The 452,765-nt window shown below is 39.4% G+C and overlaps 13 protein-coding genes and 1 pseudogene across 34 annotated transcripts; 6 read left to right on the top strand and 8 right to left on the bottom strand.

The window, feature by feature from the left end:
* Nucleotides 1-437: 437 nt before the first annotated feature.
* TMEM156 (transmembrane protein 156) lies at nucleotides 438-31,485 on the bottom strand. Of its 2 annotated transcripts, none has more exons than XM_048941787.1 (7): nucleotides 31,344-31,485; nucleotides 27,064-27,345; nucleotides 25,258-25,509; nucleotides 23,374-23,481; nucleotides 20,497-20,601; nucleotides 13,919-14,017; nucleotides 438-4,858 (listed from the first exon to the last, which is right to left on the bottom strand). In XM_048941787.1, the coding sequence occupies exons 1-7, from the start codon at nucleotides 31,441-31,443 to the stop codon at nucleotides 4,845-4,847; spliced, it is 960 nt and encodes a 319-aa protein (XP_048797744.1). In that variant the 5' UTR covers nucleotides 31,444-31,485; the 3' UTR covers nucleotides 438-4,844. The 2 variants fall into 2 exon arrangements, with proteins under 2 accessions (XP_048797744.1, XP_048797743.1); XM_048941786.1 differs by lacking the exon at nucleotides 438-4,858 and adding an exon at nucleotides 4,865-11,267.
* Nucleotides 31,486-34,035: 2,550 nt separating this feature from the next.
* On the top strand, nucleotides 34,036-82,508 carry KLHL5 (kelch like family member 5). 4 transcript variants are annotated; one of them, XM_048941572.1, is made up of 12 exons: nucleotides 34,036-34,263; nucleotides 36,154-36,246; nucleotides 56,531-56,713; nucleotides 63,424-63,560; nucleotides 63,998-64,194; nucleotides 70,579-70,791; nucleotides 74,523-74,709; nucleotides 75,663-75,887; nucleotides 76,144-76,306; nucleotides 79,074-79,286; nucleotides 80,612-80,783; nucleotides 81,134-82,508. In XM_048941572.1, the coding sequence occupies exons 3-12, from the start codon at nucleotides 56,571-56,573 to the stop codon at nucleotides 81,188-81,190; spliced, it is 1,707 nt and encodes a 568-aa protein (XP_048797529.1). In that variant the 5' UTR covers nucleotides 34,036-34,263; nucleotides 36,154-36,246; nucleotides 56,531-56,570; the 3' UTR covers nucleotides 81,191-82,508. The 4 variants fall into 4 exon arrangements, with proteins under 4 accessions (XP_048797529.1, XP_048797528.1, XP_048797527.1 ...); XM_048941571.1 differs by having other exon boundaries at nucleotides 56,528-56,713; XM_048941570.1 differs by lacking the exons at nucleotides 34,036-34,263; nucleotides 36,154-36,246 and adding an exon at nucleotides 49,072-49,597.
* Nucleotides 82,509-82,967: 459 nt separating this feature from the next.
* WDR19 (WD repeat domain 19) lies at nucleotides 82,968-121,106 on the top strand. Of its 6 annotated transcripts, none has more exons than XM_048941299.1 (37): nucleotides 82,968-83,054; nucleotides 84,156-84,247; nucleotides 84,492-84,557; nucleotides 86,169-86,294; nucleotides 86,928-87,043; nucleotides 87,479-87,594; nucleotides 88,811-88,891; nucleotides 91,282-91,394; nucleotides 92,583-92,756; nucleotides 93,704-93,774; nucleotides 94,556-94,728; nucleotides 94,819-94,933; nucleotides 95,195-95,301; nucleotides 95,637-95,759; nucleotides 97,393-97,542; nucleotides 98,085-98,232; nucleotides 98,828-99,032; nucleotides 99,582-99,741; nucleotides 100,309-100,419; nucleotides 100,690-100,799; nucleotides 101,867-101,924; nucleotides 102,847-102,993; nucleotides 103,094-103,176; nucleotides 104,289-104,372; nucleotides 105,436-105,582; nucleotides 106,390-106,514; nucleotides 107,501-107,613; nucleotides 108,385-108,453; nucleotides 108,635-108,712; nucleotides 112,886-112,982; nucleotides 114,883-115,007; nucleotides 115,642-115,723; nucleotides 116,447-116,597; nucleotides 116,703-116,826; nucleotides 118,032-118,108; nucleotides 118,533-118,653; nucleotides 120,524-121,106. In XM_048941299.1, exons 1-36 carry the CDS (start codon nucleotides 83,049-83,051, stop codon nucleotides 118,645-118,647), a joined length of 4,038 nt encoding a protein of 1,345 aa, XP_048797256.1. In that variant the 5' UTR covers nucleotides 82,968-83,048; the 3' UTR covers nucleotides 118,648-118,653; nucleotides 120,524-121,106. The 6 variants fall into 6 exon arrangements, with proteins under 6 accessions (XP_048797256.1, XP_048797254.1, XP_048797253.1 ...); XM_048941297.1 differs by having other exon boundaries at nucleotides 120,428-121,106; XM_048941296.1 differs by lacking the exon at nucleotides 120,524-121,106 and adding an exon at nucleotides 120,212-120,323.
* Nucleotides 118,818-155,602, bottom strand: RFC1 (replication factor C subunit 1). 4 transcript variants are annotated; one of them, XM_048941305.1, is made up of 25 exons: nucleotides 155,469-155,602; nucleotides 149,794-149,922; nucleotides 149,330-149,405; nucleotides 147,297-147,416; nucleotides 136,817-137,049; nucleotides 136,014-136,088; nucleotides 134,681-134,758; nucleotides 133,147-133,231; nucleotides 132,771-133,057; nucleotides 131,264-131,371; nucleotides 130,551-130,730; nucleotides 130,147-130,251; nucleotides 128,605-129,004; nucleotides 127,699-127,808; nucleotides 125,807-125,921; nucleotides 125,233-125,321; nucleotides 124,226-124,363; nucleotides 123,713-123,808; nucleotides 123,508-123,606; nucleotides 122,891-123,045; nucleotides 122,658-122,775; nucleotides 121,747-121,892; nucleotides 121,113-121,326; nucleotides 120,165-120,356; nucleotides 118,818-119,684 (listed from the first exon to the last, which is right to left on the bottom strand). In XM_048941305.1, the coding sequence occupies exons 1-25, from the start codon at nucleotides 155,469-155,471 to the stop codon at nucleotides 119,589-119,591; spliced, it is 3,447 nt and encodes a 1,148-aa protein (XP_048797262.1). In that variant the 5' UTR covers nucleotides 155,472-155,602; the 3' UTR covers nucleotides 118,818-119,588. The 4 variants fall into 4 exon arrangements, with proteins under 4 accessions (XP_048797262.1, XP_048797260.1, XP_048797261.1 ...); XM_048941303.1 differs by lacking the exon at nucleotides 155,469-155,602 and adding an exon at nucleotides 150,695-150,790; XM_048941304.1 differs by lacking the exon at nucleotides 155,469-155,602 and adding an exon at nucleotides 150,695-150,790 and having other exon boundaries at nucleotides 128,608-129,004.
* Nucleotides 155,603-160,388: 4,786 nt separating this feature from the next.
* Nucleotides 160,389-176,342, top strand: KLB (klotho beta). Of its 2 annotated transcripts, XM_048942448.1 has the most exons (6): nucleotides 160,389-160,732; nucleotides 161,207-161,350; nucleotides 168,695-169,199; nucleotides 170,820-171,088; nucleotides 171,902-173,045; nucleotides 174,066-176,342. In XM_048942448.1, exons 1-6 carry the CDS (start codon nucleotides 160,613-160,615, stop codon nucleotides 174,422-174,424), a joined length of 2,541 nt encoding a protein of 846 aa, XP_048798405.1. In that variant the 5' UTR covers nucleotides 160,389-160,612; the 3' UTR covers nucleotides 174,425-176,342. The 2 variants fall into 2 exon arrangements, with proteins under 2 accessions (XP_048798405.1, XP_048798404.1); XM_048942447.1 differs by having other exon boundaries at nucleotides 160,389-161,350.
* Nucleotides 176,343-177,762: 1,420 nt separating this feature from the next.
* On the bottom strand, nucleotides 177,763-271,277 carry RPL9 (ribosomal protein L9). Of its 2 annotated transcripts, none has more exons than XM_048942455.1 (7): nucleotides 271,266-271,277; nucleotides 182,410-182,459; nucleotides 182,213-182,328; nucleotides 181,279-181,374; nucleotides 180,833-180,965; nucleotides 178,174-178,254; nucleotides 177,763-177,878 (listed from the first exon to the last, which is right to left on the bottom strand). In XM_048942455.1, exons 2-7 carry the CDS (start codon nucleotides 182,453-182,455, stop codon nucleotides 177,772-177,774), a joined length of 579 nt encoding a protein of 192 aa, XP_048798412.1. In that variant the 5' UTR covers nucleotides 182,456-182,459; nucleotides 271,266-271,277; the 3' UTR covers nucleotides 177,763-177,771. The 2 variants fall into 2 exon arrangements, with proteins under 2 accessions (XP_048798412.1, XP_048798411.1); XM_048942454.1 differs by lacking the exon at nucleotides 271,266-271,277 and adding an exon at nucleotides 182,874-182,957 and having other exon boundaries at nucleotides 182,410-182,456.
* On the top strand, nucleotides 182,982-198,483 carry LIAS (lipoic acid synthetase). The gene is made up of 11 exons (XM_048942451.1): nucleotides 182,982-183,147; nucleotides 184,112-184,284; nucleotides 184,963-185,056; nucleotides 185,991-186,071; nucleotides 186,320-186,476; nucleotides 187,599-187,656; nucleotides 188,862-188,990; nucleotides 189,858-190,003; nucleotides 191,115-191,185; nucleotides 191,885-191,996; nucleotides 192,955-198,483. Exons 1-11 carry the CDS (start codon nucleotides 183,064-183,066, stop codon nucleotides 193,005-193,007), a joined length of 1,158 nt encoding a protein of 385 aa, XP_048798408.1. The 5' UTR covers nucleotides 182,982-183,063; the 3' UTR covers nucleotides 193,008-198,483.
* On the bottom strand, nucleotides 198,422-211,838 carry UGDH (UDP-glucose 6-dehydrogenase). The gene is made up of 12 exons (XM_048942449.1): nucleotides 211,687-211,838; nucleotides 211,054-211,222; nucleotides 209,034-209,135; nucleotides 207,519-207,719; nucleotides 207,224-207,421; nucleotides 206,568-206,715; nucleotides 205,624-205,718; nucleotides 202,683-202,813; nucleotides 201,852-201,985; nucleotides 200,634-200,725; nucleotides 200,426-200,536; nucleotides 198,422-198,625 (listed from the first exon to the last, which is right to left on the bottom strand). Exons 2-12 carry the CDS (start codon nucleotides 211,213-211,215, stop codon nucleotides 198,515-198,517), a joined length of 1,485 nt encoding a protein of 494 aa, XP_048798406.1. The 5' UTR covers nucleotides 211,216-211,222; nucleotides 211,687-211,838; the 3' UTR covers nucleotides 198,422-198,514.
* Nucleotides 211,740-212,476, bottom strand: LOC125692559 (translation initiation factor IF-2-like). Its single transcript, XM_048943241.1, has 2 exons — nucleotides 212,388-212,476; nucleotides 211,740-212,148 (listed from the first exon to the last, which is right to left on the bottom strand). Exons 1-2 carry the CDS (start codon nucleotides 212,474-212,476, stop codon nucleotides 211,740-211,742), a joined length of 498 nt encoding a protein of 165 aa, XP_048799198.1.
* On the bottom strand, nucleotides 218,230-257,441 carry SMIM14 (small integral membrane protein 14). The gene is made up of 5 exons (XM_048942456.1): nucleotides 257,268-257,441; nucleotides 241,621-241,731; nucleotides 228,041-228,089; nucleotides 220,747-220,895; nucleotides 218,230-220,212 (listed from the first exon to the last, which is right to left on the bottom strand). The coding sequence occupies exons 2-5, from the start codon at nucleotides 241,693-241,695 to the stop codon at nucleotides 220,180-220,182; spliced, it is 306 nt and encodes a 101-aa protein (XP_048798413.1). The 5' UTR covers nucleotides 241,696-241,731; nucleotides 257,268-257,441; the 3' UTR covers nucleotides 218,230-220,179.
* On the bottom strand, nucleotides 249,224-249,332 carry LOC125692782 (5S ribosomal RNA; annotated as a pseudogene).
* UBE2K (ubiquitin conjugating enzyme E2 K) lies at nucleotides 271,243-307,515 on the top strand. 2 transcript variants are annotated; one of them, XM_048942452.1, is made up of 7 exons: nucleotides 271,243-271,354; nucleotides 285,359-285,452; nucleotides 290,313-290,371; nucleotides 292,864-292,946; nucleotides 301,275-301,374; nucleotides 304,805-304,933; nucleotides 305,331-307,515. In XM_048942452.1, the coding sequence occupies exons 1-7, from the start codon at nucleotides 271,292-271,294 to the stop codon at nucleotides 305,403-305,405; spliced, it is 603 nt and encodes a 200-aa protein (XP_048798409.1). In that variant the 5' UTR covers nucleotides 271,243-271,291; the 3' UTR covers nucleotides 305,406-307,515. The 2 variants fall into 2 exon arrangements, with proteins under 2 accessions (XP_048798409.1, XP_048798410.1); XM_048942453.1 differs by lacking the exon at nucleotides 271,243-271,354 and adding an exon at nucleotides 273,934-278,381.
* Nucleotides 307,516-318,221: 10,706 nt separating this feature from the next.
* Nucleotides 318,222-390,410, bottom strand: PDS5A (PDS5 cohesin associated factor A). Of its 3 annotated transcripts, none has more exons than XM_048942444.1 (33): nucleotides 390,221-390,407; nucleotides 389,249-389,419; nucleotides 359,906-360,109; nucleotides 359,531-359,617; nucleotides 358,674-358,771; nucleotides 358,048-358,174; nucleotides 355,010-355,090; nucleotides 353,385-353,525; nucleotides 352,186-352,301; nucleotides 351,216-351,310; nucleotides 350,281-350,426; nucleotides 347,034-347,185; nucleotides 343,390-343,503; nucleotides 342,850-342,931; nucleotides 342,243-342,291; nucleotides 341,985-342,124; nucleotides 340,405-340,520; nucleotides 339,540-339,645; nucleotides 337,957-338,117; nucleotides 336,227-336,350; nucleotides 334,881-335,039; nucleotides 334,562-334,630; nucleotides 333,769-333,905; nucleotides 333,007-333,130; nucleotides 332,545-332,749; nucleotides 331,839-331,953; nucleotides 330,117-330,249; nucleotides 329,383-329,502; nucleotides 328,138-328,200; nucleotides 324,059-324,204; nucleotides 323,621-323,726; nucleotides 321,173-321,525; nucleotides 318,222-319,435 (listed from the first exon to the last, which is right to left on the bottom strand). In XM_048942444.1, exons 1-33 carry the CDS (start codon nucleotides 390,245-390,247, stop codon nucleotides 319,432-319,434), a joined length of 4,071 nt encoding a protein of 1,356 aa, XP_048798401.1. In that variant the 5' UTR covers nucleotides 390,248-390,407; the 3' UTR covers nucleotides 318,222-319,431. The 3 variants fall into 3 exon arrangements, with proteins under 3 accessions (XP_048798401.1, XP_048798402.1, XP_048798403.1); XM_048942445.1 differs by lacking the exon at nucleotides 390,221-390,407 and adding an exon at nucleotides 390,073-390,166; XM_048942446.1 differs by lacking the exon at nucleotides 318,222-319,435 and adding an exon at nucleotides 319,442-320,152 and having other exon boundaries at nucleotides 390,221-390,410.
* A 120-nt stretch (nucleotides 390,411-390,530) lies between these two features.
* N4BP2 (NEDD4 binding protein 2) lies at nucleotides 390,531-448,881 on the top strand. Of its 5 annotated transcripts, none has more exons than XM_048941427.1 (19): nucleotides 390,531-390,591; nucleotides 413,727-413,841; nucleotides 414,126-414,313; nucleotides 420,007-420,332; nucleotides 422,002-423,220; nucleotides 424,085-424,209; nucleotides 425,376-425,464; nucleotides 426,306-426,382; nucleotides 427,652-427,807; nucleotides 428,887-431,189; nucleotides 432,178-432,263; nucleotides 432,991-433,033; nucleotides 435,908-436,152; nucleotides 437,488-437,606; nucleotides 438,963-439,098; nucleotides 439,250-439,435; nucleotides 441,775-441,943; nucleotides 443,688-443,811; nucleotides 444,624-448,881. In XM_048941427.1, the coding sequence occupies exons 4-19, from the start codon at nucleotides 420,128-420,130 to the stop codon at nucleotides 444,667-444,669; spliced, it is 5,328 nt and encodes a 1,775-aa protein (XP_048797384.1). In that variant the 5' UTR covers nucleotides 390,531-390,591; nucleotides 413,727-413,841; nucleotides 414,126-414,313; nucleotides 420,007-420,127; the 3' UTR covers nucleotides 444,670-448,881. The 5 variants fall into 5 exon arrangements, with proteins under 5 accessions (XP_048797384.1, XP_048797385.1, XP_048797386.1 ...); XM_048941428.1 differs by lacking the exon at nucleotides 390,531-390,591 and adding an exon at nucleotides 407,735-407,935 and having other exon boundaries at nucleotides 422,005-423,220; XM_048941429.1 differs by lacking the exon at nucleotides 390,531-390,591 and adding an exon at nucleotides 407,735-407,935 and having other exon boundaries at nucleotides 435,971-436,152.
* The last annotated feature ends 3,884 nt before the right edge of the window (nucleotides 448,882-452,765 follow it).

The following is a 452,765-nucleotide window of genomic DNA, read 5'->3' as shown; positions in this document are numbered from 1 at the left end:
TTAGAGATACTCCATGTGATCTCAGATTTATCCCAAGAGAACTGTAATGCTGAATCTTTAAATCAATTTTAGGCAAATACTATTTTATTAGAAAGCACTACATATATGTAACCAGAATATTTTATTTACATTGGCTTGTATATTTCCATCAGTCAAATCATTTGAGATACAGAACTGGGACAGCGTACCAAAAAGTGTTATAAAGAATAACGTGATGAGAAGTGTACTGAGTGAAGTATTTCTGATTTTGTGATGTACCTTTGGATTGACTGAGGGGATTTTATTGAGAGCCTGACAAAGACAGACGTTGCCATAAACTTTCATGGGAAATTCTTCCTTCTTTCACCTTTTTCCTAGTCGGAACAGTGAGTGTGCTCTGGCATTTGTTGAACTACTGGGTGTAGTCTGTTCATGTCTTGTACATGTCATGTACATCTCTTCCCCGTGATTTGTTCCTATGCTCCAGCATCCATTGCTTCAGACAGCCACCAAAGAACTGTCTCTTCTACTTCTTTCATGTTGCTTAGATCACCCTTAATATCATTCTCTAAAATATGCCTTTATATACAAAATTACACTTACTACAACTTGACATCTTTTTAATGTCTCCAGTGTCACCCACTGGTCAGAATTCACAGTGATCTGAATGAGTCTGAAACCCCACAGTATTTTGAGTGACAAATACAGATTTTCATCCCTCCCCCCTTTTTTTTCAGAATCAGAGAAGTGGTTTTTAGCACACAAGCAGCCACCCTGCTCATAGGATTATCTTCGAGACATTCTGCTTCTATCTCAAATGACAGCCCTGTCCTTTCTGTTAGTCTCAAAAGAATGTAAAGAGTGGAAAACTACTTTCCTGAGTTCTTTTAAAAACCATCTGAGAGCAAGGCTTAAAGTGACACCCTCAGCCAGTCTGACCTACTTTGAGATTCATAGTCTGACTGGAAAGCCCTCTGGACTTGACGCATTTTTTTCTGTTTCAGGTCAACCTTTGTTGCTGAGAATATGAAAATATGAACAGCTGCTTTATTGTGCAGCCTGTACGTTTTCTATGCTCAGATACCAACCTCAGCACTCACAATGCTGTGCTTATAGAATTGTATTGCTGATGGTGTGCTGTTTTGCATTAAAAAAAAAAAAGAAAGACAATAAAATCTCAAAAATTGACCTGTATTAAACAGATGGAAGAGGAAAGATATTTTTCAAAGGCAAAAAAGGGCATACTGTCTGAAAACAGAGATAATTTTCAAGGTTGTACTAGAGAAAAGAGTCTTTCAAAGAATTCTTCAGCATTGTTCAAAATAAACAGGAGATGACATCTGATTAGTTCCAGCAGAACTGGAATAACAGCACTTCTGAAGTAAAGGAAAAATCTGTGTGGAGATGAAGGAAGTAAGGCAAAGACAAGAACATTAAAGGCAGTGAAGCTGAAAGGAAAGAAGACAGTTAATTTGATTGTGCTAGATCTGCAGTGCTCATTCTCCCTTTATCACCTGTACCCCAAAAGTCTCTGAGCACAGATCTGCTAAGAACTTATTAGCCTACCCACTTTGATCTCCTTTTCACAGCTTCTCTTTACCATCTTTGGGATAGATGCTCTAATAGACTCAAGAAAGAGCACCAGCTATTCATTTTGCCTTTCAAATGAGTGAAAGAATATTTCTTCTTTAATAGTACAATAATGGGCAAAAGAGTCTAAAAAGTCTGTAGCAAGGCCTCACTGTAATTCTTAGTGAACTGAATTTGCTGCTGCTGCAAAGAGGAAGGGGTGAAGGCATTACTCAAACAAATGTAAGCTATTCCTCTTCTGTGCTAAAGGGGTGAAGCTGAAAGGCATTCAACAAAAGGTGCCAGATCTGGAGTCAGACAGTGTCACTTAAATGAAAGCCAGAATGCTGGGTAAATCAAACAACTTTTACACACCTTTAAATGACTCTCAAGCCATTCACTAGACTTGTAAAACTGTTATTCTTACTGCCCTGGCTTATCTCACTGTATCAGCTGCCTTTACTATTCTTATTCTTAAGGTGACAGAGCATCTTTCCTTCAGTCCCCTCATCAGTTCTCCCTCTCACCCCATGACTATTTCACACAATCCTGTATGCCATCAGCTCTGCCTTTCTGTCATTTTTGTTCATTCTGCTCCACCTCACCTCCACACCTACTTCCCCCACCAGCTTCTGAGGTTCTTCCTCCTAGCCCTCACCTTGTACCTGAGAGGCTGCACCAAGACATCCTTCTTCTCTTCACATATTCAGTTTCCAAAAAACTCAGGATGAAGACAGGGGGTTAAGATGACTGAGCAAATCAGTTGCTTTTTAGCCCCCTCCTTCTTCCTTCAGTGGAATTAAACAGGTTCAGGAAACAGTCAAAGGAGTGATTCCTTCAGTGGGACACCTTAACCCTGCCCCTACCCAGCAGCCTGCCCTATGCCTGTGCCAGCTCCATCACCAGCAGGAAGCAGGTTGCCCTGAATAAATGAGACGCTTCCTCAAGGTCCAGGAATGAGTCTGGCTACAGAGCTGCTCCTGGTTGTTTTCATGCCATACATAGATGGCCTCCATGGCAAAAACATTCATTCTCACAACACTCTCAAAACCTAGAAAAGCTTTTTATTTTCAAATGCAGAAGTGAAAAAGAGTAATGAGCAGGAAGATCCTCATGAAAAGGCAACTTTTAACAGCATGACCTTCCTATCCAGGAGAGGAAATCAAGGGAGCTTGTATACACGCACCCTTGAATCATGCTTCTTTGTGGGTAACATGGAAGAACTGTCTCCACTCCAGCAGACAGACTGACTGGGAAGCAGCTCTCCAACAGGGACCAAGAAGCCTTGGAAGAGAGCAAGTTGGGTTGGCCAACGGTCTCCTCAGCTGTATTAGAGAGAGCACTGCCAGCAGCTCAAGTGAGCTGATAATCCACCTTGGCACTCATGAGCCCGCTCCCACATGATTGCTTCTGGTTTGGAAGTGAAGCATCAGTAAACTGGGGTGAGCTCAAGAGAGAGCCAATGTGCCTGGGGCATGTGTCCTGTGAGAGACTGAGAGAAGAGCCTCTGCTTTCCTACAGTTTGGATCCTACCTGCAAAACAAGGTAAGCTCTACTCAAGAGAGAGATTAAAAGCTTTTTCTTGTTCTTGGTGTCTCGCAGTGGTAACTCAGGAGATGCAAACTTTCAAAGTAGTAAAACACTTAGAAAGCCGTTGGATAACTGTGGGTAATAAAGTCACAATTCCTCCCTCCAAGGAGAAAAAAAGGAGGAGGCTATAGGCAACAACAACAACAACAAGAGAGAGAAGAAATAAATTACAGGAGAAAGGAAATTAAATTGAGGTCACAAGGAGCAGGGCTATCTCTATCACCAAAATCCCAGGATTACTGAAGGGGAAGAGTGATAGATAGTGCCATCATCTGAAGCATTCAAAAACTGACTCAAATGGCCTTAGCAATTCTACAGTGACTTTTGATAGGTATTTCCCTTCCATCTGGAAGTAGCGGTTCCACAGAAAGGGGGGAAAAAAAGAGGTTTATTTTATAGATCACATTAAAAAATCAATTTCTGAAAAGCTTTAAGTTATTACCATAGATAAGCAATGAAACTGAAAAGCCCCTACATCAAGAAAGTCAGTATTTTTCTTTGACTTTTTTTTACAAGATGGTAACAAACAACAGAAACAAATGCTACAGTTTTGCACAACTAAACTTAAAAAAACCCATATGGGCTCAAATTATTCTGAAGCTAATGTTCACAACTATTCCTATTAAATCTGAACTGCATCATGCAGTGCAGTGGCTGGAGAAGCAATTTCAGAAAGCTTCAGGAGGGAAAAGCTATATAAATGTAAGGGATGGAGGTTATGAAGTATTAACGTGACGCTAAATTGCTGCATATCATATTTGCAGCGGGCAGTTTACAATCTGTTCATCCTGATGGATTTAGCACAAGGGAGTCTGAAGCCCTAGCTCTGCAATTTCTGTCTCTGCCTACTAATTTATGGTTAGATTATACGCACAAATAACGTGTTAGAGCCGAATGACTTTGGGACCCTGCTCAGCCCAAAGAGCTCCATTATGCTCAGAGGAGCAGTAATAAATGGAAAGTAAGGAAAAGTTCCAGGAGATAATGAGTTTGAATGCTAATGACCTAAGCTAATCCAAAAAATAGAAATGCAATTTTTCAAAAAGTACAAAACCCATTTGGCATCTTAATGGCTTATAAAATAAAACAGTAATAATGATTTAGTGGATTTAAGCCAAACGTACAAATTTTCCACGCTTTTTTTCTTTATCCCCTGAGATGTTGCAGAATTTATGAAAGTCTTCCTAGTTTGCTGCAGAAATTAAAACGTACTGCAGAACTCTCTTCTTCTATATTCTGTTGGCCATCTTCCTCAACAGCCAGAAATGATTTTTCTTATGCATCTCAGTCACCTAGAGATTTAAAAAAGCTGAAAACTATACTCATTTCATGAAAACATAGGTTGATTTCTATCTTTTATCAGTATTTCATTCTATGGAGAATATAAATTTCCTCCCAGTTAGAAAAACAAATTATTGCGTGGATTATTTCAGGACCTTATGATTAAGCATAAACCTTGAACAAACAGAAAATAGATGGGAATCCATAATTTACTGCTGAAGTTGATTCTAAAGCAAAGTGTGTTCGTCCATTATTCATATTTTCTTAATACCAAGTAGTTCTGTTAGATAAAATGAAGTTTCTCAACTAAACTGCACAGCTGGCATTCTCCTAAAAAGATGGATAACAGAATTCCCAAACTGGAAATAGAGATGCTGTCTTCTGTGGTGTATTGTTTCTTTCTTTCATGCAATAGAAATTGTATTTCATATGGTACCACCTGAAATGAAAAAAAACATTAATATCAGAAATAAGAGGAGGTTAAAAAGCAGTATTTTCTTAAATGTCAATGCAGTGCCCTTCACAATGCTACATTTCTTTCACATTTACAGTAATTACTTTTCCTCTGTTACAAAAGGAAAAGAAAAGCAAAGAAAGGCAAAAAAGCAAAAAAAATAAAAAATAAAAAATAAAAAATCTAACTAAGCAGTTATTTACACAGAGGATATACACCAGATTGGAGGTAAAGAGCTACAAAAGACACCTATCAATAGAATGATGGTTCAGGTACCTGGTCCTTGGGTAGAGGAACTCCAGAAAGAACCACAGGCCCTCATTTTCAGGGAACGTTGGCAGCATGGGGCTGTCTAAAAGCATCCAGTAGGCAGAGAGAAGCTGCATGGGAGAGCACTGGCCACATACACCCAGCTCAGTGAGCCAGTAAGATGTAAAGTACTTCAAACTGGGCTTCTGCTGTCTCCATACAGTTCACTGTGGAACTCTCTTTTAAAGGTAGGTGATGATCGTCTCCTTGAGAGTGGAACTTGTTCAGTTATTTCATCTCCTCTCCTGGCAGCAAGATGAGGAGTGTTCTGTGTAATAACTGCCTAAATACCACAGACTCTCAGTGTCAACTCCTGGATGTCTCTTTGTGAACTGATCCACCTGCTGCAGAGTGTTCAGAAGTTAATTAAGTAATTCTTACTTAGTGCTGCTCAGCCAGAAGTTAAATTATCCTTATGAAAACTTGCAGACCTGTGCCCAATTTCATTTCACGTAGTATACTTGTATATGTATGGTAATCATCAGTGAGTCTTTTGAAAGCTGGACTGCAGCTCCTGAAGATGCATGTGATGCAGAGACAAGATGTGAAAATGCCCAGATCCAAATCAAGCTCAGTTTTAGTTTTCAGGAAACTAAAAAGTGCTTGGGAAAAAATGTGCTGCATTTCTTTAGTACTTACTCTCCACTGAGTGAAAAAGCAAATGCAGCTTGTCACCCATTCTGGTAGTTCATGTAGCTGAGGGCTGAATAACATCTGTCTCTCTTTTCCTTTACGCTGTGAGAACTAGGATAAGAAGTGTTTCTTTGGCTGTGAAATCATACTGGAGGCAGCAGCTGCTGAAGCAATCTAGCAAATGTGTAGGCAGGATACAATGCATCAAAAATTGATGCCATCTAATGGAACAGAGGTTTCAAACAGACTGTACAGTGCCTGTTACAGTCCCGTTCTGCAAGCATGCAGGACTGCTTCCCTTCAGAAACTTTCAAATGTCTGTCTTGGAAACAGTGTGCACTTTAAGCTGAGACCAATAGTCATGCCAAGTACCCTGGAATGCGCTCAGCAGTCTGATTCTGTGAGCTTTTTCTTTCTAAAAGGAGTTTTAATTTAAATGAGTAATAAAGATTTGAATCTATTAAAAGAGCAGAAACAGTAGGAGAATTATCTTTTGTGATACTTAAAAAAAATAATTTAATTTCAGATCAAGTAACTTTATGTAGTCCTCAAAGGAATTTAGAACTGCATATGGGCATAAATCTTTTTTCATTGCTATCTATGGGAATTCATGAAAGCATAATACATAAATAAAATTTCATGTTCCAAGAATGGCCAACTGGAAAATCCAGATGTGGCTGAACTCAGCATCATCACATCCAATTTTATTATGGCTCTCATCAGCAGACACTTAGCACTTCTGAGCACTCAAATGATGCTTTTCAAAAAATCTAGAAGGATCTCATCAATTTGAAATCACACCTATTGTTCTTTACAAATACAGTTTTCAAAAAGAGCCTAACTAATCTCACTCTTGCTTCCAAGCACACTTGCTCTGTGCTTCCTCTACTAGAATGTTTTAAACAGTTTCACTGTTTCCACTGCATAATTAGTGTCTTCTGTTGTTTGTGTGGGTGTCTTGCTTGAAAACATACAACAAGGGGCTCTTTAAGATATGAGAACATTTATGTGAAGTCACAATCACATAAGGAAAATCAAGGAATCATAGAATGGTTTGGACTGGAAGGGATAGTTAAAAACTATCCACTTCCAAATCTCTGCCGTGGGCAGGGCTGCCACCCACTAGATCAGGCTGCCCAGGGCCCTGAAAAGCAAAACTATTTTTAGTTATCCTATCTGTGCTACTAAATTCTGCAATAAAGATATTTGAATACCTTTTTGGGAAAGCAGAAGGGACTGGGCCCAAACGCAGGTAATGTCCTAAATAGACCAGCACATTAGATGTTAGTGTGGTATTAGACTGGACTCTGTACAGCTGAATTTCTACATTGCTAGGAAAGGAGATATCCTTAGGAAATGACAGCAGTGATGCCAATCTGAATGTAGCTGGGTAGGCATCAAATTGTCTCATGCAAGCTTACTTGCTGATCTCTTGCGCTGCATGGGAGGTGACATGTCCACATGCTTTCGGACTGCTGAGATGAAAAGTATACATCAACTTATTTTATTTTCTGTAAATGTGCTTTTCATCTTTTTAGCCATATATGTTCCTCCCCTGTGCATCCTCCCTGTCAGTTACCTGTCATCTACCTTATGTTCCAATTTTATAATTCATTTCACCTGAAGATAAGATTGTGCCTTAAATTATACATTCACTGGTAGAACAACTTCTCTTGCTTAACTACACAGCTATCTGTCACTCAGAAAGAAATACAGAGATGTGAAGCACTTTACGTATTCAAGGATCTGAAAGCTTTCTATAAAGGGAGATGAAAGTGCTGATGGCAAAAGGAAGCACACTAAAATTGTTGGCAATTGCTGATGCGGAACTTTCATTAGCTATTATGCAGCCTTTGACACATCAACCACTTTTACTAAGAGAATTAATGGGAGGCAGGACAGTAAGATTATTTCATCTTGTCCTTTGGGGCACTGACTGTCAAAGAGACGGATGCAGTAAATAAAGTGCTTAGGGTAACAATGACCAAATTGTGTGAACTTGATCTAAAGACAGCCCAGAGCATGACACTGGACACTCAAAAAATAATAATAAATGTCCACGACAGTTGACTGAAAGACAGTTTTCTCTTTCTCCCTTCTTCCCTCCATTTTCTTCCTGTTTTTCCTGTTCTTTCTTTCTTTCCTTTTCCTCCTTTCTTCCTCTCTACTTTCCTCTCTTCCTTCTCTCCCTCCCTCACTCCTTTCTTCTTTCCTTCTCCCCACTCCTTCCTTCCCTCTTTCTCTCCCTCCCTCCTTCCTTTTCTCTTCCCCTTCCCTCATAAAATGACAGCGCTTCAAACAAGAACTGTCAGTTCAGCATCTCCCTCTAATTTCCCGTAATAAGGCAGAACACTGTTCTGTCCTTAGTCAGCTGTGAAATCCTTTAATGCTCCTTCTGAGACAGAGAATACAACACTGCTTCCCTTTAAAAAGGCAGAGGACAAAAATTATGAGTGGGCTCACAATACTTTTCAAACCATACACATGAGGTTGTTGCTCTGCTCTCATCAGTGCAAGGTGGAAGTGTGACTGTGGCACTGGAGAGGCCAGCAAGCCCTGAAGCAGTCTGCTCTGGGGAGGACAGACCACTACCAAGGGATGGACACAGACATAGCTGGAGAAAAATCCCTCCTTGGGACATGCTTGCTTCAGCCTCAAAGGACAAATGTAGCTAAAGCCTTCCCTGCATAACAGTGATTCCAGGCCAACCATCAACAAAACCACCTTGCTGAATGTTCTAATACCTTTAGATAGGCTGGTCACCATATATAGGGCTGTTTTAATGAGCACAGTGAATTGACTCTTATTTGTTCACTTTTAATTCTTACTGCAATAATTCTTTTCCCTACATTGTTTTAGGGAATTGTCATTGAATCAGGTGCATTCAGAAATGTTAGTTTCCTTATGGTTTGTCATGCTGAATTTTTTAAGTAAAGGAAGTCTAGCTTTAATATATCAATTTAGTCTTGTCTTCTTCTGATCTGCTCTCCTGGATTGCACCTTCTTGTTTCTATCTTTTCATTTATCACAGAAAAGAATATTCATTGCTGACATCTCAGATTTTAAAAAAAAAAAAAGCAACAGACCCAGATAAACATCTCATAGCATTTTAGAGCTGCTAAAATAATAGTTGATGCCAGTAGGGTTCATTAAGAGTACAAGTTGATGCAAGTAGTGCTTCATAAGTTAAAAGCACAACACAATCTCTTCGTTTTAGCTGAGAGCAAACATTTCTTGTCACAGTGCAATTAGTAATGAAGACTCACCAGAAGAGACTGAAAAAGAAGTTGGGTCTCCAGGGCTTTATTCTAGCATCCTGTCTCTGAAAAGCCTCCTAATGCAAACGTTTGCCCTGAATAAAATGCTCGTGCTTTCTAACCAAATAAACAACAGCCTTGAACTCTGCAGTAATTCTTATGTCACCATTTGACAGCAGTTAGGAAATACATCTACAACTGTCACATATAAACAGAGAACTGTCTTACAGCACCTGAGAAACTTCACTCATTCATTTTTTTCAGGACAGTTGCTATTGGTGGTTTAATGAAAGACGGCAGAAATAGAGAAGGATTCTTAACTTCAGCACTAAATGTAATAATAATAGTTTTCTTGAAAACATACAGAGATATTCAAGTTACCTAGACTGAAAAGATTCTCCTTGGTCGAAGGTATATGGATGCAGAAGTTGTTGAGAGTTCTATCAGCTGAATATTTTCTTGTGTGCCTGTTGGTATGTGTATGCTTAGAGATATGCATAGTCCCAATTACTTCCTGTCCATTGGTAACCACCACACTGCCAGACTTCATTTTGTTAAGCATTCAGAAAGAAATCACCCATATTTTACTTACTTTGATTTAGTACACTGTCATGAGGAATAGAGCATGTTGGGGACAAAGTTTAACATAGCTAACAGAGAGATCTTCTCCTGTCCCCACAACATTTTAAATCATGTCCTTCCCAGGAAGATTTAAAAGCAGTAAAATAGATGGATTAAAAAATGAATCTTATCAAACCTTCATTTCAGAGCTCTCAAGGGTACTAAGACATAGGATGCTATGAAAAGTCCTCTCATATTTCACACCTTAAAAATGATGGACACAGAATGCAATGTTGTTTGTTAAAAATGAGATTTATTTCTTTCTGAAATCTTAACAAACAAAATGAAGACTACTTATTTCCTGCTCCTTACAGCTTCTGTTGCGCTTACTGTGTAGCTAATGTCATTACAGAAAAAACAGATAAACACTGTGCTGTGGTTGATGTTTGCTACAAGCAGATTCAGCTACGTGGAATCCAGAAAAAGCATCACTCAAAGAAAAGTGGTTTGCTTGAAAAACATCTCAGCAGCTGAGTTATTTTCAAATGTGTTCCTCTACGAAGTGTGCAACCTCAGAGAAGGTGCCTTGGCCAAACTGAGAGCTCACCCAACAGCCTGGGCTGCCAAGATTTAGAAGTGTAAAACACAAGTGATTTAAAAGCTTATGTGCATGCAGGGGAATTGGCACACGTTAGCTTTAGGAACACAACTCATGGCTCTTGAGTTACCAACTGGTCTCAGAGATCCAGGGCATTTTTACAATAGGACTGAAGTCAGATCTGGAGAAGGACAGCTGTGAGCACTACCACCAGTGGAGCTAAGGCAGATTTTTATCTCAGGTTAGAACCCTTCCTCACTACAGGCTTGACTCCAAGTTCCTGTGTTTGTGATTCGCAATCCATGTGTTTTGGGGAAGCAACTGAGAATGTGATAGAAAGCTGATGTTCTTTGATCAAGAGGCTTCTGATATTCCACCCTACCCTTCTTGTCAAACAAACAAACCAATCAGATTTTATCAAGTTGATCACATCTGTGAAAAGCTTTGTCAGTTCTTTGAATTTAATAATCATATTGTTTTTCAATCTCAGTACTTAGGTGTTCGTGTGCAGTACTTTAATGCAGCCAGCTCTTTCTTGTTGAGCAAACTAGTCTTTGCCACCAAAGACCAAAGTGCTACAGACTTAATGAAGATGACCCTAGCACTCATGAGAGAAGTAGATCACAGCCTCCTTTCACATCCAAAGAAACCAGATGCACTTCCAGCCAGCAAAATTTCCTGCAAGCTGTAACTTCAATGTTGCTAGCTACTGAGCCACCCACAAACATAAGTAGTAATGAGCTGCATTTTTGGTTGAAGGAGGAAGTGTTTCTTTGCAGGAATTGAAGCAAGACTAAAACAGATAGTGCTTTTCTTAAGCTTTGAGACTATTCCTGTGAGAAATGTTATTCAAAATCCACTTGCAATGGAAGACGAGATGCAGATCTAATTCTTGTTTCTTCAGGCACAAGCAAGTCCTTCTCCAGCCACACTCTTAAATAATCTTTCCATCCAATATCACGTAACATTAAATAATCATGTTCTGAGTATTTATCCCACATACTGCATTCACTTCACCTGGATGCCAGCAGTCCTTCTGAGGGAAGACTGTGTTATGACCATGAAAACAAGACTGTTTTGATACAGCACAGCACTGAAACAAGCTTATTTGGTGTTTCTCAAGACACCTAATCTTTTTCTTTCAGTGACAGGCTCAGAGATTAATCAAAGACATTACTTCAATCAAAACTGTCCTGAATCTCATATACTATCTCAGAGTTCTGATTAGAACATCTACAAAGCTGTTCCATTCCTGCTTTCTATTCTACAATACAGAATATATAAGATAATAAAAGCAAAAGGGGTACCAGCAGATCAATCTGAAAGATTACTTCACCTCCAGGAACACAGACATTAAATTTTCATGGGAAGGGACCACAACATTTTGTTTCTAGAATATGAAGTTTTGTGAACCCAATAGAAAGTCTAATGCTGAAGTGGTTGGATCTCCTGCAGAAAGGAAGAAGGAGCCCTACATACAAGCTGATGAGAGCCTAAGAAAACTCATGACATCCAAGTGGCAAACAGATGAACTTGAGTGATCTGAGAAATCTCTCACCTGTTACAAAAGCATAAAATCATTTGAGTTGGAAAGGACTCTTATATGTCATCTAGTCCAACTCCCCTGCAATGAACAGCTCAAAAAAGTTGCTCAGAGCCCCATCCAGCCTGACCTTGAATGTTTCCAAGGATGGGACATCCACCACCTCTCTGACTTTTCAAGTCATGTTATCTTTCTCTGTTTCTTGGCAGCCTCATTTTAGAACAGTAACAATGTCAACTTTCTATCCTTGTAAGTTCTCATAAGAACTATGAATGGGAACAACTTAAAAATTGCCTGCAGTTTTGTGATAATATGCTGCCCCATAACACAGCTAATCTCTTTCAGAAGGAAAACAAAGAATCTTGCTCAGTTATTATTTGCCAGCATTGCTGTTCCAAATTGCTTTTTAAAATCTGCTATTAGTGCACAGCTTTGCTGCTTATGATTCCATATGAAGCACAAAAAAAACAAAGCATACGTCAATTTTTTTAATAGATGAAAAAGATAGTATGATTCGTTTCTGAAAATACATCATGCAATTTAAATATGCGTAAAGAAGAACTTCTTACACTTTTAACCTAAAAAAGTCACCATGAAAAGTAATATAAATCTATGTAAATAGCCATAACCCTATTTATAGAATTGATGTTAGTCTGTAGATGGTGTGGGAGGCAGAATGGCAAGGCTGGGCTCTTTTCAGTGGTGAGTGGAGACAGGACAAGGGGAGATGGCCGGAAACTGCAGCATAGGAAGTTCCGCACAAATGTGCGCAAGAACTTCTTTACAGTGAGGTGACGGAGCACTGGAACAGGCTGCCCAGTCTCTCAGGCTGCTGTTTCCTTCTCTGGAGATGTTCAAGACCTGCCTGGATGCCTACCTGTGCGACCTACTGTAGGGAACCTGCTTTGGCAGGGGGGTTGGACTCGATGATATCTGGAGGTCCCTTCCAACCCCTACAATTCTGTGATTCTGTGATTCCGTGATTCTGTGTTTGTATTATTTATTTGAGTAATCTGTTTCTAGGCATTACAAGTATTGTCAGGAAGACATATATTTTTACTGCACTTTTTTTCCAGACTTTTTCCAATAATCTTGACTTCCTGAAACACTTACGAGAATACAACAGCCAGAGAAAGTTAGAAATAGTATACTAGTTTTGGTTCCAAGCTGAAACCAACTTCTTGTCACTTATTCCAACTGCTGTAATGACAGAACAAGTAATTTATTTTGTTTTGTGAATTTTATCATTTCAAACACATGCTTATTTCCAGAAATTATTTGAAAACTGCTCCTCTCCTCTGCCCTTGTCAGAAACAAATATCAGCAAATTGCTGACGTCTAGGATTCAGTGTTCTATACCAGAAAAATAGTGTCAGAATTAGTGCTGCTGCTTTCAGAGGCACACAGCACTTAAAAGGCTAACAGATTAGTTTATAGATAACTCTTGGTACCAGAAGGAAACTTGATTTTGTTTTCTTGCCATCTAGCTCCTGCAAAACACATTTTCCTGTTAGTCATCTCATATATTTGGCTAGATGAAGTAAGAACCTTTTTTGAGCAGATAGCGCCACATATGGAGTACTGTTTAAGGATTTAAGGATAGGGATCTGGAGAGAGTCCAGAGGAGGTCCACAAAAATAATGAGGAGCCTTGGAGCATCTCCCTTACAAGGAAAGTCTGAGAGACCTGGGGCTGTTCAGCCTGGAGAAAACGAGAGTGAGAGGGGTTCTTATCAATGCTTATAAATATCTAAAGGGCAGGATTCAAAGTTAATGAGGCCAGGATCATTTCAGTGGTGCCCAGCGACAGAACAAGGGGTAACGGGCACAATCTGTAACACAGAAAGTTCCATACAAACATCAGAAATAACTTATTTACTGTGAGGATGACAGAGCACTTGGATGAGACTGTCCAGAGAGGTTATGGAGTCTTGTTCTCTAGAGACATTCAAAGTCCACCTGAATGTTTTCCTGTGCAACCTACTGCAGGGAGCCTGCTTTAGCAGGGGGTTGAACTACATGATTTCCAGAGGTCCCTTCCAGCCTCTATGATTCTGTGATTCTGTGAGTCTGTGTTTGCTTAATACTAATTCTAAAAATACAAGGCAAACAGAAAAATTTGAGCATTGTAAGATACTTACGTACCTTCAATACTTGATGTACTCAGATGACAGTGTTCTTGTTCAGGAATTATGGGCAGTATCTTACGTGCAGTAAGTGGAATCGGTTGCTCGTTGGCCTTCACTGTTAAAAGTTAAAATATTTGTAACTCACATTGTTAAACAGCAAATACATCAGCAGAGTGTTTGAATACGCAAGTCTGAAAATCATTGAGAACTATCTGATTACAAGACAGAGGCGCATAACCAATTTTTCAATAGGATTTCAGTGTCCACAGATGCAAATGTATGTCTGGAAGTCCTGCAAGTATTAAATATGTTCTGGTATTTCACTTCTGCATGCTATTTAGACTACAGCAGGCTGATCTGAAGTCTTTATGGAAAGCAGCTGGGAGATAGGCAACTAAATTGCTCGTGAAAAGTTTATTAGTAGTGAAAATACATGCAAATTTGGGTTTAACTAAAAGTCTCCCTGTATGGGAACTGTTGAGTCACAGCCTGAACTACTGATTGATCACCTGAGGAAAGGACTGGGTCAGCCCTGGAAGCACAGGTGAAGGTGATTCAGCTGTGTGAGCAGAAGTCACAGGTGGTGCCTGGCTTCATCTCTCCTAGACCCCATTTAAGGGCTGACTGCCACTAGGGATGGATTTCTTTCTGGAGATCTCCTCTCTGTGGAGTCTTTCCTGGTAACCTAGATCTTTGGATACAGGTGAGCGTTCCTTCTCTGTTTGTTTCTTTTCCCATTTTCACCATGATACTCTTTCTAGCTGTAATACCAACTGTAATGCTCCCCAAATACAAAAGCCTGTCATTGGCTGGTTGAGAAGAAACAAGTTTAGAATGTAAACTTTCCAATTCATTTTAATATGAGGACAGCCCAGATTGTCACTCAGGAACATTTGATGTGGTTTCAGATAACTTGTCATATGAACAAGGAGAGTATCTAGGTGTCATATGGTGGTTAAAAGAGATGGCATCATACACCTCAGAAACAGGGAGTGATGCAGTGATGCCTTTAGCACGCTGCCAACAAGGATACTGATACAGTATCTTACTGGAGTACAGGTAAAGAAAGAGTGAAATAGTGTTGCCAGGCTAATGGAGTCAGAGTTATTGATGCAATAATGCATTTTTCAAAGAGCTACAGAAGAAGTAGAACCCAAAATATTTTAACTTCAGGTTCACCCTGTCTCTGACAATTCATGACTTCAGTAAACTTACAAGTGGGTTTCTGTTGTGTTTATAACAAGAGAATGTACTGTAATATAAGTTTAGCTTCATTTCTTCTTCACTTACTGTATCTACTGACCAATTAAAAACTGAAGTTTGGATCTTTGTAATTATGAAACTGTATATGAAAAATAAAGCTAAAATAAATAAACCTAGGGCAAATTTTTAAAAACTGATCTTATTTCACCCTCAGGCTGAACCCTGGAAGAGAATGCGGGCTTATATTTCTTTCAGAGCCTAAGTGCAGCACTGTTATGCATGCAAATAAAACAGAGAAATAAAAGACAAATCATTTAAAAGCACCCTACTGAAAGCATACAGGAGCTATAAAAGCTTGTTAAGATTACCTGTCCCTTCTTGATTTTATTCTCCTTTCTGAAACAGCAAAAGACCCCAAATGGTAATTAACTTTCACTTTTTTTTTTTTCCTCTGGAGATGCTGCATCTTTGAAATTAGCAAGTCTGTGTTTAGTATTAAGCATCATGATGAGCTTTGCTTCTTCCAGCATTATTCATCTAAGTTACAATGGCAAAGACAACAGCTATGTCAGGAACAAACTGGGAAGGATCAGAATCAAATATGTGATGCCTCAATTGGCCAAGATTAAACAAATCTCTCCTGTCTTGGCTTTGCATCTACTTAATACAGTAGAAGTTGTATCCTGCCTGTCCTCATGCTAAAAAGAAAATGTATTGCAGAATACAAGGACTGAATCTGAATTCAGTGGGATTGCAGCCCTGGCACTACTGAGCCAGGCATTGCTTCTACTTCCAACCTGTCAACTAGCCTGACGTTGCAGCAGTGCCTCGGAGAGATGGCAGAATATGGCACGTTTCCTTTAATCTTGTAGGCTGGAAACCATTATTTTAATATGATAGCATGGAAAGCAGTGTAGGAATTCAAATGACTGCTGGGAAATTTACTTAATTGTTTCCTACATGCAAATTATGGTTGCAAAGCATGCTTATATCAGATGGTATGGATGTCACAAAATGTAAACAGTCCAGAAGACAACAGCAGCCCTGAAACTCTGAGGTTTTTTTATTCTCCAAATCCTGGTTGTCACTGTGATCCTGCATCATTCTTCTTTAAGGATGAGTTATAAAACTACCATTCAATTGCTTAGTGGCTTTTTCAGCATTCTATAGCATGTGTTTTAAACAAGCCACCCCACTTCTTATGTTCCTGGAGACTCCAAAATTTCTGTACCTGAGATCTGCAACTATTTCCCTTTTCTTGCAGCATTTAATCTGTTTTTCTGCTTTTCCTTTTCTCTTAGCCTGAACAAAGAGCCACGCACTCAGACTTGCTGATGCATTATCTTTTATTTTTATTTTTTTACTTTTGATTGGCATACTTTGGGCTTTTTAAAAATTACTTTTCCATTTGAAATGTAGATATAAATGTTGATGTACTGGTCTCTTGCTTCACTGGATAGTTTTAAGTGTTACATTTTATGCTAAGACTGCAGCAACTGAGCTCTGTATCACCTTGCTGGTGGCCTTTGTTCAAATTGACCACTGTTCCCCTAGGAGAAACACAAAAACACCTCCTCAGCAACAAAAGCCATGTGAACTGCTGGCCATGTGCCCCAGCCTGACCCCCAGGTATGGCTGGGGTGGCTTCTGCTCTTGCTGTTGTGTTGTGAATGGCTGCTAGCCTTCAGGAGGTATTTCCATTGCTGCTGGGAATTGAGGCCAAAACATGGATGCTGGTCTTTGCTAACAGTAACTCAGTAAACCATGGAGTAGCCAAGTGCTGTGTGCATTTACTGACTCTGGGCTACATTCATTTTCACTAGAGAAAACTTATAGCTCTAAGATTTCAGATAAGTAGCACAGATGTGAACATACAAATGCATGTTGTAACCCACAGGCTAATGAAATATCAATTAAAAATGCTACTACTTCAATAAGTACAGTCTTTGGAATACTCAGTACTGTCACTGAGATAAGTTCAAAATCTGTTTTGGCGAATGAACTGTGCACATGAATTAACTTGGCATGGCTAAAAGCCAGGAGTTTCATAATATAATCAGAAGAAAACATACATTGGAATTAACTTTGCATTACTGTAGCAGACTCGGAGAGTGAGTCAGGGAATCCTGTATTTGTATACCAGAATGTAATGAGCCAAAGTATGACTTTGTGAGCCAATGGAGCGTTGCTGAAAATGAGAGAAGACAATTTCAGCAATGTGGCAGGCGTTATGTCTGAACTAAGATAGCTCACAAAGACTGTAGAGTGCTAATATGATGATATTAGCAATATGGTTCCCTTTCTGTGCACTACTCTTCTAGAACAGAAGTGGGAAGAGGATTTTTTCCATCAGATCTTATGCTGCATTCAAAATAGGACAAAATTGAATGTGATTTTTTTAATGCTGGAAAAATGAGATCTGGAATTTATAGAGGTGAACTTCTATGTACTCACACTGTAGCTTATAACCCACATACTTATATTAATGAAACTTCCAATACAGATCTGCTAGGCAGATTCACTCCTAGGTATTAAACCTCTTATTTATGCAATCTGTATTTCTTATGCAACTATTTTTTTTCTTTCTGTTTCTTTTCCTTTTTTTCCTCTTTTTTTTTTTTTTTAACAGTGTAGTATATAGTTCATACACACAGGTAATTATGTGCCATGCCCCCAGGCTCAAATTCCTTTTAGGATACAGCTATACGAGAACAGCAATATTTAATGAGTTGCTAATAGTGGAAAAGGTATTTAAGTGGTTTGGCAAAAGTGGGTTAAGGAAAAGGTATACGAGCAGCACAACTACAGCTACCTTCCATTTTGTTGCAATCGAGGTGATTTAAGCATTGAACCACACGTGACAATTTAGCAGTTACTGATGTCTTTTAGAACACCTTGGGGAATACTACCTAGTTCTCATAATTGCTGTTATTAATTTAGTAAGCTGTTCCAAAACCTCTTCTACTGCCTCTCCAATTTGGAAAAAAAAGGAAGTCTTGAAATAAAAGCCTCTGATGTGGGAATCTCCCTAAGATTCTCTGTCATGAACACAAAGCAAGAAATTGATTTTTTTTTTTTATCTATACTTTGAACTACTACTGTCAAATCCTATCCAGTATGAAAATGTTCCATGTCTGGAAATATAGGTCAGCCATTTAAAGAACTTCTTGCACTGAACAAAAAGCATCCTTTGCTGTTGCAGCTGAATAAAGGGAAACTGCATTATCAGTTTAAACCATGCAAGGAAATGTTTTATGAAAACATAATGACAGATCCAAAGTCTAGATAACATGTACCACTCTGTACTTTTTTTAGCTTAACAGAACAGTCATGGTACAATCTACATTCATGACCAGAAGAACACACTAAAGCTTCCCTAACATCACTGTATGTGCCAGTTCCTTTAAAATACCATGATTTTCTTAAGTCAGAAAGTTATCATTTCAGTGCCACCATAGAGAATATACTGTAGATCTTCCCTCCTTGCCACTGGGCTGGATGGTAATGATTCATGTGCACAGTGGCAATAACAGTTTTAGATATGAGCTGTGAATTATTTATTTGTAGTAACACATTAATACTAAGCCACTAATTTACTTTGCCTCCTTAAGAAATCATTCTCAAAGTATGAGTTTCCTTCTTTGTCTTTCCTTATCCTTTTCTGAACTCTGAATGCTTTGAGAAGTATCTAACATCTTTTCATCCATGAGATACCTTCCCACCCCCTTGTAATACAGAGTTATTTTCATTACGGTGTTTCCAGGATGTTTGTATTGTCTTCAGTGCATCTCAGTGTTATGCTTCTAGACTTGAAGCTACATACTAATGATAAATTAAGTACTATCGAGGGCTGTCAAATAAGTAACCTATCACAATTTATAACCAACTATCACAGTCGCAAATCCTGGAGGTAAAATGAAGTAAACACTTTCCATATGGTTCTGATTCTACTTTAAGTTGTATAAATTGGAAAATTGTCTGGATTCAGTAGAATCATAGTGTGTGAAATCAATGAATATCTGATTAGAGTAAAGCCAATTGTTGCAGTCTATACAACTAAGCATCATTCTGAGTTAAATGTATAGATTGAAGCAGGAGGAATGTGGAAGTAAGAACAACAAACCAATATGGGATTCCTGTTCTCTTCAGTACAATAAAACTACATTTGAAATTTTCCATAAAATTTCATAATCAAAAATGCCTTTGGATATTCAGCACTAAAGATGACATTGTGCTAATAAAACAGGTATGGTGAAGCTACTAAAGACAAAAGATGTCAGGGAGATAATCCCTTTCCTGGAGGATGAAAATAATGAGCTCATAAATATATCTTAGAGGTAGCTTGTGCTCTAAAACTAAGGAGTATAAATTGTACTCCCAGGAGAGTTCAGACAGACAGGGAGCTATTCACTCTTTTCTAGGTAAAATTGAAATGCCATGAGTTACTGAGTTGTAGAGGGAAATTGCTGCTTCTCTAATTCTTCAAGAATTGACAAGACAAACAGCGAGGTATCCAAGCCTAGACAAATTTAAAACCATTTATTTCATTTGCTGGCTCTGTAGCTGTTCTTGTCTTGAATTCGTTCAAAGCTATTATTCTTTATGTTTATGTTTATCTTTGAAAAGACAGAGCTCCCTTTGTGGAACCAGAATCGATTGAAGTTATTGCAGCATATCACTTTTCCTGCAATATCAGTAACACTCAGAGCCATATTTGCTAATTTACCCTCACACAGATTTAATAATAAATTCTAATTTCTGCAACTAAAACCTTGAGGTTAGCCATGCCCCTTAATTTATCTGTGCTAAACACACTATGCTCTCAGAAGACCATGTTTTAATACTGATCTGAAACTATTAAATTTTACTTTGTTGGAATTTTTCTCTAGCACTGAGCTGCTAAGTGCCAGCAGAGGCATTCTCTGGGCCTTCACTGCTGTCTTTGTCCATCCCATCCTTTAGTAGTTGATTTTGTTGAGTCATAAATACATACAGCATACATATGATTGCCTACATTTGTGTACAATTTCCATACACTAACAAAGAACTTGGCTGCAAGACTTTAAATATGGCACACAACATGACTAAAAACTAAACTGAAGTATTAAAAACAACAGCAACAACAAAGGAGAACAGTCGTTAATGTAAAACATTTGGAAGACTGACAGAAGCATTCTGACATATTATATGTCATTGTAGAGACTCACTGTGAGAATTATTTATTTCTGATATAAATGTTTCCATAACATAAGCCAGATCAATTTTTTGAAGGATCAGGGTAACTCTGAAACAAAACAGAGGCATCCCTTGGCAGGAAAGACTCAAAAGCATTTCTTGAACTCTCCATGCTTCAAGATGTGTTAGCTTTTTATTTCATTTTATATTACCTACCAGGAAATAGATGAACTTTAGTAGCAGAAATGGTTCTTATATCAAGTCTGGAACCACTTTTCCTTTGATCAGTAGAAAATGTTGCTGTTCCTCTGTGCTTACAATCTGTTTTAAACAAAATAAGATATCCTTAGCTATAAAATTATATACATCAGTCATTAGAGGGGAAGTGGGTAAACCTCTTATATTTAAACTGTTTAACATCTCCCATGAAAAAGAACAGGAAAGTTTTGTGATAAGGTCTTGAGAAAAAACTTAGCCTGATGTTTTTTTATTTTTCCAAATTAAATTTTATGTCTTCATGCTTGCCCTTTTCAAATTATTCTTTCCCTCCTCTGGAGCATGTATCTTGAGAACGTTTTGGAAGGTTATCAAAAAGGTCACTCTGCACGTTCCTCTGGAGGTTAAGAATCTCGCCGCTAACAGTGGAATAGCTAGAGTTGAGTGTACTAGAATCCTAGGAAGCCTACAGCTTATTTGTTAGTTTGTGGTGTTCACCTTTGGGAGCACAGTATAGGAACGAGCTCTGTATCTCTGAGAGAAAGATAGAGATGATAAGACAAAAGCCCAGGTTCTCAGCATCCAACAACAGACGTGCCCCAGTATTTTTATTTAGGGAATGCTAAAAAAGAAAAATCATCTTTAAGAAATTAATAAAATTAGCACTATTTAGGTCATGGTATTTTGTGAACACACAAGTGAGATATAATATGCTGAAATCCTAAGTCTACATTCTAATGGTTAATGTTAAAGGAAGCTCTGGAATTGGCTTTAAGGCAAGTCTGGAAGAGTAATAGTGGAGAACTAATTTCTAATTTAGCTCTTTTGTCATGGATCAGTTGCAAGCTCCTTCAAACGTATTTGGCTATTTTATTTTATGCACTTTTGGAAATAACTTCATTAATGTTTCGAAGAGTCGAAGAGTCTCAGAGTCTGCCAAACAGAATATCTTGGAACGTCTCAAGAGGAAATGAATAATTCCCACATTTCTTACCAGATTTCAGTAGTACTCAGAAATTAAGAGAAAAAGTACTGACTGAACTATGATGGTAAAAATTCACAGCAGCTGTTTTAGGCACATAGTAATACTCTGACAGATTCTTCAGGCACCACTGAAAAAAGCAGTATGTAGACTTTTGATTAAGGATGGCGTAATGTACACATATAAGGAATAAAACTTTCAAATATAATTTGTATGTTCTTGTCTTTTTGCCAGTAAGATACTGATGTTGTACATGATGTTATAAATTGTAAATTTAACTAGTAACAACACTATTCCTCTACAAACAGGAAATGCTCTCTAGAAACCGATCAGAAACCAGGAGCTCACAAAGGGCATCTCTTCTTTCCTGCTTGTGCCTAAAACAATTCTGAAAAACTTGCATTTATTAGAAAACCAATTTTAAGAGTAAAGGTAGTAAATCGTTAATTATCACTACTAGCAGCTCTGTATTAAAATGAGATGTTATGACTCAGAGCGTAGACAATCACACTCATGACATTTATTTGCATTTTGAAAGCTACCACAAAAGTCCTTCAAACCAGAGCATTTAATAGCCCACTTATAAAGATCTATTTTACAGTTCATAGAATTTGTACATATGTTAATTAGCATTCAGATTTTGGTTCCTGCAATAAATAAAAGGTCATGTATTTTAACCAAGTTCATATGATGAGGTGATTGTTTTGTCATTTTGAGGGGCTGTCATTTTAAGCAACTGTTTCACTTATTAATTAAAAATATATGCATAAAATATTTACATTATGTAGATACAAAAAAAATCACAAACATTCTGATCATGGAAACATCTTGTGTGTAGGCACTCTTCTGCCTTCTGTTCAGCTGTCATTAAAGCTAAACTCCTTTTGCTTTTTGATTACAAAGCTGCCTGTTGAGTATAGTTGAGATGATGATAAGCTACATGCATTCCCATTATTTTTTTTATTACCATTGTGACCAAGGTATCCCCATTCTGTAGCTCCCAATTACAAGGAGAATGGACATCTGTCTGTTAATAGGAACTAAGTTCTGGTTCTCAAGAAGCTTCCTACCCACTCAGGCCTGACACAAGTAGAAAGTCTCAGAAAAAACTGCTGTGAAAAGCATCTGAAAGCTATTCTATTAGGTAAGAGGTTAAGTAACTTTTCACAGTGATGAAAGTGTGTGCTCCCTGTACCATATAGCTCTGACTTCTAATAAGAAATAAAGACCAGCATCTGATGAGGTCAATTTTCTGCATAGATTTTGTGCAGAGTACTTTATCTTGGTTGTTCAAAAGTCTCATGCTTAGAGTACTCCTACACTTTTATTCTTGCTTATTCATGGCATGTTGCTAGAAGAAATACTGTGAATCCTAATTTCAGACTCTGTCCGAAGTGAATTGCATAGGAAGACCCTGTTTTGTTCAATGAAGGCAATGTGTAGAAATAATTGTTTCTGTTTCAAAATAAGTTATTCCATAGCAAAGTTAGTTTCTGAATTGCTTTGAGTACAAAGGGGAATTTAAATCTGTTTAAAATGGTCATTGGCATCTCTTAAGACTTAGATCAAAGATCAGATGTATTCATTTCATCTACTGAAATAAGTCTGAAACCAGAAGTTCGTTAGACAAAAGACCATAGGCTACCAATTATGTGTCAGGAAAAAAAAAAAACAACAAAAAAACAGCTAAAACAAACAGACTTCATTTAGTAGCAAAAATCTTGGATTTGCATCCACAATTCAAAGATGAAAGGCATCAGTCATCTGAGTATTCCAGAAGTTTCTACGACACTTTGATTAAAATACTGTTGTCTGAAACACATAATAATCAATAGCTTTGTTATTGTCAATTTTTCATAATGTAGATGTTTACTGCAGATGAACTTGTTACTTACAGTTTTGGCCATTTTCTTGGACTATTTTGTAGATGACAACTGAAACAGTCAAGACAATAACAACTGGAATCATACTGAGCCAAATGATCTTCGTCGTACACATTGGATCTGTCCATTAAATGTAGAAGAGATCAAATTAAGCTGGAAATCACAATTTTACATGCAGCTCTGCCAGTAAGAAAATGCTTCAAAGATCAATGTTTATATTTAATGTAAAACAAGGAAAATACATATCCTCTCTTTGTTTGCTTTTTAATGGGATACAGAAGAAAATGATTCACTGTTCAATGTTCACCTGTACTGACACTCCCAATTTCCAGGTCCATCTTCACATATCAAAGAAGGAAAAATATTATACATAGAAATTTTCTTATTAAAAAGTAAGAAAATACCTCCCATAGGAAGCCCATGGGGAATACATTCAACAAGCTATTAAAAGCTAGTTTGGGGAAGAATTGGTGAGTCTTGGTGTGAAAAGGAGGAAAGCTGCTCTTTCAGACTATGGCTACTGAGAAATTAACCCACATTCCTGTGGAATCAGTTCAGTACCTAGTGCAAGCCTGAACTGTGTACCACAGAGGAAGGGCATGGAGAACTTGCTTCCCCAGAAGACCTTTGAAACCTCTTTGGCAGCTGCATGCTAATGCAAACCCTGACATTGTCTAATAAAATATTAAAAACAAACAAACAACAATTTGACTCTGACTCATAAAGTCAAATTACTGGCCACAGCCAAAACGCTGTTTTCCCTCTCTTGATGTAGAATACCATAATTAGACCTATATTAACTTTGAATGCCTTCTTCTCTGAGAAGTCAAGCGGTAACTACCAATAAGGCTTTCAAGTAAGCACAGTTCATCCCTCCTAATTCATAACTAAAAAGTACTTTTTATAGAAGTCATTTAGGCCTTCTCCTTTCAGGCACGATACTGTACTCCATCTTGTAGTAACTTGTATTGGCTTGCATGCCAGTAGTGCCCAGTCAAAGCTCTGTGAACCTCTCCAGCTTTGTTTTGAAGTAAGCAAAATAGTTGTTAATTTTTATCAATAACTTGAAATTACTATTAGGAAATGGTGGTGAGATCACAGCTTTAAAATTAGTGGGCAAGTTGAAAACTATGCTCATATGCAGTCCTATAAAAAAAAAAAAAATGCCCTCTCTTTACTAGGATTTAAGCTGGAAATATTTTACACTGGTTTATCCAACTCAAAAACGCTTAACTTTTCCAGCAAAGACATAGCATAAAATGCATTTGCCTTACAAAACTAAATGAATGTAATAATTCAGCAATTCCCCAATGGAAAGTGTAGCATACATGGGCTGGACTGTGGTCAGGCAACCTCCTGCAGCACAAATAGAAACTTAAATAGCTGTCAGGCTGTCCTCTGGGAAAAGTAAGCCTAGCTCAGCGGAATATTTCTCTTTTAAATAATGCTGAAAGTAGGATGTTGCTGCACAACATTAGGAAAAGTCAAACTTGTCTAGTGGTTGTTCTGCCTTCAAAGTTAACTGAATTGTTTAATTTACCTTCTAGACATCAGAATTATGCCATAAAGGGGGAGGGAAAAAGAAAAAAAGTAATTCCAGCTTTTTTCAAACATGCATTTTGTAAGTCTGTCATCATTAAGTGGAGAAAAAAAAAATAACATTTACAGATGCTTATTTTTCTGTCTTGTTTCTAGGGAAAAGAAAAAACAACAAAAAACAACAAAACATAGCAAAACATGTCAGTTGACTACTTACAATGGTCTTTTACTAAGGGATGATCAAAAATGCATTGTTTTGTTGTGAAATAGTTTCAGATAGTTGCTGAAAGCAGATAACTACCTACTGCAAATTTTTTGCAAGATGCAAATTGTTTCCAAATCTCCTTTGTAACTTACATTCCACATAAGACTTCAGTTGAAGTGAAATGTTCATACAGCCGTTTTGGTCATTGATCATAGCCATTAGACAAGAGTGATTTAGGTATTCTTCAGCTGCACTTCTTCCTCTGACTATGGAGCTGTTGATGTGGATTTCCAGAATGTAGTGGGTGCTATGCTCTACTTCTTCATTTGCATGAAGCATGGTGAAATTAAAATATTTATAAAAAGAAATAGCATCTTCTGTGTTCACTTCAGATGAGTCTTTTGCTATAGGAAATACAAGGTTATAAAAAAAAAAAAAAAAAACCAAAAAACAAAAAAACCTGTTAAATAACAGTATACAGTGAGAGCCAACTCTCAGAGCAATAAAATATTTTCTGTCTTATTTAAGAAAATAAATAGTGCATTTTTACATTACTGACTATAATAAAATGGACAAAAGGATGTAAGGATCCTGAACAGTTATGAGGAGTACTGATTATCCTTAAAAAATACATTTCCTCAGCAAATTATTGCCTTTTTTTTTAAATTTTATAACTAGCTTCAAATCTTTTGTTGTTGTTATTGCTCTGTCACATGTTGTCAAAGCTAACAAAGCAAAAAAATGAGCTATGAAAGAAAAGAAACAATAAAAGCTGTACAATGATAGACATCTGCAGTGCACATCCAGCTCCTGTGCTATTAGTTGCAGAAAGCCTTTGTTTCATTTCAAACCACAAGCTGTGAGGCTTGTAGAACATTAACAACAAATACAGGTAAATGAGACATTGTCAGAAGTGTTAGAGTTGTATGTGTATAAATGAGAACAGAGTTTGTCCACATATTTGTTTGTTTTGGTATTGTCCACGCTTGGAAGGACAGCTCTATTTTTCAGTAAGGAAACGATGCAGTTTAAAGAAAACTGCATTTCTCACATTCAGGTCTTGGCCTCTTGCCCCTGTTGCTGGCAATGTTAGGAGAGCAGAATTCAGAAGCTTCTCCTCCTCCAAATGTTTTCAGATACACTGCAAGTGCATAAGGCACAGAAGGAACATACTGCTACTACTCTGAAAAACGGTGGATGTTGCTAAGTGTTTCATACTGCTGGGCCTGTCCTTATTCAGTGCTGCCTTCTATTAAACAAGAAATGCCACTAAATCTTTATGGACATTATAGATTATATGCACAAAAATGGTCATTTAGTTCTTTTAATTTCTGCATAGCTGCCATCTAAGTAGTTACCATCTTCGATTTATTTCTTCAGATACTTGATTGCAAATTTTCATCATATAATATCAGCCATCAGCAAGCAGAGATCCACAGTGATTCTTAAAATTAAACCTATCGAGGAAACTCATCAGAAACTATAGAACTCTACAAATAAATATTTTATAAAATCCAGCAAGAAAAAAAAGAGATCAAAATGCATTCATAAAACCCAGCTGGTAGGGGTCAAATTTGCAACAGCAATAGTTGGAATAGTTGGACAAGGCAATCTCGCAGCACTCCTTGCAGACCTTAAGATAATGAATGCTCCCCCATACACAAGATCCTCAAAGAAAAGAAATCAGCACTCACAGCCAAGAATTACTGCTGCTACAAATACGACAAAAAACCTATGTTTTGCAGCAATGCAAAGAATGGTATTAAGGAAAAAAAAAATCAAACCAACCAACCAACCAAAAAAAAAAAAAACCAACCAAACAACAGCAGTATCTGTAGAGTTTGCAAAGACAATGGAGAACCAGCGCCATATTATCATCTTCAACTACCAAATCAAGCCATGCATCTTATGCTATAATTAACTACTTCCAAATAAAGTACTTTGCTTTTCCTACTTACTTTTTTTATCTATTGATCTTGATTCTTGATGATCAACATTCACATCTCTGCTGGATTCAGACTCTGAGTACTTAGTATTTGACTGTTGTTCCCGACTAGAGGACAGGCAAATACATGGAATATTTTGGAAATTTGAATGATTTACAATGGTCTTCAGTAACACAATCTGATTTTTTCTTTTTTGTTGCAGCGATCTTTTGCAAGAATTATTAAAAGTACAAAGTGGAAAGGTGGTGCTATTTAATGAACAGGTATCCATGCACGATACGACTACAGTGTTAGCTGAAAAACAAAGAGTACTGTATTAGCAAAACCATCTCTTAGAGTACATGGGTAAGTAAGTGCATTTAAGTTTCATGTAAAATACCCTTTAACCATCATACAATGAAATGCACTTCTTGAGGGTTATGGCAGAATACTGCATGCACCATCAAGCAAGGAGAAGAAAGCAGAGAATATTTTCCCGACATACATTTTGGATTTTATTACTGAGTTACATGGAATATCTTTCAGTACTGACTGAATTGCATTTGTGGTGTTCTCTAGTGTCATTCCTGTTTCAAAGTTGTTCAAATTTCAGTGTGCTTGAAGAGAAAATGAAACCCACTTGTGTTTGAAACAGGAAACATAGCCCTGCAACCATGCAGTTGCAACCCACCAGAGTGATCACACTGTAAAATAGTTAGGAGAATGAAAACTTTCTCTCCAATGACACTTAAACCCACAGAAATACTGCTGAATCCTCCAGCCACCCTTCCTGCTTTTTTTCTATTCAATCATTAAACTTAATGCACAGTGTTTTTGCTAGTTGAATTTCAATACCAAATTACTGCAGCTGAAGCACATTAATGCAACAAATAACAAAAAAAAAACCCACATAGTTTTAATTATTAATGCATGTTATTTTAAACATCTTTTACATTAAAGCAAGGCTTTCCTATATGAACTGTGTATTTCTACTTGAGTTAACCTTGAACTATTTTTTCAGTATGAAAGAAATTGAAGATTAAAAATCTTCTGGGACTCCAACATGAAATATGTATTTATGAACACAAATAATCCCTCCCATGAGTTGATGTAGTGCTAACCCATAGTATATTAGCTAACCTTCCAATTCTGGTAGTATCTTTGCATGTCTGTGATGTGGAAATTCTGCATCTAACACTCATTATGAGTGATATGTTCATAAATCCTTACATATAGACAGGAAAACAGCCTTTGATTGCTCCAGTACTCATCTGCAATCTGACAGTTTCAACAGCCATCTGTGCTCATATCAGAGCTGACTGGCCTCAGAAACAGATCGGTGAAGGATTTCAGGCAGGAACAGAAATAAAATCCAAAATCCAGTGCCAAAGTCAGTTACCTTCACTTTACTAACATTACATAAGAATGTGATAAACTCATAAAACATAACACATTGAAATGTAAGATATTATATATGAGGGTAAGAAAAAATCTAAGATTTTAAGTTTCCACTAGGGAAGTCAAAATATTTTCCTCAAAATGCTTTTGATCTGACCATCCTGGAGTGGAGCAGGCTCTTGAGACCCAGTTCTTCCAGCTGGAAGAGGTGGTTTGGGCAGTCATCTTCCAGTCAGATGAGCCAACATCGGATGGAAAATGTTTACCTTCCTGGCAAGGCATGCATGCAGGTGGGGAACTGATCAAAGACTACTGCCACAGCTTTCAAGGTCAGCAAATGGCAGTTCCCCACCAGGCCCCTTTCACTGAGTTTGCACATAGACGTGGGAGTCTGCTGACTGTGGTCAGGGGGTCTGTGCACAGCACCATGTATTCCATTTTGCATCTTATGCTCCGCATGACCAAACAGGCTCAAGAGCTGCCTAATGCTAGCCAATTTACAGAGCGTAAAGAGTATGCTAAATGATTGGAAAAGTTTGAATGCTGTACTGTTAGGGAGGGTACTTACCATCCTCTGAGAAAAATCTGTAACCTGCATACTTAATATTAAGAATTTCTCTGGTTATTAAATCCTTTACTAAGCCTCTATTTAGTTTTCTGTTCTGTTTTCTACTGAAAATCCAATTCTATTAAAATGAAATTATTCATAGGGAAAATCTGAATTTGTAAAAAAAACTTATTCGCCTTAAGAAAATAATAAATATTTCATTTTGGATTAGCTTAACTGTTTTTTTTTCTTTTGATCTATGATACTCAGTTTCAAATCAATTCAGCAGTATACAAAATCGCATTTTTATCACTTCTTTGCAGAAATGGTAGCAAACACACAACATGTCAGAGATGGCAGAGGCCTACAGTACAACATGGGGAGTACACAATGATAGATTTATAGTGGACACAGTCCATCAAATAACCAGACCCAGAGGACGAGACCAGAATTGAGAGCATTGGGCTCCAAAAAAACAGCAACATTTTGTTCTAAACCGAGGTAATGTAAAGCTTCACAGACTTTCAGCCAAATAGATCTGTTGCTTTATGAATTTGAAGGAAACAAGTTTCAGTTTTGGTGATACTGAACTGTTTTCTTTCGATAAGTTTTTAATGGCTTGGGTTAGATTTTTCCCACAATGTCTCTTTAAGGCATAATCTTCAATTTTATTCCCACTCTGGAGTCAAAATAAATGCCACAACTTTCCCTAGGGTAAAAAAATTCAAAGTTTCACTTACATTATATTAAAAACCTGAAGTACCTGCAGTGTTAATGTGATCTTAGACAACCCTGTGAAACAAGGTCTCAACCACTCATTTAGGAGCCGATCATAGAAGGCACAGTGGCTGCCTTTTACATGTCAGTGAAGATTTCCAGTAACAAATTTTTGTGGGGAAGTAATGTCCACAGCCTCCTAGCCAGCAATTTGAAACACCTATAGGAAAGTAATTCTGTACATTTTAAGTCTGCTACACACTTTGGATTAAAAGCAGTTCCCAGAAGGTTTTCAGTGAACTAGAAACCAAATTCCTTGAAATTTTCATATGAAATTGTTCAGTGTATTTACTTTCTCATATAATTCAGACGTTGCAGTCTTTCATATTATTCTATAGTTTTTACGACATCCAAATTATGACTATGATTCTAATCTTCCAAATACAATTCTGTGCAGCGCGCTGCTCATATTCAATTTATACATAATGTGATTAAGACCATACATAAATTTCAGCATTGCAACAATCGTGTTATTGCAGTGTGAAGCAACTCCAAGAAGAATAATCTAGGACAATTACAGTGGAAAAATGCAATTACTCTTGGATGTTTGACAGTAACGTCAATGTTTTCTTCTGCTGATATTCATGGCATTGTTTATTTGCGTTGTCTGTGCTACTAAGTCCTTTGATCACTTCTGTGTGGAGGTAAAACATTCATTATTCCAACATCTTAAACTGAATGATTGTTTTCATAATGTTTGAAACTTACGACAGCTTAAAAAGTTCGTTGGTTTATTACCTATGAAAAACTATATATTATATTCCAGCCACCGTCACAGTGGCTGGTTTTGGTGAATCAATATAAAAATGTAAATGTAAGTAAACAAATCTTGGTATATTTGGTATTAATTTGTTTCCAGAAAATTACTTCATAAAGAAATTGCTTCATAAATAATGTAGTGATGTCTAGGAACACACCAGCTGTCAAGGGGATTCTTTTTATTATAAGATTTGTCTTATACAAAACCTTACTTAGGAACAGCTGTGACAAAGCTATTTTAATATTAATTTATTTATGAATTTTTAAGAAAGTGCTGAATGCATTAGTTACACTCACATATTTTGTATTCATCTGAAATACATTATTGACCTTCGGGATCACCAGTATTTGGGATTTCTGTTAACAGATTTGCTTCACTGTGCTATAATACGAATTCTGCTCTACTTTTTTATCGTGGTACCTCTGCATCCTCTGCGTATCTCCTTCATAGGTTAACCATATGAAGATTTATAGGCATTTGTGTTGAGAGATTTTTAAGAAAACTTATTTTTAAAGACATGGGTAGCTGCTTCTTAACATACACCTTTCAACTACTAACTTAATGAGGAAGCAAGTGAAAAGTACAGTTATATGCATATAGTGACCAGAAATTTTGCAATGTACATAAACGAACAGCAAACTCTTTTCAAATTACTACATATAATGAATTCTGTTTGTTAAAAATCTAAAGAAAACAATCTATATATACGACTTACACAGTTCATACAAGTATAGCATCGTAACTATCACTTTCAGGAAAGCACATGCCAACTTTTCAATTGCAATTAGACTTCAGAACAAGCAAGGGGTCCTTTAAAAGCTGATCACTCACCTTCATGGACTTTGAAAAACTCAGGTAAACATAAAATAAACATGGTGAGTACTCCTAGTGCTAACCTGAAGAGTTCTGATTTTCTTAAAATCAAGCACATGCCACTGAAGCACTCCCATCTAGCACAGTGGTGGCAACTTCCTTCCTGGTTTAGCTTTCAGCGTGGTGTGGGCTTTATGCAAAACAACATCTATGCATTTCCTTTTTCTAATATGACTTTTTCTTTTACTCCTTGTCACGTTAAGTTGTAGAGAGAGTAGTTCTGTCCTTATGTTGGCTTGTCTGAGAATGATTCAAGTGAAGATAAAATTAATGTATCAGGATGAAAATACAAGAAAACTAACGCATAGAAAACATTTCATTCATCTGGGGCAATTTTGTTTTAGGAACATCATCCCCTAATGGCCATTTTCACATACCTTCTGAACAATAATATAATCATCTTTGCGAAGAAATTTTGTTCTCCTTTGGCCAAGAAGATTGAAAAAAAAAAAAAAAGTCAGAGCTTCACTAAAAAATAAGTCAGATGAGTCAGATATGTAGAATTTATTGTTTCATTTATATACATGTGCACTGGGGCCAGGATGTGTGCATATGACATTTAACTTCATGTATTACTGTATCTTTAAGACTTCAATAGATTGGTGATTCAATCATTACAACTTCAAGTTACTGATATGGTAAATAAGCAACGTTTTAAGTCCAACGAACTGAGGATGAGATGTTCGTAGCATCATTGCTGCTCTATTCTCAAAGGACAGCAGATGTGTTGCAAATTTGTACTGTGTCTTCAGCATGTTATTAACCTTTACATCATGGGAAGTCTGGAAAGAGCCATTACTATTTCTATACTTAGTAGTCATAATTTTACAGTTAACTTTCCAGTTAGAAAAGTGAAATCTAGATGAGACTGCAAAGAATATTTCTGGAATATTCTGTATAAAATTATCCTGGACAATGCATATGTAAAAACAACGTTTCTCAAATATCGAGCATCTAGAGTATGAAAGAATTAATTAATGCAGTTCTTTTCTGACAGAATTTTTCCTACAACCCATTAAATAGTGAGTACTGCCAAACAGAAGCAATGCCATTGAAGTTAAAATAAGAAATGTCCCATGAACCTGAAATGCCCCAAATGTTATCTAGTTGCCTCAAAAGTTGATTAAGGCCAGGTGGAATTTAACCCACTATAGAAGGACTTTTGCTGGAGCTTTAATGAATACAAATTTGTTAACACAAAATTTTAAATGTAGCAACTTTATGTGATGAAATCAATGAAAAGAAAGCAAAATGAACTAATTTTATTTGGACACCAGGTTATAACCTAAGTAGCAATTATTATAATAATACATAATACATCTGAGTTGGAAGGGACCTTTACAAGCCATCCAGTCCAACTCCTATGCAATGGACAGGAACAGCTACAGCTGGATCATCACTCAGAGCCACATCCAGCAGCGAAAGTCACCAGTATGACTTTAAAATATAAACTATAACCACAGCACCATTTATATGCCATTTTAGCAAGTTAGCTCTACACCGTGAGAGACTGTGCTGCACTTAAATATCTCCCATATTATTTATACTTTCCTAGGTTTTGCTGGTGTTTACCCACCCCTTTCGCCCAGTCGGAATGAAAAAGTCTTTCAGAAACTGCAGGAGGACTTTGGCAAGTAATATGCATGTCTATGCCTTTCTAAGACACTCAGACTTTTTTCAGGCACATTTTAGCTCAGTCTCCAGTTCAGGAGAATGGCACAGGACCTGTCCCTGCACCCCACGGACATCCTAAGCCTACACATGATTACCCTGAGACAGCTATGTGTGTGTAAACGGGTGTCTGCCTGGACTGACCACTGACTGCAGTGAAAAGCGGGAGTTTTCCTGCTGGGGGACACTTCTGTCCACCTAGTTAATAATTTTTCAACAGCTTGAAGCAATTAGTGTCTTTGAAAACACTACTTCTCAGTGCAATTTAGTGAAAACAGAGTAAATCTTTCAGTCAGTCATGAAGACCAAAGGCAGACGGAGCACTCAGCCACGTAGGCTGCATGTTCTTACAAATTAGGCAATGAAAGCCCGACATACATCTGCTTCAAACACGTCCCACCATGCTTCACCGATGATCTCGCACACCCCTAAATCAGCTTTATCAGTCAGAGGCACATCTGACTTGTCACACAGTCTATTAATTTGGAAAATTATTCTCCCTTTGGGTGGCAGAAGTCAGCGGTAAGGTGCTATGAGGAGTGCGGCAGAGGTCAGAGTGTCTGTTAAAGAGTGAGTACAGGCTGCCACAGCACTACACGGTGCCATGAGAGGAGGTTAAATGTTGTGCCTTGTGTCACTGCTGATTTATTTCAACTAAATGGAGGACGGACAGAACGACACAAATAATTCGCTTCGCTGTGTCAAAATACAGAAAGGGTACCCAGCGCGCAGAACGAGGTCTGCACCCGTGTTAATTAAGGAAAACCGCACAGGCAGACCAGCGCCTCCCTTCGCCGCCCAGCCGACAGGGGGCGCGCGGCGCCGAGGGGAGCAGCCCGGAAGCGGGGCCGCTGGCTGGGGCGGTGCGCGGGCCACCCGCTCAGGCCGGGGGGCGGGGCCTGCTGTGCGAAGTAGGCGTGGCGATAGGCCCCGCCCCTGCCGCGGGTCCGCCCCGCCCCTCCCCTCGCGTGCGCGGCCGGCCCCGGGGCCGCAGCCGCCGGAGCGCGCCCGCGGGGAGGGGCCGGCGGCGGGGCCCATGGGGACCCGTTAGCGGCGGGAAGCGGCCTCCCGGTTCCCGCTGCCGTCCTCAGAGCAGAGCGGCAGCGGGAGGGCGGGGGTGCCGGGGCCTCCCTTGTGATTTTTTTTATTTTTTTATTTTTTTCTCCCTCCTTTCTTCTCTCTCCTGGCCCTTCCCGGACCGCGAGAGGTGAGAGGGCGGCGGGAGCTCGACGGCGAGGAGAGGGGGCTGGGGCTGCCGGCTGGGGGAGGAGAGAGCGCGGAGGAGGAGGGCTCCGGGGGCGGCTCCCGCGGCCGAGCGGGGAGGGAGTGCGGCGGTGCGCGGGTGGGCGGCGGTGCCACGGCGCGCTGTGCCCCGGGCGGGGTGCCCCGGCTGGCACCGTTAGGGGCGGAGCGGCTGTCAGCCCTCTGGTGCTCCAACTTCCCGCTGTCCGAAGGGAAGATATCTAAGTGTTGTTTTCAGTAAGAGCTGCCGCTCGGGTCTTGTTACGAGCGTGGATAGGGATAAAAAGCTTGAACTCGCGGTCAGGTCTGCAGCTTTTACAGAGACAAACGCTTTGTGTTGTGGGGATGCGTCACGTTGGAAAACGGACACGAGATGTGTTCAGTGATCTTTCCCGGAACCGTCCTTTCCGTTCTTGTGAAGGTGTTTTTGCAGCAGAACTCCGGGAGGTGCACGCAGATAAAGACTTTTTTAAAACAGAAAAAGAAAACAAAGCAAAAAAAAAAAAGGAAAAGGTACAACAAAGCTTGAACTTCAGAGATGCATTCCTGATAGCGGAGATCACATTTCCAACTTCACGCTTTTCCTGTTTTCTGTTTGCTGAACAATGTTAAGCAGCACAATGGAGGACAGACCCAAACTGACGGCAGTAACCCTCAGTTGAGGCAGTGCTTTCATCTGCCGCCCTTCAGCATCATCAGACTGTCTTTTGAGGACGTCTGTTGGAAGGGCAGGTCTGCTGCTGGACCCTGACAGCATGTAGATTTTAAAGTGTTGTGTTAGAAAGGCAGTGAATATGAATATAAAATAAGAAGAAAATCTACAGAGATTGAAAAAAATCTTGCCTTAAACTGTTATGGTTCAAGCTGATTGCAAACTGTTGCTAACTGGTGACGCACACTGGATGAAGCTGTGCCAATTCTTTGGCTCTAGATCCCCAGTATCAGTGGTTCTGATACTCCATGTTAGTATTGATGTAGTTCAGTTGTGATAAGGGAAATTACCTAAACGAACAAAACATCACCCAATAATGTGAGATTTTTCAGCTTTTAGGAAATTGCTGTGTTTCCTTTACAAAACATAAGGTGTAGGTTTGCCTCCTCTTTATCAGCTAGATTTCCCTTTTATTACAGCTAAATGGAGGAATGAATTAACTGCAAACCTCGCTATCCACTATTTGCTTTTTTTCTGTGGGAACAAAATTGTTGTTAAATTTTCATTCAAAATAACCAACAAAGCAACTGGAGATCAGAAATATTTGTATTAATCAGCTGCATGGCCTTAACAAATGCAACCATGTAGAAGTGATGAGGTTATGGGCTCCAGGTGACTTCATGTTACTGTTCTCACAGCTGGAAGGTCCTTGCACCTGGTAGGAAAGATCAAACTGTTGAAGGTGAGATATTAGATACCACATTATGCATGCAAGTGCCTTACAGGGCTGTTTTCTTTCTTCTTAAAGTGACTGTGGTCACTTTGATTCAAAAAGTGGATGCATGCTGTCTCAGCAGGCTGGATTCTTCCTGGAGCTACAGCTAGGCAAAATAGTAAAAATGTACTAAGGTTATTTAAAAAAAATGATTATAATTAATCTTGTAATGCGGTGTTTCTTGAGAGTTTATGTATTCAGATTTCATACTCATTCCTTCTCTTTCTTTGAACAGTTTATTGTATATGTAATTTACGTAAATTGTGGAAGGATCTGAGGTGACAGTTGCTCAGTGGCATACTTTAATCTCTTTCAGGTTATGAACTGAGGGACAAATGAAAGTTCTGACTGAATAGAATAGGCAGTCTGTTCTCAAGGTTTTTTCAGTGCCTTGTTTCTGATTTCTTCTCACTGTTTTCTGTCCATAGATTATTTTCTGCCTACCTCATCTTCTTGGAAGGAGGAAGACAAATGGAACTACATGATTCTGTAAACACCTAGAGATCATTCTGGTGTTGTAGGTAATTATTGTACTGACTCAATTCCAGTATTGAATGATGCTACAATGAATGTGAATTCATCCACAAAGGATATGGGCCTTCTTGATTACACCTTCATTAAGTTTTGTACTGCACATTTCTGATGAGTGCACACAAGCAAGATTTGACTTTGCTTTGCTTTTGTGGACTCAGATTCTAATGTTTGGAGTGTTTGCATGTGTTTTTATCACTTACCATGTCTGATGTTTATCAAAACATGCTTTATAGAAGACTGTCAGTAATACTATAATGCTCATTATAATCTTTTCAAAATACATGAGAAACTTCCATCCTCTAATCTTCTAATCGGTATAGAAAAAAGTGGAAAATGTCTTACTGAATCTGTAAGAGAAAATATTGCTTTAGAAAAACGCTTACGATAGAAGCCTTCAGACTGCTCAGTCAAATCTCATTATGTTGATAATACTAACTGGCTTTTACTTTCATTTTTTTAAGTAGAAAGTACTAAGACTTTTCTAAGCCACAGCCATTTTCAAACGGAGTAGCTTTGATACACACACACAAAGCAAAGAGGTAGAAGAATGTTGGGGGGAGAAAAAGGAGTATTTGCCGCAATTTGGCTTTATTTGAACTCTGCATAAAGTAAAACACTGCTGAAGAAATAGTGATGAGGGTAGGAAAGGCAGTGCTTAGGGTAGTAGAAAAATAAAAAAAAGTATCTGTTTTCTTCCCTGTGAGTTATGCCTGCACTGGGTACGTTGAGAAAACAATTTCTGTGAAGTAACTGTGTACTTGTCCAGAATTCATTCATGTCGTGATACAAATGCTGAAGAGAGGTGTTCTCTCTATTTATTTCTTTATCTGTCAAATCAGTAGCGATTTATGATGTACATACATCATCATATATACATCATATATACTGATTTTGACAGAATATGCTTTATTTTGTTCTGGGGAGCTGAGAACTTTGAGTGGCTTTGCAGGAGCAGAGAGTTTAGAGGATTGTTGTGATCCACACACTGGAATAACAGGAAGTGTGCTTCAAGTTGATTCAACCCAGAATGATTGCTGAGCACTAAATATCCTTTGTAGCTGTCTGCTGAGACAATTCTAGTCCAGAAGTACACAACTCAAGACACTTTCTGTCACCACCTTTAAAAAAAAATAACTGAGAATTCTGGGCAAGAGCTATTAAAAGGTCTTATTTTTCTTTGGATGTTTCCTATGCTTGGCCATAACGCTTCTAAGCTAAGACATCCTTTGTTTTGAAAGTTTTCAGCTCAAGTCTGTTGCCATCCTTTGTCCCTTCAAAGAGTACCGTGAGCAGTATTGGTCACTTTGTAGTTTTTGTGGGAGTTGGTTGTTTTGTTCTTTTTATATTGCTTTTTATTATTTTTACTCTAGATTGCTATTTTATAAGATATGTAAATTAATTATAATTTTCTTTTGTATCACAAATACTTCTCAACAGTCAGTGTGTTAGAAAAAGGTAACATTGTTAGTTGGTAAGTATTTAGGTTAAAAGAAATGTGTATCTGTAAACCTCTAGCACTTTACTATTTTTATTTCTCTGGGTCTTGAGGAACAAAAAGCTTGTTAGGTGTTTCAGCACCATATCCCAAGTTTAGCATTGCCTTAGTGGTAGTGATAGTGGCAAGTAATTGGCAGTCAAACTGCTTTTGATAGGTTTGACAACTGTCAGTACCCACAGTAGGAGAGTATTTGATGTTATATTGGTTTAGTATGGATTTTCCTGGTAGCTCACTGTGGGATAAATACTTCTGTTTTATTGCAAGGTAGAACACCTAATTATCAAGTGGAGCTGCTGAAGAGTAACTGTATCTTACAGTCAACTCTGGTATTTTTAAAGAGGACAAACTGTAAAGTTGAGAAAGGCATTAATTTCAATCTGTTCGTATTATGTTCATATATATGGTTATTTTACCAGCTCGTTACCTTTTCAGCTATAAGTGCAGTTGATGTTGAAATTCTGATGTATTCCTTGACAACACTGATTCAATTTGAAGAACAATTTTTGACTAGTAAACTGTGTTTTTTCCAAGAGTATTCCTCAGATTTTCAGAATTAATGGAAGACTTTATATAATGGTGCAAGATGTATTTGTAAAACAGAAAATTAAGGTTGAAGAATGGCTCCCTCTCTTCTAAAAACGCATCTGAAGACGTTGCAGTGCCTTAGCTGACACGCTGTCAGAATAGTCAGCTTACCTATGCTAACTCTCCATTAAATTCTTTAAGAAATCTTCGGTAAAATTCCTTCAAATATGCAATAGGTTGCAATTCAATAAATTGTCACTTAATAGAACATTCTATTTTTATTTTGTGAAATCTTGTGCAGTCTTGTATTATGCATTCAGTGATGGTAGGCTTTTTATCTTCAAAGACTGTATTTATATTTCTGGATGTCCTTTAAACTGTATTCTAAGTGCTTTCCTATTTACGGGGTGCATACCTTTTTAACTTTGAAATTGTCACAGAAACACAATGATACAGAATTGTAAGGGTTGGAAGTGACCTCTGAAGATCAGGTTTCCCCAACCCCCATCTTAAAGCAGGTTCTCTAGAGTAGGTTGCACAGGAAGGTTCAAATGGGTTTTGAATTTCTCCAGAGAAGCAGACCTCACTTTTCTCTTGGGCAGCCTGTTTCAGAGTTCTGTCATCACCTTACAGTTTCAGAAAAGTTGTAATTTGTCCAAGTGTTTTGCATGACTACAGCTTTTGAAGCCTTTGGAAAGTATCTTGAAAATGTAAGCTGTTTCTCATTCTTACACATCTTCAATTTTATGCAGGGAAACAAAGGAGAGGATAGCTTTTCATTCTTTTTGTATTAAATATTAGTAACTAGCAGAGTGCTGTGGATAATTTCTCATTTTAAGTCCCATTTCTAGTAGTCTTTCTTTAAATGTTTCCTATGGCTTGCAATTGAAGACTTCAGCTCTGTAGGCTTTCTGCCTTCATCAGTAAAGCAGTTCTCAGCTTGGCAAAGCATTACACGAACAGCATTGGAAAGGAGAACATAAAATGAAAAATTAATTAGCTTTCTGAAACACTGGGCATTAGGAGGCCAGAACCACGATTATGTGTTTCATCATTCTTTGTTCTATGATGACAGTGTTCTGGAAGGTGTTTGTTTTAAAAAACAATTTCTCCTTTTGAATATCAGTTCTAATTTGAGTTTAAACCTTTGAGAAGAAAAGTTCTGGAGCACACACTTTGCTAACTAATATCTGAGGTATGTATTTCTTCTGAAAGATCACATTAATAGCAATTACTAAAGAAAATTAAAAGAACTGTGACTAACCATGAAACAAAAATAGTTCAACTTTGCAACTGTGAGAAGTTTTGATTTTTAAACTTAAGTTGGAGTTAGATGGAGCAAAATGGACTTCCTGTTCGTGCTTCTGTATGTTTCACGGTGTTTTCAGAATAAATAGAAGAGCATTGTGTTTTAATTCACTTGTGGTTTGGTGACTATGCTCAGTGTTTATTGACAGCTGCATTTTTGGCTGCAGGAGCTATTTGCACATAACCTTTTCAATATTATCAAATATGCACGTCTTGCAGCCTATCAAACTGTTGGCTGTTTCGCTTTCTAAGGACTCTTTCCTTGGAATTCTTAAATCCAACTTACTGTATAGATATTACTCATAAAAGAGAGAACAAAAGAAAGAGAAAGGGAGGAATTCTTTTCTCCTGTTCTGTGGTCAGAATGCCTTCTGCATCTTCGTATCAGCTTCCTCTCAAAAACTGATTTCAAATCATGCTACACTGTCATGCAATCTTAATTAGAACAAAATAAAAATAATTATAAGGGAGAGAGACACGTAATCTCAAATCTTTCTTAGATTATTTTTTTTTAATTTCTCATGTTTGTTTTCTGATACTCCTTCTGATTCTTCTGCCACCTCACTGTTGGCTCCCATTTTTTGAAGCTGTAAAAGGTGAATACTGATAATATTTTGGTATGATATGGGCTGTGAAGGCAAGATGAAGATGATAAAGTAATCTGTCTAGTATAGATTTGAGTTGGTCTGGGGAGAAATGGTGTCATTCATCATTCTATAAATAAAAGCGCACACCATCCTTATGCTTACTGTGGGCTCATTTTCTGAGTCAACAGCACCTGCCAGCGTCACCTTAAAATGCTCCTCTAGAATAAATTAAATATTCACAGTACCTGCTAGGTAATGTGTGTGTATTCATGATGTACAGAAAGACAAGAATCGTGTCCGGAGAGGTTTACTATCCTTTGCTGTAAAGAATGCAGAGAGCAGCATGTCTGAATTACCAAATTTACGATGCGCTGATGTGTAGCACCTATGGAGTGAGGAGAAATGGCAGAAGCTGATGGGAAAGTAAAACTTTTCTTGGTGTCTTTGGTGATGGAACTTGCATGCAAGCAATCCATACTTGTTATGACTAGACAACGTTGTTTGTGTAAATAAGCTATTAGCTTGCTGGTTGCCATTCCAGATAAAGTATTCTGCATTGATTATTCATCATATGCAGTGTAAGATGCATTGTTGGTGGATGTTATAAAATATATTCTGATGGCCTAAAAGCTGCGTTTGAATTTTAAATGATCACTTTGTCTTTGCCAAAAATGAAACCAAAGTTTAGATCTTTTTACATTTAGTGAGAGAAACAGTATTTTGGATGTTAATGTAATCACAGGCTTGTGCATTCAGACTGTCTAATTAAAACATTACAAAAGTAGAGGATCTAATGATGTTATCATAACTTGGCAAGCTTTTCACCGGGAACTGCAGCATTTTAAGCATGGAAGTAAAGCACATAAAAGTAATTAACTAAAATTAATCTATACATTTATAATAAATGTGGGCAGATGAAGTGATAAGTAACAACTTTTCTTGGCAGATTTTTTCATTACCAAATAGAAATTAAAGTTGCACTTCTGCGTAAGAAACGGACTGGAGAACAATTACACTTAAAACAGATAAAGAGATAATTTCTTTCGGTTTTCAGGCATTATTGTCTGAAAATTCACAAGCTTGATAAATATGGGTGCTTTATAAACATTCTAAGCTAGGTAAGTACTTCTAGTACTTTCAGCTAATGGTGAAGATAGCTTAGCAGATGATTGCAAACCATCTGAAGCTAATGAGCACTATATGTAGTTGTACAATATGTTAGTTTCTTATTTTCCTTTAGTTAGATTTGATGGAGGAGAAGAAACAACAACATCTGATAAGCCAATAAAGAAAGGTTTTTGTTAATTGTACTTTTTCGATCTTACAGCTTAGCCAACTGAGTTCGAGTTTTCTCTTCTTTAAGCATGCTAGCTTGACTGGACTCCATACTGCTAGGAATGCCAACAGTTCTCGTACTCCCATTGTTTGTTTAGTATCCTGTGTTCCTCCTGGCACTTAATTTATGTTGCTGTTGCATAGTATTCTCTCTGTGCAGAACAGCAAATGTTTTAGGAGCCCTATGAAATCAGGGGTGAGGCAGCTAAGATGATGGGTCTGTGCGCCTCTGGGATAACTGAACAGTTAATTCAGTGAGTGCTTTAATGATTTAAAGGCTTAGTGCTACCATTGTTGCTTTCCTTGTCAAGGTCATTTTAATTTCATACAGTTGTGGAAAGGTAGGTTTGTGTTTGAACGCTGTGTTTGAGCAATCTGTCAGATACCATGATGATTTTTTGTTCCGCTTTGTTTATAAATCCACACTCAGGTGATATGTAGCCAATCAAGGTGAGGCAGTTGTGCATGCCCAGAAGCAACAGGTAAGAAGCTTGTGAGTCTGTAGTATGCCCAGACAAGCTGGATTTGTGCCTTTTGGTTTATCAGCCCCCAGATAGTTCTTGGGCCTGTCTGTTAATTTCAGTCAAACTCTGACAGAATGTATCTTTTTGTATGCTTGAATTTCTAGAAGGTATGGAAAATATATGGGTATGTATGGAAGTCCAATAAGAAATACTGCTTGACTTGCCAGCTGGTGAGCCTGTCTGCTTCTGGGCCTGAATACGGCCAAGGATTTTCTTGTACTACCTGTCTGCCACAAGGTGGGGAGGGAAGTGTGGCTGTGTGTAAGCAGACTGTGAGATGAAGCATCCAGAGGAGCTGGAGTTAATATTAGAAGAGCCTGTAAAATAAGTATAAGTGGAGAGCCTGAGATTATTTTTGCACAAAACTGCAGACAGAAAAATTGAAGTGCAAGAAATGAGTCTCGTCTAGTTCTACAGCTCTATTTATTTACTGGTGGTGGTTTACGTACTGACACTGATTCAAATAAAATTATATTTGAAATATACTACTCAGTGTTTTCTCTTTGCTTACTGTATCTATTTGTATTGTAAGTTTTACTTTCTGATTACAAAAAAATAAAGTAGGATTTTTTCAGATCGGAATAAAATAATTACTTCTATTGATGTTAAATTCCGCTGCTGTTCTTCACTTATATCTTGATGTGATTTTATCTTGGATACTGATTATAAACATATAATATGGAATATGTGGTGATTTGATACAAGATTTAATCTGAAATTAATTAGCATCCAATTACAGAATTAAAGATGTTTTCCCTTCTGTGCCTTAGATTCGTATTGTTTGTGGAACAACATTTCCAGGAAGTTTTGCAGAACTCGTGGCTTGGCTTTTTTTCTTCCTGTACATCCAGTTGCCTCAGTTGGCAGTCTGCACTCGTAAGGATAACCAAGTCAGGCAGTAGATATGTTTTCTATCTAGCCAATCTTGAGCTCACCAGGGAGGTTTATTTCTATCCAGCTGTTACTTTTAAGGTTCTTACGGTATAAAAGCCCTTAACCTATGGAAGTGCAGAAATTGAATTGGGGTGCTTATTTGATTATATAATACTAAATGCAAGCTGTTAATAGTGCAAGTCTCCCATTGCCACAGCGACTAGTCCTGTAAAGTCAGAGGGCCCCCTCTTATCTCCAGGGCCCTTATCCCGTGGGACTTTTTCCAGCAGATCCCTGAGAAGACTGTATCTGCTGTACAGAAGCTTGCTTGTATGCCTTGAGCACTGTGTGCAGTTTTGGGTGCCACAGTATAAGAAGGACATAAGGCTATGAGCATTCAGAGGAGAGCAGCAAAGATGGTAAAGGATCTAGAGGGCAGTGTGTATGAGAAATGACTGAGGTCCCTTGATTCAGCCCAGAGGATTGGAGGCTGAGGGAAGACCTCATGGTGGCCTATAGCTCCTCATGGGGGAAGCAAAGGGACAGCACTGATTTCTGTTACCTGCTGACAGTGACAGAATCCAAGGGAATGGCATGGAGTTGTGTCAGGGGAAGGTCAGGTTGGGTGTTGGGGAGAGGTTCTTCACCAGAGGGTAGTGGGCATGGAACAGGCTACCCAGGGCAGTGGTGACAATACTGAGGTCCTGGAGTTCAAGAAGCATTTGGATTAAAACTCTCAGACATAGTTTGAATTTTGAGTGGTCTTTTGTGGAGTTAGAAGTTGGACTCAGTGATCTCTGTGGTCCCTTCCAACGTGGGGTAGTCTATGTTTCTGTGATGTATCTACTGATCAGTGTTTGTGCCGTAACTCATCCATAGCAGTGACATGTCTAGGGGAGGTGATTTGTTTTTACTGTCTCTGAGTTAATTTTACTTTATTTTCATTAGAATCAGCCATATTAATATTCCTGGAGTGTATGAAATAAGAATCTTCTGCTTGTCTTAATGTATGCATGACTATTTGAGCCTTTTGGTACAGAAGACTGTTTTTGTCAGCTTGGGGATTGATGTCATAGTATTGTCTATTTCATATTGTAACTGAATTTTACCTGGAAAAACACACCATACATGGAGCACCAAGTTTTTGAGAGCAAATAAGCTTACTGCAGTTTTTTGTCAGAGATAGTTCTGTGTTAGCTTGTAAATGGTGCTGTTCCTGATGATGCCTGAGTATCACCTGGATAGGGAGAAACAGATGTGAAATGTTCCAGTGTTAAAGAATGTAAATGTCTTGGTCACAACTGTTCTGTGTCAGCCACTATGTTGTTCAAGCAAAAAAAAATCTAGGATCTGGTAGTGTGATCTTCCATACTGTGGAAATGATGGAAACCTGTGAATTTTTTTCTTTCCTTCTTATTTTGAGTAAAATAAACTCTAAAATAAGCTCTTGCTCTGTAAAGCAGGATGTAAAGGCTGGATGTTGTGTTGAGGGACATGGTTTAGTGGGAGCTATTGGGAATAGGTGAACGGTTGGAATGGATGATCTTTTAGGTCTTTTCCAACCTTGGTGATTCTATGATTCTAAGCAAGAGTAAAGCTGTTTGCTCTGAAGACAGAGCATTCTGAGCAAATGGCTTGCACCTCTCAAGAGAGATGTGCAGTGCTAAGTAGCAAGAAGTTGCAATGCAGTGCCGAGAATTTGGCAGCAGCTCATTTCTGCTTTGGCAGTGCACTCTGTAGTGGTTTGTGTTGGTTTTTTTCTTTTTTTTTTTTTTTCCTGGGTGAATTACACTGTTGACTTCTTACATAAACATGAATCAAAAGTGTTTGTACTTACAAAAAAAAGTGGGTATTGGAAGTGATCACTGTTTTATAAAATGACAGAGCATGAGCACAGCTATCCTTCTGAAGTCTTCATTAAGCAGTTTCTATAACTTTTGGACTAGAATACAGGAACTGGGAAGAAAAAATAGTCAACGTTTAATACTTCAGCATAATCATACAAGCAGGATTGCAGCATCAGGGCTTGTCTGTAGTAGATTTTTTTTGACAATTATTTTAATGTCCTGAAATAATTGAAAGCTTAAAATCTCTTTTCAAAGGGCGTTAAATTTTGAATGCCTTTTTATGCTCTAAGTGTGTATTTGATTAATTCATGAACATCTTATGGTCAGTGAACTGTTCTGGTGCTTCAGAATAAATATCTAGGCTCTCTATAAATATTGGCAGTAAGATACTACCTCGTTATATCTTAATGAGTCTAGTTGTGTCTCAGATACATCTTTTGATATGTAATGCTTTAGCAAAGAAGTGGGTTTTTTTTCAGGAGGGAGAAACAGCTCTTGCAGACAAAACAAAGGCTTCAATTATTTTGACATTGTCATTCTAAATTAGCACTTAAAAATATAATTAATATAGGGACTAGCTTAGCCTTTAAATCCCTAGCTCTTCAATTGGAAAATGGGTAATTTTAAATTCATTTGACAGAATAAGTACCTTGAAAATGTTATGTCTGAACTGCAGTGATGTTGGATGGCAATAGTTTTTTGAAGCCAAAATGTAGGGGTGGCAGTAAAAATGTTGCCATGAAAAGTGATGTTGAGATTCAAATTTTAAACATTCCTCAAAAATGTATCTGAGAAACATTTGCTTTCTTGAAAATTTAACTGACTTTCCAGTGGAATAAAAGGTCACAATGAATAAAAACATACAGAACTAATGTGTTAAATAATGATTTTTCTATTTAGCCCACTAATGTACTTAGATGTATCTCAATATTTGGAGTATATCTACCCTGAAATTATGCACAAAAAGTATTTTAAGAGTAACAGTATTACTTAAATTCTAACTTTTTGTTGGATTGTAATCTTCCTTTAACATCTGTATGAACAAACAGTTCATGTGTAATATCTGGAAATGTCTGTAAAAGTTTTTGATTGAAAAGTTAATTTTGTTGTCTTTTACTTCAAGTTTAACATACAATATGCATTCAAATGTTCATTTAATCACAAGGTATAATCTGGAAAACTCCTGTTAACTGTCTGCAAGGATTAATTTCTTACTCTGTGGAGCTGCTCATATGAGAGAAGTCGTATATTTAAATGTTCAGCTGCTCCACTCTTAAGAATATCAATTGTATCAGTCAAATCCAAGTTCTCAAAGCTGTCTTCCAGTAATTTTCCACAACCTCCGTAATGCCAACAGAATCCTGCAGAATCATGTTCACAAAGAGGGCCATGTACTTGTATTCAAAAAATTATGACTTGCCCTGAGATAGAATATGGTTATTCATCTGCAACTAAGGTCAGAAAAGACCTTTGTGTGTGAGCAGTTTGGGATTCTCTTTGAAGTCTTTTGCCTTAGTAAATTTAAAAAAAAAAAAAAGGAATCCTTACAAAGTGTGTTTATACTGTGTTTAATTAAGATGCTGCCACCCAGTTTACATGTTAGCAGGTTTCTAAGAAATGTGTTAGTGTATTAGAAAGACTTACAATAGAATGTAGTCATGGGTGTGGGCATTTGGATTTGTCAGCGCCCACCTGAAGAAGAGATATCAAAGATGAGCTTTGAGTGGACCAAGTAAGAGGCTGTCCTTCCAGTTCATCACCTGAGATCTCCACAAAGGTCAGTAATTCCCAACAGGGGGACCTTATAAAATCCATCGTGTTGCTTATAGGAAGGAAGCTTGTGGAGAACAAGAAGGGGACATCAATTATTTCATGCAGCCTTACCAGTTTAAACTGAATTAAGTGCTGCTTGCTTCATTTTGTCATTTTTTTATAACAGCTCGTATCTAATTTATATGAAAGAAATATGTATAAATGTATTTTATGGTGAGAGCATATAAAGAAGCAAGTTTGTATCATCTAGAAAAATGAAAGAAAATAGAAAACAGTTCATTCTTTTAAAACCACGGCAGTTTCTTTTCTAATCTCTGTTTGAGGCCATAGCTTCGCAGCTGGAAAAAAGCAATAATTGGACTGTGTTTCCCAGAAAGTCATAAGAAAGTGCTGAAAAAGTGACAGAGTTGGCAAATCTGCCATTGTCTTAGCTTACTTTTACTGGAACAGTTTGAATTTCAGATGAGTCTGTTAAACAAGAAAAAATTCAGGTCAGTCCTTATGTATAAGGCATTTACCATACCAGTAGAAGGAAAAGTATTTAAAACTTTTTATAGTTAAATGGATAATTAAAATACTACTACTATAGCAAACATTACCAAATGCACTGGTAGCTTCTCTTGTTTACCCACCTTTGAGAAACAGTAAACAGCAGCACAAAATGTAAAGACAGGATAAATTAAAAGATGCCATTTATTATTTCTTGAATTGTACTGTAGCTTGTGGTTGCACAAAGGATGATGTTTGAACAGTGCAGCTAACGCTTCTGAAATTTACATAGCTGTACAAGCTGGATAGGGACTAGACCTCATTTATTTTTAGTTTAACATCCATGTAATCTTTATGCTGATCCCCAGCAAAGATGGTAACAGCCTTGTATATTTATCTACTTGATTGTCTCATCTCTCAAGTTGCTCTCAACTATTTTCTGGATATGGTGCAACTGACATGGTACATCAGTTTTGGTAGACCAGGATGTTAGCAAGGTACAAGTTCTGAAATGCAGCATCTCTTGTAGAAAATAGCTGGAATATTGTTTCTATAGAAATGTGCTTTGATGGCTTTTGTGAGAAGCAGTTTCATAAATAACTAAGTTCTGAGCAATGGTAGGTGAGTTTTCCGGCTTAAAACTGGCCTCTTTAGCATTGCAGTTCCTAAGAATATTGCATAATATTCTGCTGACATTAAATCAGTGTTGGCTTTTGGGGTGATAAAATTATGTACTCTGCATACAGCCTGTTATAAAGAGCACTGCAAGTATCCCAGTTGTCAGGTCAGAGAAGCATACTTTGTAGTTCGCTTTGTCCATCTGAGAGATAGTTAACCTCCACTCTTCATGGCAAATGTAGGTAAGGAAAGAAACAATTCCTATAAATTGATTGAATTTGTATCCTTGAGAGCTGAACAGACCAGATGAACTGTGAAGACTGAAAATGTAAGTCTATTTATCAAGGACTGATAAAATCCAGCATCTCTTTGTTATTCTAAAGTTGTTGTATTTGCATGTGATTGGAATTAGTTTCAGCAGCTTAGATCTAACTAGCTCCATCTGTCACTGAGGAAACAGGCCATTTTCAGAGGAAATATAAATCGGTCATTGTATGTTTTGTCTTTGACTTCTTCCTCTTTCGAATAAAGACATTTTGGGATGGTTTAATGTATTGCGTACACTGCTCATCTACTGGGGGTTCTGTCTCAGAAGTACAAGAATTTCTCTCCTCTGTCACAGTACCTTTAAGCTGATGTAAAACAGCTGATTCCATATGATGAGAGAGAAGCAAAGGTCTCCTGTTGTCCGTTGTTCAGAGGGTGTCTCCGATGTCCTGGGCAGTGACTGGTTAGCCTTGTTAGCCTTTGTTGCTTTTGCTTTTCGTGATATGTAGTGAATGGAAACCATTAGCTCATTTCAGATGTAGAATGTTATAAATTTTTGTTTACTGCAGACCTAGATTTGAAACAAGGCACAGCAGGATGAAAGGCTCTATTACCCTGTACCAGTTCCTCAAGCCTTGCAGGCTCTTCCCGTACTGCTTTTTGTTGTTTTATTTTTTAGTTTGAGTTACCACATGTCCTGCAAAGGGAAAAGTATTATTTACAGTTCAGTTTTTCCTCAGTACGATCGGTTATGTTTGGATGGGTTTTAGTCCTTTCTGTAAATTTGTTCTTCAGCAGTGCAGCAAGAATTTCGTTTGCTTTGTGCAGTTTTTGTTTCCCCCTCTGTAGCAGCAAGAGTTAACGGAATGAGAAGAGATTCTGAGATGCGGTACAGGAATTACTTCTCTGTCATTTGTGGTTTAAGAAAAGGGGGTGGTATTCATCTCTCCAAAGGGCTTTAATGAATACTGTTTGGTGCTTCTGAAAGCTAATGGTCAGAGAGCAACAGACGCAGCCTTGGAGCTTTTAGAGCAGACTGACAGGCGTTTTTCCTGATGGAGGTGATTGTTTTACCTTCTCTCTTTACCTCGGGATTTTTCATCTCCCGTTGCCTTTTGTTTATATTCAAATGACGTGCCGTTAAAGAAGCGCTTTTGTGTGAACGCGGTCCTTTCCCCCCTCCTTCCCCTGTACAACCGCTGCTGCCACAGCCGGGCAGAGCATGTGTTCCTCTTGTCTTGGTTGGGTGCACAAATCTTCTTTTATGCGTGCTGCTTCTTACCCTGTTGCCTAGACGATCGCTGGCTTTCACTGAGGATGTCTGGTTCTCGTAAAGACTTTGACGTGAAGCAGATTTTAAAAATCAGATGGAGGTGGTTTGGTCATCAGGCGTCAGCCCCTAATTCTGCAGTCGAGAGCCACCAGGGAGACTTCTGGAGCAGAGGGCAAAATGTAACGACTGGTGGCACAAAGTTTTTAGATTCAAGTGACCTGGCTTTAACAGCAGTTGGTTACAGGAGGTCCAGCCAACAGGATTTCCAGAACTTGCCTCCTTGGCCAATGGCATCCACCTCAGAAATCCCCGCATTTGAATTCTCTGCAGAAGATTGTGGAGGTGCACGTTGGCTTGGCAGACAAGAGACAGATGATAGAGCAAGCGAAGAAGAAAATGAATCGGACAGCAGTTCGTGCAGGTTGTTACTTTACTATTGTGGGAAATGTGTTTTTGTTTTATGTATACAGATAGCGTGCATGTAAAAGCTAGCCTTTATCCTCGATTGAAATGCTTCAGAAACCTAGCAGTCACTGTGTATCAGCAACGGAAAATGTTTTATAACCAGGCTTTGGTGTATTTGCTATGACCTTTTTAAAAGGCAATGCTATTTACTCAGTGTGAGTAAATAAAGCTTGACCAAGTGCATGCATTTGTGCTTTCAGTGTTATACCCAACACATGCTGACATGAACAAGGTAGTGGCCACCATAAGATGATGTTACTGGATGCTTTTAAAATTATTTTGAAGTGATGCTAATTGTCTGAGTATGGTGAGAATCAGTCTCCTGCCAGTTTGGAGGGATCTGGGGACATTTAAGCTGCTTTTGACTCTTATCTGTTGTTTCCATGTATTTCTATGGATAAGGGAGATGGCACTTTAAAAAAAATAATAATAAAAATAGACTGTAAGACAAAAACATCCTTTTTGCTTGTGCATATACAACTTGAAGAAAAAATAGTCTATTGTATGTTAGTCAGGTTATGCTGTGAGTGAATACCAAATGGCTGCTTTCAAATGATTGCAGTTGTCTGTGGGAGTGTCTTAAACTGTACCCAGTTTAAAAGAGGGAAAAAAAAAAACATGTTCTGTATCTACAAAAATATTTCAGTGTTCTTTTCTCATGTATGTAGTTCATCTGAAGATGAAACTGTAAAAAAATTGTTCTTAAGTGAAAGGTGTTTTACAGTTGGTGGAAAACTAGACAAGTTAGTATCTTTCTTGTTAAACATTAGTTTATTTCTTTTATCTGTTAGTGGATTCTTCACTGAAAGTATTTTTTCTCTTTTGTGCTGTCTGTAGAACAATAATGGTTAGCTTTCCATTTCATGGGAAATTTAGAGTATTTACTTGCTGGATTTTTCGGATAATTTGCAATCATAAGGCTTTTTGAAAGTATGTTGGTTTAAAAGGGTACGCTGCTTCATAAAGCATATTAGGGGCAGATCATTGTAGTTAGAGCAGTTTTACTGTTTTGCATTCTCCAGGAGAAGAATTCATTTAGTGCAAGGGTAAAACAGTCTAGAATATAAATGCCAACTGTTTGTGGTTTATATAACCTTTAAAGACCGGTGGAAAGGAGGGGGAAGTAAAAATGCTTGGGAGTGTATTTGTTCTTGTCACTGACCTACAAAAGTACTGGTATAGTGAAAGGAAGTTCTGCATTCTGATTCTTTGTAACAGGCAGTCTTATCGTGCTGCAACAACCAGGTAGCTATAAATAACACACCTCTGAACAGTTCTTATTTTAAGTGATATTCAGGTATAATTTTTTTTAATAGCAACATCGCTAGGTAGTATATATAATATAGATGTAGCATCACTGTATCACATGTCTGTGATGTAAATTTTTAGTACAGCATTACCCCAAATAAGATATTCTCACCATAGCAAGGTAGTCAATATAGAAAAAAACATGCTGTTCAAATAGATTAATATCTAGCTTGAGATTATTGCAGATTTGTTTTTCATGATAGGAGAAGAATTTACACATGACAAAACTAATTTGTTACTTTGTAGAGCTGATGAGCTGCAGATACATGTTGAGGGAGTGGGAGAGATCAATATATTACTGTTTTATTTTTTCTTTGCAGATGGACTAGTAGACTTTAATGTATATAGGATTTGAACTTAGTAAATTTTAAGTATCTTTTAATTATTCATTTAGTCACAAATAGCATCTGGAGTTGCCTGTAGTTCCTTTGTTGTTTTGCAATTCTTGCTGGTGTTTTAATTACACATTTTAAATATTTAAGGTAATTTTTCAGTTCATTGTTGGCATACAATTTAATAAGGTAATGGTAATATTTTAAGGTAATGGTGATTAATGGTAATATAAGGACTTGCTTATATCATTGTCTATAGTTTTGTTTTTAAGAGTAGATTGTACTTAAACTGTACCTTGTATTTTACTAAGAATGTTTAACTTACATAAGTCCACCCAACAACTGGATTATCTTTCTAACATTAAGAACTTGAGAAAGTGGGTTGTCTTTTTGTTATCAGAAACACAACTTCTTATCTACTGACCTCATTTTTGTAGTTTTCAGAGGGCTTTTTCCCATGTGAAAATCCTGTTTTCTCTATTAGAAACAAATTGTGTGTATGAAAAAATCCTTTTTTAAAAACAAACAACTTTGTGAAGAAGCTTTGGGAGTTAGCTTGCTTCTTCAGTCCTCTCCAACTTCTTGCGCAAGCCCTAAAAGTATGAAGTGACAGAACTGAAGTCACTGGTTTGTGTATTTTTCTTCTTTGCCATGTCATATGGCACAGGTTGAAAAGCATTTTGATCGGGTCTCGGTCATTCTAAGAGCTTTGGATCATCATGGGATTTATTTCGAGAAGACAGTGTAGGATTCTTTTCTTACAAGTTACAGAGGTTGGTGGCATAAGGGATAAGCAAATCCCACGTTTGGTTCTGAATTTCTGACAAAGGCTGCCACAGCTGTTTGAGGCGGAAACATCATTCAGTTCAAGGGATCAGAGCTGGTTGGCTATATGCATTCTTTTACTTCACTGTTTTTCACGTCCCATATTTCGTCTGTTGTAGCTGTTGGTTAACCTTCCTGAGGTGTTGATCATTCTTTCGGATTTGTAACTTCTTGAAGTTTTCCAGTGGGTGTACAGATCCTTGTATTGCAAATTAAAGCCTATGAACAGTAGCTCTGTTTTTCCTTAGTTTTTGTGGGTGCCTTGAAAGCAGTCCTCAGGCCTTGGAGGCACCGCAGGTAACACTGATAATACCTCAAGTGCACCTACTATGCAATGTGTCATGTGGTTCATTTCACCATGGCATGCATTAAAGTGTTGGAATTGTGTTACTGTAGATATATAAGCATGGAAACAGGTTCAGATACAAACACATTCACATTTGAGCACTAAAAACAAGCACTATGTCAGAAATTGTCATTTGAGGTCTAACACTGAACAGTTCAGTAAGATGCCTGCGATCTCTAAGCAAGGTCTAGATGCAGAGGGTGATGCAGATACACCCAGACTAGTCTGCGTTTGGATTCTACGTAAACAGTGCTGGAGTTAGTACATTAGAAGTTCTGCCTCAAGCCTCTCCAACGCTAGAGTTCTCGGTTGCAGCTGAGATTCCTGTCTTAATAACTTTGAAGAAGAAAATATATATCGACATCTGAAATGATGGAAACTGGCGTAGTATTACTTTGGTAGGTTACGTTCTGGTCTCCATATGCAGTGTCACTTTAAAATCATTTTAAAGCAATCTAAAAGCAGTATCGAAGTTACAAAATTCAGTTTTATTTGAAGTTACAAAAGAAAAGTCTTAATATGTATCCTAATTTGTCTTAGAGATGCTCTCTGCGTTTTCTAATGACTTAAGGAATTGATTAATATTAATATTTTTTCCTATTATTCTCTTTGAAATCTCATTATATTTATTTTGTTTTAACTATCTGTTCACTTTGAGATATCCATATTGGCTCGTTGATTTTCTGTTTACTTAAATGTAATGGTTTAAAAGGTAATATTGCACATTCTTCAGAAAAAGATTTTAAAATTCCTTTTTTATTTCTTTCTCTTACCTCTGTTCCAAAATGACAAATATGGAGGATCTAACCTAAAAGACATATTTTGAAAAATAATTCAGAACACAGACCATGAAATAACATGCTTGAAAAAAAGATTTTTGCAAACTTTGTTACAGTCAAGTATCTTAATTATTTTTATAGGTTATAACAAAGGTGTGTGATTGCTATGAAATAGCTATTGTAACTCCTGCTTTGAAGTGAATTTTGATACTTAAAACTAATTAAAAGATAGATGCAAATCCTTGTACTAGAAGCAGATTGCTTCTCCCCCCCCCCCAAAAAAAAAAGCAACCAAAACAACACAACTCTTGTAGAAAGATTTACTAAATGTGGGAGGAAAGAAGGCTGGTATGTGTTCTAATTTTTGTTTTATTTTGCTTTTGCATTGAAAACTCTGTTGTGGCTTTGTTTAAGCTATGAGCATGAAATCTCAAACAATAGCAGAAGGGGAGATGCGAGTTTAGCTCTTTGGTTGTCACCATCTATGTTGTTACTTTTGAAACCAACAAAGTTAATTGCTTCACTGCTCTGTAATGAGCTGTTTTAATGGGCAAAGCACCTCATTCCAAATATCCTACTGCAATAAATAAAATCCTTTTAAAAAGAATGCAGAAGCTATGCTAGAAAAACATAGTTTTGATTATAAGATATATCCATACATAAATATTAAACAGAGAAGTCAAAGAAAGCTCGCATCTTTGGTACATTAATTTTGATGTCTGTCACTAGGATAATGAAATGTGTAGCTCTTAGGAAAGAGCTTGCCTTTAGAGTAACTTACATTTTTATGATAATTATAATTAAATAATTAATAAAATTATTAATTGGCCAGTGCTAGATAGGATCTTTTTGACATAAAGAAAAGAGACCAAAAAAGTGGAATTGAAGTTGAAGGCTGCCAAAAGAAAACCTTACAGACTAACATTCTAAGATACTCATAACAAAAATATTTCTACTGAATTTGGTAAAAATGCTATCTTAAAGGAATACATAGAAAGGGGTTTTTGGTGTGTGTAGCTATTTTATGTGCTGGCAGCCTCAGTCTTTCCTATAATTATCCTGTCAGTAAGTGTGAGGTATGCAGAAGTCCCTCTAGCCTTCAGGAAGGAAAGTTTGGGCTATACTTAGAAATAAATCTGAATGAATCATATTCAAAGGGAGCAGAACTACCTGTGATGCTTGGAGGTGCAGGATCACATGGCTGGATGCTTGCCCCGATTATGCAGATCACAAATCAGCATTCAGTATGGAGTTTCCTTGCTGGGAGGAAATGACATCCACCAAGAATCCTGAGTGATTTTGGTACTGCTCCTGGGATGAGGAAAGCAGGTTCTTCCCTTCCTCTGTTCTTGCCTTGCTTGTGCATTCTCCCATTCTGTCATTGCTGAGGCTGAACTGAATAGGGAAACAAATTTGTAAGAGTGTTTGAGGAAAGGGCTAGGAAGGATTTAAATTTTTCATAGTCAATCACTGTGTAATAGGCATAAATAGACCTTGAAGCTATAGCTTCCCTTTTGCGTAAGCACTTCAGCTACCTCTTTCATGTTCTCTTTATGGATCACTGAAGCTTAATGTTTCTTTCCCTTTCCTTTTTATTTCCCTGAGGAAAATGGTTTTTAAGGTACTGGCTACAAGAGAGGAATGGGTATGGTGTTGAATTTGTTCAAGTAGGGAGACTGAACTGAGTGTGACTGAACTTTGTCGTGTCCTAATTGCTTTGTTTTGGGTCTGTGGAAAACAGGCTCTGCTGCCAGTTTCTCTTCCATGCTGAATGAATGTGGTGACTGCTGGTGAGTGTTGCACAGAGTGCACGTGTGTGTTCTGAGGACTGGTGGTGGCTCTGGTCAGGGTTTCCTCCAGGCTAGTGTTGCCTGATGAAAATTTTTCCTTCTCCATCCTAGTTTGTTGCCTCTCTGGGTGTATCTGCACAACTCTTTGTGAGGTTGTAATGTAGATCAGATCCCCGATACCATGCAAAATTTAGTTTTCTTTTGGATAACTGTTAATGGTGTAAGCTGAGGAATCTGGTTTAAAATAAAGTTCAACAAAAAAAAAAAAAGCTGCTTTCTCTGTGTACATGCTCCTTCACCTGTGAGAATGCTACCCAGTTCTGACAACATAATGGTTTTTATGGTTACATGGTGAGTCAGATAAGGGAACTGATGTGGCACAAAGTAGTTTCTTCCAACCCGCATCTGTTTTTCAGATATGAGTTCCTTGATTCTGTTTCCCACGTGGCCACAAAGAACCCTTGTTCCAGTGTGTCAGAGGTCCAGCAGTGGAGCAGAACGAGTGACTCACAAGGGATGAGAAGAACTTGTTACAGCTTAAATAGATGCCTAGCCACTACTTGAGAGCACACTTAAGATATTTAAGTCCTTAGAGGGAAGTAGGTGGGCAGGTGTCTCATTTCTGATCCATTGCTAGATTTGGGTTTCAATTAAGTGTCAGAATACTTGGCCTACTTAGCCATGTGAGTACATGCCCAGGCGTGGGCACAGACACACTGGAAAAAGCTTTAGGAACATTTTTCTCCTGAAAATTTAGATGAGCAGGATGAGATCGTGTCAATCCATACGTTTCCAAATACTACAGTAGATCTAGAGTATTCGTTTAAGTTAACTGCATAGTGAAAAGTGAGAGAATTGTAATCAAGAAAAAGTGTGCTTCCCTCAGTATCTTTAATTATGATCCAGCTCCTTTATATCCTAGGTCTATGCATTTTTACCTTACTGTTTTCTTGACAACAGCTATGTGTATTTACAAGGACAGTTGTTCTCTCCATCCATTCTTGCTTTTCCCCCATATGGGCTTCTAATCTGTTAGATCTCATTTCAAATACTTGAAACTTCATGAAGTAAGATGATGGTGGTATAGTGGTGTGTTTCTTGATTTATATTTTTCCCTTTCATCCATAAAGCTTTTGTAGTTCCTTATATGCCAAGTTTTGTTGTAGCCATCTTCAGCTAAGTGTGTATTGGAATGGCAAAAAGTGTGATTCCTTATTGCATTCTTGCATCCCTTTTTCACTTCGTGGGGTCTTGTTGGATGCCTGTTTTCCACAATGTCTACAGTGCTATAGATATGATTATTGGACTGATGTCTGTGTATCCCTTAGTTGAAGAGTACAATGAATCATAGTTTCTGTTTATGCAAGAGCTTAAATAATGTTCGGAGGAAGAAAGAATGAAAATAAATTAAATTGGAAGGGAATATGCGATTTTCATTTTGTCATCTGTTTAGAGATTGTTATAATTTAATATTATGTGAACTAAGTTTTCTGTTACTGTCTTCAGCAGAACCTCCAACAGCAGTCATACCATATCATCTTGTCAAACTATGGAGCCCTGTACATCAGATGAATTTTTCCAGGCTCTCAATCATGCTGAACAAAGTTTTAAAAAGATGGAGAATTATCTTAGACACAAACAGCTATGTGATGTGGTGTTAGTTGCTGGTGATCGTAGGATTCCAGCTCACAGGTAAGCTTATAGTGAAGTAACTTTATATTAACTTACGAATGTGTCTTCAAAGTTTGTGTTGTTTAGAACATTCTAAACAATTTGGAATACTTTAAACATGCTTTAGCTTTGTAATGTGTATTTGGGAACTAAAACATAATTTCTGTCATATGTGATGCAGCATCAAAAATGACCACGATGTTTTCACATTCTGCTTTTTGTCTTGAAGCATATAGTTGGATGTTTGCATAGCAAAATAAGTCTCAAATGCACCTTCATGCTATTAAAATCAGTAGTGGCTTTTGTACAACAGAATGGAGTAAGCAAGTTTTGTTAGACTAATTTTTTTCCTTGTACTTCCAATTAAGTTATTGGATTGTTAGTAATAAGGACAGTCTGTCCACATAGTTTTTTGGGTACCATATTATTAAGAATCTTTTGATAGTAGACAGGTAAGTGTTAAAAGGCTAAATTAGGTCAAAAGTTACCATATCTGTTTTTCCATGACAGGAAAATACTTAAGATTATTAAACAAAAGTATTAATAACAGAAGCATATTACAGTATTTGATGCACAGTTTTAATAGTTTAAATAGGTACTTAGGTATAATTAAGCTGTGGCTTCATAAAGTTATTTCTACAACAGAAATAGTAGCCTAAAGCATTCTTATTTTCCATTGCTGGTTTCTCCCATCACAGTGAAGCCTCAGGTTAATAAAGCAGTAGTTAATAGAAGGATGATGAGATGTTGCTGGTTTGGGTTTGGTATTTTTTCTGGGGAACAGGCAGATAGTTACACCATAATTTGTTAATATTGCTTTCTGAGTGAGCCTTCATTTTGTGAAACTTCATTTTTCACAAGACAAAAGCGCACCTTACTGCAATTAATACAACAAACAGGTGGTGCTGGTCTTTACCCAATCCTTGATCCCAATTCCTTTGTAAACACTTCTGTGGATGATAACAGGTTTTTCAGAGGGATGAGAGCAGTGCAGTTGAAGAAGCTGATTTTATTTTCCTTATGGCTATAGAGATGCATACAATCAGTCTTTGTCATATTCAGATTCATCACAGAATTTCATCATTCCTATGGAAAGAGTAAATCAGATGGAAACAGGGAGTGCTTAGTGCTCTTGTGAGGCCCCATCTGGAGTACTGTGTGCAGGTCTGGAGCCCCCAGTACAAGAAAGACAGAGAGCTGTTGGAGAGGGTCCAGAGAAGAGGCACAAAGATGATCAGAGGACTGGAGCACCTCCCCTATGAAGACAGGCTGAGGGAGCTGGACTTGTTCAGCCTGGAGGAAAGAAGGCTGTGGGGTGACCTCGTTGCAGCCTTTCAGTACCTAAAGGGAGCCCACAAACAGGATGGGAATCAACTCTTTGAAAGGGTAGATAACTGCAGGACAAGGGGAAATGGTTTGAAGTTGAGGGATGGAAGATCTAGGTTGGATGTCAGGGGGATGCTCTTTACAGAGAGAGTGGTGAGGTGCTGGAACAGGCTGCCCAGAGAGGTTGTGGATGCCCCGTCCCAGGAGGTGTTCAAGGCCAGGTTGCATGGGCCCTGGGCAGCCTGGTCTGGTAATTAGATGGGGAGGTTGGTGGCCCTGCATGTGGCAGGGGGAAGGAGCTTCATGATCCCTGAGGTCCCTTCCAACCCGGGCCGTTCTCTGATTCTGTGGGTTTGCACCCACTGAAGTAATTTAGAAGTCAAAGAGCTTTTGACTGCTTGCTTTAAATTGCTGTAAATAGGAAAAATAGTGATTAATACCGACATAATCTTACTTCCTTATGTGGCATGGTAGCATGTTTGCAGCATACAGTTCTGGGGGTTGTGTTTATTTAATGGTTAAAAAGTGTGGAAATGGTGCAGAGAACAGCTGCTAATGTCTTGTATGGACTGGAATAATTCGTTGCAAGATGAACAGAAATAAAACATTTTTTATATTAAAATATAACATATTTTACCTGTTTTTCATTTATTTATAGAACTGACTTTGCTCTCCCAATTTCTGCTACTGCATCTATTTCTGTAGCAGTGAGTGCATGCTCCCACCTGTTATTTGCATTGTTCTCTTAGGAGGCAAAGCTTCTTGCTGTAGTTGGAATGTTTTGTTTTAAATATATGTAAAAGCTAAGGCCAAACAAGTGCACATTGTGCTTTTAGCAGGAGGTGGAAGCCTTATGCTTATCCTTAGTTCACTTTATAGCATTGGAGCAACCTACAAAGAAGCTTTGTCTTTTCAACAGTAAGTTATTTCTCTTACTGTTTTGTTTTTCCTGACAAATATAAGAATGACTTACGGTCCTCATCTCAGTATATTCAAAGCACCTCACTGAAAAATTGAACTTTCCTATTGCACAAAGGATAAACATGGAAATGTTAAAGTTGGCTCGAATTTTTACAAAACTTCAGTAAGATTGACTTGATGTAGTCGTGGTAGCCTGTGTTGTGAGGGGGGGAAAAAAAAAAGTGTAGGACTTTTTTACTGCCTGCATCAACCTGTCCAAATTCAGACTTACTTAGCATTGTCTACAGATAGGAGCGCTCAGTGTACGTTATCATTCTATTGATTATTTTATCTTATGAGTTAATTTGTAAGAAAATATTTATTAAATAGATGTTAGATTAAAGGTTTGACAGTAGAAGGCATGGTAGAAAATAGAAAGTTCCTTTGCACTTGGACAGTGCTTTTTAATTTGAACATTGGTAAGAATGTTTTTCCACTGTTATAATCCTTCCCTCATACACGGAGTTTGCAAATTATCTCTTTACAACTTGCTATTTTTAAAATCTTTTACATTTTTTCTTAATCGTCAGTTTCTACTTTTGTTTATATTTGAATGTTCTGAGTGTATGAAGTAGTTAGAGCAGAGAGCAGTGAATTTGGTATTTGACAATAGTAAAGAGCATGAGTAATAAATTACTGTAAAATTCTGAAGATTTTTCATTTGAATCTATTTAAAGAATTAAGGCTCTGAGTCTACGACAACTAAGAGTAGCATATGGTCTTCCTGAACGTGGTGTTCTCTATTCTTTTAACTGTTTATCTTCTCAGTCTGTGCTGAAATTATAGCTAAGAAATTCTTCAGTAAGTCAAAATTCTTTAATTCTTCCTAGTTAGAAGGGGGGACAGTTCTCAACAAGGGAAAAATAAATGCGTTATATTCCTGCTCCCTTAGCCTGCACCTTCATAAAGAAATTTTGCTGGGCTCTATTAAATGTGAGAAATGGAATCTAGTTTTTCATATTGGATGCTAATATGCATTCCTGTTCATTATGCTCAGCTAACTGTAGGCCTATAGAAAAAAGTTTGGTTTAGTTTGTTACAGCTTGGTGTTCAGGACATTCGCTTAAGAAATGGGATGCCTCAGTAAATTCCTGTCTGGAGAGGATTTAAAGCCTGCACCATGTTAGCAATCTGAAAATCTCTGTAGAGACTTATTTTTTCATGTTGAGGGATACTGATGGATGAAAGTATAAAAGGCACGGGACAGAAGACAAATGAAAGCTCGTGCACTTCCATAGTTAAGGAACTTGTCTGGAAGAGTACAGATTTTAGTTTGGAAACTTATTTTTACTTTCATGGTTATTTACCTGTGTACTTCTTTTCCTATAACTTAATACTTCCTTTGTTGCACACACTGTATCTTTTTACTTTGTAATTATTTCATTGTTGTACCTGCATGTTTACAAAACTTTAACACAGTGTGTGTCTGAAAAATCAAAGTACATACAAAAGTAGTTCTTTTGTGTTAGGTATTTGTTGCTACCAACTGGGATTGAATAGAAAAATTTTGCTAAATTTATTGCAACCATCACTTCAGTGTGAAAGTGGCAAAAGAATTTTGAAAACTTAGATTTCCCTGGATTAATTTTTTTTATTCATCTGTATTTTTTTCTCTACATGAGAGATTCGTAAGTCGGACTGAATGATCTCTGTGGTTCTTTTCCAACTTGAGATATTCTGTGATTCTGCATTTTTATGTGCAGTAAAGAAGACAATTTTCTAGGTATAATTCAGTAACCAAATTCTGCAGTTTTATCTGTGTAGAATTTGACAGTTGCTGGTAATTGGATGAGGAAAATAAAAGTAAAATATATTCTTCATAAACAGCAATACAATGCCAACTGCATTACAGTTGTTTCTTTCTGACATGTGGTACTGTTAGAGACTTCTGTAATGTCACTATATGCTAATTTCAGGTATTTGTAGGCATTCTGTAGGCTGGTTTTGAGAGAAATATTACATATAGGGGGAAAAAAAGCACTATAAACTCAGAATACAAAAAGCATAATTTAATTTTGTAAACTGAGGAAGGGCAGTATTTTGTAGCATGCATAGTTTCCAGTGTACTCTTGATGCCATTCAAATATTTTAAAATTCATAATTAATCAGTTATAGAGAATCATCTGTAAATGATGGTATAGACTAACAGGGAGATTGGGGGTTAAATGGCATTTTTAGCATCATTGCTTAGATTCTTTTTTGAAACAACATGCTTGTTGCTTAGTTATCAGAGCTTTTTAAGCAAAAATATCAAAATCTACATGGGGAAGTTCTTCTGTGGACTCTTCCAATACATGTGTGTAGGAATGCAGTTTGTTATCAGACCATCCAAAAAAAAAAATTGATAGAAAAATCAGTTACCAGCAGTGAGACGAAGAAATCAATTGAAAGTGGATGTCCAGTAACATGATTTTTGGATCATGTCACTGGATGTCCAGTAATTGATTTTTATTGACAAGTGACAGAAGGGTCAGGGGACAAGAACAGGCCAGTTAACTGGAAGGCTGTCTCGGTTTTTCTTACTCTATCTCCTTGTCACTTGATGTGTTTCTTTGAGAATAGTTGTATTTAGAGAATTGTATGGATGCTTGTTGTCTAAAATCAAAACAAAATTATTACCAGTATAATACATGCATTTGCATATTATCTGTATTAATCCACTCTCAGGCTGCACATGCTGTTTTGGCATATGCAAGTCACTCTCAGGAAAACAACACCGTGAAGCCTATCTACCTTCTCATGATTCTTAACAGAAGTTAGCAAAAATAGGAAATGAATTGCATCTTACAATTTTAATAATTTCTTTTGGAGGACTTCAAGACTGGAAATCGCAGGGACCTTGCTGATACCACAACTGGTAGGTGGTATTTGGCATTCAGCAGATGTTGCTAAGATATGTACAGTCCAGCTGTTTACTGAATAATGGTGCAGCAAACTGAAATACTTGCGCTGTTAGGAAAAACAGAAAGAGGAATGTGTCAATATTAGGTGTTAGGTTCTGTTTCCCATGGCAGAGTCCTTTCTTTTTCAAGCTGTATTCCACACAAATTCAGGTCAGTATAGAGATTGAATACTTTAAGCTGTTTGTTTTTTATCTTAAAAAAAAAAAAAAAAAAAAAAAAAAAAAAAAAAAAAAAAAAAAAATTAAAATCTTATTATTGTTCTATTATTGTTTTGAATGGGAACTGAAACTTTATTTTAAACATACAAGATTTTAAAATAGTGTTATTCCTTTTTCACAAGCATTCCTCCACAACTCTATTCAGTTAGCAATTAAAAAAAAACAAAAAACATTACTGGACTGTAATTCTGTCCGAATGGTCATCAGTCAAAAGATGTGCAGGAAAAAAGTAGTTGAGAACAGTAAACAATTTATTACTTTGCAGTTAATTAACCAAAAGATAGTTCTTTGCAGTTCATTTTGCATTTAATTAAGAGCAGATCTTTTGTAATTTATGACTTCACGTATGCACCTGCAGATCCTTTCTGTTGATACCTTTGAGATCCATTCCTAAGCACTGTTGCTTACCTTTTCAGTGAATTTTACTCTTTTAAGGTTTCTGATCTCCTTCATCTTAACAAGCCAATATAAAGACTCCATAGAATAAAGTAACGTTTTTGAAGTATGGGATTCATTGAACGTATGCAGATATGCCTGATTTAGTGTTTAGCAACCCTGTCCCACAAGCACAGATGATCTTTGAGGTTCCTTCCAACCCAAGCTATCATCTTCATTCTTATACGTTATGTGGAGTGGCGTTGAAAAAATGTGGAATATATATGGCAATAGTTCAAACAAATGTGTGATAAGCAGTACCATGTTTACCTACTTTGTATTTTTAAATACTCAGAATTGTTAAAAATAAAAAAGCTCCATACGTATCCACAAACAACATTACTATGTTAATTAGTTTCTTCTGTGCAGCATATTCTTCCCCTTCTGGGGTTCTGTTGTCTGCACCATCTCTGTGCTGATTGTGCATAGTTCTGTCAGCAGTAATAGCAGATGAATGTATGTGTGCACCAAGAGTAAAAGTTTTAAAGCACTTTGAAAAAGGACTAGCAAGTCGTTCTTTCACATTTAGAAAAAGTAACTGATGCAGTATAAATGGAGCTCAACTTTTTTATTTCAATCATGTTTATTTACATTCACCTTCCAATTTATGTGGCTTTGTGGGTTGTGTCCATGTTGACTATTAAAAGTCACTGAGCTTTGAAAGAGTAATTCGTTTGCTTCAACAGCAAATGTAGATTCAGTAACAGTGCTTCATTATTCATAGAGGGGAACTGGAGTGTGGAGCCGTTTATCAATTTAAAAATGTTTTTCTCACTGCACTGTTTCTCTAAAGGACAAAATAATGAATCATAAATTAACAAACATCAGATTGACTAAGCATTTTCTCTTCTCTCTGTCTCTCTCATTTTCTCCTGCACTGTGTGCACAGACTGGTTCTCTCCTCCGTTTCAGACTACTTTGCAGCAATGTTTACTAATGATGTAAGGGAAGCAAGACAGGAGGAAATCAAGATGGAAGGTGTGGAGCCAAATGCATTGTGGGCTCTGGTTCAATATGCATATACAGGTAATTAGAGTGAAAATGGGAATTTAGTCTAATGAATTGGCCTCCTGTGAGCATTGTATTCCATTACTAGATTTGAAATGCGCTTAGGAATTCACACTGTTTCTTACTTATATTTAAAAAATTTATCATTGCTGTTACCTGAGGCAACGTGATCAGATGTAGTTTTTCTGATAACACTACATTCTGATGGTTTACAAAACATCTTAATACTTCAAATGCATCTTGACTGATGAAAAAGGAATCTTAGTAGGTTTCCCTTTCCTTGCATCATTGTAGATATTAATTTTGAAAGGCTTGTTACCTACTGCCAAAGGGGATATTTTCCAAGTGTTATGTTCTGTCACGTAATCTGTAAATAATTCTCTTGTGTCTGAGTTTTGGGGAGTTTAACAAATCACAAAAGCGAAATTATATCGTCTGTTTTTTTATATTGATAGGTCGCCTTGAATTAAAAGAAGATAACATTGAGTGCCTGTTGTCTACAGCTTGCCTTCTTCAGCTATCTCAGGTTGTAGAAGCATGCTGCAAATTCCTCATGAAGCAGCTTCACCCATCCAATTGCCTTGGAATCCGATCTTTTGCTGATGCACAGGGTTGCACTGACTTGCACAAGGTGGCTCACAATTACACTATGGTACGTTATTATTTTAAGCATCATCCACTGATTTTAGTAAAGAAAATACAGAATGTTTGTCTGAGTAAATACTAATGTTTTTCCCCCAGAAAAGCCTTGATCATTTTCCAAACAAGAATGCACATATGTTACCATGATGAGAAATGACAAAATAGCTGCAAAATTACTGGCTTAGAATTGGAAGAAAGGAGGCAGGCATAATGTTTCCTTGTAATGATATTGGGATTGTGTGACATGCATTCAATAAAATCTTTCAATGTCTAGTTTTTATTTCTGTCAAGCTAAAAACAACAAACTTAACAGTTGGCAAGCTGCTGTTGTCTGGCCCAAATTAACAGATGAATTAATAGAAAAGTGTCATAATGAGCAGGTGTATTCAGGTTCTAAGTTACACCTGGGGTATGAATGTGGATATTCACAGAAAAAGATTCTGCACTATACTTCTTTGCAATGGAATAGCAGCATGGCATCAAACAATTTGATCTCAGGCTATACAATATGTGGCTACATAAAAATAAATTTGTCAGTGATATTTTCACAGCTGATTTAAAAAAAAAAACTGACCTGCTAAGAAAATGAAATTTCGTCTTTTTAATAGCCATCCTTCTGTTTTAATGTATGATGTTCTTTTTTTACTCACAAGCATATTTCAGTAATGTTAACAGCAGAAGGAAGCAGGATACTTATCTTTGAGTCAAGTCAGTTCATATGTTACTTGCAGATGTTTGTGAGGTATTTTCCTCTCTTCTTGATGAAATTTTACCTACGTAAGCTCGGGGACCTGAATGAGGGCACAAAGATACTGTATAAGAGATGTGGGAAATAAGTAACATAACAAGGTTGTATGACTTAGAATTACATTATCACTATGCTTAGATGCAGGAGGTGTAAATTTTTGTCTTGTTACTATTAGAAACTCATGGCTTTCTTCTTGCCTGCTGTTTGTGTTTGGTTTGGTTTATTGTTTTGGGTGTTTTGTTTTGTTTTGTTTTTTTGTATCATTTTTTTTCTTGACTTAAAGTAACTAGATTTAGTATGTGTAACAGCTTAAAATAGCTGTCTTTCTTCCAATTATACAATTTTTGCTCAATGAGTAGATCTATTTAAAATTACTTACATGTTGAAATTTACCAAAGTAGGTAATCAGTGTGCAGATTGTAGCTTATATATTTGTGTTTTTGACCTTCATTATGCTTAAGAAAAACTGAGAAGACTGCCATTAGATAGTCAGATGAAACAGTAAAGATAAATGTGCTTTGTGCTTTTAAGTATTAAAATTAATGCAGAGAGAGACAGTGATTTAAAAAAAAAAAAAAAAAAAAGCCGAAGAAGAACCTCTTTTGACCTGTTTGCTCTTTTTTCAGAGTAACCTTGTGTTATTTCCATGTCCCTTACAGCTTTTATCAGCTGGCTGACAAAGATCGGAATAGGGACAAGCGTTAGATCAGCGTAGGTGATTATAGTCTTACTGTTTTGATTGGCAGTTCATGACTTTTTGTGGGGGAAAAAGGCTATGGACTTTCTCGAAGCCATTATTTTAATAGCCTTTTGTTCAGATCACAGAAATATAGCTCTTTGCCTTTTGGACTTTATTTGGCAAAACTGGCTTTTTAGGCTTTGGTGTGGATGAAATTTAAATCAGGTGGATTTAAAAAAAAAAACAAAAAAAAAAAAAAAAATTTTTAAAACTAATGAGTTTTGCTAGATGGATTCTTCCCTAGGCCTTTTTTAATGTTGTTTAGTTCCAATGGAGATGTGAAATGGAATTTTCGTAATAATGAGTAATAGAGAAGCAGCTTCTATGGTTCGAAATGAATGTTGCTATGGAAACTGCATAGAAATACATAGTCCAATTGAATTGTCAATTAAAATAAATCTCCAAGTAATTTCATTTGTTTAAAAGCTGTTTGAAAGGAGGAAATACTCAGCAGTATTAAGTGCTGGCCACTTGATGCTCTTTCCATTAATTGTTGGATCACAACAGTTATATACACCAGTAGTACCTGTAAATTCTGTTCGGTGAAACGTGATGCAATCAATCAGGGATTATGCTGAGCAGTAGATACTTTGAGCATTTTCGTGTAGCTGTCTGTCTTTCAAAGTATGTGAAGTAGGAAGTAACAATTTTAAGAAATAGTTGTATTTTCATTTATATATGCTATTTTCTATGAGTTTTCCTTTGAACATAAAAGTAGATTGCCTTATTCTTTTTTCATCAACTAAAGCAACTTCTCAGTTTTAACAGTTTTTAAGAGATGCAGTTGTTTTGATTAGCATGTTAACAGATTCATTAAAATATAAGTTTATATGAAGATCAGAAATTCAAGCAAAATTAGCATTTGGTTAAATTGAAGGACCAACCAGTGAGTTATTCCAAAAGGCCTGCTTTTGTTAATTGACCTGCTCTGTCTAAATAACGCTCATTAGAGTCACTGGAAAATGCTAGCATGATTTTATGGCATGCCTTTAATTGCGCAGTACAGTGTGATTAAAAATATAAATGAATAAAGTGGATTTGAATGCCACAGCTCTTCATATTAAAGCTGTACACACCTTAAAGGTAGGGTATCAGTGTAGCTTTACTTTATTGCTTACTGTGATGGCAGTTAAGCGGTTGATTCAGAAGAGAAAAAAATTCAAGGTTATCGTCAAAACAGGTCAATTTTTTGACATTGCAAACTAAGTGAAGCTTGAAAAATCCTCAGGATGCATTAAGTGAAACATGAAATAAACCGAAGCGATCAGTTGTGGATGCAGCGCTCTTTGAAGAGCAGCTCTGTTCTTTTTTTGATTTTATTTTTTTTTTTTAATGTGTCAGGGATTTAAAAATACAGTTGACATGATCATGAGATGTATTTAGATCAAGGTATCTTTTCTACAAAGAGTTTCTTGTTTTGCTATAGTTTTGAGGCCATGTAATTACAAATCTAGGAATTTTACTAACCTAGACAGTAATGTCTCTATTCACTTAATTTATAATGACTTTTCACATAGAGTGCCTTCTGTGCACTTTTCCTGCCCTCTAGCATAATGCCTGCTGATCAATTGTCTTCACGTCTGAAGAAACAGCATTTTGTCTTGTTTGTCTGAAATAGTTGATAGTGTACCTAGAGCCTACACTAGCTTCTCTTTTACAAAGGAAGATGGTAAACCAAAGAGAAGTTAATTTCAGTTGAGAAAAAAGTTGCCAGTGTTATTTTCAAATCTCGAAGTATCTGTGGTGAGCAGAGCTGTTCTTAGGTAATTGGCAGTATCTTCTAGTAGTCTAATTTGTACTTCATTAATTAGAACTTAAAGAAAAAAAAAAGACATTTAAAACATTAAATCTGATAGTGCCTTAGTTAGTCCACCTGTAGGTGTCTTCGTAATTTTTGTTGTTCACCTTTCCACACATCAGAGCACGGTGAGTTACATTGAATTTCATCAGAAATCTTCCAGATATGAAAAGAAGAGAAATAGCCACACTTCTTCTTGTCCTCAAGAGGCCAGACCCCTCATTTTCATTAATGCCTAAAACAAGGATTTTGTATTTTTGCATATATAGTTGTAATTCACTAAAACAGCCATCAACTACATTCTCCTTCAGATCTTACGAATCAAGCAATTCTGCTTTTCAGCTGTGTCCAGGTTCAGAGTGTAAACAGTTCTCTGTGGCTAGAGCTTCCTGTTGGACATCTGTGTACAGTTCTTCTCAGCTTGGGGGTGTTTTGATGTACTCTGAGATATATATATATATATATATTTTTTTATCCTTCTGATGGAGAGCAGGGGGAGCCTAACCATTTAACTGGATTAAACTCGAAAATAAGTGTCATGACCTTTTTCATGTGCTCCTAGTATTTTTTGCTCTGAACCAAGACCCAGGCAGACCTCCAGTTAAGAATGTAAGTATTATTCATTCTGCAGCTGCTTAAGGGTGAATTTAAGGTTGTGATCTGAATGAACAACGCTGCTGTGTCCCTGTGTTACTTAGCACGTAAAACTCAGGCGGCTTGTCTGATAAAGTTTCCAACTGAAACTGCAGGGCATTTGTTCTCTGAAATATCCTGTTCTTCCACAGAGAGTTCCCATAACAAGAAGGAAAGCAAAGGCTAATGAAGAGGTTAAGAATGCTAGGAGATACACTGGCTCCTCCTTTTTGTCTTCAGAATCTCTGTCTGTAGAGGAAGAGGAACTGTCAGATTTTGATTATAAAAAACACAAAACCCATACATAGGCCAAAGATTGTGGCTGTGAATGCTTTGATATTCTGTCCAAAAGGAATCTCTACTCTAAAATTAGAATGGGAGCAAGAGGAAGTTGAATTTGTTCCCATCAGAACATGGTTGTCTGCAAGCAACAAGAAGGAAAATCATGCTTTTTACGCTTAACAGCTGTTGAAGTGATTAAATCCAGCTGGAAAAAAGCTTTCCAGAGAAGACTTGTTATTGTCTTAGACAAGATCAGCTTGTTGTTGCCTTCAGAGACAAACAAAACTTTCCATACAGGTGCTTTTCCCTTCTTCCTGTGATCCAGGTAGGCAGTGTGGAAAATTTAAGGTAGTAAGTGTTGACTTCTCTGTGTCAGTGCTCGGTGCCTGTCTGTTACCAAAACTAAAAGCACTGCTCCAGCTTGCATTGCATACACTCTGGGACAGAATCAACTGAAAACCAGCAGTGAAAGAAATGAACTCAGTAGAATCCGAATTTCTGTGGGCTGCATGTTTAATCTCTGGAAATAATTTTCAACTGTAACTTACTCCCAAGCTGAGTAAAATAAACAAACTGCATGTGTAGTGTTGCTGAGTATTTGTGTGGTCCTTTCGCTGTTTATAGTTCTTATGTTTGCTCATTTTCTTTAATTTTGTAGTAAGTACTTAAAGAGGAAAAGACAGTTCTGTCTGCCTTGTAATCCATTACAATTTTCACATGGAATTGCTACTTTTATGTAGCTGGTTGGATCACTCTAGTTGGAAGGCTTTTCAGATAGTGAGTGTAAAATTTTTCTTTCTAAATTCTGTCTAGGAATACACAGTTGCTTGCTATGTGCATGGATAACACTTCAAGGTCTCCTCCTAATATCAGCTGCAAAGATGCCAAACTGTACTGTATGTTTTTCATGACGTTTTCTGCTAAATTCATATCTCTTTTGCGGTGCTGGTCCTGCTTGTGTTTTCAAGTTTCTCCCTGTTGTTTTTCTAGCTCTGAAGATGTTTTTTGTGTGTGTATGTCTTAATTCAAAGTTTTTTTTCGTTAGTGTGCATTTCTTTCTAAGTCATTGAACAAGATACTAAAGAGAACTACTTTTGTTATGGGGGGAAGTTAGACTTCCACAACTGTGGATCCAGTGCATGTTATCCTCTGTGGGTTTTGGAGATATATGGAATATAAGAGCAAAATCAGTATGCAGTTATTTAGCTATCTAGCAATCAACGCTACATTTACTAAATTGGTGATAATACCATTTTATTGTTGTGAAGCTACTCTCAGTTTGGAGTGTGAGGTAGTCAGGTTTTGAGCTATTAATGTGTAAGAGCCTGTTTATAGACTGCTTCAACTTTTCTTTCCTTTGTTGCCTTGTAAAGGTGTGTGGGAAGCAAGTTCAATATAATCTTACCCTTTCTCTTACATTTACAAATAAAAAATAAGATTCAGGTTTCTCACTGTAAGTGCGTGGTGCTGATTATGTTTCTATATACATACTTTTCTGCTATTTTTGCCTAAGCTTACGAGAATCCATATGGAATATTCTGCCTGTCCCTGTGTTCTGAAGTAATGGGATATCAATGTGAGAAATGTTACATATTGTAATTTTTGTGCCCCAAAGTAAGGCTTTGTTGCTGGAAATGATAGAAAAAAGTTATAAAATTGAATCTTAATAAATGAAAGGGTGTACAGTATTTTGGATTCTTTGTATGTTTTGCTCCTGCCAGTCTGTTCGATCAGCTATATAAAATGTACGAAGTAATAAACTTCAGATGCCCCAATGAAAATCAACAGTGAAATTACTTCCTCTGAAAACAAAATGCCATACTTCAATCTGCCAGTAATGAAATATATTACAGATGTACCCAGTAGCTGCTTATAGTATGTTGTGCTCTTTGCTTGACAAAGTATCTTCATAGTCAACAGAAACAAATCGTACTTCTTTTTTTTTTAATGTACTGTATAAGAGGGGCCATAAAAGTCTAGGAAGTAATTATTAGTCAAAATAACTCAGGACATATTTTTTCCTTCCAGGTCAGTTCTCTAGTAGTGTTCACTGGCATAACTGAGAGATGGTGTGAAGGAGGGACAAGTGGGAAAGGATAGTAGAAATTCATTAAAAAAAAAAAACAAAACCTGCAACTGTCTTCAGATGATGCTGGCAGCTATATTAAAAATACTTCTTTTTTTTCTCTTTCAGGAAAATTTCATGGAAGTAATTAGAAACCAGGAATTTCTATTGCTGCCAGCCACTGAAATTGCAAAGCTTTTAGCAAGTGATGACATGAATATTCCTAATGAAGAAACTATATTGAATGCACTACTTACATGGGTTCGACATGATTTGGAACAGAGAAGGAAAGATCTCAGTAAACTCCTGGCTTACATTAGACTGCCTCTGCTTGCTCCACAAGTAAATTGTTCAATTCCTCCCTAGTTTATACCATAGTTATAGTGGGCACACCTACAGCATCTGTATAGAGATGGTGGCAAATCACAAAAGCATCACAAGATTCTTTAGTGTTTTGGATTCTTAGAGCTGCATATAAGGACTTAACATGCTGTATAGTTATGATACTTTGTTGTGAACTGCAGCATGTTCTGATCCTACCCTGAGATCTGAGTGGACACAACAGGGCATGGAGCTTCTATGATAAAAATTGTTTCCATTGCCCAAAAAGATGATTATTGAGGATATATTTGTCACTAGAACGTGTCCTTTTAACTATCTTCTTTATGGAATTTGAACAGCATATTTTGAATAACTGTATTTCCTTCACGTAGCTAGCAGTTGTCCTTGATATTAAGGAAATGGATTTGAGTAAATAATTTAGAATCATTTGTTTTCTTCTGTTAACTCTTGGTAATCCATCTTTGGGTACTTCTTGTTCTTCCTAGTCATTACTTTTTCTCCTCGCTGGACATTTACATGTATTGTAGAGGAAGACAAGTTTGTTTGTTTTTTTTTGAATAGTTTTTAATGATAGTTTTCCTACCCTAGGAAATTATTCCTTTTGTTAGTGTCATGTGTGGCACTGTAGTTTTTATCTGATAGCAGGCATGTAAACTATCTGAGTTCTTCTTGTGCTAGTCTTCCTTGCTGTCCCTTGATTTAGTAATATTTAATGCGCAAAGTCTAAGCATTTTCTCTTGGATTTTCAGTTTTAGTGGGAATTATCTCTATTAAATAAGGGATTTTTTTTTTTTTACAAAATGTGAATGCTAAGTAGAATTCATTAACACAATGGAAACTGAAATTAATTGATTCAGTGATACATACAAATCATGTTGTGTATTGCCTCTAATCCAGAATCTTATTGATGGCTGGTAAGATGCATAAGCAGGTTCTGTGGTATTAATATTTTCATACTGTTTATTACATATACAGTGGCAGTATTTTCTTGCTTGAGACCTTGACTTTGCAACATCCTGCTTCCAGAAGCATAATACAGTGTAAGAAACCAGTTTACCTTGAAGGAAATCTTTTTTTTTTGAGCTTTTAACTAATTGATGTTTAAGTATAAAGTCTGTAACCACTTTTGTAATTCTTTTATTTAATGCAATTGAAAAAAATTTATAAGTTGAAGGTACAGAATTTTCTCCAGAAGTATACACTGTAATCAAGTTATGTCCAGTGAATAAGTAATTAGGAAAATAGCAGAATGCCACACAAAAGCAATATCATATTTCACATATTGTGAAATTTATCTTTAATTTTTCATGTCTTTGCCAAATATATACACTTAAATTTTTAATATGATATTTTGTCGTTGCCCTTTTTTTTATTACTTTAGCAAGTTATAGTGCTTAAGCTGAGGGGGAGCAATTAGAGCGACAAGTAAATTGGGTTAAAGTGCCCCAAACGGCCCTAATGAATTTTCACAATCACATTTTGTTTCATGATGACATGAGGCAATCTGACAGAAAACATAAAATTGGAAACCTTTTCATTATGTTACAGTTGAAGAATTAAAGCTATTTGAAAGAAATAAAATTGGAAAATTGAACAACTTGCCAAAATCAGTAATGTTGCAAGCAGAGCTGTAACGAATACTAGACCGAATATACTTGAAAAAAACTTTGGGAAATACTTCAAAACTGTAGCACTGGAACAGAAAACAAATGTGATGAATTGTCAGTTTCATCAGTTGTATTTCTATGCATCTCTTTGTACATAACATTGAATTGTCTATTTCATTAATGCAAACAGTGTCCTAAATACTTGTAAGAAGATAAAGATGAAAATTTGTCGGCTTCTTAAGTTGTAAGGTGGCCACTATTCCATCTCTGGTAGATGAATAAATGAAAAAGATGATTAACCATTTCCTGAGTTACAATATGGGTTCATCTTCCTTTCTGGTCGAGTATCTGTGCTATATTTCTCTTCATCAGGTTTCCAGTGACTACAATTTCATGTTTGCATATCATTTGTAACTACGGAGTTATAAATGCTTTGTGGAGCTATGTAAATAGTAAAACTTGGAAATAACAGGAAGGAAAGTTTTCACTTAAGCCAATTCCAAGTACTTTAAGTGAAGAATGTTTTCAGAATATTCCTGTACAGTAAATGTAACTTAAAGAACATTTTAATTTTTTGAATACCAAAACAGTCTTCTGTGGGCTGCTCTGAAAGTGATGCCTCCTGTTTATTTCCATGGAAACTCCAGCTACAAAGAGAACAACAACACTATTTGAGCAAATTCTCAGCTACGCAACACTGGTTTTCAAAGTAGCCACCACTCTTAGCCATGTATTTTTTGCCAGAGATGAACAAGAGCCTGCATGCCACACTTCTAAAAATTTACATGGCTATCTGGAACATGATTTGTCTTTCATTTCACTGTTGCCACTGCTGAAATGCACCACCCAGTGCCTCACTGTGCTCACACCCACTGATAGGTCTCCATAAATATTGACAAGCGCCAATGAATGTTGCTGGGTGCAACTTATTCCACGTTATAAGAATTCAGTGACACACCTTTGCTCAATGTTGGACACCACTCTGTCAGTGCCTTTCCACTGCCATCTGTCACACAGCAACAAACTGTAATGGAATATTGGTGGGAAGCTTCAGTCTCTGCTGCTGTACCACCGCCATCCACCTCTGATGTTGTGGGTCAGCAAAATAAGAGGCATTACTTTCAGAGCATCCCTTACAGATTGCATTTATTTTTATCTGAGATTAAGTTATTTTCAGAGATTGAGACTGTACTATGAGAAAACTTCACTGTAGTTTGGGAGAGGGGATGAGAAACCAGTGAAAAAGGTAGGTTGGTTGTGTTTTGTTATTGGCTGTCAGCAGCTCAGCAGTAATATCATGGCTTGTGGACTTGGTATTTCTAATGTTTATATGGATTTTGTGCTGGGAAGCAAGAAGCATTTCTCTTTCTTACTGTGACAACTTCCAGTGTCACAGTAGGGTGTTTCTCTTGTTCCTTCTGTTACTCAGGCCATGTCTTATAGCTCAGAAGAAAGCCAGTTGTCTAGACTTGTAAAAATTGCAGTTGGGACGCTTAATCTACTAATACATTTTTAGCAATCTAACAAACATGGAATACAAAAGGGTCCAGAATCTTTAAACTTGATTTTTATTAGTAGCCTTTATTTAGGTCAGATGAAAGTGTAACACTTCTCAAATTTGCTAGCATCCTTAACAATAAAATATTTTTTAGCTGTTTGTAATAGTTGATATCCTACTGTGGGTCACTAACAGAGTCAAGAATAGAATACATATTAAAGCATTTAGCCTGTGCCTGAAGCAGCTTTCCAGGCCTGTACTGGGTGCATCTGGGAATTGGAGTGAGACTGAACTGACTCGCATACCTGAAGTCCGATCTGTTTCCTTGAACTTACTTGGGGTGGCACTGAAACATCAGAAGATTTTGTTTTCTTCTTAGGCTTAAGTCATTCATTAAGATCAGGTGGCCTTCCTGATTTTCATACTCAAGGATTCCACTTCAAAACTGATTTTTTTTTTTAATTGCTGTTTTATCTATCTACCCTTATCTTGTTTATATGAACTTTTTGAATATAAGTCTATTTTAAAGCAATGGAAGGTTTTGGATAAACTATTTTTCTAATTGTTTTTATACTTTGTGCAGCTTATAGCAATTCAGTTTGTTTAATTTTCAATCTTTTTTGCAGTTTCTGGCAGATATGGAAAATAATGCACTCTTTAGGGATGACATTGAGTGTCAAAAACTCATTATGGAAGCAATGAAGTACCATCTGTTACCAGAGAGACGACCTATGTTGCAAAGTCCTCGCACCAAACCCAGAAAATCTACAGTGGGAGTGTTGTTTGCAGTTGGAGGAATGGATGCAACAAAAGGTCTTGGCTTATATAATGATTAGTTGCTGAGGGTTGTTTTTTTTCGTTTTTTTTTTTTTTTTAAAGAAATGCTGGATGTACGTTTTTATAACATATTAATTATGTAACATATTCCGTTAAGTCAAACATTCTGCAGAATAGAAAGCAAACATCATAAAAGGACAGTGTACATTTGATTTAAGAAGCTAGGTAGCACTGAAGTTATCAAAAACATTCTGGAAGCTACAGTCATGATTGATTTGAAATTATTGGGGGAATATCTGATTTCTGAGTAGCAACATGTTGAACTGAGTGAAAGCTAACTCGCATTTACTTGAGTGGGAAGTAATCTGGAAAGACAGTGACAGAAAATGTACAAAGATGACATGCACAGGTATAAAAGCAAAAGTAAAATTGCTTTTTGACTAATTGTTAAATAGGCCTGCCATCTGCTTGGTTGTTTTTTTCTTATGTAAGCTTCAATATTGTCTAATGGTAGTTAGAAGGAATCTGGCAAGTTAGAAAAGTTACGGTAAATAATCTGTTTTCATTTATTCTGTATTTTGGAGTTAATGCTTCCAAATTTTAGTTGTTTTTCATAGTCTGTGTTGCACTCGAAAGGTTCATGTCACGTAACTTCAGATTTTTTTTCTAGTATTATGAAACAATTGATTTCAGTATATAATTGCATTTAACAAAGTTGATTAGTATTCCTAAAATTCATTTTACTAAAGGCTTCATTCTTTAAAGATGCTAAACATTCTGCTTCTTGTCTTGAAAAGCACTGAAAAATCCTTATCTATTATGCTGTGGTTGGTTCTTGAGGAATTCAAAAAATACTATTTGTGTACCCAGTTAAGAACGTGCTGTGGCATTTCATGCAGTCATGTAGGATCAACATAATGCTGAAATAATGGCTACTTTAATAGCTCAGATTAAGCTTGTTTTACTGACTTGCGGGTGTTGTCATTCAGGAGCTACGAGCATTGAGAAGTATGAACTTCGTACCAACATGTGGACTCCTGTTGCAAACATGAACGGACGTAGATTACAGTTTGGAGTCGCAGTCTTAGATGATAAATTGTACGTTGTTGGTGGCAGAGATGGACTGAAAACTTTGAATACCGTGGAGTGCTACAACCCTAGAACAAAAACTTGGAGTGTAATGCCACCTATGTCCACACATCGTCATGGTCTTGGTATGTAGCTTTCTGTAAAAGCTGAACGTTTTCATGTTTTGAAAGATTAGCTGATGAAAAATTATCCAGGAATTACATTTTGGAGATAGCGTGGGAGGATGTCTTTGTTTTAATGCCAACCTTTTATTGAACTACTTTTCTCCTTCAGATTATATGCAGCAATGGCTGCTTAAAGGAAAGCTGGATTTTGTTTTAAAATATTTTTTGATGCACACGCCAATAGGAAAATGCAACCTTTTTTTTATTTTTTTTTTAGGGGTAGCTGTATTGGAAGGCCCCATGTATGCTGTAGGAGGACATGATGGCTGGAGCTACCTGAATACAGTAGAAAGATGGGATCCACAAGCTCGTCAATGGAACTTTGTAGCTAGTATGTCAACTCCAAGGAGCACTGTTGGTGTAGCAATATTAAATGGAAAGTATGTGAAGGCAACTTCCAATTTATCTAATATGTAATTACAGGTTTTCCTAAATGACTTATTTCTCTTGACATACAAGATGTTGATAGCATTAAGAACCAGTGAGACTCCAGTGATTTCCTCCTATTGTGATAGCTTTGAAAAATCAACTTCCAAAATCACTGTGAAGTTAGGGGAAAGTACTCACATTGTATCTTATTAACTCAGTGAGAATAGTGAAATGGCAGAATTAAATCTCATCTGGAATGGTACCAGAAATTTCTAAAGCTGTTTTTCAGTGAAAATATACTTAAATCCTTTGTACAAGTCATACTCAGACAACTAGGTCATTTTGTGCTGTCACAGGGCATGGGTTGCAAGTGGCCTCAAGTTTTCCCGATCCTGTCGGTTACCACAAAGCTGAAGCAATTATATTTAAAACTCTCACAGCAAAAGAGATTTTATTATCCTTCTCCACTGAGAAAGCTCCAGTAACTTCCCTGAGCAACCAGCTTAACTGTTAACACAGCTTTGAGTTCTCCATTTGTCAATGCATAAGTATCATTTGCTGGTTTGTTATTTTTTTGTTTGTACTATCAGAAGTGACCATGGAAAATTGCTATTTTCCTTCCCATTTGCACAGCATGTTTTCCTTAAAGACGCATGTCCCCTAAGGATTCTCTCCTCAAGAGAGAGTAACACTAGCTCCTTCAGTCCTTATTAGTAGGCCATGTTTCCTAGACTTCCAGTGACATTTTTTTCCTTTGGACAAAGCTTAATTATTTGATAGAGTCCAAAGTACAAGTGCTACTTGAACAAAGTAATTACCAAAGTAAATTTGGAGTCATGTAATACTAGATGAATTAGGGTTGGAAGAGATGTTCTGGAGTCATTTGATCCAGCAACAACTCATAGCAGGACCAACCTTAAAGTTGTAGGATCTAGTTTCAATGTTAACTGAGCTAGTTCAGGTAATTCCTGAGTTTTAAATAGCTGCTAAGGATGGAGATTGAAAGCTTTTCTGGGCAACCTGTTCCGTTATTTTACCATCACTGTATCAAATGTCTTTCTTCTACAATCTAATTGGAATTCCCCATATTTCAACTTGCCTCTTGTTCTCCTTTCACTGTATACTTCTGAGAATGATGACCGTTTCCTATATAACCCTTTATTAGGGGTTGGAGACAGCAGTGAGATACCTCCTTAGCTACCTCTTCTTAAGACTGCCCAATTCTTAGACGTTATGTTCTAGCTCCGTCATCATATTAGTGATCATCAGCTGGACTTGATCCTGTACAAGCAGATCTTACACCAAAAGCCCGAAGATGGACATAGTATCCAGATGCAGTCTTATACGTACTGAACAAGGAGGAGACCTTAGCTGTGGTTACTTGAAGTCCAAGTCTGTTTTTGCCAAGCTGCATTTTCTTCAGTCATCTCCCACTCTATACTATTGCCTGGGAATATGCCATTCCACATACAGGACTTTGCCTTTCCTGAACTTCTTAAGACTGCAGCCACTTTTGCTGCCTGTCTCTCTGAATAACAGCCAGGCCCTTCAGCATACCAGCTACTCCCCTTAATTTGATGTTATTAGCAAACTTCCTAAGGCTGATTTTCCATTACATTTTTTTTTTAGATAATTAATGAAGACATTAAGCAGTATCAAGGCACTTTATCAGCCTGGGAGGAATGGCACTAGTAAGCAGCTGCCAGCCAGTTACTTCATGCTGCTGATCACAGCCCTTTGCACCCAGCAGTCTATCCTGTTTTCCACCAGCCCTGCAGTCAGCTTATCCAAATCATGTATTTGTCGTTATGGCTAGTGAATACCAAGTTAACTTAATTTACTATTATTATATCAGAATATTTCACTCTCTTGACCATAAACTTTTTCTTCCAGGCTATGTCCTGACACATCTCCCTTGAGCTTGCCTGAGTACTGTAAGCAAGCAAAAAGCTTTTCATGATTTCTTTTTTTTTTTTTTTTTTTTTTTTTCATGGAAAGCTTAATTAGTACAGCTGAAATGCACTTGCAAAGGGTCCTGTGAGATCTGGAACAAGTCCAGGAATGAGTGAAAATGTTCACCTGGATGCAGGAAGGAGGGAAGAACTTGAACAACCAGCAAGCAGGGTGCCTTGGGCTGCTTTTGGAACTGCAGACTCAATGCTTAAGTTAGGTCTGAAGCTTCCTGTGTATTCAGCAGAGAGTCCCAGGTGTGGTAAAAAGCTCCAAAAGTAGTCTCACATTTCACTATTATTTTAGAACATAGTTATTTTCCAAAGAATTAAAATCCTGTTAATAATAAATGCTAGAACTGAGGAAGCTAGGCCACCTAGTGGATGTAAGGGACTTAACATAGCACTGCTGTTCATAAACTAAACTTCAGGCTCAAAAATACATGATGCCTAAGAAGAGGCAAGGCAGAGTTCTTGTATGAGTAGATTACTGAACTCGTCCCTCTGATGCTGCTAGAGATGCACCGTTGTCAAATCACACATTTTGAAAATCTCAGCTATGTGCACAAGTTGGAATGTAAATATGCTATAGGTATAATCCATTTTCTGTCATTATTATTGTGTGTTAATCATCACAGTAGGAAAAGATTGGAGCAAAACTGTATGATCTGAGTTTTAGAAATAGAATATCCTATTGAAAGTTTAAAGTCTTCTAAACTTACCTTGTTAAGATATTTGGAAGTTCTTCATACATCACTGGAAACTTGAGTTAACTTGCATCTTGTTCAGGCAATATTTATTGACTTTTTTTTTTTCCCAAATTTTATAGACTTTATGCAGTTGGTGGTCGAGATGGAAGTTCTTGTCTTAAGTCAGTAGAATGTTTTGATCCTCATACAAACAAATGGACCCTCTGTGCTCAAATGTCAAAAAGAAGAGGTGGTGTAGGTGTAACTACGTGGAATGGGTTCTTATATGCCATCGGTGGTCACGATGCCCCAGCATCAAACTTAACATCCAGGTTGTCAGACTGCGTGGAAAGGTAATATCCCAGTGAAAGCATGTCCTCCCAGTGGTTCTAAAAATCATAGAATCATAGAATCACCAAGGTTAGAAAAGACCTAAAAGATCATCCAGTCCAACCGTTCACCTATTACCAATAGCTCCCACTAAACCATGTCCCTCAACACAACATCCAGTCTTTCCTTGCCAGTCTAAATGTCAGTCTAAAGAGTGACTTACCGTTATTTCATGGAAATAGCTTCTTAAAAAATTACTTTAATCACATTAAGCTTCTGAATAGTTATTTACCACTATATGCTGCAATAAAAGTCAGTTTTTCCAGAGAAGTACATTACTTTTTAAATTAATGATGAAGTAACTTAAATTCTATCTGCAGCTTAAGAATTGCCTTCTTTCACTACATTGTACTTCAACTTGCAGCATGAGCTTTGTCAGCATTTCCATATGATGATCGTCATGTTTGCATAAGATATACATTTCTGCAGTACTTGGAATAGACAACAAAAGATGAAATTAAGAGTTCATTACCTCTGTGTTCTTTATGCAAACAAATTATAAGACCACTTGCTTCTAGGTAGTATGATCTTAGGATGGTCTCGTGGCCAAATAAATATGTTCTTTGTGTAGTTCCTTAGATCTCTTCAGAGCCATGCGATTCCATCAGTTGTACTGTAAGCATCTGTACTTATTTTTGTCTCTTTCTGTCAAGTTAAAGTAAGTTTCTTAACATAATGATAGCATGGACCCTCCTACCTGATCATTAGTTTGTCTTGTAAAGAATGCTGATATTATTCTAGAATGGCACTTTTTAAATTAAACTGTTTTGATTATGCTTATGATACACAGTTATGATTAAGAAGTGCTGTAAATTGTCTTAAGAGTTTTGCACTTCCTCTAGAACTTTCTCCAACAGGATTCTTCAGAAAATGGTGATCTCTCTTGACAAGTAACTTTCTTTACAATTACATTCAGCTTGAACAGCCCATGCTGTGACAGTTAATAATTATCATGTACTTTCTCTACTTCAGAGTAGTACAGCAGCAGAACTGGTTCCAGAGTGGTACGCTTTTCAGTGCAATAAGAAATATGCTAAGAACAGCTATATGTGTATGTATATATTGCTGCATGGAAAGCAGCACAGAGTGTAACTAGTACTGTGTTATCGGATGACTAAAGAAAGATTTTAGAAGAAAGGATCAGGGAAAACGGTCCTTGGAAATTAACACCCAAGTCTGTGTTGCAATACCTGCTCCCTACTATATTGAGAGTGTCAGTTCCAGTACTTTCTTTTTATTCTTGAAATTTTGGCAACAGTTTTAGAGCATGACACAAATTATCTTTTAGGTATGATCCGAAAACAGATATGTGGACTGCTGTGGCTTCTATGAGCATTAGCAGAGATGCAGTGGGAGTATGCCTTCTTGGTGACAAGTTGTATGCTGTTGGGGGATATGATGGTCAAACGTACCTTAACACAGTGGAGTCTTACGATCCCCAGACAAATGAATGGACACAGGTATAGTTTCTGATTAGAACATGCTATACATTTATTTCAAGTGTGGCTCTTTTTGCAAAGAGAATACTCCTTTTCTATGAAAAACTCATGTTAGTCCCCCACTCTCTGCTCCTCCCCCCCATTTTTTTTTCAAGCTGATTTACCTTGAACAGACAGTTGTTAAAGTCTGAATTTTGGGCCAGTATTATATGTTTGTTTATTTTAAGTCAAGATAACAGAGTGTGTGGATGGTACCACCTCTCTGCTGCAGCTGTGCAACTGTTATTACAAACATCAAACATAGTCAATCTTAAGACAAAAGATTAAAACCTGACTACACTACTCTAATGAATGTGTGTTTTTGCTTACAGGTTGCACCGTTGTGCTTAGGAAGAGCTGGAGCATGTGTTGTGACTGTGAAACTATAGGTTGTTTTCTTTGAGAAAGTGAATTTCTCCACTACGACAGACTCGGCTGATATCTTTTTTCCTCAAGCCAGTTAAGAATATGAGGTGCAGGATATCTACAACAACAAAGTGTTTGGTCTCCGACCTACATACATATTATTCTTTTGGACCAATATTAAGCACTTTCTAAAGAATTATCTTTGTTACCTGCACATTGGAAGAATTACAAGCAAATCAGCTGCAACCAAGATGTTGCCAGCAAGGGATCTCCATTGAGGAAATGCTAAGAAATGAGTGAACTTATTGTGAACTCAGTGGGATAATCAAATGTTATTGATTTATGGCCTTGACTCCTCAAACATGCAGAGAAATGATGCCATTAATAAACACAGTTCCACCGATACAATTGAGGACACCTCTGGGTGAAGCGAGTTACAGAATTTAACCCCGTATATTTAATTTGCCTATAATAAACATGTTTTTCTGTGGGTATCTGAGGTATTACAGTGCAGGCTGACAAACCAATGCAAACCATTGCAAATGGCAGGTGTAATGCTTGCCTTAAAAATGAAGTTGTGTATTTGGTGAATATTTGCACTTTTACCATCATTCCTAGTTTAGAAATATTTTTATTTAACCAAAGCCTTATTTTAAATATTGTCTTATAATGCTAACAGAAATCTGCTATTTAATTATGTCTGCAGGAGGTTTCTGAAATCCAGTGTACTACTTGGATATTCGAAGGTTTTCCATAAGATGGAGAACATTGTACCTTTTCTCTAATTTGGTTTTTATATTTACATTGCTATTTTTAAGATAAACTCTATAAGCATGAGTAACTAGTGGGAAGAATTCTGAAGTGTGATTAGAAGTTAACCAATTTAGTAAGAGCACTTTGAATTTTTCAAAGCATTCCATTGCAAATAGACTAAGAGTCTACATTGATTCTCAATATGTTTTACATGAGGCTTTGCACTAATGTGAAAGGTATAATTTTATAAGATGAAATGAAGCAATCGTCTGTCTTTTTCTCCAGCGAGGTTACTTCAAAATGCAAAGAGCCAAGCTGCCGTATGAGCATGTTCAGCATCTTGTAGGAGAGTTGTGTATGCCTCACAGGATTTATTTTTTTCTTTCCAAATGCTTTATCATTTGCCTTTTTTGACTCCTACGCTCTGCCACACACTCGTTTGAACAGTCTGAATGTTCTCTGGAAGTCTCTTTGTATTTGCTTTTCTGTGCCTTGTTCCTTCTGTTTTCAAAGCGGCGGGCAGCGCGGCGTGCTGCTTCCTGCCGGAGCGTCGAGCTGTCAGCTCGCAGAATGTTTTCCACGAGTGTGAAGTGTCCGACACCCAAAGTCTTTGTACATTTGTAATTTTAAATTTCATGTGTTCATGCTCTCGACGAACTATTTATTGGTTTAAAGGCAATTACTAAGCGGTGAAACTTGGTGTTGAAACCTGCTTTGTTCGAAATTGAATACAGCTGAACTTAAATGCGCTTTCAGTGGGTTGGTGCCTTTTTTTTCTTAGATATGTCGATTTTGCGTACCCGAGTCTGCACCTTTAATTAAGAAAGGTTGTTTTTACAGCACACCTTCGTTGTACGCGCTTTACGAAACCGCCCTTTTCTCTCTGCCCGTACGCGGCTCCCCACTCCGCACGGCGGCGTACGCTACCGGCCACGCGGCGCTGCCGGAGGAATCTCCGCTTTCCCATTGGCTCGGGCGAGCGGCCCCGCCTTCCGCCTCTGATTGGCTGCGGTCTTCTCGTTTCCGCGGTGACACGGACGCCGGGGCGGGAGGGTTCGGGTTTCCTTCTCAGCTGGGGTCGAGGGTTGCGCATGCGCGCGGGGCGCTGCGCGGCGAGCGGTGGGCGCGATGAAGGTAAGTCCGCCCGGCCGCCGTACGCGGGGAGGCGTTCGCTGATGGGATCTCGGCCTCGAGGGCTGCGGCGTCAACCAGGGCGAGCGGGTGACGAAGTTCGTACTCCGCGCCGCCTCGGCCGCCTCGGTGCGGTTCTTGAGGCCTATGAGGGGTGCGCGGGGCGCTCTCAGCCGTGGCAGTCCCGGGCTGTGGAGCCGTTACCGCTGGCCGCCGCCTTGGTAACGGCCCTCAGGCTGCCCCGCTGTGCTCCTGTCCGCCCGCGGCGGGGAACGCTTCTTGCTCGCGATTAGGGGTCGGATGACCTGCGGGGAGCTGGAGCTGGCCGCTGGTTCATTAAAATGGCTTCAAAGCGGAACGCGGTTGTCAGGCGTCGTTTGTGCCCGTGTCACGCAACGCTCGGTTTATTGCGAGTTAGGGACCCCTGGGGAAAAAAAACACAAACCGAACAAACGTACCTGGGTGTTCAGTGATCCCCAGGCGTGGTGTTTGTCCGACGGTGTAGTAGGGGAGAAAAGGGTGAAGTTGTTGGCGTTGTCTTACAGCCAACTTACAGAACGGTCTGTGCAGATGGAGTAAAACATCGGGAAGCTGGTAAGTTCTGTGCTGAGAAATCAAAACCTTGTACAGCTGTTTTGCACCCCCGGTTTGACCCAACAATTTAGGGAGAGCAAAACAGCTACATGACTTTAAAAAACTAGATACTGGGCTCTGTTTTGCTGTCCCCTGTGACTGAAGGTGCTATTTGGTCCTATGCTTCTCCATAAAATTTAGAGGATTAAGTACTATGACCTTTGGATATGAAGAAAAGAGTCTGATGCAGTCGTTCAAGAGGAAGAGTGGTCCCACTGATAGGAGTCACAACAGTTCTCAGTGACAACACCCAGCATCAGCAACTTCAATTCCTCCAGCTTAAGCCAAAAGATTATTCTCTTGAATTTGGATACTTTGATACACTAGAATCATCTGGAAGCTGGTGGTGTTTTTTTTTTTCATGGGGGAAATTCCAATATTGTTTTAAGTTTATGATGGTAACATGTGTCATTTACCCTTTTTTTTTTTTTTTTTTTTTTCTTTTTTTTTTTTATCTGTGTGTGTCTCCAGCAAGTATTCAGTCTATTAGAAAAAGCTTGGTCTGGTTCCTCACTGCATTTTGCTTGGCAGAAAACTTTGGGACATTTCCTTGCTGTAACAGGGTAAGATTACAGATATTTACTGTATTTTCCACAGTAATCATTGAGAGTAGAGCCAAAAAAAACAGTTGTCAAGTAAATCTGAACCAAAGCAAAATGTCTTACAGTTGCATATACATGATACTTCTGAGCTGTGTTACTGCAATTATAAAATCTCAATGTTGGAAAAGTTTTTATTTGTAACTTGATGAAGAATAGACAATAATAGATGAAGAAAGGGAATAATTTTGTGTGTTAATCTTTTTAGAGGTGATCACACTGTGAAAATTTTTGATCGTCATGGTCAGAAGAGAAATGAAATAACTTTACCAGGGTAGGTGCTAAGATGAGTTTCAGTTGTTTTTTCTTTTTTATTTTCAAAGTGTTCATGCAGTCTGAGAACTTCTTAGGAACAAATGGTGGTTGTACCTAGAAAAGAAAACAAATTGATGAGTGTGTATGGAATATGAGGCACTAAAATCTGAGCTATGCTAAGTTGTCAAGGATAGCTGGAAATATACATCCTCATATCTGAACCGTTATTTATTATTGCTACTAATAATAAATAATAGAATCAATATGATTCATTAAAAATATTAGAAGATGCCTAGTATGATGGTAAGAATATAATGTGGTCATATACAGGATATCCATGTTATACTCTTTATGACTACAGTCTTGCCAGTGCCTATTTTCTAGTGATTTGCATAGTAGTCTCACAGAGGAATGATATCCTGTGTTTTGGTGTCCTTTTGCTTGTATCACTGGCATAATGTATATGTTGGCATTTTTGCTTCAGGTTGGGAGTGTGCTTCTGAAGTGAATCTCCCTATTTTTCCTGCTTAATATGCTTTCGTTCACTCTGAAGAGTGATGTTTAGAGTATAGAAACTGGATTTCTCTCAGAAGAAATTTAAAAAGTGACGCCCTTTGGAAGATGTACTCTCACTGCTAAAAGGCAGCCAGTCCATCAGAACAGAGTACAGGTGGCCAGGTGTACACACTGTGACTTCATGCCCTCACATCACTGTGTTCTGTAAGTCTACTTGTGTTGGGCACCATTACCACCTGATGTAGCAGTAGGTATCTAAGAATGTACTTCAGGATATCAAATACTTCCTGCTCTAATAGTTGATGTCACAAAGTTTCTCTTACCATTCCATTGATAGAATTTTCTTTCTTTAACTCTTATCAATTTTTTTCCTGTTTGTTTCTTTTTGTCCTTTTTATTCCCATTCTTGATGTTCTGATTGGCTCGTAAGTGTTCATACGTGTGTTTTGGGAATAGACAACGTTGTTTTTTCTGGACTAACCCCAGGAAGATTTTTAAAAAGGAGAACTTGAGTTGGAGGCTTATTGAGTTCATTTGTAGCAGTGTAAGTTTCAGCAGGACGCTTCTAAAGTTGCTTGTATTAGGAGTTTTAATTTGAGTAACAAGGTAATGCCTTTTGAACCAGAAGCTGTGAACTTACATAGTGGAAAGAGAGTCTGCAGTATATGGTACTTTATATGTGTGTGGTAAACAGTTCAGTTTCCAGTTCATCAGAAACTCTTGGATAAACCTGTTCTGATCATTCTGGGAACAATTTGCTAAAGGATTTTCCTGCTTCTGAAAGACTTTCTTATCCAGGGTCATTACACTTATTGAAGTAGAAGAAAAAATACCAACAATGAATGGAGTCTAAGAAGATAGGACCTTACAGGAGGTTTTCACTCTCTCTTGAAAATCCAAGTGGCGATATTTCAAGTGCTTCAGCTTGTGTCATTTTTATGAGCTTTGAGTGTGGGCACGGCTGCTACAAAAATACACTTTCCAGATAAGTCTGTCGTGGGCTTGCTTGGTAGGAAAGGGAAAGGACAGGTACTTCAACTGCAGAATTACAGCTTTTTCTGTATACTTTTAAACATAGTTTAATGTAATTAACAAAACTACGTTTTTTCTTCAGTAACTGTGTTGCTATGGACTGGGATAAGGATGGAGATACCTTAGCAATAATTGCAGACAGATGTAGTGCCATTTTTCTCTGGGATGCCAACACAAGCAAAACAAGCCAATTAGACAGTGGCATGAGGTAAGAGTTGTTTGTTTGTTTTTAAGAGGTGTTTTTGAAGACTTAGACCACTGTGGGCTGCTGCAGCAGCTTATTCCGTTACCTCATACAACTTTTTATTACTTCCATTATTTTGTGCACACTCAGGTAGTTCTGATACTTGTTTGTAGAGACTGTGTGCTTCCTTTAGAAGTTCTGCTTTGGTGTGTATGGTTTCATAAAACTTCAAAACATGTATGCAAGTATGACCTCATTGTGGCCTTCCAATATTTGAAGGGAGCATTTATGCGGGAGGGGGTATGACTGTTTACATGGGTTGATAGTGATAGGACAAGGGGATTTTAAACTGTGACAGGGAAGGTTTAGTTTGGATATTAGGAGGAAGTTTTTTTCACACAGAGGGTGGTGAGGCACTGGAACAGGTTGCCCAAGGAGGCTGTGGATGCCCCATCCCTGGAGGCATTCAAGGCCAGGCTGGATGTGGCTCTGGGCAGCCTGGTCTGGTGGCTGGTGACCCTGCACACAGCAGGGGGTTGAAACTGGATGATCATTGTGGTCCTTTTCAACCCAGGCCATTCTATGATCCTATGAAAATGTTTTTGTAAGGACACAAAAGGAATCTATTATGGAAAATAATAATTTTCTTTATTTTAGGGATTCATTGTCTTTCCTATTATGGTCTCGAGTAGGAGCTTTACTCGCCGTTGGAACGACTAAGGGGAACTTACTTATATATAACCGTCAGACATCTCGCAAGATTCCTATTCTTGGTATGCATTGTTTTGCACCTGGGCTTGCACTTTGAAATGGTGGAGTTTTGTTAATATGCCTACTTTCCTTTTTTTGTTCTGAGTGTGAATATGCAAATCAAAAATTACGTTTAACTTTCATCATCTATTTTGTTGTTGTTACTGGAGTATTTCTGTAGTTCAGTGTGTTAGCCGTGTAAGACACCTGTGGACAGAAAAATTAAGGGTAGAAATTTAATTTAAATAAAAAATGGAAGAACAGGGGCTGTGCAAGTTCCTGGAAGGTCAAAACACTTCCATCTAGGATTGAAAGGTTAAAAATTAAAATTTGACTATTGAATTTTAAGTTTCTTCGCATTCTGATAATCTGCATTTGAGTGGCCAAAAATACAGTGTATTTCTGAACCAGATTTTTTGTTTTGTTTTGTTCATTTGTGTTGTATGTTTCTTTTCCAGGTAAGCACACTAAGCGAATTACTTGTGGTTGTTGGAGCACTGAAAACCTCTTGGCTCTGGGTGGTGAAGATAAAATGATTACTATAAGCAATCAGGAAGGGGATACTATAAGACAGGTAGTGTTTATAATCTCTGATTTTGAGACATACATGGATACCCCTGGTTCTTAGGAGAGCTAGAGAGCTACAGTGTAAGAGGTGTTGATGCTTTGTTCCATATCTCTGCTTTCAGGGAGGCTTTGGGAAAACTGGTAACAGGAGGGGTGCAAATCTAAATATTTGAACCTGTGTGTTATGCAGCATAATTGATGGTAGTAGGATCTCGATAGCTCTGCTTCTCTTATCTGTTATCCTGGCCTGTATGTTTTACAGGAGAATCGTAGGAGTGCAATTTTAAGTTGACTTGCTCAGTAGCAGCACAGGACAGGTCTCTCACAACTGTTTATAAAGTCCTTAGAGTTTGTTTTGCTTTAGATTGGTTAAATAAGGATCTTGCCTCTGGTATTCAGTGATTTCTTCCAGGCTGGCCCTCTCACATCCTTGAGAGGCTAATTTCAGTGTTTCATGTAAGTATATTCAGATTCTCTTCTCAAGCATTCCATTTGCTTGCACAGATGAGTCTTTCCAAGCAATGACAGTTGCTGCACAACATGCAAATGAATATAATTCTCTTTCTACATTTAACAAATGCTGTTTCACTCATGGTTTTCAAAGGTCTTTCGTAGCTCAGTTCATACACTTCCATCTTTATGTCTGAAGGCCAATATGGATGAAGAAATAATAAATTAAGTTTTTAGGATGTGTCTGTACTTTAACCTAGCTAGCTTCAGTAGGAGAAGCAGTGTAGTTCAGACAGCAAAGACAAAACAAGGTTTCCTTATGAGTTTTTCTAACCTCATATTGACTACAAAAGCAACTACTTTGCTGTCACTGCATGGACCAGGTAGTTTTTATTATTGCTGTTATACATTGTAAATATAGCATATATCATTTATGGTGGTTATTCTCTCTGATACTGCACTGCAATAATCTTATTTCTATTGTATCAGTTAGTGCTGTTTGTAAAACATTGTTGTGCAGAGCTTCCTATTCGTTTGGATCTTTCCCTATCTAAATTTCTAACTTGCTAAGATATTTTTCAGCATCATTCATGGTAACACATCCTTATGATTCAAACTAATTTCATGTTTTTTTCAACTTTTTTCATTTTTGTTACTAAATGCTGTAGCAATTCTTAATGTTTAAAAATATGGAGCAGAAATAATGCAATTATTTATCATTGATATTTGCTGCATTGTGTACTGATTTTTCAATCTGAATTTCTTTCTTGCAGACCTCAGTGAGTTCAGATCCCAGTGATATGCAGTTCTCAGTTATGAAGACTGATGAAAGAATATCAACCAGGGAAAGCACAGTAAGAAGTCAATACAAAATCCTGCAAAAAGTGTTTATTTGATGTTTCAGGGTTTCTGCTAGTAACCAGTGTTGGCCAGAAAGTAATTTTACTTCTTCCTTGACTCAGTACTTTACTTTGAAGCTTTAATTCTCCCTATCTCCCCCCCACCCCAGGTACCTTTATTTTCAAGCTTTGCCCCTTTGCTCATTAAGGATGTGTCCATGAAAACATGGTGGCTAGCAGTAAGACAAATGACAGTAGTTTTGCAGTAATTTTGAACACAATAGACAGAGGTAAGTGTGGGTACTTAAAATCACAGAATCACAGAATCACAGAATCACCCGGGTTGGAAGGGACCCCAAGGATCATGTAGTTCCAACCCCCCTGCCTAGCAGGGCCACCAACATACATATTCAGATCAGGTTGCCCAGGACCCCGTCCAACCTGGCCTTAAACACGTCCAAGGACGGGGCATCCACAACCTCCCTGGGCAGCCCATTCCAGGGCCTAACCACTCTCCTAGTAAAGAACTTGATAAAATACCCAATATAACTGTGCAACGGTGCATGCAGTGGTACGTGGGAAACAGGGAAAGTCTCAACTATGGAGATGGTTTTCAGCAGTCAGTTTTGGAAACAGATCAGCACTCATTGGGTTTTTGTCTTGTGCAAATCTCAGTGTTGATGAGCCTAGAAAGCCATCTGTTAAACCTCTCCTATAAGCACGATGCTCTCTCTAAATGGCTACACTTTCACTGACTTCATAATCTTTCTTGAGGGAATCAAGTTCCATTGGATCCATCAGTGATGAAGTACAGAAAAATGGGGTAATGATGAGTGTAGCAGCACATATTAGTAAGTGATCAGTAACAAAGTACCAAAATGAGGCAGAAAATTCATGGATAGCAAAGTGATACTGTGTTTACAATTAGTCCAGATGTTATACTTAAATATGGACAGCATAATTAAAATTTCACAGTCAGATATAATCTATGCAGGATAGAATTTCTCCTGTATTATATTGACAAGGACTTGCAGGAGTGTTTTTCTTCTCTGCATGAAGTGCTTTCTCTTCCTAGGGAAATTTTAATTAACAAACATTTTGAAAATGCAGGAACTTTGTCACTTTGATTTTCCCTGCTACTCTGGGGGGTGTGCAATATCCTAGGCTTTTCTATTACTGTTTTTTATTACAGCTCTCAAGTTTGCTGTAGAATGTTGAGGAAGATCTCTAAGCCTGTAGTTCTTGGTGTTAGACTTGAGTAGTCCGTCAGCAGTTTAAACCAGATAGCATTTATTATCTGCTCTTGTAGGAAGTTTGGCTTGATAATGATCACTTCCATTCTTTTACTTACGACACTGGAAAAAAAAGCCCTTCAAGTTGAAGCAAAGTAAGCAGTGTGTTAACATGCATCACAATATAAAACAATTCTTGTACTTTTCTAAGAGAGTTTAAGAAATTGTATTTCTGAAACGTTTCATTGTTAATTTGCAGTGGAGTTATAAGCAAACTACCTCAAGTGACAGAAATAAGATTTTAAATTTGGGGTTAATTTAGGAATTACAGGGCAGACTTTAAGTTTGTACTTCTGAATTAATGGATTTTTAGGTAATTTTTTTTCTCAATTTGAAAATACCTCCTATTTCAAAGTACAGCTCTGTATTTTAACCTTCCAGCTCTTTACAAAAATAGTCTTCTTTTTAGACAAGGAACAAAATTTTAGACTGGAAGAAAATTAACTTGTAAACAGCCTGTCAAAATTCTTCATTAAAGAATAAGGTGAAACAATTTCTCCTTCCTTTCTTTTTTCTAAAATTAGTGTTTTACTTTTGTCTAACAGTCACATGCTCTGGTAGCAAAAATGGTATTAAATAGTAGTTCACTCAACCTCTCTTCAACTCTGAAGTCCAGCAATGATCCAGGTTTCATCAAATTAAATGATATACCTAGACTGATAACAAACTGAAAAAATGTGTGTAAAGAAAGCTGAGCAGACTTTCTTACTTGAAATAGCAACATTCTGATAGTCTTCCCTTCAGCTTTCCAGATAGAAGTTCTGTGGATCAAAAAACACATTGTAGTGCAAGTGAGAGTAGTCCAACAAGATGCATGTGATCTCCTGTCTTTCCTCAGAAGAAGTGGGGCTCTCCTATTGCTTTTGCAGGGACAAATGCTGAATTTGAGATGTGTGTTCTACTGGGCTTGCATTTAGAACTGTGAACCACTGGCTCACAAGGGAATAGCCTGAAAATCTCTTCCATTATTAATAAGGATTCAGGATTCAAATTCATAGCATTCTTAAGGATTATTTTAAGTTCCAAATCTCATCTTTTAGAGAGGGTGTTGAGCCTTATTTTAATGTGACTCTATTCCTCCTGAGTTAATTTTTTCTTTTCATTCATTGGCAGGTAAGTGTAGTGGTTGGCAAGAAGACTCTCTTTCTTTTTAATTTGAATGATCCTGATAACCCAATTGATCTGAAATTTCAGCAGCCTTATGGCAGTATTGTAACCTACAGATGGTAAGCAGAGCTTCCTTAATGCAGCATTCTCATATTAACAAGCTGAAAGATTTCCTCAGTCGTTCTGATAAATGCTGAAAATGAAAACATGTATCCACTGCGCACAACGAACTTTTCTTAAATGTATGAAGCTAGGTTTTCTAATTTTTAACAATTCAATGGCTGAGAAGGTAGGATTGCCAAAATGTAATTGCCCCTGGTATGTTCTGCTTTAGAATGGTAATACTGTTACTGTCCTGACAATAGATAAAATTGAGGGCTCAGTAGGTTTGGGTGAGTTGCTAGTGGAAGAGCTATGGTGGAGTTGCATCTTTCAGCTACTTTGTTTACAAAGTTAGGTAATGTTTTTGTAGCTCCCCTGCTGGGTGATATTCCTTTGCAGAAATTCTGAGCTAGAAGTTTCAGCTCTGCACCCAGAAGTAGCTGTGCTGTTTCTGTATTTTTGAATTGTGACACGGTGTCTGTTCAGTCAATGTGCTGTTAACATTTAATGCTTACGCTTAAATTCTGTAGCTGAATGTTCTTTATTTTGGGGCACCTGACAAGGTGTGCCCAGATTTTTTCCTTTGTAATATTGTATTTTTTCCCAACTAAGCAGATGAGACATTTGTTTGGATTAACCTTGGCATGCTTGTAACTATTTCTGTTTTAACCTGCTTATTTGTACTTGACACCGTGAATATGAAACTATCTATTCACAAACGCACACTCTGGCTTTACTGCTGTTTGTAGCAGTGTGCCTTAAGGGCTGAATGACTGCCATTATTATTTTTAGCATAGCTTTGATAAAAACGGACTCAGCAATAACCTTGAAATTGAAGTTTCCACCTCCTGGCACGTTTATACTAATGAAGATACCAAAGTTCTTTCTCCTAGCATCACTGCCATGTATGCTGCTTGCAGAAAGTAAAGGGGCACAAAAGAATGTAGAAGAGAGGATAAAAGAGGATTGAATGCTGAGCACCCTTGTGTGACAAATTTGTATTTGTTCTTTAGGAATCTTTGATTGCTTTTTCCTTAATCTGTATTATACCCTGTTGTTCTACATGATATGTATGGATTCCCATAACTTGATTATTTTTCCCATTAGAAAGAGGGGTTGACAGATTACCTCAGTAGCCTGAAAGAAAATGCATTTTGCATAATACATAAATAAATCTCTTTTGTTATTTTTTTTCCTTTTATCAGGTATGGTGATGGCTACATTATGATTGGTTTCTCACGAGGGTGTTTTGTAGTCATCTCTACACACATTCGTGAGATAGGTCAAGAAATCTTTCAAGCTCACAATCATAAAGATAATCTAAGCAGCATTGCTATATCACAGTCATTAAACAAAGCTGCATCAGGTGGTGACAATTGGTAAGTGACCGTTTTTATTCATAAAGAATAGACTTAATCTCATGTAATTCTAGCTGTTTGGCATTAGAGCTAGTCTTCAAGGCTTCCAAAGAAGTCTGTGAAGAGAAGATGAGAACAATTGCTCTCTGGAACTGCCTCTTTGCCTAAAGGTAGAAGAAGCTAATCTTGACCAATATCTCTGCACTTTCACTTAACTTTATTGTCATTAATTGTGTTTTTAGGGTTGTTTTGTTTTTTTCAAGTAGATAAAATTCAATACTGATTCTTTTTCTAATCTGTTATTCATCAACTGAAAAGTCCTAATTTCTTTACTATGGTTGATTGGACATAGATGCTTAGCAATGTAACTATTCATTTAAATCTGTACTGAATGTACTGATAACCTGATAACTTCTGCCACTTGGTCTTAACTGCAATCTAGAGAAAAGTATAAATGTGCAAGCAATTAAGGAGAAAGTAGTTACAGACTGAAGTTCTTCCAAAATGTATTGTGCATATGATAGAACATGCCCTACAGCTCCTCTTCCACTACTTCCTGTTCCTGTAATAACTAAATTCTTCAGTGGAGAAGAAGCTGAGGGACAGCAGTAGTCTGTTCTGTCCTCAGTTCTCTGTGTGACCTTACAGGCTGTTGATTTAAGGCACTTGCACATCGAGAGTTAGATACCTATGAGAAAAGCATGGTACAACTCCACATCAGTTGTACAATAAGTATGTTTTTTTAAGCCATTCTTTCACACATACTAGGTAACATGAAAGCACATGAAAGCTATCAGTCTCTTCACTCCTCGTGTGTGTACATTGCTCTTTAGGAAATTTTAGATATTCTGCATTCATGCTCTCGTTTTGTTCCATTAGGCTGTCTTAACTGGGTTGGGTTGAGTTTCTTACAATTTATGGTGACTGAGAATTATGTGAGTGAGAAAGACTGTTTATTTTTGTTTTAGCATTAAAATTCATGATCTGTCAGACCTGAGAAAGATGTATGCCATAATAAACTTGGATGATGAAAACAAAGGTATGTTAGTAATTTCCTTGAGGGTGGCAATTTTTATAAATCAGGTAAAAAATAGAATTTTGTGCTTGTTTACATGTATGTATTAAAAAAAGTGTTGTTGAAAAACTATGTAAAAATGGAATTTATTATGAAGTTTTTATTTCCCAACTAATATGCATTAGGTGATCCATAGCAAAAATGAGAACATACGGTTATTTTTTGAGAGCTTTATTTTATCTTTTTGAGGAATAGAGAAGTGCAGCTCGAAGAATATTTGATCAATCAGAGTTTGTTAGGTTTTAGGCTTGTGACTTTTTTGTGCAAGTTTGTGTTTTTTCATCTGCAATGTGGTATATTCAGATAATAGGATAATGCAGATTGTTTTCTACTTCTTTCCATGTTTTTTGGGTGGGTGAATTTCTTAATGCTCTTCTGCATCTCATTTACTTAGGGGGGATGATACTTAATCTGGTACACAAGTTTTCCTCCAGTGGCTTCCAGAACATTCTTATGAGACAGTGTTCTTAGGTGTGAGTTACCACTATTGTATTGTGTATCTGAAAGTATTTCAGTCAAGTCTTTACTCTTAGGAAGATGCTAAATTAGTGAATTTTGGGTTTTGTCCGAATGATTCTATTTTATCTTGGAAATATTTTAATTGGTTTGGTTTGAATACATTAGTACCTATATTCCTAGGTGTGAATTCCTCCTACTGTTACATTTCGAAGTGAAAACATTGCTTCTTTGTTTCATTTCAGTAGCCAAAGAAATGATCTTTTGCCAAAACTTGTAAATGTTTTAGGTGTCAATCAGCTGGCTTGGACAGATGATGGACAGCTGTTGGCAGTATCTACACGAAGAGCATCCCTGCATGTTTTCTTGACAAAGCTTCCAGTCCTTGGCGATACTTGCAGTACGCGGATTGCTTACCTCACTTCTCTTCTTGAAGTTACTGTAGCCAATCATGTGGAGAGAGTATGATAACCTTTTCCTTTTAAACTTCGTTTGGATAAAAGGAGAGTAAGAATGACTAATGGATGGAAACTGATACTGCTTTTCTTACAGGAGCTACCAGTTACTGTCTCTGTTGAAGTAGAGCCCAGTTTCATTGCTGTTGGTGTTTATCATTTGGCTGTAGGAATGAACAATCGGGCTTGGTTTTATTTGCTTGGAGAAAACAGTAAGCATTAATTTCATTCTCTTATTTTAAGCAGCCACATTGTTGCTTGTCTTTTTTAATGAATGTGGCATTATGCTTAGCAGTGCTGGACATTCTGCATTGTGCAATTAAAAAGAATGAATTACCAAATATCCCTATTAGGACAAAATAATGATTTTCCCAAACTGAAGAAGTTATTACAAGACATTGTAATTAAATGAAATCAAACTTCAAGTTCCGGATATTGGTAATGAAATGTTGAATGTTTCTCTCTCTCTGTAGACGTGAAAAAGCTTAAAGATGCAGAGTATCTGGGTACAGTAGCAAGCATGCATCTTAATTCTGATTACGCTGCTGCTCTCTTTGAGGGTAAAGTCCAGTTGCATATGGTAAGAGCTCAGTCAGTTTGGATTTCTGAATTAGTAGATTTAAGCTTGAACAAGTTCAAGAAATCTTTAAAATGAGATAAAGTGGAGTAATCTTCTGTTAATGGAGATAGAAATAAAGTTCTTTATTTTCTATGCTGGCTAATGAAAATATAAAACTGATTTTCTGGAAACTTTAGAAATATAAGCTAGTCTAGAACAAGTGAGAGAAGCTGTTTTCTTGTGAATTGTTTGTGTGATAGGAAACTCATTTCTGGACAGCTTGATACAGGCAAAACTCTGATATCAACAGTGTAGTTACAGTGCAGACTTTAAGTTCATTTTTTTCTTATGTTTAGATAGAAGGTGAAGGTGTGGATGCTCAGGAAGAAAGAGAAACTCGACTCTTCCCAGCAGATGATGATAAATACCGAATTTTGTGCCATGCTTTAACTGGTGACTTCCTCATATACGGCACAGACGTGAGTATTATCTCTGTTCTTAAGGATCCTTTAAAATTGAATATATTTCTGTTCAAATGATTTGAATTATTATCATTTTTTTAAGAAAAAATGATGTTACTGAGAAATTCACTTTGGATTATTTTCTATGCAAAATTGCATCCAACTTTCCCTTACAGTTGCACTTATATGAGATGTTTTGGCAGGAATGTTGTCTTACTAATGTTTGGTTCAAAACACTGCTTTTTAGTAGCAGAATTTAATTTTGTTGCAGTAGTGAGATAATTGGCAGTCAAAGTATCTTCCAGATATAAGAAAAAAAGTATAGGGCTTATTTTGAATATATTGATTCAAGTGGTAACATGATAGATGTGGACTCAAAGATAATGAGGTAAGCAAGTGTTATAGTGTAAATGTAGGTCTCAGCTTACTATTGAACCATTTGACAGATGATAGGGATTTTTGTTTTTTATTTTTGTAAGTGTTTCAACAGGAGAAAAAATTAGGAGGACACTGAAGAATAACGTGAAAATGGACTTTTCAGGAGATTTTCCTCTGTATGAGGCATATTTTTTTTTTGTTTTAGTATTTTCTGCTGCAGGGAATACAGGGCACATTTGACATTGTACTGTGCTCTTTCTGACACATGGTGATGTCCTGACCTTTCAGAGGAAAGACAGAGCTGCTTTCTCTGCTCTTATCACTTATTTACTAGTTTGAATGGTTTTGTAGCAGCTGAGGGCTTTCCTGTTTCCTCAGGTGCCTTTTTAGCTAGTTAAAACTAGTACTGATAAATTTTAAATGCTGAATTTGGAACTGATCAATTTGGTGTGTGCAAGTTTTACAGTTGACTTCAAAAGCCACCTTTTAGTTCTGGTGTTCTTGTTTGTGCAACACTAATTGAGAAACAGTGTTTATCACCAGTGAGTTGGGTTGTTTTTTCCCCTGTATTGGATAAACCTGTACCTACGGATTTCTGTTTCTTCTTGGGAGGCAAATTATTCAGCATTGGTTGAAGGCTAAATTTCTTTCAAGAAAGAAGCAGGCATTTCCCCTCGTTTCAGAATTGCACTGTACTGTCTCTATAAAGCTCAGTGAGTTTTCCTCCCTCTTTTCTAAAACTATTTCATGGTTATCTTCAGCTTGAAGACAAGTGAAGGAAAAAGTGGTTAACTGTGCTCTTAAATGAGGACATCCAAAGGTTATTTGGATTAGTTCAAATCTCTGGATTCTTAGTTTATTTCTGGGTATTTTTTGATCACAGCTAGTTAATGATAGAACTAGTGCTAGTTAGAGAAATAAGAAATAATAAACAGCTGTTCCACTCTCCTGTTACAGTAATATAGATATTCATATTTTTTCATTGGAAAAGGCAGGAAGTGAGTTAGTGAGGTAGTTTTTTTTTCTTTCAAATAAAAAGGCCCTCCATTTTTTTAATCCCACCCTCAAAAAGCCTCAAGTTTTCCTATCCTGCCTACTAATGTCCGGCAATGAGGAAAAAAGTCAAAAGAAACCTGGAAATGCTGTTTTGTTTACATGTTCTTCATACTCAGATCTCTAAGATAGGAAAAAAAATCACCACAATCAAATTCATTATCTACTTGCCATTTACTAGTGTCAATATTAGCCTTTTCTGTTTTTTTTTCCTCATTAGACTGGAGTCATTCATTATTTCTACATCGAAGACTGGCAATATGTGAATGAATATCGTCATCCTGTCAGCGTGAGAAAAATTTTTCCTGATCCTAATGGAACCAGACTGGCTTTCATAGATGAAAAAAGTGATGGCTTTGTCTATTGTCCAGTAAGTTAATGTGGGATAGCTGTGCCCTAATATTTACAAGTTAGGTCTCCAACTATCTTGTAAAATGTGTTTTATAGAGAATGATAAAACTTCTGTTACTCAACACATATGCTAGAAGAAATTGCCAAAAAGGCTTGAATGGTAATGTAAAGAATAGTAATGTGAAGAAATAAAATGTGTCATAGTAGATCAGGGTAATTTAATTATGGTAAATGCCTTTCAGAAATTGTATATTAGTGTATTCCAGTACTGATATTTTAGCTAATGTTAAAGTTCTACCTTTCAGTTTCACTGCCTGTACCATTGCTCTTCTTCCAAGGAAAGTAAATATGCTTGTGACATGTATTTTCTCCATTTACTTCCTTTCTGTATTAAACAATTATGCTATTCAGAGTCACTGCTCATAAGAAAACTTCTTGTAATAAGAATTTCATATTTCTGCTGTTCTTCTATTCCTCTATTCTTAATCATTACCTGAATGAAAATTTAGCTCTTTTCATTAGTCTTGCTTCCTTGTGACTTTACTTCTGCATTCTTCCCAGGTAAATGATAGAATACACGAGATTCCAAATTTCTCACCAACCATTAAAGGAATCCTGTGGGAAAACTGGCCAATGGATAAAGGTGTTTTTGTTGCTTATGATGATGATAAAGTGTACACTTATGTCTTTCATAAAGATGCCATTCAAGGTACTGCAAATGCTTTGAAAATATCGTCAATTACTTCAGTTATTAAAGTAAAACACGTTCTGTTTTTGATTTGTGCTAAATATTTCCACAACTGCGTATGAAAATGAACAGTGCAGAGGTTTTGAAGTGTTAACTGTCTAATAAAAAAAGTAACTGCTGTGTAGGTTTCTCTGCAAATTTCCAGCAAGAGACATTTTGATTTTAACCCTTCAAGCTTCTTGCTCCTGCCCTCTTTTGTCTGATAATTGCACTCTATGCTTCAATTGTATTTTGTATGTTGCAAGAGAAGCTCTTAGGATCAGATGATAAAACTTCTATTCACTTATAGTATTAACCAAAAATGTATCCATAGCTATTTCTGCATGAGTGGCAAGTGCCTAGAGATTTATCTACCAACATTTGGAAAATTATTTTTATCGTTTATAATTTTTAACTTTTTCTATTTCACTGGCAAATGTACTCTTTTACAGTAGATTGTGACTATCAGAATTAGAGACCTTGAGTTAATAGCCAGCAACTTGACCAGTTACCACATTTTTTCCCAAGTAGGACTTTCTTAAATGATGTCTTCTTTCTTCCCAATCTTTGAATCTAGGATCGAAGATTATATTGGCAGGTGGTACAGAAGTCCCCTTTTCCCAAAAACCTTTGCTGTTGTATAATGGAGAATTAACTTGTCAGACTCAGAGTGGGAAAACAAACAATATCTATCTCAGTACTCACAGTTTCCTTGGAGACTTGAAAGACTTTGGACCTAATGAGCTGGCACAAATGCTTACTCAAGCATTAATGTTGAAAAGGTACATCTGTGTTTTAATTCTATCCTGTAAATATTTTTTTCTGTGCTTATAGCTCTATACAGCATAGCTGGTTATCTGAGAATGTCATAATGAATATGGATAAATTAGATTGATCCATCAGGTCATATGATGGTGTCTGTGCAAACCAGAGTAAAAGAAATAGTGCTGCTTTCTGTTTTTCCACTGTCAAGTGGAAGTAATTTGTTCAAGACTGATTTGGGGTCCTATGACAGTGGCTCTTCCAAAACTGGCTGAAGGTTCTTCTTGCCTCACTCTTCTTCCACTGCACTGAAGCAAAGCAAAATCAGTATAATGGAAAAACTGCCAGAATAGGTGATTTCATCAAAAAGAATGGTAAAAATAGCAGAAGCAGAACTGTAAGTTATGCGTTTGCACCTCTCCTTTGTTCCTGATAATTGTCTATCTCTCCATGGCTTAGAAGTAGAGATTTTTTTGAGTTCTCTCTGTCGTAGTATCAGGGAAAAAAAGAGTAGAGAAGGAAATTTAGGTACAGGAAGTACTGGTTTTAAATTACTTTTCCCTTCATAGATTTTCTGAAGCGTGGGGGATATGTGTACTTCTGAATGACCAGTCTAGTTGGAATGAGCTGGGCAAAGCTTGCTTACATCACATGGAGGTGGATTTTGCAATACGTGTTTATCGGACGTGTGGGAATGCTGGGATGGTGATGTCACTAGAAGAAATAAAGGTAAAGCATAGTCCTTTTTAAATGGGGAGTGCTGTGGTTTAATTCTTCTTAAGAATTTCTAATTTCTTTTTTTTATTTTTTATTTTTATTTTTCTTTTTTAGATTATGGGTGAATCTTTTTCAAGAGAGTTTGTTGTAGAGCAGAAAGCATTCAAACCACAGAACTCTTGCTTGGTTTCCTCTTCACGTGGTTGCAGTACTTTACTGGAATGCAGAATTCTTTCCCATATTTTCTTGAAAGGAGTAGAATATACATATTCATGTGTCAGACAAGCTCTCTATCCTTTGCTATTTGTAAGAGAGTGTTTAAAGCCACTTATACGTATTTTTTAAGCTGATTGTATTTAGGCATCTGAAAGTGTACACACAATAGTACCTTAAGAATATACTTCTGCAAGGTGTTGATTTTAGACAGCATTTGTGGCTTTGAGGTACAGTAAGAAAGTGAGGGTTTGTAGAATCTGTTACGCCTGTTATGTGGGGACGTGTTGCTTTACTGTGTACCAGACTGTGTTACCTGTAACTTCTGCTTTTTAATATTGTTGCACCCATTGTGTCCTTTTGCAGGGAATAGAAGATCACAACCTTTTAGCAGGACACCTTGCCATGTTTACTAGTAATTTTAACCTGGCTCAGGATTTATACTTGGCATCCTCTCGTCCTATTTCTGCACTTGAGGTACTCAAAATGAGTAAATATTTTGTATGCAGTTTTCTTCACCTTAATGTTGGAATATTTTACCTTCTGGTAATTCTGCCCTCTGTGGTTTTGTTCTTGCTATTGTGTGACTTGCAGACACTCTCTTTTAAGATAAATGTAGCTCTCTCAAATAGTCTACATCCTACTAGAATACTAGCTGTATAATTGCATTTAGACTAATGTAAAGTGCATATTACAATTCAGAATTTGATGTCTCCATCAGAAAATGGTGCTCTTCTTTGTTAATAGATGCGAAAAGACTTGCAGCACTGGGACAGTGCACTTCAGCTGGCTAAGTGTTTGGCTCCAGACCAAATCCCATTCATATCAAGGGAATATGCACTGCAACTTGAATTCACGTAAGTTCTCCTGTAAAACTGTAGTGTAAGAACATGAAAACCAATGCTCGTGCTAACTAGAACATGCCATTGAGATACTGTAGCTGAGAAAGCTCAGCTGTAATGCTGAGTTACCAGTTTTTGCAGCTGGAAGACCAGAAGAAAAGTTTTGTAGAAATGCTTCATGCTCAAGGCATAGGTTAGCAAGTAGTAGTGATTTTTGATTGATTACAGTATATTTATATTCTTTTTGAATGGTGGGTCCACTATGTAATATCATCTCCTAAATAAGTACTTTGTTGCATGTGAGCATTTGGAAAATAGAGAAAATTCATAGTGTTTAAGACTATTTTCATTGGACAAAAGCCTTGCTTAAAACTTTTGCTTGTTTTTCCTTCAATACTCAAGCCTTCATATTCTTACATTTTAAATAGAAGTGTGTCAGATTTCAGGCCTGACAGTCCTCAAAAGAGAATTATTAACCATTTGCTGTGATATTAAGTCTGTATTGCGGCTCTGCAGATGAAACTCAGGCAGTTTAACATCTAACCTGAGGGGAAAAGCTCTGTATATAATTCCCATTTCTGTAATACCCCCAGAACTGTTGGAGGACAGTCACAGACAGGAGGGAACTGAGGCCATAAATATATATGATGAGACCATCTATAACTTCTGTTCTGATTGTACTTAAAAAAATAAAAAAATAAGCCACCAACTTTCACTGTTAAGCTGGGGGAAAAAAAAGTAGATTGGTTTATTTTCCAGCAGTATGTGTAGAAATAGAGGTGAAATTATTGAGTTGCATTGCATACATGGGTATTCTGTGCCTCTCTGTCATGGAATTCGATTGAGCTCAGTGTAAAGGAATTGAGAGACAGACTTGCCTTTTGATTAATAGCTTAACAAAGGGAAACGCCGTAACATACTGTGTAATTCCTTCTTTTGCATACCTCACATCCTAATTTGCAGTTTTTAATCTCTTAAGCAAAACAGCTGCATGCATAATCTGTCTGAGAGATCTGCTAGGTAGGAAGGTAACGATCTCTTCCAATTAAAACTTGTTCCACATAATTCCAATTTTCTTGCAGGGGCGATTATATGAATGCTCTGGCACATTATGAGAAGGGAATCACTGGGGACAGTAAGGTATTTCATTTCCAGTGCTGATAGCATGTGTAGTTATCAAATACTACACTTACAAGTGTTTTGTTTCAGATGATTTGAATTCAGCTTTATTGTTTCAGTGCTAAATCTACACAACTATTGCTTTGGTGATAGCAGTCCTTCATGTACTTTTTTTGTATTTTTAGTGCACAGAATGGTGCTTTCTCTACTCGTAGAACATTACTGCCATTGTGTTCGAATAGAATAACAAGACTTAGTTTGAGCAGTTTCATAGTAGACGTGCAAACACTGTGGGTAATGTTGCTAGGATTTGTTAAAGCAAAAATCTTCGTTATTCCTTTGGTTATTCTTTGCTGAAATTTTATGTACGTAAAGCCATGCTAGGATTGCATTACAAAGTAGACATCTTATTCAGTAGATATTCCCTTATTCTGGCATTATTTTCCCTAATATTTGCAAAATGCCTATTATGAAACAGCTGAAATAATAATATGGGAATTTAATAGAGAAAATAGCAGTGTTTTCTGAGTTCAAGCCATTTGCCCTTATGAAGGTTCAGTGGCCTTACCATGTTTGGGGAAAAAAAAAAAAATTAAAATGAAGAGAGATTACAAGCTTTTTTTTTTCTACTGTTGGCTTTGAAGGAAAGAATGAAGTAGTACAGAGCCATTTGTAATAATATATTCCCTGTATGCTTGGCTGGGACAGATTTTGCAAGTGAAATACAGAAACAAAAGACCAAAGGTTAAGGAAAAAAAAAATTAAGCAGAGTTGTTCTTTACTAGTAAAAAATAGCTGAAGCTGAGCAAGAATTTGTAGGCAAAAATTGAATTCACCAAGTCCATGTAATGTTTTGTTATTTGGAATCAGTGTTTTGTTACTGTGGATTTTGCCAGCTGCAATTTCTGATACGTAATGTCTCTGCTTTCCATTTGGTTGCTAGTATCAGGAACACGATGAAGCTTGCCTTGCTGGAGTGGCTCAGATGTGCATTCGAATGGGGGATATCCGCCAGGGCGTAAACCAGGCCATTAAGCATCCCAGTAGGTTACTAAAAAGGGACTGTGGAGCTATTCTGGAGAGCATGAAGGTAAATTAACAAAGCCTAAGGTTGAATATGTGAATGCATTAGGATACTTATTCATAATCATAGTTTACAAATGATATTACAATGATTTTCAATATTACAGCAATTTTCAGAAGCTGCACAGCTGTATGAGAAGGGACAATATTATGACAAGGCAGCATCAGTGTACATCCGGTGTAAAAACTGGTAAGTACAGATTGCAGGGAGGTGTTGTTTGTTGTAACAGAGGACTTGACATGGTGCCTTTGGAAAAGAACAAGGCTGCAAATGTCTCTGGTTTTGTGGTTCCTCTCCCCAGGCTTGAACAAGAACAGCATTCACCTCTTAGAAACTTATGTTGGTTTAAATACAGCCTTACTGGAAATGGGAGTCTTCCTTTCCCCCCCCCCCCCCCCCCCCCCCTTTTATTGTGTCACTGTTAGCTGCAGTTTCCAGTCCTTTTTGCATGTGTGAGTGTGCATGGTGTGCAGCCTGCATTTGGTGATTTAATTCATGCAATTTCTTTTAAGTTCATTGAATTTTGTTGGTCATCAGGTGCCTAAGACTTTGAATATTCAGACATTTGGAAATTGTCCTAACTTGCTTGTTCAAAAGGAGTCTATATCTGTTAGCTGTCAATACAACTAACGTAATTTCTGTACATCATTTTAAAGGGGAATGTGGAAGTTTACAGTGGAGAAGTACTATTTTATAGAGAGATTCTGAGTCTTGATTGTTATCTAATTTCATTTTATGCTATTTTAATAAGAGAAACTGAATAAAGCAGAGATCAGAAAGATCCCCTCTCTTTCATGCAAGTGCTCTAAAAATTAGGCTGGAATATTACGCTCATTTACGATGCAAAAATTTATCCTGCTGTGAAAGTGTATCAGCAGCATCATGGTGAACCAAGAGAACACTTGTTAATAAGAGTAGCTTATGTATAGTGACAGACTTGACATGGAAGCAGGGAGGGGCTTGTTTTGTTTCTTCAGGCAGAAGTTCGTTCAGGTCTCCTGAAGCCTTAGGGAGTGCCCTGCGTTCCAGGCACAGAAGGGACATTTAGGGCCTGCCTCTCTGCAGCCTCACACGTGCTCTGCTGTGTTGTGGATGTTGTCATTCAGAGGATCTGCCTGTAATTGCCTCTTTCCAACTATTAAGTACAGCTCTTTAAACATTTTGAAGTGCCTTCAAAGCTTACACATTGTGTTCAAATACTTTCTTTTTTAACCACCTTTTCAGTATTGATATAAACATGCCTGTTCTACTAGAGAAAAAGGAAACCAGAAATGTTTCTTCACTTTGTCTTGTCTTTCCAGGACAAAAGTTGGTGAACTTCTTCCTCATGTTTCATCTCCAAAGATTCACCTGCAATATGCAAAGGCCAAAGAAGCAGATGGCAGGTGTGTTTATCTGCATTTATAGAATATATAATTGTTATTTATGGCATGTGTTATTTCTATAAAATATACTAAAAGACAGACTTTAAATTTTGCATAAAACATGCTTGTGAAAAAGGATTCAGAAATACCCAAGCATGAGTATTTTAAACATAGTCTAAGGACCAACCACTACCATCAGAGACATGGTTTTAATTGATTTTTTCCCATCTAAACATTACTGTCTTTATAACAAAAATGATTGAAGGTCTTACAGTGCTGCAGCAATACAGCAGTCCAATTAATGGAATACTCAAGTTCAGTTTGTTTCTAACAATTCCTTTCATAAAGCTGTGATTTTTAAGGTCCTTCAAAATGGAAATAATCATGGAAGAATTTTTTTCAATCTGAAAGCAAATTACTGTTACATCTTAATAGCTGCTCTTGCAAGGCACTGGATAAAGTGAAATTATTGGCTAAAATGATAAATACCAAGACAGGCCTTTGTCATATCAGCCAATAATCATAAAATTTTAATCACAAAGTTTAGTTTTCTACTTGTCAGTGCCTGTAGGGAAATGGAGTTCAGAATAATGATGGCTTGTAAGATGAGACAACCAAGGCTAAATGCTTGGATGGATGAGACTAGACAATATTATTAGTGTTAACTGCGTAGTGCAAGGATGAGGAATTTCTTTAACTCATTCATGGAACAGAAAATAGACTCATTTTTGAAACTGTGCTACTAGTTTTCTGTTTGGATTTCTTGTTCTCTCACTCCCGAGTGACTTAATGTGGAGCTGATAAAACAGATGAACTACTTCTAAGATATACAAAAAGGGAGGCTTGACGGAGTAAGTTAAAAATACTTCTGTGGTTTTCTACTGTCTCAGCAAGAAATGTACTCCCAAGAGAAAATAATGTGGAGAGAAAAGTTAGTAAACACAAAACAAGCCTATTTATGCAAACTGAAAAGAAGGTGTCACAGAATAACGGCTCAGAAGTAAAATACTGTACGTTTCTTTCATACCATACTGAAAAGAGGTCTTTGAAAATCAGAAAAACTTGTGGAGCTGTAATTTTTCAGGTACAAGGAAGCTGTGGTAGCGTATGAGAATGCAAAGCAGTGGGACAGCGTAATCCGACTGTGTTTGGATCACCTTAATAATCCTGAAAGGGCCGTTAATATTGTGAGAGAAACCCAGTCTCTTGATGGGGCAAAGATGGTGGCCAGGTAACAATTATACGTTAAGAAGTTAATCTCTTTGAGAGCTGGTAACTGTTTCTTTCTTCTGCATTGTTGCCAGAGGGTAGAACTGTGCTCAGTACAGTAAGTGGAATTTTTTTAGAAAGAAATCCTATGAGCTTCTAGAAAATATAATATTTCCTTGAACACATTCTTAATACATCCCATAACTTACCTCAATCTAACACTGCCTTTTCACTCTACTTAAGGAGATTATCACTCTTAAATCGTGATTGTGTTGTCCAAGTTAGTGGTTTTCTAGATGCAGCTATAGAGAGCACCATAAAATTAATTGTTACACACAATTTTCATATTAACTTCTTTCAGGAAGAATATTCTTGTACTTTTCTTGTAGTTTTTATTGCACTTACAGCTTATGAGATGGGCAGTTAGAGTTTTAAAAGCTTGGAAGACGTCATACCTGTTGGAAGTTGGTGAGGCCTGCTGGTGTATCAGACTCAGTTGCTAGTACTTGGTTAATGACTACATATTTCAGTTTAGTGACTTGAGTTCTTTAAAGTTTGGGCAACTAAACAGGTACTGCTTTATTTCTTTCTAACTCTTCAATTGAAAATTACATTACCTGAAGTAGTGAGTTTAGAAAATAATAAAAGTTTGCCATGCTGTGTTATTTGCAGTAAGTTAATTTTAGTAACCGATTTAAAAGATAAAATATGTAGATACAAAATTAGAAATACATCATTCTTGCATGCCACAAAATACTGTATGTTTCTTAAAGTTTGGAGCATTCCTTGTGTTACCTAACTAAGGTATTAATTTGTTCATTCCAACTAGATTTTTCCTGCAGCTCGGTGACTATGGTTCTGCCATCCAGTTCCTGGTCATGTCTAAATGCAATAATGAAGCTTTCACGTTAGCTCAACAGCACAACAAGATGGAGATTTATGCTGATATCATCAGTGAGTATTCCAGTTTAATGCTTTGCACACAGTGTGTTTTACTGTACTTTTACTTGGTTTAGACCAAATTAAAGTGATAAGACAAGGGATGTGTGGTTTTGTTTCCCAGCCCTTTTCATTTCTTGTTTCCAATCACTATTGGCAGATTTGTCATCCTGTTTTTAATTCAGGTCTATAAGCTTTGTTTCACTTCCAGCTTAGGTGTTTTCAAAACCTTGGCTTTGTTAGAGCTCTAGCAGCCTTCTTTGTGGAAAGTTTCACATAAGGATCTAACAAACTGTCTCATCTTTTCAATAAAACATTGAAAGTTTCCCTTTAAAAAATGCATTTCTGCTAGGGTGGGGTAGTTACAAAAACTTCACAGCACTTAGCTTGGTGATACACTATTACAGCTGCTTGTCAAGGTGGGCAGTATTGTTCTATTATTATTCCTTGTGCTTTCTTCCTTCTCTTCTTTCACAGCAGCATGGCTCAAATTGTAATCTAAGTGGGTGGAAACAGGTTTTAAACCTAACTTTGGAGAAGAGGCTCTCTTTATGTGTACAGTAACACGGCATCTTGGTTAGAGGACTCAGCTGTATTGCCTGCTAAATGGTTAGATAGCTCCTGATAATCTTTTACTATGCAATACAGGTATACCCTCATATTCTTAAGCTGTGAAAACGATCCTAATGGTAATCTTAATATCATCTTTTCTATTTTATTGTTGCCAAGACATAATGAAAAGAATAAATAGCATGTCATAGGCCATTCTGTTATGTCTGTAGAAATCCCACTACCGTGTGAAACCTGTGGAAACAATAATGCCAATGCATTATTAGGCCCTGATGTCTGACATTTAGTCTTTTAAGTAGGAAAAAAGCACACAAGCCATAATTTGGTTCTACTTGGCTTTGGTTTTCTCTGTATAACGGGTATTTCTTTGTTAGGGCCCTTTTCTTACTTAATAGGAATGCTCTGTTATCATGGCCTTCTCTCTCTTGCAGCTTCCGATAGTACCAGCAATGAAGATTATCAGAGCATCGCTCTGTATTTTGAAGGAGAAAAGAAACATTTTCAGGCGGGAAAGTTTTTCTTGTTGTGTGGCCAGTATGGACGGGTCAGTACTTAAATGACAAAGCAGTGATGGTTGACTGTTCATAGAAACTGTTGAAAATACTGTACTTCCAAATCAAGTTCACCTGTACACTTTTAGCTGTCTTAACTGAGGCATGTACTGATACAAAAAGGTGTTAAAGAGCTAAGTATTGATTCCATGAGTTATACACTGTCCCACAGATAAACTTTTCATAGCAGTAGGCACGGATTAATGTCAGTCACATTACCCTCAGTGAATTTCTAAGAGGTGTAAACATACAGGTAAAATTTGCAGTATATTTGCTTCACCAATGAAGATTTGGTTGCCGTAAAAATAGTTTGTTAAATAGTGCTGCACACCCGAACATGAACAGATCTTTAAAAAGAAGGAAGTGTGTCAGTTGGCAGGCAGGTCTGTCAGCTGATGCTTGCTAAGTGTTTGACTCCTGCTTACTGAGCACGTGCTAAAAAAAGGTCCTGATTTTTGCAGATTACAGCCATCATAGGTGACTGTGCTTTCAGCTGGAGCTAAGGAGGCTTCTAATGCCACATCAACCACAGCTAGATGAAGAAATATGCCAGGATTTAGCAAAGACTTACATCTTATTTTCAGGATGAAAAGCAGCCATTACCTGTATGGCATATATGGCTATTCTGATGGCTATAGAATACAGTCCATCCGTTGTGCCTTTTTTTTTTTTTGTCAAAAGACCGAGAGAAACAACTTGGTAAAAATGAGAAAAATGTTAATTTCATGTATTTCAACTTCAACTCTTTTTCTACTTCTTTTCAGGCATTAAGGCACTTTATGAAAAGTCCAAGCACAGAAGATAACTTGGCTATTGAAATGGCGATTGAAACAGTAAGCAACTTTGATAAAACAAAATATTACTCATCTTTTTGAGAAGTTTACTTTCAGTAGTGTGGCATTTTCCCATCATCAGTTGATAAACAAATGTAGCTGCAGTTTTTTATGAAAAGTCTGCCTGTGTTGTATTTTTTCTTTTTTCCTCACAGTAATTTCTTCTGTCTTTATTTAATAGGTGGGACAGGCAAAGGATGAGGCCCTAAAAAATGAACTGATAGATTATCTGACAGGAGAGAATGATGGCATGCCTAAGGTATTGTATTTTGTCACTGCTGTTGTGTCCCGTTGCTGTACTACAAGAACATTCGAGTTTATTTTATCCTAAAATTTTGGTAGACACAGATTGCTTTTTAAGGATTGCTTTCACTAAGGAGCGAGGCTTATATGATCGTTCTGTGAGTCATTTCACCCAGTAACTTCAGTTTCAGAAAGATGAGAAAGAAGTGAAATACAGTCATCTTTCTCTAAATACAATGGAGACAGCAGAGGAGATCCAAACCAGTGCTGGCACTGACAAACAGACAGAAGTCAGCTGTTCGGATCAGTTAGCCTGCTGGAGGTTGTCTTTGCCAGATGGTCAGGCAGCATGTGTGTGTGTCTCAAGACAAGCAGCACTCCTGATGTCTTGCACAATGGAGAACTGGTCATACTGTCACAGTGGAAGAAAGTAAGGTGGTCATTAGGGAATGAAGAACAAAAACACGTCAGCTAATGAGGTACGTCGTGGACAGATTTTCAAAGTTATGCAGCCCCCCTTGATTTCATAATCATAGAATCTTCCATCTCCATGTCTTGGGTTGGAAGAAACCTCGAGGATCAGGAAGCTCCAATCCCCCCAGCCACAGGCAGGGCCACCAACCTCCATGTTTAATACCACACCAGGCTGCCCGGGGCGCCATCCAACCTGGCCTTGAGCACCTCCAGGGACGGAGCATCCATCCCATCCATTAAATAATTAATGACCATGTTCTCAAAAGGGAATTAGCCCAAAAACAATTTGGAAATGTGAACTGAGGGGAGAATTTGCCATTGAGATCACCTGAAAATGTAAATGCTTCCTGTGGATGCACAATGTTGGCACAGTGAGGTTATTTCACCTCTAATATCACAGGTGTGGTTTATGATTCTGTTGTGAGGTTAAAAATCTCCGTCTTCTCAGCAGAGTGCCCAAAGATTTAATATGTTAGCCTTCCAGAGACACTAGATAGACAGTTGATGGCTACACCAGCCTTGCTTTTGCAAAATTAGAAATTGGGAACAAACAATTACGTATGTAGGGTTTTTTAATTCACTTCTTAATATGTGTCTGTAATTTGAAGTTTGAACTACAAAGAAAATTATATGAGAAGTAAAAAGTAACAAAACAAAATAGAATCCAACTGCAAGAGACCAGAAGAGAATGAAGCCATTAGAGACATGGTACAACAAATCCCAAGGGAGCCTATAAACAGGAGGGGAATCAACTCTTTGAAAAGGTAGATAACTGCAGGACAAGGCGAAATGGTTTTAAATTGAGGGAGGGAAGATTTAGGTTGGATGTCAGGGGGAAGCTCTTTACAGAGGGAGTGGTGAGGTGCTGGAACAGGCTGCCCAGAGAGGTTGTGGATGCCCCATCCATGGAGGTGTTCAAGGCCAGGTTGGATGGGGCCCTGAGCAGCCTGGTCTGGTATTAAATGGGGAGGTTGGTGGCCCTGCATGTGGCGGGATTGGAGATTCATGATCCTTGAGGTCTCTTCCAACCCTGGCCGTTCTGTGATTCTGAGATCAGTGTAAGCAGAAGTAATTTTGTATTGATGCTGTAAAGTGGTTGGGCAGAACCTGTCCCATCCTGTCTTCTCCTTGTTGGCAGCAGCCTGCCCACTGGCTGTGCTTAGGGCTGGGTAAGGGACATGAGCTGGTGTGATCTGCGTGGTGAAACGGTTCTGAAGATTGTATTCAGCAATTGTGTGAATGCCATGATTACTGTCTTTAACATTCTTTTGAAATTCAGTGTAGAGCTTTCTTTTCCTCCTTTAAAAGCTCTTTCTTGTTCTTCTAAACGCTTTAATCCAATCTGCCATAGTCTCTGTCAGTGAGTAGCATCATTTTACTTTATCATTTTACTTTTATTTGTTTAAAAAACAGAGTAGAAATCAATTCTCCCTTATCCTTATTCTGCTGGTACAGAGCTGCTGCTTCTGAAATTACCAAGAGGGGGGCTTTAGAGAATAGTGGCTTTTCTGTGGTAGTGCTCTTGTAAAGCTGAGTGTAAGAGCAAATTTCAAGCAGGCAAGCAGCAGAAACTTGCTAATCCCTTCAGCACTCATCTTCAAACCCAGCAATCGCTCAGAGCAGCCTGGGTACTTCTTTCAGCCCATGTCACGTGGCTTTAATGAAGCACCATATTCCAAAACTATTGTATTAAGCATACATTTGCTACACTGTTGTCTCATAATAAGCTAGTTTGTAATGTGGTGTTATGTTGACTATTGCATCTGTTGACTTCAGCATGCTGGGATTCTTCATTTGTCGTGTTTTAGAACCTTCCAGAAAGCATGAAGTAGCAAAGTTCTGCTGTTCTGTCTGTGCATGTTTGCTGGGCACAACCATTGCAGAAAGCAAAACTAAGTTGAAATAAGAGCAATCTAAAATTAAGGTCGGCTGGAAAATTAATTATTGGAATTCTGAAGATTTTAGGAAATGTGTTGACAATGGAAAATTCTTTATTTATTGCCTTTTTAATGTCTAGCGTGAAAGGTTAGGGCGTAAAACATAAAGCATTTGTTAAATGCCTTCTACTTGTGTATTTTCTTCTCCATATGTCTGTCACGTCAGTTACTGAAATCTCTTCTTTGAGATGCAGTGAAGGACGTGGCAGCTCCCACAAGGCAGCTGCTCTGTCCCAGGCAGGAGAACAGGGGAGGAGCAGCCCAGCAGGGCAAGTGCAGACACCCACCGAGCCCACACCAGGAGGTGGGAACAGGGAAAAATCACCCACAGCCCACGCAGCATCATTTTCTTGTGCCCCCACTCAGGGACCTCAGGATAAATAGTATCAAAGATACATGCATTTGTTTCTTATCCAGATAACCTTTTCAATGCTGTTAAACTACAGCTCTTCTAGTTTTTGACTGTTTAAAATTCTGTAACATCATTACTTGAAATTAATTATTTTTGCTCACTTCACGTTTTGCCTCATGAGGAAAGTTAAGAGAAGAATTTGACTCGCCCTTATTCTTTCTGCATACTGGTCTTGCTTGCTTTTATTTCTGTGATTATTTCTTCTCTTTTGTCTTGCTTCCTGCGTCTTGGATAGGAAATTAATCTTTGCAGTCATTTCTTTATTGGGAAATGTGTTTATACCTTTCATATTTCTTTTCCCTTGAATTTCTTTCTTGATTCCTTTTTCTTTTTTTGCAATGTGTTTGGGACTTGTATACAAAAGCCATGCAGTGTTCTGGAGTACAGCCCAACTAATCACCTTTAAAGAACTTGTAAACAGTTTAAACATGACATACCCATTGTGTTTGGCTTTACTGATAATATCACAGAATTGTTCAACTTGGTTTTGTGTTTGTTGCTTTTCTTCCTCACTGAGCTGTCCTTAAAGCTGCTGATGTGTTTTGTTTCCAACTTGCCTCTCTCTGACTAGGGAGCATCCCATTATGTGCTATGTTTCAGATTAAGTTGGCCTTGATGAACAGAGCCAAGGATTGTAACATACAGACTGCACTTATTTTAATCTCACTTTTGAAATCACAGCTAGAGGTATAAAATAGTGCCCCTAAACCAGATTTTATTTTTCATGTAACAGTTCCTCTTCCTTGAAAGCGAGGCCCTTCTATCCAAGTGTGTATTTCAACTGCATTTTTAGAAATCAGAATCTTTTGGTCTCTTGTCAATTTTCTTAAAATACTTGCGGAAATCCAAGTCTTATGTTGACCTTTTTTTTGTGCTGGTGTATGGGAAGTCTGAGACCCTTTTGAAAAACAGAAGTCCTGGTTGTTTTCTTCATCTTGTTTTTTGAAGTTTTGGTTTAAAATCATTTCACCAGTTTCCTTCACATTGAACTAAGCTGTTGGATTGTCACTTCTTGGGCGAACCCTTGGCTGCATTTCCCATTCTTGAATTGCACAACATACCGACAGTACGTAGTGCAGCAAATTAGAAACGTTATACAGTTTATTAGCCAATTGTCCCCTTAGTTTTCAATTCTTTTGAATTTTGAGTGAGCTGGCCCTCACTCACACTGAGCTGTGTGCACCTGGAGCTGTAACAGTGACCGCAGCAAGGGTTTGGAGTGCTCTTCTGCCACCACAGGCTGCACCAGCCTGAGCTGCTGGTTCTCAGCTCAGGGGCCTCATAGCGAGCACGGTGGATGAGGGGAGGAAGGGAACACCATGCTTGCCATTTACCAGCATTAATTGCTTTTGTCTGACTTAATTAGGATGCTAAGTACCTATTCCGCTTGTACATGGCACTGAAGCAATACAGAGAAGCTGCCAGAACTGCTATAATAATCGCCAGGGAAGAGCAGCGTTCAGGTAAGTCGGGTTTTTCTGACAGGACAGCATACGTGATGCTGTGGCCTCACAGTGCTGCAGGTACCATTGTCAATATAGATTATGCTATAAAGCCTTACTCTTTCGGTAAATGCGAAGCTTTTAATTATATTCATTCATTTTTAAGTTTGAAATAGCTTTTGTGAAAAGATGGGGATTCAGAACTGTATATTAAATGCTTGGAAATAAATGAAGTGATGGGAAATTTCTGCATTCTTTATATTCAGGGGTGGAGACTGCTTGCAACTTTTCTGTATAACAGATCTTAGAGTTGCAGTTAAACTACACAGTTTCCAGCTTTGGATTCTGATCCTTCACTCTTTGCATGCTTCAACCTTCAGTAGATGTGTGAAGGAGATGGGCTGTGCCAAAGGGTACCTCGGTGCCTGAGCCTTGTGTTTGCCTGAAGTTACAAACAGAAAAAAGAGAAATAAGAAGGGACAGGGCTAGAAGTGAAATAAGTGTCTCCTCTGCTGGCTGCTTTTGCCATGGCAACAGCCCTACCAAAACACTGCTTTCTTTTCATTACAAATAAGTTAAGAAAAATATCCGTAAAGGAAAAGCAGCAGCCTCAGGAACTGGAGGACAGTAATGCCCATGGAAATTAACATTAATGGACAAACAGCAATGGGCTGAGGCTGGGGCCTTGACAAACGTGTTCTGCCAGGGCAGCACAGCAATAAATAAAGCATTAGTGCTGATAATGTAAGCAGGAAATGTACAGGCTCAAGGGTTTGATTATTCTTTAGCTTCTTTGAATCTGAAAATGTTGTACCTAAGCTGGAGTGTCCCATGTTGTAGTTCATATTCACTGCTTGCTCAGATGTGTTCAGAAACTGTGTCAAAATAAGCCCTGCATTTTTCTCAGTAATATCACCTGTTCTGCAGCAACTGTTTCTTCTGCAGAGGCAGTCAAGGGTTTTTCCCCTCATCCTTTAGGAGACTTCAGCAAGTTTGATTTTGAAGTTTTCACCAGTATGGTTGGTGAAACTTTTCCTTAACAATCCGTTTTACATTCTGTTGCAGTCTGCACTGTGCAGTGCATGCACTTTGGGTGTGCCATTTCCTACATGGTTTTCCCCTAACTTGTTTCTCAGGTAATACTCACATGATATTAAGGCTGATCATGCTGTGCCACGCAGTTCCAGCAGCTTGATTCAATGGCAGTAACAACACACAACAAACTGCTTTGTGCAGATGGAGAGAAGCAATGCTTGGTGAAATAACTAAATCTGAAGTTTTCCTTAAGTGCCTCCAACTGCAAAGAATATGACTTTGTTATGCTCTAATAATGGCAAACAAAGAATGCAGGAAGAATCACCTAGCTAAGAGCTGTCTGACTACACTGAACACATTTTGATGCTGAATTTAACTACGTTTAGAAGTTAATGAGCTCCTGTGGTTTCTACACATCCCTCATCAGTGATCTGGAAGCAGTGCAATGCCACAAATTAACGTTCTCATTTAAGTTCTCTCCCTGAAAGGTTTGGGGTTTGTTGGTTGCAGAGGCAAGGAGCTGCCAAAGCAAAGGATAAAGTGGTTTTCTTAAGTAAAATTACCTTTTCTCTACTTGTTGTGGAAACAGTGTCTCTTGGATACAGCATCTTCCATTTTTAAAGCTTTATTATACAGAGTTGTTATTCACATAAATGTTTTGTTACTGTCTAGATGACTTCTGCAAGTGTATTTTTTTCTTATTTAATTCCCTGGCTGATACTGGTTGGGATCCTGAGACAAACAACTGCTTATGACATTGCAAAGAAATTGTCACGCAGAAGTTTTGCTCTAAGAATCAATGCAGCTTCATGTTTGGCTTCCTTACATTTATTAGGTTACAAAAGAAAAAAAAAATAATTACAATTCAGTGTTGTTTGTTTTTAAGGAAATTACCGAAATGCACACGACGTTCTTTTCAGTATGTATTCAGAATTAAAGACCCAGAAGATTAAAATTCCTTCTGAGATGGCTACAAACCTTATGATTCTACACAGCTATATTTTAGTGAAGGTAAGGAATGGAGAAGCTGACTTTTTACACACGTTGCACAGTCTGTGGTTTACTGAAGTGTGCGGATGGGTGCTCCGTATTCATGAACTGCATTGCCAAGGAGGTTTTAGTATGGACTCCAAGTGCAAGCTAGTGGTGAGCTTCAGGAGAATCCATACCTGTTTGATGCTTCTGCCTCTTTGGTTAGGCTGTTCTCTTTAAAATACTGAATAATTTAGAACCTAAGTATGGCTTCCTATGCATATAGCACTCATACTTAAAAATATGTGCACTGCTTGTACTGTTACTAGTCAGAAGCAGATCACTGCTTTTCTTTAATTGAAATTAGGCAGGGCAGCCCAGGCTATTTCTGGTGGCCAACACCAGTGGCCAGTCAGGAGCAAACCGCTCAGCCTTTGGCCTTTTTGCACCCCCCCTGCCTGCCAGCCATCAGGCAGCAGCCTGCTGGTTGTGGTCTGGAGAGTAGAGAGACCTCTGGAGAACAGCTCCCATTATCTCTGGTTCTTCCTTTAGAACTTGATACGCGCGTGCTCAGTTTCACTAACAGGCTGGGGGCGTGCAGCTGCCCAGAGGACAAACACCAAGAGCAGGAACTGCTCTCTGAAGTCACCTCGGTGTGTTTGTTGTATTCCAGACTCACGTGAAACGTGGCGACCACATGAAGGGAGCACGTATGCTTATACGTGTAGCCAACAACATCAGCAAGTTCCCATCACGTGAGTACTGACAGCGTAAATGAGTGGGCTGTGCTCTGCAGGGCAGCTCAGGAGTCATTGTTAGAAGGTGCCTGGGGTGCTTCCTCAGTAGAGAACCTCCAGGAGAGATTCAACCAAGGTTAATGTGTCCTTGAGCACCACAACTGCAGTGCTAAGTAGCCTGAGCCATGCATAAAGTCTCAGGATGGATACAATCAGCTGATGTTCTGTGAGGTTTTATCACAAAGTTGAAGTAGCCTTCTTTTGAAAAGGCTGCTTTTTTGGCACGTGGAACATGAGAGGGAAATCTTGATGCTGCTGTCATGGATGGCTGCGGTACTGATAGCGCACCTCTCCTCACCTGTGCCCACACAGGCTGTTCCATGGGTCAGTCTGCCTTCTCTGCTAATTCTCAGCCAGTAGTAATCCCTGTTAGTGTTTTATCTTTTTACAGCCAGGGTTCTCTCTCAACACATTGCTACAATGCAGACTTCACACAGCATAGACCAGATTTAGGAGAAACGGTTACAATTGAAACACTTCCAGTGCCAGGCTGTGCTGCAGAGGCACCAGGAAGGAAGAGGTGAACCCCTGGTTCTTGGGTGTGGTTGCAAGAATTGCACAATTTGTGCAGCTGAGTGATACAGAAAAATTCTGTCATCCTTCATCGATGTCCTATTAGCACAAAGGTTTTATATGGTAATGTTAGTACATAATTATTGCTATTGGTTCGTTTTGTTGCAGACATTGTACCCATTTTGACTTCAACAGTAATTGAGTGTCACAGAGCAGGATTGAAGAACTCGGCCTTCACTTTTGCTGCTGTGCTGATGCGACCTGAGAATCGCAATAAAATAGATCTTAAATACAAAAAGAAAATCGAAGCAATGGTCAGGTGAGCAGTGTTCATCTGTACTTCCAAACATTTGCCAGGCACCAGAAGCACTGTTCAAGTTCAGAGAGCTTGAGTTTTTATTCATGTTTGTATGTTACTGCTTAGGCACCCAGACAAAACCGAGGCAGAGGAGCCAACAACAGCCTGTCCCTACTGTGCATTCCAGCTCGCAGAGTGTGAGCTCTTATGTCCCAGCTGTAAGAACAACTTGCCGTACTGCATTGCAACGGTGAGTGCCTCTTCTACACTGTGAGAAGGAACAGAAAGCTGCTTTATTTTTTTTCCATCTGCACTGTGCTACTAGATTCAGGCTAAGGCTTGGCAGTTCTGTCCAAGCTGTTGGCAAATCGGTGACACCCAGACCTCTGGGGCACTTCCCATGTTAAGCACTGGGCCAGTGCTGGTTTCAGTATTAGCGATTGCTGATGCAAATGAGAAGCCCTACTGGTTTTGTTTCTGGGTTCTTTACAGTCTGTTGAAAAGGGACAGTGTACATTTCCCAGTGAGAGCCATGCATCTCACCTCTGACATGTCAACACTGTGGTTAGCTCCTGTACATGAACATTTCATTTCTGCTAGGTCGAAGGGATTTGTCACACTAGAATTACAGAATAAGTACAGATTTACTAAAGCAGGAAGCAAATAAGAGAGTTAACATACTTGACTTTTAATATTAAAACTAAAGGATCAGTCTTACAAAAAATATTAGTAGTTTCTTAAACTGTTTTACTCCATTGGCTTAGTACATGTCTATTTCTGCTTCAGGTATGTAAGCTGTCTCTTGGTTATGGTTCCTTTACATCACCGTAACATCATCAGGGCTGTCATTTTTCTCATACCTTTTGATAGTGTCAAAACAAACCATTGCTGCACGATGTATTAGAGCACAAATTGTTAAACAGTTCAAGGCACTGTTGGGCTTCACGCTGTTGACCACGATACATAAGAATTTTCTGCACCAGAGCCAACAGGAAACCAAAATTAAAAAAAAAAAAAAAGAAAAAAAAAAAAAAAAGCTGTTTCAGCTCTCCTGCTCTGTTCACAGACAGCTGAGCCTCACGTGGCTCTGCTGGCATTTTTTGAACCTCATGCATCACCAGAAGTCTCAGTAACTTTACAGTCACCTCTTTCTACTCCTGTATCTACATGAGCAATATAGAATTGCTAAACTGAAATAATTTTTAAAGTGATAATTGCATTCTTAAATTGATAAAAAAAATAAATACATATTATAGTGAAAACCTTGTTTATCATTTAGAGCTCCTTTTCTAGTCACAGTATTTACACAGTAAGCAAAGTAACACTGTAACGATGGGGTTTTTTTTCATTCCTTAACATTTTTAGAACTCCAGTGCTGAGACTTCTTCCACAGTAACTGCCAGGTGTAGCAGGGGGAGCACCTGACCCTGAGTGACTGCTTTCTCTTGCGTGCAGGGTCGACACATGGTACGGGATGACTGGACTGTCTGCCCACACTGTGACTTTCCTGCCCTCTATTCAGAATTCAAGATGTAAGTTGGGATTTTTTTGTTCTACTGAAAGATTTCAGTGTTCATTCCATCTAACGTACTTTTAAGGCATCACTTTCAAGTGAACCAGCCCAACAGCAGCCACTGGAATAGGAATTTGCACCTAGCACTGGGTGCAGACTAACAAAGCACTCATTTAAATCCTTGTGGTCTAGCACCAGCTGCTATGGTCATGGTCTGCTGCCTTTTCCTCAGCCAGCAGCAGCATTCCTGGTGGGGCTAGCTCTCAAATGTTAAAAAAAAACAAAAAACAAAAACCACACAACTCACCTTTTCCCCAACTAGCCAGAACAGCTGCCACTCCAGCCTGTATCTCTTACACTGCATGTTACAGGACTCTCAGGCACAAATGCTTGATCATGTTACAACCATCCTTTGACCTGTTGCCCCTCTTCCTTTAAAACAGCATGTTACAGACTGAAAACGTGTGTCCCATGTGTTCTGAAACAATCAATGCTGTTCATCTTAAGAAAATAAATGACTGCACGCAGTACCTCAAACAGGATGACATGGACAGCTAAGTTCAGGTATGTATGAGAGCCTCTTTTTGTGGAGCTTTGGGGGTTTAGTTGCTGAGGTTGCAGAGTTTTGGGTTTTTTTAATTAGATAGCAGGGCTCATTTGACAGGGCAATAGCCACGTTTCCCAGCAAGGACAGTTCAGTGCTCAAGAGTTTAACTTACAAGGCTGCATCTCAATCCCTCAGGTTGTTGAGGCCTCAGGTTGTTGAGGTGCAGATTTAACATTTGCCCTTAAGTACACAGAGGGTATTGCTTGCTGCTTTTGGTTTTTTTTGGTTTTTTTGTTTGTTTTGCTTCCTTTGCCCTTGTTCTCATATTCAACATCAATTCTGAGCTCTTATCGCTTTAGTTTCTGTTAAACAGTTCTTAAGTTTTTAGGTATTTTTTCTGGCTTTGATTGCAGCTGTTAAATTTAAACACTACAAATTTTGGAACTAAATCCCTCTCAGCTTTGCTTTTCTATGGCTGTGGGATCAGTTAATTTAAAACAAAAAAAGCCTGATAGATGCAGGAAAGTCAGAACCTCTGCCAGAACATGCTGCACCTTCAGCAAAAACAGAAACCTCATGTGAAACACATTTATTGTAATTCTATACACTGCTTAATTGCTATAATGTACAAATGTGCAGATTAGGATTTACTATTTACAAGATTTCAGTACATAATAACAGAGGATTTATTATAAAAACAGCCCTGTGAAGACTTGCATAAACACCAGGTAACTGCACTCCACATTTGCATCATGTTCATGCTCCCTGGTGCCTGTTCTACAAGAGTAGTTATGGCTTGTAACATACAGCACTGCCCCGTGTGAGAACAGGAGCTACAGCACCTCTATAAGAGGAGCACTGTCAATGCACGGGTTCTGTATCACCAGATCAGTTAAATGTTCCTGACAGAAGTTAGATAAACAAAGTCACCTCCAGAGCAAGATTATTTTCTTTAATGTCTTGTTTTCTCTTTTCTTTTACCTTCTTTTTTTGTTGTTTCTTCATTTTTCTCTCTTTTTGGCAGCTTGGAAGGCTTCACCTTTTTTTGCTACAAAGAGAGTACAGGGAAAGTTTAAAATTCCTGGAGTAACCCAGCAAAAGGTGCAAATCAAATGCAGTGAATTAAAAAGGAAAAAAAGAAAAGGGAGCAGAGGGAAGAACCTCTCTCCCCTTCCCTTTCAAGCATCACATTTTGAAGTGCAGTGGAATACAGACACTGCAACATTGTGACAGTTCCCTGGCTTAGCAATAGATACAGGGAAGTTTGCTGCTGCTGTCTGTAAGGACATGCCCAACACTTTGGTTACATTCATTAATGCAGTACAAAGATGTCTCACGGTGCTCCAACATTCTAGCAGAAAAAAAAAACCAATGAAAATAAACTTTTTTTTTTAATACTACTAAAAGTAAAGAACTTAAGAGATGATGCATTTTGTTTGGTTTTTGATTCTGATGTGACAGGTCCCAGAAAGTTAACATAAAAAGAAAAGTTTAGTTTGGTAGCGTAGTGCTGAGGAAGAGAAATCACCTTGATCATTGCATCGCTTTCAACAGTATCTTGCTCCTCCTCCTCAGATTGGATCTCTTCCACATTCAGTTCTTCATTCAGTTCAGAGGTCCCCATGGATCCTGACTGCCGTCTAGACATCTTCACAGAATGAAGGGAATATGGAGTCAGATGCACCTCTTTGTTGTAGGCACGTGTAAAAGCTGCCTTGACCTGTTAGGAGGGAAGGAAACACTGAGCATCAGCTTAACAGTTTATTTGTATATTTACAATCTCATTTTCAGTTGACATAAGTACTGTACCTGCAAATCCACAAATGGAACAGTGAGTTGAATGGCTGATTGCCCCTCTAACTCATTTCTTTACTGGACTTCTTATAGAAAATCTTACCAGAGAAAACTATCCCTCACTTCTGAAATCATGCCTTACTCCAGTCATCGCTTTTCGGCACTACGTCATTTGTGAACAACTGTCATCAAGGATGGAGTGCAAGGAAGGGTGACATTTCATCCAAAATCTGACAGACACACTGAGAACTCCCTGAGAATGCATTAGTTTCACAAGAAAAGAGCAAATATCCCCCTGGTTTTATGGTTTTGTTCCCCTTTTTTTTCTTAAATGTCTTAATAAAAATATTTTTGAAGTAAAATAAGTGTTGTTACTTACGTATGTTACCTACATTATGTGTTTTACATGTGGCCAAGACAATGCCTCTTCACTGGATGGAACCCAAGGCACAGGGTTGGACACCCATGTTCAGCCTACCCCTAAAACAACTGAGGCCGCATCCCTTAACAGGATGCCTCGACAGCTGAACTGCTATGGATTTCCATGTTCAATTAAATTAGAGTTCACAAGAGTATGCATTTGCATCTTCACCAGCCTTCAGCAGCACATCCATACCATAACTATCATTGTAAGACTTCCTTACAAAGTTGTGAGAAGAAAAGTAAATCTAGTAAATCTTACCTTGGGATCCAACTTTGAAAAAGGGCTGGGTTTACCTCCCCACATGCTTATTTCCATTATGTTTTCAATGTCTTCTTTCATCAGGCAGTAAGAGTCCATGAATGCGATAGCATCCTGTACCCCATCTGCTCCAAAGGCGGTCAGTGGCTGGATGAGTGCATCGCGCAGATGAGACAAATATTCCATATTTACTGTCCTCTTGCATGCCTGGGTTCTTTGTCAAATGGAAAGAGAGAAATAAATCTGTCGAGCTCAACACAGCTCTTTTCTAAACACAGCCTCTAGTTGTCTCTCAGCAAGTGGATGCTCAGCTGCCTTAAGAGCTCACCACAAGCTGAGTTGTACCACATATCTTTTGTCACACTTGGATTAGGGAAAACCTGATGCAAGGTATTCAGCACTCAAAAACCCAAATGTTTGGGGAAACACAGCCCTAACTTAAGAAAGGAAGAAGTGTCTTCATTCTGACTGTTGTCCAGAATAGCGATATAAAAACATCACCAACTATCTGTGAGGACACTTCTAGAATACACATTTAAGATTGTACCAAGGACAGCATGGAGTTACTGGCAAGTAATGAGCTACAGAACAAGATGTCTCTGTTGACACACACCAAGAGTCAGTACTGCCTCACCTCAGGCTCATGTGCATTGCCAGTTCTTGGATGATACGTTCATGTTTGCCCGTAGATGAAAATTTCCCCAGCCAGCTGGGAAAGACAGGGAACTGGGACATGTAACCTCTCATCAGCTCCCCAGGAAGAACACTCGAATAAATAGCCTGAAAGGAATGACACACACATAAAACTCAGAACACAATGGATTCCATCTCACTGACACCCACCTGCACTGCTACACTCGTTTCACTGAAAACAGCTAAGTGAATAGAGAGAGCTCCACACAACACACAGTTCACCTTAAGGCAATCCCAGCTGCTTGTTTCTGTTCATCCCTTTTAGATTTCATCTCTTGTACCACCCTATTTGTTACCATGATGTAAAATATGAGAAGTGATGACTCTTTAAAAGTGTGTTTTCTTTCTAAATAGTTTCTCTGGTTTAGAGTGACACAGACAGCTCATTTCACACCAACAAGCACTATCACCTCCAGGAGATGGACACAGTACAGCAAACACTTCACAAGAACACAGCTGCTAAAAGATTTAATTATGGAGCTATACAACCTCAGAGGTCCCTTTCAACTTGTGGTACAATACATTCTCTGATGCCAGTCGTGGTCCTTTACACACAAAAAAACCCAACCCAGTAGCCTCGTGGCATACATGAGTACTGACATCAGTTCAGATGGTTCTACAGTTTATAGAGAAGGCTTAAGTTTTCTCAGTGTTTCAGAAGACTGCTTCATGATACAGCATGAGGTCATCCATGTCATTTATAGGAAGCTGCTCTACTCCCAGCAGCACAGAAGCATACTCCATAAAGCAGAGACTATAATAGGTCATCAAATTACACTGACATTTTGAGGTTTGAGTCTTACACACTGCACTCCACAGGTAAAGCACACAAAATGAGTGTGGAGTGCTCACCTGTGTCGGTAGAAGGTTCCAGTTCTGCTTGGTACGAATCTGTTTGTCCACCAGATCACCATCACATATACTATCAGCAGCTCTACTCAAGAGCATCAAGTGTTTCTTCAGATCTCCTCTGGAGGAAAAGAGAAATTGATTTTAATACAAAGCAAAATAAATACAGAAAGGTTTTAATTTAAATTTTACTCTTTGTGAAATTCTATGTGAATTTAGGGTATGGAATAACTCACCCAGCAGCAGCAGGTTTCACATGCACATAGTTCTCTTGGACAAAGAGAGGTGCTAGGGAATAGTCATGGAAGAAGAGATCTGATTTGTCTATAAGAGACATACGAGAAGCCTCCTCTCCAGCAGCAAAAACCTTCCGGACAACATCGAAAGGGCCCTAAATGATAAAGGTATTTCAAGAAGTGGGTTGCGAGGCAAACAATTAACACTCAGCACGGTGTCAAGAGAATTACTACAGTGACTGCACACAGCAGTGTCTGGACTCATCAGCACAAGCTCAGTGTCTGGTACTGTCCCTTTTGAATGTGCCTTTTCAATAGTGCCTTGCCAGTTTTGAGAACTGAGTTCTAGTATTAAAAGAATTTCCTCCTAAAGACAGCAATCAAAATGAGAAGAGATGAAGTATGTATCTTCCTCAGAAGACAGCACATCAAAATATGGAAGTCAGTGCTGGATTAACTGCTGGCCCATTACTTGTGGCAAGACTGACACGTACTGAAAACATTTGACAGCACCTTGCACATCTAGGCTGTCAGTGCTTCACTTCAGAAGATGCTTACAAACCCAGTAATGGTACCGAAATATCACACTACCAGTCAGCCCCACATTTCACACGTACCAGTTTGATATCCTTTTTGGCTCTGCCGGCGCCTGTTTTGGCCTCATCGTAAGTCAGTGATTTGTCTTTTGCACACCACATATTGAGATTATGCAAAACCTGGAAAATGCAAGTGACAACGTGGTAGCATAAAAACACTTCAGAAGAAAAGAAAAAAGCCTAATCTCTATACCTAAATTCATGCTCATGCTGAAATGGCACTGACCTGTCTGATGTCTTGATTTGCTGCCAGGATTATCTCGTTCATAGCAGGGGGTGGAATTTTCAAACCTTCTTTAAATGCAATAGACATCATGGCACCCTGTAACACAAACAGTTCTGAGAAACTGACAGAGATTTCCTATTAATTCCTTCCCTTACAGAGCACGTTATCAATGTGCTGGGTTGTTTTGTTTTTTATTTTAAATTAAGTATAATTTAAACTGTTTTCTTTGTGAACATACAAGTCAAGTCAGTCCTTGACACTGGTATGAAAAAAAAAAATCATTTTCAAAAAAATCCTTGGATGTATTTCAGATGGACATCTATATCTGAATGGCTTTGAGATACTTGAGTCTTTCCTCCCATAAAGCCAGACAGCCCCATTTGGGAAAGCAGAGTAACTCAGTGAAGTGACCTGCTGAGTTTCAAGCAGTGTTTTCCAATTCTCTATGAACTGTGCCACACAGAGATAAGATTGCTGCTGGTAATTCAGTATAAGCCATGCAGCCATCTTTACCTTAATCTGTTCCAGACGAGGTCTCTGAAAACGAAGATCAAAACAATAGTGGACCAGGGAACGAATTTTCGGATGGTTTCGATCGTTACACATACAGATGATGGGGATCTTTGTGTGTCTAATCAAACCAATCAGTTCCTGCAATTTAAACACATTGTAACAATTGCATCAAGTACCTCAGAAGATGAGAATGCTTAAATTGTCATATCAAGCAGCATTAGTCCTTGCCTTAAATCAAATCTTTTTAAGATTGAAGTCAATAAACCAGCTCCTTGCTTTAATTGTATTTCCATAGTGAAAATGTTGCCCCTTTTTCCTACTTTTTCTGCATGTTATTCTCTTGAGCTCCAAGAGTACTGACATCTAGCCAAAGATCAGTTTGACCCAGACTGTGCCCAGAGGGAGCACCCATCTTCAACCATTCCCTGCCACAAGCAACGAGGAAGCAGAAGTAAAAAGATCAAGTGTTCCCTGCTCAAATAACTCAGCCCTGCACATTGAGCTTAAGCTACCATAGCAATCTTTGGCTGTTCTAATGGAGGTGAAATTCAGTTCAATTTCAGATCATGCAAGGTAAATACATGTATCTGACCTAAAGGTCTCTATGCTCTTTGTCAAAGTACTGCACTGGCCACTGTCTACTGAAGAAGGCAACTGTCCTAAGCTGGATTACAAACCTTCCACTGCTGGCAGACATCAGCTGCAGAGAGCATGCGATAAATTCACCCTCCAAGAATAAACATCTATGGTGCACACAGCTGAGCTAAAAGGTTTGTGTGTTTATTTGTTCTGCAGAGATTGGTGGTTTTGTTTTGTTTGTTTTTCTAAACTAAATGTCTTTTTTCCAGTTCTATCACTGCGTAATTCTCACACAAAGATACATCACTAAAACAGGTCAGTGAACCATAATCTGGAGGGACTGCGACCCACGGCTGAAGACAACAGAGAGGCATGAAATATGGCATGCACTCTGCAATGGTATCAGCTAATAACTGTAGTAGTTTCACCTGAATCCCTCCTCTGTCTTCATTGCCTGCCATACCATCCACTTCATCCATGATCAATACATGTTTCCCACTAACTGATGAGGATGTGCCTGAAAATGAATATGGACAAGAAAATGAGATTGCAATACAATATTTTATTCCTAAGGGAATAAAACAGGATCTTGCTCAGTTTTATCCAGTGTTTCACACATTATGAAAGCCCAACCTAGACAGCTGAAGCAGCGATGAACCTTTTGTCTGAGCTTTGCCAATGTGCTGATATGGAGTTTATGTTTACAGAACAGAGCTGTCTGTAACTCACATCACCGTCCCAAAATTAACTGCTGGGCAACAGAAGAACAACTGCAGAGTCCTTCAGCAGTCTGTGCTGATTAACAGCTTATCCTCTTAATAACAGGATTTAATCCTATGTTGAGGATGAATTAGCACAGCTTACTAAATCAAGCTACTCTTATTTGAGCCTGATCACTTCCACATGATGAGCACATCCAATTCCTAACATGACTGTGCAGTAAGGAAGCTCTGTCCCTCCTGTAACTGCTTACAGCCAAGCCCACCTTCAAACAACACATACCTGAACAGAAATCTTTGATGGTGGTGTTGTTCAGCGATTCAGCAACTACTTCCTTTAGACTGTTCTTACTTCGAGTGTCACTGGCATTCAGCTCCACGTAGCTGTACCCCAGTTCCTAGTCCAAACATAAAACCATACAGAAAAGTGAGACCACACAGACTGGTGAAGAACAACAGCATACTCAATTTGAAACAGTATTTTCAGAATTCAAGAAGAAAGCTTTCCCTACATTACTTCCAAATCTTATCTGTGGCTTTGATTCCTCTCTCCCTTTATCCTCTATGTTCTCACACTCCAGAAATACTTATAATCAAGCATGGAATAGACATGCCAAAAAGAGAACTGTTCCACCTCTCACCCCAACCCAATCCCCTCAAAAAAAAAAAAAAAAAAAAGAAAAAAAGGGGCAAAGATTTTGCTGTGAAAGATAAAACTCAACTGTCCCAAGGGACAGAAAGAGAACTATGAGCCAAGGCTGGCTAAACTCTATAGTACTTCCAGATGAGTATCCAAATCTCACGCACAGAGTCAGGAAAAGCAACATGCCACATCCCACAGAAAGCTGATGGAAAGGAGAAGCTTTTAACTATTTAGCAGCTAGAAAATACATGACTCCCTCCGCAGCTGCACCGCTTCACAGCAGGGCTTGTCTGCCTGCAGTCCCTGAAGGAACATAAACCAGCTGCTCCTTTATCAGCAAACTCTCCCAGCACATGCATAGAGCTGCAGCAGGGTACTGCACACAGCTTTATTCCTGTAGCTTGGGTAACCCAGTTTTGTTAGCCTTGTCTGAGAAGCAGAGCTAAGCACACTGCAGAGAGACCTACAGCAGCCGTGTGTGAGCTAGGTGGAAAAGCTAGAAGCAGAAAGGCTGCACCAGTGCAGAAATCAGCACAAGTCAGCACACTCAGCTCCAGGTGCAGCAACAGCCAGGGAAAACAGCTCTGGGTTATCGACCCTTGGGTTGGCACAAAGCTCTGAGGCCTCTGGAAATGGGGAGAGGGATGAAAGAATGAAAAGGCTGACGTTATTTTTAACATTTGAATTGTAGAGAGAAGGTGAGCCTTATTTCCCAGTACAAAAGACCAGACAGCCGATAATTCTTCCTGACCCTTGCAAGCTAGCAGTATCTTCCTAAGAATTCTTGAGAGAGAGATCTGTAGTTAAGAACAAAATCATCTGTAACTCACCACAGTATCACTATTAATAACTTAGCTTTAAAGGCATTCCTACCATATGGAGTCCCCAGCTGACTGCCATGAAACAGTGGAGTACAGTGTTGCACTGAGTTTGCAAAGACTAATTTCTAAATTCAGATTTTGAAATGGACACCCAGCTCTGTCAGTTTCTCTCATCGTAAAGAGACAGTCAAGTCAGGGAAAGGTATCTCTGTTAGTTTATAAAATAAAAAAAAAAAAAACAAAAGTTTGCCAAAGGCAGTTTCAAAAAGCTTGCCAGAAATCCAGTGCCTCACCACCCTCTGAGAAAAAAGTTCTCCCTAATACCCAAACCAAATCTCTCATTTAGAGCTATTACCTCTAGTGCTATCACCGCACTCCCTGAAAGAGACCCTTCTCCAGCATCCCTGGAGATCCCCTCCGTTAAGCACTGCAAGGCCACACTGAGGACTCCATAGAGCCTTCCTCCAGGCTGAATATGCCCACGTCCCTCAGCCTCTCTTTGTGGAAGAGGTGCTCCAGTATCTGACCATCTTTATGGCCCTCCTCTGGGCCACCTCTAAGTCTGTTCTGACTAGGCAGAGCGAGGCTGGGAGCAGAACCTGATAGTTCAGGCAGTAATCACCTGCACACATCCATATAAAGGATCAGTATAAAATAAAGTCTTGGGAACCAATTTTCAAATTTGAAAACTAATGATTAACGAAGACTCACCTTACAAACTAAAGAGGCTGTGGTAGTTTTACCAACTCCAGGTGGACCAGAGAGCAATGCTGCTTTAAAACTAGAACCATCATCTTTGCCTCCAGATTTGTTGGTCTTTGCTATAAAAGAAGATTCCAGGTTTTACATACATATATAAACTGCACATTTTATGTAAACCTTTGAAGATATCAACTATTACAGGAGTTTCACATTTAAGGCTTGATACGAGTATCAAAAATAAAATATACACACATCTCAAGCATATGGGCAAAAGCAGTTTAAACTGTACCAGGTAAGATTCTAAACTGAAATATTAATGCAATAAAACTATTTCAGCCATTTTCTGACAGCAATATCATAGGGAACAACACCACAGAAGAAACCAACTACCTGTGACAGCTGCAGCAAAGCTTAACTACTACTTTCTCACAAAAGAATGCCTGTAGGGTTGTTCACTGCACATGACAGTGGCTACTTGTCAGAGAACCTTAACTACTCCTCTCGTTCCTCATGCATGAAGCCAGCCCTCTAGACATATTGCTAGCCCACATTTTCCCCACGTGTACAGCCAGGTTAGCACTGATGACTATTTCTCTCGGTGAAAAAGAATTGAAATAGCCTGGATGCTATTTATATAGATATTACTGCTAGATTTTTTTTCATCTGCTTTGGAAAACAACAGTCACATTTAAGAAAATACCACACAGTACCTTCAGACAGAAGTAGGGGGTAAGTGAGCAACTGCTTCAACAAAACACTCAGGCTCAACTGTTTCTAAAAACCTGCATCTGAATTTAGAGTCATTCTGTTCATACTGTGTAGAGTTGCTCTCCCATCACAGAGAGCCCCCACCAGCATATGGTACCAAGCAGTGCAACTGGCACGGAAGAACAGAGAGAAGTTGACCATGCTCACCACCTTGTCCATCTTCTGAGGTATTCCTGTGCCAGCTTCGGAGCCATCGGAGGAGTTTATTGGCACAGCTTTGCTCCCCCTGCTGTCCAATTATCGCCTTAAGAGATGCAGGCTTGTATTTATCTACCCAAAGTAATGCCTCTGTTTTATTTTCACTGCTCTCAGAAACCAAGGTCCCCTTATGTTTGGGGGCTTCTTTCTTCACCATAGTTTGATGTTCAAAGTCCTTCAGCTTTCGAATGGCAGTAGCTTCTTTCGTGACAGATCTGCAGGTACCTCCCTTTTCAGGTGTACGATTACTTTTCTTTCTGTCAGCTTCCCTTTTGAGAGGACTAAAATTCCTTTTGCCAGACTCTGTTTTCTGTGGTGTCTTTTTCTGTCTTGATTCTGCCTTCTTTGCCTTAGGAAAATTAAACAAAAATTGAAAAAATATATATTAATTAACGTGCTGTGCTTGAACATATGCAGAGGCATGCATAAGAAAGTCACAGAGCTTGTGTACTGATAAACACCCTGAAGTAAACCAAGGAACGTTCTCTGAAAATTAAGCCACTGTTAAACAATGCCACCAGGTTGTGTAGCAGAACCCACTACACAAAGTGTCCAGGTCAGCCCAGGAGTAGTCCAACTTGCAGCACTCTCCTTCCTCACTGAGTGTGATGTATTATGAAAAGAAATCACTTGAAACCAATGACTGTCAGGTTGCAGAGAACAGGCCTTCCATCAGACACATACAGAGGAGAAGTGCAGATCTTAAACAACAATTCCAAGTCTCAACTCTAAAAACAATTTAACACTAGGAACACTTCCAGGAAACACGTTTTCAAAAAAAGCGAAGCACTCCTCTCAAGTACACACTTACAAGAGAACTGCAGCAGCAGTCATTTAAGAAAGCAGAGAAGGTATTTAACCCAAAACAAACAAAAAGGGAGCAAAAGCAATAGGTACAACCTCAGAGCTGCTTCTTGGGATGACATCAACAGTATATTTACATGTGGCAATTTATGTCTAGACACATCAGAAATAACTGCAATATCTATGCCAAACATAGCTTTTTAAATTTTTTTTATTTATTTATTTTTTACAACATTTTATCAGCCACTACAGGCTAGATTTAATCGTACATAACTATATTTAGTATGGTTTAGGAGGTTCTTTGTTTGTTTGTTTTCAGTAAAGCCTGTTATCTAAACACATGGCTATTTATAGCTCTAATATGCACCAGTACAGTCTCTGGGTACCATATAAAAATCAAAGAACAAAGAATGCTAAAAACTAAAAGCCATCTAAGAGGATAGAACAATCCCTCAGACAGCTACCTAAAATACCTAAATGTGAAAAACAATGTCAGAGAATAAAAAGGTTATAGTAAACCTTATCATTCCTCGGTAGAATTTTTAAAACACAAATACAGTTCTTCAGTTTCAATTCTTTTAAGCTATGAGGCCAAGCTGACAATCACAGATAAGGCTACTGTTCAGTGAATAAAAGATCAAAGCACTCTGCAATTAAAAAAGAAAAAAAATGAATAACCAAACCAACCTCTGTTTCAGCTGCCAGCTCATACTTGGACTTCTTGCCCGGCATGGTTCGAACAAGATCAAATAGGCCATCCTCATCAATTATTTTTGTCCCTAAAGCCGATGCCTGGGGGCAAAAATAAGAATTAAGAGTATGGTAAATGAGAGCTACATAATTCACTTCAAGATCCTTTCAGCAAAGGCTACGTTTACAAACAAAACAAAAAGCAACAGAAGGCTGTTGTTCTTAATGTATGTGTGCATAAACAAAAATAAACTGAAATCTAAAAACTGGAACTAACTATGCTAAGTAACTTTTCCTTTTTAACACGTTTGTAATGCTCACTCTTTGCAGAGGATAAATGAAAAAGTCAAGTCAAGTAAATTATTTCTTTTTGCTTCCACTTCCTCAGGCACAGTGCTCACCTTCTCACACTTAGACTGCCCACAGTCTCGTCCCATAACCAGATAGTTTGTCTTCTTGCTGACATTGCCAGTCACTTTTCCTCCATAACGTTCAATCAGAGACTTGGCCTCATCTCTTTCAATGGACTCCAGAACTCCTGTAATTACGAATGTCAGGCCTTCCAAGCAGTTTTCAGCTCCCTGACAACCATAACATGGAAAATACCATTCAGTGATGCAGTTCTACAAATACTCCTTCAACCACGAGTTGTTGTGGTTTTTGTTTTTCAAATCTTTACCATGTCAAGTGCTCTATGAAATTTTAAAAATTAACCCAATCTACCTAGCTATAGATAACAGGTGCAGAAGTTCAGAAACTATTAGAAGGAACTGCTCTCAACAATACTTCACATGTTGCTAACCTGACCCTATCACATTCCTAACACTTTCTGCTTCAAGCTCAGCAATGTCAGTCAAAGGAGTGACAGCAACCTTCAAACACTAAGACCAGTAACTATTTTACATCAGCATGGCTTCATAAGCCAGATAAGGAATTTCTTTTCTCAGTATATTTTCTTGCATTCAATCACTGCTTGGCATTCCAATTTAGCTCCCCTTCCCCCCATGAAAAAAACCTCAAATAGTGCAGTTGATGCTTGTTAGAACACTTGTAACCAGAAGCCTATGATGCACACCACTTCTAGGTAGAGAAGTTCTACTGTAGCCAAGCTTACTTGAGGTATCTCTTTGGAACCCAGAGCTTTCGGACCCTCGCGATTGAGGAAGCTTCTGTAGGCTTGATAGTTGCTTCGTCTCTTTTCAGAGTCCTCAGGACTTATAGACTTGGGCAAAAGAAAAATACATACATGGTGCATATAAAAACACATTTATTAGATACATAAAATGCAATGAAAAACGCAAGGATCGCAGTGTAAATAATTCCTATGGAACAAAGATAAAGGAGAATTAAATGTCTGTTTTTATGTACTAAAAAGTAACACCAAAGCCCGTGGGATTTTTTTGTTGCTGTTTGGAAAAGGAGGTTGTGAGGCTTTTTTTTCTCTGAGGTGGGGAAAGTGAAGGGGGTGCTTATGGTGATTTTTTTCAGTCATACTCTGTTTTATTTAAAGAACTGTATCCAATATTTATTCTCAGTTTTCATATCTTTATCTGTACTCAGCATATATGTGTTCACTTTACTAATGAAGTCATTACTTTAAATTCACATCCAATTTGATTCCAGAATGATGATCAGTTACTGACATGCTATAGTATACTATACTAAGAAGTAGAAATGCTAGAAGTAGATTATAAGTCATGGAAGCTTTTTATTTTTTAAATTTAATTCGGGTAATAAAAAGGGAAACCATGAAATTACCAAGGTTGGAGGAGATCTCAAAATCAAGTCATCAGCCCATCAGCAGCGTGCCCACTAACCATGTCCCTCAGTGCCACATCCATGTGGCTCCTGAATGCCTCCAGGGATGGCGACTCCACCATTTCCCTGAGCAATCTGTGCCAATGCATCACCACTCTTATAGAGAAGAAACTTTTTCTAGTATCCATCCTGAACCTCCTCCATTGCAATTTGTGGCCATTACTTCTCACCCTATCAAAATGCCACAGGCTTTCTTCTCCCACTTGCAACTATTATTTACATGCAAAAAAAAAAAAAAAAAAAAAAGATATTTTTATTTTATGACTAAAAGGTACATTTTGCAGTAGCCAACAACTGTTGGAATATGTTCAATCACTTGTTACTGAATCAGACAGTTAAGAGAACACTGAACTCCATTCCTATGTAACATTTTAACAGTAAGAAATATATTTCAGAGACAGGAAATTTCAGAGGGAGGGGAGAAGAAAATAAGTGATGTGTCTTTAGAAGTATAGCGTTCACAAAATCACCTCTGTTTCATTTGCTGTCAAAAATCCTGCATTACACAGGCTTTCAGGAAGTTAAATGAGAAAAAAGCACTTCACTGATGTTTCAGTGTTTGTGCACATCTTGGTGAGCATTAAAAAATGCTCAATTCCTTCATCTGTATTTGTCCAGCTAATTTATCTCATACATTTCTAGAATTGCTAGGAACTGGAGTTCTACTAAGATTCTAAATTCTTAAAAAAATCACCCAAAATACACACAGAAAAGTACATGGATACAACAGTGACACACACACAAGAGAATTGCTTTCCTGTAAGCTCCACCAAGACAACTGTGTTCACATAAACAGCTCCTACCTCAGCCTTCTTAGGAGAAATTTTCTCCTTCTTGGGTGTTCTTTTCTCCTCTTTCCCCGTAGCATTTTTTTCTTTTGATATTAAATTTTGAGTGCCACTTTCCTTTTTAGTAGTCTCCTCCTTCTGTTTTAGAGCCACAAGCTTCGAGGTAGGTTTCAAAGGCAAGGTTTTCTCCGTCACTGCCCTTGCTATTTCACCATCAGATGACCGTGGATGTAAGTTAGGCTCTCTTGAATTTTCAGATTTAGTTTGTTCTTTTACTTCAGCTGCCGAGTTTGTTGCTTTTGCTTGAAAGAGGCAAAGGAGTGAGAGTACATAGGTAAGAACATACTGAAATTTGAAAACATTTCACCAATCCACCCTATTAGAAACCCACCTCTATGGGATTGTTTGTATCTTCCCATCACATTAGGGCTGCTCTTGATGCTCAACACCGTTTGCTCCTCCGAATCTCTCCGGGCCTAAGCAAACAAATGATGCCAATCAGAAACGTGTGTCCCAAAATGCCATTAAGTGTTTGTTTCTGTTTGTTTGTTTTATAACTGTTCAGTACATCAGACTGAATGACGTGCACAAAAAAGCTGCTCCCTACCACAAGCGAGAATACTATCAACAGCCAGCAGATGAGCAAATCCTACATTCAGCCATACACGTAATTGTTTTTTAATTCAAACAGCAGACAAACTTCCAGTTTGTATGTTTCAACTCTCATAGCAGTAGCACTAGCAGAAGTGTTTGCAATATCCAGAAAAGCTATCCTAACTTCCAAAACCCTGGATGTGTAACACAGGAACTGTTTTACTGTACCATAAGTGGTCCTGCGCCTCACACCACAAGCTATGGCAACTAGGAGAACTCCCATCACTGGGGTTAGAGATAAAACTGAAGATCCCTGCTTGCCCCTTCTCTCTGAAGATGGAGCATATTCTCTTCCTTCCTTTCTCTCCCATCACTTCTCACCATTCTGTGCCCTTAACTCACTTTTCTTGATCTGGTCCTCAGGAAACAGAGGAGCTAAAGCTGACCTAAGGTATCAGCCCTCAGCATGTCACTTCACTTCAGGTATTAGAGAGACGAGCAGACCATTTCTGTGAAATGAGCAGGGATGGATGTAAAACTTTAACCTAAAGGATATGATCCTTTCCATCACAATCACTGTTCAAATGAAGAGCATCACTCATAAGTGTGTACATTCCCTTGGAACTGAGACTGGTTCAAAAGCAAATCTCAGCATGTTGTAGATGACTGCAAACGAAACAAACTATCTCACAGGAAAAAAAAAAATCCACTGTGAGTTCCTAAATTCATAAAAATCAAATTTGGATCAAGATCGTGAACTGTGAATGGTTGGAGAATGGAAAAATTATAAGGAGGATCATTCAACTATTTAAACCCTTCTCATACTTTAGGTACATGCCTTCATCCATTGAGATCATACATGGAAATAATAGTTAAACCACTGGTCTCAGCTGTGGTATGGCAGTAACAAAGGCTTTTTGCCAGACAAAGTGAGTGACCCACTCACTATAAGATGAAACCTACAGACAGGTACACGTGTCATGACACAGATGATCTCCACTAGCAGAAGGAACAGAGGAGACAAAGCAGCTTAGATGTATCCACAGACAACTGAGACAGACTTCATTAGAACTATAACTTAGATTTACATTTCAAGACAAACAGCACAAAGATATATTCATGTTTGCTGCTAGCAATGACAATTTACTGAGTGAAGAAATCCCATGAAGAAAGTGTAAAAAAGTATGTTATTTTCATGCAAGAAGAATTTTTTTGCTATTTTTAAGGCATTTGTGTGGAAGCTTCTTAATTTTAGACACAGATGAGGTGTCTCAACAAGATAACCCCTAGCAATACAATTTCGAAAAACCAAAGTTTAAAAAGAATTCAACCTTTTTCTTCTGTGGTGTTTCATCCAACATTGCCAAAGTTCTAGCAAATTCTTCATCTTCATGCAGCTGTCTCTCCAGCTGGGAGGAGAGAAAAGAAGTTTTAGAGAAAGGAAGTTTCAGTTCTACTATCTTTTAAAACTCTCTACTGTTCGAGACAAAAATATCTAAAATAAGATGGCATATAATTGGGGTGGGTAGGAGGGAAGGGGCAGGAAGATGGGAATATCCTACCAGCTTACCAGGTACAAATAAATTTCTGAAGGTGGCACTGCAGAATGACTTGTTGCCCCAGAAATGACATAAATAGTGCAAAACTAGAGTTTGAGTTTGTTGCACCAGACGTGTTAACAGGCCCATACAATCTGTTTTTGAAGTTGTTTTCTGTCCCTTCAGATCTTTGTTTCACATAGCAAGGTGAATGCAACTCTATGGTTTCAATTGATCTTGGGGTAACCTCTTCTATCAAACATGGCCCTTTGGGGAAAACCTCTCTTCCTTAATTCAGTGAGCATCACTGTAAGTAAATACCGACCGCTCTTCCAACAACAAAATCATTTCATTACTATCCTAATGTCTAACATGCCACATTGTAAGACTCAAGCAGATGACCTTGTAACAATAATATACCACAGGCACTGTTTTTATGTGCCCATAATGATTAAAAGAATGTCTTCCTTGTTTCTCCTTGATAGGGGAAGGGCACAGATTACCAAACACAAACCAGACTGAGGCAGATACGCACCTGACAATGCACATTCCTCTGATTATACGTCAGATGATTACAGAGTTATAGTCACACAATTGCTGCTTTTGTTGGAATCAACTCAGTTTTCCTAACATATTATTTAACTTTCCAACACAATAAAGCCAGATTTATCACACCTCTGGGGATGTCAAGGATAAGGTCACGTTTTGCACCTAAGATATCTATTTCTAAGGATGCTCAATACTACCAACGGGAAACGAACAGATTTTCCCAGAGTAAAGCCAACACGTGTGACAAGTGTGCCTTTGCCTCAGGGAATAAAACACATACAATTGCAAGGAAGCAGAAAACAAGTTCTGTGTGAAAAACAAGACTTTAGACACCTGCATGGGTAGAAACTGTCTGCAGAGACAGAAAATAGGTGAAACGTTCTATTTAAGTAACTGAAATAATGGCTATAAATCACTGCCTGACTAAGTTTTCATAAATCTACAAGAGTTCAAGCAAAACAGAGGTGCGTGTGCACATGTAATTTATAGGATCCACAGAGAGTCTATCTTCATTTCTTAACATTTTAAGTTAAACAAACTGCCCCGGCATACAGCAACAGATTTACACAGCTCTTACCTCCGAATCTTCTTCAAGCTGCAGTTGCCTAGCAATGGCCTCATCATCTAGTGTGCTGTCTGCGCTTTGTGAAGGCTATATGTAGGGAAAAAAAAAAAAAACAGACCAACAGTTCAGTTTGCTCAACATTTTATAAAAACTTCATTTTGTGTACTTCTAGAAAAGGACTGGTAAGTAGACACACAGCATTTTGTCCCTAACCTATACACATTTAACCAGGACTGTTTTCAAGAGGTTTTGCTATCCAAAACAAAACCACGGTGTAACCTGCGTATCGCTTCTTCAAATGGTACTGAACATCTCTAAAGCTACCACAGCTGGTCAGCTTCACAGGGCCAACAACTACACTGTCAATTTTGAACTTCCTCCACACTACACTTGCTTTGTTATTCCATGAATGCATACACTATAAAGCTCTGGAAAACAACATTATTCCTCTTCCCCCTGTACAAGCTCACCACACCCCACCTTCACCCTTCTCTAAACTATAAGCTACCTCTTTGTTTACTCCTCTCATAAAACTGCTGTAATATTTTAAGAAAAGTTACGGGGGAAAAAGCAATAAAGAAAGCACTGCTTCCAACTTTATGCTCTCTTCTCAAATATAGAAGCACTACTCTACAACTGTATTTGCAGACTTGATATGCTTGTATGTACTGTCAAAATTGCCCTTACACTTGAGTGGTTATGAAAAAGTAACCTTAAGCAGTACAAAAGGAAGAATCGTTTGAAGGCCATTAAGTAAGCCATTTTGTTCTGCATTCAGACACAGAGAAACCTAAAGGAGCACCATCAGTACTTACTTCTTTCCTTTTACTCGCTACCAGTTTCTTTTCTGACCGCTGGACACTTCTTGTCCCAAAGTAATCAAGAGCTGAGGTGGGAGTCAGTTTCACTGGAGATAATGGTTTGGTTTTAGCCTGTGGCTTTACATCTCCTTTTTTCACTGCTGCTGTTCCTGGACAACTGATTGCTGATGTCCCATTCTCCTTCCGTTTCAGGGAAATTCTCTTGTTGACAAAGTCATCCTCTTCATCTAAATATGAAGAATATTATATTACTTCTGATACGTGGTTCTCATAATGTCCAGAGAATTACTTTGGTCAGGTTACATTAACATAGACCCTAAGACAATACTAGGCATGTTTGAAGTTGATTTGGCGCAAAAGAGGGAAAATAAATAGCCACATTCCATAACATAATATTTAGCATCTAAATAGCGTAGCTAAGTCTGACTAAATTGATTGCTAAAATAAAGCTTCAGGTCTTCAGCCTGCATAAACACATTCATCTTATTTACAAAGGTCTGCAGAGTGTCTTCCCCTCTTACATAAGATAGCACATGAACAGAAATACAGGTCACTGAAATCTGAACTGCCATTCAACTGCACAGCACAACTCTTGAAATAACATACATAAAATAAATCTAGCTTTGTGCTTCATTTGTTTGCAGTATTAATAGATCACCTAATATATGCTTGGAACACTAGAACACTGTACTTACAAGCACCTGCAGTAGATTCTCACATATGATTATAGGGTATGAATAATTACTTAGTTATTTGTCAAGTCCTGCTCACACCTTGTGAGTGCTTTAGCAAAATGTGCTGTTAAACTATCTCTGCTTAGTCACACATTCTAGGAGCTATCTTCTATCCTCTGTATTTCTGCAGTTAAACTCGCTGTCCTTCCAGTACACCCAGAAGCATCTCAAAGAAATGCAGCCATTTCAGAGAAAGCAGGAATCACACAGGAGTTCAACACACAAAACCAGATTTTTCAATTAATAAAAAAGAATGACACCTCCAAACACAGGAGGCGGAGGAAGCAGTACACACAGTAGCAATAAGTATTAGCCCACAGATCACTGAACAAAAACAGAACTCAATTTTAGCTCTTAGGATTCATAACATCACAGAGTGGCCTAGGTTGGAAGGGACCTCAAGGATCACAAATCTCCAACCCCCTTCCAGAGGCAGGGCCACCAACCTCCCCATGTACATTGTTTTCTAGCAATGGAAAACAGAAAGAAAGCTTGATGGTCTTCCATTCATTCTGGATCCAAACTCTTCACACAGTCAAATCAATAAAAAAGATCACCAAGGACTTCAAGGAGTTGTGTGTCACCTTGTGAAGCCCTGCTGATAGGTATACAAATGAAACCCTATCACTGAAGCATACAAAAAGCTATGGATACCACTGCCAAACCATCAGATCAATGTAACACCATAGAAGAAAAACATCACTTTTTGATTAGTGATAAAAACACTTTCTTGTGAAATCTTCTAAGAATTCAAAAGGCATAAGAAGCAAACTGCAAGTGAAGCCCCAAACTGAACAAGGCAATACAAAAGGAATAAGGCTCACTGACTGGCAAGAAACAGAGGCAGTCTTATTTGCATGCCCCTAACTGAAGTCTGGTTTTACTTCTCAAGATGTAGATGTTTTGATCACTCACACAGCACATCATGCACAAAAATGTTCCAAGCTGCTTTATAATTATATTTAAATTCACATTATTATTGCTACCATACATTAATTTTCCAGCCACTAAGTTTTCTTTATCACTTCTAAGTTTAAATTACATTGTATGCTTGCTATCTCTATTTTATACAAACACAAGTTACAGATCTTTGCTTCTGGTTCACTGTTTCTCAACAGATGGAGGCCACCCAACCATTTTAGGCATCAGCTGTGACTTCCTGCTCCTGGTCACTTACCAAGCAGCACATAACATAAATCAACAGGGATCCTGACTATTCCTGTGAAAGTTCAGAGAAAGAAAAATAGAGCAAAGTACTACAAGGGGAGAAATTGGTTCAGCAGTTAAATGAAGAATGCCTGAAGATAAAAAAATTATCTAGCAGAAAATGGAATTTCAGCCAATTCAATTCATGAGGCAATATATGAAAGACAAAACTGAAGCCCAGGTCCCTCTGAAAGCTTCACTATTCTCAGCCCAATTACGCATTTTGCTCAGACAGCTGTAGATCCTTTATTGCCATTTAGCTCACTTTAACTGTTATCTATCTGGGAGAGTCAGACAGACACCAAATGCTTTAGGCTCCTAATCCACAGCAGCGTGAGGTCTGGCTATGAGACTGCTCATCTCAACCCAGTTTCAGAATTTTGCTTCTTTTGATATTTCTAGTTTAAATGAGAAAATACATTTGCAGGAGCAAAATGCACTTATTAGTAAAAAAAACAAGTGCATGTGAGAGGAATTACATTTACTTGTTCAAGAAGACATTCAGCTGACCAACTATGAACGTATTTTGTTTGCTTTTTTTTTTTTTTTTTTAATCTAAAGACTGCTACCAAGCTGGAAAAGAATCTTTATTTACCACTGCTATCACATAATCTGCACACAAGATCGAATTTTTTTTTCCTTATTCACTTGTAACCACTTAAATAGCAATATAAAAAAACCAACAGGATATTGCTTTCCCTCAATTAGAGGGAAGTAGAGTAAACATAATTAACTTTTAATTAAAAAGGATGTGGATTTGAGTCATTTATGATGCCAGTACTAAGCACCACGGATGACCAGAGTTTTGCTTTAATTATGTCCTTCCTAGAAACAACAGAATTGGAAGCATTTGCACAGGGCAAGTGCTCAGCAAGAACAAGAGACAGCACTTCGGGACAGCCACATATAAATGTAGAGAAAGATGGACAAGAACCCTAAAACAGTCATTAGGAAACAAAGCCACTCAGACCGCACTCAGTGGCATCCAACAGATGCTTTATCAGACAGGTGCTCAGGCTGGTTTCATCTCAGGTTCACGAACTTCCCAAAACATCAGAAGTCTACCTCATCTCCAGACATCCCTCACTTATTTCCTGCATGTAAGAACTTGAACTTTTTCACTAACACCTTCACACTTCTTCCTTGTGCATGCCTAATGCCACAGAAGTCAACAGCATGGTTGATTAATCAGCTGTACACTTACAGTTCCCTTACAAACAAGAAGGTGACCTATTTTACAGCCTTAAAAGTACTAAGGGAGTCCCAGCACCGCTACCAGACTGCTCAGATCACTGCTTCTCGCCGTATGACCAGTTCTGTGCTACCACAATGGGAGGAAGACATTCCCACTCATGGGAGCTAGACAACAATCTCTGGGAAAACACAGGGGAAAGTTTTGAATTCAGCTGACAAAATAGGTCAATTGCAGCATTTTCATAGCCCTGTCTTACAGAAATTTCCAGGTGAACAGCCAAGATGGGACTGCAGAAGTCCCTGCCCCCAACTAACGCTAAGAAATGAGAATTCATCTTATCACCAAGCAGATGACTTTTACTCTGTAGAACATTTGTAGAACAGCACACTACTATCAGAATAATATTTCCTGTTTATATCCACACATTTTGTGTGTGCTATAAAAGGAATGCACACACTAAACAAATACATCTGAGGTTTAGGTTTTTTTCTAGCATTACCTCTGAAGACTTACAAATGCAAGCTGAGGACACGCGTTTTAGTTGAGTTTTCTGGAAATGAAGTAGATGTAACAAAGAGAGAAACTCGTGTGATTAACGGAACAGATGTGCATGACAGCCAGGAGATTGCTTTTAATTATTTTTGATACAAACACTACACATGAAGCAGGGTCCTTCTGCACCAGGTAATTTACAGGAACAAGCTGCCCTAGCAACAACCAATAACTGTTACATCCTGAATGGGTTTAAAAAACTACTCTGTGACACCTGAACACACCCGACTTCCATTTTATAGCAGCACAATGAGGTTAATCAACTACCTCCTGCAGCCCATTTGCAAGTGCTTGTTAGTGCTTGGTTTTAATACCAACTCCAAACACGAGCAGTGCATCTATACAAGGAGTAAGCAGTATGTAGTAGGAAAAACGTATGTTAAACATAAAAGCTTGCAGACTTTCACAGAAAGGCCTTCTAAACACAGCTAGAGGATAGCATCCTCCCCCAAAGTCACTATACCTTCACTGCTTGTGTAAGATGACAACACCCTGGATATTCTTCAGTTTTAGTGGTGCTACATCTGCACAAGGACTTCAGATGGCTCCTGCCCTAAAGAACTTGCAGTAGGAATTACTGCCAAGCTGAAATTCAGGGTGGATCAAGTAATGCTTGTATTTATTACTTCAAGCACACGTTTACCAGTACTTAACAGTTCCAACACAAGTTGGGACTCTGCATTTTGTATTCAACTTTTGCTTAAAGTAAGTCTTTAAGAAAGCTATGATAACCGTCTCTCCTAAAAATGTATCCTCTATCACCCTCATCTAAAATCACAGTAGTTCCAATCCATATTTCAAAAACTGGTCTGTGTAGTCATTTAGATTTCCAGTGTCATTTGTCAACAAGCTGATTGATTTCAGGCGTACTACAAACATGTACTTTAAACCATAATTGTTAGTGCTCTGCCTATATCCTCATGTCAAGGTTCCATTCTGTTATAAAAATTTAAAAGTCTACCAGAACCATTCAAGTACCATTCTTCTGAAATCAGTTTATTTTATTTTACATCTGTTGGGATTTTCCAGTTAGCAGCCATGATTTCAAGAAATTGTTACATTTTTCACTAAGGGTTGTGTATCTTTCACAAAAGGGTTCTGGGATGCCAGAACCTCAGTGGAATAACTGCCACACCTAATTGGAGTTACACACTTCAGTGCCAAACTACATAACCATTAAAACTCTTTCATCCAGTAAATTCCAAATGAAACCCTTAGTCAAATACGCACATTTCTGTTTTTACAAATGTCTCTAGTGAAACATTTTGGTGCCGTTAAAATAATACGGATCCTGATATATTTTTAAATCTAAAATAAATGATCATCACCATAAATAATCTGCAAACCACTAATTAGAGCAACTCCCTTTAAATTAAATAAGCACAGTGCCATAGAAACTGCTGCAGGTATCACCCTGGCATGCAATCAGAAGTTATCAGTCCATTAACACTTTCCAGTTCATTACAGAGAGCTTGATGCACTTGAACTGGTTAGTTTCACCACAAGAGCAGCTTTATTTTCCCAAAGCAGATATGAGTCCCCTCCACACAATGAAGCTTCTTGTTCTGGTTTATTGTCTGAAGTTACCTGCACAATAAGAACACTCAGTGCTGTCAAAGAAACAAGGTGGAGGAAGAACCTTGAAGAAAATTCAAGTGGGGACAACTCAAATATGTTGAAACCTCAAATATGCTCAGAAACCTTAAAACTGATATTTGTAAAATAAGGAGGAGCTGTAATACTACTTTCTAAACGCAAAACTAAGTTTTCACTACAAAGGTTCTCCAAAAACCTAACAGGGTTAATAAAATTTTATTTTAAAAAGCACATTTCGTGTGAAACCACACCTCGGGAGAGGTAAAAGGTCACTGGGGATGGGGAAGGAATGGGGAAGTACTACTCCAAACTGCAACTCATGGCTCCTTTACCAATAATGACATCTTAAGAGCTAGGCAGGCTTTTTTTTAAAAGGATCCATGTCTTTGAGGTCAGGGAAGTTCCCTTTCATTATTATAGGCTAAATAAATTATGCTCTGCTGTTTTCTTAACACAATTATTTGTTGAATATAGCTTTATTCCAAGTTGACTGGGTAAAGAAAAGACTGCACACCCCTTAGGAGATACTTTAAATACTAAAAGCAGTTTTGCTATTCTGTTGTATTTTTTAAAACACTAAGCCTCAAAAACCCACAGAAAAATTGCAACTTTAATGCCTAGGAGCGTAACTAACTCCAGAAAACTTTATTAGCACTCAACACAGCAATAACTATTACAAAAGACAGAACAAATGCACATCCTCTATAAAGGAACTGGAAAAGCCCCTAATAATTAAATGTCTGTATCAAAAGATCCAAGGATGATATTTTCAGTAAGTGCTATGCTTTTCCCAAGCCCACAAGAATCTTAAGAAGCATTACAGTCACAGAAAACCCATGAAGGAGAGTGTGAATTAGTGAACTTCACCTGGCCAATTTTATCACTCAAATTAAATCTACTGAATAGTTAAAATATGCTTACAGTAATGTGTAAGTATTGGAAAAAAATTAAATGGGAAGGGACTAAAGCAAACAGAACAGGAAGAACTTCAGAAGTTCTGCTTTTTATCTTCTGAAAAATTATATATAGTTGAGTGCAAAGTTTACTCCAACCATAGCTGCGTACTGCCTCTTTTACAACCCCAGGTTCTGGCTTACAATGAGTGCCCTTGTACACAATGCACTGCCCTGAAGTCAGATTCATGTACACTTACAAAAATGCTCTTCTTGCTATTTCTGAATTATTACAGGACCCTTTTGTTGTTCTACCAGTATTTGCAGATTCACGCAAGGAAAAACAAGGCACATAATCAAGTTTTAAGAAGTACACTGAGCACCCAGGCGCCTAAATAAATTAATTTCCACACGGCTTGCTCCTACACACTTTGTACACTGTCCTCTGCAACACCAGCCCCTGTTTCTCCATCGAATTTCTCCCAGAATCCATGCTATCCTTCCTCGGGTGTATTTTAAGTCAAACTTCCTTGAGGTTTGACTGACCTTTCATAAAATCTGATGAAGAGAAGCTGCTTCATGAAGACCTGTTTTACTACTTTCACTCATTTTCACTCCTGTAAGTACATACAATGCTAATATTGCCCTGAAAGTAAAAGTGAGATTATTTTTTTTTTTTACTTCCCTATGAGATGTTTCAATATGAAACATGTTTATTCACTGACTATCTGCTGCTACTTTGAACTAGTGGTTGGATTTGGGAGATTTTTGGTCACTAGCACCAGCATTTACCCATTTTTTCCATGTCTTCTCTTTCGATATCCTCTGTATGAAAAGAGTTGGTATTCAGACAACACACAGCCAAGCTGTGCTTTTTTTGCCCTATATTCTAATCCTTGAGGAATAGCATTCCAGTAACTTCCATCCTACTCACCTTCTACCAACTTCCATTTTCCTAACTTCACGAGTAATCCAGACTAGCACCTAGAATAAGGCTTTTAACAAATAAATAAATTGTATTTCACAATAATTCAGATTGTCAAAGCAATTGCTACACATGCATAAATACCGCTGCACAATATATAAGATAGATTATTGTTCACTAAAAGCAAATTAAGTCACAGTTCCTGCCAAACAGCCACTTATGATGAAACCAGGCAAGCTACATTGCATCATAACAACAGGTCATCTTCCACAAACAAAATCCAAGGTTCCACACTTCTTTAAAATAACACTGTTTGACCATTTAACAAGTACAACAAACATTTGGATTTTTCCCAATCCCCTCACCTGTTCTACCACAAGGCAGGCTTCCCCACCCCAAGACTCTTTGCTACCTCCCAGAATAGCTTCACTTCACCCTGGCTATCATTAATTCAAATAAGCATTAAGTTTGTTTCACTAATAAAGTATTTCTTACAGAACCAGAGAGCAATTACTCCTGCTTTATTTTTACCTTTCTAGAATGTGAATAAACTTCACAAGCTAATACTTCCACTCTTTCCCAAACCAGAAACTAATTCCTGCAACAGTATTTAAGAAAACCGGATCCCCCCCCCCCCACAGTGACACGGGGGATCCCCCCATCCTTTCAAAAGATATTTATCCCAAGCAAATAGATGGGTCACACACTTGACAGAAATCTCTCCCGAATTCCAATAAGCTGAAGAAACAGTTTATACAGATTCAGTAAAAACAAAATTCAAGAGTTAAGTCTCAAGATCATAAAGATGTCGTTTCAGACGTAGACTAAGTCAACCCTGTATGTACTTAACAGTCTTTAGATAAGAGCAACCTTGATCCATGGTTCTCAGGGATTTCACTAATAACCTTGACCAGCACTCCCATTATATCCCTATGAAGAAAAGCTTGATTACACCACCTAGAATTGCATCATGAACCTAATCAATGCTTTTTGTTCTCCAGGAATCCAATCATTTATCTATTTTGAGATCAATGCTATCCTTTATAATTTATTAGGAAAGCTGTCAAAGGAAATTAAGTTTTGAGTAAAAGATAGGAACAAGCAAGATGGAAAAAGTGTTTGGGATAGCTTAGCAAATTGAGTTCATCTCAACACGCAATACAGTACAGATAAATGCCAGGTCAAATATCTAGGACAAGTAAAATAAGCACAATCCATCTCAGAAACAGAGATTATGAAGACAGCCCGGAGGAGGAAAGAGGCAGAGCAAAGGAAAAAGCCAGCTGAGTCACACCTCTAATTGGATGCCAGAGCAAACAAAACTCAGAGGGTTAACAGAAGAACTGGAAATCTAACACTTATAAAACATGTGTTATCCAAGAAGGTTTGGTTTCAACACTGCACAGGCTTTAACCAATTTCTAGGAATCTATAGTGGGAAAGAACTGCAGCTAGTAAAGATCTCTAGAGCACAAAACAAATGCACAAGACCTCAGTTAAAGTTAAAACATTAAGTTAACATTAAAGCCTCAGCTAAACTCAGACTGGATGAAGCACGGAACAAGACATAGGCAGATATCCTGCACACTAAGAAACACCTCCATGACCAAAATCTGCCCCTACAGAGTTGTTGTAACTCTGGGGAAATGCTACAGTTGCTTTTACACAGGTGATCTGAGTATGGTAACCAGTACTTGGTATCAAAATACTAAAGTTTATTTGCATTACAACAAATCAATGTCAAGTTACAGTAGCTCCAGTGCAGAAAGATATACTGGTGTTAAAAGCAAATCTGAAAAGAACAAATGTAACAAGATAAGATTTAAAGTGAGTAGCTCTCAGCTCTGAGCAGTGCACCATTCTGAAGCAGAACACTTTTAGTCTTTACCTTACAAAGAGGAACAGAATCAGAACCTTAATAAGTATCACTATTTTAATAACTGGATTCTTTTTGCCTGCATATACAGTCATACCCTTAAGTGCCACTAAAAGATCTCTTACAGAAAATGCATTGGGAGAACAATTACTAATAAAAACATCACCAGAAGTTGCAAAAATCCTTGTAAATATATCAAATACTCTCAAAAACAAAACTCTTCACATGACAACACATGCATTCACATACATTCAGCCAAATGTTTTCAGATGCCAAATGAAGTCTATCCCCAAGATGTACTGAAGTATTAAACACCAGAACAGCTGTTAATTCACTTCCACAGACAAATTTCAGAGTTCACAAAACCTGAATATGCTCAATTCACAAGTAAGACGAGCCTTCATAAGCTGCTGTCTACCTGTCAACCAATACCAGCAACTTCTCCATAACATCTCCAATTTAATAAAGGAAACTGCATGATGTGAAGAAGTAACGAGCTGTAAACAAAACAGCCTCATGATAGAACAAAGAAAACCTGAAAGAACAATCACACAAAAAGCAACACTGAGAAGCAATACTGAGGAACAGCAACCATACAACCACCACAACAAATTAATACGCAATCATCTTACGAAGAAAGCCTGTCCTTTCCCATTGAAGGGTATTACTTATAGCTTGAGTTCATGTTTTAATTTTGGTTCAATTCCACAGTTTCCAAAGAGAAGACTAAACCTAAACAAAAACTCTGCTCAGGATATAGTGGTCAATCACTGAACATTTTTTTTCCAAAAGGCTACAGAAGACCTGCAAGTGATCAAGAATGGTTAATGATAATTCATGGTTAGTTATATCAACTCATTCCCACAAAAAGCAAGAACAGCTCCATAATTTAGAAAGCTGAAATCCAAGAGAGACAAGCATGGTATATACACTTTTTTTTTTTTTTTTTTTTACCATTGGTTTTTCCAAGTCTTGTTCTTCCTAAGAGACCAACAGACAAATAATGTTTAAAAAAAAAAAAAAAAAAAAAAAAAAAAAAAGGGGGAAAAAAAAAAAAAAAAAAAAAAGGTTTTTTTGCAGTCACCAATACATTCTTCAAAGTTTAAAGACATGGAAAAATCATACACAAAGCTAAATTAAAATCCAGATTTTCAAGCCTACTTACAGTAACCAACAGCCATTTTAAAAAAAGTGCTTAACTGTATGAAAAAGACATCTCATACCTACATACTTGCCTCCTCTACAGCTATGAAGCAAATAGAAACATTCCAGCTTGCGAAGTCACATGCCTAATTCTAATCACTACTCAGAATTACACTGCTTTCCACAATAGCAGAGACTAAAATTCAGAAGTGCTTATTGTTAGCTTAAGGAAAACATAATCTTTTGTTCTCTGTATGAGGTCTTATTACAAGTATTTAAGAGTATATCAGTCAAACAACCCTATGATGCAACCCACCCCACTACAACTGCACACAAAGCATCACGTTTCCATTACCTGTCTCTGAAACATAGACAACAGGGTGCTGCTTTAGAACTTGACCAAGTTTTGGAGTAGCTGCTTTCTTCTCTGATGCCTTCTTGGTTTTTTTCACAGACTGCACCTCCTCTTCTGAATCTGTATTTTGACCACAGCATAAATGTACATTTCTCCCATATACAATACAGACTTTAAGTAATAAATCTTCTAACATCAGTTAATGTGTTCACATACAATCAACCAGCTGTGTTAGAAAAAGGTGTTACATGGAAGGTCAGAGCACAGCCTCATTCCTCTAAAATTTTTGGTCGTTTGTTAAGAATAGGGAAATGTTGTTACACATCTAGGAATAGCTGCATCTGTCTAAAATCCCCCCTGAAAATGAGTACAGCTGTCAGATTACCACAACAAGTTTTAAAAATAAAAATTATAAAAACCACCCACACCTCATCACAATGGACCTTCAGCATAGATTCATTAGCCAGATAAAATTTATAAGGCATTGTACATAATACATTATACATAATAAGCCATTACGTTGGCTTATTCTACAATACCTATTTCCAAAAGCTATCAACAGGCTAGAGTAGATAAATGAGGTTGTATTCCTTCATTTCTCAGGAGAACACTGCTAGGCTGCCACTCAGCTCAACATCCTCTACGTCCCAAAAGCTGCCAGGAGGACAAACCTATCCCACGAAGACAATATATGCCAACATCCAAATAAGTATGCAGGACAGGCTGAAGCAGCAGACACAACTAGCATGTTTAACAGAAAGTTACACTTCAAAGCCTAGCTTTTTCCACATTAAATCCTAATATATAATTAAATTATAATAACAGAAAATGAATATAAAAATATATTGAAAAAAAAAAATCCATGCCTAATTGACTTTATTCTAAAAAAAAAAACAAAAAAAAAAAACAAAAAAAACCACTTCTCCATCTTTATGAACTCAGAGCAGTATTTCTCTTCTCCTATTGACAATGGGCAAAAATCAGCAATATCCGACAATAACAGCACTATAGTGAAATTGTGCAAATATTTAAAGGTAAAGTTGAATTATGTATTACCTCTGTACTCCAGCTCTAAACAGAAATATTTCTAGTGCTATTCCCTACAACAAGCTGTGTGTAAAACAGTTTATTTGAACACATCTGCACGCTATTATAAAATAGCATCATTCTGACAGATGCGAGTCACCCCTTCTCTTCTACAGAAGAATCCATCTTCTACTAAGTCACTAAAACTTCAAGATAAAGTCTTCAGTGGAACAATTGTAGAAACTCCTGCTGCCAGTTTGACGCTTTCACAGATGTTCAGAAACCAGCCAGAGATTAAATGACATCACAGATAGGAATAATGCAGAAGTTCAACAGCCCCATTTTAATTTCACTAACCTGACAGGCTAATGGTTTATTTGTGATTTCTTTGTTGCTCTTTATTTGTTTGTTTTTCATTTATGAGTGCTATAAAAGGTGTTTTCCTTATTATTACACACAATATTTTTAGCAAATCATTATCAGTGTTTTAAATAATGGAAGAAATAAGTTCCAGATGATACATTTAAAACCATGATACATTTATGCAATTGTAAAGTTATACTACACAGCCAGTCACCTGTATCCAGGGTAGGGTGCTACTTATCCTAACAGGGCAGGAAAAACTAAAAACTCCCCATAGTCTATATATGTATCTATATATCTATATATTTCTTCATAACCATGAAGTTCTGGAATTTTAATAGAATTAGCTATTCGGAGTAGTTTTTAATTTTACTTTTTAAACAGAAGCTTTGTTAGAAATGCACACGCAAGGCACAGGCTTTTCTCATCCATCATTTTTAACCATCAAACAATGATTACAGCAAAGCAATAAAAATCACCAGTGCATTCAAAGATACCTCCCTCCCCTAGCAGGGCTACCTATGAAGTGTTCTTAATTGCATTTAAACAAACCAAGCACAGCTTTCTGTCAGATGTAGCATTTACCTAATCAACCCTTATGCAAAAGATAGAAAGGAGTATTCTGAGACAACTGTGAACATCACCTGAATCATAGATTATTCTTTTCTTCTTGTATGCTTGCTTTTGTTTGGGAACATCTTCACTGGGTGAACTCTTCACCTAGAAGAAAAAATTTATTGGCTCAACCAGCAAACAGGTCCTCCCAGCCTTTAATCAGCTTCAATTTATGAGTTTAAAACCATTTCTGACAGATAATTTATTTATGAGTATTACTTTTAAGAACAATGTGTCTAACTTGTGGGTGGGAGTGGAAGAGGGGCCAGGGAGAGGAGATGAGGAACTAACTGCACTAGCAAAGTTCAGCATGCTCCAAGTAAACAGCAGGCAATTAAACTGATAGTAAATACTCCACTTTAATGCCAATTAAAGGAAATCAAACAGATTTTCAAGCTGTTTCAAGTTTTTAAAGTTATGACTTTAAAAAACAACGATACAATCACATAATCAAGAAATGAAGCACCTTACAAATAAGGAAAGCAAGACTCACCTTTGTTTCCTTTCCCCTCTTCTTCCCACTCGATTCTCCTTCCCCATTTTTTATCTTCTCACTCTTTTTCACAGCCTGGCACTCCTGTTGCTTTCCATGAGGCACAACTCCAAAGAATTTCCGGATATCCTATTTAAAGGACAAACACTTTCATAAGGTTTTAAATACAAGTAACTCCTACAAGTTTCACACTGCAAAAGAGCAGAGCACTTGAAAGAATGAATATTACTCTCAGCAGCTCCTGTTATTTGTTGATCTACAAGTTTTTCCTCAAAATTACAAAACAAAGACTAAATAGTTAAAAGCAGCGCTCAGACACCGCACAGCCTTTCTCTTGTTTCCCAGTCACAAAAAAAGGTATTTTTCCCCTTTTGAGAGTCATCTTACACACTCAGAATCTTTCATTAGCAATGAAATGCAGTGACTTCAAACAGATGTCTGCATGGTGTTGCTTTTTCCCACTTAATCATCACAAACTGAACCCAAAGTATTTTGATAGTTAACGTGACCAACTTGGGCATGATGTAGAGCGCAATGTGAAAAGACAAGAAGTGCCAGGAGCTACAAAGCAGCCTATTGGCAGGACATACCATACCCTCCACCTTCTAACAAATTTAAGGCAGGGACTCTGATCTCACTGAAAAAATTAGCTAGCAAAAAGCAAAGTAAGATTTCAACAAAGAGAAAAGTTAATTATATTAAGAATACAAGACTCCAAAAGGTGGATTTTGGAACCGTATTTTCTTATCCTACCATAGAAGAACCATAAAAAGCTCTACTCAAGACTAGAAACTGAAGCTACAATTAAAATAAGCGCCAGGCCCCCCCCAAAACCCTATTTGACAGCTGTTTATTAAACTAGCATTACAGCATCATTAAAAAAGAAGCACAAAATCTGTACCTCCTTGGTATCACCACTCCCAGGGGCAGCAGCCATTTCAGCTTTCATTCTGAAAGCCTCTGGTATGGCCAAAATATATGGCAGGTAAGGGCTGTGGCTCAGGGCCCTACCCTCCCCAGCTGCTAACTATTCCCTATTAGAGAGCAGCAGCTATCACACATCTAGGTAGTGTTATCCCTCTTGTAGTAAAGTAGTAAATGCTAAAGAAAACATAACATGAAATCTCCGTACAAACATGATCAATGATTATGTCTGCATCAGGTTCCTTTTTTCTCACCAGTTCCCTCATGATTTGGATTAGCAGAGTTTATTGGGCTGAAAACCAACAGAATAAAGAACTTGAAAGCATAAAATGGGCCACATACAGATTTATTTAGTATGCTTAGCTTAAAGCAATTTTCTAGAATCAGAAGTGTTATTTCCTGTAGAAACGCAGTCTGTTTACTTTTTACCTGCATATGTGACTGATCCAACAAATGAACACTGGTAGACTGAAAAGAATTCCTCTTCAGTAAGACTGTACACGTTTCTATCTATGGAATTTGCTCCTTGAGGCATCAATTCTCAACACCCAGCTGTTTTACACACACTCCTCATGCCATAGTCTAACACTCTGAAATTCTGACCCCAGTCAGAACATTTGAGCAAAGCACCTACTTAAAAAAACCCTAAGAAGTTATGTAGTAGGTTTGTGACCCCGATAACTCCATCAGCATTACTGACTTCTCACATGGCACACAAGAGAAAAACTGCTTACAGTCCTCACTAGATCTTTTACATAGTAACAGAATTTAAACACTACAACACTGCAAATCAAACTGACTTTAGATTAAGGTGAGATTCTCATAGTGATAGATGTTAGTTATAACTTTAAAATATCTGGTGAATAATTATTTTTAAATCACTAGTAACTCCATTCTAGTAACTTAACTAAAAACTCCTTGAGCTGATCTGCATTAATATTAGACTGTTTTGTTACAGACTGATGGAAATTGTATGGCAATACCATCATATCCTGGATTCTGAAATGAAGGCTTAGTAAAGGAGATGCATGAAACTCATCTGCCTGCCCCAGCTTCTTCCACTACTTTCATCACTGTTTCTGGACTGCTAAAGCCTAAATCATACCACATAAATTCTTATTTTCTGTCTCATTAGATCTCATAACTTTTTTGTTTTGCTCAAAGCAGCATCCTCTAACTATCAAGCAATCAATCACCACCACACTACTTTTTCCTTGAAAGTGCTGCTGTAATATAGCAACTACAGATTCTAAAACTGCTTCCCTGTGCTAACACAACACTGTTATCTTGGCTGCAAATTATCAGTCCTCAGAAACAGCAGCATATTTCCTTCTGTATTTCTAGTACTGTATGAGCGTATTAAACACTGTAAATGTAACCACACAGAAGCCACCATTTCAGGCCATTTCTGAATAAAGGATTTTATTTAAGTAATAAATTTTCATTTCCCATATTGACAATCTTCTTATGAGTGACTAAATTACAAGCCCTAAGCTACAAAGGAAATTCAGCAACTACGTACCATTTTCTTCAATCTTCAGTTATATATCCCCCAATTTCCTCCAGTCATCCTACTCTTCAGAAGGAATAGTAACCTTGTTAGCCATGGCTGGGCTATAACAGATGGTGAATTCAAAACTGCGTGGGATACCAGTACATCACAGTGCAACAATAAAGTCATCTTTCAGAGAAGTTTTTATCTGAGATTCATAACAGAAAGATCTTATGCTATTTATCAAGGGACGTCAGACAATTCATTGCATCTACTGCAGAAATGAAGCAGTATACGTATCGATCAAAACGACTCCAGGAGATGCACTACTTAAGCTTGGTTCCCAGATAGCACTGCCAGCCACCAATCTGGTTTTACCTATTTAACATCCTGTGACCAACTATATTGTTGGTATATAATGCCACTCATTCCCAAGTTCACCATTTGGCAGAACTGCACCTGCTCACTCAAATGAGAGAAGGCTGCTAGCAATGTAACATCTCCTCTGGGACCTGTGTCCTGTGTGCCTGTGGAGATACACTGACCAGCACGAGTGCCCAGGCAATCCTCTAAAGAACTAAAGAGCTGGGGCTATTTTAGTGCAGCTCCCCAGGGTGCTTCAGCAGCAGCAATCCTATGCATAACTTGGAGCAGTTTCACACAAATAAGAGGGAGGGTCAATGAAATTACTGCTTAGTGTGACAGTTTAGAGGCATCTGAAATCACAGCTACCAAATAAAGGATTCTGAGCCACATGTGAGCACCAAATTTTGCAGAGACCTAGCCACAGTCCCGATCAAGGCCCAATACTTCTGATCACTCCCACTAGATGAGGGAGGTAGGTAATGCCTAAGACCAGGAGAGCCTGAACAGCTGCGTTCATGTGGGCTGCCTCCTGCTCAGCTATCTTCCTAACTGCACAACCTCAGTACTGGCTCTGCAGTCTAGCTCGTGCCATTTGACTAGTGTTTCAAATCCTCAATCTTACAAGACAGCAACAAATCACATTAGGCTGCATGTTTTCTCTTGGAAGATTTGTATACACCCATTTTACTAAGCAGAAATAGAAAGCGAAACCCACTTGTTATTAGTACTGAAGGGTGGCAATCCAAAGAGCTTGCCAGGATAACTTTCAAGACTTCAGTAAATATTCAGTTAAAAAGAAAAGTTCAGAAATAAGCATTCCATATTGGTTTTCTGTGACATTTTTTCCTGCAATAACAGCTGCTCCAGTGTTTAAATGACACAGCAATCCCCACAGCATCAACCTCTTTAAGTAATGGTTTTAAAAGACCAGTGTCCAATAAAGCAGAATACTTTTCAAAATAACATCATACAAATACATTTGCATCTCTGAACTACATTCTGAAACAGAAAACTGAATTTCATCAACTCAGCTCAATGACTGCAATGGGTAGCAGCACAGCTTGAAGTACTCCAAAAGGTGTCCATAAGTGCCTTGCTTGTGCAGGATAGCTCATACTTATTTACAGTCTATTTTAGTGCACATTTTGCAAAAACATCAGCTCTGACATCTGGCATCTCCAGAAAAATTGCATTACCTGAAATCAATCGTGTAACATCACTTCAGTTAAACCTGGCTGGATAACTATACTGAAGTTAATGGTGGTAATTGAGGCATGGGTACCACACAGCATTTCTAGAGTAGAATCCCAGTTCTATGTACACAGCAGCTTATGCCACAGCATTGGCACAGGACTGTTTCTCTCAGCTGGAGGCAGCTCAGGTAGCCCTGCTCCCCACCACACATCTCCTCAGCTGTATCGGTACAGCTCTTCACACAGGAACTGGGTCAGGCAATTAATTTAGGTAAAAATTGTATCCCTTCCCCCACCAATCAACTAATTGTGTAACTGCACACATCAGCTCATAAGCTGCATTCTGCAGTTGATAAGCTGCAGAACCAATCTGACAGGGGACACTTCTGTTGGGCACTACACGATAAAAGTCTGTTTGTAAGAGCTCAGTATTACATCCCAGCATGCCCTAGCTGCTCCTGAATATCACAGAGCAGGGTACAGGGATAATGACACTGCTATTTTTTTTGCCTCTACCTTCACAACTGCAGTGCTGTACAGCCACTTCTCTTCAGCACTGGAAAGAAAAGCACACGGACTGAGGCAACTCATCCTTTCTCCACGCTGGCAGTCTTCCTCTCTTCTAGGAATTACCAACACTGAGAGATGCGGGACACTCAGAAGCAGAATACCAAAGGGAAGGGAGGGTCTTCTAGGAAGTTCAGCTTTCTGACAGGCAGTGGCAAGGGAGGCAGCAAATGCCTTGTTCTGCTGCAGAGCTTCAGCAGCCCGTGTGGGGCAGCTGGTGACTTAAATACCACAGGTCATTCGTGTCAGGGCTCTCAGTGCTGGCAGACAGAGACAGCGCTGCCCATTAGTGCTTAGCATTGGGTAGAAGATATTAAGATCTAGTTGAGCCAACCTGGCTTTGTATAACATTTTTTAGTTAAGACAGTACAGAACTTACAGAACTTACTCCACCTGAGCAGAAACCAATGTATGCGAGCAACAGACGATACAGGAGCCCATCTTATAATGGCTGTGTAAGCGGGAAGCGCTTTGGAGAGGACACACGGGGACACACGTGTGTTTATAGTTACAATCGCGTTAGGGCTGCATCCTCCATTACCGGTAATCACATTTACTTTCAGACTTTCAAGTACTTATTTTTCTGCAAACGCGATACAGCTCCCTGCGCTGAAACAGAAACGCTCTCACGTATCCGGCCTACCGCAAGAGGCGGCGAGCGGCCGGGCAGGCAGCGCTGGGGGGGATGGAAGCATGGAATGCTCTCAGCGGGCGAGCGCACGGCCCGCGCCGGTACCCCGCCTCGTCCGGGGGCGGCAGGAGGCGCGGACACCTCCCGCTCAGAACAGTAAGCCGAGGGACGGCCGGTTCCGTGCGCTCTTCCACACGCTGGACCCGGGCCCGCAGGCGGCGGCCTCGACACCGCAACAGCAGCACCGACGGCCTCCGCACCTGAGCGCGGGACCTACTCGGCAGAGAGCCGCGCCGCGCGCCAACGGCTCCAGTGGCACGGGGGCTGCAGCCGCACGCGCCGGGAAGGCGCGCAACCGCCACGCGGCCCCAACGGCGCGATCTGCGCGATGCCGCCCCCCCCTCGCGGTCAGAGCCGCCCGCGCGGCGCCTGGCCCTCAGCCTTTGCTCAGAGCCCCGGTCCTCGCGGCGCGGGGCGGCGCTACGCCGCTCTGCGCGCTCACCATGCTGCTGGCGGCGGCGGCGTTGGTGACCTCGCTAGCGGGACGCCTCCGACTCCATGGCTTCCGCCCACCCCGCTCCCCGCAACCTTCGCGCCAACTCCCGCCACCGGGCGCGCACCGCTGTCGTCACAGCGTGATGGGCGGGGCGGGGCCGGGCCGGCCGCGTGGGGCGGCTCCTCGCGGTTGGTCCTGCCGCCCTCAGCGCCCGGCCCGTTGGGAGCTGCTGGCTTTCGGCCGGTTGCTCGGCTGTCCGCCATCCGTCCGGGCCTCGGGGCGGATTTTCAGTTTTCTGTCGCTTGTGTCTCCGCTTGTTGAACGGTGGGGGTGAATGCACTCAGAGATACGAATTAAACGTCAGACCTCCTCTCAGTGTTCGGTGTTTCAATTCGCTGGAGCCGCTCAATCTCGCTGCTGCCAGCGGTGGAGAAAATGGGTGGACAGGCAGGACTTCCAACATGTAGAGTGCTGCCACTGCTTTAGAAAGCCTCTCTTCTCAGCTGTGGGGACCACGGCCACCTGGAGTCTGTGTTTGATATTTTCAACATTAGCACAGTTTGCAGGAACAGATTGCTGCTTCACACGTGAAAGAGCCGAGTGCAGCCTGCGGCACAGCCTGTGCTCCTCACTACTTTCTGCTTTTACTATGGGAGCTCAGCTGTAATGGCAGTGCAAACAAAACCAGCATCTCTTCGGAAAAGCATCTCTAGCAATATGTTTGTATTTATGTATTTCTTCCTCGTTATGTCATTTTTAATGCCATGCCTGTTCCTGGTGGGAGAATTAAAGGGGAGCTGAAAAGGCTGACATTTGTAAGAGCTGCACAAACTGTTTAAATAATGCTAAAAGAATTATTGCAGGTGGTTATCTCTGTTTGTATTTGATAACGCTACCTAGAATAACATCCAGCAGAGCAGTATCTGCTTGCAGGCTTGTGACACATTCATGTTTCTTGGAAGGCAGGAGTTTATTAACCCTTCACAAAAAGATTGGGGTAATTGTAAGGTACTGTTGCTCATTTCTGGTCACAGCAGGGGGACGATTCTCTCTTTCTGTACTGCTGTGATACCACTGCAAGTCCGAAAAATGTGCCCTGCTGCAAGAACAAACCTGAATGCCCTCTGATATTATTATGTGCTTTGCAACATAAAACCAAGGCAGAATCCTTACCGATCCTATAAGTGATCATAGGTTATGTTTTAAGGGCACATTATCTTACTGAAAGTACTGTGCTGGTTTTTTTTCTTTTTAAGTAACAAAAGTTCATTCAGTGTCATCACCCTCCATACAACTAAGATAAAAAATAGAAAACTTGAGTTGTTTTCTACCTTTTTTGAAAGAATGTTTGACTTTTTCTACTGATATTTTCCAAAATACATGAAAAAGTGTTGAGATGTGAACTCAAGCTCTTGGCTTCTTCCCTGTGGAACAAAACCAGTCTTACTGTTGTTGCAGTGATCAGTGAAGACCTTTTCATGTTTAATGAGAGGTTGTTTATAAAGAAAATACACCTCATATTGATAAGTGAAACACAGATTTGTCCACTTTCCTTTTGTTAATATTTTCAAGTTTCTTTTAACATTTTTGTAATATGTTGGTTCATTTTGGAATTGAAATAAAATTTCATTGAAACTATCTTAATGTTTTATTTACTGCTGTACAAAATTTGTTTTAAATTTTAGGAAATAATGAAAGTACAAAGCAGATAAACTTGCACCATAGCCCTGATACACTTCTGAAGTCCATAAAACAATGTTTCTCAGCTGTTTTAGGGCCCAATACATGTCAGTCACTTAAGAAATCTTTATTATGTATCATGGAATACAGATATTCTGAGCTTTATGTGTAACCAGAGAACCTCAGAAATTAGGAAGTGCCTTAATGAATACAAGTATCATAGTGCTGTGATTAGGAAAACACAGCAACAAAGTTTCCTTCTCTTTTTCATAGCACTAATAAACATTAAAATATTCACTTTCTAGATGGTTGACTATATTTCATGTGAATCCTGTAGAGAACATTCTCATTATTAGAGTCCATATTAAAAACAAAACACAGATTTATCTCTTTTTCAAAACAGGAATTTGTGTTTTGTTGCAGCCCAAAAATTCCAAAAGTTCTTTGTAAATCTATGATCTAGTTTCTATTGACATTAGGCTTTCTATAGCAGCCATTGCAATTATGTGTCTTTAGAAAAGACTTTTATCCCATTTCAAACAGTTTTTGCTGTATAAGGTGAAGATAAGTACACTGTGGAAGACAGTTACATAGGTTGTGCTTTTTTGGAGCCCTCAGTAGGCCTGAGCAGCTGATGCTAATGTAAATATCACATTTTTTTCTAAGTGAACTTTCAAAGTCTTTTCTCCATCTTCATTTGAGTATCTAGGCAGAGTGTCCTCACTCACATATGCTAACACTGCATGCATTCAAATTCACGTGTTCCAGATTTCTACAGATCAAGCCCCGTGTTTCCAAGCTGAACCCATGAACTGAGAATATGTGATCAGTGTTCAAGTGAAAAGTTGGTTTCATAACTGGAATTGCTTAATCAAGACAGAAGCAAGAATAGAAATTTGACAGATGAGAACTGAGCTTCCCAACTAATGCAGTGTCAATGGCAGATGCCCTGGAGACCACAGCCTCTTCCAGCCTCAATTCATTCCCAAACCAAGGTTATTAAATGCACGGTTGGAGGCAGGAAACCCCACTGTGGACATCCACAACAGCATTAGGGCTGGAGCCTGCTCTGACTTTGCCACCTGAGCTGGTGCAATAATTAAATACTGCCTCTTCTCTTCCCCTCCAGCTGCACCCTCTCTTCTCAGCAGTCCCTGATCACATCTCACTTGGCTGTGCAAATTGTTTTCTGATTTAGCAGTCACAGTATTTCCTTTCCCCAACTCTTTGCTCAGCTAATCACATCTCTCTTTCAAACTCAAGTCACTATATGATTCTCCCAGTTTGCTTTCTTTTTATCAGGTAACGTTACAGACTAACCAGTTAAAATGACAAAGCAGAAAGAAAATAAATTCAGTCATTTTCAGACCTTGATTAGGGCATGCTCCAAGTCACATAGATAATAATGAAAGAAATACAGTTAGTAACTTAATCTCAATTAAGCATCTGGGAGCACAAGCCTCTGCTGTGCCCTTTGCATCTCATGCAAATACACCGCACCATGTTTGAAATAAGGTGCAAGCAGTGCTAGCCCTGCTGTAGTTGCTGGGCAGAAGCCTGTCGTTTATACTTTGTCAATACAGTCGCCCCAGTGCTTTGAGCTTTCATGTGTGCTTTGAGCTCAAGCATATGTTGGTCATGATATCTAACTACTTTAGCGTTACAGCATTTTTAATGACTTGTATTTCAGTTTTGCTTCATAGTACAGTACACACAGTTGAAGCTTTTAAATGCTAAAACAGATGGATTCTGTTCATGCAATAACTAATCCAATTAATATTTCAAATGCTATTCCATATAGTAAAAAAGGAACGTGGCAGTGTATACTGTAGATCCACTTGGTACAGATCCTATTTACATCTCCCTTTCTCAAACTGCCTTTGTAGGATCTTTGCTGAGAAGCAGGGAACAGGTGCTGAGGGAGTGCTGGGTGTGCTCTGTTGGACAGATTGACCTTAGGTGAGCGGCTGCCCTGCCACTGGAGATCTGCAGTGAAGATGTTAGTGGGAACTTTCTCCATCACCTAAGGTGAAACTGTCTCTTGTAAAGGCGCTGCTGAGATATGCTTACAAGGGTGCACTGAGGTAGATGTAGTTTTTTGTTGTTTATCTCATAAACAAATACATAAAATGTCTTCCATCTTCCACTGTTTTAATTAAACTGAAGGTATGTCAGAATGGCATTAGGCTATGCTAGAAAAGACACCCGTGCTGCTTGCAAACATGCTCTCACAGGCAGCAGGAACAATAAAGCAGCCGTAGCCCAGCTGCCCATCTAGACTTTCATCTCCTGCATGTCAGCAGGGCTAATTCATCTGAGCACAGTGCTGTACCTACGTGGTAAGTTGTTCCATGCTCAGATTTCAGCGCACAACTGTCTTGCAGGTACAGATCCATTGCTATCCAGCAACTCTGACTGCGGTGTGAATACATTTTATGTGACTGTCTCTGAAGAAATCAAGACTGGCAGGTATCAGCCTTACGGTATTTATTAAATTTACCGAATCTTCACATGCATAGTTTAGCTGTAATTTGAAATATGTTAGAAGATGAAACTATACAATATTATCTAGCTGCTCTGCAAGATATTCCCTGTACTGATGGCCCAGCTGCAAGGTTATTAAATTAATAACAAAATAACATCTTTCAAGCCTAATTATCTTTGCTAATTATTTTTATTTAAAGAAATTAAGGGAAATTGCTTAAGGACTAGAACAAACCCGTGTTAATTTCGTACTGATGCTGTATGTAGGGCTGTACATAGGACTTCTATAAGCTACAACAGCAGTTGTGTGTATTTGGAATGAATTTAGCCTCGCCTTGTGTTTCGATGTAACTACTGGGATACGCATATGTATGTTGCAGTCTCTTTGTAGGCACGATTCTGTCCTGATTCTAGAAATAAACTGTGTACTAATGCTGTACGTTACATTTCTTGCAGGCAAAATTAAACTCTGGGAAAAGACCCCCCAAGCCCTTCCGGCACTCTTACAATTTAACATGTGAGTCATTAAAAATTTTAAATCACACTTTAATTGAGGACTTTGTAATTAGAATTCTGTTTCTTCCTCATTTCCTTGAAATACAGTTTCAGGAGAAACAGAGAACCGGACAGCTTCTTAGCACCCTGTCAACTGAATGTTCCCATGCGAGTGACCAAGCTTTTTGTTTCACTCGGGTAACCTATTTTCCTGCAGTAAGAACACAGCCGAGGTGTCTCAGTGACCACACAGAGGCCACCTCCCTAAAAATTACGCTGTTCTCTGACCCACCCCAGGTCTCACAGTTCAGGCTAATCATTGACAGGGCTTTTACAATCACAAGCTTTTAGTGAAGCTTTGATAAGACACTCCAGCATTTAGCGGCAAGTGAAGACAGCCTGCACAGCAGGGATTCCAGGGAATGAATGGATTTTTTTCAGTCTTGGTGAAGGGAATCTGACTTTTAATGCTGGCGTTATAAAGCAGCATAATGCGTGGCCGACAGCTGAAGAGATTTGTTGCTTTTTGGACATTAGTTTTCATAAGGACAGTTGCTGGGCTTGCCGGAGAGGGAAGATCTGTGTGGAAAAAGGACCCCAACTCCAGTCCTGTGAGTGAAAAACATATGTTTTTGTATGACACTTTCCCCACAGAGTTTCTCTGGGGCGTAGGGACGGGAGCATTCCAGGTGGAAGGCAGCTGGAGGAAGGACGAGAGAGGACCCTCCGTCTGGGACCGCTTCATCCACGCGGAGCTCAGAGACACTGACAGCGCAGATGTTTCCAGTGACAGCTACACCTTGCTGGACAAAGATGTGTCAGCTCTGGATTTTTTAGGAGTTACCTTTTACCAGTTTTCAATCTCATGGTCAAGGCTTTTTCCCACTGGAGTGGTAGCAGCTCCTAACAAAAAAGGACTCCAGTACTATAACACCCTTATTGACTCTCTGATCTACAGAAATATTGACCCCGTGGTTACCCTGTACCACTGGGACCTGCCCCTGACACTGCAAGAACAGTATGGGGGATGGAAAAATGAATCGGTCATTGATATCTTCAATGACTATGCCACCTTTTGCTTCCAGACCTTTGGGGATCGTGTTAAATATTGGATTACCATCCACAATCCTTATTTAGTTGCTTGGCATGGCTATGGCACGGGTATTCATGCTCCTGGAGAGAAAGGGAAAATAACCACTGTCTACGCTGTAGGACACAATTTGATCAAGGTACAGTATAATAAGGATTTACAAACTAATCTTGCACTGTCATGGGAAGTAATGGGAAAAATCAATCATGTAATCTATGTTAAAAAATAATAATGAAGGAATGTGAAAATACCAAGAAATAGCCCTCAGCTAAGGCAGTCTTTAAAGGAATATTTTTTTAATCTCCACATTTATTTCATTGTAGTCTCAGCAGCTGACTCAATAATTGTTTTCAAGTGCTTGTTTATTTCTCTATTTAAGTTTCTTACAGCATCTACCTATCAAAGATCATGGGTTTCCTTCTTTATTCTTTTCTTTTAGTCACAGTGAAATGACTGTTCTGTCATTCAGCCACACTAAAATGACTATTCTATTAGCTCATGCAGAGATTGTTGTTCTATTTGCATATGGGATCAATTCTACTACTAATAGAAGATATGTTTATACAAATATGATTAGTTCTGGCTTAGTAAGATCATATTGCGAAATGTTTATCACTGACCTAGCAAGGTCATCAGTTCTTGGTTTTGGAAGATAACAAATGCCCCCTTTACTATTTAAGAGTTTCAAAATTACATTATTTCCATAGCAATTTCTGCATTTTCATTTTTATGTGAGTGTTATTTTATGTACCAGCTTTCTTCTACAGAATTAGACATCCAATAGATTTGATCCTGTGTTCGGTAGCTTCAACAGCTTCAGTACTGGGTCCTTAAGTTCATAATATTCTTTCTTTGAGAAGGGCAAGAAGAGGAGTCTCAAGGTTATATTTTTAAGGAAAAATGTAGAGACATTCATGCTAATATCAAGAACTGAACAATTTACAGCATCTCTGATTTCATTCCACAGAGTAGCTTGTTCATATGCTTAAAAGTTTATATTCTTATTTTCTTGCGCTGTAATTTAAAACAATCTCTGACAACAGCAGTTTAAGATAATTAACAATATAAATACACCTTGTTTTTATTTGTAGTGCTCGAAGTACTTTAAAGAGCAAGTTGTTGTCCTGTCTGCTTGATAGAGAAGCTAGTATAATTCTCCATGCTCAAGCAATTCCTAGCTGTCATAGACCTTTCCTACTGCCTACCATACATTATAAATGTAGTTAACAAATACATCTGAATGTATTTGTTACACAGAAAGAATTATGCACGTTGGGAAATATTAATTAACAGTGTTTAAAATTTTCTGCAACTTCTATTTCTTGTATTTGCTTCCAGGCTTGAGCTGGAGAACATCTTTTTTCAGAAAAACTCACACTGCAGTCAATAGAAGTTTTACACAAAGAGTCATCAGGTGTCCAGATTCAATAACTGATTTCAGACATAGCACATGAATTGACTTACCTATAGAGATTTGTGAAGCATCTCAAAGAGAACTGATGCCCACTCACTCTTTTTGTTTTTCAAGTTCTATATAAGATATTTGATACAATACATGTAAAGAATGTAATGCAAGTGTGCAGTATGGCTTGCCTACATTTCTGAGTGGCACAATTGAAACTGGACTATCAGCTCAGCAGTGTCTGCATTTTTCCACAGTATATTTTCCATATAAATACCACATAGCACAAAGAGAGCAATACCTCCACTGAAGAATCAGCTGAGTGTGCCAGGAAGCCAAGCAGAGCCTGATACACGAATTACTAAGTGAAGTTTCTTAGTGAAGATTATTTAACTCAGACTTGTTCATTCTAGTTTTAAAATCTATGCTCCTGAGCATAAAACAAATCACTAGAAAGAAGCATTTAGTGATACTTTGTGCAACACACAATATGTTATTCTTGAGCAGAAGTTATTTTCATGTTGTATCTTTCTCACAGCACTGTGAACATTATGAAATGTATTAGCAGTTTTCTCCAGTGGCACTGTAAAAGTCCTGAAGATTTCAGGTCTTCTTTACAAAGAATTCTAAATTTGTAGTGAAGGATCTGGAGTGTAATGTTTTGTGGTTGGAGGTGGAATTGAAACTCTTGTGGAAACTGTTGACACAAGTCAACACATCTTATATATATATATATGTAGATATTTTTTAATAAAACATAGTTAAAGCCAGCATACCACGTAAGACATGAGTGGTATGCTTTTCAAGAGAGGTAGCCATAATCTGTAAGAAATTTATTTTAATTCTTAACTAACAACCTTAGTAGATTGAAGAAAACCAACAGCTTAAAACTCAAATATTTAGTTGGGGAAAAAAAAAATCCACACATTTTAGAACCAATAAGACAATGATCTGCTTCCATGAATGAAGGTCATTAGGTAAGTAATTACCTTATGAAGGATTTTCAACAAAAGAAGGATTTATCTGTCCTCTTCAAGCTCAGGAGACATATGCTGTTCCCAGCACAAGGTATTGCACATCCTGTGTCAGCTGTTGCATGTGCTTTCTTTCTGTGGTTTGCATCCTTCTAATGAAATGGCACAGATGCACCTTTTAAGAGCCAGCCCTCTTGTTATTAAAGACCCAGAAATAAAGTCAGCTACTGAATGCAGAAAGCAAAGGTTGCTAAGCAGTGCGCTTGGGAGTTCTGCATTCAGAAAACAATATATAGATATCGATGTTTCCATCTGAAATATGTGCCTGTATATATTTTACACAGTGTGTCATAACGCTGCTCATCATTAGAAAAGATCTGGTAGTATTCACATGGAAATGAATAGGAAATATGATGTTTGAAGCTTTTAAATTACAAATGGCTAAGATTCTCACTTAGGTGAATCTCTAGTCAATCAGATGGTAGTCACTAATAAGAGGAACAAGTGAAATTGGATACCACGTGGAGAAAGACAGTCTGCATCTCCTTTTTTCATTAACAGGGACTGTCCTTCACAAAAGCAACACTGGAACACAGTGAGGTGTAACTTGCCATGTGACACTTGAAAGACATATCAACAAAATACAAAAACAATGAATTAGCTTCTGAGGCACTACAGAGGTAGGGAAGAAGAGACTGCACACAGGAAGAAAAAATAGATGCACTTCTTTGATTTGATAGTAGTTACATTGGAAAAAAGCAGGAAAATACGAAGCAGTTGAATCACTGACACTGGAACTAAATAGATATGTATCAGATCAATTATCACCATTTTCTGTAGATCTAGTTTTGTTCTTCCTGTTTCTTAGGCTGAGGTTTGTAAACACTACAAACTACAGACCAGCTATGTTTTCATCTTCTGTATCAGTGCCCTCCAGGCAGTTCTGTCCTTGCTGTGACAGGCAGAAACTTTTTGTTTTTATTTAAATACTGTGTTTAAGACTGTTCACATTCCCTTCCATCTTGCTCCTTGATGAAAAGTGCAGGAGAGCACTAGCAGAACAAGGAAATCATGCCACATATGTTTTTCATTGACATGTTTTAATAACACATTCTTGGAAAAGAACACACAGGATGTCTACACAGAGATCCATCACATCACAGCTCAGGTTCCTCTCTGTGCCTGGCTGAGTTACTCCTAGCTCTCTGGTAGCAGTTCCTTGCCAGGATCTCTTCATGGACACACTATTACCTTTGGGCTCTTTGGATGAGCGTGTCCCTGAGAAGTCCCATAATTTATTCTCTTTAAAAACAAATTTCTGCTGAAGGAATCAGGAATCATTTTATGCCTAAGTCCACACAGACACGTTTTGCCCTTTCTCTCCTCAGGACCTTGAAAGATGAAGCTATACCAATGCTCATCTTTCTTACAACAGGAGAGAGATTGGTGTCCATCAAGTACGGCCCTAGAGAGACAGCAGAATTTTTATGCTTACAAATGCCACTGCCGGAAGATTTTTCAGTGTCAGTCATCAGTGATGACAGTACTTTACAAGGTTTGAATGAGGAATGATTCACATTTTTCTATACAATTTGTTGTTTCCAAGTTAGCTTACTTACAAGTTAGCTTACTTCTTGGAAACCATCAGGAAACATGCAATCCAAGTGCAGAACGGCTAACACTCATCAAATTCCATCATCAAACTTTCAAACCACCCCTTTGAAAACTTGGTCACTTACATGTCCACAGCCCTTTTTTCCTCCACAAGGACTCAGCTTCAGTGTCACTTTGCAAAAGAAAGGCGTTATCTCTACCCTGACCACAGGGCATCTTTACCACAAGACCAAAAGTGCCTTGAACCAAAATAAACTCTCCAAATAAGCCCCCCACACCAGCTCTGCTTCTAAAGTGATTTTTACACTGTCATCATCAGTCTATTCTAGCTCCTCATTCTTAAAAACCCAAACAATTAAACACAAAGGGAGAATCTCTTTATTAGGATTTTCTAAAATTCTCTTGCTGGCCAGCATGCAGAAGTAACTCTACATTGTTTTGTGTATTCGATATTGAGATATTCTATGAAAGCCACTTTACTGTAGCAAATCTTATGAATCTGAAAGTGTCGGTATTTCCATGATAAGCTTTTTTGTCCATACAGAAAATAATTTACAGCAGCAGAGTTTGAAGGAGCATGAGAATATTTCAAGAGAGAACAACACTGTTGTCTTTCTTTTATTAAATTGACTCATTCTATCTAGCCTTTTTGCAGGGTTAATACTAACTGGCTTAGCACTCTTGTGACTTTGAAGTCTATGGAATAATTGCTATACTAATGCCAGGACAATATGCTGAAATTAATGTCATACGTATCTAGAATAAATACCTAATATTGATCCTGCTTTCACTGTGTACTCAGCCTTGACATTTGTCCTTGATCTAACAAGGAAAGTGAAAGATTAGGGATTAAACTGTAACTGAAAACAAAAGATTAGTCAAGATTTACTCAAAATAGTAATCGTAATGTATGATACAGCTTTTAAATCAATGTTTATTTCATGTTTCATCTTACAAAACAAATGTTAATTATCAGCTGGTTCCATCAGTAAGTTTGCAGTTAGAATACATCCTACACCTGAGAATGCTAAGCTGCTTCACAGACAATTAACAGTTTGAAACAGAATTACTGGCGAGCAAAGAGCTATTAAATCTACAACAACTGCCACAACCTTCAATAGACCACCTTTTTTTTTTTTTTTAATTGGGACAGCCCTTGGAATTAGAAGACATCAGTGATGCATATGAATTTGTGATGTGAAAATCCTACCTTGACTCATGCTAGACGCATGTATTTCCATTAGAGTTCTGCTCTTGTAGAATGGCACTTGTTGCTGCTTTCACAGCTGCAGACAGTGTTTTAGTAGTAACTTTATTTTTCTCTAATCAACTTCCTGAAATTGCACATGCAGCTAATGAAGTCTCCCTGATAGTCTTTTACCTGTCGGTAGTGCATTTGTAATTGGTTGTTTTTTTGGCAAAGCCTTCTTACTCCACTTTATCTAGTAGTACGGGATTGCTAAGATATACCACATGCCCCCATCCTGCTACCTGGTTGTATGAATAACACAGCTGACTTGAGCAAAGTTTTTCTTGTCAAACCAACAGGAACATGTATCTTTCATTAAACAGGTGTTAGCAGGCTGTGTCTGGGAGATAATATTCATTCACCACGTAAGAAATCAGTAGGGGCAGGCAACTACAAGCTAACACCAGAGTAAGGCTGGCTCTAGCAGCCATGTGGGGCTGGAGGGACCTCTGGGAGGGGACAGTGAGGGTAACTGAGGGGATGGCACTGGCCACATAGATATTCTGATAAGACTAGTACGAAATCCCTTTTGTAATATTATAACTGCAGCTTTCAGTTTTCTTCATGAGTACAATTTTGCTGGCCTCCCTTTAACCTCCATCTCAAAGGTTAATGTTGCTTTATCAGTACTTTCAAAGACAGACCTTGAACGAATGTTACAAGCATGACCTTAGAAACCATAAACTGATACACAAAATTTCACAAGCTGTCATTCCACAGTACTCCTGAGTTTAAATAAATACCTACCTGACATCAGGCCTTCTATTCTTTTTTTTTCCTTTTTCCAAGCAGTGCATTTCTAGATAAACTAGCTGAAATTATTGTCAAATGTAAGCAATGCTGTTTGGCTTTGTAATGTCAATCTAACTCGTAGAAGTGTTTCACAATATTTCTCCCTGTTTTTCTGGGTGCAAACAGTCATTTGCTTTAAAGCTTAGTGTATAGAGCCGTACTTGAGGAGCAGTGTAAACCCTGAGTTATTGGACAACTCATCAGCAGAGGGAGGTGTCAACTCCTCTCCTCTCCCACATCCATCTCCAGAACATCCAGAGCCATCCTTCTCTGACACATGCAATCTCCTATTTTCCTGTACAGGACTCAGAACAATGCTAGAGGCTCCTAAATCTCCAATGCATTTGCTTTAATGCACAGACTATAAAAATTTTGACTTATGCGATCTCTTAACTAAATAATTAATGTGACATTCAAAGGTAATTCCAGTGTGTGACAATGTTAAGCTGTCTAAAACGCAACGATGATCTGAAAAATTGAATTACAATGCAATACAGGGTATGTTTTCATTGCCACTAATACACTTGGCAAAACTTGTGTCTGTCCTACAGATGGCATTGATTGGCATCACCTGAACGCTGATATGTGCCATAACCAATAAAACTGGGAAAATGCAGCTGTCAGATTTCCTTTCAAAACCAAAGTGGTGCTGTTGTCAGAATGAATACTTCAAAGGAATAAACTTTATTCTGTTCTGTTCTATGTACTGTCAGGAAAATTGTAATTATAGCAACTTCAAAGAAGAAATGAACTGTAAGCCTGGATCAAAATTCTCACACTGTGAAACAACATTTTGTTTCAAATTTTTCAGCTGCAGCTTAGAGCTTCCTCCACATTTTGTACATAGATACTTAAAGTGGAACACTTGTATAATTAGTTCAAATTCAAACAAATGAAAGTGCATCCTAAGAACAGAACAGAGGAACAGAGGGGATGTGGTCTGATCACAGCAAATTCAGGTAGCCCCCATAGCACAAAGTCAGTCAATAGCACAGAGCCAACATTGACATAGGAGACATAATTTGAGATATATAATTAATGTAAAATCTGTAATTACAGTTTAAAATTTTAACTCTATCAACAATCAGTACTTTACAAACAAAGAACCAGCTGGGACTCTGCAGATCACTGATATCCCACTGTCGACAGCTGTTTGGTCTATAATTAGCTATAAGAGCCATTTCACGTATCTGCTGGAACATCTAACCTTCAGACCTATATCAAAAGGCAGAAAGCCAAATGCATCATAGCAACAGCACACAGGAGATGCTGAGCATTACCACCATCTAAAGACCTTGCATCTCTTCAGGGTGACTGTTGTACCTTAATCATTCAGTGATATTGCCACAGAAGTCTGCAGAAGATCAAACCCAGCTACCTGTCTGGCTGGCTGCCTACACAGACACAGAGTTATTAAATAGCAGCAATTCAACCTTGTTTTTCTTTTATCAGGCTCATGCAAAAGTCTGGCATAACTACAAGAAACACTTTCAACCGTATCAGAAGGGACTGATGTCCATAGTCTTGGGATCCCACTGGATCGAACCCAACAGATCGGAAGACACTTTGGACATTTCTAAATGCCAGCAGTCTGTGGACAGAGTACTTGGATGGTTTGCTAAACCCATCCATGGGGACGGCGATTATCCAGAAGATCTGAAAAACGAATCTTTGTTGCCGCGCTTTACTGAGGATGAAAAAAAATACATAAAAGGAACAGCTGACTTCTTCGCATTTTCCTTCGGTCCTGATAACTTCAAACCTCCAAACACGCTACCGAAAATGGGACAAAACTTGTCGCTCAATTTGAGGGATGTTCTGAACTGGATTAAACTGGAATACGACAGTCCTCGGATCTTCATTGCAGAGAACGGCTGGTTCACTGACAGCCACGTGAAAACCGATGACACCACTGCCATCTACATGATGAAAAACTTCATAAATAAGGTGTTGCAAGGTTTGTGCACAACTGAGCTGCTGGATTCTTTTGGGGATTTTTTTTGTTAGGAAAATTTTAAAGATAATTTAGCTTTTTTAAGGATTTGATCTTCTTTTAAAAGACGTAATGGCAACTAAGTTAATTATTAATTATTTCTACTGTGTAAGTACAAGCCACAGATCAGGATCCACTGGTGGTAGTGCTGTACAAACAGAAAAAAATTAGTCCCTGTCTCAGAAAGCTAAAGTCCAACATCTGGGTACAAAACTGAGCCAGAAATGAATGTAAATAAATACACTGCATATCACTTTTCACTGATGGCAGCCAGAGTGTAAAGTCTTTGTGTGGGCACATACCTTGACAGCAGGAAAATAAGGCAGTGACAACAGGCTGCCATTGTCATGCCAAGCCCCTACTTCAATGCCAAATGCATGGAATTAATCAGCAGAAGGGCAATCATTCTTTGGGATTACACCATGCCAAGCAGAAGATAACGTGTTTTAAATACACAGGTGGAATATTGGTACTTTCACTCCAAAAAGCCAGAGGGCAGGATCTGATCTCTGAAGGCCAAAGATTTAATTTTATATAAAACATTAATGCTGTTAATATCTGAAGTCTCTGCAAAACCTGTGTTTTTCCATTTCGGTGCTAGGGGGTAGGAGACACATCTGGCTTGGGCGCCAGCCTCAGCTGAGGCCATGCCCTCCTGCACCACGCACTGTGTGCCATGCTGCCGTGGTGGGTGGCCTACGTCCTTCACAAAAACATTTCTAATCCTCAGCAAAGGGAAAAGATGTGAAATCAGAATGTCTGATAATCAACAGACAAGATCAAGCTCTTAATGAAGGTTGTCTAGATAAAGTTGTTCCAAACTGTCAACTTCACATAGCCCAGTATATATGACATAGCCTGATTTGTCCCAAATTTGAGATTACATTCCTGCATTTGGCTTGATATTTTAAATATTGCATGGCAACAGAGGGAAGCCTAGAGGCAGGACTGCATTTGAAGACGCACGGCAGGTAGATTACTAGCTAAGAAAATGCAACCCTCTTCTGCAGCAGATTTGTCTGCAATAACCATCCATGGGCCCGCACTTCTGAAATGCTTGGGTCAGTGCTCAACTAATAACTACAAGAACTGCAATCTGTATTTTTACATATATCAATTCTTCAACATGTTTCAAAATACAGAGCAACCTCATCATTAATGTTTGCTTTTTTTTCCTTTTTGTGAAGGAAATTGTGTCTAACTAACAATAACATTCCAAATATATTCTCATATTTTTGCTGACAGAAAAATCTAATATAAATTAGCTGCTTACAGCAAAACCAATTTGATCTGTTTAACCACAAAACAACATTGGTATAGGCCAGATTGGAATGTGTTTGGTGGCTATTGACATGGCACGTGTGCCAGAGAAGAGTGCTGAAAGCTTTGCACTGTATGCTTGTAACTTACAGTGCAGCAAATCGTGAAAATAAGTTGCATAAAATCACCATTGCTACGAACAGATCCCAGCTGCCGTTCTTGAAGGCAATTGAAACTTCTTTTGCAGCTGTTACTTTCCAATACATATGTTAGAGTACTAAATATGGTATAATATAATCATGAATGTTAATTTCTCTTACACAGCTATTAAATATGACAACATAGATGTGTTCGGTTACACAGCCTGGTCACTCCTTGATGGCTTTGAATGGCAGCATGCCTACAAAATCCGACGTGGATTATTTTATGTGGATTTCAAAAGTGAGAAAAAGGAACGGATTCCCAAGTCATCTGCACTTTATTATAAACAAATCATACAGGAAAATGGCTTCTTCCCAAGAGAGTCTACACCAAGTGTTCAAGCTCAGTTTTCCTGTGACTTCTCCTGGGGTATCACTGAGTCTGTTCTGAAGGTAAGAGTAAATAAAATGCAGAAATGGCCACTGGAGGCAGAACAATTATGAGCTTACTTCATGAGTAAAAGACTGGGTGCAGTACCTTTCATTCTGAATCTCAACGCACACTGCACACCATCTTTTTTCCCAACTGTCTCCTGCAGTACCTATTTCAGCTTTAAATTTGGTAGACAGGATGACCAATGTGTATGGCAGTGCTGAGATACTCTTTGTCATCACATACAGAAAGGTAGTCCAATGAAAAGAATGTTAAGCACCCCAAATACCAACAAATCTCTGTAATTTATCCTACTTAACAACAACTGTAGGGGAAAAAAGTAAAGCTTCTATATATTCTCTTAAGCATTCTGAGTAAATATACAGCATAGAAAAGACCACTTCTTTTAAATAATATTTTAAATTTCACTGTCTTATGCTACAAATTGCACTAAGAGTGTTAAAAATAACAGTAAAAATATATCCTTTTCTACATAGATACTTGCTAACTAATAGAAGAGAGCAGAGTTGGAGTTCATACTAAGCTCTACACATTGTGTCAGATATTTGCACAGGCAGAAAGACTACCAGTAAGAACAGGGACTGGACTGTTGTGCCATGGTTGCACAGAACTGACCTTGGCAGCAGTGCCAGAACAATCCGTGCCTGCCTGTTACATTCCCTGCTGTCTCTGCAGAACCATCAGAACCGTCCTTTCTGTGACCGCAGAGGGAACCCATGTGGGGCATTTAATCTGCGTGAAAACAGATGTAGCGTACGCTGGTGGAGGGGTCAGTATGACCTCATTTTAACATACTGCTTTCCATTCCCCAGGCAGAGTCTGTGGCATCCTCACCCCAGTTCTGTGATCCAAACCTCTACCTGTGGAACATCACAGGAGATGGGCTCCTGCACAAAGTGGAAGGAGTGAAGCTAAAAACCCGGCCGGCACAGTGTACGGATTTTGTCAGTATTAAAAAGCAACTTGACCTCCTGGAAAAAATGAAAGTCACCCACTACAGATTTGCACTTGACTGGTCACTGATTTTACCCAATGGAGATTTGTCAGTGGTCAACAGACAGGTGCTGAGGTATTACAGATGCGTGATTAGCGAAGTGCTAAAGCTCAACGTGCAGTCTATGGTCACCCTGTACTACCCAACGCACGCCTACCTGGGCCTGCCGGGCCCTTTGCTGCAGACAGGAGGGTGGCTCAACCAGTCTACAGCCTACGCTTTTCAAGACTACGCGGCTTTATGCTTTCAGGAACTTGGTGATTTGGTTAAACTTTGGATTACAATAAATGAGCCTAACCGACTCAGCGATGTCTACAACAGGAGCAGCAGCGATACATACCGGGCAGCACACAATTTGCTAATAGCACACGCCATGGCCTGGAGAACATATGATGAGCAGTACCGGTCCTTCCAGCATGGCAAAGTGTCCCTGTCCCTGCACTCAGATTGGGCAGAGCCTGCCAACCCCTACTTTGAGTCCCACGCCAAAGCTGCCAACAGGTTCCTTCAGTTTGAAATAGGCTGGTTTGCCGACCCCATATTTAAGACCGGAGACTATCCAGCTACAATGAGGGAATACATCCACTTTAAAAAAAGAAAAGGCCTCTCCCACTCTTTACTGCCGTCTTTCACAAGTGAGGAAAGGAAGCTCATTAAAGGTGCAGCTGACTTCTACGCGCTGAATCACTTCACCACACGATTTGTGATTCACGAGCCCCAGAACGGGAGCCAGTATGAGTTTGACCGTGACATCCAGTTCCTGCAGGACATCACCTGCCTGAGCTCCCCTTCCCGGCTGGCAGTGGTGCCCTGGGGAGTGCGCAAGGTTCTGAAGTGGATTAAAAGAACCTACGGTGACATAGACATCTACATCACAGCAAACGGAATAGATGACCAGTCCTTGGACAACGATGAGCTTCGGAACTACTACTTAGAAAAATACGTACAAGAGGTTTTAAAAGGTGAGCCTATGACAGATTCCTCAGAGCTGTTTTCATGGCACAGATCCAGGACCCAAGCTTTACCCAATGCTAGCTACTCTGAAGTCTGCAGGAGATAGTATTTCATGAGAAGTGCAGCAATGCTGTGTTGTTAAGCTGAGACACAGGCAGTTACGGAAAGGTCCCTGAAAGGCACTGGTACCTGAACCACACAGCCAAGGATGCGCAATACATCCCTACATTATTTCCTACTGACAGACTCCAGAGACTTCCCTGGCCAGGTCACAGGATATCCAAAAGCTCCTCTGGGGCACCTGTCCCCTAACACAGGCTGCACATCCTGACTCCCCAGAAGCTAAACATGTGAAAATGAGACAGGTCTTACTCACAGCTAGCCATAGTTTCAGACTGCTTCTGGACACTAACAATAAGCAGAGCATTTCTCCTCCAGTGCTTAGCTCTCTCCCAATTACTACAGAATTGATAAACATTTGCTGGTTTACTTTTCATGCCAATTTCACATTACAAACAAGGGGACAGTAAGTAATTCTGCTGCTACCCAAAGGAAAAGGTCATTTAAGGGGCAACCATCACAGTGCTCCAAATTCAATTTTCAGATAGCGTGATACCTCAGACTATTCATGGAAACATCTCCGTAGTTTAGAAAGCTTTTGCTGAGTCTGGCTCACATCCTCAGCTACATTTTGTACTTACATATGAGTGAGAGATGTCTACTCACCAAGGACTATTATTATTTCATTCAAGTATTTTTCGCCCAGCACTTGCATGCAGCAGGGTAACAATCATGTATGACAAAGGGCTGAGCAGCTGGGTCTGGAATAAGGCAGGAATTTCATCAGCACCACTCTCAGGACCCAGCTAACCATCTGCTCTCCAAAGTCCTGCAGGGACATATTTTATGATGTCATTATAGTCTTTAAATGAATAACCATTTGAAAACTTAACTCATTACCAGAAAGTCTGCAAGTTGCACAAAATGTTATTAACAATATTAACAACTCTCTATTTTTTTCCTCCCAGCATACTACATTGACAAAGTCAAGATTAGAGGCTACTACGCATTTAAATTGACCGAGGAAAAATCTAAGCCCAGATTTGGATTCTTCACTTCTGACTCAAAAGGCAAGCCTTCAATAAAATTTTACAATAACCTGATAAGCAATAATGGCTTTCCTGCCGACTACTCTGTCTGTGATCCATCCAACGACAAGCAGTGTAGCTTCTGTTTGTTTGTTTCTCAGAAGAAGCCATTAATATTCTTCGCCTGCTGTCTTTTCTCCACTCTGATCTTGCTTTTAACTATTATTGTTTTTCACAAAAGAAAAAGAAGAAAACGTTTCAAGGCAAAGAGAATCCGGCGCATCTGTGTGTCACTTTAATAAGGGGGCACAAGCCCACTTTCAACAGGATTCATGACTGTGCATTCTACAGAGGACCGTGTAAACAGGCAACTGCAGAAAAGCACTATGTGAGTCACTCCAGTTATACACACCGAACACCTCAGCTGAAAACAGAAGGTAACTGTATGCACAGGAAAACAAGCTATGATGCCTGCTTCTGCTGAAATCACTTTTCTCCACTTTCTGTACCAAGAAAACGTTATGCCTTTCCTGTGCCTTGGAATAACCACACAAACTGTGTGACTTGAAAAGAGATATTAGTCTGTGAGAACTGAAATGCACTTTTATACAAACTTCTTTGGACCAAAACTTTCTGTGATGTATATTCATGCTGTGAATAATGTTAAACATGAACATGCAATTGGTAGTTTATAAATAAAAGTGTTAGCAAACACCAAATGGGTAGGTGCCATCACTATCTGTAACTTTGCACTTTTGGAGCAACAATCTAAACATTCTGTCACTTCCAGCTGCCCCTGAACACTGAAAATAGCATCAAACACAAGGCAAGAGATGCAATTTATCTACTGTTATCCAAGGATGCAGAACCTCAATAGTAAGACCTGAGACATGTTTGTTTCCATCTTGCAGAAACAATGCTACCTAGAGAGAAGCTTCCTTACCAGTCCAAGGCAGTCATCACTTCCAGCTGCTAGAGTTGAAGTCCATACACCCACACACAGAACTACCAGGATGCAAAAGTATACTGAAACTGAACAATTAAGGCAGCTAAATATTGTGGATCCTTCTGCACAGCCAACTAGAAACTTTGCATATATCCTCAAACCAGTACACGTGCAACCAACTGAACCCGCATCACCCAACCTTAAATCTCAGTTCATAAATGCACAACTACTCCCCCAGTCTATTTCAAGTACTGGCCAACATCACAGGAAGTCAATTTATTCAAAAGGCAAGTAGCAGTAAAACCATGATTCTTTTGAACATGAAAACACTCTGCTAGAACAACAAATGGCAGGAGTATTAGAGATGCACATGTCCATTATCTGGACAAAAATCTTCCAGAGCCTGTGCAGACGCCTCCATGTGCAACCCACTTTGGGGAACTGCTTAAGTAGAGGGTTGGACTGGATGACCTCTAGAGGCCCCTTCCAACCCCTACAATTCCATGCTCACTGCCAACAGAGAATTCTGAAGACTGCCTTAGTGGGACAGCTTGAACACAAGAAATTGTTCAAATTTCATACCTATAAAATTCAGCTCAGTAGTACAGCACTCCTACACGAACTGACCGCAGAATCACTCAGTTGCTGTAGGTACTTTCCCTTTGCATGCAGAGATGTTTCCCTCGTTATTAAGCTTTAGCCACCTCATATAAGTGTTTTACGCAATTCTTTCCAAAATTGATGATAAAAGTTACAAGGTAGATTTTAGCATAGCACAGAAACAGCACAAAGTCACAAAAAGACATCTTAAAAGAGAAACCAAGAAAAAAAGTGTAATCCACAGATGACAAATCGCATACTGAAACTCCACTGTATCTGAATTCTGATGTAGGTATTTTGGTTTTCTTAATTCAATGCTGCTCAAGCCACATAGGTCATGTGTTCAGGCTTACTCTAATCCTGCATCCAGGTTAAAAAGTCTTGTAAGTTGGCTTTAAACAATTCTAGATTGTTTTCAACATATTTCAAATCTGGAATTTCCTGCCAGAATCTGTACGTGGTCATCTGCTTTTGTAATCACTGGTTTGAGGTTCTGAATAGTAAGAAAAAACACCAATTCCCTTCCTTTGAAAACAATGCTTTTGCTATTTTTTAATGTTACGATTTAAAACTACCAATCTGGGGTTTTATGTGGCATGAGGATTCCAATCCATCAGACTTGTGCTGATCTGAATGTTCAAGTGAGAAGTAACATTGCACAAGACTACAAACATGCAGAGCACTGAACTATTTACCATGACTATGTGACAGTGTGCTTCTCCAGATGATGAAGACTGAGTAGGTCCACATTATTATCATTTAGATCTTTAAAAAAAAACCAACATAACAGACCAAGACATGAAATATATTTTATTTTATTAAACCTCTGATCTTGTTCAGTTTCCGTATCAGATGTCCCAGTCCAGTACGTGCTGATATGCTGTCTCATTTTTTGTTTTGTTTTTTTTCAGGACCCAGACAACTGGAAATAAAACGTTAAAGAGCTTTTTAAAAAGTTTTACCTAGCAATGCAAACATGACATTCAAAAGCTTCGGACATAAAACAAGTTCATCTATCTGGTAGTTTTAATACAAAACAAGAATTAATAGCGCCAAAAAATCTGCCCACCTTGTTCAGACAAGATTACTTGAAAATGAGTAAATGCTCAAAACTGTATAATAAAGAGAGAAGTTGTTCTATTTCTTACAGAACTCTGCGCAATGCTGGCAATCACTTTTTCTGCAGCCTGTAAGCACCTGATATCTGCCTGCTGCTAGTAAGATTTAGTTTATGAAATTCACTTCATCAGCATCCTGTCTCAAGCTCTGGAAGGCACACATTTATCTTAAGTGCAACTCAGCCTGTCTCATCCTACACAAGTTATTTATTTGGACCACATAAGCAACCATACATACCTGAAATGCATCAGATTCCTCTAGCAGTTAGAATTCTTAAACACCAAATCCTTGTGCTCAATGTCAGTAACAAACTTACATTAACAATTATTTATCACTGTTTATCTGACTTTTGTTTACAAGCATTTACAGAACTACGCAGAAGACCCTAAAACATGTGAAATGCTATCCTTTTTTTTCTTTTCTTAGTATTACTTTATTTAGAGAGAAAAAAATAAAAGGAAAGCCAGTGTATAACCAGGAGGAGCCTTAGTCCAAAGAAGTTTCCTCTGTAATAACTGGAAATTGCTCTTTCATCCCAGGCCAGTTGGCTTTCAATTCTCAATTATCATCCAAACTAACATTCATGCTATAGAAATACCACATTCAGTTAAATGTTTAGACCAACAGCAACATAAAACAACGTTATTAAGAGATGTGAAGTTGCTGCCAAGAAATCTAAGTTTCAGGATATAAAGAAGCTTTATACGACTGCATCCCTGCAGTGAACATGGTAAACCACTGAGCCTCTGCTGAAATAGACTTTATCTAGCCCCCAGTTCAAGTCACAATCTCCAGACACTTGCTTCTCACACACGCTATCTCACATCCCCACTGTTCCCAGCTCCCATATTCTGTAGGTCATAGACTTCAAGATGCAAAGGTGCCATGCTTGTCCTCAGAAAGAACTGAACACACCTGATAGCCACAGCATGTTAACGTACAACATAATGCCAATCCACATAGGACACCAACCTATTAGTTTTACTCATCTGCCTGCTGTACTGTTCCTTTCTCGGAGACGTAGATACCGTCCAAGAATTTCCTGATATCTTTATTCTTGACTGTAGTGGCTTGCTGGATCAAAGCAGCTATGAACAAAGCAAAACCATTAGCATAAGAGATCCAAAAACAGTATCTCTAGTATTTTAACTAATAAAACCATCACTTGGAGGAGGGAATTATCAACTTGAAATCATGTCAGTTTTAAAGAAAGAAGTATGCATTTCACTCAGTGTTTCTTGGCAATGAGACATGAGGCAGAAACATCTGAGCTGTCCTTTACTTCAGCATTGGAGAAAAAGAACTGAAATTGTTTGCTAAACTGACATCTCCAGATAAACTCGAACATATCATCACATATTCCCTTGCAACTACTTCACAAACCTGAATTGGAGACCAATTCAATGTCATTCCCTTCAAGGATCAGCTCATCTTTCTGGGCTTGAGAAACGGCACAGGAAACGCCTACAGGAAAGAAAATGCACAAACTCCTTATCAGTGAAGACAATAAATACATACTAAAGACACAGCATTCAGGTCCCAATTTATGGATGAAGGCTCTTCTGGGCTCCATTAACAAAAAAGGGTGGCCAGCAGGGAGAGAGAGGTGATTGTCCCTCTCTATTTGGCTCTTGTGAGGCCCCATCTGCAGCACTGTGTCCAGGCCTGGAGCCCCCAGTACAGGAAGGATGTGGAGCTCTTGGAGTGGGTCCAGAGGAGGGCCACTAAGATGATCAGAGGGCTGGAGCACCTCTGCTATGAAGAAAGGTTGAGGGAACCAGACTTGTTTAGCCTGGAGAAGGCTCCAGGGAGACCTCATTGTGGCCTTCCAGTACTTGAAGGGAGCATATAAACAGAAGGGAGAACGGCTGTTTATGCGGGTGGATAGTGACAGGACAAGGGGGAATGGTTTTAAACTGAGACAGGGCAGGTTTAGGTTGGATATTAGGAGGAAGTTTTTCATGCACTGGAACAGGTTGCCCAAGGAGGTTGTGGGTGCCCCATCTCTGCAGGCATTCAAGGCCAGGCTGGATGTGGCTCTGGGCAGCCTGGTCTGGTGGTTGGTGACCCTGCACATAGCAGGGGGTTGAAATTGGATGATCATTGTGGTCCTTCTCAACCCAGGCCATTCTATAATTCTATGATTCTTACTCTAGACAACAAATGAGCTTCTATGACTTAAAATGGTCCTCGCACAACTCTTCCAAGATTGTCCTCTCCCAGCAGTTTCAGCACACAAAGATTACTTCCCTTCAATCCAGAGCATGACTTGCACATTACTGCACTACAGCATTAATCACCAACACAGCACGTAAGTTGGAGAATCTGCCAGCATGACTGTCAGCTAGGTGGTGCCAGTTTCTACATTCTTATGTTCGTGAACACAAAACCAGATACAGACAAAGTCACTGAAAAAAAAAAATCCTATCCTCTGCTATGTTAAGCACCATGTTTACACAAGAAACAATAAGAACCTTTCTAAGGGACAAGCACTACCACATTCAGGAATCTAACAGGAAACTTTCTTGCACAGAAAGTATCACAAGTGCAATTCTATAGTATGCTCTATAGTTAATAGGTGGTAAACTAACACTTCGCTAACACCTATCTTTGAAGTAAATGCTGATTTAAAAAAAAAATCAAGTACAGTAGTCAAGCCCACCTTTAACACCACACTGTAAACCAAAGTCAAAGCCCCTGTACCAACTCCACGCTGCATCTACCAGGGAGTTCTGAGCAGTCTGATGCTTTATCTAAACACATCTTGAAATACCATCTGTTACACACACACACACACACACACACACACACACACACACACACTGTAGTGGAAGAATAAAAAAATCTGGACATCTCAAAATAATTGCGTTTCTGAAGTGTTACATTTTTCTCTTCACAGTTTTTATAAAAATTTCAATGATTGGTTCAATTGTCCTGATGCCTGCTGACTTCCCATCTACTCAAGATCTCCAGTGCATTAGCAAGCACGGGGATCTGAGATGCCGTGACACAGCTACTTGAGGCAGGATCACAGTTATGTCTGGTGAGGTATCAGGTGCCCTGTACCCCAGCATGGTTCAGTTGTAGTTCTTTGACCAATCACTGGCTGCTGTTGAGAGGTTTGGGACATTTCGAGGTGCTAGCTCTACCACACTTGGATGATGAAGTGTGCCTGCACACTCCAAAAAAATTCCCATTTTCTGCTTGATACTTTGAGCAGCAGTTTGAAAATGAGGGATTACTCAAGAACAGAGACAGTCCCAAGGTCCCATCCACACACTGCTCCAGATACTACAGGATCATATAATACATAATCATTTGGGCTCAACTCTGCCAGGCACAAAACTGGCTGGACCGAGGTTCAGTCTGGATATTAGAAAATTTCTTCTCAGAAAGAGGCATTGTAACAGAATGCCCAGGAGGTGCTGGAGTCACTGTCCCTGGTGGTGTTTAAGGAAAGGCCAGATGTACTACTTAGGGATATGATCTAGTTGTCAATATTGATGGTATGTTGGACTAAATGATCTTAGAGATTTTTTCCAACCATAATGACTGTATGATTCCTGTCCTTCCAATGTTCACCTTATTAGGCTTCTTGCTAAACACAGGTACACAGAGCTGAGCATAAGATGAAAACTGAGACGTGCTCCTGGCTAATTACAAAATTAAAAATACAAATCTACATGCGTGTGAAATCAGATGACTTACAAAGTTTAAAACAGAAACACCAGTCTAAAACTGAGCACCAGAAAGGCACACCAACAAACTCTGTGAAAACCAAACAACAATGAAATTACACGCTAGGATCCTTTTAACTTCTACTGCAATAACGAGCTTCAAGTTTTCCCATTACTAAGGATAAACTGCAAAACTGTTATTAACCACAGCAGTAAATGTATTGCAAGGTCACATAAATTCAGACAGACTGAGAAATGCTGCTTCCAGTAATCTGCTATTTCTTGCTATCAGTGGCAGCACCAATAGGGAACAGCTTGGAACCCTATTAGAAAGAGCTGAGTACGATATCCCCAGATGTACTCACCTGGCCTCATGCGCACCCTGCGAATGTACTTCTCTCCCAAAAAGTTCCGGATTTCCACCAGTGAGCCGTTATCCTGGATAACTACATTGATTGGGAAGTGAGCGTACACCGACCTCATCTTATAACGGAAGCCCTAGGATAAAAGGCATCGTTAGGTACTGAAACCAGGAAATCACAAGTCATCCACAAGGGAAAACAGATGCACAAAGCTCACTGCCTACATTTAAGAACCAAATACACTGAAAATATGGTCCCTGCAAGGACAAGATACTAAGCCCAAGAAACATCCACTGCTTATTGTTCATGCCTTCCTCCCCCTGAATCTGTTTGATGTCCAAACAGAAGAAAGCAAGCTGTTCATATGCATAACAACTGACATGCTTTGAAAAGCTCGTTGAAGTCTGTCCACTCTTGCCACAAAGATGCCATCTGAAAACAAAACTTACCAGCGTAACGCCCTTTATCATGTTCTGGACATGGCTGCAAATTGTGCGAACTGTTGCCAGCTCCTTTCTGTTACCCCACCACTTGTCAACACGCAGCTACACAGAAATAAATAACACAACAAACCCGTAAGTTACAGTCCAGTACTAAAAATAAAGCGGCTTTGTGACAAAGAATGAGAAGCCATTAAAATCACAGATATACTTTATTTCTTCAAAAGACTGTTAAAGGCCCACCCAGCTCCAGCCCCATGTGGTGACCCTCATACACACAAGAAGTTTTATTCTTGTCCCATCAGTAACAAACCTGCAGAGAAGCTGGGACAGGCAGCAGGTCTAAAAAGGTTCTGAAACCTTAAGCTAAAGGATGCAGCATCCTAAATGCTAAACTAGTTGTTCTGAAGTCAGACTACTACATGTAAGCTATCCATTTTCTCAGTTACAGTGTTAGGATATAGTGCTTTTCTGATGCAGTAAACGCTTACTAAAAGTTACCAAAATCAGCCATTTTTGCCCTTTTTCTTTTGTTGAAGACCTGTTTACACCACATGAAAATATTATGTACATATTTAGAGAATCAGCCCTAACGTAACTTGACAATTCCAAAAAACTAAATGCACTGAATTACTTTTAGCCAGTTAAAATGCACCAGGCAAAAGAACAGCACACAGTAGGTACCCCCTTCCCAACACTGAGAACTGCAACCACACAGAAAAACAATCAACACCACTCCAAGACACAACAGAACTTCAAGGCTGCCGTGGAGCGGGCCTCAGCATTCCAGCAGACCAACTCGTCCCAGGAAACATAAAGGAACTCATTCACAAAGAAAGCAAAACCAGGAACATTTGCTTGGAACTCCCAGACTTCTCAAGCCTTTGAACAGGCCGCGCTGCCCCCACCCAGTGGGCACCGAGCGCAGCCCCGCAGCACTCACCTTCCTGCGCTTCTTTCCCAGTAGGGACAGCTCCACGTTGATGTGGTTGAAGTCTCTCCGCAGAGTTCCCCGGGGGCCCTTCACGATGACCGTGCGGCCCTTCAGGGACACGCTGACTGCAAAGCGAGCACAGACAAACGCACGTTACGGCTGCGAGGCCGGCAGCACGACGGGCCTTTCAGGAGAGCACTACGCACCTTGCTCAGGGATGTCCACGGTCTGGTTGCTGAGGATGGTCTTCATTCTGCAAACGACAACCACGACAAGCTGCAGACCGGGAGGGAAAGCCCCTTCTTCTTACACCGCCCTGCTTCTCCTAACCCCCACGTACCCCGCGGCCCGCAGCTACGGGATCTTCCAACCCTCTACCGCCACCGCTACGGCCACCCGTGCCCACACGCAGGCCCGACCCCGGGCCCCAGGGAGGTGGCGGCCTCCGCGCCCTTCCCAGCAGCGGGACCCGGCCGGGCCTAGAGCGGGGAGGGGCGGGAAGGGGCACGTCGGAGAAAGCACCATCCCAGCGGCTCCCCCGCTAGGGCCGCATCCCAGAGCACCGCGACGGTGCGACCTCAGCCCCGGTCAGCCGCTCGCAGCCCGGCGGGGCGGCGAGGAGCCGGTCCGCCGCGGATGGCATCGGATGCAGCCACCAGCCGCAACTAACCTGGCGGCGAGCGGCGCCGAAAGGGGCGGCGTGTGACGTCATCGCGCTCTTGTAGCCGGTCGCGAGCCGCCGACGTCATCGCGCCGAGGCCGCCGTCCGAGAGGCGAGAGAAGGCGAGCCCCGATGCGCGCGAGCCGGCGCGGGCGGTCGAGCGCCGAGAGCGTCGATCCAGGCGGCGGGGGGCGTCGCCATGTCGCTGCTGCCCGGGGGCTGCCGCGGCGCCGCCGCTACCGCTGCCCGGCGACTGCTGCTGCTATCGGGGCCTCACACGCGGGTGGGTGGGTGCCGTCCGTCAGCCGGGGCGTCGCGGCCAGTAGTGTGGTTGCGCGCCTCAGGGCTCCGCCGCGGGCGGGTTAGGAAACGCGCGGTGCGGTGCGGTGTGGTGTGCTGCGGTGGGGTTCGGGCTGCGTCGGGCGGAGTGTCGGCAGCGGGTCGGGACGAGCGGCTCTTCACCTCTGCTTAGAGCTGCCCAGGCCGCACCTGAGCGCTGGGTCCGGTTCTGCGTCCCCAGTACGAGAGACACGCAGGGCCGTGGAGATACAAAGGGCCTGGAGCTCCCAGAGCTGGGGCTGTGCAGTCTGAGGCGGCGTGGGAGAGAGGTCCATCAATGGGCAGAAGTAGCTGAAAGCAGGGCGCGGAGGGCAGAGCCGGGCTCTTCTTGGTGCCGGCAGGGCAAGAGGCAGCGGACCCAAAGCGGAGCACGGGAGGTTCCTTCCGAACGCCAGGAGCGGTTCTGTGGGTGACGCTCCGTCACGGGCTGCCCAGCTGCGGGCTGTCCTCCTTGCAGGTCTTCAGAAGCATCCCGGCGCGGGCACTGCTCTGGTGACCCTGCTGGAGCTGCGGCTGGGCCCGATCTCAGCCGTGCCGTGCTGCTCTGACTGAGGCCGTGTCCACGGTGAAATAGTACGTTTCTGTGGCTGACTTGACGATGTGCATCTAAACCTCAAAATCCTGTCGGTCTCAAAAGCAAAAAGTACTCCATGCAGTGATACTTGTATCAAAAACTGTTTTATTTAGTCCGACGCTGAGATATATGGGAACTGGTCATTCTTTTTGTCTGTTTTTCATTACATGAAGTGAAGAAGAGTATAAATGTTTAACATAAATGCCCTTGGGAAGAGACTTGCACAAAGTCTGTTGCACAGCGTATGGTAAACCACCAAAAGGACTGGCGGTTCTTCAGTACGAAACACTAATTCATTTATAATTTAGTACATAACACCGTTGCTTTTTTTTAGGTGTCAGAAAGCCATGTGTGTAACCAGTATGGAACATCAAGTTCTTTGCCTGAGGAGACAAAAAAAATTCTCCAAAATGGACCAGACTTAGAGGACTTTGTATCAGGAGATTTGGCAGATAAGAGTGCGTGGGCTGAGTACAAAGGCAATTTAAAGCGTCAGAAAGGAGAAAGGTAAATGTAATTTCAAACAGCTGTAGTCGCTTCCATGCAGTTTCTTGCATGTTCAGGTATTAACTGCAGAATGTGTACCGTGTCCTTTTATTAAATTCTGTTGTATTGGCTTGCCAGATTGATTTTGCATGGAAAAAACCCACAGTATTAACTCTGAATCTGTAACAAAACTAAGACATGATGATATTTTCTCAACTTGAATGCTTGTGCCGTACCAAGTTATAAATGCACATCAGAGGGTAGCATACTATACTTAAGGGCTGAAAAAAATATTACTGGTATCAAAAAACAAATTAATGCAGAATAAGTTAAAAAATACTTGAAACAAAGTATATTCCCACTTATACAGTTGATCTCCGTTCTTGCTAGTTGTGTACTTTATGCTGTCATTAATTGTTGTGTTCTCCACTGTTGTACTATGAAATCCCATCTTTACAGCCTTAAGCCTTCCAGTGACAACAAATTCCTATTTTTGAATACTGGGATGGTAATATGCATAGAAGAGAGAAGCCTGTTATGACTGTGAGTGATATTAATGCTGGCCACTGAGCTGCATCAATATTCAAGGAACCCTTCCTCACTGGGATGTGTAACAAATTGAAATGGATCTATATAATTAATGGAAACTTACCATGTAAATAATGTATTAATGTTTACATTTGTTTGATTTTTGTTCAGGCTACGACTTCCTCCATGGCTGAAAACAGAGATTCCCATGGGCAAAAATTACAATAAACTGAAAAATACCTTGAGGAGTTTAAATCTGCACACGGTAAATCTAGTATCAAACCAAGGTTTCCTGTAGAGATGATGATCATTTTTTGTTTGTATGTTTGTTTTTGTGGAGGACAGGTAGACATTATGTCTTGTATGGTCTTAGATGCTGAAATCAAACCCAATGCTGACTTTTCTTTTTAATGTTTTTTTTCTGCTGTGATTTTAAGTATTATGACTTAATACTTGCCTCATCAAAGAGATGAAAAGATGCCAATTGTAACTATTTTTAATGGAAATGCACACAGTTTCAGGGATATATACATATTTTGTAGGAAAAGGAATTGCAGAAATTTGCATTTGCTTAAATACACCCTCAATCACAGAAACATAGAATGGCCCAGAGGATCGTAGATCTCCAACCCCCTGTCGCAGGCAAGGCTGCCAGCCTCCATATCTAATACTAGCCCAGGCTGCCAGGGCCCCATCCAGCCTGGCCTTGAACACCACCAGGTAGGGGGCATCCACAACCTCTCTGGGCAGCCTGTTCCAGGCTCACCACTCTCTTGGTAAAGAACTTCCCCCTGAAAGGTGATAAAAAGTGGTAGGTATGCATGGAGAGCTTTTTTTTCTGTCTGGTTGGTTGGTTTTGGAGGTTTTTTTTGTTTGTTTGTGGGGTTTTGGGGGGCAAGATGTATCATGGATCTTGTGAATACAGTATCTTGTGAAATGTGAAATTTAAAATGCTAATGACAATCTGTGCTAACTAATAAGGCAGTTACTCGGCTGAGGAGTTGTTGGCTCTGGGTTTATATATTAGAGGGTAAAGAATGGAAGTGGATGCCAGGAAACAATTATTTTCTTCCTAGCCATTCTGCTGACTTCTTCCATAACGATATGTAACTCTGTTAATCTCATTTATCACAGATGGAATTAGGATTATTTGTAGGCTAGTACAGAAATATAGTACTTTCCTGTATGTTTAACTTCAGGTATGTGAGGAAGCACGTTGTCCCAACATTGGGGAATGCTGGGGAGGTGGTGAATATGCTACAGCTACAGCTACTATTATGGTAAGCCATTAACAATTTTTCATGTATTTTATAACTGTTTGAGGCACTTGTAGCACATTGTTGGATATGTGGCAACCTCTGCTGAAGTGGTGTGGGTTTGTTACATGAAATGTACAGGAAATCACTTCCTCACCTTTTTCTTTAGTATTGAGGCGTTCTGATAGGCTGAAACAGCATATGCAGCTGTTTCTTGGCTGAGCAATAGTGATGTGCAAAATGTAAATGTAGGAATGCCCTTCTTGTTTCAGCTGATGGGTGACACGTGCACTAGAGGCTGCAGATTTTGTTCAGTAAAGACAGCAAAAAATCCACCTCCACTGGATCCCGAGGAGCCTTATAACACAGCAAAAGCTATTGCTGAGTGGGGCTTGGACTACGTTGTATTGACATCGGTGGACAGAGATGGTTAGTATGCTGTCACTGATGTCTTCCAGTGTGGGCTCAATTGTGCAATTTGCACAACTGTGCAAATCAGTGCAAGTGTTGAGAATTCTTCTTTGAAATGAGTCAACTGTGCCAAACCTTTGGAAAGTGCCTACATGCTTCTAGTATCTCTCTATACCTGGTAAAATACAATAGAAGTTACACTCAGAGGATCATCTGTTCCATCCTAAATTATTCTGTGATCGAGTCCAACCATCCAGCTAACCCTGCTGCTAAGCCATGTCCCTAAGTGGCACATCCACACGTGTGGATGGTGGTGGACTCCACCCCTTCCCTGGGCAGCCCATTCCAATGCCTAACCACCCTTTCCACAAAGATATTTTCCTGAGGCTCAATTTCAGCCTCCCCTGGCGCAGCTTGATGCCAATGCCTCATGCCCGACACCTTCCTCTCTAGCCTCCTTTCAGATAGCTGTACATAGCAATGAGGTCTTAACATTAAAAATATACAATAATTAATAAAGTATTGTAAGAACCTTTTTCTTTTTTCAAAGTACACACACTATATTCTACTTGATCAGAAAAAAAATCACATTCATGCGCTATGCTATTGCAGAACTTGTTTTCAAAAGCTACACCTGAAATGAATTATACTTAATAGTATTGAAAGTTGCTTTTTGTTCTGTGGTTGTAGTAGCTCTTTTGTGGTGACGTCATGTGCATGAGAAAAACAATTGTAAGGACTCTTCAATATATTTTAGGTGAAAGTCCAATAGCTTCAAAGTGGTTTACAAGAAAAGAGCAATAATGCTTAGTTGGATGTTTCATTTTTTTTGTAGGACGGCTTCTCCTCCTTCTTCTTCAGTAGTTAAATAGTTAAAGTCATTTTGTTCTTAGGCTGACAGTGAACCCACAAAAACAAGTGAATATGATTATATTTAACCTGTGTGCAGAGTGAGGCTTGGTAGAATATCTGTTGCAAACCTTTGACATAAGCAGTAAAATAAGATGAGTTTTATCTTTGACTAAAAACTCCTTTATGAGTTCAGATTTAATTGTGACTCTGCTTTTTTTTTTTTTGTCTCTAATAAGTAAATGCATTTCTTGAGCAGAAAGGTTAACTGAATAATTGGAATACTTCTAGATATGCCTGATGGTGGAGCAGAACACTTTGCAAAGACGGTCTCCCATCTGAAAGAAAGGTACGTTAATAATGTATTACTGTTATTAGTAAAAAACTTTCTTGTATCTTAGTTTCAGCTGAGATGGAATTGTTTTCTTCAGAGGGTCTGATATGATGCTATATTTTGGTTCTAGGAGAAAAATTATTAACACACCGATGTTTATAGTTGCCTGCTATCTATCTATCTATGTATTTATTTATTTAGCCTGTAACGTCTTTCAGAGCCAAAGCCATTTGCAGCAAAGGGCCCCAAGGAGCTGGGAGGGAACAGAATTAGGACAGCTGACATAAACTGGCCACAGGGACATTCCGTGCTATTTGACATCACACAGAAGGAGTTTTGGAGGTGTGGGAGTTCATCTCACTCTCTTTTGCTACTTGGTGGGCTGGCTGGGCATTGGTCAGGGGGTGGTAAGCAATTGCTTGTGCATCACTTGCTATATTTGTCATAATTATTATCCTTATCTTTATCTTAGTAAATAGTTTTATCTCAACCCACAAGTTCCACTTTGTTTCTTTTTGATTCTTTCCCCCATCCCACTGGGAAGGGGGGAGTAACCAAACAACTGCGTGATGCTGAGCCACCTGCCAGCTTAAATCACAACACGTGCTATGGCATGTAGGTCAAAATTGCCTTTAGCTGGATTCTGTGAGAGGCCATACAAATAGAAAAGTGTGCCTTCAGCTTGTTTATGTGCCCTTTTTCCCCCCATTATTCATATTTCTAGTACAATAGTCCCAAAATATTTTGAATTGGAATGCACTTCCAATTTAGCACAGGCTTATTTAAAGTTAAGCACGGGATTATTTCTTTGACTATGTGTCAGGTCAGAAATACATCTTCTCTGTATTTCAGAGCTGTAATAGTAAAATAGTATTTAAAACTTCATGCAGTAACCTGTGACTGACAGAAAAATATTACATATAGACAGACTGCAAAGAAATGGGGGGTTTTGTATTATTTGACTTCCATTCTATTTCAGCTCACATCAGTAAAATCAGGAATTAAACACATTATGTTTTGTTTGAACAATGATATTACAAAAAAGCAATAGTGTCAGTACTTGCAGAAATCTGTTGTTTTAGCCATATATCCCAAATTATCTTCGCTCTGCTTATGAGCGCATCGTCGGTTTGCTTATGTTTGGGTTTTGTTATATTCAACGTTTACCAACAGTGATAAAAATCCCACAGATGTGTTCATTTCCAGTTTCTTTTTCTCAGGAACTCAAAAATAGTTGTGGAATGCCTTACCCCTGATTTCCGAGGGGACCTTAAGGCTGTGGAGAAGGTAGCACTGTCAGGGCTGGACGTGTATGCCCACAACGTGGAGACCGTTCCGGAATTACAGAGGTAAGTAAGAACAGCGTGTGTAAATGGAAGCAGAATGCAGTACAATAGGAGAAGGGATTTTGTGAAAGGAATTCTCTGTGACTGGGAGCCAGAGCCATTTATTTAAACCTGCTTTCAGCACGCAGCTCTCGGTCCCGATCCCACTCAGAGGCGGCACCACTGCTCCCTTTTCCTCCTGAGGTGACCACAGGCCTCTCGCTTTGCCCTAAAAAAGGACGAACAAAAGAACCGAAACATTCACTGTGAACAGAGCATAGCTGAATCCCATTGTGTCGGGTTCTCTTCTTGAGAACTAGGTTTTGTTTCGCAGCTCTGTAGTACTTTGAACTATCTGCGGCTTACACACAGCTTGCCCTGCGGCAGAAAAGGCGCAGGCTGGCCGGGCGCTGTTCCATCCCGCTGCTCCCGGCACTCTGTAGCCTGTTGGTTTTCCGCAGTTCTGCGGGTGCGTCGCGCTCGCGATCTGACAGTACTCTGCCACGAGAAAAAGGAACACCTCCCTGCTGGCAAGAACGTTCTGTACAGCTCCGCCCGCAGCCACGCGGCGTGCTGCCGCTTCGCGTCTCGCCGGCCTTCCCCCGCCCGCTCGCTTCCGCTCGGGCGGCCGGCCGCCTCAGGACTGGGGAGGCGGGCGGGGAGCTCCGAAATGGCGCGGGGCCGCGGTTCCCAGCCTGCCTCGCGCGGCGCCGCCCTGCCCGCCGCCCGCCCGCAGAGGGCGCCCGCGCCGCGCCGCGCCCGGGCCTCGGGGCCGGCAGGCGGCCCGGAACGGCGAGCCGTGGTTTGGGCTTCGCGGGATGTAAGAGAATGTAACTGTCGTGGCGTCTTTAACTCGCCGATGTTCTCCCCGTCGTGCTGAAAACCTCAAAGGAAAATCCGCGATCCCCGAGCCAACTTCGAGCAGTCCGTCCGTGTGCTGAAGCACGCCAAGGAGGTGCAGCCCCGTGTCATTTCCAAGACATCCCTCATGCTGGGGCTGGGTGAGACAGATGAACAGGTGTTTTCAACGATGAAGTGTGAGTTTTCTTGTTTTCTTTGCTATTCTTTTCTAAGAAGAGAAAAGTTCCCAGTGGATAGTGCACACAGGCATTTTTCACAAGATATTTGTACATCCTACAATGTTTCTCCCATATCCAGCTGAAGGATTGTCTACCTGTACTTTATCCCTTGCATAATAACCATATATTTAGAAGGCAGTGGTACAGCCTTGTTTTTCTGCAGCTGTGACGTATCAGTTCCTGCCCAGCATTTCGTACAGAGGTGTGAAGTTCAGCCTCAGGGCTGTTTGCATGTCATGGATGTCTTTGGAGCCATCCAGTTACTCTACTCTCATTCCTCTCCCTTTCTCTATGTAGGAGCTGAAGAACATGTAAATGTGCTGCTATTAAACCCATTTATCAGTCTAATCAGGTTTCAATGTAACAGTAAGTGCAAAGTGCAGTAAACAAAACATCATCTTTTTATTTGACTTGGGGGCAAGCAGTTCACATAGCCAGGAAATACATAGAGGTATTCATTCGAAATCTGATCCCTCACACCTGATCACCACAGCAAGCATCGCCCTGCAAGCTAGCTGACTGCTGGGTGCCTGGGTTACTTTCTGTAAGCAGACAACCTGAACTCATTTGTTGCATCTTGATTCTAGTAAATATCCATCTTGCAAGTTTTTGCAGGCATTAAAGCTAACCCTTCGGTGTGTAAAGCTGGCTAAAGGTGTTGGCAAATTTATTTCTCTTCAGAAAAGTACGGGTAACTTCAGCATGAAGGCTTTGAACCAGTGGAGAAGTGCTAAGTGCATGTGTCCATTTTCCCTCAGAGGAGGGCTTTGACCTAAAGATGCAGTGAAAAGCAGCAAAACAAAAAAGAGCATGTTGTCTCTGCAGTGAGACAAGTGACTGCAGTGCAGTGGTATTCTTTCCAGCTCTGAACTAGAGAGATCGTGCAGCAGCTTGGATCTCAGAACGAGGTGCATTGCTGCTGCTTGTGGAGGTTGCAGGCTCCGTTCAGGGAGAGCAGAACGTACCCCCTGCAGGGTGCTGCGGTTCAGCCTTGCACATGGGGTGTTAGCCACTTGCTGACAATCCCTCGTGGTGCTTTTGCCACTAACAAGGACATTTATTTTTGCAGTGTTGCGTGAAGCAGGTGTGGATTGTTTGACTCTAGGACAATACATGCAACCAACAAAACGTCACCTAAAGGTAATTTCATTTACAGACAAAATTATGGTCTGGACCTTGCAGTAAAGTTTTTTCTTTCTAAAATGAGGCTTGATTTGCATCCTTCCCTTAATTGTGGATGTTGGGAAATATTTCCTTCCTTGTCTAACTTTATTCCCATCTGTTACGGACTCCTTGCTAGAAATGGCCCCAGCTACAATCATTCCATCTTCTGCAGACTTTCCATTGTTACTATTAGCTGGGCAGACAGCTGGAATGCTGTCACAGAATGCTGGACAGCTGAGGAATGATTCTGCAAAACAAGAGTCTCCCTGCATGCCTCAAACAGAATGGCTCAAGTCAGCTCTTCTTCGCTGACTGGTAGGCTGGCCCTTAATGGTGCCACTTCAGCTGCAGAAATTAGCATTTATTTCTTCTGTAACCTGTCCAGACCTTCAGTCTCTGTACTGTTACTCTGTTTCACTGAAATAATTTGCTAACAAAGAGATGTTTGTTATGTTGTTTGTTTGTTTGTTTTTACTAACTTGGACAAAAAGGTTTGTGCAAAAGGACTGTTTGAAAACAGAGCTAAGAACATGATGAAGCAACAATTTTGCAACTATATCTGTTTTGGAATGTAACGTTTTGAATTGAGATTTAATTGTGCCATGTTGCCACATGCTGTCTATATTTTATTTCCTTTACATTAAGGGCTGATCAGAATGAATTCTTTTCACTCAGGTTGAGGAGTATGTAACACCTGAAAAATTCAAATACTGGGAAAAAGTAGGAAACGATCTTGGATTCCATTACACAGCTAGCGGGCCTCTAGTGCGTTCCTCCTATAAAGCAGGTACATTACTAAGCAGTGTTAAATTATTTAGGATGTGATGTTTTATGTAATCATGCTAAAACTGTGAGGTAACAGGCAACAAAGCTCACCTTTTCTCAAGAGCAAATTATCTAGTTACGCTTTTTTACTGTTTACATTTACTGTTTTTTGTAGTTCATCTATAGTATGTATCTGTGCAATTGTTGTGTGGCTTGTCACCTTAAATAAGCTGATTTGTTGGCAAACCAAGCTTGTGCTATACTTAATGCACAGGATTCATATATAGGGTACACAGCCTTCAGTTTTTCCATTACAATCTGCCGCTTGAACACTTGAGGCTTTAATGGAGCCAGTTGTTGTTTGTGATGCAGTTTTGATGCTGAAGGCAGAATTTATTTGCAGTGCCCTAGAAATAATTAGACGCACTTAAGGCAGTGCTTTTTCTGACAAAGCAGTGTGTTCAGTAGCAGCTGATCTTAGTGGCACTGCCGTGTAGGTGCCACATTCTGCTTTTTCCTAAGGAGAGAGCACAGAAGGATGGGTTGGGGCACCTTGCTTCTCAGGCTATTTGAAGCAGAATTTATAGTGGGTTTCATTACAAGTTGCTGCTACTTCATAAAATAGGAATTAATTTTTAATTAAATCAATTCACCTCGACCTGGTTGAGAACACAAAGCAGCAGAGCTTTTTCATAACACTGAACATGAAGAAAATTCAGATTTTGAGGGGATGGATGGTATTGCTTGTTGAGTTATGGATTTGTCTTTTTACACATCCTGGCTGTACTGAAAATGCAGCTGTGTAGAACTGACTATCACAGAATCACCCGGGTTGGAAGGGACCCCAAGGATCATGTAGTTCCAAGCTATAGAATATTGGTAAGCCCTAATACAGAATGCAATAGGAATGCACGTTGTTTTGCTTCATGTCCTGGAAACACCTACAAATGACTTCTGGTGCTTTTTTGCCTTTTGATTAGGTGAATTCTTCTTGAAGAACTTGGTGGAAAAAAGAAAGACGAAAGTCATCTGAAAATGAGAGTGAGCCTATTTAAAGCAGCCAGTTCTAAGGATCCTTTTTCAGCACATAATTATACCCAGTTCCAGAAATACAGAAGACCAGATGGCGGAGGCACGAAAACTTACTATCTTTCCAGAACATTTTACTCTTACCAAAACACTGTTATTGTACCTAACTCCTGGCAATGCTACAACTATGTAGTCCTTCCAGCATTAAGTAGTAAGTCAGAAGACAGAATTGATTTTGAAAGAGCAAAGTGATTGAGGTAAGCTGAAAAATAATCAGAGGTTTAAGTAAAGATTTGATGCTACCATCAATGTTGCTGCAATTAGATACTGCTTAAGATGCCAATAATAGGTATTTTGAAAGGCAGTGAGATCTTGCTGTGTCTTACCATTACTATGTAACACAAGCTTGCAGGAACTGTGGGAAAGAAAGGAATTACAAAAAAGCACACATGACAAAGGACCACATTAGGATTATTTTGAACCACACAAGAGAAGTACTGTTAATTCAAGACATTATGTCTTTTGCCTGCATCTTAAGAAAATTAACTGTGCCATTCTGAGAGCTAATGCTTTGCAGGTGTCTCAAAGGATGAGTCTCAATTAGGGGATGAGGTGAAGAAAACAAGATAGTTAACTTTGTATAGATATCAATTTAAAACACTAGGAAATTGATAGCAGCAAAGAGGGAGCCACCTTTAGCTTGGGTATGTATGTGACTGTAACAAACCCCTCTGCTTTCTCCAGATGCTGCTTCAGCATTGAGTGTCCAGATCTGTGCATATCCTGTACTGTAATTCTGCTCTGTTGTTGCCTGGGGATTAAAGTTCTGTACCCCACCTGAGGGTGTGGAGGTTGCATTCAGTCTGGGTGCCTGCCCCAGGGGATTTGATCTGAGTGTTTACTCTTCTGCATTCAGATTTAACTGCACTGTGGCTGAAATGTAAAGTCTGTTATGTACTGTACTAAGCTCAGGTAGAAATAAAAGTGTGGCATATGGTACAATAGCAACTGTTCATTTCTGTCTTTTCAGTCATGGTCGTCTCTCCTTAATCATTCTCAGCTGTGCATTCTGAACAGTAGATAAGAGTTCTTAAAACTGGCTGAAGCTTTTATTTTTACAAAGTTGTTGGGAAATATTCCAGGAATTTGTTGTCTAGTTGTAATAAACTCTTATTCCAGTAAAGCTGGAGCTGTCTGCAGTACTTAGATACACTTTTGTAGTCTACAGAAAGGAGAGAGGACCCTCCCACTACTCCATGCTCTGTTAGGATGACAGCTAATGAGCAGGTGGAATCTTGGTATTGTCATAGACAGCGAAAGTCAAACTCTGCCACCAAGGCCAGTGTTGCATAATTGATACTTCACAAAATAAAGCACTAAGTATAGCAATACTAAGGCATTATGAAGACAAATTAGCTTTAAACTAAAAAGGAATATATTTAATTAAATAGTATGACGGTAGTGTAAATTAGGGAGAGATTGTATGTTCTTTATGGCTCAGGCTTGATGCCTGTACCTTGAAAAGGTGAAAATTTTGAAGTTATCAATAAGTCTGCAAAGGAGTCTTGAACAAGAGCAGGCATGCTGTGGGCCACAGCCACCTCCCTTCAGCTGAAACACCACATAGCAGAGCAGCAGAAGGTTGGCACTACAGCAAGGAGTCTGAATACTGCTCTGCTTCAGCAGGCCAGGTGAGGTGCAGCACTAACCTGATGATACCCACACATGTAATGACTGCCAGCTTTTAGTAGAGGCCCCCCTATAAACAATGGGCTTTGATAGAGCGGGTTTAGGAAGCTATTGTAGCTTTTGCCAAGTTACTGCTTTCAGTATAATCAACACCAGAAAAATGAAGAAAAATTCTGAGCCATACAGCAATTTTAGAACTGCCAAGAGGACACTATGCAATGATCATCTATGACTTTTTTTTTTTCCTATTGAAACAAATGTTTCTGTGAAACAGTCTAACATTATTTCATATGGTAAGTTTTTTTTTTTACTGACTGCTGCTGGATAGATCAGAAGATGATCTCAGGCTTTACACAACTGTCTGACAGCAGGCCCCCAGTTACACAAGCTCTGTAAGCCATTTTCTAGTCACATGCTTTGTATGGCTTCTAGGAAAGCAGTCATATTTTGGCTGCATAGATGTATTTTTGTTTAATTTCTGAGGGTCTTTGAGGACCTCTGACAATTTGTACAACATAGATGACAAGCTTTAAAGTTCTTTTTCTAGTTGAAAAAACTACTTTTCCAACTATCTTTCATCCCTATTCCCATTTTTTCCCCTATCACTTTATGTTGAAGGCACCAAACACTCCGAGGTTATGGCTATAGATTCAGCACTGATCTCATGACTTCTCTAATCTTGTTTCAGAAGAGATTTCACATTGAATATTTGCAAAGCACTTAATTCTGTCTGCACTTCTTATAGTACTGTATGCCTGCTTTGTCAGTTTCCCTTGCACTCAAGAAAACAGTTCTGGGAATACGATCTCAAGTCAACGTGTTCTTTAAGAGAGTGACCTTTTTAAAGCATCATTATACCAACCAACACCACACAAAGCATAATTAAACATACACAGCCAACTGGAGATATGCTGCACCATCCAGTGACTTACAGAGGCATTAAGTTAAAAAAGAAAAAGCATTCATTTAAGAATAGACTTGTTTTCCATCTGATCAGTGAATAATAGGAGAATAGGGGTGTCCCCTTTTTTCACTACATGGAAAGTTATTAAAGATGACATTCAACTTGCACTAGCAATTCTCAGCTTGAATTGAGGGGGGAAAAAAAAAGCAGGCAATGAAGACCTATGCCTAAAGCAATTATAGATAACACATTATTTCCTGTACTGTCTGACACTTCATTTTGAATTTCAGATGTTGAGCATTATAGCATACTATAAATTCTATGTCACCCCCAACGAAGGCTCAAGGGATGAAGAGAGGTATAAACCTACTAGCCCTCGTGAGATCTAACTGCTCTTATGCTGCTCTTTGTACAAAAATGTGTTCGCCCTATTCAGTTGCGGTGCTCTTGGCCGTCCTCATTCCAGGAACAGTTTTGTCTGAATTAAGAGTTTCACATGCATACAAAGAGGTAAAAAGAGTACATCATGTCTGGCACTTGGATTTACTACTGTACATCTTGAGTGAGACAATTTATGCAGCCCATATGCTACTCATAGGCTTGTATTAAACTGTACTGCTTCAGCTGCTGTATTCACACTTCTGCGGTGAAAAATGGTGTTACAGTGGGATTGCATTTTATTAAGAAACATTAAAAAATTAGAGCACAGGAATCCATTACTCATATTACACAATTCTCATCAAGAATTACATTCTGTAAGATCCCATAGACACAAACCCGATAGCACTCAACCCCAGCTCTTTCATGCTTTTTTCGTGAGCGCAAGCCTTCAAGAAACAGGAATACAAGTCATCTCCAACACCATTTCCCTGGCAACCGTACTCTGAAGATGAGCGGTGATTTTGGCCTGTGGTAAGATTCTTCTGCATGTATGCAAGATGAGCCCTGAAACAGTGCTGTACTACCCTAATTATAGTTCAGGGCAAGAGTACTACTTGTGAGCACCCTCTCAATCCCAAAGGGGACATTGCCAGCTTGCTCTCTCTGGTTCTGCTGGGGTAGTCCAGAAAGATGTCTGCCTGTATACAGCAGACGATCCAGCATTCAGGAGTTTGAGCACTCACATTTGCCACACCTGTATCACAGGTGTATCACAGGGCAGCCTTTGCTCTAGGCCTTGTATGAAAGCAGCACTAATGACTTGGGAAGAGGAGACACCACTATGGAAGATAAGTTTAAGGCTCTATAATTCCCATTCATTTTGATAAGCTTCCAATATGTTCCTCACAGAAGAATCCCGTGTGTGACAGCAAAAAACAAAACAAAACAACTTCAGGCATACTTGCCCAAAGTGATTGTAGAAACCATTGAGGTGCAGCACGTGAAAGCATCCAGCTCAAAAGTACACATAGGACAGCCAAACAATTAACACTACCTTGTATTGCCTCTGCAAATTGTTACACATCCCTCAAAGCTTCAAAGATCCGTCCTCAGGCTTACATGGTACCTGTGCTTCCATAGTCAATAGTTACAGCAACAGTCCTCATTACCAAGACATTGATCTTGTGCTCTCAGTACAACTACTGACATAGAATACTTGAAGGCACAGCTGTTGTACGCATTCAGAAAGTAGTCTGTGACTGCTTACAGGATTCTATCATTGAACTAAGACTTCCATGCCTTCTAGTCCAAATCCTCTCTCTGGTCAGCCCTTTCTAACTTTCTCCACTTCACAACCCCATGCAACAAGCCAAACACAGAGTCTATAATCAAGGACTTTAATAGCACTGGCCAATTGAGAATAATAAAAACAAGTAGAAAGAAAGTAATAATAAAGGCAAAAGTATCATGATAATAGAGGAAGTATTAATTCCTGCTAATGAAATGAGGTAGCAAGCTGACTATGTATGGGGCTGAATTTTTTTTCTTTTTTAAATTTTCTGAACAGCAGAGAATAATTCTTGCAGGTTCATAAAGATACTGCTTTTATTCATAAAATATAAGCAGAAAGAACAGTAGAAAAAGCGTTAGCTTTGAAGCTAACGTTTGCTTTCTACTTGGACTGACACTGAATTAAGGTATGTCTGCTCAAATTCTGTGTTTGAACAAGCAGCAGGCAGAATGCTCTTCTGCTGAAGGAAAGTTGTATTGTGGTAATTTATGAAAATCATGCCCCAGGAATCTGATCAAATCAGTAATTTATGTGCTGCATATGGAATGTAGGCAAGAACCAAGAATCAGAAACAAGATCAGCCAGTGGATTGGTTTATAGCTACTACTCCACTGCCAACAAGTATGTGATAGACATCTGCAGAAGCCACCTGGCACCCAACAGATGCAGTTCAGACTGCATCAGCACACACTGATCACAGTGAGGATCAGGGCAACATAGTTGCAGTCAGCTCTGTTTTAGGTCTCAACCCAGAACTACCAAAATTCACATAGAACTCATCTTTTGACTCCATCACCAGTTAAAACAGGCATGTAAGGGGAAAGAATTACCCCAAATGACAATATAAAAGAGTGAGACCAACTGAGTTCCTGATCACTGTCTGTAACTGGACTAAAGTAAAATAGATGTTCCATTTCTTTTGTGCTCATATCACTTGAGCATTTACACTTAAAGTGCAGTGTAGGAACACTTCTGGAAGCAGAAGGTTGTAGCTTGAGCGTAACTTTTCCTCTTGAAGGTTGATTCATTATTAAAAACAGGTTTGTACCATCCTTAGTAATCAAAATTGCTAGAAAAATAGAGATTTGAAAATACGCTGAGTTCATGTGTACCAGGTACTGTTTTCTGGCGTAAAATCGGATTGTAGTTTATGAAAAATATCTTTCCTTAAAAAAAAAAAAAAAGCATAGGGTTACAGTTATTATCACTAAGAAGGTGACAGAATTCCTTCAGTACCTATTAAACATTATACTCTGGGCTTTTTGACAGGTGGGTCCTGCAGGCTGAACTTCGGAATTTCACAAGAAGAAGCAAAAGGGATTCTTTTGGCTGACACCTTCTTCCCAATTGTTTCAATCTGAAGGGAAAAAAAAGAAAAAGAAAAAAAGAAAAAGAAAAAAGCACATTTAGCAAGTGAGCACAGCAAACTAACAGTCACATAAGCAGAGTACAGGGAGTTTACTAATTAAATCCAGGTCACAACTACTTTTGAGGAACACTAGAAGCTAGGAAGCACATTGTGTATGCAGACAATTTGAGAGTGGAAGTGCAAAGAATTTAGAAAAATCAGCCTTTCACTTGTTCCCATGTACAGATTTAAATTTCTAGGATGCAACTCTTTAAGTATTCGTGTGCCCTAGCTTCCATACAACTAGCAGTATAAATAATGTCAACAAATGTTACTGGGTATTCAGAAAGCGTGTTTTCAAGCCTCCTTTATTTAGAGATGTCTATCCACTAAATAAGGATAAATAAAAGGTTCCACCCTCTTTGAGGGAGTGGGTTGTTTCTGAAATAATTCAACTCAATGCTAAAGACAGTCAGCTGTTTAAGAGAAAGTTAAGACATACAAAGAAACCAGGGCCCTACAACATTCAGAAAGGGAGATTTCTGATAAATTCTACATGAGATTAATGTAAATTGGTAGGATGAATTACTAAGAGTGGGGCTTACAGAGGACAAAACATCAACTAGCAAAAACTAGAAATAAATAGTTCAGATGCCCAGTAAGTAAGAACATCTTTCCTGTGATACTTGCTAAATGTCACTGGAAGGAACCTTGAAGCCCACCCAGATCCTGCTCCTTGCCATGTGCTGGATCAGGCTGCACAGGGCTGCATCCAACCCAGCCTTGAATGCCTCCAGGGATGGGGCATCCACAATTTTTACAGGCAGCCTGTTCTAGTGCTTCACCATCCTCAGAGTAAAAAATTTCTTCCTAATATCCAATCTAAGTCTCCCCTCTTTTAGTTTAAAACCATTCCCTTGTCCAACCTCTACCACACCCTTTAAGAAGTTCGTCTCCCTCCTGTTTATAAGCTCCCTTCAAGTTCTGGAAGGCTGCAATGAGGTGCTCTCAGAAACTTCTCTCCAGGTGGAAGGAGCTCAGCTCCCTCAGCCTTCCTGCAGGGGAGAGGTGACCCTCCTCTGGGCCTGCTTCAATAGTTCGGCCTTTCTTATACCAAGAAAGCAATGCAGGGCAGACACAAAGCACCAAAAGATAAAGTATTCTAAGTTAAAGAGTTTAACTATTTTAAATAAGTTTAGCAGAAACTTAATGAATATTCTCAAGATGGACATAGAAGTTACCTCAGCATGCTCTGAAAAAGAGTTGTTTAAGCAAGCATGTCATATTTGCCTATAACAACTTCACTGTTATCTCCACAGCAGTTGACAGCAAATTTTAATTAAATTACATGTAAACAAGCTTATGTTGTTCAAGCAGGTGTAAAAAGAAAAAAGATAAAAGAGGAAAATCTGTGGCCATTATGCATGTGAACAGTGTACTCAGGAATACGTTACATAAAGCAATTAAAACATACATCCAATCTGTCTTGCTGATTTACTTGTAGTCTTGTCCAAGGATTTGGTAACTGCAGTTTTAGTCAAGTTCTTTGTCTGCTAGAAGTGGTTCAAGACTTGCTTATACTACTGAGTATTGATGGCATAGTCTAACATAGCTTGATTCTTCTAAAAGAACAAGAGATTTAAAAGCAGCAGGTAGAGAAGCTACTGAATGTGGTAGTGGAAAAACTCATTCAGATTTAAAGCCTCACATGAAGACAACAGTTTCCCCCTCCTTGCTATTCAATCACTGCAGTGAGCAAAAGCAGAAGGATTAAATAAACCCCAGAAGCAGCAGCATCAAATTGGTTACCTGAAAGCCAATGACTTGTAGCTCATTATGAAGATCATCAAGAACTCTCCTACCATCAAATATAAATGCAGGCTTCAGCATCTTCTTGTGAATACGCTCATAATCCAACTCCTGTGAAAAGCAATTACAGCAGAGACAGGAAATAAGTCGCCTAACACTATCTTTCATTCTTCACTTAAAAGAAGGTTGATGAAGGTGACATTTTTACCTTAAACATGTCCCATTCAGTGCAGATTACAAGGGCATGAGCTCCATCACAGGCTTCATATGGATCTTGACTTATAGTGACCAACCGAGACACTGTAACAGAAGGAAAATAAAGTCTCATCCTGCAAGAATCTGGTGCATCCCAACAAGATTTTCCTTTGTCATCCTACTCAAAGACTCTTGGGTTGCTTATCTAAACATGTCTTCTGTCACTACATTTGTCACTTTGATTTTACTTGATGAAAGCAGCTTGTATCCAGCATTCGAACAGATAGAATCCAGGCACTTAAGTGTCTGAAGTTAAGCATTCAAATTTAAAGAATGCAGTCAAATCAAAAGCATCTCTAGAATTGGGAGTTACTACTGACTGACCAAATGCCAACTCTTATCAAGGTCATTGCTTGTACAATATCAGTACTTAACACTTAATTCTCAGTTCACACCACAGTAAATAAGTCTGTGTGGGCTGCATTTGCTTGCCTCAGAAGCCTAAAGGCAGCCCTCCCGTCACCCTCAAGGTCCAAGGAGATGTGAGGTAACATACACCTTCCTCATCACGGGCCATTTTCCTCACTTCTGGAAACAACTTGATCTAGGTCTTCTCCCCCAACCACACACCATCACTGGCCTGTCCCTCCCACTAAAGGGAAGTAAGAAAAGGGGTCCTAAAAACCCTTTGTTCCTCCAAGAGACTTGTAGTTAAAGACAACTACTTTAAAAACTTCCAGTTTGAATGAACAGATTAATTAGGAAGCACTGATAAATGAGAAAGTAATACAGGGCAGGATGCTCTACAGTGAATTCCAGAATTATTTCTTTACTTCTACTTTACATAAGCAGACAAGACAGGACTCGGGGTAAAAAGGAGCTCACAGAGCAACATTAATCTCCCTTGCAATTGAATGTTCTTGCTTGTCTTTCCCTAATTTATACAGAGAGAAAATTCTTTTCTATGTATTCAAGTGAGCATTTGAGAAAAATATACAATAGTACAGAATTAGCATTAGCCCATAAGAGCAAAGGGGAAAGAGATAATACTGTAATCTTTGAGCTAGGCCAATCTTCTACTTTGATAAGTGTAACTAACAGCACATCATTTCCATGATGAAAATGAATACATAATATTTAAATAGACCTTGTGTATTTTGAGAGCAGAGTTTCTTCTGGCTGTGGTGTGGGGAAGATAGTGAGCGTAGAAATTTAATGTAAGCATCCTTACCTTGGTTGTCTTCTGAGACACCTGGATGCGAGAGATCCAAGATGATTTGTTCCTTCGGTACTTTAGGGTCATAGATATGGAGCTTTGCTCCTTCATCCATTAAATACTTGCTAATGTAGATGCTAGATGACTCTCTGCAGAAGAGAATTAAACAGTTAAAGAACCAGCTGGTATGTTTTAATAATACAGATCCTCAATTGCCGTGAGGCTCAGTGTCGGAGCTTTATACTAGTTTTATATGAAATGTCTTAGCAATAATCTATGCCAGCAGCAAAATAAAAGTCTTGAGGAAGGTCAAGGAGAGTAATTTTAAGAAGTTTGCATCTCTTTTGCTGAATCATGTAAGAGAGAGGTACCAAGTCCCAGTACTGCTACTGACCATAGGTAACAAGGCATCACTCCTAAATACGTCATGCAAATTGTACTTGGAGAGAATTGTATCAACACTGTCTCTTATAAGAAAAGAGAATTAGCCATCCCTGGGGAAACAAAGATGGAATTTTGGCTTCTAATAGCAATTTGAGTTAGCTGCAAAAGTGTTAGCATTCTTTACTGGAAGGACTCAAGAAGCAGCTTTTACTTTTGCAAATTAGGGACTAAATAGAACAAGCTACCTGTTTAATTTCTGAATGATTCAGGTATGTTGTAGAGATCAAGAATCAACTGTCTCACCCATTTAAGAAGCACATAATACAGATCTTTGATTCAAACAAGATTAAGGATCCCATATCTGACCTGCTTTTTTTAACAGAACTGAACTTGTGGGGTTTAGCTGCACAGCTGTATCTAGTGCAGGGATTCCATGTTAATTAATTGCATTCACTTTCTTACCTTGTGTCCCCAGTATCTTTCTTGAATGCAAATCCTAAGATAGCAATCTTCTTATCAGTGACAGTATTGAACAAGCTGTCAATAATACGGGAAGCAAATCTCCGCCTCTGATAATCATTCATGTCTATCACCTGAAGTTATAAAAAACATTATGGCTCAGAAGAGAGCTACTAACTATAAACCAATTGTACTAATGACCAAGCCAAACTAGTCACAAAAGTTTAATAGATGCTTGAGAAATGAAGTATTTTTATTTAGTGTCAAATAATCCACAGGTAAGTTCAGTTAACTTAAAACTTGAGACACATACAATTTTAATCCATGACTGCAGATGCATTTACAGCCACACACACACACACAATCTAGTTGAAGGGCTAGATTTTTTGTTATTTTATATTTAATTTAAAAGAAAAAGATAAAAAAAAAACAAAAAAAAACAAAAAAAAACACAGCTGTCCAATTCTAGGCAGAAATGTGGAAAGCAGTTGCAGTGTTAGAGTGTCTGATGTTACCTGGACACCCTTTTGCTAGACCTACACTTCCCTACATGCCTCTGGCTACTGTAAGAACTCTGTATCTTATAATCCACTTTAAGAGATTTCAGTTCACAAAACTCACATTGCTGAAGCAGACTTTGAAGTGTCTTGCTTTTGATGTCATATGGAAATGTGTTCATCCAGCCTGATTGTTCTAGTGCTTTCCTCCCGGCCTGCTTCATACTTTGACCCCCAGCCTTTAACTCACATGGCACCAGATCACCAGTAGAAAAGGGGAAAAAGGCTCCTCACCTAGTCAATATTTACCACAAACTGAAAAGAACTATTTTTTCCCTATTGATTTTGAGATTTTCAACCCAAAGCAGGAATCAACAGCAACCTGCAAAACATACAGTGTAAACAATGCAGTTGAAGGATGGTGGCAAACTAGGTTTCTTCAAGTAAAAGAAGTGAAAGCAGTGAGATTCTGTAATTCAGCAAGGTGTTGTAAAGGGAAGGACATGACAGGCAGTGATGGGCAACATAGGGATAGCAGGCAACAGGGCAAGAGAGACATTTCTTTCTGTAGGTTCAAGTGCTAAAGACGACAGTATTAGAGAACCTTGTCCTGTCTAAAGGCCAGACAGAAGAAAGTTCGTATTCTGGGACTGCTCTGATCAGCACGTCCTTCAGACTTCGTCCAAGGTCTTCCACATACGTGCGCAGGGCTGAACTACTGACACTGTGATGCTCACATTGCCAAGGAAGGGACTCACAGAGTTGCTTATTCAGGTGCTTATGTGTATTACAGGATGACCAAAAAACATGGGCTGAGGTAGATAGATCTCTGCAAGTTGACATTGCTCTGAGGAAGCAAGAGGCACAGGTAAGAGCTCATATTACATGAGCACAGCACTCTCTACGTTATCCAAGCTGTGCAGCAGCCATTCTTGCTATCTGATTTGACCACAGCTTAAGTGACTTAGAAACACTGCAAATAAGTGCTCTCAGGAGAGCAGGAAAGCATTGTGGACAACTAGTTTAAAGTGGTTTAAGAATACAACCCCTTTGACTTGTGCTAAATAAAACCCGAAGGACAACAAATCCAGCGAAGGGTCTGGAGCACAAGTTTCATGAGGAATGGCTGAAGGAAATAGGATTGTTTATTCGGCAAAAAGGAGGCACAAGGGAGACCTTGTTTTCTACAGCGATCTGAAAGGAGGTTGTAGAGAGGTGAGGGTTGGCCTCCTCTCCCTGGTAAGAGTGATGGAACAAGAGGTAACAGCCTTGAGGTGCACCAGGGCAGGCTTGGGTTGGATATCAGGAAAATTTCTTCAAGAAAGTGGTGAGGCAGTGGAACAGGCTGCCCAGGAAAGTGGTGGAGTCACCGCCCATGGAGGTGTTCAAGAATCAAGCAGATGTGGCACTGAGGGACATGCTTAGTGGGCACAGTGGGGATGATGTGACAGCTAGATCACATGATTTTGAGGTCTTTTCCAGCCTTAATGATTCTGTGAAAACACTCATGGAGAAAATGGTAAGTGTTCCTATACACTTGAGCTGCTAACATATCAAGAAGGTTGTCTTCTCAGAAGCATACTTGGAACCAAGAAGTCTAAACTGAAGTCGTCCCTTGTCTCTTTCAAGACAGTGTTTTTTCCCCTCCATTATTCACCATGTTATTAAGATAACATGATTAATTCCTGCTCCAAGGATTGTCTATCATCTCCTCATATCTTACACAGATTAAAAGCAACACAAACAGATCTCAGGGTCTAGATTCCTTCTCTGCTATACCAGAGCACCACAGTTCTGCATTAAATCAGATCCCTCCTGGGCACCTGCACAAGGTTCATGCAGTATGTTAGACTCAGCTCCAATGACAGTACTGCAGTTCTCTCTACCAGGGACTGGACTGTCCTAATGAAAGCATTTATGGAACATACCAAACCAAACATCTTCAGAGGCAGACAGCATAAAATCCAAGTCTTTATTTTCTCAAGCAGAGAAATATATCTAATATTATTATATTAGATATAAATATATATAACACAAGGTTTCCTGAGACTGTTTTTAAGTAGAAAATTAAAAGTGACATCCAACCAGGCAACAGATAACTAGAAAGCAGTATGAGGGACTTTTTGGGGAAATAGACTCCTGCAAAGCCAACAGAGCCAGGTTATGCTTGTGCTTCACATTTTCTATTACTGCTTCTAGACAACTTCACAATTCATTTGCTCCAGACAAGTTAATTAACTCCAAACAAAGGCTAAGATTCCACAAGTATCAAGTTACTTTTTTTTTTAGGGTTCTCAGCCCAACCCCCCAGCATGGCAAGTGCTTTTTAAAAGTATCCCTGCCTTAACACCAAGGCACAGAAGAAGCATGTGGACAATGCTCTAAGGCTGAACATTGAAGAAATATCATTCTGTCAAAAAATAAATGCAGAAGTTTAAAACTTGTACCTGTTGCCAGTAACGGGCTACTTCAGGTAAGTTCAGTGCCTCACAAAGGTACACTAAATTCAGGACATCTTTCTGAAAACAGCTGCCTCCAAACCCTGAAAAAGAGGACTGTTACTTTAGAAGTAGCTTGTATTAGCAAGGTACTACTCCAATCTTTGTAATCAAGTAGCTTTTGGCAACCATTGACAGCATTATAGTTTTTCTCCATCATATCACTGCTGGTAAGTGGAAAACCTTACGAATCTCCCAGAATCAAACTCCTCAACCTGCTTTTTGTCAGTTACAAAATCCTGAGGTTTGCCTCAGATCCCATTTAAATCAAAACAAGATTTAAGCCAGGCTCAGAGAAACAAAGAGCCTCTAGACAGCAGAATTATTTACTTTCCAGTAGTACCACCTAGAGAGGTATGAATATTTCTCAGAAGAAGCATGTAAAGGGAAAGTTATGTTCTCCCCTTCCTCCAAACGGTTATCTATTCACAGGCAGGAACCAAAGATCACAAATAACTAACAGAGGTTTGAAACAATTAATAGAAGGATCCTTGACCCTTAGAACTCAGTCCCAGAAGTAACACAACATAGGCTGAATTATAATAACCCAGTGGAAATTCTGGTAATGCATTTACTATTTACTTTCACTCCTGCATGTACTTAGAAAAGATATTCAATATCATTATTCTCAAGCCATGCCTTCTAGCATGAAGGCTGTATGATTTAATCTCATTCCTTAAGCCTCTAAGTTTCTTGTAACAGTCACCACTACCACATCTTATTACAGAGGTTAGAAGTGACCATCAAGTGTTCTAGAGACATCCCCTTTCCTCAGGCCACTAGAAGCCATTCCCAAAGAAAACTGGGAAGACATTTTGCGAAGTGCCATCATCTGTGACACCTAGGAGAAAAGAAAAAAAAAAAAAGAAAGAAAAGAAGATTGTTTCACTCACCAACACTGGCTTTCAGAAACTTATTTCCAATTCTTTGGTCTGTTCCAATAGCTCTTGCTACTTCTTCAACATCTGCTCCTGTAGCTTCACACAGAGCACTGATCGAGTTAATGCTGCTGATTCTTTGGGCAAGGAAAGCATTAGCTGCCTGAGAATTTAAAAACAAAATAAAACATAGTAGAGAGTACATAGAGCTCAGTTCTTCCGGAAACCAGGATGCCCACAGATCAACGAGGAGCTAGATACTAGAGTAATTCCTCTTTCAATACAGTGTCTCAATGGCATATATAATAACTCAAAAATACTCAATAAGTAGCAGTAAGGAGTGTAAAAGTTCTCATTACCTGGCATTTATACCAGCATAACAACGTAGTACTAAAGTTGCAGAGTTGGAAACATTTTACAAAGGTAGCTGCTCTACTGGCTATTAGTAATAACTCCTATTATTAATAAGAATAAAAGGCAAGGAGCTGATATCATCTGTTAACTCAACTGAGATCTCTGGAAAAGATAAATATCCTTTGACATATACTGGGCCCTCCAATCCCAGATGTCTTTCCTATCTGCGCCACCCACTTTTTGTAAGAGTCTGCCTAAGAGCTTTGTCTCCCTTGCATCCTTCACTGATTGCAGTAACAGCAATGAGTAACACTAACCAGTTTAGAGAGTTCTGATGACCAGGTATTGGTCGTGAGGATTTTTTCTTTAGGCACCCAGTGCTCATAAACAGCGCAAAGAGCACGGACAGCTTTCTGTCCTTCTGGAGAATCATCACCACCAATGAGCACCCTATCTGGGTTTTTCAAGTCCTTGATTGCTGTTCCTTCTGCAAGGAACTCTGGGTTAGACAGCACCTGTAGGCACAGAAATAAAGTGTAAAACAAAGAACAACACACACACACAAAAATTTTGAAAACAGCAGCCTGCTTAGAAATCTGATATTATGCTTACCTGCAAATCCAAGTCAGGCTTAGTATTAGCATCAAATATTCGACGAATGCTCTCTGCAGCACGTACTGGAACTGTGCTTTTCTCAGTGACAATCTTATAGCCATTTGAGTTTTGTACAATTCGTCTAGCACAAGCTTCAATGTATTTCAGATCAGCTGCTCGCCCTTTTCCCATCCCGTAAGTCTTGGTGGGAGTGTTAACCTAGTTACAAAAACACAGCCAGGGAAGAAATGTTTTAGGTCTCTTCTCAATTTCACCTATTCAGTAGGTCTTATGTTATGACAGATGCTTTGCTTCCCCGAGCCCAGTTTGGTCCTACCTCACAATTACTCTAGTTGCCATATCAGATGAACAGCTATTAGCTTTCTTAGTCACCATTTTGTTCTCACTGGCCTCTATTCAAACAGAACTCAAACAAGAGCAATTCATAGCAGCTCTGCAGGCTTCTGCAAAACTTAAGCCTTATATTCTAGACACAGCAATAATTTCTTTATGCTTACAGACAGTCATCTTTTGTTTCCTGTCCCATGCTGTAAGTATAAATATTACATGTAGAATCTTGCAACTAGCAAGGCAATTATGCTTTCAATCTAAGTGTAAAGCTGCTGGAAATCATTACAGTGAAGTATACAGAAAGCATGCAGGAAAGCACTTCTAGATTAAGACAGAGGATCCTTTTCACTACAGACTCAAAGAAATAGCAACAATGTGTAAAACACAACAGCATTTCGTCAGTCAGTGACAGGAAGCCAGGTGGCAAAACGTGGGTTGTATCAGTGGCAGTCATCCAACCAAGCAACATTCACTCTACCCCTCAATGGAGAAAAAGTCAGAAAGAGAGCTCTGTACTGAGGTGCCCTAACAAAGAGGGGACCCAAAAAAAGGAGGACTTCAGTAACAAAACCCAACTGTGACCCAGCAAAACAAACAGAAGTCAGTTCTTTTAGGCTTCACATTATAAGCAGTATGACCTTTCCTGATAAGGTTATGTCTGACTGAACCTGCTTCCTAACGGTGTCATAGCTTAGAAATTGTGATGTGATAAATTTAATGAAGGATATTATGGGAAAACCCTGCCAGCTCCTATTTCATTAATTCACAGGATTTTCAAATCTTCTAGAAATAAGCCGCCTTTGTAACCAGTGATCAGACTGGTTACATCCCAATCTAGGATATTTATATTTTAATATAAATATTAAAACCCCTTGGACCTCAGTGCATTACAGACAGAACTGCACTATATTCTGCTCTAAGGCCCCCTGCACCTTGCCAAGACAAATATGGGCATTATCATTTTGACCTAGGGCCTGTTGGTCTGCCAAGTACTCTCCTGGCTAGAGGAAACAGATTGCAAGATAACACTAATAAAAAAGTTTACTACTTTTCCCACAGTACACAAAGGAAACAAGAAGTTGGTGGCACGGTGACACAGCATGGCTAAATGAATCCTTATGAGAAAACAGAGGACTCTTCCTAGTTTTGTTAACACAGCAAAAAGAATAAATACAAACTCACAGAAATAAATACAAGATCAGCCTCTTTGATGGCATCATCTATACTGGTGGAAAAGAAGAGATTTCTTCCTCGACAGGACTCCACCACTTCTTTTAACCCTGGCTGAAAGAAAAAAGGAAAAATAAAAACCACATAAAAAAGAAAACAGTTGAGGTAAAAAATGACGTACATTAGTCACTCAGGGCACACAGAGCAGTCAAACCGCTATGCACAAACAGATGGAATGTCTTTTCAGGTACAGCGATGCTTTTACTCCATGTTGCATGTTTTCAGTCTGTCAAATGTGAAGTACCCTCTGCAGCTCTATATAGGGGAGAATTAAAAACAAAACAAAACAAAACCAAATCCTGTTTCCCAGTCAAAACACTCAAACTGTAGTCTCAAAGATTTCATCCACACTGAGCTGCTATTCACATAAGAGATTCTAGGTGTCAGTTATTTACATGCTTAATGCTGTTACCATCAGCAACAAATAGCATTTCTCTACAAGTGGTTCTTTAAGTAAGGTCAAGAAGGAATCTTAAAATATTTCCAAGGCTGCAGGCACAAAGAGGTGTTCATAGCTCTCCTTGTCCCTCAGCCACGCAGTCCATGATTTCCTAAACTCACGAGCTCAAATCTAATGAACTGACTCAGCATTTAAAATAAATATTCTCCCGTCAAATTATCAAGCCTGAACCCTCTTGAAGAAAGGTTGAAAGGCAGGAGATAAAGACAACACCTTTTGTCAACTGCTCATGTTTGGACAAGGTTAAGTTTATATCAGAACCACACCTGCATTGTGAAAGCAACACAAGCATGACTTGGTGAAATTCTTTCCAGGGCTTAGGGCACTGGAATACTTTCCCTTCTCTTAACACATCCACTTACAGGTGCATGAACAATCCTCTGTAGTAGAATGGACTATGGAATGTTTTAATTGATCTGTGACAAACATATCCAAATGAAGGCTTTATGTTTTGTTTGAAAAAAAATCAAATCACACATTGTAAACTGGTAATCAGCCTCCAGTTTGTTAAGATGCCCATCATGACAAGCGTGAGTAATCACTAGGAAGGCAAAAGTTCACTGTACAGTGAAAGGGAGGAGGGAAAAAAAAAAAAAAAAAAAAAAAAAAAAGCAGAAACTTTCTTGTGCAAGACATTTTTGCTGTCTTACTTTATACCAAATATTGAACTGAAGAGGAAAGCAAAGGTTAGCATAAGCAGACCAGTCCATCAAACAGTCCCAACTGTAACCCCTCTAGGATGTAAATAAAAAGGTAGCTCACTAGAAAGTAAAGGAGTTTCCTTGTACCTTCTGACACCGTGAAGAAAAAGTTGAAACAAGAACGAATTGAGTAATAAACAGAAAGCCCTGTGTCTGCAATGACTCAAATTTACAACAGCCTGAACTAATTCTTGGCAGTTTTTGTACATTCTTCATAAGTAAAAGACACCATTCCAGGAAACAGATGTGTTGAGTTGTTTTTTTTGTGCATGGGCTTTAAAAAAAATTTAAAACAAAAAACAGAAAAACAACAAAACACCCCATCTAAATGTTAATAGAAAACAGAGTACCTACTTTCGTGACCTTCATTCAAATCCTGCTTGCTAATCTGAGCATGATACACATTTTCCCATGAATACATATGACAAAGGAAGTCTACTTATCTCTGTTCAGAGTCACGCTATAGGCTGTGGCTTTTCCCTCCTGCAAGCCAAGCCTTAGAGCACATTATGATTAAACAAGGTCCCAGGAGAAAGTCAGCATCATTTAGTACAACTAGAAAAACAGTTTCATTTTTCATTACTAGGCTCTTGGTACAGAACCTAGATACTTTCCTGTACCAGACATATTCAGTTATTGTTTCAAGAAACTGGTTTAATGAGTGGCAGTGACACACAGCTGTTCCAGAATGCTGTCTTTAAAGGACATTGCTATGCCACACTTCCCAAGCTTGGGAAGAGGGCCACGTGAAAAGTGCTGTGCGGTGGGAGGGAAGCAGAAGAACAACTGAGACAATAGGGGACAAGTTTACCTCGTAGATGGGGAGCGTGTCTGAATTCCAGGCATTGATTCTAGCTTCGTTGACATCTACAACAGTGACTTGGATTTTAGGACACATCTGTGCAATAACGCTGCAGGTTGGCCCACCGACATAGCCAGCACCGATGCAGCAGATCTTCTTAATCTCAAACATGATTGCTCTAGGAAGAGGGGGGTGGGGGAAAAGAACCAGCAGTTACAAATGAAAGTCAGCGGCCAGCCATCCGAGCTCAAGGATCTCGAATCGTCAGCGCTCTTCTGTCGGGCTGCCACAAAGAAGCGCTTTCAGAAGACCGGCTGTAAGGGGCGAGCTGCAATTTACGAGGACGGCTTTCAGACCTGCCCGCGCCAGCCTCATTCCACAGGCACCGAGGAAACGCTCCTGCGGTCCGTTTGAAAGCCGGCAGCTCAAGCAGCGCCTCCAGCCAAGGAGCCGCCCGGGCCGCGGGGCGCCGAGGGGCGGCGAGCGGCCGTGAGCCAGGCCTCATCCGGAGGGGTGGGCGGGAGGCCGGGCCCGGCTCCGCAGCCCCTGGCCGGGAACGGAGCCGCCAGCCCCGCAGCCGCCAGCCCGAGGGGAAGAGGCCCCGCCGGACCGCCTACCGCACCGCCAACCCCGAGGACTCACCGCCTGCGGCCGCGGGTCCAAACGAAACGCCGAGGCGGAGATGCTCGAGAAGCTCAAGACGACGCACCGCTAGGCGCGGAGCGGCTATTTAAAGGGCCGCCGCGGGGCTGAGGCGGCCGCTTCATCCCGGGGAAGCCGAGCGAGGCCCGGCCCCGGCTCCTCCCCGCGCAGCCGCCCCGCCCCGCCGCCGGCGAATGGGCGCCGGACAGCTCAGGCGGCTCCGCGCAGGCCCCGCCGGGGCCCCCGGGCGCGGCTGGGGTCTTTGGGCCCGGGCTGGGCTCTGATGCGGTGCCTTCATTCGGCCCCGGCCACGGGAAGGAGGCGAGCGGTGCCGCTGCCTCAAGCAGCCCGGCGGGCTCCGGCAGGCTGAGCTGCGGCGCCGGGATTCGCGCCTCGCCGGCCGGGGCGGCTCGAGCAGTCACCTTTCCTGCCTCGGGCGGCTCTGACCAGAGAGCTGAGTTCCTGTGGCAAAAGATGCCCGTGAATGACTTTTGGCCTTCCAGCTGCGCTCGCTGGAAAAGTCGTCCTTCCTTTTCTCTCACGTAGTACAGAGCGCTCTCAGCAAGGATAGGTGGTTACAAAGTGGATAGGTAAATACAGAAATACAGATGTGTGAAGTCCGCGTGGCAAACGGTGCCGTGACGAGGCGGTGCAGTGAACTCTGCTTACCTCCCTCGCACTGGGGGCACTGCCCTGCTTACATGGGGGCACTGCCCGGCGATCTGATGGCCCTCTGTGTTAAAGTCCTTCGGTGTTGCTCATAAAGTGCTGCCTTGTTCTCATGTGACATTTTCACCCATGGCTATTAAAGTATGTTAAGAAGAGATCAGAACTGTTGCTTGTCTTTTATACTTTCCTTTGGTACCATTTCTCTCCCTGGAAGGCCCTGTGCCCATGTAAGCTGGAACACATCCCAGCTCCCTGTCCCTTGGCAATGGTGCCATGGAACATACACATTTCAGCTGAAAGAACCAACGCAGGTGTTGGCCCCAGCATGGCACACTGCTGAGTCAGTGCGGTTAGCCAGGGCTCCCTAAAAAGGTGTCAGGTTCACTGCATTTATCCTGAAGTGGAAACAAGTAATGCCTTGTCTCACTGATGATTTGCACAGGTGTCTCAATTTTGATCACATCCTTTTTTTTTTTTTTTTTTTTTCCCAGGGAACATAGAGCCTATGCAAAGCAAGGTGAGTTCCCCCTACTGAGTCAGTCTTACGGCCTTATGTATTCCATTGTCTTCATAAACTCAGTCTGTCTCCTTAGGTCTCAAAATAGCCACAAACGCACAAATTTGTATTAGACCAGGCTTCATCTTGTCTGCACATTAAGCGTGTTGTCTATGGAGCAAAGGACCTTCCTGATAGCCCACACTGCCCTGCTCCCTGCTGGAGACTTTGACCTTGAATTCCCTTTGCCAGAACTGCTCTAGATCATCCCCAGAAAGATGCTGCTTTTGGTGCTTCCTCAGAACATCCACTGTGATTTTTGTTAGGGTACTGCGGGAGGAAAAAAATATAGGGTTTGAAGTCACCAGAATGAGAACTGCGCAGATCATGTTTCGTTACTGAATAATCTAACTTCTAAATGACTCTGCGTGTTTAATTTTTTTGTTTACAAGAACACAGAGTGTTTTACAACACAGCACAGAAGCAATAAGGCTTCTGTTAGGCTTCGGGGTGCACCTTTGAACTTTCTGCCAGAGCTCACTGCTAGGCAAGCACACCTCCAGGCAACAGGAGAACAGATGAGGCTTCTGCTGGCCACATTGTAAAATATGTGTGAATTCTGCTCCATTTTTTGAAGGCCTGGTGTGAGTTGTGAGTTCTTTTGCATCAGGAGTAGTAACTGAACATGAGAAATGAGGTTTCGTGTGTGTTTTAATTTAGCATTGCTTGATAACTAGATCCCATGGCTCCCTCCTCCAGCACACAGGCCAGTCCAGACGTCTGACAGCCTTTCCTTCCTGCCATGCGGGAAGTGCTGCACCCAGCTTATGGCTATATTCCCTTCTGGGACACAATGCTTAAAAGCCAGGTGAGAGAAAATGAAGGTCTGCAATGGCCTCTTCTTGTGAGAAATTCAACAATCATTCCTTTCAATTAGTAAAACATAATGTATAAAACCTGAAGCTTGACAAATTCCAGTTCAGGACACTCTAATAGTGAAGATAAAAAAGCATTGAAAAAGTTCAGGGATTGTCCACCTCTAGAAAGTTTTTCTAAAAGATATATATATATATATATTTAGTGCAAAAAAGAAATAAGAAAGGTAAATCCTGTGCCATACAGGGTTTCAAAACAGATGTTCAGAGTAGCCATATTTGGCTTTCTAACTGATGAGTTTAATATGTATGTGATGCAAGATTTAAACTAAAATGTTCCCTTAGCTGGTTGCTGAGAGGTATTTTGGCAGGGCTTCCATTCAGCTAAACAACAGTGTCAGTGAAGGACTGCCACCATCCTAAGTAAGCAAGCTTCCTGCAAACTGAGTCACAAGTCTACCCATAAGATTCGTCGTCTTTTTTTTTTTCCTTTGAATCAAAATTGAGAAAGCTACTGATAGTACTAATGAATCCCTTCCTGCATACATTTTAAAGACCATCATTTGCATAATAATTTAACTAATCTATACTTAGAAGAGCATTGCTCACACATCCATGCTGCCAGATCCTCTGCTCAGATCCTGGTGCTGCTGAGCCTGCACTGTACTTCACAGAGGCACCAGGATAGTGAGGTGACTACCATGATTCATACACACCTGCTTGAGGAGAAGAGGTATTTTTACAGGTAGTTGTGAGTTTTAGGATACAGCTACACATCAGATAGTGTTCATGAAGCAGTCAATAACCCAGTGCTGGGAGGTGAACATAAAATGGAAAGGTATGCAAGTTTTGACAATGCATTTCTCTAGGTCCCCAGAGGTACATCTTCTGTGTATGTTGAGATCTGCCACCATCTCTCCAGGCCTAACTCAGTTACCCGTCTCATACCCACTCACCCTTCCTTAAAACGAGCAGTCCCTATGCTACATGCTCTCAGAGACCTGATCTTCGACATGCACTTGAAATACAACCCCAGCAGAACCGAGCTGGATGTGAGCCAAAGCTTTCAGAGTGCTTCATTCAAAAAACTTGGCCAATGCAAGTGTTGATGTTGTTTTAATGTAACAGCTCAGCGGCCAGAGCACGTAGCAGTGTGAGCGCCGGCTGTGTGCTCTGTCTGTGTGAGGAATGGCGCAGCGGGCTGGAGGCCACGTCCCTGCCTCCCTGGCAGCTGCGGACCTGAGGTGATCCGAATGTTGGTGCTCAGCAGAGGAACCATCCTTCACCTCTGTATACAAAGTGTTACATGACACCAGAGAGATTGCAATTTATGAAGAACTTGTAGGATTGGGGGGGGGGGGGGGGGGGGGAAGAGAAAATGAGTGCGTGACAGTGCAGCCTCCAGGTCAGCACCTTGGTAGTGAAGGTGAGGTAAAGGATAAGCGAAGAGCCCTAGGCATGAAGGAAGTTTCGTGTCCATCTAGTGAGTGCATAAAGTCAGGTTAAGATTTGAGCTGATCATTAACCAAAACCAGCTGTTTGTGCAAGCAGCTTGGTACACTGACATCTGACACAGGCCATTGTCCGCCTGGCACTGTTGCTCACAGCCCAGCCCAGGGGCTGTCCCATGTGTACTGTGTGGTCTGAGCTGCAGGCACTCCTGGAGGACTTGTCCACAGACCTACTGGACCTGTGCCTGAATCATGCTTTGTGCTGTGTAATGCTGAGAGGAAGGAAGGAGATGCAGCTGAACAGATTACACAGGGCATGTAGGATTGGGCCTGTACACTCCTCTGGAAAAGGCTCATGCAGTTGCATCACAAAAACCATATGGCAGTTTTGTACACTGTAAAGAGGACACGTGGCTGAGTGCCTTTTCTCCCACATGTATTCAGAGCCAGCTGCAACATGACTGGGCACGGTGGCACAGCATCGAGTCATTGCGAGGCAGAGGACCTGGTTCTGCTCAGCATGCTCGTATGCATGCACTCTACTCACCTCTACCTCTGCAGCTCACCAGAACCTTGACTTTGCTGTTGGGCTTGACTCTTCACAGGCCTAACAGTTCATGGTTAATCTCATGCGATGCTTTTGTTAGTGACAACCAGCACCCTCAAACTGCAATTATAATTTGTTCTAAAATGCAGCAAGTTTTTGGTCAGGGTCCACGAACCTTTTCATACATCTGGACAACTTCAGCTGGACTGAAAGACAATATAGCAATATAAATAAAACCCCAAAGTCATTCAGGCTTAAAATAATCTATAAAAATCAAAGGAAGATTATTCTGAAAACTGAGAATGTCTTTTCAAACACTATGCTTTTATTTCTTGCACAACAAAGCTTTGCTTTCCAGTATATGACTTTCCTCTAATTAGATTCTTTAAATATTTCCATACACACAGAAATTGTTCATATTTCCTCCCATTATAGCTGATTATAGCTGAAGGCCTTATCTACTGTATCCACTACTTAGTAAATACTCTGTTGTTTTTTTTTCTTTCCTTTTTTTTTTTGGTTCCCCTTTACTCTGCACTGGTGAGGCCTCACCTAGAGTACTGTGTCCAGATATGGAATCCTCAGAACAGGAGAGATGTGGACCTACTAGAGCACATCCAGAGGAGCGCCACAAAAATGATCCAAGGGATGGAACAGCTCTCCTACGAGGACAGGCTGAAAGAACCGGGGCTGTTCAACCTGGAGAAGAGAAGGCTCAGGGGAGACCTGAGAGTAGCCTTTCATTACCTAAAGGAGTGGCTACAAGGAAGAAGAGGACAGATCCTTTAGCAGGGTCTGTTGTGATAGGAAAAGAGGAAATTGTTTCAGACTAAAAGAAGGAAGATTTTGATTGAATTTAAGATATAAGTTTCTCACAGCAAGGATAGTGAGAAGAACTTAGTAAGTAAGGGTACTGGAAGAACTTGCCCAGAGAGATGGTGGATGCCCCATCCCTGGAGACATCCAAGGCCAGCTGGACAGAGCTCTGAACACCCTGATGGAGCTGCAGGTATCCATGTTCATTGCAGAACTAGATGACCTGTGAAAGTCCCTTCCAATTCAAAAGATTCTATGATGTTCTTCTGAAAACCACATACGTACCAGACATCAAAGCTCTTCCTGCAGAAGCAGGGCTGTCTAAAATCACCTTCATTCTTCATTCTGACTTGCTTGAGATACATACAGAAGGCACAGGGTTGTTTGAAAAGTTACAGCTTACATTTTTAAAGTTATACACATGCCATTCTATTTTACGAGATATTTATTTTTAGATTATTTCAAATTTAGAAATTAATGGGTTGGTGTAGTCCTACATCTTATACAAAGTCTATCAGACCAAGACAAAAGGTTACTAATGATTGCTATTTATTTTGTTAAGTCAATAAAAAGTGCATAGTACAAGCCCTTTATCCCAATCCGAGTACTCAGTAAAAGATTACTAGGAAACCGCAAATGGCACAGATGATTTTTTGTTTGGCATAATTCAGACATTTTAAACCACCAATTTACATTAGATACATCACATCATCACTCTTCCTTTTTCAATAGTGAACATTACAAGGTTAAGTGATCTGCAGACAATACATGAATACATACAATTTCTCATTTTAGAGTATAATAATTATGTTAAGCAGACTCTAAAAATACTATTGTTTTAACAAAGTTCTAAGCGAAGGTATAATTGTAAACTTTCCTCCACGTTTTCCAAGTTGCTACAACTTGTGTCTCTTACTAACTGAGCTTAAAACCCTTATTGCAGAATTAATCATACCTGAAGCTTTGCATCCCACTTATCTCTTCTGCCTTTCTTTTCAAAATTTACCATAAGCACCTGGAACCAAGATAATACGGTTATGCCATTGCAAACTACATCACTAAAGGCCAGATTTCTGCCACTCTTACTAAAGCTGCTACTAGTACATTATCTCAGAGTAGTTCCACAGACTTCAGTGCAACTACCAGATGAGTAAGGCACTACTTAACATGAATAAGAGTGGCAAAACAGTCCTATCATTAGTCATTTTTTAATTAAGAGTGGTGATTTGGAGGTTACGTTAGAGAAAATATCAGAATTTAAAGGCATACCTTCTGATTTGGGATAGTGGCCTGGCTCTTTAGTAAAATATTTCACAATAAAATATTTCCAATGTTCTTCTTCTACATAGAAAATTTAAAATAGCAATTTATATGAGGAAAGCATACAGACATAAAATCACTGGGACAATTACTCAGAGGAATTTCAAGCAAAGACAATTCATTTAAAAGTAAAACACAGCACTACTCTGAACCAAAAGTTTGTTTGCCAAGACCACCAGAGTTGGGAGCACACAGTGAGGTTCATAAATACATCCATGGACATTTAAGAAAAGCAATAATGATGCTCATGAATGAGGAGCATCTGCTATAAATCTCACCAGCCTCCAGCAGGATGAGGAGTGGCTTGCTCTGGCTGAAATGAAGCCTGTTTCAGTAGTTGTTTGCTTTTTTTTGTTTGTTTGTTTTCTGGTTTGTTTGTTTTTTTAAATCAATTGGAAAGCTGTTTTCTGCATCTAGCGGTGAAGGATTCTGGCTAAAAATTCTTGGAGAAAAGGTCAGTGTAGCTGATAATGCATACTTCTTTCTAATTCAACAAAATGATTCTGTACTACTTCTTCTGTTCCAAATAGCATCCAAAATATAAACATACTAGGAAGGCAAAGAGCAAGCACAGTCCCAGTGGCATTTTTACACAGTGTTTGTGGCCTGGACACCTTTACACGCAACAGGACAAACTCTCCGTTTCTCTGCTGCAACTCCATTGCTTTACACAGCACTGCATCTCTGTCACTGAGAGAATTTACTTGTTTGGATTTTTAACAAGTACTCCGGTGCTTGGGAGCACACTACTCCACAGAAATTTAAAGGGCAGTTACATAAAGTTACAGAGGCTGTTCTTCAGGTCTGCGCTGCTCCTTTGCGAGGAGGCTCAGCTGGCCCATCGTTTGCCCTGAGGAGGAAAAACCTGCGTCTACCAACCATGGGATCTGAAGTGAGATTTTTGTGAGAGCCCATTAATACAAACCTTTATGCATATGAACAGTTAGTCCCTTCAGCTCCACAACTAAAGTCCTCAAGAAAAATAAGGTTTCTAGAGTAAGGCCTTGAATCCCCATTTGTCTGCTCTACTGACCGTCATGGAAAGAAGCTTTGTGTTGGTAACATAAACGTGTTCTTTATGTTATTCTCATCATTTTTTCATATTGATCAAGAAAAATATACAGTGTTGCTTTTCTGTACATCTTTAAAATGCTCTTAAATTAATGTACATAAAAAATTCCTTCCCATTTGCTACGATGGGAGATGTGCACCTGTAGGCACACAGCCACACATACACACGCAGAATCACACCACACATACACACAAGTATTAGAGGGAAAGACATGCCATACGGAGTCACCTGCAATTTTGTTATTCTACAATTACAGCCAGTAGTGAGGATGAAATGTTAGGAATTGCTGATTACATACAGGTGAAAAAACCTGAACATCCAGAATGTTTTGTATACCAGAAATTGGTAACCTCTTGGTACGAATTCATCCTGCTCAATATACGTTATGCTATGGATAAAAACTTAAGATACTGATTATTAAAAGGCTAAAGAAGGACAGAAAACTCTGCCAAGTTCTTCTCACTTAGATTTTTCTTCTCATAAATTCAGTAAGTAAACAAATCTGGTTTTGGAATATACATTTTTGACAACATATTGAATAAGATATATCATTTACTAAAGAACATGATTAAATTAATTTTTGGTGGTATCCTGTTTTTTGTACAGCTCTCAACACATACGTCTAGGCTTTGACAGTGGCAATTATCACATTCACTTCTTTGCGTGCACACACACATGCACATTATTTAATTCTAGTGGAAAATTCGTGCTTTGGCCAACAGCCCTGAAAATTATGTTAGTGGTCCAAGGACCAGGGCAAATACAAAATAATCTCTTTGCTTTTCACCACATCTGTAAAATAACAGTTGCGACCATAATACAACTCTTAAAAGTATACTGGAGAAAAAATATGGATTTATCCGAAGAAAGATCAGTAATAATTTCCATTAGTATAGATGTACAGGGATTTTAATTTTCTTTCAATGAATATCAGAAACCACTGCAAAGAAATTAAGATTGCTGTAACAGAAAGACACTGAGTGGAATGTCCGCAGTTATGATAACAACCAAAAAACCCTGCAATGCCTCATCATTATTCAAATTATAATCTACTAGGAACTGTAGTAACATAAAAAGCAAAACTGAAGTAGCTAGAAGTAGTTCATGAACATAACTGCTGAGTGGTAATTCTGCACTATATAAATGAGAAAACAACAGTATTGAAGGGAGTTTTGCAGTAATCTGGTCACTTCGTTCATTTGGTCGTGCAAGGTTTTAGCTGCTGAACTTCTCTGATACTGAAAGCTCTAGTCCAGTGGTGGGGCTGGTGGTTCTTGTCTCTAGGGGTAGGACACAGGAAAAGAAAAAAGAGCACACAGAGGATTAGGAACAGTGTCTCACAGGGAAGAATTGAGCAATTGAAAACAAAACCCCAGGAAAGTTACATTGTGCTTTAAGGTCTTTCGTTACCTATTTCAGTCTCCAGGTATATGAACATACAGACAACGTTTCCTCCACCAACAGTGATTTTTTCCAATATCCTACATCTAGGATGAAGGTCACCTTCCCAAATTTTATGATGTGACTTTCTTTACTTCTCTAAAATTGTCACATAAGAAGGCAGGGTGCAGTTCCAACCAGAGACAGTGTCCAGAGAACACTGTAACCAAATCTCGGGCAACTATATCTGCTCCATTTCATGGCAGACCTCACAGCTGGCCTTCACAATTCTACATGAACTCTGATATTACTTATTTTAAGTTCCAAGAAAATGGAGAAGAAAATACACAAAGACCATTTTAAAGGAAAAAGAGAAAGACTATAACACGGTCAGTATTAAAACCAAATATAGTTAAACTACTACAGTCACTCACATTATGTGGGCTGGTGGGCTTTCCGGCTGTGCTGGAATTTCTCAGATTACTAGGTCTCAGCAAGAACAAGACGAATGCAATCACAACCCAGGCCATCACTACCATGGCAAAGCTGACGACATTGTCACCAGAGAAATTTGGTCCTGGCACTACATACAAGGAAAACTCAAGTTATAAAACAGAGTGACAGCAGTTCTTTCCTCAGAATGAAAAAACGAACAAAACAAAACAAAAAATCTAAGGAAAATATTTTTCAATAGAATTTTCTGATTAATTCTTCCTTTGTCTTTAAGGCAAGTAATCCTTCGTTAGTGTTAGACTTCTAAAAAACACATTTCTTATCTCTTTGAAAAGAGAGAATCTGTTTCATAAGACTTCACTGAAATGCTCAAGAGTTTCTACAAATATTTCTTAGTTTATATTAACTAAGATGTTGAGACACAATCACATGGAAATAAAACTGAGAATATCCCCCTAGACTGTTGATTAGTGTTTTTGGATCAAGAAGGTCTTGCAAATATTTGCACATTTGAAAATATCAACTTTTCCCTTCTGAAACACAATTTAAAATAATCAATTCATCGCTAACGTTGTCAGGTGAAGTGTGAACCAATGTACAGATAACTAACTATGACTTATGGTACTTACATGGGTCTATTTACACTAGTATTTAAGGACTTAACATCTTCATTAATTATCTGGATGATTGGGCAGAGCCCCAAGTAGGACCATTCGCTAGAGAAGAGAAGTCTCCAGGGTATGTCACCAATCAGTACAAATACCTGAAGTGAGAGTGCAAAGAGGACAGAGCAAGGCTCCTTTCAGTGGTACTCAGTGACAGGAGAAGAGGCAATGGGCACAAACTGGAACACAGGCGGCTGAACATCAGGAAACAACTGTGAAGGTCACTGAGTGCTGGCACAAGCTTCTCAGAGAGAGGCTGTGAAGTCTCCATCCCTGTAGATACTCAAAAGCCATCCGGACATGTGCTTGGGCACTCTGCTCTGGGTGTCCCTGCTTGAGCAGGGTTTGGTCCAGGTGGACCCAGAGGTCCATGCCAACTTCAGCTGTGCTGTACTTCGGTGACCTAACAGTATTCACACAGCAGACCAACACTATTAAACCCTGTTAGATCTTGTGGTTTGACCACCACACATGAAATCTGTGACACAGCATAGAATTCAACTTGATTCTCAAGATTAGCATCTTCATTCCATCAGCATCTTCATCAGAAGCTTCCCCTTCATGCTGACAATAAAGCAACTAAAATTCTAGTCCATAAAATCACATGAATCAAAGCACTTTGTTTAGTACTGTAAAAAGCTAATTTTCTTTTCTCGCTTCCTGAGAATGCACTTTCTGAAACCACAAGAAAATCTACTATTGATTTTAAGTGTTAACTGTTTGCAAAAGCAATTAACACAAAGCTGTAACGAATAACCTTCAGAACAGGAAGGTCTACTCTATTTTACTATTCCAGCTAAAACCTTTAACACATGAGAACACTTGCATCCATCAGATTTTTCACTTGTTTCATCATCTCCTTGAACCATCTCATTTTGGAGTCAAGGCTGGATGCACTACTTGTTGGGAGCTGCTATTATTTAACATTTGTTAGACAACTCATACACAGTGAACTGCTGAAGTCAGTCATTTCCTTGCAGGCAATTGCTGCTCCTGAAGAATCATCACTGTGATACCAGGTACCACTGTTACCAGAGGCTCTTCTCTGAAAGCAGTTTTCTCATAACACAGCTCAAACAGAGAAGCAGGGCACTGTGGGGAAGCTTACAGCTACTCTGCACACAGCGCTCTCTGAATGAACACTGGGGCTGTTGTACTGATGTCCTTTACTGACATAATACACACTGAAAAATTCTCTTGGAGGTCTGAATCCATAAAAGGTGCTATATACGAGGAGCAGTGCAAAGATAATGAATGAGAATGTTACAGCCTTTAATTCATTAAATTCTAACACAAGACTGACTCAGAAAGCATATATAACATGATTTAACAGTATTTTAAATCTTGGATGACCTTCATTATATATGAAGGCCAGCAAAGCAGCACACAATTTTGTATGAGATGAATAACCGCTTTACTTTCAAGCTTCCAGACAACATTAGCAGCTGCCCTGAGACCACCTTCAGCAGCACACATGACAGCTTGAGGTGCCTGCTTTGCTATGTACCTGAATGAAAATTCAGGTGATGTGCTAGACTTGATTTCACATACAATTGACACTACAGGTCATGGAAAGCAGTAAAAGGAACCACAGTGGGAAACCACAGGCATTCCTATAAGACACAATTTCTACCCAGCCTGTTTTGTAATACAGTGTGCATTGAGCCAAATGCACCAAAATGTGTTCTAGACTAAGGCAACAGCTGATCTAACACAGTTGGCCCTGTACTACCTACTCAAAGCATGCTAGATATGAAAACAGCTACTAGACTATTTATACTATTCAAGTACTGTTAAAGCCACTTCATTTACAAATGACCATATGTTTTAATAAGGATGTGAGATATTTCAGAATCTGCTTCTTTGATCTCTTGACATAAAGAGGTGAGGATAAGCAAAGTCTCACACAGATGGGGTGTCTCACTTTTCCAAGCTTTGCAACAGAAATCAAAAGAACAAACAAGAAGCTGTTACAGCTACTGCGAAAAATAGTATGTTGTGAATCTTTCACTAAGAAAAGTTCCATCACAGAGGTCATAAAATAATCAGATGAGACCAGCTAATGGATAAAGAACAGCCGAGTGAAGCTGAAACCAAGTAGGATGGAATTTATCCATCTACCCATCATCTATGGGTAGAAAAAATGTTGTGAGAGTTCACAAAGTGGTTTTAATTACAATTGATATTTTGCAGGTAATTTTGGGATGGTCTTTTGATTTCTTTAAGACTAAGGGTTGCTTTTAAGAGTACCTCTGGGTGATATTTTCTAGGACTTCCAGATGACTAGGAAACTGTCTGTCCTGATCTCACAGATGAATGCCCCTGCCATCCATTTTGATTACAGTAAAATCTAGTTCTTAATTTTCAGTTCCTGCGAGGCACCAACTGCTATGGAATGCTGCAACACATTTCCCCCTTGTAAGCTGTGTCACGGGGAAGTGAAGCTTATAGTCTCTAACCTGGCTAATCATAGACCACCAAATCCAGCCCAAGATCTTTATTTTCATTGTTTCTGATCCCTTGGACTGAGTCTGCCTATCTACCCAGTAACTCTGAATGAAGCCTGGGAACAGTTTTCATCCCTTGCAATTTTTTACAGTTATCTCTGTGGAGGAGAAAGCTTTATGAGGGGCTGCTCTGAGACTGGGATTACCACTCATAGGAGATAATTACTACAGTGAGTCAGAACTGTTGTTCCATGTGCAAGATACAATTGTTTGGCTTGCTTTCACCTATAGAAACAGAGACTGACATGCACAACAGTAGGCCATACAAGCTAGCCTTCTCTCAGAGAAAGACCAGAAGGCAAAAAAAACCTTATGTAGCCACCTCATTTAATTTTCTACTGTATGGCAGTCAAAGCTACTAAAATGATGAATTTGGAAAAAATAATTTCTACAGACGGAAGGTCAACCCCATCATGATCATGCAGCTGAAATCTCAAGAATTAAAATAAGCAAATGCCTTGTTAAGTACTCCTCACAAGAGATTAGTTCTCCTCTTAAAGTGCTATTTTTCAAAGTGAGGTTGCACTCTAGAGAAAAAAGAAGAAAGACTGCATTTCTTTTACTGCGAAAGTAGAATCTCTGTGATGCTTTTAGTCTGCCATCTCATGGCAATACTATTTCCTCTTGGATGCTCAGCTTTTAACCATTTAACTTCTTCAATGTGGAAAGGCAAAAATACACTCTCTGATTTACACCCTTCCACAGTGTTTTTAGCCTTGCCTGTTCTGTGAAAGAAATGCATGAAACCATATGAAGAGAAGTATTTTGTAGATGGATCATCGAGGAAGACAAAGAGCCTGAGGGACCTTCAGCAGATAATCCATGCACGCTGACAAAATCAAAGGCAGGGACAAGGAAACTGAAGAGATCTAAAAAGGATTCGAGTGGAGGAAGGGAGAACGGAATTACCAGAAAAGGGAGGGAAGAGCTGGCAGACATTTCATGCCATTAGGTCAGGCTGCTGTGACTCCCCTGGAGGAGTACAACTCAAGATGAGTCACAGATTCACTTTAAATTACATAAAAATTTGGAAGTAGGGTAGACAACATTTCAGACAGTCATCTCTGACTGTTAACATTACAAACTAGTAGAGCATTGAAAATAATAGTAATCAAAATATGAATGTGGTAATTCCAGATCAGAACGTCTGGAAATTGCTTGAACACAGAGATTAAACTCAGGTGGCGGCCCCTAATTTCCTTCCACAGGATTTCCTTCCCTGGAACGGGCTGCCCAGGGAGGTTGTGGATGCCCCGTCCTTGGACGTGTTTAAGGCCAGGTTGGACGGGGTCCTGGGCAACCTGATCTGAATATGTATGTTGGTGGCCCTGCTAGGCAGGGGGGTTGGAACTACATGATCCTTGGGGTCCCTTCCAACCCGGGTGATTCTGTGATTCTGTGATTCTGTGATTCTGTGATAGGATGACTTTGAAGGGCCACTAGCCATCAGAGTAGCCCAGCAGCAGCTGTAGAGCTTCCTTGGACTGGATGAACCACTGATACTGCCATTGGAAAATGCACTCCAATACACTCACTGAAATGAAGGGAAAAGTGATCAGACTGATGCGTGCTTTACATCACAGCAGGTATCCTGATGGAGAACAGCCATCAAGCAGAGTGCCCAAATGCTCTCTGAAGTGGTGCTCATTTCCTCTCATATGTAGGAGTGTAAATCTGAAAGCACTCGTTCCAGTCCTGGCAGGAAACTTTCCACTTTTTTAATGGTGCTAACAACCGAAAGTAAGAATTTAGAGCTAATAACACAAAAATCTGAGTGAGGGAGTGCTGTACTTCAGCTAGTGCTCCTGTTTTGACTTGGCTCCAAATATCTACAAAAGATCTGATACCAAGAGTTGAAGAAACAAAGTGTTCTCGGGAAGAATCAATGCAGGGTGTTCCTGATAACTTCCAGCTGGTTGCAACAGCACAAGCACAACACATGACATTGCTGTGACACAGGCTGAACCACAGCCCTGACATTTCCCAAAACAAAACCACACACATTTCATCAGTTATTCCACAACCTTGCAACTTAAGAATCTGTCTATGACAACATTCCCAGCTGTGCTTCCAAAAGGAAGACGAAATCCAGGGAATGAGCAAATGGGTGGGAGTACAATGAGTTTCTTCATATCAAGGTCTGGAAATGAGGAATCAAAGGCAGCAAGTAACACAAAATGGAGCCTGGAGAAGAGGACATCCAACTCAACCTTAAGTTCATCATGATACAGCTGAAAAGAAAGGGCATGAAGCAATAGACAGAAGGCCCAGAATTGTTTTGATCTATGTCTGAAAATGTCTCTAGAAGCTTCTCCAGGCTCAATCTGTTTATTTTTGCCTTTTAACTCCTGGGAGTCTCACAGACCTCATGTTGGCTCAAGGATGGAACCACAGAAGAATCACACAGAAATCTGACAAACAGGCAGTCACTGTGATCGCATCAGCAAAAAAATACCTTTGCTGGAACTAAATTTAAGGCAACATAATAATGTAGAAAGGATTTACTCTATAATTTCTGCCTTGGGCTTTTGAAACAAACCACTGGTTTGGAACAATTGCTGCCAAATTGCTTGCATCTGCACAGAGAGCTATTGCAAAGATCTCTTTCAGGATTGAAAGCTATTTGCCACAATCTGTTCATGTCTCCACTGTACTATGACTGTATAGCTTGAAAGCTATCCCACAAGCTTTGTGCCTATACATAACAGGACTTACTCATTTATACAGCCCTTAGCCTGAGAGCTTCATAAATACTAATGACTCCTCAGGTTTAAGTGAGAATGTATCATTGCTTGGTTTCAACCATGAACTACAGCTCACAAGGATGCACAGCCTAATTCCTCTCATCTGCCTTTCCCTCTCCTGGATTCAAGAAAAAAAACAGAGATTCAAGAAGAAATTAGACATAGCAGCCTAAAGAATGAGACTAAAACATCTTCCCAAGGACAGATGCATTAGGGATGCATAGTCGTGATGGAGGTCCCAGACATACAGCTAATTTGGAAAGCTCAAAAGGAAAAATACAGTTACGGCAAACGTGATTCCCACTCTTTTGGTTTGTTTTTGTTTTTTCAGGGAGTATTTGGTAAAGCTTGTAACTTTTCCCCTTCAGCCTATCTTGACAATGAGTGCTGGAGTGTTTCATGCAGGGAAGACACAGTGCAAGTACAACCTAGATGCCCATCTCTGAACAGGATTTACAGTAGAGTGAAGATAGGAACATGAGAGTGAAGGAAAGCATGCATTCACCCCAGGATCCTGGAAACCTTTACCAGCTCCCAGACCCACAGGAGACACAAGCACTTCTAGAAGAGTAACAACAGCAGGAGCACTGCTCAGGTATTCCCTGGAAGCCTTACAATAGTCCTGATGCAGGCTAATTGAGTGAGCTCATATGCTCACTCATATAGTAAAGCAGTATAGAAAAAAACAGATCCACTTCACTTTTATTTATAAGCACTTGGCAACATTTTGTTTAGACTATGAAAAGTGTAAACAGAGCACCTCAGGGCATGTTCACATTACTGCATAATCTCTGCACAGCTATACTTTTCAGCAGAAGCTGGTAACACTTGATCATCCCAGTCATGCTCACTGTTTGGAAGGTATTCTTGATGTGTTTCACAGCAAGCTTCAAGGAATTGTATATTTAAATACACTGCTTTGTTAACTACACAGCCACCAAGTCAAACAGTCAAACAGCTGTTGTCTATGTCAGCTTATCAGCCAAAGCTGCCTTAGCTGAATAACCAGTGATATTCAGCTGCCATGACAGTAAGGAGGAAAAATAAAGTTCTCCAAATTCTCTGGTTTGAAAGAATTTTAAATAATCTTACTTGGAAGTTACTGGTAAGATACATAATACTTGGGGCTTGATCATCTGTGGTGCTGGTGTACTGACATCTCCCACTTGCTCAGCATCCTCTTCCATATGATGCATCTCATGTACAAATGTTAAATGTGAGTCACAAATTCTCAGGAATTACCTCCCTCACATAATGGTTTCAGTACCACAGTATTTGATTTCATTTAATATGTTCTTATAACGTTTAATTACAGCCGTTTATTTTACTTCCGTGCTCCTGAACTTAACAGTTACTCACATTCCTGAAGGCATTCTGTGTCTGTGCAGTACGACTGTGATTGTCTCAGCTAGAACAGAGAAAAAGAAAGGCATGACAGTTAGCAATGAGACTTGGTCAGCTTGTACCAAAATCGAGATTCAGTGTAAAACCAGAGCACAAATTCAAGATAAGAGAAATTGTAACTTTCACTGCATCACACAGCTTATGGTATGCAAAGGATCCCAGGTACTGAGGTAGTTTCCAAACCCTATTTGCTTATTACTGGAACTTTAAATCACATGACTGACCTAAAAACAAATGATCAGACTGTGATAATGGTTAAATAGACAGATGTAGAATTAAAGTTTCATGTTTGAATTTATCAATTACTGTAACTCCACCTAAGATATTTTAATAATAGATTTTAATTGATATCTTGCTTTACCTACTTGTTTATGGGTAAAAATTATAAAACTGTTACTAGGTAAGCTTGCTAACTGTAAGAAAAGTCAACATTGGATAACTGCCTATCAGTACAACTATTTTATTGATGACAGAATTGCTAAAGACACATAAATATTACATTCTTTATCAGGTAAGGTTAAATGGATGGGATTTAATCTGCTGCATTATGGAAATAGACTCTATTCCTTACTTAGGTAAGCTACACTGGTTAATAATAACAGTTCTAAAAAAACAGAACGGCTGTGATGCTTTGGTTAGAACTGTGATCTCCTTTTTGACATGTTTTATGTCACAGTAATGTCACAAATCCCAGTACATCTTGTCACAGCAGGGTAATCTGTTTATCATCAGTGTAAATACACAAATACAAGATAGATGTTCCACATGAAAGAAATAGGTGAATAATTTCTACAAATCCAATTTCCATTTGTACTGGCATCACTGATATGCTTATCAGCTGTATGTAGTCACAATATTAGAAGAAGTACACCAAAGAAACAGTTGAGCAACCGCAGGAGGAAGACACTCATGAAACTTTAAGCTCCTTTAATTACAATGAACTTCAATAACTAGACATTTGAGAAAGAATTGAAAATATATCATTAGAGACTCATAACATTCTTTCTCTGATTAATCTATAAATATCTGTTGGTAAATTTACTGAGACTACCAAAAAGTTCCTTAGGAAGTACAGGGAATGTTGGGTACCACCTTACAGTACTTTCTATAGTTAAAAGCAGCAGCAGGGGAAATTAAAGCAAAACACTTCTACTTTGTTGGTTGATGAAAGACTCAACATAAGCTGGCAATGGGCGCTTGCATCCCAGAAGGCCGACCATATCCTGGGCTGCACCAAGTGAAGTGTGACCAGCAGGTCGAGGGAAGTGATTCTGCCCCTCTACTCTGTTCTCGTGAGACCCCACCTGGAGTACTGCATTCAGATCTGGTCTACATATTAGAAAGAAATTCTACTGTGAGAGTGGTGAAACTCTGGAACAAGGTGCCTAGAGAGGTTGTGGATACCCATCCCTCCCAGGATGCCCTGTGGAAGCTGGATGGGGTTCTGAGAAACCTGCTCTAGTGGGAGATGACCTTATGACCTAGATGACCTTAAAGGTCTCTTCCAACCCAAATCATTCTATGATTCTATGATACTTACCTTACCAGAAAAAAAATGGTATCAAAGCATGCATGCTGCCTGGCCTGTTTATGTAACAATGAAAACTTAGTTTATTTTCAACCTTTGGACCTCTTTCTCAAAATAGAAGTTTTACATTAGCAGATAGTACCAATCTGGAATATCTGATGCTGAGAGATTCCTGAACTGAGAAGACTGGATATTACTCTGACCATATTTTAAAAACACCAACAACATAATCACCTTCTATTCTTATAAGGGATTAACACTGCAAGGGGCTTAATTACAATCCCTGATTTGTAAAATGCCTGCAGTTTGCAGGTATTCATCAAAACAGAATTATGCTCAGAATTAAGACAGGTAATAAGTATATGACCAGAAACGTAGCGCAGGTCAGCCAGCATAGAGCATCCACCTGTCCCTGCCCTTTCCCCAGGATGGCTAGGGACAGTGCTATCTTGTTTGCCCAACCTGACAACAGTGCCCTGGGGTACTCCAGCACTATGTTATCTACCTCCATTTCCATAGGTTACACCTGTCTGAACACAACTTTGTAAAACCACGTCAGTAATGTATCTATAAAAGCCATCTCAAGTGATATGTACACTTCGTATTGCCATTTCTGCATCAAAAGCCCACGTTCTGCTTGAAAATGCCTGCTGACACAGCAGGCCACCTGGCTCAAGACACAAGAAGTATTAAAGCCCTGAGATTTTGTGGGCCCAGAGAATGATGTCTGACATTAGGATTTTGCTTGCTGTCTATAAGATACGGAGTTTTATCTCATTGGCAAAAACTGGGGACTTCTCAAAAGTCAGAACAGGCTCCAAAACTCTAGAAAGATAAGTACTACTGGAAACACCAATGACAGAAATATTTCAGTAAGTGAGAAATGCCATTAGGACTTGCTCTACAGATCTCTGCTGAAAAACAAAATAGATAATAGCCTGCCAATAAAGAAAAAAGTTTACTTACGTATGGAGGAACAATGTAGAGAGGAACTATTACAAAGTGCAGTCACCCATACTCTGACAATAGGACTTTGTTTTCCAAAGGACAGAGATAACAAACTTTGCATTTCTTTCACGGTGATTGAAAAATTGACTATACAAGGTAGGTTTAGGAACCTCAATTTATTATGTGAAGCAGTTACAGAAAGAAAAAGGAGAAAACTGGATTTTTACAGTTTTTATTAATAATCCATGTAAAATTCTTCTGAATTGAAAACAATACATAGCTATACAATAGTGCAGATTTAATGATCCCAGCTGAAAAATTACACTGCATAGCCTCTCTGTGTTCATATGCAGCAATAAAAATATGTCTTAGAAAATTAACTATTCCAGTTAATTAAAAAATTTCTTACAAAAACCACTTGTGCCAGAGAAGATGTGTCTGACAGCACAAGATCACTGCCCACTGAGTCAGAAAGACTGAGAAGCCAAAGATGAAAAGACAAAAACCTATTAACTATCTCCTCATGCTCACTTCTTTCCCGACTATACACATAAAACTTCCCTATCCTACAAGCACCAGCTGTAGGAGGGCTCTGTATACCAGCTAGCAAATTTGTCTCAATGACAAGCTGTGTGCTGCTCTCCTGGGATGAAACATGGCAGATGACTGAAAATGAGCAGCAGTAAAAACAGGTTTTTCTCAACTCTCTCAGTTGAAATAGGTTGCAACTCCGTGACCCAGTACAAATTTGATATTTAACAGTCAATAAATTAGCCAAAAGACAAGAAAAGATTCCGGCACATGCAAGAAAAGCTTATGTAAGGTGAATTGCTGGAAAAGGTAATACCTTTTGCTGAAACAAGACTGTTCCTTTGCCTAGTGATGATTAGCTCTCTTTCCTGACTACTGTACCACCCTTAAGGGACGTAGCAGCTGCTGGAAAAAAAACTTGAATGTGAGACAGCTCAGTTGTCAGATAATTGAAAAAAGAGCAGTTACCAGAGGTTTTAGCAATGGCAGCCACCACCTTCCACAGTCTCTAGTGGCGGCCAAAGCACAAACAGACACAGTAAAGGGACCCCGCTATCAGCTCTGCAAATTTTTTTGCAAAGCTGCTGCAATGAGCAAAGTTTCTAACTTTTTTCCCATGCAAACCTAATGGATGAGCAGACAAACACGCTGCTGTGTGGTCAGGGCGTGAACTTGTCCTGCATGCTAGCTGCTCCACAACATCACAAGCAAAGTAGTGAGGCCAGTGAACCAGCTTCGTCTAGCTCAACACAGAACTTGTTTATCCATTACAGTGAGCTCAGCCACTGGGATCGTTTCAGTCTTCCCATGAAAGAAGTTCTGCTGCTTTGCATTTCCCACTCAGCACAGGCAGCTACTGTGGAGGACTGAGACAGCTGCCCACCTTCACAGTAACTTCTTCTTGTGTCAGCCCCCTCGCTTCCTCTTCAGAGGACTTTTCTGAAACTCTACAGATGACTTTCCAGAACTTGCTGCCACAGGGTGCCACAAATCCTGGGACTGCTCCTGCAATCTCTGCTCAGAAAAACTGTGCTTCTCATTAAAATTGACAGCAAATGCTTGAGGAAAACTTCAGCTTTTTAAGGGTTAAGAATATTACTAGGGTTAAAAAAAAAAAAGATAAAGACAAAGCATAAGGCTGAGAAATATCAGGAAGACAGTGATGATGACACAGCTCACAAGTCTGTCTCTTTCCAGAAGAAACAGTGGCGTAATTTCTGTCCAAAAGCACTTCCCAACTCTAAAGCAGTGTGATGAATAGGTAAGGAAACAAGAGGAACAGGACTAGTAGCAGGAACACGAGGCAATAATCAATGATGTCTACTGTCAGTGGCAGATGAGCTGAAAATAAATTGTTTATTAAAACTACTGCCTTTTAGAGAAGCCTTTGAAACTGCCCAAAGCAGAAATGAAGTTCTCAGAAAAGACATGATGGAAAAATTAGCGAGTTTATGAGCCAGGCCAGGAAAAGATTCTCATACCAAAGATTGCAGTTGAAGGAAGCCCAGAGAAACGTGTGAATTAAGCAGATAAACTGGCTACCAAGATAAGAGAACAGGAATGGATGCTGGTGGCAAGGAAAAGGACAGATAAGTAAGAAGTTAAGGACAAATAACCAACGATGTGGTCATTTATCCCATGAATAAAAGTTTAAAATGGAACCATAAAGATTGTTGACAGAAAATTTTGTGTGATAATAAGGGCAAAATATCATCCCCTGTGAAAATACCCTTTTTGCAATTCAGAGCAGTTGTAAGCTCTGCCTTTTCTCCCCAACTATGCCAGAAGATGACAACCCTGTGACATATTCTGGATTGGGATCTGATGCTTCTGGGTAATGAAATCACTGTTTACACTCTGTTGGCAGCCACATCCAAAGTTAGTAAATAACGTGATAAACAAATTGCTCTGGTATGATAGGCCAGTCCTGAATGTGGGCCAGACTGTAAATTGAATTGAAGTATTATCCAGAGTTCAGATTTAAAGATGCATAAAATTGACACCTACGTGCATTATTCTCCTACAAGCTGGCCAGCAGAAATAAGAGAAAAATAAGGTGGAAAGAAGGGCATTTTGACGGAATTAAATTGTCTTCTAAATTGCATTAGCTTCTTTTAGAGATATGAGAGGGAAAACAGTGAACACCACCTTCCCAACTCCCACATTTTTATGAGTAAGTGTAGAATTAAGATAAAATAAATACACGCTCATACTGGGACAGTAATAATCTGGTACAAAAATATCAAGTTTGGTCCTGTGAGGTGACAAATTATTGTCTTCCTCTCAACAACACTTAGGAAAGAATGGACGGTACCTTTCAAAGCAGCATTCCTAGCTTACGAACCAACTCTTGAGACCCAGAGCCGCCAATCAGTCATGTCAGAGGGAGAACACTGCACTGACTTTCATGCTAAAAGACATAACATTTCATGGATGAAGATGCAACAGTAAGTATGAATGCATACGAACCCTGATCTAGGCAAGAGCTTGTTCCTTCTTGTTTTCTTATTTCTCCAGGATTGCTGATTCACCTTGGTGCCATATAGATTCACCTTTTCCACTCTTCCCTCATTTTTTTTCCAACTGCATGACTTCTATTGGCATCTCATTTTGTAATTTTGCTGGCCTTGAGGGCCTGGGACATGACTGACATCCTTGACAAACATGAAACAGAATGAATTAGAAGAAAAAGAGTCACGTGAAAAGATGAAGTAGTGTGAAAGTCAGGGTCACCGCAAGAAGATCACTGAGCCTCTGATGACATGAAATATCAGACGGCAAATGGTAAGATAGAAATAACTGAACGATGTTACTCCAGAAAACACTGAGAATATTCACAAACAATGTATCTCCCAAGACATCATTAACAAATGCGTATCTAAAATACAAACACAGAATACACTGTTAGATATTTTTGACCAGTTTAAATGAAAAGCATGCTCCCATGTAAGAGGCCTTCAAGACAGAAGCTTAGAACAAGAAGTTCTACCAGTTTGTACTGAGTGTTGACTATAACCATTTGTGAGCTAAGAGATAAAGCACAATGTTCCTCAAATGAGAGGGCTATAACACAGCACTGATTATCAAACCCAGTTCAGCCATTCACAACACAGCTTCCATCAATGAACTAGTGCTGAAATATCAAGACAGAATTTTCAATGTATAATCTTCCAAACTACTTGTAATACTGTCATACCACATAAGCTCTATTTTAAGACAGTCATGAGGGTGACTGACACATTATATTTTTATAATGCATGTATTGAAGTGTAATATATTTATATATAGATATATTTATAATATATTTAATTATAACATTTACAATTTATTGGTTATATATGTATTCACCAACATATTTATTCTTACATATAGCATTTGGAGGAGACTGAGAGGTGACCTCAGTAATGCCTCCTCATTATGTTGAGCCACCACATCAGAGGTGGACACTGGTGGCACAGCAGTAGAAGTTGAACCCTCCTGCCAATATTCAATTATATTTAGTTGCCATATGACAGATGGCAGCAGAGGGGCACTATGACAAAATGGCATCTGACATGGAAGTGTGTATGAAACAAAGATGCATCACTAAACTCCTCCACGTGGAGAAAATGGGACCCACTGATATTTATTGACACTTGCTGAATGCTTACAGATACCAACCAGTGGATGTGAGCACAGTGAGGTGGTGGATGGTGTTTCAACAGTGGGAAGAGTGGATCACCTCCACTGGTGCAGATTTTTCAGTGTGGCATGCAGGCTCTTATCACTGGTGAAAATGCATGGTGGTGGTTGCACTGAAAAATACCGTTTTGCAGCTGAGAATTTGCTCTTTGTATCTGTTGTAGTTTCCATGGAAATAAATAGGATGCATTACCTTTGAAGTGACCTACATATATGTATATGCACACAAACACAGAGGTTAAAAAGCAGCAGCTACTATCATGCTACTAAACTCAGGAATGGGAAATACAAGGCACCTTTTCAATGAAGTCCTACAACCTAACTCCATATAGGAAAAAGTTGACTTTATGGGACCCAAGTATACACCTTTCTTTATGGCTTTTTTTTTTTTTTTTTTTTAAACATTCATCTGTCTAGAAAAAATAGCCTTCATTTATACTGCTTGATCTAGAACTAGCTTTTAGTTTAAAGTTATTGGCAGCATATGACTTTTGGGGCCATAACTTGTGCAGTACCAGCACCTTGAGCACCCAGTGACAACTAAATTGGGTGAAGGCTTGCGTCCTGCCGCTCTATCCTTACGTTTAATTCTTTTGGCTCAGTACCTTAGGAGGTGCATCAAGACTCTCTCCTGCATCTCAGAAGGATGATAGTTTCTTCTTTGTCCTAAAGAGCAACCTAATGTTTAGTTCTTGGGAAGGGTCTTTTCTGTACCACATTGGGCTACAAGAAACCAGGAACCGAAGGCACAGGTCTGGTAGAAAAGGGGACAGTGAGAGTAAAATGTAATTTCATGCTCTCCAGCTGCCTGGCTAAGAGTTATACACTGGAAGCAGTAGCAACAGCTATTACAAGAAGAATTTGGAAGGCAAATGCCATGGAACATGTGTAACAAGTCTCCAGGCCAACTTCCACATTTAAAAGGTCACCTTAAAGTATCACAAATTCATTCAGTATAGTTTTGCTCTGCTTTCAATAGAAGGCCACGTCAGTAGGGTACCTCATTCTTGCTGGAAGCCTAAAGGATTATTTAAGTCAGGCTTATCTGTGCTGGCATCTTGAGAGCTTTTCAATCACTTGAAGCACACAACGCAGTTCTATTTTAATCATCTGTGTTTATTCTGTGCTGTTTGCACAAAGTCTCACTCAGTCAGGATTCATGCCTATGCTGGATACTATTTCAGACCATGCCAGCTTATAATCAGGAGACTCTAAAATGACCTGGCCAAGAGAATTATGACAGAAGAGTGTTTGAACTTTTTCTTTTTTGTTAAATACCTTGAAAATTTGCATCTTTTTGTTATCCAGAAATCCAACAGCACCTCAAAATATGAAGCAGATTAAAAAAAAAAAAAAAAAGGAAAAAAAAATTGCTCTGTATTCCCTAGAGTTTTTGAGACATTCAAGCCTTCTGATATAATAACATAACTAGACATGGGCCATTACTTTGCAATTAGCTACAAAAGAACATAGCACAAAGCTGTAATTCCCATAGAGGTCTGTAAGGCCATCATATCTCAGCAGAACTGCTGGCAGTTCATAAGAATGGTCCTTCTGTATTACAAAACTAAAAATGCTTTGGGTAAAGAACATATTGCTCATTTTTGTAGAAACTAATGTGAGAGAATTCTAAATCAAATAATACCTTATCACAGAAAAAATAGAAGATAAAAAAAGGGCTCTTTATGTCATACAAAGTTATGTGCCACTGGCTCACTTTGACATTTCTGGCAACTCTAAGTAGTCATACACAGGTCTTGAGCTTCATGGAAGATGCTCTTTGCATGATTATCCCAAACACATACACTATGCTTTCAGTCTAGTTTTCAGACTTGAAGTGGGCCTTGGAATTATGGATCACCCATGCTTACTCAGAGAACACGGAAGTTTGGAGGAGTAACACAGTGCAGATGAAAAGATTTTCATTTTGCAGGAGAAACGTTAAAAAGGGGAAAACAGGGATTTAAATATAACATCATTACTATCCAGAAGTTTGCTATCCTCTGCCACAACTAAGACAGAAATAATTTCCTCTTGACACCAAAGAACATCCTTCACTTGGTTCTGTCAAACAACCGGCCCCTTGTCTAACTGAGCCCCCCCCCTCATTAAAGTATTTTTAATGTCTGTTGTTCATCCCTCTTGAACTTTGGCTCTTCATGTCAAAATAAGTTTTGTAGAAGGAGGAGACAGAACAGGAGATAAAGTCACACAAGCTAACAGATCTGTTATTGTCTCTTAACAACTCTTACGTATCTGCAAAGGATGGAAAATCTGGCGGTATTTTTCTTCTGTGCCTATTTCCTTGTATAGACGTTCCCAGTTATCTGCTATATCCGTAGAGCAAACAGTGAACCCAATGTACAATAGTCAAATTGTTAAACAACTCCAAATCACAACAGATGGTGCCATGGGTATGTAACATCCAATACTCCCAATCATACTGGAGATGATATTTATGAAGTCCCACTCAGAGACTTTAGATCTCTGCTGTTTGCTAGGAAAACTTGGAAATCAGAGTATCTGCTTATTATTTACAGGAGCCATGCTACAGAAGTTTACTATGTTCAAAATACCAAAGAGAACCCTGAAAAATCCTCTTCAGGAAAAATGTCAGAACAATTAAGAGAAGATAATTCAATGCCATTGATGCATCAGTGTGCAAGTTATAAGAACTGAGGGTATGAATGGCATCTTCCAGTCAGCCTAATGAGCAGTGAAAAATCTTTGTGAATGTCATATGCATTAAGGCTACACAATGTACTGTTCATAAAACCTTCACAGCATTATGTGTTAAGGAAACAAAACGGAACCATACTCGGTCAAGTAAACTGAAGGACAGAAAAATAATCAAGCCACACAGCTAGAGTAATAGTTAGGCTTTTTAAAATGAACTGCTTGTTTCTTTGTAACTTTCTGTGGTATTTCTAGTAGCAGAGAGGAAGAAGACTTTAAATGACAATAAGGCTTTTTCTTCGAATAAGCATTAGTGTAATAAATTGTAATGACAAGATGAACTGATTTAGGGTAGAGATCTAAACTATATTTTATCCATACACAATTATAATGTATCCATCCACAAATTATGGTATTTGGAATACCAAATACATTTTGTAAGAGTTTCAAAGTAAATGCACCAGTTAACTTAGAAATTAGAAGTCATGCTTTTGGGAGTTAAAAGGAGAACTTCAGAATGTAAACGGACTTTTTGACCCCCTATTGACCTTAACATAACACTATCACTGAAATTTTCCATACAGTTAACTCTAATGAAAATCCTGTGTATTTGAATATATATATTTTAAGTCCACATTTAATACCCATAAGTGAATACACTGTGACTTCTTCATCAGCATAAACCTTAATTCTTATCAGCACTGATCTATACAGCTATAAATAAATTGATCTGTAGAATTACTTTACTTTAGCTTAAATGTGAGTTATTAAAGTCTTTACATCAATCATGTTGTTTTTGTATAACGTAACTACCGCACTGAAGAATTCTAAAAGTCCATTTCCATACTTGAGTGACTCTGATAACTACTTTGTTCTTCTGATATATTTGATCTTAACTCTGAACTTCTGAATTCACAATGCTTGGTCTTGAGATAATTACAACTACCAGTTGAGTCCTGACAAATGCTCCCAAACAATAACATCACTCCAATGTGCTCTCATGTGTTTTATACCTATGAACTAGAGTTAACAATTTAGTAGTTCGCAGTATGGGGCCATTCTGGGTATAAAGCACGGCTGGATTCCCCCCACCATCTCGCTAGGCAGATTGTCTAGCTTTCTTGCATCCCAAAGGTTTTGGAATGATGGTCCTGAAGAACCAACTTTCAGAGCTAGAAGGTACCCAGACTCCACTGAGATTTGTGGAGCTCAGCAGCACTGAAAAATGATAAGCAAGGATTCCTTTTAAAACAAATAGTACAATTCTTGCTCATTGTGTGCAATTAACTGACAAAACAAAAAGCTCAGAAAGCAAACTCTTAATGAAGTATAAAAATTACAGATACAATACTGGAGATTTAGCAAGTATGCTAAATCACAAGCAGGTCACTTGATATTCTGGCCCTGACAAAGTTATCAGACTTTTCCTTTCTAGATTCTGCTGACTTACCCCAGATAGTGATTCGCTCTTCTACACCCAGTAGCAGCTGTTTTGCCTTTTATGATAGATGAAATCTGGCATTTCCCACAACTCCTCACAGTTTCAAATGTTGATTCATATGATCTTATTGGAAACTGAACACTGAGCAATAAATTCAATTCTTGCAGCAACACAGGAACACTGTTAGACTGGTATTGGTTACCCCTGCCCTGAGGGTGACACCTATGATTTACTCAGTGTGCATTCACAACACAGGAATTAGTGCGCCTCCAGATCATCCACTTACAGCCACCTTACATGGCTTGAGGTATTCCAGGAACAAAACACAGACAAATCATCTACAACCAGAATCCTCCAGCTGCTCCAAAAGAACACTGGCTGACTTGTGCCACTGTCTATAGGCACCTTCTAGCAAAAAAAGGAAAAGGTGAGAAATGCAGAAGTGGGGACAAAAGTCATACTTCATGCTTCATATTTGCAACTGACAAGTCTTAGTGGAAAAAGTAGCAAACATACATTCTCCTTTCTCCCTTCCAATTTCCTGGAGCTTCCTCTGCACCATTTTATCATATGTCCAGGGGAGTCAGGGTCAACACAAGTGATGCACACAGCACATACCTCATGATTCGTGCCTAGCTCTTATAATTCCCGGGACAGAACACGTGTGACCACGCGAGGGCAGTAGGGAGCAAAGGGGAATTTAAAAGCTATCGTTCACCAAGTGAGACAAAGAGCAAATGAGTTATTATGATCCAAAAGAAGATGTATTTGCTATACTCTCACAGAAACAATTAGCAAAAACAGGTTCTCAGGGTCAGCTCCTGCCAAGCAACATCCTGTGGCCTCAGTGATGCGCCCTCAGTGCATCAGAAGCCATGAGAGTATCTGGGAAAGCTGAAATTTGAAATTGGGCCACCTAGCTGTGATGTATGGGCTAGTATGGTTGGGCCCTGGAGCAAAGACTCCACAGAAGAATCATACTTACTAGCACAACTTTGTGCCAAGTGCACTGATCTTTCAGAAGTGTGCAAGTAGACTGAATGATGTAACTACTCATCTTTCCTCCGCACTTTCAGCCTGAATCCAGTCTTAGACTCCCCTGTATGTGACATGTTTATAAAATGAAGTGGATTCAGCAGAGGCTCACCAGAGGCTCCAGCAGGGGTTGGAGCACCTGCTCTACGAGCAGAGCCTGAGGTAGCTGGGCTCATTCAGCCTAGAGAAGAGACTGTTTTGGATTCATCTAACTGCAGCCTCCAGCACCTACAAAGAGGTTACTGAGAGGACAGAAATAAGCTCTTCACAGTAGCGTATAGCAGAGGGTATGAGACATTAAACTAAAACAGTGGCTGGAACAAGAATTCTTTACCAAAAGGACTGCAAAACATTGGAGAAAGCTGCCCAAGAGGCTGTCAAATGCTATCTTTGAAGGCTTTGAAGACTCATTCAGAATAAAAGCCCTGAATGATCCAGCCTGAATTCACTGTCAACCCCTGCTCTGAGCAGATGGTTGACCTAGACCCTTCCGTCCTGAATAATTCTGCCAACACTAGCAAATAGGCACACTTGCCTTTCACTCCATGCACCTACCTCCCCTAAACAATTCTACCACCTGCTGAGTAATGAGATAAGAAAGCGAGTCAACCGCTCATGACTTGTAAGACTCAGGCAAGCATAAGCTGCACCATACCTCAAATCTACCACAGGGAAAAAGTATCAGGCCCATGAAGCACAGGGAATCACTATACAGATATGCTCTGTTTTTCTGGTGTCATGTTAAGCTTTTGTTCAGCAGGACACTACACAGATTTGAGTTGTTTGACAACATCAGCTTTGATGCACAGCACAAGGATTTCCATGGTCACGTGTGACAAGTGCTTGGCATTTCCTTTTGCCCTTGCAGACAACGATTTTGCCTTCTCTTGCAACCAGTGACTGAGCCCTGCCACTGACAGAGGCCAGTTGTGCTGTTCTGGTTTTACTTAGTTTGTTTCCAGCAATTCTGTAAGTATGGTCTATATGTGATTTTGAGAAAGCATTCTTGGTATGTGGGCCCAGAAGCACAAAGTGAAAAGATGGTGGCACAAGTTCTGCAGTGCTGTGTTATGGACATCTGTGCTGAACTCTGATTACTCTGAGCAGAGTAATTCTAAAAAAAAAAAAAAAAAAAAAAAAAGCTACCCAGGGTCCCTGAGAGCACAGGCATCTATCTGGTGCACTCAGTAATTAAAAGGAAATCTAGATCCTAAGGAAGAAAATGGGATAGAAACAAATTTATGAACATTCACAAAGGGAATTACGTGAAACAGAATTCGGTACTCACAATCACTGGCTTCTCAAATTCAGTTTTTAAAGCACAGTTCAAAAAATAAAGACGTTGTTATCTTGCCACATGAGCAGGTAGAATTTCATATGTGTGGTATTACTCTAAACTCAGAGAGTTTGCAAGATAGTTTTTTTGGTTTTGTGCAGACTTTTCTAGTTACAGAGAAACATTCCAATAGAAATAATGCCAGTGCTGCAGAAATGTAGCCCTGGGAAATCAAGAGAAAGCTATAATCTTTATTAAGTACTCAAATATTCATCAGAGAGTCAGATATAGAGATTCTAGCTGCACATGCAACTTGAATAAGCAAAATCAAAAGCATCAGTAACTGCAAGTGTGCAAGTGCTGAAGCAACGTCTATATAATCACACTTCCAAATATAAATATTCTCATATTATCCTTACCAGATTAATCAGTCTTCTCATTGCATGTTCATGTGAGCAAATGCATTCACAAGGATCAAATCCACCCTCTGCCATGGTTCTCTGGATAAACCTGAACTTTTCTGTGAACACCTAAGAAGAATAAAAATAAAAGTACAATGAACTCTTTTTCAACTGACCTTATTTTACAGAGACTCCCACATCAAATTTCAGCTCATTTAATGCCAGGGTGAAAAAGCAAAACAAACCAGGGTAATCCTATTATTCCTTTGGCAGCATGAATAAAAAAGTCTGGTATGTGCCGTTGCATTTTGATGTTGCTGAAAGCAGTGCCTCACGCAGGCTTCCTTAGAGATCAAAATAATTTTTTGCAAAAAAAAAAAATTTTTTTTTTTAATATCTCCCCTGGGTTTTCCCACACATCACTATGAAGTGCATACTGACAAACAAGAACTACAAAGATTAAGTCTTGGTTTCTCATCTGCACAATGACACTCTTAAATGTAGAAATACCAACTGAAAAGTCAGGAGGAATTTTTTCTCTCAAATCCCCTTACAAACTGTTGGCATTCTCTCCTGGGATCAATGTACAGTAAAATAATTTTAAATCCTGTAACTTCTTTGCTAGAGGGAGAAATCATTCTTACTGTATAACGAAAGCGAGCGGCAGGGGTGCAAAAGTGGATATACTTGGAAATGCTTTAGAAATGGAGCTGTACACACTAATTTTAGATCAAAGAAGTAGGCCATTCAGTCAGCAGTACAGAAAAAAAGTTCAAAAGATGCAGAAATGGACATGGTGGGGAAGACATTCCAGTTTATCCCCCTGCTAAAACCACTTCTACCCCAGACATGTCAGCAACAGGACAAGTATAGCATTACTGTCCACCAGTAGTTCCATCAGTAATTTAATTGATGCTCAAAATGCGTAGCTGAGCAGAAGGAAATTTTAACCCTGTGACCAAATCAGAGATTGTTTTCTGTCTAATTAGGACTCTTATGATGCACTAGATCTGTTCTGCAATGTGTGCTTGCAGCCAAAAGGCCAACTGTATCCTGGGTTGCACCAAGAGAAGTGTGACCAGCAGCTTAAGGGAGGTGATTCTCTCTGCTCTGCTCTTGTGAGACCCCACCAGGAGTGCTGCATCCAGTTCTGGGGCCTCAGCACCAGAAGGACATTGAGCTGTTGGATCAAGTCCAGAGGAGGGCTACAAAGATGATTAGAAAGCTGGAGTATATCCCACAAGGGGACAGGCTGAGAGAGCTGGGGGCTCCTCAGCTAGAGAAGAGAAGGCTCTGGAGAGACTTTATAGGAGCCTTCCAGTACCTGAAGGGGGCCTACAGGAAAGCTGGGGAGGGTGCTAAGACATGGGAACCCAGTGATGGTGGAGATGCTCCCTCCCTGGAAGCATTCATGGCCAGGATGGATGGGGCTTTGAGCAACCTGGTCTAGTGGGAGGTGTCCTTGCCTATAGCAGGGGGTTGGAACTTGGTTACCTTATAGGTTCCTTTCAACCCAAACTATTCTGTGCTTCTACAAGTCATACTTTTAAAACACTGTTTAACTAAAGCTAGATTCTGACTTTGTGCTGCACATGCTGGGGTCCTAACTGTGCGATAACCAGCAGGCATAATAGACGTGGGAGCAGAGGGCAGATCAGCACTGTCCATTCCCTAAAATAAGTAGTTAATGAGAGCACCAACCATTCGATGAGCATGTGCTGAACAAGCAGACATGCTCTGCAGACTTCACCTTCAAAAACCTAGTGTGGTAACCACACAAGTGTTTTGATGTTTTAATCTTCTTAGGAGAAAGAGTGACAACCCACAAGGCTTTAAGAAATCTCCATAGAAGAAAATGCATCACTAGAGTAGTTCTTTCACTCTGAGGTAAGTAGTGGAAAAAGAAAACACATTTTACATGTTTTTCCCCTAATTCACTGTGAATGCTTGCCACTCGTCTATATTTTCCTCAGCCATAGTGCAGAAGGCCAGGTAAGTAAAAGAAGGTAAGAGATATCTGCATTACAGAATCTCATCTTCAGTACGGTTACCTGACTACATCTCCACTTTTTATAAAAGAATACTGAAAATAAGCAAAAAAATTATTGAGGAAATGGAAGAAAGATTGTTTGCCTAGGTCATGAAAAAGGTTAACCTGACAGTTTATCGAGAAGATGACCAAGAGATGACTTGGGTATGTAACAAAAATGCACCTTTGATTAGAAAAACAGAAATAAGTATTGAAAATTTCTTCAATGAAGGAGTCAAAGCCATACAAAGAACCAATGGCTGGAAGCTGTAATGAACCAAGTTAAGACGACAGGGCAGCCATGCATTTTAAGCATTAGGGTAAACCATCAGTGTGACAAATGCCAGAGAGGTGGACTTCCCATCTCTTGATACACAGAGATGTGCTTCGGCCAAATAAAGGTACAGAAGCAAGCAGGTTCAGATACAATGTTCTGCATTATGCAGGAGAGATGATCTAATGATTCTTTTTGAGTTAGTTACGAAGCAACTACACTAACATCCCTGACATTATCTCAGAACCACTGGAACTGCATGGTGATAGCAGAAGAAAATTTTTAATTGCCCCGGTTCCCTGGACAGCATGTCACATCAGCCAGAGCAGCCTTTATCAAACTATTCTGGCATGAGGAACAGGCAAAAGCACTGATTTTTAAGTAGCACAAAATGCTTTTTCTGGACACAGCGCTGACACCTAAAATAAGGTGCTGGAACCATGAGAGTTGCAAAACAGTATTTAATTCCCACTTGGAAGAATTTAGGAGTAACACATAGTAATGGCACAACAATTAAGAGAGAAGAGGTGTTAATCTGTATATAACTAGGAGAAATCAAAACATCAAATGAGAATCTTCACCAGTGAAACCAAATCAGCGTTCTTTGCAGAGTATAAACTGAGAAAGATTAGACAATAAGTGGGGAAGAGAAATCTGTCATGTAACATCACAAATTTAAGTAGAAGTGTGCTAGAAGGAATTTACCCGAAGGCACCTGAGCTGTACATGACAAATTACCTTAATGAGCTAAAATAAAGCAGAACACATGTCATCAAGTAAAATGCCTTCCAAGCTTTCCAACACAATCTCCCTTATGAGCTTTCTCACCTTCAAATGACACTTAAAGGAATCATTCTTTGTCTTTCTGTCCTCCAAGCCCATAACAAATTCTTAGTGGCAAAGGAATGAGGGAGGCCATCTATTGTGAGAAAAACACTATTTTTCCCCTGATGAAGAACTAGAGGAAACAGATTTTACACACAGCTCTCCAGATATAAAGAAACTCCACACTGTACGATGATTTTCACTCCTAAAATGACACTTCTGACTACGTTCCTCATTAAAACCTTTCTGGCTTAATAACTTATTTGTAATACACTTTGAATGCACAAAGTACTAGGTATCAACTAAGCTCTGTAATTAGATCTAAGTTTATTAATGTTTTGTGACCCTACATGAGATTTGGTAATAAGAGACTTTTTTACCTATCCTGGAGCAGGATTCCTTGGCTCTATAGCACTCAGGCAGCCCACTCACACCAAAATCCTGTTCCAGAGCTGCTGTGTGCTTCCTGCCTCCTCCAGTACCTCAATTGTCCCATCCCACGTCAGCTGCTAGCTCGTTTTGCCCAGCTCTGACCTCTTTGCTATGAGTCACACCAGCTCTCCACCTTCTGCAAACACAGCTCTTTTACATATAATCTATCACATAAAGTAAAATAAACCCTTCTTTATTTTTTGGATCTTTTCCTGTTGGTTGCAACCTTGGTCTTCTTGGAATTTGAAGCTACAGCGCCAACCACAGGCAAGTGCTCTGACCAGGAAGGTTACTTTTACCCTACTTAAAATTATTGTATTTTACTTTCACTACATTATTGGTTACACAGTGTTTAATTCTGGGTTTACAAGCATTTGGAAGATTTGTTTGGTAAATACAGCAAAGCTCTCACTGATAACAACCGAGAAGATACATACTGTGGCCCCTAGACTAAGCAACCTGACAGAAAACATACAAAAAGAAGAGAAAAATGCAGATGAATATGAAGTACCATCAAAGAATCAATACAACTTTAAGTGTAAAGTGGCCCACAGAAGCAATCATAAACAGAAGTATTGGAATTAAAATCCTGTAGTCAGTGCCAGGATGACTGTAACTCAGAAGCAAAGAGGAGAACGGTCTCTGATGAATTAAGACAGAAATAGCTCACACTACAAGCCCCCCCATCACCTTCTATCTGAAATTGTAGGCAATTAAGCCATAATGAAAAATGTTTTAAATCATGAGAGTCTTCCCAGCTGTATGATTATTGTAAATCGTTTTTCTGCTACCATCTTTCCCAACCCATGCCCTACAGCAGTACACTGCATTTTACACATCCTAATATCAAAAAAACAATCTTTATAGATACAATCTAATTGTTGTGGGTTGTTTGGTTTGGTTTGGTTTTTTTTGTACCTGGAGACTCTTCTGTACTTTAAATTATTGTAATGACTATACATTATTTCCCAACTCAGCAACACGTCTCCTGAGCAAATAGCATGCAGCTGGGGAGCTCTGGGAGACAGAAGTTATACTCCACCTCTCTCCACCCTCACCATTACAAAACAAAATTCCTTTTTTAGCATGACAGCCAACAAGACATTTTGTCCACTCTTCATGTGGTTGCCTCCAATGTGACTCCAATTCTACGCTGATTAATGAGACAGTCAAGGTACAGGTGTTGGTGAGCTCTATTCCTTGGCAGAAAGGAGTGTATAAGAACATCATCTGAAGAGACACTTGCTATATACAACACATACTCAGAGCTGCTGCACATCTGTCACGGATCAAACCTGGCATCTTCATATCAAAGCTTTCTGCTCATTAACTCTTATCTTTCCTGGATCCAAGCACTCTTAAAATCACACACACAATACAAAAGAATGACTGAAGATTTCCTCTCCACGAACTATTTTTGCTGTGCTGCTAAACTGAAGGCTAGAAGTCATTGGGAGCAAAATACCTCCATGCAGCAGACAAGTAACAGAATCTTTCCACTTACTTTAAAGAGAAACAGAATTCCCTATATTCAGCTCCCTGACGCTCTTTTACAGACAACTGCAATAACTCCAAGCACAGTTGTCAAATATTTCTACCAAGCCAGACACTTAATTTTGCTGCTGGGTTCAGCTTTAGCAAAGTATAGCAGAAGAAATGGAAATATGTACAAAAATTGAAAGAAAAATTTAGAAAAAAGCACATGACATGTTGAGGCTCTGCAGGCATTCTGAAGAATGATGAAGGGCTAAAATGAGCAAAAGTAACACACAAAGCCAGAACAATTCACTCACTGAAAGATAAAATATCCATTTTTATCTCACTGTCACAGGCAGAAACCCTCTCTCCCATTCTTTTCCACGTTCTCCTAAAGGATCTGTGTTTCCATAGGAAGGATTTGCCTTCTCACATGCACCTAAGCCATCTTGATATCCATGATCCCTATAGCCTCTTATGCTTTCTGCAGTTATTTTCTTCACAGCACATTCCTGATCACTGCTTTTCTAGGGCTCTTCCTTCTGCTGGCCGCTCTGTCCCTTGGGTACCATAAGCACACAGAAGCACCTCAATTGTCTCATTGCCAGGCATGCCAAAACGCAGTGGTTCAGCCTCTCGTACAAGTGGCTACTCCAAAACCTGTTTCAAACTCTGCCTCTCCTAGGGACTGGGGCTCACCCAGCCCTGCCTGGTTACATGAAGCCCAATTCAACATCAAGTGGGCATATAGCAAAATAATACAGAAAGGTACCTCCAGCATGGCAATGCTGAAATATTGCTCATTAGTGGCCAACCAACAAAGAAGCCTACACATTCAAGCCCAGCAAATAGAAGCTGAACTCTTCTCTGTGTTTGTTAAACATATAGCACTTTTCCCTGTTGATTTCCATCTTCTTTACTATTTGTACATGCACATCCACCCTCCCATAGATCCCCTGTTCTTTGTTAGCCTTCTGATGAACTACTTACGGTCAACTCACTGATCTGTTATTTAACTTCCTATTATTCCGGCTGCACAACTTCTTGTGTGTAAGAAAGGGCAGGGAATTTTATCCATTGATTTCTGCATCAAGTTTCTCTTCAAACTCGATTAGAGCACAGAGAAGAAAAACGACAGACACAGATTTGGGGGGTTTCTCTCTCAAATAAACAAACTGAAGATAAGGACATGGCTGATTTCACCTTCACACAACTCTGTGGAATTTCTAGCTTCTCTATTACTACCACCAGAAGTAGAACAAATTTCCTATCACCAGGGCAATACAGAGGAGGAATAAGGCAGAAATGATAACCAAGCTATTAAAAAAGCAAAGGAAGCAAATAACTAAACACAGGATAAAGCTTGGACAGCGTAAGAAAACAAAAGCATTTGTATTTGAATAGGGATGAAACATCAGAAAAGGAACTAGAGACATAGGTAGAAAACAAGAACATGTGCAGCGCTTTAAAATAAACCAATGCAATTCTGCCAGAAATCAATGGCTACATACACCTCATGCAATACAGAGGACATTCCACTAACATACCAGAACGAATTGGCCTGTACCCCTCAGCCATCAGCATTAAACTGCTGAGGTTACAGGACTGGCAGAAGTGAGCCTGAGGACTCCGAAGGAGATTTCCTCCACAAAGCAACTTCCGTAGTTCACACAAGGCTAAAAATAGGCTCTGTAACAAGGAATTTGTATACAAATTGATACTAATTAAAACATTCCAGTCATCTGCACTCCTCTATCACTATAATTTGAATCGTGCAAATAAATATTCCCTCACGGTACTCAAGTCTGAAGCACTGCAACACTCCATTTGGCATTTTTATAATGGTTAGTATTACCATATTTTTATATTTTTATAAAGCCCTTTCACAGAATCACAGAATGGCCAGGGTTGGAAGAGACCTCAAGGATCATGAATCTCCAACCCCCCCACATGCAGGGCCACCAACCTCCACATTTAATACTTGACCAGGCTGCTCAGGGCCCCATCCAACCTGGCCTTGAACACCTCCAGGGATGGGGCATCCACAGCCTCTCTGGGCAGCCTGTTCCAGCACCTCACCACTCTCTCTGCAAAGAATTTCCCCCTGGCATCCAACCTAAATTTTCCCTCCCTCAACTTCAAACCATTTCCCCTTGTCCTGCAGTTATCTACCTTTTCAAAGAGCTGATTCCCCTCCTGTTTATAGGTTCCCTTTGGGTACTGAAAAAAAAAAGCTGAACAAGTCCAGCTCCCTCAGCCTGTCTTCATAGGGGAGGTGCTCCAGTCCCCCAGTCATCTTTGTGGCTCTCCTCTGGACCCTCTCCAACAGCTCTCTGTCTTTCTTGTACTGGGGGCTCCAGACCTGGACACAGTACTCCAGATGGGGCCTCACAAGAGCAGAGTAGAAAGGGACAATCACCTCCCTGTCCCTGCTGACCACCCCTCTCCTGATGGAACCCAGGATGCCATTTGCTTTTTTGAACTGTGAGAGCACATTGCTGGCTCATTTTAAGTTTTTCATCCATCAGGACCCCCAGATCCTTCTCTGCAGAGCTACTCTCAAGGACTGCTCCTTCCAGTCTGTAAGCCTACAGCACCCAGTATTCCCAACAGGTCTCCCATCCAAGTACTAACCAGGCCTAACCCTGCTTAACTTCCAAGATTGGGCATTACCAGGGCGGGATGGCTGCAGGCCATTAACATTTCATTAACAGTACAAGGAAAACTCTGTAGCATCACCTCTTCAACAAGCTCACAGCTACACCCCACTTTTATTGATGCAAATGCTGGCACTCCCACTGACTTCACTGAACCAGGATCTAGTGGCCCTTGAAGGTCATGGAACCCTAGAGAGATACTGATGATCTTCTTCTACCAGGTCTATTCCTGGGCATTAAACTGAGTTTTCAGGACGAGAACCAGCTGGCTGCATGGGCACAGCAGCAGAACAGCTGGATGTCAGTGTGGGGGCTGCCACTGTGACGTGTGGCTTCAATTACAGCTTTCTCCAACAATTGTGCCAGAATAGATCATCCATTTAGCTCCTCTAGTGAAAGGAGCTGCAATGACTTTGTCAGCCAATACAATACCCAGAGAGAGTTCCTAGACACAGCAACACTTCAGAAGCAATTCTCTTCAGTCGCTTTCCTTTCAATTCCAGGGGGTAGGGAGAATGAAGCTGATTTTGTAGTTGAAAGCATCAGCATGTCTCCCTGGACTTCCAGCCGTAGCCTAATGAGTTGGCAAATATATTTTTGTGCTGCAAATTTTCTCAGGATAATTAACGAGATCCAAGATGAACTTTTCAATGCAGCCAAGCCAGTTCCTCTTCTCATGGAAAAGAACCATGCACACAGCTGTTGCTGGTCTGGTTGGTTCCAACAGACACCAAAGCCAGCAGGAGCCCCACAGAACTGCTCACTCAAACACGTCTTCCTCCAGGCATACCAGTGGGTAACTTTCCTACTGTCTCAGAAATGATTTGGCATTTAAGTAAATTAGGAAGTAATTTTCCAGTGCCATCCATCTGGCGCTTCTTACAAATGCTAATTTACTATAAAACAACTTGTTTAAAGTAGAAGCAAACCCAAAGAAACTAAGAAATGCCAACCCAGCTACTGAAGGATGATACAGGGATGAACATAAATCAGAGAAAGAGCCTCTGAGCAGGGACAGACTCAGAACTGAGGAGCGAATGCTAAGCATCCTACTGATGGGGAGGTTCAGGCAGGATATCAGGAAAAGGTTCTTCACCAGAGGGTGGCTGGGCATGGAACAGGCTGCCCAGGGCAGTGGTCATGGCTGCAAACTGTTGGACCTCAAGAAGCATTTAGACAATGCTCTCAGACATAGGGGTTGAATTTTGTGTGGAAACAGGAGTGGCACTCCTTACGAGTCCCTTTCAACTTGAGATATTCTATGATTCTATAATGGTTTCCCAATGGCCTCACAGGACTGCTGCAGCACTGGTGCATCCCTCATCCCCACGGGTCCACCACTGTGTGACAATCATGTAGGGAGCATTGTTAGGCCACCTGTGATGTGTTCATTGAGACTTGCTCTGAGTAGCTCAGGAAAACAATTGTTCAGGTGATAGACAGCGGCACTGGCACTAAGAACAGCAAAGTAAGAACACAAGAACTTAGATGCTTATGATATGGACAAAGACCTCTCACAGGCAAACATCACGATTCTTTTCTCACTGAGGTGTGCACATCCTGTTTCGAGGGTGGCAGCATCTCACACAAAGCTGGCAGCAAGCTTCCTGCTTGTGACCATGACACAAAGCTGACCAAGGCTAAGAGTGTCCCCTAGAGCCTCAGCTCAATGCAGAACAGTACACTAGGGAGCTGCAGAAGATGGCATAGATGCTGCATCTGGTTTAATTAAAGCTATTCAGTGTCAAGCATAAGGCTTAGAGACAAAGAATTCACACACTCAAACCACCACTGCAGTACTGGTCCCTGCTGTCCTCTTCATGGCCAGTCCCCATTACCTGGAGGGAGGGAGATTTCAGACTTCAGCGCCATCAGGTTGCAGTCAGTGACCAAAACCAACTCCCCCCAAGGAAGCTAAGCAAGACACATCAAGATTTCAAAAGCTATTTACTTATTCCTGTGCAGGTGGCTTCACATTTCTTCTGGCTAAAGCACTTGAAAAGGAGCTAATTATGCACATCCACTCATGGACCAAAAAAGCAGTCCAGCTATTTTAGAATTCATTTACTAATATTTGATGCAGAACGTTATTGCCTAACTCCAGCTGTCAGCATTCGGTCATCCTTTTGTTAAAAGGATGACATTTTTCTGAAAGAAGTTTTTTGCAACACGAAAGCTAATTAAGAGACGATGTCAGTGGCACAGAACATTGTCCAAGAATAACAGTTTCTGCTAAGCAAATGCCTCAGCTTCACTTCAGCATTTTTTTCTAAAGTAGAAACTCTGACAGTGGTCTAGGACAAAGAAATTATTTATATTACACCAAATGACCAAAGGAAATTTAATCTCTGCTAATGCAAAAGGGTGAGCAATCCTCTAAAATTACTAAGCTATTCCATTTAACTAGTTCACAGCGCAAATCAGGAGCCCTCTCCTGTGGTCCTCTGTAAGGTTAAGAAGTCCTATTGACCTTAATGGAATTTTTCACTCAAGTGGTAACTGTAAGATCCAGCTATAAGGCAAATGTGCTTACTTTCCTGCTCTTGGTTCATTTCTCCAGCACTGCAGACTATCTGCAGCTTCTGCTGACATTCCTTCTCTCACTCCTCAGTCTCCTAAATTCAGCACTGGGGCTGTACGAGCACCGAACCTGCAGCCCCATGGAGAGCATTGCTGCCCCGTGCCATGTGAGGAGGGCTGGCAGCTGACACTGCTGCACACAGGCAGACTCCATCCAAACACACGGCCACGCATGGAGGGACGCTGGCATTCCAGGGAGCAGACTTCTGCAGGGAGGCAAGAATGGGTATATGGAACATGTTCCACTAACAAACTACGTAACCTATTCATAAAACATCCCTGCTCTCGTTCCAGTGTTTATGAATCAAGATTCTGATTAATGCATTCAAATGTTCCCGAGCAATTTAGGAGCACAACGTAGATGCAATTGTAGAACTCCTTCAGTGAGGCTCAAGGTGCCAATTCCTGAGCAAATCACTGCAGTGTAACAAAGCCACCACGCAGCAGCTGAGCTGTGGCAGCTGCTCTCACACAGGCTCTGAGCCTGTGGGACCTGTAAGCCAACGGGACTTTGCTGAGTCTGTCAAAGAGAAAAGTTGAGCTGAGACTTCATTCAGAAGTGCCACGGGCACCCAGACAGCCACTGCAGCTCAGATGGCCTGAGATAACTCATTTGTCTGACATAACTCTTTTCAGAGGCTCAGTAATAGAGAATTTTTTAGACATGCCATCTCTCTGGAAAAATAAAGATTAAAAAAATCTCTTATCCACTCCTTTACAAAAATGCAATAAAAAAAAAATAAAAATGACAGTATTTCCTCTGTACCGAGGCAGAAAGTGCAGCCCTAAAGCATAAGTGATTAAGTTTTTTTGAGACTTGCTTCTTAAGAGCGTAATTATTTAGATTAAGAAATGCCTTACTAACTCCTTAGAACTGTAGAAATGCATTGTACCTTAATATTACTCCTATCCCACACAAACACAAAAATTATACTGAAATTCTCCGGAATATTTTCATTATGTTTTTTCTCCAGAGATGACATATGTTTCTAATAACTTGCCACTGAGAAAACAGATTTAGCAGGGTAGCAGCATGCTGAGAAAGATAGCAGGATTTTCAATTTTCAGATGAAAGCAGCTCTATTCCCTGGCAGCCCTGCTCCCAACCCCTCTAGGCCAGATCAAATTTTATCTGAAGCTGGCGGATGCCTGTCTTTGCCTTACACAGAAGTTGAATCAGGTTTTCTACATACCTGAAGCAAACGGTTTGAGCTCATAAAATAGAGCCTTTTAATGAGCACTTATACCAGAAGGAAGCTGTAACAATAAACAGGATTTCTGGGCTTTGTTATTTACGTATGTTTAGCAAACAGAAGACCCAATTTTTAATCCCAAAGCCATTTAATACCCATTCAGCAGACTCACTGCCCAATCTACATCATCAAAAGGAAAGTGCTATGCAAATGATACATGTCTACTCAGCACCTACAAGGAACAGATTTTAAAATCTGTTAAATTGCATAAGGAAAATCCATGGCACTATTGACAAGACTGCAATTAGTTGCTTTGAAAAACGTATCACAATCATAAAATCATAGCATCTTCGTCTCCAAAGTTTTCCCCCAGGAAAGAAGGTATTTTTCAATCTTTGGACACAACTGCTCTACATACAAACTTGAAAGTGAAGCATACAGTGACCCCTGTGTCCCAGAAGATGTCTATATCAAGGAATATGAAGGTGGTGAGCCCCTAACCATGCTGCAACCACTGGCAGAAGTGTTCTCATTGAAGCCATGACTCACACTGGGAAGCTTTGTTCCACAAATGGTTACCAACTGTTCGAAGAGCTGACACCAAACTTTTCTTCACATCTTCATGTAATTTTATTCAAAGTTGGTTTTTCTTTTCCTTTTACCAACTTTTTACATATGAAAACTGACAGAGTACCTTATCAAGTTCTTCAAAAATAATGTCTTACCAAAAATATGATTAAACAGCAACACATACATGAAGATATACCAATGAACAAAAGAAGAACAAAACTCTGTTACTGTATTGACAACAATTTGACAAACCAAACATTGCAACTGCTTCTCTCATACTAAAGGCTGGGACTACATTTTTGTACAGCGTTTCTGTTTCTTTTGATAAAATCATTTCTTCCCTAGGACAGCTTAGTGCTTTGGATATGACATTGGTCTATCAGCTGTGTAAAGTAAGAATTAAACTATATTTAGCACTAGAAAACCACAGGTTTTAACGCATGCAGAGCTGCCGAAGAATTAATCTTAATGAGGAAAACTTTTATCAAGTGTAACTCTATCTTTTCCCACCCAAATGGGACTAATTTGTTCCATTATCTCTAAAAATACCAGCTAGACAATGTAACTAAAGCCTCCAAAGCGCGTTTGATCAACTAACAACCATGCAAACGTACAACCATTCAATCACACCAGGGCCTGCTTCCTGAACATCTTCAGATCTCTCATAAAAAGCTGAATCAATCACTGCTAAGGAGCTGCTTCTTGCCCATGCCAATGCCACGAGATAGGTGCTGGGATGCAAAGAGGGCCATGAACATCCACTGTACCGCTGCCAAGGTCTGGCAGAAAGAAGACTAACACAGCCTGATCCTCCTCATATACACGCTTATATTCCTACATAACAAGGAGTTGAGTCTTTCTTCAATTAAGGCTCCTTGGGAACTTGGGAAGCTAGCTGTCGGTGAGTCAAAGCCTGCAAGCTGAAGGAGCTATTCTGGGAAAACTGTTCTTTCTTCTGTTTTGTGGTTTGTTTTTAAACTGAACAAGGAGTGCAAGATTTGGCTGTGCAGTATATAACCTTAAAAAGTTCTCTCAGCTTCCACTGCACTCAGAGGGGATTTAGGAGCACTCGGATCTTCCAAGAAGCACTCCTCAGCATCTTGCAGATGCTTCATCAATGACCAGATAGGGTCTTCATGTATTAATAAATCAAATCTAGGAAGTAAGAACAGAAAGAATGCTTAACATCAAGCGTGACAGTGTAGAAGAGTATGCAAAGCAGGCTCTCTAATTTGCTTCCCAAGCAGAATATGGGCAGATGACATCAATTTGTCTATGCACAAGTGCATCTGCCAAAATATTTCTACATCTGTTGTGAAAAGAAACCTGATAAATGTTCAAAACATACAGCATAAGGATCTCATCCCTGGTGTTATCAGAGCACCAGACACCTCCATTCATACATGCTTATAGAGAATAGAAAGATTTTGCTACTTCCACTACACTGGCCTGAATTTCTGCAAAGACTCTGCTATGATGAAGTCAACTGAGACAAAATTTGGCCTTTAAGAGTATGTGTCAAGTACCTAAAATATCTGGGAGGGAAAATTCTGAAACATAAAACAGACTTTGTTTTATTACACATCTGTTATGCAAATAACATTCACACATCACTAATTCTAAAGCCTAAATATATGAAAGCAGAAAATGAGAGGTTAATAACGAAACAAGAAGTCAATTTGAAACCAACTTTCTCTAAACCCAAATATTAAACTTTTGAAAGCAGATTGGACAGTTACAGAGGAATTAAAACTATCATGTACTTTTAAATTGTATTCTGTAGATGACTTCTCTAATGAAAAATATGTTTTTCTTAACTTCTTTTAGAAAGAAGGAAGAACGTGGACTGCAGAATGCAGCACAAAATAACTGCGTCATGCACTTGGGATTTAACAGACTAAATGCGTGACTTCAGTAACGTGCTGCGAAAGTGCCACAACAGCAACATACAAAATCCCCTGGAACCATATTCATAATATTTATTTTTGTAGCCAGCTAGGCTAAAAAATGTTCCAACCAGGACAATAGAAAGGCTCCTGCTACAATCTCAGTTTGGAAATGGACCCTTTTTGCTTATGGCCCTGAGCACATCAGGGTCTTTCCTGCTTGTCAGAGATGCATGTGGCCCAATAATCTGCAAGAGGGCCAACAGCACATCCACCAAGCCCTCACACTAGTATTGTGTCTTATGCAAAATGATCTTAAACCAATTAAAACACAGAACTCTGTGCTATGCTGGGGTTAGGCAAGAAAAGCAAATCTCACATTTTAAAGAAAGGGGCAACAGAGCCAAACAGAGCTCAGATTTGCCTACCCCAGTGGCATGAGAAAGACTGAAGTGACTGCTGTGCTGCCAACCGTTACAGCCACTATTTTCTGCCAGCTGCTCCTATTGTTTTGAGCTGCACTGCCAATGACAGGGTCACTTCTTAAAAAAAAAATAAAAAAAATCAGTAACAACAATAGTTTGATTTCTCTCATCTGGACAGGTCATAAGGATATGAAGAATGAGATAGAACTGTCAGGGACATTATTCTCTGTTGCTACAGACAGGAAGAAATCAGCTAAAAAAAAAATCAAAATGAGACTAAAGATTTTCTTTCTGATGTCTTTTGAAAGTAACAGAAGCAAGTAAAGGTCAACAGAACTGTAAGAGCTGAGCATGAAAGACTTCTTACAAGTGACCCATTGAGCTCATTGCAGATAGGCAACTTGCCCAGTGGGCACGTTAACATTAACATAATGCGTTATTTTAAAAGCTGGATGCTAAAAAACCACAATGAGTTTTCATAACTTCTCAAGACAAGGATGTTTACCAGCGCATAATGCAAACACTGCCTACACCACTAAGCATACAGCCTAAAGGCAGTCCTGACCGCGGGCCAGGAGAACAGGTGTTTGCCGATCCCGGGGCAGGTCACACGCCGAGGTCCGAGCTCTTGGGGAGGGCAGAGGCTGAACCTGGGCAGGACAGTCGGCAGCGGCGCTGGGACAGCCAGGGAGAAACTGCCGCGGCGCTCCCCGGGGCGCCCAGGCCAGCAACGCTCTGCCCCGCCGCAACCCGCTACCAACCGGCCCCAGAGGCACACGGGCGAGGGCTCCCGCCCGGAACCCTGCCCGTAGGAAGCTAACGGCAGCGCAACGCTGTCATTTGGAGGCTCTGTTTTACAGGACGCCGTCCGCTTTCTCCCCTCAGCCTGCTTCTCAGCAAGGGAAGCGCATATCCCGTCAGCGTGTCACTCCCAGCTCCTTTACGGACAGAAAAACAGAACCTTCGGTTGACTCTGAGATCCTCCAAAAAGCCACAAGCGTGTGACTTCGCGCTCACAACCCCAACAACCGAAAACAGCCGAGCGAACGCCACCAGACACGCAGCCGAACGCCCGCGAAGGGCGAGCGCCGGCCGTTCGGCGGGCCGGTACCCGGCGAGGCGCCCGGCAGCTGAGTCGGTCTCGGACTCCACCGGCCTCGGGGCAACTGGGGCCGCCCGGGCCGCGGCTCAGGCCGCTCCGCGCCTGCAGGACGGAGGGACGGCCGGGAAGCGGGCTGTCCGCGGAGACCCGCCCGGCCGTGCCCGGCAGCGGCCCTCCCTCTCCCCCCGCGGCCGCGGCGCCCCCCTCCCCGCTCACCGTGCTCCGGCCGCCGTCGCGGGGCTGCGGAGGGAGAGAGGGCCGCGGGGCGCTGCGCGGACGGGGCGGGCGGACTCGCTGAGGCGGCCCCGCGGCTCGGCCCCGCTGCTTGGGGCCGGCTCACACGTCAGCCGCCACGAGACCCGGATCTGCCGGCTCCCGGCGGCGGCGGACGGCCGGGGCGGTGCCGAGCTGCTCCCGGCTCCCGCCCCCCGCACCGCCCCTCACGGCGCCGTCCGGCCCCGTTGCCCCCCCCCCCCCCCCCCCCTTTTCACCTCCCTGAAGAGTGAGGGAATTTGTGATGCAGTTCGTCGCTCAAAGCTTGTTTGGATGCTCGTGATTCAGAAGGCTTCTCTGCAGCCATTCCCTTAAAATAACGTCTTTAGAAGCTGTGGAACGCAGAAGGGAGAACTTGAGACGGTGGTTTCCAACGTCAGCCAGTCGGGCACCCTCATGCAGCCGTAGAGCGGCAATGCCGTGCTGCCGTGCGAGGGTCAGGAGCAAGTCTTGCCCTGGGGACAGCGATACCATTCCATAACGCAACAGGGATCTCATAGGGAAGGAAATCTTGTAATCCATAGGGAAGGAAATCTTGTAATCCAGGGCAGATTACTTGCCTCGGGCCAGTATGGATCAAGTTGCAATTGCAATGAGAAAGGAGGGCTGGATAGAGGCTGCAATTTCTCCCAGCTCCGTAACTCCCCATAGCACAAAAACCTCCTGCGATCTGACACGGCTCACACGGGAGGACAGCCTTGGCTCATCACGGTTCTCTGCTCTCACGAGGAGCTCAAGCCTTCTTTTACTGCAATGGGGATGCCGTTTATTTTCTTCTGAGCACTTTTTCCTAGCACTGTGTGCCAAGCCCACATCACTATTTCCAGCATCAGGCACAGCACCAGCTGGCAGTTTTGCACTACCAGCAATCCTTGGTGTGCAAAGCCACGTCCCTAACACACAGCCCAGGTGCCCATGCCCATTGCAGGTCTGGCCCTCGTAAACCTTGCAATACTGCAAGTGAACAGAGGCACAGACACAAGGTTAGACCACCACAGAAAAAAATCTCAGGAATGAGCCATCCCAGAAGCAAGCAGAGACAATTTCCCAACACCATTAAGAGCCTTGCCTACCTGTATGCCCCCCCAATCTAACACCTAGAGCCAGTCAATGCTCTAGAAAATGGAGCTGAGACCTGAAATCCCCAAACCAGACACAGCTTACCATATTAGTCCTGGCTCAACAACAGAGCAATGGCGAATCATAAGTAGTGGAGAGAAAGGTTCCTATTGTCAAGCTGAAGCAGAAATGCTTAATACTTCTATTTTCTTGCTTGTGAGTAAAGCTAAACTGACGCTGCTAAATGGATGGAAAGCACACTTAGGGGAACTGGTAGAATTAGGAAGAGAGTCTCGTAGTGACTGATCCATGGCAAACTTGTACAGTCGTAAAATGGGAAGGGATAAACCAGATGGCTCAGGTGCCTTGTCTATAATAGCATGAACTTGCAAAAGTGCTGCAAAGGAGAGGCAGGAACTGATGGAGATGGAGACCGAGCAAACTGCAAGAAAACGCTATGGAATGATGGCATTTAGAGCTACATGTGAGATGACTTCCTCTACTGCTTTGAACCAAATGCAGCTTCCTTCAAACTCTGTGCTTTGCGTCTTTCTGGCTCATTTCTCACACCATCCCATCCAGGAACACGTATCACATTGTAATCTCTTGAAATCGTCTCTTGATAAGGCATGCATGCATGCAGCATTCCAGCCAGGCAGCATTCTAGGTGGGATGCAAATGCTCACACCCCTCCCTGCTCCATTTTTCTCCCCCTCACATTACTACTGCAAAGCTCTACATATCTGTAAATAGTTTTACATAACTGGTCCCAGTAAAAAGCTAGCCTTTTTCAGTATTGCATTCTGTACTATTTGCACTGCCTTTTTGACAATAAAATCTGATTATTTTTCTTTGTTTAACAAATATGTTTCCATTGCATTCTTGAAAAGATGGTAAGCTAGTGAACCTAATGAGGGATGGATTGTTGGAGAGTGATTTTCAGGTAATGAAACATCTGAGTATGAACTGTTAAGGAAGAGGAGCAGGCAATAGGAGCTACATAAAGTACAGACCAGGAGCAAGAGAAACAATGCATAAGGTTATTGCTTTCAAATCAACAAGTACATGTATACTATTTGTAGGCAGAAAGCAGCTAAGTATTTTACATAAAACATTCTGTCAGCATCCCTCAGTGCATCCCTCTGAATTTGGCCCTCCTGGTTCCCACGGGCAAATGAACAAGCCATAGCAGGCAGTGATTCTATCTCAGCTTCCCACTCCCAGGTTTCAGCCATCTGCTCCCCCTCACACTCAGAAATTTAGTGCACGACACAGCAATAAAACGAGATTCTGATAGGGAGGCTGTGTTCAGACTCACTCTGTGAAGTGTCCTTCCTGGCAGGAAAACTACAATGAAAACAGTGATGATTTAGGCTACCAGTAATGACTTTATGAAGAAAGGCATGAGGTGCATTCAAGATTGGCTAGTAACAACAACAAAATTGTAAATCCATTGATTTTAGCACAGTAGAAATAACTGTACTGCCCACTGCCAAGCAAGAATACAAAGATGACTCTGATTGAAGGGCAGAAGATGGCAATGTTCCTTCCACCAATAACCCTGTACAATAGAGGAGGGTAGGAGTTGAGCAAAACTCAGTATGTCATTCTCTAGATCTGTTGACTGAAGGTAGAATCACAGGGCTAGCTTTCTGCTGTTTAACCCTAATAAGCAGTGGAAAAGCAGGATTCATGCTGGTGAGCTAACTTGACAAACAGTGAATGAATTTGTTACAGATATCCAAAGCATTACCTTTCCCATTGTGAAGCACTCCTGCTGATGTTCTTCTCATCTTTGCTGCCTGACTTGTGCCGCTAGGCATTGTATCGCTCCCACCCAGATACCATGTGGAATGGAAATTCTTCAGCTGCAATTCATACAGGATCTGAAAAATGACCTAGAAAATTGGGCAAGTCCTCTTAACTTTTCTGTCTGCTTTCTCTTTTCCTTTAAGCAGTCCACATAATGCTGTTCCCAGAAGGAATCTGCAAGAAATTCAACTGCAAATTTTGATGCTGAAGAGCTACTTGGAACTCATCTGTATCATGGCCTGAAAATGGCATCCAGTAAGTGGAAAGAAAAAGACTATAAAGTCTTTTTCCCTTGTGGTAGTATCAAGGTATGATTTGCCTTTTGGCAGCAATGCCTCTTTTTAGCAATACTTTAAATTAGAAAGAGGCATCTAATTTTGGAAAAGGAAGACGAATCCTCAGAAGAGTTGCTCACAGACATTCCTAGCTGGGATGGCATCTCACAGCACACTGGACAATTACAAAGTACTCTGGGATATTAGGCAGCAAGCCTGCAAATTAGCTGATACAAAGCTTGTATTGTGTGCTCAGGTTAATGTAAGAGAAATGTAGTCATTTCATCACAAGTGAACCAAAGTTATGCTGCTAGATTTTCTTATTGTGCAGATACAAGCTTAATGAACATCTGACCATAACCTAAGCTGTCAGGGCTTACAGGAAAAATACGGCTTTGTCAAAAGTAGGAATTCTACTGAAGCTGCCAGAGGAGGGCTTTTGTGCTCTTGAAGCATCAACTCACCAACACAGACTTTTAGATACCAGCCATCAGTCAGGGGAAATGATCACAAAGGATTGCTATAATGCTGCCAGATCGTAGCTGGCCAGTGATGTTTTCCAAACCAGGAAATGGAGGAATGAACTCTGAAATGGAGGGGATAAGGATTATTTTACATTTAACTAGAATATGGACTAGTATCTTACAGTAACTATGAAATGAAAGGAGATCAATTGGAATGTTAACAGGATTAGGCTGAAAGAAAATATCTAAAAATAGAAGATTAATGTCTGAACCACTGAATTGTTAATGACAACACTGACTGATAAAGTCATTTGAATTAGGCCAAAAATTGGATCTGTGGAATAAAACCAGTACATCCTAAGTAATCACACAAATTAATAAGACAAAGGTCTGCTGAATTTCATTGTGTTTGACTATTATGCAATCTCTGGTAGCAACATAATTTGCAAATACTTTGGGAAATCCCCTCTAAAAATGCGGTCTAAGTGGACCAACACTAGTAAAACCTTAACAAATTGTTTTTCCTCTGGAGCAGAAACCATAATAGCAGCTGCACAGTTGTGGTGGCTTTCTTGCAAAGAAAACACAAAAAGCGGTATGAACTGCTTCTTGAGTCACTGCAGTTCACAGCCATAAACTATCTGCAGCCATAAACTTACCAGCAGCTATCACTGCTACATTCATCTGAAAACTGCTGCCACTTGGGAAAGACACATAGTGTGTCCCATTCTGTGTTCAGAGCCATTTTACTGTTCTGTCTGAATCTGCCTCTGAATTTGAGTCAGAGCCTTCAACTGTTACAGTACTTATGGACTTGAAATGAAAATGACTTCCTGTTCATTTTCCAAGTGAACATCCAACAGAAGATATATCTAATACACCAACCATGGGCACAAAGTTCAAGCCCGTTGGTATAATGAATGTATGTGTACAAGAATGTGTTAGAGAAGGAAATGAAAATAGGACCCCAAAGGATATTCTGAACACTTTACTATATCTAATATGCACCAGGGAATCAAACTTTTCTGGTCAGGATTTGGGAATTATTCTGATCTGACAGGAATATAACTACTTTTGTAATTGCTAATTAAAATATGTGACTACTCAGTACACAGCTGAAATTTAAGAGTAACTGCTCATTAAAAAAAAAAAAAAAAAAGGCATTATTTAGTAAGAACAAAGAGAGATAAAAAAAAGGGAAGACACTTCACATATGACTGAGAAAGTGTGTCAAAAGGCATAACTCATGCCAGTCATTAAAAAGATGGCAGCATCTGTATATAGACTACAGAGAACTAAATCAAATTGTTGGAAGAGAATCTGATCTGTTATCATGGTGATACTCTGGTTTCTGTAGTGCTTTCAACCATGGTTTTCATCTTGAATTTTAGAAGATGAGAATCGAAAAAAAAATTTAGGAATAACTCTTGTCTCAGCTTGCCAAGCTCCATGTGAACTTAATGTGATGGTTTCAGCTTGTGCACATTTCTGTTTGGATAGCCTTAGCTTGTGCACATTTGTCTGAGGATGTGGTATGGCACAGCTGGATTCTTGCTGCAGTAAGATATGCCAAACCTGTTAAAGAGCAGCTGTAAACCCTAGTAGTTTGGAATAAGAAAGAAAATTAGGATTTATATAGAGCTGATAAGAGTACCAGTTGGGGAAAAAAGAAAAAAAAAAAAGAATTCTGTAGTATTCAGCTCATGCTTCACACTGCAAATCTTGCAAAAATGCCGTAAGAAATTAATGCTTCCATGTTCAGAGTACGAATTTACATTTCCAGTGCTGAAGTAGGTTTTTGTGGTTACCTTTGTGTTAAGCAACTGAGGTTTAAATTGGAAACAGATGTTGCCTCTAAAAATGGAGGTATTTATTGAAAAAGGGTGAAAAGAATTTGAAGTTGGTGCCAGAGACAACTGAGGGAGCTAGACTCTTAGTGGCACCCAGTGTTGGGGCAGGAGATATGGGCACAAACTGAAGCGCATGAAATTCCAGCTGAACATAAGAAAACATTGCTTTACGTCGTTGTTTGAATGCTGGAACTGGTTCCCCAGAAGAGTCGTGGCATCTCTGTGCTTAGAGATAATTAGAAACTCAACCAGGCATGGTCCTGGTCAGTGCTTTCGCTGATTATTTTGAGCACTTCACTTGGATTGAACTAGATGACTCTGTGAGAGCACTTTCACTATGTTTTCAGTGGGAGGAAATTGAGTGAAATGAAAATAAAGGACATCCTTCAAGACACCCAGAAATGTATATGCAGGGAGATGCTATATATCTACACCATTTGGTGTTATAGGTTTTATGTCTGGTGTACGGGTAGGGAAGTAACCAACAGTGTAACACAACTGCATTCCTAGGACTAGGATTTAGAAGCTGCAAAATCCTGAAAGACAATCATACAGCATGACTGAATTTCTCCCAGCATAACTAACCTCTAATTGGGGAAAGAAAAATACAGTCTAGAATACTGCCTTTTAAAAGGTGCCAATTTCCAATTTACCACGTGATCTTTTTGCACTCTGTCAGGCAGATGGGAAAGCTGTAACAGGAAATTTTATGAGATGGGTTATACCTCACAGAAACTGCTATAATTGCTACCTCTCATTTGAGAAAAATGTTCAAGACAAGCTCCTTGTACCCAAAATGAATCTTCTGCCAAAGCAAAGGAAAATGCTACTACTGAAAATACAGGCACATAGAGCAGTAGGGATCTTCTAGATACTGTTCCATGAAATATTACGTGCTTGACAGGCACACAAAGATGAGAAATTGCCAACTTCTGCTGCATTCAGAGAAACTGTACATTACTTGATACATGAAGTGTATGCTATTCGTGCTTTGATTGTTTAACTTGAATTTATCCTCAATTTCTTCCTCATCACATCCTCTGTGCTTGCTATTCACATGGCCAGACTGGAGACAATTAAATTAGGAAAACAACAAAATCAGTTTATCTTTGTTATCATCTTCAATTGGTAGCTACTGGTTTATATGACTTCAAATGCAGCACAATTAACATTTTACATGACTGTGGTCTAAACAGTGAGCAGTGATTCAGACTTGATGATTTAGTTAAATTAGTATTCAACCATAGTAAGACCAATAGAAAAGTTTATTTTCCTATTACAAAGTTGTCGTAGCCTCCAGACTGCAGATATTTTAGGATGGTATCAACAGCAATACAACTTGATAAATTACCCATCTGTCATGGATAGGCTCTATTGGGATGACCTCTGACAAACTTCACTAATTTGTAAATTTTTGTTCTAGACAGTTCCAAAAGACTTGTATCAGTTGTGGATCTGGTGCCCATCATGACAGATTATACTGCAGTTTAGCAAGATGGCTATCAGATCTTCAGATTCGAGTTGGAATCTTCAAAAAGCCTCAGCATCCCAAAATTGCTAGATCAAGCAATACTAGCTGAATTCAGCAACTCTAGCTTTCTTTTTTTTTCTTTTATTAAAAAGAGAAATATTTTCCTACTTTCTGGGATCCCGTTAGAAAACAGATAGACCTCTGAAAGGATTCGTAACAACTGACAATGTAAAATACACTGAAAATTTTTCTCTCTGTGATTTTATGTCCTCTGGTAAATTTCTTATTTCAGTGCATGTGTTCGTATACTGTGATTGTTCATACACTGTTAATCCATAATCTCTTATAACTGGAAAGCTTTTTTGAGTTGGGGCCACATGCAATGCATAACTACTGCCTGTAGGAGCCTGATCCCCATTTTGCACATCCCTCATCGCAGCCTGCATTGATGTCTGTCTCAGGTCACAGACATGAAGAGCAAGTTGTCCAGTCACATCCCTTCCTCCCAAGCAGACGCAGTGGTGATGCAAGAGGACAGCTTGTGACATACAGTCCCTGAATAAGTGTTTTCTGTCTCCTCAAAGGAAAAACCAGACAGAAGTATCCTGCAGACCCAAATCTGGTCTACACACAGTCAGCTGGACCACTTTGTGGGCAGCCAGCTCAGCTACACTTTCAGAAGTCACGTAGTGACTGCTGTTGTGTGATTAAATTGTGGCTGCAGTTACTTCTACTCTGAGTGCTTTTATTTTTTAATTTATTCTGGATTCTCATCGTCATTCCATTTATGCTTCACAACGATTGCTGCTCCAGTTCTAATTTTAAACTAATTTCTTCTAACGAGACCCTAACTCCACCTCTAAGCAGTCATTCCAAAATACTAGCACCATTTTAATCTTCTTTCACTTTCTCACAGCAATTAGCTACTTCTTTGGCTACTACTGCACTGAACAAGAAATCTAAGCTTCTAGCTTCATGGTCGTATATGCTCCAGCCCTGGTGACATTTAGGAAATGGAAATTTTATATGCATCAGTCTGAATCTGACTTCAGTCTCTGTAGTCATTACAATAGCAGGGATTTTATCCAGTCACAAATCCTAAGGACAGGGAAGATGATGTCCTGTTATCCAAGAAAAGCTGTCCAGCTACCTTTTCAAGGCAGCTCTAAGTCCCCTTTGTACCTATGAAAGGAGGAACACTGAATTTCTATTAAATAAAGTTACATAGATTTGGTAATTTACTATGAATTGTTACATTATTAGACAGTAGTGCAAAATGCTTAAAATAGTATGAACAGCTCAGTCTGAGTAGAACATGTTTGTGAGTGGAAAACAATATACTGGCAAAGGAGCATGGTAACTATATCTTTTTCATTATCTACCAAATCCTCTCTTCCCCTATAACTCTAATATTCATGAGACTAATAATAATACGTCGTGAAATCTAATTTTGTATTCCCTGCTTGCTTCCATTTTGAAAGGACTCTCAAAAAGATGGCTGTCTTCTTTCTGTAATAGGAAGAAAGGAGTATAGCTTCACAACTTTTTCTTCATAAGAAGTGCTTTTATTTCCCTCTGATCAATCTGCCAGTCTGCTGAGGCCAATTTTTCTCAAGGCAGATGCCCACTCACTGAGAATATTAAGAAACCTGGGACCTCCTGCAGAATTATGACAAGCTTCTCACAGCCCAATCTGCTTTTTTGTTATCATTATTTTTATTTATATTTTGTGCCTTTCATAAACCCACAGGAAGCAGCCCCTGGGCCCCACAGTGTACATACCATGACTTGAAAGCCACTCCTTCACAAAGAAGTATTATTAAATAATAATAATTTTGCTGACAGACTTAATAGAAGGCTGCTTATTTCCATGTTTTCCTATCCAAGATATCAGGTTCAGATATAACATTGATTTAGAAGATATTGCCAGGCCACCAAATTAATGAAAGGTCCAGGCCATAACATCAGTTTCTAATGAAAGTCCTTAACAAGCAAAGAAAAATGGAGTGTTACTACTAAACTACCCAGAATCTCAGCGCAGGCGTTGTTGAACGGAAACTTTGCTAAGTCTTGCTGTTGAAGTCCTAGGTTGTAAAATCAACAGCTGAATTCATTTCTCATCTGACTCCATTAAGTCAAGTGAATTGCATCATACAATTTCAGCCTGACTGACTTCACATACATCCTAAGTTTAATTAGTACACGTACTGTACTTTTAGTGTATATACCGAGCCTGCTAACCTGAAAAACACAACCTGTAAAGTGGGTGAATCGTGACCGAATTCCCCACCTCTCCACCGGGAACGCCGAACGATTTCCGTTCTGCTGCTTTGAGCGCTTCGGACTGTTCTTCCTTGAACACCTTGACGGAAGGAGCAGGCAGCGCCGCAGTAGGCAGCAACGCCACGAGCTCCCTGCGTGCCGAACTGCTCCCCAGCGGAGGGATGCGTCTCGCACGAGCGAGGAAACCTGCGCTGTTCTACCCGGGAGAGGGCACTGTTTCACCTGGCCGCGGACCGCACACGGACACCGCTGGAAGGAACGGGGAAGTTGGGACTGCAGCCGAGAACTCGGCCGACTCGTACGACCGGTAGTTACTTTAACGATAGCGCTAATCTTCGGAATGAGTTGAGTCACCCGGACGCTGCCACAACAGGAACACTATATGACAGTCTGTAAACACGCAGGGTAAGCTTATTTTTGTGCGTCTGAAACTTACTAAGTGATCCACAGGTAAATAAAGCAGCTCCTGGACTGTAGCTGATGACTTTTAGTTGCTGATGACTTTTTTTTTTTGATAAAGCGTAACATAAATAAGCATCTGACCATATAAATATGAAATTAATTGCATGTAATAGTAACACGACCTCTGAGGTTAATCCTTTGATGGATGCCTCTTGAAGACAAAGTAAGAGTACAAAACATGTTACAGTTTCAGTCCCTCTTTCTAAAATGTCTAAGTGTGGATCCCCATCCCTGGAGGCATTCGAGGCCAGGCTGGATGTGGCTCTGGGCAGCCTGGTCTGGTGGTTGGTGACCCTGCACATAGCAAGGGGGTTGAAATTAGATGATCATTGTGGTCCTTTTCAACCCAGACCATACTATGATTCTATGAAATGGCACTACGGATCTCTTGAGACAGCTCTCTCCTCCCTTAAGAAATCCCCCAGCAGCAATGTGAGAAGACCAAACTTGACATTTCTGGTTTCTCTAAAAGAAAGAGGCCACGATTGGGTGGGGAGAAGCCTTGTTATGCAAGACATAACAGAGCAAAAGAAGAAAAAAAAATGTTGCATGCTGGAAAGTTATCGTTTCAGAAATTATTTCATTATTTTCACAGGGAACAACCTCAGAAATTCCGAATTCTCCTGGATAATTCTAATGGAAAGATATCCTACTGAGATGAACCGAATAAAATATGGAATATATTGAAATACAAAAAAAAAAAAAAAAAAAAAAAAAAAAGAAAATCACCAATAATCTTAACTCGAAGGACAGCAATTTAATCATACTTAGTGCTGTTGTAAGCAACTTGGAGTCCTCAGGCACTGCACTGGGTTGAGGGGCATCCAGTCTCAGACAGATGAACCATGTATGCCATGACTGTCCTATGTCTGCAGTAAGCCCAACATGCCCACTTCATTTGTGCATGAACTTTTCCATGAAAATGTAGGGACATTTCTGACATAAAGGTTGTAGGATAGATAATATTTCCCACACTACATGTGAAACTATATACTGTTTAGGCTGTTTGGCTATCCTTGTATCAGCTAATGTATGCTGGCTGCCCTTTCCTAATGAGAGCTTAGGCCGATGCCTTAAATCACTGACCTTGGTTTATAAGCACTGATTCTACAAACTTCTGCAATAAGATTGCGTAGCTACACCTTCATTTAATACACCATATCTCATGCTCCCACTTCCAGAAGTATTTCGAAGCACTGTGCCAAACATACTCAATGCGTGGATCTTTAGAGATGTACCTCTCAGTCTGTTATTTCTGATCAAGACCAATAGATCATTTTGAGCTAGTTTGCAAAAGCTGTTAATGAAAGAACTGTTTGCTCTAAGGCTAAAATGATGATGGGATTAATGAAAAAGCAATCTCCTGAAAGGAGATGTGCAACAAATTTCCATAATACAAGCAGAGAGCTGACTACGTTCAAGGGGCTACAGTTTTATATTTTGTGTATTTTGTGTATGGATTTTTCTAAGGGTGAAATACTAATGAGAATTTAATTCAGAGGATATACACAGAATTGTATTACCAATATGTTATACAATATATGATGAAGTCAGATATAGAATTCACTGAAATCATGTAAATAGGCTATGTTTTTGTGTTTTTCTAAGCATTTTCTATTATGGCCTAAAAGCCAGTGGAATCTTCTGTAAAAATATAGAATACTACAGTATTGGAGGTGTACTATGATAACCCTAGCATGCTGACTGCATAAGGTACTGGAGTGTTATGCAGGATTTTAATGTGTGAAGAAATTGATCCCACTCCTTTCTACCTCCAAAAAATAAAAAAGCCTTTTTGTATTCACTATATTTTACCAAAGAGAAAATGAAGAGAAAAATGACCACAAAAATGGAAGGCTGGAGAAATATACGGTGAATATGAAACAATTATTAGATAAGTGAAAAATGCCCGTTCTAAGGACCATCAAAAAGAGTGGGTTATGGTAAGGAAAAGAGAACAGTAATTCATATTAATCAGATTTGCTTCTTGCAGTAGCAGACTCTGACATTTATAACCCAAATGAGCACATGGAAACAATTGTAGATACAAACCAGTATCTAGAAATACTGCAAAATCAGTGCCCTTTACTGTGGCCATTACTGGATGTCTACTATCTATAACATACAAGCACACTCACAAAGGATTCTGACACTAGATAGAGGTTATTTTTTCACTCTATTCAGAGCAAAATCTGAATATTAGAAACTTCTTACTCCTAGGAGCTGTCTGGAAAGACATGAAGCATTCAACCTGCAGGTTAGATGTCCTGCCTTTTTCATTTTTGTCCGTAACACTCAATAGGAATTCAGCCCACAATAAACCTAGCTTTCATCCTAAAGCTCTGCAAAGCAGTTATTACCCCTGCTTCACAGGTGAGGACTTAAGGCACAGAGAACCCATGGCCTACCTCCTCAAAAGGAATTCAAACACACGATCAGGATATACTCCATCCCCAGGGGTGTCCAAGGACAGGCTGAATGAAGCCCTGGGCAGCCTGATCTGGTATGTGGCAACCCTGCACAAGACAGTGGGTTGGAGCTTAATGATCTTTAAGGTCCCTTCCAACCCTTCCATTCTGTCATTATCTATCTGTGACTTTAATGTCTAAATTAGATGAAGGCCTAAGATCACACTGGAAGTTATCAAAATCAAACCTGGCCTAATGCGAAATTATCCTTCTCAAGAAAGGTCTGAAAACCTCAGCTTGAGAAACTGCATTGTATACAAGCTTAGGTTTAAAGATTATCTAATTTCATGAATAGATGCTCATGGTACAATACTGTTGCAGGAAAATGGAGTTTTTCCAGTCAAATCACAGGGGAAGAGTAAATACACACAGTATAAGGACTATATGCATCCGTATATAGCTGGCAGGGTTTGCTGTAGTGCTGTTCTTTTATATTTGTTGGGCTTGTACTTTCTTTAATGGACCTATAACAGCCAAAATGCTGTGTATGCAAATGGAGACAAGCAGGTAGCACTTGCACATGACAGCCAGTCCACAAGTAGACAACCCCAATCAGAAGCCACTACAATCAGTTCTAAGGAAATGGAAAGAAGCTGCTTTGTGAAAAAATGCCTCTACTGCACATTGTCCAGCAACTGCACAGGAGGGGCAGGCACTTCTATAGACTTCAGTGTCTCAAAGGCCTCTAGTTTCTGAATAAGCAACTGCTGTAAATGCAATCTCATGCTCCCCTCAGAAAATCTATCTGCACCGCTCTGTACCACACCATATTCTGCGCACCTCAGATCAGCCGGGATGATCCCTGGTTTCCTATTTCAGCTTCCCAGACAGAGAGCATCTGTGGCTTGCAGCTGCTGGTTCTGCAATACAATATAACAACCCATTACACGGGACTGACATTTCTACCATTCACTCTACTTTTAAAATCTTGCAGCAGAATCCGTGCAAAGACATTTCTTTGCTTGCATTGTGTCCCGCAATTACCTGCTGCTGGGCCTATCGGGCCCAGAGTTGCCCTGTGCCGTGTGAGGAGACTTTGGCACATCGGAGCACGCGAGGAGAGTGAGGAGCTGGGCTGGGTGCGAAGGGCAGGCACTGCGGTTCTCTCAAGCGAGCATTGGGAACAAGAAGAACGACAAAACAACTGGGAATTGCTGTATAGGCAGACTGAGCAGACTCTCAAAGCGTGAGAGAAGTCGTCCGGTTCCCAAGGACCTGCCCAGTGACTTGCCAGCCAGATGTTCCCTCAGAAGCACTTCAGGAGAACGCCGCTGCCCGGCCCGGCCCCGCCCAGTTGCCCTCAGCGCTCCCGCGCGCCCTCGGCTCCGCCGTCCCCGCGGTGACGAGGCCGGGAAGGCCGCTGAATCCCGGCTCAGCCGCCTCGGGGCCAGCCGGCGGCAGGGAGCGCCGTCAGGGCTCTGCACGCACGCTCTACCCCGCGCCGTCACGCCAGGCGCCGCAGGGGAGCGGCCCTGCCCGCGACACCGCGAACCGCGGGTGTCCCCGGGGCGAGACGGCCGCGCCTCCACACACGGCTGCAGCAGCCTTCCCTCGGGGGCAGCAGGGAGGAGGCTGGGGAGGGGGGAGGCCGCGTCCCCGCAGCGGCTCTTCGCCCACCCGCGGTCGACGGCCCCGCTACCCCCGCCACGCCGCGCACACGGCGGCCCCGCCTGAGCGGCGGCCGCGGAGCCGGCAGCCGTACCGCGCATGCTCGGCAGCCGCCGCCATTTTGGTGGGGCCGGGAGTTATCCAGCGGGAGCGGCGGCGGCGGAGCTCGCTGGGCCCGGCTCGGAGGTGGCGGCGAGTGGGTGCCCGCTGCGGAGATGGCCAACATCGCGGTGCAGAGGATCAAGCGGGAGTTCAAGGAGGTGCTGAAGAGCGAGGAGGTCAGAGCCGCTCGCCGCCGCGCTCCGCCGCCACCCTCCCCGGCTGCACGGTGGGAGTGCGGGAGCGGGGAAAGGAGCGGGCGCCCGCCGGCCCGCGGGGGGCCTCGCTGCCCCTCGGCCCCACCTCCCCGCGCGGGGGGTGGGTGGGATCGTCCCGCGGCCTCGGGGAGGGGAATGGCGATCCTCGAGGAGAAGGGACCCACCGGGAAGGGGAGAGAGGGGGGCGGCGGAGACCTTCCCCTGCGTGAGCCGGGGGAACGGGGCCGGCCCGCCGCAGGCCGGGCGGAAAGCCCCCCCGTCGCGGGGCGGCGAGCTGCCAGCCGGGCGGGTGGGGCCCGCCCCGGCCTCCTGCCCCGCCGCCCGCCCCTCGCGTCCCGCCGTCCGCGCAGCCGTCAGCCTTCGTCCTCCCGAGGGCTCCCGAGGGCCGGGGGTGATGGAGGGGGCTGGGGATTCCGCCGCCTCCAGCATCGCCTTCGTCTCGCTCCTCTGCTGCACAAGCCCGGGTTTTTAATATCTTGAATTTTTTGCAGGTAAACCTCTGTTTATCTAGGCTGTTTCATTGCAGGACTTCCATTATCCCGGTGTAGGTTCTCACCTTCAGCTGTGTGGCTTTAGAGCCTCCCTCATTTCTGTCTCCTTACCCAGTCTCCCTCATTTTCACCTGCATCCTTCTGAAATGATGCACACCTGAGGGCATGGGTGCTCGGTAAGAATGGCCTGCTGCTCTCAGGGAGGTACTAAGGAAGTTCTGATCTGTTCAGGGGAGAATAGAGCAGCCTTTGAAACATCACATCGGTATGGCTCTTGCTGTACCCGTATGAGTTGGTGAACGTCAGCCAGATAGGATTTAATAGTTGTGTCGTCATCATCGTCCTACTTGGGATGATGTTGCAGGTTAGATGCTTGTGAAATATTAATGGGAGCGTATAACTCCTAAAGCTGGTGTTCTAGAAATCTGGGCACGTTAGTGAGGAAAAGTTGAGAGGATGTCTTTCAAAATATATTAATGGTTTAGGGAAAATGTGTTTAGCGTAATGGTAGTTGATGTACTTTAAAATAAAGTGCACTAATAGCATTGTTGCTATACAGCTTGGATGAGCCCCTTGAAGGAACATACAGGCCTGGTTCTACAACTGCCTTAGAGCCCAGGCTGGACATAGCCAAGTTCTTGCACCGTGGTGACAGAATTGCATGTAAAGTGAGAGAAAATTCTCAGTGAGTTTCTTCGTACCAAAGCTACCAATTCTAAACCCCGTACCCTATATAACAGCTCATATTTGAAATTTAAGTCTAACAGCTTCAAGGCATTTTCCCTTTGCCTTATTTAGGTGGAAAAGGGGAGGGAAAGAAAACTTCCATAGTTTTAGGGGGAGATCCATGCAGCTTTTTTTTTTATTTTACTATAAAAGTTGGATCTGAGAGTGCATTTTTCTCAGTTCTTGTTTCTTTATTCTGTGCATTGAAGGGCTCAGCATAGAATGTTGTGAATAAATAATACTGTGAAATGCTCTCCTTTTTAAGCTGCATAAAACTCCCCATGAAGACCCTGATCCTTACAAATCTAAAATTACGAGATCTTAACATTAGAATGCATCACTTCAGTATTTTTTCCCCTGCCACTAGCTAGCCATGTTAGAGTGTCACATTGATGAAGTAATTTACATGGAATTGATGTTTAAGGATATACTAATTCTCCTATCATGAAGAGTGAATTTCAGCATTCATCAGCACCTGCAATTTAGACAACCACAGTGTATTTTGAATGTTTGTATGCTCAAAGGTGGTCAGACTAGGGTATCAGTAGTGCCACTAATGTGAAAACACATGCAGTGAGTTAAGGAATGGAGGATGGAGATATAACTCATACAAATCAAAAAGGAAATAATTGTGTGGTTTTTTTTTGCATAATTTACATACTGACATTAATCTTAAATCTTGTTCCTTTAAAAGAAAGAAAACACAAATGGTGATGCTAAATTTGTTACTTAGAAGTTTAAGTCCCTCTCTGGCAAAGTGAGTCATGTTCTTTGCACTTTAATTATTCTTCATTTGGTGCTTTGAGCTACACCTGAGCATGGAGAGCAGCCCCTGTTTCTCTGCAGATGCAGTAGGAGTGCAGACGCCTGGGGAAGACTTGAGCACTCTTGGAAAGAATACAAGGGGTTTGCTCTCATCTTCCAGTACTCATCTTGGTACTGAAGTAAGGTGGTAGAACCAGAAATGTTTAAGGGGGAGAAGCTGGGTGGTATTTAACTTCTGCAACTGGAAGCACCAGGTTTCACTTCTAAGTATTGCAGAAGAATTCTGAAAAGTGTGCTTATTCTTGCTATAGGTAAGGTTTAATATTTGTATGACTAAATATACTTAGTGCTTTCTGTTTGTGTGACATTGAATAGTATTTTTGGGAAACCACTACAACAGCTTTCAGTCTTGTCTTGCTCTCTGGCTTGCAGGTAGGAGCTGAGGGATTTTTGATGTGGTAGGAGGGGTTGACAGAGCATTTTAAAATCTTCTCACACTTCAGCGTTTTTGCTTTTTTCTTTTTTTTTTTTTTTTTTTTTAAACAATTCTGGCTTTTTTTATAAGGCCTTGCATGTTATCTTTAGGAATGGGATAATGTAGAGATCCTTGCAGCTTTACATCTTTTGAGTTTATGAATAAGGTATGTGAGACTGACAACAGTTTCCTTGTTGAGAGTTCTCTCCACAGTAGGAGGCTTTTTGCTGTCCTGTAGAAAAAGTTTTTAAAATTCTCAGATTGATGATGTCCTGCATATGCAACAAAAGTGAAGCTGCTAGTCTAGGTAATAACTTCACTAGTGGAATACATGTTAGAGGGTACTGTATTGTGCCTGTATTAAAACTTAAAGTAGTAAACAGTAATTAACTCATGCAGTGTTTTGAATCATAGTCTAGGCTAAGCATCAGTTGCTCTCTTTTTTTCTTTTGTCATTTCACTAATTTATCTTGTTAGTTTCATGGATTAGGCTAAATTAAAATCCAAAGTAGGGAAACATATCCTAAATGAAAGTGTGAGGCTGCAGCTTGATGGAGAAACCAACAATTGGTGGAGAGAAAATAATAGCCTGATGTTTATCTTCTTGATGACGGGGAGGAGGCTTTGGTGAGGGTTAGCTGGTATTATTTCAGAATAGGGTTACTGGAATGCTAGCCAGATTCTTACGTTCTCTGTTTGTAAGCAGCTATCTTATGAGGGGAAGGATCTGGCATTTAGCAATGAGTGCTGAAAAAGCATTGTGTTCATTCATGGACTGGTGCTGGCAAGTGGTTGTAGTTCATCAGGCACTTTAACGTGTAAATATTTTTTCTTATTTTAATACAGTATCTCATGTTGTGCTTTAAGGAATGATGTTGTGCTGGCGGTGGAGGATTCAAGGTGAAGTTGACCATCCAATATCTTTAGCATGTTAGGAGCTTTCTAAGTCGAATGCTATTATGGAGTGAAATTGCTTCTCTGTGGTATTGAGGGTAACACTTTGGTAAACATGGTTTCCTCCTGGCAAGAAAAGAGTTGGTGGTATTTCTACCACAAGATGTTCCTCTTCCATGTATCAAAAGGCAGAGGTTTATCTGCGTAGAAGGTAAACACAGATAGAGCTGCAAATAAATTGAACTCGACTGTAGTTGCAGAATATGAGTATCTGCAAGAGCAGATATGTGCAGTAACAGTTAAAATTTGTAACTTGAGTCCCAAATAGTTTTCAAGTGGAAACAGTACGTTGATGGCAAAAATTTAGTTGCATCATTTCCAAAAGGAAGTCGATATTTGTTCTGGAGTCTGCTATGTGATTTTGTGATATAAAAGAGAAAAGGGAAGAGTAACAGTTGTGTGCCATACTGGGCCCCTCCTGAGGCAGCAAGTAGCTGTGGTGTTTGTTTCCTTCTAGTGGTCTTGGGATGCTTAGCAGTTTGTAAGCTGCTAAATGACTTCTTGGTAATTGGGAAAGCTGTGAACTGAGGTTCAGGAAAACATCATTGCACCTGATTTGCTCATACTTGAGCAGTCTTGGGTGCTAGAAACTGAATTCACTAAAATGGAAGCTTTTACTAGTAATTGTGCTTCAGTGTCATTAGAATGGCCTGATGAACACTTTGGATGTGTTTTTTTTCTTACCATTTATTATGTAGGACCAATGCAGATGTATAAAAATGAAATGTTGTCTATTATGACTCCTGAGTCAGCAGCATAATATTTAAACACTACCAACTTTCTGCTCAGTAGGCCATTAAGAATTGGCCTATTGAGGTCAAGTGTAGGTTTAGTAAGTGCAGAGTGTGAGTAGAGCTAGAGTGGGCCTAGTTAATTAAAGTGTAAAAATGAGAGCATGAGGTTGTATTGGTACAAATTACTGGTTTGGCTCTCAGAAAACTTGCATATGGCCTCAGATCGGGGAGGAGGGAGGCATCAGTGCTTCAAGTGCAGGCTGTTTTGTAGACGGACGTGTAGAGACTGGAGAAATTCATGAGCTGACAGGAGCCTTGTGAAGTGAACTTTTAAGTGCCAAGTCCTGAATGTGGGAAGTAACGCTGCACATCAATGCATATGCTTGGGGACTGACTGGAGACAAAGCAAATTGGCAGAAAAAGACCTGTGGCAAAGAAGGCCAACTGCATACTGGGTTGTTTTAACATGAATGCAGTGAGAGGGATGAGGAAGTGGTTCTTCGCTTTCCCCTGCACTTGTGAGACCGTATCTGGAGTGCTGTACCCTGTTCTGGGAAATCCATTTACGTGCCAAACTGAGTCCAGTAGAATGCCATAAAGGAGGTTAAGGGACTGTGGTGTGCGATGTGAGACAAGGGCAGAAAGATGGCCACTTAAACCCACCACAGATACTTTACTGCAGAGGTGAATCATACTCATTTCATTAGTGCACAGGGGTAGGATGAGAAACAACAGGTAAGAGCTGGAACCTGAAAAAAAGAGAAAAGGAAAAAAAAAAAAAGCCATTACAGTCATCTAATTTAACTGATTGGACAGAGAGACTGTGGATTCCCTATCCTTGGTGATGTTCAAAAACTCAGTGAGACAAGTTCTTGGGCAGCCTACCTTTGTTGGACCTGCTTTGAGCTGAAGGTGGGACTAGATGCTCTCCAAATGTCTCTTCCTGCATCATTTTGTGCCTCTAGTATAAGGTTCTTTTAAATTAGTGGTGTGGTGGGGTTTTCTTTATTGTGAAAGGAAATGACAGGCTATAACTGAAGACTATGATGGGGTCCCCACATCACCCTTCTCTCCAAATTGAAAGTATATGAATTTGATGGGTTGACTGTTTGATGGATGAGGAACTGGTTGCATGTTTGTACCCAGGGAGTGGTGGTCAGTGGCTCAATGTCTGGATAAGGATCAGTGACCAGTGGTGTCCCTCAGAGATCAGTGCTGGGAACAGTGCTGTTTAATATCTTCATCAGTGACATCAGCAGTGGGACCAAGTACACCCTCAGTAAGTTTAATATGAGTGAAAGCATTTTTGATGGTAAGGGCAGTGAAGATCTGGAGCAGGTTGCCCAGAGAGGTGGTTGATACCTTGACCCTGAAGACAACCAAGGTCAGGCTGGGTGGGTCTCTGAGCAACCTGATTGAGCTGTAAGCATCCCTGTTTTTTGAAGGGGAGGTAGACTAGATGACCATTAAGGGTCCTTTCCAACTCAAAACGTTCTATGATTCTATAACTGTCACCAGACCTCATAAAATATTTTCTCCATGAACAAATCAGGTTTTTTTCTTTATCTGAGAAGTTTCTGCTGTTGTAAGATGATAATGAATCCCCTGTGCTCAAATCGGACACTAGTTCACTAATTTTTTTTTTTCTGCAGGTGCCAAGTTGCCATGATTTTTTTAGGTTGAATGAGTTCTGAGTTGGAACCATGTAGGGTAGAATGGATATGAAATCTGTAATGCTTCTGGAACTTCTATTCATTTGAAATGTGAGGATCTTAACTTGAAAATAGCCATTTGTGGTATCCTTCATACCTTGCTGGAAAGAACTCTGCTGTGTATTTCAAACTCTACCTATGACAACAGGCAAGGTTTAGAGGTGTTTTTTTTTTTAATATATAATTAGAGGTTACAAAAAAGGACACTGAAATGCCATTGCTGTGCACCTTTTGGTGTTCTTAATTCTCTGTGGTGTGCTTGGTTACGTCTTCCAGTTTGTACCAGAAAATCACAGAATCAACTGAATATGGAAATGAGCAACAGAACTTGCCTTCCCATTACCAGCACTTGGCCAACTCACAGGTGTGGTCAAATGATCACTGCTGAGAATCTTGAATGGTAGATTTGAGCAGTGTTATTCATAACACTAGTGTTTGTTGGCACCTACAAGGAAAGGCCTTCACGATGATCAACTCAACTACCAACCTGACCCAGCAAGCCCCATTGTTACACCATGGCCCTTGGGCAAAATAACTTGAGCTGGATCTCTGCACCTCAGCCTTTAAAGAATTTGGTCCATAAGCTGCTTTTTCTTGTTAGAGTAATTTGCTCTAAACAAAACACATTTACTAGAGTGTTTCAAGAAAAGTTCTTACTATTCTCACTTCTAAGGTGATCTTTCTGAACTATTGGTTTACTTGCATTTTACACCTGAAATACAATTGCACTTTTTCAGAAGTGTTATGTAGGTGCTAGAGGCATTTTTGTTGTCAGTATGTATCCAAGATTTCCAGTGAATGGCATTCATTTTGGATGAATCCCAAAGATGCTAGAAGGTAGTAGAAAGCAGGGAAAAAGTTGGTAAGCACTGAAGTCAGGCTCATTTGATTGTCTTTTGCGATCTTTTAAAAACCTGAGGAAATGTGCAGTTGTTTGTACAGGACTGGGTTAGTCAGTTTAGGATTTGCAGTTAGGCCGCAGCTAGTAGGTGCTGCCTTCTCAGCACAACCATGTGGACACCCCTGTAGTAGAAATAACCAGTCATTTAACCTTCCCAGATTCCCATTCATTCTTCTATGCTTCTTTCTAGGAGTTTGACTTTAATGGGAAGGAAGTGTATGAGTTCTAAGGTTGGTTCACTTTACTTGGTCTGAAATTTAAAGGTCGCTACTGTTTTACCATAGTAAACTTCTGTAATTGTAAAAGTGTGCAAGAAAGTACTAGTTAACAGTCTTGGGTTGTGTCTAATGGTCTTTCAGTCACATTAAACTTGTTAAATTAGAGCACATACTTAGTGTAGCTCTTACGTTATTCACTGAGCTTGGTTTCCCAACCCAAGGATTATCGTCACTATTATCCTTCATTTTTACACTAATAATTAGTACAGGTATTACATTAAGGAAAAACTTTTGGTTAAACATTATACCTACTATGCTAGCTTTCGGTATCTGACAAACCGAGTAAAAACTTTGCTGTATTTAAGATGAGAAAAGCTGAGTTACTTTATCACAAAGATTATCAATTTTGAGACTTTACATTCTGTGTAGATTGCTCTGAAAATAATGCCCGCTGTTTATTCCCATGGAAACTGCAACAGATACTAAGAGCACAAAAGCACTGTTTGGTAGAGGAAATTCTCAGCTATTTTTCAACGTAGCTAAAGGCAGGTGGTGGTTGTGCATTTTCACCAGTGAAAAACAAGATCTTGCATGCTACGCTTATTAAAAAAACATACAGCAGTGGAGGTGACCCACTATTGCCGCTACAAAAACACACCAGCCACTGCCTCACTGTGCTCATGTCCACTGGTTGGTCTCCATAAATGTTCAATATGCATCGGTGAATGTCAGTGGGTACCATTTTTTTCTGAATGAAGGGAATTCAGTGACATACTTTTGCTCCATACCCACTTCCATTTTGTTAAGAGTGCCCTCTGCTGCTATCTGTCACATGATGACAGCATGAAACGGAATATTAGTAGGAATGTTCCACCTCTACTGTCATACCATCACTGTCTGCCTCTGACACTGTGGGGCAACATGATAAAAGAGGAGGGATTACTTCTGGAGCTGCCCTCGTGTATCCTGCTCTAGGGTTGTAGTCCAGTTCTGCACTCCTGAGCTGATGATATTTTCCCTTTTTGGCGTCCATGAAAACCTATCGCTGTTAGTTTTTGCAGTATTTGAATTGAGAGCGTGTGGATCTGCTTGCTCTGGGTATTTCATAAAACGATTATCTACATAATAAACAAAGTATCTTTGTGAGCAGCAACTTATTTGAAGAGTAGGTCAGTGTCTTTTATTCTGTTCTAATAAGATTGCATTGGGTCTTTGGAGTGTTTTTATAGTCATCAGTGTCCACGTAGGAGAGAGAGGTTATGAATATTGCTGGCTGCAGAAGAAGCTTCATTCTGCACTTATGCTTTATGGGACCCCAAAGAAGTCAGTCAGTCATACCACGTAATTCCACTTTGACTATGCATGTGTATATGAAAGCTGAACTCATGCTGTGTGCATCATGCTTCTACTGGAATGTTAATAGGAACTATCCTGTCTACTTTTGTCTGTTGTCTCAAGACAGACAGAAAAGTAACTTCTATTTGTCATTACATCACTTTTAGTCATTACTAGCCAGTCAGATCAACAGTTCATTAGGAAAACAAAACAAAAACAGCTAATGGTTGCGTAAGTCTTGTTGCTTTGGAAAATTGAGGTTTAAGGTAACATGCCTTCGTGTTCTGCAATGTTTGTGTAATATTTACTGCGGGGGAAACAAATGAATTAGTCCATATTTTAAGTAGGTAGTTTAGTTCAAGCCAGGTACATGACTTTTTATTTTAACTGGAAATAAACTGAGAAAGCATTTTGAAGTTTTTTGCTATATTTGAGTAGGGGAGGCTATTGCAAGGTAAAGTAGCATGTTCAAGTGGAAATCACTGTAACGGTCTATTACCTGTTCCCCTTCTGGAGTCCTTTAGAGCTGAGCCTTCATGGCATGTAGGTGTAAAACCTTTTGCTTTGGAGTAATGGAGTCCATAGGGGAAACTGGGATGGAAGAGCTGTTCTAAACTATTTCCAAATGTACTCAATGAGTGAATTAACATTGACAATTTAAAATGAGCTGAATCCGGCAGTTTCTTTAGATGTAGTGTTACTAGCAGCCTAAGCAGAGTGGACTTGGACTGCAGGAGCTGCCTCAAATAGTTTTGTATGTTTATAAAATGACTAATTCCAAATAGAAATCAAACTGTTATTAAAGCATTCTTTAACTGTAGGAGTTTCTCAGTTGTTTTGCATCAAAAACTAGAACTCTGCATGCAGAATTTGAGGCAGTCTACCTTGCAGTCCTCTAGAGTTGCTTGTTTGTGTAGGCTTTGCTGAGCCGTGTTGTTTAGAGCAGGAATCCCTTGCACTGTGCTCCTTCTGACAGTCAGCATCTCAGTGGTACTCAGCTTAGGTTCCTGTTCCAGTTCTGCAACTCCTGCCCATGATTAATGCTTCTGGGTACTGTAAATATCATGCATGGTTAGACAGATGTAACCTATGTCTGTTAGGGCCCTTGCGTCAGCACAAGAGTGTGAGTGTGCTGCTGTATACACAGCTTTCGTGGCATGGCTTCCCCAGTTTAACCACACCATCCTCACAAGAGAGAGGCTGTGATTGTATAACCGTATGAGCTTGTGCCAGCATAGCTGTGTCAGTCACACCTTTGCCTGCCTGTGACTGACACAACTGTTTTGTCAGAAATAGTTGAGACAGCCACTGGAGCTGAAGTTTCAAAATACTTTTAGGCTGTCCGAAGGCAGTGCCAAGAAGCAGTGTCACGTGCCTCTTGGAGCCTTGTCGCTTCCTACTTTTATGCTCCCCGTCCTCGTCTCAGTTTGCAGTGAATCAAATAAGGGAGTTGAGTTGAAATGAACGAACCTTCTTAGTAAGATTCTTCTCACCCAGATGCTTGCTGTGCAGCGCTGTGAGCACTTGCATGGAGTCCTGCTGCCTTCATGGAGCTCTAGCAGGGGGAGAATAGAAACTTGGCAGCTGTTTGGCTGGTCTAAGCTGCTGAGACTGGGGATGAAGTGACATTTGACTGATGAACGTAGCAAGAACTGATACTTAGATGCTTTAAAGAAAGCTTTACTAAAATGTATCGCTTTGCGGAGTCTAGTCCAGCTCTTGAGAGATGATGTTTTTCTTGAGATACTTTGTTTTCTTACAGAAGAAAATCCTGCTGGGATTGTCATTGTGTCTGAACATGTGTAGTAATACAGAATTTTAAAGTTGATGTAGGTTTAATCTCTTGTTAAATACGTCAATTGGAATTTGAGATGAATTTATGTTAGCAATCAATGAAAATGTCTGTATGCCTTACAAGTGCTACAGAAATATCCCAGGGTACTCATTTGTATCTCCTTAGATACATTCAAATATTTTACATATTAGTTACATAGTATATTAGCAAACAAAGTTTTTCCATTAGAAGACAAAGCTACCCTGATTTCATTTTTTTTTTTTTTCTTTGCAAAATGAGCAACTAGAAAATACAGGTGAAACTTAGGTGAGATGGAATTTGCAGTGTGGAAGAACTTCAGTACTGAAAGCTGTAGTAGGGCCAAAGAATGTCAGAGTATTTTAAGAAAATGCATTTCTTTGTATTGATCTTTTCTTATCTGGGAGAACTGCTCTTTAATGTATCTCAGGCAGACTTGCTTCCTCTCTTTTCCCTGCCCTGCCCCAAACACTTGATGATGAGCATTGCCTAGAAGGTCAGCAAGAGCTCTCCCCATGAATGTGATGTACTGATCTCAACTGGTTGTGCAGTACAGATAATTCATAGCCATGACTGACAGTTGTGACACTTTTGCTTCTCTTAACAAGCTTCAGGTTTTTTAGGGCTCTGGAGATGTTCTCCTTTCCAGCTTTCAGCAGGAGTGAGTCTGAAGAAATACTTCCAAGCTGTTGAGCTATTACAGCTCTTCGGAGTTTGTGACTGGTGGGGGAAGGGGGCATTTTTGCATGGAGCTGAATGTTTTCTTGCAGTCGAATTTGCCATTTTGCTGCAGTGTAGTGCCTCGCACTTCTGGTTTGCTTTCTAGTTAAGTGATATGTCCTACCTTTTTTCTGTTCTCCCATTTCTGGCATAAGCGTGAGCTGTCTGGATGCAGTGTGCTTCCTGAGCTGCTCTGGTGAGGTGAAGAGGGAAGGCCAGAGAGCTGGAGGAAAGGAGGTGAATTGATTATAATAATGCAGATGGAGTCTAACCAGTTCTTCTGAAAAGAGAAGACCGGAGCACTACTTTGATGCAGGGGATGCATTTAAAAAGGAAAAAAAACCCTCAATTCCTAAAGTTACTAGAATATTGAAAAAAGCGAGGCGGGAATGATATGTGCCTTGCATTCACTGCTTTAATCCTCCTTTTTCTCATTGATCAGCCTTGATCAAAATTATTTTAAAGTGAGATGGTAGAAGCATTAGTTCTTGTAGATTCCTTGAAGAAGGTTTTGGTGTGGGTGGAGTGTTTTCATCTTGACAAGTAATATTAGTAGGAATTGTTACAAAACTTCTCTGGAACTATGGAAGTAAATGCTGCCAGAGATGGCATGGCTCAGATATTTCAGGAGTTGTTAGCCCAGTGATTTAGTTACCAAATTGCTACTGAATCAACAGGAGGTGTTGCTATTCTAGGCTTGGCATGGAAGAGTAATGAGGTCTTTGTGGGAGAAGTGCTTCAGGGAAAATCAGCTTGTGCTGTGTGATCGCAGGTTGGATCATGTGTTGTGCAGTGAGGGCTGTTGGTGTTGATGAGGCGTGCTTCTGGAGTGTGTAACAGTGCTGTGGTGGCAGCTTCACAGAGGCAGCCCCAATGGCTGTGTGGGAGGCCGGGGATTTCTTCTGTTAGAGCTGCAAAGATGGAGTGCTGTTACCTGTGTGATCCTCATTATAGGAAAACACCCCAGATTTGATGAGATGAACAGTCAGTATGTTTAAATATTAAATGTTTCAGACCATTTCTCTGGGGATGTGGACAAAAACAAGCGTTGGCAAAGCAAACTGAGCTGTGCCTTGCAAAGTCTATCAGCACAGTAGGAAGGGGATCCTTCAGCTGTGTAAGTCCTTTGCTATATGGGGGCATGGTGGAAACGAGGTACAATCCCAAAATAAATAAACCCTTTCACTGATACAGTGTGAGGCAGCCTACTGTTCTTCAAGGTTGTGCACAAAGTACAGACCCCATCATTGCCTGGCACTGGGCTTGCTGGTTTGTGAAGGAAGTGGTCCTGCAGCTAGCAATAGTGGGTGTGCGCTTGTTGCCACCAATGCTCAAGGTAAGAGGGAATTGTTGTGAAAAGCTGCTAGCGTGATACTAATGGACATGGAAAATGAAGATGGGTATCCAAGCTGCTACATCAACATGGAGGGTCTTGGGGAAGATACAGAGGTAAAAATGCTGAGTGGAAAACAAAGTAAGTTCCAGCATGAGTTGACTGCAGATACTGCTGTTGGCTTTCTGGGCAGGAAGCAAAGGTTTGAAAGGTTCTTTGAAAGAAAATTCTCTGGTCAGGCAACTTCTCTGAAGAGTAGGAAAAATGAAAATCAATCTTAAATCTGTTCAGATGTAAGGAATATAATTTCATCGGTTCTATTAATAGCTTCTTCCCTTCTCTGATGTATTTTCTAAGGTCATGAAAGATGGCGCAACACCTGATGCTAAATTTAAAATAAAAGAAGCCAATTAGTTGATACCTTTAAACAAGACATTAATAATTAAACACTGACTTTCAATTTTGGATGTGCGTGGTGTGGGCTTAAATTTGTAATGTGGTTGAATATGTTCTTTGAAACCCTCTGCTTGGCTGTGTGGTCACAGGAGTTGCCTCCCTTCTGTGGGTTGAGGGCTTTTTACTCAAAGTCTAAAGGCAAGTGTGTGTTACCAGAAGTGGAGGGGGAGAGGGGAAGTCCCAGATCACTGGATTAATTCAGTGGAACTTCCATCTGATGTTCTTTACATGGTGAAACTATTATTTAAACTTTTCCTTTGTTTTTTTTTCCCCCTTTATATCTGTGAGCATCTCTGGTCTGAAAGGCACACTGCTTTTGGTGGGTGGCACTGAATCTATAGACCATTTATGGGAAGGAAATAGGTAGTTAATCTCCCAGTGGTTGTTCAGTGAATTCTGCATCGTTAACGCTTCACGTCATTGGTAGATCTGAGAACCAGCTGATGGCAACCATCATCTTCACGTTCTCATGATGCAGGAAGAAGGTACAAAAGTTGTGAAGAAAATAATGTGCGATTCAGGAAATCCCCGTTGCGTTCAGTGAGCGCTGCACACGCGACAGCAGAATGGGCAAACCTTTAATCTCTTCCAAAAATGTCACGGTGTTTCTAAAAGGGAATTTTGCTTTGCCTTGTCAGAAATGTTACTGACCGAAAGGTCTGTATGAATTTCATTAATACTGCTCTTTGGACTTGAAAGGCGAATTGAGTGGAATATACAGCTCTGGTTAAGCATCAGGAGCGTTTCTGGAAGGCACGTTTTCTCTGTATGAAAATAGTGTTTTATTTTGCAGGCATGGGTGTGAAAATGCTGAGGAGGTGACAATGAAATTCAAGAGTATAAATAAATAATACCTTATGCCTAAATATTAAAGATAAACATGATCTTTAGACTCCAGTGTTCTGTTTAGATCATCGTCTTGTTCAAAAATAGTGAGCTCCACATGGGATGTCTGTCTTATTCCAGTGAAAGTGACAATGATGTCTATTATTATTCTAGTAGCTCTAAACCAGAAAAAAAGACAGCATGTAATTCAGCCAGCGGAGTTTTAGCTGGTTTAACAGAACAATCAGGATTTAAATGTAACTAATAAAAAAAATAACGTCAGATACTGCTGAGTTGTTTTGCTTATTTTAGTGATAATATAAAGAAAATTAATTGCACTTCTAATGCTTTACAGATTATTTTTATTGGAGGAGGACTCCAGCTGGAAGATCCAACTTTAGGTCACCATGTTAAAAAATTTAAGCGGTTCAAAAATATGTAGTATATTTGTGGAGAAATCTGTGTTAAATGCTTACTTACGACTCTCTTTCTCTGTTTGTTTTTAAGACGAGCAAAAATCAAATTAAAGTAGATCTTGTAGATGAGAATTTTACAGAATTAAGAGGAGAAATAGCAGGACCTCCGGATACACCGTATGAAGGCAAGTAAAGTTTTTATGTATACATTTGCTGTACGCTTCATGTGCCTTAAGATGCTTTGTTTGTAAAATTAATTAACATAAAAATTAAGAGCTACATTTGGAAATGTTAATTTTTTTTAATAGAAAGGTTTTTTTTTAAGCTGTTTAACACGTGTTGCCTGGTGCACCTGTTCTGCAGCAGGACAGGCTGTCCAATATCAAATGCACAGGTACAAGCTGTGTGGTACAACTGATACAATGCTGGCTTTATTTAGCATTAATAATTTTAGACATCTTAGCCATGTAGCATCAAGAATCTAAGTTTTAGTCTGGTATAACTTTATGTGCGTTTCTGTGGTCAAATGTGGTCATTCAAAATGCAATGGCATTCTCTTCAGACAGAGTAACAGTACAAGTTAAATTTGGGATAAATTTATACTGGAGTGGGGGACTCTATTGGACATTGTGTCTACAGCTGTCTTCAAAAGTAACCTTAGTGACTTTTTAGTGTGGTAAAGCTGATAGCAGTGGCCACACACTTCAAGTAATCGCCCATTTCTTCAGTCAGAAAAAAGGGATATAATTAAATACATACTAAAAAAAAACACAAAACAAAACAAAAAAACCCCAACTTTAGGAGCTAATAGAGCATGTGATTAAAGATACCAAATAACTCATAGTGCTTACAACTGTGGACACTCTTATCTGTGTATGATAAACAGGAAGCTGATGGAAATGCTTTCTATTAAAATTCCTTGATGAAAAAAGATGGTTTTTAGAAGGTTTTTTTTTTTAGTTACCTCTAAACGGTGTATTAGCAAAAGTTCTACTTCATTTGAATTTTTAGCTAAACTTTCAGTAAACAAAAATGTCCCAAGGACTGTTGCAGACAAATTGTTTTGATGAAAACTTAATCAGTTTTCCAAGTTTTCACTTGTTCTAGTTTTCCATGCCTCAAGGCCAAGATTGGGATCTCAGTATTGTTCAGATCTGTGCTGTTTATCAGTGGTCTGAAAGATAAATTCTTATCAACTGGGAAAATACCTGAAAGCTGTGTTGTAGATACAGGTGTACATGCACTCAGCACTGTGGCTACTGCTGGAAATCTGATTGTCACAGTGTCAGGGAGAAGCTCCCTTGGAGCTGCTTCTCAGGCTAACAGCTGCTGGTGCATTCCAGCACTCCCCCAGCTGGAGTGAAAGAGTCCCAGCTGGGACCCAGTAAAAGAGGAGGAAATAAACCAATACAGGGTGGAGGATATTGGAGGAGGTGAAGGTGCCTAAAGCTGAGGAGAAAATAAATGAATCTGGAAGGGAGGGAGCAGAAAGGTGGAAAGTATCTTGTCTGTAGTGTTAGGGATATTCCCCTCCAGAACACCAGACCTGGAGTTCCTCTGTCAAGCAAATAACAGTTCTCCCTCGTCTCCCATGTCTACGTGCCCTCCTGTCATCAGTCTCCAGTGTTTAGCTGACAGAAGATAATAGTTGCAAAGATGATGACTTCTTCAGGTTGTAACGTGCCTTCAATTTGAAAGAACTGCACTGCAGACATGAGTGCACTGTCCTGGTAAACCTACTTGGAAGTTGGTACTTCTGCTTAGTCGAGTAATTCTTTTGAAAATATAGTTGGTGCTGTAAAACCAGTCTTACTTTAAGATGCTAATGTTGCAGGTATTTGGATACTAGGAAATATCTCAGTTATTTCTGTTTGGAAGATGGTTTGAGAGCTGTTACAATGAAAGATGTATCTGTGTGTCACAAAACTTCAGAACTTTAAATCAGTTCATGAGGAGGCTAAAAGAGGTTTTAATGCGTGTCTGCAGAACTGGATTCTATGTTATGCTGGATAATTCCAGCTGGACCAAAATTTCAGGAATGGAGCACTGGGTTCATACCTTCAGTTTTCATTAGCTGCACACACTGGCATTGTGTTTAGTGCTAAATTTCTGGTGGGTAGTGCAGGCATAGTTGCATCCATGCTAATGAGTACATTTAATGATGCAGTTGAAAGGATATACTAGATATCCTGTTTTGAGGAGAAGTAGGGCAGAACTGTTATGTACACTTACTGTGGCAGGACAATAATGTGGCCACACGCTTACTTGAATCTGCGAGGTAAATGCACCCAGAGGCAAAATTAAAGTTTCCATCAGCCCAAATTCTGGCGTTTCCTGATGTTTGAGTTCTTCAAATGCTAATGTTTCTGTAACATAGTTTGATGCATTTATTCTCTGATGTAGTTAATGTGTGGTTTATATTCTGTGACTAAAGCAGAAGCGCGTGCTGCGTAATCACTGACTGATTTCAGTCATCTACAGTCTGAACAGCAATGCCACACGTACCTTATGGGGAGAGGCTAACTGACATGGCCATTCAAGTCAGATCCTTCCCTGATACAGGAGGGAGTTTTTAGGGCTGTTGTTGAAGTAAAAGAACGATAATATTTATGAGTGACCTCAGCTGATGAGGTATCTGGAAACAAGCTGCTGCTACAGAGTTCTTTTGTAGGCCTTATTGGGGCATTAATTGGTCTCGGGGTGACTGAGAGGAGGAATGCAATCTATTCTTGACAAACGTACAGCTTTTGTTTTTCTGCAAGTGTTGTCAACTCATACTGATCAATTTTTAGAATATTACAGGACACGACTGCCACTGAAACACTGCTGCTTTCCACTTCAGAGCACTCATTTGAGGAGAGGACCTTTAAAAGTCTATTAGCAGCTGCTCTTTTACTTGAATTCAAGAACTTGTCAATAGTTTTTACACATTGTGTAATAAAGATATTAATTTCGAGCCAGGCTTGCATGTGAACCACAGTTAGTGAAGGAATGTCTGAACTGTAAATTCCATAGGAAAGGTTGCTAAAACTTAGTCTAACTCTATCAAGAAATGTACTTTCCAAAAAGAGTGCTGAAGGAATTTCTTCCATTAGCAGTTAATTTGAGCTCAGGTATTAAATGCTGGGAAAAGATCATACAAATGCATACTCCCTTCTTCTAAAAAAACAAAGAAAACAGCAGAAATCTTAGCATTTTAAACTTAGTGCTGAGGAAATGAAGTTAACGACTGTCCAGACTTGTTTATTCTGTCTTCAAATCCATGGATTTAACTGTAAACTTCAGCGCACAACAACTGTGCTTAATAAGTAACATTGCCAGCTTACTGGTCCCTGCCATTTTAAAGTCTTTTGGAGTTGTACATGCCAGCTGGAAAAATCTGGCAGCCAAGCAGTGCATTGTGGAGAAGGCTGTAATAGTCTGTCTTTTACAGGCACCGTCTTAATGGCGTGCAGAAGAAATGGCTATATCCAGGGCTAGGATTTCTTATATTGTGTTACAAAATGGTGTGGCCACGAAATCATGCAGGGACAGATGAATTTTAGTAATCTAGGAACAGTGTAATTGTGTTTCTTGAAAAAATTGCTGCTCATTCAAAGAGAAGAAGAAGTGAGCTGAAGTTGATTGTGTTAAATGTCTTCAAAAATAACTTGCCCATGCTATCCTGCAAGCAAAGGCAAGCAGTCAGTTCAGAAATGGTGGTAATTTGGGGCTTGTTATCCCTGGTATATTTTCTGCTGAATCTTTTGGAGTTACTGTAGAATTAATAGAGGGAACTGCATTTGTAGTAGGCACTGTAAAACAATCAGCTCTGTTAAATATCAGCAGATACTAAACCATAGCCAGTTTCAAGTGTACTGTATTACACTGTATTGTTTTTAAAACAGTGAGATGTTGGTACCTTCTAATGTGTATTTTTGGCACAGATAAAAAGATATCATGGACTTGAGCTGTTCAGAGTGTTCTTTTTTTTTTTTTTTTTTTTTTTGCATGTAGATCTATACAGAGTGCTTGAGATCTGCTTTTGTATAGGGCTGTAGATAACTTAGGAATTAAAAAAAAAAGAAAAAGTATATTTAATGAGAGGAAAGGTTTCTTTTAGAAAGAATGGTGGTAGAATGAGGGGGAAAATTAGCAAGTGAGGAGCAATGTTTTCAGTTTCTATAAAAGCCAAGTGTCTAAATTGGTGTGTGTGTGTCTTGCTATGCTCTGTTCTTTTCATCATTAAAATGATGCCACTGCTTCCTGGCAAGTGAGCATGAGTAGGCAGAGATGGTTTGAGCTGGGAATCTTGAATGTTTAGATAATGATATAGTAACAGGCAGATGAAAACAAAATGTGTTTAGAGAAGGACAGCAGAGTTCCATCTTCCAGATTCATGTTGTCCTTTATTACATGCTGTAATTCTACAAGTGGTATTATTAGTCCTAGTATTTGGAAGTACTGAATTGCACTGGAGTTGTAAATGCTATCTTCAGACAGTAATGTAAAACATAATGGGAACAGCATTGGATCCTCCTTTTTTCCCAAAGCACAGTAGTTTAGATGGCATTATTGAATGTTCTCAGGCCTGGAATGCTTAAGTGAAATTAATTTCAGCTATGGGGGGTGGGCAGGAAATCTGATTGGTATTTAATAGATGACAGAAAAGAGTCAAAATAACATTCCATGTTCACCCTGGTCCATCCTGTGGCCTTTTGCTTCATTTGATGTCTGTTTTGGGGTACTGATTTATATTTTAGTATATTTTGCTTACACAGAATAGAGAAATGATAATTTTGGAACTAACTAGAGGTGAATGTACACAGTAACATACCTAAGGAATATAGATTCTGATTTGCATATGCTGATATGACTTTATTAGATGTCATTAACATTCATTTATGTATAAAGTATATGAAATCTAGAAGAACCTTCTAGGTAATGCCTACTGGTGAGTTTAAATTGCTGGAAAATGTGAGCCTTTAGAAGCCTATGTTTTCCTGATAAGATTAAGCTTAATTAATATTCAGTTTTAATTTCTTATTTATTTTTGTTTTCTGAAGGTGGAAGATATCAACTAGAGATAAAAATTCCAGAAACATATCCATTTAATCCTCCTAAGGTAAGATCAACATTTGTTGTAAAATAATTTATTTTTGATCATTCTTAGTTATTTGCTTATGTTCCCATTTGCTTTGCAGTACCATCTTCCTTTTTTGATTCTCCTCTAGACTGGAACTGTCTTTTCAAGGTAGAAGTCATGCAGGATGTGTAACTGTGTCCAATCAGAAATCCACTGATTATTCTTCAGAGTACAAATTGATAAATTCTGGGCAGTGGTTTATTGACCCCCTTGTAATTTCTTCTTGGCAAGATGTAGTTTTTGGGTAGCTTCTCTTGATGTAGAGGGTATTGATTTCTGCCTGCTGCTCTGTGGAGCTGCTAAAGAAATGCTGTAATAGATAATTGTTTGTTCTTTTAATTCTTTAAACCCCATATACTATATTTGGTAAAGTCTTAGGTTTAACCTTCCAAGTTTTCTGTTAATAATTAAATACGGCTGGAGCTGCAGTTATTTTATGACTTAAAGACCAATAGATATAGTAGGATTTTTACTGCAGTTTTTCTGAAGGGGTGCATAAAACGTATGCACAAGCTTGGGAGAAGGGAAAAGTGTGCTAAGCTTCTGCAGCTTGCTGCCCTTCATTTTTACCACATCTTTTATGTGTCTTTCTGGTATTTTCAGTCTGTGACTGCTTCCATCTCAAATAGTGCTCAGGATCGTGTTTACTCCAGCTGTGTGCAGCTGCAGTTGTATATTCCTGTAGTCTTGTTTGGTCCCTTCTTCAGTGGCTTATGATAAGCTAGCAGACTCCAGCATTGTCTTACAGCTGTCTCACAGCCTCTTGACTGGCTTTCTGTTTAAGTCTGAAAGATGTTTTTGGCTAAGAATGTGTCCTGAGTTGTGATTATTTTCACCCTGGTATGTAATAATGGGAAGGGACTGGGAAAGAGGAGGAGGGGGAGCAGTGTCACTTAGCTCTTGTCCTTTGAGTGACTTCCTTGGGTCTGGAGTGAAAGACAGTAATTTCTTGTTCCTGAAATGTCTGTTGGTTTCAGTTCTTTCATCAGCATATGTTCTGGGGGGAGCTAAAAATAAGAATGGCTGAAACCAATCGTAGGCCCTGAAAGATAAGTCTATGGACCATGGTTTAATTGCTGCTTCAGGGCTTGATGCTCATTTCTAAAGCTTATAGGTAGCTGTTAGAAACTCAGTGCACTGTAGCACAGTACTGCTTATTCTGGAGTAGATGGTCTTGAACTGGAGGCCTTTTGGCTTGTATCTAGCCCCCCCTTTCATCTGGAAGGTTTCTTTATCTTGTTCAGAATGTGGTTTGACAGCCATTGTTAGCTTGCATTCTCTGTGAGAAAATACTTAATATTTACATGGTGCCTTCTGGTGGTTTTTTGCGTTTCACGTGTACAGAGTTGAGCTAGTTAATAAGAGGCTCAGCAGATGTGGGCTCTTACATTCTGTCCTGGAAAGCAGAACTGTTATGGTGTCAGCTATTCATACACTGATTGTTTTGATTTTATTACAGTCCTGTATGTACACTGTTTTGCTGTAGTACTTGGCCAGTAATGTGTTGGCTGCACTGATTGCTTACAGATCAGGGGCAGAAGTAGAGAGAGAGTCTGTGCTGTTCATAAAATGATTGGGAAGAGTTTGGAGTGAGGAGGTGGAGATGAGAAACACCGAAACAGGTCAAAGTCATTATAAGGCAGTTAAAAGCAACTAAGAGGTTTGAAGAAAATTCAGTGGGCACCCATGGGTTTGCATACATTCTTTCAGAGGACAGCTCATATAGGAAAATGCTGATTCTAATTTTCTCGGCATCTTTCAAAAAATCACCTTCTGTATGCTTCAGGAGTGTGAATACGCTTTAGTGCTAAAACATGGACGTGATCGATGAGCAAGTGCTGGGACCAGGTCTTTCCAACAGCAGAGAGAAAAAATTCTAATTTAGTGAGGTTTGGGTTTGTTGAAGGTCATTGTGCAAGATGGTAGGAGTGGGTGTTCGTGGAAGATAGCATCCACCAAGGGAACGTTTTTGATGCTCTGGTAGCTATCAGCAATTCAGCTGAACAGTGAGATCCAGTGCCTGTGTCCAGGGTTCAGGGATATGCCTTAACCGAGCGGGCTTTCCAGCACTTAAGCTGACTTTTGACAATGCTGAAGATGTGTCTGCTTTTCACCATATGCTTGTGTTTAAACACTGGTACTATTGGAGGGTGTTTCTGAGTGGCTTTGTGTGATGTGAGGATGTGCCCATGTGACAGTATATGGGAAAACAGCTGGGGATGATTTTGGCACTCAGTGGAGCAGTAGTCTGTTTCTGAGTAAAGCAAGATTATATGTAACAAATGGACTTGCAAGCATGAGGCCTCCTGGAAAAGGTCATATCATAGTCTTAGCTTTTGTTTTTAGTTTTTAGTTTGATCTTTCCTAAATCAGTGTTACTCCATAATATTAGAAATGGTACATTTTGAAGATGTTTACTTCATGTACTGCATATAATAACCATTGCATTTTGAAATTTTCTTGTATTTTAGGTGCGGTTTATCACCAAAATATGGCATCCTAATATTAGCTCAGTTACTGGGGCCATTTGTTTGGATATTCTGAAAGATCAATGGTAAGATTCCATATAGGCTTAAATGTGCAAAAATCAACCATACCGGTGTCCTAGATGGAAAGCAGCAGCTCATTGCTTTTCAGTTTGTGTTCGTAATTTCATATACTCTTAAAGCATAAAGTATTTCAGTACAGCATTTTATAATGAAATGACTGGGAAGTAACTTTGGGAAGTATTGAGTAGATATTAACTGATGAATGAGCTTTTTCACAGATCAGTGTGTACGTTTCATTGCTGATGTTTTTTAATTCTCCAGTAACAAGTGCTACCTTTTGCCTTCTGAGCTTCTGAGCATCTCAGCCTCCTGAGATGAAAGCAGAAAAAATAAGTACTTCATTTTGACTTTGGTTTGCACTTCCAAATAAAATTCATTCTGAGAGAGCTGAAACAATGTGTGGGGAACAGCTGGGAATCTGGGAGTGTAAAAGGTAACAGCTGGACAATAGGAAGGGGAGAATAGACTGCTATACTGGTTCTATCTCAGTTATGGTTGATAATACTTATGATTTGAACTTCTAAACTTTTGCCTTTTAGCTGCTGGTCAGTTGCTGACTGATTATTTGTTACTGTTGTGTTAATTAAAAATGTTTTAATAGCCCAAACCCTTGGAATAAATCTGTCCAAACAGTAGGAGATGAACTCACTGCATACATTTTTCCCCAAGCGATAAAATCTTCAAGCAGTGTGAAATGTGTGCACCGGTTGTGTTGTTGTCTGATATCCAATGAAAGAAAAGATGAATTTCACTCTTACGCATCTGTCCCAAAGAAATGGGACTGTAATTCCCAGCTAGATAATATCACTGTCTAATTCACATAAGATTCAAATGCTTGTTACTTCCCCAGCTTCATCAAGACTAGTATTGGCCAAGCAGGCATTAGCGGGGCTTGGAAGAGAAACTCCAGAGCAGAAGGTTTGAGTTCAGGTCTTGCAGCTGACACATGGGATATATACTCTTATTTTTACATGATGAGTTTTTTTGCTGTGCATGTGGCAAAGTATGGTATAAATTAGCAAAATGAATTGTGAAAAGCATACATAATTATTACTTGTTGTCTTCATTTTTTGGAACTGCTTGGTTTTTCTTGCAATCATGCAGTACTTTAGCCATATTTTAAGCAATAGAATCTTTCAGCATGGTGCACTGTGCAACTTATATAGCTAAAGCCAGTGTATTTTTATGTTGGCACCATCCCTTACAGTTGTACTGGAGATTAATGGCTCTTCAGCTGTGCAAGTGCAGTTTCCTGAGAGATCATAAGGCAGATCAGCGAAAAGCTGTTGGGCAGAGAGCTGGCGGGCTGGTTTCTCTACTGGAGGTTTTTTCATTGGTAGGTTGGTTTTTGGCTTTGGCAAAATAACAGACTTTAGGGGGTGTCTTTAACAGATCCTTTCACTGGATCCTTTCACTGATTTGAACGTAAGTCTCACTGGGAGAGCAGGTTTCTTTCATTTGAGGCAAGGTTTACATAGTGAGCATTTATTTCTAGAAGCAAAGGTGGTTAACAGGGGACCTCATTGCAGTCATTAATAGTGTCCTCAGAAGAATTTGTCCAAAACACGGAAGTTCAGGGTCTTGGTTTTTTTCCCTCTCATCTTTTGCTACTCCTTTATTCCCTGTCAGTTGCATTACTCACAGTACCTAGACTTGTGACTTCAAATATCTTCAAGGCTAAATCTTTCTGTACTGAAACTCCTGAACACTCTTCTGTTTGTTTTTCAAAAATGACATCTGCCATTTTCTGTTGAAAACTCTGAGGAAGAAATCCTTAGCAGAGGTCTTCCTTATTTATTGTATTTTGAAATAAAACCAAAAGTCTATTAACAAATTAAAAAGTTCAGTTATTTTCGTATTACTTTAATATGTTCATGAATTAGTGTTTCCTGTGAATAAGGGTTGGTGTTCTTGCCTTTGTACCAGCAGACTGGGGCTCAGGAGACCACATTTCTGTTTCCATTTCTGGAACAGGTCTTCTTTCAGCAGTGCCAAATGCTGTGACTTGAAAAATTCTCACAGTTCAGTCTTATCCCAAAGCTGCTGCTTTAGAAGTTAAGCAGTTATAGCTTTCAGGTGAGTTTCTGGCCTCATCAGTTGCTGATGAAACTTTAAAACAAACAAATGGAAAAATAACAACAACAAAAACATAAAATATCAAAAGCAATGGGTGACCATGAAGGCCCAAAGAAATAATGAACTGAAATTTGGAAAGGAAGCAGAGGAGATTTGACTTGTGCTCTTGTAATCTTTGGAAGCTAGATCTTGCACAGATCTATTAATCTACATCTGCCAATAAAGAGAATGTTCTTACCTTCCCTCACCAAGATGTATTCAAAATGGGGATATTTGAAGAAGATCTTGCCTTATGTGTATTTAAACTGTTTGGTACAAGGAGCACTGATACCAGACCATTTGTGTCTTGCTGATAATGCAATGATAATGCTCATATATCTGGTGAGTGCAAATACAGCTATTATCATGTGTTTGAACAGTTAAAACATCCCTCCCCTACTCTCCCAACCCATGGTAACAGTCTTCTATTCTAATGAGCGTGGTTGAGATATTGTTATGTATATTGGCAGGAGCTTCTATCAGCTTGCAAAGTAACACCTTTAGATGATTTAATGAGTTTAATGAAATTTTCTCTGCAGTATATGCTTGATGCTGACATTCTCTGCAGCTGTGGGTTTTTGTATTTAGATGTGTAAATACCAGTTATGCCAGTTTGTTTGCAGAACTACTGTTTACCAGTAGAATTAAAATGGGGATGTGATTATTATTATTATTACTATTATTATTATTATTATTATTATTTTTAGAAAGAATACCATTTATGCTGGTCTGATTTGACTCTTTTGTGGTTTCACTAAATGTAGCTTGCTTTTATCTTCCAGGCTAGTATTCTATCCCTGAATTTTATTCTTAAATATAAGTTGTATCAATACTTTCAACTGAAACCTGAGAGCTAAATTATTTGGAAGTTGTTTTGCATGAATCCCTTGAGCAGTGAGTTTTCAAGCAGACATGCTGTGGTTGTGTGCGTTGCTACAAAAAACTTTTAGCTGTTATGGTTTTGACAAATGATATAAAAATGAGTTATAAGAATATTTTTTTTGGTAGTGGCTGTACTGGAGCATTCAACCTTCAGTTTTAGTTGATAAGCAAACTTGTTATAAGAGATAATATAACTTTAATAGGTACGTAAGCAACAGCCAGCAAGTAATCATTTGGCCATCTAAATCTGCTGGAGTTTTTGCTCAGTTTGTTGGAGGGACACTAAGCCTTTCCAGAGCTTTGAAAAAATAAGCAGAGAATATTAACGCTGCTTGAAGGAACTCTGCAGTAAACCTGCCACTTCCCCCCCATCCCAAAGTCAATGTCACTCCATCCAGTCTTGTATTTCTCCTCTAAATAGTGACTGTACAACAGGCTTTCACTCAAAGGCCTCATTCATTTCTTCTCCCCTTCCAAATTCCGTAAACCCCTGGTACAAATTCTTTTCTCTAGGATGAACAAGTTTAGTTATTCTACAAATTGAATAAATACTGCAGATTATTTAATAGTAATGACAATAAATGTTTCCAGTAGCCATGCCTGGTTGACAGACTGGAACAGCAATCTGCTGGCTGCAGCTGTGCCTGCTGTTCTGCTGGGTTGCCTCTCAGAGGTGGAGTACCAGAGAGACTGTTTTCAAAGAGGGATGTACAGAACATAAATAAAATCTTCCATAATAGAAAATTACTTAGCCTTTAAAGATGATGTGGGGAGAGGGAGAGTGCTTCGTAATCCTCTTAGGACTCTTTCAGCTCATCAAAAGGTAGGAGATTTCTTACCTCAGGCATGCTGAGCACAACTGGGTTGGCATGTCTTTCAATATTATCATTGTATTCATCCCCAGCTGAGGCTGCTTATTTCTAATGGAAATGCCCCCAAGATGTTAAACGAAAAAAAAGTGCACGTTTGCATATCTATCAGCATCCAGGTTTTCCTTAGCAGAGTGCTTCCCTGCACTGTCCTTGCACGTTTTCCAAGTGCCATGCCATCAGGAAGCCTGCTTGGGGGATAGGAGTTGCAAGGTGGGGATTACAATTCTAAGTTCTCATTTCCCACCCGTTTTATAGATTTCAAGATAGCAGGCCTGCCCAGAGGCTTAGGAGCATTTTGGGATAGGGTCAAAGGTTACAGTGAAGTTGAAGAGGTCCTGAGGTAGAAGGCAAGTAGAAGGCTGGGGTGCAAGAGGCTTACCTGCATCAGGTAACTGCCTGCTTATTTATAGTTGGTAAGACTTCAGGTGGATTTGTGTGCCTGCTCTGAGCGCTGTATTCTAGGGAAGATGGGAACCATGGGAAAAACCCAGAGTAAATAACAGGAATGATGGCCTAAGCAAATACGACTTATGAAAGATCAGCCATTTTAGCATGCCAATCAGCAAATGCAGTGAGGCATCAAAGTAGGTTTCCAAGAAATTTAGGAGGCAAAGATGTCAGACAAGAGTCTGTCAGGAGTGATAGAATACTCTGCCTCTGGCAAAGAGGAGGGGAGGGAGTTAAAACCCAAACTTGCAGCTTCCATTGCTAAAGGGAATTGCTTCAACTTGATGATAGGTTGAGTTATAAATCCACACCTAAAAATGAGCTTCAGGTATAAGAAGAGTTCAAAGTATTTCGTTCAAAATTGTATTCCTGAAAAATAGGCTGCTGATGGACACTGGAAAATGTGGAAAACCTCTTTCTTTTGGAAGTTGGTTTTAAAGAAGATCCTCAACTTTCCTTGCAGCACATTCTTGTCCAGCTTCTGGGGAGGTGATGCTGGGTGTGTGCTCTTGTTTGTTTGTTCTGTGCCACTCAGCCTGCTTTTCTCCAGAACTGATGATGACACTTGTTTCTGCTTTTTGCTGATGAGGAACAGGTCCTGCTGCTTTTTTCTGATGTCTGTGAATGTAATTCTGAGCAGTCGTTTCTGTTCGCTTTATTATCCCAGAAGTAGGCAATAGGAAGAAAGAAGATGGCTTTTTTTTTTGTTTTTTTAAGGAAATTGGAGAATGAGAATCTATTTTTAGCTGTCTTTCCAATTTCTTCTGGGAATCTTAATTTGCTTCTGAAAAAATTAAGCCTCATCTACATAGAAAATAAAAAGACTTTTGGCCTTTTGATCAGGAAAGCTAATTCATATCCTAAAGGTAGGAAATGTTGAGTATATGGTAGTTACAGTAAATGTCAGATTATTTTTTTGCCTTTAACCACAAACCTGATTTTCCTTCCATTAAAAAAAGAAAAAGTGTGTGTGTATTTTTACACTATTAAAAGCTAAAACTGTAGCTGGTTTTCTTTTATAACTTAAAAATATTTCTTCAGGTGCTTGTGTCAAATGAAGGCTGTCTTATGTGTGAGATGAAGAAGCCATTTTGAGGAATGAAAGTAAATTGTAAATTACATTTTAAAACCTTTTAACATATATAGCTAACCCAGCGAGTTCTGAGAGTTGTCAGCCATCTGTATATCCACACAAGTGAGGTATTTATTTTTGTTGTCCATTTTGAAATTGGAGTGTCAGAGGTTCAGGTCCCAAGATGCTCCATATCAGTCTACAAACGAGATGAGTCTGGAAAGGCAGAGCCAGCAGGAGCCATGCTGGGACTCGTGCTCTGTTTCTCCATGGCACCTCTTGTCCTTGGTTGTGCCCCTGCTGTGCTGTTTCTGCTCCTAGAAGATACAGTGTAAATGAAAGTAAATTGCTTGTAAAAGCAGTGTGTGTGGTCAGAACTCCACGAGCCCTGGGTAGTCCAGTTTAAGTAATGGTAGTATTTTCAAACACCTGAAGTAGAAGGATTTCTGTGAGACAGGAGTTTGGAAGAGCTTTTTTTGGTGACAGTGTAATTATGGTGTCCGTTACAGTTGCTGATAGTTCATGTTAAGTGTCTCTCCCCAAAACAAATAATCCTAGACAGTGTAATAAAACAACATAACTCAGGACCGTGGGTTAATAGCGTGCGTAGTGGCTGTGGTAGCTTCTGAAATTCCCTGCAAGAAGATGGAAGTGGTTACATCCATTTGAGCTTAGAGAGGTGAGAAAGTTTGGTGGTCTGTTGACACCTGGGTGCCAGAGAAGTCAATACATTGCATCAAGAGTCATTTAACATTAGCAGTTATCCTGTGGGTTGTGCCAGCAACGTATGTGTTGGGCAGATTGATTTCAAGATGGCAGAGAAGAGGAAGATTGTAAGAGTAAAATAGCACAGGTGTGTGTAATGCAAAAACACTTCAACTCTGTTATTCAGGGTCAGTCTTCTGGTGTGTGTGATTTAGCTATGGAAAAGCAAGATGGTTTGTATGCAGTTTACTGAGTTAGCTAGGATCTCTTCGTGCAGCTGAGGCTGCGTTTCAGTAACTAGGTGTTCTTATTGGATTAAGCATCCTTCTAGTTAATCCCCAGCTTTATAATTTAAAGAAGCATTCAGCTAGGAAGCTGAAATACTTGATTTCTTAGAATACAGATCTTGTAAAAGTGTTAGGGCTTTTCAGTTTTTTTGGGTTACGTTTTGAAGAGTTAAGTGTATGAAGCTGAGTGCTTGAGGGGACTTGAAACTGATGTAGCAGTTGGAATGAGACAATGTGTGCTAATTAAAATCTCTAGCACATGGGATGCTTCTTCTCACTTCATTTTGATGTGGAACATTACACTGTGAAATCTCAGTGATTATCAAGTTGTGGGTTTTTTTTAACTTAACTTTCTAAGAAAAATATTTAAGAATTTGACATAATTAGGGAAGAATGCCTAATTGGACTGGCTAGCAACATAGGAGGAAAGCCTTAGTGTATACAGCTAGGAGTACAGTACTCGAGTGTCACAGACGTACCTCTGACACCTTACGTGACACGGAGTGCAGCATAGATGCGCTCTGCCGTACCGTGAGACAGCGCGTCAGTACTGGAAAACAGCCAAGCTTCTGAAATCTGACACTGACAATACAAAAAGAAACAGACAGCAATGCTATCTGGACCAACAGATGAAATTCCTCTCTACCCATTCTAACAAACTCGCTGCACTGACTTCCAGCCTTCCAGGAAAGGAGAAGCTACTTTCTGTTAATTGATACTTGTGTTGATTGATTATGCTTTTCTCCACAACGTTCCTTTAGCATTTCATGTACTGTAACTGTCTAACTCAAATCTAAAATGCTGCATTTTTCCACTAGTAAAAGGTTGAATAGTTTTGTGTATTACCTTGAAGATCTGTCTGTGCCAGCAGAGCAACAACTGAGTCTGCTGAACCGCTCAGCACAGCAGGGTCCTGATGTGGCTGCCAACGTGTGCCAGCTGGAATGGTAGATCAGAGATGGTGTGCATGATCAAAATCTACTGAAACTGTACATTTGAAATGTTACAACTCTACAGATAAACATGCAAATAATGATTTGATACCTCTTTTCTGAGTGATGATTGACTTTAGATACATGCCTGGTTTTCCCTTTTATAAGCAATTGAAGTCTCTTATTCTCGAGAGGCGTTGAGATGAAGGTAAATGATGAACTCTTAGGAGATGGATGGTTTAGACTCCAGAGCCACGTTGTCTTCAACAAACATCTTTCAGAGAAGCCATTAAATGCCTTTAGAGCACCATTGTTTCTACAGAAACGTTTTCTTACACTGTCTGGAATTGTATCCCAGCTGAAACCGGGACGACTGGTTGAAACTGTCAGTAGTGTATCATGTTGAATTGAGACAAAGTTGGGAGACTACCTTCAGTTGCATGCTTCTGTAATTGTCCAACCTTTTTTTGTTGTGGTAGTGATTCACTATGTAAACTGTTAACTTCTTTAGGGGGAAGAAATGTAAAGTGATGCAATGCAAAAGATGTCAAATGTAAAATTCCTTATCTGGTATAAGAATTTTAAATAAAGGTCACTGTTTCTGTACATGCTATTTTCTTATAAAGAGTGCCAGCAGAGGGAGCACACGTTGGCTGACAGTTTGGTACCCAGAGATTGAGCAAGGTGCTGTTACGGGTAGTAAGGAAGGACAACACAAACTTCAAGCTAACTTCTTTTTTTGAGCAAGTGAAATGAATTCTGTGATGTGGGTAAGATCAATTGTGTAGGTCAAGAGTTCTTTTCCACATACTTAGAGCATCGTTAATGATCACGTCCCCATTTAAAAACTCACTTCAATTAAACTGTGTTTTACTACCTCTAAAGTGTACTAGTTGAAGGTTCTAACTTCCAGATTTAAAATATCTCTATATATTCTCATATCCCTTGTTTTATGACTGTAGCAGCAGAGGTGTCTACAGGTGTGGGATTTGGTAAAGTCATTTTCAAATTCTAATTTCAGGGCAGCAGCAATGACTCTAAGAACAGTGTTGTTATCTCTGCAAGCGTTGTTGGCTGCTGCAGAACCAGACGATCCGCAAGACGCAGTAGTGGCAAACCAGGTAAGAAGCTCAGTTGACTGAATTGCTAACATTTCTGTAACCTTCATTAACTCGAACTGAGTTTGGAATAAGGTCAGTCAATAAAGATTTTTCAGTCATCTATTTGAAAACTGCTTTACAGTAGGTGTGAGTTACTACAGTGTTTTGTTCTTTACTCTCTGGATTCCAAAGTAAATAGCAGTTACTGTGCAGTGTGGAAAGATGTATTTGTTTCTTGGTTCCTTATTTAGCTTGTAAGAAATGTCAGGAGGTAACCATGCATAGTAAAATGGATTCCAACGTAACTTTCCTTTTAAACTTTCCTTCCAGCCTGCCTGGTCTGGTGGTTGGTGACCCTGCACATAGCAAGGGGGTTGAAACTAGATGATCATTACGGTTCTTTTCACCACAGGCCTTTCTATGATTCTGTGAAAATCTAAGACTTACACAAACATTTGTTTTTATTCTGAAACTATTTATTTATTGGATTTGAATTGGCTTGTAGCTCCTCTTCTAGATTAGTATGAATACTGCTGAGTGTTGATTTGTTGAAAACAAAAATCTTAGGAGTAAATGCTGCAAGTCACTATTCGTGAGACACGTTTAATCTACATGGAGCATTCTGTGTTCTACCTTTGCAAGTACTTGGGTTAACTATTTTAGTCAAATATGTATTAATAGAATTCTAATGTAATCAGCAAGGTTTGTTATTCTTCAGACAGTAGCAACAATTTATTAAAAAAAAAATAAAATAGCTGGTGCTATTTAAAATGTTGATTAAGGATGGGAGCAACCTTTCTATGGCTTCAATCATTTGACAGTTTTCAGCAAAATCCCAAGTATGCATTTATTTCTCCTTTTTTCTTGGGGGGGAAAGGGGGGGGGGGAGAGAGTGAGAGAGAGAGAAGGCTTTGCTTTGCATTTGGCTGATAATAAGGATATATTTCAGTAACAAAAAAAGTAAGTAAGTAAGAAGTTCTTCCAGCATCAATCTCCTGTATATCTCCTGTAAGTCAGCACGCTCCAGGAAAGGGTAAGAAGTGTGTACTCCCTTCTCCTAAAGTCTAGTCTATGTAGGGTGATAGTTAATCAGTTTATCAAAGCTGTCTGGTTTTAGAGGGAAATGTGGAGAACAGAGGAAACTCATTTTGTCCGTTGGTGGAAAAGCTGTTTTACATTTTCCTTTTTCACAAAGAACAAAAATAGAGCTTCCTATTCTGCTGCTGAAAGTAAAATTCCAACATCTCATAGAAACACTTCAGCTGGAAGTTGTTCTCCCTCAGATAGAAAACTTCATGAAACTCTCTGGACTCTGGATTGCAGTTTTCCAGGTGGTCTTGGGGGTGCCAGGTGGGACTGTGGCACTGCTGGTGTGGGGAAGATTCAGTTTGTCCCCTACAGATATCTATATCTGCTGTGCCAGCAGGTTGGCCTTTAGTTACACACGTGTGTAAGTAGAAAGTTGTTATAAACTCTGAGAGAGGTGAAGGTTAACATCCAGTTCTTCCACATAATGGTGCACAGTCTTTGTTTTTTCCAGGTCACTTGTCTTGTCCCATCCTATTGTTCCCCTCTACTATCCCCAAAAATCTTCTTGAAAACAAAATCTAATAGGGAATTATGTATCCTGTATGCTCATCTTTGTTTTACTTTGCTAATTTACGTAATTATTTGTTAGATGAGGTACAGGGAAGTATTTTCCTACTCATGTTTTGGCTGAATCTCAGGGTGAACACAGTGTTCTCCTCCTGCTCAGATAATGGCAGTGATTTCAGGTACCTGCCATCTTCAGATGCTGACCGGTGCCAAAACTACTTCATCATACTTGACTGGTTACAGCTGGTTTTCAAGTACAGCAGCATAATTGACTGTGACTCCCAGTACAGAGACATCAGTAAGAGATTCTTGTGTGCTTCTCAGTTCCGTGAGAAGCCAGATTACTAAAAAAAGGAGTTCTACTTATAGGAAACTGAAAGCTAGTTCTGAATAAAATGCAGTTATGCGAACACGACTTAAATTCTTTCCACTTCAGCTTGTTGCTTATTAGATCTGCCAATATTTTCAAATCCTTAAAAAATAGAATAGGAAGTTTTCTTAAGACAGAATTGTTTTGGGATGTTACTGATGCTACCCTTACTGCTTCCTCACTTCTTTAGTTGTAAAGATTAAAAATGTATTAGAGAGCACTGTTTATGTAAGAGTTATTTCTACAGTAGGTTATCTTTGTTTGTTTTAACACCATTAATAGTCAGTGACTGTGTGGGGTTCTTTGTGGGGAACAGAGTTAGCAGGAGGTGTACACAGCTCATAATGCAGCTGAAATTGGGACTGTGCTGTAGGAAAAGTGAAATGAAATGTAAGAAGTACTGACTTGGACAGTACTTTACAGGTATGATTGTTTAGATGTATGGATAAAGTACTAGAATGATGGTTGTGTTTCTGTCCTTAAAATGACTCTAAAATCGTGCATTTTCCTGTATCTTGTCACATCATCTTAGTGCTAACATTTATTATATAGGTAAGGATGGAAAAACTTTTTCAGGAGGAATGATTTCCTTAAAAGTATGGTTTGAATAAAGGCAGTGTATGGTTATGGAGATTTAAAACTTGATTTTCTAGATGAACGTTGCTGGAACAGGAAGCTGTCGTCTTACTTTGTTGTCTACAGTTCATGACAGATGACCCACTTTCCTGGCTTTTGAGTTCCTGGCACAGGGCAAAAGCTCTTACAATGGTCATTGTGTTGTTTGCTGAAAAACCTGCTAGTGACAAGATTGGTGCAAAATAAAATTATGCAGTGTATTTAAATGTTATTGTCTGATTAACAGTAGCTTGCAGAGAGTTGCAATTTCCTAGTTTCTTGCACATTCTCCTGGTTTTTCAGCCCTTTTTCATGGTAACAAGCTGCCCTTACATCCATATTTTGAGTAGGAGGGCATGTAGTAAGAGTCAGCCCTCCCTGAAATGCAGAAGTCCCTGCAGTGTACAAAACCAGGCGTCACTTCAGTGATGAGAGAAATACGCAAAAGTTCAGCACAATGCATACATTCACCAGTTGCTGACGTGGGAGCAGCTCATGCTTTGCTGCGCTGAACAGAAACGTTTGGTAGCTGTGCCAAATACAGCTGCTGTACTCCTTCCTGGTCGCTGCAGTCGAGAGTGTTGTGTTGGCAGAGCTAGTAGTATTGGATTGTACACACACCTGTAGTGTGTCATTTAACAAAGGCAAACGCATCCAATTAAATGCTTGCATAAGCTTCAGCTACATGTAACGCTCGCCTCCACGTATTGTTTCAAAAGCTTGAGTTGGATCAGCGTGAAATAGGGTTGAAATAGTGTTGAAGATGTTACAGAGAGAATTGGGAATGGAACCTGCTGCATCGTCGTGCTCTTTGGTTGGACCGTTGAGTTGACTTAACTTCCCATTCTCCCCTCTCTTTCTTTTGTATAGTACAAACAAAATCCAGAAATGTTTAAACAGACAGCTCGACTTTGGGCACATGTGTATGCTGGAGCACCAGTTTCTAGTCCAGAATACACCAGAAAAATAGAAAACCTTTGTGCTATGGGCTTTGATAGGGTAAGTATATCCATGAGGTTCCCTTCCAACCCAAGCCGTTCTATGATAGGTAACTTGAATGTTTTCCAGTAGGAGTGGGGCAAGCATATAGGCAATATAGGGAGCCATTCAGACGTTGAAGTAAAACTCGCCATTTCTGTTCAATTTGGAGGGTCAGTTTGGCTGCAGTTGGAGTTCTGAGATGCTTTGTTGTTAGTGAAAGAATAAATTAGTAAATCTGAAGTTCCCTCGCCCTTTTTGAATAACCTTTCTGAAAATGATTAGTTAAGACTTGGGTGAAAAACCAACATAAGTTGATAAATCTGCAAACAAATTTCATTTCTCAGTTGCAGGCTCACGCACTGAAAATGTTGCTGTTTGTTACCTGTTTACCTTACTGTTTGTTTTCTCATTGCAGAATGCAGTAATAGTGGCCTTGTCTTCAAAATCATGGGATGTAGAGACTGCAACAGAATTACTCCTGAGTAACTGAACCATGTAGAGAGCTGCTTCGGTTGTCCAGCTTGCCCCTTCGGAGGAGCATCACCATCTGTTATTTTTAGGATTCTATATAGATTCTCTTTTAAAACTGGCACTCTTGCCTGATGATGCTATCTAGGCACGATTGGAGACTGAAAAACCGCTCTGTAAATAAAGCTAATTAAACGTCTGTGTAAATTTAAAAAGGGGAAATACTTTAATTTTTTTCTTACTAAATATTGTAAAAATTCTTTGAGCTCAGCTAAAATAAGGGGGGGAAAAACATGCCTACTTTCGTGTTTAGCAGTGTGACGAAAACTAGCAGGAACTTTCTTCAGGATTTTGATTTAGTAATTCAGAAAGCCACATTTTGAGTGTTAGTCATCAAAATTGTTGGTGCCGCTCATCACAGCTATCTTACTGTTCTTAACATGGATCCTATGTGCCTGTGGATTGACCTATATTTGCATGCTTGTACTTAATAGACGTATTAGGTAGGGGCGCTGAAGAGAGCACCATTTAAATACTCGAGTGTTCCTGTTTTCCTGAAAGACTTTAAAAGATTCACCCCAAGTTCCAAATGGTGACCTGTTCAGAACCTTTTTCTTCGTAGCTTATTAACTGGGGAACCGGATTCTCTTCTCCCTTACGTCATACAGCTAAGAACCCTCCCTAGGTGATTCTTCATTCTGTTGGTATTGTGTGCCATGTATGGTAGTCTAGGCTCGCCTATGAAGAACATATTTTGAATTATCAGTGATTTTCATCCATCGTATTTTCTACACACTAGCAAGGGTTTAGTATGCCTTGATATAGCACAAGAATGGAGCTGGTTTTCTTTTCTTTTTTTTTTCTTTTTGTCTTAAGTGGATGTAAAATGTTCTTCAATATATCTTGGATAATATGACTTCACTGGATTTGAAGGAGGAAAAAGCTAATTCTCTGGCATACTGAGAATTATATTTTCTTTTGAGTGCTTGATATGATGCAATCAGCTGTTTTTGCAGCAGTTTCCTAGCTTTATTTTGGGCTTCAGTTTAAGGATTGCTTTCCAGGTACTTGAAAACTCATCCTTGCTTGCGTTTTTCTCTAGTTGACACATGGAGGCTGTGTTGGTGTTTTTACTGTACATACTTCAAATGCACATAGAAGTTTGTTCTCAATTTAGCTTTCTTTTGGATTGATGTTTCTGATAAACGAGAACTGAAACTTACCTTGGCTTGTACATACAGTCAGTCGTCTTATTCGTATTAAAATGACATTTCATCCTGAGTGCAAAAGCTTGAAAATTATTAGTTTTGCAACTTCAAACACTAGTACATCTATTTAAAGAGAGCTCTACTGTCTTTATGAATATGATGCTAACTTTTGAGAATATATCTGACAAGGACGTTCAGAGAAATGCTGAGAATAGGGTGGGGATTGGCAGTGCTGTACCACGTAAGGCGTTTTTCCACAACTGTCTCTTCTCCTGAAGAGTGCATTAATGGGGTGGGATGTGGGGAGGGACGTCTGGTTGGGGTTTCTCTTGGACTGTGAAGTGCAGGCTGAAATAGTTTCACTCTTTGTAGAGGTTTGTTTAGAAGTTGTACTGGATGAGATCAGGAACGCTGCACCTAATCAATGTCTGGAGCACAGCTGTGGAACAGAACCAGAAAGTAGAGCTGTACAGACCCAACTCTACGGGGATGCGCTCTGAACTCTTCTGTCCCATGTGTCTGAGCTTAAAATATTTTGGGGGCACAGACGGTAAATACTTCTAGCTCATATCAGTGCAATACTAAATGCATTTGCTTAGTCTTATACATACTGCTTTATGAGGTGTAGTCAGTGATTGCTTTTCTTGGATTTTCTTCAGTTAGTGTAAATCATTCTCGAAGATGCCAAAGGAAACAAATTGTTTTGTCTTTCTTTATATTTATTTATTTTTTTAAACAAGAAGCTGCTACTGTTCAGCTGGTTTGCTAGGTGAGAACCAGGGACAGTAGGAAACTGGCAGAAGGCCGCTAGTGTTAACCTCAGATTGCTGTTTTTTCTGTTGTACAGGGTAAAAACTTGATTACGTCAACTCCTTTTCTGTTGTGTTGTTTTATCCTGGTGGTAATTATAAATTGCTGACTGCTTTCCCTTGCTCTTCGCTGCTATTCATCAAAAGAAGAAACTCTGAAATTGTCAAGGGATATAAAACTTCTGTCGTGGGCTTCTGCGTGTCTTTGGATGAGATCGGTCTCCTAAGAGCGCCCACTGAAAGCGCGTGTCCAGAGGTACCCACATTTCCTGAACTGTGCGTAAAGGAAGATGGGGAGGGAAGAAGAGTGGAAGTGGTTTTGAGGTGGTCATGGTCACCACTGAAACAACGCCCTGTTAAGTTCTGTTTCTCTTGTGAAGTTACCTCATTGTTGTCCCCGTACAAGAACACTTGTCTTCCCTTTCCCTTACGCGTAGGTGTTGGATGCTATTTTTTGCCCTCCATCCCCACGTGCTTTACAGCAGAGATACCTTGATGCTGGCTCAGGTGCTGGCAGAGGGCAGCTTCTCAAGGCCTGAGCTGGGAAGGAGAGATGACATTAGGGAGACATCGGTGGGCTGAAGTTCTCGAGTTCTCATGTTAGTCTTTCCTAAGGAGTGGTTTTGTCTTCTCAATAGTTATCAGAGTTGAATACAGGAATGAGGTTGTTCAAGGTTGGTTCAGCTGCAGCTGGGGCTGAGCCCCAGGGAGTTTACTATCAGCATTCAGCTCGCTCAGTTTGTACACCATGTAGTTGTGCCATCTGCGTGAGCGGCGCCATGTTGTGGGCCCTACACGTGGCCAATGCAGAGCTGCCACACCGCTCACTGCTTCAGGCTCGGGCTCACATTTCCTGCTTGCTTAAAACGAATTTTTGTGAACTGTGGGGACAGTTGCTTGCCGAGTACAATAAATCTCATATTGTCGTCCTTCAGTATTTAAGAAAGCAGCTTGAAACAGTTATTCTGAAGTCTAGGTGGCCCAGTTTTTCTTAACAAGGTGTTGCTAATGGAGCATACAGATTTCCAGAGCGTGAGATCTCACTGCTCAACGTTTTAATGTTCATCTGGCAAAGTGGTTGGTGGGGAACCAGCAGCTCCTATCTCATCCACTTCTTCAAAAAGCAAAGTGTAATTTTGCATAGAGATAAAGGCATGTCCCTTTGTGTTGCCAAAAGCCTCCGTTTTCCCGTGAGTGCCAAACTCTCCATCTCTGGCATCTGCTCCCCCTTGCCAAACTCGCAGCTTTCTCCATCGTGTCTGTGAGGGAGTTGTGCTCCTGCTGTGACCAACTGGGACCTCTTGGACAAAGCTTAGCGATGGATCCTTCCAGAAAGTTCTGGCCTGCGGTGCTACTCCTGCGTGTTCCAAACTTCCCTTTTGCAGCAAAAAGCGTGCCAAGCCAGCAGCGCACAACTGGGTATGAGTGAGCAGCTTTCTGGTGAGCCTCGTGCCAGCTGGGCGCTGTGCTGTGCCTGGCCCAGGAGTTAGCGTGGGGCTGGGTGCTAACGCACTAGGAATACTGTCTGTCCGTCTTCTCCTCTCAGATCAGAATAAAAGAAGGAAGGCAGGAAGGAGCTTACCTGGTGATACCAAGCCTGTCGGGGGTGGTGTGGGCAACAAACATTCAAACTATGCAAATTGAAGCTGTGAATCAGTCTGGGTGCTTGAAAGCCTATGGAGTGCTGATTTATGGGAGGGGGAAAATCAAACCTGAAACGTAGTTTCAAGCAAGAGTTCTTGTTTACTGCATCTCCTAATGTGAAATGTTCTGTTTTCAGAGTGAGGGGAAGAAGCTTGACTGTGAGCACGGCCCTTCCTTCCTTCCTAAATACCAATAAAAGCTGGCTTAGTGTTGGAGGCTTGCCCAAAGGGGAAAAGGATAACCACCTGAGCAGTGCTAGTTTGGTTTCGTGTCTGCTTATATGCAGCCTCAAGAAGGTCAGGTGTCCTGTCCTGCCCTATTTGTTGATGGCAGAAGTTGATCCAAACATCTAGCTGCTCACTTGTGCTGCGCTGGTAGGACTTGATGAGCTGAGAATGCCCTTCATTGTGCCATCCATTGCATTGTTCAGCTGCAGCAGGAAGCCAGGGTGCTCAGCGAGTGCCTCGGGCTTTGCCTGGGAAGGCCGTGCAGGTGGTTTGCTATGAATTCTCCTCATTTTCCAGTCAGAGCCTTCTCCCATGGCTAGGTGAAGAAGCAGCTGTTTCTTCCCTCTTGCTCATTTTCTGATCTATTCTGAAGCCATCAGTGGCTGCACACAGCTCGCTCTTCTGCTGGTGCTGCATCCTCAGCTGGTTCAGCTGTAGCCACATCAGCCCAGCTGTCCTCGATGCATTTTGCTTCTTGCTCGGTTATTCCAGCTGCAGTGCCCTGGAGTTAGCAACTCATCTTTTCAGCTCTGCTCTCATTCAGCAAAATCTTAGATCTCGTTTGCCCTGTACTGTGATGTTCCTTCTCTGCTGTTACCTGCTTTGTAGGCATCAAACTCTCTGGCCGGCTGCTTGTGGCGCTGAGCCTCTCCTTGCTGGTGTCAGCTGGGAGACGTGACTCAACAGCTGAGGAAATGTACTGTGAAAATGCTGTATCTGCCCACTGCTGGTGCTGGGGGGTGGCTGGAGCAGGCTGCCCTCATAACGCTGATGTCAGCTGTGGAAGAACCCTGCTTTTCACTTTTCCATCTGAAATTCTGACTTTTCTTAAAAAAAAAAACACAAAAAAAAAACCAAAAAAAAAAAACCACAAAAAAAAAAACCCTGAAAACCCTAAAAAATATATTAAAAAGTCTGATAAAAGCTTGGTAGGAGGTGGGCTCCTGTGCATCAGCCTGCCTGTAATGGAGTGGGGGGGCTGGGATGCAGCATCAGTGTTTTTTGTCTTGAAAATAAAAACACAAACACTTTTGTACACAAATGATTTTTTAAATAAACACACATTTGAAAAGATGTTGATTTCTTTTCACTGGGAATGCTTAATAAATGCATGTTTCCCTGAAAGCAGTTTTCATTTTATTTCTGGTATTTCAGATGGTTCTCGTGTTGCCCAGTGCACTGCCTCTGTGTCAGCAGTGAGAGCAGCTGGGCTCTGTCCTAATGCTCGTGGAAAAGGGAGAAATGGTGTAAATTTAATCTGTGTGGTGAAAGCGTGATTTTGGCTAAGGCTCACAGAGCACACGCGGTGTCTCCTTGAGAAGAAAAGCGGTGTAGGCTGTGTCTGAAGAAAGAGAGGAAGCAGCCTTTGTTTCCCGCTGCCGCTGATCTGGTAGCTGTGCATTTCCAAGCACGGTGTGCTGCGTGGACTGCGGCACTTCTCTGCAGGGAGGTGATGGCTCTTGCTGAGCTCCCGGTGCTGTCCTGCAGCTGGGGGAGGGCTTGGGTAGAGGCTGTAGGGTTTGGGTCCGTGGTTGCTGAACGGAACAGGGTGGTCTGAAAGCTGCCTTCTGCTCAGTGGGAGCTGACAGAGGATGCTTGATGAAATACAGCCTGGAGCTGGGTTAGCGGGCTGTGCACCGCGTGGCGTTGCTGTGCAGGGATGGTGTGACCATGAAGCGAGGCTTTGATCGTGATCACAGCTGTTTGGTTCAGTTCTCCTGTATTTAACTTTGTGTTTCGGCAGCTGTAACGCTGGCAAATTTTAGCCCTCAGCTGGGTAACTCTGGTAATGCCTGTGCAGCAAGTCCAGGATTTAAAATTGTTTTAAGGCCAAGTTTGGGGCTGGAGCACCCATGTCTGGTGTAATGTCAAATAAATTACATTGTTTCACGCGGTAGCTGCTTTGTGGTGAAATACGTGAGGATTTTAGGTGGGTTTTAGCCAAATGAAGAACAAATGAAGAGCAGCTGGAGTTGTGAGGGAAAAATGAGAGCTATGGTGGTGAAGGGGGGGAAGTGGCTCACAGTGCAATCCACTTACAGTGGGGCAGGAGGATGATGCTGGCAAGCACCTCATTTGCCCTGCCCAGGTCCCTTCCACCCTGCATTACTGCCAGAGCAGCTGTTCTCTTTGCTGCTGGGCTGGGAGAGGCATTACTGCAGTGTGTTAAAGGGGAGCGAGGCAGTGAGCTGCAGGAGTCCTGCTGAGCCTGCTGGAGAGGTTGGGGAGGCTCTGCAGCCATAGTACCCACCTGTGGGCACAGCCCTGCCTGCCTCAGGAACCTAACCTACCCTAACACAGCCCCAGTGGAACAGCAGCCCCTCACCAGCAACAGCTCAACACAGAATTGCCAGTCAGGCTTGGAGGAGAATTTTGTTTCTGAAAGCAGACCTAGAGCTGGTCAGCTCCATTTCACAGGGCTCACGGTATGTATTTCTTTCTCAGCAAAGAAATAGCACTGGAAATGCCACCACTACCATACTTCTTCCAGCCCCGAGGCTAAAGAGCAAACCCTGGGTGTGGAGCAGGGCAAGAGCACTCCTGGTGCATCTTCATGTCGTTGCAGGAAGGTGGAATGGCTGAGATGTGTCTTACCTGTGTCCAAAGTGATTTGAATGAGCCAAAGTTGTCAGCTTCAATGGAATGAAGACTTGTTTATGGCTTTCACCATTAAAGGGACAAAGACTGTGAAATGAAGCGTGTGTATGAATGTTCCAGAGGCACATTACAGCTGGGCTGGGCCTGGGGATGCGCTCCTGCTTGTCATGCACATTGCCCTTTATAGCAATCTCCCACATTCAAGTCCCTAACTGGCCTGAACCACATCAAAACCCCAGGAGCAAACTGTCTGCAGGCCACACTTGTCAGAAGAGAGAGCTATTTAGAAGCAGACATGTCCGAACAAAGTACTGACAGTTCTCCAAGTCAGATGGTGCAGAGGTAGAAAAAGCCAAATGGCTCCTAAGAACAAACAGGGAAAGTGTTGTTTCTCAGACTGATCATTTGTCACTCTTCCCACTTGGGAACAGTCCTCAGCTGTGACTGTTCAGCAAGGAGAAACCCGTAGTGCTGCACATAAGGAGGCACAGCAGCAGGACATGCTGGGGGCACCCAGCTGGAAGCAGCTCCCTAGAAATGGACCTGGGGTCCTGGTGGCCACCAACCTGAGCATGACTCAGTAACCTGTCCTCGCTGCTGACAAGTGGCATCCTGGCCTGTGTTAGGCACAGCGCTGCCAGCAGGGGAAGGGAAGTGGTCCTTCCCTTCTGCTCAGCTCTGGTGAGGTGTCTCTGATGTGCTTGGTCCAGTGCTATGCTGCACAGCTTGAGCAGCCTGGATATGACAGAAAGGGTCTAATAAAGGGCCTGGAGCTCCTCTTCTGGGAGGAGAGGTAAAGAGCTGGGACTGTTCAGCCTGGAAGAGGCTCAGGGGGATCTCATTAATATGCATAAATGCCTGAAGGGAAGGTGCAAAGAGCAGGAAGCCAGGTTCTTTTTAGTGGTGTGCAGTACCAGGGCAAGGGGCAAGAGACACAAAATGTAGCACAGGAGGTTCCCTCTGAACACCAGGAGCACTGCTGTGCTGTGTGGGTGACAGCTCTGGCACAGACTGCCCAGAGGTTGCGGTGTCTTCTCGCAGATCTTCAGAAGCTGCCTGGCCATGAGCCTGGGCACCTGCTCTGGTGTCCCTGCTGGAGCTGCGGCTGGGCTGGAAGGACACAGAGGTCCCTGCCAGCCTCAGCTGTGCTGTGCTTCTGTCCCACATCTAGAATTTGTAACGGCGCCTACTGGTCAGTTCATCTTTCTAGGAACAATGACCCCGTGCTGTGGACAGGGGCAATTTCCTTCTGAGCCTACAGCCACACATGTGCCTGGCCTCCCTGCTGCTGGCCCTGGCCCTGCTTGCTGCACAGCCCTGCAGAATCGCTCATGCCAGGCTGCAGCAGAAGCCATCCATTTCAGCTCTGCACTCCTCCCCCAGCTCCGGGAGTCTCTGCACTTACAACTGTTTGGACATCAAGAAAGCTGCCGTGAGTCTGAACTGTAATCAACAGATTGTTTTTATATATACATACATATATATTTCAAAGGGAGGTCAAAGCCACCTCCCTTATCCTACTTAAAAGGATTTTGGTAGTATCTGCTGTGTCAGTGCATTCAAATGGTTGGTGGCTGAAGGTTGAAAGAGATTATACAATAAAGCCCCTGACGTTACTGCCACACATCGTACTTACTGGTTTTGAAAAACGAGTGAAATTATGAATTCGTGTGATGAGCAAAAAAACCAACCAGACAGGGTCAGCAGGAAGAGAAAACAAATGGGAAAGGCGCCTGCTTGGAGGTGTGCAGTCAGAAAATCATGTAATGCTGCCTGGAGTGAACTGCCATCATTTCAAAGGACTCAGAGCCCAGTGCTGACATCACAGGAGCACAGCACGGCTGAGGCTGGCAGGGACCTGTGGGTCCCTCTGGCCCAGACCCCTCCAGGACACCAGAGCGGGTGCCCAGGCCCATGGCCAGGTGGCTTTTGAAGATCTCTAAGGAGGAGAGCCCACGGCCTCTGAGCAGCCCAAGCCAGTGCTCCGTTCCTGCACTATAAAGATTATTATTATTTATCTTTTAAAAGCGTTTGAACAAAATTCCTTGTTTCTTTGCAGCAACTACATGTAAGAGAGAAACCATGACTGCCTCTTGTGTGCTCACTGAGAAGAGTCTGACACCAGTTCTCTACCTTCTATCAGGTGTTTATACAGAGATATGATGGAGCCCCAGAGCCATGAAGTACTCGTGGTTCTCAAAGAGCAGCCAGAACCACCTACTTGAGCTGGGATAGATCCATGCTCCAAATGGCAGCAAAGGACAGGAGGCAGGACTTCCTCATAGCTGGGAGGAACACACACAGTTTGGAGCCTGGGATTTACTTGCATTTTCCAGTCTAAATCAAGCAAAACCTATCACATGAATGCCACCTCGCCTCTGGTTTCTGGAAAAACACCTTAGAAATCCAACATGAATGCTGTTGTACCATGAGGAAGTATCACCACCGGCCTAGAATAACTCAGTCATCTCAAGATCAGTCTCCAAACCGCTGCCTCAGACTAGGAATATTACAAAGTGAAATGAAGCATGTCCTTGCAACATCCAGTTAAGCCTGTGGAAACCACTGGTGTGACAAATTAAGTTTTAGGGAAAAAAAAGAAAAAAAAGGAATATTTGTATCAAAATGGCTGAAAACTGTATCGTAGTTTCAAAATAAAAGCAGTAAAGACATCAGATTTTCAGATGTGCATAGGAAAAACATCAACAGGAGAAATTCCAACTGTTAATGTGATGAACAACACACACATGTGGAAGTCTGTCTGACATTACATTAGAGGCTTTGAGTAAGAGAAGCAAAGAGCTTTATGCAGCAACTACGTGTAAGAGAGAAACCTCACCCAAGCAGAAGGCTGCAACATGCTGAAATCAGACACCTTTACTCAGAGACACCAGTGCTACCCCAAAATATCCTCAACATCCCAGCTTTCTTGCAGACAGTGGTTGCTACACCTATGCTGCACCAAAGAAAGAACTCAAATTATTCTAGAATAGATGGTGATAATCTACCTGCTGTGGAGCACTCAGACCTAACACCAAAGCAGCTCAGCTCATGTCTGAGACTGCAATAATCATAGGCCAGCTTTTGCTTACCAAGCTTTGGTGAATCAGGGCCAAGATACATCAATCTCAGCTTCCAGGGCAAACAGATGAGTTTAATGACTGAACTTAAGGAGTAAAACGTGTATTTCTTGTTCTAGAGCTTGCCTGCCTTGCAGCTGTACGAACACACATCTGAACTCTTGTGGCTATGAACACGCATCTGAGCTCTCGTGGCTGTTGAAATAATAGTCTGGTCATGGGTGTGGGACACTGCATGTATGCAGAGCGACCTGGTTGAGCTTCTTACCTCAGCTGACTTGCTGTTGACTACCCCATCACCAGCATGACTTCTCAGCAAGTTACAAATCAGCTCCAATAACCACCGTGCTTCCTCTGCAGAGCAGACGCGCCTCCCGATGCTCCCACTCCTCAAGGACCCAGCTGCGCCGACCATCTGTGCTGCCCACAGATGTCTCAGCTCTACTGACCGTGGATCTGATTGTGCAGCTGGTGGTAAACCCACCAGGCTGAAAATTGAATGGCTCTTATCAAAGTTAAAGGGTCACAGCATGTCCTGACTTCCCCCTAACTGACAACACCCAGCCACTGCAGAGATATGCTGTTCCCTGACAAAAGCTTGTCATCACACTTTGCAAAGCAGAAACTGAGAAGATACTTTGTTGTGGGTTAGGAAGACCTTTCCATCAGGTAAAACAGGAAGGCTTCTCCCAGGGCAGCCTTACAATGACTGTATACTGCTTGGTGCAGACAGTAATTCTGTAACTTTGTAGCATAAGTACAGCTTGTGTCAAACATCCCTGAGCGACACCAAAGCTCTGAGGAACACGATCACATTGTTTGTCTTTAGGCAAACGAGACATTGCTGAGTTCAGGTGTAGCTGCTTCTACCAGGTAATGGAGGCAGTGTGTGTGCTGCTTCTGCTTCTGTAACCCGAGCAAAGGGTTTGAACCTGAACAAGTGTGAGCTGACCTCTTCCTACGGTCCCATCAGATCACTTATTTCTTTCTTTACAAGCTGCTACGGTAAGCCTAAAACTTCATTAGCTCCTTTGGAACTACAGAAAGTAAGGCGAGGTACTGAGGGAAGGATGGGTCGTGTTTCTGACGCTGGAGGGACACAGCAGGTGCTGCTTACAGAACTTCAACTGCTGTTCAACACCTTGCTATTCTCTGTGCCTACCTGTTGTTGCACCGAGACAATTCCTCGCGCTGACACCAGCTATTCTGAATGATGTTTAGTTATCAGCTATGCACACCTGGAGCCTGGCTTGCAAGCAGACTTTACAGTCCAACTTCTTTGGTTTGGGCTATTTCCTCGAGCATGATTTGTGTCTTGATTTCTGCACACAAACAAACAAACTTATTACTGCCAAAAACACAGCCATGGAGCACGCATGCAACTGGACTAGGATCAGCACAGTTGATTTCTTAAAGAAACAATTTCTTGGGTACTTATTTAGTGAACCCAAATCTTTCTGGAACTTCAGACAAGACAGTTCAGCTATGAGAGCTATCAGACTGGCTACTGAGTTTCATGTTAACTAGTGTTGAACTTGGTCCATTAATGTGAGATAACCATCTACTGGCTGGAAAAACACTTTAGGAAAGGTATTTTTGTTGTTAGTTAGCATATGCAGAAAAGATGAATAATGCATATTATCCTTCCTGTTTAAGACACCAGTTTGCTCTAGAAATACTACCTTGTTTATAACAATTATTCAGATTAAATTTTGCAGGGCAGTTCAGGTTTCATGTACTACTTTACAAAGGATGCTCCCAGAACAGCCTTCCTCTCCTTTTGTTTTAAGAGCCAAACAGCCTCAGAATCAGAGAAACAGAGACAAATGCACGTCTGCTAAGAAACCGAGTCACAGTTTTATGAAAATGGGAACTTGAAAGATGGTAACTTAGAGCTAACTATGGATCTGAATGAGAAACCTCAGCCCCATCCACAAACACCGGGTTTTAACTGGGCTTTCTTTTATTCTTTATCACAGAATAAAAGGTGGAAACCTCTGAGCATCAGTTCTCTCATTACCAGAGACAATCCCCACTGCTATTTCAGAGCTCACATACGGTCAACTACAAAATAAGCATCTCCTCCCTTGCAGTAACTTGCCTTCAATTACACAGCTCTAAACTGATCAACAGATTTTTATTACTTGTTCTATCCTCAAAAAGAGAACTGGCAATGCACACACGTATGGATAAAATTACATATAATATAACGTATGGATAAAAATGATGCCTGTGCTTCCCTGCATCTGGTATAAAGGCTAATGCTCACCCCTGCAGTAACTGAATTTTGCCTCATGTGCTCTCATGTGCTCTCACAAACACTTTCCAGCCTCTAGAGCTCTATGAGGATCCCTTGGGTGACTTGACAATTAAACTGATTAAAAACTGACCTATAAAAACTCAACTTGCCTCCCAAAATAATTTTTTGAAACAATTCAGAATTAAATATTTGCACAGTTTGCCAAGACTTTTCACATAGCTTTTAAAGGCACATCACTAAATACCAGAGCTCATTTTTAAGAGAGTTCCCTTCTTGGTAGCACCTACAAACTTCTGTCTAAAGGGTTTAAAAATTGTTTTAAACCAGCAGAGCACATCAACTCCATGAGGGAAGCATTTGAACAGAGCACAAAAACCCAAACCAACAGTGAATCAAATTTGTGGAAGTATCTCAGTTACAGAAATCAAAACCCTGATGGATCAATGTGTGATTAAATGCTTTTCAAATCCCTCTCAATGAGAGCATCTAAAACACTTCAAGTCAAATACTTTCAGACAGTCCTAGGAGAAGCTGCACATACTTGCAAAGCAGAGCACGTTTTCTCTGTAACACAGGAAAAATACACTGTGACACCAAATAAATGCTTGATAAGGGAGACTCAGTGCTTGTTTATCAGTATGCAACCACACTGCATCCATCCCAGGACAGCGAGTAATCCTCAGCTTCAGTCAACAGCACCCAGCTCCCCTATAGGGCCAGCAGGGGATTGCAAAATGATTTGCAATAGAAGCAGTGAGGCACAGAGGAGCAAAACGAACTGCTTGCAGTGGTTCTGCAGACCAACCCCCTTCTCGCCATACAGCTTCAGCAGTTGTCCACCATAATTTCACCTAAACACAAACCTTTTACACTACATGAAGCTGTCTGCTTTACAGCTTATACACTAATTTCTATGAACAGCTAAGACCATGCAGAGATACAGGTTTTTTGAGAGAGAAATTAAAAAAAAAAAGAAAAAGGGGGGGGGGGAGAAAGAAAAAAGACTGCCATGTGACACCTAGAAGCGTTTATTTTATGCAACAAACTTAAATATGATCATGTGTACATAAAAGTGTACACTTTTATCTATGCTGAACAATGCCAGGAAACGTAATATTGATGCAACAATCTTCTAAAATAAACATTAAAAATGAGCCTGAACAGGAAGACAAAATGCAAAACAGACTTACTTCCAATCAGCACGATGCTTAAAATTGAGAGCAATCCTAAACATTTCCAACTTTCCTTACAAAGCTGCCAAAGTCCAACTATTTTTAAAAATTGATTTTTTTTTTTTTCTTTACATCAATAATAAAAATCTGGTGACAAACATTATAAAATCAAATGCTGGACTGTCTTTACTCCTTTAAAATTCAGAATATTCCAACAGAACCGCAGGAGTAAAAACACTTAAAAGTGATATATGTTTTTATAAAACAAACATCAATATGTACATTTATTGCAAATTATATTAAACTAAAATGGAGGGAAAATTAAAAAATGAAATGTCTACTTGCGAATTAATAATTTTAAGTGATTACTTTCCCACTCTGATAAAAATCAGAAAGCAACATTTATAAAATTGCCACCACATGACTTTTCATAGCAGGGAACTGAAATCTGTACATCTTACTTTTGCAGAAAAGTAGGCAGGCAGAAAGAATTATACATAAAACAGTCTCCAAAAGTAAAGCAAAAAACTTTTTTGTGTGTGATTTTTTTTTTCCTCTAGTCTTATTTAAAATCCATTCAGTAGACTTCTACCTTTTCTGTGAAACATGGGGATACCTGGCTCTAGGATCGCGAATTTTCAGTGTCAGTGTAAGGACCTCCCTCTGACTTCCTTTAAAAAAACAAAAAATGCAGCATGAAAATTAATGGTGTAAATACACTTTTAAACTCCAGAATGCAGGAACTGGAACCAAGTGTTAAGCAATTTGCTTAATTATTGACTTTTCATAAAAAAAGTCTCTGGGGAAATAAGTACAGATGCTTTTAGCCTCTTTCTCAAGAGTTTCTGCTTTACATTTCCATTGAGAAGGATTAATTTCACGTGGAAGGGAAGCATAGTTTTCCTTCTGTTTTCAGAGCTGAAAGCTGTGTGTTTTTTGAAGTAATTTCAGTTCCTGTACAGGAAATTTCTGAATCCTAGTTTTTTGCAGAAGCTTGGAGCATGCCTTTATTTGGCCTTCATTTCCTCCCTTTTCGAGTGAGTTTTCTTTTTACCTTTTGTGGGGGGAGAAAAGGAAATCAAGGTTAATTTTAAGGACAAGGAGATTACAGCTAATTCTGCATCAAACGCTGTCCATAACATCCAGGTGTTAGCTCATACACTCTTCCTTTATACGCCGAGTCTTCCAACTCTAGCTCGTATCTTAGCTGTTATTTCATTACCTCAACACAGCTGAATTTCCTTACTGTATATCACAGCTCTCTGATTAACTTGAAAATACACAAGTCCAATGATGATCACTCCATAACTGAATTATGCTTTCTCGGCATAAACAGAAATACATTCATTTGGAGCTTTCACTGAAACCACAGTATAATAACAACTTGTTTTACTGTATTTAAATACCTAGAATTATAAAAATAGCTTCACTTAGAAGCAAATCAAAGGTTTTTCAAATGTTTACACTACCTCGTACAGTTCGACTTAAAAGGAGAAAAGCTATCACATGTAGCTGGCTTTACATAAGTTCTTCTAGAAAAAGAAGACATTTCTTTGATTCCTTACTGTATAAACTGCAATAAAAACCATAGAATTGGCCTACATAAGATGCCTGCTACACCTTAAGGAAGCCTCCCTCTGCTATCTCTGTATCCTCAGTGTCTTCCTGGCTGCTCTCACAGGCTTTAAAAAGATCCATTGCACTCTGGGAATATCCTGGACTTGAGTCTATCTCCAACAGTGAATCTCCATCACTTCCAAGCACCTGGCTTCTGAAAAACGTTAACACTGTTTTGGTATTTTTTCCAAGAAAAGATGTATTGCATATTTCAAACAAGGAATCTTGACAGAGCTGGTTCACTTAAGACTATTGGTGGAGCAGTATTTTTATGAAGACTTAAACAAAACTGACATATAAAGCAAGCATTGCAAGGCAGAACACAAATACTATTCTCTTGAGAGACTGAACAATTCACTAGTATATGAATCTTGTGAGAAGAAAAGGGTAGTTCTTTTTGACCAAGATTCTCTTCAAGATCTTCAATTTGACAAAATCTCTAGAAAGAAACCATCCCAATTATTCACACCTCCCTAAGGTTGAGCTTTCTTTCAGTATGCTGGTTTGCTGACCTTACCCTTGTTGCTCTACGGCTTTTGCCACATTTTCATTAAAATTACCACTGTATCAGAACCAGCACATTTGTGCTTATTTGTTTGTTTACATTGGAAATAAATCAACACATTTAAATGCTGAAGGACAGAAAAATAAATTATCATCAGAGAGCTATTTTTCAGATTATGGTTTCAAATTCTACTGTTGATTTATTTAAAATGTAATATTAAATGTTTGTTAATGTTAAACAAGCATCAGACAACATATGAGAAAATAATTACAGTTAGAATTACAGTTTATTCTATTCATTAAAGTCGATCACTTTTAAAGCCTTTCTCATCAATGAGCAATGCACAAATTCCTGCACACTTAGCGTTAACAAATGTACTGAAAGAACCTCAAATCTTAGTACTTATAAACAGCAATGCTAGTAAGGGGAACCAGGATGCAACATACTGGAAACACAATTTATACCATCCTGAGAGAACAACTTCAGTTCTCTGACTGCGTGTACACTGAAATAACAGAAAATAACGTATGTTGGATCATGGTGTTTGTAAATTATTGTGGCTTAGCTGTGCTCTTAACATGTGCTCTGCTATAATTCTAAATAAAGAGTCTATCTTGAAACAGAGAAGCCCCACCCCACCCACTTATTTTTAATTTAATTTATTTTTACCTTTGTAGATCAATTTGTCTCTGTGCTGCTGCTGGCTTTTTTGCTGTGTCTTGCTGTTTTGGTGCTTTGGCATTACCTGTCTCTAAACTTCCTGGACTTTCTTGACTGGCTGCTGCCCTTTTTCTTCCCCTGACAGGTGGCTTATTTGTTTCCTCATTTTTTGCAGTGGTACCCTGAGGTTCAGGTTTGGGTGGACGCCCTCTCCTGGTTTTTGCTGCAAGCGATGGTCCTGTTTCATCTGCATTATTTTCTTCTGCTTTCTGATGAATATTCTCAGTTCCAGATGCTGTTGCTGTTCTTTTTTTCCCACGTTCAGTACTGTTTCCTTGCGTAGCCTGATCAGAATTGATTTCCTAGGAAAGAAAAATCATTGATATGAAGAAAGATTGCTAAAGTCAAAGTGAAATTGTTACCTCTGTTTGGTGGAAGCATGAGTTCATAAAATAAAGTGTTCTTATTAAAAAATAAATCAATTTGGCTTAGATCTAGTAAAAATTTTTACTAAAGATGTTTTTTAGGGCTAAACAAAAAGAATTTTCTAGACTGTGTGCAATTCCAAATCTTAATTCAGAGAAATCAGGGTCAATATAATGAACTGCAAGTTGCTTTGGCCTGCAACAACAGTTCTCCTTAAGCTCCTTCACTGCCTCTATAAGGGATTAAGATCTGGTCATCTACAAAGTTTACATGGGTAATTCTGTCATGTTTAAATAGGTATGGCTTAATTGCATGTTCTTCCCAATGAAATGAGCAAAGTAATGGAAGTGTTTCAGTTTCACAAAGCGCTGCCTGTATGTGAAAGACAAATGTGTCAAAGCAAGTCTCTACACAAAAAATAATTCACATGGAAACAAAAATTGGATGCTGGAGCTTCCTTTGAACAATAGCTTGTGAAACACTTAGAGAGACGCAGAGAGAAAAGTATTTAAGAAGCACGGCTAGGATGACTTAGCAATTTCAACTAATGAAGGTTTCTCGCTATTTAAAAGTGCTGTGTCTGAACCAAGGACTTATCTGTTAAATATTCTTCCATTTGAATAAATGTTTAAATAGGTCTTGCAGTGTCCATAATCTTCACTCCTGTTTTACAGATGCATAGGCAACATTTACAAATGCCTTCAGACTATCTTTACAAACAACCACTCCTAAAAAATTTCCAAATTTCCAAATCCAAAACATCTGTTTATTACTCTGATTTGATCTAATTAAAAGAGTCACTGTCACTGTAGATATACAAATTCTTATAATATGCAAAGCATGAGCCATCTATGTATCCCCACATTATGAGAGAAATCTACATTGATTTTAGAATCACAGACTCATGCAGATTGGAAGTGACTTCTGGGAATCATCTGATCCAACCTTCTGCTGGAAATGGGTCACCCTACTTGTTGCCATACCAGTCCTTGAAGAGCAAGTGACATTCCATAAAGCTTTTGGGTAACCTATCCCAGTGTTTAGTTTTCCTCACAATGCCTGATTTTTTTTGCTTATATCCAAATGGCATTTCCCCTTAAGCAACAAGAACAGAAAACCTCCATCTTCTCTGTGAACAGCTTCACAGTACTGAAAGACTGACGAAGTCCCGCCATATCTTCTCTCTTCTAGGATGAAGAGACCTAACTCCTTCAACCTTTCTTCAAATAACAATTTCTCCAGGACTTTAATATATTGGTGGCTCTCTGCAAGACTCCTGTTTTCAGTATCTGAGGTCACAGGATTCCAGGTTTGGTCAAAAGAAAGTCAAATAGAATAGAATAATCACAGTCTGCTGGTTATACTGGTGCAAACCCAGGGCCCAGTTTGCCCTCATGACTGCCAAAGCATACTGCTGACAAGTTCTGCTGGTTTCCCACTGAGACAGTCCCCCCAGGGCCTTCTTAAGACCTGCAGTCCTAGGCAGATCCCAGTACACTGCCTGAGTTTAATACATTCCGTGTGTAGGACTTAATATTTACTGTTGATAACTCTTCATGCAGCTACATGCTTCATAAGTTAAAAAAACCAAACAAACAACATTATTACTTAGGCCTGGTCATCTCTCTCTAATGGAAGAAAAAGAAGGCATTAAAAATTCTCAAAATTTAAACAACATATAGAGTTAGTGCATGTTTGTTCTAGAGGGCCACCTGACATTCGCCAGACAATATCTTCAGTTACTGCAAAAACATAAAATAAGGGTGGGTACCTTTTGGTGCTCTATAAAAAAAAAAGGAAGTATTTTCTGAATTTCTGTAATATTTTTGAGCATGACTCCTATAAATTACTCTGCATAAAATTAACAATAGTTTTGAAAATCAGAGACGTTTCATTGGACTAAGAAAACTGTAGTTACATTAAACCTGACATTATCAATTCCTTTGAGACCATCCACAGAGATGTATAGTGAATTAATGCCCATTTCCAAGCTAATTATAGAGATACAGTCCACAAAATCCCCAAACATACCTTATTTTTCACAGGTTCTGTCTTTGCTGGTGTGACTGAAATAATTCGTACAGGATTTTCATCGTTTTCACTGACGCCAGTTTCTGATATATCTGAACTTTGTTCCCTGGTAGCATAATTGAAGACAAAATAAAGCCAGGATACACAAAACAGAAAATAAAATGTTTGCAACTTTTTAAGCCAAGTCCTTTATGGCAGACACAGTGTCATGCAATTATTTTCACAAACATCATGATTGTTACTCTAAACTAACTCGTGTTTCAGATGGAAATTCTATCAGACAGAAATAGCCAATTCTAGCAAAGACATGGAGGAAAAGTAAAGACCAGCAGCGCTCAAACCAATTTATACAAACATACACAAGTTTTTAAAATGAAATAGTTCCAAATAAATAAATAATCAAGATCATTTCAGCGTATTTCATGCATACTTCTGTACCTTGATCTGTTTCCTGCAGAAGAGCTCAGCTCAGAGTTCACACTGATATTGCTTCCAGTCTCTGATCCTGTAGTTCTAATATACGGTCTCCTTCCAGTTGCAGACAATGGTTTGTTTACTGTACCTAACACACCAGTTGGTTTTGGCTAAAAGAAAATGGTTTTATTTTAAAAACAGGAATTTTCAGACACATTTTTAAATATGTTCTTGAATATTTAAAAATATTGTTTCTGGATTAACAGTCTCGGTCATGATGCCATCAGCTTAGAGCTACAGACCTCATCCTTAATTAACAAGCAGTCTATCACAGTTTTATTTCTCATCATTTAATGGCACTTCATCAATTGTTCTCTTTCCTGCTTTGAAGTCACAGAATCACAGAATCACCAAGGTCGGAAAAGACCCACAAGATCACCCAGTCCAACCATCCACCTATCACCAATAGTTCTCACTAAACCATGTCCCTCAACACGAAATCCAAACGTTCCTTGAACACCTCCAGGGTCGGTGACTCCACCACCTCCCTGGGCAGCCCATTCCAGTGCCTGACCACCCTTTCAGTGAAACTAGTATTTCCTAACATCCAGCCTGGATCTCCCCAGGGGCAGCTTGAAGCATCCCTCTAGTCCTATCACTGGTTACAAGAGAGAAGAGGCCGACCCCCAGCTCACTACAACCTCCCCAATAGAGCAATAAGCTCTCCTGAGCCTCCTCTTCTCCAGACTGAACAATCCAGCTCCTTCAGCCACTCCCCAGAAGGTTTGTGCTCCAACCCCTCACCAGCTGTGATAGTGTTCAAAGAAGTACCAATAAGAAACACAATGTTGGATAATACTAGATCAAAAGGATGTAGCAACATCCCATATTTGCAAAGCAAAACATCTTTGGGAAAAAGCTCTTCAAAATATAATGCAAAATTGGATTCATTGCACCAGTAGAAAACGCACACATCTCTACTCCACAGAAAGCAGGTGTACAGAATCACAGAACATCCTGAGTTGGAAGGCACCCACAAGGATTCATTGAATCCAACATCTGGCTCAGTACAAAACCACCCAACATTCAAACCATACTTCTAAGAGCATCACCCAAATGCTTCTTGAACTCCGGCAGCTTGTTCGTATGACCACCTCCCTAGAGAGCCTGTGCCAGTGTCTGGCCAACCTCTGGTGAAGAATCACAGAAATCATAGAATCACAAAATCACACAGGTTGGAAGGAACTCAAGAGATCAAATCCAGCCCCCCTGCTAATGCAGGATCCATACAATATGTCACACAGGTAGGCATCCAGATGGGTCTTGAATACCTTCACAGAAGGAGGCTCCACCACCTCCCTGGGTATCCTGTTGTAGTGCTCCATCACCCTTACTGTAAAGAAGTTCTTCTGCATGTTTGTATGTAACTTCCTATGTTCAAGTTTTAGGCCACTGCTCCTTGTCCTATCGCTGTGCACAACCGAGAAGAGCCTGGCCTCACCCATTTGCCTTCTAACTTCCTTCAGATATTTGTAAACATTTATCAGACTCCCACTCAGTCCTGACATTCTGCCCTCTACACCCCTCCCTGTCTCTGTAGCCCTTCTTCAGGACCCCTCTTAAGAGTTCTATGTAATTGCTATATTGTCGTGTCTAAACATGTACAGAGCTCCAGGTGAGGCTGCACAGCACAGAGCACAAGGAGACAACCTGTTCCCTTGCAGGGCTGGCAAGTGCTGGGCCTGGGCCTCATGTACCTGAGGTATGGTTGGCCTTCTCAAGCTGCCAAGGCACACTGTTGAGTCATAATTTCTTAATACACCATCTATGCTGTGGTACTCTGATAGAGAGATGGTATTTTGTATCTTGCTATGGCTGCTGAATGATTTGATCACGCTGAATAGGCTGTAAGTCTTTCCCATCTCTTAAGAAAAAACTTCTTTGACTTCTCTCAACTAACATGTCATATTCTTAATGTAATTTCATGTTTCCTTGGAGATTAATGCATTCTATGATTCTAGAATCATTATTCTATGATTCTACAATTCTCACAAGAAAAATTAATTTCCATGCAAGGAAGCTGAAGAAGAGGCAACAGAGGGATAACACAGATACTAGATAACATTTGGCCATCAGAAAGCAACATCTCTGTAAAAAGCCTCTTACCAAAGTAACTACCATTCAGTAGCTGCATCAATATTTATTTATGCTTGTAACATGTTTTATTTGCTCAATATACTGGGTATTTTTAGAAAACAGGAAGCATTTGGTGCAACTCAGGTGAGAGAGAAAATGTTTGAGAGAAAAAAGAAAGTACTTCCTCATCAAGAGGGTGTGAAGGCAGAGTATCAGTAGGTTCAAAACATGAGCAGACAAATTTGTGAACACCATAAACAGACATCAAAACCAAGAGACAGAGATACAGAGTCTAGCACTGCATTAGAAAACATATATGCTTGGAAGCATGCAAAATAAAGTGGCTAGGACTGCATGATCATATTAATCTGGTCACTGGATAAAAGAAGGCCAGTAGAAACACTGGCCTGATTTAATGGGGTGTCTTTCTACACCTGTGTTTTCTGAAAAGAAAGTAAGAAATCTATCTAACAGAGCATGGAATTAAAGTTTATTTTCCCAAAACACTGACAATTACTTAAACAATGCTAGCTCGACACAGGACACCCTGCCCTCTTGATTCTCTATAAAACTCTATTCTAAGAGAGTACAAGAGAAAAAAACGTAACTCAAAAATCCTGCTATTTTATGGTAAGGCACCTTTGTAGCCTCATTTGCTGAATACTTTATCAAAAGAGAAATGTTCTACATTCATACAACTAACCACAAACTCTCCTTTAGTTGTATATCAATATATCAAATATATATCAAAAGTGAAACAATTACAACAGCAAACAGATAACACCAGCCTACTATCAACTGCTATCCAACAAGGAATAGCTTACAGAAGGTAGTCTTCTGCCTGCCTCCTCTCTTCCTAACATAATGCCAACACTTGCTAAATGAGCACACAACTATCTACATGCCCCCATCCCTATTTTCCTGCCAGTGTAACAAGCTTAACCAGCTTGCTGAGCAGCATCCAGGCTAGTGTTGAAGTGTGAACATAAAGTGAAAAGATACAGCATTCCGCCAGCTGAGCAGAACTCACCCACATGAACTGCTCTGATAGCAGGAGTTTTTGTAAAGAACAAAAAACAGCATGAGGAGCAGTTTGAGATGATGGCTATTGATGGAGCAATTGCTTGTTTCTACCCTTAAAATGAACCACTACAAAGTTCTGCTCTGACTGAAGACTTAGAAAGTAATGCTTTCACTGTTCACTGAACACAGAACATGAACATTAAAAAAAAACCATACGATGTTACATAGAGATATAATTTATACTGTTCTTTTACAGGTCAGCCAACATTGTTTCACTAAACTCAAGAAAACAACCTGCTAGCTTTGTGAGCTACTATAAAAGGTATTCCAACGAACTTTAAATGCAACCTAGGAATCCCAAGAAAGAAAGAATCCCCCTAAAAAAGAGTGGCTGGTAGAAAATGGGAATAGACTGTTGCTTATGTTTTCCTCCCCACAAGAAAGACATGGTAGGTATTTGCTCTTCCACATGGAGTGTCAGCCAAATTATATCTGAATTAAAATGATCAGATGGATATAGACATTTATAGTTAAATTTAACAGCTTTAGCAGTTATATTGAAAGCAGTAAGACAACAAATCTATGATAATCAATCCTAGCAACATCACAGAATTAAGTATCTGAATTATAGTTTTATGCCACAGTTATTTGAATAAAGAAAAAACCTGTTACTATCTGAAAGACAAGATCAAGAACCTATGCCTCTGTTACCTTTATGTTCTCCATCCTCTGTACTACCTTGGTGTTTTGTCCATACTGAGTAGTATATGGAGTTAAAAGCATTCATTATTCCCTCGAATGAATGATGAATCACTGTATACAAATTCTTCATACAATTTTTTTTGTAGTATCATGATTCTCTTTATGGTTTATTATCAAGCTAAGGAGAACATTTAAAGTCACAATAATCTTCAAATTAATTGAAACTTGTCAGAATATACTACCTTTCCTGTCAAAAGAAGAACCCTTGTCTCTTCTGAAATGTAATTCCGGTCATTGGAAAAATCCTATTAAAAAAAAATATATATATTAATTTGCATTTGATCTCTCAATCTTGCTGTTGTTTTTACATTTACACGATTGATTTCTCAAGAGTGATGGCACTATGCCACCTCAGAATCACAGAGGGGCTTGAGTTAAAAAGGACCTATTTCTAATGCTCCTGCTGTGGGCAGGGCTGCCACTCACTAGATCAGTCTACCCAGAGCCTCAACTTTCTATTGATAATGAATAAATCTAATGAAGATCAGTCACACTAGTGCTTCAGAGGAGATCTGAAAGAGCATTACTAACAGTGTGGCATGTGAGGAGCTGGAATTTACATTTTTTCTTCTTAAATGACATGGATCACTTGAAATGAAGTAAAATTGACTTCCCTCTTGCTTCACTTCTATCTTTTCATGGGAAGTCCTAACAGAGAAGAAGTGCTATCTTCTCTAGAAAAATTGAAAGTTGTGAACTTCGTCACTCTGACTACAGTTTACAGACACAAAACACCACACCTGAATGCAGGCACCTATCACAGACACCAGCTTCCCAACACGGGGCATCACCCAAACCAGAATTAATTAACCAGACTGTGTTTTGTTTAAATGGACTCTGCTAAGGCAGTTAACAGTCTCAGACAGTGAAAAATGTGAAATGCATTGCTTGGTATGATCAAAACTAGTATGGACAATTACTATGGGTCCACTTATACGTTTTTAAAAGTAAGTCTCTGAAGTAACATCAGCATTATTGCTGACAGTAGAGGTACACTCACTTGGACTACTGCTGGGCAATAAGAGGACTGGTTTGGGCATCCAACAAGATAGCCAGCTATTAAAGCTAAAACATCACAGAAGGTCAGAAATGTTCCTTTTTTCTTTTTTGGCTGTTTTGCATTCTAATTAAATACACAGTCAGAATATACATATTTCCCCATACATTCAGGAGAACATGTACAGCACTTCAACAGAATGATCTAGCAATATCTGCAGCATGTTGATGTTTACTCCATATAGTTCTCACCAGGTCACAAACATTTCTGGCAAATGTTAGCTGAGACACATCTAACTTATTGTACACCTGGTGATACCAACTATATGGTTGAGGAAAAAATCTATGCCTTTTTCCATGACATGATCTCAACTGTAACAATCAAAGAATTTCCCCTTATTACCCTGGAAATTAAATTAATAAAACTTTACCTTTTCAGGTTGTGTAAAAAATTTGGTTGGCAATACAGGGTCCTTTGGTGAATCTGCATTGCATAAAGCACTTTTGCTGTTGATTACACACAGTGCTACATCACATACTGTATAAAGTTTCTGAAGAAAAAAAGAAAATTATGCTTTAGGAATTACTTGCTGTGTAGAGAATGCAGTTCTTTAGCAAATTGAATCTGTATGTGAAATAACCACTACTAAGGACATATTTTGTAACTATGTCATTAACCGTGCTGTTGGCTCTTAGAACAGAGAATTGCTCATTTTTAATATTACACTATTTAATAAAACGTAATAAAACTACAGACATCTAAGCTGTGTAATAGAAGCTCTTGATGGAATCACCATAAATGGTTTCTCTTCTCAGCTGGTAACATATATTTAACAGCAGCCATATACTACAGTATTTCCTCAACAACAGAAAGTAATTATGTTGGAAAATCAGATATTTGGAATTAAAATAAGCACTAGGGAATAACAGGAATATTTAACAAATCTTGTTTAATAACTTTTCAGGTACTGTGTGCTGGCTAAGGTCAACAAGTTTCAGAAAGAATGAGACTGGTAGCACACACACAATGCTTCCAATTAGCACACTCTAAAGGAATTTAAATGTCTGAGCTAATGTTTTTAAATTTCCTGTAAGTCCTGTCCAGCAAGTAGTTTGTGAAACCCTTAGCCCAACACCAAACACTCATCTGAACTGCACTTCTTACTTCATTGGCCTTTGGCTCATCAGGAGACTGAGCATCTCGTGTAAGCTTGATGTTTTCTGCCATCTTTTTCATGAAGGCATGGCTATTGTTCTCATTCTTTGTCATTAAAACTTCAAGCATGAACCACAGGCACCTAAAAAGCCATAAACCACAGTTACATTCCAACTTTTATACAGCAGCTTCTCTGGGAAGAAAAAAAAACAAGTCAGCTGTGCTAGCTTTTCTTTAAGCAACTAAGTCAATTTGAAAAAATCATGAACAGATAGCATCCAAAGAGGAGAACAGAGTCTAGACCTTTAATTATAACTGTTTCAGTCTTAGGCTTCAGAATAGAAAGAATTCCAGCAATTCTACAATCACTATCTCAGGCTATGGGTACCATACTGCCAACAATTCATCATGACCACACAAAACTAGCTCGAACTATACAACTGCTCAACTGTTACCCACACTACATAAACACTGGAACAGACATACTAAAGGATCCCAAGTGAATAGGCCAGATACAGCTGATGCAATAGAAGAACAGTCAATTAAAGAAAGTTCATTCTCTGCATGCATTTCATTATTTCTTTGGAATGTCAGTTCAGAGGGAAAAGACACCTTTTTGAGAGAGAAACAACAACAAAAACATAACTCTACAGGACAGCCTCAAAAGACACTGTAAGTGTAAATATCACAAATTACAAACAAGGAACTCACTAAGCATGTATTTCCTTATTTGACTATATTTAGGCTACATAAAACTCAAGATGAACTGAGGAGACAACTGCAAAACACACTGCCACTCTGCTTCTACAAGTGTATAAGCATCTAAGTCAACGCTTTAAAATGAACACTGTGACTCTCAGAAGTCCTGAAAGAAATGCTGTATTACATTAGGAGAAAAATGTTTTGGATTTATCTCAGAAGACTTTTCAGAGAAGCATTCCTGCCAAGATTCCTGTACATAGCATTTCTTTCTTTGGAGCAGTCCTCTCTGGCTAGTTCAGCCAGCCTGTGACAAGAATGAGGGAGGAAATCTGGCAACAAAGGACAGCCATACAAGGGATGTCCAAAAAACTCTGTGCACTACAAAGTACTTCTCACAGTACTGCACTGTAACAACTGCAAATCAGAACTTGTTCAATTCTGGATAAAACAGTAAAGAACACAGTGGAGTGCTTTCAGGTGTGGCCAAGAACAAGAAGTGCTCAAAAAAACAAAAAACAAAACAGACCTGATTATTAGTTAAGAAATCTTTCTCAACTCCAGGTTCTGACCAAGTGTGAGTCAAGTAACTCAGAAATCAGAATAAATTCAGGTCTTCAACTAAAGAAAAAAAATCAGACTGGGATTCTCATAGATAAAGGTACAAAAGGAATTAAGATATGGACATGTACATTTGTGCAAATAATTGTTTTTCTAATTATACATATATTGTAATATATCATTATATGTGCTTTCGTGGTACCAAAACAAGTTAGCTTACAGCTCCATCCAAAATGAATACAAAAGAAAAATCAAAAACAATGGTGATGTGGAGAGATGGATGCCTAAACAGTTAATAAAGGTTAAAGGTTACCATTTGGTGTTTCAGAATACACTGCTAAGCAGTTTCTGAAGTTTTCCTCCTTTTCCAAAACTAATGTTTTATCAACAGCATATTGCAAAACAAGGGATCATTTTCCTAACAATTTTTTCTAAGCACAGAAAATAGTTCTAGAATCATTCAACACTTACTCTTTGACATCACGAAGCTGATCAACATCCTGAGGTTTTGTGAAATCTGGATCATGTGCCAGTAAATGAATCATATATGGTACCACATATTCAGGCAGCAAGGACAGCAATTTTTCTGCAGTAAGAAACAAAAATCATAACCAATCTCTTTGTTATACATACATACAGACAAGCATCACAAGACAGAATATTTTCAAGTATTACTTTTCCAAATACACAGAACATAAAACTTCAGTCTGTGTTCCTTTTTCTGCAGATTCTACTTTCTGAATTATAGAATAGTTTGGATTGCAAGGGAACTTTAAGATCACCTGGTTCTGAGCCTCCTGCTATAGGCAGAGACACCTCCAGTTTGCCCCATCATTAAATATAAATGAGTTTTACTACTTTGAAACTATTTGGCCCCAAATCAGGAAGAGATCATAAAACCTAACATATCAGAAAACAAAATTTTATTTTTCAAGCAAAACAGCTACCAGAATAACAGTATTGTACTTTACACATATGTTTCTCAGCAATATATAGAAAAGTATTTTATGGTTAATGCTAAAGTAAATTTAGATTTAAATGTGATAAATATAAAAAATGAGAAAACAAATTAACTTTGTATTTCTTTATAAAAGCAATTTGCTTAACTTTTAACCATTACTTCTTCCAATTTAGCATTCAACCATTGTATTCTTCACAAATTTACTGAAACACTAACCGTTAGCCATAGGATTCTGCTTAATATATTCTCTTCGTATACTGATGTTTTTAAGCAAGCACTGTCTGGCATGTGCTCTTCTCTCCTTCACAGGATCTTTGGCACACAAAGCAAAGATTGCCATATATTCCAAAGGGAGCAGTAATTTCACAAGTGCTTTATGCAGTTTCTGAGCAAATATCTGCCTCACTTGGTAGCACTCATCCTGTAACAAAATAAAACATAAGAATGCAACCGTAACAATTCTGTTAGAACAAAATAAAAATGGAAAACATCCAACTGGAACGATGGGGTGACATGTTTTAAAAATATCAACAAGTGTTGTATGAGAAGTATTTGCAGCTTCAAGAACTCTCGAAAGCCACAATGAGCAATATTAAATAATCAATTTAGCAGCAACAAAAGCTCAGATGAAGGACTTTGAACTCTAAGAATCACTTCAATATAAAAGTAGTTACTTACATTAATGACAAGCGCACAGAGTTGGAACTGTTCTGGGGTAATTATTTCATGGTAACATGGCTCCTGTGCAAGCTTCATTATTGCACTGCCAGCAGCTAATCGTAGTCGAGACATATCGGATTTACTATACAAACAGGAGGGAAAAACCCCAAAACTCTGCTTAAATTACTTGTGTATCACAATTTCTTTCTTTTTTCAACACCATTTACAACACAAGGTTCTTCCCAGTCTGACCAGCTCAACAGCTTCATATTGTTAAATTAACTTCATGACATTTGTGAAAATAAGGTGCTCTGCAGCTCTATTGCACACTTTCTTGTCTGCATACCACTACGTGAATCAAAGCAACTCATTTGTTACAGATTTCCTTACCCTCTGAATGGAGATGTGGTATAAAGTAACCCCACATTGGAAGATGCTCCACCCAAAATTTACCCAACATTTAAATGCATTTAACCTGATTGTTCAGTTTTTTTCAAAGAAACTCCTGCAAATCTCTCTGGAATGTCTTTTACTAGCAAGATATCTACAGTGTTCTAAGCTATATTATGAGTAGACTGCAAGAAAGAATCAGTATGAAGAATATTTTCATATGCACCATTCAGTCCTAAATTTTAAACTCCAGTCAGATCCACTTCCTATTATTCAATATTACCCAACATTACCTTCACACGTTAAGATTCTAAAAGGATTCAAATTACTGTTTTTAGTACACAACTCCACAATAATGTTATTATAAGCCTAAAAGTAACAGAATCTGACCTGATTCGTTTCTGTTCTGTCAAGTCTCCCTCACTGACAAGCATAGCTGATAACAGTCGGAGTGTGGAATTTGCAGATTTTGACTGGTTGTTTTTCATACCCAGCAGCCAGCGTACCAAAAGTTTAATTGCTTGCACCTATCAAAAATGGACAAACAAACAATGAACTTACTTTCTAGACTTGTTATGTGCTACAGTCCATTTCTGTCAAACAGAAGCTTCCAAAGACTCCTACTTCTTAGAGTTGATATATTTTAAAAGGAACAGAACAAAGCAGTAATATTTACAGAAAGAGAAAGGCACTATCAGCTGTGGTTCAGTGCTTTCTCACGAGTACATCTATAATACCTGCTACATTATCAACAATAAAAGCAACTACACAAACCTTTCTAAAAACAGTCACAACTAGAATCACAGTAAATAGCCTATCAAAGAGAACAAAGAAAATTCAAAATCTCAATTTATATCAACTTTATTTACAGTCAATAAGGACTAATAACATATCTGACAAGGAAAACTGCAACTTTTGGTTGTCTTAATTTTCTCGGCATTCAATATACTCAGCCAAGACACCAAAATGCATGGTTTCCACCAGTTTTGTAATGGTGTATTTATATAATTGACAGAAAACCTAGAACAGTGCTTCTAAAAAAAAACCAAACACCCAATACAAAAGTAATTAAAGAGATTTACTACACTCTAAAGAGATTTATCAAACTCCTCACTGCACAACTTCAAAAAAGTAAGTTTTAAAACTCAAACATATACATTATTATTGGCAGCTGGCCATTCACCTTTGCTAGTACTTCTGGAGAAACCTCTTCATCTGGAGACCACAACTTTCCATTTTTCTCACCTGTTGACTACAGATACTCATGTAAGTTTAAGAACTGGTTCAACCCATACAGAAAACATAGAGAGAAACAAAACAGAGTTTTGGACTGAGCTTTCTTTCATACAGAAGATTTTTCTATGACGTGACATCTCTTTACGAGTCATTTATAGAACATTCCTTTGAACCATTTTGCAAATACAAAGCAAAACAAAACAGCCCTGTTCCCCAATAACAAACACAGAGAATTGTAAGGACTTAATAAAAAAAGAAGATCTTACCCTGTCATTCATTAGAAGATCTTTCACAATGAAATTTGCAACAACAGATTTCATTGGAGAAGCGAACTGGTCTGGGGCCAACATAGAAATATGACCCAGTGAGACTAACGGAGTTATAAGTTGTTCTGGTACATCAGCATTCAAACTTCTACTAAGAGGCTGAGGAAAAAAGAGTATGTATATATTAAAAATGAGCTGTAGATATGTAAATCACCATGCCTAAAAAACACCTTATTTTAATACTGGGCTGCAGATGACTTTTACAGGGTTTTTTTTTTCCGTAAGAATTAGTAATATTTGCAAAACAGAATGGAGAAAGAATGCAATTTCCCAATTAACAGAATAATTAAAATCTCACGTGAGATAGGAGCAGTATGATTTTATGTTCTCATCCTGTTTTAACAGTGAAACACATTAAATCCTGGGAGAAATGGGAGGAAACTTGACTCTATGTTCTTCATGAGCTGTAGAAAGTTGAAAAGTAGCTAACAAGTGTCAAAAAATAATGGCAGGTCAAAAAAACCCCCTAAAACTAACAACTGTACAATCCTGTAAATAGTTGTTTCCACTGGTGATCAGTATTTCCTTCAAGACAACAGTTTCGATAATTCCAGGTTGCTGTATCACTCAGTACCTTTCCACAGTAACATGATAGTAGAGAAGGGAACGTGAACTTGCACTCTCATGTAAGTCTAAGCAGAGAGATCACACTCTGTAAACTTAATTCAAAGATTTTCACACCTCTGAATTATATATTCATTCAAAGATGGCCATGATGGAGAATCTATGATATTTTACAAGTGTATATTAATATTAGTATTATTTAAGAGCTTATAGTGAAAAGTAACCTCTCTGCCCTACGTATCATTTTTTTCCTTTACCACTTTTCTAAGTAGTAAGAGAGGAGTAAGCTAGTGTCTTCACTTGTAGATGTGTACTACTCTGCATTCACTTTCTGAGTGAAAAAGTAATGCACAGACACAGATCTTAGACAAGGAAACTCAATATGGTTTGAAAGTAGAGGATGTTATTCTCCATTTAGAATCTGCTACATGCGTTCTCATGAGATCTGGTGTGGAGCATTCCAGCATATTTGCTTTATTTTTCTCTACCTTCTCCCATATAGACAAAAAAGGAGAACCTTATGTATCAGAATGTTACAAAGACTACAAGAAACAGAAATATTAATAATTTTCTATTGTAAAAGTAATGACAACTACCATACATCTGTAGGCTGACTTCATAAATTATCTGTTTTATCTGTATCTAATTAGAAGTAGAAATTAATCATTAGTCTCAACTAAGAACAGAAACAAATTTTAAAAACAAAAAAAAGCAAGACATACCTCAAAGATCTGAGCAAGTTGCACTTCTTTATTTGAAAATATGGCATGTATACAGTGAACAGCTTGTTTTGCCTGATGGGGAGTGCCTCTTTTTGCTTTCTGATGCAAAATTGGAATTAATGTTCTGTAAACATTAAATAAAATACTTCAAAATACAGTTTGCGATCTACAAAACATGAAACTTTTCACCTATACAGATACATCTCTACAGAACATGGTCTTACAAATCATGCGCTCCTTTGAAGTCAGTTCAAAAAAGACCATAATAAATTGAAAACAAACAAAATATTTAATATTACCTGCTGCACATCTGACTGTACACAGGCAGAAAAAGGCTCAGAGGGAAAAATCAAACATGAAAGAAAACAGTGATCAAAATAAGGTTATTAAGGTTATAGCGTGAGGGGAACCAACAGTGGGGGCTTGTTATTCCATCACACTTGGAAGCAACGGGGCAGAAGAAAATTTGTAAAACCTAGGAACAGCTGTTCAACATTAGTGGGTTTATAGGCTTTTACTGCTTTAAATTTAGTCTTTATTTGCAGTGTATGAGCAGATTAGGAACTGCTTAGAGTTTTGCATTTGAGACCCCTGAAATCTATTTTTGCTCATCAGTGGTCACTGAAGGAAAGCGCAGGGCAGAAGCCACTGCAGGGACTCACAAGAGTGTGGGAAGGCTGGCCTATCACCTAAGACAGCAATATCTGAGACATTAGCTCATGATGTTCAGCACTCAGTTACTGAGTCAAAATGACAGAATTGCTTACAGAACACCTGACACAGAAACATCTCAAAAAATGCTAGAACCATTTAGAATTCCCTGTCCACGAAGTGGGGCACAAAACCATTTATTTCTCATGTGAGGAAGAACTTGGGCTGCTACCGGTGAGCCCTACTCCAAAGGGCAGCAAGCAGTCTGCTTACAGTTGGTTTAAAAAATAGAAATAAAGAAGCCAAACAGGTTACTTGAAACGAAACTATTTTTCACTTATGGTAAACATCACTGAACATATGAAATCTAGAACTACTGCCTATATTCTGACACGTTTTTGCTCAGTAGTAATATTGCAAGCATTTCAATATACGAGAACTTGCAACCTCTACTTTATAACCCAGATTAGTTAGTTACTAAAAGGCTGATTTTAACATTTTAGATGTCAGTCACCAAACTGTAAAGTCTGTGAATACTTAGTATTATGTATTATGTATTATGTATTACTTAGTATTATGTAGCTTTAACCAACATGAATACTATGAGGACAACACATAGACAGCCTTTTATTCTTTCTTAGAAATTTATGCCTGCTTTTGGAACTTGTTTCTCAATTTGTTTCACAACAGAGCTGCTAACTAGAGATTATGTTTTCATTCCTTACAAAGATAGAAATATCATGTGAAGGAAATTATTGTGCCAAGAAATTACATCTCCACCATATTTCTGTTGTTGCTTGTTTTGTAACCTGGGAAACATGCTACACTCTGGTTTTAACATGTCTATTATAAAAGGACTTTCAAAAGCAGGTAACATCTTAAATAAATAAATAATGTGAGAACATTATTTAAATTTAAAAACGAAGAGACAGAAACTTTGTGAAAGAATACAAAATGATGGAAGATAAGCTGTTCATATTCACAAGGCTGTAATGTAACTTCAGGGGCAATACTCTGAATTAACTACCAAGAGCCAGAAGTCCGGGTATGAGAAACAGCATGTAAAGAAACACACTCACGATCTTATCTGTGGCAGGTCTGTTTCTATTTTGTGACCCGTGTTTCTGAAAATCTGTATGGCTGCCTCAGCTACCTTATCATCTTCCATCCTGAGGCACTGCAGCAGAGACTCATAGGTCTCTGCAGAGTGAAACGAGGTAGGATGTGTAAAGGACAGAACCTGTAGATACATATTAAACCATAGGTATAAAGGTATATTTCTCCAAGGTAAGCGAATCATCAGAGAAAAACTTACAGCTGTTCAGGAGCCTTACCGTCAACAGAAATAGTTGTTACATGCTCACATGAGATTATTACATTCAAAAACTACATTTTTGGAGAAAGTTATACAGACATTTTCAAATAAATTCACCTACATTTTATTCTTTAGGGCCTCCTTTCCTCCAAACATTTTATAAGATATAACATTATTTGAATATGGAAAAATAACTATTAAAATGAATATTTATCCAAAATTATTCACTTATATTCCAGTCTACTTAAAAACACTTTTCAACTAAATGTAATTGAACCGAAATCCTAATTCCTCATAATTTCTGGTTTCTGAGCAGAAAAGAAATCAAGAAATCAAGAAAGTTAAAACAAGCACAGTATTTAATTACTGTCTTTTAATCTAAACTGATCGAATACTCATTATTTTAAATAGAAGTCATGTTAAATAAAAAACTAAGCGTGCAAGGATGCAAGGAGAGAACAAACCATTATCCCAGAAGAAAACTATATTATGTATAACAAAGTTCAAATAACACTTTGTAGGGAGATCAATTAAAAAAATGCACGTTTTCTGTATTTTTTAATATTTATCTTATTTTGGTTTCTTTGATCAGAGTTGTTTGTATCAATATCTGAAGTGACTTTCTTAAAGGTATCCATGTCACACAGCAACAAAGCCTTCAACCTTAACAGCTTTCTTCTCTGAGCTACATGAACAAACAAACTTTACTTCCCTGTGTAATTCTGCATAACTGTTTCTAATGCATTGCTGCCGTTACCAAATTTGGTGCAATACATCTCCATGAAGTTCAACGTGTTCATTCACACGTGAGAAAAGTCTCACCTCAATTATCTAAACTGCCCCTCCGTGCCCTTCTTTCTTACTGTACAGCCCTCTTTATAACATATTGAAAATAAACTACCAAATCTATCACAGATGTTATCCAGATATTTCAAGTCCTTCCTTCTCTCCTTCAGGCAATTCTCACTCATCAACACCTTCCCCCCTCCTTGTCTGCTTTCCTTACAGCACTGTACAAGCCAACAAGAAGTGCCTCTCCTACTCTGCTCTTTTCTCCTCCTCACACTTTATGTCCTTATCTTCCTCTTTGACTTCCCTAAGAAGAAACCAATTCCTGCTTTAAGGAGAATACTTCTATTCTGTGTTTCCTTTGTGAAACATACTTTTCCCAAAAACTGGTTATTTTTATATTATTTTCCCCAAGCAAGTATTAGCAATCAAAACCTTTCTGTCATTACAAAAGTTCACTAAATAATATCTTGCACATACTTAAAATATATTTAAATAAATACTACTACTAACATTCATTCTTAGCTACTTTAATGTAGATTATTTAACGTAAATTACCTTGAGAAGTTCAAGTCCTGCACGAATTGCAGTATCAGGACTTACACCCTCCTCTTCATCATCAGCTGTCCCCTCTATTGATTTATTCATCAATTTTACTAGTGCACTAAAACAAGAGATAGAAAAGCAAACAAATAAAAAAAAAAAAGTTGATAAATAAAAAAAAAAACTTGAAAACATGCAATGTCAAGTTTGAGCAGCAAGATTACCTGGTTTTGGCAATAATTTATGGGACAGCGATAGTCTGTCTGGTGTTTTTGTTATAATCTTTTTCTTAAATTAAACTCTTTCATTATTCCTTTTCTTTCTGACTTAGTTTACTGCAAAATTTAATTGCTTAGGTAAAAGACATGTTGGTAGCATTCAGATCAACACAGAGTAGCAAATGTTTCCGAACGTAATTAAGTTGCCAGACAAGTCTCAAAAGGAATAGAAACATTCTCTTACTCAATCCCATAAAAATTAATTAATTCAGCTGTTATATTGAAGACCGTGCTGCAGTTAACTACGTGAGAGCTATGATCATCATATTCACACCTTACACCCCACAAATAGCAGTTTCACAGGGAACAACTGCTAAATTTTATCATCATTTATAGACGTAGCACTGCAAAGCAGTAAGAAAAAAAATCCCCTCTCTCCCCCCAAAAAAACAAAACCAAGACCCCACACTGCTAGAAATGCAAGATATTAATGTAAAATACATATTTTTAAATGTCTATCTACAGTTAGGGCAGACTAACCTGTATAACCCATTCCCAAGAAAATCTTTTTTTTTTTTTTTTTTTTTTTTTTTTTTTTTTTTTTTTTTTACTTAAATCAACTTTGTAACCATTCATGAGCTCCTATAATCTTCCAAACTTACCTAATGGCTTCTGAGTCAATATGTACAGGAGCAATTCTCTCCAAAAGAAATTTGACCATTTCCAGAAAGGGATTTGTTGGCTGCTTAGGATTTGCAAGTTTCCGGGCTATTTCTCTCTACAAGAATGTTACATTACCAACAATAATTATTCTCATGTTAATTATTTCCTGAGCACGTTGAAGAGGTTAAAAATTAGTTCTTTTAATTACAGAAATTGTGTAAATAGTCAATGAAATGTATTTTAAGGAGGACTGTTGTTATTTCTGGATCTTTCTTTATCACATTACAGTGAAAGTAGGCATGCTTTGCAACAGCATTAAAACTCAAGATGCATGTAAACTTCTTTCTTAAGTGTTTCTTAAGGAAATGGAGACCAAATTCAAAACAAAACCAAGGGAGTGCTAAGTGCAACACAGACAGAATTTAAGTATCTATGTAGACAAGAGTAATTCATAGATCTGTATATAAACCTTGCTGCATGCTTCAGATTCCATAAGCAACAACAACAAAATGCAATAGAAGCTACAGTGCTGCAGATATGGAGAAGCACTATGCCACTTCAGTTCCAACTGAATGTTCGGATGTTCAGACTCCATGTTCTTGCCAGGGAATGTCTTGGAATCAAAAACCTGCCTTTCCCCCTCTGAATGCAACAAGTGTCAAAAACATTAAATTCTGCTGCAAACTCAGCAGAAGGTGGTGGATACAAAAATATTTTTATCTTTAACACAAGTTTAAAACTCAAGTCTCAAATAAATAATTTCTCAACCTTCCTTCTACTTCAAGTTTGGAAGCTGTAGATCTACGCAGACCAGGAAATTGCCCTAACCATTTTCAGATTGCCCTAAACAATCTTCAGGAGAGAAAATAAGTCTTCCCTTTGAAACTGCATCACTGCATTCCCAAATTGCAAAGTCAGCTATTTTAGAAAGAGATGTATTCCATACGTTAGTGGTTAGAACATAATTCTGGAGGCCATTCTGTTCTCTTCCCTGGACAATTACAGAGCCATTAGGCAAAACCCAAGAAGCCTGTGTTTGCTGATGCTCTGTATTGAGATCTCTGTCAACCAAATTGCTGCAATTGTTGGCACTGTAAATCTCTGGAAAAGCCTGATTTAATATTAATGTGTGTATTCTCAGCAGTGATATTAAATAAGTGAGAGAGAGAAAAAAATTGATCTCAAGATAATTTTGTACAAAGAAAAATTAACAAATAATATGCAGATGGTGCAATAGTTGTGCTCATACTTATGTAAGTTTTACCAGTGCTGGGAGACAGTTTAAAACAGTTTACATAAAAAAGATTCTTAAAATGAAGCAAAAAAAAATGAAATTAGTCTTTTAAACTTAATGTTTGATCCTTATAACCCCAGGAAGGAATAAAGCCAGTATTTGTTTGCTTTTCTTAGGATGATTGCCAAAGATTATATTATCAGTAATCTTTACAGGTTAATTAAAAAGGTATTTTAGCAATGAGAAACTATATAAATCATATTAAGGTATCAAAATAGACCATTAGGTCTTAATAACTGTTTTAAGCACAAATATTTAAAAAAGTTTGCTTTTCCATTTCCTTACCACACAGACATCTGCCTGTTTACAGGAACACGTAGGGCTAATTAACAGTTCAAGCTGGGACCGAAGCTTTTCATCATCGCCTAGAACCTGATTGAATTTCTTCACAAAATCTTGTGCTTTTCCAGGATCTGGAAGGTTTTCTATATAATTAAACACAGTTTATTAAGATAAATTTGCTACTTCAGTATGACAACATTCATAAAAAAATAATTTCCAAGAACATTGTAACAGCAGTTTAAAGAACTTATTAACACTTACTTGCTATGGTCATCAGCTTCCCAAACATGGCAGCACTGTTTGCTTCTGACTGGGGACAACAGCAAACAGAAACAAACAAAAAAACATCAGCACTGTCTCCCTCATGAAAATATACCTTTAAGATCATCTGTCAGTTCTATTGCAGCAGCATGTTCTATTGGAAAAAGACCTAAAAAACTCAACAACCAGTTCTAATAAACAAAGAAAATCCCTCAACATTAAACCCAAAACACTAAAGGTAGCCTCCCATACTAAAACCCCAAAATTAAATGCATTTAAAGTCTCTGCTAGTTTGAAGATTTACTTTTAAAAGTATACTTAAAAATTAAGAAAATATTCCACTTAGAAAATGTTAAAGTCTATACAGTGAGAATCAGGAATTCTATCAAAAATGAACAAAAACTTGAAAAACCACATTAATTTCTTCTGAAGAAATTTAAGGAGGCCATACACTTGGCAAGCATTACTGAAAGCAACTTAATGTCAACAGAACTCTGTCTACATGTTGAAATCAAAAGTCAGCTGAACAAATAATATAGCATTAAAAAAAAGGTAGATTAGTCTAACAAGTCCATTTGATAAAGTATTATTTTTTTCAAAACCGTACTGTGGGCTGCTTATGCAAGTCTAGTAATTCCCGTACGTGACTCCTCAGCATGTTCTGGCACTTCCACATCTCATTCAGTGCTCTGAAAATGTGCAAAATCAGAAAGAAAAACATGATTCATTTGTCACAATAACATGCTGAATGTAGTGTTAAACAAATTATCTTGTTTACTAAGTGCAACATCTGACTGAATCAAATCCACAAAGTATTAATAATTCTAAACAAAATAGATCATTTTTCATTTTTATTCATCTACTTGTATCAATTTCATGTATACAGCACAATGAGAATGTATTGTTCTCACAGGATGAAGACTTAAAACAAATCTTCTCAAATATCAAGGTACCTTCTTGTCTAAAGGCCTCGTGCAGTTTGTATGTAAAATTATTGGAGCTAAAGGAAACATTTTGAAATAAAATCACAAATACCGTTAAGCATCAGTTACCTATAATGTTATTTAAGTCTTGATAATATAAGCAGATGATGTTAGAAAAAAAAAACAAAACAAAACAGTATTAGCTGAATTGGAATTATACTCACTTGACAGCATTTGGATCCAAGCTGGCATACAAATAGTACAAGCACTTCATTCGCTCTTCTGTTTCCAAATTGTGTGGAACAAGATACTGAGCAAAGATTTTTTCTACTAGTAATCTGCAGGAAAAGAAGAGAGAAAATCTGTACATTTCCAAAACTAGTATTATCTTTTAGATGAGCTGAAAGAAAGAAAAAAAAAGGAAAAAACAACAACAGAAAAGAAACTAGATTTTTCCCCCACAGAAGAAAAGTGGCCTCTTTTCATCTGTAAAGATAACCTCCACTGCTGATAGAAAGATTACCAAGAACTGCTCCTTGAGAGCCTTTCCATTAAATTTCAACTTTAAAAGGATGAAACATTTTGTCAGCATTCAAATTCTCCTTTTTCTCCAGGTTTGAAGAATCTTTGTTCATCCTCATGCATAAGTGAAAGAGATACAGACAGTAGAAAGCCCAGATAAAGAGGAGAGGATATAAAAATTTAACTGAAGTGGAAGTAAAAGTAAAGAGCCGACGCATCCCCCCCCTAGGGGGGAAGGGTAAAATAAAATAGTAGCATTTGACAAACACAAAATATTTGAAACTGTTATTTATAACACAGAAAGTAAAGTGAGCATTGAAAAGCATTGAAAAAAGAACAGCAAAATGTATAGAGGAAAAGGAGCACAGGGAAACCCAAGTGAGTGCAAACCAAGCCAACAAGAACTTTATCCAGTTATCTTTCTTAAAACAACAACAAAATCCTAACACCAACAGACGTAGACATACTGAGAGTTTTCAATAAAATGCAAAACTCAAGCTACTGCATGACTGTATAGCCCATTAGTAACACTCCAAAATGAAAGAACATTCAGATATTAATCTAATTCTTAGCAGTGAGAGCTGTGCAAAGCATCCCGTCGCACATTACCATATTAACAAACATTTTGAATTTACAGACTTTGTTTGCTATGATTCCTGGTAAGTACCCAAGGAGTGCCTTGTACAAAGAACAGAGAAAGCAAAACAGGTCAAATGTAAGAAGAACATTCAAAAGGACATGAAGTCACGGCAGAGGAATAAAAGTATGACTATGAATATGAATACAGTTATCACAAGGCATTTCATTAACATTAAAGAGAACTTGGTTTTTTCCCTCTAGGTGTTCATTTTCACTACTGATGACTTGGAAAACAGGGTTTTTAGATCTCAGGAGATTCCATCTCTGTTTAATAGAACAGGTGATTGGAGGCATCAGAGCTACCTGCTTTACTAATCCTTGAACAGTGCTGTGGTCCATGTCTCTACAGATACATTTTCAAAAACAGCTGTCAATACAAATCGTGAGGCTGTATTATGCCTTCTATGTCAGCTAGGGTAAAGATTTACGAATAGGTGGTACCTATGGAACACTGACTTTTCTCCTGTGAGGAAAGTCATTCACTGGCATATCAAGAGCTGGCAACAGGATAGTGTTTATGAAGTAGTTATCTCGCACCATTCCCTATGCATCTGTTGTAAGAATCTCAGCACATACAGGTGATAAACTACCTTTCCAGCTGCAAGTTCTCAGATTTGAGCACAGCATACCAATACTTAATGTTAGATCAAAAATATTAGAAGGTGTTAACATTAAGGATGTCCAGAAAAAATTTCTTCTGTTCCACCTCATGCCTGAATACTATGTGATACTGCAGTACTTATTTTCTTTTGAAAGACTAGTGTCATTCCACATGCACAGAGGAAAACACTGCAATGCTCAGAAAGCTGTTCACCATTATATTTTATCCTCCTTCCATATGGAAAGAATGCAGGCCAAAAGTTGCCAATTTTGACTTCTACTTGTGTGTTTGAAGGCCTGGAATGGTCGAGTCTTTAAAATCACAGCACTTTTACAGTTCTTCTACTACTTAAAGTACTATCTTTAGAACTCTATCAATAACAACATTGAAATACATTTACTTCATAGAATCATAGAACAGGCTGGGTTTGAAGGGACCTTAAAAGACCACCTAGTTCCAATGCTCTGCCATGGGCAAGACTACCACCCACCAGATAAGGCTGTCCAGGGCCCCATTCAACCTGGCCTTGAGCACGTCCAGCATGGGGAATTCGCAGCTTCTTTAGTCAGCCTGTACCAGTGCCTCATCACGCTCTGAGTATCAAATTTCTTCCTAACATCTAATCGAACCCTTTCCTCTTTTAGCTTAAAATAGTGCCACTTGTCCTATCTTCCACTCTAAGTACATCACCTAATGAGACAGACCAAAAATTTCATTGTCCAACCTTAAAAACTAGCAAAATTTTGATTAAAATTCCAGGTATCAGCCAAATTTGAAGAACACTGAGAATCAAGCTGCCAGTCGTTCAGTGTGGACACCCAAAATGCAAACAGCATGCAGTCACTGCACTCAAAAGACTGCCTTATATGGCTTAACGAGACTCCTAGAAGACAATCACATTCAAAGAAACAGAGCTTTGATGATGTTATCCTTTGAAATTCCTTGACTTGCTTCCTTCACAATATTCTGCATTTCCAATAAGCTGGAATACTGAAAAAAAATCTGACACATTCACCATAGAACTTTGATTCATTCCCTGAATGCTGAATGAGCTATGAACACATCAGAAAAAAATACAAATCTCTCCAGCATATTTGACATACACACACATACAATATTGGCTTTGTATAAATTACATGGAGATTTCCTAGTTGATGCCACTCTTTGATAATTCTACCTCAGCAGACTTCCAGTTTTTTTTTTTGTTTTTTTTTTTTTTAAGAAAGCAATTATTAAAATATGTAAGAGAAACAGTTATGACCAGCAAGACAAACAAAAGCAAGATCCTTCACAACTGCAGCAGTGTTTTGTGATACAGAATTAACAACAATAGGTGGCAATTGAAGGATGCTGTCACCCATTTGGGCTAGTTACTAAGATTATGCAACATACTGAAGCAGTAGACTGTATATGCAAGATGCTAAAAAACACTATAAAGGTATGGCTGGATTCCAGGTCTGCTATGTTAGAAATCTAAGCTCAGTTTCCATCATTGTGTGATTTCATAGTTTGACTTTTCTTGTGAAAAGACAAAGAAGTAAGAGCTGAAAACTATCTTCCAAAATCTGAGCCAAAATTCTTTCTCTCCCAAGCCAAAAACAATATTTCTAAACTAAAGGGACTGAGTGACAAAACAGGAAAAATTAGACAATGGTGGAAGCACTTTTTGACATTTCTTCAGTTTCTGTTCTAACTAAAGGGTCAATTTCCATGTAGTCTAACAAAAGGAGATGTCACTGTGGTACATACATGTACAGTACTCACAGATCGTTGATTTTAACATGCTAACCTCTGGGAAGTAAAAGAAACACAGCTGAGCATAATAAAAGCAAAATCTGATGGCTTTTTTCCATGCAGAGCTTAGTTAATGACAATTTACCATCATAGCAGACATAGTTCTATCAGTACATAGCATAAATACAAGAACAGATAATGCAACCATCCTGGAGTTCTTAATACATCTTTAGTAATTATTAATTTAATAAACATAAACCCACGTGTACAGAATGTAATATAACAGCTTTTTCATGATAAGCACATATTTTCATTTTCAGAGCATCTCTTATCACTGTACAATTAAAATTAGGAAGGCTTAGGTTGACTCACTTGTCATCAATGCTATTTTGATAATATATGTGCAAAAGTTTATCCTTTATCCAGCTCACTTTCTCTGCAGCATCTTTTCCAGCCTCGGCATGAAGACAGTATTTCTTGTATAGCTGGGCAAGACCCATCATAGCTTCTTTTCTCACTCGCCACTTGAGAAGGAAAAGAAGGAGATGGGGAAGTAGCTTTGGTAAACAGGTATCAAGCATACAAAATACAGCAAATATGTAGAAGCATAAAAAACAAAATGGCCACATTCTGCTCTCCTACATTTAGGCTCTACAAACACTGAAAAATTAAGAGTTTCTAAATTAAACTTTGTAATACCTATTCATTTCTTCTGTTTACTATGCAAGGTATTATCTGTAAAGAGTAATCCATTGCTCCCACGTGCTGAGCAAAGAAAAACTAGGAGTTTGGTGGTATTAAAACTTAAGTAGAGCTTAACAGGCATGTCTGAATAAGCGATTTCTTAAGCCAGGGTTTGGAATATTTATGTATTCAGAGTTGGGCACCAAGCAGAGGTGGCAGCTTTTTTTCATCAGCCTTAAATTGGCAAACTTGTCTAGGAATCTACACCTCAGACCTAGCTGAGCTTGCTAAGGCTTCAACTCTGAGACCACTTTCCACAACAGTGAGAAAGCCTCTTTTTGCCTAAGCTTTGAAGTAATCACTGAAAGAGAGTATTAAAGAAAAAAAGAAAGAAAGAGCTGTCTTCAGCTTCCAGTTTTTGGTGATTGCTACTCTACCCATTCATGTAAACAGGAAATGTCCCATTAACACTTTGACAGGATCTACAGGCCCTCTTACACTGACTTGCGGAAGAAACCAGAAGAAACCATTTCACAACAGATGAAGGATTAATTGAGGGAGAGAACAGTATCTCCTACTTAATAGTCTACATAGAAAATCTTGTTTAACTAGTAAATTAACTAGTAATTCAGAAAGTATTAAAGAAAGTCCCTTCATGCTAAGAGTCTGCTCATGCTAAGGAAACAATCATCTCACTCTGACTTGTTGGAAGTGCCACTGAGAAGCAGGAGTTAGCCTAAACATTTTAGTTCTCATAAATAACTTTGGGGGGGGATAATTGTCTAATAAGTGAGGGGGGAAAAAAAAAAAGGAAGTGGTCTTAATCATGCCTGAACAATGAGTAAGGTCATACTACAGGGACGAAGAGTTGCTTTATAATAGCGAATATAATATACTCAAAATCAGATTTATTAGGTATAAACATGACAAATCCCTTCTCTCCAAACCCAAACCCATTACAGTAACATTCTCATCTAAACATGTTAATGTAAAAAGGAGAAAGTCATTATAAAAGAATTAAAGGGGTTATCTAGAATGGCATGCTTTACAGAAATAACACTGCCTACCAAACAGGAACAAAAAAAAAAATTGGCATTGCTACGTATCACCCTCCGAAACACTACTGAACCACGTCCAAAACAGTGAAAACAGAAAAGCATAAATAAACCGTGATAAAACTGAATATAAAACCTTGATAAACCATTGCAAAGTTTCCAAACTGGTACTGTAAGCATGTAAATTAAAACACGTTCACCAAAGACTCCAGAAACAGGAAGCATTCAAGGCTCCTTTTTAGGGTTGAAATCCAATTTTATTCCAAGGCAATAGTCTGAGAAGGATTCTTAACTTAAGTATAATCAGAAGATGTTTAAAAACAGATTTACTAGGAAACAGTAACAAAATCATCAAGACCAGATGGTATCCTAACCATGATTTCTACAGGAATTTAGAAATGATGCATCAAATACTAACTATTCCATTACTGCAATCTGTCAATGAACAGATTGAACAACTGTCCAGGAAAATGGCAAATGTGAAATGATTTTTTCCAAATGATTCCAAGAGAAAGAATGCCACACATCAGAAAATGTGATTTTGAATGGGAAAACAGACTGAAACAAAACAATAAGAGCAATAAAGTGCAGACAACAACAACAACAACAAAAATTAAGAGAATTAATCATTATGATTTACATAAAGGGAAGTCATATCTAACAAAAACTTAATTATATCAGACCGACAGGGATGGCAGTAAAACTCACTGAGGCCCCCAGAAATTACTAACTAAAGCATAGGAGTCAAAAGGCAGAAACAAGTGGCTGGTATTCCACAAGGAGGGGAATCTATGGATGGAATCAGGAGGGAATTTGTTTCACTTAATAAAAAGAATTAGAAAATTAACTGAACATTGAGCATACAATTTGTTGATATAGGACATCTGAGGTAGTAAAATCTAATGCTATGATAAATAACTATAGAAAAATGTTACGCTACTGAACCATTGCAACATAAAATGAAATAAACTCAGATTAAGATCAGGTTTTCCCACCACCTGCACTAACTGCATGAACAGCACTGGAATGATGCAAGATACTGAAGTCAATATGAAAGTTCTCCAAAGCTGTGGGCTCAGTATTCAGAGGTAGCGTAAAAGACAAACAGAATGTTAAAGAGTAAGAAAAAAAATTCTGTCACTAAGAATGTACACAATATTGTACGTATTTTGAATGCCAGGCTGAGTCTGGTTACCTTGGTTCCACCAGGACTGCAGAACAACCAGACAAGAATGATCAGAGGTATGAAATGACCTGTGTGGAAGTCAGTCAGGTGAGTCTTTATCTTGGAAAGCAGAGGAGTGGAGAATATAAGGTATACATATTTGTTAACTGTAAGTGGGACATATTTTTTTCTTTTTCTTATTATTATTTCATATAATGCAAGAACTACATTTCAAGAACTACTTCTTCCCCCACACACACATTAAACATGAAGAGGTGCCAGGGACACCCAACAAGTACAAACAAGTGAAAGGAAGACCTTACTAAATTCAAGAGAGAAAGTTCCATTGAAAGCTAGGATGAACGTGATCAAGTAGACTGAAGAAATCCTTAAAAGACAAACTGATGTAAGCCAGAACTGATCGCTGTGAGAATTTTACTAGGCTGTAGAGACCTTTGGCCTAAATCTATGTTGTTACTCCTATGCTCTTATAGTATTCCTCATTAACCAATGACTGTACTTGCTTGACAGCATGCGATTGGTGTTTCCATAATATGCCTATCTTTGTTAAGATGAAAATTATTTTCCCCAGAGTATTCTATTTAATGGCTACCTTTAAGATTCTCTATTTCTGCGGGGTTTGTTTGTTTGTTTTTACTTTTATCAATGACGTTAAAGGCAGAGACATTCTTGAAAATAAAGTATTAGCACTTACTCGTTTGTCTAGTGTTCTTTCCCTTACGAAGCCAAGCAGCTGGTCATTGACTAAGGAAAGATCTCTCTTGCCTGCAGTAATAATTGTAACAATAACATCATGTCGAATAGCTTCCTCTGGGTCATGTGACCGAACCTTCAAATATTCTGTTACAATGAGAAACAATGAGAAGTTTGGCTTTTTGCACATATACTGCAACCTACTAGTAATTACAAATTGAATTCACATATTCAGTCATATGACAACAATAATCTTATTTTCAACAGGCAATTCTAAAAAAAAAAAAAAAAAAAAAAAAAAAAAAAAAAAAAAAAAGCTCCTTAGAATATACTGAAACTGAGTAAGGGGAAGAAAAAAAAAAAGAAAAAGATAAAACAAATATTTATTTCCAGAGAGAGAAGAAAATAAATAATTTATAAATCAGAGAGATAAGAAAATAAATAATTTATAAATAATTGGCTATTGTTAAAATTTCATTGTATCAAAAAAGAACAGTATTTTTGGTTATATCTGAAATTCTGCTCATTGTTAGAATGATGAAGAACTGAAGGAACAAACTTTTTCTAAATTCAATGGAGGAGAGCATAGAGGAACACCAACTATTTTTGAAAATAATTCTGCATGTCGCAAAATATTTGCATTCATGTGGCAAAACTTGCTACAGAATCTGAAAATACTTTAAAACTGCAATGGGTAGCTTCTTGAAGATTCATTGTAACAAAGGCCACACAATGTCAGGCATTCCTCGCACACGCATGCTTTTTCCCCATACGGCTGTCTTCACCGGAAAGCAATTATACATTAGTAAGCTCCCCCATTCAGCATCAAGCATTGGACTTGATACATTTTAGAACTTTACTGTTATGTACAGAAGTAATTACATTCTATCCTGCTCATTTCTTAAATCATTCTAAATACCAGTAGTAGCATCTCACCAGTGAGGTCTTTTGCTAAGTCTGGATGGTTCATTAAACAATGACTGGCGAATTTCACACTCTCTAATCTCACAGGGACATGGATATCATTGAACCTAGAGAGATAGAAGACTATGAATGTTAATTTTTAATTAACCTTGCAAATCAAGATTATTCTTTATGTAGTAACACGTGTTGGTAGTATGTCCCATTAATTATTAGAATGCTTTTAGATGACAAAATAATACATTACAAACATTCTGAATTTATTTTCATAATCATGAAAGCATAAAATCATAGAATGGCCTGGGTTGAAAAAAACCATAATGATCATTTAGTTTTCATAACGCACCTCAGATAAGTTTGTTGCTATTTCTGAAATAAAGTTAGAACTAAAATTAAAGCATAAATACACTATATTGCAGATGAAATGTTGGCACGTTTGTTTTCATTCAGTGACAAAGTTCTCCCCATCACACGTTCACTATCAATCACCACTATACAGTAAATATTTTATATATATACATACATATCATATAAATATATGAAATTATAAAGAACCTATGTATACGTCCATATAACATGTATTATTTAAAAACATTTGCTTTTGTAATGCTGAATTTCTATATTTACTTTAAAGTAAATGACCTCATTTAGAACATAAAAGTCAAATAAAACGTACAGTTGCAGATACAGCTGAACAGTAAACACAGCAGTATTGTCTGGAATTTCATTCTGTGTAATTTATGCCATGTATCTAATGTAGCTATTTCTCTAATCCATATCCTCATAGGAATACGGCAGTAATCATTCAGGCTTTTTATTCTAAAATGCAGCCCTACACAACTCCCTGATTCAAAGACTTAAGGAAAGAATTTGTTCAAATACAAGAAAACAGCTACGTTCCCTGACAACACAAAATCGCAACACTATCAGGAAAATTCTGCAAAACAAGAATGAAAATTCAGAGTTCTACCACTACTTCTCCTACCGCCCAAGAAAGCACTGCCACAGAGGACGATTTTGTGTGGCCAGATCAGAATCTTTAGAGCCAAAGAGTTTAGCCAAAAGTCGAACAACAGCCAAACGTTCTTCTCCATCATTGCTCTGAAAATCAAAAAATGAAAAAGAAACTGCAATTCATTACCTGTGATATCTTGAGAACAGCTCATGGCTTCCATTTCCTTCTGTTTTTATAATTTAGATTGTAAGGTAATTTGAAATAATTTTTTATGAACTCCAATCTTTCTAATTAAATTAGATTATTAAATAAATACAATTAAACACACACATAGACACACACAACCTGTATAAAAGCCCAAAGTTTAAAATGTTAGTCACTGATTAGAAGACTATGCTTGGAAAATGCCTTTCAGGGATAAAATAAATAAATAAACAAACAAGGAAATCTATAACGCAGTTTGAATAAAATGTATTTCTAACTTTTCAACAGCAAATAGTCTCATTTTTGTTTTAAAACATACTTTAGACTTCTATGCACGTGAAAAATAAATAGCAACTAAGATTTTCAAAATAAATGTGCACAAATAAAAGATATTAAAATAAAATGATGTAATTTCATTGGTTACCCATTCCTTATGTTTTATTGTCCCTATACCCTATGTGTGCAAATGCACACATATAATTCTTCACAATTCTTACCAGACACACCTTTCTAATTTAAAATAAAAACAAAAGGATAAATCAGCTATCTCCAAAGATTCATCATCAGTCAACTGAATTACGCTGACTATTAAGAACATGACAAAATATTTGGAAACAATTCCTCTATTATTAAAACATTATTTCACAAAACGAAATACTGCAAATCAATACAGAAGCTGGCAGCCTTGCATTTCATGAGTTAAGCCAGTCACATCCCAATTATTTCACAAACTTCAAGTGAAATCCAAAGATTAAGTACATACAGCTTTCAGACTAGATCATACGGATTTGTGACTGCAATGCTGTTACACATTGTGTGCACACATAGTATGCATTTGCAAGCATAGAAAGCACACAGTTGTATTTAATGCTTTGGTGCCTTTATTTTAACAACAAATGTAATATTAAACAAAAATGACAACTAGAATTTTTTTCACGCTAATGAACGCTTATTCATCTACAGCACCTCACACTTCAATATCCATTTAAATTTTATTATTTGTCCCAAGCTACATTGCAACCTACCTTCAGTTTGAATTCAAGCTGGGGCATGACAGACAGCAATAAGTGAGGATCTATGGCAAAAAGCTCTTGTATCAAGTCAAATACATGTTCTGATAAGTCACTTACTGAAGACTTTCCCAGTACCAGAACCTGGTTAAAAAACTAGAATGAAAGCATTATTATTTAGCACATTTCACAGAATCATGGAATCATAGAATACTTTAGATTTGGAAGGGACCTTTAAAGGCCACCCAGTCCAATCCCCTGCAATGAACAGGGACACCTGCAGCTCAATCAGGTTGCTCAGAGCCCCGTCTATGAGCCCCCTGAATGCCTGCAGGGATGGGGCTTCCACCACCTCTGTGGGCAACGTGTGCTAGCACCTCCCCACACTCACTGTAAGACTTTCTCCTTTATCGAACCTAAATCTATCGTATTTAAGTTTGAAACCATTTCCCCTTGTCTTATAGCACCACAGTCCCTGCTAAAGAGTCTGCTGTCCCCTTCTTTCCTGCTTCCCTTTTCCTTCATTGGCATAAGCAGTATTTAAAAACATATTTTAATGTTAATCTCATTTATGTTTTAATTCTATTGGAAGATATCCAATTACTTTTTTTTTATTATTACATTGAAGATTTCTCCTTCACAGAATCATACAAAAAGTTGAGTTAGAAGGGGCCATTTTAAAGAATGCCAGATGACTACGATAGGTCTTCTGGTATTTGACAGTACCAAAAAACAGACAAACAAAACGAAAACCAACCAAACAAAAAAAGGTAGCCAAAATATGAAAGATTTCTCATGGATTTGCTATGTTTTAATGTGCTTGATACGTTTCCTATTAGGTAGTATGGATTGATACTAGTACTATTTGAGGAATGCAAATGCTACAAAGCTATTACACACTTAAGCAAGAACGAGTTAAAGAATATTACCTCAACAGTCGCTCTGGCCACTACCCTGTTCCCAGTTATGAGTAATTACACAAGTGTAAAAAAACAGGGGGACTGGAAAGTGGTACTTGTTCGCAAGATGTCTTCAGTTTTTACATACTTAACCTTTCATGAATTTACTTAATTCCCTTTTTAACCTATTCTGACTTTTAAGAATACCATAGAACATATTACTGATATTCATCAAAAGGAAAAACAGTAGAAAGGGGCCCTGTAAAGAACTTGAGTCTTTTAGTCTTTCTGACTAAAACAAGTTTAGGACAGACAAAATCTATGAATGAGCTGTTAGTCTGGAGTGCTTCCTCCTACATCTAGGCATGAAATGAGGATGCCTGGTTGCTAGATATAAAAAGCATTAACAATTCCTTTTGTTGCAACAGGATTCTTTAGTGCTAAATAATACTGCAAGACAGGTCATATGTTGTCACAGTCTAGATTTATACGAATGAGATGGAAAAAAAATCTACTTCCTCTTCATTTATATGGGATATCTTCCTATTAAAAAAAAAAAAAAAAGGAAGAAAAAAAAACCAAGCAAGCTAATGATTCCTATCTAAAAAATAGCATTCCTCTAGTTACATTTCCAAATGTGACTTTTATAAACATCATTTTAAAATACACAAACCTCCAACAAATCAAAACATCAACAAGCACAAATCGTTAGTTGCAGTAATCATGAACTAATTTACATACATTGGCAATGCACGGTTCAATGGTCTGGACAGTCCTTTTCAGCAGGACTTTTGCAAGATCAAACGCTTGCTTATTAAGGTTCTGGAAAAAAAAAAGGGGAGGGGGGATATAAAATTTTAAAGAAAGACAAACTAATTGAATTAACTTCACATTTCTCTCTCAGCCTTAAAAGACCATGATTTTAAGTAAAACATGTTTTGCCACCCATCTATTTATTTTCAAAGCACTCGAAGTTCAGTTATATTAACTTCACCAATGCAGACATAATAAGATTTTTTTTTTTTTTTTTATATACAAAGAAATCTAAACTTGCAAAGTCATCTAGGTTGTTATCAGTCTAGTATTGTACTAGTAACTAAAGAAATGTTTTAACATACAAGCATTAAAAATTTCAAAGGAACTTCATCCCAATTCCATACTTTGGTAAGTATCATGCACCTAAGCTGTCACACTGAGGTGTCTGCAATCTTTTCAAATAAACAGTTGGTTGAAACACAACAACTCTACAAATCTAAACATTGTTTTTATTAATCTCAAGCAAGGTAAGGAATGTAAGCACACATCTAAAAAATGTGACTGTCCAAATCTGCACAAAATCCACATATATGCATGACACATATGCAATATATCATCTCATCTAGGGATTAATGCAGCTTGGAGAGAAAATGAAGGAAAAAAAAAGAAGAAGAGAGAAGGCTGGATTAGCTGGCTGCCCTGAAAATTATGAACCACTGCAAATAAAATACAGATAAAGCACAAGGATGACCAGTTATTAGAAAGATTGTATTTGGCAAGTCTACACTGAGAACGATTCTCTCATGTTCTTTTAGCTGTCAAGATGACAAAAATAAAGCTCTCATCAACTGATATTAAGGAGAAACAAATGGCCAAAGGCTCAAACAAATACCTCTTCAATCAGATTGATATGTATAAAATCTTCACAAATTTTTGCTATTACATGGTCTAAAACAAAATTACTTCTCTTCGTATCAGACCACCATAAAAATCACCTTGGTAGGTATGTTTGTACTGAACTGACAAACTGCCGCCCGTATATAAAAGTACATTTTACTGGGGATCTTCAAATAAAATAAGCAATCTCTTAGGCAAAGCATAAATCCTCGAAGTCTGGATAGGACATGACATAGAAGATGCAAAAAATACATGAACTTTATCTTCTTTAAGGAATGGCTTTGTCAAGAGCAGCATTAATAACTAAATATGCAAATAAATAAATCACTAAATAGACTGAAAGTACCAGTTTTAAAATTAATAAAAACAACTACAGCCTGATGCCATGTGTCTTCTGAGCTGTGATGTACCACACTGTTGTTAAAAAACTGCATTTAATAGAGGAGAGCCTTGTTAGCACACTCAGAAAGAAGAACAACGTATATTAGGACCACTTTATTGATAATGAAAGTGCAAATAAGTGTCATTTAGATGCTGAGATACTTCATGTCTAAGTATTGGTATACTTCTTTTTAATTGTGTTATCCTCTTAAACGATGTGGAAGAGTTTGTTTGAAAAAGGAATAGAATACATCATCTAAAATACATATTTCAACTTTGTTACAAATATGAACTTCTATTAAATGCAATCGTCTAGCCATGCTGGTATCTACGTAATGTATAGCAGAGAACAACTTATCAACTGCTTGCATAGGTATAAAAGCATTGTTATAATTTCTGTACCAGAAAATAAACTATGCTTTTCATGCAATCAGTGATGTTTTGGATTTACATTAACTAAGGACAAACAATGAACATAATCCCAGAATTTTTAGGAGATCTCTGCATGAAAGGAGAACAATTACTACAGTCAAACTCTGCTTGGCAGAAAAAAACAAAATACCTTGGTTTTATTTATTTGTTAAGTAACATGTAAAGCAGCAGCTAAAGTTCTTTTGTTATGGGTAACAAAGAAAGGTTAAGATAGACAAAATTACTGAGAAAAGCATGAAACTGCACTCTGAGTACAGCGTATTACTTTGCCAGTCATGATGGCCAAGAGCCAATGAGGATTGGCAATCAGTGATATAAAAGATACTAAAAAATATTAAATAAGTTGCACATCCCAGTATTTACTTGAGTTTTGCCTTCCTCTCATCAGTCTTTACACCTTCTCTCAATAGTCAAAATTACATTATTAAAATAATACATATGCTGAAGAATCATATTCATTTTTGCTTTGCTTACATGAGGAAGTTACAACAAATTGTTTAGTTGCACTCAGTCTACCAAGGTCTTTGTATCTAAAGAGCAAGGCATCACCAGGCACTTGCCACAGACACCTACTCTTCAATACACTTCTGATCTCTACTGCCTGTAATTGACTACAAACAACTGAGAAAGATCTGTGTATTTTAAAATAACCTTTCTATAGTTAAGAGGCCTCTCCTGCCATTAGGGATTCTAGCAATGCATCATCTCATTGCTGTCAATAGAAAGGAGCTGATGCTATGACACTGCATCTCATGGCTTCATGTACAGCTTGTCACACAAGAGGAGGGTCACTTACAGCTACAGGGATGTGGACCTCTACAAAAGTTGAAAAGATTACAGAATTCATAAAAGAGTACAGACAACTAAAAGCAACTAGCTGAACTAGAAAACTAATGTGCTTTAGGTAAGAATAGGATTTATTGGGACAAAAGTTTAAGATGGAAAAGAAACAGTAAAAAAATAAGAAGGAGATGGAAGGGAATCTGACTGACAAATAGATGCAAGAAGCAAGTCTCCATAGAAGCCTGGAGAAATATATATATGTTTTTTTGGAAGTAAAAATGTTCTCAGAGTATTAAATATGCTTTGTTCCTGTTTAAGTACAGAATTTCTTAATAATGAGTAATCCAGACACAGCTAAGAAACAGCACCAAACAAATCCTAATGGCAATTTTCAGCCTACTGTTACAAGGCTTGAAAAAATACAATCGTCACGGATAACCTAAAGTGTGCAGAAATATAAGCAAGCTAAAGGCAATTACGATTGTTAGAATGATATACTGCTATAATATTTTACTTTTAAATATTTTTACCTTGTGTGCAGGAATGAGGTTAATCAAAATGGAGTCCAGCAGCTCCTGAGTTACTCCATCGCCTTCCATGATGATAGAACTCATCAAATCCAGCATATGCATTTGTACCTTCTGGTTGTGGCTATTACTAAGAAGATAAAAGCATATTATCAAGTCAAACTTTTCAGACCCTGAGAAATACTAGCAGCACTTCAAAAGACAGTGGATTAATACTGAACAGTGCTCAACTCTTGCATTTTCAAATGTTGAAAATATCAGCGTAACTAATTTGACTTCCCTCTGCTGTAGAAAAATTCAAAAATCTAGAATACTCTAGCTTTGCTTTAAGGGAAACAAACGAGAAGCAAACATCCAACCACAGAAATAAAAATGCACATAAGTCAGAATGAAGTATACCATTGCAACATAGAAATTTTAAGAAGTCAGAAATGTCTGCTTTTAGAAACACACCTCTCTATATTGTCAGTAATTTGTACTCATTTGCTTTCCTACTACCTCCTCATTTGGAGGAAGGGGGACTTTGTTCTGTTCAGATCTATTCATTTGTAGGCTACGTAAGGATTCAGTCTATCCCCAAATCTGATGATATTTTGACAGTTTAATATAATTGAAGTGATTCAACTTACTTGATAACTGAAAAAAGAGTCCTAAAAAGCTGAATAAAAATTTCATTGCAATCTTCCAACTCAAAGCAGATGTTGTAAGATTTAACCCAAGCTAAATTCTAAAACAAAAATAGGATATTCAGGATATTAAAACTTTGCAAATCACTTAAGTATAATCATGTTAGTTAATTTTTCTTCTATTCAGATAAAAATATTATACAATAAAAAACCCTTTGGAGAAAGAGACTGGATATTTGCTTTGCATATATACAGCTCTTAACACAAAGGGGCTTTGCAGTACACATCCACAAGAAAAATTAGAGAATAATCTGATTTCTTAGGTACAAAAGCAGATTGACACAAGCTGTTACCATAATAAGGTTATATCTAGACTTATTTTGGATTCATGGTACGAAACAATGCTGCTTTTTTAAATTAACAAGATATTAAATAATAAAACACTTTCTAAATGCACACTGATAAGATCCCAACATTTCTTGTCCCACCATCAATATAAGAATATTTGCATTTTAAACAGCATTTCATTTTTTCTCTTTAAAAGGTAAGAAAACCTTAAGGGTACACAATACAAAAAAAAAGCAACAAAAAAACCCAATGCCTAAAATTGTAAGATAAAGGCTAAACATTAATAAATACCAATCATTTTAACACAACCTCAACTACAGGCAGCATGAACTTATGAAATACCTATGAAATTTTAACTGTTGAAAGAAGCAATCTACTGAACATTACTTTGTTTGCTATCATTTACACTATAAACACCTGTAAACTGGGCACATCTAAGGTAGGATCAATTACATTTCTTAGAATCACAGAGCAAGTAGCACATCTACTGAAAGTTTCAATTACTACGTTACCTCTAACAAGTAAAAGTATCTGTTAAACTGAGGGCTTTTTGTGTCCTCCAAGCCTTTTAATTGTCTTGTAATAAACAAGAATATGTCCTGTCAAAACACAAGCAGGTATTTACAAGTTAGATTTTGTAGAGAATAAAAATACAACCTGTTAGTACTGACATCTACTCCCTTTTACAGACTCATGATATAAAATATTTTGGACACTGACAGAAATCTATCAACAACGCATTTCAGGCCCTTAAAACTCTCCACTGACTCACAGGACTAAACCAAGATCTCTTTAATAAAATTGAGTATCAGTACAAATGCATTAAAAAAGCTGAACAATTTTTGTTCACAACAGGAGAATAAGGCAGGGAAAAAGCCTTTATTTACCTTAAGTTTGTCATGGGAAGTATATGGAGCTTCAGGAGCATAGATACGAAAGATATCAGCCAAGCAACATGCTACAAGGAGGCGTACATCTTTATTGGGATTCCTGAGGAAGAATTCAGATGCAAGGTGCAAGGCTAATGGGAGATACTGCTGTTTCTCATCTTCTGAGTCCTGGTCCATATCCATGAACGTTTTTACCACCATCTGGAAAATACAGTAAAAAAAAAACAAACCCATTTTAGTGCTTTTAGTGCTTTCAGCTTTTATTCATAGAATCATAGTATCTCCAACGTTAAAAAAGACCTTCAAGGTCATCCAGTTCAATTGTCTACCTACCACCACCATTTCCCCATTAACCACACAGTACCACATCTAAGTGTTTCTCGAACATCTCCAGGGATGGTGGCTCAGCCGTCTCCCTGGGCAGCCCATTCCTGCACCTCACCACTCTTCAGAGAACAAATTTGTCCTAACATCCCATTTGAACTTCCCCTGGCACCATTTGAGGTCATTCCCTCCAGTCCTATCACTAGTTATGCAGGAAAAGAGGCCGATCCCCACCTCACCACATCCTCCGTTCAGGTAGTTGAAGAGTGCAACTAGGTCTCATTCCTAATACTTTCTAAAAAGATGAAACAATACATTTTAGACTACTGAGTTGCAGTAATGCAACTTTTTGTTTGGACAAACATCAGAAAGAAAAAAGCATTATTCAGATGCTTAAATGCTTACTGAACGTGAACTCCATGTTTTACAATAAGACACTGAAAAATACTGCATCTCTTCTCGTTTTGCCAATACGAACCTGAGGTGCAGCACAAAATCTTACGTATTGATGAGCTTGGAGCCCTAAATCATTTCAATGTGAGGACTTGCCTCAGTAGGAGGAGCTAGAGGTCATCTCAGCCAGCTTGACCTAAAACATGGGTCACAGGACAGTGCAGCTGCGCAATCAGCCATACCAGCCTACAAGTAGGCAATCTTAACTGGCTGCATCAAGGCACAGAGTCCAAGGGCTACTTTACATGCACACAATCCTTTTATCTGTATTAAATCAACTAGATACCAGATAAGCATTTTATCCCTCATATGAAATGTCCAACTCCGCAGATCTGCTCTCTGCATACTCAAAACTGCATCTATATTCTCATATATATAAGGAAAAAACCGTATGTTTTTCCTTGTCTCCTCAGCACAGTTAAGAACTACTAGTTCCCATGAAATGCCATCAAAATTGGCCTTAAATGTTTCATTTCATTGGGATTTTATAATCTCAACATAATTAGTTGGCAAAACTGAAAGTGAAAATTTAGTTTGAAAAAATTAAAGAGCCACAGATTTAACTTTTGAAATAGGAACATTAAAGGACAAAAAGCCCCCAAGATACCAGCACAGAACTGCAGACAGTGTTCCACAGGTAAATATGTCATTATGACCCAAGTTAAATTAAGTTTTGTCTTTCTACTTACTAGTACTCTTAGAGTGAAAATTGTGAAGGAGAGCCATAGGAGTCTGTAAACCCAATACACATGTCTACCCCATAAACATAAAGAAGAGAGATAAGAAAACAGAATGGTAAGTTGATGGTTCAAGTCTAGCCTGTAGAATATTACAGTAAAACACAAGAGAAGACTGAACTCACAAAGCTAATAAACACTTCTCTTATGCTTGCCGCAACTCTTTCGTAACTATGTCATTCAAATGATAATAAGGCTGTTCCTCCCTTAGTAAGAATGCCACACTTCCAACATGAAAACAGTGCCTTATGACTTCACTCCTTCCCCCCATTTTGGAACTCAGTTTTAAATGCAGTACATCTTACTAATCAGGTGTTTAATTGTAACCTAACCCGCACTGTTACTCAAAATTCCTCAGTTTCTACTGATGTACATCATCATTCTCCTAACATCTAGGAAAAATCAAGGTGGGTGGGAACAAAAACCAACCAGAACAAAACAGAACCTGAAAGACACCGCCCACAAAAATCCCAATTCTACTTACATCAGCCTGTTTCCCATAGATTATTCTTAAGGTATAATTAAAGGCATTAGCTGAAAGGACAAAAACACAACTCCTACAGAACTCCGTTTTACTTCCTCCAGCTGACAGCACAGGTCTCTCTGCTGCAGCGTCACAGATCACCTGTCCTTCCTACATCCTCCAGTTTAAAAATTAAAAACAAACAAACTGAAAACCTACACTTCATAATCCACCAGATTCTTTCAGTACAAAAAGTAACCACCTCTTTTGTCTGCTGATGGCAGGATGGGGAACAACTGCCCTGAACATGGGAATACTCTGAATTACAGGCAGGAAAAATGTAACAGTAACAATTGTTAAGTATTGATTCAGATAACCACATTATTGAAGGCTTTAAGAACAGGGTAGAAAGGACTGAAACATCTGTGGCTTCGGAGGTCAAAGATAAACTGTATCCACAGTCACATAAACTTGTCCCACTAAGAATCCTTCCAATCTGGATAACCTATATAAGCAACCATTCCTTCCCTCTCTCAAGTCCTATCTCCTATTCCTTCCCTCTCTCAAGTCCTATCTCCTCTGTGCCTGTAGGTATCATAAGCTTCATAAACAGAATACACTGGACAAATAAGGAATCAATAAGGAATACAGGACAAATAAGAAATCACGTGTATGGGGTATATAAAACACATACCACAAAAAAGCAGAACAAACAAACAAACAAACAAACCCACAACCAAACAAAAAACAAAAAAGGCATTAATATATAAAAATTAACTATAAAAGACAATGCAATTGTTCAAAGCATCATGTACATCTTTCTAATAAATAGCAGAGCATTCTGGGAAAAGGCAATTAATATTTTTGAAGACTTGCATTAAAGTACACCCTACAGGATCTGTTGATTCTGTCAAGGTTCAACAATACTATATATTTCTTGAATACATGTAACTAACTGTATCTAAAATCATACACCATAGGAGTACTCTCTAAAGCCAAGCAACTACTGGCACTGCTTAAGGCATTACATACTAGAACAACTTCCAAACACCTGCTCATCTACATAAGAGATCATTGTTGAAACAGAAGAGAAAAAAACAGCCCAGACATTAAGTACAATATATGCTTGGCTCTCAGCACTTGCTAGAAGGCCAAGATCTCAGTCAAAACTTCATCAGTTACAGGGTCGGTATTGTTGCCCTCTAGCACAACTGAAAAACTAGTTATCTAATCATAATCAAGCAACCTAAGCCTTTAGAAGTACAAAAAATGGCCTATGTGATTAAATCATTTATTCATTAATAGAATGGTATATAGCAGTGACACACTCCTGCCTTTCTGCAGCTATCCTCCTATTTGCTCACAAGCTCTCTAAGATGGAAACCACATTCCCTTCCCCAGCGTTTATACAACTTTAACACAAAGTCTTGGTCTATGAATGTGAGTCACAAATACTCCCAAAACACTAAAAACCAAAATGACTGCATACATTAAATTCCTTCAGTGTTAAGGTCTGATGAAAAAAAAAAAGTAGTTACTTCTTATCACTTCTCATAGCTGGCGGTGCTCCCCAGTGGTTAGTACTGGGGCAAGTCTCGTTCAACATCTTCATCAACGACCTGGATGAAAGGACAAATGCACACTCAAGTTTGCTGCTGATTCATTTAAAGCTGGAAGGAGTAGCTGTCAGACCAGAAGGCCATGTTGCCCATCAGTGAGCCCTAGACATCTCAGAGAGTTGGGCAGAGAGGAACCTTATGAGGTTCAACAAAAATAAGCATGAGTCCTACATATGGGGAGAAAGAGCTGCTAAATCGCATGTTCCTTTGGAGAGAAATAAGAAAATAAATGAACAACTGTAGCATGCAAGTTTCACAGTGCTCAATAAATATTGGCAACATATTAGGAAGTTCTGATAATATCTTATGAAAGTTATTTCTTCATATTGCAATTATTTTCACAGTTACAAACCTTTAGCCATACCATAGAAATATGACAGCCATTGTGCTGTAGTACCAGTAACAACTGTGGTAGCTAGAAATGGGTGTACTGGAACAACGTGCTTATCAAACTGAAAACCTGGAATTACAGTCACACTAAGCCAGTTTTGATTCCAGGAGAAAAACAATTAAGCTGTAACAGGAATTCACTACGTTTTCAAGTTGCAGTACTGTTGGTTAAGTGACGTCCAGCCATACAGTAGAACCAACCCTAGCTAGGGCAGCAATTTCCATTGATGGAAAAACCTACCAGACTTAATAGTTTCCACCACAGACAATCGTCCCCAGTGGAAAAATCAGGAGACAAAACAGCAGTATTTGAATATATTAATGTAACATCATCCACTCTTTTCTGAGCAGTTAAGCACCCAATTTCCACACCAATTGCTAGCACAGGTAAACAAAATACAGCTGTTCACATTTCAGATTAAATTCATTCTATGCTGCTTTGATTGTGTGCAGTGTGCCCTGGTGGCCAAAGAAGGCCATTGGCTTCCTGGCTTGTATCAGGAATGGTGTGGTGAGGAGTAGGGAAGTCATCCTGCCCCTGTACTCAACACTGGTGAGGCCTCACCTCGAGTACTGTGTTCAGTTTTGGGTGCCTCAGTACAGAAAGGATGTGGAGGTACTGCAGCAGGTCCAGAGAAGGGCAATGAGGCTAGTGAAGGGCTTGGAAAAATCAGCCCTGTGAGGAGAGGCTGATGGAGCTGGGGTTGTTTAATCTGGGAAAGAGGTGGCTTATTACTCTCTTCCAGTACCTGAAAGGTGCTTACAGTGAGAGCGGGGTAGGTCTCTTCTCACTGGTGACAGGTGACAAGATGAGGGGAAATGGCCTCAAATTGCGCCAAGGTAAGTTTAGGTTGGATGTTAGGAAACACTTCTTTACAGAAAGGGTGGTTAAACATTAGAATAGGCTCTCCAGGGAGGTGGTTGAGTCACCATCCCTGGATGTGTTTCAGAGCTGTTTGGATGCGGTGCTCATAGATATGATTTAGCAGAGGGTTGTTAGAGTTAGGGTACTATGGTTAGGCTGCAGTTGGACTTGATGATCCTTGAGGTCCCTTCCAACCTGAGTAATTCTATGATTAAACATGTCTTCATTAAGTTATCACATACTGGCACTTCACTAAGTGTTAAAACTAACCTAGAAATTTTCATTATTGCTATTTTTACCATAGTACCTCAAAATTCTAATTCTCACACTAAGATTCCATCCTCCCAGGCTTTCTAAGCATAGCTAGAGCATTTCACTTCCATAACATAAGAGACAGTACAGACATGCAAACCACTTCATTCCAGCTGGAGAGAACTCTGCTAAGTCACTCTACATATTATGAACACACTGAAAATTGAAGAATTTAAAACTTTCTGGGAGGTGCTTATCTGAATACATAACAACACATACTGTGCAAGCCAATTGCTCTGGGCTATCCCTTACACTTGCTGGAGAGAAATGAACAGACACTGACCAAATTCAAGCACAGATGTCTGATGACATCTACAGACCTGAGTTCCCTTTTCTCCTGGAAGTGCCTAATTCTTTCTAAAAGCCTAGCTCTCTCTTCAAGAGTACGGCTAGCATAAGGAAAACAGCCAAGAGAAAGTCTGGTATCAAAGTCCACACAAATACTGAAATGTCCAGTTTTGTCACTGAAGAGTTTTTATTTCTTTTCTTAGATGTTTTAGGCAATATCATATATTACCTTTGCCATTACCTAATAATAGTAAGTGATGACCTCTGATTAAGAGCAATAGTATTAACTACAGACATGTTTATCTGGGAAAAATGTTTCTCAACAGCTGCAGAAGTAATGATGTAGACTTGAGATGAGAGATCTTGGTTTATCTCAGATACAGTCTTATCTATCAGCTGGAACCACCAGAAAATATGGAAACAAGGAAATTACTGCATGGATGGCAGTAAAACTGAAATACCTCTAAACAGTCACATACTTAGCAACAGGTTTTGTTTGCTTTCCTTTATAATACATCAAACAAGATTATCACAGGGTCAGAAAGCAGCAAACGTTAACCTAATTATCAAGAAAGGTGATTCAGCAACACAACCCACAGGCTGACATCAGAAGAACGTATTAATACAAACCAATTTGGAAAGGCTAAATAGACAAAGGAGTTTAGAAAAATGGGATAACACATAAAAAGGGATTTACAAAATTACTTTGCTAACCTGATAAACTTACTTTGTTAAGTCCATCAACTTTCCAAACAAGGGAGACCATGACAAGCAATGTAAGTGTCAAGGAGAACATCACACTGAGCCATGCTGAAATAAGTTGGAGGAGATGGAGTTTAGTTCAGTATTGTCACTCCTCCTTAGACATTTTTTTAAGTGTTAACTTGAAAGGACATACAGGACCTGAGTGAATTTATTAGCTGAGAATGGCGTTATAATTGACCCTGTTTGCTGTTCCCATAAACAACTGCAGCATAAGAAGTAGGAATAATGACAACTGACAGCTAGGGACCAGCAGCACAGGACAGAAGAAATAACAAAAATTAATCTACTAACATAGTCATATGCCTAGTGTTTAAAACCAACAATTTGTGCTAAGAGCTCATCAGCTGGAAACAGAAGAGGGGCATTTATTAAGCAACTGTAAAGAGATTATGAGCCAATAACAGGCTATGTGCAGGAAAACAATGAAAATGCAATTGCAGGATGTGACAGGAGAGGTATTTTCAGGCAAGGCAAGGAAAAAAAAACAGCAATACTACTCATGAAATGCTAAAAATATTGAACGCTAATTCGAAACATACCTCTCCAGTCTGATTGCCTGTACTGATGAAAAAACAACACAAAAAACAACAATTCAGTTTGGGAAAGGTATGGAAGATGGCTGCAAAAGGAGACTAAAAAGCCTTTTGGTAAAAGGGGACAATACAATTAAAAGACTGTGACCTGTTTGATTTACCAAAACCACCACCAAAACTGAAGTATTTAATGCTCTTTAAAGACAAGAGAGCTATTTATGCTAAGGAAAAAGACCCATTTAATTGCCTTTTTAATAGTGCTAACTTGACAGAAACAGATACACAAATTAAGCAAGGGACATATGTGGATCGTAGTGAAAAATGAACTAGAAAGGATGTATTATTTCTGTGAAGTTTTGCTGTTGTCATCAGTAACATTAAAAGCAGTGCCCCCTTTCTGGTACCATTAGAACCCATAGAAGAACTTTATTTTCTGATTTCCACTCCTAATTCTATCCATAATCTGCACTCTTTGACATGACCCTTACGCAGCACTAAATAACTCAGAAACAGAAAAGAAAAAAGAAATGCACAAAATATTATGCAAAGCACATTGGGGCAAAGACTATTTGCTTCCTTCTTCATACCCCGCTCCCCAGACTACATTGACAAAGGTTTCCAGCTAAGAGATGTAACGCAATGGCAGCCTGCACTGCAATGATCCTGTGATCAGACAAACTGCTTAAGCAGCTGTCCTTCTTCTGAAGACAGAGGGCATTTCTGTGGAGCTTTGGCCAATTGCCAGATCACAAGCAAAGTAGTCTTGTAATTTACTGCTATCTTCACATTCACAAAGCAGCAGGCTCTGTATTAGATTTCCTTGATGTAAAGAAGATAATTAGAATATTTTCTAAAAGCCCAGAAACTAACCTGACCTAAGAAAAAGCAAATACATTGACTACTACTTAAAGAAAAGCAGTACACTGAGTAGTTCATCTATTTGGAGAAACTTTCTTGATACTTACATTTTAAAGTAACTACATAAAGATTATAAACATCACACACACCACATGATAACCAAAACAAAACAACAAATACTGTTACAAACTTGGGAGAGGCAGTACAATTACCTGTGCGCTTCATTTCCATAATTAAAAGTATAGCAGTATTTAAGTTCTGCTGTAAATGTAGAAGATTCCCCATGTAACAGAAATGCTAAAGGTGGGGTGAGGATATGGACAAATGTGAGGATAAAAAAAATCACATGCCTTGATCCAACATGTCTTTCACATCACAACTTATTTAAATAGTGGTAGAATCCAATATCATTATTATGCAATCTCAGCTCCTTCACTGTAATACGTAATTATGCTTTTTTTCTCCTCCAAGACAAATGCTACTCTACAGCCAAGTCTTTCTTTTTTTTCTTAAGCAGGAGCCACTATTCCTCACATAAGAACATCCTATAAATTCATTTATATTGACTACTGTACAATACAAGATCTTTTTCACCTCTCCCCTGCTTTGAAAGACTCCTTCAAACTATTAAAGAACTCCATCCAAATAGATCATGCTTCTGTTTGTTCTGAAGATACTAAAATTTGTTGGTTAAGAGAAAGCAGATTATAACAGTGTTAACGCCCAGGAATTTAAGAGAACTTCCCTTGTAACTGACTTACCAGAGGTAAAAATAATCTTGGAGCTGATTTAAATTCAGCAACCAGTGACTGGCTCTGCTGATTTGAACTCAGTCAAGAGCCGGTACTAAGTCAAGAACACAGTACCCAGCACAGCTTTTACTGACACCCAACTTCTCTGAAGTTCTGTACATAGTGACAGGGTATGAAATACCACAGCAAGATGAAGCACAGACAGAATTTCAGACCAGTCTGCCAAGCACGAATCACAGCAGTGCACAATTTAAACCCCTCTCCCGGTACTTACAGTTTTGATTCCATGTGACACAGAGATCCTGTTAAACAGCTTGCTGCCACCATCTGCTTCTCCTTCCCACATTACTCACCCTGTCCTGCTTCTGGCCATGCAGTGCCACCACGTATTTTGCACTGGCTCCAACATCTGCTGGGTAACTGCTAGTTGATGTGAAATGCAGAAAACCTCCTCAGAGAATATCCCGGATGGTTTTCTGACAGGCATAGACAAGCCAGCAGATGGGAAAAGACAATTCAGTGGCCAAGACCAGAGTGAAGAATTTATCCTTCTGGTAGATAAACTAAGCTCTTCACTTAACCATAATGCAGACTCTCAACAGTGACAAGCACATGAGGCCTGAAATTGGCAGCTGTATTCAAATCCTGCTAGTCTCCCCTAAACACATCTTTAACTCTGTTCATTAGAACCCAACATATGTATAAGATGCGACCACTGATAATTTTGAATTCTTTGTCTCAGAAACATTCTGGTCCAGGAAACTCCCAAACTTGTATCCAATACATCAATCCATTTATTCATTTTAAATTTACTGATGTATTTCCTGGTTTTGTCTCCTGATCTGAGACAGCAGAACTTAACTTATCCATTTACATCTCTACATCATCACTTTGTGTTTTCACCATCTTTATTATTCTCATCACTTCCTCCAAAGGGTCACCAGAAGTGCAGTGTCAAAGAGCATATCCACACAGTTTTAAAACTAGCACAGATGCCTGATTTCTAGAAAGGAAGCATAATACCCATGGCTGTTTGCAGTCCTGCTCATAACACAACTTTATGGTCCATTTCCCTTTCTAGACAGAAGTTGCTCATGAAAGGTTTCACTATATGGTCTATGCTGATGCATTTCTATTCCCTGACTCAGTCCTCTAAAACATAAATTCACAAATACTTGTTTTCTCTTCACATTTCTTACCTTTTTATTAAGTCTAAGATCTTCTACTGGATTCATCTCATCCACTTTAAAATATCTGATTGACTAGGAATTCTGTGAAATCCTCACAGAATCCTATGAATCCAACCAAACCAATTCACCTCATAATTTCCCAAACAGCTAAAAAAAAAGTTATCAAGCACGCTATTTATTCTTGGTTAATTCTATGCTCTGTCATTAATAAAAATTACTTCCTTAAATCTACTTCTTTGTAGTCAGTTTTTCACTCCTGGCTACTCAATCCAAGATCTTTAAAAATAATTCATTACAAAAGTGTTGAGAAATATTTTTAGTTTGTTCTTTCCATACTTGAATTCTTCCAAGTATTTTGTTATCCTGGTTTAAAACTCCGTTGCCCAATTTGCTATGATATAAGCTATAATTCTCCAAATCAAATCCCAAGCTTTAAGTGGGTATATACTTATTCTCAAATAATGAGAGGGAAGGGACAGTGGAAATACTAATCAACACTTCATACTTAAGCTGCATACCGCCTTGGAGACATCTGTGATTAGAGTGCGGTGCCACAGCACCAACATTAATTTTGTTAAGCAATTCAATCTGCAGTGGTATCTAGTCTTTATTACTAGAAAGATTTGGAAAAGGATTCTTTCCAGTTTTTCCTGCCAAAGTTTAACAGTTGTTTAAGTACTCCGAAGAAGGTTAACATTTCATAAATTAAAACACTGAAAACCTTCCGCTTTCTCAGAAACTTCACTCCCACATTTATAGATACATAACAGAAGAGTATTTGCAGAGGGACTAAAAAGACTATTCTTTAAATATTATAATTATAATTCAAGACACAATCAGAAGCGTTTCATTAAACCTTTTCCCCTAAGGTACACTAGCAAGTGCTATGTATGGTTGGGGCAAGACCAAAAACATTCTTAAAAGCGTATTCCCTGTGGTGAAGGAGTCTCTGTTTCCACATGAAGTTTCCCCAGTACTTTTATAATAACCTCCAGATGTGAAAGTGAGGATTCTTTATAACCAACTCATTGCTGTGTGATAATTCATTTCCTCTTCCAGAGGACAGGAGGTGGTGTTGAACAAGGAACTATTTTCGTTTTCTAATGTGAACTGAGTGCAAGTCTTCATTTTGCAGTGAACATTAAGTCTCAGTTCTCACAACAAAATCAAGCCTTAGACTTGAACTTTAAAATACAACTAGAAGACTACGCTTACAGTACTAACAATATTTCAAAAACAGATCTATGGTTACTACTACACTACAGTGCAGTTGTGTTCCAGGGCGCATCACACAGTCCTCCTGACCCAATCGTCCACAGAGAAGATGTAAAAGGCAAGGCATGCCTGTGCCTGCTTGCGTTCCTACACAACCAATGAGACAAACCAACAAATCCATTATTTTCTAAGAATATACAGCTTTTGTATTTCAGCAATCCTGTAAATTATGGTGAACCGAAAAGTTAACTACATCTACTGAAGCAGAAAAACTACACAAAATATTTGTAATGTCTTGATCTTCAGCTGCAACAGAACAGTAACAGAAGAAAGAAATTAGAAGTTATTTAGCAGAACCTGTTCAATGACTGGCAATTAGACATAGTGCCACCACATACAGTAGCACACAGAAGTATCAACGACAACAGGAAAATATTCTTCAGCTGCGGCATTCATTTTCTGGCTTTGTTAAGAAGCAGATTGCACTTAGCCTGAATGAACTGCAGGAGGCAATGATGCGATGTCCCAGCGTGAACCTGTGCCTGGTGATAAAGCTGTGCCAAAGAATTTTGTCTGTGTGCCTGTTACCTCCTGCAGCCTTAATAAAAAGCTCTCATTAATGGAGATAATCTAGAACACAGATGGTGGGTTTCCATTTCCATGTGAAAGACTGGATAGAAATGAGAATTGCCAAATAGTAAAAACAAACAAAGCAACCTACTACAAAACAACAACAACAACATGTTATTTCACAATCCAAATTGATACTGCAGACCAGAAACAACAACAAACCCTAACTGATGGTGCTTTAACCAGAACCTGCTCCACACAACTCACTGCCTAGAACGGACACTCCCACTCAGCCCAGTGCCATGGAGATCAGCAAACAAGTGGTGGGTCTATCAGTTACTGCATGCATCAAGCTGGAAACGACTCTGCAAAGATTTTCTATTCAGACAAATGCTAATTCCCCAAAGAAGAATCATTTTATCAGAAAATTCTGCTACCCTTTTTACCCCTTGCTACACATTAGGTACATCACTAGCAATAAATAAATAAACAAATGAATAAATCCCCTTTAGGTGGCCACCAAGTTCAAAATGGGGCTCTTCATTTTTCCAGGATGGACTGAAGGCAAAATGCACGCATCCGCTCACTGTTTATGTGGTCACTTTGTTTTTTGGTAGCCCACTAAGAGCACTGAGTTGCTGGGGGGGTGGGGGAAAAGGCTGCAAGACTTGGGAACTAAAACACAATTGCAGTAGTTTGCTGGTTGCAAGTTTTATTTCTTTCTTTAGTACTGGCGAGGAAAAAAAATGTGTAATTACTGCATGGAAAGTGTGGTACTTGTAGAATTTATTATGTAAATTTAGATTATTTTATTTTGACATAATTACAAATATCCCCAGTAATAAACACTGATTTCTCATCTGTATTAAAAAGAATAAAAAATATTCTAACAAAGTTTTCCCCTCTTAGAATTTTCTACCAAAAATATATAAAATGGATGGATGGAACATCAAAAGAATTAACACAGCTGATATAAAAGTCAAACCCATGGTGCTCAGAAACAGAATGATTCTAAAGGCAGAATGAAGTTTCTAAGAAATAACCTGGTAAAAGATGATGACATGCCCATGTAGCTTAGTACTACGTAGCTAAAAAAAAAGGCAGTATGAGAAGCCTACAATAAATTCAACTGCTATATAATACTGCCATCATAATTGCCTTAAAAAGGACAATGTAGGAGATAGAGAGAAAAGGATAAAAAAGAGGAAAAAAAACCCAAACAGACTTACACATTCCTGTGTCTGTCTCAAATTTGTTTTTATTTTCTGGAATTATCCATCTATATCCATCCTATCAGCAGTCACAAGACTGGATTTTCACTTGTTTAGCAATTCAAACCATGTTGTTAATTAGCTGTTTGGTTCAAAAGTGTACCTTGAACTAATTCACTAAGTCACAAAGTCACTTCTCCTCCCTGATCCACAGTAAATGTTCTTTTCCCAAAAACATGAGATTTTGGGGCACCTAATTTAGTAAATACTTAGAAATAAAGAACTGCTTTAAGAGAACTCTACTGTACCTTCCTGCATGGGCAGTATTGTGCATTACCTCCACAAACCGTTGTGTTTCTGTTTATTTTCTGCAGTTATTTTAATCTTGGGCTAATGAACTCTTATTTGGGAACTTTTTCTCACGTTCTGAGAAATTCAAGTAACTCATTTTTTTTCCACAAGAGTTCTGCAACTGTTGCTTATCAGTTCTGTCAGATTTTTGCCTTGTGGCTAGTTAGAATATGCCAGCAACTGCCATACCTGTCCATCAGCATTCCTCGTATGCAATTGCAGCTTTACTGCTGCTGATTTTGCCAAGATAAGTAGCAGGCAATATATCAGAAACGAAACATTATTGCAAGGATTCATTTTTGCTGAAAGATTTCAACATGTTTTTAAGCGCTTCGCCTTCTAAGTTACAGCAGAGAGCCTTCTCGTGTTATGATTTTCTTAGTGAAATATGTGAAGAGCACTCATGTCCCAAAAAGTCAGAGACCTCAACCATTTTCCCTCTTTCCTAAGTACAGGCTTCAGATGAAGACATCACCAGGCACTCTCCATTAGCCAGACCCCACAGATTCTTACTGCATCACTGTCATTAGGCAACACTGCCCCATTTTTAACCTCTACATCCACTTCTGCTTTATTCTGATGCTCTCCACCTACTGTCACTATTTCATTATCTAAGCAAAGATATATTCTCTATAAATACATTACACAAAGAACTAAAACCAGACAAAGTTAGAAAGGCTGAAAGGTCACTGTATAGAACTCGTGACATTTTCCTACTTAAAAAGAAAACCAGACTGTTTAGAAACATTCAGTTGCATAATTATTCATTTTGAATTTAGATTAGAACAAGATTTATCTAAAACATGTTGCTGAAATCAGCAATTTGCAAGTGCTAAATATCATATAAGTGGCTGCCAGCAACATTCTCATAAAGAATGTCTGAAACAGAAACCAAGAAAAATGTTGAGGTGTACCACCATGCTTAATGAGAACAAAAATAATTAAAAATAAAATCAAAAGACTTAAGGTAGAATAGCTTTGTCTTTTTCCAACCACTTTTATATGTTACATTTACGCAGAAAATCTTCTATCCAAGAGAAAACTAGAGATACTTCAACACTAAAAGTACAAAACAACGTAAGACTCAATTCATTTTTTGAGCTAATGCCACTATTAATGCTTTGCCTTTTGCTTGTTTAAAACACTTAGTACCTTCTTTAAATAACCTCAGAAACCAGAAGTCACTTTAAATCAGTTTTACAGCTTTTATGAGCCCATTGGACAGGTCTGGCACTCATGTCTTTAGATAGTGACAACAGTGAAGCAACATGCACAACTTTTGCCTTCACCTGAAACAGCAGAATGATGAAGCTGATTCCCTTTGCACGCTCAGACACCTGAAGCAATACCGGACTGTGCCTCAAGTGTGAACGTAGATCTGGCCCCCATGGGCACTGGATTTGGTCATCTCACAAATGCCTAAATCTGTGACAAAGAGACGGGGCCAGTGACTTGAGAAATGTGAGAAGTTTACAAGCCTCAGCTTACAGAAGCTGCCCAGAAAACATGAGAAAGCGCATACTTCATCAAGTGCACTGGCTTCCAGTGGCCTGAAGCAAAGAGCAAAAATAATGCCTCATTGTTAAAAAATGATCTTTGTTCTGTTTCCCTTCTTCAAAAAGTGAACAGAGAATCAAATAAACTTCATGTGCTCAGCTGCAGTGACCTCAGAACTGCAGTCCACAGACACATGCTGGATATACAAAAAGCGGTTCAGGAAACAAAACAAACCGAAATGAAACAACCTAACAAAAAACCCACATTGACTGTGAAAATAGAAAAGAGGATGGGAAAAGTTATCTATAACAAGATCAGATCTCTCACCTACAAACTATAAAGGAGAACATTAAATTATTGATCACGTGACTGTTAAAATGAATCAAATGATACAAATATATTACCAAAGCACAACATTTAGCTGTTCAAATTTAACAGCACTCTAGCCTATAAAGTTATTGCCTTCAGGTCCTAAAACTCACAGAAACTTCCTATGTTTGTTTCAAACTTGCATGTAAGAGATGGCTAGAGCATCTCTCCTATGAGGAAAGGCTGAGGGAACTGGGCTTGTTTAGCTTGCAGAAGAGAAGGCTCCAGGGAAACCTCATTGCGGCCTTCCAGTACTTGAAGTGAGCGTATAAACAGGAGAGGGAACAGCTGTTTATGAGGGTGGATAGTGATAGGACAAGGGGGAATGGTTTTAAACTGAGACAGGGGAGGTTTAGGTTGGATATTAGGAGGAAGCTTTTCACTCAGAGGGTGTGACACATGGGAACAGGTTGCCCAAGGAGGCTGTGGATGCCCCATACCTGGAGGCATTCAGGGCCAGGCTGGATGTGGCTCTGGGCAGCCTGGTCTTGTGGTTGGTGACCCTGCACATAGCAGGGGGTTGAAACTGGATGATCATTGTGGTCCTTTTCAACCCAGGCCATTCTATGATTCTATGTACAGTACTTAATTCCATTGCATTAGCTATGGTTCAGAATCCAAAATGTGTGAAACTTGGCAATTTAATTCATGTTCTATACGTATAATCTTCTATTGTTGATTTTTTTTTTTAAATTGCCCTCATGATCACAGCATGTAGGTGAGCAGCATCCTGAAATAGTTCATCCCAAACCTGTGGACTGTAGTATCTTGCTATGCATGTTTTCTCACTTTTTCATTCTACAAAGATTTAGCAGCGTATTGCTCTGCTGGTCTTGTTTGCTTGGTGTTTTTTTTTTTGTTTTTTTTTTTTTTTGTTAAATGTTTAAATATTTTGCAGTGCATCTGTATAGAAAGAAACGAGGAATTTACAAGTGCACTTTGGCCTACAGATTGTTTACAGAGGTTTACAACAGTCTCTAATACCTGCAGGAGTTGATTTGAAATCGTAAATGTGCTGTTAGCCAAGATTTACGAGCAGGGAAGAAAAGCTATCAAGAAAAATCTCCAGTGCCTAAAACTCAGGCATTAAGACAAAGCCTTTTAGCACCTTCAAGAAAAGTACTGAGACCAAATATTTGACTATTTATTTCATTGAAAATTACTACAGAAGACAGCAAATTGTGGCCTAAGTATGTTAAATTGAAGAAAATGTGTCAGTATTTCTATTAGGTATTCCCAAAATACAGCTACATTCATGATGCAGAGTTTCAGTCCAGATGTTAAGAGCAGGGTTAGTAATCAAAACGGGGATAGGGCTGAAACTCATAGTCAAACAGAGGACAGAAGGTGCTACCTTCTTGAATCATATCGTGAATCTCAGTGGTTTCCACACCAGTAGTGAGTGCAGCACTGGATTAACAGTAAAAAAAATTAAACAAACAAACAAACAAAACAAACAACAACAACAAAAACCCTAAAAATAATAATAAAAGAAATAATCAGAGAAACAACCAGCAAAGGCAACCGAAGGATGCATAAAGAAGCTTCCTGCTGCCCATTTGAATCCACTGCCTTGTTCACCTTCATATCTTTATGTCTTTTGCCATAGCTCTGGTTGCTCACTCACAAGCCTACGATGTGGTAAAGCCATGTGGAAACACACATCATAGCCATCCATCCATACCTGGCTGACAAAGACAGCATCAAACAACATCTGCTTTTAATTCGCTTAGGAGCTGTTTTTACACATCAAAAGGAAGATTTCAGAAAAGACTTGATTCTTAACAAAGTGAGATACGAGAGATATACAACACATATAATTATAATTTGATATATAATATTCACATAGGCAGACAAAAATACAAAATGCTTATCACTCATTTTGGCTAAGAAAATAGTTGTCCCTAGTAGTCAATCCCAGAGAAGTCCACAAAAATGAACAGGAGCAATAATTTCTGCACTGTGAAGGTTACAGAGCCTTATATGAGGCCGCCCAGAGAGAGAGTGGAACCTCCTTCTCTGCGGATACTCAAAACCTGCCTGGATGCCCTCCTGCATGACCTACTCAGGGAACTTTACTTCAGCAGGGAGGTTGGACTTGATGATGTCCACAGGTCCCTTCCAACCCCTACAATTCTGTAAAAATCAGGACACCCTCCCCGCTTCACCTTCACTAAGACCACCGTGCATGCATTCTAGTTCAAGTTAAGACAATGCTAACTCAGTTCGACATTTACACAGGTTCTCTTTGCAACAGCATTATCATCTACTACCAACATATCCAAGTTTCTTTGCACTGGTCAAGCCACAGAGCAGTCGATTTACTGCTCATGACTGGTACCAGTTGCTTATAGTTTTTCTCTATATAATCAGACAAGGAATTCAATTACAGATTTTGAATCAATACTCACCTAAGCTCTCCAAAATTTTTTATAACAACTGAATTCGGGAGCCCCGATAGAATAACTGGTGATACATGCAACACAGATCCACACATTCTTTTCTTTTTTGTTACTGTGAAGCTTTCTGAATTTAAGATGACAAGAAGACTAGCTTAAATAACAATATGAATTGGAACAACTAAAAACAAGCCAGAAACTCCCTCAAGAACACGAGATGAAATCAAATCGTTTCAAGGAGAAGATTGTATAATCAAAATTACCCATATAACTTCATACAACAGTTTCTGGCAACATTCCTGTGCAGTTATTTTCATAACAAGTTTCCATATATTACACGCACGTTGCTAAGGGAAAAAAAAAAGTTTGGCAACTACAGATTTTCAATGCATACAGCACCACAGAAGTGCAAGCTCTCTGCAAACACTGCATCATCAAAGAATAAGCAAAATTACACTCAGACATTTTTCTGTGTTTTTTGTTCAATTAAGGCATCCTTAAAAAAAAAACAGTCTGCATACTTTTCAGAACCTAAGAGCATAAGAAATACAAGTTAAATGGCCACCATTTTAAGAAGTGTTTTTACTTTCTATGGATATTTGCAGAACAGATGAATGCGTAACAGTAAACCCGTGGTCTACCTACGTGCCCTGTGGTGTGTTACTAACGGTGGCTTTAGGCTGACAGAAAAACGTTCTAGTATTTACTAGCTCACGCTTGGCAGAGGAAAAAGAGCAAGCTCTTTCTGGTGCTTAGCTGCTGGGAGGTACCTTTTTAAAAAATTATGATTATCTAGAAGATTCATTTCTCTGTATGAACATGTAAGTTCACACAAGCCTTTGTTTAAAGAACAATCAACTGCAGCAGACATTAGGAGGGGGAAAAAGAATAAGAGCTGGCATGAGGACAAATCTGTTTGCAAGCAATGGCCTGTCCTGCACACTCTAGTTCAAGTCACAGCACAAGACTACAGTGTGGACTGCAGAACAGGAAAAGACCAGTCTAAACATCAAGGCTCACATCTCTTTATCACAATACTAGCATAGAACTGTGAGCCATCAGGCATAGGGCAGCCTGAAGAACACTGAAGCCTCAAATTCTATTTCTTTTGTTCAAACAAAAAAGATAATAAGGGGAGAAAGCAGAAAACCAAACATTCCTAGACAAAGTGTAAGAACCTCTCATTATATATGACACCCACCAGTTCTGAGCTCCAACATAAAATCTATTTATTTTGAAAGCAGTTATGTATTAACATGAATGGTACGATCTATTACTCTAGCAGCCAGTCTGTTAGAACATTAGAAAATTCATTCAGGATCTCACAACATTCACATCAGTTCAAAACCACCAGCACCAGCAAAATTCACACCTGTGTACGAACACAGCATGAATTTCCAATATAGCACACTGCTTACATTTAAATTTGAAGCTCTCTGAAACAAGAGACATCATTTTGTCTCACCAAACCAGGATGGGGGCAGGCGTTGCAGAAATTCTTAGGGTGCAATTTCACTGCAGTGCAAGTTAATCTAAAAATGCCAGTTCCATCCCTTCACTACATCAGCACTCACAGGATCGAGGAGTGGCACTACGTGGCTGCACAAGTGCTACTGTCAGTACAAGACAAAGGTAGCCCCACAGGGGCGGGCAGGACTGCTTCAGCCCAATCTCAGGGTGCGTTTAATTTATCCTTAAGTTGAGCTAATAACATCAAACCAAATGAACAGTGTCCCAGATTAAACTGTTACTGAATGTAACAGTTGTACCACCCCAAGAATGCCACACGGATTCTGCCAGCACAAGGAGAGGGAAGCACAAACACCTGGACTGGCATGTGGGAAAAAGTTGGTCCACAAGCAAGAGCACTTGTCTGGCTCCGTTGTTCGCCTGTCCACACACTCCAATACAGTGAAGCACAGCAGGGTTTGATTAAAAGTAATCCTCCAGCAACTGGTGTAGCAACTTCATCCTTTCCAACTTCATTACTGCCCCTGCTCCACACTCCTTCCCTCACTCCGTATCTCCATTTTTCATTTTTCTCATCTTAGTCTTCACAAACTTGATTTGCTTCTACAACCCTGAGAGAACTGCTGACTCAAAGAAGGAAAACGACTGTGAATTGGAACTCTCTGAATAGCAATAGCAGCAGGGTTAAGGATGAAAAACTCCTTTCTTCAGTAGCAGCATCAGCTTAGAATACTCAAGGTACTCAGGTGCAGCACTGCAAGAACAACAAGCTTCCAAAACACGATACACAAAAGGACTTACATTTTGCATTTTTAGGTAAACTAACTTGCTTTTCAACTAGACTAAAATATGTGCTATACAGGTCAGCTTAGACTAAACTTACTAACAACACGCAGCTACTTCACAATGCAGCCCTTTAACCAATGCGTTGATAGGAGTTGAATCCGTTTCTATACTTTTAGACTCATCACAGCCCATGTATGGATTGAAGTAGGAATGATTCTGAAGAAGGTTAAGACAGTGTGAATTAGGGCACAGTCCTGCTGTGCCATTTCTCAAGAGACAGAAAAAGTTTGAGAAACTGCAGTACAGAACTCATGGAGAAGATGAATACGGTTTCATATTGGCATAACAAATCCAATTCAGGCCAGTGTACTCTGACATCCCAGCACAAGATCCAAAACAAAGTTCCAGGGTAAAAAATGTCAAAATTAAACAAAATTAACTGGCAGCATTTCTACTTTGTTATCTGACAGAAGGCGTTTTAACTTTTACAGGAAATAAAGGCTGGGAGTGTAAGACTGCCTTGGGAAAATGTGCTGTGCTCACTTCCCCAGCTGAGGTTTACAAACATAGTCTTTAAACTGCTTTTCACTCCCAGTTCAAAACATATTTTTAAAACTTACTAGGTTTACAGCTGACTCACTTCCAGTTGTACCAATGCGTACATATTCTACAAAGACAGATCTGTATCTGAAAGCCAACATCTCATCATTGCAAAGCTGTCTAGATTACCAGTTTCAACTAGAATACAGCTGAAATCTCATTTCCTGATTTTCCATTTTTCCTCAGGCTGCAGAGTTATGCCTGCCTTCATATTTCACGTATGTTTTCTAAGAAAACCATGTCACTAATGGCTCACAAACTCAACTCCTAGATCAGAAGACCCAGATCATCCTAGTCAGCATTTACAGATAGAAGCAAAAACTACCTATTTTCTTGTCACTGGAATTTTACTGTCTTTAGAGAAGCTTTAGATAAGAGATGGATTAGAAGTTTTGCAGAAATAGTGACATTAACCATCTACATTTGCAGAGGATGACTGAGTGAGGTATTTCAATAAATGTACTTTCAGCAAAAACCTTCACAATTCTCTTGCTTTTCTTTCTACTTTAATTTTTAAGTGAATGAATGTTAACTTGGCAGCAATTCAATGCTGAGGAAGAATTGCTTGTTTAAATACAACAAAAAGCCCATAGGGTAATCTTTTCCACCTCTTCCCAGAATGCCAAATTCTGTTTCCACCACCAAAAGAAAGAAAACTATTTCATCTCATTGCTGGAACACCTTTAAGAATTAAAACTTCCCTTCAGGTACCCTTTCATACCATTATATCACTGCACAAAGAAGCATAATTCTGAATGATTCCTCTTTCCATGTAAACGAAGTGTTTTAGAAAAGTCACATCCTTTCAAACTGATGAGGCCATTAGAACTGAAGCTCACAGGGAGGCATCACAGCTAGTGACAGATAAGTACCTGAACATCATGGTTTATTACTTTAAATTACAAGAAGAATTTCCATTTTCCTTAAAATTTAATTTCAAATAACTCCCTACTAAATTATGACCATGGTTTGATTAAATTTCAATGATGAGCTTACTAAATAAACAGGTGCTACTGCACTTTGGGTAATTAAGAACACGCATATATTCTAGAGCAGGAACACAAAGCTATATTAAAGTAACGCGACTTACCCTACTTTGACCACTATCTACCTGAACACAGAACAAAAAACTTGAGGCGAACAATCTGGCAGCATTTTCCTTCCTACAGAAGTACAGTCAAACACCTCCCATTTGTTTGTTTTCAGGAACAGTAACTGATTCCAGTACTTACTCTTTTCACACCCACACTACAGCATCAGACAACCCAATTGCAAGGCTCAAAATTCACAACATCCTCATATTAAGCACCTCCTACATTCAACTATTTGCTTTTATCTTTTTCACCAATTGTGAAGCTAATTCTCAGGCAATAAGAACTACAGTAACAGGATTTTCATGGGAAGCACCAGTTTGAAGTTGGCATTTTAATGGTCTCTCACGTCAGATATACCAATAAAATAGCCTTAAGATCAGCACGTTGTACAGTATTAAAATGTATTTTGTAAATCTGCAAATCTGAAGCTATTCCCTGATGGTTAAACAGGTTATTTCCACAGAAAGTCCTAAGATAGACAGACTACAATTGTAGACGAAAGGGAACTCTTCAATGACTGCACACTGAAGTTCACACTACTAACCACTCCCATAACTACTGATGAGTAAAGCCTCTTAAGGACTGTGCTGCATTTGATACAGAAGGAAGGGGGGGAAGAAGAAAAGAACTGCAGAAAAATTTGATTTATCCAAAGTCCTTTTAAAATCCTCTCTTCTCCTACATCCATTAAAAAGGGTATTTTTAAGTAGAAACAACAAACAAACAAACATGCACCTCTTTAATGCTTACAAACATATTTGCCACCATAAAACTTTTGTACTACTTCAACGACTTGGAAATTTCTGACAAATCTCCTAAAGATGGCTGTCATAATTTCTATGAAAAGGTACTTAAAAAACACAACCTTCACAACATATTGTAAGGCCTATAACTCCCAATGACGCCATCAGATAGCATTTCAGCAAAGGTAACAGGTTGCATTTATTGATTGCAATAGAATATCACGAAGATGAGTAACGCTGCCAAACAGATAGAAGAAAATGGGCTAAGGAAAAATAAGACATTAAATAGGCTGACTGCCCTTCACAATAAGTTTTGACGAAACTTTTCCCCCACCATGACTGCAAAACAGATCCCACCACTGCAGTTCTGACACCTCTATCTGATAAGCGCGTCTCATCTGTCTCACATTAATTAAACATACATTTAGGATATGCCACAATATCTAGGAATGAGAAAATTCTCACCTTTTGTTTCTGAGCAGGAGCACACTTTGTAGCCCTTCTATCTTTCTTTTCTTCTAGCAGTACTTCATCATGCTTAAGACATCTTTGCAACAACCAAAAATCTGATGTCAGCACAGCAGTGGGAATACAGTTCATTAGTTTACTGCAGCTGCAGAGCCGGCCAACGCACACTGCTTCGAGTGAGACCCATAGTAAGCACGTGTTTTACATTTCCAGGTACCAACAGTGATTAAGGACACACTGCAGTCCATTCAAGAACTTCATATACGAAGAATGTTTAATGTGGAATAGGAGCTACACAAGTTTGGTTCCTTTAAAGTACGTGGCTCTAATACACATTGTGAACTAATGATCTGCTAATTAATTTTTTGGTAGCAAAAGACACACATTGGCATTAAGCAAACACAGTAACATGAACTGATTCAAGCAGACAGGGAATAAAAGTAACCTCAGACAATGTTTCATTTTCCTTCCTATCAATCATCTCCACGCTACTGTCTGCAAACCAAGTGATAATTTTTCTTCTCTCATCTCATAGCCCTATTGCAAGATTAACACTTTGCTTATAGCCCTGAGCACAGCTAATGCTCCTGCTGTTTCACAAATGCACACAAACTCCTTGTACGAATGCAGCAATATGGCTAGGATTTTGTATCCAAACTTACTTTAAAATGTTTGAATACAGCAGAAGTTTTCCACATTTATACCATAAAACACATACTGCCAGGCACACCCACCTCAAGTAAGTGACTTACATGTTTAAAGCACTGCTGCAAACCAAATTCAGTTCTGCTCTGCCACAACCTTCCAGTACGACCCTGAGAAATAGCTGACCTTCAACGATATTTACGTTTCACCTTTTCAATTTAAATAAATGCTCTTTCTCCACGAGAGGGGATCACAACCAGAAATTCCTAATCTACTATCTGGCATCAATTATTTCCTATACTTTTACCATGATTAATCCCTTGTCCAAGTTAAACAAATCTATACATATCACATTGCTGTACCATTTCCTCAATGCTAATGTTAATACAGTATTTGCTACGTGATTATGTGCATTTAAAACAAACAAAAAAAGCCTTGAAGCCACTTCTGAATTTATTTAGTGGAGCTGCAAGACAATAAATGAAGAAAAATATTGCAGGAGAGAAGTATTTTAGGCCTCATTGGGCAACCGATCCTGCTATATTGTCACCTATTACAAACTTTCTATAAGATGCCTGTTACACAGCCTGCAACAAACTTTTTCCAGAAAATGTGACATTTTCCAGGTTCCTAAGCAGAAAGAGGGGGCTTGCTTCAAAGAAGAGCTAAGCACTCCAAAGCGTAACTGAAACCAAAGAAACATGTGGTCTGAATGAGCAAAATGCAACAAAATGCACAGTCACTTCAGAAGTTACATCTCAGACTTGCCAAATCAGGCCCCTGAAGCCAACTTAGTGGTTGTTCCCCTGGCCCCCTCCCAGTAGGGGCAGCTTTTCAATTCTCCATCTCTTAAACTAAGGTTTGTATCAACCCCTCACCAAAGAACAACAACAAACCACTAAGCACAATAGTATTAATAATCCTTTGAGGTTTTGATTAGAATAAACAAGGACAGAAAGACTTCTGGCCTAGTCTGTCCATTTCAGTGGTTCATCATCGGATTATAGAATCACAGAATCTTCAAGGTTAGAAAAGACCTGCAACATCGAGTCCAACCATCCACTGATCACCAACAGCTCTCACCAAACCACGTCCCTCAACACAACATCCAAACATTCCTTAACACCTTATCTCGTCCACCACCTCCCGGGGCAGCCCATTCCAGTACCCATGTTTCCAGATCTTATCACACTTAATTCAGCAAACTTCACTTTCCACCCCTCCCTCCATCTCCCAACCAGGACTACTTTTCTCTTGCAATGCATTTATATTTTTATTACCAGGATATCATCCAAATAATATTATATACACGTAGCTGCCATTGATTACTGGTGTAGTTGTAACATAAGAAAATTATCTTTGAAAAGGATTTAATCATCAATCAATTTGAAATAAAGTAACATCCAGGTGAACCTACATGGTCTATTCCTCCAAGGATTGAGAAAATTGGGGCATTTACAAAGAAAAGAGCTATGACTTCATTGGAGAAAAGAAGAAAAAAAAGATCAGTATAAGATTTCTTCTTCTGACTGGTGGCCTGTCCTAGTTAATGAAAAACTTGATTGTTGCAAGAGTCAAACTAATTAAAAAGATTAAACTATGAGCAAATTCAAATTAGAAATTTGGCTTTAGGCTTCTGCAGCCAGCAATAGCTCAAGAACATTGCTAACTGCAGTCTGCAGTTAAATACAATTAATGGAAGTTTAAGAAGTGTTAGAATAATTATCTGTGGATCATTTTGCAACCTGGCAATGCAACCTCTACAGAGCTACTTACAGTTCTCACATTTAAGCACATATGGACATGCAAGTCAGAGGTCTAAGCCACGAGAACATGCATGTCATCTCTTACTGGCAAACAGTATTTGTTAGTTAACGCAATCCGACATACTAATAAGGATCTAATATGGATCTTTTTCCCCCCCTCAAACATATCAGATCCCAGCGTATGACAACAGAAAACAGGTTCTCTACTCTCAGATGATATTCTAGGTTTTATTTTTTAGTTTCCTTCAAAATAGCAACACATGCACATCCAAGTTCCACCCAGCGTACCACACAATCCCAAAGGCCATATAAAGAAATATTAGGTGAGTAAAGAGATTATTTTTTTTATCCTCACAGATCTCCAGCTTAATCCAAACATTAAAAGAGGGGAAAAAAATCCACACATAATAATTAGCATTATTTATTAGCATTAACAATTTCTAGTGATGTGAGGATAATCTTCCAGAGATAAAAACACAACAAGCTCAACTACAAAGAAGACAACATCTATTAACCTGAGGAACATACAGAAAGACAATGGGAAGGATAGGGAGTGCTTGTTTATACCAGCTAATTTAGAAATGCCAAGGGACGAGATAAGGAAGTCTGCAGGGCACACCAGGAATACTAATCCAGATGATCACACACTGGGCCTCAGGGTGGGGCAGCAGAGGGGGGAACTGGAGGAGAGAGAGATAAAAAGAATCTCACAGAAAACACCTTGCTGGACTGTTACCATGAGAAAGTGACAAGACTGCTGGACTCACTGTGAACTACGGGAAGACCTACTCCCCCCATCCAGAAAACCAGAACAAAAACCAGAATGCTAACCCCAACTATGACAAAGGACTGCATAATCCTCAACAAATTCTCACCCACAGAACGCTCATTTCATTAAAACTTTATTTACACTGCCTTAAAGCTTTGTTAAAAATCTCTACGCCGAAATATATCTCACTCCATTCTTTCTTAAAGTTTCAGAAACTGTTTTTGTACTTCTGTATTTCAGTGCCTATTAAATGCACTTTGTACATATTTTATGAGTTAGGATTGCTTAGACTGATACTTAGATGTAAAGCCAACCACTGCACTACAGACACTTTCCTTTTTCCTACATGTCCCTCAAACACTTATCAAATTGTGTAAGTATCAATACAAACCTAAACTGAATTTGTACATCACACATCAGTTCTTCTACTGAAAAACTAGGCAAGAAAATGATCTGGGCTAAAATCGACGCAGTAATTTGTTTTCTCCTAAGTTTTAACCCAGATCTGTTTACCCATCAGTTTTACCATGAGGCAAAACAAAACACTTGTTGAGAAGACAGAGAACACAGGTAGGAAGACTGGCAGCAGAGACAGACATCCTTCAACGGCAGCTCTCACTTCACCTTTAACGGCTGTGAGAAACTCCCTGCATTTTGGACTGCTATGGTTATTTTAAGTAACTGTGACAATCAATTACACTACTACTAATCCTACTCCTAATGATGACACGGTTACATATAAATCACATGAAAATATTCTCTTGTGATCAAAGAAATTTGATATTTTACTGACAATAGTATACAAGTTCTATACAAGTTTGACAAGGCAGTAAAATACATTCCATCTTGAAAATGTTCAGCAGTCAATTATTACTATTTGTTTTAATTTTGAGGTCATTGAGAAGTTTTGCAGGACAGATGCTGAGTGCCTCAGGCTTCCTTAAACTACCTTAAAGGAAAAAACGTAACAGCAATAGCAACTGTTCCCAACTGGTTCTGAGTTGCTGGTTTCATTATAGACCTGAAGAAAGACTTGGGTGACTTGAATTATTTACTTTCCACTTATATCATTCCGTTAAATAAAAGATGCTATCTCTCCCTACAAACCTTACTAACGTGACAAACATTTGATTTATAGCTCTGAGACCAACTGCTATATAATGAATTGGTGCACTGTAAAGAGCAATATTATCTCCCCCCAAATTTTCTGTAGCTACTTTGCAGGAAGTTTCAAAACTGTTACTTGGGAGCTGCCTCATTTGTCCATTTAATAGATTCAATTAAGCTCAGGCCATTTGTCCCCAGCCATAACACAGTATTGTGGGAATCGCTTCTTTAATGGCTGAAATGACACACAGCGTACATCCTACTCCAAGGAGGCACTGAACCATCAGCGTAACCTAACATACTAAAAAACATTTTTGACACCATTAAGTGCCTGAGCTCCTGGTGCTTTGTGCAACACACACACGCAATGCAGAGGCTTCTCCTTTCGGCACCGCTCAGAAGGCACACGCTGACTTGGAAGTTCTTGATACCTCCATCTTTGGGGCAGTGCTAATGTTAGCATACGTATCTATCAAAACACTGCAAATGAATCTGGCCTACATTTTATTACCCACAGCCCGAAGCAGGAGAGAAAGGATAGAAAAACACTCTTTTTAGAAGTCCTTGGCACAAAAGCTGCTGCTCAGGCACTCTGGGACAGGTGCCCAGAACGTCTCAAGTTCCAATAATAAGAAAAGCCTTCATTATGAGTAGAAGCCTGGACACAAAAATACAGATGTGATATCACAAAAGTTGCTAATATCAACACAAATTTGCAGCCAATTAAGTTGACTGTGCTTTTAGTAAGTCAGAGAATAAAAATGTGCTTGCACCAAGAACGGTGGCTATCAGAGCACCAAGATACATAAAAAATACACACAGAGCATCTTTAGGTGATACATGGCCAAGTCAAAAACCCTACAGCTGCAAGGATCAAAACATGCCTGTACATTTTGCTCAAGCTGGCTTTTATCAATATTTAAAGCTCTGGAAAGTTATCTTTAAACTGAACAAAACTTTCATGTGCATTTCTGTCTAAGTACTGTATTACATTCCACATGCCAATGTGATTTTCTTTCTATAAAAAACCAAGTTGATATAAAGAAACATGGATTTCATATGCAAAGATTAATGCTTGCTTTTAAGCAAAAACAAAGAAAGAATATTTGCTGGGTTAGTTCTAAAAGGTTCTATACTTCTTCCAATTTTCTTGATGTTTTGGGAAAGTGAACAACAGATGAAAAAAATTTCCAAACTCAGATTAAGCAATACCAATACAAGAAAAATCTTTCTCTGTTGCTTAGGCAAGAATGGAGCCACAACCAAACTATTTCCTCCCATTTACAATTAGTCTACAGCCCAATTTCTTAACAGTACTTGATAAAAAATGAGGAAAGAACACCTTCTCTTAGCCTGAAAGTCACATACAACACACAAACAAGGGAATTCAATGATACACATGTGTATGTCTTGGAAATCCTACTATTTCTGTTATGTAGGATGGCATGGCTCACCAATGCAAGTCCTCCAATTGGAATAATAAGAATACCCATTTACCACAAAGGTTTCAAAACCACACTCCTCCTCATTCTGCACACTCTGTGATTCAAGGTCTCTGTCCAACCAAAGCTCTAGGTTCTTTTGTAACAATAGGCCACTGCGGTTTTGAAAATACCAGGTTAGACTCTTGCATTCAGCAAACAAATTTCCAATCTGTAATTGAACAAGGTCAATTTCCACAGAAACAAGACACAGACATGAGCCTTGTTGCTTTGGGAGCACAGGACGATGCCTACAGTTTCTTCACATTTATAATTAAGACATTTTTCACTGTGCTGAGCAACTGGGTGAGACCACAATTTCTATCTTTCCATCTTTGTGGAGACAAGACTGTGATGGGAAACACATCATCAGATAAGAGAATATTTCTGATCTCAAAAAAATCATTACCACATCTCCACCCTGGGCACAGGCCCAAATCCTAGATTACGACAACATTCTGGTCCAAAGACCATGGTGCTAACAAATGACCTGTGCTAATATTTGGTCAGCGCTTAATCTTCTTCTCTGTTTTTGGCACAGAGTTGAGAAATAATACTACTGTATCATAGTATTTCATGTATCTAAAGGAAAGAGAGATTAAAAAAATAAAGCAGCCATAAACCTCACAGTCCTCCAGGATGCTGTCAAACAAGAAAAAAATCATGTGTTTACAGCAATGATCCCTTTTGTTTATGAAAATTTAGCAACTTTGCTAAGCATCAGACACGTGACTTGTATTAAACTCCAAAATCTGATTGATTTTTACATCGAAAACAATTACAAGGCTCCACCTATGAATTCCAGAAATTCATCTTTGCTGGTTCTAAGCAGTGCTGTCTTTTTGGTCCAGAATACCCTAAACTAGACCTGGTCATTTTCCCCACTCTGCTAAATCTCACTCTGCTGGAACCCAGGGATACCTCCTAGCTTATCAAGAAATAGTTTGGCAATACATCCTGAAATTAGTAATTATGACCCCACTTCAGAACCCCCTCCAACACAGTGGATGCATTTCATGTACAAATCAGCAGTTCTTTGTACTGACTCCAGCTTTGAGAGAACACATGAGGACAGTCAAGAACTAAAAATCAATTCCTCCTCTTTTAGAGACGAGCAAGGAATCTGCATTCTTATGAACGTCTGTGGGTGAGGAGACATTTCAGTTCTGACAGGAGAACTCGACAGTCCTGTGATGACACATTTACTGCGAGAAGCAAAACTTGCAGGAAGAGGGTCCGGGATGGCCTACCTTTAACCGTTTCACCACCTCATCGTTGGTTATTTTGTCGGTGATCTCCTTCACTCCGGGCGGGTAGTAGATGATTTTACCATCGGCGGCGGGTTTCGGTTGGGCGGCCGGGAAGTCCATCCTGGCGCCGCCGCTCAGAAACTTTCCTTCCGCACAGTCCTCTACCGGCCTCTATCGGTCAGAAAACAAAAGTTCAGCGGAATGGCACCGACTTTCTAACCCTCTTTTTCCATTTCGAACCCTCAATTCGCAGAAGGCCCCGGCCCCCGCCGCGCCGCCCGAGCCCCCGCCGCCGCCCGGCCGCATCCCGCCGTCCCGGGGCCGGACCCGTCGCCCCGCCGCCCCGGCCCCTCCGCTCCCCGCCGCCTCCTCCTTTCATCGCGGGGCCGCTCCAGCCCGACACCGATAGTTGGAAGCCGCCGATTTTACAATGAAATTTCGGCCCCGATCGAAGGACGCCCCGGTCCCCGGGGACGGCGGGCGGCCGAGGCGGGGCGCGGGGCCGCGATGCCCGGCACGCGGGGCGCCGAGGAGCCGGCACGGCGGCGCGGAGCCGGGAGCCGAGGCCTAAACAGTTAGGCCTCAAAACTATCGGGAGGCAGAGGAACCGACGGGAGAGGAGGGGGGGGGGAGGGAGAGAGGCGGCGGCGGCGATCGCAAACAAAACCCCCCCGCCCGGCCCCGGCCCCTCGCCCGGCCCCCCCCGGGCCGTGGGAGCCCCCCTCGGGGCGGGGGCCGGGCCGCTCGCCACTTTCCGTTTGTTCCCGCAACTTCACGGCCCGGCCCGGCCCCCCCCGGCCCCGCCGCGCCCCGCCGCCCCTCACCGTGCGCCGCCGCGGGGCCCACAAAGAGCCCCCCCCCCGGGCCGGCCCAGAGCACGGCCGCCCCCGGCCGCGGGGAGGAGGACGAGGAGAAGAAGGAGGAGGAGGGGGCGCGGGGAGGGAGGGACGCGGGACGCGGAGCCGCCTTTACCTCACGCAGCTCCGGAAGGTGCAGCATGGAGCGGCCTCCGCGCCGGCCGCTCCTCGCTGCTCCGCCGCCGCCCCGCCGGCCGCTGCCCGCCCGCTCCCGCCGCCTCCTCCCTGCGCGGCGGTGCGGCGGCTCTGCTCGGAAGGGGGAGGGGGAGCTGCTCGGTGGCGGCGGCAGCGGAGAGGGGGAGGCTCCGCCGAGCGCGCGCCGCGGGGACACAGTGCCGCTCTCCGTCCGGCCGGGGAAGAACAGCCGGGAGGAGGCTCCGCGCCGCGCCGCCCCCTCGTTCTCTCCTCCCTTCCTCCGCCCGGGCCTGGAGCCGCAGCGCCGCCCAGGCGGGACGCCTCCGGCCCCGAGGCGGGATGAGGCCGGCCGTAAGTCGCGGAGCCGCCCGCGGGGCACGGTGCGGGGCGCGGCCGCCTTGGCGCCACTTCACGCTCGGCGCCAAAAGCGACTGAGCGCCACGAGCCGAGGGAGCGGGCCGAAGGCTGAGGGCCGAGGGGCCGCGGCCTCTCGCGGGCGGGGCCGGCCGTCGCCGGCTGCCGAGCGGAGATGTGTCGGTGACTGTGCTTCGGGCGCCGCTCGGCCCGCGTTTCCCTCGGCTCTCGGTTCCGAAGCGGGGACGGCGGCCGCGGCTGACCTGCGTGGTAAATGGTCAAATGGGGGAAGCGATGTATGGTGGCACTGTGGCGGGGAATGGCCTTTCTCCAGCCAGGTTTATGTCTATGTGCCAACATCTAGGTGTTTGGCCTTGGTTGATGGCAGATGAGTGTCTCACATTTGGATTTCCACGTAAACCTTCAGCAGAAGCTTGGAGGGTGCAGATCGAGGAGGCCTTACCACTACCCTCAGGGATTCCTTCCCTAGTGAAATGTCTTTGTACTGCCATATTCCTTTTGCTTTCCGATATGTCTGGAAAGTCACTGACAAAGTGGGATCCATCCATCCCCTTTTGGGCCTGTTTTATGCCACGTGTGTCCAAGTACAGGTGTCCAAGAAGTACCATGCGTTTGCTCGTCCTGCATTCTGCTGATAATTTATGGTTACAATACCAGCTAAAAGTGTCTTGTTTGCAGTTAGCTGATGAACTTTCTGCAGAGGTCTGCAGGGATGTGTGTGGCTGGAGGGCACGAGGAGCTGGCTGTGTGGAACAGAGGGGAGGTGAACCTGATGCTCGGAGGGAAGGGTCCTACACCAGATTATGAGGAATGGCGGGAGAATGAGGAGGTCTCAGCTACTTCTGGACTGATCGTGTGAGCAGGAATTTTTCTTTCTAGACCTGTGCTCTGTTTCCCTGCAGCATCTTCCTGAATTGAACTGAAAGCTTTGGGTGCCTGCAGCCTACAGAAACCTGCTCTGAAGGATGGCAGTGAAAATGGCTGAGAGCTGTAGGAAATGCTTAAGGGATGTAATGCTTTTGGAATCTAGAGTGGTGCCAGGCAAGGGACTTATATCTGGTTCTGTGTCCTTGGTTTAAAAAGAATAAGGTTCTCTCCAGGTTTAACTTGGATTGGGGAATTCACAATAGACAAGTGACATAAGAGTGGGGTACAGAAGACAATTTTAAGGAAGTGGTACTGATTTTAAAACATAAAATGATAAAAAGTCAACTATTTTTTTCAGAATTTTTTTTTTTTCCAGAATGTAAGGAAAGGAGAAAGACTTCATTAATTTCTTTTTTTTAAAAAAAAGGAATTAAAAATAGATTCTCTCAAGTCTTAAAGTATTGCTGGAATTAGGGCCTTTTATAGAAGAACTGCAGGTTGAAAAATGGTGGTAAAATTACCCTGTCTGTGATGTTGTCCAGGGCTTCTAACAACAGAACTTGCCCCTGGTAACCAAGGACTTCATGTTATTGAGAGGAAGAGTAGGCAATAGGCTGAGAGCCTTCCCCTTCTGTTTTATAGATACAATGAAATCTTATACAGTGAATTGGAGAACACGTAAATATCCTTATCTGACTACATTCTGGAATGCTTGGGCAAGAGAATTAGAATGACTCTATGGTGGAAGTTGGATTAAAAGAGATTTCTGCACTCATGGTTAAAATGAGACAAGGGTAAACTTTAGTAGGCCTAAAGAAGTAGGAGAGCGAAGATGGAATATTTTGTAGCTCTTCTGGGCTTTGAAATGAACTGGAATCCCCTTCTGCTAAGTGAAATTGCTGGCAAAGTATGCCTCATTTATCATTCTAAAATGGAGAGAATCAGTTGCTGCTACAAGAGACTGTGTTCATATAATAAAGATCTATATAGTAGTTGAATTTGCTCCAGTTACTCACAACTGATTATTTGTGTTTGTATTCTTCTGACATCTGAAAGTATAGTAATATGTTTTAAAGTTGCAAGGTCAAATATTCAAAAACTGAGATGGTAGAAATTTCTTGAGGCAATGTGATGTTAGAGGTGGGGCTTAGTGCTGTTGTCTGCCTTGTACCACTGGCTTAGTACTCTTAGGAGATAGTCTGGTTAGGTTATGGTTGGACTTTATGATCTTTAAGGTCTTTTCCAACCTGAGCAATTCTATGATTCTATTTAATATTTCCTCCTAAATCTCAGTGCTGTTTAGATTAGATTTTTGGAAGCAGGACTCAGACTAGCTATCAACCTGTCAAAAGCCTGCAAAAATACATATTGCCAGAGCTATTATACTTTCAAGGAACTTTTCTTTTTTAATCCTTACATTAGATACTTTGCTTCCTACAACAAATGATGAATACAAGCAATTTGATGTAGATTCCTCATTTTTAATATACTTATATTAACACAATAAATCAGAAACAAATTCTGGAAGATTATTTTGTTCCTTAAAAAGAGAAGCATATATCAAGAACCTGTATGAGCTGTCTGCAATTTAAATAGAAATAGAGAGAATGGAAGTTACTAAAAATAATACAAGAAATAAATTTGAAGTGACCCTTTGTAATTTTCTTTATGACCTTAGTATAAATCTTGGAAGATGCTATGCAGATTTCTTTGTTGGGCAGAATTGAAGTCACGTGGGTGTGATAATCTTGAAATTTCTCTGAAGTTCCCCTTTTAAAATGCTTAAAAGTATTGGTGTATTCTTGAAAATCTGCATTTTATGTAAATAGTCGCATGACCTAGTGTCATAACATCTTGTAGTTGAAGGTTTTTTACAAACTGGCACCAGCTCTACCTAGAATCATTTATACAGCAGGTATGGTAAGGAAAAAAAAAAATGAAAGAGCTTCTGTCCCACATGTTGCTTTCTGTCTAAGTTAAGAACAAGTGCAGTGCAGAGCTCAAGTGTGCAGTTCTATCAGTTTTGTTTTCCACCAAAGAATAAGCTAAACTCTTATTGTAAGGTATGCATACTCTAACTAATATGTAGTTAGATGTGACAGTTAAAAGGTTTCAGTCAGAGCTAAGGTTTGCTTGTTTAATTAAAATTTTATCTTGAGCAAGCTGTTGATGTGGCTGAACACTTCACTGTGTGGACCAAGATCTCTGCATCTTTTTGCAGCTTCAGATAAAAAGTGAAGTTGAACATTACTCCACAGTAATCACTAAGGATTCATAATTCTCAGGATTTTGTATGTGGACTACAACAAAGAAAAAGGCCTAGAACACATTGGTAGAAAGCTGAGTATTCCAGAAGAGGTTTACAATAGATTTCAGCTTTTACAGACACAATTAGCCAGCAGAATGAGAAGTTTGGCCATCCTTCAGCATCGGAGTTGTCCTTAGCCACTAAACACAGGTGAAGCTCTGCAGTAGGTCGTTGTATTCCTGGTAAGATTTGCCTCTCTCTCTGTCTGTAGTTTCTGGTATCCACACAAAGCACAACTTGCTGGCGTACTGTAGTCCACAGCAGGAGTGTTTTGCCGGTGTACTGGTGTTACACTGTCACACTGTTTGGAAATGAATCTTAGGCAAATTGTGATCAGCTAAGTTGTTGAGAGGAGTAGGTGCAAGTTCTGTAATCACAGTCTGATCAGGCAGTGGCCTGTCTCCACAGAGGAGAATCAGCAGGGTACATACTTCTGCACCATCTGAAATTCTAAAGGGCAAAAACAAATGTGTGGTTCTGATACCAGACCCAATTAAGGGAGTTATGAACACTTAATTGCCTATTAGTCTGAATACATGCATTTAGTTTTCCGAATGTGCAAACATAAAGACTTCAGATAATCTGACCTGAGGTACTCGTAATCTTAGTGAACAATCCTGAAATCTGCTTGCAGGTATGATTGCAGCTGGTAGTGTCTGGTTTGTTGCCTTTGCTTATTTGACCTTCACCCTTCTAATTTCAGCGTGCAGCTCAGATCTGACTTGGACTCCGCTGCTTTTACAGCTGTAGCCAGGTTCACATGATCCCTTGGGCTTTAATGGATGGCTCTGTCTAATAATAAGACCTAGTCCTCAAATTATACTGACTCCCTACCTGGCAAAATTTCTATTGGAATTTACTGACTTTTAATCTCTCCTCCACCTTTTTTTTTTAATTTTTTTTTTCTGGAATATATTTAGTTCAATTTTTATTTTTTTATTTTTTAAATACACTTGTAATGGTAATCTAAAATATATTTTTTAGGCAGACTAAGACAAAGGATGCTACGTACACTTGAGGCATATTTGTTCTACTTCTTTGTCTGTGTCATGTATAGGAAAGTAACAGGAAAAAAAAAGGTTTTTTTTTTCTGGTAGGGGGAATAATGCAGCACAAGATTCTCAGAACAAAAAAGCCCAGCTTTCAAGTGTAACAGAAGAGTATGGACTGATTGAGCGCAGGGAATTCCTTAACTCTTGTTAAATTAGGCAGTGTGCCCTTGTTTCCAGTAACAGCTTAATGGTTGTTCTCAGGTCTTTGTTAGTACAGTAGGCGCAGATAGTGCTAATGATCGAGAACAAGGCAGTCCTATCAAGACACTGCAGAATAAGTCATATCAGTCAGTCAGCTTTGCAAACAAGTAAGAAATTCTATCTGGTGGGTTAGCAAAGCACTTGTCTTCCTAATAATAGCTGTGCTCTTGAAAGGTCTTGCTTTGCAGAACTTCTGCAAAGGTGAAGTGTGGACCTTCACTGCTGAATTTTTAAGTAACAAACAAATAGGTCAAAATGAAAAAAAGCATCATTACTTGTTTTCAGCTCTAGCATTTAGCCAGTTTACAACATGTAGCAGATTGCTTTGTAGTTATGAAGGTTTTGTTTGTTTGTTTTTATGAAAAGCTTTTTTGTTTTTTTCAATAATGCACTTTTTTTTTTCTCCCATGACAGACAAGTTCCTCTGAACTCAATTGAATTCAAACCCTGGAAAATCTTTTTTTTTTCCCTCAGCTTTGCACAAGTTTTTCTTTCAGCTTTTTGACTTTGATATTAGACCATGTTTCTGATCTCCCTTACCTTTTGTCTGTCAGTTTATTCTTTCAGATATGGAGTTGCACACAGTTCTTCCAGTTATAATTATGATTTGTAAGTTTGCTGCATTAGGTCTTCAGAGAAATGCTTGATGTTTGTAATTACATTTTGCAGCATAGCATATCTTGCATAAAAGTATCTAATTGTTTTAAGTACCTGTTTTTATATAATGATGTTATATACAGCTTCTGTAAATTGAGAATGGGGGTTACGCTCAGCTGAGTTAAAGGTGGGTTTCCTAGCAATGTGGATTGCTGTAGTAAAAGTGCTCCAAAATGTATCCCATTCCAGTGGGTGTTCACAGTGAAGTTACTCTCACTGAGAAATCACGGAATCACACAATGGCTTGAGTTGGAAGGGACCTTGCAGCCCACCCAGTTCCAGGCCCCTACCATGGGCAGGGCTGCCACCCGCTGGATGAGGCTGCCCAGGGCCCCATTCAACCAGGCCTTGAAGGCCTCCAGGGATGGGGCATCCGCAGCTTCTCTGGGCAACTTGTTACAGTGCCTCACCACTCTCTGAGTAATTAATTTCTTCCTAATGTTTAACCTGAGTTTCTCCTCTTTTGGTTTAAAAGCATTCCCCCTTGTCCTCGTAATTACTGTCTGCCTCTGTAAAGTCTTTGTCCCTCCTGTTAAGTACTGGAAGGCCACAATGAGGTCTCCCAGGGCGTTTTTCAGGGTGAACAAGCCCAGCTCTCTCAGCTTTTCTTCAAAAGAGAGGTGCTCCAGCCTTCTGACATTCATTGTGGCGTTCCTTTGGACTTCTGTAACACTTTTGTAACAACTCTGTGTCTTTCTTGTGCTGGAGGCCAATGCAGCACTGGGGGATTTTGTCCTGAGAATGGGGACAAAGCTAGGAGGAAAAGTCTCCCATCTTCATGTGATAAATGCAACAAATACGGCTTTGGAAGCAAGTTGTTTTGTTCAAAGCAAAATTCATAAATCTCTAGAGAAGAAAAATTTTTGCATGTTATCTCATGAAGAAAATCAGCTGGAGAAAGAAAGAGCTTCCTTGGGAAAGAGAATCCCCCACTTCACAGACAACTCATTGAATACCACCGTTGTTAATTAGGGAAGGGTCACATACCAGGTGGATGATGTTCTCCTTTGAAAGTGATTTCCTAGCCATAATCTGTCTAAATGGATTTTTGCTCTTTTTTTCTTAAGGGCACTTTTTTTCCTGTAGTGTCTGAAAGATGTCCTCTGGAATCATGTTCAGATGGAGTTGTTTTTCTTGCCGCTAGACTCTGTGGTATGAAGGCAGAAGTAACATGGATTGATAAACCAGTGTAAAAAAAAAAAAGTATTTACTTGTGGATTTGCTTGCAATTCTGCATTGACAGAACTACTGTGGTTGTTTCCTTTGCTTGGAAGTTAGGTAAAATCAATCTATTAGCACATGCATGTTGGTGATATCTTAGGAGAATGTTTAGAAGCCTCCTCAATCCATCACTAGTTTGGGGCATTCTCTAACTGAAGTCGTGGCAATCTACTATGAATCATCTATCCACCTCCCTTCTTGCAGTTTTCTATTATGATGACCTGTCATTCCATAATTACATTCTCAGGGATGTTTCTATCTCTACTCCCAATGTGTCCAACATACATACATTTACACCTACTCATTTTTGACAACCAAGTCTGCTTTTGTCCTGTAGTAGGAGCATTTATCTTCTTTTTCTGTCCAAGAGATAAATAAGAACCTTTACTTGCACCACACTCAAAAAATGCCATTTTTTTTCCTGTCACTATCAATAATTACTCGGGATTCGCATTCATAAATTGCTACAGCAAAAAATTAAGCATTTCACAGTTAAATCTTTCTACTGTTTGAGGTGAAATGTTTTTTTTCCGGCTGATATAAGCAAAGCTGTGACTGAACCAACTGTTGTTCAAAATCTTATGGTTTCTATTGGACAGATTCTGATTGGATATATTTGATCCCAGATAACTGAATTTCTGAACAGTCTCTGTAGCCAGACCATTAAGCATAATATTATGTTTTTGTTAATTAAGTATAGTTACTTATGGCATATTCAAAAATAGCTTGTGTTTTTAACTGAGTTTTTATTGGCTGTCTAATGCTTGCTGCACAGTAGAAGCAGTTGTACAAAGAACGTAAAGACATCAGCCTATGGTCACTTAAAAGGAGTCCATTGCAAATACAGCTTCTCAGTTCTGAAATGTCCTGTCCCAGTTTTATTTACTTATTTATTTATTCCCAGCCAGGTTATAAGGAAATATGCACTTATCACATCTATAATTTTAGCATATGGCTATTTATGTTTGCTTGATATTTTTTGAAATCAAGATAAATTTAGGGAATTTCTAAGTTTATGGCACTGCTTTTAAAGGGAATACCACTGAGAGAAGTGGAAAGTTTAGCCCATGGCAGGTACCTGCGAGGGAGGAGATTATACAAGCAGTCATACTTTTCCCCCATTTAGATGAGAACTGTTCTGTGGTCTTCTTAAAAATCAGAATGTGTGGTACTGAAGTTCTGATTAAAAGGCTTCTTCAGAAGTATTGATTATGTTTGTGTTGTTGCTGCTCCTAATTCTTTCGAGGATGCAATGCCTTCTGCTTGCAGTAAAGAAAAGAATGATACAAAACTTTACAAATGAGTATACATCTAGAGTTCACCATTATGATGAAAGAAAGAGATGTGATGAATGGATGTCAAATCTCAGAGCTGTAGTGTAATGATGGGGTCATTTCATCATGATGCATAGATATGTCATGTAGTATTCAGAAGCTTCAAAAAGGGTTTAATTTATCATACTTGAGGAAGCATCAAAGTGTTTGGGTATGACTTGAAGCAAAAGAATCATTGCAATTTGCCTTTGAACAAATTCAGGAAATATATTGATCGTATAGGTTTATGCTGCTGGAAAAACAGCTAATGATGATTCAGTCTATGTTTTGTGCATAGTTTGACGAAATGCTCATTAAAATCTTACAGCATGTATGTCACCCTTTGGGAACTTAAACGTAAAATCTGGAATTTCAAAACCTTATGAAGTACAATTCGAGTTTACAAAAACAGCGTAATATATTTGAACTGTGGAATGGTGTGGCCATAAGTGAGAGAGAAAACTACATCAGATGGTGTAAAAGGAAAGCTCTGATTTCCAAATGTGCTGGTGCATAGTGTTCAGTAATAGCAATATTGGTCAATAAAGATGGTGATTGAGTTCATTTGAGCTAGTATTCAAATGGATATTTAACAAAGTGGGCCATGAATGGGTTTCTAAGGAGAGGACAGAATACCAGGAATGGAGCAGATGAAGCCAGAAGTAGGCTAGACAAGGCAAGAGCAAGCACAGAAGCGAGAAAGCATAGCTGTGACAGATATGAATGCTTAATAATGCAAATGTGTTCACAGTGGCCAGACTGTGAACCAAAAATCTGCCATGACTGGGTATAGGAAAGCTCACGATGGTAGCAGTCACTGGAGATGATGATACTGAATGCCAGCAGAGGGACCACTGTAAAGTGGACTGATATGTATGCACTTACAATTTTACCAGCATCTAAAACGCTATTTATATCCTGTCTGAAATTGGCAAGGCAGCTCATATGTTCTCCATGTAATGTACTGTAACTATACTGTATCTAGCATGTAAACGTTTGCTTTCTTAAATATATCGGTACTGTTCTTTTTATCTTCCAGACACTGCATATTTATGCCTAATCTTTTGTGTTTGCAGTTAAGCGTAGGCTAAAACTGTCAGCCTCATTTATCTGAGACTATTAAAAATGCAGACAAAGGCTTTCAGCCAGCATGTGAACATTGAAGTTGCTACTTTATATGTACCCAGTTTTTGCTTATGGGATGTCATTGATCTATATCTGATCGATATTTTAAAAATTTCCTTCGAGTTCTGCTCAGCAGCCATCTGTAATCCAGCGTGTGGAGAAGAAAGCTGAGTGAGTCAGTTTCTTCATTCCTTTTCAGAGTCATTTAGCTCTGACACTGCCTTGATGCGCTAGGCTTTTATCCTTGCTTCAAAAACTGTAACAGTATGTTCTCTCACAGACCTTCATAGCAAAAAAGATTTAAATGATAAAATATGTTGACAAGCCTATCAGAGTTTGAATATAGCAAGAACAGAGCAGCATTACCTGTAGGGAGAGAAAACATTAGGTAGTAACTGGCAATAGGTCCTTTAGCCTCCTAATCAGCTGCGTGTAACAAGGAAGAAATGTGACTAAATAAACAGACACAAATGTGCTGACATAGCCTATGAATAAAATAAGAGTTTTACTGTTTCTGGAATTCAAGCTAACTTGCAGTAATATTTAGTCTGCCTTACCGAACTCCAGTTTTGGGGCTGTGTTCTCCTTAGTAAAAAGAATTTCCTCTTAACATGCTGCCAGATACAAGAAGTGGGAACACAGTGAGGTGTATGAATGAGATGAAGAAATGGGAGGAGCTGAGATGCACACACGTGGTAAGATCTGGAGCTGTCTGAACATAAAGGAGTTTCATAGGAGTAAAAAAAATGAGAGAGATGGAAGGTGGAAAGAACAGCTGAGTGAATTGCAGATATATTTGAAATATCATTATTTGTGATCAATAAGTACACCGTTGCCAAAGTCAAGCTGAATTGAAGAAGCCAAATTCTGCACACAATACTATGCGATGTTCTGTTATTTATAAAACCAGTTACACATACAGTTAATGTTTACTTAATACCAAATTCGTTTCTAGTTTGCTGTGAATATGTGGAAGATGCAAAAAATCTTTTCTGCAACTGGCTGAAAGAACTTGCAAAACTTTTACAAATCAGAGCATACTATTCACATTCAAGTTAAAAAAAAAATAAAAGATTGTTGTGGATTTTTTGCCATTTACATAGGGAGTTCCAGCTGAGTTGAAGACCTGCATCAAAATATTTTGGGACTTTTATTTCTGCATACCTGTTTGATGTTTTGGTGCTTAGTGAATGTCTTCTTGCTGATCGTGGGAAAGAACATGTGTGCGACAGTGGCAGCAGTCATACAACCAGGTGAAACAATCTGCTGGCCACAAAACAGCAAAGCTGGCTATGTAGAGATGACAGGTAAATTAAAAAAGCTTGAATTGAGGAAGTGCTGTTTCTCTTATATCAATTCCAATAGAAGGTTTAAACATAATCTAGATAGGGATTTACTTTTTAGGCACCTTTAATTGATGCTGAATTTGAAAAGTAAATGTGTAATGTTGAAAATTGCCCAGTTCATAACAGTGGTGACATAAGGATGTAATTCTTACCAAAGTTACTGGCTGGTCTCTCTCACCATCACTACTGCGCAAGAGAAGAGATCACACCTCAGTAATGGAGGAGGTGCATCAAACAAATGAATTGCTCCTCTTTCATGTTATTTTACACTATGTTCTTTCTCCCAGGTTTTGGGGAACGTAGGCAACAGGAATCAAATCATTCAAAGAGTTCATTGTCTGATCATCCATTTGAAGAAAGCTTAAACATTTTTTGCATGCTGGTTGTATTAACAGTTTCTTTTTTGCCTGTTAAGATGGGCCCACATCCAAATTGCAACATCCTGAATTGTGTGTGAGCTAAATCTGGTTACAGATACAAATCTGAATATCATGAGCAGGGTGGAGTAGAGCTAAAGATCTGACTCCCTCGGCCTTGTGACTTGGATTTGACATGAGTTTGCCATGTCCAAGTTCACCCTATTTTTTTAGCTAGCCCCTGAATAAATTGGAAACTTAAAAAGGTACTGTCATGTTTTGTATCTGAAATAAGATGGTCTTAAGCTGCCTCCGGTGCTCCAAATTTGAGTTTCTTTTGTTGCTGGTGTTATTCATTGGGAAAGAATGTGGCTTTTTCTAGTGACAGAGGGGTTGAAATGGTATATAAAGTAGAAGTAAAAGGTGGATTATTTTGAAGAGACCAAAAAAAAAAAAAAAAAAAAGGCAGGAAAAGCAAAAAAAAGTCCTAGTTCCCCGTTCAGCAGTGACCAAATAACCATGGAGCCAGTTTGCTATTTAAGTAACTGAGATTCTGTCATGTGACAGTTACATGGAGTCACATACTGAACAAAGAATTTCCTTAAAAAGAAAAAAAAGAAAGAAAGAAGAGAAATGTAGTCAATGAAGCTGTTTTTAAATGCTCAACGCTCCCTGCTCCCTTCCCCCATCTCCTTGGCTTCTTGTTTCAGTGTAAGGAATAGAGCACACAAGTTATTCAAGTTCAGAAACTAGTTAGTGAAATTGAATTCATAAATGAGTGCTAGTGATTTTAGACCATAAAATGGATCCCAATTCATTTTTACAAGCAGCATGACTGAGTTTAAGCTTGAAGGTTGCTGCAGCCAAACAGGTTTCTTTTTGTAAAGCTGGTGACCGAGGAACATTGACACCACACGGGATACACATACCTTGCTCATGTACATGTAGCATGTACTCATATAGTTTTGAACTCAGAAATTTTTTGTGAAATACGCAGGGTTGGTCAGATCTGTATTTCGAAATAAAGCCTCTAAAAAAACACTGCTGAAAGAAAGCAAATAGATTTTTATACATTTTGTAATCTGATGTTAACAGTCACTGTGAGGTAAACATTTATAAATCACTTGTAACTGGCAGGCTGTTAACTTCTGGTAAATGATTTGATCAGTCAATGGAGTAGAGTCTTTCTTGACAGGTAAAAATGTTTATTCACTCAGATGACATTAATAGGTTGCTGGAACTAAAATTCAGGGTCATAATTAATATTACATCTACTCAGAAATTCCATTCTGCAGCAAGGTCCAACATTTTAAAATCTGTGAATGAGAGCAGTAAAACAGCTGACATCCCCAAGCTTCCAGGAGAATAGGAACACTGGAGGTTGTTGGTTTTGTTTTTTTTTTTTTGTCTGTTTGTTTTTTAAATCTAGAATAACTAAAATGTTGTAATTAATTTTTAGTTGAAATATTACATGATCAAAAGAAAACATTTACTTACAGCTTTTTAAACTTTTCTTTATAATAAAGTCAAATTAAAATTTACTTTTTCAGTGAATGTTTTCAAGGGTTTGGTTCTGCATCTCAAAATGATTCGATCACGTTAAGTGAACTTCGCAGTTAACGTATTTGAGGAAATGCCCCTTTTTTGGTCTAAGTAAAATGGTTATTCTAGGTAATGCATAATAACTTACTGTATCGAAACCCTAATACAGGCAAGCTAGCTAATAGGTTTCTCATGTTCTTCATGCTATTGTGGTGAAGGTAAACAGGTAGGAATACAAAATTACTGTAGTTTTCTAGTACATTTTTCCTGCTAAAAGAAACAACCTTATTTCCCTTTCTGCCTCTACCCCCATTTGCCTTAAGGAAGATACTGTACAATGTTGGGTGATTTGGATTTTGCTGGTATCACTTATACTAGGGACCTGACTGCGAATACGATATCCCAAGAGAAGCTCAGCTACCAAACAAAATAAAATGCTCAAGTCTCATATTACAAACTCTTGAATGATGTTAGTTCTGTCACAACCTGGAAAACCGTAGCCCAGTTCCAAACCAGAGCAGTTTCTTCCAGACCTCCAGCTGTCATTGTGCAACAGAGCAGAGACCCCCGTGGTTCTGCTGTGGGGCATTTTGTTCTTGCAGCTCCAGCTTTACCCATGAGTGGAGGCCGTGAATGATGCTGTTCCTTGGAAATGTCTTCTTTCTCAGTCAGCATACTGCAATTGTTTTGTTAAAATCCATAAGTAAACATCCTGGTCAAATTCCAATTCAGATAACAGCACTCTGCTTACAGAGTTCCTGCAGTTCCAAATAGATGGCATATTTATGTCTGTTACTCTGTTCTGTGGTATTGGATGGTGGTGGTAAGCGGCTGGTGTGTTGTGGTTCAGAGGTGATCTCAGCTAACTCAGGTACAAAGGGGATCCCCTGTGCTTTTCTTTATTATTTTAAAATTGAGACATGTTGATGATGGTAAAGTTGCTGAAGTGTCGAACATTTATCTCTGTTTTTCTTCTTCCTGTTCAGCTTGTTCTAATTATTGCAGAGATTAAAATGATACAAATGTAAGTTTTACTCCTTGCCTTGTTCTTAGACCACATCTTGAATACATCGATCTCTTGGATTACTGATATTAAATTTGCTATGGGATAGGTTTGATGAAGTTTACGAATGTGAAATCAGTGATAGCTAACAGATGAAAACATGACAGTTTCAATGAAAGTCAGCTTATCACTTTTTATCTCACACCAGGGAGGAGTGTTCAGCACAACTTGTATTTCCTTTCTCTGGTTTCAGCAGATTGGGATGGATTTTTGATATCTATAAAATTTGACATATTGGATTGATGAAAACAGCACAGCAGAGAACATCCAATACATGAATAACATTCATCACAAATCAAAACTGAAGTGTGAGCTTATTCCAAGTTCTGAAAGTCCTTGTGGCAGTGAGGCTTCTTTCATAAAAGCATGATCTCACACTGCCTGCAGAAAAAAAAAAATTAAGTATAATTCTTTACTTCTTGGATTACAGCAGTTGTTGTCATTACTTCCCCCATTCCCTTTCCAAAAACCTAAGCACCTTTATCCTTTGTATTTTTTTGCAATGTTTAATAGATGAGGTATAAAATGCAAACTGTATATTTTTCTGCAGTCTCTCTAGAGGCTCTTTTAAAATATAAGGACGTTAACTGAATACCAGCAACATGTCCCTTTAGAATGCCTTTTCAGCCAAGACTTGAGAAACTCATAATATTACTAACCTTCAGCAGTAAGCTCATATGCTCCTTTGATAGCTTAATGAAGGGTACATGAACCAAAGTGTTGACTTGACCATTTTGTTGATTGATCAAAATGTTGACCATTTTGATGATTTATGATTCATTATTTGTAATTCTGGAATTAGTCTGACCAGTTCACTTCAAATCTTATTGAAGCCAGCAGAATTTTTGCTGTTGCCTTCGGTGTGGCAAAAATTTATCTAAATTTGTGCTGTTTCTAAACACTACTTTTTCCTCACTTAAGATTTCTGAAATAGAATCCTGTATAAGCAGAATTAAGGTGCTACTTCAATACAGGTGCAGAAAAATACATTATTTGGAATGAAAAAATGTATATGTGAATAATTTAACATTACTACAGTGATACTAACTGGAGAGAGAACTTTTGCAGTTAACTGAGGAGTCTATAGCTGTCTGGAACAGACGATCAGTGGATTTCAAGTATAGGAATTAGATGTGGAGTCCCTTTATAGAGATTAAATGCTATAATTCACTGTGCATTTACATAAATCTGGAGAGGGCTGGAGGAGAAGAGATAACAATGTGGCTTACTCTGTAAACATTTATTTATGTAAAGCTTTTTTAAAAAACAAAACAAAACTCTACAGAATTAAGTTTCTACTTGAGGAATTGAATTCTGGCTGAGAGAAGTTATTTCTTGTAGGAGCACAAACTCCAGGATCATAGACAACGTAGATGCATGCAGTCCAGAAAGCCAAAGTAAACATTTTAAATCAGCATTAAGGTAAATCCATTGGGAAAAAAAAAGAAAAGGCTACCTTTGTATTCCCTCCAATGTATGTGAAACCTAAAGATGGAAAGAGCCAGTGGAAGGCATCCTAGGAAGAGGGTGGCTTGTAGCACAGAGAGACCAAATCAACTCTTATATAAACATTTACTGTGGGAATTTGTTATGAGCTCTTCTCATCTCTCCTTTCTAGAAGATGGGAAATAATACTGTAAGTTGGGGCTCTGCTTGCAAGTTTCAGAACTCTCCCTCAAATAATTAAAAAAAAAAAAAAGTAGAGGTCTGAATAATGATGAATGACAGCTGTGCCACAAATTCTCAGAAAAAAAATATTTTATATTTACTGCAGGCAAATCTGAATCTTTAATACAGCCCAATTTCACAGGTGTTTCCCTGAGGTATTTATTACTGTATGTTAGTGTATATAAAAATAAGAATCTTTAAAACTGACAGTTAAATGCCTTTCTTACAGCATAAGAATGCTATTCAATCCACAAGTCTAGCTTGAAATTGTTCTTGCAAATCAGAATCTAATCTCCTCTTTAGCTGTAGACCCTCAGAGGCAATTTGAGCACAGAAGGAAATCACAATTTGCTGAGTAGATTTAGGCTGTACAATCAGAAGCATCAAAAGGAACTGACATTTTCTTGTTTTTTTACAGTCCAGATCTGGTAGTAATAATATTTTAATGTGAGTTATAACATAAGCAAGAGCATAGTGAAGTATTTCTACTTTGAGAAGGCAGGATTGTAGAAACAGAAATGGAAAATCTGTTGTGAAAGCATTCAGTGACTGAAAGCTTGTGCCAAACAGCACAGATTACATGCTGTATGTTCAAGCCATTCCAAGTATAAACAAGCCAACTGTAGACATAAGAAGAGGTGAATTAAAATAATAATTAAAAAAAAAAACCCAAAAAACAACCAAACAATAGCAGATAATAAGTGAAAAATGGTTGTGTGAAAACTCAAAGAAAGGCACAGAGATAAAGAATCTCTTTTACAGTTATGGTAATTATCTAGATACCAACCCCCCTCCTGTTTAAAGTGTTAGCTGTTGTAGTGAGAAATCTGCCAGTACCCAAATTAGTCTGGCATTTTCATGGTGTCAAATACTGTAATATGTACAACTGGCAAAGAACAACATAGTTTTATGCATCAAGTGCCAGCAGCAACACCCCACCAGCATGGCAGCTTAATGGAGGCAATTGGACTTAGCATAATGAAAGCCTTCCTCTTCCTCTTTCTGGCAACCTTAAAAATACAAAGACACAGTCATTAGACTGGAATCTATGCGACCTATTTTTCCTAACGTATGATTAACACTTTACCAGCATCACACCCTGAAAGAGAAAAGATTTTGTTTCTGATATTTGTCCAGGCTCTGAACAAATGAAGAAGCAGTTCCCTGTGCATGCACAAAGCTGCTTGACACTAGACATACACACACAAATGCTGATGGATGTTTTTCTTCCACGATTCTGGACATTTCCAATACCACAGTATTGAGTCATTTTTTTTATCTTACCATGAGACAGGGCAAGAGAGCACTTTCTTGAAATTTAGCAGCACATCCTGTGCATTAATATGTACGTACATGTTGTAGTACAAATGTGAAAGTTTGTCCTTTATTTGTTTAAATACTGCACACCGTATAACTACGGGATAAGCACTAAAACAGCAAAGTGACAGGCAAACTGAGTCAGTCTAATTACCTGAGAATTAAATGTTTTGAATAATTTGTTTCCCACTTTCTAAAAAACGTTACTTCTTTGCTAAATATACACAAACTCACGTTCAAACAAAATGAAATAGCTTTTCAGGTGCTGTCCTAACAAACAGCACCGGGGGACTGTGATCCCTGCCAGCAACAGTGAAGTTGCTGAGCTCTTTTGCAGGTTGTGCAAGAAGACCACAGTGGGCTCCCCATGCGCGATTATTTCATTGTAAAACCTCTTTTTTTTCCATCTGGTTGTTCCCTCTGGACCTTGCAGTTGAAGTTCCAGCTGTAAGGCACGCAGGGCCTGGGGGCAGCGAGGACCTTAGGCCCTAGAGGAAGCGGCGGGGTGGTGGGAGCGCCTTGAGCACTTGTAAGCGCATCGGCAGCGCTTTAATGTCTGCCGAAGGCAGATCTCGTACGACAGGGGAAGGGGCAAATGGTGATCGGAGGGCGCCACTTTCTCCGAATGGGACGAATCACAATGGAAGCGATCTGCAGGCCCGCAGACGGCCCCACGGCTCGGGGGCGGCGGTGTTTCTCGCCTTTTACAGGAGCGGTCCGGCCGCTTCGGCCCACGGGTTCCTTCCCCGGGACGCTGTGCCGCGGCGGGAGCGGCCCGGGACAAAGCGGTGCGGGGGAGGCGCCGAAGGTCGCGTTTCGGTGTGTTTTGGCAGGCTCGGAACCGGCCTTTCCAGAGGTTGGCACGAAAGCCGTGCTTAACGCCCAGTTGCATCACCAGCCACGTGAAAAAGGCGGCAACTGCCGCCCCCCGGGCACAGGAGCTGAGCAGGGGCTGCCTTTATCTCTCGGGAGCGAACCTCCCTCAGCTAAACCCCGCAGGGCCGCCCCTCGGCACCGTGCCGCCGCCCGGCCTCCTGCGGCCGGACCTCGCAGGCTGTGCCAGCCAGCCCGCGACACGCGGGGCGGCGCTGCGGCCCGGCGGGGAGGGGCGGCGCGGAGGGGTGCGGAGCGGAGCTTCCTCCCGGCTGTTCTTCCCCGTCCGGACGGAGAGCGGCACTGTGTCCCCGCGGCGAGCTCCGCGCAGCCTCCCCCGCTCCCCTGCCGCCGCCGAGCAGCTCCCCCGTCTCAGCGGCAGGCAGAAACGAGCGAGCCGAGCGGCAGGAGGTAAAGGCCGGTGGGCTCCGGCGCGAAGCGGTGAGGCCGGGGAGGAGCCTCGCCCTCCCCCTGCTCCCCATAGGGCAGGGCTCCTGAAATGGCGGAGGCCGCAGGCGGGCGACGGCCGCTGGGGCCCGTCCCCGGCGCTGTCGGGCGCGGCCTCGGGTGTCGCCGAAGGGGGCTGCCCGTAACTCGGGAGGAAGAGGAGGCGACGGGGCAGATCCTGCGCGGGGCAGGTCCTGCGCGGCCTGAGTCCGGCCGTAGGTCTCCAGCGCTGCGGGCTGCCCCCGCGCGGGGAAGCGGACGGCGCCGGGCCGTCCTGCGAGGGGTGGCGGTGGTCGCGAGGCGGGGCCGCTGCTTCAGGAGCTCGGGTCTGCCCGGCCCGCCGGCCTCACTCTGCCTGCCTCGCTCTGCCGGCCTGCTTGGCCTCACCTGCTGCTGGAGGAAGGGCTCCGTCCGCCTGTCCCGGCCAAACCGCGTGCGGTGCGCCTTTAGGCCTCAAATGAGTTTTTCGAGAGTTGAATCCGCCCCGTGCAGAAGGAAATAACGAGCAGTGTAGTGCTTGAATGGGCTGTTTGTTTTGAACAGCCTGAAGCGTGGTGACCTTTGTAGTGTGGTGATCTCGAGTGTTTTGGATGCAGGCTGCAGTTCTGATGCAGTGCTATGGGGAGCCCAGCTTAAACAGAGGAAAGAAGTGCAGTTTCTCTGTATGTTACTGTTCTTAAAAGCTTGTTCTAAACAGCTGGGAACAGTTTGACTCTGAGACACCACAAACGTTTTAACACAGACTCTTGACAAAATGGATTTTGCTTCTCACACCCCTATGAAGCTTTCAGTAGTCACGCAGATAAAAGATGGGAATGATTCACGTAGGAAGCTTAAGTGCAAGTCCTCCAGAATTGTTTTGGAGAAGTTTTCAGATGAACAGAAAGAACAAGGAAGTTAAATAAGTCACCCTTCGTCTATTACAAGCTACTACTTACAGGCTTGAAGCAAATTGCAGAAGAAAATCAAGGGTGACATACATTTGTAATAGCAGTTATAGTGCTGATTCAGCTAATAGTCGCCATTAGGAAGGCAGAGCAAGTACGTGTCATGTTTGCAGCACCTTAAAGTTCCAGTAGTTTGTAGTGTTGTACTCTGTGTCCACATGGAGAGCCTGTAAAGGAAATACAGCAAGATTGAGCACATCTTAAAAATCCTTTCATTTCTTCTCTAAGGCTTTCTCCCATTATTATTTAAAGGCTTAAATTTTTAAAGGCTTAAAATTATTTAAAGGCTCCCACTGTTACACTAACATGAGCATTTCAGCTGGGAAAGCACTGGTGTGGGAGGGCAGTGAGGTTCATGGTGTTATGGATGTGAAGTGTGGTAGTGCATGACAGAAATGTTAACTTGAGTGTGAATTTTGGGAACATCCACAGCACATCTACAGGTGACTTAACTTATGGTGTAGGTGGATCCTTATCCATGACCTGCTTTATTTTACAAAATACGGTTTTGTTGTCTTGAATTAGTGTATATTGCATTAGTGTGTATAGAATAGGGACTTAGGCAGGTGGTTTTTCTGAAGTCTTTTAGGGCCTGTTTTCTTTAACTGTGCCAATCTATAGCTAAATGGCTGAAATAATCAGTGCTGTTATTTTTACACAGAATTTTCTGTACATTAATTTACTGCTGATAGAAGTTGCAGAATTATTAATTCTTGTGCTTCAAGAAGTTGCTGCTATCATCTCTTCTACAGAGTCTGCTACTATAAAAATGCCACTAGGGAGTTAAATAGTCTTCAGTTAACTGGCTCTCACGATTAAATGCAGCTATACAATAATATTTTCTCCAGAATCCAGCTGTGCTTGTGGAAGAGGCTAGGTTTTCCAGCTGTTTCTTCTTATGGCTCCACTGGGAATATAGATCTAGTGTCAGGTTGATTTAGGTAACCAATCCATAATACCAATCTCAGATATTGTCCATGTTAGCTCAGATGACTATTAAAAACGATTTAAATCCACATGACGATTTTTGCAGTCATAAAAGTTGAACTTGTATGTATTACTTCCTGAGGGTAAATTGCTAGGCTTAAGACTCTCAAGTAAATAGTAATGGTCACTTGGTGGCTGTAAGCTTTTTGTTGATGTATTTGGACAAGAATGAAGTCATCTATCTGTGGGTTTATGGCAAGCTGAAAATGGCTTTTATCTTTTTTAATTGCTATGTAATGGCTGCATATGCATTGTGTTCAGCTGGCCTGGTGACTTCACAAATGGAAGCGTATTAGAATGTAAGAGGTAGATGTATTTGTACTGGTAGAGCTATGCAATGTAATTTCCAGCTTAGAAACTGATGGGGTGAATTTCTTTTTTCTTGGAAAATATTTGGGATAACTACATGAATAATCTGTTCTTGTTCCTATCTCGCTTTCCTAATGTGGTTTCGTTTCTTGCTTCCTTTTTTAACTTGTAATTACGTAGTATAATCAATGTGAAGCCTGTTATGTGGCACTGTAGTATGTTCACGTTTGGGAATTGTTTTTTGGAGCGGTGCTTGTGTTGCTGTTGTGTGGCGGACCACCAGCTAATTTCATTAACTGTTGTGTGTCTTTTCCCAGCCTGGCTACTCAGCTTCCTTATTTAGACTGCTGTTTCGAAGCCACTGGTTACTGGATATTGGTGAAAAATCTGGCTGATACTCCAGCACGCTTTGTGCTTTGACTGAGGTTCCAGCAGTCACCGTCTCATGTGTAGCCTGTTCTTTCACGTGCTTTCTGCAGACCTGAATGTATCTTTTTTGTGCTTCTGTATTTGAGCTCATTCTGAAATTCAAGAACTTCTCATGCTTCAGCTTTGTCCCAGCGTGCAACAAAGTGTCATTTTGAGTCACAGAACTGGAAACTGTTGTAGACTTGCTTGGCTGTGGCGCCTGGGGCTTGCCAGAATGCAGGGCTGGATGTATCACGGGCTCGGAGGAGTTAAGCTGACCTTTGGTTTGCTGTAGAAAGTTGATTGCAAAGTGCTGCCATTGAGTTGTTCTGTGTAGCAAATGCAAGGGGAAGTTGAGGAGCTGAGAAGCCTTGGTTTTAGTGCTTCCATGTACCTGGTGACATTGCAGAAGCTGTTAATTGCCTGCATAGATCTGGAGATCCATGCTTAGCACCTCAGTCCTTTCCTTCGTGTCAGTTTAGAATTCCAGCAGCAACTAAAAGTAGAAAGTAAACCTATCTTCCTTTGCATCAACTGCTAAAACAAGTCAAGGTTTGGGGCAGTAGCATTTACATTTATTACCAGTCCTGACTGCTGCCAGTGCAGAAAACTGAATAAGGATTCTTTGAATGATCTGTTTTTTAGCTCCATCTGCCACTTGCATGTATATGTCCATAATAATAAGTTCCACCTATGATCTTCAGTAATACTGGCTTCCAATATCATCTCATCCTTACTGAACCAATCTTTATCCTTGCTGCTGCCTTTTTGTTGGTTTTCTAAATGCTAAAATAAATGCCCATCCTTTTGTCAGGCCTCAATCACAGCAAAAATCAAAAAGATCCTTATGAGAAATGCAGACAGCAATGTAGGAGACTACAGTAATATTCAGGTTAACCTGATAAAGAGAGTCTTGTTCAGCTTTTAATTTGTTGTATTTTCATTTTTTTCCCTTTTTTTTTTCCTTTTAAATTAACCTAAAATACTTTGTGCATTGCACTGTCTTAACTTCTTAGTTATAAATTGCAACTCCATTAAAATTTAAAAGATTCAAAGCCATTTCCAGCAATTCTGGGAGATGCCAAGTCTTGAACTGCAAGTTCTGTCCAGTGCTGTCTGTATGAAGCAGTTCAGGCAAAGTTGTGGAAGTATAGCTGGAGTGTGTGAGGAATTTCTATAGCTGAAGAAGAACAGTAATTTTGCAGTTACCTTGATTAACTGCCCTTCAACCTGACTTTGGGAACGTCTCTGGAAACATGATGTGAAGGAGTTGCAGTACCATCTGGCAGGAGTTTCCATTTCTCTTTCCAAATGCTCTGTCACTATTTTGTAACATGGAATAGGAATGCAGTCCTAAGCAGTAGCACTAACTGTGGAAGCCCCAGCATAGCCACTAGTGTCACTGGTTCCAGCCTTTTGCTTTGCACTTCGTCCTGGACATTGCTAACCTTAAAGCAGCCAAGCCTGGGTGTTTGGAGGGACATTTTGCAGACAGTCATTACTGTCTGAGAAACAACCACCTTAAACAAGACAACAGCTGCCTGCTACTTTTCTAGCCTGTCTGGCTGCATATTTGCACCCTCTTTAATCTCAAGACTCCTTTTTGCCATCTCTCAAGCCTTGAGGCTTTGCCCACAACTAGACAAAGGTAGTTGGGGTGTAGCAAAGTGTGTGTATGTGTGTGGGGGAAACAAGGTAATGAAAATATCCTAGGATTATATGCAGTTTCCTTATCTGAGTTATAGAAAAGCTTGTGGAGAAGGTGTTCAACTGCTACAACTCTGTTTTTGTATGAAAAAAAGCCCTGGTATTGGGATAATTGAAAAGGAGTATTAACTAGTTCTTAATGAGCAGACATGATGCAGGAGGAAATCTTTCTGGCAGCTGTGTATGTCCCATCTGTCCTTACACTGCCTCGTTGCTTTGGTCGCACACACCTAGCAGGAGGCCAGTCTGTGCTCACTGAGCAGAGGCCTCTCTCAAGAGCAGTGTCCTGGCTCCAGGCTACCCAGTGGGATGGGCCATTTGACAGCCCTGCTGCTGTGGGTGAACAATCCCTCCTCAGCGTGCTGTGTGGAGAAAGGCTCTTGAGCCCATCATAATGATCAGGGGTCCTTTCTTCTGAAAACTGTTTCCTTCTTAATGGCCTGTGTTGGATAAGTCTGTGCAGGTTTTGAATCACAGAATCACGGAATGGCTTGGATTGGAAGAGATCTCACAGCCATCCAGTTCCACCCCCTGCCATAAGCAGGGCTGCCACCCACTGGATCAGACTGCCCAAGGCTTCATCCAGCCTGGCCTTGAAAGCCTGAGGATGGGGCATTCACAGCTTCTGTGGGTAGCCTGTGCCAGTGCCTCACCATCCTCTGAGTAAAGAATTTTTTTTGTTATATATAACCCCAATTTCCCTTCTTTTAGTTTGAAGTCATTCCCCCTTGTCCTATAACAATTAGACCCTTTAAAAAGTTGGTCTCCCTCCTTCTTTGTTTGTTTCTGATGTGTCTTCTTAAAACTTTGGAGCAGTGGAATATGTTCAGATGCAAAATGGTAGGGAGGTTCTCAGTCTCTTGAGAGGACTCATAAAATAATTGGGACAACAACCTGTCATATTTGGAGGATGACAGAAAATTTGTTTAGATTTCTTTATCTGGTTTACATATGCATGCTCTTTTTTTTTATTTTGAATTGTTTGGAAGATATTGTTAGGAAACATCTCTAGGCTCTTATGTACGCTGGAACTTAGGCTTTGAGTATACCTAATGTCATCAGTGGAACGCAGTGGTTTAGGAGTTTTCAGCTACTTTAAAGAGTACATGTAATGTTGTCATAATATCATGGACTTGGGTTGGAAGGGACTCCAGAGATCATCTAGTTCTCTGCCATAGGCAGGGTTGCCGGCCATTAAATCAGATGCTGTTATCACATTGCCCAGGGCCTCATCCAACCTGGCCTTGAACACCTCCACAGTCTCTCTGGGCAACCCGTTGTAATGCCTCACCATCCTCTTGATGAAAAATTTCCTCCTGACATCTTTCTAGTGCTGGTGGAATATTACAAGATAATGGTGTACCTGAAAGTAATGTACTCCGTTTTTGTTGTACTAGGTTTTTGTTGCCTAATTCATCACATGAAGGAGTGAAGTTTTTCTGGACCTACATGGATCTATAAGCATTTTCAAGATGGCTAAGAACTGTGGTGAAGAACCGAGTGGAATGATGAGTAAGGAAACTTACTTTTGTTCCAAGTTCATTCTGCTGTCACTATGCTATTTCGTTACCTGATGTAAGTCATTCTTCTAGGTGAGAAACAAGTATCTGAAGTCACTTAGCCGAACTGATACTTGAGTTCAACTTAGCATGTTGAAATCTCTCAATAAAATGTTAGCCACGCTTCATCTATTAAATATATATGTATATAGCTCAGTGTTAAAACTTTTCTTGAAGTTGCATGGGCTGTGAGCATAATACTGATTATAATTTGTGTTTTGATCATTCTTTTGTCAGGAGGAAGCACCCACTTCTACCAATTTCTATTGACATTCAACTCGCATATTTGACAGCATGGTTTCCTGACAGAAAAGTATTTATGTATTTTTTTCTGAATTCCAAATCTGTATTAGATATACCATCTGTGGTGGTTCTGGAAAGATGAGAAGGGACCCACTGTGGGGCAACACAATGAAACCGAAAATGTAAGTTCTATGCCAATATTGTTTTATTTGAATTCAAATACAGGTTTTTTGTTTTTTAAGTTTTGTGGTTATTAAAAAAGTGTGTGTGTCTATACATATATATATACACACACACTAACATTCTGAAGATTCAGATGAACATTACTTAATAAGTAGTTTATGTGGTTTGAAATTCAAAATTCTTTTTGAATATAAAACTTAAAACCAAACTTTTGTTTTTAAATGCATATGAGGTTTACTTCCTTAAATTGATGAGAAAAGCTTAACAACATCCAAATGAGCAGCTTTGGTTGTAAGCATTCAAAATTACATTGTGCTAAAGCTGGAAGCTTCTTTTGGTGAGAAGGGCCGAAAGAATCTTTCTTTTTGGCGAAAGGAAGAGTGGTAATAGAGATGGTTTATTTGTTATTGAAAACGAGGTTATATTAGCAACTGTTTCTGATTGTAAGTGAAATCTTTACATCCATTAAAAATCACGTTCATTTTTTGGAAAATCTTAGGGGTTTTTGTTTTCCTTTAAATTTTGTTGGGATGATTTTAAGGTTTTTGAGTTCTTTGCACTGCATCTTCAGAAGAAGAGTATATTTTTATTTTTTTATTTTTTTTATTTTTTAAGGAAAATTTAAAGTTTGATGGCAGTTGCAGTTTGCTTTACCTGTGTTGGAGTGTGGCTTTGACACTAAAATGTTTATTCTGCCTAAGAATTTGCCACTAAAATGTTCAGTATAAGATTTTTTTCAATTTTCCCAATCCTTCTATAGGTTGTTTATTCATCTATGTTATAGGAACATAGTGATTACAGCATTTAAGTGGTTTAAATGCTGTGATTCCCAGGTATCTTTGCAGCCATTTAACTGGAATTCACCCTTAATTTATTTAAAATTAATTGATGAACGTTTTGTACTGTAAACAGTCCCTGTGAGATTTTAAGTTTTGGCCTTGGCAGGCTATTGTGAAACAAATGTTGACCATGTTGAAGGGCTGATGTGTTCCTTGCAGTAGTCTATTTCTTCACTCTCCTAAGCAGCTGCTTTTGCAGTAGCAATTCCGATGTTGGTAGGCCTCAAGGCTGTGATTGTTTGTTTCTTTTTCCATAAAACATTTCGTAGTCATTGTCTTTCAGAACGTAACTTCTCTTTCCTCTTCTTTTAATTCTGTCAGGAAGACTGGTATGATATTATAAATTTAGTTCTTTGTTCATTTAATCTCTTTTAGTGCTCTCTATCATTATAGATAGTATGTTGAAAGCATGCTTAGTGTTGTCATCAACCTGCCTTCCCAGTGTGAGGAGTCTGACTTGGTTGACTGCTATACTCCTGCTATTTTTGATTATTTTTTTCTATGGACATTTGTGCTCGTGAAAATAAAACTGAAACTTTTGGAACATGTGTCTGCAAGGGAATTCCTTTGCAGTAGTTACAGCAATTTAAATTCATTCTGTGCTTTGTGGAGAATTTTCTCATCTATTTTCTCAGGACTGGGAAAGCTTGTCAATTTTAGAATGAGTGGGGAGGAGAAAATGGGGAGGGAGAGAGAGAGAGAGAGAAAAAAAAACATGTTTTTCCTCTTTTGTAGAATTGTACTTATTGGGAGCATGGGTCATGTTACATTTGTTCTCCTAGAGAATTACAAGTACATTCTTAAATCTATGACAAGGGCTGCTCCAAATGGAATGCCTCCTATTTTGTTATGCTGGCCCACAGTGTCAGAGGCAGATGATCCCGGTACGGCAGTAGAGGTTGAACCTTTCCACCAATATTCCCGTACGTTTTGTTGCTGTGTAATGGATGGCAGCAGAGGGGCAGTATGACAAAATGGTGTCTGACATGGAGGTGCGTATGAAGCAAAGATGTGACATTGACTTCTCCCATGTGGAAAGATTTGCATATGTCGACATTCATCAGCACTTGCTGAGCATTTCTGAGGTCCAAACAGTGAATGTGAGCAAAGTGAGGCAGTGAGTGGTGCATTTCAGCAGTAGTTAAAGACATGAAAGACACAAGCCATGTTCTAGATGGCTGTGCACAGCCGTCACGCTGTGAGATAAAGAGCATCTCGATCAACTCATCTGCATGAATTGGCTGATGGGGGTGACTGTGTTGAAAAATAGTGTTCTGTAGCTGAGAATTTTCTCTATCAAACAGTGTTATTGTGTTGTCTGTGTCTGTTGTAATTTCCATGGAAATAAGCAGGAGGCATTACTTTTGGAGCAACCTATGTAGTTTAAGAAACTGTTGGCATTCCTTTTCCTGGAAAGAAATATTGAGAGTTGCTACTTAAAGTTGGAATTGAGACTTGAGGTTCTGGTCCATCCCATTGCTTGGCGAGGTTTGACTCTTCTCTACGCTTTCTTGTTCCAACTGTAGAACAGAAAAGACAAAGGTGTGTTGTGACATCAGTGCTTGCCGGTTTTGGCAGTTACAGTTTGCCTGTAGTGACTGCTGATCTCTGTGTTGCTCTTCTCTTGATGCTGTCTGATTCATCACTGAGCTCCTTAGGGGTAGCAGTACTGGAACAGGCAACATTGCAGGCTCATAATGGGTGATTTAAGAATAAATTCTGTCACTTTGGAAAGACTGAAGCACCTTGACTTGATGGATCTATGGCATCTTGTTTTCTAGATTAGGTTGTTAGGGTTTGTAAACAATACTATTTTGTAGAAAATACCAGACACTTATTTTCTCTTCCATTTATGGGGTTCCTTCATAAAGAAGGTAATTTTCGTACAGCCAGGCTTTTGTACACATTTGTGGTAGCTGAATTTCAATGGGAGGAGACTCTTAATGTCAGTAGATGTGTGTCTCTGGAAAAACTGAGTTTGAAGGGGTGCTTGAGGGTTTTTGTCTTATTTTGCTTTTTGTGTAGGTGAAGCTGAGGCTGCCACAGGAGTGTTGTTTGTCATCAGCGCTGAAATGAAAGAGCTATTTGCTCTAATTGGGTATATGTGGAGTAGTGGTACCCAGAACTGCCTAGTGGACCACCAATGTATTACAGCCTTTGCCTCATCTCTAAAATCCCCTTTCGCTGTGTTCAGTGCAGCCCTAGTTGTTATTACAACTCCATTTTCACCTTGGGGAGAAAAGCCCCCATCCACAGCAAACTACAAATTGATTTGTAATATGTTAGCCATAACCTACAAATGGAGCTGACCTGCAAGTCTGGCTCTTCAGTTGTTCAAAATGATTTCCCCTTTCTTAGTAAACTAGCTTTCAAAAAGAGAAACTTGAGTATCTGAAAAGGCAAGTCCCTAGGTAAAATCCTCTTTAAAGTTCAGGGCATGTTCCTATCAGCAAGCGAGTAATTCTTCCTTTCAGCTTAGTGTGGTAGTGTCATGTCTCATACAAAGCACACTGAATTACATTGCATGTGTGCAGTCGTCTCTTTTTATATACTTCTATTGTGCTTGGTGATATCAACAAGAAAGCATTGCCCAGGAGTCTGTTGAGGAATTACATTGAAAATTTGGGTGTACACAAAAGAGAATATGTCAAAATACCTGTCTGTGATGGTGGCCATGATAACCTTATTTTTGTATTCTTTTCATTTCACAGTAATAATATTAAGGGCTTGTAGTAGTAGATCTACAAGATTTCTCAATTTCTTGACCATGGCACCAGCAGCTTACCTAAAATGCAGAGATTCAGATCACAGCTGATACAAACAAAATCTCTTCCTTTGAAACTGTTTTGTGTAGTGTGTTAATTGGGGGGAAAAAAGTATTGCTGCTGCAATGACAAGTGAAAATGAAGAAGACGATGAGAGGTGTGTGATTAATTGGCATAAACAGTTTATTTGCTGATTTGATTCATGCAGGCTGAAGCGTATGGCTTTGTTAGGATGCCTAGAGTAATGCATCTTAATATGTAGCGTGGTATGCATCCTAATGCAGGAAATATGTTGGGAAGGTCTAGCTGGAGAACATGGACTGTTAATTACAAGGGTCTTGAAATGAAACAGTAATAACAGAGTTCTGCTTAAAGTCTGTTGGCGTGCAGGAATGTCAAGGTGCATGAAAAGCTTTCTCCCTTGCAGGATTTTTTCTTTCATTGAATCGGTTTTAGTGAGGAGTATTTTCTAGCACTGGCACCTTCTGTGAACATACATCTCAGCCTGTTTTACTGCCTGGAGGATGAATCAAAAAGAAAAAAAAAGCCATTGTTTTTAATTGTTTTTTATTTATTTGTTTATTTATTTATTTTTAAGTGAGCAGAGGGTAGCTAATATGTAAGGGCAGCTAATCAGAGAGAGAAATCAGGTGTGTTATGAGGATCCACAAAAAACAGCCGCAATTGACCTCAGTCTGCATTCATCTGCCATGGTCGCGTCCCCTTTATGTTTGGAACTGTCTCTTTTTCCTGAGTATTGCTCTTCTCACTGTACCTTTCACAGTTCTGTGACTTCTTGTTGTTTCAGACGTCCATCATTTCTGTAGCTCAAGTCCATAAACGTATTAGAAACTCCTGGTATCCTGAAATTTTTTTTTCTTATGTGTGTTCTTACAACTTGGGAGATAACAGTCTATCTCCTTTTAAATATGCAGTTAGTGGTAAAGATTGCTGGAGAATAAAGGGAAGGTGCTGCCCAAAGCTGACACTGATTTGGCTTTGTCATTTGTGCACTGTGAGGAAAGAGTGTGTCTGTGTTAAATTGGTCATTGCTGGCAGAATAATCCTGATACAGAATGAGGTATTCTGTGGCCAGTTCACAGCTGTTATTACTGGATAATGATCCTTTGCTGTAACTTACTTCAGTAACAAAGTTTGCTGCTTTACTGAGTAATTTGTTACAAAAATTATGAGTTTATAAGCTTTGCTAGAACACAGAGTGCTTTATTATTATTTGACATAAAGAAAAGACTAAGATCATACTACACTCTTGCTTCTACTTCAGTTAAGAGTTGCTTTCTTCTACAGAGGATTAGTGCAGTAATTGCAGTTATTATTGATGCCGTAACGTTTTAACTGGAAGTATTCAGAGGCTTCATGGACAGGACATTAGCCTCGTCAGGCTTTATAGCTCATAGATCTGCAAAATGTTTTTAAAAGTTTTAAAACACAAACAAAAATAAAACCCACAAAATCGATGAGGTGTGGAAGGCACCTCTGGTTCAATGCACCTGCTCAATCAGCATCACCTAGAGTAGGTTGCTCAGAGCCGTGTACAGTCAGGGTTTGAAAATCTCCAAAGATGAGAACGCTGCACCCTGTCTGGGCAATATTTTCTTATACTGGAATACTGAAGAACCTCAACTTTTTACCCTTACGAATATTTGAAACATGAAGAATAGTCATGCTCTGAAGTACTTCTGGAAAACAGCAGATGTTCCAAATCTTTCAGTAGTTTTGTAAGAGGAAAAAAAAGGCTCTGAATTTTTAACAGAATATAAACTTTCCATAATGTTAGCTGGTCATCAGTAGATGTTGGCAGAGGAGTACTTGTGAACTGTCTGCTTTGCATAGGTAGCTTTCTTTACTGTACTTTCTTTCAGGCACAGATTGGATAGATAGTTGGTTAGAAAATAAGATTGCTATTTTGCTATCAGCCATTTGAAAAGAAGAAAAGCAGCCTTCTGAAAAGTGTTTTTTCTGGATGCTTAAGTCTTTTTGATGTTTTATGCATCTTAACAGGGGACATGGAAATGTGACTATTTAAAAAAAAATTTTTTTTTTTTTTTTTGGTTCTCTTCTTCCCAGGTCTGCTATTCCTGTTGTATGCATTCTGGCTATGAGAATTTTCTTGTGATTTCTGAGTTTGGTACTCTTGGCCTCATGGGAACAAAATAAAACGAAAAGCAACCTGACTGTGGTAAACAAAATGCCACGGAGAAGGAAAATTGGTGGGAGTCCTTCTCGGAAGACTGGAGCTGCTGCTTTTTTACCCCAGGGGGACCCAAGCCTCTCAATGTCACAACCAGCCTACAGTGTCAATAAGGAAAAGCTCTTCAACAGCATGTCAGAAATGTTTTCTGACTTAGATCCTAGTGTGGTCTATATGGTTCTCTCGGAATGTGATTTTAAAGGTAAATACAGTTTATTTGTCATTCAACTTTGTTCCATATGCAGACAGTTCTTTACTAGGGCAACACCAAACATGTTGATGTGGGAGTCGTAAACGTATTTGTGAGTCTAGTTTTTAATGAGTAGGTGAGTCATAACATTTTTTATTTTTATTTTTTTAGCTCTCTCCATGCAAAAGTTTGATTATGTTTGTGGGATGCTGGTAATGTGCAGTAACAGTGGGCTTTAAAAAACAGAGATACAGTTTAATTGGCTTGATCTGAGATACAGAGCAGGCAGCAGTAGAGTTGTGGGGGGAATCTGTTTCCAATTAGTTTCTGTACCAAATCTGCTGGATGCATAAACTGTTCTTGTGGGAAGGTATGCTATTTTCTAGAATGATATTTTTTTAAGACAGTGATACACGTTACGTTATCCTGGCAACATTTGATTTTTCTTAAATATTTGAATTGAGCTTTTGTTTTACTTTCTGTTTTGCACTGTCATCTTGTCATTTCTAGTGAGGATTAGTTGTTTCAGGATAAATTCTGTTTTTCATGTTGAATTCTCTGCAGCCTCACTTGGACTGTTTTTCTTCCCCTGTATTCTGCCAAACTACTTACCCACCTCTCCTGTCATTTTCATTTTTATGTCTGTGTCCAGTTCTTCTCATGCTTTGTGGTTCTGAAATTTTGCTATATACAAGCTCATTAGCTCGTAATAAAAATAATGGCAAAGATACTGGATAACAATATCTGAGTTGTTTGAGCAGGGAATAAGTCATATGTGGAGCGTGTTAATCAAGCTGTGATTAGCTGAGATTTTTCTAAGAGTACTGGTAAACAAGATAGAGATTGATATTTTTCATATGCATGAAAGCTATGTAGCCATTAAAAGGGCTTCTTCTTTTATTACTGTTTCTATCTTACCAAAATTGTAGTGAGTTTATAATTTAGTAGGTCACTCATGTTTGTTGTTTATTCCTTTAAAACTGGAATTGTTGGAGTTATTAGACTTATAAGCATGAGTCAATAAGTTTTATGAAAACGACAGCTTTGTCTAGAAGATTTTTGGAGAATTCAGTAAACAAGCTTAAGTTCATTATAATGTGTTTTTTTTCTTTTTTTGCTGCATTGTACTTCAGAAAAATAGAAGCTTAGCTTTAGTGCTCTGGTACTGCTTGTGCTAGCTTTTCATTTTTGGTCACATTATCCATAGGCATATACTCCAGTTAGTGTCTTTACAAAGATTTGATGAAGATACTGAAATTTTCAGACTGCTATGACATTTTCATTTGGACTTAGCCATCATGAAAGTAATTTTATACTTGTATCTCTTCACAATAGCACCATTTCACTTAGATGATTTAGATTAGAAATATTCATTTAAACATCCAGATCTGGGTGGTTTTTTTTCAGTTAAACTTAGTCATTTTTATACATGATTTCCTTTAGTCGTTTTAATGCATATTATGTTATTATTTTGCAATATGTCTGTTTTCAGTTCTGTTTTTTTTTCTCTAATGAGAAGCAGATGATGAGGGTGCAGAAGATATGTTAACAGATGAATTAGTGAACTTTGTTGGTTGTCTCTTTACTTGTGATAAATACTTCTTGAAGTAAAAACCTATAATCTCATCAGCCTGCATTTCTTCAGTTGACTATGGTTAATTTTGTTAATGTTATTCAACAGTAGAAAATGCTATGGATTGCCTGTTAGAGCTGTCCACTCATGCTGAAGGAGCAGCATCAAAAGTCTCAGATTGTGAATCGGTGGCATCGTCATTAGCCCTTGTTAATCAGCGGAGATCTGTTCCAAATCAAAGAATATGGGAAAGTACTGTGAAACACTGTAATTCTGAAGAAGAAGAAGAAGAAGAAGAAAAGGTCTTATCACCTGACATGCCGCTGACTGAAGAACTGGATTCCTTAATAGAAAATGCTTTTCAGAGATGCAGCTTGAGTGTCGAATTGCCTAATTCTGCAAATGATCAAACTGTATGTGAACATGATGGCTTTAAAGAATTTCCTGAGTGGGAAGAATCGGATTTGGGTTGCAGTGTTCTACTTTTTCCACACCAAATAGCGACAAGTAATGAGGTTTTGGAAAATTGCTCTTCTCAATTACCAGTGAATCAGCTGAACATCCAGACAGGCTCACCAGCTGCATCGGACACTTTTGCACAAGCATTAGGGGATTCCGATTTGTCAAAAATACGCGTTCACCAGGATATAGCTTCAGAAGCCTATAAACAGTCAGATGGAGAAACGTCCCGTGGAAATTCTGATCAGGCACAGCATATTGTTTCAGATCATAAAAGTGCAACTACTGCTTCTGGTGAGTCTTCCCAAAGAGCTCTGGAACTTGGAGTAGCTATCACTGAAGAACCTAATTCACAGTGCCTGCAACAGCACAGAGAGTTAATGACTGCCTGTGACACTCACAACACTTCTCTTCCAGAAGCCTGTGTCTCTCTTGAAAAATCCAGTTTCAAAACACCAAAACTTCAGGATTTTCAGCAATCTGAGCAGAATTATAGTTTTAATCTTTCTACACCATCATGTCGGACTCAACAACAATGGAACCTTATGGCTCCTGCCTTTTATCCGTCCATTGGAAGTCACAGCTTTGTAACTCCAGTGGCTGTCAGTCCAGGACAGTGGAGACCCGTTTCAGACTATAGGACATTGGAAAAAGGACTTGTTTTTTCTTCTCCAGTGGTTCCAAATGCCTGGGATAGCAGCCCTTCTCTGAAGGTATGGGAAAATCAAGATAGAAACTCAAAATTGAACCTCTCGCAAGCACAGCAGCCACCTGTTTGTCACATGATGAGAAAAAAGATGCACCTTGTAGGTCAAGTACTTGTTCTTCTCAGAGGTGTTCCGGGATCAGGAAAATCATATTTGGCAAGGTAGAACATCTATATTGTGAGCTTATGAAAGAAGTTGCTTAATTGTCTAAAAGATTTAGTGCAGGCAAAGACAATTTTCTGACATTTGTAAATAGCTATGATTAAACCTTAATTGTCGTGCTACATTTAATACATGGTACATACAACAACACAAATAATAATTACTGGAGAGAGCAAAGTTACTTCCAGCTCCTTGACCTCTAGTGGAAAGAGAACTAGGAGGAATTAGCTTTAACTTCTGTCACTGGTCTGAGGTCTGGAATGGAGTTTTATGTCAACAGAGAGTCACTTAAGTAGTATTTGAGTCTACTGTGTTAGTCCAGTTCCTATCAGTTTCAAGTGTTTCCTTCCAGTAACAAAGATGGAAATATACAAGCTCTTCAGTAGGTAGAAGTTCTTCTGCTATTGAAGTTCTTTTGGGGGGGGGGGAAAAAAACCAACAAAACAACAAGTAGTATGTGTTGAGATTGAACCCTTTATTTCTTTTGTAGCTCTCCAAAAGTCCATGCTGTGCTTAGTCTCCTCTGTCTGGCATCTGAAATATTTGATGCGACTAAGACTGCATGTATATTTGTTCATATAAAAGTATGGACACAAGGTATAGATGGAAAAAATTCTGGTTTCTTTAAATGAGACTTGTAGGGAACCTGTATCAGCTGTTTTTCCTAGATATCTGCAGCATTTGGTAAAGGAGGGAAATTGCTACAGTTCATCTTTGCCAAAAGGGTGACTTTTCCCTTACCTAAGTTTGCTGCTTCTGTTTCTGGTTTGGGGCAAGAAACGATATACATGTATGTATAATAATAAGTAGCAGGGCTGGGGAGGAGAAGGGAAGAAAACTACTTACTGCTTCATCTTTTGCAGGATGATGCTGGAGGATAACCCAGGTGGAGTCATTCTTAGTACTGATGACTACTTTTATAAATGTGGAAAGTACCACTATGATGCACATTGCTTAGGGGAAGCACACGAGTGGAACAGGAAACGAGGTGAGAAATACATAATAGACTGGCTTGCTTGTTTACATTTCAGTGCTTGTGTGCTGTTTAAGAAGTTACCTGTTTTGTAACGCTTGTGTCACAGGATTGGCATTTACTTCATCTTAAAATTATTTTTTATCATGTGTGGTTAAAGAGGCTGAGCACAAACTCAGGTATCATTTGTCCATGGTGTGTTTTGCAATTGAGAATACCAATGTCTTTGTCAAAACGTTATTTTGTCCTCAGATCTTGTAATGGTATGTATTTTGGTGTCGGTCTCATTTCTGGAGTGGCAGCCTGTGCTATCTCCTGGGAGTATTTCTTCTGAGATTAAGATGACTGAATATGGACACATACGCAATAAGTAATGATAATGTTGATACAAATAACACACGGATACTTTCCTACTGTTTTTTTTTTTTTCTGTTGAGCATTAATTTGCTGTCAAATTTAAAGCAAATTTATAAGAACTAGACAGAAATGGCTGTTTTTTCATAATTGGTGTATTTTTTTTGTAGGGGCTTTCACTAAGCTCTTCTATGAACAACTCTTTTTTTAAAGTTTCTCTTTGCTAAATTTCAACCATGATCACTTCTACATTGTCAAAAGTTATAATCTGTGTAAAAATGGGCTAATAAGAAATGTGGGATTTGACAATAACTTGGTGACAGTGTGTCTGAACAATCATAGCTACAGAACTTGGTGCTGTATCTCAAAGCTAGTAATTCTAAACATTTTATTACTTTGTATGAAAAAAAATAATTATTTTGATTTTTCATATCTTATACAGTTTACAGAGTGGACTAATCTTAAGCCAAGAATTTTGTATGCAACAAAGAAGTCCACTTTAAGGTGATCATGTAGTTTTTTTTTTCAGTTTGATTTACTGATTGATTAGTCACCCTGCTGCATTTTACATCTGCATTTTCATTCCTTGATTATCATCCATTTATTAATTCAAAAGAATAATGTCGTATCCCAGTGGCTGTACAAATGAGGGGGGGATAAGAGGGCTTTGGAACGCACCGGTCAAGCTGTGCGAGAGTACTTAGTAAATAATCATTATGGATTATCTATTCAAATATTGTTATATATTTAGAGAATAGTGTAATGTCCAGTCTATTATCATGAAATTAATTATATCACATTTTGTTTTGTACATGTGTGTCTTTCAGCCAAAGAAGCATTTGAAATGAAAATCTCTCCTATAATCATAGACAACACAAACATACAGGCATGGGAGATGAAGCCTTATGTTGCTTTGGTTAGTATTGTGATTGTTCCATGTGGAAAGAGTTGACCCTTTTGTCGACATATGATTTAAAATGTGATTATCATTCTCAGTCTAGCTAGTGTGTCACAAAGAAGTCTGGAGTCATAGAAATGTTACGTGAAACATTATTACCCAACATCATGTTCTGCACATGCCTGCATATTGAGCTGACCTGGTTTCCAACTGACAAATACAAGTATTTTGTACTTAAGAGCAAAAATGTATTTTGCTGGGGAAACTAGGTTCTGTTCCTCTTCTAAATGATCAGAAAAACAGCAAGTTACTTTTTTTTTTTTTTTTTTTTAAATGTAATCTGCACTAATGAGAATAGGGTGTATTAATGACTGTTTACTTGCAGCCTGCTCAAGTTTCCCAGATTTTGGGAAGGCTGTCTGCTCTAGCGATGTTAGTGTAACTGAATTGCTTGTTTGGAACTAACTTGCCTCTGGCCAGCTCTGAAAGTAAGCAGTGAGATTTTCTCTGCAAGAGACTGTGTAGATTCATGCATACCATGCCTGGAAAGATGAGATGCTGCAATCTTGACATGACATGACAGAGGACATGCAACTTTTAAAGTAGTGACTGTATTTTATTTATTTTTACTGTGAAGTTGGCACGCATCTAATTATACCATAAGTAAGCATGTTGGGGAAAAAAAAAACAAACCTCCGTATATCTGATCAGAAGTGAATCTATGAAAGAAAATGTTATTCCAGATATGTAACTATTTTTGAAAAATACAATAAACAGCTTTTAAAAAAGCAGCCTGTACATGTTGTATGTCTTTTTACACATCTGATATGTTCTTTGTTTTATATCTTTTTTTATTCAGGCTCAGCAGTTCAAATATAAAGTCATGTTTCGAGAGCCAGACACATGGTGGAAGTTTAAACCGAAAGAACTTGAAAGGTAAGAATGTAAGGGAAATTTTTACATTAGATTGCAAATATAAACAAGTTGGAGCTCGGGAACTTTCTTTACGTAAAATAAGTTTAAGAAAAGAAAAACAAACTTTGGGATGGTCAATCACTGAAGGTTTCACTAAGTTTGTGGATGCTCAGTTACGAAATACATCCAAAATGTTACAGCCTATTCTGGCTGAAAAGTAGTTTGAACTGTGTGACCTCCAAAGGTTCCTTTCACTTTAAATTATTCTATGATTTCATAATATGTGTTGTCATCTGAATTTGCATGCTTAGCTTTAACTTGACCACTCTTCAAGGAAGGTGAAGAACATTATCTTCTTTCCTAAAATAGAAACTAAACATGTGTGGGTTCAGTAGAAACCAAGGACCACCTGTGCCTTGTTGACTGGTAGTATCTTGTCATGATGACACGAGCTCCTTGATCCCAAGCCTAGATGAGGCTATGTTGTCTCTTGAACTGAGAGGAGCTCTGGGTCATTCAGTAACCAAACACCCGTTGATTGCTGGGCAGCCTTCAACATAAATTCTAGCTCTTGGTCCTTGCAGACTTCACGTTCAGAAAGCAGGAACAAATGGGAATCATTTTGGAATAAACTATGGTTAGATCAAAGGAAGGAAAGTCCAGCCTTCTTATGGTGCTAGAGATCAGCTGGGATTTTCTCCTCCACCTTCAATTCCTTTTTGCTACCTTTGTCAGTTTTCACTTGTTCTGCAGTAATTCCTCCTAGAACATGTTGCTAATTGGTGTTTAACGGAGTTGGTGAAAATGTTGGACCCTAAGAATGTGTCCATAACAATAAGCGAATTGGTTTTGCCTGAAGACTCATGGAGTTGTTAGCTTAGAAAAGCCAGAGAAGGAAGGGGGAGTTCAGAAATCTGCCTTACCTGGTTTGACTTCCTGTATCAGTATCTACATCTGATGTGATGTGTTTCTGATGCTTATTTGTAGGCAGCATGTTAATTGTATGGTGTTAGATTTTAGTATTAAGCAAAACATCCTCTTGCAGAATAGGGCCACCAGGTGGGGTAGGGAGATGTCAAGTGGAGCAGGAATTTGTTTAAGTCTCCCCATTTTGACTGCCTTGGCACACTAATACAGTAAGAATTGCTGTTTCAGCTTTTGTCTTGGCTCCTTGAGTTCTATAGTTAGTCTTTCTGTAACCACAAGTTATTCCCTTCTCTTAGTGTATTCTGATACACAAATATGAAATGTTTCTTCTTCTTTTTTTTCTTCTTTTTTTCAAATACGTAGGCGGAATATTCATGGGGTGTCTAAAGAAAAGATCAAGAGAATGTTGGAGCAATATGAACGTTGCCTTACTGTTAACTCAATCTTGGAGTCTTCTGTCCCAGAAAAATCAGAAGTTACTGCTTGGAATGAAGATCCTTGTCAGGAGGAAAGTCATAGGTTAGATTCTTTTACTAGATTTGTAGCTTTAAAAAAAACAGAAAAGCAAAAAAATAAAACTTTATAGCAGCAAGGCCTGGATGATGATGTTGAACACTATACATTCCTAAGATCAAATAAATAACAGAAAAGGAAGTACTGTAGAGTTGTGGGATTTATTATTATTATTATTATTATTATTATTATTATTATTAATAATAATAATAATAATAATAATAATAATAATAATAATAATTTTTAGGAATTACAAGATTTGTAGAAATGAACAGTAAAGGGATCTAGCTAGCAAATAGATGCTCTTTGAAAATCTCTGTGTAGTTGTGTTACCTTTCAGTAAACCAGTCTTAGTTAACTTGTTAACTTAACAGAATACAAGCAAGCTACAGTTGGAGCTTCAGTGTTGGTGTAAGATGATGTTTTGTGCAATAGTAATGAATTACCAACTTGCTCTCAAATATATGTAATGTAGAATTATCTAGATTTATGTTAAGCATAAACTCAGATTATTTTGTAATGGCTAATCTGAATAATGTTCCTATATTGTCACAGTGCATAGGAAATCTTATTTTATTCTTTTTTTTTTCTTAATTAATTTGAAATCAAGTAGGAAATGATGGTTAATGGGGAGTTGTATGTTTTGAAAAGTGATGTGATGTGAAATGGCAGATCCTTTCCTAGTTCATTTCTGGACTTTTTTTGTTTAGTATCAAGCAATCAGTGTGGTAACAAAGTACTCCAGTGCCGAACTGAATGGTGGGAACAGGGGAAGATAGATTCCTGCAAAAGTATTCCTAGGCACTTTGATGAACTAAAAAAGGGTTACTTACCAAAGAAAGCTCTGCTTTGTTTAGCTCATTGTTTTTTATAATAAAGTGTTGAGATTTGTCTTAAGTCATCTTAAATTTGTTTTCCTCTCACTAAGATTGTTCAACTGGATGATTTAATTGTCTTGAAAGACAGTTTATGATCTGTAATTTTTACATTATTGAATTGGAAAGCCAAAATTAAAAATGTGGACAAGAACAAGTGCTTGAAGAAAGTTTGAAGTAGATTTTTCTTTATTCCAATTTGTCTTTCAGAGAAAGGGAGGCACATTCCCAAAAGGAAAACAAACCTTTTGCTTCTGATTTGGAGCCTCTTAATTTACCTGAAGATGATAAACCTCTTTCCAGTTGTTCTCTAATTTCAGAAAGTAATTTTGCTCCCGAGAGTTATCAGAAAGAGGAAAAAGAAATGGAAAATAACTCAGTGGAACACAATACTGAGAACAACACCGTTCGAGATATCTTGGATGTTGATTTGTCGAGTTATGTCGAGAAAGAGCTGCCCTTGGAGAAAAAAGAAGAAAAAGGAGAAAGAATGGAAATTACTGAAACAGAAATGGATGAGACTGATATAATCACAACTGAAGAAACTGTGTGCTTGCATAGGGGAGGAGTTGAGAAACACAGTAATGACAATATTCTCAAAGTTCAGACTGAATCTGAACAAAACAGTGAAATAGGCTTGGAGTCAGATTCAACAGAAAGAAGTAATGTAGGAGAACCAAGCGTCTCAGTTATGGAGGCATCGGAAAAACCAGAGCTGCTGAACTTTCTGGGTGACTGGCCTGTACAACAAACGATGGGACAGAGAGTCAAAAGAACTAGAAGGCTAGAAAAGTCTTCTCTGAAGAGTGATAGGGAAGGTAAAACTCCCAGTCAGCATCCTGAATTAGGTAAAGAGCAAGCTGGCCTAACCGATACCTCTACTGTTGTGAAAGGACAGGAGGGAGAAAATACAACCTCTAGTTGTTTCTCTGCTACTTCAGATAATGTTGCACCAGACCTGCAAATAGTGGGACATTGGCCGGTGTCATTAGAACAGCGACAACAAAGGTCAAGAAGAATGAGGAAGACAAGTCTAAGTCAGTCTGATGAAGGTAGAAACACTGAAGGTGATGTTAACAGAAGTGCTCTTGACACTGTAGATGTGCTTCGAGGGATACCTATGGACACTGTAGAACAGGATGTGGAAGAGTTGCATTTTCACCAACCTGAAATGATAGGTAGTGAAACAGTTGCTAAGAAAAAAACCCAGCAAAATAAGAGAACAAGGAAACATCACAAATTAGCACTCACTTTTACAAACAATAATTTGCCCCACTCCAAAGAAGAGGAACAGTTGTCTGTGCCTGATTCTGCAGAAGAGAAACAAGATGCATGCTCATGTAAACAGATAAGTAGCCATTCACAAACTGAATCTCATGATTTTGCTCTCCTGTGGAGATTAGAAAATAAAATGCTTTTTCCTGAGACTGTCAAAGTATTGCATGGCAGATTAGACGGCTTCAAACCCAAAGACATGGATAATGCCTCAGGTTCTCAGGAAAAAATACCGTATCGAGTTATGTATGATAAAAGTACATTTGTGGAAGAAAGTGAACTTATCGATATTGATGAGACTGAAAAGCTAAACATGCTGTGTAAACTCTTTGATTCATTTTCAGTTGAAGCTGTGAAAGATCTGTACGAAAGATGTAACAAAGACATAAACTGGGCCACAGGTCTACTCTTAGACTCTGATGAAAAGTTGCACAAAGATGTTAATACTGAATGGTTTCCAGTAAAAGAAGCTGAGCCAGCTGTTGCAGACTTTGATTTCAAGGAAAATACCAACTATGATGAGAATCGTGACAATTGCACAAACACAGAGCAAATCATTGGGGCTAGCAATGTTTCTGATCCTTCAGAAGACCAGAACTCATCAATCAGCACTGAGGAAAGTAGAGTTACCAAGACAATTGTGGCAGATGCTGGTGTGTCTGACTCATTTACTGCTGTCATGTTGAATGATTCAGTGGAACTGAAAAATTCCAGTGATACAGCTCCTAGAGGCTATGCAAGCAGCTCAGCAGCAAGTGTCAATGAGTCCATTTCTGGAATGCAAAAGATGGAGTCTGAGAGTCCTGTTGAAGAAGTGATGAATAAGCTCTCAGTCTCACAAGTTGATGTAGATTTATACGTACCCGTAACTTTATCTCAAGCTCTTAAAAAAACTACCAATTCAAAATTAACTAATGAAAGCAACAGCAACTCTTCAGAAAGCAATGTGGAAAATGCCAAAGGGATGCCTTTGTTACTGGATGTGGATGATGCACCTCTGATAGATTCTAGGAATGATAAAGAGCTGGAGACTGATAGAGAAAATCTGGGGAGTTCCAGGGAGATCAGTGGTAAAGAGGAAAGTGGAACTTTGAGCAGGAATGAAGATAAGGCCAAGGCACAAAGCCCTTCACCAGTATCTTCTGCGGCCTTTGATATAGATAGCCTAGAACTAACGTTACCTCCTGAACTGGCTCTCCAGTTGAAAGAAATATTTGGGCCTGTTGGCATTGATGCAGGTATGGGCGTAATTATTTCTGTATTTTCATTGTGCTTTTTTTCCATGGCACTTGATTGTTTTAGAATGTATTTGCACAATTCTTCATGATACTCGTTCGCTTTTGTTGACCTAAAAATGAAACTGAGCCAAGCATGATGTAAAACACGAATCCAATAGTGTTACATTCTAATTGTGTCTTTTAATACACATACTTTAAAAGCATAAGAAAATAAGTTGGCTTATTTGCCTTTTGAGCCACAGGCCTTTGAGGAATATTGAGATGGTGAGGAAGATGCACATGAATACTGGTTTGAAAAAATAAAGAAGGGGAAAAAGACTTTAGGTATCAGCTAAAGCGGTGAATATGAATAGCTTAAAGAGAAAATTAAGTCTATGTTTAAATGAAAATAAAACAGGAGGAAAAAAAAAGTTTGATTTATCATGGTGAAGAAAGCCATAAGCAGTTTGAACATGCATTGAAATACAAAAATCATAGACTAATAGAAAAGGGAAGGAATAGAAACATGAGGGATATAAATTATTTTCTTTCCCTTTTTTTTTCCTTTATCCTAAAGTTTACGTGATGTGAAACTCTAGATACCTGACTTATTGGTGTGTTTGGCTGCTTCTGCCTTGCATACCCACTCAATAAATAAATAAATAAATAAATATTATATATATATTTTATATATATAGAATATATATATATATTCTTTGATTGATATATATATATATAGAATATATATATATATTCTTTGATAAACATTCAGCAAGTATCAATGAAAGTCAGTGAGTGCAAACTTTTTCTGTGTGACAAACCTTGGCTTTTGAAACTTAGTGTAGTTACTGAAGGTGGTTTTTTTTTGTTGTTGTTGTTGTTGTTTTTAATGACAATTTGTGCAAAACCTCCAGAATTCAGTTTAATAAGTACTAGGCCACTGTACCTTCTGTGCTTGGACAGGATTTTGTAGAATGCTCTGATGGATGTACTTTCTTTCTTCCACAAGGATCACTAACTGCTGAGGATTGTGTAGTTCATATTGATCTGAATTTGGCAAAAGTGATTCATGAAAAATGGAAAGAATCTATTCTGGTAGGTAGATTTATTTTGATGTGACATGCTGTTTCAGACCATTCGTCTGTATGTCTTAACCTAAAGGTGTGTGTAAGATTTAAATATCGTTGTGAGATCAGTGATAAAATACAGTTGTATTTTGTGAACTGTGTGGAGTAGGTGGATATGTTGTAATGGGCAGAGCTGTAGAAAGACAATTGAAGGGGTGGATTACAAGTTACCAGTGTGTCATCATGTAACAGGAGCCTTGAAAACGAAGGGCCGTAGTATGAAATCACATTACAAGATTGATAAAATGTACGATAGCCAAAAAGTCATTTATGACGTTTTGACATCTAGGAAAAGTTATTTTATGAATTATTGTCAGTAGAAAACATCTATGTGTATGTTGGTTGAAGAGTTCAGTAATCTCCATTTCAACATAAACGCATGAAACTTGGATTTCTGTTCAGACATGCTTTTGTTTGGTTTATTTAGTTACACATTGGGACAACACAGTTATGAAATGCTAGTGGTGGGGAATGTTTCTAAAGCTTGTGCTTTTGCAAATATCTTTATCTTTTAAATTTCACTTTTAAAATATTTTTCTTAAATGCATTTCTTTTAAAATATTTAATCTTTGAGAAATACTGTGAAACATTATTTTACGGCTGATTTGCCTAGAAACTTGCATGGTTCCGATGTGAATTTCTATGTTATTAACTTATTAGCTTATTAACAGTCACATTCTACTGTTTTCATTTAGAAGCGTCAGAGGAGAGATGAATCATGGAAATTGTCTGCAGAAGGTATGCTAGATATTCGTTGTAAAAAACAAAAACAAAAATTAAAATAAAAACCAACATTGTAAGTCCATTTAATTATTTTAAATTTCAGTAGGATTTCAAATACTTTGATTGTTAAAGAATGATGGGCAGGTCATTAAGCTAAGTTTTAATTTATTGGCCTTGACTCTCATTTACCACTATTTTGCAGAGTTGTAGAAAAAATGTTAATTGTATGCAGCGTCACCAATCCTAGGTAGATAAAGGGGAAAAACAAATAATTTTGTGTACTGGCAAGAATTTAGAGAAGCTCTGGCTAGAATAAACAGATGTTTGATAGGACATCTCTTAATTCTGCGGAAAGAAAAGATGCAGCCAGATAGTTGCTAGCAGAGGAATATTTCTGCAGCTGATGAGGGAAGGAGGTTGAAACTACAACATGCACACACTGTTGTCCTTTTCAGATTACTTGTTTATTGCAGGAAAATGCATGTCATTGCTCAGGTAGTGTTAAAATCTGTAAATCTAGTTTCCAGTCACTCAGCTTCCTAGGAAAAAATGTTTGTCTACATCTCAGCCCTCTTACATACAATTGGGGTAGAGACTTGGATTGCAGTGTGGGCACAAAATCCCCACTTGAATGGCCAGTGTTGTTAGCGTAACTTCCTAGAAGGCATCTGTCATTATGTTAATCATTGTAAGTATATAAATACATAAGTCAATAATTATCTTGTAAAAGCATATCCTCATGTATGTGCAAGGTACATTGAAAATTTGATGAATCTGGGGAATATGGTGGCTTTTCTTTCAGGAAGTAGGTGAAGATGATCAGGTTGTTTTCTACAATAATAATATCCTTTTTTAACAATCACCAAAAGTATTTATGTTCTTTGGAAGAGGAGGCAAGCAACTTATGAGGATTACAAATATGCGGTGAAGCTGTGCAGGGAGAAAATTGGCAAGGCCGAAGCCCAACTAGAACTGAACTTGGCCACTGAGGTGAAAGACAACAATAAATATTTCTGTAAATACATTAATGGGAAGAGGAGGGCTACGGAGAATCTCCATCCCTTGTTGGACATAGAGGGGAACACAGTGACCAAGGATCAGGGTAAGGCTGAGGTACTTAATGCCTTCTTTGCCTCAGTCTTTAATAGTAAGACTAGTTGTTCTCTGGGCACACAACACCTTGTGCTGGAAGATAGTGATGGGGAGCAGAATAGATCCTGCATAATCCATGAGGAAATGGTTTGGGATCTGCTTCAAAAGCTGGACACTCACAAGTGTCTGTGAGGCCAGATGGATTGCACCCTAGAGTGCTGAGGGAGTTGGCAGATGTGGTTGCCAAGCCACGCTCCATCATCCTTCAACAGTCCTGGCTAACAAGGGGTGTCCCAGTGGACTGGAGACTGGCAGATGTGACGCCCAGCTTTAGAAAGGGCTGGGAAGATGATCCCCGTAGCTACAGACCTATCAGTCTCACATCAGTGCCAGGGAAAGTTATGGAATGGATAGTCTTGAGAGCCATCAGAGATCAATTAAAGGTCAACTAGGGGATCAGGCCCAGTCAGCATGGGTTCATGAGTGGTAGATCCTGCTTGACAAACTCGATGTCATTCTAAGACAAGGCAATCCACTTAGTGGATGAAGGTAATGCTGTCAATGTGGTCTACTTGGACTTCATTAAAGGCTTTGACACTGTACCCCACAACATTCTCATGGAGAAGCTGGTTGCCCATGGATTAGATGGGCATACACTCTGCTGGGTGAAATGCTAGAAATCTGGGCCCAAAGAGTTGTAGTCAATGGAATTAAATCCAGTTGGCAGCCAGTCATCAGTGGTGTCCCCCAGGGCTCAGTACTGGGGCTACTCCTATTTAACAATCTTTATCAGTTATCTTTATGAAGGGATTGAGTGCACGCTCAGTAAGTTCGCAGACAGCCCCAAGTTGGGAGGGAGTGTTGATCTGCTGGAGGACAGTAAGGCACTACAGAGGTACCTGGATAGACTAGATTGATGCGCAGAGGCCTACTGTATGAATTTCAATAGGGTAAAGTGTTGGGTATTTTGATCACAACAACCCCAGGCAACCCTACAGGCTTGGGGAGGAGTGGCTGGAAAGCTGCCTGATGGATAGGGATTTTGGTGTGCTGATGGACAGTTGGCTGAACGTGAGCCAGCAGTATGCCCAGGTGGCCAAGAAGGCCAACAGCATCCTGGCTTGCATCAGAAACGTTGTGGTGAGCAGGATTAGGGAAGTAATCTTGCCTCTGTACTCGGCACTGATGAGGCTTCACCTCGAGTACTGTGTTCAGTTTTGGGCACCTCAGTACAGAAAGGACACTGAGGTGCTGGAGCAGGTCAAAAAAAGGGGCAACAAGTCTTGTGAAGGGCTTGGAGAGTGTGCCATACAAGGAGCTGCTGAAGGAACTGGGGCTATTTAGTCTGGGGAAGAGAAGGCTGAGGGGAGATGTTATTGCTCTCTTCCAATGTCTGAAAGGTTTCTTGCAGTGAAAGCAGGGTTGGTCTCTTCTCACTGGTGACAGGTGATGGAATGAGGGGAAATGGCCTCAAGCTGTGCAAGGTTTAGGTTGGCTATCAGGAAAAGGATTGTTAAGAGCTGGAATAGGCTCCCCAGGGAGGTGGTTGAGTCACCATCCCTGGATGTGTTTAAAAACTGTTTAGATGTGGTGCTCAGGAATACGATTTAGTGGTGGGTTGTTAGGGTAGTATGGTTAGGTTGAAGTTGGACTTGATCTTAAAGGTCTTTTCCAACCTGATCAATTCTGTGGTTCTATGATTCTATCTAGGCTGGAAAGCATCTTAATTATTTTAACTTTGCTTGTGTGAATAAACTAATTGTTTTACTTGTCACCTCATTTTTACTGCTTTTGAAGGTTCTACGTTGATTCAGCAGATAAATATGAATGACTCAAAAATGCTGTTATCTCAAAATGCAGAGAATAAAATGCAGAAGAAAGGAATGAACTGGGTTTCAAGTTCATCTAACGAAACACAGATTAAAAAAGCAGCAACATCAGAAGTTTTTCCTTTTATGGATCACTGGAATGCTCGAACTCAGAAAGTTTCTCTCAGACAAATAATATCTGAAGAAATAGCTATGCAGGAGAAAGAGGACCTGGTATGAATATGACAGTTTTTGTACAGATTATATGATTCATTACCATTAGTAAAATGGAATGTCTTATGTAGTGACTCATCTTTGTGCTGCTTATTACAGCCAGAATTTGGGAAATAAATGCATGCCCATTAGTGTTATCAACTGCAGTGATACAGACATTTGCTTGTAGTAAATGTTTGTTGATTTATTTTTTTTAATTCCTTTTTAAAATGTAACATCCTGACTGTTTCACAAACGGATCACGGTGCTTTTCACTATACAGGTTAGCATTTGCATTTGATTGAATTGTTTTTTTCATGGCTCATTTAAAAAGAGTGAGGTGACTGGTGTGACTTCCTGTACTTTTTAATAGGAAAGAAATATCAGCAATTTCTTATTTAGCTTCTTGCATAGTTTATTTAGAAATTGAATTTGTTAATATTTTTTCTAAACCCTCAACATTCCTAACAAGTGAGACTTATATTTTAAAGTATTTGAGGATAATCTCAAGTGGTTTTCTGTACTGACTTGTCAGAAAATAACAGAAAATAATAATAAGCATTTGCAGAGATTTTTGTTTTGCATTTTCCACACAGTTCCCATATGCTGCCTTGTTTGTGTATGCATAACACTGCCCTCTTCTGTGGGGCAGTTCAGAACAGACAGCTCTGTTGGTAGTTGTCTCTGATACACAGCTGTCCTAGAAAAAGAGAATTTTTTCCTATCACTAAAGTGATTTTTTTAAAAAAAAAAATCCACACACTTTTTTCTGCAGTCTGAGTATTGGGATGATCAGAATGATCAATTTATATTGGGCTATAATTTGTGTAATTATATGTGTATGTATGATTATTCTCCATGCAACTTTACAGATGTATTTAATACACTATAACTTCAGATATTTTACACTAGAACAGCGTTGTTTCCTCTGCTTGATAAGAAAACATGGCTTCAATCTCAACCTTTCAGTATCACTTTCTGCAGATACCGGAGTAGAGGTGAACTTCCTAAAAGCTTAATTTGAACCGATTAGGCTATCATCAGATGCATTCCTAAACTGAAAGTCCTTCTAAGGGTAGCCCTTTTACATCTTCCTAGTTATGAGCCAGCTCCAATTGAGTCACTTCAAATGACTGCAGAGAACTGCAGTGGTGTGCAGTACAACTCACTTGTCCTTTTTTCTCATCAAATCAGTGTGGCAGGCTGATAATGATGTGTTATCATTGCTGTGGGTATGTAACTACTGAGTGAATATTTTGTTTGAAATCCTAACAAATAGCAGTATAGTTGGTTCCACTGTTACTGTATTTTGTTCTAATCGTGAGCTTGAATATTATTCCTTTGTCTTCTGCATAGAAACGTGTTCCTTCTGTGGCTAGAAAAGATTGTGCTGCTAAACTGAAGGAGAAGCAACTTTTTGAGATGTTTCCAACTATTAATCAAAATTTCTTAATGGATATCTTCAAGGACAATAAGTAAGACGTCTTTAAAGTTCTTTGTAAAGCTACTATTTGGTATTACTTTGTAGTGCACATTTGTTGTCTTAAATACTAAGAGTTAAGGTTCTCCAAATTAATGCCTTTTTTTTTTTTTTTTTGAACTGGCATTTCATGATTTTTGTAGATTTAACTATGGCAAAAGTAACTGGTCTTAAAAAAAGAATACTGAAATTATGTTACACTTGATTCTTCATTTGAAGAATAGACAGCTTCACTCTGCAGGAGAAGTACGTCTGGCTGTTGACTGCAGTTAGTGGAACTGTGTGTTTGCTCTAGAGTTGAGGTGTAAATTAAGTGGGATAAATTGCTGAAGGATGTAACAGTGGGTGCACAGCAGATAGCACTCAGACCAAGAGGGAAGCTGCTATTGCCTGATGTTAGCTGCTAGTAGTTTCCTTGTTATTATAGCAGCAATGAAGAAATCAGCCCTCTTTGTTTCTTCTTGCTTGTGTTCTGCTTCTCTTTTCTGCATTATATTTCTGCTGTATGTGGCAACCTTCTTAAAGTCTCTGTGAGCAGAACTTCTTTTCATGAGAAACTTTCCTTTTTCGTCCTTGGCCAGTTGAATGCCTGTCTCTCCACACAGATTTGCATAGCTATTTATCAGTCTTTCTGCTTGTCCAGGTTATTATCAAAACTTTTCCTTGTGAAATGTTTAAAATAAATTGTTTATCCACCTCTACAGCTTAAATATTTCTCTTGTTTTTCACATATGAAATTCTTTTTCATAGTGTTGTTTTTCCTAAAATCTAGTTCTGACCAATGTTCCTCTTGTCTGCTTACTGAACAGCAAGAGAAGTATTAAGAAGAAAAAGGGCTTACTAGAAATGTAATGGCTGCTGATCTTCAATTCTTACTGTGTTAAGTTTCTAAACAAAAAATTGACTGGAAATACGAGGATTTTCCTGCATAAGTTTCAGAAAACTGAGCTAGTTTTAAGCTAATTTGTACTATTTAACACAGTCCAGAGGAGATTTTAAGATAAAGTAACTTATGCAGCCCAGACAGCAGCATTTATTCCTAAATGGATGTCTGTGTTTTATGAAGATATGATGCAATTTACTTTACTACTTAATTGTCCTTTTTGTGTTTGAGTGCCCCTCAATTACTTCTCGGATGTGTAAGACTGCTTGTGCATTGATGTCAGTAATGCAGTACGTTTGACAAAGTTGACAAAGTCTTTTTGTAATAAGCTGGAAAATTCTATTCTAGTGCTTTATATTCATAGGCATTTGTATCTGTAACACTATGAAGGTCTGTAATGTGTATTTTAATAGAAGTACCAGCTAATAATATCTTTGGAAAGTCACAGATTTTACTTATCATTTACAGCTATTCTTTAGAGCAGACCGAACAATTTCTGAACTGTGTTCTGGAGGCAGATCCTGTAAAAACAGTTATAGCTCAAGAAAGTGTTCAGCGAAACGAAATTGCTTCTTCATACAGTGCTGCAAAGAATCGGGAGAAGGTGGTATTATTATTATTATTATTATTATTATTATTATTATTATTATTATTATTATTATTATTTCAAATAGTAGTTACAAGTGTATCCGAAGCCATGTCAGTAAAAACACCTTGGAAAACATTCTTAGTTTCAACATTGCAAATTTTTACAGGCAAGAAAAGCTAAGGAAGAAGATGATGTTTTGAGTGAAATATTTCAAGAATATGAGTATCCACAGTATGATGACTTTAGAGCAGAAGCTTTTCATCACCAGCAAAAGAGGCAGGAGTGTTTGAAAAAGGCTGGGGAGGCCTATCACATGGGAATGAAGCCTGTGGCAGCATTTTATGCACGTCAGGTAAACTTAAATATAGTGCTTTCTTTCTGTTTGTAGAGACATAAGTAAATACTAGATTGGAAGTGATAACAAAGTTGTGCCTACTGCAGTTGCTAGATTTGTTCAGTATTTTGAGAATCACCTTATGCTTAAACTTGCATTTGTTAGTAATGATGCTGACACATGAAACTGATGTAACCAAATTCAGTGTGAAACTTCATGAAAGATCACATGCAAGTGCTTAGGTATGCTAAACATCCCAGAGTGCACTCTCTCATCTGCATGCTCGTAAGCACCAAGATTTGTGTCAAAATGGTCTTTCCAGGTTCACTAATGCATGACGTAGAGTGCAATAAACATTAGCTGTTGAATCCTCTGTGTGTCCTTGCAGCTTCTCTTAACTGGTGAGGAACTGTTTCTACACACATCTCTTGTATTTGTTAGGAATCAAACAATTATTAACATGTGATCTTTTGCCTCAGCATTCTGCTTATTTAGTCCTTCATAGGTCTTTGGAAGATTACTGTCAGCTGTCTTTGTGTCCTGATTTTGTATGTCTGTATGAGTACAAGCTGTTTTTCTATCAGGATAATGTGGTGTGGTATGCCATGCTTTTTGCCATTCGTCTGTTTTCCAGAATGTAGATCTTCTGCTGATCAGTCTTGTAAACTCTGGCTGTGGAGCACAGGCAATCCAGTCTTGATTCAACCACAATTCTCAGCATATATGACTAGGACTGCTCCAAAAGCAATGCCTCCTATTTTATTGTGTTGGCATACAGTATCAGAGGCTGATAGATGTTGGTGGTGTGGCAGTAGAGGCTGAACCTTCTCACCAATATTCTGTTACATTTTGATGCTGTGCAACAGATGGCAGCAGAGAGGCAGTCTGACAAAAGGGCCTCGGACATGGAGGTGCACGTGTAGCAAAGGTGTCTTTGAATTTTTCCAAGTGGGAAAAATTGCACTCATTGACATTTGTCAACACTTGCTGAGCTTTAATGGAGACCAGACAGTGGATGTGAACACAGTGAAGCAGTGGGTGGTGCTCTTCAGCAGTGGCAGTGTGAAGGGCAAGCCACATTCTGGACAGCCATGCGGATTTTTGCAAGTGCGGCATGCAGACATTTGCTCACAGCTGGCAAAAATGTGTAGCTAATGGTGGTGACCATGTTGAAGAGTAGTGTTCTGTAGCTGAGAATTTTTTCTATTAAACAGTATCGTTGTGTTCTTTGTATCTGTTGTAGTTTCTACGGGAACAGATAGGAGGTATAACTTTTGGAGCACTCTGTGTGATTTAAAGTCTTCCCTTTGTTTTTGTTCTTAAACATAATTATGAATACAGTCTGGAAGTCTATAATGTATTTTCTTTTAGGTAATAAGAAGGCAAGCCAAAGTACCTTTATTCATGAAAAAATACTTACGCCTGGTGGCCTTGTCCTGTTCTGGTAGTTCTCTGAAAGTGAGAATTATAGGGCTGTTATCTCTGGTCTGACACTAATGTACTTCAGCTGATCCATTTTAAGAAAGTGTAAGACAGACTGTCACTTCAGTTCTCTTGAGCCCTTGTCAGTCCAGTACCTGGAGTTAAGTCTTTCATTTCATTTCAGGTTGTGCTTAAATACTGTCAAAGACATAATGTGTTAACTTTAGTCTCTCAGATGTGATCACTGCAGTGTTTTTGGGAAACAGATGGTACTTGTTCACAGCGTAATGCTAATAGTTCTGTACCCTCCTTGCCCTTAATTCCAATTAAGGCTGTACTGATGTCATTAGTCATAAGAGATGTCAAAAATATTAGGAATTACAGTAGTCAACTTGTCAAGCTTTTGCACTTCTTGGTTATTCTGATTTTTAGAAATGCATTCAGAAGAACTAACCTAAAATATATAAAATGTATTTTATATAACTCAGCAGGGTTTTCCTGGGCAATTAGGCAGTTTCTTTGGTACTATTTCATAAGTTTTTGTTGAATACTTTCAAAAAGTAAAATGCGATTAAAAAAGTGAAGTTATTAGGGTAATAAATCTGACAGTTGGCACAAAGAGTAACTTTTTAGCTCACGTAAAGATTTTATGTTCTTGTGCCTTCTCTAGCTTTTTCCCTTTCTCATGAAGCTTTTGTTTATGGTTTCTTCTTTTTGCCAGCTTTGAGCAGTTTCCTGCAAACAAATTTCATGAAATCTCCTTGTGGGTAGATTTCACTGAGCTTCTTCTAGGAATTGTGTTGTGCTTATAAACATCAATACCTCAAACTGTGAGATTAAAAGCACCCAGTCAGGACTGTCATTTTGAACTCAGCAACCAGTGTAGAGCTTAAATCATGTCTCAGACTGTAATATTCCATTACGTTTGAATAAAGGGTCGCCTTCATGAGCAGAAGATGAAAGAAGCCAACCATGCTGCTGCTGCACGAATCTTTGAAAGAGTAAATACTTCCTTGCTGCCTCTGAATGTGTTGGATCTGCATGGTCTCCATGTGGATGAAGCTGTGAATCAGTTGTCCAGAGTGCTGCAGGAAAAAAGCAACGGTAGGCAAAAGCTAATAATTCTTGTCTCCTAAAAATTATTCTCCATGGTCTCTACTAAGAAACCACTATATACAGCAATAGCAGAGAGTCCAGTTGTAATTCTGCAACACGTGAAAGCAGCTGCCTTTTGTGTAGTTTTATTTTCAGGATTTCCCCATGCAAGTTGTTTTCCTTGGCAAGGTAATGGTTATTTTTGCTCAGTGGTGCTATCCTTTTTTTATCCTAATGCTTTTGTACTTGTTTGTTTGCTTCTGTTTTATCCTCTGTTGTTTCTTTTTATTGAAGACTTGATCTGTCGAAGATTTGATCTATCCCTTATGACATTTTTAACAGAGATGATAATGCAAATGTTTGTGTCATACTTGCATTGCTTTGTTTGGAACCTTATTGCTTTTTTTAAACTCTTAAAAAAAAAAATCACTGCAATTCTAAGCACCATGATGATATTGTCTTCAACTTTCACATGAAGGTGTGTAGTTTAAGCTATCTTTTGATAAGCGTTGTAAAAATCTGTCAGCAGGATGTTGAGATAATGCTGCTTCCATAAATGCCATGTGCAGTTTTGCTTGAGGGCTTGTTTTGTCTCCCAATGAAGAGACGTACTTGCTGAGTGTTCTTGCTGTAAAAAGCCATTTTCTGCATTATTAGTTTATCCTATAAATTTAAGTGCATTGGGAGTGTTTTTTGTATGAACTATTTCTTGTGCAAGTCACCAGTGCTCAAAACTTTTTAGTGATAGCTACTGCACACAGTGGAAACAAAAAACTAAGTGTTCAACAGGGAGTCAGATGTTCAGTCAGAGCTAATCAAATTACGTTGTCTTCTTTTAGGAGAACATTTGTTTGCTTTAAGCTACAGTCCGATCTATCAGTTTAATTTCCTGAAGTTACACTGACATCAGGAGTTCAGGAATGGTGGGAGGAGCTCCTTGTTCACTCCATTCACCTCGTTATTGAAAAAAAATCATGTTTGCTTACATACGTAGAAGAAGGATCAATACAGAGTACTTAGTGCTGACACAATGAACTGCAAACTAATACAGAAAGTGAGAGAGAAAAGTTTAGGAAAAATATCCTGTGATCATCTTTAACTGACAAATCTTGGTGGTTGTGACAATACAACTTTGTTTATATTTTATTTAATCTTTTACAAATTTGGGCAATCTTTTCTATCAATTTGGGCTGATGTTATCTGTAGGATATGAATAACACCTAACAAGGGCCGTGTGCTGACCTATGAAATCATGTGCTGCAATGTAGCAGAAATTACAGTGTGACATAATTGTCAAAAAACTGCGTGGATTTGTTTTCCATTTTCATTATCCATTAACATGTAATTTCTTTATTCACGTTATTGTCACTTAAAAAATAAGTATCTAACACCCTTCTTTTTAAATTAATTATATTCCCAAAGGGTATAAATCCCAAGTAAAGAATAGATGATAAAACCAATAGAGCTGCTGTGTAATTTTGAAGGATTTCCTGATGATCACATTACACATTACAAGCAGTCTAGACTTAAAAAGTTTTGCTGTATTTTTTTGTTTGTTTGTTTTGTTTTCTGAGTATCTTTTTCAGAAGAAGGGAAATTACTTTTATATGAAAGGTGCATTGGCCAGCATGAGGAAAAAAAAGCTCTAAATCACTGGTGAAAGTTTTCAGAAAAATGGAGGTGAGAAGGTTGTGCTGGATGCCAGGTCTCTGCAGAGAATAAATTTTAACTGTTACTGTGCCTGCTGTTACAGAGTACCAACAGTCTGGTGGTAAACCTTATCTCTGTGTTATCACTGGAAGAGGAAGCCATAGTCAGGGAGGAGTTGCTCGCATCAAACCAGCAGCTATCAGATACCTCACAAGCCACAACTTCAGGTGAGTTTACATTTTTGTTGGTGGGACTTGGTTTTTTTTCTTATCCTGCATTTAACTGAATGAAAATTGGTCTGTTTTATCATACTGCTAGGCTACTACATTGATTGATGCCCGTCTGCTGTTTCATAAGACCTGTACAATTTTATGATTCAAAAGTGATATAATGGATACCAATTAAATCTGAGATCCTTTCATCTGACATAAGTGAAAACACTGAGTTAAAGTTATCTAAACGTAGCTTAATTGCCTCTTTCCATTTAAGGTCACCAGCATTTTAATGTGAAGAGTTAGTAATCTTTTTTATTGGTCTCCAATGTATGCTTCAGCTCTCAACTTCTTATATGGGACAGCAATTTAGCAAATCTGGTGTTGGCATCAATGTGTTTGCTACCTCTTCTTTATGGGAGTATAAATGAAGGTGACTGTGAAGGTGGGATTCAGAGCAGAGACTTCTTCCCATTTCCCTCTCACTTTCTACAGAATACAGGAGAGAATGTATTTTGAAAGAAACATCTGAAAAGAGAGGCAGAATGAATGTAACCGAGAATACTGGGCAACCTTTTCTTTTTTTTTTTTTTTTTTTTTTTTTTTTTGTTTGTTTGGTTGGTTGGTTGGTTGGTTTTTTTGCCTCTCCAGACCCTACAAAATCCACCTTTACTGTCACATCCAGAGGATGTGTTGGTGATCTGACTCTGGCATGCACACCTACTTGACTGAGAACATTAATGCTTTCCGTGTGTTTGGTGGTGGCTTAGAAATATGACACTGAATGTCGCTTTCATGTTGAAATTTCATCTTCTCTTATTTCACAGGTTTGCAGAAATAAAGCCAGGCTGCCTGAAAGTCATGCTGAATTGAAGGGTTAATGAGAAGAGGAACATAAAAAATGAGATGTTGGATTACAGCTAAAAACTTTTTGAACAACTGCAATAATATTTTCTAATCTGTTTTAAAGGATGGTATTTATTAGAAGGGGTCTCAATTTGCAGCACATGGTCTTGTCAATATGTTTCTAAGAACATTTTCTTGTGGGATAATTTTTTTTTTTTTAATTTACAAAAAAAAAATAATCCAGGATTTGAAGTCTTAGTAATGCAGATTAAGAATTCTGATGAGAATTTTGTAATGTGTTCAAGGGCAGTTGAGGTACAATTTTTAGATACACCAGTCTTCTCAGCTTACTCAGTCCATAACTCACTTGACCTATTTAAATTTCAGTGATTTTGGAATGTAGAACCTTGTACAGCTATTTTGTGATTCAGAGCTTTGTGCTCAATCCTTCCGAAGGGCAGAGGAGAGGTGGGAACTCAGCAACTATTGCTATTTCAAATCCCATTGCCATTGGATGTTAAAGTACTTCCAGATTTCTTCAAGAGTCAGAGGTGTTTTTTTAGTGGTCATTTTGTGACAACTCAACCAGTTCTGTTGTTCTTATTCTATTCCTAATTACTCTTGAAACAAATGGAAGGACTGGATGTTAAGACCAGCCGTGTGTTAGGTAATTTTTATAGATATAGCAGTCTGTTAAAGGAGAAAATAAAACATCTACTTACACACAACTAATGGGAAATGCGCTCATTAAAAAAAAAAAATCAAACCCACAAAAACTATTGAATGAAGAGTACACCTTGTGTGACTTTGTGAATGGCATGAAATGAGTACTGCTTCATTTTACAGGTATTTAATAGTGATGTCTTCATTCTGTGCATATTAACTTTGGTAATATCCTTGTGGAAAATATGTTTATCTTTGAGACGTTTAAATGTATTTTTAACATCAAATTGAATGTGAATATTACAGTAGTAATTGCCCATCTTGAAGAAGATATGAAAGGTACTCCGTTCACAGTGGTTTTGCATCTGAATGTGTCTATGTTTTAAAAACAGAAACACCAAACTGAGCCACAAAAAAAGAAACAAAAAAAAAAACAACAGAAAAAAAAGAAGTCTGAAAGACCCAATAAATAGAAACACCTGTACTTTGGCATGGATTTTCAGTAAGCAATCAGAGCCCTTTTTCATTTCACCTTCTACAATGAATTACATTGTACACCTTTGCTTCCTGAAGGCCATAGGAATTCATGAATTCATTAAACCGGTTGTTTTTTTTTTGTTTGCTTTTATTTTTTTTTTTGTTTCCTAATGTAATGCTTTGTTTTTAAGAACAGATAGGAGTTGTGTATTAGGAATAGTATTCATAGGTTAAGGATTAATAGGAGAGTTTTTCATTTTTAAAATACTTTCTCAGTAAATCTTATCCAGGAACTTCACACACAGGGAGTTTCTGTATGAATCCATATGTGTGTACAAGTTCTGCCATTTGTGTGCATGGGCAGTGTAAGCAAGAAACTTCTGTGAGAAAAGCTGTGCACAGAAATAGGTTTCATTGCAAATGTGTCACTGACAAATGGAAAGACATGAAATTTACTGCATTTACTGCTGTATTTACTGTAATAGATACACAGTGAATGCAGTGTTTGATAGATCAAAAAATGAGTTTGTCATGCTTTAACAGATACAGTAATCTTTTTTGGTGATTTTAAATGCAAGAATATCTTGAATAATATTTAATCAAACAGACTCTTACTGGAATAATTGTTTTAAGTAATAAGTTTTATATTTTTGGGGGGTACTTTATTGATTCATGTCCCTTTCTCTCCTTGTTGAACTACACTGTTAAGCAGTGCTTGAAATACAAAACATTTGGGCTCCCTAAGTAGCACTAGCAGGGTTGTTTATGCTACTGCACCCGTGGGGTGAAGCCTGTGCTCCATCCTCTGTGACTGCCCAGAATGAAAGACTGACGTTCTTCCAGGCCCTGGGGCTGTAGACATCTGAGATGCCTAAATGGAGCCTAAATAGGATTCTTTTGCACAAAGGAAGTTCCTTCTGTTTTTGGGCAAATTTTCCTTACTGCTGCTTTTTATACTGAATGGACACTGAATGGCACTTCCTTGCAGCATGGTCCCTGATGGTTGGCTTGGTTGGCAGAGTTGCCCAGCAAAGTCTCAGTTTATACTTGGAAATGTCAGTGTTGAGCAGCTGGGTGCCAAAGTTGTAAGGCAAGTGAGCTTGTACCCAGAGAAATGCCTGCACTTCTGGTTGTGTTGGGAAGGGGCCTGATTCGCTCAGCGTATTCACACCTTTCTGACATGGACAAAGGCAGCTTAGATTTCAGTTCAGAAGATGAGCAGGAGTTGTTGCCTCGTCCATCTGTTCATCGTAGCCTAGTTGTCGATACACTTACCCTGGAGGTAAGTGTCCTTAGGTATCGGCGTCCTCCTGAAGTGCCACTTTCTGAGCCTTTCTTGAACCTGCTGCTGTAAGACTTAAAAAAATAAATCAAGATCAAGGGTGTGAAAGAGGTTAAAATTAAAAAGGAAAAGAAGTGCAAAAGCAGTCTATGGAAGCTGCACCCATAGATTTTCAGTGTCTCTCCCTCTCATTATTTTCTTTCTTTGTGTTTAACCAAATAAGGCTAAAAATGTTTAGGGCAAGACCTCAGCTCCATGCCCTACTAGAAGAGCTTTTCTCCCATCTGTCAGTGGAGAAGTGCAGAGCTGGAGCAGTTGGAATACTTCTTTCTCTGTCCCTTGTGTCTTTGGGTCTGGGCTTGCTGTGGTACTTTGGATACCATACCTTCCTACAAGCTGGTTGTTTGCCTGATTATAATTTGTTGATTGCGGGCTGAATTTGGATGAAAGTTACAGTTTAATATTGTAATGGGCAGAAGCTGTCTTGCTTTTATTGAAATTGTAGACAAAACCTCTGTCAGCTTCAGCAGCTTGACTTGAGGCATTGCCCTTCCAATTCAGAGAAAAGATGATGAGCTCAGCTGTTTTCACCTGTAGGAGTTTAAGTGTGTGCTTAGAAGCTTTACTGAGCGGGATATGGAGTGGAGCAGAAAATCAGTGCAGAGAGAGAAAGTAGGGCTCTATTAATTGAAAGCATGAAGTTTCTTAATTCCTGCCAAACTATACAGAAAAACACACCGGAATTCTTGTGATTCTTCAATTGTTTTTATAATAGGGTGAGTATTTTATAGTGAGATGAATTATTTAAAATAGAATTGTTTGAAAACTACATTTGATGTCTTTTGCAGTTGCATCAGTGTGAGTCATGAGGCATATTGTGAAAATTCTGCATTTGATATTTTTAATCCAAGTAGCACTTTGTTGTATGGCCACCAGCACTCTGAAACGTGTGACTTTTCAAATGCCTGTATTGTGTGCCACTTCTTAATCTGTTCAGCAGCATGTGGTTGCAAGGCTCCTCACCCCTTATGTGACTTCTGGTTTCTTCTTCTATGAAACACTTTAATGTTTACTTCAATTTTTAATATAGGAAGATTCTCAAATTGTTCATGCAAAATTCAGTTCAACAATCAACCGTAGCAGTGATGTGTAGCCCTACAGTAAAGAAAGAAAAGAAGGAAGAAAGGAAGGAATAAAAAGTTCCTAAGTGCAGTGGTGATTAGTTGTTCTCCAAAATGGTGCAAGTGTTTGGAAATGCATTTCTATTGGTCATGAAAGCAATGGGGCAGAAGTAATTTTTAAACAATACCTTGATAATGCGTGGATTAACTTGGGTTTTGTTTTTAATCATGTGGTATAATCTTGTTTAAACTTAGTGTTTTTTATAGGCCTGCTGAGGAACACCTCAGGCAAAATGTAACTGGCATTTTTTGTGGCTGTTGGGAGCCATTGTGACTTGGGAGTCTTCATCGAAGCAATGCAGATGCCCTACTTTAACCTGGTTGGTTGTGTGTAGAGTGTCAGAAAGATCTTCACATGTTTAGCAGAACGTGTATTCTAACAAGTACATGAGCAGATGAAGAGTAACCAAATCGTTACTTCATCTTGCCACAAAATAAGTCTGGTAAATAAGAGGACAGTTTTTATTGATGATAGCAATGGCAGATCATCATAAATGTACTGTGATAAATCATACATGGACTTTATGTTGCTCATGGTCATGTCTTCAAATGCACTTCACGTTTACAGAGTAGTACTGCCCTCTTCACAGAGCGAGGAAGAGGACAGAGTACGAACATTGAAAAAAGAATGTTTGTTACCACAATGCCTGTGTATCAAAATTAGGGTGTTGTTGTTTTTTTTTTTTAAATAAAAATATTTTTAATTAAAAAAACAAAAAAACCACAAACAAAACAGTGAAAACCCAACTGGTAATGCTATTTGAATGCTACTTCACCTACATGAAGTATGCTGTGTACTACATGACTCTATGTGAATGTGCATGTGAAAAGACCGAGTGTTCTGGTAGCTACCAGGTGTCAATGTGTTCAGGACCAGTACATTGGAAGAAATCAATGTCTATTTTTAAATTGAAATTAAATTTTTTTTATTTGTATAAAGTTGTAATTTTGCTGTTAACTATAACTGTCGTTTTTTTTACTGAAACACAATTTTATAATTGCATTTAGAATTTCTAATGTGAAAACGAATTTACAAAATCTAGTTTAATAAAAGATTTTTACCACAAGCATAGCCTTCTGTCTTTCCTTGGAAGAACACATTTTGGCTTTTATCAGATTTTGTCAAATAATAGACTTGGAGTTCTGCGTGGAAGCCACTTGTCCCAACTTCAGGATGCCATCTGTGGAGAGAGAAAGCAACCATCTGCAGGCACAGAAAGGAACAGATTTGTGGCCTGATTTTAAGTGATGTGAGTGGGAGCTGAATGCTCACATTACTGAAAATAAGGGTTGTGGTATTAGGATTACTTATTTATTGCCTTGAAGAGATGGGACTATTTTGTGAGAGCCGAAGGCGGTGGCCTAAGTCAAAGGAGAAGGGCAGGTCTGAGCGCTATGCAGATGCGTTATTAGGAGGATGGTGTTCTGGATAGACCTCATTTGATGAGAACACTTTGGTCACAGGTAATCATTGGACAAATCCTGAGGAAAACAATAGCTGTATAGTCATGAGTTCAGAGCTCATAAGCCTGGCTTTTCCCAGGGCCCTTTTGTGCAGATATTGCTATATCATGCTTCTGGAAGAATGGGAAGACACCTGAAAGCAAAGTGCTGGCTCGAGTCCTGCATATTTTATTACCTGAGGTGGGGAAAACTGACTTCGACTGAGTTAACTCCTGCAGAGTCAGTCCTATGACTTTGTTGTCTTATAGCCTTGGTACAGTGCTGGAACAAGCCAGCTTTGTGCATTTGCATAGAAAGCCCTAATAAACTGAAGAGAACAACAAAAAGCTGGATTTGGAAACATGAAAACTTGGTAGATGCTAGCTTAGCTCTAACAGCTGATTCTGAGCCATAGTCACTGCACCACAGCCTCAGTGAATGTCTGATTGGGTTTTGGTCATTACTTACAGACTCCTTTTCCTGGCAGCAAGATCCATCTTGGAGAATAGTTCCTCAAGCTGCAGCGTTTTAAAGTGGGAGTTGATCCTGGACTTGCCCTCTCTGGAGGAAGGACAGAGTTTTTTTGCAGTGCCCAATGTGGACACACAGCTTGACTTCTTGCTGCAACAGCCTGCGCTGATCCAACAGCTCCTGCTTTGGTTGTGCTTTTATTTCCTTGGTGTGCTGGGCCAACTCTGGGCTCCTCTGCTTAAAGCTGGGTGTTTTCTCCCTTTTTGCACTCTGGGGATTCTGAAAAGCCTTCTTCCTTTTTAAATGTGAGAAGTGCCATATTTTACCTTGTCCTAACTTACGGAAATGATTGAACACTATAGCTAACAATTGAAGTCCATTAAGAAATGCATTTTTTGAGGCAAAGAGAAAACGTCACCCGAATCATTAAGCTGTGATGAAAGGTGGTGTCTGCTGGTGGACACAGGAACATGAATGGGATCTCGACAATAGGTGGTGCCCTTGCCAATGACATTTAGTGGTGGTGGCGGCATCATCACTGTGCCCCTACCAGGGCTGTTGTTTTTCTCTGTGCACTGTGCAAGAGGATGTTACTGCACCTCATGTGCTATTTTTTTTTTATTTTTCATTTTTCCTCAGAAGGAGACTACAGTATTCAGTGTTGGTGACTTCTTTCTTTGTTTCCATACGGGTGGGGTAGGGTTTGTTTTCAAAATGTTACTGCTACTCTATGCTAAAGTCAGGCAAGACAAAAGTGCATTTTGCACTTAAACTTGAAAGAGATAACATGAGGTTTTCTCCTTTTCTGCCACAAGCTGCCCTTTGAAGGTTGTCTGACTGCTTGGACAAACAGCTATCAGTCTGCTCAGACTGACATGAAAATAACTTTTGCTGTTTGGTGCAGCCCTGTGTAGCTGTGAGTGCTGCTGGTGGCAGAGGCATCTTGAAAACTGTCATGGAGAAGAGCCCTCTTGATTTTGCTTGACTTTCTGGAGCCTGGCTGGGCTGACTGTGGCTTCTAACCAGTTACTGCTAGATTGAAGTTCACCTTTTCCTATAGCTTGGTTGACTTCCACACGGCACGGAGCTGGGACATACTGTTTTTTTGAGGATTACCTTTTCCACAAACAGGGCCTGTATTTGTCCAGAATGCCACTTTGGAAACTTGGCCTTTTAAGAGCTTGGCATTTGTCCTCTCTCTGGTCTCATGATTAATTGCACTCACAAAGGCCTTCCTTACCAGTGCAGGTAAGCTGGGAGGAATGCAAATGCTTGAAGAGATCTGCAAGAACAGATAGGGAAATATGTCGTATGATAGATGGGTAACATGGTGTCCAGCAGAGATGCTGCAGGATCAAGTGGTGAGGTACCCTGCATAGAATGGGTTCTGTGCTGGGGCAGCCACCCTCCTCAGCTCCCACGGTACAGTGCTGATGTACCCAAACCATCATCTCAAAGCAGGCCGTTGCTGGGATGCATCATTCAGGGACCTTGCTGAATTAAATTCACCTTGTAGATGGGGCTTAACATCCTGTAACTAGTTTTATCCTGTGGTCAGGTGGTCAGGTTCTGCTACTCTTTCTCCTACTTTATTTATGTATCTTGCATTTTTTAAGAGTGCTACTTATCTTTCTCTTGACTGGGATAAAAACTCTGCTGCAGAGTTTGAAGGAGGGGAAGAAATTGTAGCTTTTGTTAGCATGTTGACAGTCAAATGAGGCTTTTGGCATCCATTCAGAGGTGAAAAGTTAGGTGCTCTGCCTCTTTCAGTTTGGTAAAGGCACCATGTATCCCCAGTGCCACCAGAGGTTCCTGTGGCCTGAGACATTCATGATGTTATGCTGTGTGAACTTCTAACCCCAGCCTCAAAAACAGAAAGGACTGAGCAGCCTGGTGAGCTCAGGATAAAAGTCACCATCTTGCTAGACTGCTTTGTATCCTCTGTAACGGTGTTGGGCCTAAAACCAGGCTTGTGTGCTCCTTGTGAGCAGGAATGCTTCTCAAATGCTCAAGAGACTCTTGACATGATTTGTGTTAAAATAATAGTAAATTATTAAGTGCTGATGCATTTCCTCTGTCTCATCAGAGTGTGATGGCTGGTACATCCATTGGGCTGCAGGACAGTGGGAGGGCAGTGTAACAGTTGTTTCTGTTGCTTACAAAGGTTTTAGAAATAAGACTCTTCTACCTATACCCCATGAGACAACTATGTGACCTAGTAGGAAATGCTGGACAGGAGAGTGAGCGATGGAAATCCTCAGCATGTGCCACAAATTTAATGATTTAAGTTTGGTTTGTAAACAGGAGGAAAGGTAATTTGTCAGGTGGGAGATCTGCGTTATGGTGCAGGCTTGACTTCAGCTAATTCATAAAGTGTTGCCTGACTCCCATGTGTAAAAGTTGTCTTCCTCTCTTGTGTGTCATTCTTTTCATTTCAGGTTATCCTCTTCTACATTGTCTGCAGTGCCATGTAGGCAGGCCTCAGGAGATCAAGAGTTCCAGCTTTTCATCATTTACTGAGATACCATGTAAAGTCTGTACTGCAGAGACTAAACAAGGACCTTGCTGGAGTAACACACCCTGGCTCATAGAAGGGCACTTTTCCT

Source organism: Lagopus muta, chromosome 4 (assembly GCF_023343835.1).
Source record: "Lagopus muta isolate bLagMut1 chromosome 4, bLagMut1 primary, whole genome shotgun sequence".
NCBI lineage: Eukaryota > Metazoa > Chordata > Aves > Galliformes > Phasianidae > Lagopus > Lagopus muta.
The sequence above is the reverse complement of the archived record's forward strand: the minus strand, read 5'-3'. Positions and strand labels throughout refer to the sequence as shown.

Bases quoted from the DNA above. Each gene is read 5' to 3' on its own strand.
- SMIM14 (XM_048942456.1), bottom strand. From the start codon at position 241,695: ATGGCAGAGGGTGGATTTGATCCTTGTGAATGCATTTGCTCACATGAA. The intron at 228,090-241,620 runs GTAAGGATAATA...TCTCTGTTCTAG, and splicing joins TGAGAAGACTGATTAATCTG to CTGAGACAATCACAGTCGTA. The intron at 220,896-228,040 runs GTGAGTAACTGT...CCTTGTATGTAG, and splicing joins CACAGAATGCCTTCAGGAAT to TGCCAGGACCAAATTTCTCT.
- PDS5A (XM_048942446.1), bottom strand. From the start codon at position 390,247: ATGCTGCACCTTCCGGAGCTGCGTGAG. The intron at 355,091-358,047 runs GTAAAAATATTT...TTTTTTTTCCAG, and splicing joins ACCTCATTCCTGCACACAAG to AACCTTAATAAGCAAGCGTT. The intron at 333,131-333,768 runs GTCAGATTCTGT...CTGTTTGTATAG, and splicing joins ACAGAACAGAAACGAATCAG to TAAATCCGATATGTCTCGAC.
- TMEM156 (XM_048941786.1), bottom strand. From the start codon at position 31,443: ATGTGCTTGATTTTAAGAAAATCAGAACTCTTCAGGTTAGCACTAGGA. The intron at 27,346-31,343 runs GTGAGTGATCAG...TTTGTTTTTCAG, and splicing joins GTTTTTCAAAGTCCATGAAG to CTAACACTGTAGTCGTATCG. The intron at 25,510-27,063 runs GTAAGTAGGAAA...TATTTCCTATAG, and splicing joins AAGATCAATAGATAAAAAAA to CAAAAGACTCATCTGAAGTG.
- N4BP2 (XM_048941427.1), top strand. From the start codon at position 420,128: ATGCCACGGAGAAGGAAAATTGGTGGGAGTCCTTCTCGGAAGACTGGA. The intron at 420,333-422,001 runs GTAAATACAGTT...GTTATTCAACAG, and splicing joins CTCGGAATGTGATTTTAAAG to TAGAAAATGCTATGGATTGC. The intron at 439,436-441,774 runs GTAAACTTAAAT...GTTTGAATAAAG, and splicing joins CAGCATTTTATGCACGTCAG to GGTCGCCTTCATGAGCAGAA.
- UBE2K (XM_048942452.1), top strand. From the start codon at position 271,292: ATGGCCAACATCGCGGTGCAGAGGATCAAGCGGGAGTTCAAGGAGGTG. The intron at 271,355-285,358 runs GTCAGAGCCGCT...TTTGTTTTTAAG, and splicing joins AGGTGCTGAAGAGCGAGGAG to ACGAGCAAAAATCAAATTAA. The intron at 285,453-290,312 runs GCAAGTAAAGTT...TGTTTTCTGAAG, and splicing joins TCCGGATACACCGTATGAAG to GTGGAAGATATCAACTAGAG.
- KLB (XM_048942447.1), top strand. From the start codon at position 160,613: ATGCGTGGCCGACAGCTGAAGAGATTTGTTGCTTTTTGGACATTAGTT. The intron at 169,200-170,819 runs GTTTGTGCACAA...TCTCTTACACAG, and splicing joins CATAAATAAGGTGTTGCAAG to CTATTAAATATGACAACATA. The intron at 171,089-171,901 runs GTAAGAGTAAAT...TCCATTCCCCAG, and splicing joins TCACTGAGTCTGTTCTGAAG to GCAGAGTCTGTGGCATCCTC.
- LOC125692559 (XM_048943241.1), bottom strand. From the start codon at position 212,476: ATGTCACATGAGAACAAGGCAGCACTTTATGAGCAACACCGAAGGACT. The intron at 212,149-212,387 runs GTAAGCAGGGCA...CTTTTGCCACAG, and splicing joins TCGCCGGGCAGTGCCCCCAT to GAACTCAGCTCTCTGGTCAG.
- UGDH (XM_048942449.1), bottom strand. From the start codon at position 211,215: ATGTTTGAGATTAAGAAGATCTGCTGCATCGGTGCTGGCTATGTCGGT. The intron at 207,720-209,033 runs GTGAGTTTGTAT...TTTTGTAACTAG, and splicing joins CTGATCTTGTATTTATTTCT to GTTAACACTCCCACCAAGAC. The intron at 207,422-207,518 runs GTAAGCATAATA...CTGTGCCTACAG, and splicing joins AGCCTGACTTGGATTTGCAG to GTGCTGTCTAACCCAGAGTT.
- RFC1 (XM_048941303.1), bottom strand. From the start codon at position 150,742: ATGAAAGCTGAAATGGCTGCTGCCCCTGGGAGTGGTGATACCAAGGAG. The intron at 130,252-130,550 runs GTGAGCACTGTG...TTTTGCCCCCAG, and splicing joins GGCAGTCTAAGTGTGAGAAG to GCATCGGCTTTAGGGACAAA. The intron at 123,607-123,712 runs GTCAGTGCCATT...TGCATTTTCCAG, and splicing joins CAAATCAAGACATCAGACAG to GTTTTGCATAATCTCAATAT.
- LIAS (XM_048942451.1), top strand. From the start codon at position 183,064: ATGTCGCTGCTGCCCGGGGGCTGCCGCGGCGCCGCCGCTACCGCTGCC. The intron at 188,991-189,857 runs GTAAGTAAGAAC...AAAACCTCAAAG, and splicing joins ACCGTTCCGGAATTACAGAG to GAAAATCCGCGATCCCCGAG. The intron at 190,004-191,114 runs GTGAGTTTTCTT...TTATTTTTGCAG, and splicing joins GGTGTTTTCAACGATGAAGT to TGTTGCGTGAAGCAGGTGTG.
- RPL9 (XM_048942455.1), bottom strand. From the start codon at position 182,455: ATGAAGACCATCCTCAGCAACCAGACCGTGGACATCCCTGAGCAAG. The intron at 182,329-182,409 runs GTGCGTAGTGCT...CTCGCTTTGCAG, and splicing joins CGTGGACATCCCTGAGCAAG to TCAGCGTGTCCCTGAAGGGC. The intron at 181,375-182,212 runs GTGAGTGCTGCG...ATTTCTGTGTAG, and splicing joins TGGGAAAGAAGCGCAGGAAG to CTGCGTGTTGACAAGTGGTG.
- KLHL5 (XM_048941569.1), top strand. From the start codon at position 49,221: ATGTCTGGTTCTCGTAAAGACTTTGACGTGAAGCAGATTTTAAAAATC. The intron at 56,714-63,423 runs GTAAGCTTATAG...CTGTGTGCACAG, and splicing joins CGTAGGATTCCAGCTCACAG to ACTGGTTCTCTCCTCCGTTT. The intron at 74,710-75,662 runs GTCTTGGCTTAT...GTTGTCATTCAG, and splicing joins AGGAATGGATGCAACAAAAG to GAGCTACGAGCATTGAGAAG.
- WDR19 (XM_048941299.1), top strand. The intron at 98,233-98,827 runs GTACTGCAAATG...CTTTGAATCTAG, and splicing joins TCATAAAGATGCCATTCAAG to GATCGAAGATTATATTGGCA. The intron at 115,008-115,641 runs GTAAGGAATGGA...GTTGTATTCCAG, and splicing joins ACAGCTATATTTTAGTGAAG to ACTCACGTGAAACGTGGCGA.